At 43.5% G+C, this 512,793-nt stretch overlaps 1 protein-coding gene across 1 annotated transcript; it reads left to right on the top strand.

The window, feature by feature from the left end:
* The first annotated feature begins 38,726 nt into the window (after positions 1–38,726).
* Positions 38,727–353,772, top strand: LOC115100796 (potassium/sodium hyperpolarization-activated cyclic nucleotide-gated channel 1-like). The gene is made up of 5 exons (XM_029619687.1): positions 38,727–38,783; positions 39,142–39,288; positions 151,457–151,697; positions 257,786–257,950; positions 352,713–353,772. The coding sequence occupies exons 1-5, from the start codon at positions 38,727–38,729 to the stop codon at positions 353,627–353,629; spliced, it is 1,527 nt and encodes a 508-aa protein (XP_029475547.1). The 3' UTR covers positions 353,630–353,772.
* The last annotated feature ends 159,021 nt before the right edge of the window (positions 353,773–512,793 follow it).

The raw sequence follows: 512,793 nt of genomic DNA, 5'->3' as shown, positions 1-512,793 counted from the left end.
TGTAAGCGGATTTTAAATCATGCTCACACGAGGCATATTCCCAGTTTTCCAATTAGTCCACCAGTTTCTCCAGTTAATATCTAGGTCTTTTAGACCCCTCTGGTTTTTCATTCTTCATGCCACTCAGTTAATCCGGACCCCTCACCCTGTCCTATAAGCCCTAAAACTCGAGATCTACAGACTTGCTCCTCATCAGAAACAGCAGTAAAGTATTCAGATATCTAGCCTACGCACGCTGCAGTTTTTGGTTTTAAAATATGGCGTTAAAACACGTAAGTCTTGGCCCTATCCCAGAATGCCCATGCCCTGACACTTTTCTGCCTCCTTATTTCTCATGTGTGCATGGGTACATACACGCATAATTTGCGGATTTTTAAACTCTGAGTTGTTCGCGCATGGCCCTCTAAGTTTCCAACTGTAAATTCACATACATTTAGGATCTTAAAGTGTAGGCCACAAAATTTAGGCCTGCTATTCATTTGCCTATACTTAGGCTCCTAAGGGGGGTCATTTTCAAAGCGATTGCAAGCTTTTAGTACGATCACTAAAAAGGGGCGGCGTCAAGACCGGAACAGGAGTCGGGGTGGTACCGGGGCGGACGCTGCGAAGACAGCGTGAATAGCGAAAAGGTAAGGAGCCTTTTTGCTTCCAATTTCGTGCCCAATAGCACCACCTTTTATGATGGTGCTATTGGGTGCGAAAGCCCGCAGCGATCACAGGCCCGCCCCCCCCCCCCCCCCCCCCCCACCCCAGCTTCACCCCCTCCCCCCCCCCTGTACCGCGTGATTCACTACACCGCGGTGTCTTAGAAAATCTAGGCCTAAGTTAGCTGCCCAGCTCTCAAATCAGTTCTAAGCTCCTAATTTATTTCCTTGTCCTAACTCCACTCTTGTAGCTACCAGCTTTTTAGAAAAATTAATTTAGGTGCCTAGTGAAACTAGGTATCTAAATTTAGGTAATTTTTCAGAAGGACCAATTTAGGAGTCTAACTCCAAAAGTTAGGAGCCTTAAAACCCTTTGAAAATTGACTCCAGTATGTTGCTGGCAAAGGATGATTGCATCCATGTTTTAAGCAACCTTATATTCACCGTTTATGTAATGATACACAGGTTATAATTAAAGAATATTTCGCTAAGTTATGCTAAATGTAGATATGCTTGGAAATTTTGAATAAAACCTAAGTTGTAAAAAACTCAGATGTATTAAGTTAGTCCAATAAAAACGGTAATACCTACAACTTATTTGTTGACCCTTATTTCTACATCTATAAAAGTTGGGATATTTTGTAAAGGAGTAAGAGCGTACAAATGGAAGCGTGACATCATTGTTATGACATACTTTTAGTTAAACAACATTGATTCATTAAGTCAAGCTGAGATTATTTGAGAAGATGAACCATTTTCAAAAAAGCTCTTATCATCTATACAGAAGCAATACTGTCTTCATGGACCTGTGCAACTGTGATGGAGTTATCTATGCTAGAGAAAGATCAATGATTTCTCTGTTCTTAAGACTGCATTTATTTTTAGTAAAGAATTGGAAACATTTCATCACCTTATATTACAGAGTTCTTAATTCCAACCCATTATCTTCTCAAGTGCTGAAAAAATGCCCAGTAAGCATATTTTATTGTATTTTCAGTTATGGTACAAACATTTTCATACAGCAAGCAAGCACTTCTTCAAAAGTTTCATGAAAACCCATCTGACCCCCTTGTTTTTAAATGTAGTTTATATGTTGTGTTCACTCATTGTTTAGAAATCTTAAATAATTGTATTTCTGATCCTAAAAAAGATCAGGGTCTTGTTTCTTAAATTTATGGTGATGTCTCAATAGTCTTTGCTTTTCCTGTCAAAAAATATATATATTTTATCTAGAAACATTATTAAATAGTACTTGACACATTTGTTTTGCTACAGTTTTATGAGTGCATTTTTCAGTTAATATATACATCTATTTTCAAAGGGTTAAGAGATATAACATAACCTAAACCAGTCTCTTTGAAAATTGACTGGGGCTGAGCACCAAGCCTTTTCCTAGGCCCAAATTTAAGGCTTAACCAAAGGCTCAGGCCTAGGACCAATGCTGGGGCTTAGTCTGGCCCAAGTCCAGGTCCTGTTACCAAGCCTAATACTGGAGCCTGCCTTGAGGCCAGATGCTGTCACTGAGGCTGGATGCAGTCATTGAGGCCAAAGCCTAGTTCCAGGTCCCATCACCAAGATCTGGGCCTAGGTCTAAGACAGGCCAGACCCTAGGGCCCAGTCCAAGGCACAGTGCCATCTCTGAGGCCAGAGACTAGGCTTTGGCCTGTTACTGAGGCCCATCCTGATGCAGGGACCCATTGCCAATGGATTTGACTCAACACCAAGGCCTAGGCCCAGCCCAGACACGATATTAGGATCCAGCCTAAAATCAGGCCCCATCATCGAGGCCCAGGCTTAGGCTTAGGCCTAGGACTAGGCCTGGAAGACCAAGACCAAGCTTTCCCACATCTTTTTCTTCTTCAATTTCCAAAAAATAACACCATCTGGTGGAAAGAGATGCCACAGTGAAACCAATGTATCACCTTCTTCCAGGGCAGATGGCTTTTTATTGATATGATGCCATTCACTTGGGAGGAAGGCATCCAATGGATGACATCATTTTGACAATCCAAGGAGATAGAAGATGTCAGAAGGCCTACTTTTGGGTCTTTGGGCATGGGTCTGGACCTTGGCAATGGGACTTCTCCTTAGGCTGGGCTTCAGTGATGGGAATCTGCCTTGGGTGTGGCCCTGGTGTCAATTGGCAACAAGACCTGGCCTCGATCTGGGCCTTGGCAACGGGATATGGCCTCATGCTGGGTATGATATTGGTCCTGGGTCTAGGCCTGGGCCTCAACGACCATACCCAGCCTTGGTTCAGACCCCAGCAATGTGCCTAGGCCTTGGTGATGGAATCCAGCCTTGATCTGGGCCATGGCTTTGGTCCTGATCCTAGGACTGGACTTCAGTGACAGGTCTCGGCATTGTGCCAAGCCCCAGTATCAGGCCAGGGCCTTAGTAAAGGGATCTGGCCCTATGCCAGGCACTGGCATCAGGCCTAGACCTTAGTGATGAGGCCCAACCATGGGCCAGGCCCCGGAGTTATGCCTTGTCCCACCAGAGGCCCTTTATATTGTTTTTTAATATATGATACCCCAAATATAAAATATATTATGTATATATTATGTATATAAATAAATACATCTATATTGTAAGGGCCCTTCACCCATGCTCCGTCTCTCTGCTGCTCGTCTCGGAGAGACCAATTGGCAGCTGGGACAAGACCTACAAAATTCCTTGACCATACTTTATATCCCGGGCCAGAAAAACCTCCTCTTGACCCGGGCTAAAGTTCTATGTATCCTTAAATGCCCCGCCAGGGGATGATCATGCGCTAGGGATAGAACTTTTTTCTGAAAACGTAGAGGCACCAACAACTGTTTGTGTGGTCCCTGGTCTGCTAGCCCTTCCTCCACCCTGTATAGCAAACCCTTATAGACCATAAAATAGGGGTACGGTTCAGTTTCTTTATTGGCAACCGGTTGTTTTGACAATTTAGCTTTTTCCCAGGCTATCTTCAGGGCCGGATCATTACGTTGCTCCTCCCTGAACTCAGAAAACCTTGCAAGCAGCGTCCCCATTATTTCCCTGGTGTTACCCTCATCTTTTCCTTCCCACAGGTCCACTTGCCCGCGTTTCTCCCTCTTTCTCTGGGCACGGGATTTGCGACTCATCCCAGGGCTCTCCACTATTTCCCCTTCTTCAAAAGGAAATACCTCCCCGATTGTCTGCTCAGGGTCTTGGGCAGCTTAAGTTTGTGCTTGGGCCCTAGTGGTTACAAAGGTCTTTTATCTTTTAGCACTTCCACCAGATGCTTCCACTCTCTTCCTAATATGAGAGATATGGGCAACCATTCTACCAGGGCTGTTCTCCTAGAGATAAGGGATTGATTCATATCCCTATCTATAAGGGCTTGTACAGGTTGCTGGTTGTGACATGCACCCATTCGAAATAAGGATTCTTTCCCCTCTGATGTTTCCCTCCCCCTTGCCTTGGGGGTAGGGTATATGCCACTGCCTGGCGTGGGACACTCCCTCCTGAAATGTCCTGCCTCCCGCAATTAAAACACTTCAGCAGCCCAGGCTTCCCTATAGCGTTCTGGGCTTCCAGCCTTTTCTTCTCTGGGTCGACCATCTTCTCCCCTTCTAGGTTTCTCCCCCAGGTTCTGAGTAATCCCTCGATTCTCATCCTTCATTAGGCCTATAACCCAGGGCCCTTTCCCCCTTTCCCCAATTAAACAGATCATTTCATTAACCTTAGAACTTTTTGAGTATTCAGGAAGCCTCCTTTTCTTCACCAGATGTTTACTTGCTGCCTCGTGTTGTTCATCCTAGATCTACTTTCAATAGTTGAAAGGGATTATTCTTTCTTTCTTGGAGCATCAGGTATATCATTAACCTGTCAGAATGTGGGTGGATCTCTTGTCAGTTGCTCTTGCATGGCAAAGTCTCTCTCAAAGAAGCGATTCCATCTTTCTTAACCACTATATTGAATAGGGTCTCCAACCATCTCAAATAGATTGTTTCTTGCATTCCTTCTGACTTGTATTTCTAAAATAAAGTACTAGTCAGGACCATACTCTAGTGTGTCAAAAGTTCTTCCAGACAATCTTCAGGATGTGGGGGTTATCAGCTCCTAAAGATCCAAAAATTCCTCAAAAACTCATGCTTTAATAAATTGGTTAGTCTATTAAGGCACCACTCAACTTCTGTCATTTTTATCAAAAAAGAAGTCTCGAGTTACTGGCACAAAAATCTACATCCGTCTCTTTACTCAATCTGTTAAGTGGTTGAATGGGATAACAGATCTCTGTCCCAGTCCTTTGGGATACTGAGGTATGCCCTTCCCTTTGGCATTGGTGTTTATGATAGTGTGTATGTGGACTCTTAGCCTGAGGTGCGAGTTGATACAGCCAGTGGGGAGGAGCCCCACAGGTCCGCACCTTCAGAAGACGAGGTAGTGGAGTGTAGGGAAGCTCTGTGCACAGTCAAGGGGAGAGCCCCAGAGACCAGGAGATGACCCCCGTAGGTTCGCAGTCTGTAGATGGCACTTGGAGAGACTGAAGAGAGAGGGCGTCAGGCAGATCACGGGATAATGGGTGCCCAAGCAGCCAAGCAGAATATTCTCCGATGGTGCAGCCTGAGGGGCGGAGCCACAGCGCAGTGGGCGTAGAGGGAGAGTGTAGGTGAACCCCCCCCAGGATGGAGAGCCCGAGCCCAAGTCCAGTAGCTCACATAGATAGGTACATGGAGATCGGAGGGAAGGCTGGCTGAGCAATGGAGAAAACAGGCCCGTGGAGCGGGACAGCTGTCAATTGTAGAATCACAAGGAGCAAGCCCCAAGGAGAGGGGATGCTCAGGGTGGTCTTGGGAGTAAGTGAGCACGGCCTGAGGAGCAGGAAGGCATGAACAGTCTTTGAAGGGGATACGGCGCAACCCTGAGGAGTGGGGAAGGCCGGCTGCAGAACTCACAAGTCACTGCAGTAGTTCCCAAGGAGAGCCGAGCTAGAGCAGGAAGCCAGATGGAACGCAGGAGGTGTGGGGCCAGCCCAAGGAGCAGGGTAGGCCAGGGAACAGGTCCCCGTAGAGTGCACACTGACCCCTGAGGAGCGGGTGCCAGACAGGGTCCACGATACAAGCAGGAGCGGCGTCTCAGGAACAAGGTAGGTATAGGACTCATACGGAACTTGTTGCCAAGTCGGCTTGCTGGGGGCGAAGCAGGAGCTTAAATACTGGAGTCCGATGACATCAACAGGGGATGCCCCCGTGGTTCTCGCCAAAGTGGCTACAAAGGTGGGACTTGTGCCGCGCGCGCGTGCTCCTAGGAGGACCCAACATCGGATTCGGAAGTAATGGCGTCCATGCCTCTGCAAGGATGCCCATGGAACGCGGCGATGCAGAGAGGCTTGTGTAGCAAGGAGACCCGGGGAGGGGAGGAAAGCAGAGCAAGCTGTGAGTACTTGCGGTCACAGCCAACTGCGACCGACAGGCATAACAGTACCCCCCTCTTAAGACCCCTCCCTGGGTTTGTGAGGGTGATTGGCATGGAACTGCTGAAGAAGATCCTTGTTAAGGATGTTAGCCATGGGTTTCCAGCTGTTCTCCTCAGGATCAAACCCCTCCCATGACACGAGGTATTCCCATCTCCGTACTTGCTTTTGGATATCCAAGACTTCATAAACTTGGTATGTGACATCAGCCTCTGAAGACACTGGGACAGGATCTGGGGGCCCCTTGGAAAATTCAGAGAGAATCAGAGGCTTGAGTGAAAAGCATTGTGTATTTTAAGTGATGATAGCTGTTGCAACCAATAGATAACAGGCCCCAGACAACATACCACTGGAAATGGTCCAATGAATTTAGGAGCAAAATGAGCAGAGGGTAGCTTAAGGTGAATGAACTTGAGTTGTGAGCCATACTTTATCTCCAGGTTGAAACTCGTGTGCAGGCAAGGTGATGGGCATCAAAAGCCTTTTTAGATCTTTGAGCGGCTTTCTCCAGCAGCTGTTGTGTATTTGTGCCACAGTTGATGTAACTCTTGAGCATTTGCCTGTGCGACAGACAGTGGAAGGGGTAAGCGGAGGCAAGGTTTGACGTCCGTAGACCAGCTTGAAGGGTGATGAACCTGTGGAGGTGGAGACATGAGAATTCAGGGCGAACTCTGCTCAGGGCAGAAGGCTGGCCTGGTCGTCTTGCCACAAGCTTATGTCTGCTCGGAGGAATTGCTTAAGGGTCCTATTCAACCTCTTGGTTTGGCCATTGGCCTGAGGGTGGTAGGCCGAGGTAAAATCTAAGCAATATCAAATTTTTTGCAAAGAGCCTTCCAAAAGCGCGCAGTAAACTGGAACCCACGGTCAGAGAGAATGTGTCTGGGGAGACCATGGAGCCAAAACACGTGCTTATAAAACAGCTTTGCCAGCTGAGGTGCCATAGGGAGACCTGGTAGAGCCACAAATGTGCCATCTTAGAGAAACGATTGATGATAACCCATATGGTGTTATTTCCATTGGAGATCGGCAAATCCACAATAAAATCTGTGGCGATATGGGTCCAGGGTTCGCTGGGCATGGGAAGCGGTTGTAAAAGTCCCCAAGGTTTCCCTGCCAGAGGCTTATGCCACGCACACATGGGGCAGGACTCTACATACACATGTGTATCCTTGCGCATGGAAGGCCACCAATAGTAGCGTTGCAGAGTGGAGAGAGTTCTGGATTGACCGGGGTGTCCAGAGGTCAGTGAATCGTGGGCCCAATGTAAAACCTTGGGTTGCAGCGGACGAGGAATCACGGTCTTACCCGGAGGCACTGGAAAGTTGGCTGAAAGGAAAACTTTTGCGGGGTCAATGATATGACGAGGAACATCTGGCTGATTCTCAGTGATGAATGATTGAGAGAGAGTATCGGCATAGCCATTCTTATCCCCAGGATGGTAGTGTAAGATAAAGTTGAACCTTGTAAAGAAGATGGAGCAACAAGCCTGGCGGCTGTTGAGGCGCTGAGCCTAGTGTAGATACTGGAGATTCTTATGGTCCGTATATACTGTAACCTGATGTTGTGCCCCTTCAAGCCAGGGGCACCATTCTTCAATGGCCAACAGTTCTTTATCCCCGATGCCGTAGTTTCGCTCCGCAGGTGTGAAGCGTCGGGAAAAAAAAGAACAGGGATGGAGTGTGAGAGTGGGGGAGAACTGGCTTAACACATCGCCAACTCGACGTTGGAGGCGTCGACTTCGACCACAAATGGGCGTGTGGGGTCCAGGTGTCGGAGACAAGGTTCTTTCAGGAAAGCTGACTTGAGATCCTGAAAAGCAGTCATGGCCTCCGGTGTCCACTGAGAAGGATTGGCGCCCTAACGGGTCATGGTGGTGAGTGGTGCTGTCAAGGTAGAGTAATGGTGAATAAAAGAGCAATAGTAATGGCAAAGCCAAGAAATCTCTAGAGGGCCTTGAGACCCGTAGGCTGAGGCCAATCTCTGATGCTTTTGAACTTCTGGGAGTCCATCCTAAACCCCTGACTGGATACCATGTACCCCAGGAAAGGAATGGGCTCCTGTTCGGATGAGCACTTCTCAATCTTGGCGAACAGTTGGTTATCTCGCAAGCAATGAAGAACTCGAGAAATGTCTCGGGAATGCCTCTGGAGATCTTGAGAGAAGACTTAAAATTTCATCAAGGTATATGACCACACATTGGTACAGCATATCTCTGAAAACTTCATTCATTAAATTTTGAAACATGGCAGGTGCACTACACAGGCCAAACGGCATCACCAAATACTCGAAGTGGCCGTCGTGGGTGTTAAAAGCGGTTTTCCGCTCATCGCGCTCTCGTATTCGGATCAGGTTATAGGCCCAACGGAGATACAACTTTGAAAAAATATTGGCCTCATGAAGTCTGTCAAAGAGCTCTGATATAAGAAGCAAAGGGTAACGATCCTTGACAGTTATTTCATTTAGGCCTCGGTAGTCAATGCAGGGGCGCAGGGAGCCATCTTTCTTTCCCATGAAAAAAAATCCTTCCCCTCCTGGTGACTTGGGGGGCCAGATAAATCCTTTAGCCAAATTTTCCCAAATATACTCTGACATGGCTTGGGTCTCTGTCAGCGAAAGAGGAGAAGTCCTGCCATGTGGCGGCTCCGTATTGGGCTTCAAGATAATCGCACAATCATACGAGCGATGAGGTGGTAAGGTGTCAGCGGCCTTTTTGGAGAAAATGTCAGAGAAGGACGCATATGGCGGTGGAAGTCCAGGCAGAGAAGGTACTGTTATCATGCAAGGCAATGGTGAAATGGATTCCAGGCAGTTCTGGTGGCAGTCAGGACCCCAATGGGAGAGCTGTTGTGTAGTCATTTTCAACAACACCCCAGAATACCTCTCCAACTTCACACATCCTCCCGACCAATAAGATTAACACAAAGAGGAACGCTACTCACGCCTCCCATGAAAAAATCATTAAGTAAAAGAGCTCTATCTTCAGCAGGCCCTAAACAGTGGAATCTTCTTCCTCCGGAACTAAGATTGATACACTGCCACAGCACATTCAAAAAAAGACTCAAGACATGGCTATTCAATATAGCATTCCCATAACTTGCTAAGTACTCTTAAACTCCCACTGACTGTAGACACCAATAGCTAATCTCCCTTTCCATGGCTTGTTTTCGCATTAATAGCTTGTAATGTTCTTGCTCTCAGTTATGTTATCCAAGTTGTTCTTTCCCTGTTCTCTGTAAGACACTGTTGTCATTGTTTAATATTTATATTTGTTACAATGTAAACCGGAGTGATAAGTAACTCTGTTACCTGAACTTCGGTATAGAAAAAGTTTTAAATAAATAAATAGTCCAGTCAAACTGTGGAGTGTGCTTATGAAGCCAGGGCAGCCCCAAAACAACCGGGTAGATGGCCTTGTCTAAGATATGGAACGAAATAGATTTCTTTTGCCAGGTTCCGGTGCATAGTTGGATGGGAGCAGTGGTGTGAGTGACCTCACCAGGCAGAGGTTCCCCGTGAATAGATGAGAGTAGCAGAGGAACCGGAGAGCGAATGGTGGGAATCCACAGATGCTCGGTGAGTTGCTTCAAGATAAAGTTACATCCAGCCCCAGAGTTCACCAGGGCTAAAGTGTGGAATACCTGGTTGTTCATGTAGATGGAAACAGGAACTGTCAGTGGAGGTGATGGCAAGGTCAGGCCTAGGAGAAGTTCTCACACAGGTCCTAGGCCCGGCAGTTTCCTGGACAGACTGGGCAAGAGGCGATGGCATGCCCAGGTTGACCACAGTACAAGCAAAGGCCGGACTGCTGTCGGTGACGACGTTCCTTAGGAAAGAGTCTACTCCTACCTATTTGCATGGGTTCTTCCTCTGAGGGGTTAGGCGAAGCAATGGGTTTAGGAGAGGGTGAACATCAAACTCGAGATGGCCCAGGAGTCAGTTTCTGGGAAGCTCTGGATTCAAGAGAGCGTTCTTGTAGCTGATGGTCAATGCGCCCTGTGAGGTCAATGAGAGAGTCCAAGGAAGTAGGCAATTTGTGAGCAGCCAATTCATCCTTAATGCATGGACTCAAGCCCTCCAGAAAGATAGCGTGCAGACAGTCAGAGTCCCACTGAAACTCTGACGCAAGTATTCGAAATTCAATGACATAGTCCGTTAAAGGGCGAGAGCCCTGCTGAAGGTGAAGGAGAGTTGACCCAGAGACGGCACACCAGCTGGGGTCTTCGAAGACAAACCGAAACAGGGCCAAGAACCCTGGGAGGTCCCAAAGGACGGGGTCTGCTCGCTCCCAGAGAGGTGATGCCCAGGCCAGGGCTTTGCCTTCTAAAAGAGCCAAAATGTACGTGGTCTTGGTGACCACATCAGGGAAGAATGCAGGTTGCAAGCAGAAATGCATATTGTATTGGTTCAGGAAGCCACGACACATGACTGGGTTTCCTGAGTAGTGTGGTGGTGCCGGCAACGACACAGTCAGCCGAGGAGCCGGTGAAGAAATAGAGGCCCTGAGCTTGATAGATGTAGCTGAGGTAGTCACTGAAGCATCTAAACGAGAGCTCAGGTTGTCTATGGCAGCAGCCAGTGACTCCAAGAACTTCTGCTGTTCACTGATCTGTTGTGCCAGGCCAGGAATGGCCTGCAGAGCTGAAACCTCTGCCAGGTCCACGACTTGGCAATCTGTTATAATTAGTGTGTATGTGGACCCTTGGCCCGAGGTGCGAGTTGATACAGGCTGTGGAGAAGAGCCCCACAGGTCCGCACCATCAGGAGGGGAGGTTTTGGAGTGTAGGGAAGCTCTGTGCACAGTCAAGGGGAAAGCCCCAGAGACCAGGAGATGACCCCCGTAGGGTAGAAATCTCCATGTGATTCTACAATTGACAGTTGTCCCTCTCCACGGGCCTGTTTCTCCATTACTCAGCCAACTACCCTCAGAACTCCAGGTACCTGTCTACTGGACTTGGGCTCGGGCTCTCCGCCCCAGGGGGTTCACCTACACTCTCCCTCTATGCCCACTGTGATGTATCATCGAAGAATATCCTGCTTGGCTGTTCGGGCGCCCATCATCCCATGATCTGCCTGGCGGCCTCTCTCTTCAGTCTCTCCAAGTGCCACCTACAGACTGCTACCCTGCGGAAATCCCTTTCCTGTTGCCTCGAATCTCTAGCTTCCATCCTTCTCCTTAGCTCCTGACCCACTATCTCTCTGAGGCACTGGGCATGCTCCAACATTCTATGTGTCCCCAAAAAGGTGGGGATATAGCACTGGAAGGAATAAAACATCTCAAAAACTTTCCTTCTGTCCCTAGATAGAGAACTCACATAGCCATAATGTTAGTGACTAGCATAGCCTTGCTGCAGAAATAAAAAATAGTAAATTCATAATAAACTAAAGCTATATGATAGTGGGTTCTAGTCATAGCCAGACTCCTTTTGGCCTAAAGTTTTCATGGGAGTGATCTCTGATTCTGGCACCATCTCAGTGGGCAGCGATTTCAAGTTTTCCCAGATAGATGCAAAACCATGGGTTCTTCCTGAGCAAAGTCTTCCAATTAATTTCACACTTTTCAGACCTGTAGTTTCTTCTTCCAATACTAGAATTTCATGGGTACTTATTCCCTTAGGAATGCCCTATCAGAATCCTCCTCCTCACCTCTGCACCAGTTCTTGAAATTCTGCATTGCTATATTTGTTGAGTTGGAATAGGATAGGGTGAATGGGGTAAATTACAATTTTTTTGACTTGGAATAAAGTCCACATGCTAGGGAGGAGCATTTCTTTGAAATGAATACAAATTTCATAACAAATAGAATAGTCCATTTTTTGGTTCATTATTAAAGGAATGAACCAAAAATGGATTCAGCCAAAAATATCAGCACTATTTTGGCTCATTTTCAAATTAAAAAAGAGAAATAGGACCTCCCTGGATCTCTCTGATGATGAAATGGGGCCTCACTGGTCCCCACTTACCTTCCATAGGGGTCTTTAATTTACAAAGGGAGAGGAGGGATCCACAGTTACTTCTGCCTCTGCCCTTCCTCTGCCTCAACTCCCGGTTCTGCAGTGGGATCAGATGGCCCTGAGGCTGGTGCCAGTTTTTTGTACAGTCATACAAATACATGGCCAGAAAACAAAATTGTGGTGACTTGCCCTGAAACCAGCACTATTTTATTTTGTGCCTGTGTGCTTTACTGCTGTGAAACATTGACGCTGGTCACAGAGCCAGTCTGCACCATTGTCAAGTGGGAGCCGGTGGTGTAAGAGTGACTTGGGAATCACTGCCCTTTCCTACATGAAAGACGACAAGGAAGGAGTAAGTGTGGGCCTCCCAGTTCAGTTGTGAGGGGATAGAGGGTCCCAGGAAGACTCAACTCAGCTGAAGGAAGGCCCTGTTTTAAGTCCTTTTTAAATTTTATTTTATCTTGAAATCTGTTTATTATGTCAACAGAGAAAAACATTACATGTATCGATTGCCAGGTTGTTTATCAATGACACAGTTCAGAAATGATACCAGAAATTTTCTGCACAATGTTTTTGTTTGAAACAACAAAACAATTCCTGAGTCCTTTTAGTATGCCTTTACAATAAAAGAGATAACATTGACCAGAAGTAACCGGATGGGGGGGGGGGGGGGGAGGGTTTCTGCAACCCATCAGGTAAAAACATGAAATAGGAAATACAAAATCACCCAACCATGAGCCTGCCCACCCCCTGCCCTCCCTCCACCCTAGACCCTGAACTATCAACATGTAAAAGAAGAGGCCACTCAGGACTCTTTTAAGCACAACAAGTTACTTGGAAATAGAAATAATTAAGTAGATAAATCATTGAGAATCAAACTCCTTGCAAAAGGAGACAATGAGTTTAAGTAAACACCCCAATGTTTCACAAAATTACGTTTCTTCTGGAACCACTCTAATTTATCGATATATTTATCCAAAATACAATTGTGATGCATAAGATTTCGCAATTGTGTCTCAGTAGGTGAATCAGATGATAGCCATTTCTGCAAAATACATTTTTTTGCAAACATTATGGTCAATCGGCACCACCACTTAGCATACTTATCTGGGAACATTATGCCTCTCCTATCATCCCATAAAAAACTATTAGCCACTAAAGAAAGGGAAACACCACTCATCTTGTGCAAATACTCCTGGACAGCCTTCAATATTTATTGTGATTTGCTAATGACCCAAACCACAATAGATATTAAATGCAATGAAACCCAAGTACCTCCCCTCCCCCCTGAAAATGAAAAAATGAACCGAAAATATTTTGCCATGCACATCCCTGCTTGGTACAAAGTGCTACAGATTTATAATATAACTCCCTCTTTGGATATATTTTATTGGCCAAGGCAAAGGGGTCACAAATAAAAAAATAATAACATGAAATATCTTTGATCTTATGATAAAATACAGATTTGGGATACGAGTTATTTTTGTTTACAAGGAGAGTAGGGACACACTGCAAAGCTTGTTTTGTTCCCATATGGCACATATAGAGGGTCTCACAGTCCCTCCCACCTGATGCTTGTAACCCACACAGAATGCACAGTTCTAGGTAACTAAGGCGATCTTTGACTTAACCCTGTTACCATCCAAAAAGAAAAATGCAACATAAGTACACAGGCCAAAATGGAGGTAGTGATATATGCATGGGATTCATGTGCAAAAAGATGACAACTTATATTTAAAGTACCGTAAATTGTATGCAAAATTAAATCATGGAAAACACAAATGAAAACATTTGAAATTTAACAGGAATTTCTTAATAAAAGAAAAAAAACCTTCAGTAAAGGTTCAAATCGCTTAAAATTCTGATGACCTCATATCATTTAAATGTAACCCTTTTTCCTCCAGGGTCACTTTCCCTGCCCTGAGGAGTCATTGCCCAGCTATTCCAAGATGGGGAAACACATAAGGGTGGATTTTAAGAGCCCTGCGCGCCGGTGCGCCTATTTTACATAGGCCTACCGGCGCGCGCAGAGCCCCGGGACTCGCGTAAGTCCCAGGGTTTTCAGAGGGGGCGTGTCGGGGGCGGGCCCGATCCGCGCGGCGTTTTCGGGGCGTGTCGGGAGCGGGCCTGGGGGCGTGGTTATGGCCCGGGGCAGTCCGGGGGCGTGGCCGCGCCCTCCGGACCCGCTCCCAGGTTGCGTCCCAGCGTCGGGGGATTTACGTCTCCCTCCGGGAGGGAGGCGTAAATCCCCCGACAAAGGTAAGGGGGGGTTTAGACAGGGCCGGGCGGGTGGGTTAGGCGCGAACAAAAGTACGCGGGATTTTATAAGATATGCGCGTAGTCGCGCGTATCTTATAAAATCCGGGGTCGGCGCGAGTAAGGGGGGTGCACATTTGTGCACCTTGCGCGTAAGGGGGTGCACATTTGTGCACCTTGCACGCGCCGAGACCTGCGCGCACTGCCCGTTCCCTCCGAGGCCACTCTGAAATCCTTCCACCCCCCCCGCACCTTGCCCTCCCTTCCCCTACCTAACCCACCCCCCTCCCGGTCCTATCTAACGCCCCCTACACCTGTGTTTTAAAAGTTATGCCTGCCAGAAGCAGATGTAACTCGCGCGCGCCAGCGGGCTGCTGGCATGCGATTCCCCGGCCCGGGACCCATTTCGGAAGCCTCGGCCACTCCCCTGGGCCAGCACATGCCCCCGACACGCCCCAGGAATGCCCTATATTCTTATTCTGAAAAGATAGCCTTAGGTTCCTGGATTAGGGGTGGGCCAACTGGGTAATTGCCTAGGGTGCATACCAATAGGGCTCTGTGAAATGGCATGTGGTCAGGGTCTCAACTTTGTTTTTTTGTATTTTTTTTACAGCCAAAGATAGTCGATGCTCTGTTCTGATATGCTGGCAGGGTTCCTTTCACCTCTCAGTGATCAGAGACCCCGCACAGCGGCACAGGCTTTTGATGTGCTGGTAGGGCTCCCACCCCTACCAGCAATCAGCAGCCCTGCACGTTAGTGCCAGGTTGTAATGCACAGACAGGGTCCTCTCCCACACCAGCAATCAGAGGCCCTGCACGGTGGTGCAGGGTTTTTGCATACTAGTGGGTTTCTCACCCCTAGCTAGCAATCAGAGGCCCACAGTGGACAGTACTCAATGCCCAGTGGTGGGTCAGATGGTGATCTGCTGGTGGGCTTACCACACCCCACAGGCAAGAAGAAAACGAGGACCCCCTGGGGGAAGAAATGAGGCATATGGAATTGTGACTGAGTGGGAAGGGAAGGAAATGGTATGAGTGAAGGATGGGACAAGAGGGTGGGAAGTGGCAGAGGGGAGGGAAAGGTGAGTGACTGAAAGGGGAAGGAAGGGAAGGAAGTGGATGAGAGGGAGGGAGGGAGGCAGTGGGAGAGAGGGGAGGGAGGGGGAGTGACTGAAAGGGAAAAGAAGAGGGAGAGTGGAAGTGAGAGTGAGTGACTACAAGGGAGGGAAGGTGAGAGTGAGTGACTAGGAGGGAGGGAAGGTAGTCGAGTGACTGAGAGGGAAAGAGGTGGGATGAGTAACTGAGAAGTGAGTGAGAGGGAAGGGAAGGGGGAGTGAGGAAGTGGAAGAGGGGAGTGAGAAGAAGAGAGGGAGAAGGGTACATGGATGAATGTATGTGTGTGTGTGTGTGTGTGAGAGTGAATGAACATATTTGTATAAAAGAGAGAGGAGAAAGTTTGTGTGTACCTTCCTTCCCTGCACTCTCACTTCTTCACTAATCCATGACAATCTCAAGGTAACTGCAAACCAAATGTTCCGAGGTATGGAGAGGAAGAAATTTTGTATTTTTCTTAGATTTAATTATTTATATTATTTGATATGTCTGCTGTTTTGAAATATTTAATTGTTTTTTGGGAAATGTTTAAAGTTTTTTTAATCCTTATTCTTCTTATTTATTAGATGTTCTATTTGTCATTTGTTTTGAAATATTGTTTTTATTAGAATGGTTTAGAATGATTTATTTATATTTCTTGATTTTGTTTTAGGAGGAATAGAGATGCTTCTGTTTCTTGCATATTTACACTGCATATGAGTCTGACTAGGAGGACTGAGAGTGAAGAAGAGGCTGGGAAGCAAGAATACTAGAGATTGAGAAGGGAGAAGGAGCTAGGGAGCAAGACTTCTGGGGACTGGGAGAGGGGAGGGGGCTGGGGAGCAAGACTTCTGGGGACTGAGAGAGGAGGGGGCTGGGGAGCAAGACATCTGGGGACTGGGAGAGGGGAGGGGGCTGGGGAGCAAGAGTTCTGGGGACTGGGAGAAGAGAGGGGGCTGGGGAGCAAGACGTCTGGGGATTGGGAGAGAGGAGGGGGCTGGGGAGCAAGACTTCTGGGAGAGGAGAGGAGCTGGGGAGCAAGACGTCTGGGGACTGGGAGAGGGGAGGGGGTTGGGGAGCAAGACTCCTGGGGACTAGGAGAGGAGAGGGGGCTGGGGAGCAAGACTTCTGGGGACTGGGAAAGGAGAGAGGGCTGGGGTGCAAGACTTCTGGGGACTGAGAGAGGAGGGGGCTGGGGAGCAAGACATCTGGGGACTGGGAGAGGAGAGGGGGCTGGGGAGCAAGACATCTGGGGACTGGAAGAGGAGAGGGGGCTGGGGAGCAAGAGTTCTGGGGACTGGGAGAAGAGAGGGGGCTGGGGAGCAAGACGTCTGGGGATTGGGAGAGAGGAGGGGGCTGGGGAGCAAGACTTCTGGGAGAGGAGAGGAGCTGGGGAGCAAGACGTCTGGGGACTGGGAGAGGGCACTGGGGAGCAAGACATAAGAACATAAGAAAATGCCATACTGGGTCAGACCAAGGGTCCATCAAGCCCAGCATCCTGTTTCCAACAGTGGCCAATCCAGGCCATAAGAACCTGGCAAGTACCCAAAAACTAAGTCTATTCCATGTTACCATTGCTAATGGCAGTGGCTATTCTCTAAGTGAACTTAATAACAGGTAATGGACTTCTCCTCCAAGAACTTATCCAATCCTTTTTTAAACACCGCTATACTAACTGCACTAACCACATCCTCTGGCAACAAATTCCAGAGTTTAATTGTGCATTGAGTAAAAAAGAACTTTCTCCGATTAGTTTTACATGTGCCCCATGCTAACTTCATGGAGTGCCCCCTAGTCTTTCTACTATCCGAAAGAGAAAATAACTGATTCACATCTACCCGTTCTAGACCTCTCATAATTTTAAACATCTCTATCATATCCCCCCTCAGCCATCTCTTCTTCAAGCTGAAAAGTCCTAACCTCTTTAGTCTTTCCTCATAGGGGAGCTATTCCATTCCCCTTATCATTTTGGTAGCCTTTCTCTGTACCTTCTCCATCGCAATTATATCTTTTTTGAGATGCAGCGACCAGAATTGTACACAGTATTCAAGGTGCGGTCTCACCATGGAGCGATAGAGGCATTATGACATTTTCCGTTTTCTTCACCATTCCCTTTCTAATAATTACCAACATTCTGTTTGCTTTTTTGACTGCCACAGCACACTGAACCGACAATTTCAATATGCTATCCACTATGACGCCTAGATCTCTTTCTTGGGTTGTAGCACCTAATATGGAACCCAACATTGTTTAATTATAGCATGGGTTATTTTTCCCTATATGCATCACCTTGCACTTATCCACATTAAATTTCATCTGCCATTTGGATGCCCAATTTTCCAGTCTCACAAGGTCTTCCTGCAATTTATCACAATCTGCTTGTGATTTAACTACTCTGAACAATTTTGTGTCATCTGCAAATTTGATTATCTCACTCGTCGTATTTCTTTCCAGATCATTTATAAATATGTTGAAAAGTAAGGGTCCCAATACAGATCCCTGAGGCACTCCACTGTCCACTCTCTTCCACTGAGAAAATTGTCCATTTAATCCTACTCTCTGTTTCCTGTCTTTTAGCCAGTTTGCAATCCACAAAAGGACATCGCCATCTATCCCATGACTTTTTACTTTTCCTAAAAGCCTCTCATGAGGAACTTTGTCAAACGCCTTCTGAAAATCCAAGTATACTACATCTACCGGTTCACCTTTATCCACATGTTTATTAACTCCTTCAAAAAAGTAAAGCAGATTTGTGAGGCAAGACTTGCCCTGGGTAAAGCCATGCTGACTTTGTTCCATTAAACCATGTCTTTCTATATGTTCTGTGATTTTGATGTTTAGAACACTTTCCACTATTTTTACTGGCACTGATGTCAGGCTAACCGGTCTGTAGTTTCCCGGATCGCCCCTGGAGCCCTTTTTAAATATTGGGGTTACATTTGCTATCCTCCAGTCTTCAGGTACAATGGATGATTTTAATGATAGTTTACAAATTTTTACTAATAGGTCTGAAATTTCATTTTTTAGTTCCTTCACTCTGGGGTGTATACCATCCGGTCCAGGTGATTTCTTCAGTTTGTCAATCAGGCCTACCAAATCTTCTAGGTTCACCGTGATTTGATTCAGTCCATCTGAATCATTACCCATGAAAACCTTCTCCATTACGGGTACCTCCCCAACATCCTCTTCAGTAAACAACGAAGCAAAGAATTCATTTAATCTTTCCGCGATGGCCTTATCTTCTCTAAGTGCCCCTTTAACCCCTCGATCATCTAACGGTCCAACTGACTCCATCTGGGGACTGGGAGAGGGGAGGGGGCTGGGGAGCAAGGCTTCTGGGAACTGGGAGAGGAGAGGGGGCTGGGGAGCAAGATGTCTGGGGACTGGGAGAGGAGAGGGGCTGGGGAGCAAGACGTCTGGGGACTGGGAGAGTAGAGGGGGCTGGGGATCAAGACTTCTGGGAACTGGGAGAGGAGAGGGGGCTGGGGAGCAAGATGTCTGGGGACTGGGAGAGGAGAAGGGCTGAGGAACAAGACATCTGGGGACTGAGAGAGGGAGACTGCTATTGCTTCCATTTCTCTGGGATGGAAAATGGGGATAATTTGATTTTCTCTGTGTCATTTTTTAGAAAAGTACATCTCAATATTTCTATTTTTTATAGTACAGGTGAAATGCTATTGTTTTTATTTCTCTAGTGTTATACTACAGGTAGAATCTGGCTTTTTGGGGTTTCCAGTTCAGCTTTTGTTTCTGTATTTGTGGTTAATTATTCTGTATTTAGTGAGTCTCTTTGGGGTCAATGCAATATAAAGCGCCCACTTTCCTAATGTGCGCATTGCGCCCGCAAGGGAGGCGCTATGCAATACTCAAATTAGGGGGTCGTGCTAGCAAGCAGGTGCTAGGGTCGTTACTGGCAGATGGCCGGTTATGAAAACCGATGCCGAGTTTACCGCGTCTAATCCCCCTATTGCATTAGGTGGTGGATTAGCGGCTATTTAACACACATCGGAGTGCAGGTTATACGGTGCGCTCGGCTGAGCGCATTGTATTGCCTTGGCCCCTTTGTGTTTTGCATGTGGAATGAAGATGTTCTGCTAGCATGTAGTTTCTGTGTCAGGATCTGTAGCAGTCCAACTTATTCATTTTTTAAAATCTGAACCTTCCAGTACAAGTTTATGTTGTAGAGCAGAGAGTATGTATGAACATAAGAGAGAGCTTATGTGTGTGCAAATGAGAATGTATATGTTCCTGAGAGAAATTATGTGAGTATGTATGAGAGTCTGAGAGAGTTCCCAGTTATGGAGAGCAGGGAAATGTATAAATCCTTATTAGTTTTAATTAGTGGGTGTTATTTGATGTGTGCTGTTTTGAAATATTATATTGGGGTATGGGACATTTTTAAAACTGTGTATATGACTTTTAAATTATTGCATTTTATATTTGTTAGCTGTTTAGCAATATTTATTCTTTCTGTTAATATTTAGAATTTAAAGAAAGAAGTAATGCTAACCTGTTTAGAGTAGAGATGTGCATAGTTTTTTGTGTTCGTGTCGTTCTTCGTTTTTCGGCCGCCATGGAAAATGTCGTTTTTTTTCGGTTCGGGTCTTTTTTTTTCGCGAAAATCGATTTTTAGTTAGTGCGCGCTAACTCCCAGTTAGTGCGTGCTAACTCCCCGTTAGTGCGCGCTAAATCCTGTTAGTGCGCACTAACAAAAACCGTTAGATTTTGTTAGTTTTTGTTACTTTTTGTTAGTTTTTGTTAGTGCGCACTAACAGGACTTAGCGCGCACTAACGGGGAGTTAGCGCGCACTGACTCCCGTTAGTGCGCACTAATCGGAAAAACGAATTTTTGCGAAAAAACAGGAAAATCCTGATTTTTTTCGGGCTCCCTGAAACATGCCGAATTGGACAATTTCGTTGCAATTTTCCAATTCAGCAAAAACGAATGCACATCTCTAGTTTAGAGTGGGGGGGGAGGGGCAAATTTCTAGCCTGCTCTGGGTGCCAGCATGTTTCAGTTCGGCCTTGATTGGGAGGTCATGCTTTCTTTCCGAGGTGCTTTGTTGCAGGGATTTACTCACTTTCCTCAATGCTGTGCTAAGTCACAAGCAAGGAAGGATCTTTTCTTTCTGGTTTCTTGTAGCACATCAGTCTTCCCTTGTCTGCCTCTCTTTCTCCCTTCTAGACTCTTAGTAACCCAAAGAACCCTTCTGCATCTTCTGCCACTATCTCCTGACACAGATGGAACAGGATCCATGTTCTCTCCTTTCCTCACAGAATTCCCAGGAGGACCCTGTTGTTTTTGCCTGTACCAGCTTTCTCCCAGAAGCAGAAAAAAACCCAACAAGGACAGAGCTTTTGGGAGGGCACACAGTCAAGTCTATGAAATGGTAATTAAGCTCCAATAGAAAACCTGTTGTCTACCTCTTGATTGGAGGGTGGTGCAGTCCTGCAGAATAAGGCAGGGTGTACTTAACAAGCTGGGCTGCAACAAATTTAACCCTATGAGTGCAGGATTTCAGTATCCCCAAAGTAACCGTACCTGTAAAGGTAGATAGGAGGGCAATACAGGAGAATTAGAAGAAAGACTAGCCCAGGCTAAGATATCCCAGAGTATCTTTGGCTTGTTAGTGAAGATGCTGAAAAGTAAGCAGAGATTTGCCTGGGGTATGTTTCATCTGGAATGCACCATTGTAGGCTTCGAGACAGTAAAGTTCATGCAAGTTTCAGTTCTGTCTTAAAAATAATGCACATTTTGGGATAAAATAATATGGAAAATAACTACAGCTTTTGAGCTGTAGCTATTTGATTTTTGGGCAAAATAATGCACGAAAACAGGCAATTTTGTGCACTAATTTTTGCAGTCTTCAGCAGACATACATACAGAGGCCTTCAGCAATAAAAAAAAAAACCCCCTTAACTACCAAGTCAGGCTTCTGGGATCATATAATATTCTGCAGCTTTATAGTGGTATTGGCACACTGAATGGTTCGGGCAGCTAAACAACAGCACAAAGAGAGAAGGGAAGCAGAGATGCCACCTAGAGAAGTCCTAGCCTTTGGATCAAAGCAGCAACAAGTACAGATTGGGCAGCAGGGCAGTAAATCTTTCATCAGGTGATCAAGAGGTACTGCTTGAGCTCTCAGGCGATAATGGATTTATGTGAAGACCTAAAAGTAGACCTTAATCCAGTCACTAAGAGGACCTATGCCATACCAGATCTTGTGAAACTGTTGAGCTCCCTTTATTTTATGGCTTCTGGATCCTTCCAAACAATTCTTGATGTTGTGAGGTTATGTTGCAATCATCTTTTTCCAGGTGCTTACACCTGGTATTGTGAGCCATATGCAGCCACGTGCATACTTACATTAGATTCCCTACTGAAAGGCAGGAATTGCTGGCCAAGAAGAGGGGTTTCTATGCTAAGGCGCAGTTCCCCCCATGTTCTGGGAGCTACGGACTGCACCCATGTAGCCCTCATCCTACCATGTCAGAGGGAGGAGCTCTACTGCAACTGGAAGCTCTTCTACTCCTTCAATGTGCAAGTGGGGTATGATGCACAAATATTCATCCTTACTGTCGTGCCCGGGTACCCAGGAGTTACACATAATGTCTATATTCTTTGGCAGTCGTAATTTATGAGCAGTTTGAGGGTGGGAAGTATGGCCATGGCAGGCTACTAGGTAAGAGCAGGACTTAATTTCCTAATCTCTTGCTATGTGTTTAGTGCCTTTGCCAGGGAGGTACATGTTGGCTTGCTCTGCGTTTCACAGTAGAGCTATCTGATATGGCATCTGAGGTGACATGATCCGGGATCTAGAGAAGGATCAGGGGGATCCCCCTGATCCCCATGTCCTGGGGAAACCAGACCACATGGTGTGGCAATCAAATTCATCTCAGAATCATTCAGCGCTACTTTGCCTGTAAGTAGTATTTATTGCCTTTTTATATTGTTGAATAGAACAATGCTAAACTGCTGTTGCATTAAAGCTCTCCATCTCTGTCTTTGACTAGTTTTGTGTTTTGCAGGCGTCCCTGGCCTTATGTGCATATATGGAAACTCTGCCTCTACCAACATGGTGGACATCAGGGATAGAGAGCAAGGAGAAGAGTTAGAATAGCATGGAATAGCAGTGCTACAGTTTGGGCCTTATGATAGATATTACATGTCATCTGTAAAGTCCATTTATGAAGGATTGCCAGGTTTTAGCTTTAAACAATGAAGCAGCCACTTATGCTCTTCATGGCAATACCTCACAACAGGCACGCTTCTACACATGTGTGCCTTGATGTTCATAGGCCGTGCAAGGCATGCTGCTACACTTTATAAGAGATTGGGTGCATCCTGTTCAGAACCAATGATTGACCCCGCCATAGCTGTTCCTTGAACTATGGCATGTGTCAGCAACTGCTCTAAGATGTTTGGACTCCAAAATCTCTAGGACATAATGGCTAACATTTCTGATCCTTTCTTAAGTGGGCCCACCCATATCCTTGCCCTTAACTACAAAATGCATAGCTGGAAAGAGCATAAGCTAAGTTTATAGTGATACATTATTTAATAATGTTCCTGAAAGGGCTCAGTCTTTCTATGTTAAAAAAAAAAAAAATTACCTTCACTGGTCAATTTTGGATGCTTGGCTGTGTGTCACCATCTGGACTATGGGCTATGATTATAATCATGATTGCCCTTCACATGACATGAGTATAGTTATATAAGTATGATTGTCCCTTGATCCTTACAAGGTGCACACACATGCACATACCAGTGCAATTACAGCTGTTTGTCCATTACTGCCCTAAGTGACTGTGATTTTCTCTTTGGGCCTAACCTGCCTTGCTCCTGTTCTGCCTGCATCTATCCCATCCTGCCTGTCTCTAATGTTACAGACGGGTTTTTTCGTGTGCCCTTGGGCCTCGGCCCGACCCCAGACAGATCCAGGACCGAACCGAGGGTTGGCGGCGTGTCCCAGCATGGCAGAGACACGGTCTTACCCTCCGCCAGGCGTGCATGCTTCCGAGCCAACAAGATGATGTTGGAAGGTGAACAGTCTTCCGACCGTTCCAAGCCCTTTCAGACCTGCCACTTAGGATTGGCATGGAGCAGCAGGCCGGCCTGAGGATGAGGGCAGACGGAGGCCTTGACACAAAGACATGAGACTATGACTAGGGCGAAGACATCACAGACGAGGGCTGATGCGATGGCATCACAGACGAAGGACTGATGCGATGGCATCACAGAAGAGGGCTGATGCGACGGCATCACAGACGAGACGAGGAACTTGACGAAGTCCAGACGAGACGAGAAGCTGAGAAGGTTAGACATTGGCACTGTCTCTCAGGGCACCCTACACAGCCCACCTACACGGGCGGACCCAATGGGCTGGTCGCGGATCACCCTGTCCCACTGCGTGCCCTACACAGCCTTAGGAGGCTGGTCACGGACCACACGGAGAGCAGGACAAGCGCAGGAAGGAATCCAGCCGAGGCGGGACTTCGATGACGGAGCCGGTGTCATCCGGAGCACCACAAAGGCTGGCAGGACAGGATGGCTCAGGAGCCAGGACACAAGTCCACTGCAGGCAACTCCAATGACGAAGACGCGTCACCCTGGAGAACCAAAGCGCCTGCAAAACAGAAGGCTCAAGAGCACAGGAGAAGGACATCAAGGAACCTGAAACATCAGGAATCGAGACATCGGACAACAAGACACCAGTAGTCCTGGATGAGGACCTCAGGAGATGAAGACATGGCACAAGAAGCAGACGAGATGAGGAGCTCCACAAAGAACACAAAGGACCTGACAGAGCGCTAGAAGGCAGAATCCTCCAGGAGCAAAGTAACTCTGATGCAAGGCGAAGACGAAATGCAGGAGCAGCCCTTTTATAGGGCTGGTACAGGAAACAGTATGAAGGTGGGACCCAGGGCATATCCGGCCGTGGGCCCTTTAAACCTTGCAGAGAGGCGCGGCCACGCACATAGAGGCAGGAAGCAGGAAGCTGTGCAGGACCGTGGACAGCGGTTCTGCACCGACGTCAGCGTAAGAAGCAGGGCTGTGCCTAGAAGCAGGCCCCGACAACGGCAGCGGCTCCTGCCGCTGCAGGAGGCCCCGAGGTCGGCTCTAGCCGCCAAGCCAGCTCGGGGCTTGCGGCCTCCAGCCACGAAGATGACCAGATGTCGGCAGCTGCTCCAGCCGCGAAGAGGCAAAGAAGTCCACGGCTCTGGCTGCGGTGAAGCAGGACATAAAGGGCGGCCTCCAGGCCACAAAGGGCAGCAGAGTCAGTGGCTCCGGCCGCGAAGAAGGCCCGACTTTGGCGGCGTCCAGCCGCGTCGGGCATGGCAACAGCATAGCAGCAGAGATAAGGTGCCTGCTCGCAGGGACCGCAGGCAGGGTTCATAACATCTACTCCTCCACCTCACCTCTCTCCCACTACTCTCCCCTCTACTGCCTTCCTCCTTCCTTTGCCACTCCCAGTTCTCCCTCCTATCCTTCTCTCCTTCCTACTAACACTTGCTCCATGCACATGCCTGTCACACCCAAGTCCAATTCTTTTACGCTCCATCATCACAACTCTCACGCACACACACACACATACCTCTCTTCCACTCTCTAAACACAAACCGTGTGTGAAAGAAACTCTCATATTTCTTTCACACACAGAAAAAGACTGCAGACAAAAGGGAAAGTAAACACCGAAGAAGTAAGCAAAAGTCAAAAACACAGCACTCAGGTAAATTGTATTCCAACTCCGCTAATCACAACCAAATTTATCCTTCTAAACCTCTCACCAAATTATTCTCTTCACCAATAAATGACATATCCTCAAAGGAGCAGTTGCAGGAAGCTGCCTTATATAAACAAAAAATAATAATAATGCGTCAAGTGATAAAATGAAGCGAGAAGCATCAAAATAATGTGCAAAGCGATAAAATAATAGAAGAAGCTATCAAGTCTCATGCGATATGATAATTTATCATGCCATCATATCATCCAAAAAGGAAATATCAACGCAACTACTATTCAACCAAGGGTGCCACTCACCAAGAATATTTGTGAATTATAAATGTAAATAGTGAATTTTTTTTGTTTGATTTTTTGCCGTATCATGCAAGCCTGACACTGACAGCGTGCCCACTGACATTCAAAAGGACGCCGCCCGGTCTTCTGATCATCTGCGGTCATCTAATCATCGTGCAACATGCTTTTTTAAATCACATGAGCGTTAACTTCCATAAAACGCAATGTTTCTTATTTTTTTAGTGCAACTAAGTAAATCTACCCCCTAGTTTGCACCTTTATTACAGGCTGTCTGACACACCCATAGGAGATTGACTTGTATTTGTTTCATTTTAAGAAAACTGCAGCTACTTTTCCCCAGCATGTATGGTGTGTTTGTTGTATTTGAATATGCTCTGCTCTGAAGTCAGGATCTGTCACAGCTGCTATGTTATGATAAAATGTATCAAACAACTGCTAGACTCATTTCTTGCCAAGGCAAGTATCAATTGCACTTACTATCTTGTGCTGAAGCCCTTTATCATCCCAGAAATATAACTCAGTTGGGCGTGAGAGTTCCTAGAATTTTTACATTCTCTTTTTCTCTCATCTAGTGTTGTCCTGTATTTTTTGTTTTGTTTTAATCTATTCAATTGGTTTCTGATTACTTAGTTAACTTGAACCTAATACACCGCTGTCATCAGATAACATGTGCTTTGTAGGCGACTGCTCACCTCCATTTTTCTATAATAGCTGTGCCAAACTGTAATACAGTCTCAAAAGCTTTTACAGCGACAGATGGGCTATTCTGAAATCTATTGCTGTGTTCTGGAGAATTTGGCTATAAAATGTTTCTGCTGACTTACATTACAGATCAAATATCTAGCTCTCTCTTTTTTTTTCTACAGGAAAACAAAATGTAGGCAGCTGTTTACCTGTATGGTCATATTTGGTATGGTATTGAATTAGTTGTAAAGCAATCTATTTGTAAAGGGCACATATGTTAATAACTGTTCTTTTTAGTTCAATATTAGCTTACAAAGTGCCAGTATGATGAATTTTATATATTAATTTGTAAAAACTATGATGTGAATAAGATTTATTCCAGTTACAGAATAGTAGCTTCCCTTAAATAATAAACTGCTTATCCATAATGATAGCTTGAGGTCCCCTGAGGAAGCAGGATGAAAATGTATGTCCAGGCAGAGTTGTGATGGATGGATTCTGAGAACTCCATGTTTTATTCCACTCAATTTAATGGGTTTTAAGTTTTTGCTAACAAAACTAATAGGAATGTGAAAAGTGCAATTTTTTTTTAAATTTTATGATGTTTCATGGGTTTCATTTAGTTTTAGTATGTGCTCTTTTGTAATAGCATGCATTAGAAACAAAATAGTGCGCACAAAATCAGGATGCATGCAGAAAAATGGTTCTGTTTGGTATATTCATTTGGTTTGCTTGGCTTTGGTTCCCGCTGGACTTTTGGCAAGTCTTGTGGGGGTCAGGAGGGTCCCCCAAGACTTGCCAAAAGCCCCTGGCGGTCCAGCGAGGGTCCGGGAGCGATCTCCTGCACTCGGGCCATCGGCTGCCAGTAATCAAAATGGCGCCGATAGCCTTTGCCCTTACTATGTCACAGGGGCTACTGGTGCCATTGGTCAGCCCCTGTCACATGGTAGGAGCACAAGATGGCGCCGGCCATCCAGTGCTCCTACCATGTGACAGGATCTGGTCAATGGCACGGATACCCTGTCACATGGTAAGGGCAAAGGGCCATCGGCGCCATTTTGATTAGTGGCAGCCAACGGCCCGGGAGTGGGAGGATGGCCCGGAGCGGGAGATCGCTGGAAATTGCTCCCGGGACCCCCACTGGACCACCAGGTACCTGTAAAAAGGTTTTGGGGGGTCGGAGGGTGGGGGAAGCTAAGGGGTTACTTTTAAAGGATCGGGGTGGGTTTAGGGGTTATTTTTGTGTGCCGTTTTTCCCGCCCTCCCCCAAAACGATAAGGGAACCCCCACGATCAATATCATGGGGTTTTCCTATCGTTTTGGGGGAGCCCCCGATTTCTGACTATTTTGAAAGTATCGACAATATTTTCAATCGTCCAAAGCCTGATTCACATCCCTAGTTCTGAGGACTGGACTGAGAATCACTGAATTAGACAGTTACACTGGAGGGTGATGCTCCCTTTTAACCATGGATCACATAGCATGAATAGCTTGCCACCCTCATTGCCAAATTCTGTCATCACCAAGAATGATAAGCAGAGACAAAGATTTATTTATTTATTCAAATATTTTTATTCCACCAATTATAAAATAGTTATGCTAAGTGGATCATAATATTCACATTTAAACAATCTTAAAATACAAACATGATAAGCAATCCCAGTAAAATTAATTACAATCAATCCAACAAAATCTTCTTAAATAACAACTGAAAATGCTTGCAAAAAAAGCGAGCATTTTAATTTCTTTCTGAATACCTTAAAATCTGTCAGCAATCGAATCTCTTCGGGTAATGCGTTTTATAAGACTGGACCTGTAGTCTTGTAAGTAAACAGCCTTTACCCCTGGAATTTCTAACAACTGTGAATCCACAGAATACAAAATTTTTGCTGGAAGGTCCTGGAAAACAGTCCAGATAAATAAATTGGGGCATCCATCCACTGGGCCATATACACCAAAGTCAAAGTCTTAAATGTAATTCTTTGTTAACTGGCAACAAATGAAGTTGTTTAAGGAGTTACAGGCTCACTCTTCAAAAAGGTCTAATAACGAAAGCTCATTGTGATGCCAAGGCCTCCACGTTTTGCATACATGGTCAGAGATTCAGTGCCTTAAATACATGACTTGGTTCTCAGCCACTCTCCTAAGACAAGATTTTTCTCAAGCACTCCTTCCTGTGGAGAGAAAGACACCACACCAGCACCTTTCTGAGGGAAGGGCATCTCATGAATGATCCACGAAGGGAAACACCCTACAACTGCTTCTCCTGTGCTCACAGGAGCATAGACGTTTTATCATGCCTATGCCTGAAAAAATTTATTCTTGCCTGACATCACTCATGGGCCCAGAGTCTGTTGAGACCACTGTCTACACTACAAAGGAACAGATTGTGGATCCCCTTTACACAATGAATGTGCTTTAATCATGCTACTGTCACTTCAGAATCAAAACAGAATGTACCTTCTCCTTTTTTTTCACTTGCAGGACTCTGCCAGTCAGCTTTTATAATACAAGCAATCAAATCAAATTTAATACAAACCTACCACTACCATTTATTTGGTCTGCTAGAGCAAAAGTTCCAATCCTGTCCTGAGGTACACATAACTTGTCTAATTTTCAGGATACCTGTAATGAATGTGTTTGAATCCGAGGCCACTCCGATTTTGGAGCGGCCTCGGAGGGAACTTTCCTTTGCCCTCCCTTCCCCTACCTAATCCACACCCCCGGCCCTATCTAAACCCCCCCCCCTTACCTTTGTTGGCAGATTTACGCCTGCTTTCAGCAGGCGTAAATCTGCGCGCACCAGCGGGCTGCTGGCGCGCCATCACCCGACCCGGGGGCTGGTCCGGAGGCCTCGACCACGCCCCCGGGCCCGCCCCCGAAACGCAGCGTCATTTATGGAACGCCCCCGACACGCCCCTTTTACGAAGCCCCGGGACTTACGCGCGTCCCGGGGCTCTGCTTGCGCCGGCGGCCTATGCAAAATAGGCGCGCCGGCGCACGAGGGCCCTGCGTGCGTAAATCCAGCCGGATTTACGCGCACAGGGCATTTAAAATCCGGCCAACTGTGTTAGTATATGTTTCTAGGTGACAATAATTGTATAAAGTATTCCAAGTGAGTTATTATGGGTATGTAATTAATTTCTCAGTATCAATGATTACTGATCAATATTTGTGGAAGGAAACATGATTTTTAATTCATAGTGCAGTGAACGGGTGTTAATTTTCACTAGGTGAAGCAAATTGTTAGGTTAGGTTTTGTAATCATTTGTTTTATCCATTTGGCCTCAGTCTTTATTGCTTTACTGTGCATTCAGAGGAAAGATGTTACTTGTAGCTTGAACATATGCATTCATATTTTAAATAAAAAATTATGAGCAGCAAAATTAACTGTAGAGTGTGTGCGCAACATTGAATACCTTTTATATCTATTGCAGGAGAGTCTGCTGTGAAATGTCTTTCAATGTATTTCAAATCCGTCTTCAGTTACAAAGCAGTGAATATTTAGAAAAGTTATCAAACTAACATTATCTAAATAACTTGTGACATATGTTCAGTGGGTCAAGTCTCCTGCTGAATATATTCACCTAAAGCTATTTGACTAACATCACCCAGAACACATTAAATCTAATCAGATATATTCTGAGTATAGCTGGGTAGATTGAAAAGGTATCCTGGCAATTTTACTCCGGGTATATTCTGAATATAATCAGGTAACAAAACAAATACTTTCCTGGCCTTCAGGCTCAATTTCCTCCCCTCCCCCCCCCACACACACACTCTCATAAATACAAGAATTGCGGGATAGTGTCCGATTCCCCCCCCCCCCCAATCTACAAAAGAAACAAAAAGACATAGGTCATAGTGGCCCAAGGCTGCCCCTACTCTCTCCACAACATTTAAATGAAAGATATTGAGCCCCTTCTTGGCCCCCACCCACCCGCAACCTCTGCCCACCCACCTGAAGCTCCCCAAACCCCCTAAGCCGAGCTGGGAGTGGCTAGGGTTGAAGGTGTATGCTTTCAGCGTTGCTGTGAGAGCATGTCGGAAGCTGCTAGCTCCCCGCTTGGTTCTGGGGGTTTGAAGGGGGTCTGGGTAGGTGGAGAGGGTGAGGCAGAAGTTACAGGGAGGTGGGGTAAGGGGCAGAACAGGGCTCAGTTGATTTCATTTAAATATTGTGTAGGGGGGGGGGGAGGCAGGGTAAAGTTGCTATGGCCCCAGTCTTTTTTTATTATTGTTATCTTGGGAGCCGGGAAGGAGAAAGCGAATAGGGCGCTAGCATACTTTAAAGTATTTGGGCTGTTGGTGGGTTGGGCTTGAATACCCAGAAGTTTTTGTTTTTTAATATACTTAACCAGCTATAGTCTTAATATCGCTGGTTAAGTATCAAGTTATCTGGGGACACATACTTCAGTCACTTTAGGACTGATCTGAGGCAGCACTAGAGCTATCCAGATAGCACTGAATAAATAAAATATCATCAATAGCATTGCTCTGCTCTGGAATACCTCTGGCCCATCCTCTTCTTTGACTAAGTTTCAGCAAGATAACTGCTTAGTCCATTAAGTCAGGGGCAATAACAGGATTTTTAAAACCCACTGTTTTCTGGCTTAGTCCCAAACTTAGCCAAACGCTTTGAATATGGATCTCCAAGTGAAGCAATTTAAATTATGCTTGAATTTTTCTCTTCTCTACCTGTAGTCCTGAGCTCAATGATGCAACTGAATCATGGTTTGCAGTCGTTTTTGAGAACTTCCATTACAAGATATTTGAGTTTGGCTAAACATTTGGTCAAAGTGTGACTCAGCTAAGGTGCTTTGTTAGGGATGTGTCAGTCTATATTTACTTCCAGAATCAATTTAAAATGCATTCTATTTCAGTTTTAGTCCATATTTAGCTTTTCCTTATACCAAATAAGTTGAATTGTCTGAGCTTTAAAGGTATTAGAGGTGGACTATACAATGAGGAAAAACATTACTCTCTCATTGTATATTTCTCTTAAAGTGACTGAAAATCAATTGACAATGTACTGAAACAAAATCAATTGACAATGTACTGAAACAAAATCAATTGCAAGTGCCCTAAAACAAAAGTACAGGAAGGATACATTTCAAACAACTATACCAGTGGTATTTATGCACATATATGGCTGCGTGTAGTTTTACAATAATATTTTTTAACCTGCACTTATCACATATGTACATATTATAAAATATGCATATTTTTACTCCCAACATATGAGCCTATCTGTGCTTATGCATGAATACATGCAATGCATTGAAAGCACATATATCAATGCACTGAATGTACCTAATTTTCCTGATATTTTAAAAATATATGTGTGTAGATTTTACCATGAATGTAAAGTAGGATTTATTCAAATCCCGATATATGTGTGTAAGTTGGTCAATTTTAAAACATTTGCATGGAAATAAAATTAACCAGTTTACCAATGTATTTATTTATTTAAAATATTTTATATACCATCATTCATAATTACTTCATAACGGTGTACATAAACCTTAAGGCATTAAAATACATCAGCATAAGAACAACAATCAGACATAATAGTAAGATATAAAACAATTAAACACCAGTTCACCCAGTCCATCTCCAGGTCAATGAGACCTGGTTCTTCAGTCTGAACTCCCAACAGTTCACTCAGACCTTTCACCCTGTCAGTAGTACACAATAATCATGTTTAATATTACTTATGGCAAATAGCAGGTTTAAAAATACCTGAGTAGGTTTGCAAATGTACACGTGTCTTTTAAAGTATCAACATTACCTAGATTTATCAAATCACAGTAAATATAGCAAAAATAAGGCTCATTAGCATACTGCAATAAAAAGATGGGTGTGGTTAGAAAAATTAATGAAATACCACATCACATCTGTAATTATAGCAAAGCACAACACTCTTTCATGTCGCATGACGTATTTAAGCATTGCACGTCATTTTACATATGGCACGTTTTGTTTCTATTTGGTTTATATATATACTGGCTTCCTCCAGCTGACTCTTTGGGAGTGTGTCAGGAGTTGGAGAAAGAGGTTGGAGCGAGTTGGTGGTTAGTTGGAGTTTAGGAGATTTTTCTAGTGATTACCTGAGTGAGTTGTCCTGTTTAGTGTTCTCATCTGTTTTTCTTTACCTTTGTTTCTTATCTTTTTCTGTATGTGGAAGTTTTTGTATGTTTGTCTTGTTTGTCTCTTTGTCCCTGTGTGTGGAGGAGAGGAGTGGTGGAGGATTAGTGAGAAGAGGAGTGGTATGGAGAGGAGTAGTTAGCAGGAGAGGAGGCAATGTGGAGAGAGAGGAGAGGCATGAGGAAAGGAGGGAGGAGGAAGGCAGGAGGGAGAAAAGGAGGAGGTACGAGGAGGGCAGGAGGGAGAAGAGGAGGGAGGAGTCAGGCAAGAGTGATACGATGAGGGGAACTAGAAGGAGGAGTAGGGACAGAAGGAGTAGTGGATAGGGAGGAAGGAAGGGATAGGAGATGGTGGGAATGAGAAGGGTCTAAGGAGCTGAGTATAGCAGAAAGAGGATGGCAGGTTAGGGATAGACACAGAGGGTAGAGGGTGGAGAAATTGCCAGTGTAGGTGCAAGAGGGAAGGAGGAAGGGAGGGGAGCAGAGAGTGAGAGTGAGGATATTGTCACCTCTCTGGAGGTGGAAGTGGCAACCCCATCCTGCAGCAGCCAAGCAGAATCTCATCCGTGTCTACAAATTCAGTGTGGAGAACAACGAGCAGCTCATCGCTGGCATCATTCTGAATTACCACCTGCTGCTCAGCAACTTGGCTGCAATAACTTTCAGGGCTTCCAAGGGCTAGATATGGTGGACCATTGCATAGGTCATATCCCGTCAAGGTGGCATCAAGAGAACTGGAGGACAGATGGTCCACTGCTACGGTTAAATAATAAGGTGGCAAGCAGGAACAAATACTTGCACCAGAGGGGAACATAAGAACATAAGAACATGCCATACTGGGTCAGACCAAGGGTCCATCAAGCCCAGCATCCTGTTTCCAACAGTGGCCAATCCAGGCCACAAGAACCTGGCAAATACCCAAAAACTAAGTCTATTCCATGTTACAGTTGCTAATAATAGCAGTGGTTATTATCTAAGTCAACTTAATTAATAGCGGAGCCCCTTGCCCAATCGTCCTGACACCGATGGAGGAGTTCAGATTGTGTGATTGATTCTTTCTGAGAGCAGTCCCAGTCATACTTAAACATTTGGCACATAACCATTTTTAACTTAACAATTCATGATTTACTTAACTGCCTCAAGTATATTCTGTGAGTAAATGGCCAATGTCCAGGATAGGGGATCTTCCTTGCCCTATGATAACCCCCTCTCCCAACCACCACTCTATACTCTTCAATGGATAAAATGGAGACTCCCGTCTTGGGGTAGCTGCAGCAATAAAACTGCTGTACCTAGTAACAGATTTATAAAATGACTGGATGGATATTATTATACTGATGGACGAAAGAATTAAAGCTGTGCCCATGTAATTCTCCAAATGGCAAAATTATCCTTATCATTCTGGATATGATCCAAATTATTTGAAGAAGAGGGTAAATGGATGGGGTAAGATGGGGGCCAGGGTGGGATTGGGGGTGAGAGTGAAAGAAGGGGAGAGGTGGAAGTCCTAAAGTGTGCACCTGGGCAGGGTTGTGTTTTCCAGGATGTCAGCATTTTATTATCTTGATCTTGCCATCCTGTTTTCAACTTGAATCTTTTAGCCTATTATGAAGTTTCTGTTTTCATGGATACTGACTGATTGCTTGCCTCACAACGAAGTTTAGTATAAAACAGTTACTCTGTACAGGATTTGCAGCTGCACTCTTAACTCTGAAGAACCAAATGTTTGTTTATTAACATTATCGACATTATTAAAATTGGATAACAAGCAGCAGGAATAAGAATAAAGTTATGATTTGTTAACTTAGGAGCTCTATGAAACAGCATGAACCAGTAAAACCTCTTGAATTTTTACAATAAATCAAGTCGCACAGTGATCAGCAGGATACAGTTTAATCAAAGCATAGCTTGAATTTGATGTTACATTTTCTCTAAGCCATTACACAGCATTTTAGGAGTGAAGAGATCAACACTATAAAAACAACTAAATCATGATCAAGGCATTGCTGGCGAATAAAAGCAAACTTCTTTGTGAGTTCCTCCTCTAGAAGGAATTTGCAGCAACAACATTTTTATAATAAGTCTTATTAAAAATAATTAAGACAAGAACTAAGACCTTCATAGCCCAGATACTGTAAATAGGTCTTGTGCCTAATGGAGGTGATGGCACATAGGTATCTATGATAACATAAACACACTGCTTCTCTTGAAGCATCATGTCCTAAGCTGGAATACTGTGCCATGAATTGTTTGTGGATTTAATGATTGTGTATGTTTTCTCTGTGATCCACCAATATTTGTGGATTGGTGGACTATAAAAGTATAAATAAATAAATAATACATAGATAAATAAATAAACAAACAATGGTCATAGGAAATAGGATTTCTATTTATGTCTCACTTTTGCACTCTGAACACCACCTCACCCTGACAGAGATGATTGAGATTGCACGGGTGTTGTATAACCTTTGCCTCCCCCCTTCCCCAGTGCCCCACTGGATTATCCCACTAATAGAATTTATGTACCATTTTCTAGGCCATTCAATTTGGAATTTAACAGTATCTTACACATTACTTAAATTTGTTATGTATGGCCGGATCGTACAATAGTGAAAAACAGCATTAGATTGACGATATTAAGAATATTGCATTTCATGAGGCACGTGATGCTGGAGCAACCTTTATTACAAAAAAACGGATTGTCAAAAAATTAAGTTGAAGTGAAAGCTGAGTTCAGAGGACATGGGGCAAGAATGATGAGTGTTTTACTGAATTTGGTGATGGTCAACCACTAAAATTGTTCCAAAAAAGCCAAACAATTATAGAAAATTCCATCAACAAGCATTAAAAAGGCTCTTAACCACTAACATGAATAATTTTGGATGAGAGGAGGAAAAAAGTTGATAGAGGAACAGTGTATTTTTATCAAATCAGGACTGGGATCCTGTTGCTTCATGTTTTTCGAAACCATTGAAAACCAAAATCCATATCCAAGACAGACTGTGGCTGACACATTGCTTACGAAATTGGGATGAAGAGTATTTCTTTCATTTACTGCCTACTGGCAAAGTTTTCATTTGGTCAGTTTGAAAACCAAATTTTCATGATTGAGTTTAGTCTAAAACTTGAAATTAGCGATGTGGAACATTATCACTAAATTGTCAGAAACTCTTCTTGCATTGGTCTTTTTGTCATGTTCACAGCGAAGAAAATGTGGGTAATCAAAGAACATGAGGAATCTTGGTATGGTGCCTATTTTCAGAATATGATTTTAGCCAAAACTTTTATCCCATTTTTGAGTGAGCCAGAAATCGTTTTGTTAGTAGGCGAAACTGCGTTTGCACATGAAAAGGTGCAATGCATGTGAGCCATTGCCACATGATTTTAATATGATGCTGAAACCTCACCTGGATAACTTTAGAGGAGGTGCTTCCTCCGCAGGGGCAGCCAGACGCACACTTCTCCATCTTCTAGACACGTGGAACGTTGTGGATGTGTGGAGACAGCGTTTTCCAAGATTCAGGCAATACACTTTCTGCTCCCAAGTTCACTCCACATATATACGCACTGATTATCTTCTCATAGATAAAAGCCTTCAGAATAATATACAGAGAGCAGAGATAGAAACGATCACGTGGAGTGATCATGCGCCAGTCTGGATAGATCTATCAAGGATATATCCCGGGGCACACAATATTGGCATCTAAACGAGAGCCTTCTAGAGGATATCCAGTACGTTAAACGGGTAGAAAGCCTACTACTTGACTTTTTTCCAAAACCAGAACACTACAGAATCCTCCCCTACGATGATTTGGGAATGCTCTAAGGCATACATCAGGGGAGAGCTAATATCCTGGGCCTCTTATTGTAAGCGTATCAGGGATGAAAAAAGGTCGATGCTACTTCAAGAAATCAAATCTTTATCCCGACAACATATGTCACGACCAACAGGTCCTATATACAAGCAGTTATCTACGGTGCAACATGCATGTTTAGGGCTCATGCCCTAAACATCACCAAACAAACATATTTCGAGGGGGGTAACAAGGCAGGTCGACTATTAGCGCGCCGTCTCAAGGGGGCATTGCTTCATAACAGTATTGCTAAGATTAAGAACACACAGGGGATTATGATGACTAATACCATAGACATCCAACAATGTTTTACAAATTTCTATGCTGATCTATACAAGTCGCAATCTGACATCTTGCTGCAGGATATAGACAGATATCTGGTTGCTGCATCTCTTCCATCCCTGACAGAATCACAACGGGAAATCCTGGATAGTCCTATCACCATATTAGAGGTCCATAAGGTGATTAAAATCTTGAAAGCTGGCAAAGCCCCTGGCCTCGATGGCCTGACTAGCAATTATTGTAAAACCTTCTCTACCACCCTTGCACCCTTCTTGACAGAAGCTGTCAATACACTACGGAGCGGGGGAATATTGGCCCCCATTCCAACACAGCTGGTATATCAGTCATTGCTAAGCCGGGCAAAGACCCCACCTTATGCAGGTCATACCGACCAATATCACTTATAAATCTTGACCTTAAACTATTAGCGCAAATTCTTGCAGAGCGTCTCAATGTAATGCTGTCCGAACTAGTACACCATGACCAGGCGGGATTTATCCCAGGTCGATCTGCCTCTGATAATGTTCGTCGAGCGATAGATCTTATATGGTGGGTACGTAGAGAAAACATCCCAAGCGTGCTACTGGCTGTCGATGCAGAAAAAGCATTCGATATGGTGCACTGGCCATTTCTGTTCTGTACGCTTAATACGGCCTAATCTCCCTTGCTTCCTCCAACCTTACATCTGCAGCAGGCTCAATGGGCCTTGATCTGCTGACTCTTTCTTCAGGCGTGGGTGATGAGGTACATGTGCAGCTGCTTCAACATCTTTCCAAGCTTCTTTTTTTATCCCCAAAACGGACTTTCTGCCATATGGTGTCAGCCAAAAAAAATTCTGGGTCAGTGACCCAGCATGACTTGGCACAAAAGCACAACTATTCCCTATGTTACAGGCTGTTCTTTTGTCTCCTTTTCTAGTATATTATCGTGATCTCTGTTATCTAAAACTGTGGCACCAAATGTATTCATTTAATTTAAAACTTCAAAAGGTACCCAGTTAAGAAACCATAGAAATAAAGGTTCAAATTACATAAGGATTATATTTTCTAAATGATTATTAATTAATTTTGTTCTGTGTGCTGTATTTATTGCTTCATGGGTACTGCCATTCTTTCAAGTTCCATACATGCTAATCCTCATTGGCTTATATGAAAATGATTTTGTTGGATGAGTTTTGGTAATAGAAAGTACAACGTTGAACTTAACAGACTATCTTTGTTTTATATAATGTTTTAGATAATTTTGCACAAAGTCCCAAGAGTCAAATATCAGAATGCATGTCATGTGACAAAACACTTCTCAAATAACATTCAACAACACATCTCAAGAAATTGTACTGTGACGACAAAGCTTAAACAGGCCGATACAGAACGGTGTTCTCAGCCGAGCACACCATTTAGGCCCTGTTTGACCGCACATTTTACATGCGCATTATTACCCCTAATAATGTAAGGGGTAATAGCGTGTGGAAAACATGCAGTTAACCCCCCCGAAACTAATAGTGCTCATCACATGCAAATGCATGTTGATGAGCCTATTAGTTATCCACGCGGGATACTGAAAGTAAAATGTGCGGCCAAGCCGCACATTTTCCTCTCAGAAATGAACGCCTGCGTTAATCATGGACAACACCAGGAAAGTGTACAGAAAAGCAGAAAAAACTTTCTGCAACTATAACTTAATAATTGTTAATGGTCTTTACGTTTCATCACTCCAAATCACATTAAATTTTCACTGATGGTAACTGTGTTGTTTGTACCTATGACTGTGTATGTAAAACTGCACCCTAAAACCCCCCCCCACCCCCCCCCCCCCCCCCCAAGTTACTAGTGCCTCTCTTACAGTGATATAAAAAGTTCAATTATAAGTGAGCTCCCTCCCCTCCCCCTCCCTCTCCCTCTTCCCCTCTCCCCCCCCCCACCCCAAACCGGTATTTGTGATAAATTCCATTTTGGCCAATAACGCACAGGAAAAAGGTATAGTTATTTCTGGCGTTAAAATCTGTGTTGCTCTGCGTTACTTTATTGCATGACATTAACCAGCCCTCATTTCTATTTACTCTGCCCAAATTCCTCCCACTCTAATACAAATTTTTTATTTGAATATGCGTTTTGTGATGCAGTATTTAACACGCTCATTACAGCATTATCGCGAGTGTTAGGCACCAAACGCACGCGAAAATGCCCTAACGCATTTTGATAAATGACCCTGATAGCTGGATAACTGTAGGATTAGCTAGATAAACTTTCCAGCTAAATATAGAAGGAAAAAAATGTAATAGAACAAATTGTGCAAGAGAACATTTATGCAGAAAGCACTGTGACCCTTTGAATTGGTCAAAGGTTGCACAGAGATGAAGAAAAATAAAGTTTTGGGCAACAGGATCAATATTTCAGAACTATGCAAACAAGTTAATTTGTACACTTGCTGTACTTTTTTTTCTCTACTTTTTTCAAAGCTTCAAACTGGCCTTTACAGTGTTATCTTGCAGGGATGGCCAACTCTGGTCTTCAAGGGCCACAAATAGGCCTGGTTTTCCGGATATCAGTAATATATATGCAGTAGATATATTTACAGAGAGTGAAGGCCGTGCATTTAAATCTATGTCATGTATATTCATTATGGATATCCTGAAAATCAGGCCTGTTTTTTTTCTCTCTTGAGGAACAGAGTTGGCCATCCCTGTTCTTGAGATATTGTTGTTAGATAGATGCATTCATTGCTCAGCCTGAAGTGGGTTAATTGTTTTCTTCTTTCTTGCTTTTCAGTACAAGCAAGTGGAACAGTACATGTCATTCCACAAGTTGCCCTCTGATATGCGCCAGAAGATCCATGATTATTATGAGCACAGATACCAAGGCAAGATCTTTGATGAGGATAATATTCTTAATGAGCTCAATGATCCTCTGAGGGAGGTAAGATGAAAATATAGATTCAATCTGTAGCATATACTATAATGCCAAGTTATTGACTGGAAATGGTTTAGGAAAAGATGTGTGTTTGTTGGGGGAAACAAAGATAATAAGGAATGACAAGGTATAGTTGCAAAGTTAGCTGTTTGATATAATTCTAGATAAACTACTTTATTATATTGTAAGTAGAACATTGCTTTCTGTGTCCTGACATGATCTGATCGACTCCTAAAAACTTTCTCCTATTTACTCCAGGACATTTCATGCTTGGTTACCCCTCACCAGAACTCATGTCTAATGGCTCCTCCCTGATGTCCTTGTGTTTTCTTTTTTCCAGTCTTAGCCTTCATTTGCTTTTAAAGATTGGAATTTACTCCTTAGGCTTCTGCCTCAACCGTGAATTCCAAGATTATTCTGATTCCTCAATTCTATTACACATGAACTCAGTGAATTGTGATTTGGGGTTCAATAGACAACAGATTTGTGATTTATTTGCATGATTTTTTAATAAGATAGTCAGGAATGATGACTTTTATAAAAATGTTTTTCCAGATCAGAACTAAGGTCCCTATGTATGAAGCATTTTTCCCAGAGACACAATATATCTCCAAAATCACCCTTCTCTAAGGATTCTGAAAAATAATTGATCAAAACATTGCTATGCTTGATCACAATCACAGAAGTGTTAAATGGAGAAAAATAAATTTAGATCCAAGTCCAATAGATAGTAGATTCCAGATTTTAAAAGTGAGAGGAAAAAGCAAAGAGGAAAGATGCAGCTCTTGTTAACATTACTGTATTAAAGTTGCCAAAATATGTATCCATTTACTCATCCTTATAAGAGTAGCTTAGTGGTTAAAGCAACAGGATTGAACCAGGGTAGCCAGGGATCATATCTTGTTGCTGATCCTTGTGACATTGGGCAAGCTACTTCACCTTTCATCAACTCAGGTACAAACTTAGGGGGTCATTTACTGAGCAGGGGACAAATACCATAAGGGCAGGACTGGTGCAATGGTCTGTAGTACCTTGGCAGACCAATATAACACCACCCGTTCCAAACCCACCCTGACTTGAATGTGTCCCTCTGATAGTGGCATATATAGAGAGTTATGGTTACCCTCTCACAACTTTCTCTCCCTCTCTCTTTTTCTCTCTTCCTTTCTCTGCTGTTGCCCCCTTCTTTCTCATTTTGAAAATGGTGCACACGAGTACCCCAATGGCACCCCATCCACTGATACTGCCCTAGGTGGCTGCTTAGTCCCGCCTAATGGTTGTGCCGGCCCTGCTGGGGAGGGGGGCATTGTTCCCTCAGTGTATTTCCCTTCCCACAAAAAAATATCATCAGCTCCCCATGATATTTTTTCTCATGGAAAATCTTTGCAAGCAATAATATTATGAAGAAAATGGTGGCCCCCCTTTGCATAGTGCTGCCATCATCTTAAAAGGCCATGATGGCCAAATCACCCCCCCCCCCCCCAACTGCATAAAATACTCCCCACCCCCTTTCACCTGTAGAGGCAGCTCAAATGTAAAAAAAGAAAAAAAAATTTGAATCAGGCAGCATTGCCCTGCTCCCTTCCAAAACCCTGCCCTTTCTAAAATCCTCCCCTGACTAGGTTTGAACCTCCCCCACTCCCTTGTCCTCCCAACCCATAAATCCTATACCTTTGATTAGGTCTCTGGGAGTCTACTGGGATCTGGAGCTCCCTCTAGAATCCAGGCTAATTGCTAGAATATTCCAAAATACCCTCAACCGGCCCTTGCCCCATGGCTGGATGGCACCATTGTGAAAGATGGCAGCAATTAGCCCAGAGCCTAGGGGGTACCTTCAGCTCCACTAGACCTCAGGGATGTCCTTTAGACTATCAGGGATGTTATCTAAGGTATGAAGAGGTCTGAGGGAGGCCACTAGACTATCAGGGACTTAATCCAAGGTATGGGGGGGGGGGAAGAGGGGAGGATTGGAAACCAGGGGGAGTATTTTGAAAGAGGAGGGATTTGTTAAGGGGGACTGGGCATTTCTGTGTGATTTAAAAACATTTTTTATTTTTTTACTTTTAAGCTACTCAGAACCTCTAGAGGTGTTTCACTTTGGAGGAAGGTGCTTTTTCAGGTCATAGTGGCTCTTTATATTTTGTGGAAGAGCATCGGGACGTGCATTAACAATCTGGATGCTCCCGCTGAAAAATCTGCTACAGGTACAACTTCTGAGTTATATATTTAATTTTTTTGGCAGATAACATAGCCTATGTTATTTTTGCAAGCCACATTATTGGACTTGAATGGAATTTCCTAAGTCTGAGCTGTTTGCATACATTTGGAAACTTTTTGCATCTAAATTGCATCTCATTCTAATAGGGTTTTTTTCAAATTTAAATATCACACAATATTGCCACAATATGGGTAGGTAAATAGGGTACCAGCAAACAGAAAAAAAAATACAATTACCTGGTATCAGTGGTGGTAGTGGACCAGAGGCTAGGTAAGCCTGTGAAGCTGGGATTAGCAGCGATAGGCCACGAATCAGGGGGAGGCTTCGGGCTATTTGTAGGCGGCAGCATCAGCTGGGTTGAATGCAGGAGAGAGGCTTCTTGAAGCTGCTATAGCTGTGTCAGGAAAACCAGTTGCAGCATTGGGCTGCCTGGGACTGGTCTGGGGGCTGCATTAGAGAGGCCAGCATGAGAGAAGTGGCATCAGGCCTTTGTGGCTGCCAGTGCTTTCCCTGTTGACTTGGCTGTGGTGAGGAAGACAGGAATGGTGGCTAGGGCCTACGCAGGAACAGAGACTGAAGGCCATAGTTCAGGAGATGCAGTGTAGTGGGGCTGCATTTGTGTGGATCAAGAATGAAGACCAAGAATCAGGAAAGGACTGGAAGTTTTTCCGAGGGAGGAGAGAGGCAAGGGTGAGTGAGACCGGGACAAGATGATGCAGCTGCCGGCCTTCCCAATCTCAGCCAGATTATGTTAGCAGCTGAGGAAAGACCCAGAAAGACAGAGAAGAGCAATGGGCTGCGAAGGAGGCAAGACCTAAAACAGCTAATAGAGGGACCCGAGTGATCATTATGGTGTTGGACCGCCATTGTGGCCGGGCCCTCCTGCTGTTCATTGTGCCTTGAAGGGCTGCTGGAGCATGAAACTGCTGTCACTATTAAGTACTGATGGAGTGAGTACCCGAGTTTTGCATCTCTATGGTTAAATTGAAAAAATAAAAAAGTTATAATAGGCGTTATGCCCTTGGGGATGCCCCAGTGCAGTGAACACTACTGTGCTGCGATCTGCAGACATCATCAGTGATATCTGCAGGGACCTGCGGGTTCCAGAGGGGGCTGTGAATTTCATTAAAAATAATCCAAATTAAGTAAAATTAAAACAAAATAAAGATGATGGTCATATGAGAGGACCCTGCAGACCTGATCTACATGTCCTCCTGGCCTGCAAAGTAAGATTTCAAAATGAAGTTTGTCCTGATTGAGCCTCTAATGTTTATGATGTCAAACCCGCCCCACCCCAGTGATCCAAAATCTTGGCAATGAGGTGGTGTCCACCGGAGGGAACCCTGGCAACCGCTACCCAGGCATTGCTTTGGGAATGGGAAATGTGGGTTTTGAGAGACAACTGAGATTTGGCTTTGGGACTTGGTGGGGACTTGAATGCATGTGCTTGGATAGCAGGAAAAGTTTTGCTGCCCAACAAAAAAAACCTTGGTGACTAATTTTAAACTCAAAAGGTCATTGAAAAATGGATAATGGTAGTGTCTGACCACCCTCAAACCTAATGGTCCTTCTCAAAGTATCCTTAGAAAACGAGGAGCACCATGGCAACCAGGTAGCATTCTGAAGCCATAACCTGGGCTACTTAGTGACAGCTTCCCTGGTTACCAGAAGGAGGACTAGTGTAGTAAGCAAAAATACAGTCAAAATGCCAAAAAATTACAGAAAAACAGAGATGTGAAGAAAATTTAAAGATATCAATAATCAACCAACATCAGTGACAGAAACCCCAGCTAGGTAGCAGACGTATTATACATTGTTTAATGGGTACACTACCTAGCCTCTGGGACTATTTCCTGTGATGACAACAGTGAAAGCAGTAATTTCAGATGTCCAGAAATCAGGTGGCAGTTTAGAACTTGTAGCAGTAGCATGAAGAGTTTTGGTCCAAGCAGGAATTCTTTGCTATTGCTCTTCACTAAGGCCAACAAAGTGTATGTGTGAAATAGAACAATTAAAAATAGATATCCAGGCAAGGTAAAGAAAAGAATAGGGACAAGGTAATGATTCAATTTCAGCTGACTCACAGGCACTAGCGTCAGCTTTTGACAGGCTTCTGGGTGGATGGAATCCATGGTTACATTAATGGTGTAACTGAGTTGCATTAGTGAGAGTGAAAAAAAGGGAGCAAAGGGAATAAAAACTATTATTGACACAGTTGTATCAACCCTATAAGGGAGACTGCCTTAGAGAGATGGTTGCTTAAGAACAATCCCTGCTGTGAAACTTCTGCAGCCAAGCAGCAAAAGCATCCGGTGAGTCTTAGCCAAATTCTATGAATAGGAACTCATCAGGCTCCAGTGAAGGAAGCAACTCACGTAATAAAGTTGAAATATAGCGCACCATCACAGGCAGTTACTCCTTCAGATGCAACAGGAAGAGGTTGTCACTCCCATCCCTGAGCCTGGAAGTGTGACCAGATGAGTTAATATAGGTACCTCTCCTTGTTTTCAGATAAGAAAACTAAAATTATCCATTATTTTCTCATGTATCTAATTGTATAGTTCTCAATAAGACGTTGGTGACACTTCACATTAAGGAACACACATATTATAACTGGTTGAAGACTGGACGGTAGGAAATTAGTCTCCCTTTTTGGATTTATTAAAGACTAGCGGTACCCGGCCACGCGTTGCAGTGGCAGAGTCAGGTTCTTTACCCTCCCTCCCCCTTCCCCTTGCTCATTTACCTCAGTCACTCATCCTCCTCCCCCTTGGTCACTCACCCCCCCTTCCCTCCCCTGTCCCCACTCCAACTCTCTCCCCTCACACTCACCTCTCCCCTCATTCTCCCTCCCCTGACACTCACCTCCCCCCTCCTTGTCCCTCCCCTCACTGTCATCTCCCCCGCCTACTGCCTACCCTTCAGATCAGAAAACCTTTGTCTTTCTATTTCTATGGGAATCCCCCACCCCAAACCCCCACCCCAATCCCAACCCTTTAAATCAAATAATAACCCCCCACCCTCCTGCCCTCGCCCAAGACCTGGGAAATTAAAATTGTTGGTGCTACATGTGGTCTGTCCCTGGGCGACTGTGCGCGTTATGTAGCCAAATAGGGGAGTGCCTAACCAAATTTGCACTTCCAAATTTGTTTTGTGGTCTGGGGAGGGCTATTTTGGTTGCGTTCCCGAGATCGTGCAAGTTTAGTGTATGTATTTGTGTGTGAACCTCCCCCTTCCCCAAAAAACAACCCTATGAGAAAAGTTCTCTTAAACTAACCACCCCACACTCTCCTGCCCCCCTCCCCCAGCCCCGCGAAAAACAGTAGCCCCCCCCTGCCCCCCCCCAGAGTCGCTGAATGAATGAAACCTGCCCCCCCTCGTGACCCCTCCCCAAGATTGTTTGCAATAAATTCATTACCACCACCCACCCTCCAGACCCCCCGAGACCTGATAAAAATGTCAGTCGATGGAGCGGGCGTTCAGGAGCGGTCCGGGAGCGATGTATTGGCGTTGGTTCCATCGGCTGCGAGGCACTGAAATGAGTTTCTGACACCCTTTGCCCTTATTATGTCAGTGGGGTAGAGCAATGGCAGTGGTAGGTCCTCTGACATAGTAAGGGCAAAGGTCCGCCGGCTGCCAGTCCTGTAAATGGCACCGAGGGGCCCTCGCCCTTACTATGTCACATGGGCTACTGCCGCCATTGGTGTCCCCGAGTGGCATAGTAAGGGAAAGGGCTGTCGGCGCCATGTTGATTGCTGGCAGCTGACGGCCATAGTGCAGGAGATGTGTCCCGGACCGGTCCTGGCCCCCGCTGGAGACTCCCCGACTTCTGTCAGGTTTTGTGTGTGTTGTGAGGGCCTGGGAAGTAAATAAATTTGGCATGTGTGTGGGGGGTGTGAGGAGGGTGGTTTTGTGTGTGTTGGGAGGCTGTGGGAAGTAAATCAATTTGGAATGTGTGTGGGGGTGTGAGGAGGGTGGTCGGCGTATTTCATCTGAAAAGGAAATAGTTATCTTCCGGCGAAAAAAGTGTGCGAATGTGTTAAAATGGAAGTGAAATGTGGACCTGGACTGGCGAAATGATTAGTGTAGCGTGTGTTAGTGTAAGGTGTAACAGATAGCGCTTATGTCCAGCAGATGTCTCTGTTTTCTGGAAAAAATTTTTAAACCTATTTTACCTGTCACAGGTGTGATATATCTGTAATGTAAGTACAGAAGAACCTTCCTGTATGCGAAATGAAGGTTGTGTCCAAATTTGAAAGCAATCGGTTCAGTGGTTTCTGAGATTAGCGATTTTGTCCAAACTATTTAACATTTTTATTTATATAGATTGGGCCAGTAGGTAGAGAACACCACCAAAGGATTAAGAGCTCCAGCCAGCGCTTTCCAGTTTCGAACCCCAGCAGCACCAGCCAGCCCAAAAACACTTTCAAGATAAACGTGTGCCCACACCACCATTACAACACAACACTGAGCCCAGAAGAGTGTAACAAAACTAAGACTGCATATTGAAGAACAAAAGTAGGAGATAGGAAAATAGAGACAAAGAGAAAGAGTAGAAAAAAAGAAAAGAATGTAAAGATAACATAAACCATGATAGACACAAGAGAAAAGACCAGAAAATAGGGGAAAAAAAGAAAGATAAAAACAATTCATACCTATCTGAAAAGTATTAATAGAAAAATTCTTGCTTACCTGAAAAATATAAGTGTATGCTCAATTCTTAAAACAACAATTCAAATTTAGAATTACCAGAGAAAGCATTTTAATGGTTAGTAGGAAAATCGAAAGAAAATTATACTAATCTGATAGAGTTTTTGTTAGCAGCAGAACCGGTTCTGGGGAACAATTATCTGTATAAGCATACAAGAAAATTGGTTTACTTGTTTAGTTTACTTGTTGAGTTGACAGATTGGTTTAATAATCATTCACTGATAAAACTAAAACTGAAATGTTATTTGAAACTTTTTTTTTTTTGTCGAAATCATTTTTATTGGTAGAAACATGCATCACCTTGATACAAAATGCTAAAGAGTAACACAGTTCAGCGTCCAATTGCTACAAACATTCAAATGTATAGCATTAAGATCACTTGACATGGTTATTCACTGAGACAGTAGCAATGTAGTGCATTTTCCTTTTATAACGCAATTGTTCAACATCATTCATCCTCAAATATCTACCATCAACCCTCATTCGCTATTTGACTCTCCTTCCGACACCTCATTCATACACCCACCTTATCCTACCCACCCCGCCCGAGGAAGCAATGAAAGACCGACCAAGAAGAGACCAGTAGCATTTTGATAAGGTTAGGCTTACTCCCTCCATTCAGCGATTACCCACCCTACCAGGATGCAACCAGAATATGATACTGTCACTATTTTAGATGGCATAGGGGTGCTGTGTTGCAAGAGTTGATAATTATATCCATTTGGCTTGGTACCCAGTCGCTAGGAGATTGTTTTGAACATCTTGTGGCAGCAAGGTGAAGCAGATGGCCCAGCATTCACAGTATCATTTGTCAAGGTTGCTGGTGTTTGTAAGAAAATCTAGCCTTTCCATCTGCATGGCGTTTGCTAGCCTGTAATACCATGCCAGTAGCATAGGCGGCATTCCAAGAGCTGTCCAGTTAGCTAAAATCGTAGGCTAACATTATGGCGGTATGGCCAAACTTATCTGATGAGATACGGTACGCTTTCATTTGCCCTCTCAGACCCGACAAGAGGAGCTTGCCTGATATATGAATCTGAGTGTTAGTACATTGAGAAATGACGGTAAGTACGCCATCCCAGAATGTTTTCAGACTTGAGCAGGTGAGGAGCCGTTGAATTAGCGAACCTGGTTCTAAATTACATTTAATACATGTAGCTGATGGGAGACTGCCCATATGAAAGCTTCACACATCATCACATATGATATGATGTAGTATTTTAAACTGAAGTTCTTTCAGGGATAAATCCCGCAAAGTGGTGTGCATACTTTTGAAACAGGAGAGTAAATAGGCATTGGAAATTTCTTCTCCCCCTGCAGCTCTCCAGTATTGAGCAAATGAGGCTATGTGGTTCTATATTCCTTACCCAGACTGCTCCAGGCTTTGATAGAGTTGCAGACTCGCTGAGCAAAGGTTGATTCCAGGCGTTAAATTTCGTCTGTCCATTTGAAAGATTGCAAGTAGTGGTGTGCTTGCAAATAGGCAAAGAAATGCTTTGGTGATATTTGATGGGTTTGCGTCAAAGTCCCAAAGTCTATTATATTGGGGGACTCTCTATCATAAAAGTGGAAAATGTAAGGTAATCCTTTTTGAAGCCAATCATTAAATATTATCCTGCAATCGCGCCTTGGTAAAAAATCCATGTTGCCCAGGAGTGGTAAGAGTAAGAGACTGCACCGGACATGCCTCCCTGGGCTCGCAACCATCGCCAGGCCAGGCAACAAGGTTGTAATAGCCAAAACAATTTTTGTAGGCCCCCTTACTCCAAGGGTATGTAATCCACCACAGGCTCTAGTATGGTATAGGGTCACCTTAATTTAATTTAAACAACTTTTATATTTTTTTTTAATTTTTATAAATTTAATAAAACTGATGTCCCAAGCGTGCTGATGAACTCCAAATTCCTAATGCCAACTTTGGCTCTCAGTTTGCTATATTTCAAAGATGTAAGATACAAGAAAAACATGAATACTCATCCATTGAGTGTCCTAATCCCGACACGATCGTGTTTCGGACAAAGTCCTGCCTCAGGGGATTCACTTCTGTATCAGCATAGCAACCGACAAAGTCCATCCTTTTTCACTCAGCAAATAACATCCATGGCTTTTGCTTTCTTTTTGTATTATCCGCAGTCTATCTCTAGACGCGCTCGCTAGTAACATGGCAGCACACTGGGGGTTCCCTTTAAGCTCCCTTTACCGGAAATGACAACATCACCATCAGTCTCCAACCACGTCGTCTTCGGACATGTCTGCTCACTGGAGCAGTCTTCAAACAAGTCCGGCTCGGTGAGAAATGACCCACAGTTTTGGGCACACTTCCCAAGTCTTCGGTCAGGTCCTCACTATATCCATATCTGCTCTCTGAAGAAGTCTTCAAAAAAGTCCAGCCCGATGAAATCCATACCACAAATTTAAGCACGCTACCGCAGTCCTCCATCAGGTCCTCTCTACATTGGATGATTATCACAACCCACCATCTAGATATTCCCACAATACTGATAGAACGTTTTAGATTAAAGAATACCAATTGATCTTTTCATTTAATCCAAACGGATTAAATCACTTTGCATTTAATGGTAAATAAGTGGGATGGACATCACTATTCTGCCTTTTGTAATAAAAATGATGTTATGCCTGAGATTTTAGTTATAGAACTGTAGAGATGTTTACAACATTATATGTACTAATAATATCTAGTACTGTTGTTTTGGTTTCTGTGAAACTAACATTTGTCTGCAATGTATGGTTTTATGTTGTAATATGTATGTACTTTTGTATATCGCCTAGGCCTTTTTAAGTGTTAGGCGATTAATAAATTTTAATAAATGAAATGAAATGAAATGAAAATTGTGTTCAGGATAAAAATCCAATATGTTCGCGCTTATTCAAACGTGACTGCATATCTCCCCCTCTCGGACAAGCTCGTACTTGTTCCAGAATTGACCAGCATAAGTCCGTGAAAGTATGCTGTGATTGAATACAATGTTGTACTAACGGAGCTGTAAGTTTTAAAGCCTTTATACAGCTTCTGTGTTCTATCAATCTTGTGCGGACCTTCCTCTTGGTCCGTCCCACATAAACTAAATTGCTTGGGCACTGTATAATGTAAATGACACATACCAAGTCACAAGTGGTTAACGTGTTCAATTTGACAACAACATCAGAATTCAACACCTGCCACTGTTCCCCCGTAAGAGCAAGGGCGCACATATCACAATTGCCACATCTCTGGTGGCCCCCCACCTCAGGGGTCTTCCATGTGGAAACAAAAGTGGATTTAACCACCAGATCTCGAATGTTTTGGCCCCTAAAGAATGCAAATCTGGGACCTGATTGGAATACAGAATGAAGGGCCAAAACCTGCTAATGTGACCGGATGATGTTCACTACCGCGTTTATTTGTCTAGAGTATTTTAATGTGCATGTCAGATGCTGAGAGAAAGGGCTTTGTTGATATTGCAACAATAAAGATGTTGCATATAAACCTCTCTTGAACGCTTTCTTGATGATGGATCTAGGATAACCCCTCTGGGCAAATCTCACAGATAGGATGCTTGCACATGAAATTCCTCTACAGTAGAACAGATCCGCCGCAGTCTCAAGAACTGGGAAATTGGTATTCCATTTTTTAATCTAGTAGGATGATGGCTAGAATATTGTAAATAATGATTTTGATCTGTATCTTTCCTATTCAGCGTGGTTTTGATGTCCCCACCATCGCGCTGAATTAAAATATCCAAAAAGGCTATGGACCGCTGATCATATTGTGCTGTAAATTGTAAATGTATATTCAAGGTATTCAACCATTGTAAAAATTGCTTCAAACTTTCCAAAGATGCTGACCAAATGAAAAATATGTCATCTATATATCGTTTGTAAAGCAGTATGTTTTGAAACCAATGTGATACATACAGAAATTGATCCTCAAAATGGGCGACATATAGATTAGCAATATCCGGGGCAACCGTAGCCCCCATCGCTACTCCCTTTGTTTGAAGATAAAATGTGTCATCAAACTTAAAGAAATTTTTGAACAACACCAACTCCAACAAAGTGAGTAAGAAGCCCGTAGGAACTGTATGTGGGCGTGGACGAGCCTGAAAAATCTTTTTCATAAAATCAAACGCTTCCCATTGGGGGATGTTGGTATATAGAGAAGAAACATCTAGAGTGACTAACCAGCAATCCCCAGGTAAATCTGATATGTCTTGAAGGAGCCACAACATATGGGATGTGTCTTGTAAAAATGATGGGGCTTCCCTAACAAATGATTTGAGAAAAAAATCTAAAAAATCCGATAGCGGTTCCAAAACCGAGCCTGTGCCCGACACAATTGGACGTCCCGGTGGAGTTGCCACACATTTGTGGATTTTAGGAAGGGTATATAATACAGGATGCACCGGCTGTTTCACTTTCAAGGCACGGGCTTCCCTAGATGTAATAAATCCTTCCTGCATACCTCTTTCTACCTGTACCTCAATCGTATCTTGTAGATCTCATGTAGGATCTGCGGGCAGTACCTGATAATAATCTCGTTGATCTAACTGACGATGAATTTCTGATAGATAATCTTTGGTGTCTTGGATGACAATCACACCACCCTTATCGGCGGGTTTCACTATAACATTTGGATTTGTAGATAACTGTTTTATAGCACAATATTGAGTGTATGACCAGTCTGGGGCCGAGTTGTTTCTGTCCATAGTGACATGTTCTTCAAGCGAGGAGAGATCTTTAAGAATTAATTGTATGAACATAGCAATCGCTGGATCTACAGGGCCCGGAGGGATCCACGTTGAACGTGGAGTAATGATGGAATTGTCACATCGTTCAGAATCTGAATTTGTAAAAAATAATTTTAGTTGTAACTGTCTGAAAAATCGGTGTAAATCAATGCGTGTTTGGAATGGATCGTATTTACAGAAGGGCACATATGATAAACCCTTTTCTAACACCATAAGAGTCACCTCTGACAATTCCTCCTTTGATATATTTACTACCGCAGACGGGGCAGACCCTCGATCTCTCTTTAGAAACTCTGTAGGTTCCGTTGTTGTGCTCGCGTTATTGGACCTTGCCAATTTGGGGGTCGCGTGCCTCTTCATTCCCTTTATGGCCTGGACCAATATGCATCTTTGTTGGGACCTAAAAAAGATGGTGTCTATTTCTTTTTCTCTTCTTCACTCCCACTGTTATTAGAATTGTCTGAAGAATCCTGGAACGTGACGTGTGGACGTTTACTAATCTCCTTCTTATTCTTCCAAAAGTAGATGTTATCATTCTTATAGTCATTTTCATCCCTTCAAAATTTTTTTATTTTAAATTGTTTAAGTTGATTCTTAAACTGCCTCAATGTTAGTTGTTGTGATCAAATGTGTCCATATATCTTCTACTTCTTTATTATATTCATTTACAGAAACCGCTATGCGTTCCACTATCAAGACCATCAGGTCGAGGGAACATTTGTTTAAAATAGCTATTCATAGAGAAACAAATTCTTCATCTTTCTGCATCCTCAAGCCCCTTGGGATCATATGCTGTTTTACATATTCGACTATAGTGGCTTGATGTAATTCTGCCCCAACTAACTTTTTGGAGGCTGTAGTCAAATCCGCCCACGTATTCTTACTCTCATTGGTTTCCTCTTGATCAAACAACTATATCTGTTGAACTATTGCAGCTATTTGTGAATCAGAGAAACTCAAGGTGTTTTTCCACTCACTCTCCGGGGTCGCCATGGGGGTTAATCAGTACAATATCAATCACAAATAATACCCCAAACACAACAAGTGTATTCCAGTCACCTAGATTTGTATACAACAACTCTACAATTATGGTTCAACTGGTTAATATTAACTTGACACAATAGTATAGCCAAAACAATTTTTGTAGGCCCCTTACTCCAAGGGTCTGTAATCCACCACAGACTCTAGTATGGTATAGGGTCACCTTAATTTAATTTAAACAATTTTTATATATTTTTTTGAATTTTTATAAATATGCAATCACGTTTGAATAAGCGCGAACATCATTGGATTTTTACCCTGAACACAATAGATCCATTTGGATTAAATGAAAAGATCAATTGGTATTCTTTAATCTAAAACGTTCTATCAGTATTGTGGGAATATCTAGATGGTGGGTTGTGATAATCATCCAATGTAGAGAGGACCTGATGGAGGACTGCGGTAGCGTGCTTAAATTTGTGGGATGGATTTCATCGGGCTGGACTTTTTTGAAGACTTCTTCAGTGAGCAGATATGAATATAGAGAGGACCTGACCGAAGACTGGGGAAGTGTGCCCAAAACTGTGGGTCGTTTCTCACCGAGCCGGACTTGTTTGAAGACTGCTCCAGTGAGCAGACATGTCCGAAGACGACGTGGTTGGAGACTGATGGTGATGTTTTCATTTCCGGTAAAGGGATCTTAAAGGGAACCCCCAGTGTGCTGCCATGTTACTAGAGAGCGCGTCTAGAGATAGACCACGGATAATACAAAAAGAAAGCAAAAGCCATGGATGTTATTTGCTGAGTGAAAAAGGATGGACTTTGTCGGTTGCTATGCTGATACAGAAGTGAATCCCCTGAGGCAGGACTTTGTCCGATACACGATCGTGTCGGGATTAGGACACTCAATGGATGAGTATTCATGTTTTTCCTGTATCTTACATCTTTGAAATATAGCAAACTGAGAGCCAAAGTTGGCGTTAGGAATTTGGAGTTCATCAGCACGCTTGGGACATCAATTTTATTAAATTTATAAAAATTCAAAAAAATATATAAAAGTTATTTAAATTAAATGAAGGTGACCCTATACCATACTAGAGTCTGTGGTGGATTACAGACCCTTGGAGTAAGGGGCCTACAAAAAATTGTTTTGGCTATACTATTGTGGCAAGTTAATATTAACCAGTTGAACCATAATTGTAGAGTTGTTGTATACAAATCTAGGTGACTGGAATATACTTGTTGTGTTTGGGGTATTATTTATGCTCAGTATTAAACCATCTTCACAATAGGAATATTTATTGAGAAGCCACTCCCCCACAAATCTAAGCTGACCTGCCACATTATACAAGTGAAAATTGGGTAAGTCCAGCCCTCTGGCATCTCTGGAGTGTTGGAGCGTTTGATACCTTAATCAAGCTTTCTTCCCTGCCCAGATGAATTTTTGGAAAGTGGATTGTAGCTAATGTACATCTTTACTGATCATCCAACATGGAAGCATGTGTAACTTATAATAATACTTTCGGTACTATTACCATCTTTAACAGGGCGCATCATCCAAATAGAGTTATGAGTAGCAATTGCCAAGCCATCAGTTGGGCCCCCATATCAACCAACGCTCGCCGAATGTTGAGCTCATGTAGGTCAGATAAATCCCGAGGGATCCATACTCCCAAATATTTAAGTTTGTTTGGGCCCAATGCAAACGGGAATTCCTCCGGCCACGTGTGTTGTATCTGGGGGTCCAACGCCAGGGCTTCTGATTTTGAAAAATTTATAGTCAGGCCGGCTATATCCCTAAATTGGGAAAAACTGTGTATTATGGCCGGGACACTATGTCTTGGACGGCCCACAAACAATAAAATGTCGTCAGCAAACATCTGATGTTTCCCAATACGCCAGCCCCAAAACTTTTTATCTAATCAAAGCTTTATGGCTAGAGGTTCTAGTGTCACGACAAATAGAAGTGGAGATAACAGGCATCCCTGACGTACTCCACAGTGAAGATTAAATGATTCTGTCAGTGTACCATTAATAAGGATCCGTTCACTAGGGTTACTTATTATACAACACTTCCAACCATGCAATGAAGTTCCCAGAGAAGCCGTAATTGTATAATCTCCAAAACAAATATTCCCAAGATAAGGAGTTGAATACCTTTTCAGCATCCAGACTCAGAATAAGTACTTCAGCTTTCAGGTAATAATTAAGAGCAGCAATCAGCTTCTGTACATTTTTCAACCCCTGTCTCCCATTTATAAAACCGGCCTGAACTGAATGAATTATGGATGGTAGTACGGAGTTCAGTCGGGCCACTAATAATGCTGCTAATATTTTAAGATCACTATTGATAAGTGAGATGGGACGGTATAACCCTACTTCATGTTGGTCTTTCCCCGGCATGGGGAGAAGTACGATCATGGATTGATTTTCATTAAAGCTAATAGACTTGCTGGAAAGTAGGCTATTGTAATATGCCAATATTACTGGTAATATGGGAAACTTCAGAATTTTGTAAAATTCTGGTCCCACTCCATCAGGTCCTGTGGCCTTACCAAGCTTCAGACCTTGGATAATTGTGTATATTTCACTATCTTTAATTGGGACATTCAACATCCCCTTTTGATCCTCTGTTAATTTAGGCCAAGAAAAGTTACGAAAAAACTTCTCAGAGGCTTCTATGCTTCTGGGTGTCACCTCATATAGTGCACTGTAATACTCTAAAAACCTGGCTTTAATATCCGTGGTGGTAGTTTGATGTACCCCAGTTTTGTCTTTTACGCTAGTGATTATTGACTTTGGTCCGTGAGCTCTAACTAAGTTTGCCATTAACTTGCTTGGCCTATTCCCGTGTTTATAGAGTTGATATTTATAATATCATAAGGATTTAGAAGCTCTTTGATGTAAAAGCATGTTTAAGGCCTCACAGATACTCTCAACCTCCTGCTTGCTGGATTTAGACAACGCTTGCATGTGTCATAATTGAACCCCTTTCAGCTCTACAGTTAGGATAAGAATTTCACTATTACGTTGTTTATTTTGTGTTACTACATATGCTATGATGTTGCCATGCATCACCGCTTTCCCAGCCTCCAACAAATTGGCTGGGATCACATCTGGGCTGGAATTGAGGTGCACATATTATTCCCAACATTCTTTTAGGTAAGGTTGAAAAGCCTTATCTAGAATTAAACCCGGGGGCTTGCACCACGAAAAGGGGGGTTTGGGACTTCGCCCAATTGCCATAGTTATTGAGACCGGGGCATGGTCTGAAATAGAAATTGTACCTATGGTGGCCGCTCGTACCCTTGAAAATAGGGTATCCGTGTTCAAAAAGTAATCTAAATGTGAGTAGGATCCATGGGGTGAGAAAAGAAGGTATAGTCTTGTTCTCCCGGGTGGAGTGCCCTCCAGATATCTAATAGATTGAGCTCATGGCAAACAAAATTGACTCCCAAACAATGATCAGAGGGCACTATATTTTTGGATTGTTTGCAGTCCTCCCGCTTATTCACAACAGTATTAAAATCTCCTCCCATCACCAGGGCACAATCAGAAAGCTCGGCTAATATCCCCACAATATGAGTGAAAAGTCATGTGAGTACTCATTTGGGGCGTACACATTGCAGAAAACCATTTTTTGTTTATTGCATGTCCCCTGGACAATAATATACCGGCTTTCCGTGTCTTGCCACATTCTTTCTAATTGAAAAGGCAGTTGCTTATGAATTAGAATCGCCACTCCTCTTTTCTGTAATGTATAAGAGGAAGAAAAGCATTGGCCCACCCATTCCCTTTTTAATTTAGCTTGCTCTACTGCCATTAAGTGGGTCGCCTGAAGAAACACCACCTGGAATCTTAATCTTTTGAATAATGTCAGCATCTTTTTACGCTTAATAGGGGAATGTATGCCATTCACATTTAATGAGGTGAATTTTACTGCAGCCATTTTATGTAACTAAGCGGGTGCCCACCTCTTTAAGATCAAGCAAGAGACTTTTTAATCTCTGTGAAACCATCTGATTTATTATTCTTTAACCTCTACTTTCCTCCTCAACCTCTGAGGGGCTGCTTGGATGGGTTCCAAATCCCTTTGGGGGCCCCAACAGGAAGGAGGGTATTCTTCCTAACTTACCCCTTTTGTGAACACCATTTAGTGGTACCTGTCATCTAGAAACTTTAAAGTGCAACACTTAGATAAACAGTTTTTCATGCGATAAATGCTGTTTTTTGCACGTTATACCCTTATCTCAATTCAGTAAATTAATCCCTTATTTTGTGAACCTCATGGGGACAGGGAAATACCTTCAGTACCAGAATATAGTCTGCTTTGAATTGCCTGAAAAGCAGAATATAAGAAAAAATTCACATCAGATTTCCTGGAAGGTTCATCAACATCTTTTGTAGTGAGCATTATTCTATTTCTTTATTGTGCTAGCTCAAAATTCCAGTTAACATGTGGCATTAAAGTGAAGATGCTCTGTTTGTTAACCTACTTACAGATTTTGAAAGTAGAAGCTTGAAAAGTACCTAATTACATAGCAGATGGCCAGCAGGACTTTGGGATAAATGCAATGTGATAAATATATTATGGATTTAAAATTGTAATCTAACTCCCTCAGATTTATATGTCAGCTGTTCATGCAGTGTACAACCTAATTTTGTATTCAATGTGTTTGGTTTGAGGTGACCATCACTAGGACAATCTGAGGAAGAGGCTGTTAGATTCAGGGGAAGCTACTGTTTAATCAAGTCTGGCATGGAGAGCTCAGAGTAATGCAGTGCAGCATATTAAGCTTGCTCAGACTGGTTATATCTAGTTTTCCAGAACTCTGTCAGCTTTTTTTTACTTACCTCAATATAATACTTTTGACAAATGACACAGAAAAAAAGTACATTGCTTTCAATAAATGGAAGTGTATTGACAAGAACCCAGTGACATTGAAAATTTAAAAAAATAAAAAAATGTCCATGTATTTAGTTTAATTTTTTTAAATTTGATTACCTGTGTACTAAAGGGGAGAGACAGTCAGATAGAGTAGGTATTTTCCAACCGCAGAGGTTCTTATGGCCTGAATTGGCCACTGTTGGAAACAGGATGCTGGGCTTGATGGACCCTTGGTCAGACCCAGTATGGCATGTTCTTATGTTCTTATGTTCTTAACCTAAGGTAGTGGAGGGTGAAGGGACTTCCCCAAGATCACTAGAAGCATCAATGGTAAAAGCAAGATTTGATCCCTGGTTTCCTGGGTTTTCTGCCTGTTATGTGCACACATTTCAAGTAAATACATTTTTTTGTAACAAAAAAAATCAATTTTCAGTTCCTTTCCAATGGAAAGATCTGAAAATATCCAAACATATTTGTTTATTTTTGGTTTGTTACAAAAAACATAAAGAAGGGGGCCTCCCCTCATTTGAACTAAAATGTGCATGCCTCATAGGTCCTTAACCCCTGCATATATATTGGGGCCAAGATGGGATTTTTCTCTTGCCCCACCCTTCTTGCAAATAAGAACCTCCCCCGGATATCTTGCCCCTACCCCCCAATCCCTCTCAAATAAGCCAGGCCAGCACCTACTCAACCCCCACTTATGTTTTCTGTGGAGCTGTCGACTGCAAAAAGGAGCAGGAGTGATCCCCAGTCATTTCTGCCCTGCCAGCTTCCTTTCAAAAATGTTGTCTGCCTCAGGGCTGGCCGGCGCCATATTGTTTTGCAGACATAAAGTAATAAACAGGTAATTAGGTAAAGCTTGTTTTATGGCCTCATTACTGTATGGCTGTAAAACAATATGGTGCTGGCCAGTGCCATTCTTAAAAGGGAGCTGGTGGTGCAGGATCAATTTGGGATGGCTTCTGTCCTTTTCTGCAGCCAGTGACCCCCATGGAAAGTGTAAATGGGAGACAGGTAGGCTCTAGCCCCAGCTATTTCTGGGAAGATGGGGGTGGGAGTGGAGGAGCTCAGAAAGGCCCCAATTTATTTGTGAAAAGGATGGAGAAGTGGAGAATCTAAGTATGGATCTAGCTTATTTTTAGGGGGCCTGGGGCCTGATGTGACCCCCAAAGGGGTCCAATTATATTAGGAATAAGTAGGGAGGGGGGTGTCGCAGTAAAGCCCTGTCTGTTTCACTTTTTCTTTGGATTTTTAAAAAATGTTATATTTATTTTGGTTTGGCAAACAAACCAAAAACAATATCCCCCCTCCCCCAAAAAAATGTGTCAAAACAATCTGTTTTTTTGCCTTTATATCCCTAGTAACCACTAGATTACTCCTCTACTCCATTTTAGTTTTCCTATGCTCCAACATGGAAACATTTGCTACATATAAAACATAACATAACCAATGTGTACCGTTTCCTACTATAGGATACAGGAAGCCTGCCCTACCAATATTCCATTTTGTTTATAAAACTCGTCCACCTCCATCCACATACCTCCTTCCTCCACCCACTAGAACATGTGTAACATTGATATCTAATTAGGGAGCATTTAATGAACCATAAGAAGAAATAAATATGACAAATTAAGAAAAGATCTCAAAAGACTATCCTCACTGGGATTATAGGTAAGACGGGGCCGACTCGCCTCGTGCGGGGAGGGCCCCCCCCCTTAACATGGCGTCTGCCGAGGGGGGGACCCCCCCGGCACCCTACCTGGCGTCCTGGGGCGATCTCCGCGGCGGCGCGGGATGCCCCACAGGCGGGGAGCAGCGGACGTCATCGCGTTGGTGACGCGCTGGCGCGGCCGCGCGCGTCATCGACGCGATGACGTCAGCACGGGGTCGCCCCTGAGTCCCGGGGGGGCCTCTTAAGGAGCGGCGAGCGCGGGCCTCGGTCTTTTTCATTGCCCGCGCTCGCCGGTTCGGAGCTGCTCAGGAGATTCGGAGCATAGAGGCCGAACGCGATCGGCGGACGTCCGGGAGAGCGGACCGAGGGGGCAGGCAGCGAAGCGGACGCCTCAAGAGGCCACGAGGACCCGCAAGAACACAAAAAAAAAAAAAAATTTCGTTTCAAAGGAACTGCCCCCTTTTCAGCGGCACCCCGGCGCCGGGACTGAGGGCAACCGCGGCGATTCGGCTGGCCACTTGAAGAGGCAGGCGGGCGGCAGCAGCAGCTTCGGGGCACCACGTGGAGACCATCGGGGCCCCCCGGAGCGCGATCCTGCAAGCGCTGTGGAGCCGAACGGCGGCGAAGCGAAGCCACATTGAGAGGGAGGTGAAACTATAGAACGGAGAGGAAGACACAGAGGTATCCCGTCCTCGTGGAAGCCCATCCCGGTGCCAGGATAAACACGGAGGCAGCAGGGACTCAGCGGCAGGAGGAGAAGCAGCACTGCGGTTGTTCCGGGGAAACTAGCACTGATCTGTGCGGCTGGGAGCGGCAGGCTTGACCCGGAGGAGGGCTGCAGCAGCGCTGTGAAGAATTTAAAGACACAGCCGACAGAAATACAAGAGGAAGGTAGGACTCCCAGCACAGCTGAGCACGGGGAAAAACGTGGACAACTGGAACTCAAGGAAACGGAAGCTGACCGTAGGAGCGGACGAGGAAGCCCCAGCGCTCCCCCCCCCATCGCTCGGAAGAGGCAAACCGTGAGTAGACAATTGTAATCTGTTGAATAAAGATTGTGAGCATGCCGGGGAAAGGAACAGCGAGAACACGGGGGGGAGCAAGGAAGAGGAGGGGTGAAGAGCCACGGGATGGACCGGAGGATCACGCCCCAGGAAAGGGAGTGGGAGGACGAGAGGCCGGCAGGAGGCAAGGACCGCTGACTAGGAGCCACAAGGGGGCACGGCCGACGGACAAGGCCAAGAAGGTGCAGGCAAAGAAGAGTGGAGGGGGACGGCAGCCGGCGAAGCCAGCCCTGGTCGAACAAGACAGCCGGCACGGACCTACGGGCTCGCGGCTCGAGTTGGGGCAAGGAGGCCCACCGCAGTGGGGATGGCCCGTGTGGCCTGCAGCAGGAGTGGGAGCTGTGCCACCCTCGGGAGCACCCGGCCCAGGACCAGAGACTCCGTCACAAGGTGGGCCGGGAGGAACCCAGCAAAGTGCACAGGCATGGCTGGCCACAATGATTAACCCTTATCAACAGCACATGTACCCACCATGGTGGCAGGTCCCTCCGCCATGGTACAATCAGGCGGCCGGGGGCACGATAGCCACACAGGACAGGGTCGGGGAGCCCAAAAGGCCGTGGAGTATACACAAGTCCGAGAGCGACAGAGGGAATCGGGACCGCAGAGCAAGACACGAAGTGCGGAGAGCGAGGCACGCAGAGACAGAGTCACCCCAGGGACCGAGAGGCGAGTAAGCGAGACAAGCTCCGGGGAGGACAACGAGACACAAGTGCCGGGAGGTGCAGCGGACATGGTGGTCGGAGCGGAGGCACCCAGCGGGCGACACAGTGGAGAACGAGTCAAGGAGGGAGCGGCAAATAAGAAGGGTAATAAGAGACGGAGGAAGGTCAGCGAATCCTCCAATGACTCGTCGGAGGACGACTCCGAAGGGAGCGAAGGGGAAACAGTGCACTCAGTGGTGGGCAGGGGCACAGGAGCAGGCGCAACAGCTACTATGGCACTGCCGCCCTTAGCGGAATTGTGGGAAAGTGTTCCTAGGGCGCTGCGCAGCAAAATAAGAAAAAGAGAGTACATAGATATATTCTCAGTGTTGGAAGGTAGGAAGGGTGCGGTAGAGAGAAGGAAGAAGGGAAAGAAGGACGAGAAAAAGGTGGGCGAGACAAAAGTGGCAAAAAACATAGTGAATTGGGCCAGAGCATTTTTGAGGATGATGAGTGTAATGGGAAAGGCGGACCCGTCACAGTATGCGCCCATGATTAGCTACGCAGACGCAATACTCGAAGGTTATAAGGAGTATCAAGGATGGTGCTGGTTGAATTACGACGAGCATTTTAGAGACAAAATGGAGGACAATAAGGGCATGTCTTGGGGATCGCAGGACGTCGGCCTATGGTTACGTCAAATGACCAGCAAGGTCCTAGACACAAGTGGGGCACATGGGAGTGGAAAGGCGGCTAACGGGACACCAACGGCGGGGAGTAATTCCTGGGGGGAAAGCGGGAATAGCAAGGACAAAGTGTGTTGGAGATACAACAAGGCAGGATGCACCTTCCACGAATGCAAATTTAGGCATATATGCTCCATGTGCTCCGCACCGCACCCAGCCAGCAAGTGCAGTAAGAAAGGCCAGGGGCCGATTAGTACTTTCGGAGGGGGAGGAAAGCAATAGCGTCCGCGACAAGGCACCGTCGCCGATACACCTGGCGAACATGTTGGAATGGCTGGCAGACTACCCTAAAAGGGAAGAGGCTGCCAGGCTCGGGGAGGGTTTCAGATACGGTTTTAGGATACCTTTTCAAGGAAAAATGAGGAGCGCGCGACTAGCTAATGCCGTCTCTGTAGTGAGACACGCGGACATAGTACAACAGAAGGTCCTTAAGGAAATTGAATTGGGAAGGATGGCGGGTCCATTTGCGGACCCACCTTTCCGGGACATGATGGTTTCACCGTTGGCAGTAGTGCCTAAGAAAGAGCAGGGGGAATACAGGCTTATTCAGAACCTGTCATATCCCCCGGGCGAGTCCGTCAACGATTATTTACCAGAGGAGGCTTGCAGGGTCCAATACGCATCTTTTGATGCAGCGATCGCATTGGTCAGGCAATGCGGCCGAGGGGCTCTAATGGCCAAAGCGGACATAAAATCCGCTTTCAGATTGCTCCCCGTGCATCCCGACAGTTTCCCGCTCCTAGGTTTTAAATTTAAAGGTAGTTACTACTTCGACAAGTGTATGCCCATGGGGTGTTCTATATCTTGCGCTTGTTTCGAGATGTTTAGCACATTCCTACATTGGGCACTACAAAAAAGGACAGGGAACAGCAACATGGTCCACTATTTGGATGATTTCTTGTTTGTGGGACCGGCCAATAGGGCCACCTGTGCCCAGACGTTAGCCGGATTTCAGGAAATGGCCCGGGAATTTGGTGTCCCTTTGGCACAGGAAAAGACGGAAGGTCCGGCTACCACCTTATCTTTCTTAGGTATAGAAATAGATAAGTTAACAATGACATCGAGACTGCCGTTAGAGAAAGTATGTAAGCTACGGGACCTGCTTAGAAAGACAATGACAGCTAGGAAGGTCACCTTAACAGCGATGCAATCCTTGATAGGAAGCCTCAATTTTGCGACTCGAGTAATACCCATGGGGAGGGCATTCTTGAGACGATTGGCAGTAGCGACGAAAGGGGTGAAGCGACCGCACCATCACATTAGGATATCGAGACCAGTAAGGGCTGAAATTGTAATGTGGTTACAATTTTTAGATAAGTTCAATGGCGTAGCAATGTGGCAGGAGGAGACAATGTCCAACAGAGACTTAGACATTTTCACGGACGCCTCGGGAGGATGGGGATTCGGGGCATATTGCCAGGGTTCATGGTGTGCGGCGCCATGGCCGCAGGCATGGAGGGACGACGGCTTGGTGAGGAACATTACCTTCCTCGAGCTTTTTCCAATTTTGGTAACAATCACTGTTTGGGCCCATAGGTTGCATAACAAGCGGATAGTTTTTTGGTGTGACAATATGGCCGTGGTAACAGTGCTGAACAAACAGGCGGCCCACTGTCCGCAGGTGGCGGGGCTGTTGAGGGAAGTGGTTCTGCAGAGTCTCAGGTTGAACATGACCATAAGGGCCAAACATGTGCCGGGCATACGGAATCAGGTGGCGGATGCATTATCACGCGCTAAGTGGGCTCTCTTTCGCCAGCAGGTGCCGGAGGCAGAGGCGGAGGGAGTCCCAATGCCGGAACACCTATGGCAAATTGGAACACGGTCGAGCAGGGATTGCTGAGGGCGTCTGTTGCCCCTGCAACGTGGAAAGCCTACTGCCGTGGTTACGCTAAGGTGCAGGAGTTTCTGGGGGGACAGGGTAGTGCCACAGGGGTGGTGGAGGCCGAAAAGATAGTCCGGTTCATATCATGGTCAAAAGAGGCAGGAATGTCCAGAGGAGCAACGATCAACCGCTTGGCCGGCTTCGCCTTCTTTACAAAGGCGCAAGGTTTGGGTGACCCTTTCAGCTTCTTCATAGTTAAGAAGATGCTAGCGGGATGGGCGAAGGAGGTAGCTTGGGAAGGCGATAAAAGACGGCCCATCATGCACGAGTTACTGGTCAGATTGTGGTACGCGGTACAGCATGTCTGCACTGACCCATTTGAGGTGGGGTTGTTCAGAGCAGCCTTCTGCATAGCGTTTTTTGCGGCATTAAGGGTTAGCGAGTTGGTGGCTCCATCCAAATATGATAAGGGCCGCAACGGGTTATTGTACTGCAACGTACAGGTGCAGGACCGGCTCATGAGAATTCGAGTTCACAAATCAAAGACAGACCAAAAAGCAAAAGGGGTGGAAATCATATTGGCGGCAGGGGGGTCGCTGGTAACATGCCTGGTCCAGAACTTAGAGAGCTATCTGCGATTAAGACCGGTAGGCGGGGATCACTTGTTGGTGCATAGAGATGGTGTTCCGCTGACTCGGTACCAGTTTGCAGCGGTGTTGCGCTCGGCGTTAGGAAATATAGGATTGGACCCAAAAGAGTACGGAACACATTCCTTCCGGATAGGGGTAGCGACTAGCGCGGCGCAAGCGGGGATGCCAACGGACGTCATACGTAAGATCGGTCGTTGGCGATCAGCAGTGGCTAAGCGCTATGTGAGGCCGGGGTTCGCGCAAATGGGTAACTAATGCATTTAATTTCACCCGCAGATCCACGGAGCCTGAGGAGGGTAGCATGGTTAATAGGACATTCATTCGTGAGATGGGCGGCCAAAAGGGCGCAGGACAGACCGTACGGTGTACACTTGGGGATGGCTCCGGAAGGAGTCACCCTGAAATGGATGGGAAGGTCAGGAATGAAATGGGAACAACTGCTGCCGGATCTGCGGCACAAAATATCCACGTCTCAACAACCAGAGGCCATAGTCATTCATCTCGGGGGCAATGACCTGGGGGCGCATTCGGCTAAACAAATGATAGAGATGATTAAAAGGGATTTAGATGCAATTAGGGGGTTAGCACCAGGAACAGCCATTATCTGGTCAGACATTATACCCAGGATCAAATGGCAGAGTAGCAAGCTGTGGGGCAGGGGCAGGAAGAAGATTAATAGGCAGGTCGGGGTATGGGCCCAACAGCGGGGCATTCTCCAAATCAGGCATGAATGGGCAGACGAGCCTTGCGCCGGCCTCTATAGGCCGGACCAGGTTCATTTGTCCGACATTGGTTACGATCTATTTAATAACGCCATACAGGAAACTCTTGAGCAGGTGCTCTGCAAGGTTGGGCCGCAGCATTAAAGGGGGGAGACTGGGACAAGTGGGGCACTGTCCCAGTCTGGTGGCGGGGGGTACCCGAGTCGGTAGGTAAAGGGGGACCTCGAGGACACGGTCAGGAGGGACCGGAAGTCCTCGGGAAAAGAAAGTGCGTGTATTCAGGCGTGGGCGGCCTGGAGGAATGGCCCCCTGGCTTGGTCACGGCGGGGGGCCGGGAAGATAATGGCGGACTGGCTTAAACGGCAGACGCTGGTTTTGACGCCCGGAACGCACTAGGCTGAGAGCACCGACGGCTCGGGTACCGGTAATGTAATTATGTTGATTCATGTTAATTAATGTTAATAAATGCTGCGGCCTTGTTTCACCAAAGATGGAGTGCGGTGTGATATGTGGGGCGTTTGGGGGAGGAGACTATGGGGGGGGGGGAGTGCGGGGGGGCGGCCACGAAGTGCAGACTGCCAATGTTAAGGCTCTTGTGCAGGCCATCTATTTATGTACATTCTAATATGTTTTCACAATTTTTAGAATTCAAAACAAGACACAATTTTAAAAGGTAAAAAAACAATGTTTGAAAAATGTCTATGTTCACATTGATGGGTCTAGTTTTTAAAGCCATTTACATGCATAAAGTCTGGTTTTATGCACGCAAAAAAACTTTTTAAAGTTAGGAAGGGTAATTTTTTAAAATTGTGCACAAAGTGGCCAAGTTTGCATGTATCTTACTTGCAGACTTTACCCCAAATTTCAAAGAGAACTTATGAGGTAGATTTTAAAAGATGCGCTGATTTTATAACATGCGAGCATCACCATGCACTTGTTATAAAATACGATACCTGCACGCACATGCAAGCCTGATTCTATATCAGCATGCGCATATGCGGGCGGGTCACAACTCGCACGTGCAAAGGGGGGTGATTTTCAAAACCACACACACCTTCGCGATCGGGCCATATACAGTTCCCTCCTAGTTCACTCTAATTAAGGAGTAGACTGGGAGGGAACTTCCCTATCCTACCTACTTTTCCTTCCTTTTCTCCTCTTCTCCCCAACCCTTAAACCTCCCTAACTAATGAATTTGTTTTGTTCGAAAACTTACTTCATCTTCGCTGATGAAATAAGTTCCATGCTCCAGCCGGCTGCTGGCATGGGCTTTCCCCGGGACAGGGCCTAATGGCTGATGTCCTGGCCAGCCCCATCCCCCCCCACCCTGTCTAGACCCCATTCCCAGCTTGTCCCTTTCACAGAGCCTGGCACTTCCGCATGTACCGGGAGATTTGCTCATGGATGGGCAGTTTAAAAAATGTGCTTGGTGCGAACATGGTCCGGCAACGCGTGTATCTTCCAGTATTTGTGCTCACCAGGTTCTAAACATTTACCCATATTTGCATAATTTGCTTTGAAGGTTAATGCATAAATGCCTGAATATGTGTATAGTTGTGCCTCCTCTACACTGATGCATTTAAGTGGGTAAACTTATGCACTTAACAGGTGAATTTTCAAAGGAGTTAAGCATATAAATGTAAAATACTATCTTAGCAATTTTCAAAGGCCATTTACCTATAAGTGCACTTTATGTGGATAAAAACCTATGGACAAGTCAATGGCTTATATTGTAGCAATTTTCAAAAGCAAGTCATAAAAACTTAAAATTGGGAGAGCATTTAGCACTGTTGCCTGTTATCTTCCTCTTTCTTTCAAGCAAGGGCAAAAGGTAGCAGGGCCTTCGGATATTGCCTTTAAGAAGGCTTGGGCAAGGAGAAGGGCAGCAAAAGTGCAACACCCAAATCCAGAAGCACACTCTTCCATACTGCTTCTGAGGTAATAGAGGCAATATTTTCAGAAATTGATTCCAAGGAAGAATCATGTATCAGATTCCCTGAATCAGCATATAACAAAGAGCTAGTATCCAAACAGAATTTGGGACTTCTAGTTAGTAGCATCTTAGCCTCCAGTGTGGAAGTGAGAGAGGTAGATGGTACTGATGGGGTTGAACAAAATGCCAGTGAGCGATACCTATGGCCTTTTATTTCACAGTATACCTTCAACTTTAACTCCATTGCAAGCAGCAGCCCCAAAAGATCCAGGAAGATGATCACGGAACATATGTAAGTGAGGAAGGACATGCATTATGCTCAGTACATTTTCTGTATTAAGGCCATCAGTCAAAGGAGGTACTGCGGCATCTGACAAATGCTGTTATGCAGCATGGTGTACAAAAACACTACTTGCTAGCATTGGTATCAGGGAAGGAGGAAGCCAGTACTAATCTGGGGGTCTCCTCTGCCGCTCAAAGAAGAAGCAGTAGCAAAAGGCTTGAAAAGGGGAAGAACTTCCGAAGTTGATGCATGATTCTTCCACTATTCAGGTGTTAGATCAGCAACTGCCTGTCATGCGTGAACATGAGGAAGTCACCAAAGAGCAGATGGTTTAGTGCTAAGAACAAAAGAACATGCCATATTGGGTCAGACCAAGGGTCCACCAAGCCCAGCATCCTTCCAGACCATAAGAACCTGGCAAGTACCCAAAAACTAAGTCTATCTCATGTTACTGATGGCATTAATAGCAGTGGCTATTTTCTAATTCAACTTGAAGAACACATCAGCATATGATGAGTATTGTGGAGGAAGGCCAGGAGGAGAAAGCAAAGTATTCAGGCAAGGCAGAGGCAAGAGGGACTCCAGACAGTTGGCATGGCAGGAGGAGCCCCAGCAGGAAAGTCGTAACGTGGCCCAGTCAAACTTCTGGGTGTGCTCTTGTAGCCACGGCAGCCCCAGAATTACAGGATGTATAGCTTTGTCCAGAATGTGGAAGGAAATGGACTCCACATGCAGAGATCCCATGCAGAGCAGGATAAGAGCTGTGGTGTGGGTGACCTCACCAGATAGTGGCTCTCTGTGGATGGATGAGAGAAGTAAAGGCACTGGGGAGCGGATGGTGAGAATCCGAAGGTGCTCAGTCAAATGTTTTAAAATAAAATTCCCACCAGCCCCAGAATCCACTAAGACCAGGGTGTGGAAGTCCTGATTGTCCAGCTTGATGGAGACGGGCAATGTCAATGGAGGAGAAAGCTATGTCAGGCCTAGGAGCAGTCCTCCTGCTGAACTAAGGCCTGGGAGTTTCCCGGACAGACAGGGCATGTGGCTATGGCATGTCCGGATTTGCCGCAGTATAAGCAGAGACCTGATTGCTGGTGGTGGCGTCTTTCTTTGGGAGAAAGTCTGTTCTGGCCTATTTGCATAGGCTCTTCCTCAGTTTTACTCTGAGCCATGTTCAGCCTGGGTGAAAATGAACGTTGAATTTGGAAAGAGCTTGGCGTAGATTTTTTGGATGCTCTAGACTCCTGCAAGTGCTCTTGTAAATGGCGGTCGATGCAACTGGCAAGGTCTATCAGTGACTCCAGAGAAGCAGGCAATTCACGAGCCGCCAACTCATCTTTGATCCGAGAACTCAGTCCTTTGAGAAAAATGGATCGTAAGCAGTCTGAGTCCCAATGAAGTTCTGACAACAGGGTCCTGACTTGTATGACAGAGGCAGTTAATAACCAGGTGCCCTGTTTGAGGTGGAGAAATGAGGATCCGGAAGCAGATCTTCGGCCAGGGTCGTTGAATACAGAGCGAAATAAGGCAAGGAACCCGGGCAGATCTCGAAGAACTGGGTCAGCACGCTCCCAGAGGGGTGATGCCCAGCCAAGGCCTTGCCATCCAGGATGGAAAGGATGTAGGTAGTCTTGGTAATCACATCTGGGAAGTAAGCATGTTACATTGATTCAGGAAACCTCTGTATATAAGAGGGTTCCCAGAAAAGCGTGGAGGTGCCGGAAAGGGCACCATAGGCCGAGGAGCCGGCATGGTTGTGCTTGTGGGAGGTCATCTTGTGGTCACTGCAGCGTCTAAACGAGAGCTCAAATTATCAATGGCTGCTGCTAGTGTTTCCAGGAACTTTTGTTGCTCACTGATTCGTTGTACCAGGCCAGGGATGGCCTATATAGCTGAGACCTCCTCCATGTCCATGGACTTGACAATCTGTTAGGATTCGTGGGTTTCATGGACCCTTGGCCCGAGTTGGAGGTTGATACTACCTGAGGGGTGGAGCCCCACAGGTCCTCATCGTCGGGAGGTGAGGTCAGCTGCAGCAGGGGACACGACTTTAGTTCCATAGAGCGAGAATGTCCTGCGTCACTGCCATAGGACCATAGGTACCTGCGCTGAGATTTATTGTGAGGCGTCCCGAGCAGCGGGGTGAAGAGGTACAGTGCAGGGGAGTCAAGGTACTGAGGTAGGACAGGAGCTACAAGTGCCGAAATGGAACTTCAAGACTGAGGAGCCCTAGGCAGGCCCCGAGGAGCGGGGAGTGTGGAAACAGGCTCTTCTGAAGGAGTGATGCTGTTGCGTTCATGCCTCTGCTCGCCCTCGCTCCACCCTCTTTAACTTGGGAGCAACTCCCTTCGGCTCTGATGGACAGATGCAGCCACGGCTTCTACCTGGGTCTTGGTCCCGGTGTCCCCGGGCTGGCTTGATGCTACGGATCCGCCATGTTCCTGATGACGTAAGGGTGCGTGCACGCGCTCCGGACTTTGTACCAGCAAGGGCGCGGACCTCGGGGGCATCCCCCCATAGTGACGTCATCCATTTTTACTTTAAAAGGTCTTTGTTTGCTAACCTCTAACAAGTTAGCATGGAACTCCAACAGGACTTGCTTCGGCAGTCCATGATACTTGCAACAACGATCCGAGTCAGCGAGGGGAATCCTTCTCCACTGCTCGGTCTTTTCAAACTTACCAGGACCACGGGGGCTCCGTTCTCTTTTCTTGATTTCAGATTGCCAAGACGGGATCCGGTACTCGCTCCTCGAGGGCCTACGTCCCTGAATACTCAGAAGACTCCTCATTGCCTGGAAGCGATCGCAGACGTGAAGACAGTGAGTTCCATTGTAGAAAGGAATCGGTACTTGCTCCACGAGGGCCTACATTTCTATAGCTCTGAAGACTCCCTTCCGTCCAAGACGTTATCGCAGGTACAGGAGATCGTGAGTTACATTGGCAAGATTGCAGATAGGAACCAGTACTCGCTCCACGAGGACTCATGTTCCTAGAATCCTTTACAGACTCTCTTCTACTCTAGAAGCCATTTCTTATACAGCTATTGTGAGTGTACAATCTTGTATCCAGTATATCCTGTCTACTCACTACTTCTAGTCTCTCTCTACAGCTCAGCAACCCAGAGATTATATTCCAGTATCAGAAGGACTTCAGCCCTGCTGGACACATCAACTCACTACTGCCACCACTGGTAGTTCAGCTTCCAGCTTAATAAAGAACTATTTGTGTTTATTTCATATTCTAGCCTAGCTGGTGGTTCCTCTCAGGATCTCCTCCTGGGGGCGCTGTCATCTGCCATCGGCCCAGGGATTCACCATTTCCTCCAAGTGGTCATTCCTTACACTACTGTCACTCTGTGGGAGCCAACCACTACCAACCACTAACACCGCTTGTGGAAGTATTATATAGATAGCTACCTTCTCTTTCTATGGGACTTGCCAGCAGCCTATATATAACAGATTGCTACTCCATAGCGGAGGCATGATAGATTGCTATCTCAATAGCAAAGTACAATATACCTATTGTTAGCTCCTCTCCTCAAAGAGTATCATTGAACAGATTGCCAACTCCTCTTCCCTGGGGAGTTGAGCCATAACAGATTGCTACCTCCTTCCATTACAGGAGCATCTAACAGCAGTTTGCTACCAGATTACTAACTCCGCCCTCCTGGCAGGGTAAGCACTACAGATAGCTAACTCCTCCCCCTTTCAGGAGGAAAGCAGAACAGATTTCTAACTCCACCCTCCTGGCGGGGTGAGTGATAACAGATTACTAACTCCTCCCCTCTGGAGGAGGAGAGCGTAACAGATGCAGAGACAGCGTGGCAACAGAGTCTCTGGTGTGATGACGTAGGGGCTGCCCCGAGGAACAGGGAAGCGAAGAGTCAAGTCTCTGATGTTGTGACGTAGGCTGCTCTGAGGAGCGGGGAAGCATAGAGTAAAGTCTCTGATGTAGTGATGTAGGCTGCCCCGAGAAGCAGGGAAGTGTAGAGTAAAGCCACTGGTGAAAAGGCGTTGAGACTGCCCCAAGGAGTGGGGAAGTGTAGAATCAAGTCACCAATAAGGTGACATAGAGGCTGCCCCAGAAAGCAGGGAAGCATAGAGTCCAAGTTTCCGGTGTGGTAAGGTGGAGACTTCCCCGAGGAGCGAGGAAGCGTAGAGATGGGATCTCTGATAGACAGTGGTTGAGGCAACCCTGAGGAGCAGAGAAGCGAGCAGGCAGGAACTCTGGAGAGGAGGCAACAATACAGAATTAGAAGCCAAATGTCTGATCTGGATTCTTTCTTGGACAGAGACAGATAACTTTGAACAAGCCCGACTCAGGCCGAGTTTCGCCCTCTTACAATGGGGCTGCATCAGGGGCTATAACATACAAATAAATAAAACATACTAATAAATAGAAATCATAAAAACATAATTTTAAAATAGACATATATAATGGTAACATTTATATATGTGGTGTAACATATAAACTTGAAACATGATATGTATCTGGGAAAGTGTTGATTGTTATCAATGAGAATGGTTGTGCTGTGATTTGTCAGGTCCAATATAGTGGTATTCATCTGCACTTTCCATTATAGTAATACTCTTTTAACAGGATTGGTCTAAGGTAGTTTTTTTGAGTAATCATGCACAAGCTTAATAATAGATACCACTAAACACCCAAATAGTTTTTTTACGGTATGTTATTTTATTATTGTTATTTTTTAGTAATTTTTTATTTCTCAACATTTTTTACAGTATTGGAGAGCGTTGGTTTTTGAATCACACTGCTGCACAAGATATTAACAATCTACCAGAGGTACATATATTTTGTAAGACATTTAATAGTCACACACAAACCAATTTTTATATAGATTTTATTACTTTTTAAATCTTGTTTCTATTAACGTATTACAAACCAATTGATGTACAATCATATTTTCCAACCCGGACACTCAGAAATCTCAAAATGAAAAAGCTGAGGTAAAGGCAATACATTCTCAGCCTGAGTTGGGCTTGTTCAAAGTTATTTGTCTCTGTCCAATAAAGAATCCAGATCGGACATTTGGCTTCTAATTCTGTATTGTTGCTTCCACGGCTTGGTTTGATAGCCTCCCTTGCTGTTTCATCAGTCCATCATTCTGGAGAGGAGCACAGGAGCTACCCCGAGGAGTGGGGAAGCCTGGAGACCAGGTCTCCCAAAGGAAGCATAAGCAGGCCCCCGAGGAATGGGTACCCGAGTCAGAGTCCAGATCAGCAGGTGGAGATGCAAGGCAGGAACCACGGGTCCAGAGAAGTAGGAACAAGCACCAGTGAGGCGAAATAACTCATTGCCAAGTCGGTTAGTGTAGGCCAAGGGAAGTGCATGTGATGTCATCAGTTGGGGATGCCCATGAGGTTCCCACCATTGTACCTTTCGAGTGAGGCCCGGTGGCGCGCACTCGTGCCTAGGAAGGCCCAGAGTCAATGTGTAGGTCGGCAGCATTCCAGCCGCCACGAGGAGTCTCAAGAGCCAGGAGGTACACGTCAATAGTGGCTAGCCACAGCCATGGGTTCACCTGGAAAGGAGAGCAGTGCAATACATCATGTCAGTTGGGTCGGCCGTGGCCGCCCTTGGCCGATGGTCAATACAGGACTCTTCAGCTTGGAGAAGAGATAGCTGAGGGGAGAAATGATAGAAGTGTATAAAATAATGAGAAGAGTGGAATGAGAAAATGTGAATCGGTTGTTTTTCAAAAAATACAAAAATTAAGGGACACACAATGCAGTTACTAATTTGTACATTTAAAGCTAAGAAGAGAAAATATTTTTTTAGTCAACAGATTATGCTCTGGAATTCATTTCCATGGGATGTGGTGAAAGCTGTTTATGTAACTTTGTTTAAAAATAAGTTTGGACAAGTTCCTGGATGAAAAGTTCATAAACCATTATTAAGGTGGAATTGCAGAAATCTACTGATTATCCCTGGGATAAGCAGGATGGAATCTATATACCCTTTGGGATCTTGCCAGGTACTTGTGACCTGGATTGGCCACTATTGGAAGGAGGATACTGGGTCTGATGTACCTTTGGTCTGACCCAGTATGGCAAATCTTATGTTCTTATGTTCCTAGAGGTAGATTTTAAAAGGTTGCGCGTGCGGCTCCATCTGTGCCCGCTACCCGGCCTTTCCCCGTTCCCTTCCAGGCCACTTCGATTTAGGAGCGGCATGAGAGGGAACTTCCCAACCCTCTAACCTACCCTCCCTTCCCCTTCCCCTAACCCTCCCGCCCCCTAGCCCTCACCTAGACACCCCCCCCCCAAATCTTTATCATACCTGTTGCGCGTACCGGCAGCCGGGGCTTTATGCGCATTACTGGGCCTTTTTTAAATAGGCCTGGCAGGTGCATAGGTGTTTTAAAATTTACCCCTTAATGAACAGCAACTACAATTTATCTACTTCACAAATAAACAGAAGCAGAATCCAAAACCTTAGATGTGTTAATAACAACCCATTCTGCCCCATTCTTGATTATATTTATTTTTTATTCAATTTATTGTCAGCTCTTATTCAATGCAGATAACAATAAAACATTCATAATGTTAAAGAAAGACAAAATTAAAACATTTAGTTAAAATCATAATCATGTATTCAATATAATTAGAAACTGTCCATTAATTCAAAACGTAAAGCTTTTTAGAAATAATAAATAATTCCTTTTTTCTCTTAAATCCATAAAAGAGAACCTGTGAATGAAAACAATCTATTCCTACATTTGAAACTTATAGTTCTTAAAATTTAGATCAGTCAGTTACAAAGTATGAGTTAATAAATCATTCAAATCATTTGGAACTTCACCATATTTGTAAGTTTATGAGGAACCAATGAAGGTGTTTCATATATGGACTATGTTCTCCATATCTTGCTCTTGTAATTAGCCTCACAGCAGCAATTTTACCAGTTCTTAGGCCCTCAACCTTCTTTTTGGTAATCCAAGATAAACTGAGTCGCAGTAGTCAATTTTATCTAAAGGTAATACTTTTACAACAGTTTCGTACATCATAATTCATTAACAATTTCAACATTTTTAATTGATAAAAAGAAGCCTTAACTACTGATCTTATCTGCTTCTGCAGTGTTACTGTCTAGTCTAAATATACAGATATTTAAAAATAACCACTAAAGAAACACATCAATATGATTTAAATGGAAACCATCATACCCAAAGGTAAATTACCAAAATGCACTTAGTTCTTCTTTATAATCATTTATCTCCACAATTGTAAGTTTTTGTGATGTATGTTTTTCTTTCATTTCAAAATTGCATATAAAATAACTTAACTTGAAACATGTACAGTATATTCACCACACTGATCGTACACCTAACACTAGCCAATGTTTTAGTATCTGCTTCAGGGTTGTCAGTGCAACAGTGTTTGCCACGTCTACATTGACATTGAAGGATCGCAGAATTTCTCCACCAATAAAGCAAATTTATGTAATGCATACATCATAATGAATCAAACAAATGATTGAATCAATGTGGCTCATTATATTTCCTCATTTAGGCCACACACATATGATCCAATAAGCAAATAATAATTTTGGCCTGTTCTATTTCTTCATTTAGCCATACGAAACAACAGTGTACCATCTATAAATTGAATATTGTTCCTTAAAATTCAGCAATGCAGATACATCAGCTCTACTGTCTACTTTTTCCAGAATGGACCAGCATAATTTAGCCAAATCTGTTTTTTGAAGAGCCTGAGTTTTTGAGGAAATTGATGTCTATATTAAATAAATGCTTTTCAGATTCAATGTTACTAATCATGGAATATGCCAAAAAAGTTACTGATCAATTAAATGAAATAATTTCTGAGAGTGTCAACTAATTGAAAGAATATTTTTCTGTGAAACGTTTTTACTTAGCATTGCAAGATCAACAATCATATTTGGAAAAATGTCATACCTAATGTCAAGCAAATTAAAATTCAGAAGTTTTGCCATGAAGAAGATGGAAAAAATTAATAATAATCATGTATATAGATGTTTCAAGTCTGCTAAACATTCTCCTGCTGTGCGGCATGTGACTTTTGCAGACTCATCAGATGATCAGTCTAGTGGTTCTGATGATCCAGACACCAGTGCATCTTCTTGTTCTTTTTTAGAACATGGCAGGTGTCAACGTTGGTCATGCCGCAACTTCAGAGGCCGCAGGGTTGCTGCACCACTGGAATCTAGAGACTGGGAGAAACCCATGACCAGATCACAGACTTGTCTGTCTTGTCACTGATTAATTTATCTGGTCTGCCATTACCTTCAGTGCAAGAAAAGGTACTTGGTTTTGGTTTATCTTTTGTGCCTACTGTACCTTGTGATACATTAATCGATTTTTGAATTTTTGATTCATTCGTAAGCTGCTGTTACAATTTATTTTTCAGAATCCACTATAACTACTGTTGATCACTTTATTGTATGGCCTAAGTCAAACTGATGTCCACCTGGCCCTATGGACCCCTATATAATGACATACAGGGATATTGTTATGAAAGGTCTTGAAAAAATGGAAAGGCATTTAATTTATCTTCTGACATGCCAAAGGCATTGTTCCAAATGGCTAATGATACTCTGTTGATTATCAAGCCTATAGATAAAAGGAGTGGTACAGTAGTCCAACATTGTTCACAATATCTTGCAGAAATGGAACACCAATTGTCTGATTGAAGATATTTTCTTCCTTTAGTTGAAGATCCTACTTTTGAATTACAAGAGAAGATTAGGCAAGTATTGTCATCTATTCATTGCTTAACTTCCAAGGAAGTTCAATTTTTGCAGTTTGACCATCCACATATACCGGTTATTTATGGTATATCATCCTCAAATGGCTCACTTTTGGAAGTTTTAGCATACTTTTTGTATGTTTTTTCAAAACATTAAGTTAAGAAAATAGTTTTTTTTGTACAAGATTCTACCTACGTGTTAAATAAATTACAGCAGTTTGGATGTCAATCTGATCAAGCTCTACTAGTGACCATGGACACTGAGTCATAGTACACCAATGTATCCTTGAATGAGGCTCTACAGGTGGTAACTAATGTTTTGGGACATCGTAAACATTACATCATATGATTTTATATTAGAGATAGAGCAATTGGTTTTGCTTCTTAATTATTTTTCTTTTGACAATAGTTTTTTATTCAGAAGCAAAGCATTACTATGAGGTCACCAGTTTCTCCTACTATTTCAAATTTGTTTTTAGTTCAGTCTGAGAATGATTATGTATATTCATCACCATGGTTTTCTCCTGTCAAATTTTGGTCTAGATAAGTTTATTGATGACATTTTTTTTATATGGATTGCCACTGAATCACAACTACATGATTTTCATCACTGGCTAAATTGTAGAGATTCACATCTTAAGTTTACTATGCATTTTCATTCCTTGATCATGTCTTTTTTGGATTTACAGATTGCCAATCAATCTGGAGTGCTTTTTACATCTGTTTATCACTAGCCAACAGACAGAACTAATTTACTTAGGTTTAATAGTTTTCACCCTCATTTTCTTAAGATGGGACTCCCAGTGAGGCAGTTTTTTTGAATAAGAAGACTATTTTCTACCACCCATGAATTTAAAAATCAGAAACAGATTTTGAAATCTCATTTTGAGCTATGTGGTTATCCGAGAAGAGCGATCAGTGAGGCATATTATTTAACCTTATATTCTGACTTGGATGCATTGTTACACTCTAATCAAAAGCACAGCAGACCCGTAAGCTATGTGCTTTAAAGTAATCCATGAAGGCATTGGCTGTAGCTTCTTTTTTTTGAGAAAACACTGGCATGGGTTGTCCATGCATTCGATTTTTGATGAGCTTTCTTTAATGGCATATTCAAGAGGATCAAGCATTGCAGACTGAATGGTAAGATCTGCTTTACCTCAGGAATCATTTTCATCTAATACCATGGTGTGTAATCATCAAGAATGTGGCTCCTGTGATGTCTTTATTGAAACCATCATATGGAGACAATTTGCCACAACCTTTATTAAATAAAAAAATTATTCACAAACATGATATAGATTGTAATTCAGGTAATGTTGTTTATATGATACAATGTCCATACCTTTTATTATATACAGGTCAAACAAAATGTCCAGTCAGAGTGCGATTGAGAGGATATCATATATCTACAACTATTGTACAACTTTGCTTAACTCAATATCATTGTTTTGCTTAACTACCCTGGCCTATTTTAGAAAAGGTAGCTGTATCCAGACATATAGGGGTGATGTATCTGCCTTACTGCATTTTAAGGAACAATATTGGATTTATACTTGGAACACTGTTGTTTCGTAGGGCCTAAATGAACAAATAGAATGGACCAGTATTTTTTGCTTATTTGCTTATTGGATCATATGTGTATGGACTAATTGAGGAAATATAATAAGCCACATCTATTCAATCATTTTTTGGATTCATTATGATGTATGCATTAAATGGATTTGTTTATTGGTGCAGTGAAGTGATGTCATTATGTTTATTATGGAGAAGAAATGTTGTGATCCTTCCAAGCCAATATGGATATGGCAAATGCCATTGCTCTGAAACTCCTGAAGCAGATACCGAAACACTGGCCAGAGCCAGGTGTAAGATAAAGTGTTTCAAGTTAAGTTATTTTATATGCAATTTTGAAAAAAAAATACATGTAACAAAAACTTACAGCTGTGGAGACTGATGGTTTTAAAGAAGAGCTAAGTGTATTTTGGTAATTTACCTTCAGGTATGATGGTCTCTATTTAAATCATATTGATGTGTTTCTTTAGTGGTTATATTTGATATAATTGTAATATTTTATTTTATATTCTGCCTTCCAGGTAATATAGGTATTTCACTGTGCTCAAAGGGTTCATAATCTAACAGGGTCATTTATCAAAATGCATTAGGGTGTTATTGCGCACATTAGGGCCATAACGCCTGTGATAATGCCGTAACAAATACTGCATTGTGAAATTCATATGCAAATTTAAAATTAGTGTGGGAGAGAGAGCCTGCCTCTGGGGAGTCTCACTTATATTTTAACTTTTTTCACCATGATAAGAGGGAGTATTATGACCTCAGGGTGAGTTTGTGGGGTGGGGTCTGTTTTGGAGGGCAGTTTCATATGCATGGTCATATGAACGAACAGCACAGTTACCTTCAGTGAAGATTTAATGTGATTTGGAGTGATGAAAGGTGAAAGAAGAGTAGATTTGTACCATGTTCTCTCTACCTAGCTTGATGCACTCTCTACCTAACTACAATCAAGCTAGGTAGAAAGAACATGATACAAATCTACTCTTCTTTCACCTTTCATCAAATCACATTAAATCTTCACTGGTGCTAACTGTGCTGTTGGTAAGTATGACTGTGCATGTAAAACTGCCCCCCAAAACCCACCCCACCTCACAAACCTCAACCCAAGTTACTAGTTCCCCCTCTTACAGTGGTATAAATAGTTAACTTTTTTGTGAGCCTCTACTTACTCTCTCTCTCCCTCCAACAGCCCAAACTGCCATTCGCAATAAAAACCTTTTCCGCTGGCAACGTGGCAGTGGTAGATTACTCAGTGTGTGATGTGAAAATAACATGCAGTGTGATAATGGTATTGTGCCTTCTGGTAAATACCTATGTGATGAGGTATCAGGAAAATTAGCCTAACCAAACCCCTTTTTTATTGCAGGCACTACATTTATAGCAAAATGATGAACCTAGGTCTAAATTTGTACTTGAGGCAATGGAAGGTAAAGTGACTTGCCCAGAGTCACAAGGAGTGGCAGTGGGATTAGAACACTGGTTTTGTAGCCCATTCCTCTAACCACTAAGCTATTGATTTTTTCCTTTTGAGTCTAAATATACTCCAAGATCACAGCTCTTATCCTTTAGCGGCAGAGTTACATTTTCTAACTGTAATGTGGTGCTAATAGGAACACAACCTTTATTTCCCATCTAAAGAATATTTGTTTTATTGCACATTCAAAACTAGCATATTTGCTTTCATCCACATATTAATGATCTTGCAAATTTCTGTTTGCACCACAGGGGATCACCAGCTGAATATCATCAGCATATATATGAAATTTTACACCAAGGTTCATTAAAACTATGGTCAATGGCTGCATATATATATATTAAATAAAAAACTGCCAACAAGGCAGACCCCTGTGGTACACCAGATGTAATTTTTTTTCCAAGAGGGCACACAATTAGCAAGCTTTACTTGTTGATGGCATCTATCTTTTAAAAAAGACTCAAATCACCTTAGAACAACTGATATTATCCCTAATGATCTTAACTGAATTTTCATAATATTATGACTTACAGTGTAAAACGACAAACTTACATCAAATCGAACTAATATTACTGAGGTGTGGACATCAATTTCCATACACAGTATAAATTATCAAGCAGAGATAGTTTCTGTACCATAAGGTTTCTGAATCCCATGGTGATATGAATCCAGAAACGTCACATAACTGAATGACTACTACCCACTTCACAATAAGTTTAGCTATGGTTGGTATATTTGAAATTGGCCAATAATTAGAACAATCTAAATTTTTCTTGGCAGGGTTAATTTTAGCTTTTTTTTTTAATACCACAGTACTATCCCTTCCTGCAAAGAAGTATTAATTATCATCAATATCATATTATACATTTCCTGTTTCAGTTTTTTAATTATCCAAAATGGCATGGATCAATATAACTAGAAATTGTGCAAGCTGAGATTTAAGATCACCCAATCTAAACAGTGAAAACATTGTGAATTTTGTCCATTCCATCACTACCCCCTCAGTTACTGTATCTGTTATTATCTGTAGACCATCATGTAATGATAAATGCAAATTCAACATCTTTTGTATGAAATAATTAGCAAAACATTCACAATCTGGTAATATTTCTTTGACCCATTTTGGTCCATTCAGTTGACAAATGCCTTCTGAAAATCCAGAAAGTCGTCCATGAGAGACTCTTCAGGAAATTCAAAAAACATGGGATAGGTTGTAATGTCCTGTTGTGGATTGGTAACTGATTAAAAGAAAGGAAATAAAGAGTAGGACTAAATTGTCAATTTTCCAAACGGAGAAAGATCACTAGTGGAGTATCATAGGAATCTGCACTGGGTCCTGGGCTGGTTAAGAAATTCATAAATCATCTGGAAAAGGGAACAAGGGGGTCATTTACCAGACGGATCGCACACGATAAGGGACGTTTCGCACGCGAAAAGATACCAAGATGGGGGTGGAGTCGGCCCCGGAAGAGGAGGAGTCGGGGCATCACAGGGGCCGACTCCGCAAAGACGCCACGGACGACGAAAAGGTAAGGGCCTTATCGCGTCCTATTTCGCTCCCAATAGCTACACCTTCTGTGGTGGCGCTATTGGGTGCGAAATCGGCAGTGATCACACCACAGCGGTGTGATCGCTGCCGGCTAGCGTAGGACCGCCCCCCATTTCGGCCCCCCGCCCCTCATTACCTAAAGCAGCGCTTCTCAACTGGTGTGTCGCGACACACCAGTGTGTCGCCAAGCACCGGCAGGTGTGTCGCGTGCTCCCGGTTTCTCCCGCTGCTCTTACTTCCCTGCTGCTGTTGCCACTGGGCTATCAGTACGTTCAAGCCCAGTGGGAACAGCAGTGGTGGTAGAAGAAGCACCTGCGGCTGACCTTTTTTTTTTCTTACCGCCCCCCCCCCCCCCCCCCCCCGTAACCCGGAACAGGAAGTGAGACGCGGTGCGCGGGAAGGAGAAAGAGCCATGCCGCGTGTAAAAGTAGCATCGGTGGCAGCAGCATCGGCCCCCAAGCAATCGAAGCAGCCGGTAATCGGGAAAGGAGACAGCATGAGCCTCCCGCGGCAGATGGGATTCTTCTTTCTTGGCCTGCGGGGGCTGGAGGAGGAGGCTGCTGCAGCTACCATTTGTGCTCGGGGGGGGGGGAGGAGGAAGTGAGTGAGAGAAAGGAGAGAAGCAGCCAGCCAGCTTGTGTGTGATTGAGAGAAACTGGTCAGAGAGCTGATGTGTGTGTATATGTGAGAGACAATGAAAGTGACTGCTCAGGGAGATGACTGATGTGTATGTGAGAATATGAAACATTAGTCAGGGAGGTGACTGATATATGTGTGTGTGTGAGAGAGAGAAAAGCATGGAAGTGATAAATCTGGGTATGTGAGAAAGCATGGGCGTAAGAAGCCTGGTGTTGTGGGGGGGGGGGGGGGAGGGTGTGAAAGAAAGCATGGGAGTGAGAAGCCTGATTATGTGAGAGAGAGCATGGGAGTGGGAAGCCTATGTGTGTGTGTGCATGCATGAGAGAGAGAGACTGGTTGGTAAGGTGACAGTGTGTGTGAGAGAAAGAGACTGGTGTGTGTGAATGTGAGAGAAAGAATGTGATTCAGGGAATGAGAAGCCTGTGCATGTGGAGAGCAAGCATGGAAATGAGAGAGAGACTGGTGTGTGTGTAACAGAGAGAAAGTGATAATGGAAATGAGAAGCCTGTATATGTGAAGAGAGTGAGCATCGGAGTGAGAAACCTGGGTGTGTGTGACACACCATGGGAGTGAGAAGCCTGTATATCTGAAAGAGAACATGGGAGTGGGAAGCCTCTGTGTGTGTGTGTGTGTATGCATGAAAGAGCTCAGGTGACTGGTGTGTGTTTGTGTGTGTATGTATGAGAGAAAGAAAGTGATTATTGGAATGAGAAGCCTGTGCATGTGGAGAGAACAAGCATGGGAGTTTGAGACTGGTGAGTGTGTGTGTGTGTGTGAGACAGAGAAAGTGATTATGAGAGTGAGAAGCCCATATATGTAAGTAGAACACGGTAGTGGGAAGCCTGTATGTGTGTATGGCACGAGAGAAACTGTTCAGGAAGGTGACTGGTGTGTGTGTGTCAAAGACTGTTTGGGAGATGATTGGTGTGTGAGAGACAGAAACTGGTCATGGGGGCATGACTGGTATGGTGTGTGTGTGAGAGACATGGGCACTAGGAAAGAGGACCATGAGTATAGAGCTTAGCTTCTACTGCTGCTTCTGGTGTGTGCCACGGCCTGCATGGAAGGGGAGAAGGAGAGCTGCTGGACGGGGTAAGTAAAGGTGGCCTTTTAAGTTTATTTTTCTTGATTGACTGCCATTTTAATTATTTAATATTATGTGATGAAATATTTTATTGGTGTTTGGAGAATGTTTAATAGTTTTTATCAGTTTTTAATGTTGGATGTTATTCTGTTCATAGCTGTTTTGAAACATTTATTCTGCTTATTAGTATAGTTTTACAATTATTTCTGTGTGGGGATCTATAGCTGCTTGTTAGTTCTGTTTTCCTAATAAGAGGTGTATTGGTTTTTAGGGCCTGATTTAATATTTGTAGTGTGGCTTTTCATAGATAGGGTTGCTCCTGTTTATTCCATAATACAGGTGTAACTGTGTGCGGATTAGTTTATGTGCATTACTACAGATCCTGGGTGTATGTTAGATTGGTTCTGTGTGTGTTACTGAGGTGAGATATTTTACTAGCATGTAAGCATTTGTATCAGTCTTATTTGTTGTGTTTTCTCAAGAGGACATGCATTGGTGGTAAACTGCTGTCTTTTCATAAGAAGGGCTATTGAGCCTGGAAGTAGAAGGAGTTTGAGTTGCTGTTACTGAGATGACACAAGAACCAGAATATCTTTTTTGTAGGGTGAGTTGTATGGGGAATGTCATAATTCTGCTTTACATCCATTATTGTGAGTCAGGGGGTTCCCGTGGATGCAAACTGTTCTTTTACATCTAGCCCCGTGACGATCATGGGTCAGTGTGTCACGCATGTGAGAACCATCTGTCAGGTGTGTCCCGACAGAAAAAAGGTTGAGAACCACTGACCTAAAGTATCGCAGGCCTGCGATACTTTAGAAAATGAGGCTCTTGTCAAGTGAGGTGACTAAATTTGCAGAAGACATTAAATTATTCAACATTATTAAAATAGTAGCAGATTGAACTGCAGAAGGAGCTTGTGAGACTAGAAGACTGAGGATCTGAATGGAAAATTAAGTTTAATGTGGAAAATGCAAAGTGACGCACACAGGGAAAAATAATTGCAACTACAGGTACACAATGCTGGGCTCTGTATTAGAAATCACCACCCAGGAAAAGAACCTTGGAGCCCTGGTGGTGAGTACATTAAAATCTTCAGTATGTGGCATGATAATTTATAAAATTATGTGTAGAGGTTCACTGGGAAAAACAAAAATGAAGGAAATTGAATGAAAAAGGAATAATGGTAAATATAAATGTATGGTAAGCAAGGAAAATTGAGATTACTTTTTACAGTCAATAAATGCATCCTTAAATAATTGTAAACAGTTATTTGGCAAAATCTAGTGAAATGGATCAAAATGGGTCAAAGAAATATTACCATATTGTGAATGTTTTGCTGATTATTTCATATAAAAAATGTTTGGTCCGTGTTCCCTCTCAGCCATCTCTTTTCAAAACGAGAGCCCAAACCTGTGAAACCTTTTGTAATTTTTGTTGCCCTTCCTGTACCTTTTTTAGTTTCGCTATATCCTTTTTGAGATGAGGCAATCAGAACTGCAGACATTATTCACAGTACAGTTGCACCATGGATTGACAAGGAGGCAGTATGATATTTTCCATTCCTAATATTCTCTTTGCTTTTTTTGACTACTGCTACTGTTTTAATAAAGTTGAATAATTGAAGATCTTCTGCAAATTTAATCACCTTACTTGTTCCCTTTTCCAGATCATTTATGAATTTCCTAACCAGCACAGTACCCAGTACAGATTCCTATGATATTCCACCAGTGATCTTTCTCCATCTGGACCCCAAAGAGCCCTTTATGATGCCATGCACCCACTGGCCTAGTTGCATGCCTATAATGTGCAAGGCTCAGAATACAGTGTGAAGAAGGGATAAGAAAGAAAGGGGAGATTATAGTAGAATAAAAGGAATGTAAGTGAATGATCCTCCCCCTGAAGTAACAGGTGCCAAGGGAGGGGGTAAAACACCTGAAAAAAACAAACACCTAGATCCCCAGTGACTTTGATGGACAAGAAGGTATGGGAGTGTGGGTTCACTTACCTGGTGGGAAGAGAGACAAGATCACCAGCACAAGCCCAATGCCACACCTTGGAGGCTCCTCAGACTTCTGTGAGGCTGCTCCGTATACTCCCAGATCAGAAACCCTACCACAAGGTTCAATTTAACACCTTTTCTTATAATACTAAAATGAACAGACAAACAGTGTTAACACATTGGGGAGGTGCCAGAATAAATTAACTGGTGCATCAGTGGAAGGCGCCATTTTGCTGTATGGCAATGTATGATATTGTCGTACAGCAAAGTAGTGCTGTCCACAGAGGAGGAGGTGCCAGAGTTAACAACATGAAAAATCTCTAATGATTGATTCAATGCACTTTCAATTTTAGGCCTTATTAACTACGCCACGGTAAAAAAATGTGAGCTATTGTGCATTATAGCAGTTAACACATGCGTGATAAAAAAATAGGCATGGTTAAGAAATAGCATGTTCTGTGGCAAAATAACACAACATGTGATATGAAATTATGTTGCTCAGAATATTATTGCATTGCATGATATTTTAATGTGCCACATGTAATTTTATCGCATTCCATATTAGTTTGCGCATTGTGCAATCATTTTTTTTTGTTTATACAAATCAGCTTCCTGCAGCTGTTTCTATGAAGGTGTGTCAAGCATTGGTGGTGAAAAGAGTAAGGTGTGTGGTTAGGTGTGTGGTTAGAAGTGAGAATTTTCACTACGATTACCTAAGGGATTTGTCTGTCATTTGTTTCTTCAGTGTTTTCATTACCCATTGTCTATTGTCTTTTTCTGTGTGTAAATGAGTGTGAGAGTTTGTGTTTTATTTGCCTTGTTTGTCTGTCTGGTGTTTTTTGTTTAAAGAGTGGAACAGAGGAGTTTGTGGCCAGGTGCCAAGGCCAGGAGCAAATTCTACCATCTAGTAAGAAACATCACTTGGATACTACATCTAAAGGCTTTCACTACAGCAAGTGCTGCAAATATTAATTCAGCCAGGCCTGTCCTTGCTGAAGAGTCCCTGTGCCGGCTAGATGGGAGAGTGGCCGCCTGCCCTATCTTGGCTGAAGAGACCCTGTGCCGGCTAGATGGGAGAGTGGCCGCCTGTCCTGTCCTGGTTGAAGAGTTCCTGTGCTGGCTAGATGGGAGAGTGGCCGCCTGCCCTATCCTGGCTGAAGAGTCCCTGTGCCGGCTAGATGGGAGAGTGGCCGCCTGTCCTGTCCTGGTTGAAGAGTTCCTGTGCCGGCTAGATGGGAGAGTGGCCGCCTGTCCTGTCCTGGTTGAAGAGTTCCTGTGCTGGCTAGATGGGAGAGTGGCCGCCTGCCCTATCTTGGCTGAAGAGACCCTGTGCCGGCTAGATGGGAGAGTGGCCGCCTGCCCTGTCCTGGCTGAAGTGTCCCTGTGCCGGCTAGATGGGAGAGTGGCCGCCTGTTCTGGCTGAAGGGTCTCTGTGCTGGGCTGTTGATCTGGATGGCCTTGGGTCCACAGTCATCATCCTCCTGCCTCCATTCTGTGGTCTCCACTCACTCTTCCATATTCTTGCTTCTATTCAGCTGTATCCAGTCATCGTCCTTCTGCCTTCATTCAGCTGTCTCCAGTTACTGTCCTCTTTCTTTCATGCTTCTTTCTCCACTATGCTCTCCCCGTCTTCCTGCTTCCATTCACCTTTGCTTCCTAGCCATCTTAGTGCATTTTCTCAACGTGGACTGTCTGGGCCTTTGAAAGACTTAGCTGCCTGGCCCACTTTCAGTGCACTTTCTCAACATGGACTGTCCGGACCCTTTCTTTGAATTAAAAGATTTTTGTTACTTCTGCTGTTCCATTTCTGCTTAATTGTTGACATTGGGTTGCCTCTTCCCCTTTCTGTGTTCTTTGCCATAATCTGTGCTCTTTGCAGTAATCTGCACTTTGTATAAGGATAAGATGACTTCTCTGCAAATGAACTTTAGCCATTTCTGACAGTGATTGTTGCTGTATCATACAAATATTATACATGTTCTGTTAATATATATTATGTCCTGTAATATATCTTGTGATTAGGAAAGATGCATTAATAACATAATTTGTGTGACTACGTCCTCTTGCAATAAAGCAGTCACTTTGTTCAAACTTTAAAACTGTTGTTGTTATGGGATAGATGGTGATGTCCTTTCGTGGATTACAAACTGGCTAAAAGACAGGAAACAGAGACTAGGATTAAATTGGCAATTTTCTCAGTGAAGGGGGGTGGGCAGTAGAGTGTCTCAGGGATCTGTACTAGGACCCGTGCATTTCAATATATTTATAAATGATCTGGAAAGGAATTCGACGAGTGAGGTAATCAAATTTGAAGATGATAAAAAATTATTCAGAGTAGTTAAATCACAAGCGGATTGTGATAAATTGCAGGAGGAACTTGTGAGATTGGAAAATTGGGCATCCAAATGGCAGATGAAATTTAATGTGGATAAGTGCAAGGTGATGCATATAGGGAAAAATAACCCATGCTATAATTACACAATGTTGGTTTCCATATTAGGTGCTACAACCCAAGAAAGAGATCTAGGTGTCATAGTGGATAACACATTGAAATCGTCGGTTCAGTGTGCTGTGGCAGACAAAAAGCAAACATAATGTTGGGAATTATTAGAAAGGGAATGGTGAATAAAACAGAAAATGTCATAATGTCTCTATATCGCTCCATGGTGAGACCACATCTTGAATACTGTGTACAATTCTGGTCACCACATCTCAAAAAAGAGATGGTACAGAAAAGGGTGACCAAAATGATAAAGGGGATGGTGGAACAGCTATCCGATGAGGAAAGACTAATAAAGTTAGGACTGAGGGGGGATATGATAGAGGTGTTTAAAATCATGAGAGGTCTAGAACGAGTAAATGTGAATCGGTTATTTCTTTTTTTCAGATAATAGAAGGACTAGGGGACACTCCATGTAGTTAGCATGTAGCACATTTAAAACTAATTGGAGAAAGTTCTGTTTCACTCAATGCACAATTAAACTCTGGAATTTGTTGCCAGGGGATGTGGTTAGTGCAGTTAGTGTAGTTGGGTTTAAAAAAGGTTTGGATAAGTTCTTGGAAGAGAAGTCCATTACCTGCTATTAATCAAGTTGACTTAGAAAATAGCCACTGCTATTACTAACATCAGTAGCATAGGATAGATTTAGTTTTTGGGTACTTACCAGGTACTTATAGCCTGGATTGGCCACTGTTGGAAACAGGATGCTGGGTTTGATGGACCCTTGGTCTGACCCAGTATGGCATGTTCTTATGTTCTTATATTATGTTAATTTCCTGAAAAGTATTAAGGCTAGAAATGTTGGAAGGATTCTGACCAAATTGACCTTGCATACAAGACTGGCATTCAGCATCTTGAAAGGGCAACTCTTAAATGCATGATCATTTGAGCAAGGCATGCAAAGTGAAATCAAAGAGTAAGTTATGTAGGGAAGGCACCTACAGCTGAACAGTACACATTTTGCTTCTGTGCATCTCAAATGTTTGTAGTTGCCTGCTCCAGAGAGCATACCTTTTGATTTCACTTAGTCATATGGTCTTGTATGCAAGATGAGTATTATCTTGCAAGTGTTGACCTCCGTATTCCCGGTTAGTGTGCTGCAGCACAAATGCAAATAGATGTGCATTCGTTTATCACGAATTAGGCAATTTCAACGAAATTGCCTAATTCGTGATAAACGAATGCACATCTCTAATAATGTCACCTGTGCATGTCACATGCAGTCCAACCAGCAGAGGGGCACAGGAACTGCAGGAAATTCAACCATGTTCTTGGGATGCAGCATGATGTCGGAGGCTATGCTGGAGGTGCTTCAGACTAGAGGTGAAGGTTGTTACAAGTCTATAGTTCCCAGAATATGTGAGAACTGTGCCATTGGATAGAAACCCCTCTTCAATGTCAGCTAATCCTGCCTTTCAGTAGTGAAAGTTATGCTAGTAATTAGTATGAGTGCATCTGCATACAGCTCATATCATTTGATGCACACAAAAGGAAAATGAGGCTTGTGATATTCCCCTGGCAACCCCAACAGTTTTTGGAATGAACCCGAAACCATAGAATGCAGCCCTGGTATGAAATGAGATCTTTCAGAAACAGAATCCAGGCCAACTTTGAGGTCTTCATTTAATTCCATTATGGCTTATGAGCTCAAATGGCAACTCCTGACCATGTGGTACTCTGATATACCCAACAATGTCGTGCAGGGTTGAAAGCTGCACTCCCTGCTGAGCTTGTGTGGCCTCCTGCATGGCAGGCCTTGACATGGGCCCTTCCAGTCTAAATGTTGTAGATGCTGCTATGCCCTCAGTGCTAGTACTTCTCTAGGTGACATTTCAGCTTCCCTTCCCTCTTGGTGCTACTGATGAGCTGCCTGAAGCATCCAGTGTGCCAATGCCAGTAAATTATACCCTAGCATTTTGGTTCATGGAGGGCAGGAATGCTAATAAAGACTTTTTTATAGATGCAGCAGGCTTTGGTAGGTGTGTCAGAGTGGAGGCCTAAAACTATTGCACGATAATACCCGCTATCACGCGATTTTTAAAAAAAAACTTCCATAATGCGTGTTATTTTATCCTGTGACATAAAGGGTACCTTAATTTACATACATTTATTTTATTTGCATACTCATTTGCAAAAATTACTGTTTCCACTCATTACATTATTTAACATGCAATATTCATGTTTATCATGCAACATTCCTCTTTTAACACATGATAAAGCCCTAATGCAGCTTGGTAAATCTCCTTATTAGTTTATTTCATGGACCTCTTTGTCTCCCTACATTGCTGCCTATACAATTGCATGGAAGACATATATTGCTGTTTACTGTATCATCCCTATGTTTCCTCCATTTCTTTTCTAGTTTTCTTAACACTTACTTCTGTTCCATGAAGGTGGCAGTATACCAATCTGCCTTTCTACATTTGCATTGAGAAAAAAAATTCATTTTGGGTCAACTTTATTGTATGCAACACCTAAAGAATTATACAAGGTTCGACATAGATCTCTAGCTTCATCTCCTGAGAATTTATGAGCATGGAAGAATCCCATTCCTCTGCAAATTTCCTTAGATCTACAGTTAGATGAAGTTTTATTTTGTACATCAGTTAAACACTGTGGGGTAGATTTTCAAAGGGTTGGGCGTGTAAGATACGCGTGCAACCCCCGAAAACCTACCCCTTCCTCCTCCTGTGTGCGCAGAGCCTATCTTGCATAGGCTTGGTGGCGCATGCAAGTCCTGGGACGCACGTAAGTCCCAGGGCTTGAAAAAATGGGTGTTCCGGGGGCGGGGCCATGGGCGGGGGGCCGGCCCAGGGGCAGGACCGAGGCCTCCGGAACAGCCACCGGGCCGGGGGATGGAGAGCCGGTGCGCATAAGTTATGCCTGCCCGGAGGCAGGCATAACTTCTTCAATAAAGGTCGAGGGGGGGTTTAGTTAGGACTGGGGGTCGGGTTAGATAGGGGAAGGGAGGGGGAAGGTGTGGGGGCAGTGGAGGGAACGGAGGCAGGCTGCTCGGCTCGGCACGTGCAGGTTGCACAATTCTGCACCCCTCTGCGTGTGCCGACCCTGGATTTTATAACATGCGCGTGGCAGCATGCGCATGTTATAAAATTGGGCGTAGATTTGTTCCCGCCGGGTTGCGTGAACAAATCTACGCATGCGCGTATGTTATAAAATCTGGCCCAGACTGATCAAATACTTGTAATTCAATAAAAAAAATAATCAGACCATAGGAATTCCGAACCTGAGGGCTAGTATAATACTCTTTCCATCACACTTTGTAAAACAAAAGATCTAGTATATGCCCAGCCCTATATGTCAGTACTTGAATATCTTGTACAAAATCCAATGACAACATATGCTGAAACAACTCATTAGTATAACTTGAATTTACATTCTCAACATGTATGTTGAAATCCCTAACAATCATCAATTTATTATATTGTAAATGTAAAGTGGCTATTTGTTCAACGAGCCATGTAAGATAGAAAATGGTCGCTCCAAGTGAAGAATATATTAAACAAATAGTTGAGGACTCAGACTCTTAATTCACTCTATTAACATTCATAGTAACAAAGTAACATAGTATTGACAGCAAAAAAAGACCAAATGATCCATCTGGTCTGCTCAGCAAGTTTCCTAAGTTAGCAACTGCTGCTTCATGCAGGTTACCCCCATGTTTCTCTTAAGGATAGTAACTGCTGCTTTGTACATATTACTTCCATTTTTCTGTTAAGGATAGTAACTGCCACTCTGTATAGGTTACCTCTTATATATTAACCAAGCAACATTTTTACTAGGTGAGGAGCCTTCTTGAAAATTGAGACAATGCTGCTTGTCGTGCTTTCCTTTTAAACTAGTCCATAGAAGTAATCCGTTCTTTTCCCCTTATATTTGTGTATTAGTACCCCAGACTGTAAAAGTCAGAGCTTGTGTTGGTTGATTTCTGAATCCAGTTCTCCTTTTTCCCCCACAATGTCAAAGTGGAGAACAATGTCAAAGCGGAGAATATTTGCGACAAAAGCATCAAGGCTTATTGGTTAAGAGTGGTAATGCCTAGGGATGTGCAGCAGGGACAGATTTGTCTGATTCGGTTTTCGTATTCGTCGGGACCCAGATCTGTTACATCCGTTTTCGGGGGACCCCGATTCGTCCATTAGTGACATATGGTATTCGTTTCCCATCAATCTTGCAAGCAATAATCTTTTCCAAACTAGATTATTGCAACTCATTACTATTAGGCCTCCCAGCTTCTTACACCAAACCTTTACAAATGGTTCAGAACTCTGCAGCCAGAGTCCTTACAAATTCCAGGAAAATTGACCACATTTCACCTATTCTCAAAAACCTCCATTGGCTTCCGATCCACTATAGAATCATGTACAAAACCATTAACATCATTTACAAAACTATCAACCAACACACGCAACTCGACCTACAAATACCACTTAAAAAATTCACCTCCGCCAGGCCTATCAGGGAACACTACAAAGAGTCACTCCAAATTCCAAAGGCCAAAACCTACCAACATAAATCCTTGAGTCTCAGAGCCTTCTCATCAGCAGGTCCAGCTCTCTGGAACTCGATCCCACCTGATTTGAGACAAGAGCCATGCTCTTTAACATTTAGGAAAAGACTAAAAACTTGGCTTTTCAAAAAAGCATTTCCAAGCCTTGAATAAAACCTCCTCTCACTAGCACTAACTCGTATGCAATAATGGAATGTAAACACGAATCAACCAACCTCAAACCCTCTCTCACTAATTCCTGCTGAATATTTATCATACTATTACCATTCACAACTGTGTCATATTTATTCATTTGATTACCTATGTACCGTTTCATAGTCTTATTTTTTCACTTGCTATTCTAATGTATCAATAGGCTGAAATGTAAATATTGTGCTGTTCAATTTCTCCCCTTCCATCCCAAGTTTATTTTCCTTGTTTTTTGTAACTTTCCCTCTCCCTTTTTCTGATTCACTGTATTTAAAGTTTAAGGTTCTTATTGAAAATATTGTTTTTTACGTTACGTTATGCTTTACACTCCTTGTTATTTGTAAACCGGGTTGATGTGATGCCTATCATGAAACTCGGTATAACAAAAACAATAAATAAATAAATAAATTAAAGTTGAAAAAACCCCCATCCCAACCCTTTAAATTTAATTAACTACAACCCCCCACCCTCCTGACCCCCCCAAGACTTGCCAAAAGTCTCTGGTGGTCCAGCGGGGGTCCTGGAGCAATCTCCTGCACTCGGGCCGTCGGCTGCCGGTATTCAAAATGGCGCCGATAGCCTTTGCCCTTACTATGTCACAGGGGCTACCGGTGCCATTGGTCGGCCCCTGTCACATGGTAGGAGCACAAGATGGTGCCGGCCGTCCATTGCTCCTACCATGTGACAGGGGCCGATCAATGGCACCGGTAGCCCCTGTGACATAGTAAGGGCAAAGGCTATCGGTGCCATTTTGAATACCGGCAGCCAATGGCCCGAGTGCAGCAGATCGCTCCAGGACCCCCGCTGGACCACCAGGGACTTTTGGCAAGTCTTGGGGGGTCAGAAGGGTGGGGGTTTTATTCATTAATGATACATTGCATTCGTGGGGGTTCGCCATACGTTTCGGAACCCCTACGAATGCAACGAATAGGGACCTATACATTGCGGATTGCGCATTCGTTCAAAACGAATGCATATCCCTAGTAATGCCCATGCATATTGTTAAGGGTAGTAACCACCACCAAGCACGTTACCCTCATGCACCCTTTTCTTCATTTCCATCCTTAAGCTTTTAGAGATCCACAATGTTTATCCCATGTCCCTTTGAATTTGTTGACTGTTTTTGTGTTCACCACCTCCTCCGGAAGGGTATTCCAAGCATTCACCACCCTTTCCATGAATAAATATTTCCTAACATTGGCTCTGAGTCATCCCCCCTCTGGAGTTTCATTCCGTGACCCCTAGTTCTACTGTTTCCTTTTCAAAAGAAAAGTTTCAAAATGCATGCATCATTAAAACCTTTCAAGTATCTGAAGGTCTGTATCATATCTCTCCTGCATCTCCTCTCTTCCAGGGTGTACATCTACAGTTCATTCAGCATTTCTGCCACTACCTTGGCATCCAATCCCAAGCTTCTCATTTTTTTCACGAGTCTCCTGTACGGTACCATATCAAAAACTTTTCTAAATCCAAGTAAATCACATCAAGCACTCTTCCCTGATCCAATTCTTTAGTCACCCAATCAGATTTGTCTGACAGGACCTCACCAACATTTTATACAGTACTAGTACTCCACCTGCCTGCCTATATCCTCTAGCCTTCTGCATATAAGAATAACCCGGAGGACATAATTGTTTCAACAATACTATACCATGATCATAAAATCATGATTCATTTATCAGAAACAAGTTTAAATTGCATTGAATAATAATATCTACAATACAATATTCCTTGGCTCTTACTGATCTAACATTCTTGTATGCCACTTGGGAATCATGAACCAAACCCCTAATATTTTTAGCCTACTTGTTAGTTCTTATAGGTACCAATATTTTGTGCCCTGATCTTGATTCCCTTTTAATATTTAACCTACCATATTTCTCTTGTCCCATAATAACTGGAATACCCCTAGGCATTATTTCCCCAAATAACAAAAACATTCAAAACATATAAATGAATCCTCCCATTTTATATATTCTGAGCCATATAGGTTATGTACTCATTTCAATAAAAACACACCATTATTTCTGGACCACAGTCCATGGCTCAGATAAGGTTCCAGTAAGGGGCACACAAAGGGGCAGGTCCTTAAGATGGCCCGGCAGGCAGATGCCTGCCTAAGGGGCATTTTTTTAAAAAGTAGCCAGCATCACATGATGATGTCACATGACTCCTGCAGTCGGGTTCCAGCAACAAATCAAGGATCTTTTTCACAGTGCAAATTAGCTGTTAAAGGCAACAGTGCTGTAGTAAAAAAAAAAGCTATTTTACCCACAAAGCCTGGCTCAGTTCATATTGGGCCTAATGCTCTCCTTTTTTCAAAGCAGCTGGCATCAAAAAGTGATGATTTCAAATGACCCCGTAATCCCTGGGCTCCAGTGGCAAATCACGGATCTTTTTCCCAGTGCGACTTAGCAGGTAAAGTGCAATAGAGCTTTAGTGAAAAATATCTCTCTGAGAAAATCCAGAACCAGGAAGTACTGCTAGAACAGTGAGGGACCGAACCAGGAAGTACATATCCTAATGTTGCTAAAACAGGGAGGGAGGTTCTATTGTTGAGGAAGGGGAGGCAGGAGTAAGAAGGCTGAGGTGTTTGTTTCAGGATCATCGAGTAGTGCTGCAGAAGTGTTAATTAATAGTAGTATTATTAGTAGTGGTAATAAATGTGGAGAAAAAGGAGAGATAGGAAGGAAGGGAAGTTCCAAGATATGGGGGAAAAAAATCTGACATTAAGGGGGAGAGGACCAGAATTGTATTGATGGAGTTGGAGAAAGAGGCATGTGTCTCTCCTGTGCTTTGGCCCTGCTCCCCTTTTATCCCCTCTTTAACCTCCCACCAAATATGGCACATCCACACACACTTGGTATCAGTTTCTTCCCTCTCTCACACTCAAGCACTGCCATGACCCCCATTCTCTTCTCTCTCTCCACACAAACACTGCCCTGTTCCCTGAGACACATTCCCCCCCCCCCTCATCCCCCAGTCTCTATCCTCACTATTCAGTGATCCCCATTCAGCCATTCCTAACCTCCTCAAACTGATCCCCTTTTGCTCTGTCTGCTTCAGTCTCACCGGCTCAGATCCTGTTCCCGCACACTTTCTGGGATGGGAGAGGAGAGGATGGATCAGAGGAAATAGCTGTTCTCTACTGACTGAGGTTCCAAACTGCAAGAAGGCAGCAAATCTTCAGCCATCCTGCTGCTTCCAGATTTTGTCACCCTGGGCACAGTCCTAGTGTACTTACCGAGAAATCCAGGCCTGTCTGCACCTTTTCTAGTTCTTCATATCTTTTTAGAGCTGGGGTAACCAGGACTGCATATGGTACACAAGCTGCAGTCATACTATGGATTGATACAGAGGCAATACAACATTTTCCAGTGTATTCTCTGTTCCTTTTCAGATCATTCTTAACATTCTCTTTGCTGTCTTGAATGCTACCATACCCTGACCTATTATCCACAAAGGATTCCAAGATTTTTTTTCCTGGATTGTGATCCTAATATGAAACTCAGCAGTTGGGATTATTTTTCCGTATGCATTTTTCCATATTAGGAGGGTATCTTTCAAACAGGAGCACATTTCCACACTAATATTGGTCAACTCCCAGATACCTGGTCATTTTATAGCATCCGCGCACATATGCATGCATGTTATAATAGCCTGGCCGCATGCACATGTGCACTGAATTTTAAGTGGGGATGAGCATGTGTAAATCAGAGGATTTTAAAAGGGGCACACACCGACACCATTCCCAGTTTTATTAGTTTGTCCCCAGTTTGCCCAGTTAAGAGATAGGTCCTCCAACCCCCTCTGGTTTGATAGCCTTGACCCCACCCCCCCAGTTAGCCCCGACCCTTAAAATCCTGCAGATCTGCCTAGTTTTCTTTAAATTTTAACTTACACAACATCCATAGCAGAAGTAAAGTTACGTAGTAGGAGACCTTGGCATGTGCCTGGTTGCGTATTCATGTACACATCTCAGGTTCGTGCCCTGAAATACCCATGCCCTCCCTACCCAGATCATACCTGTGCCCAGCCCTTTTTTGAAAACGTTCAAGATGTGTGTACTGCAGGAGACACGCGTGTATCTCAGCTGCTTTTAAGATCCACTTGGCGCAGGTGAGCACAACTTCTTCGTTCATCCCCTAATTAAAGCACATGTTGGGCTTTTAAAACTCACCTCTAAATTTCTTCTTCCTTTCAGAGGTCTGGTTTCCTAGCCTTCAGACTTTTTTCTGCAGTTTCTCGTAGTCCACTGCTATTTTAACAACTTTGTATAATTTAATGTCATCTGTAAATGTGATCACATCACTTCCATTTTCCATAAAACAATCAACGTATAACCAAATCTCTACAAATACAATAACATAGATACTATCCCCTCTGTCCCTAGGCTGTGAAAAATTTCTAGCTGGGATGTCCAGTTTAGGGTGAAAACAAATGGTCAAAGGTCCTACACATAAATATGGGCATACGCACAATCTTGTATTTGTCATTCTCTCAATATACCAATCTAACTCTCTATCCTTACTAACAATAATAGTTCCATGGTCAGATCACATGCTAATTACCTTCTGTTATCCTATCATGGTTGGTTGCAGCATGATTGGTCATGCTCTGGGTGTAATACTATTTCTTTAACTTGCTGAGTTAGCTCCAGTTGATGTTAAAGATGGTATTTGAGGTTAGATGAGTGTTAGATGAGGTTGTTCCATTAAAAATGCATCATCCTCACTCTATGAGGAATGAAAAATAGTTTAGTCCTCAGGTGCTTGATCTCAGGAGAACACTTTCATGAAAAGAGCACCTTTGAAATAGGGGTCGTTCTTCTGAAGTGCTTCAAGAGTATCACGCTCAGTTACATGTATCTAAAATAAAAGGACTGTCGATGAAGCAAAGAAAGCCTTTTTCAGCATGAAAATACATTCAGCAGGTTATAATCCAAAGGTGTATTTTAAAATTGTTCATAGTTTAACAGGTTCTCCAGAAGAAATATTGTGAATCTTCAGAATATTGAAACTTCAGAGAGTCTTAATTGTGAGGTTTTCCTGAATTTGTTCAGTATTAAAACGCAAAATTATTGCCTCCTTTGCTTCAATCATAGGCCTGGATTTTCCTATGTCGCACAGCTTAGTGAATCCCATGGTAACGGGAGGCGGGCCTGCGAAAGCCGGCAGCGATCACACCACTGCGGTGATATCGCTGCCGGCTTTCGCACCCAATAGTGCCACCGTGAGAAGTGGTGCTATTGGGCGCTTTACTGGCGGCAATAACGGGTCTTACCTTATCGCCACCAGCGAAGTTACCTACGTGTCCACCTCCTCGCCGCCCCGACTCCTCCCCTTCTGGCCCCAACTCCACCCCTAGCAAGCTATTGCACGTGAAAAGGGACTCCCATAGTTTGCTATATCTTCCTGAAAACATTAAAATCAAATGGGATAAGTTTGAAATGGTATCAAAGTTGGAATTAAAAGAAGTATTTGCATCGCTTAAGTCCTCCTTCTGTGTTTTGAATCAGTGCAGTGTTCTCATTTTGAAATCATTGAAGGATACTATTGCTCCATTTCTAGTATATTTGGTAAACGTATTCTTGATGCAGGGAGTTGTCCCGGAAGTATTGAAGCAAGCATCTGTGAGACCTATAGATCTGTCTAATTTTCAGCTGATTTCATTGCTGTCATTTTTGCCCAAGAGGTTGAGGGGTTTCTAAGGAGCTGACCCCACCTCCCCCAGGAGAAGAAGAATGTGAACACTGAATGGTTTAGATCCTTCATGTGCTGCAGGACTGGCAATGCATTAAGAGAGAGAAAAAAAAGAGGATGGCAGAGAGTTTGCAGCTTCTGCTCTTGAAATTGTTATGTCTCTGATTATTTCCAAGCCTGAAGCTACCACTCAGGATTATTTATCTGTCCAGTTATATCTACAGAAACATGGGGTTAACCTGCATGGAGCACCAGTCGCTACCTTAAGAAATTTGTTGGGCAGACTAAATGGACCATTTGGTCTTTTTTATGCTGTCAATACTATGTCACTTTGTTACTTACCCACCTTATTTATTCTTGTTTTGAATTAAATTCCTTCTGTCTAAAATCTGTAGTAAATTCATAGTAAGCAAAATTGAGGTCTGTGTGCCATTAGGCATGTGCTTCCAGTCCTCTGCTGCTGCAAGGGGGGTGAAGCCTCTAGAACCTGGGTCTATAGAGCCTGAAAGCCTGGATCACTCACGGTGACTTCTGGTGTCCCGAGGCTGCTCAGAATGGTATGCAAATGAGCCTTTCAGCTCATCTGTATACATAGAAGATCCAAGTAGGGATCTTAGGGGGTCATTCTCTAACGCTATTGCGTGCGATAGGTAGCTCGGAGCAGAGTCGGCCCCGGAAGAGGAGGAGTCGGGGTGGTACCGGGGCCGACACTGCGGACATATCATTGGTGGCAAAAGGTAAGATTCCTTATCACCGCCAGTTTCGCGCCGAATAACTACACCTTTTATGGTGTAGTTATTCGGTGCAAAAGCCGGCAGCAACCTTAGAGAGTTTTGTATGGTATTGTTAATCAGTGTAGATTTTGTAGAATGGGTGTGATATGATCATAACTCCTTGCATCCTTCTGTTAATTGTGCAGCTGAGTTTTGTATTTTTCTGGAATTTGTGGAGAGCCTTATCTGTTAGATCCGTGTACAGTGCCTTGCAGCAATCCAGCCGTGTGGTTTCTATGGCATGAACAACTGAGTAGATTTGTCTTCTTGATGAATAGGCAAAGTCTTTTCAACTTTCACAGTTGAAAATGACAACTTTTTACTGTTTCACTAAAAAAATCACTTTGTTATATAAAGTCTGAATGATATTTATCATTCAAATGATACCTTATATAACAAAGTGATTTTTCTAGTGGTGCACTGCTTATATCATTGGCTTTGTATGCTGAGCTATTTTTTTATAGCATAACTCTTTACTGTTGCCATGGAGAGTTGCAAATCCATTAAGACTCCAAGACTTTTGACTTGTATTATCTTTTTTTCTTTTAATGGGAGCTCATAGTTTCCATATGGGATTTTCAGGTCTGGAATGTATCTCTGTTTGTTTTTCACCCAGAGAATTTCTGTTTTGTTGGGATTCGAATGGAGTTTATTGTTTTTTTGTCCATTTGCTTAGCTTATTTATAGATTTTGGTGGGTCCAGGTCTATTGGTACCATAAGCTGGACATGATCTGCACAGATGTAGGCTTTTATGACAAAACTATAGATCAGCTGCGCTTGTGGTTTGAGGTATATGTTGAATAGTACTAGAATGGAGCCTTAGCGGTTTGCATAGTCTACTATGTAGGGTGCTGACATATTGTCAGTAAAGTATGCACTCTCCTCAATCCCACCAGTTACTTTCAAAGCCCAAAGGCTCATGGATACCGTAGTAATAGGCACCATTTGAAAAGTGCTGTCTTCTAGCTGTGCCAGTTAAAGAATATCTTCTGCACTGTCCTATTAGCTCATTCTTTGTTAACAATATACTATGGTAGTATAATGCAAATATCCAAAAGAGGGGCATATAGCTTCTAGTTCTTATGGACACTAATCCACTCAAGTTTTCAAGATATCCCAAATGACTAGGCAAGAGATATATTTGCATGCTGTGAAGAGGTATAAAGGAGAAAACCACAAAACACATTAAAGAACCAGTTCCAGCTATCTAGCCCAGTCTAGCTTAATGGATGAGGGAAAGTCCAGACATCAGAGAATTTAACTGGAGAGAGCAATAAAAGCTCAGGCCTAGGGAGGACCAGAGAAAGAAGCAGAGAAGGCAGCTCCTATACTAGGACTGTCTATTTGTGATTGCTGTTACTTTTGATTTAAAGCTGCTGAGATAAGCAAGCATCTTTACTTAGGAAATAGTCACTGCTATTAATTGCATCAGAAGCAAGGGATCTTCTTGGTGTTTGGGTAATTGCCAGGTTGCTGTGGCCTGGTTTGGCCTCTGTTGGAAACAGGATGATGGGCTTGATGGACCCTTGGTCTGACCCAGCATGGCAATTTCTTATGTTTTTATGTTCTTAAGCAGAGCTTTTTCTTCCCATTTTCTGTTGTGCTGTAAATAATTAAATTATCCTGTTAAGAAAAGGTTCAAAATCCAGACTGCTTTGTCTTCCAGCCCCCTCTGTAAGCCAAGGACCATCACACCTATAACACATGCCTATTCATTTGGGATATTTATCCTGAAAACCTGAGTGAATTGGTGTCCATGAGCACTGAAGGATGCAAAAATATAACAGGCTTTATCAATAAAGCACCACTTTGATATCTTTAAAAATCTTACTCAGAAAAAAGATTTGGTGTGATTATATGAAAAATCTGGGTCAATATTTAAAGTGTTAGTCCAGCTAACATTTGGAGTTAGCCAAACAAAACACATCCACAAGTTGACTGGACAAAATGCAGTATTTAAAAATGCCCTCATTTACCCAGTTAAAAATTAGCTGAAGAAAACAAGGCACTGCAGTTGGGGGAAGGGGAGGAAAACCATTAAGGGGGAATAGCTAAAATTTATATAGCTACCACTGATATTCAATGTTAACCAGATAATGTTACCCTGCAAACTCTGGTCAGAAAGATTTCTGTCCTAATCTCAACAAGAAAACTAAAAAAACAACCTAGCAGCCAGTACAGCTGACAGGTACTGGAAGTTTGTATTAATTTATTCACTTCACTGCCATGTTTAGTGCCAATTCCTATTAAGAACTTAGTACTGAACATGGATTGACTGATTCCCTGTCAGTGACAACTGAAAAGGGGATTGATCTATTCACAGACAGACAGTTTTGCTTTGATTGTTGTTCCCATAAAAATGATCAGCAGATGAAGGGGGGAGGAGCCAAGATGGTGACCTAGTCGGACGCTCTGTGTTTGCTCACTCTTGAGTTTCTTGAAAATGTTCTTCAATTTGTGTAGTAATGCCATACCCTTCAAGCCCTACCTTACCAGCAGGGCAAAAGACGATCCAACAGTGCGCCGGTATGACTGTGAAAGTTGAGGCAAGAGCACCGGCTGCTAGGGTGGATGAAGGAGAGCCCACCCTGACTTCGGAGGAAGTTTCTCTTAGCCCCCTCGATGACCGCTTACCTCGGGCTGCACGAGAGATATTGACGCCGTGCACTGGCTGGGCTCCCGAAGTTGGACTCCGAGTTTCAGAGGAGGAGGAGGGAGCGGTGTCGATTGCTAACCCCAAGCTGAGCTCCTCAAGGAATGAGGGGAGTGTCTCTGGTGTTTTGGAGTGGAAGGAATGGAAAATCAGGAAACTGGAGGAGGTGAGAGGCCTGAATGTAAATCTCCTTCCACTCCCGGAGTAAATTTGATATCACAGAAGCCGGCAGTAGTTACTCTGGATTCCCTTTGGTATTTTACGTCAACAATGATGAGAACATTTTCAGACTGCTCTTTGAAAATTAACTCACTATCTCTTCAAATTGAGTCAATGAATAAGAACAGTGAATTAAATCGACAGGAAACCTTGGAAAAATTTAAAAATATTGAAAGTGCATTACATCAGGGTAAAACTGTGCAGTCCACTATTATGCAAGATTGTGGTTTGATAAACAGAAAAGTGGAATTTATTGAAAATGTTTATTTTATTTTTTATTTAGTCATTTTTATATACCGAAAATTTCATGATAACTTCAAGTTGGTTTACAATTTTCTAAAATAATGATCATAAAATAATTCCTAAAATAGTTCTTCAAAACAATGAAATCAGATAAAACAAAATTAAACCTAATAAACATTGCCCAAAAAATAAATTATAAAATAACAAAATAAACAACCTTTCAAATTACGAGTTACAATGATATTAAAAAGACTATAAACAATTCAAAATAAAATAAGCATTACCATGGACTGATTCCATGGTTACAAAATAAAAGTAAAAAGGGAGAGTGTCTATAATCTGGGATTTAGCTTGTTTGAATATGTGCCTGTTCAAATAGTCACGTCTTCAGGAGTTTTAAATGTGTGTATGTTTGCCTCGAGTCGAATGTCAAGAGGGAGCGAATTCCAGAGTGCTGGTCCTACCAATGATAACGCTCTTTCCCTGACTGAATTCAAATGGGCTAATTTTGGTGATGGTATGAATAACAAAGCTTTTCCTAAAGATCTAAGGTTACGTTGAGGAGTATGAATGTGAAGGGACGCGTTTAGCCATTCTGCATTATTGCCATAAAGCGATTTGTGAATTAAAGACAGACATTTATATTGGATCCGGAATTGTATTGGTAACTAATGTAGATCTCTTAATATCATGGTGACATGATCATATTTCCTAGTATTGGTTAAAAAGCGTGCTGCTGCATTTTGCAGTAGCTGCAATGGGTGGATCATTGAAAATGGAAGTCCCAACAGGCAGGGGCAAATTGCCCTATTGGGGGATCGGGCATCCCCCGGTGGGCCGGTCGCTCTAGTCACATGGTCTGCCGAGTGCGGCCATGACAGAGCAGTGCTCGGCAGACCACGTGGTATCTCCTGGGCCAGCCTGGGCGACAAAACCCCGGGCCAGTCGTCATCGGAAATCCGCCCTGCCAACAGGAGGGCATTACAATAATCAAGTTTAGATAAAAGAAGAGCCTGCAGGACAGTACAGAAGTCATTTCTGTGGAGGATTGGGTTAAGCTTTTTTAAAATTTGTAATTTATAAAAACCTTCCTTAGTTATGGCTTTTATTGAAACTTTTATATTCAGCTCTGTATTCAAAATACAGCCAAGGTCTCTAACTTGTAATCAAAATGTCTAACTCTAAATAAAAATAAATAAATAACTTCATATCTTATATTGTAAGAAGGAGGGCTAAGACTAATATCTGTTACAATCTTTTCTGTCACTTTGTTACAAATAAAAAGAATTTCAGTTTTAGAATTGTTTAAGGAAAGAGACACCTAAATCTACGAGTCTTAAACTTTCCTAGGGTTGCAGGAGAATTTCCATGTGTTACAATTAAAAGATATTTCCTTAAGGTGTTAGATTATACTTCTGAATTGGCTCTCCCCCTGGATAAAGTTTATTTTCTGCCTACTTGAGTTAATGCACAGAATCAGGCTGCTACGATGGATTTGAGAATCTAACTGATATTTTGGAAGCATGGACTTATGAAATAGCAGAAAGAGACACTCTGTTGATATCCTTTTTCAACGAGAAAGAACTGAGTGGTTATGTGGTCTTATTTTAAGAAATTCATTATTCCTTTTATGGGTCAAAAAAATCAGGATATTTCCTGACCACCAAATCCACACAGTTGAGAAGGAAAGGTTTCTTGGCTTTGCACCAGGAAGCCTTAGCTTTAGGAGTGACCTATTTTCTAAGATTTCCATGTAAATGCATAATAAAATATAATAGAGATAGTTATGTTTTCTTTCAACCTGAACAGTTGAAAGGTTTTATTGAATCCAAGAAGGTTTTGCTACAAGATAGCAATATCTAGAGTAGGTCATTATATTATAAAGCACAATTGTATTGGGTTATGCCCTTCTATTAAAAGTTACTTGTATTTCCTCCTCAATTACTTAATGCTACCTCTCCCCCTCTTCAGATTGAGGTCTAATGGGTAGTTAAAGTGGGAAAATATTGCTTATTTATTTATTTATTTATTTATTTATTTTTAATTTTTATATACCGGAATTCCTGTATGCAATACAAATCAATCCGGTTTACATGTAACAAAAAGGTTGCCCTGGTCTGGGAGGTTAGACCGGGGTTTTTTACATAGAACATTGAACAATAACAATCAACCAATGAACATTAACATTAACATTATTACAAGGAACAATGAGAGTATCAATAATATTTAACAAATAATAAATAACCTTGTTCGTGTTTTGAATGGTATGTGTGTGTTCCCCTTTTTACAATGGACTTTAGTAGCGTATATCGACTGCAGTAAACGGTTATATAATATGTCCTCTATTAAATGACTGTTAAATAGGCATTGCGACTAAGCAAGTACATGTAAGAAATTAAGTGTAAGAAATTAAGTGTCAAGCAAGTGTCAAGCAAGTACGTGTAAGAAATTACGTGTAAGAAATTAAGTGTCAAGCAATTCGTGACACCCTACAATGGTTGGATCTGAAAGTCAGGAGGAGGTGCTTATTTACACTCTGGGAATTGGAATGCTTGCCTGAAGAGCCAGGTTTTTAACCTTTTTTTGAATTCTGGTAGATTGGGTTCGAGTCGTAGGTCTGGTGGGAGCGCATTCCATTGGTGTGGTCCTGCAGTGGAGAGAGCTCTTTTTCTTAGTGTTGATTTGGCAGGAGCTGCGACTAATGTGCCTTTGTAGGCGTTTCTGATGGGTCTAGAAGATAAGTGTGGCCGAAGTTGAATTTGTAGAGATATAGGTGCGGCGTTATGGATTGCTTTGTGAATGATGGTTAAGGTTTTATATAGGATTCTCTGTTTAATGGGTAGCCAGTGGAGGTTGCTCAAGATGGGGGTAATATGGTTTCTTCTGTTAGTGTTAGTTAGGATTCTGGCTGCGGCGTTTTGTACCATCTGTAGGGGTTTGATGCTGTTATAGGGGAGGCCAAGTAAGATTGAGTTGCAGTAATCAAGTTTCAAAAAAATAATGGATTGAAGAACGAGGCGAAAGTCATTGAAGTGAAGGAGTGGCTTTAGTTTCTTTAGGACCTGTAGTTTAAAGAAGCAATCCCTGGTGGTTGTGTTAATGAATTTTTTTAGGTTAAGTTGGTTGTCAAGTCATGCTCCTAGATTCCTGACGTCTGCAGAGAGCTCCATGTTTTGTGCCAGGCTGGGTACGTGGGTGTTTGGTTTGTGAGAAATCAGTAGCAACTCTGTTTTGCTGGAGTTTAGAATCAGGTTCAGGCTGGAGAGTAGATGTTTAATTGGTTGAAGACAATTCTCCCAGTAGTCGAAGGTTTTTTGAATTGATTCTGTGATGGGGATGATGATCTGGATGTCATCTGCATAGAGGTAATGAGTAAGCTTGAGTTGTGATAGGAGATGGCAGAGGGGGAGGAGGTAAATGTTGAACAGGGTGGGAGAGAGGGATGAACCTTGTGGTACACCTTGGTCTGATAGGATGGGGTCAGATTCCTTGTTGTTAATTCTGACCTTGTAAAACCTGTTTGATAGGAACGATTTGAACCAACTGAGAGCTGTGCCTTTGATTCCTATGTTTGATAATTGTTCTAGTAGTTGTGAGTGATTTACCGTGTCGAACGCTGATGATAGGTCTAACAGGACCAGTAAGAATGACTGTTTTTTCTCCAGGTTCAAAAGTAAATTATCAGTGAGAGAAAGCAAAAGGGACTCTGTGCTTAGTGATTTACGAAAACCGTATTGTGCAGGGGAAAGAATGTTGTGCTCCTCGAGATATTCGGAAAGTTGTTTATTTACGGCTTTTTCCATGAGTTTGGAGATCAGGGGCAGGTTTGCAATGGGTCTGAAGTTGGCTGGGTCCGTGGGTGATGCAGTTGGTTTTTTCAGTAGGGGTTTGAGGATTGCAAGTTTTAGTTGATTAGGAACTGTGCCCATGGCTAGAGAGGTATTGATGATTTCCGCAATAGGTTTTGCGACGGTGCTAGGGATGGCGGTGAGCAGATTAGTAGGGAGTGGGTCCGAGGGATGTGAAGATGGTTTAATTTTTTTAAGTAGATTTTCGATCTCCATGGCTGATGTGGGCTCGAATGTCTCTAGACTAGAATTCAGCGTGGGTAGGTATGTGCTGTGAGGTGTTGGAAGGGTTTGATGGGTTGTAAGTGAGCTAGTAAGGTTTGAGATTTTTGTCTTGAAGTAAGTGGCTAATTCGTTGGCTTTGCTGAGTGCTAGTTGGTCTGGAATGGAAGGTGGCGTTGGTTTGGTGAGGGATGAAACGTAAGAGAATAAAGCTTTAGAGTCGAAGATGAAGTTATGAATTCTTTTTGCATAGAAGTCCTTTTTTGTTTTGTGTATGGCGTTTCTGTAGGTGTTGAGGGTGGCTTTGTAGTCCAGTCTGGATGTGGGTGAGGGGTTGTTTCTCCAGCTTTGTTCTTTGTTTCGTAGTTTTTGTTTTAGGGCTTTGAGTTCCGGGGTGAACCACGGTTTTCTGTTGTCTCTTGCCGGTTGGATTGTTTTTGAGGAGGTTGGGCAGAGTTGGTCCGCTATTTTGTTCGTGAGTTTGATCCATGAAGAGGTGGCTGTGTTGGCGTCTGAGAGGTCTATTTGTTTGAGATCTTTAGAGCATTGTTCGGTGAGTAACTCCAGTGAGCATGGTTTCCTGAAATGAATGATGGTTTTGGAGATGTTTGTAGGTGGTGTGTTTTTCATTTTGAGGGTTGTGTCTATGATCTGATGGTCTGACCAGGGGATTGGCGTGCAGGTGGGATTGGTATGGATGGACCAGCTCTCGTTGATAAATATGAGGTCTAATGTATGACCTGCTTTGTGAGTGGGCCCGTTGATTATTTGTGAGAATCCAAGGTGACTGAGGGAGGTGAGGAAGGTTTCGCAGTTAGTGGATTGAGGGATGGAGTCCACGTGAATGTTGAAGTCTCCCAATATGATGGTTGGTTTGTCTGAATTTAAGTGTTTGGCTATCATCTCTATTAGAGGGGAGGGGTTAGCCTCTAGAGTTCCTGGTGTGGCGTAGATGAGGAATATTTGTAGATGTTGAGATTTGAATATGGAGCATTCTAGTTTTGAAGTGGAGTATGATAGTTGTAGGGTTATGCCCAATTGTTTTTTTGCAGCAAGTAGAATTCCTCCTCCTTTCTTTTTCGGTCTAGGTATTGAGAAAAGGTCCAAGGATTGTGTTGGAAGTTGGTTTATTAATGATATGTCAGTGGGTTTTAACCAGGTTTCTGTTATTGCACATATGCTTAGTTTGTTGTCATTTCTGCTATGTAATTTCTAAGTGTAATACCATTTTACTGTGCAAACTTGATACTTTGTTTAAAATTTGAAAACATTAATAAAGATTAAATTAAAAAAAAAATCAGCAGATAGTTGCTCCTGCTTTCTCTGGGTATTTTTCCACCAGTAAAAAAGGTATGAAGTTTTGATTACACAAAACTAGGTATGTTTCCTCTCTTCGTTAAATGGCACCCTTTTTTTAAATGTAGAATTGACATAGGGAGAAAAACTGACATTGCAGAAACTGGATGCTAAAGATCGATTTATCTTCTTCTCTAACATGACTTAAAATACAAAACACTCACCATTCTCCACAATCTATTGTACAATCAAAATCACACTTGGCTGGAGAAAGTACCACTTTTCCGATCATCAACCCGCCCCTCCAGATCCAACCTTGCTGGAGCTCTATACACCCCCTCCCTAAAAACTGCTCACCACACCTCAACCAGAGAAAGGGCTTTCTCCATTGCCGGCCCTTCTCTATGGAACACCCTGCCCACGGCCCTCCGTCTAGAACCTAACCTGTCTACATTTAAAAAAGGGCTCAAAACCTGGCTCTTTACATTAGCGTATCCAGATGTTGACCAAATTTAGCTTACACTCTAACCCCTCAGCCCTCTCACCATCCCCCCCCCAATCTGCCTCTCCTCTTTCTCCCCTTTTCTCCCCCCCCCAAGCAAAGTCTCCAAAATACAGTGTTTTTCCCCCTAGCAAAGACTCCTAAATACTGTGTTATTAGTTCCCCTCCTCCACCCTTAGCTTATCCTTCCCTGTCCCTCCCTCCCCCCCCCCCCCCTTCTATCCCTTTCACTGACATCAATGGTCTGGTACTTACCGGCCCACCTGTACATATATTGTCCATTATTAATTTATATTTTTTCAAATATCCACCTCTACATATATTATTTATTGTTAATTTATATTTCAAATGTTCCTATAAAATCTATCTTTCTCTATCCTTCCTACTGCTGTCCTCTCTCCTCCTTCATTGCTGCTCCCCCTTCCCCCCCCCCTATTTATTGTATTTCACTCTCTTGTTAATTTCTTACAATGTAAACCGGCATGATGTTCTGACGAATGTCGGTATATAAAAACCAACAAATAAATAAATAAATAAATGACATCACAGTTTGAATACAATGATCTTTTAAAAGCCTTCTTTAAGGACACCTGCCAAGTATCTTAGCTCTGCAGATCTTCAGATCTTATTTTTTTTCACCTTGTTGATGTATTCCTCTTATGCAGAACACACCCTTCTTAAGTGAAAACAATAAATGACTTGTAAATTGCTCTTCAAAAATGGAAGATGGAAACTATTATACTGTTACTATACAAAAGTGAAAAAGAACTGCCATGGAAATACCATAAATTCACTCACAATTGTGTGAAACAAAAATAAAACACTAAAGCAAACATGACCATCTTACATATATGGACACTTTCAGTATCATGAACAATAGATGCTCTCTGTTCTGAGTCTGTTATACACGACTGATGATATAATCATCAGTCGTGTATAACGCTTCTTTTTTAGTGAATGCAATTACAAAATATTTTTGTTGAAAAACTTCTTTGTAGATTCTCTGGCTTGCAGCCTTCAAAACACTGTTACAGTGTCAGGACTATACCAGGATTACATTACATTATTTGGAAGGCACTTCAGTACAAACACACAGAGAATCTACAGAGATAACTGTTTCAACCAAAAAATATTTTTAATTGCATTCACAAAAAAAGAAGACTTATACATGAACTATTATACTAAAACAATATGGGGCGGATTCTCGGGGTAACGCACGTAATCCCAAGAATCCGCTCCTGCGCGCGCCGACCCTATTTTGCATAGGCCCAGAGACGCGCGTAGGCCCCGGGACGCGCGTTTGTCCCGAGGCTTGAAAAAGCGGGCGGGGTGGGGCGGTCCAGGGGGGTGGGCCGGGTGGCGCGCACAAATCTACGCCCGCGCGTAAATCTTAAAATCTGGCCCTATATTCTGATCTATGCCTTTTCTAAACAGAGAGCTATAAGTCACACTATTTTTGATTGAAACTTTCATATCTTAAAAAGGCTTCCTTCAATTCCAAAACTGAAAATGAATGTAATTCTCTTCCTTCAAGTACTCAACCATCAATGAAATTGCTATAGGGAATTTTCATCATTCTAGCACATGGAAAAACAACTCTGGTCCTCAAGTGCCTCAAAATGTCCACACTGAATATTTATAAGATACATTTGCATGTAGTGTCTCCTGAAAACCTGTCTTGTTTGTGAAACTCGAGGACTGGAGTTGCCTATCCCTGCTCCAGCAGATCAAGAAGATATCATTGGAAAATTAGAGCTGTCTTCTAATAATAGGCCTTTAAGAGGGCAGTTTCCAAAAGTTATCTGCACAGATAAAAGTGTTTTCTGAAAATTGTCCATCCTGCATTTGGGAAAAAGTGTGCACACTGTGGAACTGCACACATAATTTTACCTGCATTGTCAGGGCAGGGTTGGGCCAGGGGAGGCAAAAATGCACATAGTTTTGCATTTTCAAAACTTCATGATTTGGCAGGAAAAAGTATACAGAAAAAAACCCCCTCCTAACCTTTATTGTAGAGGTTCACCTGCCTCTGGGCAGGCGTAACTTGCGCGCACTGGCTCTCCAGCCCCCGGCACAGGCCGCTGTGCAGGAGGACTCGGGAACGCCCCCGGACCGCCCCCAAACCTCCACCATGCTCCTGGACCACCCCCGGACCGCCGCCATGCCCTCGGACCCGCCTCCTCCCCGCCCCTTTTTCGAAGCCCCGGGACATTCGCACGTCCCGGGGCTTGCTCGCGCCAACGAGTCTATGCAAGATAGGCTCAGCGCGTGCAGGAGCAGGCAGGGGCAGCTTTTCGGGGGTTACGCACGTATGCTACACGCGTAACCCTTTGAAAATCTGCCCCTATGCCTGATATATATCTAACACTCATTGGAAATTTTTTTAATGACCTCATTTATTTGTGAGGCGTGACATTTGGGCTCTTACTAATTTACCACCCATCTTCAACTAGCTTAAGTTCTTGCCCATGTAAAATCTAAAGTATTTACTGTGGATCTCAGCCTCTATGTCAGATGGATTCAGAAAGTCACGTCTATATAGTCCTACATACCTCCAGCTATAACCCCACTACATAATAAACCAGGCATTTCTTCCTTTCACCAGATTTGAACCATGTGTTGAAGTTCCTGTTACAGCCGTATCCTTCAGTCTCTGCATTTGCATAGACAAGCAGCACTTCAGAAAATGTAACTGATATTGTCAGCTCGCTAAGATCCTTTCCTAACTCTCTGAACTTGTCCTAAACGTATCTTATATTTGTGTTTAATGTCATTTGTCCCCGATCAGAAAATGTCATCACATGTTCCCTTTTACCCAAGTGATCTTAAGGATGTGTTATATATTCCTCTTGGTCATGGATCCTAGCAGGCACCTCACAAAACCATCCTTCCCGCTTCCACAGCTATTCTTAGCACTGCGTCCTCTGAAAGAAGTTTCCTCCTCTCCTGGGGTGTCTGCCATCCTTTTGGGGCAAATTTCAAACTGTTCACATGGGGGCAAAGTCTGTGGGAAGATGTAACCTGTGGATTTTGCACAAATTTTCATAGAGAAAAAATATATATGTACTTAATCTTTGAAACTTGTCATAGATTCTAAGTACCTGCGTATATTTACACTGCTTTGAGTACTTTTTTAATGTAGAATTGAAAATACAATCTACTCATGATAATAATTCCCTCCCCTGACCTAAACTAATCCCTGGGAATGCATCCCCCTCATGGTGGCTTAAAGTATGCACATTATGGAACAGTGCACATACTGTTAGTCACAATGAGGGCAGACCATGTTCAGAGAGTCAATTAACACATGAAAAATACTTTTTACATGAAGAAATTGCTTTGAAAATTATTCTCTTTCAGTCAAGATAAGCATAGATTGATTACACACACACACACACACACAAAATCCCTAGTTGGACTTCCCTCATCATCAGTCCACTCAACACATCGCTTGGGCAGACAAGTAGGAACTTGTCAATGAGAAAACAACCTTTAAATTTTGTAGAACTACATGAAATTGATTTATTTGTTTTACATTTTGAGAATCAATGCATCCATTGATTTGTACTCACCTAGGCAATAGTAATGTATAATATATGTGCTGGTATATTCTGCGAACTAAAATTACATGTGATTTATTTTTGTTTCATGCCATTTTCACACAATGGTTGTAATTATCATTAATTAAACATTTGTTGCCATGACTATTTTCTGCAGTTCCTAAAAATACAAATTGATAAATGATTATGTTCTGATCTCTAGATTAATTTGCATTAGATTTAAACTGTGTATTTACCATCTTGGAATTTGGTATGAAATGACCTTTTCTCATAGTATAATTTGGTATATGTCTTGACAGCAAGATACTTGTATTATAACTCACCTTAAAGTTAATCAATTGAAACAAGGGCAATATGAAGATTAATAATTTTATGTTGCAGCCAGTTTGCAGTTCCAGTTTTATCTCTTCCATGCTAACATTTATTATGATCAGTGTATCTGGTATTATATAAGAGCATGGAAAAAAAACAGGATAGCAATAGGATCCTTATAGATGTTCTGCACGGCAGAAATAATGTTACAGCTGCAAGATTTTCAACAAAGAACTTCTGAAATATACAACAATGCAATGGTATTTGAGTGCTATATATGCCAAAATGGACAGTACAAAGCTAAGAAGAAAAATGATTCTTTCATTGTGCCCGCTATTCTGTAAAATTCAAAGGTGTGCAGACATTTATGTATGGGACTAAGTCTCTATGGGATAGATCACAATACCTCCTGAGCCAGTCCAGATATCATTTTTGCTATATGAGAAAAATTACTGTGGGCTGAATATCCCCAAATGTTAATAGTATCTCAGAGCTAAAGCCTATTTCAGGGAACATAGCAAATCAAAAAACTATCTGAGCACTGACAATTCAGTAGTATGGTTGTCATGTTAGTTCATTTGAAAGCGCAGGAATAAAGGACAACAAAATATATATAAGGTAATTCCTTTTTACAGGCCTAACTTCCAAAATATATCTACACACTTTTCTTGTATATAATTGAAGCCTTATCCAGAAGTCGTCCATTTGTCCTCATAAGAGTCTTATCCAGAAGTTGTCCATTTGTCCTCATGAGAGGCTTCTAGGAAAAGTAAAAAGTCATGGGATAGATGATGTCCTTTCGTGGATTACAAACTGGCTAAAAGAGAGGAAACAGAGAGTAGGATTAAATGGACAATTTTCTCAGTGGAAGGGAATGGGCAGTGGAGTGCCTCAGGGATCTGTATTGGGACCCTTACTTTTCAATATATTTATAAATGATCTGGAAAGAAAAACGACAAGTGAGTTAATCAAATTTGCAGAAGATACAAAATTGTTCAGAGTAGTTAAATCACAAGCAGGAAGCAGTTCAATCACAAGCAGGAAGACCTTCTGAGACAGGAAAATTGGGCATCCAAATGGCAGATGAAATGTAATGTGGATAAGTGCAAAGTGATGCATATAGGGAAAAATAACCATTGCTGTAGTTACACAATGTTAGGTTCCATATTAGGAGCTACCACCCAAGAAAATGTCATAATGTCTCTGTATCGCTCCATGGTGAGACCGCACCTTGAATACTGTGTACAATTCTGGTCGCCACATTTCAAAAAAGATATAGTTGCGATGGAGAAGGTACAGAGAAGGGCAACCAAAATGATAAAGGAGATGGAACAGCTCCCCTATGAGGAAAGGCTGAAGAGGTTAGGGCTGTTCAGTTTGGAGAAGAGACGACTGAGGGGGGATATGATAGAGGTCTTTAAGATCATGAGAGGTCTTGAATGAGTAGATGTGACTCGATTATTTACACTTTCGAAAGTAGAAGGACTAGGGGGCATTCCAAAACTGTGAAGGACTTCAAAGGGGCGTGGGATAAACATTGTGGATCCATCAGGTATAGAGGATGTGTATAAAGAGGAGGCAGCAAAACACTGCACGGAGCGGCAGTAGCCACAGAGGCATTCACGGAGCGGGATGCCAGTGGCCAATGGTTGGTGTTCCACCTTCACGGAGCGGAAGGATGGAGGGCTGCCATCTCCAAATTAAAAAAAAAAAAATGGGTGGGTAAGAGTATGTAAAATTAACGGAGAGTTCATAGACTATAGGTATTACCAATTATTAGGCTTATTCAATATTGTTGATAGTTAATGTGGCTTTCAATGCATACTTCACTTTCAATGCATATCCAGCATAGCTCTCTGCTTCAACGGCAGGGGAGAAGTAAAACTAATAGTTCACGCATATCCAGTATAGCTCTCTGCTTCAACGGCAGGGGAGAAGAAAAACAACCAATAAGGGCTGAATAACATAGTCTGGGTAAACAAATAAGTATGGGTGTAGCTTGCTTGTTGCGGTGGTTACTACCCCTAACTAATCAAGCTTGATATTTCACTTAGATGCAGCTCCATCACTGCTCTCTGCATTAATGGTGGGGGTGAAAGGGAAATAGAACCAAGGGTTGCTAAGAGCCAAGAGAAACAGATAAGTATGAAAGGAAAGAAGTGTGAAGCTTGCTGGGCAGACTGGATGGGCCGATTGGTCTTCTTCTGCCGTCATTTCTATGTTTCTATGAAGTTAGCAAGTAACACATTTAAGACTAATCGGAGAAAATTATTTTTCACTCAACGCACAATAAAGCTCTGGAATTTGTTGCCAGAGGATTTGGTTAGTGCAGTTAGTGTAGCTGGGTTCAAAAAAGGTTTGGATAAGTTGTTGGAGGAGAAGTCCATTAATGGCTATTAATCAAGTTTACATAGGGAATAGCCACTGCTATTAATTGCATCAGTAGCAAGGGATCGTTTTAGTGTTTGGGTAATTGCCAGGTCCTTGTGGCCTGGTTTTGGCCTCTGTTGGAAACAGGCTGCTGGGCTTGATGGACCCTTGGTCTGACCCAGCATGGCAATTACTTATGTACTTATGTTCTTAGGTGTTGCTAGAGGTCATACTTGACATAGTCATAGTGGATAACACATTGAAATCGTCAATTCAGTATGCTGCGGCTGTCAAAAAAGCAAACAGAATGTTGGGAATTATTAGAAAGGGAATGGTGAACAAGTAGGAATGGTGAATAAAACGGAAAATGTCATAATGCCTCTGTATCGCTCCATAGTGAGACCGCACCTTGAATACTGTGTACAATTCTGGTCACCGCATCTCAAAAAAGATATATTTGCAATGGAGAAGGTACAGAGAAGGGCGACCGAAATGATAAAGGGAATGGAACAGCTCCCCTATGAGGAAAGACTAAAGAGGTTAGGACTTTTCAGCTTGGAGAAGAGACAGCTGAGGGGACATACGATAGAGGTGTTTAAAATCATGAGAGGTCTAGAATGGGTTAATGTGAACCAGTTATTTACTCTTTCGGATAATAGAAAGACTAGGGGGCATTCCTTGAAGTTAGCATGTGGCACATTTAAAACAAATCGAAGAAAGTTCTTTTTCACTCAGTGCACAATTAAACTCTGGAATTTGTTGCCAGAGGATGTGGTTAGTGCAGTTAGTGTAGCTGTGTTTAAAAAAGGATTGGATAAGCTCTTGGAGGAGAAGGTCATTACCTGCTATTAATTAAGTTGACTTAGGGCCAGATTTTAAAAGGGATACGCGCATAAGTTATGCACGTAACCCTTAAAAAAGCCCCTTGTGCGCGCCAAGCCTATTTTGCATAGGCTCGGCAGCGCGCACAAGCCCCGGGACGCGAGTACGTCTCGGGGCTTCACAAAGGGGGCGTATCGGGGGCATGGGTGGGCAGCGCAAATTTTGGGGCGGGGCGGGAGGCGTGTCGGCGGCGTGATGCTGGCCCGGGGGCGTGGTCGAAGCCTCCGGACCAGTCCCCGGGTCGGGTGATGGCGTGCCAGCAGCCTGCTGGCACGTGCAGAATTACACCTGCTTCAGGCAGGCGTAACTCTGCCGACAACAGTAGGGGGGTGGGTTTAGATAGGGCCGGGGGGGGGGGGGGGGGTTAGGGAGGGGAAGGGAGGGGAGGGGAAGGTGCGAAGAAAATTCTTTTTCACTCAACGCACAATAAAGCTCTGGAATTTGTTGCCAGAGGATGTGGTTAGTGCAGTTAATGTAGCTGGGTTCAAAAAAGGTTTGGATAAGTTCTTGGAGGAGAAGTCCATTAATGGCTATTAATCAATTTTACTTAGGGAATAGCCACTGCTATTAATTGCATCAGTAGCATGGGATCTTCTTAGTGTTTGGGTAATTGCCAGGTTCTTGTGGCCTGGTTTTGGCCTCTGTTGGAAACAGGATGCTGGGCTTGATGGACCCTTGGTCTGACCCAGCATGGCAATTTCTTATGTTCTTATGTTCTTATGGTGGAAAGAAAGTTCTCTCCGAGGCCGCTCAAATGCATGTGCATATAACATAGATCAAATGCAATGCATAGAACTTTTGTATCCGATTTCAGAGCAATCTCGGAGGGAACGGGCAGCATGCGTAGGGCTTGGCGCGCGCAAGGTGCACAAATGTATCTTATAAAATCCGGCGAACTTTTGTAAAATCTACCCCTATGAGAATAGCTACTGCTATGATTAGCAACAGTAGCATGGGATAGACTTAGTTTTTGGGTACTTGCCAGGTTCTTATGGCCTGGATTGGCCACTGTTGGAGACAGGATGCTGGGCTTGATGGACCCTTGGTCTGACCCAGTATGGCATGTTCTTATCTTCTTATGTTCTTATGTTTGGAGAGTAAACCATGGCACCAGGATCATCAAAATCATGTTACCAACTTTCCATCCTCTTTCAAGCTATGAAAACATTCAGTTCCTAATCATTCTAAATCATACTTGAAAGCTACTTTATTTCTGAATTACTTGCACAGAAATAAAGGACAACAAATGTAAAATACCTTTTCAATTCACTAGACAGAGCTGGCTTTTGGGTAGTACAAGCAAGGAAACAGCCCAGGGCATCATGCCACAAGACCAGGGTCACAGCCAACACTGTTCCCTGTGGTATCTGCATGTTCAACTGAGCAAGGTTCTTTAAGCATCTTCGCATATCGCACTTCAGACCCAGAGGTGAACCAGGCCCCAGTGGGAGACAGGAAGGAGCAGCTGAAGCCCATGTTGCTGCTGCTGCTACCATTCCTTCCCAATTGTGTGACCCTATGAGCATGTTCAACATTCAGAGTGGCACTTCCTGTATGGGGGAAATACTGGGGAAGGGTTAAGAGGCAGGATGAGGATGCTAAGGGAAGGTATAAGAGGAAGGAAATGGATGCTGGGGCACAGTTAAGATGGGAGGTAGGAAGGAATCCACCCCTGCTACTGACTTGTAGATAAAGCGTGCATACACACGCACCCCTGCTAATTGATGCCAAGGATCCATTGATATTTCATTGATATTTCAGCGGGTGACGGCGTGTGACATCACTTCCGATGATACAGAAATGTTTTCTTGAGCATGCAAGTTGGCGCTTTCACACTGAAGTGTAGCGTCTTGAAAGTACAGGTTTATGATAATCATTCAGCAGAATGCCGCATAATTTGGATTTTGGACTTCAATTTCAAAGCATTTAATGGAAATTTGATATCATTGTGATTGATGTGTGGAAGAATATGAATATATATTTGAAAGAAATGAGTCACGAAGTATGAGTCACGAAGATATCTTTTGTCGGTCACATTGGATATACCGTGATGATTAAGGAATATGATTCAGTGATAATAAGCAAGAATATATCGAATGCGGATAATCTGTGAGATCAAAGAAGAAGATATAATGATTATTAGTGAAAAATTATATTTGAAATAACTGTGTGTTTAAACAATGTATTGTTAAATACTCATTCCTAGTTAAATAAGTATTGGAAAGGTTGATATATGTTATTCAAATTTAACATCTCGAATGAACATTTGTTATTTTAATTGGGTTGTATGAATGTATGTGTGTGCTAGCTTACGGGTAGATTTTATAAATTTGCGCGAGCGCATACTTTTGTTCGCGCACCAGGCGCGAACAAAAGTACGCTGGATTTTATAAGGTACGCGCGGCTACGCGCGTATCTTATAAAATCCGGGGTCGGCGCACGCAAGGGGGTGCACATTTGTGCAACTTGCGCGCGCCAAGCGCGCCGAGCTCCGAAATCAGAGCAGCCTCAGAGAGAACTTTCTTTCCACCCCCCCGGCCCTATCTAAACCCCCCCCCCCACCTTTGTTGTCAGATTTACGCCTGCCAGCGGGCTGCTGGCGCACCATCACCTGACCCGGGGGCTGGTCCTGAGGCCTCGACTACGCCCCCGGGCCAGTGCCATGCCCCCGGTCCTGCCCCAAACCGCCCCCTGACCCCGGACACACCCCCTCCCCGCCCCTTTTACGAAGCCCCGGGACTTACGCACGTCCCGGGGCTGTGCGCGCGCCCGCGGCCTATGCAAAATAGGCGCGCCGGCGTGTGAGTGCCCTGCACGCGTAAATCCGGCCGGATTTACGCTCGCAGGGCTTTTAAAATCCGGCCCATAGTTTTAAAATGTCTATGTAGGTGTATATGTGAATGTTTGCAATAAATATTACACAGGTTATAAATGTGTTGTCTCTCTAATTTTGTAGTAAGGTTTATGAAGGATCCATTGAGGGGCATGCTATAGACAATTTTTGCCAAGGACACTCTGCCTTAGAGACCATTGTTTTTTGAGTAGTTTTCAAAAGTTGCACTCCCTTCATCAATGGCCTCCCATACTGCTTATCACATCCAGTGATCCTCAAATGAAACTAGGGGCAAGAGCGCCCTATGAGCTATGACAGCAAAACTAGCGGTGGCTGCCTTGATACATTCCATTGCCTCACAAGTGTTTCAAGTTGCCCAATGCCATTTTGGCAGCTATATTTATATGTGGAGAAAAGGACATTCTGGAAGATGGGATTTAGACTTTGGAAGTGAAAATATGTGCATACGTTTTATTTAGTTTTCAAATGCATGTGTGAATTTACCAGTGCACAATCGAGTCCCAAAAAGATCAAATGCAATGCATAGAACGTTTGTATCCATGTACATTTTCACCCACTTATCCTGTAGCTCACTTTTCAAAAAGAAAGTGAGCTACAGGATTTCTCTTTCAAAATATTTGCTACAAGTTAGGGGAGTATAAAAGAACTCAAGCATTGCACCAAGGAGGATTAGTGACTATTACTCCCTCTGTATTTTGCAGCTAGTGTTTCATTGTAAAGAACTGTTTGTTTATTCTTTTCTATAATTTGGTATATTGTAGTTAAAAGAAAACAGGCTACAAATAAAAGAGCATTAAACTAGTTTTTATCCTGCTGCTTAATGTTTGTTAGGGTGTATTTCTTCAATGCTCTTTGTTACAGTTTTATGATTCTTATTACAGAAATGTGGCTAATGTATTTAGTACAAAATGGGGTTAATAGCTTTCCCAAGCTATGCCTGAAACATTATAACTGTCTTATTTTTAGACCACAGTGTGGAGAGATGCTGACTAAAAATAGAATCTGGTAGTGTCCCTGCAGAATATTGTACTGTGCAATGGAGCAATTTTATATTTATTTATTTTTGCATAGCATGTTTAGGTCAGAAAGTTCTTCCTTTTCTACCTATTTTTTTTTCTGTGTACAAATATAGGGGCCTGTGTGATAAAGAGAGTTGTTTTACTGCATATAATACATGCCATGCTATTTACTAGGATTCTGTTTCAGCCCTGAAATGGAGGGATTTAACACAACCTCATCTGTAGTAAATATTACCACAGCTGTGTATACAAAATAGATAAATAGAAGAGTAATGAGCTGATTAGCTATTATCCCCCTAGTTTTCAAGCTGCTTTAGCTGGAGCTAAAATTACCAAGGCTTAGTTACCGTGGAAATTTTAGCTGTATGGTGGCAGCTTAAGATAAGGGCTTAAGAGTACATTTTTAAAGGGTTTCCATGTGTAAAAATAGCATTCCAAGCACTTGCGCATACTTTATAAAATACCTTTCTCCAGGTTTAATTCTGTGTGCCTTTTCATGCAGTGGCATAATTATTATTACCTATCCATTCTTATAAAATGGGTAGAGAAAATATACATTTTCATGCATTAGAAATATACCTGCATACGTTTGGAGCAGAAATACATGGTGTTTTATAAACAGTACAGCTCTGATCACATAGTTTATAAAATACTAGCATTAAGCTCATATCCACTTACATGCACAAATGCTGAACTGTGGATAGGTTTCAAAGTTAGGCTCTTACAGGCCGATCCAATACAGTGTGCTCAGCCAAGTGCACTGTTTATCACGTGGTTGGACGCGTATTTTGGAAGCACATCCACAACCACTTAATTTTGTGGCGATATTATGTTTAAGGATAAAAAGAACAGAAAGTAAAAAAAAAAAAGAAATAAATAAAAAAAAAAGTGTGCTGGCGGTCAGGTTACGAAAAGGGATGCTCAATTAATGAGCGTCCATTTCCTAACCCGTGGCTATGCACAGGTTAAGAAAATAGATGCTCGTAAAGTTGAGCGTACATTTTCCTAACCCACTGACAGCCGACCTCACTTGGACTCCTGCTGCCGAGGAGGCGCTAAGGCTGCAAATTTGTCCGGCAATGGGTAATTTGTGCATCCCTAGCACTCTGCATCAGCCACCCGGGAGACCAGGCTGTGCACCCACAACAGCCTGGCCAAAGCTCCCTCCCCACCCCCAGCAGGACTGTTCCTGATTGGTCCTTTTCATTGACACTTGTCAGTGATATGACCAATCCCCTTTCAGGATAGCCTTCTGAAAGGGGCTTGGTCTTTCACTGATATGTGAACGTTAATGGACCAATCACTAGTAATCAAGGAGTGAATAAATTAATATTAAGTGCCCAACATGTAATATTAATGTATTCACTCTTTCACTTACTGTCAGCAGGGGTTCCAGATGGGCCAGACCTTGGGGATGCTGCTTTCTGCAGTTCCCCCTATGAAGGATCACAGAAAGTAGGATTTCCTTTTTTTTAGCCCTTGAAAGTGACATAATTATGCTTTTTATGGTTCCTCTTACTTAATATCGCAACACTACTATTAGAAGGAATCACAGAAAATAGGATTTTTTGGGTTTTTTGTGAGCACTTGAACGCGGCATGCTTTAATGCCATTTCTTGGGTAGAAGTTAAAGTTGCCATGTTAAAGTGGGTACCTTGGCCATTTGGCAGTTTCTGGCATGGTGGGGTAATAGCTGTTAGCCTCATCTACATGGAATTTATTAGAGATGTGATGGCCGGCGCCATCTTTAAAAATGGTGTGGGCCATCCAGTGCTTCTACCATGTGACAGGGGCCGGCCAGTGGCACGGATACCTTGTCACATGGTAAGGGCAAAAGGCCATAGGCGCCATTTTTATTAGTGGCAGCCGACGGCCCGAGAGTGGATCGCTCCCGGGACCACCAGTGGACCACCAGGTAATTTAAAACGTTTTTTGGGGGGAGGGAGGGTGGGGGAAGCTAAGGGAGTTGTTTGGAAGTGTCGGGGTGGGTTTAGGGATTGTTTTTGCATGCTGTTTTTCCCGCCCTCCCCCAAAATGATAAGAGAACCCCACGAACCATTTTGTGGGGTTTTCCTAATGGTTTCGGGGAGCCCCCAATTTCTGACGACTTTGAAAATATCTTACGATATTTTCAATCGTCAGAAATACGATTCACATCCCTAGAATTTACATGTATTTTATTTATTTATTTAAAATATTTCTATACCGGACTTCATAAATGGTATTCATATCAGGCTGGTTTACATGGAACAAGGGATAAACCAAAGTAACCAAAAATAAAAGGTCGAAATAGCAAAGTTACAATATAACAGGGGGATTAACTTGGGAGCTAGAGTAGCTAGGAAAAAGAGATAAGAAAAGATAAAAGATAAAAAAGATAATAAAAGATAAAAAAGATAATAAAAGATAAAAAAGGATTCAATAAGTTCTTGGAGGAGAAGTCCATTACCTGCTATTAATTAAGTTGACTTAGAAAATAGCCACTGCTATTACTAAGAACATAAGAACATAAGAAAATGCCATACTGGGTCAGACCAAGGGTCCATCAAGCCCAGCATCCTGTTTCCAACAGTGGCCAATCCAGGCCATAAGAACCTGGCAAGTACCCAAAAACTAAGTCTATTCCATGTTACTATTGCTAATGGCAGTGGCTATTCTCTAAGTGAATTTAATAGCAGGTAATGGACTTCTCCTCCAAGAACTTATCCAATCCTTTTTTAAACACAGCTACACTAACTGCACTGACCACATCCTCTGGTAACAAATTCCAGAGTTTAATTGTGCGTTGAGTAAAAAAGAACTTTCTCCGATTAGTTTTAAATGTGCCCCATGCTAACTTCATGGAGTGCCCCATAGTCTTTCTACTATCCGAAAGAGTAAATAACCGATTCACATCTACCCTTTCTAGACTAGCAACGGTAACATGGAATAGACTTAGTTTTTGGGTACTTGCCAGGTTCTTATGGCCTGGATTGGCCACTGTTGGAAACAGAATGCCGGGCTTGATGGGCCCTTGGTCTGACCCAGTATGGCATATTCTTATGTTCTTAGGCCTATGCCTAGTCCCGAACCCAAGACCTTGCCTAGACCATAGGCTGATGCCAAAAGCAGGGTCCACAGCCTAAGCCTGAGCGCAACACTGGAGCTCAGCCGAGACCCACTTGAAAATATCACTTACCTGATCCAAAAAAGCCATCAGGCCGGATCCCAATACTGGGGCCTTGACCTGACCCAGGCCTGATGCTGGGGCCTGGCCCTATTTCCAACACCAGGGATTCAGCCCAGACCTTGGACCTATGCTGTGGCCCGGTCCAGAGGCCAGGTCCCAATGCCTAACAATACAACCCAGCCCAGAGGCTGGGTCCCAATGCCAGGGCCTCAACCCGGACCCAGACCTGATGCCGGAGCCTGGCGCAGAAGTCAGGTCCTGATACATGGGCTTTGGCCTAGGCCAGGGCCCAGGCTAAGGCTTGATGCTGTGGTCTGTACATCAAAATTGCACCAGCTGCTGGGGTGAATGCACCAGAGTTAATTAATTTTGGCATGACACCAGCGGATGTAGTCAGTTTATAAAGAAAGAAGAGGACTCTATCATTGCTGCTCTGAGGCCTGAGCTCCAGGCCTGGGCCTGACCTTAGGCTGAAGCCCAGGCTTCAAGATCTGACCTCCTGGCCGGGCTCCGGTGTCAGGTCTAGGCCTGGTCCAAGCCCCCAGCATTGAAACCCAGCTTCAGGGTCGGACCATGGTGTCGGACCTGGGCCCTGGCAGAGGCCCAGGACCAGGTGTCAGAAGCCGACCTTCGAGGTTAGGCCCTTATGACAGGGCTGGATCTGATCAAGTCTCTGCGTCAATACCCGGCCTTTGGGCCAGGCCATGATATCGGACCTGGCCCTGGGCCCTGGTCTAACCCAAGGCCCAGGCATTGGGACCTGGGGTCAGGACCCAACCTCTGGTTGGGTCTGAGCCTGGGCCTTGGCCGTGAGCAAGGCCTAGGCTTTGGGTCCTGACTTCCAGGCTGGGCTCTGGCATTGGGACTGGGCCTGGGCTCTAGTTGTGGCCCAGGCATCGGTACCCATCCTCTGGACTGGGCTCGGGTATTGGGCTGGCTTAGGCCCTAGCCAAAATGTCGGCCTTGTGTAAGTCAAGGTCAAAGTTGCTGTAACCTACCGTATCTACTGCCTATGCAAGGCCCAGTCTTCGGCCTCAGCCTAGGCCTTGAAGATGGTTCCCCTCTAGATTGGGTAAGTAGTGGCCGGGGGGGATCCAGGCTCCAGGATTTTTCCAGCTGGGAGTGATGGATGGTTGGATGGGAGTCCTTGGGAGGCCCCATTTTATTTTATTTTATTTTATTTTTATGTTTGATTTGTTTTTTCACACAATTGAAATGAATCAAACATTCCACAAACTGAAATTCAGGGGAAAATAATCTCTGAAAAATGATCCAAAAAATGAAAACAATTTTTTTTATCCCTTCACACCACTATTACTAGGCAGGGTTTGGCTCAGGGAGAATTTAAGTAATGTGACTAGGTTGGCATGTTTTCATTCTCTCATGTAAGAAGTCTGAATATGCTGTATGCCATAGATTTAAAGGGATGGTATTTTACATTATCTAAGCCTCAGGGTTAGTTTTGTATTGTACCGTTGACTGTAGCACCTAGATATTTTAAGGCAAAGTTACTTTAAGGGCAAAATGCTAACCCTTTCTCTATAAGCTGTGCTGCACATATGGTCAGAATCCAACATCTCACAGGCACTTTATCTGTTCCTCAGGTAATGCAGTATGTGACTGTTAACTGTGTCTTCTCACTCCTGTTACTGAACCTGGGACACCAGCATAGAGGTGATGCAATGAGGCACACTTGTCAACTCGCTCTATGATAGAGCATACCTGTGGCATGTTGAAAAGTAAATTCCACTGTTTGGACAAAACTTGGGATGGGGCCTTGCAGTATGTAGATAGGTAAGATAGTGCTGTGCAATATTGCAATCAGGTATGGCATCCCATTGGAGAAAGACTGATCTGGAAATTGATTTAGTGTGCCCTCCAGTGTGTCATCAGGAAAACACACTGAATCGAAGTCAGATTTGCAGAAATATCATTATGAGCTTCTTTGCCTGAAAGTCTCGATCTCGTCCAGTTAGGAGAGTTTAATGGTGACCACTATGTGAGTATGTCAAAGTGTGTTGTCCCATAGTTATTATTGTAAATATTTTTCCCATGGACTTTGTTATTATGCTTCCTCATAAATGGATAGTCTCTGTGTAACTGGTACATTTGAGGAAAAGGAAAATGGAGGTGAGAGGAGTCAAATAAGGCACTATAGGAGAGAACAGGAAGATGCAGCTCTGTATGTTACTTTAGCATCGTTATAGATAGAGACCGCCTCTTTATTTAAAGGCCTCCTATAGTTTTAATACCTAATGCATATTGTGAAGGCAGCTGCTTGTTTGCATATTTAGCAAAGATAGCTGTCTCATTAGGGAACAAATTGCCATCCACCAATATGTTTCAAGCAAACATCTAGCATTTGTCTTTTCCTAGCAAGGCTATCAGGTCATAGATGCCAGATTGCAGGTGTTCTGCCTCTGTTGTACTCTTAATAGGGATGTGAATCGTTTTTTAACGATTTAAATTATCGTCCGATATTTTTAATATCATCATTAATCGTTAAAGAGTGTGAAACAATAGAAATTCCCCCGATTTATCGTAAAAAAATTGTTAATCGTCTTAGTGCGCACTAACGGGAGTTAGTGCGTGCTAACAGGAAGTTAGTGCGCACTACCCATTGTTAGTGCGCACTAACAGAAAATGATACAATTTGACACTTTTCAGGTCAGTTAAGGTCAGTTAGGAATGAATATGTATTCCTATTGGCTGCCCTCTTATTTATTGATGTTACCAAGGTTCCCACTGAGGTGATGGTTTAATATATGGGGGATGGGAAATGGAAACGGTTGGTAGCTTGACAAAGGGAAGGGAAAGGGGGAGGTGAAGGGCAAAGAAGTCCCACTCCCTGGTCTCTGAAGGACAGATCTCTTCAGAAAATCAGAGCTGCTGAAAGCAGGGGCTGTCTCCCCCTTCACATCCCTCTTCCACCCTCCCCCCCATTCACTGTGCTCAAGTTTGCAGTTCCTGTGTTAAACTAAACTTCTTTTTTTTTCACTAGAGTAGAATAAAATAAAATGAAGTACTTTGTGTATTAAACTAAAGAAACTTTACATAAAATGAAATTAAGTACTTCTCTATATTCTACTTTAGTGAAACAAAACATTTAATAAAGAAACTTGCAACCTAAGCTTCAAAACAGCATACTATAGAAAAACTAAACAAAAAATTTTATTATTAATTTATTATATTTACAGTGGTTAAATTTAAAGAGCAGGCTGAGGCTAGACTGGCTACTGGCTAGTGGCCACTGCTGGCACTGTCACTGCTGCAGCCTGCTGGCACTTTTTTTCTCTTTCTGGCTAGTGCGTGCTATATCTGGTAGCAAAATGGCCACGGGGGACAGCACCAAGCATGCGCGGCTTAGTGTGCACCTCTAGCTAACGAACATTTCCTCAAATGTTACTTTTAAACCATTAAGTAACAATTTTTTATAGTGCGCACTATCTCGCGTTAGTGCGCACTAATCAGAAAAACTATTTTTTTACCAAAAAAATCATGCCGATCTGATTTTTTTCTCCCCCCAGCCGATCCTGATCGTTAAAACGATCGGGCACACGATTCACATCCCTAATTCTTAATGCATATGATGGCAGCAGTGTAATGTCTGTGGGCCTTGCAGCAAAGAGGTTTACAGTAAAGGATAATTAGAACTGGGCAACGACAGTAGACATCTCTGTTTTGGGTTTGAAGTTGAGTATAAATATATTTATAACAGTGATCTTCTTTCAGCTAGTGTTGTGTTCCGCGGTCGTGGACGTCCATGACCGCGGCCCCCTACCTTGCCCACGGCAGCGACCCACCGCAACAGCTTCTAAAGATACCCCTGAGCCTGTGCCCGTTGCTCCGGCGCGGGTCCCCCTGGATGACCGCTGGGTGGGGAGCCATCCCTGCTCCTCCCTCGCGGCGTCAGCAGTCTTTCCTCCACGGAGGAGAGCCAAGATGGCCGCCACCATCTTTAGGCACGAGGCCGCGCCTCCTCTCTAGATTTAAAGGGGCCAGGCCCCTTTAACTACTTACAACTGTTTTCAATGAGCCAGAGTAGTGGAAGTATAAAGGGAGGCTTCCTCTGCTTATTCCTCGACTTGGCAATGTCTCTTGTAGCTTCTTGAGTGTTGCTTCGGTGAGTCTTCTTGTGCTTTGGATCCTTGTTCTTGGTAGATGCCTGGAATGCCCTTCCGGAGGAAGTAGTGAAGACTAAAACTGTAAAGGATTTCAAAGGGGCATGGGATAAACACTGTGGATCCCTAAAAGTCTAAAGGATGGGAATAAATTAAAAAGCTTAACCGGCATGGAGCAGCAGTTACTACCCTTAAGAGAAACATGGGGGGTAACCTGCATGGAGCGGCAGTTACTACCTTGGGAAGCTTGCTGGGAAGACTGGATGGACCATTTTGGTCTTTTTCTGCCGTCATTACTATGTTACTATGTAAAACAAAGTTGTTAGCATTTATTCTTTGCACGAACACCAGACAAATAAAGGATAAGTGGCAAAAGCAAAGATTAGATTTATGCTTTAGTGATCTGAAAACATAAATACAGTCTACCACCTTTGTCCTACTGAGCAAAGGTTAGATTGCAAGCATGCCATTTTATCTATAAGCATACAGGTGAACAGAAAGAACAGAGCACATTAAGTGGAAGTGGCAGCCCAGTTGAAGAGAGCACTGGATTATATAATGGAATGTGTCCATACATCTGTAAAGCAAAGCACTATTAAGTCCTTCTGTTATCAGTCCTGAGGTGAGGAGCAGGCAGGAAAGAATGAAATGCCCCAATACAGTCCATAGGTACGGGGCAAGCAATCTACTGCTTTTGGTTAAGTAGGAAAATGTCCATGGGCAGATATAAAAGGTGAGAGCCAATAGAGGATGATGCAGGAAACTGTAGATTGGGGATCAAATGTAGGAGCCAGAAGACTATAGACCACATGCAGAAACCAGAAGACTGTAGACTGAAGACCAGATGTAGGAGCAGACCACATGCAGGAGCCATCAGACTGGAGACCAAATTAGATGCATTCTTTATACAGAACAGTTCCATTACTTTATCAAGAGGTCCACTTACTGTTAAGGAAGACTTCTAGTGACAACTATTGTGCACTGCACACACACAGCTATACTCTTCTTCAACAGCAACCCTGTCCACTTTTCAGGCAGTAGAATCATATTCAGCATTATGGTCAGCTTCATCCCCATCCTGATGGCCTTTCTTTATTATGCTGTATGGATCACTTCTGGAGAAATATTCCATCCCCCAGGCACAGGAACCTTTCAGCCAGGCCAGGCCCAGCTGACAGCACTCCATCATCCTAGCACAAGGACTCTTCAGCCAGGGCAGCCCCAGCTGTAAGGATGTCATAGCACAGGAAAGCCTAGGCTACTCTCTTGTGTTGCTGTTCACCTCTCTCCTCCTCTAGGCCTCTTGCCAAGAGGCACTTCAGTCTCTCTGCCCAGGCCCTGAACTGCCCCTGGTTGTGGTTTATGTTGATGTTAGACAGAGCCACCTGCTGGAAGACTTTTATAACTTGCAGATTGGTGGTGATGAAACTGTTGATGGCAGTGGTCAGGCTTGTATTTAATTGTTCACAGAGGCTGTTAGTGTTGAGCCCTTGTGAAAGTGTTAGTGTTTGTTACTGCTGGGCCTGCTGCATCAATTGCATTTTCCAAAAAGACTTCTTAGGACCTATGACTTGCAGATGTAGATGGTCTTGTATGCTGGCCTAGGTGACGTCTAGCATTGTGCGGATATCTATGGTTCCAGCTTAGCTGGTGGTATTGTGAGCTGTGACCCTGCTGCCAACAGTGTGAACACTAGTGCTCTTATCCCATCTACTCCTTCTGCAGCCAGTCTATCCTCCTACATCACACATGGTGCTGTGGTGGTGTTGGCTGGCAATATAGGCATGTCCCCCTCCCATGTAATATCTGGTTTCAGCTTTACAAATGATAGATCTGCCAGGTCCAGATCTTGACTATCTTCCTTCTTCCCATTTGACTTTGGCTGGTCGCCTCATTCTAGCTGATGGTGCGCCTCCTGCTCCACTGTCTCCAATATGTTTTGCTGGATGCTACATCTTGTGAAAGGAAGCTTTAGATTTGATCTATTACGTAAGATATTCACTTTTGTAATCTGAAAGTTGAACTTCCTATTACTTGCCATCAACCTGCTTGAACCCTCCCCTCATACCTCTCCAAGACTTACCTGCCATATCTTCATCTGCTGTGTCCAGATCTGGCACCACTTGCTCAAAGACATCTGGCCCCAGTTTGTCTCTCTAGTGCTGCGCTATAACTATCAGGATAATTGGGCAAGGTGCATGTCCTCCCATCTCCGATGATAGTACGCATCTATCTTTCTGATTTTATTTTTAAGGCTGGCCTTGAGATCATATATCATAGCAATGTTTCAAAAATCCATTTGCATGCATAAATCCTTTTGCAAATTATCTCCTATTTGATTTGGGTCCCACTTAATGGACTGTATGAAGGCAGTTTTTTTTTTTTTTAAATAGCTTATAGAGACATAGAAATGACGGCAGAAGAAGACCAAACGGCCCATCCAGTCTGCCCAGCAAGTTTTGCACTTTTTTTTTCTCATATTTATCTGTTACTCTTGACTCTTAGTAACCTTTTGGTTCTATTTCCCTTCCACCCCCACCATTAATGTAGAGAGCAGTGTTGGACCTGCATCTAATTGAAATATCTAGCTTAATTAGTTAGGGGTATTAACTGCTGCAATAAGCAAGCTACACCCATGCATATTTGTTTACCCAGACTATGTAATTCAGTCCTTCTTGTTGTTGTCTGTATATAGATTAGATTGTATATATGTGCATAAGTTAAATCAATCTTCTACATTCATCATCTACTTTTCCTTTTAAAAAATAACCTACCTAAACTACCCACTCAGTCATATTTGCAGAACTGTGTGCAAAAACTTTTCAGGACATTTTATATTCATATTTTTGAAAATGCTAAACATAAGTGCAAACTCCTTCCTGATGCCTCCCCTGTGAACACTTTTACTTAGTCTAGATAAACATATGTGTGAACATGATATATGTGCATAAGTTTACCTGTGTATTGGGTGGACAGTTTGTAAAATGCAATTTCTGAGCCTAAAACACTGTTTAATCCAAAGAAGTCCCTTAGAAAATTATCCTCCGATTGGCATTGGAGGGGGGATGGGAAAGATAGATTGAATTGGAAAGGGCACTGCTGGCGAGTATTTCTCCAGACAGGTTGGCGTGGTTACCTGAGAAGGTATGAATGTCGCCTCATGACATTCCCCTGACTGTAGCTCTTACCTTAAAGATTTGGGATAAGTGGAGGGAGCAGTTTGGTGGCAGATAGGAATTATTTCTATAGCTCTCCTATTTTCTTTAATAATGCCTTTGTACCTGGATGTTCCAAAATCTTGGCTAGAAGCTGGGAGCAGAAGAGTTGTTGTAGTTTTGAACATCTGTGGGATGGTAACAGTTGAAAGACTTTAATGAGGTTATGCTTACATTTAACTTGGAGTCTGTAGATGCTTATTTCTACTTATAACTACATAGCTTCTTTTCCCAAAAGAATATAAGGGCGGCACTGGAATAGGGAAAATCCTTATTTGAAGGCTATTGTGCTCAGGCTTCTAAGGTCTCGCGAGGGGTATCCAGAATATACAACCTTTTAAATAAAGATTTGGTGTTGGTAGCCTCACACATTAAAGATACTGGCAGCCAGAGGGGAAATAGCATGTTATTGGAAGAAAGTGAGTATGCCTCCACTGATAAAAGGTTTGCAAGGTTTGGATAGAGTGCACTAATGGCTGGGTTTGAAAAAGGTTACGCGCGACGGGCCTATTTTCAAAAGGTCCAGCGATGCACATAAAGCCCCGGGATGTGTGTAAGTCCCGGGGCTTTACTAAAGGGGAGGGGTGGGGGTGGGACCAGAGGCCTCCGACAAAGCAGCCATTTGCCGCTGTGCCGGAGGATCGCGTGCCGGCAGGCTGGCGTGCACAATTTGTGCCTGCCTGGAGGCAGGCGCAAAAGGTAAGACAAAGGTCAAGGGGGGGTTAGAGTAGGGCTGGGGGGGAAAGGTTAAGGGAAGGGGTGGGAAGGTCAGGCTAGGGGGGAGGGGAAGGGGGAAGGCAGCGTGGCTTGGCTCGCACAAGGTGCACAATTGTGCACCCCCTTGCACGCGCTGACCTCCGATTTTATAACATGCGTGTGCCTGCGTGCGCATGTTATAAAATCAGGCGTACATGTGCATGCGCGGGTAGTGTGCGCATATGTACGTCTACGTGCACCCTTTTAAAATCTACCCCTATATGAATAAATTAACTGCAGTTAAAAAGAAACGTATGGGGAAATTTGAAAAAAATATGGCTCCACTATGTGACTTGGAAGGAGATGAAATAGTCTTAAGTGGATGATTGGAAGTAAAGGGGGCTCGTGTATGGTGTTTTAAGAGATGGGTGGGGAGGTTTGGGGAGTGGGGGAAGGGGGAAAGCGGGGACAAAAAACCCTCACTGTGGAAACTGAATAGTAACTTTATACTACTTTGATTATTTCAGTTGTAAGTGAAATAAGACAAGTTACTCTGTACATAAGTTTGCGAAACTGTGGACTTGCTTTATTCGTATGTTCTTTCATAAAGCTGTAAGATGTTGTTTTACCACAATAAAACTTTGAATTATAAAAAAAAAAGAAAATTATCCTCACTAGGCACAGGTTTAATTTTTCATTTTCTTTATATTGAATCGTGATGTAGACTATTAGGGATGTGCTGTCATTTTGAACAACATCGACAATGTCAATAATATTGTCTATATTGTTTCATATCATTTACAAAATGAAAAAAAAACATGAAATTTTGTTTTATATTATTTTCATTTTATTGCATACAGTTTCCATTTAGTGAGCACCTTTTGCATTACTGCACACTATTTTAAATAAGTTTCCAAGAGGACATGTTATCACCAATGTTTACTTGCTGCATTCTATTTGTTGGAAAAGATACAAATCACATGAATACAGTGGAACCAAGCCCCAAAACCTGTAACCGACTTAAAATGATATGCCTAATAGTATCAAAGACAGAACTTACATGAAGTTGAACTAAAAGTACAAATCTTACATAGATAATCAAACAAAATTGCAAACAAGTTTACATACCTCTTGCTTTCTGAAAGACAAATTGGTAAGGATTGAATACGTCCTTTTCTTCTAATAAAAATTGCACAAATGTATTAATACCCATGTCTCTGTTATTTCTGAAACTGGCCTATAATTTGACATTTCTGAGGATGTTAAAGAGAATTTTTTTAACTGGGTGGATCATTGCCTTCTGTAACACATCAGGCAGCTGATCTGCTTATAGTGATACATTCTCTAATACCTGCAACATTTTATATATACCCCCTTTTATGGATAAACCAAAAAAGGGCATAGATCCAATTAGTCTTTAATTTTGAAATCACGTCACTTAGACCTGCAATAGTAAGCACAGAGAATTCTGACCATTCCTCCATTGCATTTATATTAGCTGGCTCTTTTTCTGGTGTCTCCTTTCTCTCTAATAAGACATGGAAATCATAAACCGTTTGCAGAAAAATTCAGCTAAGCTTCCACTACCTGGCAACTCATACTCCTCCATTTTAAGGACCCTCAATAAATTATATACAGTACTAAACATAAGTTTAGAATTATTTAATGAACTTTTAATACCTTGGGTATAATAATCACTCTCCTAACTTCAAACACCCTTTTTTATATTTTGCCATGTGGATTGAATACATTCCTTTTGTCTCATTCTTTACTTTCCTACATTTCCTTTCAGCTCAACAAACTTCAGATCACAATTCTATAAATTCCTCCCTAAACTAAGGTGCTCTGTTCATCTCATTTTTAACAGGCACTACCTTCTGAGAGGCCACACTATTATATGCCTTACTCAAGGAGGCATTACAACAGTCAACTACGGTAGTTCTGTGGTAGTCATTTGATCTATATTAACTGCTCCCATTTCCATTAGCCAGTTTTCATTCATTTTTTCAGGATCGGCTTTATCTCTTACCAATTTCACTACTTTCATCTCAGCTTCAACCACACCAAGTTGGGCAGTGGACAAAAAGGCATAAGCACTAGGCAGTAGGGCTTTGTAGGCAGGCAGGAAATCACTGCTGTTTCTACTTAATATAGCTAAGTGTCACTGTCTGCCTTGCATTTAGTGTGAGTAATTGCTTTATTTTTCTCTGTGGCCAATGATTCTTGCAGAAGCACACAAAAGGGGTAATTTTCAAAAGGATGTATATATATACATCTAGGTTTTATGCACATAAATGAGCTTTTGAAAATTACTACTTTTATGTGCTTAACTCTTTTTCAAATTCACTCTGCAGGGGGAACATGCATAAATGGACTTTATGTATATAATTGGTCTTTTGAAAATTGTTCTGATATATGCTACTTTTCCATATGTATCTCCTTTGAAAATTCACTCCATAGCTAGCTAAGGTGTCAGTGAGTGTGTGGATTGGTGCTCTGCCCTGTGGCCAGTGCCCACTAGCCTCAGTATCTGCCCTAGTTAATTATCTCAGTACTGGTGGTGGGCTTATTATTTCACTCACTTCAGGCTACTTATTTCACAGTGCTCCTAGTATGTACATAATGTTTCTGCAGTGCAAATTAAATTCCTTCACACTTTTACTGTATGCTGTGCCATACCTATTGTGTGATGCACTCTTCGGCTTTTTTTAAAAAATCATTGATTTCTCATCAAAAACGTAGATGGTATTTTTCAAACAGGCATGCGGGTACACATTCCTACATCTGCATTGGCGCGCACCCAAGGCCCCGGTGTCAGGACCCAGTTTCTGGGCCTGGTCTAGTTGGGACCTGGCCTCCAGGTCAAGTGCTAATATCGGGCCTGAGTCCAGGCCAAGACTCTGGCATTGGGAGCTGGTCTCCAGGCCCTGGCCTAAGCCAAGGCCCAGGAGTTGGGTCTGGGTTATTGCCAAGGCCCCCACATTGTGACCAGATCACCAGACCCTGGCCTAGACGAAGGCCCAGGCGTCAGGTCCAGGTCTTGAAGCCTGGGCCTTGCATAGAGCCTAGGCCAAGGTCACGGTGACCTATCACGGCTTAGGCCTATGCAAGACCGAGGCTTAAGCCTAGGTCTAGGCATCAGACTATCCTGGAGGCCCTCTTGCTTTTTATTTCTTTTTTTTTTAATGTTTTCTTCTCTGAGCCAATTGACATCATTGTCACAGATCCCTAAATGCCTAGTGTGTAACTCTCTCTCACTCACACATCTCTTCTGTTCCTTCCTAAGTGCCTGAGGTGAAACTCTCTCTTTCGCAATTCCGTTGCCCCTTTCTAAGAGCCAGGATAGAATGCTTTCCCCTACATCTGTCATGCTCTTTCAAAAGTTCCTATCCTGCCCCGTTCTAAGTGCCTGGGGTAGAACTGGCTCTCTCACACATCTCTCCTGTACCTTCCTAAATGCTTGGGTTGGAACCCCTCTCTCTCATAACTCCCATTCTCCTTCCTATGTGACTGTGGTGCACTCTCCTATTTACTTATTTATTTATTTAAATATCTTATATTCTAAAAATCAATTTCATTCAGCGTGGAGAACAACTTTAAGTATACAAAACATAAAAGTATAAATGCAGAACATTAAACTAATGCCAATCACAAATTACTTAAAACATAAAAATCACAAAACGTACAGTAAAATACAGCCCATAGCATCCTCAAAATTTCCCTTGAACTGTGTTCTTCACGCTTTCATACACCTGATTAAATAAAACAGCTTTTACTTGTTTCTGGAATGTCAAATAATCCTGGTTTTGCCTCATCTGTAAAGATAATGTAATCCATAAGGAAGGTGTGGCAATTGTAAAAGCTCTTGACCTAGTAGTCTGAAGATGCAAATCATGTGTGGAAGAACATAGATGTTTTCAGACTATCTGTTGTTGAGATCCACCTAGCAAGTTAATGTAAAGTTAATGTAAAGTTATGTAATAAATATATTACATAATTTTATTAATTACAATGTTAATCTATAATATTTATTATCATTATGTTATATTGTCATCCAGTTATATTGTTACATATGTGCCACTGTTCTATGTAAAGCCCCTTATCTCTGTTGAGCAGTTTATTGTTATATGTAAACCGGAGTGATTTGTAGTCTCTATAAGAACCTCGGTATATAAAAATTAAAAATAAATAAATAAATAAAATAAATAAATAAATAAGTTTGAGCGATATAGGTGGAATAAACTTAAATAAATAAATATATACATACATACATAAACTTATGGAAAGATGATTGTAAAGAAAACAAAGGTGTATACCATTCAAACTTCCCTGCTAAATCCTGGTAAACACTTTTAAAATATATCCTCTGTAAAATGGGGAGCCATTGTAGTTCTCTCATATGAGGCACCTAGCGCCACCCCCTCCCCCAGCATAATCCAAAACAATTCTCTACAGAAGCATTTTGCACCAGTTGTAAAACTTTTAACAAATAGACCAGCAACCCTAGGTAAATAGCATTGCAATAATCTAGGTGGCTGAGCACGACAGCTTGCACAACTAATTTAAAGTCCTTATTTGATAGTAACTTTTTAAGAAGCCTTACAGCCCACAATTTATAGAAAGCTGTTCTAGCCACTCTAGAAAACTGAGCCTTGTAAGACAACTTAGAGCAACACCTTTGAGTTTTGAGATTCTTCTTTTTTCTTGACAGTGGATTTGTATATGTCCTGCCCCAAGATTCATAGGTCACAGACACTCAGCCCCGAGTAGCCTCAAGACTCTGCTCCAAGGGTCACAAAATCTACCAGAGTAGCCTCATGATGTGTTCCAAGGGTTACAGGTTCTCAGCAGTAACCTTGGGTCACAGACTCTCTGCCCCAAGATCCAAGGGTCACAGACTCTGGGCCCAAGTAGCTTTGGAATTGAAACTTTCTGCCCTGAGATACGATTGTCACACTCTTAACCTCAAGTAGCCTTGGGAAAGAGACTGTTTGCCCTGACATCCAAGAGTCACAGACTCTTGGATATCACAGACTCTTGGATATCAAAGAGCCAAGGATCACAGACTTCCAGCCCCAAGTAGTCTCAGGATTGAGAGTTTCTGCCCTGAGATCCACGTGTCAGAGACTCTAACACACACACATACAACCACACAGAACATAACTCATACACACATGCTCTGTTTCTCTCATGCTTTCACACACACATACATGCTCAGTCTCCATGTTCACACATACACATACTCTGTCTCCTCACAAACACACACATATGCTGTCTCTCTCACATGCTCTCTCTCTCTCTCTCTCTCTCTCAAACAACTGGAAAAATAAAGGACAAAAAAATTACTGGTTACAAAAAATAATTTAACTGTATTGTGGCTCTGTGGCTTTTAGAAGCATAATCTTACATTTATTTTATTGCACTTATGTGCTGTTTACAAATGTACTCGCATAACAATGGTCTTACTGTGCATGACGTCATAAGTGAACTGCAGATTTCATTTCTATGCATAACACAAAATCAGAATTGGATTGTGCTTCTAGAAATGAACATAGGTGAAAGGAGAATGGAAACTGTATAAAATGGAAAGCATGATTTAAATATAGATTGGTCAGAGTTGTTGCTAGGTAGACTTACACCCTATTATTAACTGGACTTATTTAGACCTTCTATTCAGAAGGACTTTTTCATCCAGTTGGTTTGTAATTTACAGTGTAGTATCAGAGCATTCATGATCAGTCTGGGTTTCTTAACCAATACTAACTGGAAAACTTTGAAATAAAGCTTTTAAATATACTAATGAATTTTTTATTTTGGTTATCTTTTAATTATGGGCCGGATTTTTAAAAGGTTACGCGCGTAAATGCTGTCCTACGTGCGCTGGGCCTATTTTCAAAAGGCCCGGCGATGCGCGTAAAGCCCTGGGACACGTGTAAGTCCCGGGGCTTTACAAAAGGGGCGGGACGGGGCGGGACCAGCGTCCTCCGACACAGCGGCCATTGCCGCTGTGTCGGAGGATCGCTTGCCGGCGTGCGCAACTTGGGCAGGTGCAAAAGGTAAGACAAAGGACGGGGGGGGGGGGGGGGTTAGAGTAGGGCTGGGAGGGGAAAGGTTAGGGGAAGTAGTGGGAAGGTCATGTTAGGGGGAACAGGGGAAGGCAGCGTGGCTCAGCACGCGCAAGGTGCACAATTGTGCACCCCCTTCCGCTCGCCGACCCTGGATTTTTTTTTTTCCTATTTATCCTTTTACATAAATTTCAAGTTATTACTTGAAAAGAAACATGCTTTTTCTTTACTTTAACACAATCAAATATACCTATATAGGTAAAAAAGAATTAACAACCAGTAAATATAAACAATATTAATAGGTTACAATTATAATCCACATATCAAGCCCACAATTAAGATCCAAGATTATCACTCCCTCAAAGAAATACATTTAACTAATATCATGGGTTTCATTTTATATGAAAGATCTATACTAGCATTTTAAGGAGTTACTAAGCTAATCAGCAGTTGAGGAACTAACAACCACATTTTTTTTATTTGATAAAAACACAATCAATTGAGATGGTTGATAGAACAAATATAAAACACCATGGTGTTTAATCAAACATTTACATGGATGTTTTAGAAAAAATAAACATCCAATTTCTACCACTTGTGGCTTTAAGATAAGAAATTGTTGTCTTCTTCTTATTGTTTGCTTACGGGCCAATGCAGTAAAGTGAGCTCAGGCCGAATGCACCGTTATCCCCTATTTGGACGCGGGTTTTCAACGCGCTATTTTTACCCCTTATACAGGAAGGCGTAATAGCGCGTGGAAAACACGCGTCCAACCCCTCCGAAACTAATAGCGCTCGCAACATGCAAATGCATGTTGATGGGCCTGTAAGTTATTCACGTGCGATTCAGAAAGTAAAATGTGCAGCAAAGCCGCACATATTTCTTTCAGAAATTAATGCCTGCCCAAAGGCAGGAGTTAATTTTGGCCGGCACCAGGAAAGTGCCGGCCTCCAACTTAATATCATAGCGATATTAAATCGGAGACTCCAAAGATAAAAAAAAAATGTAAAAAAAAAAAAAATCTGCCCACGGGTTGGAAAATGGATGCTCAATTTTGCCGGCGTCCGTTTTCCGAACCCGTGGCTGTCAGCGGGATCGACAACCGACGCCGGTAAAATTAAGCATCAGCTGTCAAACCCGCTGACAGCCACCGCTTCTGTCAAAAAGGAGGCTCTAGGGACGCGGGCCCTAATTTGCATACCTGGGCTTCCTGAATCGCGCGCCCAGGAGAATGGCCTGGGCGCGCGTCGGGAGAGCGGGCGCTCGCCGGCTCTCCCGCGAAGTTTTCTGTATTGGCCCGTTAGAGAGATCAGTGAATATTTGAACTCTATGTTTCAGAAATATTTCAGACCGATATGTAAAATACCTTTTAAAAACCCATTCCCTGTCTGTTTCCAACAAAAAAGTCACAATTAGAGTTGATGTTATTGCTAAATTTTCATCCGACTGCTCTAAAATATCTGAAATATCCAACTTCAAAGGTTCCCTAGAAGTTAAAACTTGAGAGTCCTTAATGTCCATTTGATCTTTCTTCTTAGGTGGAATAAAATAAGCTTTGGAGGTAATGGGTAGTGTTTCTTCAGTAATTTTCAAAATTTCTACCATATATCTTCTCCATATTTCCTTGGGTTCTATGTAAGGTAACTTAGGGAATTTATGCATCTTATATTCTTTGCCCGGATTTGATTATCTAGCCTTTCAATTTTTAAATGCAAAAATTGACTTTCTTTTACTAAGTCATGTTGGACATTTATAGTACTTTCAGTTTTCACTTCCAATGATTGTAATTTTTGCTTATTTTCCACAAGGGCTTTTTCAGTTACTTTCAGTCGGTTATCCAGTTGTTCAATTTCTTTAACAGTATTTAGCATTTGCTTTGAGATATTTATATTAATTACTTGAATGGCATCCCATAAAGTTTCCAGAGAAAAAGTTTGAGGTCTTACCAACTTCTGATATTGTCCCGAAACCCCAGAGTTTTCCACGGATAACTCCAGCATGTTTCTCTCCTGCATTGGCTGTTCCTCTCCATCTGCTTGTTCTCCTATGTCCGGGTCAGAATGAAATTGCAGTGAGACTTCATCTCCCAGCAACCTGGGCTCCGGAAGAGATTTACTCGGGGCACTCGAATCTATTTATTTTATTTATTTATTTTTGGGTTTTATATACCGATCTTCTTGCATTGGATGCAAATCAAACCATTTTACAGTGAAACAATTTAACTTGCCTAGGAGCATTACATGGAACAAAGAACATCGAACAAATAAGAGTGCTTATGAGCATTACTTAGAAAAACGAGGAACATTTAAACATTTAAACTTTTAAAAAACCTTTGGTAATTATTCTTATACAAAATGTGAGAAAAGAGCCATCAATGTTAAAACGAAATCAGGCGGTTGATTGTCTCGATTGAGAAGGAATATTGGGAAAGGAGATTGAGGGCGGACACGGGGAAGGGAATGGAATGTGGGGTGGAGGGGCAGGTAGAAAGAAGGTGTAGGATAGGGGATGATAAGAGGGTGAATTAATAACATATAGAACCTAGTGCCTCGGTATCCCCTAGTGGCACTACCTAGTGGTATCTAGTGGTATCTAGTGCCTCGGTATCCCCTCGCAGCTGACTGGCACGTCTCATAGCCAGGTTTGTAGGAGCAGATCTTTCCTCCGGGGAAAAAGATGTGGCTAGTTCTGGGCTTAACTCGGGCTCCTCTTCCCCCCGAGTTTCAGCCAGCAAACTTTCACCTGGAATAACTTCTCCACGATGAATGTGAGCATCCATGGGGCCCACAATTATTCGGGTCGAGGGAAGCTCTGAAGCTATGCGTTCCCTCGCCCTTCTCTTGCAGGCTGAATGCGGCATAAGGAATCAAACAAGAACAGAGAGATGCTCACACTCGTCTCACCATGACACCATCTTTATTTTTATTTATTTATTTAGGTTTTTTATATACCGGCATTCATGATAAATTCACATCACGTCGGTTTACATTTGAACAAGGAGTGCAGGATAACAATAAAACTGAAACTAGTGCATAGGAAATGAAGTTACAATGAACAAGGGTAATGGAACTAGGAGAAGAGAGAGAAAGACATAAGTAAGTTAACATCATAATTAATTATTTACAGAGCCGGCGTGGATACATTCTTTGTGTAGATGAGGTGAGATTTAGGAGTGTTCTGGGAAGGCTTGTTTAAATAGCCAGGTTTTAAGTCTTTTTCGGAATGTAGGGAGGCAAGCTTCATGGCGAAGATTCGTGGGGATGAGGTTCCAGAGAGATGGTCCGGCTTGGATCTTGGATCTTGTAGCTCCCGGCCCCAGATTTTATAACATGAGCGTGCCTGTGAGCGCATGTTATAAAATTGTGCGTACATGTGCACGCGCTGGGTAGCACGCACACATGTAGGCTGCGCACGCTTCTTTTAAAATCTACCCTATATGTATAAGGAAATAATGATATGATAAGCAGTTTTTAAATACTATTTGCTTGCTACCAGATATAGGGGGTCATTTTCCAAGGAGTTACCGCGGGAGATAAATTTGCAAATCGCGCTAACAGCCGTTAACGCGATTTGCGAATGCAAATTTGTAATTTGGTATTCAGGGGGCGGAGCATATGTAAAGCGGGAAACAGTTATCGTGTGCCGCGAAACAGCCGCAGTGTTAGCGCGGCTCCTATCGCGGCTAATAGCTACAACCCTTTCATTCGCGTTACATTGTGCGCTAGAGGCCAGTAAAGGTTTATCGCGGTCCACGACAATTCCGAACGGCTTATTTCAGTACACGGGGGGGCGGAGAGAGAGAGAGAGAGAGTTAGTCCATCAAGCTACTATGGAGTAAATGCCACTGACTGGCCTTAATACAGATCAGATGTTGCATCTAGTGCCAAACATTTGACCTTTATGTTATGTGATATTTTAATTTTAATTTTATGATTATTTTTTATCTACCTTAATTCTTGAGAAAATGCAAGATATAAATTTTAAATAAAATAAAGAAATGCAATAAAAAATTTAAAGTCAATGAAAGCCCATTTTGCAGACCTGCCCATCCCCCCGAGCTCACCCATTCTTGAACTTCCACAGTCCTTACCAAAACATCCCTGATGGCCATGTGGAGGCCTGGAGTGCCTCCTTTGGCCCCAGATCTGGCACTACTATTTTTCAAATAGTGCTGGCCAAGGTCCTACCATTGTCCCTATCATGTGAGGGGTTGTTATAAATTGGGAGGGGTTTAGGGAGGGGGCAGGGCTTGAACCATGAGCCATAAGTGACTTTAAAACTTTTATTATATATGTCAGCCACCGCATGGGCTGGTGGGATAAGTAAGGCAGGGAGCTCCCAAGAAATGCTTGGAAATGTTGGCCTCATTGGGGGGAGATTATTCGGACAGTGGGGACCTTCAGGAATGTGGTGGCCCCAGGCTGCAGGCCAGCATCATGTGACATTTTAGGGGGCTACTATCCCATGGTATGTTTAGTGTGGTATTAAACTGCAGGGGGAAAAGTCTACAGGATTTACTAATTTGCAGAACTCGATATTGCAGCTTAGTAAATCCTCTGGTATTTTTCTTTCTTTCTGGGGAAAATATCACAACTTAGTAAATAACCCTCTTAAATTGTAAACCCTGTTGGGTTAGGAAAATGCATACAGTATCGGAATGCAGTCTACTTTGAAGTATAACAAAAGGCAGAATATAAATTAAAAAAATAATTATATTATTAAGTATCAATATTTGAGCTTTTATAACTATGGGCCTCATTAACCAATATCGCATTGGTAACGCATTAAGGGGCGTGTCCCATGCAAATGATGCTTTTTTCGTGCAGTGGGGAAACATAGCGTGCGGCGATGTTTTCGCGATTTGCACACAAAAGTGTCCAGACAGCCTATTTCTGCTCTTAGGTGCTGCAAGCAACATGTTGTATGAAACTGAGCAATTGTCTCACACCAGAGAGAGAGAGAGAGAGAGCTCTTTGCATAGGTAATTAGTGCAAATTGCGATAAACTGAATTTTTGCATAAACCACACCCCTTTTGCAATTGCATGCAGTGATTACTGCATTTTGATAAATCCAGGCCTAAGTTTGTACCTAAGACAATGGAGAGTGACGTGACTTACCCAAGGTCACAAGAAGTGTTAGTAGGATTTGAACCCTCATTTATCTGGTTCACAGCCTCTTGCTTTAATCATTAGGCCTCTCTTCCATTTCTCTTGTGCCTTTAGAAAGCTGTGCAGAATAAAATACATTTATGATAAACCTAATTCTGCTAGGATTAGGAGATGAGGAATAATATGCAGTTTGACTTCATTTATACTCAGTTTACTCATGTATCTATAGAAATTGCACCATTTGTGTGTTTGGTCATTCTGTCATGTTCCAAAAATCATATTTGTGTTGATTTTTCAGAACATTTACATACTGGTTGTGTTTCCTTACAATTTGCTCTTTGTATTGAACTATATTGTCCCTTTACAAAATAAAATTAAAATTGTTTTCTTCTTATTTGTCACCTTCTGTAAATAAAGTATGCACATTGAGGGAGGGCAAATTTCCGAGAGCTGGAGTATTGCATACATTGCCATTTACGCATGTAGATGGTTTAGAAAATTGTCTTCAAATGTAGCAATAGAGAACCAAAATGAAGCAGAGAATTGATAACTATTAAATGCAGAAAGCATAGCACGACTAAGAAAATATGAAACCTATCAGCAGGCAGGATGTCAAAGAAAAGAGATGAAATAGAAAAATGAATTGGTTTGTAAAGATAACTGATTCGATGAAGATGACATTGAGGAACATAGTTATGGATTGTTGAACACGGTGTGCCAGTTTTATAAAACATTCAGATTCATCCATTTACACATGTTGTTTAAATGGCCCTGTTTTCCCTGTCATTTGTGATGGGTACTTATGCTAACACAATAGTAGCATATGCAAATACCAATTTACCATATTATGTTTCAGTGTTTTACTTCAAATCATATGAAGTTATGCCAACTGGAAGTCATTGTTGTCATTGTTACATTAACTTGTTATACTGCAGAAACCCTGTCATGAAAGTATGATTGTAATTAATCAGTACAGCTACAGTATAAAATGGTAACATTTATAATCAGTCTTCTGTAGTTATCTGGTTGTATTTAATTTATTCTAGACTAGTTGCACTTTTGAAGTTTTAATACCTGCATAAACAGTATCCAAGATTCGCAAGTTATGAAATTAGAATTTTAACATGGTAGAAAACAAGTCTTCAAATAAGAGTGCATTTGCTCAGTAGTTCAAAATTGCAATGTGCGAGAATAAGCTGCACGAAATTGCTTAGCTGGGTAAGATTTAGCTGGTAAAGTTAAGCTCATTGTTAGCTGTAAGTGGGAAAAAGTACCATGCCCAGTCCTAAACCAGGGTTTACCCTATTGGAGGGATGGAGCTCTGCCCTTGACCCACAGGATGGGTCTCTTCACTTGCCATTCTAAATGTATGCTCTAGCTGCTCTTGTTCAGTTATAGGTCCCTCCCAACGCAGTGATTCAAAACACAGTTCCATATCGGGGGACTGTGTAAGATGCATTATCTATGCTCGCCTGGAGTCTTCCATAAAGTTCTACTTACTTAATATTTCGAAAACTAATAGACTTTGAAAATTCTTGACCATCCTTCTTGTTTGTCAATCTCTTCACTTGCAGCCAGGTAGGCTGCAAAGACTTGCATACCTGCTTTGAGCCAGACTTGCAACCCCACCAATGAGGACTGAGATTGATCCTCAGAGAGATCACTGGGATTATCCTAGTGTTCCTGGCAACTTGAGGGCTGTGGGTCATGCCATGGATCCTTGATGAGGAAGATCCATAACTCTGAATTTCTGTGAAGCAATCCTGCTGAACCTGTTGGTAATATTTGTAATATATGTGAATGCTAACTGGAATATTCTGACCTACACTGTACTGACAATGAGTACTGTAAACCTGCTTTATATATTCAGTTTAAGTTAATGAAGGTAAAGAGAATCCGTTACCAGTTATGCTTTGATTAAACCCTGCACTGAATGAGAGAATACCTGAGTTTTCTATCCATTGTCTTGCAATCTGACACTTGATTGCAGCTGAAAATGATCTTAAATCTATCTGCCTGAGGTTTACCTGGCTAGATTTAGAACAGCCATTTGTGCACTTGAGGTTTGATGCTTAAATTTAGCCATCTAGTGCTCAAAATCAGCACTAGTCAGCTAAGTCATCACCTTGGAATACAGAGGGGCCACGGCCTTTTTGTGTAGTTAATTACTGGATATCTAGAATTATCCACTCAGCAGGGGTAAAATATTCATCCTGTGGAATCCAGTTGGCTACCTCCTTAGAGGTTCTAACCATCAACATTTCTCAAAGTTTGCATTGCATACTAAAATGGCAAATAGTCTGCATTGTTTTGATAGCACAGTGTATTTTTCCATTTACAACATGAAGCAGACTTCACAAAACATTTTGGCCTCACAAATAGTAAATTTTCATGTATAGTTTTACTCTTAGGAAAATGTATTTACATTAATGCCTAATGAGTTGCTGTGATGCAAAATAATGCAAAGCAGCTCATTATTAAATATAATAAAACTATGCAAAAATAACTACAACTCAATAAGAAAGAGTTAAAATGTTTACAAAATTTCCTGTAGAAAATTGTTGCATGCTATTCTTTTTCTGGGCATACATATGAATCCCAGGAGTAAAATATGCACACTTTCCCAAATAATGTGTGAAATTTTACTTGGGTTAGTACAGCAACCTCTTATGGTCTGATTTACAAAGGCTTTTCTCCTATTCTGAGTATATACAAAAAATGTTTAGTAAATGAGGCTCTTAGCCTACTAGATCCTGATCGCCTGATGCATTAAGGACCTGATTTTCAAAAGCATTTACATGCTTAAAACCTGTACATTAACTTTACATGTATAAGTGGGCTTTTGAATATTGCTACAATATATGCCATTGAATTGTCAATAGATTTTACCCCTATTAAGTGCATTCATTACTACTACTACTGCTACTTCACATAGGTAAACAGCTTTTGAAAGTTGATACAACAGTAAGGTTACACTTACTTTCATAACTCCTTTGAAAATTCACCTGTCTGGCTTTTCTCCCATTCTGTGTCCAAGGGAGAAACATTTACTGAATCAGGTGGTAAGTAGAAAGAACCTTAGGGGTCGATTTTAAAAGGAGTGCGCAGTTCCCGGCGTGTGCACATGGATGCTCAATTTCATAACACGTGCGGGGTTTACGGGGTTTACGCATGTGGCGGGGCCCTTCCGAAAATGTGCGCGGTGCCCGCAAGGCTTGGTCACAGACATAACCCCCCCCCCTTTTAAAATCAGGCTTTAGTTTAATATCTCATCTATAAGTAGGACACTGCTATATTAATAAATAAAAACAAGGATTACTTGAGTTGATGCTTCAGGGAATGCAAGCTGGCTAGGGCCTAAATAATAACCCAGCGAAGGAGGCAGAAGTGGGTCCAGCAGGGAAAGCCCCATGTAAGGCCCACAGGGGTGGAAAGGGCCCAAATCAGCAGCGGCAGCTGTAGACCACGGTGGACAGGGAGCAGTAACTGAGCCATGCCGTGTTTCCGGGGGCTGCATTAGAGAGGCCCAATATGGGCTTTCTCTACTGCCATTAATGACAGACTTGCCACTGCCTGCAATGAGAGGAGGGCCCCCAAATGGTGATTGGTTACCGTGATTATATGCAGGATAGGCAATGGGCAGGTGCTGTGAGAGAGAATGAAATTGATGGTAGTTGGCCATGAAGAGAGCAGGAGGCCTCGGAGTGCAAATAGCAGTTAGCATCAGCTGAGCACACAACCACTGCCACTATCAGCTTCCCTGCTTAGTCCCTGAAGTCCGATGCTGAAGGGAAAAAAAAGGCGGGAGCTCAAACAGCTGGTGGAGGGGCTAAAGTGAGCAGTATAGCTTTGGACTGCTGTCATGGCAGGGCCCTTATGCTGTTTACTGTGCTGCTGCTGTTCCTATCTCCTCCTCACACAATGCACTGAAAGCTGATGGGGTTAGTGCCTGAGTTGTGCATCTCACGTTTTCGATTTTAAAAAAGTCTGGAATTAGCATTGGGGGGGGGGCTATCTAGTTCATTAATAATAAGACAAATTAAGCAAAATAAAAAAAAAAAATTGATGTGGTCAGATGATAGAACCCTGGGGATCTGACCAACATCAACTCCTGGATTTCTGACAAGGAGGTTTCCAATTCCAACGTGGGCACTTTGAGAGTCACCTTGCCCCAGAGGACCCCGAGGACTTGAAAAGCAGGGGTGCTGCAGTGAGAGCAGGGGAACCCATGAGTACCTGTGCCAGGATGAGGAGGTTTCCGATTCCAACGTGGGCACTTTGAGAGACACCTTGCCCCAGAGGACCCCGAGGACCTGAAAAGCAGGCGTGCTGCAGCGAGAGAGGGGGAACTTGTGAGTGCTTGTGACAGGACAAGGATGTTTCCGATTCCAGTGTGGGCACTTTGAGAGACACCTTGCCCCAGAGGACCCCGAGGACCTGAAAAGCAGGCATGCTGCGGTGAGAGCAGGGGAACCCATGAGTACCTGTGCCAGGACGAGGAGGTTTCCGATTCCAACGTGGGCACTTTGAGAGATACCTTGCCCCAGAGGACCCCAAGGACCTGAAAAGCAGGCGTGCTGTGGCGAGAGAGGGGGAACCCGTGAGTACCTATGTTGGGACGAGGAGGTTTCCGCTTCCAACATGGGCAATTTGAGAGATACCTTGCCCCAGAGGACCCTGAGGACCTGAAAAGCAGGCGTGCTACGGCGAGAGAGGGGGAACTTGTGAGTGCTTGTGCCGGGAAGAGGAGGTTTCCGATTCCAACGTGGGCACTTTGAGAGACACCTTGCCCCAGAGGATCCAGAGGACCTGAAAAGCAGGCGTGCTGCGGCGCGCTGCCACCAGCGCACCAATGCCGTGCACCAAAGGGGCACGCTCCTTCTGAATTTTTTCTTCCCAATTTTAATATGGGAAAGAAAAGGAAGGGAAAGTTAATGTCAGTTCTGGCAACTTCAACTCCAACTTCAGGTCCGATGGACATACATGTGGTAAGAGCTAATTCAACACTGCAGGAGCCGAGTATCGAATTAGCAGGGATTTCATTATCCCTGGAAGCGCATTCTCCACCACCCATGCCACAGGCAACAACCGGTGTTTCTATATCTGGACTGAGTGATGTTCATAACATTTCAAGTGGGACGGGTAATAATGATACTTCAGGTTTTCAACGTATATTGCCTTATGCCAATTATGAAGCTCTTCCAGCTGGGGAGCAACGGAACCCAAATACTGAGCCTTCATCAGAAGATAACCCCACACTTATTACGCAGCCTGTGATTTTTGATTGTACAAAAGAGGATCCCTTGGTGGAAGTACAAGGAGAACCGTTAGAAGTGTCACTTAAGGACATATGGAGAGTAATTACTAGGATAGATAGTGTCTTAACAAATTCTGTAAAGCAGTTATCTACCTTATAAATGGCCTGTGACCGACGGCCCGCAAATGCGCAGTAGAGACCAGCTCTACCGCGCATGTGCGGGCGAGCACGTCGCTCTGAGGCAGCTTCAGAAAGAAAAAAAAATGGCGGCGTCCAGTGGCAGCAGCGGCGGTACCGGCAGCGGGCGGCGACGGCGGTAGCGAGCGACGGCGGCGGTGGCGACGGCGGTAGCGGGCGGCGACGGCGGTAGCGGGCGGTAGCGAGGGAGGGAGAAGAGAGAGAGAGGGACGGACTGAGTGGGAGGGAGGGACGGAGAGAGAGAGTGGGAGGGAGTGACTGAGTGAGAGGGAGGGACTGAGTGAGAGGGAGGGAGTGGGACTGAGTGAGAGGGAGAGGGGGGACTGAGGGAGGGAGTGGGACTGGGAGAGAGAGGGAGGGAGTGGGACTGAGGGAGAGTGAGTGGGACTGAGTGAGGGAGGGGGGAGGGAGTGACTGAGTGGGAGGGAGGGATTGAGTGAGGGGGAGGGACTGAGGGAGGGAGTGGGACTGAGGGAGAGGACGGAGGGAGTGGGGACTGAGTGAGAGTGAGTGGGACTGAGTGAGTGAGAGGGAGGGAGAGAGGGGGGAGGGAGTGAGTGAGACTGAGTGGGAGGGAGGGACTGAGTGATAGGAGAGGGAGGGTGGGGAGGAGTGGGTGAGGGAGGGGGTGGTGAAGAGTGAGGGGAGAGAGAAAGAGGGGGAGGTGAGAGACAGAGGGATGTAGCCCGTTTTAACGGGCTTAACGGCTTGTCTTTATATACAGGAAAAGCATCACTTAAATTTTTAGATCTAGAGAGGAGATCTTTAAGATTGAAAAGCGAAGTTAAACTGCAATCTGGGGCAGTAGCCATCTTATAGCAATCATCTATTGCCTCAATTAAAGATAAGTTAATTACCCATCAAAAATATGAAGCTTTGGAAAATCGTTTAAGATCTAATAATTTATGACTTTTGAATTTCCCAGTAACTCGATTCCTTTCAGGAATCGAGTTATTTAAGAAATGTATAACTGAGAATTTGCAATTCCCAAATGAGAAATTGTTTTTTATTTCAAATTCTTATTATATGCCTAAAGGATGGTAAATACAGAGGAGGGAGTCTTTTGATGTTTTCTCACCTATTTATAGCCCTTATATTTCCTCCTTTTTGCAATCTGAAGAAATACAAACCAGGGCCACCTTTGTGGTCACGTTTGTATTAGAATCAGATACAAATGTATTCTTTCGCCAATACTTTAAATATAAGGAGTTAAATTTTTGTGACCAGAAGGTACAGATATTTCCGGATATTTCGAGAGAAACTCAACTGAGTAGAAAACAGTTTCTATCCCTGAAACCTGGAGTATTAGAGTTAGGAGCACTTTTTTTATTTGAAATTTCCTTGCAAATGTGTTATTTCATTTCAGAATAACAAGTTTATTTTTCTTAACCCAGTAGATCTTGAAAGGTTTATTAATGATAAAAGAAACCCTGTGTAATGATTATTGCATGGTTGTTTGTCCTGGCATTGTAAAACTTTTTTGTATACTATTGGTAGACATTTCCTAAAGTATCCCCCCTGGATGAGGGCTTGTATATGATTATCTTCTGCAATTTTGTATTATTATTATTTTCTTATGTTGTTTCTCTGTTAATAATACTTTAGCAGTCATCACTGCTGTAAGGATGATGTGAAAAGCTTAATAAAAGGTAAATTAAAAAAAAAAAAAAAAAGATCATAAGAACTTTCCATACTGGGTCAGACCGAGGGTCCATTAATTCCAGCATCCTGTTTCCAACAGTGGCCAATCCAGGTTACAAGTACTTGGCAAGTACCCAAACATTAAGTAGATCCCATGTTACTAATGCCGGTAATAAGCAGTGGCTATTCCCTAAATCAACTTGATTAATAGCAGTTTATGGACTTCTCTTACAGGAAATTGTCTAAACCTTTTTTAAAGCCAGGTAGCAGGCTGGCTTATTCCAGCCATAATCCCTAGATATCTGGAAGGTGCTGATGGCAAATGCATGTCAGGGCGGTAGTGAACTTGATATGTACTTGTCAGGCATGGCCCCTGCAGATGGAAGGGCACAGGCATTTAACTGCTGACAAAGATGTTATACAGTTTACATATTTAACCTGAACCTACACCAGACTTGCTTCTCTGACAGATCCAAAGACTGTGCCCTATTCCTGTATACTTTCTATAAGGAGTTCGTTGAAATTGTCTAATTCATTTCATATGAATGCACATGCCTAGTATTAGCACATTTTGTAGGATCTTGCTTATGTCAGGATATTCAAAAACAGTACACAGGCATTTTCCATTTATATTCTGAAACCTGAAATTAATAAACTATTGATTCTATCTACAATAGTTTGTAAATATATCATGTGAGTACTGCTAGAGTAGTTAACTCAGAAAACATGTGTAAGAGAGTGGTACTTCTTGAATAATATCACTGAATAATGTACAGGTTTGTGGTTGGTTAAAGATGTAAAAAAAGGATCAAGTTCATATAGTTTATTAGAATGAAATTAAGAAACAGAATTACATTTCCTGTCCCCTTCCTGTCCCCTTCCCTTCTCCGCAACCCTTCATGTGTAAAATCTATGGCGCTAATACTGTCATAGTATATTTGATAAAAAATATAAATATATTGTATTTTTAACTTCCATCTATTATTCTTTTCCTAGTTAATCTCTGAACCCTAGCAGGCCCTGTCAGAAAACAAATTATATGTATTAGCTGCACTCTTATAGAAGCCAACAGAGGTACAACAGGGTATGAGCAGAGAAACTAGAATGCTGAAAAATGTTATTGAAGCACAAGTCTTAATAACATCTATTTTTTTCTGTTTCCTTCAAATGTGACAAGCATAGTGCTAATGTTACATAAATCCATGAATGAACAGTTCAAAAAACAAATAATTAGGGATGTGCATCGTTTTTCAACGATTAAAATTATCGTCCGATAATGTTTATATCGTCTTAAATCGTTATAGAACACGATACAATAGAAATTCTAATGATTTATCGTTAAAAATCGTTAAATCGTGTTAGTGCGCACTAACTCGAGTTAGTGCGCACTAACTCCCCGTTAGTGCGCACTAACTCGATTTAGTGCGCACTAACTGAAAATGATACAAATAAACACTTTCCAGGTCACTGAAGGTCAGTTAGGAATGAATATGTGTTCCTATTGGCTGGCTGCCCTCTTATCTATTGATGTTACCAAGTTACCACTGAGGTGATGGTTGGGGGGATGGGAAATGGAACTGGAAACTAACGAACACCAACAGAAAATGAAACAAAGTGTTCACACTTCCCAGGTCAGTAAAGGTCACTTAGGAATGAATATGTATGTATGTATTCCTATTGGCTGGCTGTGCTCTTATCTATTGATGTTACCAATATGGTTGGGGGGATGTGAAATGGAAACAGTTGGAAGCTTGACAAAAAAAGTAATGTAATGATCAGCACTCACGTGACTAGAACTTGTTTGTTTATTATTTTTGTTAGCAGGCACCTGAAATGCTAGTGCATGTTGAATTTGCCAATCACTGTGCATTTTAGAAAGGTGGTCCTGGCTGGAACTGTACACAGTTCAAATATATGTAATTGATTGTTGGTAAGTGTATTTTTTAAGTAGCCACACTGGCACCAGTATGTTTACTTTTCCTCCTACTTAACTCACTAGCTCAGCTTTGTAAGAAGGGCTTCTCTGCTTGTGTGTTGTTTTTGTTTGGTGTGAGGAGAGCAGAAACATCAGATCTTTATTCAATCTACTACAGTCATCTCTTACAGTGCCCTATCCCTATTAATACCAGGAGTGTTGTGATCTTCCTGCACACAGTGCCCTAACCCTGATACCAGTCTGAGACAGCTCCCTCCCTGCATTACTAGTGAGAGGCTGGCTTCACAGACAGGGGGGAGCTGCCTGACCCTCACTCCTGACTTCCCCCATGTCCCAGCTAGTGAATGGTGTGTGGGTGAGGGGGGGGGGAGGATGGTGAAGTCTGAGACAGCTCCCTCCCTGCATTACTAGTGAGAGGCTGGCTTCACAGACAGGGGGAGCTGCCTGTCCCTCACTCCTGACTTCCCCCATGTCCCAGCTAGTGAATGGTGTGTGGGTGAGGGGGGGGGGGGGGGAGGATGGTGAAGTCTGAGACAGCTCCCTCCCTGCATTACTAGTGAGAGGCTGGCTTCACAGACAGGGGGGAGCTGCCTGACCCTCACTCCTGACTTCCCCCATGTCCCAGCTAGTGAATGGTGTGTGGGTGAGGGGGGGGGGGGGGAGGATGGTGAAGTCTGAGACAGCTCCCTCCCTGCATTACTAGTGAGAGGCTGGCTTCACAGACAGGGGGGAGCTGCCTGACCCTCACTCCTGACTTCCCCCATGTCCCAGCTAGTGAATGGTGTGTGGGTGAGGGGGGGGGAGGATGGTGAAGTCTGAGACAGCTCCCTCCCTGCATTACTAGTGAGAGGCTGGCTTCACAGACAGGGGGGAGCTGCCTGACCCTCACTCCTGACTTCCCCCATGTCCCAGCTAGTGAATGGTGTGTGGGTGAGGGGGGGGGGTGGATGGTGAAGTCTGAGACAGCTCCCTCCCTGCATTACTAGTGAGAGGCTGGCTTCACAGACAGGGGGGAGCTGCCTGACCCTCACTCCTGACTTCCCCCATGTCCCAGCTAGTGAATGGTGTGTGGGTGAGGGGGGGGGGAGGATGGTGAAGTCTGAGACAGCTCCCTCCCTGCATTACTAGTGAGAGGCTGGCTTCACAGACAGGGGGGAGCTGCCTGACCCTCACTCCTGACTTCCCCCATGTCCCAGCTAGTGAATGGTGTGTGGGTGAGGGGGGGGGGAGGATGGTGAAGTCTGAAGTCTGAGACAGCTCCCTCCCTGCATTACTAGTGAGAGGCTGGCTTCACAGACAGGGGGGAGCTGCCTGACCCTCACTCCTGACTTCCCCCATGTCCCAGCTAGTGAATGGTGTGTGGGTGAGGGGGGGGGGGAGGATGGTGAAGTCTGAGACAGCTCCCTCCCTGCATTACTAGTGAGAGGCTGGCTTCACAGACAGGGGGGAGCTGCCTGACCCTCACTCCTGACTTCCCCCATGTCCCAGCTAGTGAATGGTGTGTGGGTGAGGGGGGGGGGGGAGGATGGTGAAGTCTGAGACAGCTCCCTCCCTGCATTACTAGTGAGAGGCTGGCTTCACAGACAGGGGGGAGCTGCCTGACCCTCACTCCTGACTTCCCCCATGTCCCAGCTAGTGAATGGTGTGTGGGTGAGGGGGGGGGTGGATGGTGAAGTCTGAGACAGCTCCCTCCCTGCATTACTAGTGAGAGGCTGGCTTCACAGACAGGGGGGAGCTGCCTGACCCTCACTCCTGACTTCCCCCATGTCCCAGCTAGTGAATGGTGTGTGGGTGAGGGGGGGGGGAGGATGGTGAAGTCTGAGACAGCTCCCTCCCTGCATTACTAGTGAGAGGCTGGCTTCACAGACAGGGGGGAGCTGCCTGTCCCTCACTCCTGACTTCCCCCATGTCCCAGCTAGTGAATGGTGTGTGGGTGAGGGGGGGGGGGGGTGGATGGTGAAGTCTGAGACAGCTCCCTCCCTGCATTACTAGTGAGAGGCTGGCTTCACAGACAGGGGGGAGCTGCCTGACCCTCACTCCTCCGGGGTATTGTGATCTTCCTGCACACAGTGCCCTATCCCTGATACCAGGGGTGTTGTGATCTTCCTGCATGCAGTGCCCTATCCCTATTAATACCAGGAGTGTTGTGATCTTCCTGCATGCAGTGCCCTATCCCTATTAATACCAGGAGTGTTGTGATCTTCCTGCATGCAGTGCCCTATCCCTGATATCGGGATGTGTGCAAGAAGATCACAACACCCCCGGTATCAGGAATAGGGCACTGCGTGCAGGAAGATCACAACACCCCCAGTATCAGGAATAGGGCACTGTGTGCAGGAAGATCACAACACCCCTGGTATTAGGGATAGGGCACTGTGTGCAGGAAGATCACAACACTCCTGGTATTAATAGGGATAGGGCACTGTGTGCAGGAAGATCACAATACCCCTGGTATCAGGATTAGGGCACAAGTTCTAGTCACATTGACTGATCACATTACTTGTTTTGTCAAGCTACCAACTGTTTCCATTTCCCATCCCCCATATACTGTCAGTAGGAAACTTGGTAACATGAATAAATAAGAGGGCAGCCAATAGGAATACATATTCATTCCTAAACTGACCTTAACTGACTGAAAAGTGTCAAATTGTATCATTTTCAGTTAGTGCGCACTAACTCCCAGTTAGTGCGCACTAACTCCCGTTAGTGCGCACTAACTCGAGTTAGTGCGCACTAATCGGAAAAAACGATTTTTAACGATTTTTTAACTAAAAAATCGTGCCTAAGACGATTTTCTTGCCCTGCCACACGATTTCTATCGTTAAGACGATATGGAAAACGATTCACATCCCTACAAATAATCCATAGAAAAGTGCTTTGCTTTGCTTTGCTTTAGAGGTTGCTTATTACTGACCTGTTTGTGTGGTTCTTTTTCTTTCAGGAAATAGTCAACTTCAACTGCCGAAAACTTGTTGCTACCATGCCTCTCTTTGCTAATGCAGATCCAAACTTTGTAACTGCTATGCTCAGCAAGTTGCGCTTTGAGGTTTTCCAGCCTGGTGATTATATAATTCGGGAAGGAGCTGTGGGGAAAAAGATGTATTTCATTCAGCATGGAGTTGCTGGTGTTATCGCGAAATCCAGCAAGGAGATGAAGCTGACAGATGGCTCTTACTTTGGAGGTTAGTAATTGTTATGGCAAAATATAAAAAATTTAGAAATAAGTTGTAACAAGCCTAGATATGAGAGGTTTCATTATATGTAGTAATATAACTATGGACGATAAACTAGAACAGACTGATATTTACTGCTACGTGTACAAATATGTTGATTGGGATAATGCAGTGATTGACTGAAGTGATATGAACAGGCCAAAAAATGTCATTTTGTGTCATGTTGGTGTCATTTGGGGGTCAATTTTCAGTGTCTTTAATGTTTTCTTTTTTTACGTTTTGGAAAGGTAATATACTAAAAATGAAGGAAGAAAAAAACACATTTTGTGTTTTTTCTATTATTTCATTTTGAAAACATCAGGAAATGACATAGACTGGATATTCAGTTTGAGATTTGTTTCTTTTTTTGATTTTTATTTTTCTTCATTGTGTGTTATCTTATTATTTCCATAACAAAATTGTTAATTCGCTTTGTTTATATAAAATGCATAAATAAAAAGTAAAAAGAAAAGAAAAGAAATGACATAGACAATGTCAACGACACTGTTTGTGTCAGTTCCAACATATGCACATCCCTAATAGGACTGAAATTTCCCTACTGCTCAACAGTTACATTTTAAGTATATAACTCGTGCACTTAAAATGTGTTCTCATTAAAAGAGGCTGAGACGGAGATGTTCCAGAGGCATGCTTAAACTTTATCAGGTGCATACTCAGAAAACCAGCCAGAATTAAAGTTATCCATGTAAAGTTACCCAGATAATATTAGCCAAATATTCCAGATAAAGATATCCAGGTAACTTTGCCCTTGGCCAGCTTACCTAATAATGATTTAAAAACAAAAAAGTAGTATCAAGCAGCTGCCATGCACTTCCCCTCCCCCCCATCCACAGAAGAAACAATTACTATTGTTGAAGGTCCCCTCCCTCTCAATCCACTAATATAGAAGTGTCCAGTCTTACACATGTCAAGAGCCACAAACCAGAATTCACAGAGGCAGAAAACTGCCTTGCTTTTCACGGGTGGGCAAGAGACTCCTCTCTACCACCACCACCACCACCTACACACACACATGCGCACACACATGTACAGCTGAGCGCACTGTATAATCCGCACTCTGACATGGGTTCAATAGGCGCTAATCCGCATGTGACTGAGCCTATTACTCATTCACTCCGCATGTAAAAAATTAAATGTGAAGCTCAGACGTACATTTATCGCTCAGCTATTAACGCCTGCCTGGAGCAGGCGTTAATAGCTGAGCGCAGGTAAAAGAAGTACAGAAAAGCAGAAAAAACTGCTTTTCTGTACTTCTTTTTTAAGTAAAAAAAAAACTTCGGCAGACTGCTGAGTTATGAAGACCGACGCCAGTAAACTCGGTGTCGGTTTTCATAACCGGCCGTCTGCCAGTAATGAAAACGGATGCCGAGTTTATCTTTCATGCTCACATTAGGAAAGCGGGCGCTGACTTTTCAGCGCCCGCTTTCCACGATTTATATTGCATCGGCCCCACACCCTCTCAGACACAAACACATTTATACACTCTCTCTCATATGCACTGACATGCACATACAAACACTCATTCTCTCTGACACAAAACCACATACACGCTGTATATTTTCTGCTTTTGTGCTGTTGCTCATGTGCTCAATCAATGAGTGCCACCTGCCCCACTACTGACGCATTATGTAAAGTTTTTGCTTGCTGTCAGCCATTCCATAGGGGCGGATTTTAAAAGCCCTGCTCGCGTAAATCTGCCCGGATTTGTCCACGGCGTAAATCCGTGGACAAAGGTAGGGGGGGGGTTTAGATAGGGCCGGGGGGCTGGGTAAGGTAGAGGAAGGGAGGGGAAGGTGAGGGGAGGGCGAAAGAGAGTTCCCTCCGAGGCCGCTCCGATTTCGGAGCGGCCTCGGAGGGAACGGAGGCAGGCTGCGCGGCTCGGCGCGTGCCAGCTGCCCAAAATCGGCAGCCTTGCGCGCGCCGATCCAGGATTTTATAAGATACGCACGGCTACGCGCATATCTTATAAAATCCAGCGTACTTTTGTTGGCGCCTGGTGCGCCAACAAAAGTACGCGAACGCGCATTTTTTAAAAATCTACCCCATAGTGTGCAACAGCCCTCTCCCTTTCCTATTCTCACCTCTTCTTGGCACTTATACTCTCCAGGAGACTCACTGGTGCCACAGCTCAAGAGACACCAGTAGGCTACCACTGTGCTAGGAGAATACCACACAAATGCAGAATATAGAAAGACTCTCACCAAAAACAGAAAAAAAAAATAGACCATAAATTAGAAATAGAAATGTGTAATCAAAAACTAAACTGGAAACTACAACAAGCTCAATTGTATTATGCAGTGCAATAATGGAAATAGTAATCAACACAATTCCTCATAAATCATCACATAAAATGAAGAAATATAAAATATCATTTATAATAGTAAAACTATACTAAGAAAGGGGGTCATTTTCTATCCCTTTTCGCATGCAATAGCTAGATAGGGGCGGAATCGGGGGGCGTTGGGACCAGAAGAGGAGGACTTGGGGCAGCATCAGGGCGGACGCCGCGGAAACTTCTCTGGCAGCGATAAGGTAAGACCCATTATCGCCACCAGTAGCGTGCCCAATAGCACCACCTTTCACGGTGGCACTATTGGGTGCAAAAGCTGGCAGCAATAACACCACGGAGGTGGGATCGCTGCCGGCTTTCACAGGCCCGTCCCCTGCTTCACCCCCCGCCCCCCCGTTACCTCGCGATTCAGAAACCTTTGCGAAGATAGAAAATCCAGGCCAAAAAGAATACATTTTTCAAAACAGCCAATGAATAGAACTTTCAATAATTAAAAACTAGCATAAATTTGTTTTAATATTTCCCCAAACCCCAATAAAATATTTTAAAAAAGCAGGCATCAAATTTCCCAAAATTAAAACTAACAGGGATCAAAAACTTTCCCTGAGATTTTTCCATTTCCAGAGATTGCTTGATATTGTTTTTTTGGTGGGTTTTTTGGATGCTTTGTGCAGCATTTCATTACATTTTTATACAGTGAAAAGTACATTAACTATGCAGTCCTGAATGTTAATGGAAGTAGGAGCATTAACAGATGAGCCACTGTTTTTGAAGACTTTGTACAGAAGAAAATAAATGTTTCCTTGTTACAGGAAACATACTAATGAAGAAAATCAGACAGATTGATAAAAGACTGGAAAGGAGAAGTGTTTCTCAGACATGGCTCATCTATAAGTGCAGGGGTTGTTGTTTTATTCTCTGAGAAGTTATTAAAGGAAGATAATTAAAGGTTCAAGCAAAATTCAGTTTTCATTAGAAATGTATAATAAATGTCTATGCACCTGTTGTTGAAAAAGAAAGGGTTCTGTTTTTGAAAGGTTCAGCACTCATAAAAAACTGCATGTCTTATTCTTGAGAGAGATTTTAACTGTACTATTGATGAAAGTAAAGATAGGAATCATTTGGAACCTCACCCTATGTCTGCTAAAAAGCTACTGTCTATTAAAAAGCTTAATGATCTTATAGACATATGGAGGATTTTTAATCCAAAGACTAAACAATACACATGGTTGAGGAACAGCAGTAGCCACCTATCCTTATCAAGGCTTGACAGATTTTACATTTTGAGAAATCAATTACATTTATTGTCTGGCTGTAAAATTGTTCCTACTGAGTTTTCTGACCATAGCATGGTTGTCTTTCATGTTAATTTATCCTTCGTACACCATCAAAATTGCTGCTAGCAGTTTACTTCTCATCCGCTACAAGATATTTTATAGAATGCTTTACATGCTTTAGGAATTAGTGGTCAAAGACAAAAGAAACATTCATATCTTTAAGGCAATGATGGGATATTGGCAAAGCTCAAATTAGATTGCTTTGTCAACATATACAGAGTAGGTGACAATGAGCTAAATCAGAGCATGAAGGAGTTGGAGGAAGAAATAGATGAAATTCAAAAATCTCTTGAAAATAAGTATAATGTTAGGCTGTATGAGAATTAGAAATGTAAGAAGAAATTATTAATGAATATGTTAGATATCAAGGTGCAGGGTGCACTAGTTTGAGCTGATTTTCAAGGACTGAATGAAATGGATGCTCCTACTCAATTTTTTTGGGGCTGGAAAAGAAAGCGGCAGAACAAAAGATTATTACAAATTTAAAAACACCAACAGGACAAGAATTGTTGCAACCTACTGAAATCCGGAGATATGCTGTGGTTTTCTAATCAAAGCTGTATGCAGTGGACATCTGAGACTGACAGCTCTTTCAGGATCTCCCAAAGATTTCATCAGAAGACGCAGAGGGACTTGAACACTTTCTCTTCCTCTCTGAGCTGTCAGTTGCACCAGGCATTGATGGACTGCCAGCAGAGTTTTATAAATCCTGGCAAACAGACTAAAGGAAGTTATTGGTTCAGTGGTGCACCCTAATCAAACCTATTGCATACCTAACAGATCCATTTTTGATTATTTATTCCTAATCATGCAAGATATTGTAGCCGTATCCAAACTTTTTAATTTGAATTTTGGTCTTATTTCCTTAGATCAAGAGAAGGATTTTGATCGTGTTGATCCTACTTATCTTCTGAAAACTCTGAATGCTTTTGGTTTTGGGCCCAGCTTTGTCTCTTTTATCAGATTGCTATGTTCAAGCATATACAGACTGATTAAAGTATTTATTTTATTTATTTAAAAACTTTTCTGTACCGTCGTTTAGTAGTATACCATCACAACGGTTTACAGATAGGCACATAAATAAGTCTGGTTAGGATTATAAATTAGCTAGTAGGTGCCAATAAAGTTTCGGTTACATGATTCAAATAATATACGCTATTTGGATTGTGGATTGGAAGTTCCATTTATATGAATAATAGGATATCCATATGAGAATACTGTACTCTTAAATTAATCTTAGGTATGAGAAAAAATAATAAAGGAGGGATAACTGCTATTTGTTGACTTTTAACAGTTCGCCGGAGTTCTCTTTCTTGTCCGCTAGTATTCCTCACTCTCCACTCTCATTGTGTAGATGAAGGTTTAAGTCCCCCTTTCCCAGTACAGAAGGGGGATTCAGCAAGGCTGTTCTTTAGCAGGGATGTTATATTCCATATCCACTGAACCTTTACTTTGTAAGTTGAGGAAATATTTTTCTGGAATGTCTTGGCCTTTTCCAGGGTGTGAGTCTTTGAAGGTGTCAGCAAATACTGATGATGTTACAATGTTTGTAAAAAAATGAGAGGGAGGTGTAAATTCTAACAGAGTGTCAAAACCCTTTTGAAAAAGGGTCCTTAGCTTGTATCAACTGGGAGAAAAGTGAAGCACTCTCATTGGGGGATTAGAAAGATGCACAGTCTCCTGGGCTACCAGATGGGTTAGAATGGAATAGAGCAGGTATGAAAATGCTCAGAGTCTATCTAGGGAGTGAGGCAATTATAAAACAGAACTGGGAGGAAATCCTAGAGAAAGTTAAAGGAAGGTTGCAGAGAGTGCAGTGGCTTTTATCTAATCTCTCTTTTAGGGGGCGAGTCCTAATAATAAATAATGTAGTAACATCAATGTTGTGGTATAGAATTATTGTTTTAGATCTACCTCCCTTTACTTCTAGAGAGAATTCAGAAAGTTTTACTGGATTTTTTTTTCTGGGATAGTAACCACCGGTTGAAACAGACTTAACAGAGTATCCCGTATTTGCCTGTAGAGGAAAGTTGGTCAGGGTCTAATTCTCTGAGTAGCCTCTCTCTTGGAGACGGACGGCTTTCACAATCTTGCAGAGATTAAGGTGACTAGCATACGAGAGAGAGCTGTTCTTGATTGATACCGAAAAGGTTGATGAGGCTGGACTACCTTTGTCTTACCAATCTGTTTTAAATGCATGGAAACTCTTGAAGGTTAGAAAAGATGATATCAATTTAAGTTTAGCATAATTCTTAGAGGAACCTCTCTTCCATAACCTCTTTTCCATAATCCTTATAGACAGTTTCAGTTCTAAAAGCCTGGTATCTAGGGTTGCCAACTTTCAACCATCAAATTTCTGAACATTTGGAGATGCTTTTTAATATCTTTGCTATTGGAGTTTATGCACAAGTGACTTATTGACAACCTTTACCATTAGAAAAACATATATATAGAATGTAAGGACCAATCTAATCTGCCCAGTTTACTTCCTGCTACAGGGCCATAGCCCCATTTGATCTCTGTTTTTCCCTTCACTTCTTTGCAATTAATGATCCTCTGTACTTGTTTTCTGCTTTCTTGAATTGTTAATGTTTTTGCCTCTATCACCTCCATTGAGAGATCATTCCATTCATCCACTATCCTTTCTATAAAGAAATAATGTATTTTCTTTATATTTATTGAATTTAGAACATATTACAAAATAAATACATTTTTTTAACAGAAACATAATGAGTATACTTGGGAAATAAAAGAAAAATAGAAACAATATTTGAAGAAACATAGAACCTAAGTTTCTCATTCATTGTCCACTGCTAAAGGGAAGGGTGAAAAAATAAATAGGAGAATCAAAGAAAATAATACACAGGAATTGGCAAGAACATGATTATTTCTGATGCTATCTATATAGACCCTCTGCCCTAATAGCACCTGGTGTGGAAGTAACAAACTTTTTAGAATCAGTAAAGAATCTTAATTGCTCTAGAACAAAAAAAAAAACAAAACAGCTATGTGCATTATATTTTTATGATACTTTTACAAGGGCATTGTAACTCAAAACATGCTTCCCAATCTCATGTCTCCTGATGTAAGGCCAAAAACCCTTCCTCCTCTCCGGGGTAATTTTAACCAAGTCCTCACAGTTTGACCTAGAAAATTAATATTCACATGCCTAGAGTACAAACACATAACAGTACTAGCATCTTCTTCAAAACAAAGGATACTAAAAAAGTAGTACTTTCAGAAATCTCAGGGACAGACCTTTCCAGAAACAATGTTAATTACCCAATGTGTATAGGAAATTGAACAGACTCTTCAAGCTGGGCTCTAACACATGTTCCTTTTGGCAAAAAATAAACCCTGTTAAAGGATAGTAGAGAATCAACTGGCATTTGCAGATTCTCTATCAAAAAGTCTCATGTGGTAGGTCCCCTATTATTTTGGGAAAATGCAACAAATGTAAATTCAAATGTCTTGCTCGATTCTCCACAAATTCCATTCTCTTGGAAAAGAAACCCCTCTCTTGAATAATTGCTACATTAACAGACTCAATGTCCTTGAACCTCTTTCTCCAACTATTGTATTTTCCCTAAATGATCTTGGAACTGACCCTCAAGGCCCATAGTCTAGGAATCCACTTTGGTTACTACAAATTAATTTTGTAGAATATTTTGTGAAAACAGTGCCAAATATAACCATCAAATCCCAAATAGAATTAAGTGTTAACTTAGTGAAATTTACCCAGGAGCCAATGACCACACCAGGAGCTGGACTCAATGAGATGCAACCATGTAATGGAGAGTAAATCCACAGCATCAAATGAACAGATGCCATACCAGCTTGCCCAAGCACTAATTGTTGCTAATTCACAGGCATTCCTCTAGCGATTGAAATTACTGATGCAAAAGCCATCTGCTCAAGAATGGTTGGTTCTATCACAATGAGGTAATAAAGGATCTCAAGGACTGAAAGATAATTCCTCCACTGGTGAAGATGGTATGTCTCCACCCAAATCTGCAATAGAGATATCTAAGGCCCCCGCAAGTAGGAATACGGTTCACAAATGCATCTATCGACTGCTGGCATGTTGAAACAGTTGAGGTCTCAGAGGGAAAAAACTCAGAGCTTTCCTTTCATTTTGGAAAGCATTGCTATTGAAGAAACCAGGTAAAAGGAAACAAAATAGCCAGGAAAAATAATGTGACCACCTCACGTCGCCATCTTAGCTCCTGAAGAAGAAACTTTAAAATCCTTGGTTCAGCATGCAGGTTTGCTCAAAAAAGCAAACAGGATATTAGGCCTTAGTAGGAAAGGAATGGAGAATAAAATGGAGAATGTCATAAACCATGTATTGCTTCATGATGAGGCCACATCTAGAGTACTGTGTGCAGTTCTGGTCGCCACATATCACGATATAGTTGCATTGGAAAAAAAGAACAGAGAAGGGTGACTAAAATGATAAAGGAGATGGAACGGCTCCCCTACAAGGAAAGGCTAAAGATGTTGGGGCTGTTCAGCAAATACAGAGACTAGGCATCAAGCCATGAAATTAGTAATTACCGTATTTTTCATTCCATAAGACGCATCTGACCATAAGACACACCTAGGATTCAGAGGGGGAAAATTAAAAAAAGAAGAAAATGGTGTGCTAAACCGGTTCTGTTCCCGGGCGTCTGTGCGTCTTATGGAGCAAATTAGGGGAGTGCATTCAATTTTATTTTTGTCCCCATTTCGTTTTTGGGTCTGGGGAGGGCCATTTCGGTCCACTCCCCAGATCAGAAAACTTTAATCATTCTCTTTCTGTGGGAACCCCCCCCCCCAAAAAAAAAAAACCAAACCCATTCCATCCCTTTAAATTTAATTAACTACAACCCCCCACTCTTCTGACTCCCCCCCCCCAAGACCTGCCAAAAATTCCTGGTGGTCCAGCAGGGTCCAGGAGCGATCTCCTGCACTCGGGCCGTCGGCTGCCAGTAATCAAAATGGCACCGATGGCCCTTTGCCCTTACTATATCACAGGGGCTACTGGTACGATTGGTCGGCCCCTGTCACATGGTAGGAGCACGCCTACCATGCCCAATTTAGCACAATTAAGTTCTAAAATTCATTACTGGAGGATGTGGTTAAGGCAGTTAGGGGCGGATTTTCAGAGCCCTGCTCACCTAAATCCGCCTAAATCCGGGCGGATTTAGGCGAGCAGGGCCCTGCGCGCCGGTGCGCCTATGTTCAATAGGCCTACCGGCGCGCGCAGGGGGCGTGTCGGGGGCGTGTCGGGGGCGTGTCGGGGGCGTGTCGGGGGCGGGCCCGGCCAGCGCGGTGTTTTGGGGGCGTGTCGGCAGCGTTTTGGGGGTGGGCCTGGGGGCGTGGTTACGGCCCGGGGCGGTCCGGGGGCGTGGCCGCGCCCTCCGTACCCATCCCCCAGGTCGCGTCCCGGCGCGCTAGCGGCCCGCTGGCGCGCGGGGATTTACGCCTCCCTCCGGGCGGGTGGGTTAGGTAGGGGAAGGGAGGGGAAGGTGAGGGGAGGGCAAAAGAAAGTTCCCTCCGAGGCCGCTCCGATTTCGGAGCGGCCTCGGAGAGAATGGGGGTAGGCTGCGCGGCTCGGCGCGCACCGGCTATACAGAATCGATAGCCTTGCGCGCGCCGATCCAGGATTTTAGCGGATACGCGCGGATACGCGCGTATCTACTAAAATCCCGCGTACTTTTGCTGGCGCCTGATGCGCCAGCAAAAGTACGCCAATTCGCGCGGTTTGAAAATCTACCCCTTAGTGTAGCAGGGATTAAAAATGGTTTGGACAAGTTCTTGAAAGAGAAGTCCATAATCTGTTATTAACCAAGCAGATTTATGAAATAGCTCCTGCTTATGACTGTGTGATAGCAGTATGGAATCTATTTATTGTTTGCGATCTTGCCAGGTACTTGTGACCTGGATTGACCACTATTGGAAACAGGATACTGGACTTGATGGACTCTCAGTCTAATCCAGTATGGCAAATTCTGATGCAGTATGGCAAATTCTTAAGTTTGTTCTTACTCCTGAGTCTGCTCCCTGTAGAGTTCCATATTCAAAAGCATTTAGCTGGATAAATGAGAATTTATATGACTAAATGAAAATTTGAGCACTTATCTGGCTAAAAACTAGTTGGATAATAAGACATATGGCTAGAATGTAGCCAGATAAGTTCAGGGCATTCTGGTGCATAACTGGGAGAAATTGAGTTAGCCAGATAAGTTATCCTTCTAACCCCAATATTCAGAGTTAGCCAGGTATATTCAGAGGCATAGCTAACTAGCCAAGCCACACAGAGGCTGAGGATGTACCTCTTGGTGTCTAATATTTTGACTACTTGAATTCTTAACTGTGAAAAGGTTTGCTTTTACCAGTCCAGGGACCAAACTATTGTTCTGTAAATTTTTTAGGCCTCTCATTAAATCATAAAGTCTATGCAAGAGACACAAATAAATGTATCCAACACATACTGAATATAAAGAGCTACCAAAGTGCACACTGTTTCATATAATCACAGATATTCAGAGGGATGTTTACGGTCTGGGAAACTGATAACATGGGAATAATCTGCACAGAATAGCAGTAACTACCCTTAACATAAGGCATGGGTTTACTTGATTCCTTTGACATAAGTGCTGTTGTGTGCCATATAGTGTTCGTGGTAGTTGTGGGTGGATCCTTGGGCCGGTGGCAGATGACCACTCCCCCGGGGGAAGATCCCGAGAGGGACCACCGGTCAGGCTCAGAGTATGGAGACAGACACACACTAGTTCTTTTATTAAACAGTATATGGAACCACCACGGGTGGCAGTAGTGAGCTGGAAGTACCCGGCTGGGCTGTAGTCCCTCAGATACTGGAACAGCGATCCTGGATAACTGAGCTGTAGAGAAACTGAATATAGTGAGTTGGCAGAGTATGCAGAGTTCAGGAACAGAACCTTGATGGTAACATTCACACAACAGCCTCTTAGAAGCAGCCCAAGAGATGGAATGAAGTAGGTCCTCGAGGAGCGAGTACCTGGTTCCAGGGAACGCTCTGAGAGAGCAATGATAACTCACTGGTGTTGTAGGCAGCGAAGACTTCCTGGCAGAAGTAGTATTCAGTAGCAAGTCCGGGAACGTGGGCCCTCGAGGAGCGAGTACCGATTCCAGACTGCGATCTGAAAAGCAAAGAGAAAGCGAGGCCCCCGAGGAGCGGGTACCCCTGGTAAGTCCGAGGAGGCAGAGTAGCAAGGTATGCGGAGAGCGATACCCATCCGCCGATACCTGGAGGAAAGCCCTTGCTAACTCGATTCGTTAGTGATTTCCAAGATCTTAAATATCCGGTGAGGATGACGTCACCTCAGGAGGATGCCCCTGAGATTCATGCCACTGCTGGTACTTGAATCGGGGCCGCGCCACGCGCGCACGCCCTTAGGCTGCTGGGAAACATGGCAGTGTGCAGCGTCCAGCCGGTCTGGGGACACCGTAGGGGAACGGCAAGATGACGCCGCGGCAGCCAAATGTCCAACAGGCAAAGAGGGAGTCGCCAAAGAGGTAAGGTGGGCATAGTGGAGACATCGGGCAGCAACGGTCGCAACAGTCTGGGAGACCTACCTGGGGATCAGCACAGGACTTCAAGGCAGGTCTCGGAGCAAGACAAGGACTGGTCTTCTCCCTAGCCAGCTCCTTCTCCCACTGGTTAAGCCCTTGGGTTCCGGGGGCCAGTAGGTCTCTGTGACAGCAGTACCTTATAGTGGTGAGTCCATACAGGCAAGCCTTGGACAAGACTGGATGGAGCAAGGCTTGGGCAAGGCTAGCTGTAAACAAGGTGTGGGTAGGGCTGGCTGGAGACAAGGTGTGGGTAAGGCTGGCTAGAGACAAGGCGTGAACAGGGCTGGCCAGAGGTAAGGCATGGACAAAGGCTTGGCAGGCAGGCTTGGCGGGCAGATTTGGCTGGCAGGACAAAAGCAAGGTTGGATTCTAAGCAGGACCTGGAACTAGACAAGACAAAGGTGAGGTGAGATAAGGCAAGGATAGAACTCTGGTTCAAGCAAGACTGGAGACTGGAACAGACAGGATGAAACAAACAAGGCAAAATGGAGCTGACTCTGGAACAGGCAGGGTAAATGCAACAAGGCAGACGAGGGCTGGACTTAGACAAGGCAAACAAAGAACACAGAAGCCTGAAGGTAGCAAGGTTTGGAACAGACAGAATAGGCCCGAAGGACTCAAAGCAGGATACAAGAGAGAATAGGCCAAAGGCCTCAAGACAGAGAATAAGGCATGATAAGCCCAATGGCTTTAAGGAAAGGCAAGACAGAAGGCTTGAAGGCCACAGACAAGAACAAGAACAAGGGTCAGGTCACGGAGGCAGAAGAGATTCAATGAGAAGACAAGGAACTTCTGGCAAGGCAGGTTTACACAGGGCTGGGGTCTGGGCTTGGCATGGGCAGTGAGGAGGAACTTGACAAGACTAGTGATGAGGCATAGTGAGGTCCTTTGCTGGTGGGGAGCCACCATGAAGGTAGGATAAGACTGTATAACAGGCAAAATCCTAACAACTGTAACATCATTCTCCGCTTTGATGGCGGGGGAGGGGGGGTGAGTGGTGGAAAGAGATATTGGATTCAGACAACAACCAACATGTGCTCTGTCTTTTACGGTCAGAGGTACTGACACACAGACATAAGGGAAAAAGCACAGGGCTTCATCAATGGCCAAGTCCATAAGCAAAGCACGTCAAGCAGCATTGTCTGAAGTTTCCAGAAGGCTTATCACCCAATAAAAGAGAAACATGCAGGTAATCTACACAGCATGGCAGATGTTACCACAAGAAGCTTGCTGAGAAGACTGGATGGACCATTTTGGTCCTTTTCTGCCGTAATTACTATGTTACTATGTATAGGATATCCGTATTAGTTTGATATAGCAAAAATGACACAAGATGGTAAAACCTTATAGACTAACCAATTTATTGAGGCATGAGCTTTCAAGGACAGAGTTCACTTTGTTAGATGTAAAATCACAGGAAAATCTCAGATGCCAACTTGCAGCTACAGCTCTAAAATCAGGACCTTTCCAAACATTTTAGCCCAGTAAAGTCGCTCAAAAATCTGTACAGTCCAAAAAAATATCAGGGCAGTTGGCAACCTTACAAAAATTCATCATCTGGTAGATTATGATAATTGTAGGTGGATGTCAGAGGATTCATTATTTGTTATGTTAAAATTCTCTTGTTTGAAATAAAGTCTGCTCTTCCTAAAGGTTGTTTAGAAGAGTTAGATACTAGAGATGTGATTCTGGCGCCGTTTAACATCCGTCACAGTCCTCAGTGACATCAGAGGGGGCGGGTCTCCCAATCAAGGATCACACACCGCCCCTCCCCTTTCAGTTCCAGATGAATTCTTTCATATTTTTTTTCTTTCTTTCTGTCTTTCTGATCACTGTTAGTTATTTCAGGGAGCCCGGTGGTGATGGTGTGTGGCATCCCTGTGCACAGGCACCCGGTGTTAGCGGCGTCGGCCGCAGCAGGCCGCAACCGGGACCGGGTATCATGGCCGCTGGCCGCAGCCGACCTCGACTGAGGCAAGGCTGACAGGCGCAGCAAAACTAATTTACCCGGATCGCCAGGTATGGTTGAGGGTGCCTGCAGGGGCAGGCAGCCCTTCTTCTCTCTCTCGCTCGGCCGCTGCCATCGCTGAGTCGGCAGCGTGGCTCCACGGCGATCCGGCTCCTCCTCCTCTGCTCTTTAGAGCCGCGCGCGCGGCTGAAGGAAATTCTTAAAGGAGCCATGACAGGAAGTGTCATGGCTCCCCCTGAAGCTCCTCCCCTGGCTTCCTGTACTTAAGGCAAGGGCTGAGCATTCAGTCCTTGCCTTGGTATTGAGGTTCCTGCCTGAGCGTGTTCCTGGCTCCTGGTTCTTCGTCCTTCGTCCTGCTCTTCTCCCCTGCTCCGTGAATTGATTCTTGACTTATGACCTCTGGACTGGTGGACGTGTCTTCTCCTGGCTTGATCCTGGTACGGCATTGAACCCTTCTCCTGGCTTGACCCCAGTACAGATCTGGACCCTTCTCCTGCTTTGACCCTGTACTGGACTCGGACCTCACTGGGATATTGATTCTCGTACCGGCTTTGGACTCTTCTTCGACTCCGTCCTCAGACTGTTTCGACCTGCTGGATGCGCCAGCCATCTGGAACCCACGACCTGCAGGAGGCGCCTGCATCCAGACCTTCTACAGTCTTCAGAGGAGTCACCTAAGTCCCAGTGGCCAGACCCCTACGGGCTCCTCCTGGGGGGGTTGCGTGCTTCTTCTAGCAAGTCTCTTCAGTCCAAGAGGCCTCGCCCTTCGACGGTAGCCATCTACCTCGAATCAAGGGTCCACTTTCATAACAGAATACCAAGGCCATGGACCCGGCAGAGGCCTTGGCTCGGCAAGCCATTCCAGGACTGGCTCAGAAGGTTATGGAACAACAACGTATTCTGGAATCCATGGCTTCATCTCTAGAACGACTTAATGCACGTCTGGACTCCATGGCAGCTGCTCAGGCTGCCTCTGCTGCTGTGCCAGCGTTGGCGTCAAGCACCAGCCGAACTACAATTCCGCTACCCATACCTCCACGCTATGCAGGGGATCCTCAGTTGTGTCAAGGATTAATCGATAAGTGCAGCATGCATTTTTAACTCCAAGCCTCTTCATTTCCAGATGATCTCACTAAGACTACTTACATTCTGTCGCTCTTGGAGGGGAAGGCCCTGGCATGGGCATCTCCCTATTGGCAACGATCAGATCCAATCCTGCAAGATCTTCAAAAGTTCCTGGAACTTTTCCTTGCGGTTTTCGATGATCCTGGGAAGCATGTAGTAGCCGGTTCTAAACTTTTGCAAGTGCGACAAGGAAACCGAGCCCTCGCAGACTACACCATTGAGTTCAGAACACTGGCTTCAGAACTTCACTGGGAGGAGAACTGCTTGCGTTCTATATACCTGGAGGGTCTGTCGTCGAAGATCAAGGACGAGATGACAGCTCGTGAACTACCAAGGTCCTTAGACGCTATCATAGACTCAGTAACCCGGATAGACCATCGCCTGCAAGAAAGAGCTCGTGAGGGAGCTAACTCCAGAAGAACCAGCTTTTGGAACTCTCCTCGTCCAGTACCGACTGTCTCACAACCTACATCTGCTTCCGGAGGAAATATAGAAGAACCTATGCAACTGGGGCGTGGTCCTCTTTCTCCTGAGGAATGACAAAGACGCTGTCGTGCAGGCCTCTGCATGTACTGTGGAGGAACGGGTCACCTCATAGCCCATTGCCCGATCCGTCCGGGAAACTTCAAAGCCTAGGCTCCGGTGGGGGAGTAACCCTAGGCAGTACCTCTCCAGCTCCCCCACTCACTCTTCAGATCTCTTTGGCACTGAAGGACCTCCAATTCTCCACCATGGCCTTAGTAGACTCCGGTGCAGGCGGGAGTTTCATCCTTCAAGATATCGTGGAGAAACTCCATATTCCTCTTCAACTTTGCCCCACGCCATTGATCATATCCTCGATTCATGTAGATCCTCTACCAGGGAGGATAACCCATCAGACGGTTTCTCTGGAGTGTTACATCGGCCCCAAACATTGCGAACAAATTTCGTTTTATGTCATCCAGAGAGCCATACACCCCGTGGTATTGGGTATTCCCTGGTTACAACGTCATAACCCTCAGTTTGATTGGACAACCCTGAAACTTTTGCAATGGGGATCTGCTTGTCAGGAGACTTGTCTACGGGGATCCGTACCAACCGACAGCTACGTCTGCATCGCACGGCTTGAAGGTCTGCCCTCACCGTATAGTCAATTTGCAGATGTCTTTTCTAAAAAGGCTGCTGATATCTTGCCTCCGCATCGAGAGTTCGACTGTGCCATTAACTTAGTTCCAGGAGCCTCGCCTCCCCGAGGGAAAGTCTACGCATTATCCGCTTCAGAGACTCAGGCGATGACCAGCTATATTCAGGAAAATCTACAAAAGGGGTTCATTCGACGCTCTACTTCGCCAGCCGGAACTGGTTTCTTCTTTGTAGGAAAAAAGGATGGAACTCTGAGGCCATGTATTGATTTCCGCGGACTCAATGCTATCACCAGCAAAGATCGCTACCCATTGCCTTTGATCGCTGAACTTTTTGATCGTTTACAGGGTGCCCAGATATTTTCCAAATCAGACCTCCGAGGGGCCTACAATCTAATCAGAATTCGTGAAGGTGATGAATGGAAAACTGCTTTTAATACTAGAGATGGACATTATGAATACCTGGTTATGCCGTTTGGATTAACTAATGCCCCTGCAGTATTCCAACACTTTGCTAATGAAATATTCTGAGACCTGCTTTACATCTGCTTTGTGGTCTATTTGGATGACATTCTTATTTTCTCGGCCAATTTGCAAGCACATAGACAACACGTCATTCAGGTATTACAGCGGCTAAGGGAGAACAGACTGTATGCTAAGCTTGAAAAATGTATTTTTGAAAAAGAGTCTTTACCTTTCCTGGATTACATTATATCTAAACAAGGATTTCAAATGGATCCCGCCAAGCTGAAATGCATTAAAGAATGGCCTCAGCCTAATGGACTGCGTGTGCTTCTGCGTTTTCTGGGTTTCGCGAATTATTATCGCAATTTTATCCAGAATTTTTCTAAATTAGCCGCTCCTCTGACTGCTCTGACTCGAAAAGGAGCTAACATCAAGGCATGGCCTGTGGAGACCGAGGAAGCATTTCAAGCCCTTAAAGACTCCTTTCTTCGACAACCCTGTCTTCGGCATCCAGACCCCAAGCGCCCATTTATCATTGAAGTTGATGCATCGGCTGAGGGAGTTGGAGCTGTTCTGAGTCAGACGACCACATCAGGAGCAGCGCATCCTTGCTCATATTTCTCCAAGAAATTCTCAGCAGCAGAACGTAACTACTCCATTGGAGATAAGGAGCTTCTTGCTATCAAGATGGCACTAGAAGAATGGCGACAGTGGTTGGAGGGAGCCCAATATCGCATAACCATCTTTACTGACCACAAAAATTTAACATATTTACAACAAGCTCAATGGTTAAACCCACGTCAAGCCCGTTGGGCCCTCTTTTTCACTCGTTTCGACTTTGAATTACGGTTTCGCCCTGCCGACAAGAACATTAAGGCTGACGCCTTATCTCGTTCATTCTCCACAGAGGATATTGAGGATCCGGAACAACACATCATTGATCCGGCCCGTATCATCCTGTCCGCTACCTTCACGGTACCACCTGGGAAGACGGTGGTGCCTAAGCGGCTTCGCAATAAAGTTTTGGCTTGGGGCCATGATTCCAGATTGGCAGGACACCCTGGACGACTGCGAACACAGGCGCTCTTACAGCAGTATTATTGGTGGCCAGAGATGCATAAAGATATTTATTTTATTTATTTAGCATTTTTATATACCGACTTTCCAATAACAGAATTACTGATCAATTCGGTTTACATTTTAACAGAACAATAACATTGACAAGTAAATGTCTTACAAAGAACAGGTCGATATAACTTGGATAAGTAAATATGGGGTTAACCAGTAAAGATACATTGCCTAATATAGGTATAAGTAAAAGATACAGTGCCTAATGTAGGTTAAATAAACAGTTGCTAATTATAAGATATACGAGCCTATGTAGATTCCTGTTCAGTCTACGCACAACATAAAGTCCTCACCGGGAAATCTTGGGGCCTGTTACAACCCTTACCCATTCCCACTAGACAATGGACACACATCTCCACAGATTTTATAGTGAAACTTCCTCCATCTGATGGCAATACAGTGATATGGGTAGTGGTAGATCGCTTTTCAAAAATGGCTCATTTTACTCCACTCCCCTCCCTCCCGTCTGCTCCACGACTGGCTCAATTATTCATGCTGCACATCTTCGGTCTACATGGACTGCCTCAACACATCACCTCGGACCGGGGCCCGCAGTTCACGTCTCGATATTGACTCAACCTCTGCAAGAAATTCCAGATTTCATTGGATTTCATTACGGCTTTCCATCCACAGGCTAATGGTCAGGCAGAGCACACTAATCGAACGCTAAAACAGTTCCTATGTTTTTACGTCAACTCTCGACAAAATGACTGTGCATCACTTCTTTTCTGGGTGGAGTTTTCTCATAATTCGCATGCTGGGACCTCTACGGGAGCATCCCCCTTTCAGATTGTCTTCGGTCTTCAACCCCGTCTGCCCTTGCCTGTACCCCTACCTGTGCCATCGCCAGCAGCTCAGTTAACAGCTACACAACTGAAACAACTTTGGGCTCATACGCGTTACTGCAGAGAGCAGCCCGCTCCGCTAAGAAATTCGCTGATCCACATCGACGCCAGGCTACTCAGTTTCATCCCGGGGAGAAGGTGTGGCTCAGCACCCGGCATATCCGTCTGAGGGTCCCTTCCATGAGACTGGCTCCTCAGTATATTGGTCCGTTTCTGGTATTGAGACAATTAGGTCCAGTAACCTACCAACTTCGGTTACCTGCTTCATTGCGCATTCACAATTCTTTCCATGTGTCTCTTCTAAAACCATTGATCCTCAGGTGGCCTAGTCGGAAACCGCCTGAACCTGCGCACCATCAGGCTGTGGATGAGACTATTTAACAAGTGCGTGAGGTGTTGGATGTCCGGAAACGGGGCACCATTTGGGAATACCTCCTGGCTTGGGAGAGATTTGGCCCTGAGGAGAACTCTTGGAAACCGGCAAAGAATATATTGGATAAATCGTTGCTCAAAGACTTTCATTCAAAACACCCTGGTAAACCCAAACCTTCTAGGGGGAGGCCTAAAGGAGGGGGTACTGTTAGCGGCGTCGGCTGCGGCAGGCCGCGACCGGGACCGGGTGTCATGGCCGCCGGCCGCGGCCGACTGTGACTGAGGCAAGGCCGACGGGCGCAGCAAAACTAACTTACCCGGATTGCCGGGTATGGTTGAGGGTGCCTGCGGGGACAGGCAGCCCTTCTTCTCTCTCTCTCTTGGCCGCTGCCATCACTGAGTCGGCAGCGTGGCTCCGCGGCGATCCGGCTCTTCCTCCTCTGCTCTTTAGAGCCGCGCGTGCGGCTGAAGGAAATTCTTAAAGGAGCCATGACAGGAAGTGTCATGGCTCCCCCTGAAGCTCCTCCCCTGGCTTCCTGTACTTAAGGCAAGGGCTGAGCATTCAGTCCTTGCCTTGGTATTGAGGGTCCTGCCTGAGCGTGTTCCTGGCTCCTGGTTCTTCGTTCTTTGTCCTGCTCTTCTCCCCTGCTCCGTGGATTGATTCTTGACTTCTGACCTCTGGACTGGTGGACGTGTCTTCTCCTGGCTTTATCCTGGTATAGCATTGGACCCTTCTCCTGGCTTGACCCCGGTACGGCTCTGGACCCATCTCCTGCTTTGACCCTGGACTGGACTCGGACCTCGCTGGTATATTGATTCTTGGACCGGCTTTGGACTCTTCTTCGACTCCGTCCTCAGACTTTTTCGACCTGCTGGAGGCGCCAGCCATCTGGAACCCACGACCTACAGGAGGCGCCTGCATCCAGACCTTCTACAGTCTTCAGAGGAGTCACCTAAGTCCCAGCGGCCGGGCCCCTACGGGCTCCTCCTGGGGGGGTTGCGTGCTTCCAGGGTGAAGTCTTCTAGCAAGTCTCTTCAGTCCAAGAGGCCTCGCCCTTCGACAGTAGCCATCTACCTCGAATCAAGGGTCCACTTTCATAACACCCGGTGTTCTGGCACCGTTTAATGTCCGTCATAGTCCTCAGTGACATCAGAGGGGGCGGGTCTCCCAATCAAGGATCACACACCGCCCCTCCCCTCTCAGTTCCAGATGGATTCTTTCACCTTTTTTTCTTTCTTTCTGTCTTTCTCATCACTGTTAGTTATTTCAGGGAGCCCTTTGGTGATGGTGTGTGGCATCCCTGTGCACAGGCACCCGGTATTAAAAAATTAGACAGATACAGTGGTACTAAAAACATTTTAAAATATTCAATTCAAATATGTTCATCACAACAATTAACAATTCTCAAATGCTTCTATAAACTAGTAAGTTTTCAACTGCTTATGAAACATCTTTATCTAATCAGTTAATATTGCGGAAGGGCATTCCAAAGTTGTGGTCCAATATATGAAAATGCACAGTTTCATGTTTCTGCTAAATGATAGTCCCTCAAAACTGGCATTAATAAATAATCTGCTTTTGAACATAAGGGCTGGGTAGGAACATATTTCTGAATTAAGAATGATAAATAGCTGGGAAGCAATATGCACTACTGGAAGCTGTTTTTGGAGCATTGCCCTTTTATAGGGCCTGGTTACTGATGTCATATACAGGAGCCGCTGGGTTTTCCAGCCATGTCTTTTTAAACAGCAGTGAGGGGCACACGTGAAGACCTAGGGAGCTGTGCAGTGCTCAAAGACTGGCAGCATCTGTTCGCATGTGCTGACGGCGTCCATGAGGAGGCATGGCTGGTCAGGCCAGTGGCATTCCACCGTGATGGAGAGCAATGTCTTGCCGCAGAGAGGGCTGCTGGCATCAGCCACATCAGAAGTCAGCAGGGGCCTAACCAGGAAGTGAAGTGCTGCACTCCATGGGAGCAGCCCATGGACCCTCAAATGTAACACCGACTAGTAGGGCATTGCAGTAACTTTCTGTAGTTAATAGAAAAGCCTGAATAATATTTCTAAAGTTGGCTACTTCTATGTCTTATCATACGTAATTTGTAGAAACCAGATCTTAAAACTTTCTTTATATGGTCAATACATGTCAAAGAAAATCCATGACAAACCTAGATTCCAAACATTTTTTTTAAAATGAATCAAACTTTAAATACAAGACCAGGGCAGGAAAAGTTTAAAAGCATTTTAGAAATTATCTTTGCCTCTGTTGGTTTGTTTTTTTAATTTAAAAAGCTGATTAATATTCATCCAAAAATATAGAGACTTAAGACAATCAGTGGCCTTCAATGTCTGAGATCAGTTTCAATTCAGCTGGATGTTTTCTGCATAAATTTAAAAACATGGAACCATTATTTCCAAGATCTGACACAAAGATGATAGATAAATATTAAATAAATTAGCTGATAATGTACTTCTTTGAGGTACTTTAACCTTAAATTTTCACCATTCAGAACATCCAGTGCTATTTTCCTCCTGAAACATTCTCCCATGCAAATATGAATTATACCATGATAGAACTAGTCCCCCAATGCCTTATTCAGCAACAGTGTATGGCTGACCGTGTTGAACACTGAATATATATCCACAAATAGGATTAAAACCCCATTTATGGCATCCAGCTAATGAAGTAAAAAATCAAAAGCTGACACCAAAATTGTTTCAGTATTATGGCCAACTCTGAACCAAATTGATGGGAACTTAACACGCTCAAAGCATTCAGAAAAGCCACCAGTTATTTAAGTATAGTGTCTTCAGTCATCTTGGTCAGTGAAGAAAGATTTGAAATCAGGCTATAACAAGAACATTGGTCTACAGGAAGAGTTTCTTGTTTCAGTATTGATCTAAACCTAGCTTTTTTCAAAGAATCTGGAAAGACACCTGCTTTTAAGGATTGATTATCTAGAACTTGAAAAAGTGGTAAAATACATCCTTACAACAATACAAAGTACCTAATGAGCCAGGATCTAATGAATGATATGATGTTTTTAATCTAACTAAAAATTGATCTACTTCTGGCAAGGAAACATAGTCAAATGAATCCCACTTAACATTGAGTTTATTAAAAGAAGAGCTACTTTGCAAATTAGGATCTATGACTACATTGGCTAATAAACTATCAATCTTTGATTCAAAATAATTAGCTAAGGATTGACTAGATGGTACAATAGTTAAATTATTATCCACTGGAAATTTAATTAACATCTGTACCAGATAGAAAAGTTCATGAGGTCGGTTTAATGATGCATTTACCACTTTTTTTATAATATTCTTTTTTTCTTGCATTAAAAAGTATTTAATCCTTACATTAAAATATTGAGTGAAATATGAATATATACTATATCAAAATGATCACTTACCAAATTCAAGCACCATAGGTCTTCACTGATAAATAATTATAAATTGAATAGAGACCATCAGATTTTCAGCACAGACTGCATGCATAATTTCTTATGCTATTATATCTAATTCATGGCATATTATAATCATTTGGTTTCAATGGTGTAAGATGCCCAATTTTTGTGGGGAGATTTTTTTTAATTTACAAATATAATATCTAAATAATAAGAGTAATAGAAAATTGTTTCCAAAATACTTGGATTATGTAAGGTGTATAAAATCACTTATTTTAAATGGAACCTTATCCTAGATACGACGGCACTGGATGCTAGTGATGATGAACTTCCCCGACCCTGGCCTAGCATTTCGAAATTACCATTTCTTCATCAGGAGTACTGGTGATGGTTTTAAATGTCCAATGTTCACCATCAATTCTTGTGAAAATGTCCAAAATTACTTTGGGTCTTGTGATAGTTCATTAATGTTGTTGAGAGAGCATTCTCACTCCAGCATCTTCTGTCAAATGAACTCTTTATTAACACTATGAGTCTTGCAATGGCATACTGATGCTGTATAGAGGGGATGTGCTCATGCTGGCTTCTCTTTGATGTTAATGTGGCTTCTTCTCTTTGATATTACTGCTGTGTTTTTGACGGCATGCCAGTTTTACAGAGGTGTACAGACGCCAACAGAAGAATAAGACATTATAAGAAATTATGCATGTAGTCTGTGGCAAAACTCCAATGGTCTCTATTTAATTTATAATTATTTCTCAGTGAAGACCTATGGTGCTTGAATTTTATGAGTGATCATTCTGATATAGTCAATATTCAAAATTAAATGTTCTCAGCTGTACTGGTGTTTAATATTAATTTATTCACTTCATTGGCCTCTGATTAGTCCCTTCATTGACATCTGTCAATGAAAGGACCAGCCCCTATTCATATTTGAATTTTTGAATGGTCCTTTCACTGACAACTGTCATTGAAGAGAATAATCAGAGGCCAATAAAAGTTAATAAATGAATATTAAATGCCAGTGCAGCTCTCAGCTTTAATGACATTTAAGAACATAAGACTTGCCATACTGGATCAGACCAAAAGTCCATCAAGCTCAGTATCCTGTTTCCAGCAGTGACCAAGCCAGGTCACAAGTACCTGGCAGGATCCCATGGGGTAGATTCCAAGATGCTTATCCCAAGAATAACCAGTGAATTTCTGCAACTCTGCTTTAAAAATGGTTAATGGGCTTTTTCTTCAGGATCGTGTCCAAACTTTTTTTAAACTCATCTACACTAATAGCTTTCACCACATCCTCTGGCACCAAATTCCAGAACTTAATTATACATTGAGTAAATAAATATTTTCTCAATAGTTTTAAATGTATTACCCAGTAACTTCATAGGCCCTTAGAGATGATATCAGCGATGATGTCAGCAAAGGGAGGAGCATCACCATGGTCATCTTAGGTGAATGGAAAGCTTGCAGCAGCTACAGATCTTCCTCCAAGGTGCCTCCTTACAATGTCCAGCCACGCGTAGGGTTTTAAAATTCACGTATAGAAAATGAAACAATAGAAAAAAATCACAAAATTTTGTGTTTTTCCTCCAGTCATTTTTAGAGTCCTCTCTTTGCAAAAATTGTGTGATAGTTTCTTATTGTGTGCACTAGGGAAAACCCTAAACGACATGGAAATTTGCCCCAAATGACACAAAAAATTACTATTGGCCTTAACACCCCTATTACACACCAAAAAAGTTGTACACACCAATATTGTTGTTCTAAACTAGAAAAAAGAATTTATTGCGGAGTCCAAATTCCAAAGTCAAGAAAAACAGAAAAGGAAAATGGAACAGGCTGGAAAGCCCTAGATTTATCAAAATGCTATAAATATAGCAGAAATATCACCTGCAATAAAAAAAGTGGCATGGTTAGGGAATTTTCCCAGCTCCCGCATCGCATAGCTATTTTTCACATTCGAGCAACGTTAACATGCCGCATGCTATGTCAACGTGTTCTGTGATGCATCAGCACGTTCCACGATGCGTCAGCACGTTGCACATCATTAGCCAAGGTGCACACTATTAGTCACGTCTCATGTTGTTTTATGCAAATTGCACAATATCTTTGCTAGATATATATAACCTACTCCCTGCAGCTGCCTCTTTGAGGGTGTGTCGAGGCATGGGTTAGAGGAGAGGAGATGAGTTGTGGTTTAGTGGAGTAGGAATTCTGATAGTGATTTCTGAGTGTGTTATCCTGTTCTTGACTGTTTTTCCTTGTGTTTACCTTGATCTTTGTCTTTTGTCTATCTCTATGTGAAAATTTTTTGTATGTCACATTTGTTTGTTTGTCTTTTTCTGTGGAGGAGTGGTGGTGTAAAGGATGTGAGTGTAGGAGTGAGGAGGTGTGTGGAGGAGGTGAGTGTAGGAGTGAGGAGTTGAGTGTAGGTTGTGGAGAGGATGGAGCATAAGAGGCATGGGAGAGAAAAAAAGAGAGGCATGGGGGAGGAGGGAGAAGAGGAGATGGGAGGATAAGGGCAGGAGTGCTGGGGGAAGGAGGAGTAGGAGTAGGAACAGGGCCAGGAATAGAGAAAGGCAGGAGGGAAGGGACAGGAAGAGGCAGGAGGGGAAAGGGGATTGGCAGGCGAGGACGGAGGTAGGAGGACAGCAGGCTAGGTATATAGAGAGAAGGCAGAGGAGAAGGAAGTTTGCAGGCCAGGGACAGGAGGGAGCAATGAAGGGAGGGGAGATGGGAGTAAGAGTGAGAGCGAGGAAACGGAGGACACCGCTCCATAATGGGAAGTGGTACCCCAGTCTGGCAGCCAGGCAATAGGCTGAGGGCTCTCAAATTCAGCAACGAGGACAATGAGAATATTATTGCTGGTATCCTCGAGCATTATTCCTTCCTGTTTGGAAACCGTGCATCCAGGACCTTCAAGGCATCGAAGGGCCAGATCTGGCGCAACATTGCACAGGCAACATCCAGACAGAGTTGTGTCCAGCACAGTGCTGAGCAGGTGGCCCACAGGTACCGGGACATAAAGGCACAGAGAAAGATAAAGGTCAGCAGTTGCAACAAGTACTTCCAGCAGACGGGCAGAGGAGCCCCATGCCCACTTGTGCTCATGCCCATGGAGTCCTCATCCAGCGGCTGGGACCAGACGTTTTCGAGGGCATGGCTGAGCAACTGGACATGAAGTGCACCAGAACCAGTAAGTTCACCTTAATTGTTAAGGGCAAGGTTACTACATTTGTGCACATCATTTGACATAATGTGCATTGCTCACATTGTTTGAGATGCAAAGTGCAGATGTCATGCCAAATGTTTCATGTGCGTACCTCTTACCTTTGGTATTTATGTTTTCTTCTTTGTTTCCACAGCTCTTGCCCAGGCCTCTGCCAGTGCCAACCATCAAGCCCCAGGGACCAGTGGCACAGTTGCAATATTAACTGTACCCTTGCTTTAGGTTGTAGAGACCCAGTTCAGTGAGGAGAAGGAGGAGCAGCAGCAGCAGTAACAGCAGGATCACAGCCAGCTCCTGGATGTCCTGGGTTCAGCAAGCCTGCTAAATGTCAGTCTCAATCTTTCTGGCTTAATGGATGAACCCAGCATGCAATGGGACACAGTAAAGGCAGCACAACCTCGGTCAAGCACACGACATTGTCAACTCGAGCCAGCAGGCACTGTGGCGGACCATACCACCAGTCCCCTCATGCCCCTTCTAGATGCCGAACCATCATCTGCCAACATGAGCACAGCACCAGTTCCATCCCTAACACCAGCTGTGTCCACAGCACAAGCTCTGCTGCTAACACCAGCTCTGCCACCATCACTCCATCACACTGGCCTCCATACAGGAGCAGATGATTTTACTGGAAAGGAGCCATCATGTGCAGCTACACCAAATATGGATAGCGCTAGTATGCCTGAGGGCTGTCAATGGGCAAGCCCAGGCCATGCATGCCCAGGTGGCAATGCAGGCACAGGGTTTCACTACAGTGGCAACATCAATAAACAATCTCATTGCTGTCATGACCCAGATTGTGCAAAGAATGCTAGAGCCAGCACATGTGCATTCCCCAGCCTCACACGACTCAACCCCACACAGCAGACCCCGTTCAGAGAGATGACTGAGGGGGAGGCCCCCAAACGACATGCCTCCCCTAAGTGGAAAGCCACAGCATGGCAAGGGCCCATGAACCCACCCAAACATCTGGCCTCTAAGGCTGAAAGCAAGACTTGTAGGACAAGCCTGGCCAGGCCTCAGTACAGAGTTCCTGTGCCGGCTAGTTGGAAGATGCCTGCTGAGCCCATCCTGACTTCAGAATTCCTGAGGAAACAACAAAGAAGTGGATGCCACAGAGAAGTCTTTTTCAATTCTTTAATAAAGGAGACGTGTAATATTGTATAAAACTTACACTTTGTTGTTTCCTCACGGCTTTACTGGATCGCCTACCTTGTTGCTTTTCAGAATTCCTGAGCCAGGTAGATGATGGCGATGGTTTAATGCATACCACTATAGTCATAGAGTCTACTTCTAATGTCCTTCTCTACGCTCTTCCCGTACTCCAGCCTCCTAGAGGCCATCTCCAGTCATGGTTCAGCTGCTGCCATTGCCTCATCATTTCTCATGTGCTGCTCTGATGCTAGTGTCTCATTTCATCTCAGCCTGCTTCTAACTCCATGTGCTATGTCTTCTCCTGGAGTTCCAGCCTCCATGCTGCTGTGTTTTCTCCTGGGTCTTATGCGTCTGGGTTGTTGGATCTTCTCCTGGGGCTCCTTCCTCCTTGCTGCTGTGTCTTCTCCTGGGGTTCCTACCTCTATGCTGCTGTGTTCTTTGGTCCTGGTCTTCTGCCTCCATGCTGTGCTCTGCTGCCTTGGCCCTTAGTCTGTCCCTTTGCGTGCAGTCTTTCAATATGGATTGCCTGGGGCCTTTGGGTTAACGGCACATAATTGTGCTGTTATTAGCTTTACCATTAGAGCTTTACTGTAGCTATTAGGGTGCCACTTCTACTTTCTATGTTCTTTGCTGTAATCATGATTGTGAAAAAATAATAAGATGCAAAGCCTGTATATGTAATGATGCCATATCTAACAATGTATATACAAGTCTACATGCAGTGTGCTGTTCAATTAATTTACATTTTCATGTGCTATTTACTATCTTATCCTTGCAGAATGTAATTGCCAAAGACTTTGACTTGGTTTGAATCTGTTAACTAGATTTGTTCAGTAACAAATTGGTCACAGGTTAGAAATATTCATCTTCTGGTTGCGTCTTGTCATTGTGCGCTTTTTCCATAAGAGTTGAGGCAGTCAAAGGTGTGGCCTCCACATAACCTTGCATGCTAGTATCCCCTTGCACATTACAACTAGGCACTTATCTGGTAGATACTACCATATGGCCTATACCATACAACTCAAAGCTCAGTGTATGCTCCAAAAGAAGACAGCAAGAGCTAAACCTGAAGCGCCTTACTGTGGAATTTCACTCTTGGCTCCTGTTGCCTTCTTCACTCAGCATACTGTTAGCTAAGTATTGAGTACACAGGCCTGTATGAGTGACGGCTACTAGGTAGCCAGTTTTCAGCTCTATATGCTATCAGGTACAATTGATGTCAAAATGTTTGGCTACAGGTACAGTAACTATCTCTTCACTCTGTGGGGACCCAATCAGTGGTAGAGCTCTGTGCCCATCATACTGCAGCTACAACAAATAAGTGTCCTCTTCCGTTGTCAAGATATATCACCTATGGCCTAATAATGGTCTTTCTCTCTGGCTCTGGGTCTGAATGCTCTCTTGACATCACTCTTTTTTCAGAGGCCCTCTTGAACAGTTAGTAAAGTCCGAGGTTTGGTTCTTCACTAGTGAGCTGAAAGGTACAGCTGCAGGGGCCAGGACTAGAGAGTATTTTCTGAACATGTCAAGCTTGTCTGGTGTAACTTTACCTTGGGCCCCCTTACTTATGTCCTCAGTACAGTGAAAATGCTATGTGTTCCAAACCTTTTTTATGGTTCACACTACACCAAATAGGTCAGTGACTTGCAGGCTGCAAGAACATGGTGCCATCTGCCATGTGACAACTGAGGAGGAGTGAGAGAGTTGTATCATGTACAGAATGGGCACAAGTGAAGAGCAGAAGGTCTAGAGGGCTGCAGCTGCTGCTGTTTGGGACTAGGCAAACTGGCACAGACTGGCTGCCACCCCTGTACTGGCCTTGCCTGTAGATCTAATATCTGTTAGCTGAGATAATAGGGATTAGAATAAACCACAAGACAGGCCAGTACAGGGTTGCCAGCCAGTCTGTGCCAGTTCCCAAACAGCAGCATCTACAGCACTCTAGACCATCTGCTCTTGGCTGTGAGGAGGCTAAAGAGGCCACAGTCCTAAAAAAGGTACCCTAAAATCTTAGTCGTGGGAGCCCTCATGCATCTGCAAACCCCCCCCCCCCCCCGCCCACACACACACACACCCACAGTTCTCAGCAACATGCTGCCACTGTTCCCCTCCAGTAACCAATTTCTCTGGATAAGCCTAACATTGCTGGCATAAGGGGGCCATTGAAACTCTGCGTTCCAGCCATCCCTGCATCCCAGGGACACCTTTCAACAACCACACCCTTGCCAAACATGATAGGCCTCCCTAACAGCAGAACATTTGAGAACCCTGCACACCCCCATGTTACTGGACTATTGCCACCACTCCCAGTACTGGGCGGAAGATCCAATGGCGGGGGGGGGGGGGGCAGGAAGGGTGGTTTGCAGTACAGGCAGATATGAAGTCATATCAAACTGTCACAATGCATATCCGAGTTTTAATGCAGCCAATTGTCACTCCCCTCCCTAACCCGTCCTTCTCTGAACACAAGGTCTTACTAGTGATAGGCCTAGGGGGAAGGTCAGAGTACAACACATGAGGCCATTCTGACAACAGCCCATACTGTCAGATCAGTGAGGAAATCCTTGTCATGAGTGCAAGCACTGGATCACTGCTGGACAATGACAGTGTGTCCAAAATGAATGCCCACACACACTGCCTGCTGTGGGGTATACATTGCAGAGGTAAGGGAGGGAAGTACTAGGCCTACTTCACCCCACAGACATAGATATTTACAGAGGCTAACACAACACAGCGCTTACCCCCCTCCCCTCCACACACACATACACATATCTGTGGTGAAAGGACTAACAGCACAACTTCATGTACCTACACATGGGCAATGTGTAGGTTCCTGGTCACTTTGTAAATCAAGCATCTGTGATATCAGGGATGGCCTGGTCCCTAACAGCTAATGATGTAGTCAGAGTCATTACTCGGCATACACCGGCAGGGCAGACACAAATCTGTCCGAGGCATATATGGTACATACTTTGTCTCAGGTACTGACATGGGCCCCTCAAGGCCTCAGGTGGCACTAAATTTGTGTCTTGAAAGTGCATAAGCCATCAGGGCAACCATTTGTATAGGACAGCTACTCCTCTGAGAGGGCCACAAGTCAGGGCTGTCATGTGGACCAGCAAGGACCTCTAACCCTAAACCACCTGCTTGTGCCTTAATTACCCTGGACTCTGTCCTTTCTGCAGGCAACTCACTTTCTGCAGGCAACTCACCACAGAAAGCATATGGAGTATAACAGATAGTAGCTATCACTACTAACAGCAGAATTTATTTATTTAGATTTATATTATGCTTTTCGCACTTTTTTCAGCAAAGCGGATTACATTCAGGCACTGTAGGTATTTCCCTAGCCCCAGAGGGCTTACAATCTAAGGCCTGGATTTATCAAAATGTGGTAAATATTGCATGCGATGGGAAAAGGGGTATGCTTTAGGGTAATAGGGAGTTTATTGCAATTTGCACTAATACCTATGCGAAGAGCTAAGTTACTGCAAATTGCGATAACTTTTTCACACTTTGAGATAAGTGCCAGAATGTGGTATTTCCTACATACAACCACTGTGGGGACCATGTTTAGTAGGTCTAAGCTCCTGGAGAGCCAGCCTAGTTGGCAGGGCCCTTCTACAACCTGGGGGGGGAGAAAGAGAAAGAGAGAGACTAGCCAGCCATAATGCCCTGACCCTAGATAGGTATTTATATCTCTATGGGAGGCCCACCTAGTAACTCGAGGTGAGGTTTAGGTATTAGTGTATGGGTTAGGGGCCAATTTGACATTCAATGTGAGACGTACAAACAGAACAATGCTCTCTTGTGAACATTTGATGACCCTCGGAGTGAGGAAACTCACCCAAAGATAGAGATTTGTGCAAGGTTCTCTCAATCTAGCTTGATGGACACTCTACCTGGGTAACATCAAGCTAGATTGAGAGAACCTTGCACAAATCTCATCTTTGGGTGAGTTTCCTCACTCAGATATGGTGGTATCGCATGCATTTATGATAAATGAGGGGGTAAGTTTGTACCTGAGGCAATGGAGGATAAATACTATTCCTCAGCTATATGGGCCAAGGGCCAACCAGCACCATCACATCTCCTTATTGGGAAAAACCTACCAGAGACCTCTCATCCTAGACAAATCACTTCACCCACACTTTTGTGATGGGGTTCAGTTAGGGAAAACTTTGATTAGGAGACATTTGGATGATATTATAATCTTTCCAAATCATACTGTGACCTTAACAATGGGGACGTGACTTTATAATACAAGTAAAAACATGCCACCATCTCATTCCATTTCCTGCCTTCACACAGGCCTAATAACATCCTTGTGTAGGCTCCCTGAGAAGTCAACATTACCAACCTGACATTCCAACTGACAAAGCCCTCACTGTCTGGACATGATAGTTTAAATTTATTTTAAGTAGCTAGAGGCTGCTGCATGTGTGTATTTTGGCACCCAAACCCTCATAGGTATTCTGGCTTGCAAACACCTGTGAACATTGTGGGAATGAAACTATCCTTGACATACACTCTAGGAAAGCCTGTTACTGCACACCTGCTAGATGCAGTGCTGGCATCAGTGACTTTACAGGCCCTTGTGATACTAGGCATCCCATGTACAGGTTCATGTCATCAGAAGGACACGGGTGTTCATTATGGAAGTAATCCATTAAATGTGTACTCTGAGAATGATATATTTTACAATCAACCTGTAGATTGACATTGTGTCTTAAAGTTTCTCAGCTAGCTGGACTTCACATGATATCTATAGCTGGTGGTCTCCATGTTCCAGGGGTAGCTGGAGAACTAGCACAGCTATCAGGCAAACTAGGCGACCACCTAGGATGCTGGAATCAGGAAGGGCGCCGCGAGTGCCAAGGTGGATGTGACAGCATCACGAGGCACCCACACGATCTCTGTCTCTCTTCACGAGATTACTAGAGAGAGAGAAAGACCATGTGGTAGGTTGATGTCACCGCCTAGGTTGCCTGTATATCCTTGGACAGGCACTGATAGCAGTGCCTCTATGCCCACAGCATGTGAGGTGTAGGACTGTGTGCAAAGCCTAGGCCCAGCCAGTGTAACGCAGCAAGCTAAGGTAAGCTATGTACACTGTGTTGGCATGCCTTCATGAACACTATGTAGAAATCTGGCTCTTTGAAAGGCACAATCATTCTGAAAACCTTTGCCAAGACATATGTATTAGTAGTCCCCTTTACTTGCCGTACACTTTTTCATAGTCCAGTGAACTGCAACATTGTCAAGATGAACCGAAACTAGGTCAACTTGGTTTCTTCACACACGGCGCCAGACAGAGGTAGCTTGAGTAAAAGAAAGATTGTCAAAGAAGAGCTGATACAAACACTCTGCTCAGCTTTCTTTCATGAAAGGGAAAGGGGACGGGGTAGTTGATTGCTAACAGGCAAAGTGGTGTTGTATCAGGCTTTGACGAATCTGGCTGCCACTCAGAGTGCTGACCTGCACCTCTGTGGGTGGACATGATAGATCCTGGGGTAGGTCCTGAAGTATATATATTGGTAGACCATGATAGGGTGAGATTATGGAATACACTGAATAGCAGCACTATATTGGCTACTCTAGGAGGCACATATATTAAAGCTCCAACCATTTTGTCCAAACAGTGAAATCTACTTTTGAGAACTCCAAAAGTGCGTTCATGACACATCGAGTTGAACATAAGGCCTCATTGTACCTCATCTCAGCACCATGTTAGGAATAGGAACAGGGGTGAGAACCCAGGTCTGGCAACCATATTCAGAATCTTCTGCAGCAAACACAGAAGGGCTATATCACTCAATACACCATTAGTTGGACATACGAATGGCAAGCTACAGCATGTTATAAGACAGTGTACCGTTACCTCTTTGTTAGCTAGGCTCTTCTAATACTGCTTCCCCACCCTAAGGACATGCCACTATATTTGTTGACAGTATCTGAACAGTATAGGACTTGCACATTCTGTGTCAGCTGTTCCCGATGGCTAACTGCATGTGGTGTTCCGATCAACTGTTTGCTTTCACACATAAAGAAGAAAATGGTAGAATTTAAGAACATAAGAACATGCCATACTGGGTCAGACCAAGGATCCATCAAGCCCAGCATTAGGAATGTACATTTGTTTGCAATGAAATAGGAAATAAAGACGATATTTCCTATTTCGTTGCATTTCGGGGGGCTGACAAAATGAAAGAAAAACCCACGAAATTTCATGTGGTTTTACTATTGGTTTTTTTTGGGGGGGAAGAAAGGGCACATAAAAAAAAAAAACCCAAACCTACCCCAACCGTTCAAATTTAATTCATTACAATCCCCCACTGTCCCGACCCCCCAAGACTTGCCAAAAGTCCCTGATGGTCTAGCGGGGGTCCCGGGAGCGATCTCCCCCTCTTGGGCCATCGGCTGCCAGTAATCAAAATAGCACCGGTGGCCCTTTGCCCTTACCATGTGTCAGGGGCTTAAAAAATGGCGCAGGCCATCCATTGCTCCTACCATATGACAGGGGCTGACTAATGGCACCGGTAGCCACTGTCACATGGTAAGGGCAAAGAGCACCAGCGCAATTTTGATTACTGGCAGCCGACAGCGCGAGATGGGGAGATCGCTCTTGGGACCCCCACTGGACCACCAGGAACTTTCGGTAAATCGTATGGGGGGTCGGGAGGGTGGGGGGATTATTGTTAAATAATTTGAAGAGTTGGGGTGGGGTTTCTTGTTTGTTTCGGGTTTTTCCCGAAATAGAAATGGAAAAAATTTTCAGGTTCGGGGAGTGGACCGACAAGGCCCACCCCGGACCCGAAAACGAAACACTAATGAAAAACAATGTGTGCACATCCCTACCCAATATCCTGTGTCCAACAGTGGCCAATCCAGGCCATAAGAACTTGGCAAGTACCTAAAAACTAAGTCTATCCCATGTTACTGTTGCTAGTAATAGCAGTGGCTATTTTCTAAGTCAACTTAATTAATGGCAGGTAATGGACTTCTCCTCCAAGAACTTATCCAATCCTTTTTTAAACCCAGCTACACTAACTGCACTAACCACGTCCTCTGGCAACAAATTCCAGAGTTTAATTGTATGTTGAGTAAAAAAGAACTTTCTCCAATTAGTTTTAAATGTGCCACATGTTAACTTCATAGTGCTCCCTAGTCATAAGAACATAAGAAAATGCCATACTGGGTCAGACCAAGGGTCCATCAAGCCCAGCATCCTGTTTCCAACAGTGGCCAATCCAGGCCATAAGAACCTGGCAAGTACCCAAAAACTAAGTCTATTCCATGTAATCATTGCTAATGGCAGTGGCTATTCTCTAAGTGAACTTAATAGCAGGTAATGGACTTCTCCTCCAAGAACTTATCCAATCCTTTTTTAAACACAGCTATACTAACTGCACTAACCACATTCTCTGGCAACAAATTCCAGAGTTTAATTGTGCGTTGAGTAAAAAAGAACTTTCTCCGATTAGTTTTAAATGTGCCCCATGCTAACTTCATGGAGTGCCCCCTAGTCTTTCTACTATCCGAAAGAGTAAATAACTGATTCACATCTACCCGTTCTAGACCTCTCATGATTTTAAACACCTCTATCATATCCCCCCTCAGTCGTCTCTTCTCCAAGCTGAAAAGTCCTAACCTCTTTAGTCTTTCCTCATAGGGGAGTTGTTCCATTCCCCTTATCATTTTGGTAGCCCTTCTCTGTACCTTCTCCATCGCAATTATATGTTTTTTGAGATGCGGCGACCAGAATTGTACACAGTATTCAAGGTGCGGTCTCACCATGGAGCGATACAGAGGCATTATGACATTTTCCGTTTTATTCACCATTCCTTTTCTAATAATTCCCAACATTCTGTTTGCTTTTTGGACTGCCGCAGCACACTGCACCGACGATTTCAGTGTGTTATCCACTATGACACCTAGATCTCTTTCTTGGGTTGTAGCACCTAATATGGAACCCAACATTGTATAATTATAGCATGGGTTATTTTTCCCTATATGCATCACCTTGCACTTATCCGAAAGAGTAAGTAACCAGTTCACATTTACCCATTACCTCTATCATATCTTCCCTCAGCCGTCTTTTCTCTAAGCTGAACAGTCCTAACCTCTTTAGTCTTTCCTCTTAGGGGAGCTGTTCCATCCCCTTTACCATTTTGGTTGTCCTTCTCTGTACCTTCTCCATCGCAATTATATATTTTTTGAGATGTGGTGACCAGAATTGTACACAATATTCAAGGTACAATCTCACCATGGAGCGAAACAGAGGCATTATGACATTTTCCGTTTTATTCACCATTCCCTTTCTAATAATTCCCAAAATTCTGTTTGCTTTTTTGTCTGCCGTAGCACACTGAACCGACGATTTCAGTGTGTTATCCACTATGACACTTAGATCTCTTTCTTGGGTGGTAGCTCCTGATATAGAACCTAACATTTTGCTTGTAGCAGTCATCAAACCATGGAGCTGTACCTCACAGCTGCCAGACAGGTCTTGGCAGAAAAGCTTCAGGCCCCTGGGATGATAGTGTAAGTCCAAGACTGCTCACTGTATATCCTCCCCAGATACGCATTATTCTCACCTGACACAGTGAATATGCTAGTCCAAATAATGCGCATGCCGGAGCTTTGGTTTTACCTGTGTCATGGCGAAGACAAATTGTGGTTGAGATCTTTGCTGACCAATGACTAACTGGCCGCACAGGATCTGGGAGTACCAGCAGTGAGGATACTAAAAGAATATGAGTAAGGAAACACATTTCTACTGCTGGAAATTTGAGGCTTGGAAAGGACAAATATTTTAAGAGAAACCTGTTGAACTGTGTAGTGGATGTCCACTCACAAAGCTTGGGGTAAGTACATTGTGTGATCGCACAACATTAGCAGGCCTCTCCAGCATGTGAAGAGAAAGGCACACCCTGGCACTCTGGCGTCTACACTTAACAGTACAAGCCATTTGGAAGGTAATCAAGGATGTTACCTCCACCACAGCCCCCTCCCCCTTGTCCTAGGTTGATGCACAGTGCCAGAGAGTCAGCAAAAGAAACGTGTGTCTTACCTACAAGCCAACCGACACTGTAGAGACCGTCCTCAAAATCTTCGAAGAGGCCTGATTGCTTAAGAATAAAGGAATCATGCGCAGATCCCAGGTATCTGGCCATAATGTTGAGGATGCACAGTTGTGTATCACAGACCACTTGCATGTTCATGTAGTAGAAGAGCTTTCTGTTGCAGTAGACCTCCTCCATGTTATGTGGTGAGAAGATGGCTATGTGAGGGCAGTCGATAGCTCCCACAACATTTGGAAAATGTGCATTGGCATAAAAGGTTCTTTTAATTTCCATCAAGTGTTGCCTGTCCTGAGGGAATACTATATAGCGATCAAGGTGGTCAGATACAGCTGTTATGACCTGGCTCAGACAGCAGGGAAAACATGCTTTGGAACATCCCCCCAACTATCCCTACTGTCATTTGGAAGGAGCCAGATGCCAAGAAATGCAGGGCGGGCAATTGTTTGGTGAGCCCATGTATAGTGTGGACCATTCCGAGACTGGATCCAAATCCCCTCTGATTTCATCATATAATTCCATTATAGCCCAAGAGGTGAGGCGATACTTGCTTACCACATAATCTTCTGGCATGCCCAGCAGAGAGGTTCATAGAGGGAAAATGTGCTCCCTGTTTCTGCTGTGCCCTGGTTGCATGCATGGCAAATTCTGTCATGGGCCCTGACACTCTCCCTGCAGGACCACTGGCTCACATTTGGGTGCTGTGATTTCCCAAGGAGGGGTTTGATATTCCTTCATGTTCAACATGTGGTTACATAGAAACATAGAAACATAGAAATGACGGCAGAAGAAGACCAATCGGCCCATCCAGTCTGCCCAGAAAGCTTCACACTTCTTTTTTCTCATACTTATCTGTTTCTCTTGGCTCTTAGTAACCTTTGGTTCTATTTCCCTTCCACCCCCACCATTAATGCAGAGAGCAGTGATGGAGCTGCATCCGAGTGAAATATCAAGCTTGATTAGTTAGGGGCAGTAACCGCCGCAATAAGCAAGCCACACCCATGTTTATTTGTTTACGAAGACTAAATAATTCAGACTATGTTATTCAGCCCTTATTGGTTGTTTTTCTTCTCCCCTGCCGTTGAAGCAGAGAGCTATACTGGATATGCGTGAAGTATCAGTTTTTCTTCTCCCTTGCTGTTGAAGCAGAGAGCTATGCTGGATAAGCGTGAACTATTAGTTTTACTGCTCCCTTGCCGTTGAAGCAGAGAGCTATGCTGGATATGCGTGAAGTATGTTTTTCTTCTCCCCTGCCGTTGAAGCAGAGAGCTATCCTGGATATGCGTGAAATATGTTTTTCTTCTCCCCTGCTGTTGAAGCAGAGAGCTATGCTGTATATGCATTGAAAGTGAAATATGCATTGAAAGCCACATTAACTATCAACAAATATTGAATAAGCCTAATAATTGGTAATACCTATAGTCTTTGAACTCTCCGTTAATTTTACATACTCTTACCCACCCCTGGGGGTTTTTTTGGTTTTTTTTAAATTTGGAGATGGCAGCCCTCCATCCTTCCGCTCCGTGAAGGTGGAACACCAACCACTGGCCACTGGCATCCCTCTCTGTGAATGCCTCTGTGGCTACTGCCGCTCCATGCAGTGTTTTGCTGCCTCCTCTTTATACACGTCCTCTAGACCTGATGGACCTTATCTGTTACTCTTGGCTCTTAGTAACCTTTTGATTCTATTTCCCTTCTACCCCCACCATTAATATAGAGAGCAGTGTTGGAACTGCCTCTAAGTGAAATATCTAGCTTAATTAGTTAGGGGTAGTAACCGCCGCAATAAGCAAGCTATACCCATGTTTATTTGTTTACCAAGACTAAATAATTCAGACCTTGTTGTTTTTTTCCTGGATATAGATCTACTTTTCTTCATTCCCCCTGCTGTTGAAGCAGAGAGTTATGCTGGATATACATTGAAAGTGAAGTATCTGACTTTCTCCCCTGCCATTGAAGCAGAGAGTTATGCTGAATATGCATGATGTATCAGTCTTTCTCCCATGCCGTTGAAGCAGAGAGCTATGCTGGACATGCATTGAGCGTGAAGTACCAGGCTTATTTGGTTTGGGGTAGTAACCGCCGTAACAAGCAAGCTACTCCCCGCTTTTTTTGTGAATGCAAATCTTTTTCCACGTTTCCTCTTGCCGTTGAAGCTTAGAGCAATGTTGGAGTCGCATTAACCATGTGTATGTTTATTGAATAAGGGTATTATCTCTAGGCAGTAGCCATCATTCCCACGAGCCGCCCACTCTTCATTCACGTCCTCTAGACTTTATGGATCCACAGTGTTTATCCCATGCCCCTTTGAAGTCCTTCACAGATCTGGTCTTCACCACTTCTTCCGGAAGGGCATTCCAGGCATCCACCACCCTCTCCGTAAAGAAATACTTCCTTACATTGGTTCTGAGTCTTCCTCCCTGGAGCTTCAAATCATGACCCCTAGTTCTGCTGATTTTTTTCCGACGGAAAAGGTTTATTGCTGTCTTTGGATCATTAAAACCTTTCAAGTATCTGAAAGTCTGTATCATGTCACCTCTGCTCCTCCTTTCCTCCAGGGTGTACATATTTAGATTCTTCAATCTCTCCTCATAAGTCATTCGATGAAGACCATTCACCCTTTTGGTCGCCCGTCTCTGGACCGCCTCCATCTTGTCTCTGTCTCTTCGGAGATACGGTCTCCAGAACTGAACACAGTGCTCCAGGTGAGGCCTCACCAAGGACCTGTACAAGGGGATAATCACTTCCCTTTTCTTACTCGATATTCCTCTCTCTATGCATCCCAGCATTCTTCTGGCTTTGGCTATCGCCTTGTCACATTGTTTCGCCGACTTCAGATCATTAGACACTATCACCCCAAGGTCTCTCTCCTGCTCCGTGCACATCAGCCTTTCTCCCCCCATCGAAAACAGTTCATTTGGATTTCCACTCCCCATATGCATGACTCTGCACTTTTTGGCATTGAATCTCAGCTGCCATATCTTCGACCACTCTTCCAGCTTCCTTAAATCCCGTCTCATTCTCTCCACTCCTTCCGGCGTGTCCACTCTGTTGCAGATCTTAGTGTCATCCGCAAAAAGACAAACCTTACCTTCTATCACGTCCGTAATATCGCTCACAAAGATATTGAACAGGACCGGTCCCAACATGCATCATTGCGGTACACCGCTTAAAACCGCTCTCTCTTCAGAGAGAGTTCCATTTACCATCACACATTGTCTTCTGTCCGTCAACCAGTTTGCAATCCAGGCCACCACCTCGGCACTCATTCCTAAGCTTCTCATTTTATTCACCAGTCTCCTGTGCGGGACCGTATCAAAAGCTTTGCTGTTGGTCTTCTTCCTCTTCTTGTTGTTGTATGTGGCAAACCCCCTCAAGCATCCAGTATCCCCTCACCAGTACACGTGCCACAAAAATAATGTATGTAGGAAGGCAGGTGGGAGCAGCTGTTTTTATTGGCCCAGGAGGGCCTGGTTGGTGTGTTTGCAATAAGGCCCAAAATTATTGTGTGAGGTAATAGCCGCAAACTGTTATGGGAGTCTCTGTTAATGGACCCTTGGGCCGACCTGCTGGAGACTGGGAAAAATGGTCAAAATCTCTAGTGAATAGCAGGCCGGGAGGCAGATGTTCAGGCAGGATGTAGATGCTCTTCACCCTGGAAGCTGGTACTCCCCCGGGAGGAGCCTGTAGGAGCGCAACTGCTGGGACTTAGGTGGCTTCACCCTTGGAAGCCGAAGCCCTCCCGGGAGGAGCCCGTAGGGGCCCGGCCGCTGGGAATTAGGCGGGTTGTGGATCCGGACAGGTAACTGGAACCAGACTAAGACAGTAGCAGTACTGTAACTGGGTTCGGGTTCTGGAACCAGACAGGAACGGTGGCAGGCACCGGGTACTGGGACCAGGCAGGAGCTGTAGCAGGATTCAGGTACTGGAACCAGGCAGAAACTGTAGCAGGATTCAGGTACTGTAGCAAGCAGACACGAACCAGCAGGTACTGTAACAAGCAAGCAGGAACCAGCAGGTACTGTAGCAAGCAAGCAGACACAAACCGGCAGGTACTGTAGCAACCAGGCAGACACGAACCAGCAGGTACCATAGCAAGCAGGCAGGAGCCAGGCAGGCACTGAAGCAGGAACGGAGTGATGAAGCGAAGCGGGTCACTCTGGGGCACAGCGCAACAGGAAACTGGAAAGCTAACCCGTTGCAAGGCAAAGACTGGATGGCCACGGCCGGCTTATCAAGGCCGTGGCGTCTGACGTCAGAAGTTGGGCGGAGTCACCACTGGCGGGAAACGGCCTAGAAAAGCACCCAAGTGGCGCGTGCGCATGCCTAGGAGCCGGGCGTCCATGGGAGGGCTTGCAGCAGCACAGCCCCAGTGGGGACGCCGCCAACCAGGCCGCAAACCAGGCCCCTGGATGCGGGGGCAGGTCCAGGAACCCAGAGGTAAGGGCCTGGCTGAGATGCTCGCAGCCAGAACCGCAACACAAACCGCGGTAATAGGCGAACATGTGCGATAAAAACATTTTCCTATATACCACCCAAAAAAATAGGTGTAGTTATTTCTGACGTTAATTCCTGTAATACTGTGCGTTAATCGGACACGGGAAGCAGTAGAGCACCCTCTTTTGCATTTATTCCTCCCACTCTCCTCCTACTTGAATACTCAAGTGTATATTTGCATATGCAATTGCATTGTGGTATTTATCGCGTGTGTTAGGCCATTTTCACTTGCTTTAGGCTGTTACCATATGCGTTAAGACCCTATCGTGAAATGATAAATGACCTGGTTAGTGAGATATATGAGTAAAGATGTATTGGCAAAGTATAATGATGTAATAAACAGTACAAACTAGAAAAATAGATTATACAAGCACAATGAGCAGAGGAAATATTTTGCCCAGCTGAAAGGAATAAGTATATATAAATGGCCTAGAAGAAGTGTCACTTTCCAGTAAGAGTGTCCTCAGGGTTCTACAGATGGTGATCCGCAAGCAAGATCTTGTTTGGAGGACTGGGCAGTACCAGGAACTCTGGATCATTGTGGAGATGGCCATGCTGACCCAGACGAGCTCAGAGCTCGGCAGGAGTTCATCCCTCCTCTCTGGTGTTAGGGTCTTATTTCTTTGGTTGGTGCATGCACTGTACAGTTTTCTTGGGGCGGAGCATATGTAAAGCAGGAACCAGTTTATCGTGTGCGGCGAAACAGCCGCAGTGTTAGCCCAGCTGCTATCGCGGCTAATAACTACAACCCTCAAATTTGCGTTACAGACTGCGCTACGGGCCAGTAAAGGATTATCGCAGGCCACGAGAGAGAGAGAGAGAGAGAGAGAGACTTACTATAGGGCCTGTGCCCTAGACAGGTATTTTAATCCCTATGGGAGGGCCACCTACTAACTCGGGGTGGGGATTAGGTATGAGCGTCGGGGGCCACTTTCGCATTTCCACATGAGACCTACGGAAAGAACAGTGGTCTCTAGTGAAGATTTGCTGGCCGTCAGAGTGAGGAAACTCACTCCAAGAGGAGATTTGGGCAACGTTCTCTCCACCTAGCTTGCTGGACACTCTACCTGGGCAACAACAAGCTAGGTGGAGAGAATGTAGCCCAAATCTCCTCTTGGAGTGAGTTTCCTCACTCCGACGGCCAGCAAATCTTCACTAGAGACCACTGTTCTTTCCGTAGGTCTCATGTGGAATGCGAAAGTGGCCCCCAACCCCCGACGCTCATACCTAATCCCCACCCCGAGTTAGTAGGGCATAGGCACTATAGTAAGGCTCTCTCAACAGGCTGTCTGGAACTATCGTGGCCCGTGATGAAAACATCGTGAATTGCGCTAATGTTTTCGCGAATGGCGAAAACATCGCCGCACACGATGTTTCCCCACTGCACAAAAGAAGCCTCATTTGCATTGGTAACGCCCCCTAATGCGTTACCAATGCGATATTGGAAAATGAGGCCCTAAATCTGGGCAGATGCCAGGTTCTTTCCAGCCCTCAGCTCCCCCTTTTCAAACAGAACTGCTAGTGCTATGCTCCAGTGAGCACAGGGGACAAGATTTTAACTTCCTAATTACCAGCTTGTTGTCTTTCACATTTAAGTGGTGTTCTTGTTCTTTGACTAGGTAATATCTTCATCTTACATTTTGTATTTCTCTGTCTGTCTGTGTCCTTGAATTTTTCCAGGCTGCTTTCTTATTAGACTAGGAGAAGGGAGGTCTGTAAAGGGAAGGCTGCCTAACACAAGTAATTTTTAAAATAAAACCTCACAAGTGCATAGCTTCATTAATATAACTCAATTTCTCTCTCATAAGGTACTAAATTAACCCTTTCCTGTCACACCAAATTTCTTTCACAAAACCTGTCCCTTACCACTAACACACCTGCTCAGTCCTCAACTATCCAAGTACATTCACTCTCCTGGGTTTCATGTTTCCACACAGAAATCTGGCTGTGAAAAGATAGAAGTGCTATCAATTATCAGGACCAGCTGTGTCAGCCTTCCTCTCAGTTTCAAAATAGTGCTATTGTACAAACAGCTTAACATCTCTTTGAGAGGCAAATTCAGCTTCTTTTGAGCAATAAATATGAAACAAGTTAACTCTAACACTGTGACTGGAAACTTAATACCTCTTATTCTGTAAAAAAAAAAAATCAAAGTTTGACCTTTTAGTCTTTACCCAAGACTCCACAGCACTCATGTCTACTACATCTCTCTATGCTCATTTTATGTAATCTGCCTATTGCCTATCTTTAGGAAAAGGTGGGGTACCAGATGTTTGTAAATAATCAATTTAATGTTTGGAAATACAAAAACAAACATTGAAGATCACCTACTTTAACATGTTAGTACCTGGGAAGTTAAGTTTTCATATGTATTTGCAACTTCATTTGCATGGACTTTATTATATTAGCATATTGGCTAAGTGACAGTCTGACCCTTGACCCCTCTTTCCCCTTCTTACCCCATGTATGGATCAAAATGGGGCAGGATATCACCAGTTGCTCTTTCTCTGTCAGGCTAGTTTCATTTTGGAGTATGTCCATACTCCAGACTGGCACTATCTAGAGTCACAAAGAATGTGGAGTGAAAATAACACACTGCAGAATTAAACACAAGCAAGGAATATGTGACACATGGTTAGAACTGTTCTTATTATAGAAAGCAATAAACAAAGTCTTCTTAATTTCTAGCAAGCAGTTTGTGAAGGCTTTGGAATAAACCTGCTTGCTAGATATAAAGAAACTTTGTTTATTGCTTTCCATAATTGAACAGTCTAACTGTTTGTCACATACTCCCTGCTTATGTTAATATCTAGAGTCATCTTCCTTCAAATACAAAATAATCCTCTAATTTCTTAAACAATCGAGACGCTTGCAACAATTGTGATCTCTTATTAAATGACCATCATACTCGGCTTCATTGTTTAGCAATTCAACTTTAAGACTCAGCCGTCTATATAATCATTGGTCGATTCTTTATATCCACATTCATGTGCAATAGTGTCTTTTTTATCTCCAATGTGCTACCAAATTTTCCTTAATTTTTTATGCACTTATCTGTATCAGTGAATATCCCAAATTTTTTCACATCACATAGAAGCCATCATGTCCATGCTAGCCCGACACTGGACTGTGTTTCGAACTGGATGTCCTTTCTCAAGGGCTCCAAACAGCGTCTAATAATAAAACGTTTGATAATGTTTAACTATTTTAAATGCGAGCAACATTTCAGACGGTCGGCCCCTGTGACATTGTGAGGGCAAAGCGCCGGCGCTGGACTTTTGGCAGGTCTTGGGGTCAGGAGGCCCCCCCAAGCTGGGCTAAAGTCCCTGGGGGTCCAGCGGGGGTCCGGGAACGATCTCCTGCACTCGGGCCGTATTGCCAATATTCAAAATGGCGCCGGCGCTACCTTTGCCCTTTCACATGGTAAAGGCAAAGGGCCATTGGCGCCATTTTTTTTAGCGCAGCTGAAGGCCTGAGAATGGGAGATCGCTGCCTGGACCACCAGGACCACCAGGTATGTGTAAAAAGTTTTTTTTGGGGGGGTCGGGAGAGTGGGGGAGGCTAAGGGGGTAATTTTAAAGGGTCGGGTGGGGTTTTTTCATAGCTATTTCAGTCCTGTACAAAGTTAGTCTTCTAGGAACTTGATCATTTGTTTCCATTCCTTTTCCATTACTACATATTTGCCTCTACATCTGGCCAACATCATCTCCATTTCTGTCATCTTGCGCAATTCCCCATACCAGTTTTGAAAAGTGGATGAATTTACTCTCTTCCAATTTCTTAATATCACCCTTCTCCCAATCGACAATAGCTATTTTATCATCTTAAATTCCTTCTACCTTCTAACTGTGTAGCTAAAAGAACCCACATTGCTCCAAGTCAGCTAAATACAGCAATATATTATCTGCATACATTGCAATTTTTGTTCAGGCTCCTGCACCACATTTCTGTCATCTAGTAAGATCTCCTAATATGCTCTGCCAAGGTCTCAATCACCAAAACGAATGGTAAAGGTGAGAGAGAGCAGTCTTGTGTGGTCCCTTTATAAAGCTTGAACCGATCTGAAGCTGTCCCATTCCTGCATAGATCTGGAAGTTCTTTTTCCCTTTGAGCATGCCAGCTTCCTCAGCTGCTCTTTAATATAGCTGACTTGGGCCAGCTGTTCCTGGTCATTGCAATTAGCCCCAGCGGTAGGACGTGAGTGAAAACAATTAACAGTAAATTTCTTACTGCCCAGCTTGTCTACCTCTATTACATTCTTTGCAGTACCAGGGTTTTATGTTTTTTAATTCCTTAAATGATGATACTCTTCCTAGTTTTCTAGGGTGAATAGATATTCACCCTTTTATAATACAGTTCAATTATCTCAGGTGCACAATGTGGCTCCTGCCTTTATAAAAATACATTTTAACAATTTACCATTATTCATTTACAGAAACTGCAAAGAGTGGCATGATTTCTGTATGCAAGTGAGTTATAGCCAAGGAAACAATAAACACCTCCTTCAATGTAACATTTCTCTTGAAAAAGTTGAAATGTTTTGTATTCTCTCGTCATTTCCATAAGCTAACTGAGGTCTTTCCTGACGTACTCTTGCCAGGGAAACATCATATTGGCACTTCCCCCTTTCTATGTCATTGCATGCAATCAAGAGACAGTGTATGCATCCTCATGATAGTTTGCATGATCATCTGAAAATGATAATTACTCATTTCATATACAAAGTATTCATTGAAAGGCTACTCACACAGTTGTCAAGAGTCTGGGAGGTAAACTTTCAAACATATGCACGTGGCAGCATATACATGTGTGCATGGCCATGAGCAGATCTACGCAAGCATTTTATAAAACGCTCATATGAAATACGTAAGTTTTCTAAAATATCCCTATCTGTACCCCACAACATACGCCCATATATAGGTTTACGCACGAATACATGCAAGATATTGAAAGCTACCTGTTTTAAAAATATATGCACGTATATTTTCTGTGTGAAAGTAAATCAGGACTTACATAAGTCAGCCAGTGCATGAAGGAAATAAACCAGTTTACCAATTAGTCCACCAGATTTCCCAGTCATCCAGGTTTCGAGGCCTTCCTAGTTTTTCATCCTAAACCCCCCCCCCCCCATCATACTACACAATAAACATAAACATTTTAAGTATCACTTATGTAAGATAAGTAGCAGGTGTAAAGATACGTAAGTTGGCATGGAATGGCTGCCCTATGAGGTAAGGCTGAGGAAGTTAGGGCTGTTTAGTTTGGCGAAGAAACAACTGGAGGAAGTTAGGGCTGTTTAGTTTGGAGAAGAAACGACTGAGGGAGAATATGATAAAGGGCTAAAAAATCATGAAAGTACTTGAAAAAGTAAATGTAAATCTGTTATTTACTCTTTCAGATAATAGAAGGACTATGGGGCACTCCATGAAGTTAAAACAAATAAAAAATTATTTTTCACTGAGCGCATATTTAAGCTCTGGAATTCATTGCCAGAGGATGTGATTACAGCAGTTAGTGTAACTGGGTTTAAAAAAGGTCTGGATAAGTTCCTAGAGGAAAAATCCATAAACTGCTATTGCAGTAATTAATTAGAAATAGTAGCTTGTGATCTATCTAATGTTTGGGTACTTGCCAGGTACTTGTGACTTGGATTGGCCACTGTTAGAAACAGAATACTGGGCTTGATGGACCCTTGTTCTGACCCAGTATGGCATTTCATACTTACTTATGTTCTTATGAGTGGATTGGGAGGAAGTGAAGAAGGACCTTGCAAGACTTGCAGACCGATCATCTAAATAGCAGATAAAAATGTATGTGGATAAGTGCAAAGTGATACACATAATAGGTAATTTTCAAAGGAGTTATGCCTGTAAAGGTTATGTTATCGTAGCAATTTTCAAAAGTCATTTACTCAAGTAAAGTGCATTTACGCAAGTAAATCCTATAGACAATTCAATGGCATATATTGTAGCAATTTTCAAAAGCTCACTAACTTGAGTAAAATGTATTTACTCAAAACCCAGTTTTACTCGAGTAAATGTATTTTAAAATTAGGCCCTTAGAAGGTAATTTTATAAGTGTGCAATTAGGGCTAAAATAAGTAAGTAAAACAACTCACTTTCTTTAACCCAAATTAAGGATGTGAAAATTAGGGCAGGCTTACTCATGAAATTTATACACATAATGTTGATATTGTTATGGTTATGAGATGTTGGAATCGATTCTTGGTTACTGTAGTGATGGTCACTCCCACGGGGAGGAGCCCCGTGAGGAACCGCAGTACTAGGCTAGACTCTATACACGCAGACACAGAGAAGTTGCATTTATTGTACAGCTTGATGGTACTGTCCGTGGAGTGGACAGCAGTGAAGGTAACCCAGTGAAGTAGTCCGGGGTCCTCGGCAGAGGAGACCAGTCTCACAGCGTGGCATAGCAGGGTCAGGTCCAGGATGTAGATCCAGAGCACTGAGACAGACTGAAAGGGTTAGTACTCACTGAGGTAGAAAGCTGTATAGTTGATGATCGTGGCAGGCAGAAGTTATTCAATGGCAGGCACCAGATTAGGGAGAGCAGTCCCTCGAGGAGCGAGTACCTGGTATCCCAAGATAGGTACCTGAAATAGAGCAGAAGGGCCCCCGAGGTGCGGGTACCCAGGTTAGAGAAGAATACCCCGAAGGGCAGAGAGAGCTTCCTGCAGCAGCTGGGAAGTGGCAGAGCAGCTTAGACGGGAGGCAGTCCAATCCTTGCTAACTCATTTTTTTAGCAAACCAAGGGCAGGCTAAATATCAGGTTGTAAGGATGTCACTCGGAGGGGACGCCCCCGAGGTTCCCGCCATGAAGTGGACATGGGGACGCCAGAGAGAGCGGCATGAAGACGCGGCAGCAGTCATCTTCCCAAGGATTGAGGAAAGAGAAGGAAGAAAGGTGAGGCACAGAGGTCGAAGCTGTCTGAGACCAATGGAAGCAACAGATATTTAGAAATATGCATATAAATGATTTCACAGGCCCAATTCCTCCTCTGGAATGGCTCTTTTTTGTATGCATAAAAATATGCTCATAAGGCCTAGATTCATCAAACAGCTATACATATAGCAGAAATAGCACCTCCGATAAAAAAAAGGGGGGCGTGGGCAGGCTTATTTCCCTGCTCTCGCATTGCATAAGTAATTTCTGCAAGCTGCGATAATTTTCACATTGCATGCTGATTAATCCTTTTTATTACAAATGCCTTTTGGACGGGGGAGGCAGAGAGAAAGAGACTCTGTAGAGACCAATATGTAACTTTACTATTTATACTACTGTAAGAGGAGGCACTTTTAACTCAGGGCACGGTTTGGGGGGTGGGGTAGGTTGGGGGGGTAGTTTTACATTCATAGTCAGAGGTGCGAACAGCAAAATTGACATCACTGAAGATTTTCTGTCATTTGGAGCGATGAAAGGTAAAAGAGGAGTTGATTTGTTCAATGTACTCTCTACCTAGCTTCAACACAAAATGATAAATGACCCTGTAAGTGAGTTATGCATGTACTTTTATACAAATGCAGGATAACTTGAAACCTGTGCAAACATGGCCATATATGCCGATATATGGGCATGAGCAAAACTGAGGAAGGGTTATGGGATGAAGGTGAAAGAGGGTAGACCCAGGAGTGAGCTGAGGAAGTATTTCTTTACAGAAAAGGTATGGATGCATGAAACAGCTTCCCAATGGAGCTGGTGGAGACAAGGACAGTATCTGAATTCTAAACAAACAAAGGGAATCTTTGACGGAGTGGTAGAGGTTGAAGAGCTGAGCAGTTGTGTGGGTGGACAAAATAGATAGGCCATTTGATCTTTTTCTGCTGTCACATTTCTCTATGTCTATCTATAAAGTCTTTGCATTGGGCCATGGGGTAACTGCTCCTTGATTATTATGTGAGGTTCTCATCTCCCCATCTATAAAAAGATATAGCAGAACTAGAAAAAGTAAAGTAAAGGACAGCAAAAATGATAAAATGAAAGGAACAGATCCCTTATAAAGATTGGCTAAATATATTCAAGGATCAGTATTGGGACCAATCCTGTTCAATATCTTTGTGAGCGACATTGCGGATGGATAGAAGGTAAGGTTTGTCTTTTGCGGATGACACTAAGATCTGCAACAGAGTGGACATGCCGGAAGGAGTGGAGAAAATGAGACAGGATTTAATGAAGCTGGAAGAGTGGTCAAAGATATGGCAGCTGAGATTCAATGCCAAGAAGTGCAGAGTCATGCATATGGGGAGTGGAAATCCAAATGAACTGTATTCGATGGGGGGAGAAAGGCTGATGTGCACGGAGCAGGAGGGAGACCTTGGGGTGATAGTGCCTAATGATCTGAAGTCGGCGAAACAATGTGACAAGGCAATAGCTAAAGCCAGAAGAAAGCTGGGCTGCATAGAGAGAGTAATATCGAGTAAGAAAAGGGAAGTGATTATCCTCTTGTACAGGTCCTTGGTGAGGCCTCACCTGGAGTACTGTGTTCAGTTCTGGAGACCGTATTTCCGAAGAGACAGAGACAAGATGGAGGCGGTCCAGAGAAGGGCGACCAAAAAGGTGGAAGGTCTTCATCGAATGACTTATGAGGAGAGATTGAAGAATCTAAATATGTACACCCTGGAGGAAAGGAGGAGCAGAGGTGATATGATACAGACTTTCAGATACTTGAAAGGTTTAATGATCCAAAGACAACGACAAACCTTTTCCATCGGAAAAAAATCAGCAAAACCAGGGGTCACGATTTGAAGCTCCAGGGAGGAAGACTCAGAAACAATGTCAGGAAGTATTTCTTCACGGAGAGGGTGGTGGATGCCTGGAATGCCCTTCCGGAGAAAGTGGTGAAGACCAGAACTGTGAAGGACTTCAAAGGGGCGTGGGATAAACACTGTGGATCCATATAGTCAAGAGAATGTGAATGAAGAGTGAGTGGCTCGCGGGAATGATGGCTACTACCTGGATATAATACCCTTATTCAATAAACATACACACGGTTAATGCGACTCCAACATTGCTCTAAAACTCCAACATTGCTCTAAGCTTCAACGGCAAGAGGAAATGTGGAAAAAAGGATTTGCATTCACAAAAAAGAGGGAGTAGCTTGCTTGTTACGGTGGTTACTAGCCCAAACCAAATAAGCCTGATACTTCACTTTCAATGCATATCCAGCATAGCTCTCTGCTTCAACGGCAGGGGAGAAAGACTGATACTTCATGCATATCCAGCATAGCTCTCTGCTTCAACGGCAGGGGAGAAAGTCTGATACTTCACTTTCAAAGCATATCCAGCATAACTCTCTGCTTCAACGGCAGGGGGAATGAAGAACAACCAACAAGGACTGAATTACATAGTCTGGGTAAACATATAAGCATGGTTGTAGCTTGCTTATTGCGGCAGTTACTACCCCTAACTAATTAAGCTAGATATTTCACTTAGATGCAGCTCCATCACTGTTCTCTACATTAATGGTGGGGGTGGAAGGGAAATAGAACCAAAAGGTTACTATGAGCCAAGAGTAACAGATAAGTATGATAAGTATGAGGAAAAAAAAAGTGTGAGACTTGCTGGGCAGACTGGATGAGCCGTTTGGTCATCTTCTGCCGTCATTTCTATGTTTCTATGTTTAGTTTGGAGGAGATGATAGAGTGGATCTGATAGACGTTAATAAAATGATGAGTGGAGTAGAACAGTTAAATAGGGAAAGGTTACTTGCCCTTTCAAATACAAATTTAACTAGTGGACACTCCATGAAATAGGGCAGCAAATTTAAAATAAAGTTGAGAAAGTATTTGTTCACTCAGTACACAAACTGTGGAATTTGTGACAGAGGATGTGATCTATTAGTTAAAATTTGTAACCTATCATTAAAATCATCCAGTGTACCTGAAGACTGGAGGGTGGCCAATGTAACCCCAATATTTAAAACAGGCTCCAAGGGCAATCCGGGTAACTATAGACCAGTGAGCCTGACTTCAGTGCCAGGAAAATTAGTGGAAACTATTCTCAAGATCAAAATCTTAGAGCATATAGAAAGACATGGTTTAATGGAACACAGTCAACATGGATTTACCCAAGGGAAGTCTTGCCTAACAAATCTGCTTCATTTTTTTTGAAGGGGTTAATAAACATGTGGATAAAGGTGAACCAGTTGATGTAGTGTATTTGGATTTTCAGAAGGCGTTTGACAGAGTCCCTCATGAGAGGCTTCTAAGAAAACTAAAAAGTCATGGGATAGGAGGCGATGTTCTTTCGTGGATTACAAACAGGTTAAAAGACTGGAAACAGAGAGTAGGATTAAATGGTCAATTTTCTCAGTGGAAACAGGTAAACAGTGGAGTGCCTCAGGGATCTGTACTAGGACCGGTGCTTTTCAATATATATATAAATGAACTGGAAAGGAATACGATGAGTGAGGTTATCAAATTTGCAGATGATACAAAATTATTCAGAATAGTTAAATCACAAGCAGACTGTGATACATTACAGGAAGACCTTGCAAGACTGGAAGATTGGGCATCTAAATGGCAGATGAAATTTAATGTGGACAAGTGCAAGGTGTTGCATATAGGGACAAATAACCCTTGCTGTAGTTACACGACATTAGGTTCCATATTAGGAGCTACCACCCAGGAAAAAGATCTAGGCATCATAGTGGATAATACTTTAAAATCGTCAGCTCAGTGTGCTGCAGCAGTCAAAAAAGAAAACAAAATGTTAGGAATTATTAGGAAGGGAATGGTTAATAAAACGGAAAATGTCATAATGCCTCTATATCGCTCCATGGTGAGACCGCACCTTGAATACTGTGTACAATTCTGGTCGCCGCATCTCAAAAAAGATATAGTTGCGATGGAGAAGGTACAGAGAAGGGCAACCAAAATGATAAAGGGGATGGAACAGCTCCCCTATGAGGAAAGGCTGAAGAGGTTAGGGCTGTTCAGCCTGGAGAAGAGAAGGCTGAGGGGGGATATGATAGAGGTCTTTAAGATCATGAAAGGTCTTGAATGAATAGATGTGAATCAGTTATTTACACTTTCGAATAATAGAAGGACTAGGGGGCATTCCATGAAGTTAGCAAGTAGCACATTTAAGACTAATCGGAGAAAATTCTTTTTCACGCAACGCACAATAAAGCTCTGGAATTTGTTGCCAGAGGATGTGGTTGGTGCAGTTAGTGTAGCTGGGTTCAAAAAAGGTTTGGATACGTTCTTGGATGAGAAGTCCATTAACGGCTATTAATCAAATTTACTTAGCGAATAGCCACTGCTATTAATTGCATCAGTGGCATGGGATCTTTTTAGTGTTTTGGTAATTGCCAGGTTCTTGTGGCCTGGTTTGGCCTCTGTTGGAAACAGGATGCTGGGCTTGATGGACCCTTGGTCTGACCCAGCATGGCAATTTCTTATGTTCTTATGTTCTTAATGTTTTTTTAGTAACTGAGTTTAAAAGGGGTTTATATAAATTGCTGGAAGTGAAGTCCACAAACAATGATTAGCTAGGTAGACATGGGAAAGCCGCCACTTATCTCTGGAAGTGAGCAACATGGAATGGATCTACTCTTTGGGATCTGCTGGGTAATTGTGACCTGGATTGACTAATGTCAGAGACTGGATGCTGGATTCAATAGACTTTTTTTTTTATTCATCATGACATATCTTATAGGGATGTGCACTCAAATTGGGTTTTTTTTTTCATTGTTTTTGGGAGAATTTTTGTTTATTTTTCATGTTTGTTTTTTGTTTTCAGGAAATAGTGTGCACCATTTTCCTAATAATGTGCACGATTAGCAAATAATATGCCCTATTTGATAAGTGTGCACTATTTTTCAAAAATGAAAAATTGATGGAATTTTTCATTTTTTGTTTTTATTTATTTAATTTGAAATGAAATAAAACCAAGTTTGTTCATCATGTTTTACACTTTGGTTCCAAATGAATGCCCATTCCTAATATCTTATGTTTTTCTTATGTCATGGTCTGAGTATACTACATATACGTCTCCTGTATTTTCCTAGAGGAGATCATCCTCATCATCAAGAAACTTCTTATGTCTAAAAATGTACAATGAGTTTCATACATATTTTAATGAGGCTGATTATACATTCCATTGTTCAGAACTAGGTCAGCTCCAAATGCCTTATTATATGCTCATAATAAACATATTTCTTTTCAAAATGTAATTTCAAATATTCAGCTGACCCTCCTGAATATTTATTCACTACAGCCTCCTTTTGTACCTCTAAATGGATTAATTGATTTAATATAGGTCAATTTGGAGTGACTGTGTCTAAAGATAACTGAGCAACTTTACCTGGCTATCTTAATCCAGATATTCAATTGTACTTTTCCAGTTAAAATTGCCATTGAATATCTGGATAGACTTTAAACTTAGCAGATTATCAATAAAAATCATCACTAACTGGTTAAGTGAAAAAAAAAAAATCCCCATAACAACCAAGTCCCCCACCCTATTCCTTTCCCTTATTTGTTAATTAAAGTTGTGATGCCCCCAAACCCCACTCCCTTTCACAATTTCCCACACTTATAGAAACATAGAAATGACTGCAGAAGAAGACAAAACTGCCCATCCAGTCTGCCCAGCAAGCTTTCACACATTTTTTTCTCATACTTATCTGTTACTCTTGACCCTTATTAGTAATGTTTTGGTTCTAGTTACCTTCCACCCCCGCCATTGATGTAGAGAGCAGTGCTGGAGCTGCATCTAAGTGAAGGATCTAGCTTAATTGGTTAGGGGTAGTAACTGCCACAATAAGCAAGCTACTCCCATGCTTATTTGTTTATCCAGCCTGTGCAATTCAGTCCTTGTTGGTTGTTGTCTGAATATAAATCCTCTTTTCTTCACCCCCCTGCTGTTGAAGCGGTGAGTTTCGCTGGATATGTATTCCAAGTGAAGTATCAGGCTTAATTGATTCAGGGTAGTAACCGCCGTAACAAGCAAGCTACACCCACGCTTATTTGTTTACCCAGACTATGCAATTCAGTCCCTGTTGGTTGTTGTCTGAATGTTAATCCTCTTATTTTTATTCCCCCCTGCCGTTGAAGCAGAGAGCTATGGTGGATATGCCTTGAAAGTGAAGTATCAGGCTTATTTGGTTTGGGGTAGTAACCGCCGCAACAAGCAAGCTACTCCCCCGCTTTTTTGTGAATGCAAATCCTTTTTTTCCACATTTCCTCTTGCCGTTGAAGCATAGAGCAATGTTGGATTTGCATTAACCGTGTGTATGTTTATCATCAGGTAGTAGCTGTCATTCCTGCAAGCCACCCCCATGCCTCTTCTCTTCATTCACATCCTCTAGACTTTTTGGATCCACAGGGTTTACCCCATGCCCCTTTGAAATCCTTTACAGTTTTGGTCTTCACCACTTCCTCCAGAAGGGAGTTCCAGGCATCCACCACCCTCTCCATTAAGAAATACTTCCTGACATTGGTTCTGAGTCTTCCTCCCTGGAGCTTCAAATCGTGACCCCTGGTTCTGCTGACTTTTTTCCAGTGGAAAAGGTTTGTCGTTGACTTTGGATCATTAAAACCTTTCAAGTATCTAATAAGATACTTTATTAATAATAAACTAATAATAATAAATAAATAATAATAATAAATAAATAATAAATAATTAATAAATAATAAATAATAAATAATAAATAAATAATAATAATAAACTAATAATAAGATATTTATTATTAGTTCTTTGTAATTGTTCACATTTGAAGCTCTGTTAATGTTCTATGTAATTGCTTTCATTTACCGAAGCACTGTTTTCTGTTCAATGTAAACCGAACTGATTTGTAAACCCTTACAAGAATTTCGGTATATAAAACTGTTAAATAAATAAATAAAGTATCTGAAAGTCTATATCATATCACCCCTGCACCTCCTTTCCTCCAGGGTGTACATATTTAGATTCTTCAATCTCTCCTCATAAGTCATTCAATGAAGACCATCCACCTTTTTGGTCGCCCTTCTCTGGACCGCCTCCATCCTGTCTCTGTCCCTTCGGAGATACGGTCTCCAGAACTGAACACAGTTCTCCAGGTGAGGCCTCACCAAGGACCTGTATAAGGGGATAATCAGTTTCCTTTTCTTACTCGATATTCGTCTCTCTATGCAGTCCAGCATTCTTCTGGCTTTAGCTATCACCTTGTCACATTGTTTCGCCGACTTCAGATCATTAGGCACTATCACCCCAAGGTCTGTCTCCTGCTCCGTGCACATCAGCCCTTCAACCCCATCAAATACAGTTCTTTTGGATTTCCACACCCCATATGCATGACTCTGCACTTCTTGGCATTGAATCTCAGCTGCCATATATTCAACCACTCTTCCTGCCCAGCTTCCTTAAATCACATCTCATTCTCTCCACTCCTTCCAGCGTGTCCACTCTGTTGCAGATCTTAGTGTCATCCGCATAAAGACAAACCTTACCTTCTATCCCATCCGCAATGTCGCTCACAAAGATATTGAACAGGACCACTCCCAACACCGATCCTTGCAGCAGTCCGCTTAACACCGCTGTCTCTTATTAAATAAAGCTGTGGTGCTCCAAACCCCCCTCCTGATCTCCCTCCCAGCATTTAAAAACAGACCTCTATATCACTTCCCCTGCTTTTCCAAACAAAACATAAATTTATCCCCACAGTTCACAATCCAGCCTTCATCCCTAACTCACCAAAAGGATTCCCCAAGATGAAAAGGAGGAGGACATTGTCTTAAATCCTCCCATCCAGGAATCCATTATTACTGTGACAATGGTTTCAGAGCAATGCCTGATGCCAAACAAGAGGAAGAAATGCAAGAGTGGCAAAATGGAATCAAGAGTGGCAAAATGGAATCGAGTGGAATGAATATCCTAAGCACCATGAAGGAAGAACAATGCTGAAAAGGTGGCAAACACCCATAGACACTAATAGAAGGACAAAGCAACTCGAATATTAGCATGAAGACTGCAAAATACAATGAGAGATGCAAAGCAGCTACCCACAGTATCAAGAATACCCCATTGTGTATAATCTAGGGTAAGACAATGAGACAGAGTGTCAGCAAGATCCCCAAAGTGTAAAGTCTGGGGTATGGCAGCCAGGCTGAGTGGCTATGCCCCCAATTGCAGCGATTGTAAATTAGTCAAAAAATGTACAGTGTCCTTAATATAGGACACTATCTGTGTCACTGCTGGTTGTAAAAAGAGATCTATAAATATCCGTGGAAGTTGTCTTCACTGACACTGGAATTGCTTCAGTATCTACTCCACACCTACCCTGCCCCCATTGAACACAGAAAGCAGTTGCACTGCCTCTCTGTTTCTGTCCAATAAGTGTGAGACCACTGACTGCAGCATAGAAGATCATAGAAAGATCTTTGCCAATGACTTCTATCTGAAGCTTTTCTTCCATTCTAAGAGAGCTTCTGAATGCACAACTTGACTCTGTAAAATGCAAGAAAGAAAATGGAGAAGACAATGTTCAGTAAGCTGGTTAATGGACAAATTATACCGCTAAAATTAGCCGGATAACTTGTCCTGGATATTCAGTAGGAAAAATATATCAATGATTATCCTTTATTAAAGTTATCTGGCTAAGTGTGGGTAGATAACTGTAAACCTAACAGGCTAAATTTTAAATATGTCTGCTTAGTTCTAAAGTTATCCAAACTTGTGTGGCTGGATAACCAGCCACTTAACTGGATATCTCCAAAACATATCCGGTTAATTGGAGATCTTGTAAAGAAAAATAAAAATAAAAAAATGTCATTGTGATTCTCCCAGCCCAATTCTCACCCCACCACCACAAATATTGCAATGGCTCAGTAGCTGTGAGGTGAAGGGAGGCTTATGTGGAGGGTGGCAATGTGGGGGTGGAAAGGAGGCAGTATTTTTTTTTTAAATACTCACCAGGGAAGGAGGGAAGAAGGGCTGGAAGACAGACACAAATAAAGGCTGTTTTTAAAACATTTTGAGGAGTTTGGGGGGGGGGGGGGGGGTTCCTTGTCAGCCGTGGGTTGTGATATGGATAATTTGTGGGTTAACCATTTAAATGACTGAATATTGACCCATGAGTTTCCTTCCACATAGAAAGATGCTTCACTATGATTTGTCCTCTGTTTGGTCTTCTTGCCAACTTCTCCCCCTTGGCTCCCAAGAGGCTGTCATGTCACCTAGGCAAGAGTTGGTTGCTTTAGTTACCAGTAAATCCCTCCCTGCACCTGCTGTGTGCTCAGTGCAGCCAGAGCCCCTAGTTTCCCGTGGCAGACTTTTCAAGATTTTACAGCAAGAGTTGACAAATTCTGTGGCACAAAATGTAAGCACTGTAGCAATTAAGTGGTAAATTTGCATTATTTTGCAAATACTGTATTTGCAATTATAACAATTAAATGTGTAAGTTTATGAAAATAGCCTTTTGCTGACATTTCTGTGTTGAGTTAATTTATTTGGTTCTTAGAAGAAATTGGATTTTATTTGGGGCTGGGGAAGAAGGAGGTGAAGCGATATGGGAGTAGCAAAAGAGATTTCAGAGGAAGGAATTGAAGAAGGAAACTTAGGCAGGAGAGGTAGAGAGATAAGGGATGAAGGAGAATGGAGGCACAGAGGAAGAGAGATTGGGAGATTCATGGAGGAAAAGGAGGGATTAGGAGCAGAAGGATCAGGGATGGGGATGTGAGAAGAAAGGAAGTTTTGTGAATGGGGTGAAAAGGAGGGAAGATTGGGATGAAAAAGGAGGAATGAGTGAGGACTAGGGATAAGGGTGGAGGAGAAGGTGAAGTAGGGAATATTGGGATGAGAGTGGAGAAGGAGGGTGGAGAAGGAGGAAAGCCATAGCCTCCACCCAATCACACCCTCATATCCTCTTTCCCTTATACCCTCTTCCATAGCCATTTTGATCCCCTTGCTCAACCTGATTCCCCTCATAAAGCCCTCTCTCACACTGCTTCATTCATTCAGCCCACCATGAATCCATCACAAATACTGGTTCCCTCCCTCCCTTCCCCATGATCCTCACAAACTCTGGTTCCCTCCCTCCCCCCACCAACCCATCTCTGACACTGCTTCATTCCTTCCTCCCCACATGCCTCTCACTCACATTACTTCACTCTTTCCCTCAACCACAAAACCCTCATTCACACTGCTTATATCCCTCGGCTCCCCGCAGACCCCTCACTCATACTGCTTTACTCCCTCTCCTCCCTTGAAACTTTCACTCACTTTGCTTTTCCCCATCCCTTATTGGTTCACTCCCCCTCAACATAAATCCCTCGCTTACCTTGGTTCCCACCATCCTTGATTGGTTCACTCTCCCTGCTCCCCACAATCCCCAGTTTGTTCAATCCCTTTTCTCAAGGAATATCTTCACTAGGGTTAGTCACTGAAGGGATCACATGGGGAAAGAAGGGAGTAGATTGTGCTGTCCCACTACCATCAACGTTCCTCTTCTTAGGTGGGTGGGTGCATACAAGGGAGGGAGATAGGAAATGCACCATGTATTTCCACCAATGTTTTAGTTTGGAAAGGGTCCCAAGTCTACCATGGCAGTTTGGCCAGGGTTGGTCAATTCCATACAAAGGTGGTCCTTACCTTGGGCATGGAGTTACTTGAGACGGGGGTCCCTAAGTAGAGCCATAGATTTAAATGGGTCATAAACTTGAATGTGGAAACAAAACAAATGAGATAAAAATTATTGTTAAATTCATGTGCATCCTTCATTCATTTCAGGGGTCCAAAAATGAAAAAAAAATAAAAATGGACGCATTTTACCCATTTATTTCAAATTAATGCACGTCCCAACTCTCTTTAGCTACAATGTTCTTGATGATATTGTCATAATTTTTAAACATATTAGTATATTTTCTTCAGAGTACAAAAGACAGAAATTTCATAGCATTCATTATCTCAAAATGCCTATATGCTCCTCTATGTGTATTATTTTTATACATTTTGGTCTTTAGTATGAATATAAAAGAAATATCACTGTCTATTTAGTGTTAGTGGACAATCATGATTCCTTTCTCCAACTGATAGCATTTATTTTACTTTTTAAACGGTTTAATTCAACATTCTTTGAGATCCAGCAAGCCCATTCTTTTTTCCCTGAATTTTGTCAGAGTTAATATTAGATGGTATTTAATCAACACCATGCTTTTTCTCATGTTAAACTTCCCCAACCTCTTTGAATAGGGAACTGAAGATGCTTGTGGTCTAATTAGGTACTAGTTCCATGCAATTTTCATAATGCTGCACTAATATCCCACTTTTCACTGAAGCTATGAATAACACATAGACAAAACTTTAAGCTCTACTTAACTTACAGTTTATGAAACAGAACCTGGCATCCTCTTAGTTACAGTATATATGCACTGATTTCACCAATATGTAATTATTTTTCTGTCCGTTAAGGATGAAGGCATATTGAATATTAGTAAGTCTATCTATAGTCTATGTACTCTGATTCTGAATTCATAATAATGGCTGTAATCAGTATATTTCTCTTGGGTGCTTTTAGCTTTTCCCATTACCTTTCAGAATGAGATATGTTCCAGGGTAATAGCCCCTGACAAATGAGGATTCAGTGAGATAAAGAACACTTACTGATAGGAAAAATACATGATGAATTTCAATGACCAGATTGAGCTGGTAATATCATAATAGTATAGCTGTATTTATTGTATGTGATTTGGTCAGTTATTCAGTATAAACATCTTAAGAAATGAATTAACAGACATGGCAAATTTTAACATAAATGCATCAAGTAAAACAAAATTCTTATAAAAGTTTGTTTCTGTTTTCTAAATAAATACAATGTAAATTGCTCATGAAATTAAATCTTTGCTAAATATAGATAAAATACTGTTCTCATTTTACTTTCTCTGCTATTTTTAAGTAAATGCATGTGTTCAAATTTGCTTGAAACTGAAATGAAATGCGTTTTAACTTATTAGATATGATCCTTGAATTGATGACATGAATTAAAATTGGCAGCAAAGTTAAAAGATGAGGGGTGGCACTGAATCGTGAGGTTCAACTAAAAACCATCACTTTTGTCTTCTCTATGCACATCCAAATTACTGTTAGAAGTGGTTTGTCTTTCTCTATAGCATTGCTAAACTCCATCCTTTCCTTTCTTAGCATGCTACCAACACACTCATCCACTCTCCTGTCACTTCTCATTTAGACTACCACAACTTGCTCTTCGCAGGCCTCCCATTGAACCATCTGTCTTCACTACATGACTTATCTTCCTTCAATATCACCATAATTATGTAACTCTCTTCTCAAATAACTACATTGGCTTTCTCTGTGCTTTTTCATATAGTTCAAGCTTTTCTTACTTGTCTATAAATGCATTCACTCTGCAGCTGCTCATTACCTGTCTTCTCTCCCTATACCCTTCCTCATGAACTCTGTTCATTTGGCAGGTTGCTCTTGTCTGTGGCCTTTTACTTCTCTGCAGTGGTAAATCATGACTCCAAGCTTTCCTCCTTTCTGTGCAGTATGCATAGAATAGGCTTCCTGATTTTAGGCATTATACTTTCTCTCTGGCCATATTTAAGTCCAGACTAAAAACTCATCTTTTTCAGGCTGCTTTTAAATCCTAAATACTTCTCAATAAGAAATACACCTCCCATAGATTCTGGTCATTTTTATTGTCTTGACTAAATTGTAAGCTCTGTGGTGAAAGGTCTATCATTTTTTTTATTATTCAATCTTTTTATTGAAACAGTTAAAAAGCAATACAACTGAGAAACAAAAACAGCAAACATTATTGTCTTTTATTTCTATTGTATCTGTATAGTGCTGCATATGTCTAGTAGAACTTTAAAAACAATAAGTTGTAGTAGTAGTAGATGAAGTCTAGATATGACATATTCCTGAAATCACATTTGCGCAAACCTCATGATCTGGGAATCACCTTTATCAGCCCGTGAATCTGATATAGCTGAGAAGGAAGGAATGCTTAGTGCATGGCATGCTTATACATCTGGTGAAAATGCACTGCATTTACAGTGTAGAAGTAAGAACATAAGAAAATGCCATACTGGGTCAGACCAAGGGTCCATCAAGCCCAGCATCCTGTTTCCAAGAGTGGCCAATCCAGGCCATAAGAACCTGGCAAATACCCAAAAACTAAGTCTATTCCATGTTACCATTGCTAATGGCAGTGGCTATTCTCTAAGGGGCGGATTTTAAAACCCCTGCGTGCGTAAATCCGGCAGGATTTACGCGCGCAGGGCCCTCACGTGCCGGCGCGCCTATTTTGCATAGGCCGCCGGCGCGCGTAAAGCCCCAGGATGCGCGTAAGTCCCGGGGCTTTCGAAACGGGGAGGGAGGGGGCGTGTCCGGGGGCATTCCCGAAATGACGCGGTGTTTCGGGGGCGGGCCCGGGGGCGTGGTGCCGGCCCGGGGGTGTGGTCGAGGCCTCCGGACCACGCCCCCGGGACCGGAGGACGGAGCGGGGCTGCCGGCGACGCGCGCAAAGTTACGCCTGCTGAAAGCAGGCGTAACTTTGCCGACAAAGGTAAGGGGGGGGTTTAGATAGGGCCGGGAGGGTGGGTTAGGTAGGGGAAGGGAGGGCAAAGAAAAGTTCCCTCCGAGGCCATTCTGAAATCGGAGCGGCCTCGGAGAGAACAGGCAGGCCGCGCTGGGCTCGGCGCGCGCAGGTTGCACACATGTGCACCCCCTTGCGCGCGCCGACCCCGGATTTTATAAGATACGCGCGGCTACGCGTGTATCTTATAAAATCTGGTGTACTTTTGTTCGCGCCCGTGGTGCGAACAAAAGTACCAGCGCACGTATTGTTTTAAAATCCGCCCCTAAGTGAACTTAATAGCAGGTAATGGACTTCTCCTCCAAGAACTTATCCAATACTTTTTTAAACACCGCTATACTAACTGCACTAACCACATCGTCTGGCAACAAATTCCAGAGTTTAATTGTGTGTTGAGTAAAAAAGAACTTTCTCTGATTAGTTTTAAATGTGCCCCATGCTAACTTCATGGAGTGCCCCCTAGTCTTTCTACTATCCGAAAGAGTAAATAACCGATTCACATCTACCCGTTCTAGACCTCTCATAAATTTAAACATCTCTATCATATCCCCCCTCAGCCATCTCTTCTCCAAGCTGAAAAGTCCTATCCTCTTTAGTCTTTCCTCATAGGGGAGCTGTAATTTCTGTAGAACATTTGTTCACCCTCCTGACTATGAACAAACTGGACCCACTGAATAAAGCAGGAGTCTTGAAGCTGCAAGGATCTAAGGCACCATGGTTCCTCAGGTATTATTGTCCATGACTCATCTTGTCATGGTACAAGTTTTCTGCAACGCTACTACTTGAGAGAGTGAGTCAATATTATTAATTATACTTCATGTTTACTTTGCTCATGCCTTTATATTTAGCTGCTTAATTCTTCAGCCTTAGTTGATTTTGCTGATATATGGTTGACAACTTTGAAAGGATTCAGGTTATCACCTCAGTGTGTATGTTAAGGAGCGTGGATCCTTGGGCCAAGGGAAAGTTGGGTACCACCTGTGGGGAGGAGACCCACAAGTCTCCACCGTTGGCTGGCGAGGCTAATGGGAAGCCTGAGACCCCATTGATGCTTCACCACTACCAGCCCATGTTCCCCTCAGGTTGAGCCCTTGGGTACCGGGGCCGGCTGGACTTACATGGGGCCACAGGAGAGAGTCCGGGTGCAGGTGTAGCTCTTAGCAGGCAAGGATGAGTAGAAGGCAGGAGCTGGCAAGGCAAGGCAGATGTCATGGCTGGAGGTCGAGTGTAAGCTGAGGTCTTGGCTGGCAGCATGTCTCGGAGGTCAGGTACAAGCAGAGGTCTTGGCAGGCAGCGAATCTCGGAAGTCAGGTACAAGCAGAGGTCTTGGCTGGCAGCGAATCTCAAAGGTCAGGTACAAGCAGAGGTCTAGTCGGTCAGAAGCAAGAATACAGGAACGGGACTATCAGGAACACAAGCAGGAGCCAAATAGCCAAGGCAAGGGCTTGCAGGAAGGCTTTGCCTTAAATAGTCCTGGGTCAAGAGGGAGGGGCCCTAGCACCTCCCATAGCGATTCCCTTAAATGATGTCAGAGGCCGCGTGCACGTGCCCAGGAGCACAGGGCACCCCTGCGGGACCGGGCACCACCGTGTCCAAGCCAATATGGAGCAGCAGCATCGGAGGCCTGGCGTAGGCCCCGCAAGGGGGGAGTGCGCATCTGGAAAGGAGTAGAAGCGTCGGAGGCCTGGCGGGATTCCTGCACAGAAGGAGCATGCAGTCAGGAAGGAACAACAGCGTCGGAGGCCTGGTGGAAGCCCTGTGCGGAAGGAGCGCATGACCAGGAAGGAGCAGCTGCGCCAGAGGCCCAGCAGGAGCCCAGAGTGGAGAGAGCATGGTGACCACGGCGCCCCGCGGCCGCGAGACTTCCGGGGATAGCAAGTGGTGGGCAGCCATTGCGGTAGGTGGAGGGAGCAGGCTGCGGCCTACAGCGGCCGGTTCCCATAACAGTACCCCCTCCTCTAGGCCTCCTCCCAGGGGGTCTAGGTTTCTTAGGATGCTCCTTGTGGAATTGTTGAATCAAATTTTTATCCAGAATATGAGTGGAGGGCTCCCAGGAGTTTTCCTCGGGTCTGAAGCCCTCCCATGAAATCAGATACTCTCACCTCTGGCCTCATCTTCTGACATCAAGAACTTCTTGGACTTGGTAAATGTTCTTATCCTCTGAATAACGTTGGGGAGGTTCAGGGATTTTCCTCGTTGGCCACAATAGCACCAACAGCTTTAATAGGGAAGCATGACAAACATAATGAATTTTCAGTGAGTGTGGCAACTGAAGACGGTAGGTAACAGGTCCTAGTTGCTGAAGTACAGGAACAGGACCAATATAGCAGGGTGCCAACCGCATGGATGGAGCTCTCAGACGAATGAAGCGAGTACTAAGCAAAACTCTTTCTCCTGGGTGATATTGCGGCGCCGTTCTCCAGTGGGGTCAGCAAATTTATTGGCTGAGTGACCTGCTTCTTTGATCATATGCTGCACATGAGACCAGAGTCCCTTTAGTTTCTCAGCTGTCATCTGGGCTGCAGATGAAGGGACCGATAGCGGAAGAGGCAAAGAAGGAAGTGGCTGTTTCCCGTAGACCATTTGGAATGGGGAGGCTCCCGTCGCAGTACAAGGGTGAGAATTGTGTGAGAACGCTGCCCAAGGAAGGAACTCATCCCAGTTGTCTTGGTGAGCGTTCATGTATATTCGCAAGAATTGTTTCAAGGTGCGGTTGGTCCGCTCTGCTTGGCCGTTAGCTTGCGGGGTGGTAAGCTGTGGTGAAATCCAAGGTGACATGGAAGTTTTTGCAAAGACTTTGCCAATATTTGGCCGTAAATTGAGGGCCTCAGTCCGAAGAAATATGAAGAGGAAGGTCCGTGAAGTCAAAAGATGTGTTGCACAAACAAATGTGCTAGCTAAGGAGCTGACGGAAAACTGGGTAGTGCCCTGAAGTGGGCCATTTTGGAAAAATGGTCTACCACTACCCAGTTAACAGTGTTACCTCTGGACACTGGTAGATCCACTAGGAAATCTGTAGCAAGATGTGTCCAGGGTTCACTGGAGGCTGGAAGTGGCTGAAGCAGGCCCCAAGGTTTGCCCGTCAGAGTCTTTTGCTGGGCACAGGTCGGGCAGGTCACCACATAGGCGCGGACATCCTGCCGCATATTAGACCACCAATAATATTGGTGGAGAAGAGCCAGGGTTCTGAGCAGGCCGGGGTGTCCGGATGTACGGGAGTCATGGGCCCACTTGAGGACTCGGTCACGAAGTCTAAGCGGTACCAAGGTCATACCTGGTGGGACTGTCTGAGTTGCAGCAAGGATAATCTGTGCAGGATCTATAATGTGCTGAGCAGGTTCTTCATGGTCCTCCGTTGAGAAGGAGTGAGAGAGGGCGTCAGCGCACTGGTTCTTGGATGCTGGGCGATAGCATAAATCAAAATTGAATTGTATGAAGAATAAGGCCCAGCGGGCCTGGCAAGGGTTGAGGCACTGGGCCTGCTGCAGTTGTTCTAGATTCTTATGGACTCTTCAGCCTGTAAAAGAGATGGCTGAGGGGAGATATCATAGAGGTCTATAAAATAATGAGTGGAGTGGAAAGAGTAAATGTTAATCAGTTGCTTACTCTTTGAAATAGTACAAAGACTAGGGGATACACAATGGGGCTGATGCAATACCTTGTGCAGTGGCAAGTGCACAGCTTAACACGCAATTGGACATGAGTTTTGGACGAGTGTCCATAACCCCCAATATAATGCAGGGATTAGCACGTCCAAATCACCGCGTAGCTAATAGCGTTCAACACATACATTTTCCACTCAGCCAATGCATCCATTGCAATGTGGCAAATTTTATGCCAGCCCTGGGCTGGTGTAAAGGTATGCCACACTCAAGGGCGCATTGAAAAAAAAGAAAAATCCTGCTTTCTGTGATTCCTCCTAATAGTATCATCATGAAACTAAGTAGGAGAAACCAAATAAAGCAGATTTAGTTAAAAAAGAGTTTGGAAAAAAAGATTCTGGATGCCCAATATACACACACACAAGCTATGTGGTTCAGGCCATGTATCTTGAGCATCCATCCATATCTTGAGCAAAATAGGCTTGGCGTGCACAGGGGTAGGTTTTCGGGGGTTACACGGATATGAAAGCAGGATTATTCATTTGAAAGGTTCCACGATCAAGCAACTTTAAATATAAGAATTTGTCAATCCAATGTCGTAATTGTCAAAGCACATTTACAAGGAGAACATAGGTCAGAAATCATAATAAAACATTGTTAAGCAGGTCAAAATTAACAGGCAAGATATTCCACCTACCAAATTAGCTGCAAGTGGAAGTATACAAGAACTAATTGAACACAACTTTCTTTCTTATATTTTATCATACTAATGTTTTTCCTTTCTAGTTTTAGTTCCTCATGCTTTAGCTTGCTCTTTTATTTTCTCTTTGCAAACACAATATTTTCATATTTTTCTTTCATTAACCTATGTATACTCACGATCTGACTGTGCTAGCAGTAAATAACAATATAGCTATATTTTCGAAAATACTCTTCATATGCACAGGCACTATGCATGATAACTCATTGTAATATCATTGTCCCAAAGAATTCGAGTTAGAGATGACTGCAAATTTTTAGAATGCATTCTAAGGGGGTCATTTATCAAAGTGCTATATGGCGTTTTCGCATGCGTTAAGGCATTTTTTGCATGGGAAAGCACCATAATGTTTGGTGTGATGCAAATGAGAAAAAGGGGAGGGAATTTTAACCAAGCTCACAGTTTAACTACACCTTTTTCATTTGTGTAAAGCTATGCAATAGGGCTTTATTGTAGTTGCAATATTTTTAAGCCTTTGGAGAGCCAGCTAAGCTATGTGTGAGAGAGAGAGAGAGAGTTGACTCTGGGACTCGGGACTTCCTTTCGTCCCCGGGCGCTCGCCCCCCCCCCCTCCCGCTGTGCTTAAATGACCACTCAAAACGTATCTTGGGTAAAACTGGCCGCAGCTTTTATTTAACCATATATATATATATATTTATATAAAACAGCACACAATGCAAGTCATAACAACCCACCACCCCGGGCCAATACATCGGTATATATCTATATATTGCCATGCGTTCTTCCGGGACCACGCCCACCCCGCGCCACCTGCCAAGCTCCAAGCAAGGCGACTTCCATTCACCGGCCCCCCGCCGCTTAGTAAGCAGGGGGGCCCTGCCTCCGGGCGTGGTCCCCCTTTCCTTCCGGCAATCTGCTTGTCAGCCCGCAGCTGATCCCTTTACCCTAAGTCCTATTGGCCTGGGTACCCGCCCCCAGCTGCGACATTGCGTTGTTCAACTACTATCCCCATCTCCATTCTTCATAACACAAAACAACTTGTACAGGGTGGGAGGGTGGGGAAATGGCTCCGCTGCGAAAAAGGGCCGGATGCCACGAGGCTCCGGCCCTTTAAACCCCGGCCGGCATCGTCGGGCTGCATCGGCCTTCCCGATGACGCCGACCGCAGGAACGCCCCGAAAGGGGCGCTGCTCCGGGCTCCGGCGTCATCGGGGCCGATGACGCTGGCCTCCGGAATGCCCAGGAGGGGACTGAAAAAACAATTTGGATCTTGTTTGATTGTTTGAGTTAAGAATATTTTGCCCAGCAAACCTATCTGGGCTCATGCTTATCATGGAGGTGATGTACTTGTACTCTCACCCCAGGTGGGAAGAAAGGGGACAGTTGTAATCTCCTACTAGGGGTACTTAGAAACTGAAACTGAGGACACTCTCCTCACAACACATGATCAACAAAAGAGTCTGTAGTCACCTGGGAGAGGTGTCTGAGGAAGTAGAGCTGAAAAAGAAAACCAGAAATAGAGAATTAAAAAAAAAACTATTTGATACTAAATTGATTATGCATTTAGGGTTAGGTAATTTCTAGTACAGGAGTATGAAGCAATAAGCATCATTTTGTTGTGTGGAGACCCATATTTGGGTATCTCATCATGATTGAGAAAACAGCCTAATTTCAGAGGCACAAATACAGATTGAGCACACACAGTATATCCTGGAATAGAAACAAACATTCATTTATTTTTAGCTTCCAAAAATGCAAGTGATATAGTTCATGATTTAAAAAATGCTTTTACCCAAATTGCAAATCTGACCAATATCAGTGACCCAATCTGGTGCCAAGAATGGTAGATCAAAGTTAATTTAGCTGCTTTAATAATAAATAGGGACATACTATGTAACATTTTTCTTCCTTTACAGTAAAAGAAACCACTCTTTTTGTAAATGGTGAAGATGCATTAAAACAATTATGCTTCAGACTGTGAATAATTACAGTATGCCCCATATTAAATTGCAGATGACACTGCAAAGTACAGCATCCAGTTCCTGTACTAGTCAGCAAACTTGATGAACCAAAAATTCTCATCTCCAGATATGAATGATTAATGAACACTTTTCTGTAGGGCTTCTGTGGTCAACTGCTTTGTTAGCTTTTGTAATATTATAAAAATATTTCTGCAGGTGAGTATAGTTATATATAGAATATAATTAAATGTGACAGTATCTTCTATACTCTGTAGAAAAAATTCTTAGCACAGTGAAACGCATATTTGTGACATAAGGGATTTAATTTATAAAGGATTTTCTCCCTTTTTTGTCATGTGGAAAAAAAAATCATCCTTAATCTCTTAGGAGACACACTTATATCATCTTTCTGTTCCAACCTGAATTATTTTGCTCTCAACAAAAGAGGGCGTACAGCCCCAGAACTTCTCCCCACCCATTTTTTAAATTCATTTCTTCAAGATCTGTCATGGCTCCATACCCTTTTTAGCAGTGGGTAGACAAACTTTCAGAAGACTGGTGGTACATAAATTGGTTGGCCCTGTGTAGTTCTAGGAAAATATTTCCCATGAGCACCTACCTAACAAGTCATTTCAGAATATCATGCAGACAAATGTTTGCCTCAAAAAATAAAAAATAAAGAGGCCCATATTCAATCAATAAATAATGAAATACCAAGCTAAACATACCTAGGTTAAGTCTGGTCAGAAAAAGAGTTTCCTTACAATTATGTACGTAAAGTTGCCTGTGTAAATTTAGCTCTGGAAATCTTTGCTGGAGGATGTGGTAAAGGCAACTTCTGTAGGTGGGTTATAGAAAAGATTTGAACAAGTTCCTGGAGTCCATAAATTGTTATTGATCAGATAAATTTAGGGAAAAGCCACTGCTTATCCCTGGGTGTTAGCAGCATGGGATTTATCTACTGTTTTGGATCCTGCCAGGTACTTGTGACCTGGATTAGCCATTATTGGAAACAGGACTACATCTGACCCAGTATGGCAACGTTATATTCTTAAATTTAGCAAATATTTTGGATAAAGTTACCTGGATAACTTTACCCAGATATGTTGCCATTGCCCACCCTATTGAATGTGGACCTCTAAATGTTTAAAAATAAAAGTAAAATTTCCAGGTTTCTGTATCCTGTGTTTTTAAAGCAAAAGGGAGACAGATTGGAACAAAAGAAGAATGTAATTCTTTCATACTTAGTCACCAGAATTGGTCTTAAGACCCTTCAAATTATTTTTGACAGTTCAATATGCAGTATGCTATAGTACTACAAGATACATTGTGATAACTAACCAATGGCACATTAGTTCATTTAGCTTTCACTGTAGCATAATTTGAAGGGGGACGAGAGATCCTGATTCAGAGCTATGACTAAAGAGGTATGGCGATATGGCATAGACTCAGCAGTCACAGATGGTATGCTATAGCAAAAGAAGAAAGGGGGTCACTTTATGCAGTTTAAGCACAGGGCACTCAATTATCTCTCTATGACACTACCATTTTTTATTAAACATTTTAGGCTATGCATCAAATGAAATACAATCCTTGAAAAATTGGGTTTACTATGTGTCCTCCAACTACTCTTTTTAAAGAAAGAATATTTATCAGCATTGTAGGCTAGTACTACTGTTAATCTGATATAATCTTGATTGTAAATGACCTTCCAGCAATGTACTGTAAACTGTTAGTTAAAACTTGTTTTGTAATCTATCTTGAGGCCACTCATGGAGAAAGGTGGAATATCAAATGTCTATAAATAAATAAACATTGTCAGTGCCTATCCAAGGGAGTGGTATACAATTGGAGTAAGTTTTCGATGCCCACAGAAGAGGAAACTGAGTGATTATATCCAGAGATTTCCAGGTAGCAAAATAATGTAATCAGATGGTGGTCAGAGCCAAGGGAACCCCTGGGTGCATAGGGAGAGGCACTACAGGTAGAAAAGAGGAAATGGTCATGCTATTGTACAGCTCACTGGTGAGATTTCAGCTGGAATACTGAATCCATTTCTTGAAGTCATTCCACTGGAAGGAGACAATGGATGCCATTCAAAGAAGGGCTGCCGAAATAATCATCATCATTAGGCTGTCAATATGCAAAGGGTGTGTCTGGTTAAATTCAAGATATAGCCAGACAAACCCCCAAGGCTTACATTTCCTGCCCTGTCCAATTGGTCTTGCTGGACAGAAAGTATAAAGTTAGCTAGTTAAAGTTAACTGGCTAAATTTAACATATATATTTAGTGGGACTTAACCCGTTATGTTTCCCACTGAATATCCAGGAAAAAATTAGCTAGTATTGTGCTCACCTGCATACTGAATATGGTCCCCGGCAATTTTTTTTTTTTTTAGGGGGGGAGCATGTGGCGGGCTACAAGATTCAGGGAGGCAGCAGCTGGAGTTGGCTTAGCACATCTGAGTAGGCCCTGGCCCTGCATCTTTCTTCGGGTGCAGGAGGGAGGGTTGGAGGGCCTCGGGAAGACCAATTTTGGGGTTTTTTTTGTTTTGTTTATTTAATGTTTCTTGTGTTTGAGGTAACAAACCAAATTGAAATAAAAATTAAACAAACTGAAAAGAAAGTTCCCTGAAACGAAAAAAGAACCAAAACAAAATTATTTTGTCTGCTCATCCCCAAAGGGCACCAATAATGGTGGCATGAATATCCCCAGGCACAGTGAGAGAGGAAAAGAAGTACCAGCAATGGCAGGAGTTCTCAAAGGCACCATGAGAGGGACCGGAGGAAGCAAAGCAGTAGCAGAACAACACATCAGGGAACTGGACCAGAAGAGAGTTAGGGGTGAGAGGAGTTTTATCTTTTTTAAATTTTGGAGTGTTTTTTTGTTTTTTGTTTTGGGGGCCAAAACACCTCAGTATAGCCAAGAGAGAGAGACAGGGTGGGAGAAGCAGATCAACCTGCAAGAATGGTACAACAGGACAGCAGGGTGCTGAACCAAGAGATAGGCAGGGAATGGGGACTGGTCAGAGCAGCAGGAGCAGCCCTGGCATCAGCAGAAGCTAGGCTCCTGGATCCTGTGATTGAGCCATTGGACTGACCAGCATAAAAGGCAGAGATGAGGATGTAGCAAGCAAGACTTTTTTGATTTGAATGACAAACACTGGGGAAGTTTACCAACATGTGGTATTTTCCCTGGTGGGAAAATTACCATGAGATTCAGTAATGTGTGGTACTGAATACTAAGGGGTAAATTTTAAAAGGGTGTGCGCGTGCTCCCCGGCCGCACACATGTACACCCGATTTTATAACTTGCGCGCACCAAGCCGCACTGCCTTACCCCATTCCCTTCCCCTTGCCTGACCTTCCCACCCCTTCCCCTAACCTTTCTCCCCCTTAGCCCTACTCTAACCCCCCGACCCTTGCCTTTTGCGCCTACTGGCAGCCTGCCAGCACACAGTCCTCTGACCCTACCCCTGGGCAGCCCCACCCTGCCCATGCCCCGACCCAGACCGCCTCTTTTTGCAAGCCGCAGGACTTACATGCGTCTCGGGGCTTTACGTGCATCGCCGGGCCTTTTTTAAATAACTGAACGCTTCAAAAAAGAACACCGACAAGAGATGCCAACCAGCCCCACAGTTTTCCCCCAGTTACAAGGTCTGGCTGAGTATCAAGCATTTTAAACTCAAGGGACTGTCCAACAACTTTGCACCCAAATTCATTGGGCCTTCTCAAGTCTTGCAGAAACTTGGTCCGGTGATGTATCAGCTCAAGCTGCCTCCATCACTCTGCATCCATGACTTTTTCCATGTATTCCTGCTAAAACCAATAATCCTTGGCAAAAGTGTGATGGATCCTGACTCCACTGTTGCTTTTGTTCCAGACACCAAATTTGATGTTAAAAAACATTGTGGACTCCAAGATGGTGAGATGCATAATATATTACTTAATTGACTGGAAGGGCTATGGACTTGAGGAGAAATTATGGGAACAAGCAACTAATCTTAACACTCCAAAGTTGGCCAAGAGATTCCATTGGCTCTTCCCGCACAAGCCTTCGAAAGGGAGTTCTGGGGAAGGGGCTAAAAGGCAGGGGTACTGTAACACTCCATACCTCCCCAGCAGCATCCTCTGGCATAAATTCCTCTGACATAACTCCCTGCAATGTGCGTCATCCAGGATATCTGCAATCCCTGAGCCTTATAGGCTCTGAAACTGGGATTTCTAAGGCACTGGCTGATAACATCATCACTATCTAGAGATATAAGGAAGCATTAAAGCCTTTAGCCAGATAACTCATAAGAACATAAGACTTGTCATACTGGGTCTGACCAAAGGTCCGACAAGCTTAGTATCCTGTTTACAACAGTGGCCAAGCCAAGTCACAAGAACCTAGCAGGATCCCAAGTGGTAAGAACATAAGAACATGCCATACTGAGTCAGACCAAGGATCCATCAAGCCCAGCATCCTGTTTCCAACAAGTGGCCAATCCAGGCCATAAGAACCTGGCAAGTACCCAAAAACTAAGTCTATTCCATGTTACCGTTGCTAGTAATAGCAGTGGCTATTTTCTAAGTCAACTTAATTAATAGCAGGTAATGGACTTATCCTCCAAGAACTTATCCAATCCTTTTTTAAACACAGCTACAGTAACTGCACTAACCACATCCTCTGGCAACAAATTCCAGAGTTTAATTGTGCGTTGAGTAAAAAAGAACTTTCTCCGATTAGTTTTAAATGTGCCGCATGCTAACGTCATGGAGTGCCCCCTAGTCTTTCTATTATCTGAAAGAGTTCTAGACCTCTCATGATTTTAAACACCTCTATCATATCCCCCCTTAGCCGCCTCTTCTCCAAGCTGAAAAGTCCTAACCTCTTTAGTCTTTCCTCATATGGGAGCTGTTCCATTCCCTTTATCATTTTGGTCGCCTTTCTCTGTACCTTCTCCATCGCAATCATATCTTTTTTGAGATGCGGTGAGAAGAATTGTACACAGTATTCAAGGTGCGGTCTCACCATGGAGCAATACAGATAAATACAGATAGATTATACAGATAGATACAGATAGATTATAAGATGTTTATCCAACTCTACCTTAATAATGCTTAATGGGCTTTTCCTTTAGGAACCTGTCCAACCTTTTTTAAATGCAGCTACACTAATAGCTTTCACACATCCTCTGGCAAAGAATTCCAGAGCTTAATTATGTGTTGAGTAAAATGATATTTTCTCTTATTAGTTTTAAATGTATTACCTGGTAATTTCATTGTGTGTCCCCTGGTCTTTGTATTTTTCAAAAGAATAAACTGATTCATGTTTACTTGTTCCATTCCACTCATTATGTTATAGACCTCTATCATATTTATTTATTTATTTATTTATTATTTTTATTATACCGAGTTTCATGATAGGAATCACATCCCTTCAGCCATCTCTTCTGCAAGCTGAAGAGTCCTAACCTCTTTAGCCTTTCCTCAGAGGGAAATTGTTCCATCACCTTTATCATTTTGGTTGCCCTTCCTGCTAAATGAGTATTTGAGCACTTATTCAGATAAATTCTAGCTGGATAACTTTTTAACCAGATAAAATCTGGCCAGATAAGTCAGAGGCATTCCAGGGCTATAAACTTATCTGGCTAACTTTAATATTGCTGAATGTGAAGCATAAGTTTATCTGGCTAACTTATCCTTCTGTTCATCAGTGATCCCTGTAAGATAAGCATCTTCTCCCTCTGAAGGAGACAGGCCTCTGATTTTGGCCAGGTTATGAAGCATGCAGCAGGCTAGAAATGTGTCACAAATCTTTGTTGTGTTGTTTTGATCTGTCCAGGCAGTGTGAATGTGTTTTGATTAGGTCAAATTAAGGATCTATGACTACCCTGGTCTGCTTGTGGAGCCTGTTGTAGTAGACATCTGCTGCAATCCGAGTACACCAGCAGGATCATGAGACATATTTTGAGTGTATATCCTCTTTCACCTGTAAAGGAGAAGGCAAAAAAGACCAGATTGAGATACTCCAAGCTGATATGCAATGAGGCTGTCCCATGGAAAAAGCTGTAGCAGCCCTCTTCTCCTGGACCAAACTGATAAGTTTACATACATGCCGGTGCAGTAAAGTGCGCTCAGGCTGAGCGCACTGTTAGCCCCCGCTTGGTCGCACGTTTTCGACGCTATATTTTTACCCCTTATACAGTAAGGGGTAATAGCGTGTGGAAAATGCACGGCCAACCCCCCCGAAACTAATAGCGCCCGCAATATGCAAATGCATATTGATGAGCCTATTAGTTATTATTCTCTCTCGATTCAGAAAGTAAAATGTGCAACCAAGCAGGCGTGAATTTTGGCCAGCACCAGGGAAGTGTACAGTAAAGCAGAAAAAACTGCTTTTCTGTACACCCGCCGACTTAATATCATAGCAATATTAAGTCGGAGGCCCCCAAAATTAAAAAAAATTAAAATTAAAAATCTGCCCGCGGCCTGCGGGTTGGAAGACAGATACTCAGTTATGCCGGCGTCCGTTTTCCGAACCCGTGGCTGTCAGCAGGTTTGAGAACCGACGCCGGTAAAATTGAGCTTCGGCTGTCAAACCCGCTGACAGCCGCCGCTTCTGTCAAAAAGGAGGCACTAAGGACGCGCTAGGGTCCCTAGCGCCTCCTTTTACTGCGAGCCCTCATCTGCATTTTCTATTTTTCTGAATCACACACCCAGGAGAGCAGGTGCTCACCCGCTCTCCAGCGGGTTTTTCTGTATCGGCCCATAGAGAAAGGAATAGAAATGGATAGAAATTAGTTGCTGTGTCTTTGTAGTGAGGACAGATACCTGCCTAGAAGCCATCCCCCAGTGATAAGACCATTCTGGAAGCAGTCATAAATTCCTGACTGAGAGGATGTAGGCATCATGACAGGATCCTAGAAATCTGGACATATGTCCCTGATGATCCCCTTGGAATTGCAGACCTGCTTTATGTTGAGGGAGTCTAAGCTCTTGTGGTTCTGGGAGGTGGCTTTGTTGTGTGCAGGCACCATTATAGGAATGTGGGTGCATTTGATAGCCCCAAAACATAGGCAAAACTTTCAATTTAGTAGAATCAGTCATAATTTGTTGTGTGCTGTCTGCTTTGACACAAAGATATATAGTGATATGCTTCCATGGGAAATGTAAACAGAAACTGATTAATGTATATAGAGTTCGCAGACTGACTTATTCTAGCTATGACCCCTAGAGGTGTCTGGAAGGTTCCATGTCCAAAAAGGCCAGGGCCATAGTGACCTTGAAGTATACTGGCAAGGCATGGCCTTTCTGATTGGAAGGGCACAGGTCCTGTTCTAACTGTGACTTAGGTGTAGTATGGTTTCCTTATTTAACCTGAAGTTGCCCAAGATTGGCTTCTCAGACAGATCCAGAAACTATAGTCTCTCTGAGTACCTCCTCCTCTTCCTCCTTTGTTCTCTTTTCCTCCTCAAATGTAGCACCCTGAGTACCAATAAGTTTATAATACTTATGTCGAATGTCAATTCACCATCATCACCACCACTCACACATCACCCTAATCCACTCCTGTGACACTCACACATACCCTCATATTGCCCCAATCAACCACAGAGATGCTCACAGCCCCCCCAGTTAGCTTCATTCAGTGCCACTGACAGAAGGTCAGACAGACAGGCAGACACACACACACCAGTAAGCCCTACTCAGCCCTAGTAAACTTGAGTTTCATACATAAAGACACCCAGTAAGTCCTAGTCAGCCACCATGGCACACACATACATCGCCAGAAATGCAGGGCCATCCAGTGAAAGGTTCCCTCAAAGAGTGGAATCAAACAGTTACCAACAAGGGTCCTGAACCTGATGGTCGGTGAAACAGATAAGTATGGGAAAACAAGTGTGGGAGCTTGCTGGGCAGACTGAATGGGCCGATTGGTCTTTTTCTGCCGTCATTTCTGGTTCTATGTTTCTACGTTAAACCTTTGAGGGGATAAAATCATAGACCCACAAAAATAAATTTACAAGAGACACCGAACACATTTCTGGGTAAGGATATTGATTTCCCTGTTAGCCCCCCCCCCCCGCACCATCTGCTTCAACTCATAGCAAGCTCCCTTTTCACTCACCACAAGAAGCTAGCACGCTAAATATATGGTCACAAGAGTAAAGAAAAATTAAATTTGGAATGTTAAATAGCATTCTTGATGATGTTCACTCATATGCTCATTACAAAATAGCGTAATAAGCGCAGTCATCTAAACCATGCCCTGCCACAGCCCAAACATGCCCACTTTGTTCGTGCATACTTTCCTGCACAAAAACACAAGTACATGCAAACTCGTCCCATTTTAAAAATCACCTGTGCACGTATGTGGAATGTGTGCCATTTAAGGCATTTTTACATGCAGAACCCCTCTGAAAAAGTATTCCAAGGTGAGCAGAAGCTGTCAGAAACTTTACATGGTACAAAGAAAAACAAAAAATTTGGTGCATGGAAATATTCAAATGTATACAAAACAGAACCACTACTCAAACTTAAAAACTTCAAAGCACTGAATCTGCTTTAAACATTAGTTTTTGAATACAAATTTTAAACTTGGGAGGTTAGGTAATATATGGGATCTGCAACAAATTGCAGCTTTATTCTTGCTGCTTGTCATTTCTCAGCATCTTGCCAATCTAATCATATACTGTATTTGCACTTCTAAACTTGTGAAGCTAAGGTGCCCAGTTGTGATATGCTCAACTTGTCAAAACATACTATTTTAATTAAATTTCAGATGCTCGTTTTATAATCCATATCCAGATTAATGTCCAGCATCCGGCTGATACTGCTGACTGGCTTGAGTCATCATTATATTGTCTGACACGGCTCCATGTTTCAAGGCTGGTGCATACTCTCCTATGCTTCAGGGGCAATGATGATTCTGTGATCCAATGTGCCTACAAAATGGAAGCAGATTTGAATGTGCATTATAAACCCTTACAAAAGAGTCACTTCAGTCAATCTCGATTGAATAAACAAACACCACTATATCGCTGTTCGATCTTATTGGTGTCAACCAATGTTTGAAAAATGCTCCTGCCACAATTTCAACCCACGTGCAAAATATTCAGTCTAAAGCTTAACATTACAACATATAAGTTTAACACATGGGTTGAAATGGTGGCAGATTCAAAATAAGAAAACAGTGAATATGGCATGTGCAAAAAGTCTGTGCACCTTTCAATCAGTACTTTGCAGCACCTCCTTTGGAAGAAATCACAGCTTCCAAACATTACCTAGCCAGCTAAGAGTCTTTCTATCCTTGCTTTTGGAAACATTCCCACTCTTCCTTGCAGAACTCTTCTAGGACAGAAATATTCTTAGGTCTTCTTGCATGCCCTGCATGTTGGAGATGAACCCACACATTTTCAATAAGATTCATGTCTGGGGACTGTGAAGACCATTCAAAAACCTTCATCTTTCTTTCCTGTAAATATTTTGTTACAGGATATTATTTGGGAGAGGTGTTATCAAATAGTTGGTTCCCTTAGCAAGCACCTGATTGCCAGACTTCCATGTGCACAGGACAAAGAAAATGCATGAACAACTGAAGATGCTGCAGCTCATACAAATATACATACAGTTATACCTTGCGTAATATGTGATTTATTGATAGTTTCACCAAAATGATAGTGTAGCCCATACTTGGCAACACATATTTCTTATAACTATCTATCTCTTTGCCTTCTCAATCTCATGCCTTCTTGATTTGAGGTCCTTGCACCTTGGCCAGAGATCAAGTTCTTTAGGGATGCCCCTCAGGTCTGGGGTCATCTTTGCTGCCTCAATATCTTCAGGTATATCTGCAGCTGTCAGCTGGAAATGTGGTTGAAGAGAAGGCTTGCTTCCTAAAAAAAAACAAAAAACCTTGTTTTATACAGGTTTGCTCTTAGTTAATTGCCAAATATTTTGCTAACATATAAGTGGTACCTTGTTGATATCTTCATGATTGGTGGGGTTTGGGTGGGGTTGTTGGTTGACTTCATAATGATTGGAGTGTCTGTTATCTTTGGTCCCACATCTGCATCTATTGGAGTTTGTAGCACCCACCTCATCCATATATGTGCAATTTTGAAGGGGTTTGACTGTGTGCCAGTAGCTGCTGGACCTCATCGCATGTTCCATCTGGCTTGTTAGACTCATGTTTGCTCCTAATAGAAAGCTAAAAGTTATTTTAATATTCTTCATGAGGCCTAACTTTTAAGTTTCAGGTGCAAGGGAAGATAAACTAAGTATCCTAGTCTACTTTATTCTTATATACTAATCCTAATATCCTTAATCTCAACCCCAAGCTCTACCATAACACTTCATTGTTGATTTTGAGGTATGTTTTGCATCATTGTCTTGCTGAAATATCCAAGCTATTGTCAGCTTCAATTTCTCTACTGACAATGGGACCTTTTCTTCTAGGTTAGCACTTCTCAACCGGTGTGTCACGACACACCAGTGGTCACCAAACACTGACAGGTGTGTCGTGTCTTCCGGTGTCCCACTGCCCCGTTGTACTTTCCTTCTCCATTTTTCCAGTCCCTGCAGGCCAATTGGAAGCCTCCTTTCTTCCTACCCCCACTGCCCAATGGGAAACCACCTTCATTCTGCCTGCCCCCGCGCAGGCCAATCGGAAGCCTCCTCCCTTCTACCTGCCAATGGGAGTAGGGAGGAAGCCTTTGATTGGCCGGTGAGGCAGGCATCGCATAGCCCGGGGGTGGGGTGGGAGAAATAGCAGTGTTGAACTCCGACGAAGCAAGGCCACCATGAGAGCCCATTCCCATGGCGGCGAAGAGGAAAACCCGATCCCGACAAAGCAAGGCAGCCACAAGAGCCCATTCCCGTGGTGGCGAAGAGGAAAACACGATCCCAACAAAGCAAGGCCGCCACGAGAGCCTACCCCGTGGTGGCGAAGAGGAAACATGACCCCGACTGAGGCCACCATGGGAGCCCATTCCCGTGGCAGCAAAAAAAGAAGAACCACTGGAGTAAAGCCACGGCGGAACTGGAGCCCATCCCTGCAGTGAAGGAAGAAGAAGTTTTTGGTGAGAGCTGGTGTGTCTGTGTGTGAATGAGTGCCTGGGTGAGAGCTTGTGTCTGAGGATGTGAATGGGTGCCTGGGTGAGAGTTTGTGTCTGAGGGTGTGAATGGGTGCCTGGGTGAGAGCTTGTGTCTGAGGGTGTGAATGGGTGCCTGGGTGAGAACATGTGTCTGTGGGTGTGAATGGGTGCCTAAGTGAGAACTTGTGTCTGTGGGCGTGAGTGGATGCATGGGTGAGAGCTTGTGTCTGTGGGTGTGAATGGGCAAGAGCTTGTGTGTGTGGGTGCCTGGGTGAGAGCTTGTGTCTCTGTGTGTGAATGAGTGCCTGGGTGAGAGCTTGTGTCTGAGGGTGTGAATGGGTGCCTGGGTGAGAGCTTGTGTCTGTGGGTGTGAATGGATGCATGGATGAGAGCTTGTGTCTGTGGGTGTGAATGGGTAAGAGCTTGTATGTGTGGGTGCCTGGGTGAGAACTTGTGTGTGTGGGTGTGAATGGGTGCCAGGGTGAGAGCTGGTGTGAATGGGTGCTTGGGTGAGAGCTTGTGTGTGTGGGTGTGAATGGAAGCCTGGGTGAGAGCTTGTGGGTGTGAATCAGTGCCTGGGTGAGAGCTGGTGTGAATGGGTGCGAGAGCATTTGGGTGAGATTGAGAGCTTGTATATAAAAGACCATGAGTGTGATTGAGAGACTGGTCAGGGAGGTGATGTGTTTCTGTGTGAGAGAGAGAGACTGGTCAGGAAGATGACTAGTGTGCGTATGTGAGAGAGAGACTGGTCAGGAAAATGACTGGTGTGAGAGAGACCGAGACTGGTCGTGAGGTCTAATTGTGTGTGTGTGTGTGTGTGTGTGACTGGTTGTGGGCGCTAAGGAAGAGGACTGTGAGGACAGAGCTTCAGCAGCCCTTGCTGCTTCTGGTGAGTGCTATTGGCCTGGAAGGAAAAGGAGTAGGAGAGTTACTGGAGAGGGTAAGTAAAGGTGGCTTTTTAAATTTATTTTTCTTGATTGACTGCCATTTTAATTATTGGGTATTATGCGATGTCTGCTGTTTTGAAATATTTTATTGATACTTGGACATGTTTTAATAATTTTTAGGAGTTTTTAATTGTTGGATATTATTCTGTTAAGCAGTTGTTTTGTAACATTTTTAGTATAGCTTTACAATTATTTCTGTGTGGGGCTCTTTAGCAGCTTGGCTTATTCTGTTTTCCCAATAGGAAATGTATGTGTTTAGGGCCTGGCTTAATAGCTGTATTTCTTAGATAAGGTTGGTACCGTTTGAGTATATTCCATAATACAGGTGTAACTTTGTGTGGGTTAGTCTGTTAGGTGCTATATTTCTCTTTCCATTTCTCCAGGTTCGCACTGCATGCAGAGTGGCTTTTTTGGTTTTCCATTCCAGTTTCTGTCTCCATATTTTTAATTTGTGGTTTTTCTGTACTTGGTGAAGGGTGTGTGACCGAGGTGAGGTATTTTACTAGCATGTAGGCATTTGTATCAATCTTATTTGTTGTGTTTTCTCAATAGGATATACATTAGTGGTAAATTACTGTCTTTTCATAAGGAAGGCTATTGTGCATGGTAGTAAAAGGAGTTTTGCTTTTACTGAGATGTCATCAGAACCAGAATATCTTTTTTGTATGGCGAGTTGTACAGGGTAATGCCCTAGATCTGCTCTGCACTCATTGCTGGGCGTTGAGGGGATTCCTGTGGATGCAGAGTGCATGTTTACATTTAGCCCCGTGATGGTCACATGTTCAGTGTTTCACGCATGTGAAACCCATCTGTCAGGTGTGTCCTGGCCAAAAAAAGGTTTAGAATTACTGTTCTAGGTTATGCTGGTATTTTATTGAATCTATATGCTTCCTTCTGCCCTCACAATACTTCCTGTGCCACTAGCTGCTACAAAATACCAAAAAATAATAGATCCACTCCCCATGTGGTTGACAAGGTGTTCTTTTCTTCAAATACTTTTTATTTTCTCCAAATGTATCTTGTTTGGTTGTAACTAAATAGTTTCGTTTTAGATGCATCAATCCAAACACTTTGTACCAAACAGATTCAGGCTTATTGAGGTTTTGTTTTGCATAATTTATATGAAGACTTTTATGATGAGCTCATAGAAAAGGTTTCTTTTTGACAACTCTCCCATGCAGATCATTGTTGTTTAAGCAAATATGGACAGCTACTCCAGTGTACCTGTGGACAGCTACTCCAGAGGCAGCTAAACTGTTCAGCAGGTTGTATGTAGTGATCTGTGGGTTCTGTTTTGCAGATCTAGCCAGTTCTTGGATAGTTCTTTCAGAAATTTTTCTTGGTCTTCCAGATCTTGCTCTAACCTCAATATTTCCATGCAATTTCCATTTTTTAAAAAATATTTCTGACAATTCAAATTGCTAGCTGGAAGCAATTGGAGAGCTATTTATAGCCTTCCCCTGCTTTGAAAGAATGACACTGCATAAAGGAGCTAAAACAACAATCATCTGATTAATCACCTAACTAATTGAATCATCTAATAATCACCTGACTAACTGAAGTCCTAATGAGTCAGTCAATGTTTTGGGCCTTAATAACAACTTAAAAAAAAAAAAGTAGTAATGAATCAACTAGAAGGGTGTCCAAACACTTACAAATGCCATATTCAATTTTTATTATTTTCAATGTTAATATCAGCAAATAAATAGTAATTTTACATTCAACATTGCAGAAAAATGTTGTACCTAACTTTTGCATCAAGCATCACTTGTGTAAGTCTCTGTTCACTTAGAGATCCATTAAAATACACCATTTGATGGAGGTACTTACCCTTATGTACATAATTGTCATCCTCCCAGTGTAAAAAAGGCCATTTTTTTCCTTTGCAGCAGGGACTACGTGCACCGACCAGTATCCTTTTGTTAGGTCAAGGGTAGTCATAAATGTGGCACTCTACCCATTTTATCAGCTTTACAATCCATGACATTGGATAGGCATCGGTTTTAGAAATGTTGTTTACTTTTCAAAAATCTGTGCAGAACCATATAGAACCATCTTTCTTTAATACTAAGAAAACAAGGGAGGACCAAACATTTTACTCTTCGGTTATCACCAGCTATAACATCTTCTATACCTCTTGTTAAGCTTCGGGAATGCTGTAGGGTTTTTGCCTAACCAAATCCTGAGGTCAGATAGAATGTTGTGCTGGGCAATCTGATCACATCCTGGGAGCTCTGAGAAAACATCTTGATTTTCCTTTATGAGGGCCGCCATCTCTTCTTTTTGCTTTTTTAGACAAGGTTTCCTCAATCTGTACTGCAGTGAGTTCTTCCCACTTTGGGGAGCTTTAGAATCAAATTCTTCTTCTGATATTTGTAAATTCTATCACCGAGCACTTCTTTAAGAAGTTAATATAGTAAATTTTTGCCTTTGTTTATATCTGGTGCAGATACTTTAGAGCCTTCTGGCCCCTCTATTCCTACTACCTCACACAATCCTTGCCATTTGGCAAGGAGTTTATTCTTCATAGAAAGCAGCATAACTAGGACCTTGCCTCCTGCTCCTAGGTCCTATATTTTGGCAGCTTGATTATATTAGGTTTGTTAAGTCTCCTGAGCTTCCTGGCGCTATTATATATGGCCTTCCCTTTGCGATGGAAATGTTTCTTGCATTTGTATAACAAACTTCGCTAGGTTTATCCCTGGGGACTTCTCTTTCCAGAGCTCACTCATGACATCTACAATTCCTCAAGGTCTCCTTCCATAAAGGAGTTCAAAGGCGGAAAATCCCGTGGAGTCCTGGGACACTTCCTGGGTAGCAAACAATAAATAACGTTAGAGGGTATCCCAGTTTTTCCCATTAAAACTTGCCATACTGGGTCAGAACGAAGGTCCATCAAGCCCACTATCCTGTTATCAACAGTTGCCAATCCAGGTCACAAGTTCTTGGGAGGATCCCAAACAACAAATAGATCCCATGTTGCCATTGCATTATTTCTTAAGTCTGCTTGGTTAATAACAGTTTATTGATGTCTCCTCCAGGAACTTGTTCAAATATTTTTAAAACCCAGTTATGCTAGCTGCTTTAGTCATATCCTCCAATAATTAATTCCAGAACTTAATTGTGCATTAAGTGAAAAAGAATTTTCTCCACTTTGTTTTCAATGTGCTACTTACTGACTTCATGGAATGTCCCCTTAGTCTCTGAATTTTTTGAAAGAATAAATAAACAGTTTATATTTACCCATTCTATTCATGATTTTATAGACCCTTATCCTCTTTATCATTTTCTCCTCCTGCTCCCCTTTTTACCCTTCCCTGTTTATTGTATTTCCTTTAAGTTCATTGTAAACCGATATGATGTTATCACGAATATCAGTATATAAAAGCTGTTAATAAAATAAAATATCTCTTCTCCAAACTGAACATACCTAAGCTCTTTAGCCTTTTCTCGTAGGGGAGCTATTCCATCCCCTTTATCATTTTGGTTGCTCTTCTCAGTACCGTTTCCAGTACAGCTATATCTTTTTTGAGATGTGGTGACTATAACTGCACATGGCACTCTAAAAGGTGAGTTTTAAAAGCCCAGCGCATGCCAAAATTGGGAGATACGTGCACAAATCGGGCTCTTGCATGCCCACCAATTTTAAAACCCGCCAAATGCACATGTATCTCCCGCCATATGTACATCTCACTCAGTTTCAAAAAGGGGCATGGTTTGAGCATAGTCTGGGTGGGGCATGGGCATTTTGGGGTGTGACCAAGAGATACATGTATAAATACTTACATGCCCAGTCACACATCTAGGTCCACTGTCATGTAAGTTTATTGCTGTTATGGAGGATGTGTAAGTTGTACAAGAAAATAAAAACCAGCCTTTTTGGAAGGGTTTTAAGGGTCTGAAGTAAATATAGGGAGTGTAGACAATTAAACCAGGGTGGTTTGGAGGACCTAGCTGTTAACTGGGCAAACTGGTGGATGAACTAGTGAAACTGGTCATGGCATGGACACGCACCCATTATAAAATACCCTGACTTTTGAGGTAGAATTGTGATTTGCATGCCTAGGTATGTTGCCACTTAAAATGGGCACACATGTATTCAGAGGCAGGCTATTTTATAACATGTGTGCATGTTAGAAAATGGCTGTATATCACTGGGTGTTCACTGACACACATGTATCAATGTGTGCCCACGTGCCAGTTTGAAAGTTTGAACACACCAGTCCTATACTAAATTCTCCTCCATTGGTTACCCATCCAATGTAGGGTGAAGTGCAAAGTGTTGTCCATAATTCACAAAGTCATCAATATTGATGGGCTTTCCTCCTTAAGTACCATCCTTAGACTATATCATCCATCCAGGGCATTATGATCTGTTAAATGTGTCTTGCTCGAGGTTCCGTCACTTCGGAATGCATGCCTCGGTGAGACTCATGCCTTTTCGATCGCCAGTCTGTCTTTCAATTGACTCTGCTCGAACCTCTACGGATAATCTCATGTCCAAAGTTATTCAAGAAGCAGCTAAAAACTCACTTATTTCATCTGTTAGTTACACAGTTGCATAGTTAGTTTCAGTCCTCTGTAATATATACTGGTAGCTGCAGTATTATTCCTCCTTGTTTATTTCTTTGTTTTTACTTTGATGTCATAATATATCTGTATTTTTTTAGTCCATTCTATGATCGTATATGTATGGTCTGTTATTCACTGCGAACTATGGAGCATGCAGACCATAAATCTTTTTAAATAAATAAATATATACTGACAGATACATGTTTTTCACAATCAGCTATTTGAAAGTCACAGTTTCAGATCAACCATATCTTTTATTATATTGCCCATAAACTTGTTTATTTACATTTTGATTCCAAAGAAACAAACAGAAATCTTAGTGCTTTTCACCAAAACTATTTCACCCTGCACACAGGGTCCATTCCTCCTCTCCTTTTTCTATCTCCCAGAGTCTTTTCTACCCAACCCCTCTCTTTTTTCCTCTGTTCATGCCATTTTCCAGACTCCTTTCCTCCTCGTGCTCTTTTTATCCCCTCAGGAGGGTCCTTCTCATCCTCCTCCCCCTCTCCCTTAGTATCAAAAGTCCTTCTCATTGCTCATATCTTTCATTATTCCCTCTCTTTCTTCCTCCAGAGAGCAGGAACAGCTTTACCACCTGCATCATCTTCCATTTCTCAACCCTTTGTTTCCCCTGCCCCCCTACCGATGTGATATTTGAACCCTAGAGTAGATCTGATGTTTTGCCCATAACACCTCTCTTTGCCCTCCATCCTTTCTCTCCCCCCCCCCCCCCCACAGTATGATCTGTAGCCCCCCGTAACCCAGGACCCAGCAAACTGCTGTAATCTGTTCTTTCCAGTGACAGCAGAAAAATCCTTCATTTTTCAAGCCGCTAACTTTCTCCACCCAAACTAACCCTAACCCCAGGTCTGTCTAGAATTGGAGTGGCTAAATTTGGTGCTTGGGATTAATTTTCAGTGGGATTTATCTGGATAAATAAGGACTTAATCTGATCAAAGATGCTGAAAATTGACTGATTCAGTATAAATGTAATCTCCTAAATTTCATTAGGAAACTAAATTTAGATGGCCAAATATAGGGGTGAATGAGTTTGAGTGCTTGTGTGCTGTGTGTTGTTAATGAAATGTGGTGGGTTTAAAGAAATTGTTTTATCTTTTTGAAAACTAGAGCGATTGTTGGTAGAATAAATGGTATCTTTTGATGTGAAATTTTCTAAACATTTTTTGGAATTTGATAAGAGTTATAAGAATAAAAATATCTTTGAAGTATTTCTTATTACCATACATTTCCCTGATTGGGGTATTATATTTTTTACTTGTCTGCATGGGTATCTATATAGATTATACCAAATATTGGGTGGGCCAGCAGGAGGAGGGATGAAGAGGCTTTCGTCCACACATTCAATAAGTATTCCAGGAGGCAGGCAGGAGGGAAGAAAGAGTGACTGTCGGGTTCAGGTTCAGTTTGTATTTAGGTAGGTGAGAGAGGACTTAGCTGATATGTGCTGATTTCCAGTGCTAGCCAGTTAAGTTTTCTTAATGTAGCCAATCAAATTTTGACTGCCAGATTTAGAATATTCAGCTGAAAATCTAAACAGTTACATTCATCTCGATATTCACCTAGAGATAACTGGCTAAAATTAGCCAGATATCATTGCTGCTCAAGGGTTGTTTGAAGACTGACATCTTAGTGAAAATTAGGAGGTTAAATTTAACCATGCAGTTCTGAAAGGCTTTGGTCTAGCTGGCTACGTCCCTTTAAAAATCGACCTCATAGCTGAACAAATGTTTAATTTAGAAGCTATTTTGTTTAGTAGTAACCAAAGTTGAATTCTTCTTTCCTCAGAATCACTTCTACACAATTGCTTCTATAACATCTTATTTTGCAATAAATACAATGTTCTGTATTTCTTGTTTATACTGTATCCCATAGCCTAAAATTTGTAAAACGTTTACTTTAATTGACACAGTACCTCCATTCATTATTACGGTAGTTTAATAGGAAAAAGCTTTTGAGATTTAATCTTTATTCCAGGGAGTTGAAGATAAAACATTAGTACACTAAACAATAGAGATGTGCGTCGTTTTAGGTTTTCGGGTCGGGCTGCGGTTCGGGCGCCTCATCGAAAATGTTGGTTTCCTGCAGCTCGTTTTTTGGGGGGGGTTTACTTAATTACAACACCCCACCATCCTGATCCCCCCCCCCCCCAAAAAAAAAAAAAAAAACGTACTAAAAGCCCTGGTGGTCCAGCAGGGTCCCGGGAGCGATCTCTCCCTCTCGGCCCTTCGGCTGCCACTAATCAAAATGGTGCCGGTGGCCCTTTGCCTTACCATGGTATAGGGGCTGTCAGTGCCATTGGTCAGCCCCTGTCACATGGAAGGAGCAATGGATGGCCCGTACTATTTTCTAAGATGGCGCCGGCCATCCATTGCTCCTACCATGTGACAGGTGCATCCCTACTAAACAATATCTCTGATTAAATAATCCAAATGTTTTTCCGAAGAGCATAATTGAGTGTAACAGCCTGATGGAAAAGAATTGATTTAAGCAATCTTCTGAAAGAATCTCATTTTATATAACATGATTACAAATTAGAGATGCCTTCCAAAGAAACTGGTGAAAAATGATTTTTTTTCCTTTCTTTTTTCCTCCTCAGAGCAGGAAATCACTGACCAAGCACATGGTCTGAACCAAATGCAAATTATGTCCACTTAAAACAGACCTTTAAGCTACACCCAGACCCTCTGAAATCCCTCACAAATAAACAGGCAAAAAAGCAGATTTTTTTTCTTTTTTACCTTACCACTGGGCTGGAAATCGGCATGCACATGATCTGAACCAGAATTATGCCTTCACTAGATGAAAAATAAAGGCTAACAAAAAAATTAAGGTGATATCTTTTTACTGGAATAGCCTAATACGTTTCTTGATCAGCTTTTGAAAACAATGGCTCCCTTTCAGAGGTCATAAGAGAATCAGCAGTAGTTCAGGCAAAGGGAGATAGCGTTATAGGAAGCAAATTTCATACTGTTGCATGGGTGCAAATTCTAGGCCTATTTTTTACCCACGTGATCATGTTCCCTTTAAAAATAGCCATGGGTATTGGGTACAAAGTATTAAGTAGATTTTAAAAGCCCTGAGCAAGCCAAAACTGGAAGATACACACAAAAGTTGGGCCGGCACAATCCGAGCAGATTTTATAAGCTGCCAGTGAACGCGCGTACCTCCCACTGACGCGCAAGCGAAGAGTTGCTAAAAAGAGGTGGATTGTAAGCATGGTCTGGGTGGGGCATGGGCGTGTTGGGGCAGGCCAAAAAATGTGTGCGTACATTTTCTTCTGCAATGGAGGATGTGTAAGTAGTAAAATAAAAAAAAATTTAGGCCAGGCAGAGGAGTATTAAGGGTCCGGGCTAACAGGGGGGTAGAATGGCTATCAAATTAGAGGGGTTTCTAGCTGCTATCCCTAAACTGGGCTAACGGGGAATGAACTGGGAAAACACGGTATGGCGTTGGCATGTGTCCCTTATAAAATTCCCCCCACTTATGTGGTAGAGGTGGCATTTGTGCACACATGCACATGTCCATATAAAATTGTGTGCATATATATATATATATATATATATATATATATATATATATATATATATATATGCATGGTCAGCCTATTTTATAATATGCATGCATATACGCACGTCTGTTATAAAATGGCCGCGTCTCTGGATGCAAGCTGGTATACGCGCATGCAAGAACACCCATGTGGCTGTTTAAAAGTTACCAACTATTTGAGGTCACTTGCATCTGCTTCTTCTGTGGGTAAAATTTTGATTGACAAGTATATTCATAGATTTGAAAATGGAGTCTATGTGCGTTAGAGATGTGCAGCTCCTAATACTTCTTTTTTTTGGCAGGGAGGGGATTTAACTCAGGTATCTGTTTGTTTTAATGTTTATTTCTGTTCAGTTCATTTGTTGGAACTGCCCCCTAGACTCCCTGCTGCTTCCTTATGGGGTCTCCTGGGACCTTCCCAGGCCCCTCTGATGCCCCCTTCCATCTCCCACAATTCAGCTGCGGTTGGACATCATCCAACCTCCACTTTTCTTCCATGGGGGTTCTTCCAGCAAGAGAGGGATAGGAGCAATTCCCATTCACTCCTGCCCCACCTGTATCTCTAAAAATGGAGCCGGCACACTGGTACCAAGTGTGACATTAAAACCATTCTTGTCTCAGAGCCAGCCAGCGCCATCTTCTTGTAGATCATGAAAACATTTGGTAATACAAGAAAATGGCGCTGGATGGCCCTGAAAGAGGTGCCAATTTAATATCTTACTTAATGCCATCAAATCCTGTTTTTAAAGACATGATAACATATGCATTTATTAAGTTAATGTGCTATATTATGTAAATTTATATTTTTCTTCCTATTTACCTTATACTATTATACATTCATGTTTTCATTGTTTCAAGAGGAGGTCAATATTTTCCATTGCTATGACATATCGATTCCTCTATAACATCATTTACCATTATTGTTAATATTATTTATTTGCTATTTTTAATTAGGTTTGTCTCTTTCATATGGACACATTTCTATTATCGATGATTTTAAATTAGATATATATCTTATTATATATGTTCTTTGTATGTACTGTGCAATATTCATACAGCATCTAATTTATACTTACAACTACTTTTTGGTTTTGCATATTTAAAATTGTATCTCCTTGCTATACTATCAATGTAACATTTTAGGCTTTATGTCTATTACATTATTGGCAGCTTTTTTTTTTTTTTTGTGATGGCTTCTCAAGTTATCTTCCTGCAAGTTCTATATCTCACTTACCAGCTTGCTATATACAAACATCTGTAATGTACATGTATTTGCTACAGAATCACAGATCATTTTTGTTTTAACTTGAATAATCCAATATTGTATTTCCCACTCATAATCTTCCTGGCATTCACTGTTCAAAAGAAATTCTTATTATGAACTGCTTTCAGAATTTCATTTTCTTGTTAGAGATGACTAGGACATTTTGCACCATAATAAGAAATTTATTAACATTTTATGAACTTTGTTACATTACCACTCTACATCAAACTGAAATTCAAGTAAAACATACTATTTCCATCCATATTAGACATATTTCTTAAGACATGGATGATTACCATAAGAACACTATTGATTTCTGTTGGTTACTTTATTTCAACCGTCCTTGTTGCACATCCCGGCCGCGCTGGTGCCGGGACCGGGTCTGCTCACCTTGGGCTCCCCTCCATGGGCTCCACTCCATCCTCCCTATCTGCTGCAGCCAGCTCTCGGCGTCCCCAGTGCCTGCCCCGAACACCTCTATCATCACAGGCCTCTCTACGGAGCTCCCACAGGGTCTCCGCGTCCTCAGCATCCTCGACCCTGCCCCTAGGTGCGCGTGCGGCCGGCGCTCCCTCTTTTAAAGGGCCCAGGGCGGGAACCTCGGGCCGGATGCCTCCCAATGACATCACGTAAGCACCCTTCCCTCAGTTTCTCGCCTGGGCAAACAGGTTGTCACACTTGTGTGAAGCTAGTTGCCGTCCTGTGTTCCTGCGTTCCTTGTTCCTGTGCTTGTTCCAGTGTTCCTGCGTTCCTGTGTTCCTATGTCTTCCAGTGCTCCTGCGTTCATGTGTTCCCGTGGTCCTTCCTGTGTTCCAGCGTCTGTTCCTGATTCCTGTTCCACGTTCCGCTACCCAGGTTGTACCTTCTCGAACTGATACACGGTACTGACCTCGGCTTGCCTCTGATCACGTTTGGACTGCTGCCTGGATCTGACCTCTGCTTGCTACTGACCACGCTCGGACTGTTACCTGGAACTGACCTCTGCTTGCTACTGACCACACTTGTTCCAGTGTTCCTGCATTCCTTGTTCCTGTGCTTGTTCCAGTGTTCCTGCGTTCCTGTGTTCCCGTGGTTCTAGCATCTGTTCCTGATTCCTGTTCCATGTTCCGCTACTCAGATTGTACCTTCTCAGACTGATACACAGTACTGACCTCAGCTTGCCTCTGACCATGTTTGGACTGTTGCCTGGATCTGACCTCTGCTTGCTACTGACCATGCTTGGACTTATACCTGGTACTGACCTCTGCTCGCTACTGACCACGCTCGGACTGATACCTGGAACTAACCGTTGCTTTGGCTGACCACCCTCGGACGGATACCCTGGCTTTGACCCTAGCGCTCCATTCAGACACTCTCCTTGCTTCTCCTGTGACTACCAGGCCTGCTTGTTCTGACGCTACCCATGGCCTTCTTCAAGCTAGACCACTAGGTGCTGCCTATCCTGACCAGAGGACCTTAAGTTCCTGTTCTGTTCCAGTGGTCTCCGGTACACTCTGTTCCGGTCTAGCTTATCTGTTTTCCACTAGCCATGCACCTTTGCTCTTGGTGGGCAAACCTCTCCACTACCTCTCCTGTAGCCCCTCAGAGGCCCACCTAAGCCCAGGTGGTCTGGGTATCCAAGGGCTCAACCCACGGAGCTCCCGGACTGTTATTGGTGAAGCTCAAGCTAGCCTCTGTGTCTTCGTGGATTCCACCTCCTGGCGGCAGGCGCTCTCTGGGAACTCTCAGAGGGCCATACCAATCCTGCCCCAGGCCAAGGGTCCACCTCCAGCGCAACATTCCTCAACTGCCAAAAATGTTTTGATTTCTTCAATTGTCTTATTATCATCATGCATATTATACAAATACTCTTTCTTTTTAGTTAATTAATCATATGAATGTTTGAAACATCTCTATTATGCTGCACTTATAATGTCCTTGCATTCGCCATTACTTTTAAAAGTTTTATCAACAAGAATATTATCTTTCATTGTTTCTATTCAATGCAACCACATATATTATTATTCAGTTATTCTTCACCATTCATTTTCATAATTTGCACATTTTGCTTGTTTCAAAATCTTATATAACAAAAATCTTCTATACCATTAACCATTTATTTATTTATTTTTAATTATTGCATTATCTATTATCTATTGCATTACCATTATCTATTACCATTTTCTATTTATTAATTTTATTAATCCTGTTTAACTAGATTGTTTATTTCAATTTCTTTATCTATTGTGACACTTCACTTATGTCACTTGCCTTCGCTCAGTGTCAAGAGAGTGTATAATACAGTTTGGATGATTCTGCGATAATTGTTATTTTGCAAGTAATACAAGGGATAAAGCTTTAGATCCAAATCTGTTTGCTGACTTCTATGACAAAAAGAAAAACATTTGTTTTGTTTTTTTATTTCATTTTCAAACATTTGGTTTTTCACAAATTTTGTTTTGGCCAAAGTTTATTCAATTTACTTCATTAAAAACACAAAATAAACATTTAAAAAAGAAAAAGAAAAAAAGAAACAGGGCCTTTTGAGGCCACCCAAGCTTACCACCCATCCTTCCCACCCAGAAAAATGCTGGGGAAAGGATTATCCCTGGCCCGTACTTACCCCGCCCTGGGGAAGAGGGATTCCCATGCAGAGGCCTAGGCCTTTGCAAGGGAACAAACATGTTTGTCTTTACAAGTGGAGATCCGTTTTTGCGAACGCTTCAAGACGGAGCAGTATAAGAGATCATACAGCTCTCTATATGATCACCCTACATTCTTAGTTCATACATAACTAATGAATTTAAGAAGACTGTTGTAAGCCCCTGAGGCAGCCGTTTGAAACGGCGAAACTCGGCCAGAGTCGGGCTACCCTTGTGTCTCCACTTCAATAAAGGATTGATTTTAGACTACAGGCATCTACTTTTTATTTCACCCTAGGTTGAGGCCAAGGCATTGCGACCTGACCTCTTGTTTATGTCCCAGTGTCAGGCCTGGGACTGAGCCGAGCCTCAATGTTGAGACCTGGTAACTGGTCCAGCCCTCAGGGTTGGGTCTGGGCCTAAACCACGACACTAGATCCCCAGTACAGGTAAGTTCTTTATATTTTTAGAGTCTTGGTCAAAGTCCTGGCATTAGGCCTGGGCATCGGTCAAGCCCCCAGCATTAAGCTCGGTCCTAGGCTGCGGTTCCTGCAACAGGCTGCTGCTGATGCCTAGGCAAGACCCTGGCCTCAGGTCTAGGTCCAAGTCCCAATGTTGCATTCTGGCCTAGATTGTGGTTCCTGCATCAGGCTATGGACTATGCCTAGGCAAAGCCCCAGTTTCAAGCCTAGGCCAAAGCCCTTGCTTTGGGCCTCGTACTGTTCCCTAGTCAATCCCCCCTTCATGCCTGGGCCTAGGCCCAATGAATTAGTTTTATTTTCAAAACAAATTTTGAAAACCAACAAAATTTTGTCTAATTTTCAAACATTTTGCTTTGATAATGAAATGCAACAAAATAGGAAATTTCATCTTATTCCCTATTTCATCTTATCACTATTTCATTTCTCCCAAATGCCCATTTCTAGTCTACTTTTGTTAACTACTGAACCAACAAAGATGGAAGCTGAAAGAAGTTGGGAAATTTCTAAATATGCTAACACCAGTAATCATCAACAATATCTGAATTTCAGGCTGTGTAAGATATGAAGACCTTCAAGGACTCACAATCTTGGTTATTATTTGCTTGTGGGTTAAAGACTCGGACCATTGCTGAAGACACGACAGTGGCACAACATCTCCTACCCACAAGGTCAAGTGGAAGAGTTTCTGAGAAAAAGCCCAGCGTATGCCACCCCAGCTATATTTAACTGTAACTAAGGAGAAATTTCAGAAAAGTCCAACATTCACCCCACATCTACAAGTCATCTGTGACTGATGAGTATGATTTGCAAATAATATAATAATGACCCTGACCATAAGACTACAGAACACCATCATAACTATTGGGGTAGATTTTCAGAGCCCTGCTCGCCTAAATCCGCCCAAAACCGGGCGGATTTAGGCGAGCAGGGCCCTGCGCGCCGGGAAGCCTATTTTACATAGGCCTCCCGGTGCGCGCAGAGCCCCGGGACTCGCGTAAGTCCCGGGGTTCTCGGAGGGGGGCGTGTCGGGGGCGTGTCGGGGGGCGGGCCCGGTCGGCGCGGCGTTCCGGGGGCGTGTCGGCAGCGTTTTGGGGGGCGGGTACGGGGCGTGGCTACGGCCCGGGGGCGTGGCCGCGCCCTCCGTACCCGCCCCCAGGTCGCGGCCCGGCGCGCAGCAGGCCCGCTGGCGCGCGGGGATTTACGTCTCCCTCCGGGAGGCGTAAATCCCCCGACAAAGGTAAGGGGGGGGTGTAGACAGGGCCGGGCGGGTGGGTTAGGTAGGGGAAGGGAGGGGAAGGTGAGGGGAGGGCAAAGGAAAGTTCCCTCCAAGGCCGCTCCGATTTCGGAGCGGCCTTGGAGGGAACGGGGGGAGGCAGCGCGGCTCGGCGCGCGCAGGCTATACAAAATCGATAGCCTTGCGCGCGCCGATCCAGGATTTTAGTGGATACGCGCGGCTCCGCGCGTATCTACTAAAATCCAGCGTACTTTTGCTTGAGTCTGATGCGCAAGCAAAAGTAGGCTGATCGCGCTTCTTTTAAAATCTACCCCATTATGAAGAAAGCATAGATGCATATTTATCACCTGACCTCCCTACCCATCTGATGTACAAGAAGCAATTTGGCTAATTGCCAGTAAGTCCTAATGCATTGCTTGCAAAATTAAGAAGTAGCAGAGCCTTGCTTTCTGATTAAAGAGACCAAACAGGTAAATAATAGGGATGTTCAGAGGAAAAAAAATATTTTCATTTTCAGTTTGGTTTCAGTATAGTTTTTAGTTGGTTTTTTTCACAAAAATTTCAGTTTGTGGATTGTTTGATTTGTTTCATTCGTGAGAAAAAAACAAATCAATCAATATAAAAACTATAAATCCAGGTATGGCCAAAAAATGAAAACAAGGCTGCCCAGGGCAACCCACCTGCCTACCCAGAAAAATATCAGAGCCAGGAATCCCTCCAGCCCTAACTTACCCAGTCCAGTGGGAATCCTCCAGCAAGTCTTAGACCCAGGCCGAAGCCGAAGCCTTACGAAGGCAGTGGGAGCCATATGTCACTGCAACCCCAGCATACTCAAGGCTGACATCTCAGCTGGATCTAGGCCTGAAGCCTGGGCCTCAGTCTAGGCTGGAGCCTAGACTCAGGTCCAATGCCGCAACCTAACCTGGAGGCTGAGTCCTGATGCCAGGGCCTCGACCTGGACCCAAGCCTGACACTGTGACCTGGCCAGAGGCCAGATCCTGATGCCTGGGCTTCAGCCTAGGCCAGAGTCTGTACCCAGGCCTAACGCCACAACCCGAAGTCACAACCCATCCTGGAGATGCTTTTTCCTCGGACTTAGCCAAGGCCCAGGCTCAGAGACCAGGCCTCGCAGCTGCTCCCACATCATCCTCTTCTTCTCTTCTGATGCCGTCCGCTAGGGTTGCATGGAGATAATTAACTGTGGCACATTCACCTCCTGGGATGGTGCCATTTTGATTACAGCAGTCTCCCAGTGAAGCTGTTGGAAATAAAAAAAACATCTAAAATCAAGAAAGTACAAATAGAGGAGATCTCTAAAGGAGTCATGAGAATTATAAAGCTAAATTAATTGGGTGGATTGGCAGACTAGATGGTCCAAATGGTCTTTTCTTGTTGTCATGTTTCTTTGTTTTCATATTTTCTTTCTAAAGATCCCTAGTGAATGCAAAATATTTACATTTCTGTATCATCATATGCTATAACCTGTTTAGTGCTGTAATTTTTAGTTTTTGTAGTTCTTAATATAAAGTATTAATTTATTTAAGTGACTTTCTGGTTTATTAGAATTATTTGGTTTCATTTTCGAGTCTGATTGCATATTTTGGCATTGATGCCACCCTTAGAGCTAATTCTCCACGCAATACAGCAAGGCTGGCTGCCACCATTTTTAACAGGGCAAGATTGACTGAGGATTGCTTCTGCCCATTTCTTCTTGAAAAATGGAAGGAATAAGTGGGGGCCAGGGATATTCACATCTCAGTAAATGTATGGGGTTGGGAGAAGGATCAGAGAGGCTTAGCCCAGCCAGTTAGGTCTGGGCCTTGTGGTTTTCTTTGAGAGGTGGGAGAGGGGTTGGAGAGGTCTAGCAAGGTGCTGGCTTGGCTCAATGAAGTCAGCTGGGTAGGTCTAGGCCCACACAGCTTTTGTTTTGGTTTTTTTTTTGGGGGGGGGGCAGAAGCAGGGTTGGAAGGTCTCAGGTGAAGCCCTTTTTAACATTTATTTAATTTTATTTCTCTTGGTTTGTTTCTCAAATATTAAATAAAAATAAAGATACAAAAAAACCTTGAAATGAAAAAAAAAATGGAAAGAACATTTTTTGGCCTGCATATCCCTATTGAGCACACAACATTTAACTATATAAAAAGAGGCGGCATTTAAGGTGGGGCCGGAGCTAAACTTTAGCCTTTGAGCGCACACATTGAGTGATATCCACCTAAAGTGACTTGCATAAGTCTAATAAAAGAAAAAAAGCTGTCCTAAATTCATCTGGGTGAAGTTATGCATGTAACGTTATCTGGGTATATTTAGCACAGACCTATGCATGTAAGTCCCACTGTATAGCTAGGTAAAGTTATTTGCATAACATGCCCAATTGCTGGCTCACTGAATATCAACATCTTAACTTTTTGATAATATTAGGTCTATTTTGAATTAACACTAAATTTAGTTTTAAAAAATTACTATGCACTAAATGCAATTATCCTCTGTTCTTGAGGAATCTCCATGGCCACCATATTAAGGGTACAGTAATGAATTTTGGCACTATATGGCAGGCTGGGAGGAGGATTATTTCATGTGCTCCACAAATACAGACACTAAATACACTAGAGCAGGATTCAGGCAGTCTCAAGTGAGATTTTGTTAGGGAAAGAGCTGACTAATTCTATAGCAGTTTCCGATAACAAGCACAGAAACTACAACAGGAAGGGAATATATATGGAGGGACAAATTCATCTTCCTGCTCTCTTAATATCTAGCAACTGCTTCCAATTTATGTCCAATTATAAGTGTAGAGCTTGGTTTCTTTCTTTGGTTCCAGCAATAGCCCCTGTTCTCTTGGCTAGGTAGTAATATCTTCTTCTTTGCTGGGGGCATGATTATAATATTGGAGAAGATCCGAAAAGCCAAATTTACAGTTATATCTCATGAATTAACATGTACTGTGAAATGTACATTAAAATATAAGCCCAAAGATTATGCCAAGTCATGGGATCAGGCAGTGTTTTAAAGGATTATTACTTCGTAGATAATTCAAGGCATAAAGCTATAGAGGTTATAGCTCTAGCAATTTCATTAGATGTTGAAAAGACTTTTGATTGAGTGCAGTGGGAGTATTTGTTTCATGTTTAGATTGGTTTTGTATTGGAAAATGCTTTGTACACATTACACACACTTTATAGGGACCCTAGAGTAAAGTTATTTGTGAATAATATTCTTTCAGATGTCCTTTGTTTTATGTAGAGGAAATTAACAGGCATGAGTTTTATTTCTACTTTCATTTGTTTATTTATTTATTTTTTTAAGTGTATTTTTATACCGGTATTTGTGAGTACATCATATCGGTTACTCACAAGTTACTTAACGAGTTACAGTAAAACAAGTTAAAAACAATTTAAAACAATTTACAGCAAACTTAACGAGTTACAATAGGACAAGGGGGAGAGCAAAAGAGGAGGGGGGAAAGGTGCTGGGGGGAGGGGAAGGGTGGACATGTATCATAATATAGGGGGAGGGGGAACATGATGGAGGCAGGTAAGCTATGTATAGGAGGAGGGGGAGGGGAGGGCGAGCGCTATACAATGTTACAATAAAACAAATTATGAGAAAATTTAAAACAATTTACAGCGAGCTTGACGTGTTATTATAAAAACACGGGGGGAGGGCAAGGGAGGTGAATGGGGGGGAGGATAGGCAGGAATTACCATTAAATTAATGTGTTACAATAAAAGGGAGAGCAGGAAAGGGGAGGGGGAGAGGAAAAGGGGGGAGGAAAGGTAGGGTGGTCATGTGTCGTAAAAGGGGGGGGAAGTAACAGGGTGGGGGGCGGAAGCAGGTACAGGAGTAAGCTAAATACAGGGAGGAGGGGGGAGGGTGAGCACTATTCAGTTTGCCTGTTTAAAGAGCCATATCTTAAGGTTGTTTTTTTAAAATTTCTGAGTGCATGGCTGTAGGCGGAGGTCAGGGGGCATGGAATTCCAGAGGGTGGGCCCTGCGCTAGATAGGGCACGTTGTTTAGTAGAATTGAAGTGTATGGTCTTGGAAGAGGGTGTGTAAAGGTATCCTTTGTAGGCTGATCTAGTGGGCCGGTTGGAGGTGAGGAAGCAGAGGGAGTTTTTGAGCCATTGGATGTTGTCGTTGTGTAGGGTTTTGTGGATAATGGTGAGTGTTTTGTAGATTATTTAATTTAGTGTTAGAATCTTTAGCAATTGCTATTAGAAAAACTAAAGTTTAGTGTTAATGATACAGAATGTATGGAGGATAACTTGCAAACAACTCGGTACAGCTCAATATATATGCACACATATGCTAATTTTATGCGCGCAGGTGCTCAAAGTATCCATCTATGCAGATGGTATATTAATATCTAAGGGACTTATATTCTAAACAAATGGGAAAAACTCTTAGTACATCAAGCCCTGAAATAGATGTTTCCATTCCTAAACTGCTAGACTCACATTGTTTTTTATTCTATTAGGTTACAAAATCAATTGGCCCAAATCAGAAGCTCTGCTCCTTAATGTTCATTGTAGAAAGGCTATTTTAGATCCTTATTGATTTCTGTGGAAACAGCAGAGGATAAAGTACATGGGAGTGATAAGCCATAATGATTTATAAAAGACAATTTGAATTAATTTGAGAAAAATTGAAGGTTTACTTCAAAAAGTAAGTTTAAAGTGGTCTGTATTATATTTATCTTCTTGGGAAAGACTTGAAGCTATTAAAATGTTTATTATGCAGCAGGTTAAGGAACCCATACACTAAAACTCAAAATAAAATGCTTTAGCATGCACATAATACAAATTTAAACATGTTTGCTAAAATACTGTTTAATGTGCAATGAACTAAGAGGCCAATATTCAAAGGTATTTAGCTAGATAACGTGCATCATCCAGCTGAATGCAGACGATTGTATATGTAAAGCACTTATCTTGCTAAATTATAGATGGATTAAATAGAGGAATCCAAGGGGTGTTCTGGGTTAGAGCAAAATTATCTGGCTAACTTAAAACAATATTAAGGTGCATCCAGTAAGATAGCATATAACTTTAGGCTTAACCAGTTATATTCAAAAAGATTACAACTGGTTAAGTGGCAATACATAAAAAAAGCCAATTCTGACCCAGTGACCATGGCCTCCCATTCCCTAAGTGGATTTCAAATTTAGACCAGTGGGACCCCCTCCTCAAGTTTCCCAAAATGTTTTAAAAAGTGAAATGATTCAAATGTTCTTAAACGGGAAGGAGATGGCCCTTTCCCTACCCTCCCTCCTCCTAAGCCAACTGTACTCAATCATCTTCTCCAGCACCCCCAAATATCAAAGGCTGCTGGTATTGCCTATAACAAAGCCAGATTCTATGTCATTGACTCATAATCAATTAATACAAAACACAATTTAATGGAAACTGTTTAAAAGGTATTAAATTCTGAGTTTTATAAACCCTTGGGCCGAGGTGGGGTTGACGCAACCCATAGGTAAGGACCTACGGGTCCCCACCATCAGCAGGTGGAGTGGACTGAAGCTAGAGGCTGCTGGAGCTTCACCTATACCAGCCCTCATTCCCCTCGGGTTGAGCCTTTGGGTGCCGGGACCGGCAGGATTTAGGTGCACATCGAGGTTAGTAAGTAACGAGAAGTGGTTCAGCCCAGAGACAGCTGGTAGATGGCATAGTCCTACCCTGGACTGGATTCGGTACAGGAACTCAGGCGCCAAAGGAACAACAAGTAACTGGAGGTGCTCAAACCTTGTAAGTCCACATCCAGAGGATAAGCAAGAGGCGGCGTCACTGACAGGCTAGGATCAGAGCTGGCAGCAACTAGAAGTCGTGGCAAGCAGCTTAGAACTCTGGACACAGAAAGGTCTGTAGCATAGTCGATCAAGGCAATGGTCAGTGCATGAAAAAGGCAGGTGTAGTCAATCAAGGCAATGGTCAGGGCGCGGAGAAGAAAAGCATGGTCAAGCATAGCTGAGGTTCAGGATTGGAGATAAGCTGAATAGTAGTCAGGCGTAGTGGCGGTCCGAGGTTGGAGATAGGCTGAAGAGTAGTCAGGCGAAGCAGAGGTCTGGGGTTGGAGATAGGCTGAAGAGTAGGCAGGCGTAGCAGAGGTCCGAGGCTGGAGACAAGCTGAAGAGTAGTCAAACAAAGCAGTCGAAATCCAAAGAGTCAGTCCAAACCATAGATGACACAGGAATGAAGAAGACAGGAACCAGGAACCACAGGAATAAGGAACACGAAGTAGAGAGGATTTTATATCAGCAATGATAGAGTACAAGGAGTATGAGGAGACCTGTTGCAAAGGCAACATTATGGAGCGAGGCCTGAGCTTTTATACGCTGAAGAGTCTGACATCAGCATCCGGGACCACGGCCAGGTTCCCGCCACGGGCCCTTTAAGAGAACTAGTGATGTGCGCGTGCCTAGGGAGGGGCGTGGCGCCAATGGCGGTGTCTCTGTGGGCCATGTGGAGAGGCCCAACAAGCAAGGACATCCTGGCTGGCAACACTGGGGACCATGGCAGAGCCGGAGGCACCGGAGGCGACCTGAGGTCGGAGCTGGCAGCCCACCACCGCCAGCAAAGAGGAACCAGGAGCTGGAATCCGTATGAGAAGGTGAGAGGGCCACACTGCGGGTCTGCCGCGGGCGGCATCCGTAACAGTACCCCCCTTTACACCCCTCTCTTGGAGGTCGGGGTTTGCCCGGATGGGCACGATGATAATTTGAGAGGAGGGTCTTATCCAGGATGTTTCGAGCTGGTTCCCATGAATTCTCTTCAAGTCCATAACACTCCCAGGAGAGTAGGTACTCCCACCAGCAGCCCCTACAGTGGACGTCTAGGACTTCCTTGACCTTGTATGTCGTATCAGTTTCTGCCGCCAAAGGAGGTGACTCAGGGGCTTTCTGGGTAGGCCAGGACAAGATTTTGGGCTTCAAAAGTGATACATGGAATGTATTCCCAACATAGAAGGCAGCCGAAGCTGGTATGTAACAGGTCTGATGCGTCGGGTAACAGTGAAAGGACCAATGTATCTAGAAGCAAATCTCTGAGACGGAATTTGAAGTCGGATGTATCGAGTACTTAACCAGACTTTCTGGCCAGGGAGAAATTCAGGAGCTGAGCGACGTCGACTGACAGCAGTTCTCTTAGCCCAGGAGGTGGCCTGACACAGGCGGAGATTTGACTGTTCCCATAGCGTTTTAAGGGCATCCACAGTAGCCTGTGCCGTAGGGGATGGCACTGATAGAGGTATGGGTACTGGTCATGGTTGTTTTCCGTAGACGACTGAAAATGGAGACTTTCCAGTAGCAGTGACGATGTGAGAGTTGTGTGAAAACTCTGTCCAGGACAAGAGGTCTGACCAATTATCTTGTCGATAGTTGATATAAGCACGTAGGAAGACCTTCAAGAGCGATTTATCTGCTCAGCTTGCCCGTTGGCTGTGGGTGATAGGTGGTCGTGAGGCTGATGCTTATGCTGAACTTCCAACAGAGGAAGGCCAGTACCTGGCAACAAACTGAGGCCCTCAATCTGAAACAATGTTCATGGGTAAGCAGTGTAGTCTGAAGATATGATGGAAAAATAATCGTGCTAGTTCTGGAGCAGATGGTAGATCCGGTAGAGGTACAAAATGGGCCATTTTTGAGAAATGGTCCATATTACGGTGTCACCCTTAGAAGGTGGCAGATCCACGATGAAATCTGTAGACAAGTGAGTCCACGGTTCTTCGGGTGCTGGAAGTGGTTGTAAAAGACCCCAAGGTCATCCGACAGGGGTTTTTTGCTGTACGCATATGTTACAGGATTCGACATATGCTTTCGCATCGGAGACCAAAGTAGGCCACCAGAAGAACCGCTGGACCAGTGCCACGGTTCATGCTCTCCTGGGTGACCAGCAAATTTAGAATTGTGCGCCCAGTGGAGAATTCTCTCTCGGAGCCACCAGGGGCGCGACCATCTTTCCAGCAGGAACTGGATGAGTGGCAGACAAACAAATACAAGCCGGATTGATTATATGAGTTGGCTCTTCCGGAGTATCTTTGGGCTCAAAGGATCGTGATAGGGCATCTGCCCAGAGGTTCTTGTCGGCTGGGCAATAGCGAAGTTTGAAGTCGAATCTGGAGAAGAACAAGGCCCATTGAGCTTGACAGGCATTGAGACATTGTGCTTGACTCAAATGTTGCAGATTCTTATGATCGGTGAACACAGTAAATTTGTGTTGTGCACCCTCTAGCCACGGGTGCCACTCTTCGAGAGCCAATTTTATGGTGAGAAACTCACGATCCCCGATGCTGAATTTTTGCAGTACGTTGACTCAGGATAGCCCCAGCCCCAGCCCCAATATTGGAGGCGTCAGCTTCGACTAAGAATGGGCAAGTCGGGTCAGGATGCTGCAGACAGGATCCTTTCTGGAAGGCTTCCTTCAGATGATGAAAAGCGGCAATGGCCTCGGGTGGCCAGTTTCTTGTGTCTTGGCCTTTCCGGGTCAAGGCGGTTAATGGAGCAGCCAGGGTAGAATAGTGTGGAATGAAGTGATGATATTAGTTGAGGAATCTTAAGAAGCGCTGGAACATTTTGAGGCCCACTGGCTGTGGCCAATCCCAGATTCCCTTTAATTTGGCTGGATCCAAAGAGAAGCCGAGAGATTATATAACCCAGGAAAGGTAAACTGGATCTCTTAAACAGGCATTTGTCCAATTTTGCAAACAGATGGTTTTCACAAAGGCGTTGGAGAACAGTTCAGACTTCGGCACGATGAGTATCAAGGTCTTTGGAAAAGACGAGGATATTGTCCATATAGACCACAACTTTGGTGTACAGTAGGTCTCTCAAGATTTTGTTCATCATTCTTGGAATACTGTGGGCGTGTTACAGAGGCCAAAGGGCATCACCAAATATTCGTAGTTCCCATCTCAGGTGTTAAAGGCAGTTTTCCAAACATCGTCAGGACGGATTCTCACCAAGTTATACGCTCTGCATAAATCCAACTTCGTGAATATAGAGGCACCCTGGAGACGGTCAAATAATTCGGAAATCAATTGCAAGGGGTATTTATCCTTACGGGTGTTGGCGTTTAGGCCACGGTAGTCAATACACAGCCTAAGTAACCTGTCTTTCTTGGTCAAAAAAAGGAATCCCGCTCCCAAGGGAGACGTAGACGGGCATATGAATCCCTTTGCAAGATTCTCCTGAATATATTTCGTCATTGCCTTTGTCTCGGGCAACAACAGAGGATAGGTGCATCCACAAGGAGGTGTGGTTCCTGGAAGGAGGTCAATTGGACAGTCTAACCTTCTGAGAGGCGAAAGGAGGCCAGCCTTTTGTTTAGAGAATACGTCCTCAAAGGCCACATACAGAGCATGTATGCCAGAAGATGTAGTAGCCAGAGGGACCACAGGAGATGGTGTCACTTTCTAGAGGCAAGACTGGTAGCAGGCGGGACCCCACTCCACCAGGTGTAACGAAGCCCAGTTGAATTGAGGAGAGTGCTTCTGTAGACAAGGATGTCCAAGCACTACAGGATGGATGGATTTATCCAACACTAGTAGTTCAAGTTCCTCAAGGTGTAAAGCCCCAGTGCATAACTGGACAGGTTCCGTAGTCAAGGAAATTTGGCTGGGTAACAGCTTCCCATAGATAGAAGCTATGCATAGTGATGTATCAAGTGAGCGGGTCTTTATGCCCAAAAGCTGAACAAGGTCCTTAAGAATAAAATTAACTTCTGCTCCGGAATCTACCAGAGCAAGTACCGGGAAGAAGCGGGAGACCCAGATCAGAGTAACAGGAACAGATAACTGAGGGGTCAGAGAAGTTGCACCGAAGTTCAGAACCTCTACTCAGACACAGACCGGTTTGTCTCCACCGGAGACACTCTTCTAGTGTCAGCCGTCTGCGACCCAAATGCATGGGTTCCTCCGCCTTGACCACTCTGACATCTCTACAGGAAGCAGGGTTGGTAGTAGGTGGTGAATGGGAATGAACCCGCAAAGGATTCTTGGGCATCCAACTCTCCCGGTGACGCTCTTAAAGATGATGGTCGATTCGGCCTGCCAAGAGGAAGCCAGCTCATCTTTCATCTGCGGGAGAGTCCATCCAGGTAGATATCTCGGAGGCAGTCTTCCTGCCAAGCAGGCTGAGTAGCCAAAGTCCGAAACTCAATGGTATAATCAAAAAGACTTCTTTGTCCTTGATGAAGGTGTAGTAAGCTGGTGCTTGCCACGGCATGTCGCCCTGGATCATCAAAGGTTCGTCTGAATACAGCCACAAACTGAGCCAATTCCTTCAACAAGGAATCCAAGCATTCACACAAGGTAGAAGCTCAGGCCAGCGAATTTCCTTCAAGGCGGGATAGGATGAACATGACTTTAGTCAACTCATCCTGGAAGACGGAAAGCTGCAGAGTGAATTGCATGTATCATTGATTAATGAACCCTCTGCAGAGTCTGGAGTTGCCGTTGAAGCGTAGGGGCACTGAAAGTGTCAACAAGGCTCGAGGCATCGATGGAGGTGGTTGTGGATGAGAAGGAGCCAGAAGAGGAACCGGATTATTTGTAAGGGCATCAAACCGAGCATGTAGATGATCCTTGGAGGAGGCCAGTGGCTCAAGGAACCGGTGCTGTTCTTCTACCTTGGAGGCAACATAAACAATAGATGCCAGGTAATGTCCGTTAAGATGCTTTATTAGGAGACACGTATATCCAATATAAAAATGGCTGACTCAGGCCGAGTTTTGCCCCCCCCCCTCTCTTGGGGGCTGCCTCAGGGGCTGTGTGAGAATGTCTTATGTATATATAGAGATGATCTTTTGCCAATAAAATTTCTTGGAAAATTCAAGTAATGAAACAGCGAAGTGAAAGGTCTCCTGCAAGACGGGATTAGAAGTATTTTTTGGAGATAAATTTTGTCAATTCACTGTTGTGAGTGCCGGGGCTGACTGGCACTCAGGCTGTGGGCATATATATCATAAAACTGTATAGTGGCACGCCAGTCTCCTTCTCAATGGAATGACAGTTTACTGTCTTTAAATCTAATATTGGTCTGAATGTTCCATCTTTCTTAGGAATAACAAAGTTTAATGAATAAGTACCCTGTTTTTCTTCTGCTTTTGGAACTGTACGAACAGCCTCTAGCATTCTCAGCTTGCTTAAGATAGACTGAATTGCAACAACTTTCCTTGAAGATAGAGGCAGGGAGATTACAAAACATCTTTTTACGGGTTTGGCTATCTCCGATTTGTAACCATTCTTTATGATGTCCAAACCCAATGATCTGACATCATTTGGGCCCACTCTTTGAAACAGCCTTGCAGTCTGCTTTCTATGCAAATTTATTACATCAGCCCCTAAGTAATTACAACTTTCCTGTTTAGTAAGGGCTTTTTTTTTTTTTTTACTAAGGAGTTTACCAGCCTTCTTACCTCCTTGTAGCTATGCTTAAAGTCAATCCCCTTTTGCCTGCTGATTAAACGGTACGCTTCACTGTAGGTAAGAGACTGCAGGAACTTGGCCAAATTTGCTTCCTGATTAAATGGCACACTTCAATGCATATAATAGTGACTGCTGGAGTTTGGCCAAATTCAACCAAAATTACTCTCAATACTTGTTTCCTTAGCCTTCTCAACTGTAAAACAAAAAAGGATGTGTGCTAAAGTTCAACAGTCACTCCAGGAACTGGAGACAGAAAACATTGACAATACTAGTTTTGGGCTAAGTATATATGCTTTTTTTCATTCTGTTGAGAAGGAGATCGGCGTGCCACTATACAGCTTTATAGTGCTTTATATGTTCTACTGTCATATCATTCACTGTCTTCAAGTACTTTTTTAAATAGCCATGCTTTTAGATGTTTTTTTTTAAATTATAAAATCTACCTGCATTCTCAAATCTACTTTCGGTCCTGCAATTGATATAGCTCTATCTCTAACTTCACTAAGATGGGCCGATTGCACGGAGGGCACCACCAAAAGATCTTTATTAGTGGATCTGAGATTTCTTTGCGGGGTATAAAAATCAAGTGAAGCATTGAGCCACTAAGTAGTTTTACCATAAATAAATTTATGTAAAAGACAAAGAACTTTAAACTCAATTCTGAATTTCACTGGCAACCAATGCAGGGATCTCAAAATTGGTGTAATGTGATCAAACTTTTTCCCACCAGTTAAGACCTTCGCTATAGCATTCTGTAACAGTTTTAATAGTCTTATAGTGCATCCCGGCAGGCCAAGTAAAAGAGAGTTACAATAATCTAAATTTGAGAAGAGTAATGATTAGAGATGTGAATCGGAACCGGAATCGGTTTGGATTCCGGTTCCGATTCACATGTGGTTTTTTTTTCATCGGGCGTGATCGCGGTTTTGTTTATCGGCTGCGCCCGAGCCGATAAACAAAAAAACCCACCCCGACACTTTAAAACTAATACCTTAGCTTCCCCCACCCTCCCGACCCCCCCCAAAAAAACTTTTTACAGGTACCTGGTGGTCCAGTGGGGGTCCCTGGAGCGATCTCCCGCTCCCGGCCGTCGTCTGCCAGTAATCAAAATGGCGCCAATGGCCCTTTGCCCTTCCCATGTGACAGGGTATCCGTGCCATTGGCCGGACCCTGTCACATGGTAGGAGCACTGGATGGCCCGCGCCATCTTATGCTCCTACCATGTGACAGGGGCTGACCAATGGCACCGGTAGCCCCTGTGACATAGTAATGGCAAAGGCTATCGGCGCCATTTTGATTACTGGCAGCCGATGGCCCGAGTGCAGGAGATCGCTCCCGGACCCCCGCTGGACCACCAGGGGCTTTTGGCAAGTCTTGGGGGACCCTCCTGACCCCCACAATAGAGAGAAGAGGTTTTAATCACCTTAAAGTAAGAAGTTTATTATATCCATCTTTTATTTTTCTACTAATATTCTTTCTCATATTCAAATCATTATCTGTAATTATTCACAAGTTTTGTGCGGGGTGACTAATTCAATTTCGGTGGAGTCCATTTTTAAAAGTAAGAACTGTTTGAATTTACTTTTCTGTTTAATAGTATGATCTCAGTTTTGATTAGGTTCAGAACCAGTTTCATCTAGGCATTTGATATAAATGTTTTGGATTATTGAAAATGTGTTATATTTTTGGCATCCCAAATGTTTAATTCACTTAATTCAACTACATCAGAATGCCTCTCCTTGGCTCATCACATCAATTACAATAAGGGATCACATCTCTCCAAGATTACAAGAGCTTCATTGACTACCTATAGCTCAGAAGGTTAATTTTAAGGTTGCTATTCTGATTTTAAAGCATTATAAGAGGAAGGCCCCAATTAACTTTGTGAGTCATTAGTTGCTTCTGATCTAGCCCATACTTTGCACTCCACCCAAAAACATCTTTTAGTGATTCCTTCAGTCAAAGTAGCATCCTTACATGAAACTCATAAGCAGATTTCTCATTCCATTGTTGTGGAACACATTCCCTTTAGAACTTTGTGAAATTTATGACATTAAATCATGCTGAAAATAATTAAAAGCTTTTTATTTTCAGCAGGCTTATTAATAGACCAGGAATCTTTCTGAGTTTTGTCTGTTACTTTTAGAATTTGTATATATATTAAAGTTGGTGATTTTCTTAGATTATTTATTGTGTCGTTTTATTTGTTTTTGCTTTATTATTTTATATTTATCTGATTAAGTTGTGATCTGCTTAGAACAATTTCTATTGTATATGCAAAATAATTTAAAAAATTGAATAAATAATGTAGTGTTTTTATAAATGCCAAACTGTATTACACTAACTTTTCTTTCTGTTCCTGTTTGCCTCTTTTAGAGATTTGCCTCTTGACTAAGGGTCGTCGCACAGCGAGTGTGAGAGCTGACACATACTGCCGATTGTATTCCCTTTCTGTGGACCACTTTAATGAAGTGCTGGAAGAGTATCCCATGATGAGGAGAGCCTTTGAAACTGTGGCCATAGACAGACTAGACAGGATAGGTACTATCTTCATAATCATCTTCACTTTCAGATTCATTTTTAATTCTTTTACTTTACTATATTGCTAACTTTTTGCAGACAAGTATCAAGATAAACTTTAAACTTCTGTTAGTGTTCAAACAAACATTTTTATAATCACCCTGCTCTAAGGGGTCAATTTTCAAAGGATTTAGGCGCCTAATTTTTGCAGTTAGGCTCCTAATTTGGCCCTTTTAAAACATTGGTAGTACTAAATCCTAAATTTAGGTGCCTAGTGAAACAAGGCATCTAAATTTAGTTGTTTACTAAGTGGGAGGCTATAGGAGCGGAATCAGGGTGGGGAAACAGACTTTCATAACTGGGCATCTAATTTAGGGCCCTACATCTAAGCAAAGGAATAGCAGGTCTAAATTTAGCTACCTAAGTTTTAGAGCCCTAAAGTTATGTGAATGTTTGGCTGAAAATAGGTTCCTAACTTAGGGGCCTAAATTTAGGAGCTCAAATCTCTTTGAATATCAGCCTCTGAATGTACCATTTTTCACTTTTTTCATATTGGAAGCATACATTGTATTATAATATTCCTTATCATAATGCCACTGCAGTTTGCAGTAGGAGTAGAGAGTGAAATTAAATGCTAGCATGAGGAAATTGCTCAGACTGTATAAAATCAATTGCATCCAGTCTGGGCAGTTACTCATATCTTTCACATTTCTCTTAGTAGTTTCCAGTCATATTCATATACATTACAGCGCAGTCCTCATTTAACTGTCTTATATTAAATTTGATGACTGATTTCAAATGATTCTAAATGCATTCTTACATTTTGATTTGTTGATTATTATTTTATACTGTTTTATAAGTTTAAAACTGCTTTGAAACTGGTTTGAAAATTCACTGACCAAGAATATGAAATGAGGGAATTATGGCATATATATATATAGATATAGATATATATATATATATGGGCCAAAATACTGAAGTGCATTAAGCTAACACAGCATAAACATACATTAATGCTTCATTAGCCTTAATACACTCACATTAGCCCACATTAACCTTAGAGGTTTTTAGCTATAAAACATTAATGAGCTGCATCCCATGCAAATATATACAAACTGTTAATATTTAAATTGATTAATGCAAATTGTGTTAAGCAAACCAAATTGGGTTCAGCAAATCTGCAGGTAATGCAAAAATTTAAGTACACCTCCCCAGTAAGTAGGTAAGTTTATGTATTATCCTCAGTGGCTAGCATAAATGCCACTGTTAGCTGCTAAGTCTCTCTGCCCTCTCCCCTCCCATAACATACAGGCCAATACAGTAAAGTCCACGGGAGAGCGGGCGAACGCCCACTCGCCGGTGCGCGCGATGCAGTATTTAAATTAGGTCCAGCGGTAGATCCGGGCAAAAGGAGGCGCTAGGGACACTAGCGCGTCCCTAGCGCCTCCTTTTTGACAGGAGCGGCAGCTGTCAGCGAGTTTGACAGCCGACGCTCAATTTTGCCGGCGTCGATTCTCGAGCCCGCTGACAGCCACGGGCTCGGAAACCAGACGCCGGCAAAATTGAGCGTCCGGTTTTCAATTCAAATTGTTATTTATTTATTTATTTTTACCTTTTTTTACTCTTCGGGACCTCCGACTTCATATCGCCATGATATTAAGTTGGAGGGTGCACAGAAAAGCAGTTTTTACTGCTTTTCTGTGCACTTTCCCGGTGCCGGAAGAAATTAGCGCCGACCTTTGGGTCGGCGCTAATTTCTGAAAGTAAAATGTGCGGCTCGGCTGCACATTTTACTTTCTGTATCCTGCGCGCATACCTAATAGGGCCATCAACATGCATTTGCATGTTGAGGGCGCTATTAGGTGCCGCGGGTTGGACGCGTGTTTACCTCCCCTTACTGAATAAGGGGTAAGGGAAAACGCGCGTCCAAGACTAGGCTAACAGTGCGCTCCGTCGGAGCGCACTGTTCTGTATAGGCCTGCATGTAAGGATTCCCCAGGCTTCCTAGCCTCTCCCCTTGGTCCTACTATCAGCAGTTAAATAAAGCTGCAACAAACTAGCTTAACCCCTCTCCCTCCCCTGATCTCGTTGCCCCAGAAGACCACATGAAGTGGGGAAGTGCCATTTTGAATAGCGGAGTCAGTAGAAGCAAGAGGTAGGAAAGCTATCCTAGCCCTTTCAACTTGTACACACAGTTAGAAATGGGGTAGGCAAGGCATCCTGGTCTGAGATGAAGGAGGGAGGAAGGGAGGGATAGGGACAAGAGAGGGAAGTCTGCCTGGGATGGGGAGGTAGGGTTTGTTTGGTAGAAAGAGGACCAGGGGGAAGGAGAGTTTGCCTGGGTTCCTTGTGACAGCCGGCGACAGTAACAAATCATCATTATCTCCCACAAAACACTGGGCTTGATGGATCTTGATGGCATGTTCTTATGTTCTTAGTATATTGAGCATTCCTATCTGCTTTAGCATACTCTGTAGATGTCTAAATTGCCAGCAATATTTTTTTGTATTATTACGGAAAGTCTAACTTATATGGAAAAGAATGTTTGCATTCTGGCAGAGGGTACGTTCCTTTACTTAGAAGAGTATTTCATGTTGCTATAATTTTATTAGTACCCCTATAAATGAAAGTTCCATAGCTGAGTGGAGGGGGGTGGGGCTATCTTTTCCCCTTCTTTTTACACTATACAGGATAGTTTAATCTGTCTATAATATAAGGCTCCATGCTCTGTGTCACTGCTGAAATTTAAGGGGGTCATTTTTCAAAATGCGGTAAGGCGTTTTCGCATGCGTTAAGGGCTGATCACATGCGAAAAGCCCCGTTAACGCATGCGATAGCACCATATCGTATGGTGCGATGCAAATCTGCATTAGCAGGGGAAGAAAAGAAACAGACTGGTCTGGATGAGGAGGAAAGGAGAGAGAGAGGGTTTGAGATGGAAATAGGCACTATGTTAAAGGAATGGAAAAGGATAAAACGAAATAGTGAAGAAATAACATGAAAAATGTGTTTGAAAAGAAAACAAAGAATGAGAAGCGAGAGAGAGAAAGGAACAAATAGTGACAGAGAATAAATCAAACCACAGACCCAAAAAGCTTAGGAACTGCTTTGCTTTAACAATAAGTGGATTTCCAGGTTTTTTTTCTGCACTAATTTATGTTTATTTAGCTTATGTTTAATTCTCTCAACCATGCCAAACTCTTGGCTTGGTTCACTTATCAAATGTTTTTGGTTTACCCCCCCTCTGTCATCGCCATATATCTCCAGGCCTTTCTCCTTTTTCTTTTTTAATACTGCCAGCATTTTAGGTCCTGTCACTATAGATCCTATTTACAAAGACTGTATTTCTGGCCTCCTGAACAGTTTCTGTTTTGCTCTGGGCTTAATTTGTAGACAGAAAGGAAGTGGAACTGTGGCTTGGTGACATGGGTGGGGCCAGGGACAGGGTGGACTTGTGCAAAGACGCGGACCAGGGCAAGGTGTGAACTCTCTCTCTCTCACACACATACATGCACACACATAAACATACCTAAATCAAAGCCACATGGCTGCCCTTGTCTCAGAGGAAGCAGCTCTGCTTTTTCCAAGAGCTGGGGGACCATAAGTGATCCATGTGACTACTGGAGCCGTTCTGTTTCCTCAGATGAGCCATAAGTAATATATACAGCCGGCTCTGCTCCGCTTTTCGGGTCCCAGCAAAAAGATGGCAGAATGCCGTTCTACGTGGTTCTGCTAGAAATTAACCCCTCACTATTGGATACGAAAAGGGGTTGAATTAGCATAAGTTTGAAAGTTGTGAACAGTTTGTGCCATTCATCAAGACCTTGGGTCTAAGCCTTAACAACTGGCATTCCTGCTCCCAACTTTCAGTCTTGCGCTAATTCAAACCTTTTCCTGTGTCTGTTCTTTTTTCTGCAGGTTCTGCTTCAGTATCATCCCTTCCCTGCCATACAGGAGGAGAAGTGGGGGGATGGGGAAACAAGGGAGGTCGGGCCGGATTAGAGAGCAGAGAGTGACTGCTCTCTTCTCTGTGTGCTTCAGGCTCAGCTCATCCTCTTCTCTTCCCTGCAGGCTGCATAGAGAGGAAGGGGCTGGAGCAGAACACCCCTTCTGCTCTGCCCCTTAAGCCTGAAAAGAGGTACTGGATCTGCATTCCACCCTGTTTCCTCACAAATTAAGCCCTGGTTTTCCTTCTGCCTCCAAGAAGCTTCTTTTGTTTTCTTATCCATAATCTTATCCATTTCTGCAAACAATATTGTAAACGATTTTCAAGCAGTAATAAGAAAGTCCAGACCTTTGGAGGCAACTTTAAAACTGTGCATAAAAGTGTAAAACCTTCTGGCACTTTTCACCAGCAGAGTTTACAACAAATTTAAAAGGAAAAATGTTTCCCTTGAAAATTTACTCTGAATAAAGTATGTGCATAGACCTGCACCTGCTTTGTGTTAACTTTCTTGGAGAAAATATACATTTGTAGACTTGAAACCTGAAAAGACTGATGGTAGCTTGCAAACAACTCTATGCGGCCCCCATATATGTGCGTATATGGCTGAGCGGAGATCTACAAGAGTACGGTATTTTATAATCTGTGCAAATGAGGTACGTGCAGATTATAATATACGCTATCCCCAAACATAAGCATGTATGTATGGTTACGCGTGGATACCTGCAATGCAATGAAAGTGGGCATGTTAATGCATTGAAAATGTGTATATTTTACGTGAAAAGAAAATTGTGATTTGCTCTTGTGAAATCCTGTTTACGTGCGGAAGTCGGTATTTTATAAAGCATACACAAGTTATTAAATTTAACAGTATGCTGAAACCTCTACCAGTTCACCTAGTCCTTCTATACTTCATCGAGGCTCTCCTAGTTCTTTACTCTGAACTCCTGCCAATTCACCCAAACCTACCACCCAACTAATAGTAAACAATAGACATGTCTATAATTGTGCTAGATAATTAGCAGGTGTAAAATTTCACAAACAAATTGACAAATATATGTGCACAAGTTTCTTATAAAAGAGCAACTTGTATGTGTAGCTCTTGGCCCCATCCTGGAATGCCCCTAGACTGCCCCATTTTTTGTACATAAATGTGTGCTTGATATTGAAAACATGCATGTACGTTTGCGGGCGGATTTTAAATGCCCTGCTCACGTAAATCCGGCCGGATTTACGCGAGCAGGGCCCTCGCGCACCGGCGCACCTATTTTGCATAGGCCGCCGGCGTGCGCAGAGCCCCGGGACGCGCGTAAGTCCCGGGGCTCTGCGCACGCGCAAGTTATAAAATCAGGGGTTGGCGCGCACAAGGGGGTGCACAATTGTGCACCTTGCGCGCGCCAAGCCTGCTCCGAGCCGCGTTCCCGTCTCCCGTTCCCTCCCAGGCCGTTTCTCCCGGCCTCGGAGGAACTTCCTCCCCCCCCCACCCCACTTTCCCTTCCCTTCCCCTATCTCCCCCGCCCTTTCTCCCCTACCGTTGTTGATTTCTTTTTTTTTGTTTTAAAACTTACTTCAGCCCTACTCCCGGACTGCCCCCGCCACACCCCTCCCTGCCCATTTTGTAAAGCCCCGGGACTTACGCACATCGCCGGGCCTTTCGAAAATAGGCACGGCGTGCATGAGCCTGGTTATGTGCGTAAATCCTCTGGATTTACGCACATAACCTTTTGAAAATCCGGCCCTAAACATTTTTAGTTTAGGTCTTTTATTGTGTTCCTCTATTAGCTTCTACCTGAGAAGTTGTGATTCCTACTCATGAACCATAAATTAATGAAACAATAAAAGGCTGGTGTTGCATTTGTGTGCTCTTGGCCATGGCAACTTGCAAATCTGGCCTTGGAAGCAGCAGAGGATTTAAAGGGAGTCTCACAACCCGTGCAAGCTGCCCCTCATCTCCAAGTGTCATTAAAAGTCCCTGGGTGGCTGCTGCACCCCGACCCCCATGCCTCTCATGAATCAAAAATATTCACATTAAAATCCCTATTTAAGTCTTGCATCCCTTTGCCCCCCAAATCATTGAAAACCCTAATTAGGGTTCAAACCCACCCTGCCACCCCACTGTGCTCCCAAAAGCCTACCTGATAGCTGTGGTGGTGCTCTGGGGCAGGAATGATCCCCACTGATTCCTGTCTTGTCTGCATCCGGTTCCAAAATGGTGCCGGCTGACTGCAGATGCTCCTTTGTCATGTGCAAAGGGCTCCTGAGGTCATCATTTGCCATTCAAAGTTTTTATTCAGCAATTAAACTATGGAATTTGATGCCAGAGGATGTGGTGAAAGCAGTTAGTGTAACTGGATTTAAAAGGTATTGGATAAGTTCCTGGAGGTAAAGTCCATAAATCACTATTAGTCATGTAGACGTGGGAAAGCCACTGCTCATCCTAGTTAAGAGCAAAAAGGATTGGATCTATTCTTTGGCTTATTTGTGATCTGGTTTGGCCATCACTTTTAAAAAGCCATAAAACTAAACCTGTTTGTTTTTTTTAACTTTTAGAAGTAATATCCCGCAAAAATGTTTTAGTGTATCTGGTGGGATAATAAGGGAATATTGCAGTAAATAGACATATAAGTAAGACAAAATACTTGAAAAAAAAAAAATCTTGCATCTTGCTTTGTAAAACTGTAGCATATAATCTTTTAATGTTCTTTCAGCACACCACAAGGAAGATTTACTAATGCTGGGTAACGCAGAATGCTGAAGTCCTGAGTTATGAATTGTGCCTATGGAATACATAGCACATATTTTCTAAGTCCAATATCTCATTCAGGTTGCATACTAATATAATAAAGGATTATAATGTCACAGGTGCTTGAAATTCTTTTGCCTTATGCTCACAATACACAGGATTACACCAGTCATATGGGGCCCTTTACAATAAAACCTACACTAAACCTTTTAGCATGCATGCACTAAAATCTTTAGGAGGTAATTTTAAAAGGAATTATACATGTAAATGTAACTTATTATCGTAGCAATTTTAAAAAGCCATTTACACGCGTAAATTGCACTTACATGTAAATATCCTATGGACAATTCAATGGCATATATTGTAGCAATTTTCAAAAGTCTATTTACATGGGTGAAGTGCATTTACACATGCAAAACCCAATTTTTTAAATCAGGTCCTTTGTGTGCACACTTAAAAGGCTCTTAGAGGTATATTTACTAAGCCATGTTAGGTGGTTACTATGTGGGAAACAGAATTTACCGCACAGTAGTGATAATACGCAGTATTTTGAATACCATAGGTTATTTTACCCCAAATATTGCCAAAATGATAATGAGCTGATTCGCATGCATTGCTTTGCAAATGCATGCAAAGCAGCTCATTACTAGGCAATTTCATAGAAAAAAAATAATGTGGCATGCCTGAAAAATCGCAAGCCATGTTATTTTCCTGAATGTTAGCTACAACTCAGTCGGATATCTTGGGGACAGACAATGGGTGGATCAAGGTGGGGCAATTTATCCAGTTATCAAAACCAGATACGTATCTATATTCAGCCTTATCCAGTTAAGTTAATCGAATAGGTTAAAGCAGTTCAATAGCAGATCTAATGTTATCTGGATACAACTTATCCGGTTAACTAGCACTTATAAGTTATCCAGAAAATGAATATCCAGATGACATAGATAATTTGATATCTTTGAATATTGGGCCCAAAATAGTTTTGTGCACCCACTATATTACTTCTATTATAGTGAGCACAGAAATTCCCCAAAAAGTATAGGGGCAGATTTTAAAAAAGTACGCTGGATTTTATAAGATACGTGCGTAGCCGCGCGTATCTTATAAAATCTGGGGTCGGCGCGCGCAAGGGGGTGCACATTTGTGCAACCTGTGCGCACCGAGCCCTTCGCGAGCTGCATGTTCCCTCCGAGGCCGCTCCGATTTCGGAGCGGCCTCGGAGGGAACTCTTCTTCGCCCTCCCTCCACCTTCCCCTCTCTTCCCCTACCTAACCCACCCCCCTGACCCTATCTAAACCCCCCCTTAACTTTGCGCGCGTCGCCGGCAGCCCCGCTCCGTCTTCCGGTCCCGGGGGCTGGTCTGGAGGCCTCGTCCACGCCCCCGGGCTGGCGCCACGCCCCCGGGCCCGCCCCCGAAAAACCGGGGCCCGCCCCCGAAACGCCGCATCGTTTTGGGAATGCCCCCGGACACGCCCCCTCCCTCCCCTTTTCAAAAGCCCCGGGACTTACGCGCATCCCGGGGCTTTACGCGCGCTGGCGGCCTATGCAAAATAGGCACGCCGGCGCGCGCGGGCCTTTTAAAATCCGCCCCATAATGTGTATGCTTATTGCAACTTGAAGTACTGTGCACTAACCATTCAAAATGACTGGATGGTTAGCACAGGAAATTTCATACCCGCACCCCTCCCCCAACACAAAGGAAAAGTCCCTCCACCAGGAAAGGGCCAAGGTTCCCCAATAAACCCTCAAATATCCCTTTCCCAAGATCTAATTGTCTCAGTACTCTGATATCCCACCTGGTGTTGCGCCTGTCGGTCGCAGACGGCTGCAACCTTTGTTGCTTACCTCCTTTTCTCCTACAGCACCGAGTCTACGGAGGATGGCCGCCTCCGCTTCCACACACTGACCTCCATGGCATGCCCGGGACGGCATGAGCGCTCCCAGCAGCCAGCTTGCATCCGGGGTAACCATGGGCACGCACGTGCACGCCTGCCCCCTTCTTGTATGCGTCATGGTGGGAACCTTGGGGGCGTCCCCACCGCATGACATCATCTGCTTACAATACTTAAGCTCAGCTGACCATCCAAGCTATGAGTTAACAAGGATTCCTGTCCTGCTGAATTCCGCCATTCTGGTACTTCGCTTCGCTGTTCCTGTCTAGGTGATCTCGGTACCCGCTCCTCGGGGGCCTTGTCGCACCTAGGGCTATCCGCTCCTCGGAGAGCCATCTCTTCCTGTCTCAGTTACCTTTCAGTGAACTTCATCATCGTTCCATGGACGACCCTCCTTTGCTCCTGTTCCGGGTCTCCTCGGTGCCTACTTTTCAACTGGCTTCCTCTGACTCTGAGTGAGTACTGGACCTACTCTTCCTTCATCGTTTGGATTCTCGGGTTGCCCTGCTCTGCGGACCACTACCAGATCCATACTGTCTTGTGCAACCATTACCACCGGTGTCCGGCCTACCTTGTATTGCAGACCACTACGCGGTCGGCGCGTCATCCGGGGGCGTGTCGGGGGGCGTGACGCGGCCGGCGCGTCATCCAGGGGCAGTGCCACAGGCGTGGTTTCGGCCCGGGGGCGTTCCGGGGGCGTGGCCACGGCCTCTGGACCAGCCCCCGGACCGGAACATGGCGCGCGGCAGCCGGCCCGGCAAGCACAAAGTTATGCCTGCCTCTAGCAGGTGTAACTTGTGCAATAGAGGTTGGGGGGTTAGATAGGGCCGGGGGGGTGGGTTAGGTAGGGGAAGGGAGGGGAAGGTGGGGGGAGGCGGAAGGAAAGTTCCCTCCGAGGCCGCTCTGATTTCGGAGCGGCCTCGGAGGGAACGGGCAGCGCTCGCTGGGCTCGGCGCGCGCGCGTTGCACAAATGTGCACCCCCTTGCACGCGCCGACCCCGATTTATAAAATCCAGCGTACTTTTGTTCGCGCCTGGTGCGCAAACAAAATTACGTGTGCGCGCTGTGTTTTAAAATGTACCCCAGCATGTTAGCATGCTGTCCATCTGGGCATACTAACATTTAGCAGCAACTCTGAGGTGGGTGTTAAATTTTAGGTTTAGTGAGTGCATGGAAAATATTGCATCAAGGAGAGCATACCACATTATCTCCCATACTCTGCTAAAGCCCAATTTGCATCTGATATTCCCTCATTTACATATGGGTATACACAACTTTTAGAGGTATCCACTAATGCTATCTTAGTACCGATTTAGCATGCATATTAGTGCCCTAGTGCATTGCACTCAATTTAGCATACATGGAAAATGTCCTTAGTATGTATGCTAAGCTTTAGTGTGGAGGCCCTTAATTTATGTTGTGTTATTATTTCACACTAATGCATCTGTCTATTTCAAGTTGGTTCCCTTTGCCATTAAAAAAAACTGAAGCATTAAAAGAATGGAATTTTAAAATTTTTTAAAAAAGATTTTGTATTTGTTTCAAGGCTATTCTATGGGTCGATGTAATAAAACCCATGCTAAAATCGGAGTAAACTAATGGGGATGCAAATTAAACAGGAGTAAAAAAAAAAAGAAAAAAGCGCACTTAATGAAAAAATGCACTAAATTGAATGTTAATCTGAAAAATCCACACTAATGCAGAAAAATGCTTTAAAAAGTATTTTAATACAGGAGTAAGGAAGTAAGTTCTTGAAGTTGGAAAGTCTGTGACCAAAATGACTTTACATACTTTACTGAGAATCCTGACTTGGGCAGAATCTTGCTGGCAAGGCCATTTGGGCAAGGCAACCATGTGAGATCAACGGGTAAGCTGCACAGAGCGGGCACCTACAGCCCAACAGTATACACTTTATCCTTGTATATGTGATTGGCTCTGGGCATCCCAACTTGGGCACAATATTGCATGCAAGGCTATTTTGATCACACTCCTTCCAACGTCAAGCACTTACCGCCTTACTCTTGTTTTTAAGCTCAACATAAGGGCGGATTTTCAGGTTAATTCCTTGGCCTGAGGTGGAAAAAAAGTTATTCACATTTCGAGTGGCCCTGGTATTCTATTGCTGTGCCCTTGTGTTATTCCCTAGCTGTTTCTACCACACTGGGCAGCAACAGAATAACTTTGGTCACCAGAAATGTGAGTTTACTCTACTTCAAACCAAAGAGGGAGTTACATTTTCAGCATAAGCTCGCTGGGATTTATACCTACAGCTGAAGAAAACATAAGCTCTCTGAGGCAGATACATTTAGCTGAATAGTCCGCTCTTTGGTGTTGTGCTTTCTGAATTTGGCTGTATTATTATTCAGCTCTAGGTGCCCACCCCACAGAGCTTAGATATTGTTCAGCTGTAGGTTCAATCCCTAAAGAATTTAGAGGGTCATTTATCTTTCACGTTAGGGCCTTAACGCATACGATAATGCCGTAATGTGCGAGATAATGCCTTAACGCGCGCAGTAATTGCCACATCGCCAAATGTGTATGCAAAATCAAAATTAGTATTCAAGCGGGAGGAGTTTGGGCAGAATATATGGAAATGAGGGTGTGCTAGCACTGTGTGTGAGAGAGTATCGCACACTATAGCAGGATTTAATGCAGTACAGTGAAAAGTTTGCAGTACAGTGAAAAAACATTTTATCGCTGGCGATATCGCGTATTATTACAGCAATTATTGCGTGCAAAAAAATATAGGAATTCTAACGGACACACCTACCAGGCCTTTCTGGCCCAATAAAAACACCTGTATTAACCTGGTCTACCTTCCTAAATCCATAATGTTTGTGGCCAGTGTAATTGTTGTGGCCTACTGGATGCACTTACAAGCTCGCCGCAGACAAGTAAAATCGGAACAACAACCTCAAGAACAGGCAAGGCCAGTTGCACACCCTCCTAGGGAAGTACCTGCCCCACACGCAGAGCCACGGGCTCAGCAGGGTGATGGCCCAGGGCAGCGACCGGCACGCAAGCGCCCACGGTGCAGGATATACAGGGAGCATACTTTCCTCCACAAACATCCTTACTGGGCATGCCAGAGGATTATGTGGTTTGTAGGTATCGCCTCAGCTCTCAGGCTAATGAAGAAATCTGAGGAAATTTGGATCTGATCACACAAAGGTCCCACACCGTGCCAGGCTTCATCAAACTGTTGACCCTCCTGCATTTCATGGCAAGTGGCTCCTTCCAGATGACAGTAGGGGTTGTGAGGGGAATGTCCCAAACGTCTTTTTCCCGCTGGCTGGTCCAGGTTATCACAGCAGTCTCTGACCGCATTAATCACTGCATAGCATTTCCTCGTGACATGCAGGACTTGATGAACTTGAAGAGAGGCTTTTATGCTTTTGCAAACTTTCCAAATATTTTGGGAGCAATTGACTGTACTCACATAGCCATCATTCTACCTTGTCAGAGGGAGAAGTACAGCAACAGAAAGCTGTTCCACGCCATCAACATGCAAGTGGTCTGTGATGCTCGAATGCACATCCTGGTTGTGGTGGCCAGGTTCCCAGGAGCCTTACATGATTCTTTTATACTTAGGCGATCAGGCCTCTTTGCAAATTTTGAGGGTGGCCTGTATGGTGACGGTTGGCTCGTAGGTAAGAGAGACGCTTCTTTCTATAATTCCATCTCTGGCTATGTGTTGGTGGCAAATGGCATGGAAAGGGGGGGGGGTGGCTGAGGGGGAGGAAAAGCATCCCTGCCATTACAAGTGGCTTGCACAGTTACATCTGCTGCACATTGGCCCAGGGCCTGGCTTTTTCGGCCCATGCTGCAGACGCCTGCAAATCTTGTCACGGCATCAATGCACTGGGAATAAAGCTTGGGGTGTGGGCAGGCACTATACACTTTCAATGTGTTCATTTTCAAAATGGCCCCCTTCCTATCCTACCATTGGGAGCTATTTAAAGCTCACAGGTTTATGACAAGCTTGAAGTGTCCACACTGCTGGCACAGCACGATCACGTGTGACTGTTTAGAGAGAAGTCCTCCACATTGTTGCCCACAGTTTGTCTTGAGCCTCATACACCTCAACCAAAAACAGTGTCCTGTGTATGTTGGTAGCGTGCCATATTCCCTGTGTCGCGGCTCACAAATGGGTTTCTCTGCAGGACATACTGCCAAGCCAGCATGGACATTTCCAATCACACCATGAGGAACCATTTATGTAGCTAACACAGGTGTGGAAGCTGTTATGTATCGCATCAAGGTTAGCAACCAGCTACACACCAGTAGTCCTGGCTTGATTGCGAGGGCCTTGCATGCAATTGGTGCAATACCCAGTTGCGATTCAGTTGTCCCGAACAGCTGAGCTACTTTTGAGTACTTCTTTCCTGCACATATACTGGCCCACAACAATCTGATTTACTGTTGGGCTGCACAAATCGGCCTTTAAAGGCTTAGAGAAAGGTACAGGCTACCTTACAGTCTTATAGGATGCAGTGTTTTGGCAGCCAGATATGCAAGTGACAGTGCTATGATTGATGGCTTAAATGGGTCCTTGGCACAGAAAATTCTGAGTATGGTTGCAGGATTTGGCTTCTCACCCCATTGCCATTCCCAACATGCTGGCAGAAATGAGGTACAATGAGGCCTTATGTGCTACCCGCTGTGCCATTGAATGCATCTTCAGAGTTCTCAAAAGTCACTTTTGCTGTTTGGACAAGATGGTTGGAGCTTTAATGTGTGCCACATCCAAACTGGCAGATATAGTGCTGCTCTGCTGTGTCTTCCATAATCTCCCTCTACGCCATGGGCTATGAATGGAGATACATCCGGATATCCCCCTGGATCCCCCATGTGTCCCTGCACAAGCCCACAACACCACGCTGAGTGGCAGCCAACTTCACCAAAATGTTATACAATGCTACTTTGCTGATTGGCCTCACCTACCACATCCCCTTCCAGAGAAGGGAGACTAGTAGACTGTTAGCTGCTGCTCTCTTCGCTATCATCTTTCTTTCTCTTGCTGCTTCCCTGTATAGGTCACTGTGTAACTGAAAGCACGTATGCCTACTCAGATTACACTTGACAATGCAGCAGTACACTGTACTTGGAAAACTTTTGTGAACGTAAAGATGACCTCAAATACATGTGGCTGCCATATTGTGTTCTGCCTGATAGTGACAGTAAAAGAGGCATGTGTGGGCTGACCAGTACTTTGTGGCTTGCTGCCCTTCCCTACCGGACACCATCCTACTGCTCACATGTGAATGAGATAGTGCCACAAGGGTGATGACACCTCAGCTACTCCTCAAGCATGGAGAGCTACAGTTCTAGAAAAGCTGTAAATCTCAGCTTGGAAGCTTCACGGCGCAGCTTAAAGGTAGCCAGTTAAGGTTTCTTACACAGATTTCCCATTTTATTGCCTCATTGCATAGCTGAGAAAAATGTGCATGTGAAGTGATCACCTGTACTGGGTAGGCTTCGAGTCAGATGGGTGTGGCAAGACACAGCTAACACTACTGCCTCACCTGTTTCATAGTGACTGCTGAGTACGTTTTCCAACTGGATCCACATTCACAAGACATGTTGATCCAGTCCTGGTCTTGCTCCCATGCATGTAGGTATTGATAGTCAAGGTTTTGCTTGGCAAACCAATAGGGAAAACATATGAAATCCCAACATATAATGGGGTCCAAACCAGGACAGCATTTAACAGTCCTGTCAATTGGAGGCAGTTGGTAACACTACTGCAGACATCAGAGTTGTATTGTACCATGCCTTCCCTTACAGCCTGGACAATAGCACCTGTGATATCTAGTGCCATTCCCACATTAGCCACAGCTTCTTCCAAGCTAGCATTCCTCTCGGTGGGTGCATGCACCCCGACACAGATGCAGCTATTTAGAAATTAAAATGTGCAGAATGTGAGGGCCTTGGCAGTTGTTATGTCATGTATGTTGTGGAAGTCTCAGTTTAGTGGACCCTTGGGCCGATCTGCTGGAGACTAGGAAGAGATGGACAATGTCTCTGATGAACAGCAGGCCGGGAGGCAGATGTTCAGGGGGGACGTAGATGCTCTTCACCCTGGAAGCTGGTGCTCCCCCGGGAGGAGCCCGTAGGAGCCCAACCGCTGGGACTTAGGTGGCTTTCACCCTTGGAAGCCGAAGCCCCCCCCCCCCCCCCCCCCCCCGGGAGGAGCCCGTAGGAGCCCAACTGCTGGGACTTAGGCGGGTTGTGGATCAGGACAGGTAACTGGAACCAGACTAGGACAGTAGTGATACTGTAACTGGGTTTGGGTTCTGGAACTAGGCAGGAACTGTAGCAGGACTCGGGTACTGGAACCAGGCAGGAACTGTAGCAAGACTCGGGTACTGGAACCAGACAGGAACTAGGCAGGTACTGTAGCAGGCAGGCAGGAACCAAGCAGGTACTGTAGCAAGCAGGCAGGAACCAAGCAGGTACTGTAGCAGAAACGGAACGATGTAGCGAAGCGGATCACTCTGGGGTGCAAGGCAACAGGAAACCAGAATGCTAACCCGTTGCAAGGCAAAGGCTGGATGGCCGCGGCCGGCTTATCAAGGCCGCGGCGTCTGACATCAGGAATTGGGCAGAGTCGGCACTGGCGGGAAATGGGCTACAAAGGCGCCCAAGTGGCCCGCGCGCGCGCCTAGGAGCAGGGCGTCCACCAGCACCTTCATGGTGGCGCTGCCCCAGCAGGGACGCCGCCAAACAGGCCGCAAGCCAGGACTCCGGAGGCGGGAGCAGGTCCAGGAATCAAGAGGTAAGGGTCTGGCCGCGGTACTCGCGGCCAGGACCACAACAGTATCTCCCCTCTTACGCCCCCTCTTAGCCGGTCCGGGTTTACTGGGGTGGTCCAAATGAAACTGCCATAATAAGTCCTTGTCGAGGATATTACGGGCCGGTTCCCAAGAATTGTCCTCGGGTCCGCAACCCTCCCAGGCAAGCAAGTAGTCCCATCGGCGTTGATGGAACCGGACATCCAAAACTTCACGTACTTGATACGTAACCTCGTCCGGTATTGAAGGGTCCGAGGGTTCAGGAGCCCTGGAGTGGTATCTGGACAACAAAAGGGGCTTCAACAATGACACGTGGAACACATCATGTATGCGCATGGAGGAGGGTAGGCGTAAACGGTATGAGACCGCTCCCACTCGTTCAGCGACTCGGAAAGGCCCACAGAATTTTGGGGCTAGTCTTCGAGAGGGAATACGTATCTGTAGATTTCTGGTGCTAAGCCAGACACGGTCTCCTGGGAGGAAGATAAGTGCTGGTTGACGATGCCTATCCGCCCTCTTCTTGGCGAACAGGGTGGCTTTACGGATCTTTTCCTGGGTAGAGCTCCACAAGGCACGGAGCTGGCAAGCTGAGAGTTGCACTACCGGACTATGGCGAGAAGAGCGCTGCTCCTTGGCCCGTTGCTGTAGGCGGCGATCTATGCGAGCAGCCATCTCGATCAAGGCGTTGAGGTCTTCCAGCAAATCTCGAGCCGCAATCTCATCCTTAATGTGTCTGGAGAGGCCTTCCAGGAAGATGACCTTAAGACTACCATCCTGCCAGCCTACTTCCTGGGCTAAAGTCTGAAACTCCATTGCATAGTCTGCCAAGGAGCGAGCCCCTGACGAAGTTGCAGCAGATCAGATGTAGCTGTGGCTACTCAGGCGGGCTCATCAAAGGCCTGGTGAAAGTTCGTGATGAACAATTGTAAATCCATTAGTGAAGAATCATTGTTTTCCCAAAGGAGAGAAGCCCATATCAAAGCTTTCCCATCGAACAAGGACAGGATGTATGCCACTTTCACCGCATCCGAGGGAAACTGCCGAGGCAACAAGGAGAACTGTACAAAACATTGGTTCAGGAAGCCACGGCAGGTCCTTAAATCACCAGCGTAGCGGGAGGGTGTTGGCAGCAGAGTCACTGACGAATCTTGGCCCTCGGGTTCTGGTTCTGGGGCAGAAGAGGCCCAGGCATCCAGTCGGGCTGACAAGTCCCCTACCGAACCAGTGAGGACCTTGAGGTATTATTGTTGATACTGCAGCTGCTGGGCCAACCCTGGCAGGTCCAAGGGAACAGGCGCATCCGCCGAGTCCATAGCCTTGCAATCTGTTGTGGGAGTCTCAGTTTAGTGGACCCTTGGGCCGACCTGCTGGAGACTAGGAAGTGATGGACAATGTCTCTGATGAACAGCAGGCCGGGAGGCAGATGTTCAGGGGGGACGTAGATGCTCTTCACCCTGGAAGCTGGTGCACCCCCGGGAGGAGCCCGTAGGAGCCCAACCGCTGGGACTTAGGTGGCTTCACCCTTGGAAGCCGAAGCTCCCCCGGGAGGAGCCTGTAGGGGCCTGGCCGCTGGGACTTAGGCGGGTTGTGGATCAGGACAGGTAACTGGAACCAGACTAGGACAGTAGTGATACTGTAACTGGGTTCGGGTTCTGGAACCAGGCAGGAACTGTAGCAGGACTCGGGTACTGGAACCAGGCAGGAACTGTAGCAAGACTCAGGTACTGGAACCAGGCAGGAACTACGCAGGTACTGTAGCAGGCAGGCAGGAACCAAGCAGGTACTGCAGCAAGCATGCAGGAACCAAGCAGGTACTGTAGCAGGAACGGAGCAACGTAGCGAAGCGGGTCACTCCGGGGTGCAAGGCAACAGGAAACCAGAATGCTAACCCGTTCCAATGCAAAGGCTGGATGGCCGCGGACGGCTTATCAAGGCCGCGGCGTCTGACGTCAGGAATTGGGCGGAGTCGGCACTGGTGGGAAATGGGCTACAAAGGTGCCCAAGTGGCGCGCGCGCGCGCGCCTAGGAGCAGGGCATCCACCGGCACCTTCACGGCGGCACTGCCCCAGTGGGGGCGCCGCCAAACAGATCGCAAGCCAGGACTCCGGAGGCGGGAGCAGGTCCGGGAATCAAGAGGTAAGGGCCTGGCCGCGGTGCTCGCAGCCAGGACCGCAACAGTGTAGGAGCTGTTATCTTTTCGAAGAACCTACACCCTCTCTGTAATGGCATGATTGGGAATCAGATGGTGTCCTGCATTCACTTGTAAATTCCAATGACCTCTGACATGTCACTGTCACACTATCATTTCTAAGCACTCTTACAGAGCCCACATCTCTCCTGAGCAAAGGTTAATGTAATGGAAGGCAATGGCAAGGTGGCTTCAACTCGCCCATCACAGGTAAGCTTACTCAGGTATGGAAATGTCAGGGTGCAGCAAGGAGCTTGGCCATTATGCGTCACTGATAGCCATGTGCTGCACCTGTAAAGACGTAATTATGTTCCCAGAACATAGGCAGACTAATTGCTTTTTTAGCTACAGCTAGTATCTCTTACAGTCCAGCAGCAATCTGTGATCACCCTTAAGCACATATGCTGAGCACTCCAGTGCCAAACAGCTTGCAGATAGTTCCCTTTCCAACATCACTTCTCATGTTTCCATACTTTCAGGCTTGCAGGCCCTTTTTGATCCACATGCCTATCACGACTTGTGGCGAATCAGGAAGAACTGCAATCTTGTAGGCTGTTCCTCATATGGTGTCTGTCACTTTTACAGTTTGTGGTAAGCATGGTAGGTGTGCTCCTGCACTATCAAAGATCTGCTCTGTGTATAGCATTATTTCTAGATAAACTGTTGTCAGCTGAACAGTTAATGAACCTCCAAGCTGCCGCCATAGTAAATGGAACACAGTGCTGAATGCATAGGCCTACTGCTCACAGAGGGCTCATGTGGTTGCCATGATGGCTGATGGCCTTTCACTGTTGGTTTCTTGCCAGACACGTATTTAGTGGCACCTAAGTCCTTCGTGGGCCCATGTCACTACCTCTGACAAAGTAGTTGTCATTTATGCCTCTGACAGATGTGTTTTTAGTGGCCAGGTATAGATAATGTGTGGTGATGAAGGACTCTGACTACATCATTACTAGTTAGGGACAAGGAGGCACAAACATCAATGCTGTTTGATGACAAACATTGTAGGAAGATATGCATTGCCCAGGTGTAGATGCGGGAAGTGCTGTAGGTAGTCCGTACTGCACACATAGGTATGTGAGTGTGCGACTCAGTGACTGATTTGTTGTGTTAGTCTCTGTGAATCTCTGTGTGTGTGAGTGCTGTTGCACTGGAAGGTCCCTCCCTTGCCATACCAATCCTTACCCCACAGCAGGTAGTGTGTGTGCCCTAATTTTGTACACATTGGTTTGCACTTGTGAGAACAGCCGCCTCTGACAGTTGAGCCTATGGGCTGCGGTAGGAATGGCCTCACACCTTGTACTGTAAAATTTGCCCAAGTAAACTCACAGTTTATACCTACCACTGAGAGAGGGTCAGAGGTGTGCAAGCTGGCAGCGTCACTCATCAAAAATGCAGTCTTACGTGTAGGTATTAGTTGACAATTACCTGGCATGAACACCATCCTCCCCACACACACACACACGGATGCTTTTTCACTTGCAGTGACCTAATACTTAAGTTATTAGGGGATGTGCAGGCTACCCAGACCATAGGCAGACACAGAGGTTTGTAATGTTAGGGAGGGAGTAGTGGGTGTTAAGAAGCTGTCTACTGAATGCGAGCATGCTGTGATGGGTGATATGTGGAGTGGCAAGGACCACCTAATGCCATCAATGTAGGCCCCATTCAGATGAATGGCTTGCGTCATGATGTTTTTCTGACAACATGTACTAAGATAGCCGGTGCAGGGGAATGTGTGTGTGTGTGGGTGTGTGTGTGTGTGTGTGTGTGTGTGTGTGTGGATGGGGGTGGGGAATGGTTTGCTTGGCAGGTGGCTGAGACCTGGCAGAAGTCCCATTTGATGGTCTTTGTTGTCTCTGGCCTGCTTTGCCACCTTTCAGTTGATCATATCGTGCACACTTCACATAGAGGCTGCCACCCCAGGACCCATCATTTCACACTCACTATGTCCTCTATATACGCTGGCAGGGTAGGGCTACCTTCTTTCTGCCATATGGAGGTCAACAGCTTTCCTGTCCATACATAGAGGTGGGGCGCCCATATCTGCTGTTGAATGTAGGGGAACAGGGATTGCTTAGCACTTTAGGCGCTGCACTTGTACACAACTTACCTTTCCCTTCCGCACCACTGCGTGCTTGGTAACTGTTGGAACAGAGTATGAGCTGCTGTGTGACAACTAGGGAGGAGGAGTGAGGGAGTAGTGTCTTCTCCACAAAGTGCAGAGGCAAAGAGCTCGGGGTCTAGAGGGCTGCTGCTGCTGCTTGGGACCAGGCTGACTTTCACAGACAGGCTGCCATCTCTGTAGTCTGCTGCCTCTGGGGACTGGATGCCACCTGTAAGTTCATCCTTACCGTACTCGTATTATACAGATTCCCAAGCCATGCCAGTACAGGGGTGGCTGGCAGTGTGTGGCAGTGTGCCTGGTCCCAAGCAGCAACAGCCCTCTAGGCCCTGCGCAGTTTGCCTGTACACATTGTGGACAAGGCAGTACTCCCTCACTCCTCCTCCCCCCTAGTGGACCACCTCTCCCCCCACCCAATAGCTGTAGGGATATAGTGTCTCCCCCCCCCCACCCCCAGGCAAACCTTCCTCCAAAGGTATCAAAATAATCATTTGGGTTCAGTGGAGAAACCCTCCTCCCTCTCCCTCCCCTTCCCCCACAAATGCATCAAAAAGGTCTTTGGGGGTTCAAGGAGCTCTCCCACCTCCACCCACGTGGCCTAGGTCCAATCCCTGGAGCTTGCCCCAGTCACATGTCAAGGGCAAGGTCAGGTCGGTGCCATTTTGAAAAATGGCATTGACCGGGTCGAGTGCTAGGGGGCGCCCTGGTCCCCATTATGAGACAACTTCCAATTAGTAAGGTTTGGAGGAATGTGAGGGAGGCTCAGGGGCTGAGGGTTGAGGGGGTGCCTGGGGTGCGGGGGGGCTCCCTAAACCCCAATGACCTTTTTTGATGCATTTGAGAGGGAGAGAGAGGAAGAGGGAGGAGGCTACCCCCATTAAACCCCAATGATTATTTTGATACCTTTGGGGTGGGGGTGGGGGGTCACCCTGAACTATTAAGATTTTTATTTTAATCTTTGGGGGATGGGGGCCATTGCCACGTGTGTAAGGGACATTTTTTTTTTTGGGCCACCTCGAGTGATGGCCCTGGGTTGAGCTGGGGGTCAGCCCTGACCCCCACTCAACTTTTCATTTTGCTGCAGCAATGTTTTAAGTGGCTGGCCCTTTAAAGTGATGGTGGTCCCTTGAGGTTGGGGCTGCCATTACACCTAAAGGGCTGCTAGCCATTTTCTTTTGACCTACGGTGTTTGGCTGCAAGATAAATGAATGCTCCGTAGAGCCGCAATGGTTTTTGGGGGAGGGACCCCACTATTGCGACAATACCTGCTTTCCCATGATGGTAGGACACCCCTCCTGCGAAAATACATTGCTGCTTAATGTATTCAGGTGTAAGTTTGTACCTGAGGCAGTGGGATCCACAACATTTATTCAATACCTTTGAAAACTGCTACAATATATGCTGTTGAATTGTCAATAGGTTTTAACCGTGTTAAGTGCACATAACACAGGTAAATGAGCATTCGAAAATTGCTACGTTAGTATGTTAACATTTGCTTTTACATTTTCGTTTGAAAATTAGCCTGGTTTTTTGCATGCATTGTAGCATTATAACATGCATACCAATGTCCTCTGAAAAAATACTAATGGCCTCAAAGCTTAATGTAGGTCATTTAATACAGAAAGATTAACTACTCTAGTTAACTTTTTTGCCAGTCTCATATTAACATGCACCATTGGACTCCTGCCATAAAACTCAACTTAAGCCTTTTGGTACCTCACACATCTGTAGGATCCCTATCCATTTTAGAATCAAATTGGGCATCCAGGCCCATGAAACACCCACCCTCTTGATTTCCAAATGGGCCTCTGGGCCTATTAACTACTCATATTCTCCCACCACACTCAGTATTCCAATGGGCCTCCAAGTCCACAAGCAATCCTCCATCCTCCCATCTTTAAAATAACCTCTGGATCTAAAATTTCCAATCGCCCAATCTCCAAATGAGTCTCTGAGCCATGAAACCACCACCTCTCTATACTCTGGAATACTCAAGTCTTCCACTGCCCCCTGGAACACAGTTGTGTCTTCCAGGCCACACCACCCACCTTCATATATATATGCAGTATGCAGGGTCTTTCAGCACTATTTGACACCCCCTCTCCCTCCAATCCCCAGATCTCAACTTACTTGCTGATAGATATCTCCGAAATCTTTGCCAGCAGGAAGAAACCAGTTTCTAATTTGATGGCCGTATAAGCCATATCAAAATGATGTCACTGATACTCTGATCCACACGTACTTTGTCATGTGAGTCACAGTATCAGCAGCACCATTTTGGATTTGGTGCTATGGCTTGCATGAGAGAAATTGATTTCCTTCTGGAAGCAAAGTTAGTGGGGTAGTGACGGTAGATAGGAGTAAAACTGCCCCAAAAGGCTCTTCTTACTTTGGAGGGTACTAAAATCTGACTGCCTGTCATGTAGTGAGAGTGACAGGGACAGTGTTACGATGCTGCTTGCGGGCCTCAGCCACAAGCAGCCTCTCACCTCTTGCTGGTCCTGCAGCCTGACGTTGCTGCTTCCCATGGCCCGAGTGCCACTAGCCGCCACCACCGCTGTCATCCTTCCTTGCGGCCTGGAGGCCGCTGATGCCACTGCTTGCTGTGGCCCGGCTGCTGCCACCCAGGCCATCCTGCTCCTTGCCACGGCAGGGAGCCGCTTGGGTCCTTCACTTCGGTGTGGCCCAGAGGTCGCCGTCATCGCCGCCTCTCTCATGGAGGGAGCCGCCACTGGTATGGTCCTTCCTCACAGCCTGGAGGCTGCTGACACCACTGCCTCCCGTGGCTCGAGTGCTGCCTCCATGCAGCAGGAGCGCGCTGCTGTCTTCCCTTTCACGGCGTGTGCCACCATCGTTCTTGCCAGTCCTGCGGCAGGAGTGCCGCCGTCAACAAGATTTTTGTTCATGTTTTCCTCATGAATCCCTTGACCTGCTGGAGGCACCAGCTATTGTTGGGATTTTGTTTTTCCCTCAATCTGCAGGAGGTGCCTGCATCTGCTTGACTGCCAACAACTTTTCCTCAGGAAGCATCCATATTGTCTGGGTGTATTTTTTCAACAACCTGGAGGAGGTGCCTTCACCCAGGTTCAATTGCTTTCCACAGCTGCTTAAGCTTCTGGTTCCTTCATTAGTTTTTTCAGCTCGCTAAGATGTCTATTTTTTCTCCTGGGTTTATTTTTCAATGACCTGCAGGAGGCGCCTGCACCCAGGATGTTTACACTAGGCAGCTGTAAACTCCATGTCCCTTGTCTACAAGCATCATCCCCCAACAGGGGGCATCTGTATCCCGTGGTTCCCAATGTCTACAGGCTTTCTAGGCTCCTTATTCTAGTTGAAGTGCAGGAGGCACCTGCACTTCATTTTCATTCAGTCTTCAGATTGGAACCTGGGCAGTCTTATTTCCAGTCATGTTGAATCACTAACCTAGTCTCCAGTTCTCTATACATGGCATTCCAAGCTTCTGCCGGCTTTCATGCTTCAGTTATGCCTCACTATCTTCTAGCCTTGTGCAAACACTTGATTCTTCAGTTGTGTCATGCTTCCTCATTCTCTAAGCAAATGGTCTTGCTGGCATTCCTCCTGGATGTTCCCTGGTTTCTAATATCCTGCTGAAGAGAACTCCTGTCCTTTGTGAAGGCGTAACTGAAAGCCCACCATACACAAAATTCTGCAAGGCAGCATTCTATTGCTCGCTCCGAAAACCAGCCCCATCTCTCAACAGTTCCTGCATTCCAACGCTTCTTCTTGTAATGCTTGAAACATCAAACTGTCGGTTACGGTTAGGAGACCCCATCATTGGTTGCTTTCTCAGAAGAGTCTTGAGCTTGCTTCATCAGCCTAGTATGGACATCTGTCTACGTGTGTCTCTCCGAGCATAACTATCCCTGGCATTGTTTTCAAGTATCCCAGGAGACTTCACGCTACCTATTATTCCATCAACCTTAATCAGATAGTCCTCCTTCTGCCAAGGCCAGGCCTGCTAAATGGCACCTGGCAAATTCTACCATCAGTCAGAACTACTCAAGATTCAGTATTGACTTTAAAACCAAGAAAACCTTGAGTCCTAGCCTAACCTAAGGGTTCAGCCCTCAAGGCAAACTATAAGGATGCCTGTGCCCACGATAATTCCAGTTCTAATTCTAAGCAATCCTTCATCCTCATGGAATTATACCTCTAGTAAGAGTGAGTTTACCAGTGTCTTTGCCAGAATACAGATCAAATACCAGCAAGAAGATGTTCATATTAAGTCTATTGCCAGGAACTAAAATCTACTCTGTGACCACCTGGAAGTATCTACCTTATTTTGGCTACTGCCTTCGGAAAACCGCAAGCAAAGGAGTTCATGCCTGTCCTAACATCTTATCATCTAAGAGACTTGTTTTAGCTTCTTCCACATTAGAATCTTTGGAGTGCTAGTCTTCCTAGGATTCTTCAACTCAGCTGTAATTCTGCGAATCATTTCCACATTTTTTAACAGCAGCTTCAACTTTCGAAAATACAAGAAATGATTCTCTGATAACTAATAATTAGAGGTGTGAATCGTGTAATCGATCGTCTTAATGATCGATTTTGACTGGGGGGGAGGGAAATCTGATCGTCGAGTTTTTTTTTTCCTAAAAATCGTTAAAAATCATAAATCGGGGAGGGCGGGAAAACCGGCACACCAAAAAAACCCTAAAACTCACCCGAACCTTTAAAACAAATCCCCCACTCTCCCGACCCCCCCCCAAAATGTTTTAAATTACCTGGGGTCCAGTGGGGGGGGGTCCCGAAGTGATCTCCTCCTGCTCTCTGGCCACCGCTGCGTTGAGAAATGGCGCTGGTGGCCCTTTGCCCTTGTCATGTGACAGGGCAAAGGTAGCGCCGGCGCCATTTTGTTTCCTGGCTCCCGACGTCACGCGTGCGGGAGATCGCCCCCGGACCCCCGCTGGACCCCCAGGGACTTTTGGCCAGCTTGGGGGGGGGGCTCCTGACCCCCCACAAGACTTGCCAAAAGTCCAGCGGGGGTCCGGGAGCAACCTCCTGCACGCGGGCCGTATTGCCAATTTTCAAAATGGCGCCAACGCTACCTTTGCCCTCACTATGTCATACGGGCGACCTTTCTCAACGCAGCGGTGGCCAGAGAGTGGGAGGAGATCGCGTCGGGACCCCCCACTGGACCCCAGGTAATTTAAAACATTTTGGGGGGGTTCGGGAGGGTGGGTGATTTGTTTTAAAGGTTCGGGTGGGTTTTAGGTTTTTTTTGGTGTTCCGGTTTTCCCGCGCCCTATTTAACAATACAATACAAATGCCCCTGACGATAAATCGGGGGCATTTGTATTGTATCGCGTATCTAACGATTTTGGACGATTTTAAAATTATCTGACGATAATTGTAATCGTTCAAAAACGATTCACATCCCTACTAATAATTCTGCCATTTCCAAGATGGTTTATGGACAATATTCTTCCTACAACCTTGATTATCAATATCCTAGTAAGAATCCCAAGATGCAGTCCAGCTTCCCTGCAATCCATTGAAATGTGTGATCTGCACCATCAATGATATTTTGTGTATACCTTCGTCTGTACCTTTGATTACCTCCATTCCATGTCTTCAGCCTTGAATATTCCATTGCTTCAGTCCCTCACCAAGGAATTCCAGCTCCAATTCTTGGACCCTCGAACTCTCCATGATGGTATGGACGCTATACCTTTGACCCCTCCAAGCTGAAGAAAAGAGACTTGAGGAGTGGTCTTTGAGGAGGGGGTGGCTGTTATGATGCAGCTTGCGGGCCCCAGCCTTGAGCAGCCACTCACCTCTTGCTGCTCCTGCAGCCTGATGCCACTGCTTCCTGCAGCCCCAGTGCCACCATCCACTGCTGACACTGTCGACCTTCCTTGCAAACTGTAGACCACTGCCATTGCTCCCTGCAGTTCGGGTACTGCCACCCAGGTCGTCCTGTTCTTTGCCGCAGCAGGGAGCTGCTTGGGTCCTCCACTCTGGAGCGGCACAGAGGTCGCTGTCATCACGACCTCTGTGTGAGAGAGGTGGCTCCCACCTCTCTCACGGTGGGAGCCACCACTAGCATGGTCTTTCCTTGTGGCCTGGAGGCCGCCAATGCCACTGCCTTCCATGGCCCGAGTGCTACCGCTGTTGCTGTCATCCTCCATGTGGCAAGAGCGCCGCTGCTGTCTTCTCTTCTGCGGCATGTGCCAGCATTGTTCTTGACGGTCCTGCGGCAGTAGTATCGCCGTCAACTCCTCTTCTTTACAGCAAGAATGCCGCTGATCCTGCTTCCTGGCCCCGGCTCTCCATAGGCAAGCAGCCACGCCTCTTTACAATATTTAAAGGGCCCGTGGTGGGAAAGCCCCGCAGCCCTGTTTGATGACGTCACCTGGCGTTTCCTCTTTAGCTCTATAAAAGGATTCTTCAGCAGATCCTCATTGCTTTCACAAGGAGCCTGTCTGGTCCATTCCTGTTCTTCCATCCAGGAGTCTCTGAGGGCCATCTTCACTCCTTCAAGGTCCTCTGTTCTTCGTAGGAGCTCCCTTGTCTTCATCAGTTGTTCCTGTTCTCTCGTCGGATCCTGCGTCCTTGTCTGCCCTGTGTCCTGATGTTCCAGTTTTCAGGTTCCTGTCTTCGGATGTTCCTTTCTTCGGATGTTCCAGCTCTTAAGTTCCTGTCTCCAATTGTCCCAGTATCTTCGGTTCCTGTGTCCAGTTGTCCCTGATTCTCTAGTTCCTGGTTCTGGGTATCCCAGCTTTGTCTCGCCCGCTGGATTCCACCTGCAAATGACCATTCTGTGAGAAAATCCGTATCTGATCCAGTGTCCTGTTCCCGGTCATTGGAGCCTTATTCCGGTCGGATCCTTCTTCATATGCTGCCAGGATTCCTCTCTCATCCTGAGCTTCAGTCCTGTGCTTATTCCACTCTCTGTCTGGTTCGCAACAAGCCTCTTCAGGTTGTGTAGGGCACGCAGTAGTACAGCATGGTCTGCAACCAGCCCAAGGGGGGCTGTGTAGGGTGCGCTGAGGAGAAGTGCCTGCCTGAGCCTCCAAGTGCCTAGTCTCGTCCAAGTGCCTATGTCTCGTCCTTGTTCCAGAGTCATTGCCTGTCCTTGAATTCTGTCCGTCCTGTCACACCTGCCATTCCTAGGTGGTGCATCCGAAAGGGCTATCGAGTCCCCAGAGACCAGCATTGCATTGCTGGGTCTCTTCTGGTGCATTCGGGTTTGGCAGAAGTCAGAGTGCTCCAAGTCTTCAGCCTGTCCACCCATGCTTGGATACGCTTCTCCTGCCATGGCACATGCCCTAGGTTCCCCTCTAGGCTCGTGTTGTGGTCCAAAGCACACACTCTTCTGAAAAAGTGACCGCTCTCCTGTGTTTGCAACAAACAGCTTGTATTCCAAAGTGAATGATTTTGGTGAGGGATACCAGAAAGACACAACTTCCTACTGGGGAAGAAGTACCTAGAAAGGCCCAACTGTTCTTGTTGGGAGATGTTTTAATGCTAAAACTGGACTTTTCACTTTGGGCTGGTTAGCATGGGAGAAATCTAATATGGAGAGCACTTTCTGTATTTGACTTTCTGCATAACATAGTCATGCTAATGTTGCATTCTGCATATCATTACTTTTTTATATCATACATTAAAGGCTGATGTAACATTGGTGTTAAAACCAAGGGGCATTACATTTCTAGTTTTAGTCCTGGTTAGTACCTACATCCAGGGAAGGCAGAATGCCTTTTTGGTTGGGCAAAAGCCAAACCAACCAGCCTTAGTCCCATCCCAATCCTCTCTTTCCCTCCATCTCTCTATCTCTTTCTCTTCCTCTACTCCACCTCATTCTCTCTCTGTTTCCCACCCCACTTCTCCCTGCCTTTACTCCAAATCTTTTTTTCTCTGAATTTACTATCTTCCCTCCCTCCCTCCTTCCCTCCCTCTCTCTCTCTTACTTTCTCTCCCCATGCCAACCCTCTCTCTCTTATCTGCCTCCAACCTAGGTCCCTAGTATGGCCAGCTTCCCATTCTCACAAGCCTCCTTAGCATCTTAGAAGTTTTCATAGGGCTGTGGTAGGAAGCAGGCAGTAGGAGATTGCAGCAGGATCACACAGAGAAATCTTCTGCAGCTGCTGCTACAGAACTCAGTAGACCTCAACTGAGTTGGTGGTGACATAAAATAACTGAAGGGCCTGGAGAAGTTGGAGGTGGAAGCTGCAGCAGCGACAGAACGTAATATCTTCATTAAGACAGCAGATACAACTGCTTTTGCAACTGTCTAACTTCTGTTCCTGTGATGTTTTTCTGTGCCTGTGCCAGAAACAAAGCAGACCCATGAATAAGGATGTGGGAGCCACACAGGCTTCCTTTTGACTGATTGCTGTCTGCTTCACTGTTGGATGTGTGATTGCAGTGTCCATTTACAGGACACTATAGAAAATGTTTTCTACCCTTCACAAAGTATTCAAGGGAGTAGATAGAAAGTCCATCAAAGGCCCGGGGCTAATTACTGCCGGGCCTAATTTAAATACTGAATCGCGCACACCGGCAAGTGGCCGGTGAGCGCGCCGGGAGAGTGGGCGAAAGCTCGCTCTCCTGTGGACTTTACTGTATCGGCCTGTAAGTGGATGCCTAAAGTGCAATGGTCCCAGGGGCAGCAGAAAGAATGGGCTGGCTCTAATTGAGCTGGCTACAATCTCACTGGCCCCTGTGGCAGGCCAGAGAGGACGAAAACTTAAAGCAGGACACAGGTAGCAATAGGGCTGCTGAATCAGTCATACTTAAGAGGCAGGAGGCCCTCCAGTGCACAGATGCAGCAGAAAAGCATGTGCTATCTGCTTCATTCACACTCAGGTATGACAGGATCAAGAGCAAAGCAACATATGAAGGAGATGGAGAGGACACCCTTCTTGCGGGTAGTGCAACAGCTTCTCTTGTACTGTCTAGGGTTATCAGTGTGAGGCTGGACTGCAGCTGCCAGTCTAAGAACCTGTGTAAGTAAAAGAGAGCATTGTGCATATGAGAGAGAGCATGTGCGAGAGAGAGTGAGAGAGCACTTTGGTATGTGCTCGGGAAAGAAGGAAATTTGTGTATGTGTTTGTGAGCAAGAGGTAAAGAGAGCATATGTGTGTGAAGAGAGAGAGAGTGTATGTGTGTCTATGTGTGTATGTATAGGAGAGAGAGTATGTGGGGGAAAGAGCATGTGTATTTGTGTGAAAAACAGAGACCTTGTGTTTTGAGTATGGTGGGGAGAAAAGAGAAAGTTTGTGTGCATACACATCCACCACAATATCAGGGTGACTGGAAATCAAAGGTTTACAGATATGGAAAGCTGGTGATTTTTTTAAAATACATAATAGTTTTAATTATTGGCAGTTGTTTGATGTCTCTGCTGACTTGAAATATTTTTTGGGAAATTTTAAAAAATGTGCATAAAAGTTTTTAATTATTGGATTGATTTTATTGGTCAACTGTTTTGAAATATTTTTATATCTCATATAACAAGGATTAAGGGTCAGTTCTTGCAGAGGTGAAGGATCACATCCTTCCAGACCTGAGTGTCACATTTTGGAATCAAGGTCACACTTGTGTCTACTTAGAGATTATAATAACAATAGTGAGGGTGCCTTTTTTCACTTGGCCACAGGTGCCAAATTGTCTGGCTACAACTATGCACCATAGCTACCTATGGACTCAAGAGGGCAGCACAAGAAAAAGTGGAGCATGATACAGATGTCAGACAATTTGCAGAAAGAGACTTCTATGAGGATGATGGATTGAAGTCTGTATCTAAAGAAGGAGCAGCTATCAATTTGTTAAAGGGGACACAGTCAATGTTAGTTGTTAGCCAATCTGAGGATCCATAAAATATCCTCCAAGAGTGCCAAGGTAATGAAAACATTCCCTTCAGAAGACCAAGTGAAAGACCTCAAGAACCTGGATTTGGGAGTTGACACGCTACCACTCCAGTGTAGTCTTGGACTAAATTGGGACCTGAAAGGTGACTTACTACCCACAGTAAACATTTTGTATTATACAATTTGTTTTTTGTCTCTAGTCATACCTGGTAAGACAAAGGACATACCTGGTAAGACATACCTGGTAAGACATACCTGGTAAGACAAAGGAGAAGGATTCTCTACTGCTTCTGGAGAAGAAGCAAGAATGGTAAATGTGGAAAGATTCCCTGTGATATCTTGAGCAGCTCTGGATTTCATATATATATACTTCTATATCTCTCACTGAAGCTCATTACAAAGAACTTTGTACCTTTTCAGATGCTTCCACAAAGACTACAGCTGCCATAGTCTATGTGAAGAGGAAAGATGCAGAAGGCAGATCTCATATAGGATTTATCCTTGGCAAGGCTAAATTAGCACTTTATCCTAGCCACACCATACCATGGCTTGAATTATGTGGAGCAGTATTGGCAGTAGAGATAGCAGAGCAGATAGTAAGTAAAATAGACAATCAGCCAGACATGGTCATGTCCTCAATGACTGCAAAGTAGTACGGATGTGCAATCGTTTTTCCCGATTGCACATTGAGGGCTGGAATGGCATTCAATACGGCAACTTTTCACTGAATTTCTGTCCTGATGATACAGAGCTAGTCGCTCTTGTGAAGTGTCTGCGCTGGCAATTAAATTGTGGTGGCAACTGTTTAAGCATTCTCAAAGAGGCTGAACTGCTGTATGGAGACAAACCACCGACATTAGATGTAATAGCCCCTGAATCAGCTCAAAGAGCGAAACTCGGCCTGAGTCGGGCTTTTTATGATGTTTTGTGCAGAATAAAGAACTCCAGGTGTTCACTGATCCTCTTTTCTTGGTAGCTGTTCGCCTGATGCAGACAACATTGACTAACTGAACCTGAGTTCTTTACAAAAAACAATGATGGATTCCCAAGTGAAAGAGACTCCTTCTAGCTCATGAAACCTGGATTACACATACAAATTAATTCACAGGTAACTGTGATTACCACTAACATCATCCCTGAAGGCAAATTGGGTACACACTAGTTCAACTATTTTTCAAAGTAGTCAGTGCTGAGATAAGCTATAGCACAACTCATCCACTTTGCATTCTCCTTTAATCAGACCCCAGACAGCACATCAGATGCTTGTTACCATTAGCATCTCTGCACGAAGTCACACATTCAGAGAATGACATCCTGAATGACATTCATTAAGAGGCTTACACTAAAGAATCAAGTGCATCACAAAGAGAGAAAACATTTCCAAAGATAGCCCTCTTATCATCTATATAAATGGCTTAGACAGAGCCAATGGTCAGTTGAATTATGCTAAACTGGACCTCAGTGAAAGAAACCCTATGATTATCCCTGGCTGGCATCTCGCTGCCATCTTGCTTGTATGTCACTACCATGAGCGGGTCAAATATCAAGATCAACACTTTACAGAAGGAGCAGTCAGAGCCACTGGCATCTGGATCATTGGTGCTAAATGATGCATCACTGTCATCATTCATGAGTATATTAAATGCCACAAATTTTGAGGTCCACAGCTAGAACAGAAGATGGTAGACCTGCCATCTAATTGGCTTAGGTTGAAATCACCCTTTATGTATGTAGCATTAAATGTCTTTGAACCATGGACTGTCAGCTCCCGACAAACAAGAGGACAACTCACAAAAAAGCAAATGATGGGTTGTGATGTTTACATACATCAGCATTAGTGCTATTCACATTTAAGTCATTGAGTCCATGCATACCTCCAGCTTCTTAAATGCCCTCCCAAGGATTTTTTCCATCAGAGGACCTGCCAAAAATTCCGTTCTGACTATGAAACCAACTTCATTGGAGCCTGCAGAGAGTTGGGAGTCAACTCAGATTTTAGCAGTTCTGCAGTTAACATATACTTATCAGAACAAAGGTGTACATGAATATTCAATTCTCCTCATTCTTCACACATAGGCAGAGTCCGGGAATATATCTTCAGGGTCACTCAGTGTATCCTGGCCTCTATGCTTTCCAAGACTGGATCCATTTGCCTGGCCCATCAAGCCCTAACAAAGCTTCTGGCTGAGGTCTCTGTCATCAATGCAAGATCTTTAGTCCCAGTTTCCAGTGATCGTGAGGCACCAGTTATTCTGACTCCTGCCATGTTTCTAACCCAAAAAACTGATATGAATTCAGGACCATTTGGGGACTTCAACACCAAGGATATGTACAAGAGACAATGGAGACAGGTACAAAGTCTTGCCGACACCTTCTGGAATTGCTGGAAGTGTGAGTACCTCACAACTCTGAAGAGTTGCTACAAATGGCAATCTAGCAAACTGGATATCCAGGAAGTTGGCCTTGTACTGTTCAAAGAAGGATGAGCTCAATGGAATGAATGGATGATGGGACTCATTGTGAAAATGTTTCCCAGTAGCGATGGAAAGGTCCACAAGATTGAAATCAAAACAGTAAAACAAGGAGAAGTAAAGACATTCATCAGACCTGTCACTGAGACAGTGCTCCTTATGTCTCATGAAAATACTTGAACATTATGGGCCATTGTATGTCTTTGATATTTCTTTGATGCTATATAATGTTTCATAATAGTGGTATCTGTGATAACAAGTGGGGAGTGTTCCACAGTGTATTATATTTTTTTTTATATTGCCATCCTGTATCATCTTCTGAGATTACTTAGCCTAGATCTTTCCAGGGTATAAAGATCCTTTTCCTGATTGGTTATTGTTAGCTGCAGTTTAAATGTTTCTGGATTTTCTATTGGATCTGTTCCTATTTGCTCTTCTTTGCGTTCTTGCTCTTCTCCCTATTGGTCCCTCAACCAAAAGCAACATGAAAGTAAAATGTGCGGCTTGGCTGCACATTTTACTTTCTGAATCGCGCGCGCATACCTAATAGGGCCATCAACATGCATTTGCATGTTGAGGGCGCTATTAGGTTCGGCGGGTTGGACGCACGTTTTCTGCCCCTTACTGAATAAGGGGTAAGGGAAAACGCGCGTCCAACGACAGGCTAACAGTGCGCTCCATTGGAGCGCACTGTTAGCCTGTGGCAGCTGCAGCCCATGGTGGATTCTCCTCTTCCCCGTGCTCTCTTTCTCTCTCTTGCTCCCTTTATCAGCAGTACTGCAGCAGCACACCCATGCAGATGAGATCAGCTGGGACCCTTCTGCAGGCAGCAGGCCATCCTCACTGCATGCCTTGCCTCTTTGGCCTGCACATGCTCAGCTGTTCATGATCATGCTTACAGCAGGCACTGTATCTGCATGTATCGGCCTGTTAGTGATTCTACCAGCCCTGCCCAGGCCAGCACCAATGTCTTCCTCTCTGTTGCCCTTTCGTTTCCTTCAGGCCTCCACCAACATCCCCCTCTCTTCCATCAATGTCCCTTCTCAGCTCCTGCCTCCCCCTTCCCTTCCAGGCCAACACCAGTATTTCTTTCTTGCTTCCCACCCCCAATCCTCCTTTCTGTTCCTGTCTCCAGTCAATACCAGTATTTCACTCTCCCTCTCCTTCTCACCAGCAACATCCCCCTCTCATGTTAAATACAATCTCTGAAGCATTTTCCTACTAGGTGATGGCCCTGCTGTACTGCTGTCTGTCCCCATTCCAAAGCTTCCTTCTGTGGCAGCTGCAGCCCATGGTGGATTGTCCTCTTCCCTGTGCTCTCTTTCTCTCTCTTGCTCCCTTTATCAGCAGTACTGCAGCAGCACACCCATGCAGATGAGATCAGCTGGGACCCTTCTGCAGGCAGCAGGCCATCCTCACTGCATGCCTTGCCTCTTTGGCCTGCACATGCTCAGCTGTTCATGATCATGCTTACAGCAGGCACTGTATCTGCATGGTTATGCCTGCTGTAAGTGTTTCAGCATGCCTTAAGCACCAGTCCTGGGAGGGAGGGAAGGAAGGATGGAGGAAAAAAGGAGCAGAGAGAGAGGGAAGCAGAGGTAACTATGGCACCATATTAAAGGCTTTTTCTGTAGTGGAAATCCCCACAGCATGACTGGCAGCAGTGGTACCTTTTGGACAATGCCACCGATGGCCATGGCCATATTGACCATAGGCTAGCTATGGCACTGCCATTGCGGGTGATGAATTGTCACTGAAGACATGCACACGCATCCTGTATTCAGTAATCTTGTTGCTGATGTTGTTGTCTCAGTACCACAGAAATCTTAGATAATTTATATAGTCTTGACTGGGTAAGTGAAACATCAGGGCATGGTAGAGAGATAAAGTTCCTGGATGGAATAAAAGACAGTTTTATGAAGCAATTGGTTCAGAAGCTGACGGGAGAGGGAGCAATTTTAGATCTAATTCTCAGTGGAGCGCAGGATTTGGTGAGAGAATTAGCGGTGGTGGGGCCGCTTGGCAATAGTGGTTAAGGGTAGTAATCCCAATACCTTCTCTTAGGGGTAGTAGGTGTCAATATATGCAGCTTTTCCTCATGTACCCTTCAATCAATCAGATTTGTCTGACAGGACCTACTCCAGTGAATCCATGCTGCCTCTAGTCCAGCAACCTACCAATTTGTAGATAGTTCACTATCCTTTCCTTCAGCAGCATCTCCATTAATTTTCCCAATACCATTGTGAGACTAACTGGTCTTTAGTTTCCAGCCTCCTCTCTGCTTCCACTCTTGTTAAGCAGGACCACCACCACTGTTCTTCTCCAGTCATGTGACAGCTCTCCCATTTACAGGGATCTATTGAACAAGTCATTCAGTGGACCTGCCAGCAAATCTCTGAGCTCCCTTAGTATCCTCGGATGTACCTCATCCAGCCCGATGGCCTTGTCCATTTTCAGTTTTCCTAGTTCTTCCCATATATTCTCTTCTGTAAACGGGGTTGCATCTACTCCAACGCATATATGGTCTTCTTAACAAGCAATGGTCCTTCTCCAAAGTCTTCTTTGTGCACTGTTGTTCCACCTCATCTATTTTCTCCATGTCTTCTAGTTCTTCCTCCAGGATCATACCCATAAGGGATACAAATAGTTTAGAAACTGGTTGACTGACAGACAATAGCCTCTAATGATAATACAGTCTTCTCAACAAGCAACGGTCCTTCTCCAAAGTCTTCTTTAGTGAACACTGAACTGAAGTATTTGTTTAATATTTCTGCCATTTCTTCATCTCTCTCCACATTTTACTCCTCATCACCTTTCAATTTCACTATACCACTTCAGACCTTCTTTCTTTATCTGATATATCTGAAAAATGTATTGTCATCTCGTTTTACCTCTTTGCCAATCCTTTCTTCCACCTGACAATTTGTTTTCCTGATTTTTTTTTTGTCTCCCTCACTTTCACCAGATATTCTTCTCTGTGTTTCTCTTTTTGGAATCCTTTATATTTTTTTTAACTCTGTTCTTTTTGCCTTTAATTTTTCAGTCACCTCCTTCTTTTTCCTCTTACTTTTGTTTAATTTTCTAATCCATCTTCTAGTTCTTCCTCCAGGATCATCCCATATAGGATACAAATAGTTTAGAAATTGGTTGACTGACAGACAGCAGTGTATAGTGATAAATGGGAATCACTCTGAGGAGAGAAAGGTGATAAGAGGAATACCAAAGGGATCAGTTCTGTGGCCGATTCTGTTCAATAGCTTTGTAAATGATATTGTGGAAGGGTTAGAAGGAAAGACTTGTATTTTTGTGGCTGACACTAAGATCTGCGAGAGTGGACAATTCTGAAGCAGTAGAAAGAATGAGCAGTAATCTAAAAAAGCTTGAGGAGTGATCCAAGGTTGTCAGTTAGCTAAGGTGAAACTACATCTGAAAAGCTAAACTTGAACCATGTCTGAGGGAAGTAATTTTTGTTGCTTAAGTAATTTTTAAAATGCATTAAAAAGTCTAAAAACTGAACTCTAAATAACAAACTCTACTACACTGTTGAACTAATGATTATATATGACCCGATGCCACTTGCATGGAAGTTAAATGTAAAGCTTCCCACATACAGGTGTTATGAAAGACCTCCTTATTGCACCATTGCATTTATGTTTTTGCTGAAAGTTATAAGCAGTATTCAAGTACCTGGGGTGCTGTTTTGGTTTTTCTGATATTGAGTGCATTCAAGTGTTGACTCATTATTTTTAGGATTCAATGCCAAGAAGTGCAGAGTTATGCATTTGGGCAGTAATAATCCAAATGAGCTATACGTGATAGGGGGTTGGGGGTGAAAGACTGATGTCATGGATTAGGATACAGATATTGGAGTGATAATGGCTAATGATCTGAAAGTAGCGAAGCAAAGTGATAGTGACTCAGGCTAGAGGGATGCTGGGATGCCAGAGAGAGGCTTAACTAGCAGGAACAAGGAGATTATAATGCTCTATACAGGTCATTGGTGAGGCCTCACCTGGCATACTGTATTCAGTTCTGGAGATCATATTTCAAAAAAAGATAGAGAAAGGATAAAAGTGGTCCAGAAAAAGGCAATACAAAAGGAAAATCTTACCTCATCAATCTCCTACATTTTTTGAAGGAGTTAATAAACATGTGAGCCAGTGGAATTAGTGCATTTGGATTTTCAGAAGACATTTGACAAATTTCCTCATGAGAGACTTATGAGAAAATTAAAAAGTCATGGCGATAGGAGGCAATGACCTGTTGTGAAATGCAAACCGATTAAATATACAAAACAGAGAGTAGGACTAAATGATCAGTTTTCTTAGTGTAGAAGGGTAAACAGTGGATTGCCTCAGTGATCTGTACTGGGATTAGTATTTTTTTAATCTATATAAATAAAAATGTTAAATAGTTTGTACCAAATCGCTAATCTCAGTAACCACTTAACCAATTGCATTCAAATTTGGATACAAGTTTCACCTCACATACGGCAAGGATCTTCTACACTTACATTACATATATGTCACACCGGGGGCTGGTAAAAAAGTTTTAAAATTTGGTTTCTCAAAACAGCGACATCTGGTGGACGTAAGCGGAAGCTCTTACACCTTGCACAAACGCTCACACCCCACACACACGTGACCAATGTTTGCGATTCACACACCCTCCGAGCAGACACAAATCCACCCTCCTCCCCCCCCCCGCACACATGCCAATTGTACTTATTTCACACACCCTCAAAAAACACACAAAAACCCACTAAATACCAGCATGCTACACCGGGAGGCCACTCACATGCCACATGTTTGCAATTCCCACACCCTACGAACTCACACACAAACACCATCCTCACACCCCTCATGCACATGACTTTTCTACTTTCTGTCCTCAACCTCCGAACGCACGGAAAACTGCAGAATAGTTCGGGCTGCTCCAGCGGGGGGGGGGGGGGGGCAACACCGCTCCGGGACACATCACATACACTATGGCTGTTGGCTGCCAGCAATCAGAATGGCGCCGAAGGCTCTTTCCCTTACTAGGACACTCGGGAACGCCAATAGCAGCAGTAGCCCATGCGACATAGTAAGGGCAAGGGCCTATCGACGCCATTTTCTGAACTGGCAACCGGCGCACCTTCGTCCTTACTATCTCAGCGAGATGACCACTCCCATTGCTCCACCTCGAGGGCCCGGCGCCAATACTTCCATGCCAGAACGAACGCCCGCTCCACCGACTACCATTTTTGAACGGTATCGTCGGGCCTGCAGGGGGGGGGCGTAGGGATGTTCTTGCGTCCATGTTTGGGGGGGGGCCAGGGGGCAGTTCCGAGATTCTGCAACTCTTGTGGGTTAGTCTATTTCACCGGCCTGGGGGAGGCTTATATAAACACAACGTTTCTGTGGGGATTACTTTGGGGTGCAAAGGGGGAGGGCACACACAAACACATACACAAAATGTGCACCATCTCCGAAAGGTTACAAAACAGCCCTCACCAGGTGGGGAGTCACTGAGGTGACAGTGAGGGGAGGGAGAATGAGGAGGGAGGTAACTGTCAGGGGAGGAAGAATGAGGGGAGAGGTGAGTGTGAGGGGACAGAGTTGGAGTGGGGACAGGGGAGGGAAGGGGGGGGGGGAGTGACCAAGGGGGAAGAAGATGAGTGACTCAGCTAAATGAGCAAGGGGAAGGGGCAGGGAGGGCAAAGAATCTGACTCAGCCACTGCAACGCGTGGCAGGGATCCGCTAGTATATTTATAAATGATCTGGAAAGGAGAACAATGAGTGAGGTGATCAAATTTGCAGATGACACAAAATTATTCCAAATTGTTAAATCACAAGTGAATTGTGAAAACTTACAGGAGGACCTTGAGACTGGAAGATGGGGCATCCAAATGGCAGATGAAATTTAATGTCGAGAAGTGCATAGAGAAGTACTTATGGAAAATTAACCTCATAATAAAGTTACAATTTTAGGTTCCATATTAGGAGTTACCATTCAGAAAAAGGATGTGGGCATCATATTGGACAATAGGGCCGGTGCTAGCAATTTTGCTACCTATGTGAGCAATTTCTATGCTGCCCCCATCTCTCCTGGTTCTATATTATTAACACTTAAATTGAATTAGTTTTCCCAATAACCAACACACAGTAGAAACTATCAGCTTCACACTCTGGGCTGGGCTCCACATCCCCATCAATTAAAGCCTTTCAGTGAGCCAAACTTTCAAAATTGATATACTCCCCGAACCTATCTTACCCCATCCTTGAGTCCAAAACACCCAAAAAGGACAAGAACAATCTCCAGTTGCTCCTGCCCTACCTGCCAGAATGTAAAAATGGCACCGGCTGACCCTGTAGCCAGCATCATTTTATACAGAAGTACATGCACTGCTATGCTACAAACCAGAAACCCCTCAAAAAACACAGTCAAAGCCCATATGATATTAGGCCTATTATAAGATATGTTGGGTGTGGGTTTGGCCCTCTCAAAATGAATATTTTTTTATTATTTTTTATTTTTGTAAACTGCTTAGACCCACTTCCATTATATAAGCAGTATATAAAAGATTTTAAACAAATAAATAATGAACTGAAATACAGCGATAAAGCAAACCTCCCATAACAAAACAGCACTAACAGCCAGTACTCAAACAGTAACAACCCTACATATGAAAAAGCAACACTGCCATGACTACACCAGGCCCTAAAACACCAATACACCTCTTGTTAGGAAAACAGACAAGCCAGGCTGCTCTAAATTCCTTCATAAAAGCATCAAGCTAGCAGAATATCTCAGTCACACATGCAGAACACAGACATACCCTCACCAAATGCAGAATAAAGAGACCATAATGTGTAAATAGAAACGTGCAGAAAAAAACTGAACTGGAAACCACAACAAACCAGACTCTGTAAGCTGTGAAACAATGGAAAAATGGAACATCACTATTCATTATAAAACATCAAACAATAAAATCAAGACATATAAAACATCATAATAGTAAAACCATATTAATAAAAATAATTTTTCCAAATAGGTAATGAATATAATATTCAATAATTAAGAACTCATAAAACTTTTAAACTTTTCTAAACAGCGATAAAATATTTAAAAATAACAGACACATAAGACACCCAATAATTTAAACTATTAAAAATGGAAAAATGCCCCGCTCTCCATACTTGTGAATTTTTGATTTCCAGTCACTGTAAGCTTGTTGTGGATCAGTTGAAGAGGGAGGTTGCACAAACTTTCTCCACTCCTCCTCACATACATACTCCAGCAGGCAGGCTCAGGCTCTCTTTCAAACACACAGAAGGTGACTCCTTCTCACATTCACACAGTCACACATGCAAGCAGGCAGGTACTCTCTCTCACACACATACGAGCAAGCATATACCCTCTGTCTCACACACACACACACAGGCAGGCAGCATCCCTTTCTCACACGTATACGAAGGCAGGCTCTCTCTCTCTCTCTCACACACACATACACGCAGGCAAGCAGGCTTGCTCTCTCTCTCATATGCACACACACAAGTAGGCATCTCTCATATGCACACATGCAAGCAGGCAACCTTCCTTTCTCACTTGCGCGCGCGCACACACACACACACACAAAGGTAGGCTTCCTCTCTCATGCACACACGCATACATACACACCCTCACACATACATACTTATAAAGGAAGGTTTCCGCTCTCACACACAGGCAACAGAGCAGAAGCAGGAGGGCTGGCCCTAGAAGAAGCACAGGCCTGCATCTGATTCTGGGATTCTGGAGCCCTGCCATTGGACTCCAGCTGATCAGTAGTTACTGCAGCACCCAAGTCCGTGGAGGATGGGTTGGGCCACCATAACTGGAAATAGAGCCCAAGTTTGTGTGCTCTACTCACACTGACTGAGAGAAGCCAGTGTGAGTAGAGCAGGAGTATAGGGAGAGGCTCCTGCAACTGCTGAAAAGTTGAAGGGAGGGCTATGCAAAGCTTGAAGTGCTGGGCCAGCCACACGGAAAGTTGTATTAAAATTGGTCCTGCTGAGGAACTGTGAGTGATACCGCACATAGAGGGGTGCTTTAACAACAGATAAAATGTCAAAGAGAGCTTGAGCACCAGCGCAAGTGCTGCGGTTCAAGGACAGAGGTAGCAGAACCCAAGTTCTGGCCCAGAGATCCAGTAATTCACTTAGAATTCTAGAGACTCTGGGCCAAATCAGAAAGTTCCCAGGGCTGACATTTCTTTAAAAGCCAGCTGTCAGGTCCCGTGCCTCCGTTCTGCTCTGCCTTCTTGCTGCAGCCGGCCAAGCAGATAAGTGAATCTGGAAAAAAAAAAAAAGATACTGGTTGTATGGTTGTGCTGCATGTTCCCTCCCTCACTCCCCATCCTGAATCAGATTTTTACTGCAGCAATACTGTGACTGTCTCTGCTTTGGTTCTCTGTGGGTTTGCACCAAATCACTAGTCTACAAGTCACATTTCACCCCCAGATGTGCCTCCCCATGCAAATGCAAGATATGCACATCCTATCATGCCGGGCCTGTTGCACAATACTTTAAAATCCTTGTCCCAGTGTGTGGTAGCCATCAAAAAAGCAAATAGAATGTTAGGAATTCTTAGGAAAGGAATGGAGAATAAAACAGAGAATATGATAATGCCTTAGCACTGTGCTGTGCAGCCCTGGATTTGCAAATAGGCACCCATTATTAAGGATGTGCATCGGGTGCCCGATCGTTTGCGCTTTCGGGTTTGTGTGGCCGCAGGAAAATCTCGTTTTCCCGCGGATTGGCATTTTTTTTTTTTTTTAGTAAAAAATTGTTTTTCGGCTTAGTGCACGCTAACTAAAATAAATGTTTTTTTGTTAGTGCGCACTAACGGGAGTTAGCACGCATTAAGCCGAAAAACGATTTTTCATGAAAATTCAGGGGAAAAGTGTTTGTTTCACAATTTAACCAATTTATAACGAATTTAAGAAATATCGTACGATATTTCAGTTCATTATAAAAATGATTCACATCCCTACCCATTATGCTTGTGCCTAGGGCAGCAAACGTTTACAGGCAGCAAGAAGCGAATTGCTCTCTTCTACCCTGTAACAGACTCTTATAGGAGGTGGGGGTATGAAAGCACTAATGGTGCCTAACAGCAGCAAAATCCTAAATCTGTCCCTGGCTCCATGGTGAGGCCCCAACTGAAGTACTGTGCACAGGTCTGGTCACCAATTCACAAAAAAGATATAGTTACAATGGAAAAGGTTCATAGAAGGAGAACCAAAATGATGGAACAGCTCCTCAGTGAATAAAGGCTAAAGTGGTTAGGGATGTTCAGCTTGGAAAAGAGACTGCTGAGAAGGGATATGTTAGAGGTCTATAAAATCATGTCAAATAGAATGGATAAATGCAAATCAGTTATTTGCTCTTTTAAAAAATACAAAGACTAGGGGATATTCCATGAAGCTAGTAAGTAGCACATTCAAAACAAATTGGAGAAAAATATTTTTCTGTCAACACACAATTAAGCTCTGGAATTCATTGCTGAATGATTTGGTTAAGGCACCGTAGCTGGGTTTAGAAAAGGTTGAACAAGTTCCTGGAGGAGAAGTCCCCAAACTCCTATTAACCAAGTAGACTTACGGGTAGATTTTTAAACCCATATGCATGATTCCATGTGCACGCAGTTCCCAGCGCACACACGTGGACGAGCCAATTTTGTATCGGCATGCGCCAATCCGCACGGGTGCCCCATTTGCGCACGCAGGGAGGGATTTTTTTAAATATGCACGGTGACGTGATCCCACTTTTTCCCAGTTCCCTCCCAGTCCACTCCAATTAAGGTGCGGACTGGGAGGGAACTTTCTTATCCCCTAACTATCCTTCCTATCTTTGCCCCTCTCCTTCCTGACCCCTAACCTCTACCTTCCTAGCTTTTTCTTTTGTTGTTTTTAAACTTATCTACTCTGATGAGCAGAAGTAAGTTACGTTTGCCAGCCAGCTGCTGGTGCGCGCTTCCCCAGGACAGGGCCTAATTAGTGGGAATAGCCACTAATTCTCACTGTGTGATTGCAGCAAGGGATCTATTTTAATGTTTGGGATTTTGCCAGGTACTTATGACCTGTATTGGAAACCGGATACTGGGCTTGATGGATTCTCAGTGTGAGCCAATATGGCAATTCTTATGACCTAGATTGGCCACTGTTGGAAAAACAGGAATATTTCAGTTATTTTAATTATATTGTGGCAGCAACATAGTCAGGGTCATGATAGCAGGAGATACATGAGGATGTGATGCTTTGTGTACTTACTGCACCTGGAGTGTTTTGGCCCCAAAAAGAAAAACATAGAAAAAAAGAAATGAAAACATTTTTCCCATAACCCTCTCTGATTGCCTTGGGATCTTGTCACTTCTGCTATGGCAAGATCACAAGATGCTTCCTTCCCTTTGAGAAAAGACAAAATTGGTTAAGGCTCTTCAGCCTGGAGTAGAATTGGCTGAGAGGAGATATGATGAAAATCTACAAAATCGTGAGTGGGGTGGAATGTGGCAAAGAATACTAGGACTAGGGGACATTCCATGAAGTTAATAGGTAGCACATTTAAAACTACCAGAGAAAGTGATTTTTTTACTCCATGCAAAATTTAACTGTAGAATTTGTTGCCAGTGGATGTTGCAAAATTAGTTAATGTAGTTGGGTTTAAAAAGGGTTTGAACAAGTTCCTGGAAGAAAAGTTCATAAACCATGATTAGCCGTGTAGATTTGAGAAAGCTACTGCTTATCCTGTTGGATGCTTATGACCTGGATTGGCGACTGTCAGAGATAGGATGCTGGATTTGATGAACCTTTGTATGACCACTATGACATTTCTTATGTTCTTTTGTAGCTGCTGCTACCCAGCCTTTTCATCCTACTTTGCCTCCGTCTTGGTTCAGCACTTTACTGTCTTGGTGTCATTCTTTTTACTATCTCAATCTGCACGCTATGCCATGGGTTGTTGATGCCACTGTACTTTCTACCTTACCCCTCACTCAGTGTCTGGAGGTGTCATTACCACTCTTCTTACCACCTTACTACTCTACATTCTGTGCCTGGGATGTTCATGCCACTGTTTGTGCTGCTTTTCCTGTCTCACTGTGCCTTGGGGGTGTTCATGCCACTATTGTTGGTGCCCTTTGTCCCACTTTTAGTGCCATAGGTCATTCATGCCATGGTTTATTCTGCTATACATCTCTTACAGTGCCTTGGGGTGTTCATCACGCTACTTTAGACCAGCCCTATGGTGCGGCTAGAGTTAGCCCATTAGGTTAACTGGATAACTCAGAATATCGGAAAGCCCTAAAAGACCAGAATGCTTGCCGGAAAAATTACTAGCGCATTTTATAGAAAACCATGATTTTTGCCATAACCTGTCATTCAGAAATGAGCTAACATCTTTACCAGAGTTAAAAATACTCCTCCGAGCACACAAAAGGTCAGCCCCTTTAACACAGGCCTGCCTCAGAGGAGGCCCACTTATGAGCCTGCCCCTTTGTAAAAGCAGTGAAATGGACCTGCTGACCCCACCTGCTAAAGGACAAACTGGCCTCCATGCAAATGGCAAGATACTGAAGCAAAGCAAAAAGATGAGCTTGCTGGAGGCGAACAGTCCTAGTTCCCCCAGAGTTAAACTATAGGTGTGTAAGTAGACTGATTCTAGCCTGATGAAAATGCAGAGTACATATTTGTTCCTGGACTTGCCCCTTTGAGTAGTGATAAAATGGCCTCTGCTGACGTCACCTGCAGGGAGGCTTGGAATTTAGCCTCCACGGCAACTGGCAAGTTTCTGAAGCAAGGCAAAAAGGTGAGCTTGCCAGGGTCTAACAGTCTGCCAGAGTAAAAGTGCAGAAGTGTAGGTACTAGGTAGACTGATTTGCAGCCTGATGAAACTGCAGAGTGCAACTATCTTCCTGGGCCTCTATCATGATGCCTTGGTGTGTCTATGCCATGGTTCATGCTGCTTTGCCGCTCTTACAATGCCTTCAAGTGTTTATATCACTTTTCATGATACTTTGCACCTCACATGGTATCTTGGGGTGTTCCTGCCATGGTTTGAGCACCTTTGCTTTATCACTCATTGTCATGGAGTGTTCATATCACTGTCCATTCTGCTTTGCCCCTCTTTCTGTATAACTTGGGGGTTAATGTCACTATTCGTGCAGTTTGTACCTCTCGTGGTGTATTGGGGTATTGCCTGCCTGCAAGTTTCATAAACCTTGCATGGAAAATCCCAATGCCAGAGTCAAAAATAGGATGATTGCTTCCCCCTATGACTAAAGAGGGTGATTTAAAAAGCATTTATCCAGGCAAAGAAGTGCTTTATCCACGTAAATGACATCTTCTAAAATTGCTTATTGCATATTGTAGAGGCATTCTGGAGGGTGGAATCTGAGAATGGATTGGACTTACATGTATAATTTTTTATTCTAAAAAATTATGCACTTAAATTCAACTGAGGAAACCATCTACACATATTAGCAAGTGTACATGTATGTGGGTAAAGTGAAAGGACTTGTTTACTTTCTTTTTGAAAATTAGTGTAAAGTCTGTAGGGAAAATGCATCCACAGATTTTACAACAGCTGAAATTTACCCCCTTAATGGAAACGAAATGGACAACATAATGAAATAAACAACATAACTTGTGAAATGAAATGAACAAAGCAACTCAAAATGCAAACAAAATGAAATATCATGAAATTGAGGTTTGTTCCATGTACATTCCTAGAATATAATAATTATTTTGATTATGCCCTCATGTGTATGCTCCTTAGTTTTATTGAAAGGGAATCCAGCAGTAAGGGTAACGCCCATACAAATAACCTGCAATAAGGGCCTTTCTATACGGACATCAGCTAATACAGAAGTTAACACACATTAAACATGGATGTTAAATCTAATGTCCATAGAACATAAATTCCACAGTCTTCTAATATTCTCCCACTGATAGACAAGTGATAGACATTCAAAATAATATTACAATGTATTTCAAATTAATGTCTTTCTTTCAGAAATATTTATAGGTCTCAATTTGGGTGAATCGAGTAGAAGGCACCTAGACCAATTTACCTGTCCAAACTAAGCCAGCAACCAACCATAATGTTACTTTGTGTTCCATATTTAAGTTCTCATTCTACTGGCCTATAAAACGGTTTCTCTGACTGAATGAAAGTTAACTTCAGATGTACTTTATTTAAAGAATCAAACATATCTGCTACCAACCCCTTAATGTTAGTAGCAGATTGCCTTTTAGATGGAAAGTTTACAATTGGTTAAAAAAAAAATGTATATGACACGGGATGAAATGGATTGCATTGTTCACTGTTTCACAATTTATATGAGGGGCTATCCTCATGGAGAATATCATTCATGCCTAAAAATGATCCTAAGGCCTCCATCTGAATTTTTATTCTGAGTACATTGCAGTGATAACAGTAACAAAAGTGTTCTCTATGGTGCATAAAAACATAAACTCTTTTCATTTGTAATGTTTTATTTTTATTGCAATTTATATTCAGGCTTCAGAGGGGAACTGGAAAAGAAATTCAGGTTTGTTATTGTCTTCCTCAGAGCTTCGCAATTGCCAAGAGTATTAATTTCTTTTGTTATTGCTCTGTTACACAAGTACAATTCAGAACATATTTTATGCTTTACTGCCAGAAGAGGCATTCGGTGTTGGAAAAAGTGTTTTATGTCCGGTAACAAAAAATATAAATGTAAAAATATAGCCCGAAAGGCTTCCGACTTGAATCTATAAGCCTAAATATGTGGCTTCATTGCAGAATGGCGCCTGCCAATAAATCCTGTGCCGAAGACCTGTGCTGTTGGGGGGGAAGAGAGGCAAATGGGCTGTGCATCAAAAAATAAAAACAATGGGCCATGCTGCTTGTTAATGTTTCACTGTTCTCTGAAACGTCTCCGAGCTCTCACTCGCCGGCTTTTCACCCTGCACCTTGCACTCTTCCTGTGCTGCTTGTATTTTCATCATTTTGCTCCTGCTGATGTTAATCACTTTTAATGCATGTTTTCTTTATGGTTTAAATGTCCTTGGTGTTATAGGATTACTTGAAAGCACGTCCAAGATATCCCCTTCTTCCTCAGAAACATTAATTAATTAAGACAAAAGAGTAACAGCAACATAAAAAGAGAGGTAAAAGTAACCTGGGAACAGATGTACTAATGGTGCATCCAGAAGTTATTACAAACTGCTTTTTTTTTTTTTTTTTCCAAATGCTCTACATTCATTAACAGACGGCTGGTGTTAATTTCATTCTTTAAAGGAAAACTCTCATATGTTAAAGAACAAGCTGTCACGTGGGTTTTCAGTGATGTCATGGGTATTATAACAATGTTTATTTTCAGGAACTCGGATTAGTAAAGTTTCAGTGTTCTTATTTTCAATATTTAAACATAATTGCATGGTTGCATGGGGAGAGGTATATAGTCACAAGATTCTCTCCAGCTAAAAAAAAGAAGTGGACCAATTTATATGCAGCTTTCTTGAAGTTCACATCACAAAATCCATAGAAGGTTTCAGTGAAATAGTGGTGTTAGCAGCACAAGCAGTCTAGGATCAGTAAATTTTGTGTGGGCTTTGATGCTGAGATGGAAGTTTCACAGACATGCAGTTGATTTTGTTGCAAACTGTGCCGTTTGAAAGGAAACATGCTCCTTGTTTGGCTTGCAGAAAACCATTTGATCTGCAGAATCTGTAGAATATTTTCATGGTAGAATTCTTGGACAATGTCTACAGTAGAACTCAACTCAGGAAAACAAAAATCACCCCAGAATGTCCCAGGGAAAATTGTTCTATGTATCATAGTCCTTGCAGTAGTTTGCAAACAGGTCATTGAAAGGAACTGAGTAATTATATTTTTTAAAGAACAAATCCATAATTTTTATGAATGCCCTTTGCCTTTCCTGAGTTGGCTTTTCTTCCTTCTCTCTTACAGGCAAAAATGTGGCTTCTCTAGGAAGGAAAGAACCGCTTTGATTTTTGTTCACAATGTGTTGCCTTATTTTAAAACAAAGAAACACCTGTACCTTAAGGGCGTCAGGAGAAGTTTGCCCCTTTGCTATAAGGGGTAGGACAGGGTTCTCTGCAAATGTTCTTCAATTCCTAGAAGCCATTTGAGCTCACATCTGTCCACTTATCAGATGGTTATAAATTAATTGGTTCTTATTTATTCTATCTAAATAAACAAATGCTCATACCTGCTTGTGGATTCAAAGCCATGTCTCTTTATAGTTACAATTCAGAGCTGTTTATTTGTTTTAAGGGGACAATGCACTAAGCCGTGTTAAAATACCGGTGCCTTTATGAGTGTTAATGCGCCGATTTCAATGTAGGTGTGAATGTCTATTTTAACAGCTGATATATTTCGGCAGTTCTCAGAGATGGGGGGGAAAGGGCATGGGGGACTTAGAGATCCTTCAGCAGCAATATTTCCTCTAAGGGCTATGGGAATCTGCCGACACTAGCTGTTAGGGATGTGAATTGTTTTTCTGACGATTGAAAATATCGGAGGATATTTTCAAACTCGTCAGAATTCGGGGGGGCCCCTGAACCCGATAGGAAAACCTCACAAAATTTTTCATGGGGTTCTCTTATCGTTTTTGGGGGGGAGGGAAGAAAGGGCACTTAAAAATAAACCCCAAACCCACCCCGACCCTTTAAATTTAATTCTTTTGCATCCCCCACCCTCCCGACCCCCCCCCCCCCAAATTTTTAAAGTACCTGGTGGTCCAGCGGGAGTCCCGGAAACGAGTCCGGTACCGATTCACATCCCTACTAGCTGTCCTCTAGTTTAAACTGAAGTACACATGTAAATGCACTTTTCCTGTGTAACTGAGCTTTTGAAAATTGCTACAATAGTATGTTACATTCACATGTGTAATTCCTTTGAAAATTCACCTGTCCTTTTTTTTTTTAGTTCATGTAAGCAAAAAGTAAAGATATGTAGGGCCTTGTTGGAATCCCCTATGAAGATGCAGCCTTGTAGAGGAGGAGAGAGGAACTATCATCTATGCCACAGCACTTCCATGTGGGCTTCCGAAATTGTTTTCTGTGTCTATATAAGACAGAGACCCCCTAGAGGAGTTGTGCATTTTACATTGAAATTTTAAGGGAGAGGAGAGTTTTTTTCAGTTCCCTTTTTCCTAAAGAAATCACAGGTACAATTCAGTAGGTCATAGATTTATGAAAATGTAAAGGATTTTCTGATTGATTGCACATTTTGAGGTTGGAGAAGATTATTTTGGATCTTCAGTTAAAAGGAAGTTTTTTTCTACCCATCCTTTCACCTTTTTGTTGGGAATTTGTTTACTTCCCATCTGATTCACTCAGTCTGAGAGAATCAGTGCCCTCACAGCAAAAATCTTGGTGAAGTTGTGAATACACGCCCAGTATCCAGTGGAAGCAGAGGAAGCAGGAGAGAAGAGAAATAGTGACACCCACAAGGTGCTTACTCAATCATAGACTGTACCCATCTGGTAGACACCAGAGAGAGAAGGAGGTGACTAATCAGCAAAAAACTAAAACGGAAGAGTAGAAGGAAAGGAAAGCATCCACCTAGAGCTACAGCATTATTCAGGTACCATTTTCAAGGAACTCTAAATTGGGTGTGTCCATTGTGCAGAGCCCTGACAGTTCCTAAATTCCAGATGGAATAGCTGGTGCAGGCCCTACATTTCAAAAAGGAATATGGGGACCCTAGTAACAGATGCTGATTCAATTATTTATTTCTGGATTGTAAATTTACCAGAGCATCTTTGCACAGGTACCTTTCATTTACATGTGAAAAGCCCAGTGCTAAGCATGTAAATGCTTTTGAAAATCAGGCCCATGGGGGTCATTTTCAAAAGGATGTATGTGCTTAAAACTGGATTTTACGCGATAAATGGACTTTATGCACGAGTTTTGAAAATTGCTGTGATATATGCTCTTGAATTGCCAATAGATTTTACACTCATAAGGGCATTTAGAGGCCATTACTTTCAAACGGGTACAGGTGCTCGTATACATGTGTATATGGACGCACAGCCAGATAGAGATTTTAAATCCTGTGCGCACATATGTGCACACGTTATAAAATAGCCCTGGCACGCATATCTGTGCTCCCGATTTTACAGCTGTGCGCGTAGCATCCACACCATGACCAGTTTAACCAGTTCTTCCCCCTACAGCTAGGTCCTCCAACCCCCCCCCCCCCCCCCGGTTCTATAGCCCGCACTCCCCCCAGTTAATCCAGACCCCATAAACACCTCAGAGATGCCTGGAAATAATTTTATTGAGACCTACACTTCCTCCATACCAGAAGTAACATTACGCTCAAATATACCTGGACACGTGCCTAGGCGCTTGGGTACTTGCATGCGCATTGCTCGGCCCCACCCCGGAATGCCCACATCCCACCCTTTTTTCCATGATGTGATATATTCACACATCGGGACTTGTGCACGCATGTGGGTGGCTTATAAAATTGGGTGGACACACATATGTGCCACATGCGCACACATCTTCCAATTTTGGCACATGCCCGGCTTTTAAAATTCATCTTTAAGTGCATAAATGGGCTTTCGGAAATTGCTAAAATATATGCTACTTTTAAGTGTGTAAACCTTTTTGAAAATTAGCCCTTAGTATGCACACTAAAGTGTCACTTAATGGCCTGTGCACTGAATTTTATTTCACACGAGCAAAACAATTCTCCTTACAGAGAACACATGCAATTAAATTTAGCATACATATGATGGATTGCAAGATCTCCATGTCAAACATCCAGCATGAAAGGGCCTGCTAATATGAGGGTTATCATTCGTTCCTAAACACCCAAACATGCAGTGGGGAGAACCTGAAGTGATGCTGTTAGGAAAGCTTTCATGTTCTTCCTGCTAGTTAAGATCAGAATCTTCCGGAATAGTTAGATGACATTCTAGAGAGGAGGAAGGAGGGTCAGAGTGTGGGAGAATTGTCTTCATTGTAGAGGGATACCTTCAATAAGGGGATGGATTTTGGAAGTGCCTTCATAGAGGGAATCTAGCCTATGATATAGTTGCCTTGAGGAGGGCCTTAAAGAGGAATCTGTTTTTTTTATAGGAAGGAAGGCCTTGATATTCATGGTTAGGGGCTGGTTCAGGGATATTATGTTGGAGCTACCAAGTGTGTTTGTATGTGTTTTGGGGCAGTTGGATCCCTGACTACTTGTGTTAGTGGAGGGTGTGATGGGGTAGAGGTGATTTCAGGACCACTGAGTCTCTTATTACTTGTGGGGGATAGTGATGACATCCTCCCATGCTAAATAGCCTTTTTACTTTGGGCTAGTTGGCAGAGGATTTTAATTTCACAATGTGTATGCTAAAAAGTTAACAGCTAGTCTGAGACCAGTGTTAAATCTTAAGTAATTACATGCAAAATAGCCCATGGAGGAGAACATACTATGCTGTTTTACTCATTCCTACTAAAGTTATTTATATGATGTTCCCTAATTTAAATGCAGGTACATACTAATTTTATTGAATATCTGATAACAATGGTGGAGACTCGTTTAGCATACAGGCTAAGCCATTAGGATATAGGATGCCACTTTTTTATGCACACTAAATGGCCTTAGTGTGCACAGTAACTTTTACAGCATAGACCCTATAGTCTCCCTTACAATTAGCAGGTGATGCCACATGCACCTCACCAGCAAAGCAGAATGAACCACTTCTCTTTGGGGGAGGAGGAGGTTTATTAGATTGTGAAATCTTACAAGAACATGCAAAATCATCATTGATCCTGAGTGAAAGATTATTCTGGTTGCCACTTCATAAGCAATTTAAATAAATAACAAAAATATATAACAAACATTGCTGTCAGGAATTAATTTTGAAATATGTAACCCTGAGCAGGTAGTCCCGGATAAAGTTCCTCAAAGGTCCATATCTCAAACACATATTTGATATTAAACATTCCCATATGAGTACTTTCAAGTTGCTGTTCAGGATTCTCTGAATGGAGGGATGACAGATATTCTAAGCCCTGGGCATTGTTTATATCGCCACAACTCTTCTTACACCTTCTGTAAACAGCATTGATGATCACCCATTTACCAATAGCACTGGTATTGGTATTAATATCAAAAATATGCAGGATGCCTTGATAGTCTCCAACAATACCTTTACTGAAACATATGTAGTAAATATGTTTTTTACAGCCTGATTGGTCCTTGATTGTGATGTTACATACATATATCTTAATAAATGTGGGACGTCTTGAAGTCTTTTAAATCACAAGGTATGTTAAAGCCAATTTCTCAGTCCTTATCTTTCTTATTCTTCCCTTTTCCCATGGTTTAGGGCATATACTTGGAATTTTGTGGGATAGCAGGTGCACTGTAGATGTTTCCAAACAATACACAGTCACATCTCACACCTGTCCAGTGGTTTTCCAACAACTCCTCTTTCTCCTCACAGTGCCTGAATGGTACATACTGAACAGTGAACACCTCTTCTTCCCACATCTTCTGTAGATGGATACGAACCCGGGTGGGGTACAAAATGACTCTTTTCTTCTCCTCTCTCCTTATCTCCCTGTTGTGGACAACTGTAAGCCATTTACCCTTCAGTATGCAGATGATCCCAAGTTCCATCCAAGGGAAGGAAACCTCTCCTTCAAAATTTAGAGCAATCAGAAAGGAAAAACTGAGTTCCAATTAACAGAATATTCAGCCGAGTCACAAACTTAAAGCTGGAAAGGATAGAGAGGATGGAAGAAAATCTCATATCCAAAGGAAAAACAAAAGTCTCCATGGAGGCATAATTTCTTAAAATCAGAGGACCGCTAAGGCATGCTTCCCCTAGGAAGGGTAACTAAATTTCCACGAGGTAAAATGGCAGTCAAAGTTTCTATATATCAGAGGAACTCAGAATTTACCATCTCCCACATGAGGGAGTTAACCACCCATACTCTTCTGTGTCCTCCCAAACAAATGGACCAGTAGAGAACCAGGAGGTCTCTACAATTATTTCTGGTTTCCTACATGCCCCATGCTTTCCATGTTTTGTATAACATTGCAAGAAAGTTTTCATATTGTTTGTTCTTCATTTTAAATATTTGGCATTTAAAATGAGCATGAGTAATGCATCTGTGATGAAAATTAAACTTGCACTTGTCACTCTGTTCACTTTCAGTAAGTTCATATTTGCATGTTTAAACACTTTTAAATCTTCACTCTGCCTCTTGTTATCTGTCTGGTGTCATTCTTTCTGCTGCTAAAAAAAATTCAGAATATTTTCACAATATCTTTACTCTTTATTACACTGGGATTTTCCATTTGTTTAAAGTAATATGCTTGCCATGTTAGTCCTCTTAAATACATCGCAATAAAAGTCAGCAAATACGTTTCAGGAGATATCTCTTTATTGGCTTAACTGAATACATATATAAGTAGATTTTGAGTATTACTCCAGGTCTATGCATAAAGAACTAGGGCTGATATTATGGGTTACATTTTGAAAAGTTTAGTCAAGACTTAAGTGCCTAATTTTAAAATGTAAGACATGATTTATTGATACTTTTCCCCATAAAGATAGAATGGAAGAAAAGTCTAAGGTGTCAGTTTTCAAACACTGCAAAGTGAGTAGGATAACTGAATATCCACTCACAGATAACCGGGATATCTATAGAATGGATAATCAGTGATACGCAGCTAAACATGTGGCTGAATATCCAGCTAAATCTATATGCTCAATATTTGATTGGATGGTTTTAGGTCTGCCATTTGTGAGGTTTAGGTTAACCAGCTATATTATTTATCTGGTAGGTACTTAATATTAATGTTATCTAGCTTAAATGGAAAGCTGGTCCCAATAATGCCCCCCCTTTTTACCCACCTAAATTTATATGGCTTGCAATTTTAACTGGGTAGATTTATCCGGCTAAAACCTGGTTTTAACCTGGTAAATTGTTTTGAATATTGTCCCCTTAGTGAATCAGGCTCTTGTTTGTTAATTTTTCTTTTATAAGCATTTGATATTCCATTTTTTCTTAAAGATAGGCTGAATGCATACATAAAATAACAATGGTTTTGGGTAAAACTAGCCCATCCCTTGTAAAATGCAATTTATTTGTGACCCAGTATATGCTGTTTTATGGAAACTGGAGTCAGAATGCAGATAAGATGTATTTCCCAACTCTGACAAAGATTCTTTAAATACCTCTATGTGTGACAGTTCAGCAGCTAAGGAATTTTCAAATCTCAGGTTTTGTTTACCAAAGTACATTAGACACCTAAGTTTAAGTACCTGGCAAAATAGGTATATCAGAGGCACAGTTCTTTTTCATAGACCTAGATGTAATATTCAAAATGTTATACATTTAAATTAAATATTTATGTGTCTATTTCTGTTCCATGTTTTCAAATGGGTGAGTAAAAAAATGTTTGTTTTGCCTGTAGAGTTTGTTTTTTTAAATACATTTCTATCATTAACTGAGACTCAGTTAAAAATTATTTCTGTTGTTTGACTGTATTGGATTTAATGTTGTATTTTGAATTCTACAGCTGTCTTGTTTATTCCTACACAATCTCTGCTGTATCCATTTGGATATTACAAATATTTAACATTTTGTACAAATATATTTCTTAATTCAGATCATCATTTTTTTATTTGCCATTTCTCCCTCAAACTCTTGGTCTGCCTGGCATATTTGTGATCAGTAAGGCAACTAAATATCATGTTCTCATGATTCCTTCTCCAGCAGAGGGGAAAGGAAGAGTCTTTCAAGACCTTATGTTTTTAGAATGACTTCTAGTATTTCCCAACAGAAATAAACATATGAACACAGTCTGGTGGTATTCCAAAATAAATCCATTTACTGTGGTATTTGATTCAAATGAGTAATTTGGCAAACAATACACTTGTATCTAGTGCTATCCATTAAAAAATTAAAGAAATGCAGAATCACAGTCAATAGTTACAGTCACTCTGTGCACTAGGGAATTCTTTTCTCCAGAACAGTCTACTCTTTATAGATTCACCCCCTCTGGGACTTTCCATGTATTGATTCCTCCTTTATGATGTGCAGATCCCTGTAGTCCAGCAGAAGGAATTGGAAAATTCCCCTAAACAGCCAAAGATTCACTCCTGCTGACTCGGAAGTTAGTTTCCCATATACTTTCCAAAGCAGTCCCTCCTCTGACTCCAGCCTGAAAAATCACTACATAGACATTAAAGGCATTTCATAAGTGAAACCAAGGAATATGGGACTAACCTCCCTTTCACCACACTTTATCTCTGGTCCTCTCACTCTCAGGATTCTCTTGGACAGTGCAAAAACTCCCAAATCCTGGAGGTCCAGGAACTTCACCCTTGAGTCCCAGGGTAGGAGATGAAAGAAGAAGACTGACCTAAAGCTATCTCATTAGTTTCAAAGTCACCTCCCACTGACTAGTAACTGAAAACCACTACACATCTACTCCTGATAGTCTAGGGTCTGCGGAGACCCTGATGCAAATAGTAAGGGAAACGTTTTGTGACACCGTTACATAACTAATCCAAACAGTGTTTAGATTTCCCACTAATTTAAGATTAGTGCAAAATAAACCATTATTTTTGCTTGCCATGTTTTATTACACTGTAAATATTATAATGGTAGACATACAATACTCTCTCTTTTTTTTTTTTTTTTACTACTGTTTCTGATAAAGTGACTAGTAATGCTTCTGTACAGTTCCCCATCCCCCCTAACAAAAAATATCATCTTTATAAACACATAAATATTCTAATTTGAGTGCATGGATTCATCATTTCATTCCACTGGATTTCAAGCACATAAGCATTCAATACACAGTGACATTTCAGTTCTCTTTTATGCACCTAACATTTATATACTTAAAACTCAAAGGTTAGGCACTTAGGGTCTTTGAAAATTATTTTCAAATGTTAGGAGCCTAACATAGGGTTAGTTGTGATGTGTGGTAATGGATGTTAATGTACATTGTTAGCGAATAGGCTCCATTAAAAATAATGCACTTTGTGGTAAATAAGGCATGATAACGCATGCCACATCTTTGAAAAAGATGCTTTTATGCACCTAACACTGGATCTAGGTAAGCAACTAAAATTCATTCATATGTTGGCCCTATATGAATATACAAGTAAATTGTTGGTTAGATTACAAGAACAGTATTTGTTTTAAAAGTTGTAAACAAAGTCAATGAACGGATGGAGAGGGAGGAAAGAGAATTGTTGGAAATGGAAGAGCAGGTAGCAGTAGTAATGGCTGTAGATATTTTATGATACTGAAAAATGCTACATAAGATCTGAAGTTATTGCTACTAGAGCATGAGAATAAACAGTCACTGATTCTCAGTGCTAGTTTTCTAGTGATAACCTAAAAACAACTGATAATAAGCCAGCTAACATAAAAAATGCAATAAGCTACTAACCCTCCAGGATGCTCTGTTGCAAACTAGCCCATAGATTCATCAAAATGTTACATTTTTTTCCACAGGAAGGGCGCCACTTTCACGAGGGGTGTCACTGTGATAGTGTGGCCCCTCCCCCAAAAACACATTGTGGATTGATGGCACGTTCTTTTGTGTCAAGGCCAAATACCGCAACATAAAAGACAGTGGCGAGTGGCTCTCTAATATGATGGTGGCCCCCAACCTCACGGGAATGCCATCCTCTTAATAGTCCTCTGGCCACCGAAAAAAAAATAAAATGCAGCCAAACGGGAAGGTTGAGCGGCTGGAGCAAGGTCAGATCTGTGCCATTTTAGAAAAAGGTGCCGACCAATGCGGATCCAATTTAAGGTATTGGGAGGGGGTCCTGCACTTTTTTGAGGGGTGGGGGTTTGAATGTACGGCATTCGAGGGGGCTGGGGTGGAGGGTATTGCTATTGACATTGGGGGGGGGTATTGCTATTGACATCAGGGGGCAGGGTGTGGGGGTATTGTTAATGACATTGGGTACTGGGGCCACATTTTGTTGTTTGCTGTGGGAAGGGGTTTTTTTTTAACTTTTACACATTTTGAGTATGTCAGGGTTGCCTCGACTGGCAGCCCCTGGTTGAGACAGGGGTCAACACTGACCTCTGCTTAACCTCCTCATTTGGCCATGACCTTTTGGGAGGGGCCAGCGGCCCTTTAAGGCAATGGTGGTCCCATGATGTTGGGACTGCTATCACTTTAAAGGGCCACTTGTCGCGTTCCTTTGTGCTGCTGTGTTTGGTCATGACACAAAAGAATGAATCAAACAGCTGCAATACTTTTTCAGGAGAGGGGCTCCACTATCGCAGCAATATCCCCCCTTGATAGTTGGGCCCCTCCTGTGAGAAAACAGCTTGGCTCAGTGCATCTTGGGGCTAGTCAGCTAGGTTCAACTGAAAATGTGCTTAACTTAGGTGTCCAATGCAGGAAATATGAAAAATGCTAGGATGGCAAAATAGACAACTAAAGACAAATGCAAACCTCTAAAGTCACAAAATAAGATACCCATAGAGAATATTAAAGGGAATAGATATGTGTGTGGGGAGAACCAGTTATTCAGGCCAACTATTCCATTAATATAAAATGTTGTCATTCAATAAATTTATATCACCTGTGGCTCATTTACTTTTGGCTTTATTTGCTTTGTATTTGTTGTACCAGTGTTTTGTATTTTTGAGTAAAATAAAAACTGTTTGAAGTAAAAATGAAAGTTTGGTCTTCAGAAGACATGAAGGTGTTATGGTAGTGGATCCTTGGACCGGGACGAGGGATGATACCCACCAATAGCATCGAGGTGTGCTCGTCTCCAGAGGGTGGAATCTACAGCAGCACAATCCGGCAAGAGGTTCCCAGGTACGGCAGTCAACACAGTCCGAGTTCCAGGCAAGGGTCCGAGGCAGGAGGCAAACAACACAGTCCGAGTTCCAGGCAAGGGTCCAAGGCAGGAGGCAAACAACACAGTCCGAGTTCCAGGCAAGGGTCCGAGGCAGGAGGAAAACAACACAGTCCGAGTTCCAGGCAAGGGTCTGAGGCAGGAGGCAAACAACACAGTCCGAGTTCCAGGCAAGGGTCCAAGGCAGGCGGCAAACAACACAGTCCGAGTTCCAGGCAAGGGTCCGGGGCAGGCGGCAAACAACACAGTCCGAGTTCCAATCCGAGTCGGGGCCAGAAGGCAGATAATCCAAGTCACAGGTCGGGGCAGGCAGCGAAACAACGAAATCCAAATCAAGCAAAGGTCCAAAGCAGGCGGCGAGCAACAAGTCCAAATCCAATCTGAATCAAGCCAGAAGAACAGCAGACAACCACTGGAACCTGCTGCAAAGGCGTCTTCCATTCCTCAGAGGGAGTTTAAATCTCCCTGGCTGATGATGTCATCTTCCGGAGCCGGCCTGGCCTTGGCGTCGCGGCCCCTTTAAGAGGCGGGGCTTGACGCGCCTCTCCCGACGCTGCTCCCCGATGTCCAGAAGCAGTCGCGCTGCGGCCCGTGCGCTGTTGCCTGCTGAGATGGGGACCCTGTGCCGGCACTGTGGAGGAGGTAGGGGGGTCTGGCCGCGAGTAAGCGCGGCCGGGACCCACAACAGAAGGAGTAATTTCAGTGTATTTACTTGTAATACAGATCTTAAACTGAAACATATGAAGAGCACCAAAAGGGTTTTAAAAAAGGCAGTCAATGCTATAGAATGACTAATTCATTTCTTTTAAGATTAGCTGTTTCTTATTAATTAATTAGCAAGGCTTCTCTGTACAATTGTTAAAAAATAATTGCTATTAATAGTTCTACAGTCCATTAAGTGCCCATCTAATGGGTCTAACCACTCTCCCTAGTCCCTCTATGCTGTATTGAGCACAGGCCTAACCAGGTGCCCCCATTATCATGGGCAGACTATGACCTGGCTCCGACTGCCCTCTTCATTAATATCCCACCATAAGAACATTACTGTATGATTACACAATCAGATAAGCACAAATGTATTGCCTAGCTCATATAATTTCTCATCTTGCTTAGTTGAATTAATATAGTAATATATATCTCTTCTAGTCTTCCCAGTTGTACCTGCCTATACTATTCCAGCCGTAGTTATTACCCTTTCTTGCTTTTATTACCACTTCTGTGCTAAGGAGATCTACAAACTATCAGCTGTACAAGTTGTTCAGCTACAGTTAGGGATGTATAGGCAAAATGTTCATTTTGGTTAGTTTATTCATTTTGTAGGTCACCTTCATTTATTTGGTTTGTTTCAAATGAAAAAAAAAATATTTGTTCCATATATTTTTAATTTTCCATTAAATTCAATAGGCGGAAGCAATGCAGCTGATCAATTCTAATGAAAATTGTGGGTAGTATTATCAGAAAGGGGGAAAAATGCAAAGGCACAAAGACTGGCAAAGTGGAACCAAAAGTATCTTGAATAGCCTAAGACACTGTTAAGGAGCAAAAGTAGGAGTTCTCAAAAGCACCATGAGAGAAACAAAGCAGCAGCAAAACTGGCAAGAACACACCAAGGGTTCAAAATAGGATACCAATAACAGTGGCATTAACTCTCAAAGACAGCAATGAGAGGGGAAAAGTGGCACCAAGAGTGCCATGAACATCCTAAGGCATCATGAAGGGGGAACAAAGTAGAGAAGTTGGCAGAAAAACACTCAGGCACTGTTAGAGGGACAAAACAGAACAATGAGTGACATGAAGACCTCAAGACACCCTGGGGCTAATGCAATACTGTGCGCTAGGCACAGCACACAGCTCAACACATGATTGGATGCACATTTTGGACCACTTGGCCCATCAGGCCAGACCTTGGGGGGAGGGAGCCCAGATCAGGTCAGCCACTGGGCGCACAGCCATATGTCTCCTGCAGGCCCGATGACAAGGATGCGCAAGGGATGCACAATTTTCCTTAGTGTGTCCTTTTTAGTGCGGCAGATCACTGAAATATTAGATCGGGCGCCCAGGAGAGGTGGTTGGGTGCGCATTAGGAAAGCGGGTGCTCAGCACTGAGCACCCGATTTCTAAGCTACAATATTCATTTATTTATTTTATTTATTTAGGAATTTTATATACCATTGTTCCAAATGAAGATCATAACGGTTTACAAGATCAGCATTCATATTCTTGGCCAACAATCATTTAATGTCTAAGTTAACACCACAATAGATATATGTTCTAGTTCATATTCGTATATATTCTCGGACATCCCAATAGTAAGGATCTAATCTAGATCATATTCATACATTTTTAGGATGACCCAATAATAAATACAAATTCTAATTCTATAGCAATACACTTTACATCATTAGCTACTTCTTGCTTGCTCTACTAATGTTATCTCTGGTACTGACGTTGAAATTATCAGCATGTTTGTTGCGATCCCCCCTGCTGCTGCGCTGCAGGAGGTCTCTTACCTTCCTCCAGAGGCCGCTCTGAAGCCAGGGCCTTGCCTGCGCATCATCCAGGACTTGCTCCAGGGCCTGAGAGGCCCAGCTGCTCCTGAGGCATGCCGGTGGCTTGCAGCCTCAGTGTTTGGACTTCCTGTTGGGCGACGCCCTTCTCTAGGGGCTGGCCCGCAGCTCTCTACCCTAGTTATAGGACCAGCGGTGGGCGGTCCTGGCAAGCTCCTCCCAGGGAGTTGCCTTCTACCTCCAGTATTTAAGGACTTTCTGTTCACTGTGTCTTTGCCTTCGGATCGGGCTCTACAGTAGTCTGTAACCCTGCCGATCCAGATCCTCCGTGGCTCCGACTCCTGCTTGTTGTCAGCCTGCCTTGACTCCGGTCCGTGACTCCGACTCCTGCTTGTTGTCAGCCTGCCTTGACTCCGGTCCGTGACTCCGACTCCTGTTTGTCTTCAGCCTGCCTTGACTCCGGTCCGTGACTCCGACTCCTGCTTGTCTTCAGCCTGCCTTGACTCCGGTCCGTGACTCTGACTCCTGCTTGTCTTCAGCCTGCCTTGACTCCGGTCCGTGACTCCGACTCCTGCTTGTCTTCGGCCTTCGATCAGGCCTTGGATCTGAGCATTACAGTCGCCTGTAACCTAGCCGATCCAGGTCCTCCATGTTTGATGGCGCCTTGTCCTGTCTCTGCTTGATGTTCCTGATGTCCAGTGTCTCTGCCTTGATGCCTGTCTCTGACCCTGCCTAGATGTTTGTTCCTGTGCCTGCCAGCCGTAAGGGCTTCGGATGTGAGTTTCCCAGCATCGGAGTCCTGTTCGCCTGGGTCTTCCCCGCGCCCTCCTTCTCAGCGTGGTCCGCGACCAGCCTCCCAGGGCTGTGTAGGGCGCGTCTGGGACAGGGTGGTCCGCGACTCAGTCCCACGGGCGGGCTGAGTAGGGCGCCCTGATGGACAGTGCAATGTTCCCGTCCAGCCTTGTCTTCAGTGTCTGCTTCAGCCCTTGTCCGGATGTCTACCTGTCTCTGCCTTGACCTGGTTCCTGAGCCTTCTGTCCTGTTGGGCCCTGGAGTGGCCAACAGGAGGGATTCGTCCCACGGGCTCTTGAGCTTCTGCCAGCCGAGGGGGCTTCGGATGTGAGTATCCCAGCATCGGAGTTCCTGCTCGCCTGGGCCTTTCCTGTGTCTCGCTTCAGCCCTTGCCCTGATGTCTTCGTCTTGCTTCAGCCTGCTTCTGCCCCGTCTGATGTCTTCAGTTTAAGGACTCTGTCTGCCCTCGCCTCTGTCCAGCCTGCTGCCCATTGCCGTTCCCTGCGGCAGGTCCGAAAGGGCCGGGAACAGTCGGAGGACCGTTCATTAGTCAACTTCCCCGTGTTGGCTACCATGGGCATGCAGGTCCGGCTGAGGGCCGGACTCCCTGCTTCTGTTCCTGCCTGCCTGGCTCACCATGCCTGCTCAGCTCACCTCCCACGGTGTGGCCTTGGGCTCCTCCTGGGGTCCTGCCGTGGCCCAAGGGCTCACCACCCGCCCGAGACGACCGCGCCCGCGCGCGCTCGTAACAATGTTGTTGTTTTACATCAAGTCATATGCTTTTCTAAAGAGCCACATTTTCAGTTCTTGCTTGAAACTCTTTCTTTCTGTTATCTGGCATAATGACTCTGGAAGAGAGTTCCACAACTTGGACCTATTATGAAAAACATTCAATCTCTTATTTGTGTTAGATGTGTGTTCTGAGTAGAATGAATCATTAGAAGTCCTTTGTTTTGTGATCTTAGGATTCTCTGTGGTGTGTAAAGTTGAAGTGTAACTCCTAATAAACATGGGTTAATAATGCTGATGGTATTGAAAATTAGAGTTAATACTTTATAATGAATTCTGGATTGTATTGGAAGCCAGTGCAGTGCTATTGGCAAGGGGGATGATGTGCTTGAATTTTCTTGTCTCTAATAAGAATCTAGCAGAGGCATTCTGAAATAACTGTAGTGGTTTTAGTATGCATGATGGTAGGCCTAGTAGTAGGGAGTTGCAATAGTCCAAGTTTGAGAATATTAGTATTTGTAAGACAATTCGGAAGTCCTGTATTGTTAGCAGTGGTTTCAACCAATGTAAAATTCTCAACTTGGCATATCCATTTTGATTAATTTGCTTATATGTTTTGATTAATTTGCTTATATGAAGTTGTCATCAGTCTGAATTCCTAGGCCTTGTACTTGATCTGAGGGCATAATATTAATAATTCCTAGGTCTAGGGTTGGCAGTTTGATTATAATATTATCTCTCCATAATCACGCAATTTCTGTTTTTTTAGGGTTTCGAGTTAGATTCATTTGAGAACGATTTTGTTGTATGTCCTTCATGTATGTTGTCAAGGATGACACAGTTTTTTCAAGTGTTTTGTCGAAAAGGATGTAGAATTGTATGTTGTCTGCATATAGGAAAAATTTGATTCCAAGATTTGCTAGTAATGCGCATACAGACAGTGAATTGATGTTAAATAGAGTGGCCGAGAGTTATGAGCCTTGGGGGACACCTGTATCGATTGCGAAGGAGTCAGAAATTTGGTTACCCAGTTTGACTTGAAATGTCCTGTCTTTTAGGAAGGAAGAAAACCATTTGTTGATATTTCCCTTGTTGCACAAGAGGTGGACCCTTGGGCCGAAGTGGGGTTGATGCTATCCGCAGGGCAAGCCCTACGGGTCCCCACCATTGACAGGCAGAGCTGGCTGACTGACGGAGGCTGGCTAGAGCTTCGCCAGTACCAGTCCTCGTTCCCTGCAGGTTGAGCCCTTGAGTACCGGGGCCAGCTGGACTTAGGTGGGCCTCCATCCAAGGTCTTCTGAGGGACGACGAGGAGGTCAGCCAGGGGTCAGTCCCTCTGTGCCAGTGGACATGAGCCAGTTGGCTGCTCTCTCCACAGTTGGCTTCTCTCTCCCCAGTCAGCATCGCTGCTGCTCCAAGGATGCTGTTGGTGGGCAGGCCTCTAGCAGTGGATTAGCAGGGGGAGGGCTTGACTTTGTGGTGCTGGCTAGTTCTCTCTTACTGCGTGGGTGTGGGGTGCCTTCCACACTCCCCCTCTGGCTCCCTCGGTACTGGTGACTCGGGCCAGTTGGCCGCTGTCTTCTCAGTCGGCATCGCTGCCACTTCAAGGACGCCAGGCAATAATGCATCGGCCTGTAGGAAAAGTGCAAGGCAGTCACCCACAGTGACAAGAACACCCTAAAGTATTGAGTCTGGGGTATGGCAGTAAATTCAAGTGGTAGCAAGACCCCCAAGGTGGTGCATCAGGGCTAAGGTGGCAAGGCAGAGTGGCAGCAGAATGCCCAAATTATAGCATAAGCATAACTGAAAGGCAGAGTTGCATCAAGACTCCTAAGATGTAGTATCAGGAACAGAGCATCTTCACCTTGATTTTTCCTCCATCCTGTCTATTTGCCTACTTCTCCTGTCTCAACTCTATCCTGGTTACTATTTCATTTAGGAATATCTTGGTTACCAGTCTCACTGCAGCACTTGTCAATGGGAAACATGAATGAAACAAAAAACTGTGTTTACATTTGTGGGCAGCCTCTAAAAATGGGCTCATTTGTAGCATTTTATTAATTTGTTTCAAATGAATACACATTTCAACTTAATGTATCAGGTTGCTTCTCTTGTCAAACCCTTTTTGCCTTTACTAGTACTCTGTGCAACAAGATCTGCCAGTTGTTAGCTGTTAGCCAGGCAAGTTTGATCACATGCTGGAAGTCTTTGTCCATTTTTCCATTATCTGGGAAGTTTCATCAATAGCAGCATGCATGGAAAAACTTTCATTTTATTGTCTTATTTGTTTCCTGTACTATTCTTTCTTTTCTTTTTTAATTTTAAACCATTCTAAATCACTGTAACACGCATTAAACCATTTAGTACATGGTAAAATATAGAAAATGAAATTTTGTTGATTTTGGGGTTACTTTGAATGGGAAAGAATAAAAAATAAAACAACAAATGCCATTGTCATTTCCATGGACCCAAAAAACAAAGCGGAAGCTGATCCAAGATTGCTGTGTAGCGGTAAAACAAAGAAGGAGATCGGTGTGTAAAAAGGACTTTTATTGGAACTTGCCCGACTCTGGCCAAGCTTCGCTCACAATCGGAGCTGCCTCAGGGGCTACTAAAAATAAAATTTAAATTTAAAATGAATCAAAACACACATATATAAGACATAGTGAACATAAATGTATGTACATACATAAAGGTGAATTGGATTGTCATATTATTCAATAAAACAAACATAAATGTGTGCAAATAAATCAAACAACAGATGAAAACTATAAATACCTTAAATTAAAACACACAGATGTATGTGAATGTATAAATAAATGAATGAATAAAATAGCATACATGAATAATATATGTACATACATAAACGGTTCAATGAAAATAAGATAAAAAAATATCCAAGTGTGTATATATGTGTGTAAGGATAGCATAATGGCAAATAGAAATAGGTGCAGAACCCAGGTGATATAGAACTAGTGGTGGATTGAGGGGACATACTCGTAGTGAAGAAAGATACCTGTTTTAATGGGCTCTTGAAGAAAAAGGCTTCAGTGAATAATCAACAAAATGTACATATACAACTCTAAAAAAGACAACTTGGTTTTAGAACATATTCATATGTGGGATACTAAAAGAAAAAATAGGAATAATAAATAATAAAAACATTTTTTAAAAGATAAAAATAAAACATTTCTTCAAAAACAGTTACTATTAAAAAAAAAACTATAAGACAGCAGGGATGATTCTAAAGGTCACTGCATAAATTTAATCCCTCTCATCGTGAATGAGTGGATTGCTTGCTGGAATGCTCCCAAAAACAATAGTTGGCTGTGATTTTATACTTAATTCGACCATTCTTTAAGGATGGTCGTGACATTATTCGTGCTGAAATGTGACAGTAGGATCGGGTATGTTAAACAAATGAGCAAAACACATTTGAATTGTGCTTAGTTTGGAATCATTACCTTAACAACGTTTTTGCTGTCAATCCCGTGGACATGCCTTTCTTAGGATTTAAAAAAAAAAAAAAAAAGCCAGTTTTACTAAGCGATTACATTCGAATCTGAAAAGATTTTCAGAGAAATGTGAATATAAATCAATGGCAAAGTTAAAACGAGTGTGAAGCGGTATGGGGCGGATTTTCAGAGCCCTGCTCGCGTAAATCCGCCCAAAACCGGGCGGATTTACGCGAGCAGGGCCCTGCGCGCCGGGAAGCCTATTTTACATAGGCCTCCCGGCGCGCGCAGAGCCCCGGGACTCGCGTAAGTCCCGGGGTTCTCGGAGGGGGCGTGTCGGGGGCGGGCCCGGTCGTCGCGGCGTTCCGGGGGCGTGTCGGCAGCGTTTTGGGGGCGGGTACGGGGGCGTGGCTACGGCCCGGGGCGTGGCCGCACCCTCCGTACCCGCCCCCAGGTCGCGGCCCGGCGCGCAGCAGGCCCGCTGGCGCGCGGGGATTTACGTCTCCCTCCGGGAGGCGTAAATCCCCCGACAAAGGTAAGGGGGGGGTGTAGACAGGGCCGGGTGGGTGGGTTAGGTAGGGGAAGGGAGGGGAAGGTGAGGGGAGGGCAAAGGAAAGTTCCCTCCGAGGCCGCTCCGATTTCGGAGCGGCCTTGGAGGGAACGGGGGGAGGCAGCGCGGCTCGGCGCGCGCAGGCTATACAAAATCGATAGCCTTGCGCGCGCCGATCCAGGATTTTAGTGGATACGCGCGGCTCCGCGCGTATCTACTAAAATCCAGCGTACTTTTGCTTGAGTCTGATGCGCAAGCAAAAGTAGGCTGATCGCGCTTCTTTTAAAATCTACCCCTATATGAATAAAGTGCACGTATCAGCGGTACTATTTTTCTTTTTTTTTTTTAATTTTAGTACATTCTAAATCACTGTAACACGCATTAAACTATTTAGTACATGGTAAAATATAGAAAATGAAATTTTGTTGATTTTGGGGTTGCTTTGAATGGGGAAGAATAAAAAATAAAACAAATGCCATTGTCATGTCCATGTCATTTAAAAATGACTGTACATTCCAAGTAGTTAAGACATTGTTTCATTTAAGATTATAGGTAGCCTGCCATCTCCCACCTCCCACCTGTCATAGTTAAGGGAGTACTAAATCTCCAGTTTTGTTCCATCCCCTGGAACTTAACACAGCCATATACCACTAACCAAGTTAGTTTTGTCATCTCCCCCTTTTTATCTCTCCTCTGATCTGGAAAGATAGACATATGTAATGCCATACCTAATATAAGATCCAGGTGGCCCCCTCCCAGGACGTTACTTTACACTGTCTTTCCATTTCTTTTGCACTTACCACTATCTTCTATCTCAATTTAGGTTACTATCACATGTAAAGGAGCACAGTTGCAGGCATTCACCATCATCTTAGTAAAGTAACATTTTCTTTAAATCTCTTTCCCGCCAACTTCATATCATGACCCTTTCTCTTTGAATATTTTTCAATGGAAAGTGTTACTTTCTTGTATTTTGTTGAAGTCTGCCAGACTTTTGAATATATCATATCCAATGTTGCCTTTCTTCTTCCCTATAGTACACTTTGGGGTGGATTTTCAAAGAGTTAAGCATGGGAAAGGGGCTGGGCCAGAGCCTACTGTTGCGACTGTCGCTGCCCGACGTCTCCACTCCGCCCTCCTTACCTCTTTTGCGACTCCTCCCGCGGTTGATGGACATCTGGCTGCCGCGACGTCTGCCTGCCATCCTCTCCGGCGTCCCCGGTCCTGCTTGGGTGCTGCATCCCGCCATGTTGTTCAGCTACCATAGAGTGCACATACCGCGGGGCCCTGCTTCTTATGCTTTCTTTGGCGCGAACCTCAAGGGCGTCCCCCTGTGATGATGTCACGCATCCCAGATACAAAAGCCTACTCTGTTTGCTAGCTAATCGAGTTAGCAAGGTAAACGGATTCCTGGTGACGGGATTCCTGGATAAGGGACTCCTTACGGATGGGATTCACTCTCCGTACCTAGCTACTCTGCCTCTCCTTCATTGGACTTACTCTATCGGGGTACCCGCTCCTCAGGGGCCTCTCTCTTTTCTTTCAGGTTGCTGTCTGGTACTGGTACCTGCTCCTTGAGAGCCCATGTTTCCGGACTCGCTGCCTGAGCTTCACTTCTGCTTGGAAGATACCGCTGCCTACACCATCAGTGAGTTACCATCTATTTCTCTCAGAGCTGTTCCCTGGAACCAGGTACTCGCTCCTCGAGGGCCTGCCTCTATTCCAGCTTCTGTGTTACCTTCCGGGAGAGTCTGCTTTGTGAGTAATCAACCAATGAGGCTCTATTCTAGAACCCTGTGTATGCTCCACTGTACTCACTAACTCAGTTTCTCTCCACTACACCACAGCATTGAGGGATCGCTGTTCCAGTGTCCTGAGGGACTACAAGCCCAGCCGGGCTTCATCTCTACTCACTACTGCCACCTCTGGTGGCTTCTCAGCTCTGTTCAATAAAAGATAATTCTGTGTTGTGTGTCCTAAAGCTGAGCCTGACCTGTGGCCCCTCACGGGACTTTCCCCTGTGGGCATGGTCAGCAGCCACAGTGTCCAAGGGTCCACCCAAAACCTTACAAACAATAATAGATTGCTAACTCCATGGATCCAGTACAGCTCAATGCCCTGCAGGCCATTCCGGGCCTGGCCCTGCACATTTCTGAACAACAAGACGCTTTGGAGAAACTCACTTCAGCGTTTCATCAGCTGCATGCACAGAAGACCCAAGGTGCTACTTCCAGTAATGAAGGTCAGTTACTTGAGGTAACTTTAAAGACTGCTGTACCGCTGGCTGCTCCAGTTCATTTATCGGGAAAGATTCAGAAGACCAGGGGCTTTTTAAACCAGTGCTGCATGCATTTTGCATTACAGCCTTCTCGATTCCCCACAATTTTTGCCAAGACTACTTACATTCTATCTTATCTTGATGGAAGGGCCTTGTCTTGGGCCTCTACACTGTGGGAACGCAAGGAACCTATTTTGCAGGATATAGATGGATTTTTGGACTTATTCAAATCCGTTTTCGATGATCCTGCCCGAGTGACCATTGCCGGTTCTGCTCTGGTGGACCTGAAGCAAGGCAACTGACCACTGGCTGATTTTGCAATAGAGTTTAAGACTTTTGCTACAGAACTCTGCTGGGACCCCAAATGCCTGAAAACTCTCTTTTTCAGAGGCCTGGATACTCGCTTGAAAGACGAGCTGGCCGCTCATGAAGGACCTGACTCACTGGATGAACTAGTGGCTTTGGCTACTAGGATCGACCACCGACTTCGTGATAAGGTGAAAGAACTCTGGCCTAATAGAGGACCAGATCAGAAGGAGGCTAGTGCTAAGCCTGCACCTCGGATGATTCCAGTAATTCCTGCTGCCAGTAGAGATGAACCGATGCAACTAAGTTGCAGTCATTTGACTTCCAAAGAGAGAAGACTTCGGAAGAGGCATGGTCTGTGTATGTACTGTGGACAGGCTGGTCACGATGTCCCAACATGCCCAATTTGTCCGGGAAACGGACGGGCCTAAGTCCTGCAGGAGGACTGTTCTTAGGCCTTACTACACCCTCTCCTCCACTCTCTCTCCCAGTCTCCTTGATCTGCGGACCATCTGAGTTTTAAACTCTTGCCCTGGTGGATTCAGGGGCAGGAGGCAACTTTATTCTTCGACGCCTAGTGGAACATCTGAGGATTCCCCTCATCACTTTGAAGGTTCCACTACTATCCTTCATCCATGGGGAGCCCTTACCGGGTCATGTGACTTGCCAAACTGTACCTGTAACTCTTCACATCGGAGCTCTCCATACCTGGTCAATTCCCTTCTTTGTGTTAGAGAAGGCCATGCTCCCTATCGTCCTGGGGTTACCCTGGTTGCAGTTGCACCAACCCTAATTTGACTCGGCATCCTTGGAACTCTCCCGCTGGGGCCCAGGTTGTCATGGAAAGTGCCTTAAGGAGATTGCTCCTGTCATCTGCATGCCTACAACTCCAGTGACGCCGGGACTGCCACCCCAATATGCATCTTTTAGTGATGTGTTTTCCAAAGAAGCTTCTGACATTCTTCCTCCGCATAGGTCCTATGACTGTGCCATAAGACTGAAACCCAATACGGAACCTCCTAAAGAACGTGTCTATCCACTCTCAGCGATTGAGAACAAAGCGATGTCCGAATACATCAAGGAGAATTTACAGAAGGGGTTTATTAGACCATCAAATTCTCCAGCCGGCGCAGGCTTCTTCTTTGTGGGGAAGAAGGACCATACCTTACGTCCTTGTATCGATTACTGAGGTCTGAAAGAGATCACGATTCAAGACCGCTACCCCCTGCCTTTAATCTCAGAGCTGTTTGACTGGCTTCAGGGGGCCAAAATATTCTCAAAACTCGACCTGAAGGGGGCCTGCAACTTAGTTCACATTCGTAGTGGCGACAAATGGAAAACAGCCTTCAACACTTGAGACGGCTATTTTGAGTACTTAGTAATGCCCTTCAGCCTGTGCAACGCACCCGCTATATTTCAGAACATGATGAACGACATCTTGCGGGACCTGTTGTACAAGAGTGTCGTGGTATACCTGGATGATATCCTGATGTTTTCTCAGGATTTTCCCACTCATATAGAGATGTCAAGCAAGTACTAGGCCGAATCCGTGAACACCGGCTCTACGCCAAACTATCCAAGTGCGAATTTCATAACACTCTGTGCCTTTTCTTGGCTATATCATATCTAAAGATGGCTTCCAGATGGACCCTCTAAAGCTAGAGAGTTTCAAAAATTTGTCCCAACCTACCAGCCTGAAGGCCCTGAGACAATTTTTGGGGTTTACCAACTATTATCGAAGCTTTATAAAGAACTACTCTTCTTTAACAGTACCCTTGACCGCAATGACCCGCAAGGGTGCCAACGCTTCAAAATGGTCTGCGGAGGCCATTTCTGCTTTTGAGAAATTAAAGACTGCCTTTTCCATGGAACCATGCTTGCGGCATCCTGACCCCAACAAGCCATTTATCATAGAAGCTGATGCTTCGGATGTCGGCGTGGGGGCTGTATTGAGCCAAACTGGAGACTCTAAATCCTTACGTCCCTGCTCTTTCTTCTCACGATGATTCTCCCCGGCAGAGAAGAACTATGGGATAGGAGATAAAGAGCTCTTGGCTATTAAGCTAGCATTTGAGGAATGGTGGCCTTGGCGTGAAGGCGCTCAACATCAAATAACCGTATTCACGAACCATAAAAATCTAGAGTATCTCCGCCATGTGCAACATCTTAACCACAGACAAGCTAGATGGTCCTTATTCTTCAATCATTTTGACTTTGTGCTTAAATATTGCGCCAAAGACAGAAATACTAGAGCTGAGGCCTTGTCACGCTCCTTTCTCTCGGAGGATGTGCCTGAAGAACCTCAGCACATAATTGACCCGAAGAAAGTCATCTTGGCTACTACACATTCTGTGCCCGCTGGTAAGACCATCATGCCTAAACACCTTAGGAAGAAAGTGCTCTTTTGGGTGTATGATTCCAAGCTGGCTGGCCATCCTGGTCAACGCCACACCCTGCTCAAGATCCAGACGTTTTTTGGTGGCCTACTATCAAGAAAGATACCTTATCCTACTTGGCATCTTGTACCAACTGTGCCAAACATAAACCTGCTTCTGGCCAACCATGGGGATTGCTACAGCCACTGCCAGTTCCGGAACAGCCCTGGTCACACATCGCTACTGATTTTGTAGTCGATTTACCCCCTTCTGGAGGAATGAATACCATCTGGTTAACAGTCGATCGCTTCAGCAAGATGGCCCATTTCGTGGCGCTACCTGGCTTACCTTCAGCCTTGGAGCTTGCGAAGCTCTTCATATCGCACATTTTTCGTCTTCACGGCCTACCAAGACACATTGTTTCAGACCAAGGATCTCAATTCACAGCAAGATTCTCGAGGGCCTTGTGCAAGTTATTCGACATCTCTCTAGACTACACTTCAGCCTATCATCCGCAATCAAATGGCCAAACAGAACAGATGAATAGAACCTTAAAACAGTTCATTCGAGCCTATGTGAGTTGCCATCAGAATAACTGGGCTGAACTGTTACCTTGGGCTGAATTCGCCATCAATTCTCATCCAGCAACATCAACTGGATCAACACTTTTTGAAGTGGTATATGGATGCTCTACAACACCGCCACTTCCACTGAAGCTCTCAGTGACATCCCCAGCAGCTCAATCTACTGCTGATGAAATCCATAACCTGTGGACTCAGATAAAAGACATGCTAGTTAAAGCGCGTGACCGTGCTAAGAAGTTTTATGTCGCTCACCATTCTCAAGTGCCTGTCTTCAAACCCGGTGACAAAGTCTGGTTATCTACCAAACATCTCAGACTGAAGTTGCCCTCCACTTGTTTTGCTCCTCAGTATGTTGGAACATTTCCAATCCTCCGACTTCTTGGCAACATCAGTTACAGTCTGAAGTTACCACCCGGACTAAACATCCACAATGCTTTTCACGTTTCACTCTTGAAACCTCTCATACTCAGTGAATTCTCTTCCAAGACTCAGGAACCACCTGTCATCAACGCAGAAGATGACCTAGAATTTAAGGTCGAAGAGATCCTTGATGTCCGAAGATGAGGCAAAACACTTGAATTCCTTCTTTCTTGGGAAAGTTTCGGCCTCGAAGAAAACTCTTGGGAGCCTCAGGCTAACATCCTTGATAAAGAGATGCGCCGAAAATTTCACCTCGCACATCCTTTGAAGCCTAAACCTGGTACCCGCAGAGGAGACAGCCCTTTAAAGGGGGGTACTGTTACGACTGTCGCTGCCCGATGTCTCCACTCAACCCCCCTTACCTCTTTTGCGACTCCTCCCGCGGTTGATGGACATCTGGCTGCCGCGGCGCCTGCCTGCCGTCCTCTCCAGCGTCCCCGGTCCGGCTTGGGCGCTGCATCCCGCCATGTTGTTCAGCTACCATAGGGCATTCGCGCCGCACGGCCCTGCTTCTTATGCTTTCTTTGGCGCGAACCTCAGGGGCGTCCCCCTGTGATGATGTCATGCATCCTGGATACAAAAGCCTACTCTGTTTGCTAGCTAATCGAGTTAGCAAGGTGAAGGGATTCCTGGTGACGGGATTCCTGGTTAAGGGAGACCTTACGGATGGGATTTGCTCTCCGTACCTAGCTACTCTGCCTCTCCTTAATTGGACTTATTCTATCGGGGTACCCACTCCTCAGGGGCCTCTCTCTTTTCTTTCAGGTCGCTGTCTGGAACTGGTACTCGCTCCTTGAGGGCCCATGTTCCCAGACTCGCTGCCTGAGCTTCACTTCTGCTTGGAAGATACCGCTGCCTACACCATCAGTGCGTTAAGATCTATTTCTCTCAGAGCTGTTCCCTGGAATCAGTTTCTCGCTGTTCGAGGGCCTGCCTCTATTCCAGCTTCTGTGTTACCTTCCGGGAGAGTCCGCTGTGTGAGCAAACAACCAACAAGGCTCTATTCCAGAACCCTATGTATGCTCCACTGTACTCACTATCTCAGTTTCTCTCCACTACACCACAGCATTGAGGGATCACTGTTCCAGTGTCCTGAGGGACTACAAGCCCAGCCGGGCTTCATCTCTACTCACTTCTGCCACCTTTGGTGGCTCCTCAACTCTGTTTAATAAAAGATAATTCTGTATTGTGTGCCTTAAGCTGAGCCTGACCTGTGGCCCCTCACAGGACTTCCCCCCGTGGGCATGGTCAGCAGCCACAGTGTCCAAGGATCCACCCAAAACCTTACAAACATTAACACCTCCAGGCACAGCGGCCATTTGCTGCTGTGCTCGGGATCGCAGTCTGGCCGTCGGCCGGCGCGCGCAATCTACGCCTGCCCAGAGGCAGGCGCAACTGATAGGAGAAAGGTAAGGGGGGTTTAGGTAGGGCTGGGGGGCAGGATAGTTAGGAGAAGGGAGGGGAAGGTGGGGAGGGGTGCAGAATGAAAGTTCCCTCCGGGGCCGCTCTGATTTCGGAGCGGCCTCGGAGGGAACGGAGGAAGGCTGCGTGGCTCGGCGCGCGCAAGTTGCACAATTGTGAACCCCTTTGCGCGTGCCAACCCTGGATTTTATAACATGCGTGCAGCTGCGCGTGCATGTTATAAAATCGGGCGTACATTTTAAAATTTGGCCCTTTGAGTTCTTTTAGTCTTTCATTTTAGAGGTTGCCTTGGAGAAGGTAAAGAGAAGGGCAACCAGAATGATACATGGCTAGAACGGATCCCCTGTGAGGAAAGTTTAAAAAGATTAGGGCTGTTCACCTTGGAGAAGAGATGGCTGAGAGGAATATAATAGTGGTCTATAAAATCATGAGACCAAGAGGGTGAAAAAAACTTCCAGCTCAGTAAAAAGAAAATGTCCACAAAAATGGTTTTTAAAATAAAGGAAGTCTCTCTGACTTCACAACTATCCAAGGTCTCACTTCTGAGAATCCCAGAGACCTTACCCATTCAACATAAAATGGGATACCCAGTGCATACTGCCCTTAGAAAGTATAACAAAAAGTCTACAAAATAAAATGGTTGTCAGGTTTTATATATTGAGGGAACTCACCATTCACTATGTCCTACAGGTGAGAGCCAACCAATCACATTATGTCTTCTCACATTTCAAAGATTGCAATCCTTTCTTCAAGCACAGTCCTCAGCCCTGTCCAAACCTGTCAGGTCAGATCCTCAGGCGGTGGCCTCTCCCTCTTCCGGTACTATATTTAAGCACTGAAACATGCCTCACATAGCTGCAGGTATTCCCGACAGGAATCTGGATGGCACTGATGATGAGGCAGATCCTGACTCTCTGGAAGATTGGGAAATTCCTCTGGGACTGGAAATGTATAGGACTATGTTGCAGTTCTTTCGTAGAGATAAACTGCTAGCCCTGATTTCCCAGACTTTGAAGATGCTGGGAGTGCCTGGGGCAGATTCCATGCCTGAGCCAACGAAAAATCTCATTTTGATTTCCTTGCATAAAGCTTCTTGTTTTTTCTCTATTATGGAAGCCATTCAAGAATTGATTAATTGATCATGAATGGGACGCTCTGGAGGTAAATTTCAAAGGGGTCATACCTTGGAAAGCATGTACCCCCTGGATCCAGTGGTGAGAGAGCATCTGCATTTTCTGAAAGTGGATGCGCTTGTTGTGCCATCTCTAAGTGGACAACTATGATCCATGGAGGGAGGAGCAGCTTTGAAGAATGTGCATGATAGGAGGATTGAGGCAATCCTTAAGAAAGCATTTAAAACAGTAGCAATGAAATTGCAGATAGCTTCCTGTTGTTCCTTGGTGGCTTGCACTTGTCTGCTTGTCTTTCAGGAGGCTGATGATTCTGGAGTGAATTCCAGATCAGTTATTGAACCTACCATCACCTTTTTAGCAGATGCGGGCTATGATTTGGTCCATACCTTGACTAGAGGAGTGGCTTTGGTAATAGCAAACAGGCATCAGTTATGGCTGAGAAATTGGTCGGCCAATGTTACCTCCAAAGTTAATCTTACAAAATTGATTTTTAAAGGCTCGATCTTGTTTGGGAGCGAGTTGGAGAAACTTGACAGTAAATAGAGTGAATCAGTGGTTTTTCAGTTGCCAGAGGATAAGAAGCAGTTACAGCGCCCCTTTGGTATGAGGGATCATCTCAGGAGTTCCAAGCGGTTTCGTCCCTACAGAGGGATGACCTTTCAAAAAACTCGCCCTTTTGGCAGGTCTCAGTCCTTTCGTCCCAGACAGCTCAGGCTCAGGAAGCGGATCATCCCAAGCCTCACAATGAAGGTTTGTTCATCCGCCTTCAGGAAGAAGAGCATGTACTCACCCCTCTCTCTTTTATCAGAGGTGGGTTGAGATCACATCAGATCAGTAGGCCCTGGAGGTGATACGAGAAGGATATGCACTGGAATTTCTCTGTGTTCCTTGGGACGTGTTCATGGTGTTTCCTTTCCACTTTCCTCAGAAGAAGCAGGCAGTGGAATCTATGCTGTCAAGGCTCCTCAGTCTGAGGGCTGTGGTTCCAGTACCTATGTCTCAAGAAAGCATGTGTTGTACCGGAGGTGGACCCTTGGGCCGAGGTAAAGTTGACACTACCTGTAGGACAGATCCTACATGTCCCCACCATCGGCAGGCAGAGAGGACTGACGGTCGGAGGCTGGCTGGGGCTTCACCAATACCAGCCCTCGTTCCCCGCGGGTTTAGCCTTTGGGTGCCAGGGCCGGCTGGACTTAGGTGGTCTCTGTCAGTGGTCGTCAATGGGTGGATCGAGGCCAGTCCAGAGGCAGCAACTAGTGTAGGTATCAGTCAGTACTGGTCAAGGTGGAGTCCCAGAGACCTGGGCGCCAGTAGCAACACAGTCTGACAGAGTGCACCCAAGCAAGAGCAGGCCGAAGCCTGAATGAACCACGTCCAGGACAAAGGCTGAAGAGGCATCTTAAGCAAGATGGGTTCAGGGCTGGCAGCAGTCTGGAAGCAGTGGCAAGCAAGGCTGAGGTCTAGACGAGGAGAGAATCAAAGGATGGTCAGGCGAAGCAGATGTCCAGGGCTGGAGAGAAGCAACAGCGAGGTTAGCAATGCAGAGGTCAAGGCCTGGTGAGAGCCAACGGAGTAGTCAGGCAATGCAAAGGTCCAGGGCTGGAGAGAGGCAACGGAGTAGTCAGGCAATGCAGAGGTCCGGGGCTGGAGAGAGGCAACGGAGTAGTCAAGCAATGCAGAGGTCCGAGGCTGGAGAGAGGCAATGGAGTAGTCAGGCAATCCAGAGGTCCAGGGCTGGAGAGATGCAATGGAGTAGTCAGGCAATGCAGAGGTCCAGGGCTGGAGAGAGGCAACGTAGTAGTCAGGCAATGCAGAGGTCCGGGGCTGGATAGAGGCAATGGAGTAGTCAGGCAATGCAGAGGTCTGGGGCTGGAGAGAGGCAACGGAGTACTCAAGCAATGCAGAGGTCAAACCAAGTTAGCAATCCAAAGGTAGAAGGATTCAGGAACTCGAAGAATCGCCAGGAGGTAATAGGGAATGAGAGAACCTATTGCAAAGGCAAGCTCTGACTGCCAGAGCTTGCCTTAAGTAGATCCTGGTGGATGATGTCATAAGGTTGGGCCGGCAGCCTCAGCACACCGCGGCCCCTTTAAATCTAGCCAGGGAGCGGGTGAGCGAGCCTAGAGGCCTCGGAAGGAGGAAGCAGCCGGCGGAGGCGTGTCTGCCGCGAGGCAGGGCCGTGAAGAAAACAGCAACGGCGTCTCCATTGCGCCACGATATCCAGGACTGCTGAAAAGGAGGCAGCGCAGGAGGCGCTCCCTCCGCATCGTGGAGAGGCCTGTGCTTTCTCCTGAGACGGTGGCAGGAGGTGAGGAAGGCTGGCCACGGGTTCTGTGGCTGGGCTGACATAACTAGCCCCTCCTCCAGGCCCCCCTTCTGGTAGTTTCGTGGGCTGGGGTACTGAGCGTTCTCCAAATCTTGAGAATTTGGTGACTGAGGTTGCATGGAACGTAAAGGGAAAGACATTCCGAAGTTACTTAAGGCACCAGCTGGAGCCGGAGTGAAACGATGTTTCCCTTTTCCTTGCTGCAGAAGAGCATATAGATTCCAGATCTCATTTTCCTTAAAGGTCAAGAGAGTCATGAATCCTTCCATGGCTCAGTTATGCTTCTTAATGAGGGCTTCATTTTCAGCCATCTTCTGTGTCAGTTGGCCTTCCAGCTGGGCAAAGACTGCCCTCAGAACATCCCTTCAAAGGGAACTGGAGCTGGTCTGAGATTCCTGGGATTTCTGCAAGGAAGGTTAGGAAGAGCGGTGGCCACAGGTAAGGACCGGGGAGACTCTGTTGACTCCAGACAGGATTCTGAACACTGTGACCCCACCAGATCAGATCGGTTGTGGCCCAGTCAAATTGAGGCTGATGCTTTCACAGCCATGGTAGGCCCAGAATGACCGGGTTCACGGCTGTGGGAAGAACATAAAATGAAATTAATTCTGTGTGGTCCAAACCGACCTTCAGAATGAGAGGTTGTGTGGCCGGGGAGAAAGTCCCCATGGACCAAAGAGAGAGCCAGTGGCGGAGCTAAAGAATATGTGGAATTTGATATTGGTCCATGAGATCCTGCTGGATAAAGTTGGCCCCTGCGCCAGAATCCACTAGGACCTGGGGGGGGGGGGAACAAGATGGCCAGTTAGAGGATGCTACTACACGCTGCTCTGAGTCCACGCTGCAAAAAAATCTTTGTTTTGTTCTCTTCTGATACAATAATGCCGCATAAAAGGAAAAGCAAAATCAGGGTATTCCCTCCCGACCCTGAAAGCCTTTCGGGACAGCGATTAATATCGCAGTATGCAGTCCCTACCTCTGGTGTTGCGGTCTCCAGTCCCACAGGTGAGTTAGAGAAGGGAGCTCTGTTCTCGCCGGGAGAAACATCTTTAAGCCCAACAGAACCCAGATTACCTCTGAGAACGTCTCCCCTATTCCAGTTCAGCGGAGCTGTGTTTTCAAAGAAGGAAACTCCGGAACGAAGCCAGCGGGAAGGATTCGCTGAGGCTGAGACGGCTGGGACCTCTACACCGGTGCAGACAGTGCAGCTGGGAGCTCTAGAGGAAGGAGGTCAGAGTGGAGCTCCCAGGACCCCAGGAACTTCAGGGGAAGGAACGCTGCCGGTAGAAGGGAGACGAGAATACTTCGAAGCCCAGGAGATTAAAAAACCAGAGGTAATAACTTTTGAGTCTTTACGGGACTTGATGACAAGCATGGCTCAGAACCTTGGAGTACAGACCCAGACGTCTGGGAGAGGTTGAAAATAAGATGTTTAAAGCTGAAGTGGAGTTGCAGGATCATTCAAAATCTTTGCAAGGAATCTCTGTGAATATAAAAGAACTGAAGGACTCCAATAGAAATATTGTGAGTGAAAGAATGTCTTCATTAAGAAGACTTGAATCCATAAAGAATTACCTAAGACACCTGAATTTGAGACTTTTAAGCTTCCCTAAAGTGTTAGGAGAGTTACCACTAATAAAAAATATATGAAAGAGGTACTTAAAATTCCAGAGGCAGCTATTCTTGCTGTTAAAAAAATATTGTTTCTTCCAAATAAAAGGACTGCGGTAGCAACTGCTAATAATGTTAATAATGCAGGCATAGATATGGCTAATCTCACAGATTACCTTGAGAATTCTACTATAGATGTAACAGAAAGAGCAGTGCTTTTTGTGTCATTATATTCTGAATATGATGTGAGTTTACTGATGAAAAATTACTTTAAAAATGTAAATGCCTCTTTTTTGGGTGCTCAAATTCTCATGTATCCTGATTTATCTAGATATACACAGCTTAGACATAAACAATTCCTTGTATTAAGACCGAGGTTATGGCATTGGGTGCCAATTTCCGTTTACGTTATCCGTGTAAGTGCGTAGTAAATTATGATAGTAATGTATACATCTTTTTTCTTCCCGATTAGCTACGGTCTTTTCTAACTGGGAGAGCATAGATAGCTTGATATGGATCTAAATAGTTAACTGGAGCTAATGGTGTAGTTTGAAATTAGTATTTCCTTTGATAGTCCCTTATATTCGATTGTTTTCCCCCCATATTGCCTATGTATAGAAGGAAAATAGAAAAATAATGCTAAAGAATTATATGTGGAATTATTGGAACTGAATGTAATTTCTCACTTTGTAAAAGATATTTCTTTTCTGGTTTCATGGCAAAGAAGTTCTTTGTTAATTTCATGTAAAATTGATAAATACAAAATTAAAAAAAAAAAAGAAGAATCCACTAGGACCTGAGTAGAGAAACTTGCGAAGGACATTTCTACAGAGGCGGGCAGCAGAAACAAGAGTGAGGCTGTGGTGAGGCCTAGGGCTATTGACTCAGTGGTCTCATGACGTGGGACCGCGCCCTTCCTTGGGCATTGGGGTAACAGATGGCCTGAATTCCCATAATAGAGACAAAGTCTGAGTTGACAGCGATGAGATCTCTCCTCATCCGGAAGGAGAACATGGCCCAGCGGCATGGGTTCCTCTGAAGAATTTCCGGAAGGCAGGGGATGATCACAAGAAAGGGGTGATTCCCTGGGGTGATTCTTCTGGGTAGAGCGGTTCTCCCTAGACCATTCATGAAGACACCTGTCAATCTTCCCTGTTAGGTCAATAAGCCTTTCAAGGGACATAGGATGCTCCCGTGCCACCAATTCATCTTTTATTGTGGGGGCCAACCCCTCCAGGAAGATAGTGTGCAGATTGTCCCAGCAATTTATTTCTGTAGCCAAGGTAAATAATTCTATTGCATAGTCTGATAAAGAGCGGGTTCCTTGGCATAGCTGCAGATGATCGGAGTCCATGGCTGGGAGCCTACCAGGTTCACCAATACCAGCCCTCGTTCCCTGCAGTTTGAGCCTTTAGGTGCCGGGGCCGGCTGGACTAAGGTGGCCTCCATCAGTGGTCGTCAATGGGTGGATCGAGGTCAGCCCAGGGACAGCAACTAGTGTAGGAATCAGTCTGTACTGGACGAGGCGGAGACCCGGGCACCAATAGGAACACAGAGGGCGCCCGAGCAAGAGCAGGCCGAAGCCTGAATGAACCACGGCCAGGACAAAGGCTGAAGAAGCGTTTTAAGCAAGCTGAGTTCAGGGCTAGTGACAGTTTGGAAGCAGTGGCAAGCAAGGCTGAGGTCTAGACAAGGAGAGAATCAAAGGATGGTCAGGCAAAGCAGAAGTCCAGGGCTGGAGAGAAGCAATGGCATAGTTAGGCAATGCAGAAGTCTGGGGCTAGAGAGAGGCAATGGAGTAATCAGGCAATGCAGAGGTCCGGGGCTGGAGAGAGGCAATGGAGTAGTCACACAATGCAGAGGTCCGGGCCTGAAGAGAGGTAACGGAGCACTCAGGCAATGCAGAGGTCCAGGGCTGGAGAGAGGCAACAGAGTAGTCAGGTAATGCAGAGGTTAAACCAGGTTAGCAATCCAAAGGTAGAAGGATTCAGGAACTCGAAGAATCGCCAGGAGGCAATAGGGAACGAGAGAACCTATTGCAAAGGCAAGCTCTGACTGCCAGAGCTTGTCTTAAGAAGGTCCTGGTGGATGACGTCACAAGGATGGGCCGGCAGCCTCAGCATGCTGCGGCCCCTGTAAATCTAGCTGGGGAGCAGGCACGAGTGCCTAGAGGCCCCGGAAGGAGGAAACAGCCGTCGGCAGCGTGTCTGCTACAAGGCAGGTCTGTGAAGAGAACGGCAACACTGCACCTCAATATCCAGGACTGCCGAGAGGGGGGCAGTGGAGGAGGCACTGCCTCCACATCACAGAGAGGCTCGCGCTTGCTCCTGAGATGGTGGCAGGAGGTGAGGAAGGCCAGCCAAGGGTTTGTGGCCAGCTGACGTAACAGCATAGGGCAATATTCCATTTATTTAATTGTGCCCAAGAAACATAGAAACATAGAAATGACTGCAGAAGAAGACAAAACTGCCCATCCAGTCTGCCCAGCAAGCTTTCCCAGTTTGTTTCTCATACTCATCTGTTACTCTTGGCCCTTAGTAACCTTTTGGTTCCAATTCCCTTCCATCCCCGCCATTAATGTAGAGAGCAGTGCTGGAACTACATCTAAGTGAAGTATCTAGCTTAATTGGTTAGGGGTAGTAACTGCCTCAATAAGCAAGCGACTCCCATGCTTATTTGTTTACCCAGCCTGTGCAATTCAGTCCTTGTTGGTTGTTGTCTGAATATAAATCCACTTATCTTCATCCCCCCTGTCATTGAAGCAGAGAGCTATGCTGGATATGCATTGAAAGTGAAGTATCAAGCTTAATTGATTTGGGATAGCAACCACCATACAAGCAAGCTACACCCATGCTTATTTGTTTACCCAGACTATGTAATTCAGTCCTTGTTGGTTGTTGTCTGAATATAAATCCACTTTTCTTCATTCCCCCTGCCATTGAAGCAGAGAGCTATGCTGGATATGCATTGAAAGTGAAGTTTCAGGCTTATTTGGTTTGGGGTAGTAACCGCTGTAACAAGCAAGCTACTCCCCACGTTTTTTGTGAATGCAAATCCTTTTTTCCACATTTCCTCTTGCCGTTGAAGCATAGAGCAATGTTGGAGTCGCATTACCATGTGTATGTTTATTGAATAAGGGCATTTTCTCCATGTAGTAGCCGTCATTCCCGCAAGCCACTCTCTCTTCATTCACATCCTCTAGACTTTATGGATCCACAGGATTCCTTTCGTCCCATCTTGGATCTCAAAGGAGTCAATCATCATTTGCGGGTGACTCATTTTCACATGAAAACCTTATGCTCAGTGATAATGACTGTGCAGGTGGGGGAATTTCTGACCTCCTTGGATCTGTCCGAGGCCTACCTCCATATCCCATCTAATTTGAGCACTAACGTTTTCTGCGTTTCGCGATGTTGAGGCACCATTATCAGTTTTGGGCACCGTCTTTTGGTCTGGCCACTACTCCCAGAACTTTTTCGAAGGTTATGGTGGTAGTCTCAGAAGAGTCGTGAAAGGATGGAATCCTAGTACACCCATATTTGGACAACTGGCTGATTCAAGCCAAGTCTCTGGAAGAGAGCTGCCTGGTGACCGCAAGGTGATATCCCTGTTGCGGGAGCTCAGTTGGGTAGTGAACCTAAGTAAGAGCAGTCTTCAGCCATCTCATTTGTTAGAGTAGTTGAGTGTTCGGCTCAATATGGCTCAATATGGCTCAATATGGCTCAATATGGCTCAAAGATGGCTCATTCACTTCCATCTTTGGAAACTTTACCATTCTACAGGTTAATACAACATGTTAAAGTTCCTATCTTTTCTTCTTCTTACTCCTAGTTGTACGTATCCTTGTTTATTGTAACTGTATTTATAATATGTATATTACATATTTGGTTCTATGTTCCAGTTATTACCCCATTGTTTACTGTAAACCGGCTTGATGTGATGTTATCACGAATGCCGGTATAGAAATCAAATAAATACATGGCAGAACAAAATTTTCTTGCCAGTAGTTCTTATTCAGAAGTTGATGTCACAGGTGTGTCTCTTGGTGAACACTACATGCCCGACAATATGGTCCTATCTACAGGTACTTGGCTTGATGATAGAAGTAGTGCCATGGGTGAGAGCGCATATGCATCTTCTTCAGCACTCCCTGCTGTCTCGTTGGAACCTGCAGTCTCAGGACTATTCGATTCAGCTCCACTTGCCAATAGAAATATTCTCTCACTTCTAGTGGTGGTTGCAAGTGGATCCTTGAGGCACTCCACTGCCCATTCCCGTCCCCGTCCACTGAGAAAATTGTCCATTTAATCCTACTCTCTGTTTCCTGTCCTTTAGCCAGTTTGTAATCCACGAAAGGAAATCGCTACCTATCCCATGACTTTTTATTTTTCCTAGAAGCCTCTCATGAGGAACTTTGTCAAATTCCTTCTGAAAATCCAAGTACACTACATCTACTGGTTCACCTTTATCCACATGTTTATTAACTCCTTCAAAAAAGTGAAGCAGATTTGTGAGGCAAGACTTGCCTTGGGTAAAGCCATGCTGACTTTGTTCCATTAAACCATGTCTTTCTATATGTTCTGTGATTTTGATGTTTCGAACACTTTCCACTATTTTTCCTGGCACTGAAGTCAGGCTAACCGGTCTGTAGTTTCCCAGATTGCCCCTGGAGCCCTTTTTAAATATGAGGAATACATTAGCTATCCTCCATTCTTCAGGTACAATGGAGGATTTTAATGATAAGTTACAAAGTTTTACTAATAGGTCTGAAATTTCATTTTTTAGTTCCTTCAGAACTCTGGGGTGTATACCATCCGGTCCAGGTGATTTACTACTCTTCAGTTTGTCAATCAGGTCTACCACATCTTCTAGGTTCACCGTGATTTGATTCAGTCCATTTGAATCATTACCCATGATAACCTTCTCCAGTACGGGTACCTCACCAAAATCCTCTTCAGTAAACACCAAAGCAAAGAAATCATTTAATCTTTCCGCGATGGCCTTTTCTTCTCTAAGTGCCCCTTTAACCCCTCGATCATCTAACAGTCCAACTGACTCCCTCACAGGCTTTCTGCTTCGGATATATTTTTTAAAGTTTTTACTGTGAGTTTCAAATTCCTTTCAAATTCCTTTCAAATTCTCTCTTAGCCTGTCTTATCAATGTCTTACTTTTAACTTGCCAACATTTATGTATTATCCTATTTTCTTCTGTTGGATCCTTCTTCCAATTTTTGAATGAAGATCTTTTGGTTAAAATAGCTTCTTTCACCTCCCCTTTTAACCATGCCGGTAATCGTTTTGCCTTCTTTCCACCTTTCTTAATGTGTGTAATACATCTGGATTGTGCTTCTAGGATGGTAGTTTGTAACAATGACCACGCCTCTTGCACACTTTTTACTTTTCTAGCTGCTCCTTTCAGTTTTTTTCTAACTATTTTTCTCATTTTATCAAAGTTTCCCTTTTGAAAGTTTAGCACAAGAGCCATGGATTTGCTTACTGTCCCCCTTCCAGTCATTAATTCAAATTTGATCATATTATGATCACTATTGCCAAGCGGCCCCATCACCATTACCTCTCTCACCAAATCCTGTTCTCCACTGAGAATTAGATCTAAAATTGCTCCCTCTCTCATCAGTTCCTGAACCAATTGCTCCATAAAGCTATCATTTATTCCATCCAGGAACTTTATCTCTCTAGCGTTTCCCGATGATACATTTACCCAGTCAATATTGGGGTAATTGAAGTCTCCCATTATTACCGCACTACCAATGGCTTCCCTAATTTCTCTTAGCATTTCACTGTCAGTCTCACCATCTTGACCAGGTGGACAGTAGTATACTCCTATCTCTATAGTCTTCCCCGACACACAAGGGATTTCTACCCATAAAGATTTAATTGTGCATTTAGTCTCATGCAGGATGTTTATCCTGTTGGACTCTATGCCATCCCGTACATAAAGCACCACACCACCTCCTGGGTGCTCCTTTCTGTCATTGCGATATAGTTTGTACCCCGGTATAGCACTGTCCCATTGGTTGTCCTCCTTCCACCATGTCTCTGAGATGCCAATTAAGTCTATGTCATCATTCACTGCTATACATTTTAATTCTCCGATCTTACTTCTTAGACTTCTGGCATTAAGATACAAACATTTCAAAGTTTGTTTTTTGTTTGTATTTTCATTCTGCTTTTTAATTGATAGGGATAAGTTAGAATTTTTTAGCTCAGGTGAGTTTTTAGTTACAGGCACTTATTCCAATACTAAGACTATGTTTCTTATTATTGGAACCTCACTGTCAGGATGCCCTAATTGTAATGCATCATTAGTAACCTTTGAAGATACCTCTCTCCGAACCATGCACTGCTGAGTGACTGTCGGCTTTCCCCTTTGTTCTAGTTTAAAAGCTGCTCTATCTCCTTTTTAAAGGTTAGCGCCAGCAGTCTGGTTCCACCCTGGTTAAGGTGGAGGCCATCCCTTCGGAAGAGACTCCCCCTTCCCCAAAAGGTTCCCCAGTTCCTAACAAAACTGAATCCCTTTTCCTTGCACCATCGTCTCATCCATGCATTGAGACTCCGGAGCTCTGCCTGTCTCTGGTGACCTGCGCGTGGAACAGGGAGCATTTCAGAGAATGCTACCCTGGAGGTTCTGGATTTAAGATTTCTACCTAGGAGCCTAAATTTGGCTTCCAGAACCTCCCTACCACATTTTCCTATGTCATTGGTGCCTACATGTACCACGACAGCCGGCTGCTCCCCAGCACTGTCTAAAATCCTGTCTAGGTGACGCGTGAGGTCCACCACCTTCGCACCAGGTAGGCATGTTATCAGGCAATCCTCACACCCACCAGCCACCCAGCTGTCTACATTCCTAATAATCTAATTACCAACTATGATGGCCGACCTAACCCTTCCCTCCTAGGAAGTAGGCCTTGGGTAGATGTCCTTGGTACGAAAGGACAGTGCATCACCTGGAGAGCAGGTCCTTGCTACAGGATCCTTTCCTGCTACATCAAGTTGATGCTCTCCAATCATGAGACCTTCTTCCTTTAAGGCAGCACCAGGGCTGCCAGTCTGAAGTTGGGACTTGGCTACTATGTCCCTGAAGGTCTCATCTATATACCTCTCTGTCTGCCTCAGCTCCTCCAGGTCTGCCACTCTAGCCACCAGAGATCGGACTCGTTCTCTGAGAGCCAGGAGCTCTTTGCATCACAATGACGGTGGCTTACATCAATCGGCAGGAATGAACCAAGAGCCAGCAAGCATTGCACGAAATAGACTAACTTATGGAATGAGCGGAAGGGCATCTCCAGGAGATCTCGGCCTCTCACATTGCAGGAAAAGACAATGTAAGACCAGACTTTTTCAGCAGGGAGAGTCTGGACCCAGGAGAAAGGTGTTGTGAGATGAGGCATCTCAGCTGATAGTGGATCATTGGGGCCTTTCATTTCTAGGCCTGCTGGTGACTTCTTGCAGTACAAAGGTCTCTTGATTCTTCAGACACAGAGAGATCCAAGGTTCTTGGGTATCAATGCCCTTATGCAGGTCTGGCCAGAGGAGAAGCTGCTGTATGCCTTTCCTTCAAGGCTCATGATAAGCAGAATAGTTCGGAGGATCGAAGTCCATGGGAGGATGGTTCTTTGGATTTCTTTGGATTTTTTTTTGGATTAGCCCAGGAGACCATGATATGCAGATATGTGAAGACTCCTGTAGACCCCCCCCCTCCCCCTTCATCTTCCAGCACACAGGAATCTGTTGCAGCAGGGTCCCATCCTTCATGAAGATCTGACTCATTTTTGTCTTACAGTATGTCCCTTGAGAGCACTCGCTTGTTGAAGCGTAGTTATTCTAAGGCAATGAAAGGCATCTTGCCATGCACATGAAAATTCTCCACTTACTTAGCCTAGTATGGGATTGGCAAGTGTTTGAGGCTTTCTGTGAGGATCTCGCTCAAGTTGGAAGTTTCGCAGGATAGGTTGAATAAAGGGTTGGCCCTTAATTCCTTGAAGGTACAAGTAGCGGTTCTTGCCTGTTTCAGGGGTCAAGTGAATGGTGAATCCTTTTTGTCTCATCCTGATGTGGCCCATTTCTTAATGGGAGTGAAACATCTTTGTCCTCCCTTGAAGTTACCAGTCCCCTTGTGGAGTCTTACTCTAGTTTTGAACTTTTTAAGTTTCGATCAGTGTGCTCCCTTTCCTTGCGCTTACTGACCCTGAAAACGTTTTTTCTGGTGGTGATATATTCTGTGCATTGAATTTCTGAGCTGCAGGCCTTATCTTGTCAGGAACTGTTCCTTCGGGAGACTCCAGAAGCAATTCAACTGCTTACTTTTCCTTCCTTCTTGCCTAAAGTGGTCTCATATTTTCACTTCAATCAGTCCATTTCCTTGCCTTCTCTGGATAAGAAAAGAGATGTGGAGGAATATCACCTGTTGCATCCCTTGGATGACAAGAGAAATGTCTGGAAGTATCTGGAGGTTTCTAAGCCTTTCTGAAAGGTGGATCGCCTGTTTGGCCTTCATGTGGAGATAAACAAAGGTGAACCGGCCTCACAGACTACAATAGCTCACTGGATTAAGGAGGTAATCATGGCCACATATGTGGCTGCTTTCTCAGGTTAGGGCCACATATGTGGCCGCTTTCTCAGGTTAGGGCTCATTCTACTAGGGCTCACGCAGTGTCATGGATGAAGGTTAGATTGTTGTCCCACATCGACATTTGCTGAGTTGCGACGTGGTCCTCCTGCACACCTTTTCCAAGTATTATTGTGTGGATGTGCAGGCCCGGGAGGACGCGGCCCTTGCAAGGATGGTTTTGACTGAACCGCAGGCAGCCTCCCACTCTATCTGGGAGTACCTTTGGTACATCCCACTGGTCCTGAACCTATCTGTCCATGTGCTAGGAAATGAGAAATGACAACTTACTTGATAATGTCCTTTTCCTTAATATAGACAAATGGGTTCAGCCTTCCACCCTTGGCTGCTGAAGGTTTCTGTTATAATCCTCCTGGGTGACTACATGCTCCAGGGGTTACTGGTAAGTGTTCCTCTAGTCCCTAGACTAGTGTAAATGTACTTCTTATATGAGCTCAGTGTTTCATGTTGGCTGAGTAGTGAAATGGTTGGCAGGCTGATGTCACTGCAGGAGTATATGTATTGTGACATCAGTTTGCTCCATCTCCATCTGCTGGTAGAGGTGCATAACCCACCGGTACTGATCCCATCTGTCTATATTAAGGAAAAGGAAATGATCAGGTAAGTAGTAATTTCTCATTTCGTGCAATTTTGGAAAGTAGCATCAACTGGACCTGGAACTAGGGGATGCTCCGGGCCTCCACTACCACACCAATGCTTCTTTGAGGTACCGGGGGTGTTTCTATAGGTGGACGTGGGAGTCCTTACACCCCTTATACCATCAGGGTATATTTATTATATATGTGGGAGCCAGTACCTCAAGGATTATGATTTATGTTGGAGGGATCGGAGGGTTGGATGCCTGAGTGTTGGCCATACAAGGAGGGGAGTCTTTGGTTGGAGAAGAGGCATGTTCTCTAGTACAAAGGGGAGGGGTTAGGAAGGGGGGGGGCATTGCTGCACGAAGTAAAATCTTTTATACTTTTTGACTTTGTCCTGCCTCAGTAAGTGGATGAGGGGTGGGAGGGGTCTCACAAGACCCCCAGGGAAAGTTTTGATACTTTTGAGGAGATTCTGTTTGGGGCCACCTGTTCCTTTAAGATACATTGTGGGGCCATTGGAATATACGTTAGCATTCCAATACCCCCACAATGTTTTAACTACACTTCCTCAAAGTTCATAAAAATAATGATGCTGACTTTTTTCTAAGTCAGCATGTTATTTTATTTGCACAGTTTTGACTATGCAAGAGCTGCTTTGCATGGATTTGCAAAACTCATGCATGCAAATTTCATGCAAAGCAGCTCATTGTATTAGGGGCAGCTTTCAGACTAAAATATTGCGCAATATCGAATATCACATGATTTGCCACAATATAGCTATATCATCAGATAAACAGCATTTATCTTGTCTTAAATGCTAGGGATGTGAATCGTTTATCTGACAATTGAAAATATTGTCCGATATTTTCAATATCGTCCGATATTTTCAATATCGTCAGATATCGGGGGATCCCTGATAGTGATAGGAAACCCCACGATTAATTTAGTGGGTTTTCTTCTTGTTATGGGGGGGTGGGAAGAAAGGACACAACCTAAAAACACAACCTGACTCTTTAAAATGAGTTTGTTAGTATTCCCCCACCCTCCGGACCCCCCAAACAAATTTTTAAATACCTGGTGGTCCAGCGGGGGTCCTGGGAGCATTCTCCCGCGCTCGGGCTGTTGGTTGCCACTAATCAAAATGGCGTTAATGTCCCTTTGCTCTTACCATGTGATATGGGCTATCAGTGCCATTGGTCGGCCCCTGTCACATGGTAGGTGCACTGGATGGCCCGTGCCATTTTTAAAGATGGCGCCGGCCGTCCATTGCTCCTACTATGTGACAGGGACCGGCCAATGGCACGGATACCCTGTCTGAAAGGGCCATCAGCGCCATTTTGTTTACTGGCAGCCGACGGCTCGAGCACGGGAGAATGCTCCCGGGACCCCCGCTGGACCACCAGGTATTTAAAAAGTTTTGGGGAGTGGTCCGGAGGGTGGGGAGATACTAACAAACTCATTTTAAAGAGTCTACTGTAGTTTTTGGTTATCGGCTTGGGTGCAGCCGATAAAAAAAAACCCGATTGGACTGCAAGATAAAAATTTCACGATGTGAATCGGAACCGGAATCCGAACCGATACCGGTTCCGATTCACATCTCTATTAAATGCTGTTATAGCAGTCATGCAGCTTAGTAAATCTAGTCCTTTGTTTGTTATTTTTTTCTGTATAAAGTATCCACACAAAAAAAACAGTTGCAAATCTCTGCAGATACATTTTCCTTGTGTACTTTCCCTTTGAGAATTGGTGCAAAATTCAGTTTTGAAAATTTACCTTTTTAAAGTGCATATTAAATTTGGATCCTGATACTGGTGCTTTATGAGTAAATTTTAAAAGGAATGCGCAGGCGCCCATAAACACAACCCATTTTTTAAAGTACGTGCGTAGCATTTAAAATACTGTTGCCATACTTCGGGGTGGGTTTTCAGAAGATGGTTGGGGTTAGGTGGGATGTTACTACAGACACATTCAGAAGTATTCATAGCAAACTTGACAACAGTAAAGAATTATAGCCCTTCTAAGTGTTGAAAAGTATAGCAAGAGGAGATGATTTGTACACTGCAGTGCTAGCTGCAAAATTTGAGGTTATGCTCGCAAGTCTTACCCCCAGAACACCCATGACCTGCTCCTTATTCTGTGCTCTTCCCAGCTTCTTAAACTTTGCATTGCACGTGCATATGTGGCTGTTTTTGCACGAGCAATGCTTTTAAAATCTACCTCTTAGTAAATAACATGGGGGTCTTAGTAAATAGCAAGGTAATTACCATTCTATCTTAATGTTTGTGTTTGTAACTGCATTAAAATCAAATATGTCCTCATATGTGCAGAATATGAAGTTTTGTCCCATGTCAAATGATTCATAAACAGTTCATTAATTAATACACACAATAATAGTGGTTAGCACATTTAAGCTTAACATATTTTTAGTACATAGGTCTTATGGAAAATGGATTAAAAAATGAGAGAAGGGCTGGTACAGCAAGCACCTCAGGATATTTACATACCTATCAGTATACTGTACAATCTCCAGTTATTTATTTATTTATTTAACATTTTTATATACCGCAATTCATGTAGCAAAGTTACATATCATTTCGGTTTACATTAAAACAATAACAAGCATATAAGAATGCAATTACATTACAACAGGGGAGTGAACTAGGATAAGAGAGAACATAAGGCATAGTAATAGTTATGGATATATATTAAAAATAGTTATATTGTGAGTCTTTTGAAAGATTGATTGTAGATCTGAGAGAGAAATAGATTAATAAATTATATGGATTATGGATCATTTGTTTATGATGAAGGAGAGAAATGAAGTATTATTTTAGATTGTATTTTGATTGATGTACTAGTGCGTAGTCTGATGGATGTTAAAGTGAGGAACGAGTAGTTGCTTGGCTTTAATCAAATGCTTGCTCGAATAGCCAGGTTTTTAGTCTCTTTTTGAAAGTGTTCGGGCATTGTTCTTGCCTTAGTTCTGGTGGTATGGAGTTCCATTCTGCGGGGCCTGCTGTGGATAAAGCTCTTTTGTTTAGAGAGGATTTGATGGGTGGAGTGAAGAGAGAGTCTCTATATGCTGCTCTTACCGGTCTGGATGGTATGTGCAGTCGAAAAGGTATATTGAGGTCCAGAGGGATGAGGTTGTGTATGGATTTGTGTATGATAGTTAACACTTTGTAGGTGATTCTGTACTTAATTGGGAGCCAGTGTAGATTCTTCAATACAGGTGTAATATGTTCTCTTTTTTTGGTCTTAGACAGAATTCTTGCTGATGCGTTTTGGAGCATTTGTAAGGGTTTAATGGTATTAGTCGGGAGGCCGAGTAGAAGAGAATTACAGTAGTCGATTTTTGAGAAGATAATTGCCTGGAGAACTGTACGATAGTCTTGGAAATGGAGGAGCGGTCTAATCCATTTTAGGATTTGTAGTTTAAAGAAGCCTTCTTTTGTGGTATTATTAATGAATTTTTTTAGGTTTAATTGTTTGTCTAGGATGACTCCGAGGTTTCGGACTTGAGCTGAAAAGGATGGTTGATTGTTGTGCGAGTTGGACATCGTAGGTTTACCGTCTTGTGTTATCAACAGTATTTCCGTCTTGTTGGTATTGAGAATTAGGTTAAGGCTCATTAGAAGGTTGTTGATGGATTGGAGGCATTTGTTCCAGAATTCTAGGGTATTTTGTAGAGAAACTGTGATTGGTAGGAAAATTTGCACATCATCTGCATAGATGTAGTATGTTAGTTTTAGCTTAGTGAGGAGCTGGCAGATCAGTAGAAGATAAATGTTGAAAAGCGTGGGGGATAGGGAAGAGCCTTAGGGAACTCCTAGAGAGGCGCAGACTGGGTGTGATTCATAATTGTTGATTTTGACCTTTCTTGCACAATTGTGCAAGAAAGACATGAACCAGTTAAGGGCTGTGCCTTTGATTCCGATGTCAGCTAGTCTGTCCATGAGAATTGCGTGGTTTACTGTTTCGAATGCGGCTGATAGATCAAGGAGGATGAGTAAGCCTGGTTGTTTTTTATTGAGGTTCCAGAGGATGGTGTCTGTTAAAGAGATTAATAGTGCTTCGGTGTTTCGTGTTTTTTGAAAGCCGAACTGTGAATGTGCTAGAATATTGTTATCTTCCAAGTATTCTGAGAGTTGTTTATTAACTATTTTTTCTAGAATTTTAGAGATGAAGGGGAGTTTAGCAATTGGGCGATAGTTGGCTGGGTCGTCTGGGGACAGGTTTGGTTTTTTCAGCAGTGGTTTTAGAATAGCGAGTTTTAGAGAGTCTGGAACTACTCCTTGTATTAGTGAGCAATTAATCAAATCAGAGATTGGTTTGGCGATGGTTTCCGATATGGAGATGAGTAAGTTAGGGGGGATCGAATCTGTAGGATGGGAGGCCGGTTTGATCTTCTTTAGCACTGTTTCAATCTCTAATGTTGATGTCAGATCAAAGGATTCCAGGCTTGAGTTCTGTAGAGTATAAGTGGTGCGGTCTGGTGGAGGAAAAGGAATATTCTTAGGGGTAGATTTACAAACAGCGCGAATTGGCGTACTTTTGCTGGCGCATCAGGCGCAAGCAAAAGTACGAGGGATTTTAGTAGATACGCGCGTAGCCGCTAAAATCCTGGATCGGCGCGCGCAAGGCTATCGATTCTGTATAGCCGGTGCGCGCCGAGCCGCGCAGCCTACCCCCGTTCCCTCCGAGGCCGCTCCGAAATCGGAGCGGCCTTGGAGGGAACTTTCTTTTGCCCTCCCCTCACCTTCCCCTCCCTTCCCCTACCTAACCCACCCACCCGGCCCTGTCTAAACCCCCCCCTTACCTTTGTCAGGGGATTTACGCCTCCCGGAGGGAGACGTAAATCCCCGCGCGCCAGCGGGACGCTAGCGCGCCGGGACGCGACCCGGGGGCGGGTATGGAGGGCGCGGCCATGCCCCTGGACCGCCCCGGGCCATAACCACGCCCCCGGGCCCTCCCCCAAAACGCTGCCAACATGCCCCCAAAACACCGCGCCGACCAGGCCCGCCCCCGACACGCCCCCCTCGCCAAACCCCAGGACTTACGTGAGTCCCGGGGTCTGCGCATGCCGATAGGCCTATTGAACATAGGCGCGCAGGGCCCTGCTCGCCTAAATCCGCCCGGATTTGGGCGGATTTAGGCGAGCAGGGCTCTTAAAATCCGCCCCTTAGCTTTTAGTGGATTGATCAGATCGGAGATTTTTTTCTTGAAGTAGTTTGCTAGTTCTGATGCTTTGGTAGCTGCTTGATCGTCTGAGATGATAGTAGGGGGGGGGTTGGTGAGAGATGAGACGATGGAGAATAATGCTCTAGGGTCGAATATGAAATGGTGAATTTTCTGTGAGAAAAAATTTCTTTTTGTTTGTAGGATGGAAATCCGGTAGCGGTGCATGAAAGCTTTGTGGGTTTCCAGGTTAGATGGGGGTGGATTTTTACGCCATGCATGTTCTTTTTTCTAAGTTCTTGTTTCAGTGTTCTTAGCTGAGGGGTGTACCATGGTTTTCTGTTTTTCGCGTTAGATTGGAGTGCTTTTGTGGTTAGTGGGCAGGTCAGGTCTGCAACATTCTTAGTTATTTCGGTCCAGGAGGAGGTAGTAGAATTAGCATCTGAGAGGTTTAATTTGTATAGTGCTGTGGAGAGGTGCTGGCTGAGAGTTTCTGCATTGCATAATTTCCTGTATAGTATTGAAGATTTTTTGTGTTTGTTGGTGGATGGGTTGGATGAATTTTAGTGTTGTAGAGATCAACCGGTGGTCCGACCAGGGGATTGGAGAGCAGTTCGTAGATGAAGCTGAGATAAGGTTTTCATTAATGAAAATTAAATCTAGACCTGCTTTATGTGTCGGATCATTAATGATTTGTTTGAAACCCATAAATTTGAGTGTGGTAAGAAAGGTTTTACAGCTGGAGGATTGAGGAGTTTTGTCCACGTGGAGGTTGAAATCTCCCATTATTATAGAGGGGGTGTCTGAATTGATGTGTTTGGCTAGTAGACAAATTAAAGGGGATGGGTCTGATTCTAGGTTTCCTGGTGGTGCATATGTTAGGCATATTTGAAGGAGTTTGGATTTGAATATTGCTAATTCTAGGGAGGTTGAAGAGTTTGTTAGTTGTATGGTTAGGCCTAGTTCTTTTTTTGCTGCTAGTAGTAGACTGCCACCTCTTTTTTTTTTATGTCTGGGAATAGAGAAGATGTCGTAAGTGTTTGTGGGGAGTTGGTTAATTAGTGCCGTGTCTTCAGGTTTTAGCCATGATTCTGTAATTGCGCAGCAGTCCGGATTTGTTTCTATTAGATAATCGTTAAGAAGATGAGATTTTTTTGAGAGAGATTGTGCGTTAAGCAGGGTTAAGGATAGAAGTGAAAGTCCTAGTAGTTGGTTCATTGGTGATGTTATGATTGGGATAATTCTTTTTTGTTGGAGTTTGGGAGTATTAAGGTTTTTAATGAGGTTTCTTCGTTGGGTGTGGATGATTGGGATAGTAAAAATGTGCATGATGGAAAGAATTTGGATGAGTGCTGGAGAGGAAAAGATGATTTGGGGAGTTCAGTGTTTATTTAGGTGAGTGTTGAAGTGGTCTTGAGTGGTGCTGGATATATATGGAATAATGTTGGTGGCGTCTGTATGATTATAAGGGGAAGATAGGTTCTGGGTGTATGCTTGTGTGTGTGGAGGCTTGTTTGAGATTTTTATATGAGTGCTGTGATTGATTTGATGGTTGTTAGTAGCGTTTGGTTGTATGCTGGAGAAGTCTGAGTGGAGACGCATGAATATTAGGAAAAGGTTAGTAGAGGAATTGGAGGTGGTACTAAATTTAAGAGAAGTGCTTACTGATGTTGGCGCATTCTTCTTGGAGTTGTTCGGGATCCTGTTGTTGTTGTTGTTGTGGTGGTTGTATTGAAAGGAGCGAGGTTTGAGAGATGGATTGTAGTGGAAAGTTTGTGCTGTCCTTCTTCGCTGTCCTTCACTGTCCGGAGGGGCTGCCCGAAGGGGCGCACAAAGGGGCGAGCCCCTGGGAGCACGCTTGTTTTTTAAATCTTTGAGCGGTCACGTCGCGTGAGGTAAGCTACGTGTCCTGATGGTGATAGGCTCGTTGTGGATATGTCAGCTCATGGTGGGAGGGCCTGTTTGCGTGGTGAAGGAAATTAAGACGGCCCCTCTCCTAGTTTCACCTGGAGTTCCTGAAGATCTCCTCGCCTTCCGATGTCCGATGCACTATTATCTGCAATATGGACATGCAGGAAAGAATATTCCAGTATCAGATATTCAGACTACCAGATACTGTTAAATATCTCCTAAAATATGAGAAAAGTAGAAAAATCTTGAGATTCAAGGCACAATAACTTATTCTTGAGCATATTAAGGTAAATTTTCAATAGGGATACATAACTGCAAATGTACATGCATACTTTTCAGCCCACACAATCCTAGCCAACTTCATGCACAAGATATGTGAGTACATTGTGTTTGGATATTGACTTGTTATGTGGCTAAAAGTACCCACATACATTTACATGATGGCAAACGAATAAGTAAGATACGCATATTAGCAGCATGCTTACTACATATGTACATTTTCAAAACTGAAATCTAAGCCTGTAGTTTCCTACTATGCCCCTGAATTTCCTCTGGAATGTCTTTTTAATGTTGCTAAGAAAGGAAGGCCCTGAGGGCTGAAAAATAGTGTATCCAAGAAGGGATGTTCAAGAATTACCCTTTTAAACATAGTAGGGAAGGCAACTTTCTGGTACTCCTTGTTCTTGGTACCTCTGGTGGATGAAAACCACATATAAGCTAGTGTATATGATCCAGTAGTCCTGCTGCATGATAGACTTCTTATGTGAAAAAATATACATAATAAACACAGGTTGACTACAAACTGAACAATTATTATTCTTATTTATAGGCCTATAAGCACGTCCTATGTTTGGAGGCATACTCCATAATTTTTTTCTATTCAAGTTGCCCCTTCCTTTTGCAACTAGCATTCGTTTGGCTTGCTGCATATATATATATATATAATCATTTGTTTAAATATACAAATGTTGCTTTATTACTATAATTCTTACAAATGTTACTATATTTCAGTAAGCTAAGCTAAAAACTTAGCTTGCACATTTGTCATTCAGCTCCTCACTAAAGTATAATTTTGTCTCTAACAGGTAAGAAGAATTCCATTCTTCTTCAAAGGTTTCAAAAGGAGCTCAATACTGGAGTTTTCAACAACCAGGACGGCGAGATCATGAAACAAATTGTGAATAAAGATAGGGAAATGGTTGAAACTATTGCCACAGCTGGTGTCCAACAGATGCCAGCTTTAAATTCTACTTCCTCTTTAAGGATGAGAACACCTATTTATACAGCAAGCAGTCTGTCTCATGGAAACTTGAATTCTCCAGCACCAAGCCCACAAACACCACAACAGTCTATGGTTCTCTCACCCTGCTCCTACACTACTGCAGTCTGTAGTCCACCAGTACAGAGCCCATTGGCAAGCCGAACTTTTCAGTATGGCTCTCCAACTGCTTCCCAGTTGTCACTGATACAGCAACAACAGCAAGCACCTGCTTCATCAAAGAAAAATGAAGCTCACAAGAGCACACAAGCTCTCCACAACACTAATTTGACAAGAGAAGTGAGGCCTCTCTCCGCCTCTCAGCCTTCTTTGCCCCATGAGATTTCTACTCCAATTACCAGGCTTCATCCAACTGTAGGGGAGTCCTTAGCCTCAATTCCACAACCCATCTCAAGTATTCAAGGAACAGGTATTCAGGCTGGTAACCGGAGCACTGTCCCACAGAGAGTTTCCCTCTTCCGACAGATGTCTTCAGGAGCACTTCCTCCTATTCGAGGAGCAGCACCCCAACTGCCACCTGCCTCAGTTTCTTCTCCTTCTCCTTCTGCTTCTCCGGTTCCAGCTCCAGCTCCAACTTCAGTTTCAGCTCCAGCGCCTGCATCAGTTCCTATTCCTACTCCTGTTTCTACTTCTGCTCCAGCTCTGTCTCCAAACAGAGATTCTTCTGCAGTCTTAAGTACAGACCCAGAAGCAGATAAACCAAGATATGCTTCAAATTTATGATCTTTGATATCTCTATATAATAGAGCAACTTTATAAAAAAAAAAAAAAATGACTATGACTATTCCCCCAAACTATTTTTAATCTGCTGATAGATCTCTACAGCTTACTATGAAGAAATATCTTACATGGATCTATAATTCATAAAGAATGTAAAAATATATATATATGTATCTAAAAAAGAAGTTGAAAAATATTTAGAATTAAGTGTTATGTATGTCTTCCTTTCTTTTAATCATTAAAAATTCTAAATGTCTGTGTAACGTTTTTAGACCTACTTTGACTATAAAATATTTTAGATTCCCAGTTAATAAAATGAAGAAGAAAGCTTCTTGATTATGTCAGGAAACAATAAACATTTTAATAGTTAAAATTTTTGAAAGACAGTTCAAGTTAGCCAGTGATTAGATTAGATTAACAGTCATGTTTAATTGAATTAACTTCCACTACTACATAAAATGGTTAATTCTTTCTTTTTAGAAATTGAATCACATTTCCATTTTGTATGTCCATAATAAAGATAATTATTAATTTGGTGCTTTATTCTAACCAGAACACAGTTTGAAGACAGGCTAGAGTACAATGTATGCAAATCATGTAAAAAGACTACCATGACCATGAGCTCTTGATGTTTCATTTGTCAAATCATGTCCATCATTCTCACATTTCAGGAAGCTGAATGAACTTGCTTTAGATTGCCGTCGTGCAAAAGACTGTGAACAAGAATTAACAAATATCACTTGTAAATGACTTTCTAGGCCCAACCACAGTTGCTTCTGTGTGATGTACCATTGCAATATCTTTGTTAAGCTTGAGACATTCATTTGAGAACTTCAATTGAATTTAATTGCAACACAGCTGTTAAACTGTAAACCAAAAAGCTTTAAACCTGCAAAGTCATTTTTCATGTAATGTTATAAATGTTAAATCATATGCTCAACTCTGCAAACTGCATGACTGTGACAATACTGCCATCTTTCTTTTCCTTTGTCATATGTTTCCTGCATGCTCTATTTAAAATACAGTCATTTAGCAATCTGGGAGAAAGCGGGGCTTCCCTTGACTTTAAGAAGCTTAAAACATTCATTAATTATGTCTACCTTAACAAAATTCTGCAGTGGTGACTGAATTTAAGTCTAGAGGTAAGAATTTTCATTTAAAGGGTTATTTCAAAACAAAAGCTTAATGTTCATTATGCTTACAACTGCTTCATGTGGCTTCACTGTACTTTTGTATCAAAACGTGGCATCAATTTAAAGGTATCAATATAGCATCATCTTGGAATGCTCTGTGTATAATGTAACTTAATGGGTAATATTTGATAAGGCATGTACTGTAAAACATAGCCCATAGTTATTTAAATTAAATGTCTTTCAATAAGGAGAAATAATGAAAAAGCAGGTAAAAAGCATAGGGATGAATTTTCAAAATGTTATGCGCATACAAATGAGCAAATATGCAAGTAAGTAGTATGTACTCGTGTGATCGCTATTTTATAATAGTAAATACATGCATACTTTACGATTCAAGCGCACATATGTGTTTGTAAAAAAGGGGTGGTCTAGGGGCGTTTCCAGGTGGGAGCAAACATTTATGCACATAAATTGCTATTTTAAAAGGCACTTATGTCCATAAAATTGGCAATATTCTTGCGTAATTATACATCTACTAATTAACTTGTTTAAGTGATATCAAACATGTTTATTGTGTACTATTGATTGGGTGCAAGGTCTGAGTGAATTGGGGGGGAATTCAGAATGAAGAATCAGGAGGGTCTTGATGACCTGCAGAAGGACTGAGTAATTAGTAAAACTGGGAATTTCATTTACGTGCACGTGTTAAAATATACTGACTTAGCATGTAAATCAGGATTTACGTTGTCCAGCTTAATTTTTGCACATAAAATATGCACACGTATATTTTTAGACTAAGTAGGAAAAGTCTACTAATTCAATGATTTGAAATATTCACTTTCAGTACATTTCATACATTTGCGCATAAGCATACATATGCACATATGTGGAAGGGTAGAGATATGCGTCTTTTATAATATGATATATGTGATATGCACAAGTTACAGAATACTATCATAAATCTAAGTGCAGCCATATATATGCATATATGCTGCAATTGTATGAAAGTTTTCCTCATAGGGGTAGGTATTCAAAACCTAGCCAGTTATCTACTTGTATACAGTTAACTTGGGATACACAGCAGCAGCACAGCTTTACAACTGAATATCCCCATAGAAATCACTACCTGGAAGGATGAGCCTTGTCTAACTTTAGACTTGCTATTGAGCAGGCCTAACTTAGGGGATCATTTTCAAAAGTGATCGCATGCAATCACTAAATGGGGGCGGAGTTGGGGCAAAGTCGGCCCCGGAAGAGGAGGATTCGGGGCGGCACCGGGGCCGACTTTGCAAAGACATCACTGACGGCGAAAAGGTAAGGGCCCTTTTTGCCGCCAGTTTCGCACCCAATAACACCACCTTTTATGATGGTGCTATTGGGTGCGATCGCTGCTGGCTTTTGCAGGCCGCCCCCCGCTTCACCACCCCACCCCCAGTTATTGCCGGATTTTCTAAGGTCTGCGACCTTAGAAAATCCAGGCCTTAGCTGGATAAGTAATCCGTCTAATGCTGAATATTGCTACTTAGCCGGATAAGTTACTGACTAAGTAGCACTACTCCAACCTGCCCATTACCCACCCACAACTTATCCGGCTAACCAGATAGCCAGGTAAGGCATGGATTTATCAAAATGCACTAAATACTGCATGCAATAGAAAAAGGGGCATGTTTTATGGTAATAGGTAGTTTATTGCAATTTGTGTTAATGCTTATGCGAAGAGCTAAGTTACCATAAATTGCCATAACTATTTTGCACTTTGAGATAAGTGCCAGAAGTGTGGTATTTCCTACATACAACCACTGAGGGGACCATGTTTACTATCAGAGCCATTGGGGGGAGGGAGGGAGAGAGAGAGAGGGAAAGAGAGAGAGCTTAGCCATCAATGACTCCTATGCTAAGTAGCTGTATATAGTGGACTCCATATTTATTTTGTTCTCTTGTATATATAGAGGACTCCTTATTTACATTGTATACTTGTATATAATTATCTTCCTCTATTTCTTTTATTTCTTATAATCCCAGTTCATGAAACCTTGTTAATTGTAACTGCTTCTCTTCTCCACGTTTATTTATGTTTTTGGTTATATTTTTGCACCCCTGTTTTCTGTAAACCGACATGATGAGACCGAGTTCTTGAATGCCGGTATAAAAAAAACCTTAAATAAATAAATAAAATAGTGCCCTCACCCTAGATAGGTATTTATATCTCTATGGGAGGCCCACCTAGTAACGCAAGGTGAGGTTTAGGTATTAGTGTAGGGGGTTAGGGGCCACTTTGACATTCAAAGTGAGACATGCGAACAGAACAGTGCTCTCTTGTGAAGATTTGATGACCTTCGGAGTTAGAAACTCACTCAAAGAAGAGTTTGTGCAATGTTCTCTCAACATAGCTTGATGTTACCAGGTAGAGAGAGTCCATCAAGCTAAGTTGAGAGAACATTGCACAAATCTCATCTTTGAGTGAGTTTCCACACTCCAAAGGTCATCAAATCTTCACAAGAGAGCACTGTTCTGTTCGTACGTCTCACTTTGAATGTGAAAGTGGCCCCTAACCCCTACACTACTACCTAAACCTCACCTCGAATTACTAGGTGGGCCTCCCATAGAGATATAAATACCTATCTAGTGTGAGGGCATCAGGGCTAGTCTCTCTCTCTCACTAGGCTGATGCTCCAGGAGCTTGAAAACTACTAAAACCAGCATTTGAGAACACATCACAACATGCAATAAAGCCTTAACACTACTGAAAAAAGTGTAGTTAAAGCTGTGCAATAGGGCTTTGCAAAACAGTGAACCCTAACTTCTCCTCTTTTTCTGATTTGCATCTCACCATACGTTATGGTGCTATCACATGCGTTAAAGGTGCTTAACGCATGCGAAAATGCCTTAATGCATGCAAAAACACCATAACGCTATTTGATAAATGACCCTAAAGTGGGAAAATATAGGAGTCCTTCATAAACATACCTGAAAATACATCGTATCTTATGCGTGAAAATTCACTGTTGGGGCTCGTCTGCTATGAAGATTTAATCATGGGTCTTCAAATAGCCATACCTCAAATATTTGAAATCATTTTTATGCTTAGATTTATTATGCACAAGTTAAAGCAAAACATCCAAAATGCTGAATGCAAAATAACTTAGCTTAATCTTAGTGATTCACTTGAAAAATGCTGGACATTCCAAATAAATGAACAGTTCAGCCCAATACAACTCGCGTTTTGTATGCCTTCATCAGGGGCAAGGAATTCTGTTCAAAACCTAGTAGCGTTTCTACAAAAAATAAAATGTGAAAATTGAAGCATAGTATATTGAGTGAAAGTTTTAAAACCTTACATTCTCATGTATCAAGGCAACAGCATCATCCCACTCCTATTAGAAAAGCAGAATGCATGCTCACGTCAGTTTTAAATAATTCAGCTGAGTCACATGATCAAAAAACATCATAGATTAATTTCATTCACAAAAAAGCTAGAAAAATGGGAGAACAGCATTCATAGTCGAAGATCATATAAAATAATACCAATAGAGTTTTTTGTTTAAACCATTGGGAGAAATAGTATTTAAAAGAAAATTCCAGCATTGTCCTTTTTTAGTGAGTGAAATGTCACCACCATATTTGGGGGGATGGATCACATAAATAATCACCTACTATAGATCTTCAAGCACATGATTGTTGGCGATACAATGAGACATAATGGGTACCTGTGACTTTTTGGTTTTAAGGCAGTTCCTATGTTCACGAATACAAGTTCGAATCAAGCGCTTAGTTCTACCGACATAAACAAAGGGACTAGGACATAGAATGACATAAACCACATTGCTGGATTTACAAGTAATGTGAAAAGTCAAATGAATGACAAAATGTGAAGTAGGATGTCTCTAGGTGTCACTGGAAAATGATAAACATAAACCACGGTGACCACAAGGATCATGTCCCAAATTCAAATTCATTGCTGATACATGGTCAGTCTCAGAAAGAGCAGCACGAACCACATGGTCTCTGATGTTAGCCCCACTATTATGAAATCAAAGGAGGGTGTTGAAAAACATGGTACAAGGATAGAACATGCCAGTGACACTTTATGCAATCCACAAAAAAGGACGCTTTATAGGAAAAAGGCACGACACATACAATGAAATTATCTCTGCATTTATCAAAATATTGTAAAAGAGAACTGCGATCAGAACACAGAGTTCTGTAGTACACATTTCTTACAACAGAGTAAGAATATCCTCTTTCAAAATATCACTAATTCATATGCATGTTTTTGAAATTAACAAGGGTGGAACAAATGAGATGGATCCTAAAAAAACTGGCTTACAGGAGAGCCAGCCTTAAAACCCCGGGTGAAAGCTTTGATATCGTAGAAGATTATTCCTTGTAATAGGTTTCCTGTAAACACTAGTGTGAATAGAATCATCCTCTTTAAACACCTCAGTATCCAAGAAGGTAATTTATGAAAATCATAGGAAATGGTGAACTGAAGTCAAGGATCCAGAGAATTAATCCATTGATGAAAAGCAAGAAGCTCAGAAACAGTCATTCCAAATAAAAAATGTCATCATTGTGTCTCATATAAATGATGATCTTATTTTTAAAGGTGTCAGAAGGATAAATGTATCTGGATTCCTCCATAACCAAATTGGCAATGGAAGGAATCAGTTTTTGAACAGAATTCCTGGCCCCTGATGAAGGTGCACGAAACATAAGTCGCGTCAGGCTGAACTGTTTGTTTATTTGGAATGTCCAGCAATTTTCAAGTGAATCCCTACGATTAAGCTAAGTTATTTTGTATTCAGCACTTTGGGTGTTTTGTTTATACTTGCATATAATACCTCTAAGCATAAAAATCATTTTAAAAAATTGAGGTGTGGCTAATTGGAGACCCAAATTAAATCTTCATAGCGGACAAGCCCTGACAGTGACTTTTCAAGCATAAGATATGTTGTCTTTTTGTGGTGCTCAGCTATGTTTATGAAGGTTTTTATTGAGTTTCTAATGTTAACCCAACTATTTGAATTAGTCAACCTTGTAAAAGAAGTTATTTGGTAAACATTTGTGCCTAAATTTCACAGAAATATTTATTGAAAAAAAATCTCATGATGAAAAATATTACTGATAAAAGAAAAACTATATATCAAACATATATTTATTTTTTAGAAACAAAGCTTATTTATAAAAAATAACTTACCATATAATAATGTTTTTCTTTTATGCTGTTGTGCAAAAAGTATACACATTATCAATCATAGAAATGTAATTCGCTACTCTAGCACAAACATGCCATCAATGTGGCCTGCTACATAACTTTATTTGCCTAAACATATTGGGGTAGATATTAAAAGAAGCGCGCGCGGCCTATGTGTGCGCGTGCTACCCGGCGCACACATATGCACGCCCGATTTTATAACATGCCCGTGCAGGCACGCGCATGTTATAAAATCCTGGGTCGGCACACGCAACGGGGTGTACAATTATGCACCTTGCGCGTGCTGAGCCGCGCTGCCTTCCCCCATTCCCTCCCCCTTAGCCTGACCTTCCCACCCCTTCCCCTAACCTTTCCCCCCCTAGGCCTACTCTAACCCCCCTGACCTTTATTTTACCTTTTGAGCTGCTGCGCCTGGAGTCTCTCACCCCTTCCCACCCCTTTAGTAAATCCCCGGGACTTACACGTGTCCTGAGCATTGCCAAGCCTTTTGAAAATAGGCCCGGCGCATGTAACCTTTTTAAAATCCGGTCCATTATTTGGGCCGAAAATACATTCCCCCATTGTAAATGATATGATGTACAGAATTAATTGACATTACAACAACTGGGTAAATTTTAAAAGGGGTTACGTGCAAAAATATAACATATTTACGCTTAAGTAGCATGTAATCTTTTACATGCTATTTTATAAACCTGAAAAAGTATGTGAGTATTTTCACGTGCACATTTACCAGCACCAAAAAGGGCAGTCTGGGGATGTTACAGGGCAGGGTCAAGAGGAATGCTTGGAAGTTGCTATTTTATAAGAGATTTATGCATTTAAATTATCAAACTTATTTGTTCAATTTTACTCCTGTTAATTGACTCGTACAAGTGAAATCAGACTTTCTGAGTGGGTGGTCTGGGTGAACTGGGGTGAGTTCAGGGTGAAGTACTAGAGGGTCTAGGTGAACTGGAAGTAAGCTGGGCAAACTAGTGGAGGATTTGGCAAACTGGTGATTTCAAGTTTGCATGCAAATATTTCCAGCATAGTATATGGTAAATTTTAAAAAGTCATGTACATAAAAATTAGCACTTGCATGCATAAAATAGTATATGCAAAACCTCAACATCACGTACAATTCAGTCTACAAGTAAATCTGTGCATATAAAAAAGGGACAAGCCCGAGGCTTTCTGGGGAGAGGACAACATTTACTCAAGAAAACTGATATTTTACAACCTGCAAATTGACATATGTAAGACTTTTACTTGCATATTTTTTCACCTGGTCAATATGTGATGTAAGTAAACATCTTGAAAAGGAAAAAAAGGAGTGGGTGGGAGGGGTCTGATTAAAATGGGGGACTTAAGGCTGAAGAGACAGGAGGGTCTTTATGAGCTGCAGATGTACTGGGCAAACTGGTAGATTAATTAGTAACACTGGTTATTTCATTGCCGTGCACATGGGTAGAAAACCCCCTGACTTATGTGTGCAAAAGCTAATTTGAGGAGGTAAGTGCATCTAAATAATGTGAGTAAGATCTACTCATGTGACCCTTTAATATTGATAGTACAAACATGATTATATCATATGCACACACTTATATGGTTAAATTCCGACTTATCTGGCTAAGGGCCTCATTTTCCAAGCAGTTACCACGCGCGATAAATTCGCAAATCGCGCTAACAGCCGTTAACGTGATTTGCGAATGCAAATTTGTAATTCAGGGGGCGGAGTATATGTAAAGCAGGAAACAGGTATCGTGTGTGGTGAAACAGCCGCAGTGTTAGCGTGGCTCCTAGCTATAACCCTTTAATTTGCGTTACAGGGCAGTAAAGGTTTATTGTGGTGCACGACATTTCCAGACAGCCTATTTCATGCCGAGAGAGAGACTTACTATAGTGCCTATGCCCTAGACAGGTATTTGTATCCCTATGGGAGGGCCACCTACTAACTCGGGGTGGGGATTAGGTATGAGCGTCGGGGGTTGGGGGCCACTTTCGCATTCCACATGAGACGTACGGAAAGAACAGTGGTCCCTAGTGAAGATTTGCTGGCCGTCGGAGTGAGGACGCTCACTCCAAGAAGAGGTTTGGGCAATGAGTGAAACATTGCCCAAACCTCTTCTTGGAGTGAGCGTCCTCACTCCGAAGGCCAGCAAATCTTCACTAGGGACCACTGTTCTTTCCGTACGTCTCACGTGTGCTGCAATGATTCTTCGGATAAAGGAGCCTCATTTGCATTGGAAACGCCCCCTAATGCGTTACCAATGCGATATTGGAAAATGAGGCCCTAAGTTTCATCTTTTCTGCTGCTTAGACAGACAAATTTGAATTTATCTAGCTAAGAAGCTCTGTTTTTAAACTTATCTGGCTATTTTTATATACCCGGATAAATCTTAAAATTGCTACTTAGTGATTTTTCAAACTTATTTGGAAACGTGCAGCTAACCGGATAAATAGGAACTTATTGGATAATTGCCACTACTTTTCCAGATAAGTCTGAACTTATATGGCTCATGGATTTTACATATGTGCACACATATGTACTCATATTTTATAATCTACGCATATCTAGCCATGCAGGTTATAAATACAGTAGCAACTTTGCATGCACCCATATACACGCGTAAATGGGAGCTCACAAGCAGTTTTGAAAAGTATCCTCCCAATGCACAGACTTCAAAATATGCATGCCTCCATGTATAAATCAGGGTTTGTACATGTACATGTATATTTTTTCACATGTAAAATATTCAGATGTATGTTTGGAAAATAGAGAAAGAAAGCACTTTCATTGCATTGCAAATATTTGCGCATTATGAAACATACACTCGTATTTTAGGAGGATAACTGCATTGTATTATATAAACTGTGCAGCAACCCGCTACACAGTTTATAAAATACTAGGATAAATCTTCATGTGTCCACTTATGCACGCAAATCCAGTACTGCTAAATAGTTTGAAAGTTAGGCTCTATAAGGTGAATTTTAAGACCTGCGCGCAGGAGCACATGTACGCATGTTTGCCGGCTAGTGCACATGGAAGCGGTGATTTTATAACATATGCATGGACATGTGTGCATAGTATAAAATTGGCTCTATGTGCTTACATGTGTGCACAGTTTTACATTGAGACATTTCTGGGTGAAAATGCCGCCTTGATCGTGTAAGTCAGGGGGATTTTAGTATCTACGCATGCAGACACAATTATCTGTTTCCCCAGTTTGTTCCTAGTTCACCCCAGTAAAGGAGAGGACTTCCTAAACCCCCTAGCTATCTTGCCTCCCTTTTACCCTATTAGCCCTAACCCTTAAAGACCCACTGACTAGCCTAGTTTTCTTTGTTTCATGACTTACATTCTGTCCATAGCAGAAATAAAGTTACACAGAGAGGGACCCTGGCATGCGCTCATGTGCATTTCATGCATTTCATTCATGTTTCCTGGAATACCCATGCCCCATCCATTCCCCTCCCAGACCATGCCCATGCTCTCCCTCTTGTACCAGGAAATACGCACGTACCGGGTACCTCTAAAAATCCACATGGCATGTGCTGGGCTGATATACCCGCGTATCTCATGGGTTTGGCGCGTGTAGGACTTTCAAAATTCACCCAAATGTTTGCAATACATTCAAATTTAATTGAGAATAAAGTAAGCATCCCACTGAGAGTGCTATAACCCTTCTTAGGGATGTGCATCGTTTTTATGATGAAAAGAAATATCGTATGATATTTCCTTTTTCGTCATGTATTGGGGGTCCCCAAAAATGATAGGAAAACCCTACGAACATTTCGTGTGGTTTTCTTATCCTTTAGGGGGGGTGGGAGAAAGGGCACACAGAAAAAAAAACCCCAAACCCACCCCAACCCTTCAGATCTAATTATTTACAATCCCCCACCCTCCCGACCCCCCCCAAAACTTGACTAAAGTCCCTGGTGGTCCAGCGGGGGTCCCAAGAGCGATCTCCCATTCTCGGGCCATTGGCTGCCAGTAAACAAAATGGCACCAATGGCCCTTTGCCCTTGCCATGTGACAGGGGCTATTGGTGCCATTGGCCAGCCCCGTCACATGGTAGGAGCAATGGATGGCCCGTGCCATTTTTTAAGATTGTAAATAATTAGATCTGAAGGGTTGGAGTGGGTTTGGGTTTTGTTTTTTTAAATAAATAATTAAATGTGAAAGATCGGCGTGCGTGCTAACGGGTTTGTGTTAGCGTGCGCTAACGGGAGCTAGCACGCACTATTTCCGTTAGTGCGTGCTAAACCGGAAATGATTTTATACGGGATAAAAAATGCCGATCCATGGGAATACGAACTTTTCCCACGGCTACACGAAACCGAAAGTGGTAACAATCGGGCACCCGATGCACATCTCTACTTCTTGTTATTACTTTTACTGAAAAAGATATAACACATATTCAAAAATGGGTAAGTTATAGTTGGTGAACAATTTCACTTAGTGTGAAGTAAGCAGTAACCACCAATACAAAGTCTATGTACATATATCATTAGTATGCCATTAACTGTAAATGGCGGAAATAGAGCATGACAAAATAATTGTTTAAAGAAATCTGTAAACAGTTATGGGTAAGCTGCAAGACCATCTATTTTTCAATGGAAAGTCCTTATTTTATTTTAATATAGTTAACCAATATGAGATCATATTTTATCCTTTCAAATTTTACAGATTTACATTTATTAGAAGTAATGCATTTAGTGACAAAATATTTTTATATACTATTTTTTTTTATTTTATGCACTATAGAAAAACATAAGCAAAACTGAACTGTGAGTTCCATGGTCTTCAGTGAAACCATAGCATAATTTGTAATGACTTTTTAACAGAGTGGAAAAATACTAGGGTTTGTATCATTATGTTAAAAACCATTAAATTGGTACAGGGTATACAAACTATAGGGATATATATATGGATGTGAGTATGAATGTATATATACTTCAATTAAGAAAATGATTCACATTCCTGTAATATAAAGGCCCACTGTTAAAGAACTGACATATTTTCTCTGTACATACATACATAAGTATATAAGTATGAAATCTGATATCTGTACAGGATAAATATATTAATGGAAGGTTTGATCTTATTGCTGCTGAGAAAATTATCTGATTCTTACAATGACTGTATGATCAGGGATGAATTAGAGTTATTTTTTTCTTTTGTCTTTGCTCAAAGCCATAAATATATATGAAAGATTACTAATAAATTCAACAAAAAATATTATCTTGAACGTTTTATTTCCTCAATGATATATAACCCCAAATTAGAAGGCTTTAAAAGTTCACCAAAATGACTTAAACACTAACAAAAGAACCCAGAATGTTATGGTGTCTCAATTTAGTGGACCCTTGGGCCGACCTGCAGGAGACTGGGAACGGTGGTCAATGTCTCTAGTATGTGGCAGGCTGGGAGGCAGATGTCAGGCAGGACGTAGATGCTCTTCACCCTGGAAGCTGGTACTCCCCCGGGAAGAGCCCGTAGGAGCCCAGCCATTGGGACTTAGGCGGGTTGTTGATCAGGACTGAGAACTGGAACCAGACTAGAACAGTAGACAGGTACTGTAATAGGACTCGGGTACTGGAACCAGACAGGCAGGAACTGTAGCAGGGCTCGGGTACTGGAACCAGGCAGGAACTGTAGCAAGACTCGGGTACTGGAACCAGGCAAGAACCGTAGAGGACTCGGGTACTGGAACCAGGCAGGAACTGGAGCAGGACTCGGGTACTGGAACCAGGCAGGAACTGTAGCAAGACTCGGGTACTGGAACCAGGCAGGAACTGTAGCAGGCAAGCAGGAACCAAGCAGGTACTGTAGCAGGCAAGCAGGAACAGAGCGAGTATCAAGGCAGCTCACTCCGGGGCACGACACAACAGGGAACCAGGAGGTAAATCCGTTGCAAGGCAAAGACTGAGTGTCCGCAGCCGGTTTATCAAGGCCGCGGCGTCTGATGTCAGGAACTGGGCGGAATCACCACTGGCGGGAAACGGCCTAGAAAAGTGCCTAAGTGGCACACACGCTTAGAAGCAGGGCGTCCAAGGGAAGCTTCCCAGCAGCGCAGCCCCCGTGGGGACGTCGCTGAACAGGGCGCAAACCAGGCCTCCAGAAGCAGGAATAGGTCCAGGAGCATGGAGGTAAGGGTCTGGTCGCGGCGTTCGCGGCCAGAACCGCAACACCAGAAAACACAAATACAAATGCAGCAAAAGCAAATGAAAACCCTACTCTGAAAGGGGGAGGGGGGGAGTCATCAAATTTTCAAGCTTATATGCCCCCTCCATTCCCAGAAAATCTTGACCACATTATTTATATCTGGTTCATGAAAAATCAAATAAAAAATGTATATAAGATAAAGTAGAATCAAATGTCCTTTGACCACCTAATGACTGAAACATCTGTCAAGGGGACTTCCAAATTTAAATGTTCAAGAAAATGTCATGATGTTCATAAGTATTATCTGAAATCTCCATCAATGTGAAAACAACAAAGAGGCTAGTGGTACCTTATCGACTAACTGAATTACTGAGGCATGAGCTTTCAAGGGCAAGAGTCTACATTATCAGATGCATTAACTTTAATGGTGGAAAATGGTATATCTATTTGAAGATAGAGTTTTGAAAATTGTTCTTCATGTGTCACAAGCAAGCATATGGAGACCGCATCACTTCCATAACTATTTGATGAAGAGCTCTAATGCCATAAAATAGATGTGCTTAATTTTATTAATTCAAAGAAGTTTAAGACAACTCAGCTACTCAGGAATTGGCTACTCTTAAACCCGGGCAAAGTAATATTGAAAAATTAGGAGCAAGGTGAAAAGGTGTTCCATGGCATTCCATGGGGCATCTGCAACAGTGAAACTCCTTAAAAAAGTGGACAGCAAGGCACTTTCACATCTGGTTAAATCTCAACAGGTGTGTTATAGCAATGCTTTCACTCACACACCTTCTAGAGAACTCATAGCTGAAGCAATAGAACACTGCACAAGCTCTCTGGATGATACACCCTTCCCATCTCTATGGCATTCCCATCCTTAGATTCTTCTGAGAGTCTCCACTTGGCCAGGAGAAACACTGAGAGTAGGATGCACATTCACTGGAAATGAGATAGGAAATTTTAATGACAATGCTTATTTCATTTATTTTCATTTCTCTTAAAACAAAATGAAAGAAAAGCAAATGAAACTTAGTTTTCATTCGTTTCATTTAAAAAAATACACCATTACAGCCAGAACTGTTCTTTAAATCACTCCCAACCAGTCTCCAATCCACCCAGGCTAGTGCCATTTAGTGTATCAGAAATGAACAATGCTGTTAGCATTTATAATTGATTCAATGGTGGAGCAAGAGCAACCAGAGATCACTCCTGTCTAAGAAGATAATTTTAAGTAATGAAGAGGTTAAAAAGGGATTGAAAGGGATAGGTGGAAGACTGTTTTTGATTTTTTTTTTTTTATTTTTTTTTTACTTTGGCAATGGTGGGCAACCAACATTCTTTCTGTTTTGTTTTTTTAAATTTTGTTTGTTGCTTTGCTTTCAATAAATGAAAAATAACAAAGAGACAACAAAAAAACCAAAAAGAAAAGCAAGTGATTTGCTACTCTATTTTGTCAATATGACCTACTACATCTTCCAGGTTCACAGTGATTTGCTTCAGTTCATCTGACTCATCACTTTTGAAAATCATCTCTGGAACTAGTATCTCCCCAACAACCTCATTAGTAAACATAGAAGCAAAGAATTAAGAACATAAGAAATTGCCATGCTGGGTCAGACCAAGGGGCCCTCAAGCCCAGCTTCCTTTTCCAACAGAGGCCAAACTAGGCTAAGAACCTGGCAATTACCCAAACACCAAGAAGATCCCATGCTACTGATGCAATTTAGTCTTTCTGCAATAGCCTTATCTTCTCTAAGAGCCCCTTTAACTCCTTGGTCTAACCAACTCCCTCTTACTTCGGATATATTTAAAAAGATTTTATTATGGGTTTTCACCTCTAGAAAAAGTTATTTAGAAAGCAGTATTATCCCAACTTGTAAACCACCTAGAAGACAAAAATATTCTATACCCAAATCAATTTGGATTTAGGAAACATCACTCAACTGAGACAGTACTCTCTCATTAACGGTCTCAATTTTACGAGGGTTAGATATAGACAAATCTTACTGTCTTGTACTAATTGACCTAACAGCTGCATTTGACACAGTGGACCTTAATCAGTTATGCCATCAGATGAGAAACATTGGGATCAACAGTATAGTACTCAAATAGTTCTCTATTTCTGACAGATCATTCCAAGTCAAACTGGGCAACCATATATTTGATACTTTCCAGTGCAATGCAGGTGTTTCTCAAGGCTCAGCTCTCTCAGCAACTCTATTCAATATTTACATGCTCCCATTGTCTAAATTACTGATGAATCTAGGAATAAATTTCTTCTTGTATGCAGATGGCAGATAGTTTTTATTTATTTATTTATTTATTTAATACAACAAATAAAAGAATCCACTGGTCAGGATACAAATGATTTCAACAACAAATAAGAAATCCCGTATAAGTTGAGTGGCGGGGACGCTCAAAGAGACCTCATAATAGATGTCACCTATTTAAGCTGACATGAAAGCTTATAATGGCTCAAGCTTTTCTTTGCTTGTAATCATCGGTCTCTATGAGCATGTGATGCTCCTGCAATAGGTAGCTATCTCGCGGCACGGTCAGTCTCTATTAGTACTCTAATATAGAGTCTCTTAATATACTTAACTTGCGATTTTCGTGTCCGTAGACAAACCAGTGTAGTTAGTATAAGTGTAATCCGACGCTGTTCCGACATGGCGTGTTTCGGAGGAAACCCTCCTTCCTCAGGGGCTCGGATATCACTAAGGCCGGTTTTTCACATTGCTGCAAGGCTCCCATGGTGCAACACTGTGTTACCCATCAACATACGTTTGAACAGCTTAAATGGTTAATTATAGAGCAGGTTGTACAATCATGGCGAGGTGGGGACAGAATTTCAATCTTAAATTTGAAAGAACAACAGTGGATATACCGTCTCAAATCTGTGGAACCACATGGTCTAAATGAAAGGATCGAGTGGTACACTTTGATTTAACTGTATCTTTTTGGGACTTTATGTTATTTCCGATTCCTCTTCAGCCAAGATGGCGTTTTGAGTGACGCACAAGTCCTTATATGGATAAATATGGGGGTACCCTGAAGTTGAGAAATTTACAAGATGGCATCCGATGACGTCACTTCCCTTTTTTGGATAGTTCAGATCTAAAATGGCGCCCGTCAGTGACGTATATGCCCATTTCAGGACTTAGATACTGTTTTGGCGCCCTTTTCCCCTTTAAAAGCCAGCGTTCGCATCGCGCCAGCCGCTGACAGACGTCTTGCACGGCTCCATGAATGCTAGTTTAGCATCACTGGAAGTCAGTATTCTATGGGGACAAGGTATTTCTTTGTTCATTTCAACATAAAGTGGATACTTTATCAACTTCCACACTTTGCTTTACAGAACCATTTGAGACGCTATAATACAGCCGCATAACTTGCCTTCCACAAAGTAAGTGCTTTCTTCCATCCTTCACGCTAGCCTAAAATTTGCGGGTATCTTGGCACTGTCTTGTCTATATTTACTTTATTGCAGCAATGTGAAAAACCGGCCTTAGTGATATCCGAGCCCCTGAGGAAGGAGGGTTTCCTCCGAAACACGCCGTGTCGGAACAGCGTCGGATTACACTTATACTAATTACACTGGTTTGTCTACGGACACGAAAATCGCAAGTTAAGTATATTAAGAGACTCTATATTAGAGTACTAATAGAGACTGACCGTGCCGCGAGATAGCTACCTATTGCAGGAGCATCACATGCTCATAGAGACCGATGATTACAAGCAAAGAAAAGCTTGAGCCATTATAAGCTTTCATGTCAGCTTAAATAGGTGACATCTATTATGAGGTCTCTTTGAGCGTCCCCGCCACTCAACTTATACGGGATTTCTTATTTATTTATTTAATGGCATTTATATACCGACGTACGTTGGGAAGATCTCGTCGGTTTACAGGGAAGAAAACTAGCAACGGGCTTTACATGGAACAAGTAACAATGAGAACAGGTAATGTAAGGGTAAAAGGGAAGTATGTGAACGCAAGAACAATAGGAAGGTGGGGGGTAGGGAACTGGTTATCATAAAAAATCTATATAATATAGTTAGTAGTACATATTTACAAGGAGGCAGAAGACTTTACATCACAATTTACAAGGAGGCAGCAAAGCATGTTATATACAGGCTATATAATGGGTAAGTGAAGATAACATTGCAAAAGGTTCCTGGGGTTGAGCTGTACTAGGTAGGGTGGAGCAGGGAGGCAGGCAGTTAAGTGTAGGAGTGGGTGAAGAGCCAAGTCTTCAGGTTCTGTTTAAATATTTTGGGGCAGGTTTCTTGGCGGAGTGGAGGGTAGCTTGTTCCAAACGGAGGGACCTGCGAGGGAGAAGGCTCTTTCATTGGTAGTGCGCAGTTTAGTGAGTTTGGGAGAAGGGGTGTGAAGAGTGGCGAGATACTGATTTCTGGTGGGTCTGCTGCTGTTATGAAAGGAGAAGTCTTCTTTGAACCAGTGCATGTTTTGGTTGTGAAGGGATTTGTGTATTAGGGTGAGAGATTTGTATGTGATTCGAGCTGAGACAGGCAGCCAAGGCAGGTGTTTGAGTACAGGGGTTATATGGTCATTTCTGTGTGTGTTGGTGAAGATGCGGGCAGCAGCGTTTTGCAGGAGTTGTAGTGGTTGCAAGGTGCTTTTAGGTAGGCCAAGGATCAAGGAATTACAGTAATCAATCTTAGAGAGTATGAGGGCTTGGAGTATGGTGCGAAAGTCGTTGAGATGTAAGAGGGATTTAAGTTTTTTAAGTGTGTGTAATTTGAAATAGCAGTCTTTGATTGTGGTGTTGATGAATTTTTTGTGGTTGAACTGATTGTCGAGTGTAACGCCAAGGCTGCGAATGTGAGGGGGGAAAGAGATATTAGTAGGGGGTGTGGAGTTCATTGTTAGGTGATGGTTGATGTTGGGGGGAGAGAGGAGGATGAGTTCTGTTTTAGCCGTGTTGAGTGCGAGAAAATTGTTGGATAGCAAGGTGCTGATGGAGGAGAGGGCAGAATTCCAGGTTTGCATGGCCTTGTGTATTGTGTCAGTTACAGGTATCAGTATCTGAACATCATCAGCATAGATAAAGTGCGGAAAGCCTAGTTTGGATAGTAGATAGCAAAGGGGGAGGAGGTAAATATTAAAGAGTGTAGAGGAAAGGGATGAGCCTTGGGGTACTCCTTGTCCAAGGGCTAGGGGTTTGGAAATGGCGTTCCCAATTTGCACGCTAAATTGTCTGTCAGTGAGGTAGGATTGGAACCATTGAAAGGCAGAGTCTGAGATGCCAATGTCAGTGAGTCGCTGCAAGACTATGTGATGGTTGACAGTGTCGAACGCAGCGGATATATCAAGAAGGATTAGGATGTGCGAGAGGCCTTTATCCAGGCTTTTAAGGATGTAGTCAGAGAGAGATAAAAGCAAGGTCTCAATACTGTGGTGTTTGCAAAAGCCGTATTGTGAAGAAGTGAGTATATTGTGTTCGTCCATGTAATCTGAAAGTTGTCTGTTGATTGTTTTCTCAAGGATCTTTGTTATAAGTCGCAGGTTTGAAATAGGGCGGAAATTGGCAAGCTCAGAGGGGTCCAGGGAGGGTTTCTTTAAGATGGGTTTTATAATGGCATGTTTGAGGCTTTTGGGTATGCTGCCAAGAACAATGGACCTGTTGATGATGTTCGAGATCGGTTTAGCAATGCACCCAGGGATAGAAAGGAGGTTCTTAGTGGGGATGGTGTCCGAGGGGTATGTAGAGGGTCTGATTTTTTTTAAGATGGAAGTAATCTCTATTGATGAGGTGGTTTCAAATGTGGAGAGTTTAGCGGTGGATTGGCATTGTAGGGTGTCAGTGGGTGCATGTGAGGATGGGAATCGTGCCATGATGTCTATTTTTTTGTGGAAGAAAGAGGCTAGGTGTTCACATTTGGACTGCTCATCAAAGTCAAAAGTGGGTGTGGAGGGGGGTTTTGTGAGGTTGCTTACTAATTGGAATAGGGCCCGTGAATTGAATTGTAGGTGATGGATTCGTTGGGAGTAATAATCTCTTTTGTTTTTATCAATTGCTGTTCGGTAAGTGTGATAAATTTTAAACTTGTTCAATTGGGCAGGAGAGGAGTCTTTGCGCCAGTTTCTTTCTAACTTTCTCAGTGTGTGTTTCATATTTCTTAATTCAGGCGTATACCAGGGTTGTTTGTGTTTATTGGAGGTATTGATGTTGCGCATTTGTAAAGGGCAAATCTTATTGGCAATATCGCTTGTGATGTGATTCCAGGATGCAAGGGCCGTGTCTGCATCTGTTAGGTCGAGGATGTTGATGTCTGAGGTAATGGCAGCTATAAGATCATCTTGTTTGCAATTGTGTCGAAAGTGTATGTTTTTTTTTGTTTGAGTGGGAGTGGTGGTGTTGATCACTGTACAGGTTGCGTCAATGCGATAGTGGTCAGACCATGGGATAGGTGTGCATGAAGGGGGGTTAGTGTGAATGTGGGAGTTGGTGAATATGAGGTCGAGCGTGTGGCCTGCTTTGTGGGTAGGGTGGGAGATAACTTGGGTGAAGCCGAGAGCAGAGAGAAGTGCATCACAGGAAGATGAGGGTGGGGTGGCGTCAACGTGGAGGTTGAAATCACCAAGGATGATTGCCGGGACATGTATGTTTATGTTTTTGGAAATGTATTCAATCAGGAGGGAGGGGTTATTTTCAAGGAGGCTGGGTGGGGCGTAAACTAGACAGATCTGGAGGTTGGTAGCATGAAAGCAGCTAACTTCATGTCTAGGAGGGGAAGGAATAGGTTTCCTGATAAGTTTAAAGGCCCTTTTGGATGCCAGGAGTAGGCCACCACCTCTTTTTTTAGGTCTGGGAATGGAGAAGATGTCATAATTTTCTATTGGGAGTTGGTTAAGAAGAATGGTATCTGTTTCCTTTAGCAAAGTTTCGGTGATGGCTAGAATGTCAGGGCTGTCGTCTAGGAGTATGTCATTGATGAGTGCAGTCTTTTTGATGATGGATTGTGCGTTTATAAGGAGAATTGTGAAGGTTGTGAGGCCAAGGATTTGGGTGAATGGGGTAGTCATAATAGGGAGGAGGTTTCTATGGCATTCAGCGGGTTTAGCGGGGGGAAGAGGTTGCAGTGAGAGGGGGTAGTGTTTGATGGTGGGAATGGGGTGAGAGCGCATGGCTGGTCAAGAGAGCGAAGTGTGGGGGGAAATTGAGGAGGAGAATGTAAGGGTACAGATAAAGGATACTTGGATTATATGGGGAAGGGGAAAGGGGCTGGAGGTAGAGAAAGGTGAAGAGGTGTGAGGAGGGTGGGAGCGGGAGGATCAAGGGGGAGCACAAAGGGGCGCACTAAGGGGCAGGCTCCTTAGTCACGCTCCTTCTGCGCGAGACGCCCAGCGCGAGACGCCGAAGGTCTGGGGAGAAGTAAGTAGGTCCTGGAGCTTGGGTGGTGCCGTCGTCTGTCGGCGGTCCGGCGGTCGTCGAAGGCGGCGCTGGGCCAATCAGGAGCCGGGTAGGCACAGGCCGCAGCCTCGGCCTTGAGTTGCAGTTCTGCCCGGACCCCCATGGTCCGGGCAGAACTGCCGGTTGCGTCGGGCTTAGGCGGCCGGGCAGAGAGGGACCCATGCGGGCGAGGCAGCGGCGGCGGAAAGGGCTCTACATACCACTCTCCAGATCATTTGAAAATACAGCCTCGATACTATCTACGTATATGAAAGCAATACAACAAGAACTATCTGTTATTGATCTGTTATTAATCTGATGTCTGATGGGAGGAGCAATCAGATAGTAGTTAGCAATATGTTCGAGATCTGTAGTTATATATGACCCCAGTGGCAGATGATCACTCCCCCGGGGGATGATCCCGAGAGGGACCACCGGTCAGGCTCAAGTAAGGCAACAAACACACACTAGTTCTTTTATTAGTATACTGAACCACCAGAGGTGGCAGTAGTGAGCGGGAATGCCCGGCTGGGCTGTAGTCCCTCAGATACTGGAACAGCGATCCCTGGTGGCTGAGCTGTAAAAGACTGAGATATAGTGAGTAGGCAGGGTACGCAGATGGTAGCACTCACACAATGTCCCAATGAAGCCCAGGAGCTGGAAAGTATAGGCCCTCGAGGAGCGAGTACCTGGTTCCAGGGAAAGCTCAGAGAGAACGATGGTAACTCACTGAGATAGCTGATATAGTTGGTAGTGAAGACTTCCAGGCAGAAAAGCATACGAAGCAAGTCTGGGATCAGGGCCCTCAAGGAGCGAGTACTGGTTCCAGACTGTCACGTGAAAAAAAAAAAGAGCGAGACCCCCGAGGAGCGGGTACCTCTGGTAAGTCCGAGGAGGCAGAGTAGCTTAGGTAGCGAAACCCCTTGCTAACTCAATGTGTTAGCAAATACTGAGACCTTAAATATCCATCGTGGGTGACGTCATCTTCGGGGGACGCCCCTGAGTTTCGCGCCAATGCCGGTACTTCAATAAGGGCTGCGCCGCACGCGCGCCCTTAGGCCTTCAGGAAACATGGCGGTTGCAGCATCAAGCCAGTCCGGGAACGCCCAAGGACAAGTGGCAGGAGAACGCCGCGGCAGCCATTCTTCCCACGGACGGAGAGGGAGGCACCAGAGAGGTAAGGAGGGCAGAGAGATGGCATTGGCCACTGATGGACACAACACTATCACAGCTCAAACTGACATTAAACTCTAAAAAGACCAAAATAATTTGGCCTAGTAGAACTTCATCGATAATTAAACCACCAGCCCTATACCTGGGTAATTCTCAAATTAAGTATGGGATTTCGGTGTACAGCTAGATGAGAACCTCTCAATGAAAATACATATCAGGAAATTGATTAAGACAGGTTACGCAAAACTGTGTATACTACAGTGGCTGAAACCATTATTAAATTTTCAGGACTTCCATACAGTACTGCAGACTCTAATCTTCTCAAACCTTGAATACTATAACTCCTTCCTTCTAGGTCTTCCAACAGGTCACCTAAAATCCTTGCAAATATTACAGAATGCTGCAGCAAGACTGCTATTTAAGTTTAGGAAATTGATCACATTACACCCTCATTGATGGTTCTGCTTTGGTTACCAGTATAATCCAGAATCTACTATAAAATCCTAATGACAATATTCAGCACCATTTATTCCAACAACACTAGCTTGTTAGGAGTGACACTACAACCTTACAATCCTCTGAGAACACTAAGATCCCAAAATAAGGGCCTATTGGCTATTCCCACAATATGAAGCACACATCTGATGCAAATAATTGATTGAGTATTCTTCATAGTGTGTCCAAAGCTCTGAAATTCTCTGCCCGAGGTGTTGCATATTTTACCAGATGGAAAAAAATTCAAAAGTGAATTAAAAACATAGCTTTTCAAAAATGCATATAATTTAACTTAAAAACATCAGATTAGACAGAACCACAAACCAGAACAAAAATAATAATTGTATCATGAAGAATAAATCAAACAAGAGTATGCAAGATACTCAAAACAACCCACAGACTAAGATGAGAAAACTACCATTTTGTTTGTAAATATAAATATTCATTGCCTTATGTACTAGTTTAATTCTATATGGACTAGAAATTCTTACTAGATAGATTTTAATACCTACCCATGAATACCAACTCTATAACCAATCTTTAAGAGGCAAAAACTCATAATAAAATATTTTTTAAATATATCCGAAGCAAGAAACCTGTGAGGGAGTCAGTTGGACCATTAGATGACTGAGGGGTTAAAGGGGCTCTTAGGGAAGATAAGGCCATTGCAGAAAGACTAAATTAATTATTTGCTTCTGTGTTTACTAATGAGGATATTGGGAAGATACCAGTTCTGGAGATGGTTTTCAAGGGTGATGAGTCAGACGAACTGAACGAAATCACTGTGAACCTGGAAGATATAGTAGGCCAGATTGACAAACTAAAGAGTAGCAAATCACTGGGACCAGATGGTATGCATCCTAGGGTACTGAAGAAACTAAAAAATGAAATTTCTGATCTATTAGTTAAAATTAGTAACCTATCATTAAAATCATCCATTGCACCTGAAGACTGGAGAGTGGTCACTGTAACCCCAATATTTAAAAAAGGCTCCAGGGGTGCACCGGGTAACTATAGACCAGTGAGCCTAACTTCAGTGCCAGGAAAAATAGTGGAAACTATTCTAAAGATCAAAATCGTAGAGCATATAGAAAGACATGGTTTAATGGAACACAGTCAACATGGATTTACCTAAGAAAAGTCTTGCCTAACAAATCTGCTTCATTTTTTGAAGGGGTTAATAAACATCTGGATAAAGGTGAACCAGTAGATGTAGTGTATTTGGATTTTCAGAAGGTGTTTAACAAAGTCCCTCATGAGAGGCTTCTAAGAAAACTAAAAAGTCAAGGGATAGGAGGCGATGTCCTTTCGTGGATTACAAACTGATTAAAAGACAGGAAACAAAGTAGGATTAAATGGTCAATTTTCTCAGTGGAAACGGGTAAACAGTGGAGTGCCTCAGGGATCTGTACTTGGACCATTGCTTTTCAATATATTTATAAACGATCTGGAAAGGAATATGATGAGCAAGGTTATCAAATTTGGTTATCAAATTATTCAGAGTAGTTAAATCACAAGCGGAGTTTGATACATTACATACTCCTGGGGGAATTCTGCATAAAAAAATTTAAAATTCTGCACACAAAAACTGAAAATTCTGCAAACTTTATATTGGGCAAAATAACACAATATACATGACAATCTTTAAGTAATTACATTTTAAATTATTACAGAAAAAAGTTATTACTTAAAGCTACAGAATTGTAAATATTTTGAGCAGAAGTTCCCTAGAGATTCACTGTAAGAGTGTCCTTTCCGCATACACACACCCTCATACAGGCTCCCTCACTCTCTCACACACACACATCCCCACATACAGGGTCCTCTCTCTTGCATACACACCCACATAATCTCCCTTTTCTCTCTCACACATACATCCTCATACAGGCTACCTATGTCTCTCTCACATGCTCCATTCGCGGCGAAGATGAAGGCCCGGCGCGCTGTTCGCGGTGAAAAGGGAAGGCCCCTATGTTCCGCGAATGGCGCGCCAAGCCTTCATCTTCGCCGCGAACGGAGCGTGTGCCGCGGGACACGTTCCGTTCGCGGCACGCCAGGGTCTCCTCTGCTATTTTCTGTGCAGAATTTGGCAATTCTGTGCAGATTGGGAATTCTGCGCAAATTCTGCATTCTGCAGTAGTACAGAATTCCCCCAGGAGTACATTACAGGAGGACTTTGCAAGTCTGGAAGGTTGGGCATTCAAATGGCAGATGAAATTTAATGTGGGCAACTGCAAGGTGTTGCATATAGGGAAAAATAACCCTTGCTGTAGTTACATGATGTTAGGTTCCATATTAGGAGCTACCACCCAGGAAAAAGATCTAAGCATCATAGTGGATAATACTTTGAAATTGTCGGCTCAGTGTGCTGCAGCAGTCAAAAAAGCAAACAGAATGTTAGGAATTATTAGGAAGGGAATGGTTAATAAAACCAAAAATGTCATAATGCCTCTGTATCGCTCCATGCTGAGACTGCACCTTGAATACTGTGTACAATTCTGGTCACCACATCTCAAAAAAGATATAATTGCGATGGAGAAGGTACAGAGAAGGGCAACCAAAATGATAAAGGGAATGGAACAGCTCCCCTATGAGGAAAGGCTGAAGAGGTTAGGGCTGTTCAGCTTGGAGAAGAGATGGCTGAGAGGGGATATGATAGAGGTCTTTAAGATCATGAGAGGTCTTGAATGAATAGATGTGAATCGGTTATTTACACTTTTGGATAATAGAAGGACCAGGGGGCATTCCATGAAGTTAGCAAGTAGCACATTTAAGACTAATCAGAGAAAAAAAATTTTCACTCAACGCACATTTAAGCTCTGGAATTTGTTGCCAGAGGATGTGGTTAGTGCAGTTAGGGACAGATTTTCAAAAGGTTACATGTGCTGGGCCTATTTTCAAAAGGCCCGGCAACACGCGTAAATCCCTGGGATGCGTGTAAATCCCGGGGTTTGCAAAAAGGGGCAGGGAGGTGGTGGGGTGGAGTGGTACGGGGCAGGGCGGGGTCAGAGGCTCCCGGCACAGCAGCAATTTGACGCTGTGCCGGGGATCGCGCATCGGCAGTTGGCCTGCGCGCACAACTTACTTCAGTCCCAGGGCTGAAGTAAGTTTTACAACACAAGTAAAAACAAGAAAAGGGCAGGGGGGAAAGGGTGGGGGAGGTAGGGGAAGGGAACGGGGGAAGGCAGCGAGGCTTGGTGCGGACTCAGCATGCGCAAGGTGCACAATTGTGCACCCCCTTCCGCGCGCCGACTCCCGATTTTATAACATGCGCGCGCCTGCGCGCTCATGTTATAAAATTGGGCGTACATATGTGCGCGATGGGTAGCGCGCACATATACGCCCGCGCGCAGGTCTTAAAATCTACCCCTTATTGTAGCTGGGTTCAAAAAAGGTTTGGATAATTTCTTGGAGGAGAAGTCCGTTAACTGCTCAAGTTTACTTAGGGAATAGCCACTGCTATTAATTGCATCAGTAGCATGGGATCTTCTTGGTGTTTGGGTAATTGCCAGGTTCTTGTGGCCTGGTTTGGCCTGTGTTAGAAACAGGATGCTGGACTTGATGGACCCTTGGTCTGCCCCAGCATGGCAATTTCTTGTGTTCTTATGTTCTTATGAATGTCACTTTGTAAACCATTGTGATCTATACATGGAATAACATTATATTATTATTATTTTTTTTTTAATTTTTATATACCGGTGTTCCTGTATGATATACAAATCACATCGGTTTACATTGAAACATTGCAACAGAGAAAGAATTCACCCAGAGGTGGTACATGGAACAAGGGGTACATGACATTGCATAGGGTTAACTGTTCAAGCTAAGATATGGCTAAGACCATAAAAACAAACAAACAGATAACTGTCTAAAGAATAAAGTAATCTGTACAACAATAATGGAGAATAGATAAAAATACAGCTTGTGAGAGTAACAATCGGTAATCTACAGCAAAGAAATGCTGGTAGGGAATATTGTGTCTAGAATGACCTGGCCTAGAAAATGATCTTGTTAGTTCAGAAAATGAGAATAAGCAGAGGAATTAGCAGGCTGGATGCTGGATATAGCAGGCTGGATGCGAACAAAGGGCTTATGTTCCTGGGAAAGCTTGGCAGAAGAGCCAAGTTTTGAGTTTCTTTCTGAAGATCGAGTGGCAAGGTTCTTGTCGGATATCTGGAGGGAGCGTGTTCCAATGTGTGAGGCCCGCTGTAGATAAGGCGCGTTTCCTAAGTGAGTATTTTACTGGGGGGGGGGCATAGAGTGTGCCTTTGTAAGCTCCTCTGATAGATCTGGTTGATGTATGAGGACGGAGTTGGGAGCTTAGGTGGAGTGGGGAGATGTTGTGCATGGCTTTATGGATAGTTGTGAGAACTTTGAAGAGGATCCTGTATTTAATGGGCAGCCAGTGGAAGTTCTTAAGGATGGGGGTGATGTGTTCTCTTTTGTTGGTGTTGGTAAGAATTCTGGCAGCGGAGTTCTGAACCATCTGGAGGGTTTTGATGGTGCTGGCCAGGAGCCCAAGCAGGAGAGAATTGCAATAGTCTATTTTGGATAGGATGATGGATTGTAACACCATACGGAAATCGTTGAAATGAAGTAGAGGTTTTAGCTTTCTAAGGACTTGCAGTTTGTAGAAACAGTCCTTAGTGGTGGTGGTTACAAATTTTTTTAAGTTTAGCTGGTTATCAAGTATGACTCCTAGATCTCTCACATAAGGAGATTGATTTAATTTTGGTATGGTTGATAAGAGGATGCCTGTTGGGTTGAGAATCCTGTTGTTGTTATCTTGTGAGATGATTAGGATCTCTGTCTTGTTGTTGTTAAGAACTAGGTTGGAGAGCAGGTGATTGATCAATTGCAGGCAGTTGTTCCAGTGTGTCATAGTTTTGTAAAAGGATTCTGTGATCGGGATGAGAATTTGTATGTCGTTCGTGTAGAGGTAATGGGTTAGTTTTAAATTGGTGAGTAGATGGCAGAGCGGAAGAAGGTAAATGTTGAAGAGGGTCGGTGAGAGGGAGGAACCTTGGGGGACTCCCTTATCGGAAAGGACCGGATGTGATTCTTTGTTGTTTATCTTTACCTTGAAATGTCTGTTAGATAAGAAGGACTAGAACCAGCTAAAGACTGTTTCCTTGATGCCAATGTCTGCCAGTTGCTCTAATAGAGTTGAATGGTTTACTGTATCAAAGGCCACGGAGAGATCTAAAAGAATCAGGAGGTAGGGTTGTTTTTTACCCAGGTTTGTTAGTATGGTGTCTGTAAGCAATATGAGGAGGGATTCTGTGCTTAAAGATTTACGGAAGCCGAACTGAGAAGGTGCAAGAATGGTATTTTCTTCCAGGTAATCAGATAGTTGCTTATTGACTATCTTTTCCATAAGTTTAGCAATCAGAGGTAGGTTCGCTATAGGGTGGAAGTTAGCTGGGTCCGCTGGCGACAGATTAGGTTTTTTTTAGTAAGGATTTTAGAATTGCTAGCTTGAGTTGGTCAGGGACTAGACCTTGAGTTAGAGAGCAGTTTATGATATCTGCAATTGGTTTTGAGATGGTCTTCCTTATGGAAATGAGGAGGTTGGTCGGGATTGTATCCAGTGGATGAGAGGAGGGTTTCAGTTTCTTGAGAATATTTTCTATCTCAAGAGCGGATGTGGTCTCGAAAGATTCAAATCTTGTGTTATGTTGAGGTAGAGTAGAGAGAGGGAGAGGGGGCAGGGGACTGGATGTCAAGAGGGGGTTGATCAAGTTGTCGATTTTATTCTTGAAGATGTTTGCTAATTTGGTGGCTTTTTTAAGAGCTTGGTCATCTGGAATGGTGGGAGGGGATGATTTAGTGAGTGCTGAGACGTAAGAGAATAGTGCTTTTGAATCAAAGATGAAATGGTGTATTTTTTTTGAGAAATAATCTTTCTTTATTCTAAGTATAGCATTCCTGTAGGCATTGAGGAGGGATTTGTATGTGGCTAGATTTGTGGTGGATGGGTTTTTTATCGAACTATGTTCTTTATTTCTGAGCTCTTGTTTGAGCGTCTTCATTTCTGGGGTGGACGGCATGTTAGGTCCGCAATTTTTTTGGGATATTGATCCAGGAGGAGGTGGCTGCACTTGCATCAGAGAGATCGAGTTGTGTTAATTCTTTAGAGAGCTGGTTGCTGAGGAGGTCTGTGGAGCAAGGTTTCCTAAAATGGATTGTGGTTTTCGGGAAAGATTGGGGAGGGTGCTCTTTGATCTCGAGAGACGTGTTAATGATCTGGTGATCCGTCCAGGGGACCGGCGAGCATGTAGGTGTGGAGGAGAGAGAGATGCATTCATTGATGAAAATGAGGTCCAGAGTGTGGCCTGCTTTATGGGTTGGACTTTTAATAATTTGTGTGAATCCCATGTAACTGAGTGATGAAAGTAATGTGACGCAGTTCGGGGATTGTGGTGAGGCGTCCACATGCATGTTGAAGTCTCCCATTATTATGGCAGGTTTGTCAGGGTTGATATATTTGGCAGTGAACTCAATGATGGGTGAGGGGTCCGATTCTAAGGTTCCTGGTGGGGCGTATATTAGGCAAATTTGTAGGTGATTAGATTTAAAGAAGGAGAGTTCGAGGTTGGTTGTTGTGTTTGATTGTTGCAAGGTTAGGCCTAGACCTTTTTTTGTGGCTAAAAGAAGCCCACCACCCCTTTTTTTGAGTCTGGGGATTGAGAAAATGTCAAAAAGCTGTGTGGGAAGTTGATTCGTTAGTACTGCATCCGTGGGTTTCAACCAAGTTTCTGTGATTGCACAGATATCTGGATTGAATTCAATAAGATGGTCGTTTAGAATATGTGTTTTTTTCGTGAGCGATTGTGCATTAAAGAGAGTTATAGAGAATAGTGAGAGACCCAGAAATTGTGTAATAGGAGAGATCATTATTGGAATTAGCCTTTGTTGATGATTGCTAGTAGGTGAGGAAGATTTAGCTTGAGTTCTGCGTTGTTTGCTATTAATAGGGATGGTGAAAGAACCATGGGAACTGTGGTGAAGAATAGGGACTGGGAATCCCGGTGGCATTATGATCAAGTTGAGTGGAAAAGAATGGGTTGAGTGCTGGAAAAGAGCTGGATGAGTGCTGGATGTGTGCTGGACGAGTGCTGGATGAGTGCTGGACGAGGCTGGATGAAAGCTGGATGAAGGCTGGATGAAAGCTGGATGAAGGCTGGATGAGAGCTGGCGAGTGCTGCAGATACTGGATGAGAGCTGGATGAGTGCTGGAATAGGTTGGATGAGAGCTGACTGAGTCCTGGAAGATACTGGATGAGTGCTGGGCGAGGCTGGATGAGAGCTGGATGAGTGCTGGAATAGGCTGGATGAGAGCTGACTGAGTCCTGGAAGATACTGGATGAGTGCTGGGCGAGGCTGGATGAAGGCTGGATGAGAGCTGGATGAGTGCTGCAGACATATATAAAATGTCTAAATAAATAAATACCTTTGTCAACAGGGATAGTATTTCTGATGTTGTACTGGATGATCATCTGGGAACCAGTGACCACGGGATGGTGTGGTACAATATTAGGATGCAAGAGATGAAGGTTCAATCTTAGGTGAGGGTCCTAGACTTCAGGAACATTAACTTTCTCAAAATGGGGAAGTATCTCAAGGAGTCAGTTGAATGGGAAAATCTAGGAAAAGTAGAAGGGCAGTGGTCAAAACTAAACGGAGATATTATAAGGGCAACTAATCTTTTTGTTGGGAATGTAAATAAAGGGAAGAGAAAAAAAGAGACCATTATCATTTTCTAAACAAGTAGTTGAAAATGTAAGGGAGAAAAGGTTAGCATTCATAATCTATAAGAGAATGAAGAAAGAGGAAGACAGGTGACAGAATCTGGAAAAATTAAAAGAAGTTGGAAAAGTAGTCAGGAATGTGAAAATTCAAATAGAAGAAAAAATAGCAAATACGGTAAAATGGGAGGACAAGACCTTTTTTTAGATATGTTAATGAGAGAAGAAAGTGCACAAGTGGCTTTGTGAGACTCAAAGGTGAAGGGGAGGAATATGTAGAGGCTGATGAGGAAAAAGGAAAACTCCTTAACAAATATTTCTGTTTGGTGTTTTTACTGTGGAAGGGCCTGGAGCAGTACCACATAAAACAAACACAAATGAGATTGGAAGTGAGGAAAACCTCAATCGATTTTCAAAACAGTGTGTTCACGAGGAGCTAACTAAACTTAAAAGGGTAGATATTCAAAAGTCATTTAGCAGATAATGTAATAGTTATCCATCTAAATGGCTTACCTGACTATATTTAGCCCTTATCCAGCTAAATTCTAGCTGGGTACCTGGCTAGAATTTACTTGGATAAAAAAGGGGCATTTCAGGGGCTTTCTGGGGAAGGGTTGCATTATCCAGCTAACCTAGCCGAATATTGGGTATATCCGGCTTCATGTGCCCGGATAATGTGCTACTTAATTATTGCATGTCTTTAATGATATCCAGCTAAGTAGTGCTATCAAATGTTGAAAACAGTCAGTACTGGAAGTGTAAACTTATATTAAGCTTGCGCTTCCAGTGTTAGATTGTTGATTTTATCTTTTAATTGAAAGGGATTTCCAGCTATAGTCAGAGATGGAATAATTGTCCTTAGATTACCTTGTGAACCAGATAGCTTCAGACATCTGCTTTTCCTGATGCTAATCCTTCCCAGTCTGATTCCCTGTTCCTAATCACTACTAACATCATGTGTACTGTCCCCATTCTCCACATTCTTTATCTCACCTGCCATTCTGTCTTCTGCCTTTTCCATTGCTCTTGAGCTTCAAAGTTTTCTTACTGTCATCCAGCCATTTCCACTCTCCCCGGCAGCATCTCATTCTCATCGCTGTTGTCACCCCTCCATCTCTCATCTCTTAATTCTTCTTTTCTTCCTCCTGCTCTCAGCTAGGGTGTTAATCTCAATCCTGGCCCTCCAAGACTACTTTCAGCCCATCAGTACACATCAAACTACTACCCTCCAACCTTATCCCTATTCCACTCCTCTATCCCTCTTCTCTTCCTTTCTCATGCTCCCTATGGAATACTTGCTTTATTGATAACAAGCTTGCATACATTAATGACCTCTTCTCAATCTTTAATACTCTTCGTCTTCTTGCCTTGACTGAGACTTAGCTCTCTTCTACATCATTCCCACACTTTTTCTTTCTTTGAAGCCCATTCTATCCACCTATTCACCCCACTACCCCTTTGGTTAGCTGCTGTTTATTCACCCCTTAATAAATCATTTTCCTTCTTTCTCACTGACTTTGATTCATGGCTTTCCTTTTCCCTTGAACCATCCTCCCCTTCACTTATTCTTGGGGACTTGTCTTAACCTCTTCCTTTAATCTCTAGTTCTGCTGTACCAGCCCTACTCACAAGCATGGCCATTGCCTTGGCCTAGTCCTTTCTTCCAATTGCTGTCACTCAGATTTCTCCCTTCTGTTACTAACATTCTAAAAAAAAAAGTCTTGTTCCTCTGTTTTACTGTATTTGCTATTTTTTCTTTAATTTACGCCTTTGCATTCTGACTCTTTTCCCAGCTTCTTTTACGTTTTCTAGATATTGCGGCCCATCTTTCTCTTTCTGCAGTCTTTTGTAGTTTATGAATTCTAACTTTCTTCTCCTTATCTTTTCAGCTACTTCTTTAGAAAACAATAACCTTTTTTTCCTCCTTTCTTTATGTGTTTTCCTAACAAAAAGGTTAGTTGTCTTTATAATAGTTCCTTTTATTTTTGCCCACTGATCTTCTACTTCCCCTAGATTTTCCCATCCAGCTAATGACTCTTAGAACTACTCCCACGTTTTAACACAGGTTTCTTGACGTTTACGCCCCTCCCTTGGAATGAACCTTTGTCTGCTGTGGTCTATTACTGAAGCACTCCATCCGGTGATCACTGGATCCCAAGCCTTTTTCAGAAATGTTATCCCCATTGGTAAGCACCAGGGTCAGTATCACCCCTTCCTGTGTGGAGTGCATTACCAGTTGACAGAACAATTCTCCCTCAGAGAATTCAGGATCTCTTTGCTTCGAGAAGACACTGAAGCTGGGATGTCCCAATCAACTTGTGGCAGATTTAAATTCCCTAGCAATAGCATTTCCCCTTTCCTAGCAATTTTGTGAATATCCTCCATTAAACCTATATCTATTTCTTCTATCTGTGATGGAGGTCTGTTATTACATCAATATAAATCGATGTTCCATTCCCTCTTTCCGGATTAACCTGCAGTGCTTCCTCCTTACCTCATAAGCCCAGAAATACATTGCTTTAATATTATTTTTTATATATAGCGCCATGCCTCCTTCCTTCTTTCCTACCCGGTCCTTCCCAAATAACCCATGGCTGTAAACCAGTAGAACTATATCCCAGTCATTGTTTTCCATGTTCCATATCTCTGTGACAGCCACTACTTCCAAGTCAACTTCTTCCATGACTGCCTCTAGATCTTGGACTTTATTTCCCAGGGTTCGAGCATTAATGTACATAGATTGCCCATTCCCCCCCTTTTCTATGTAAGTATTTCATGTTTTACTTACCTTCGGATTTTGTTCACACATCCTCCATGATCCTTGTTTAAAGCCCTGCTTATCAGGTTTGCCAGTCTGTGTTGGATGATGCTGTATCCCTTCTTTGACAAGTAGACCCCCATTTCTGCTCAGCAGTCCTCTGAGTCAATTGTTGAGGCAGTTTCTGCTTATAATACTATAATTCTCCTCGGTTTGGGAAACACATGACCCTCCCCATACCCATCCTGTAATGCACACCAAACTCCAGCCTTGGCTCACCCCCAGAATTCACTTCCACACTTGTGTGCCTGCTCTATGGAACATTTCTGGCTAAAATACTGTGCCCATGCTGACTTCATACATTTCAAATTCACGCTGGCCTCCTTCCAATCTGCTATTGCCCTTGCCAAGCAAGATCACTATGGTTACCTGACAAAGTCTCTTGCATCCAAGTGTCGCCATTTCTTTGCCGCACTCGTTTCTCTTCTCAGGGTGTCTTCATCTCCCACCACCCCTTCACTCTGTTCAGACTGTGGCTGGCTACTTCCATGACACAATTCTCCTCCTTTTCTGAAATCACAGAGGAGGAAATTGCCCATCACTTCCCCTCCTGCAAACTCACTACTTGCTCCTTTTACCCCATTCCCACCAAGCTTCTCAGCTCTACTTTCCCGGCAGTCGGCTCCCTACTTACATAGACAATACCTTTATACACACACACACACACACAAAACCACCCCACCCCCACCCCCATGTTCTCCACTCACTCGGACACAAACATCCAAATCAGCTACTCATTCAGACATATACACTCACTCACTGAGCCCCATGATGCACTAAGCACCAGGGGATTGGGAGTCCTCTATTGGGCCATTATTGGAAGGGGGCTTCAGTGTGTAGGGAAGAAAAGGGATTGGGAGTTTACTGGATGGTGGTGCAGAGCTGCGGCATGTATTGGGAATGAAGGCCTTCAGAAAGTGGGAAAGATTAATGGGGGTTTGAGGCCCTAGTGACTGGGTTGAGAGTGCATATAGGCAAGTGAGGAGGACATTGCAGGACAGAGAGTATATGATTTAAGTTAATTTTACCCCATCAGTTTTTAATGGGGCTTTGTACTAGTTAATATATATTAACATATTTGTCTTTGCCAAAAAAACCCAACAAGCCAGGCAACACACTTTTTTCAGGGAATTTTATACATATACACACACACACACACACACACCGATTCATAGCTTATATAGGTCTCGCAAACAACAGCAGAATGCTACATGGATGGCCTTCATGCGTTTTTCAACCCCTCACAATCTGAAGACACAGAGGCTTTATAATCTTCCTTAAAGAGACTTCCAAGATATTAGCATGATTGGCATTGCTGTGGTTGGTCTGTCCAAAGGACACTGTAGATGTTCTGAGATTTGATCATGAATGTCTTTAAGAGGAAGTCATCCCTACCCCCAGGTAGTCACATAAGCAAGGGGGCTCCCCTATGGGTGGGTGACTTTAGCCAGTGGTCCCTCCAAGTCCTCCAAGTATGACCCATTTAATATAGAGGTATTGATGTTTCACTTGGGCCACAGCCCTAAAACTCTAAAGTTGCTAAGTTCCAAAGCTATTTGCTTCCATATATGATCTTTGGCTGCAAGGGATTTCCTTGGAAATTCTCTGCTAAAGAGCATGCTGTAGCTCTCAAGGGCAGCTCCAGAATGTAGTCATTTTCTTCTACATTGTAATGCCACATCCATTGGAATAGTTGTGCCCCAGCTGGCCCACTCTCTGGTCTTGCTGCTGACTCTGTATCCCACTGTACCTACTCCTTCGTTGCCTATGATTCTGCCTCCACCTCAGACTCCTGATATGCTTCCTCCTCAGTATGCTAACCTTCCTGGAAAGAAATAGAATGCTTGTGCTTCTGGGAGTCCCTGCTTCCTTTCTATCTCTTCCCTTTCCCTTCTCTCAACTCTTCCTCCCCCCACTATGTGGTGCTCTTTTATGCTGCCTGCTTTCTAACGGACCTGACCTGGCCTTTGGGCTATTCCTCCTCCTGCCTCCTGGCCTTACTGCTTATATTGTACTTCTGGCCCTATACCACCTTCTCCCTCTGCTCCTTTTACTGCATAAAAATAAAGTGGATCTCCCACACTGCTCCTGTACCCTTCTCATTCTGTTTCTTTTCAGACCTATCCCCATTTTTTCCAGTCACATACCTTTCACCCCATGCTCCATCCTCTCCCCAATCATGTTCTATCACTGACCTCTTTTGAAAGCCAGTCTTACACAGAAAACTGAAGGGATCAAATAAGCACTAAGTCACTCACTCTCTCCTCCACAAATATGAAAGAAAGCCAAATGTGTTGGAAGCACTCAACTTAAAAAAATTACAGGACCTAAGACAAGTCATGTAGAAGTAATGGTCTCTATTCCTGTTCTCTGATCTTCTTCATCCAGTGTCTTGTTACATTCACAAATCTCCCTTTAGCATTGAGAATTTGGGAGCTGGTCTTTATTTTATATAATTAATGGAATAGGAGAAAGAGCCATGAAGAAAACAAGACTGATGCCTGCTAAGAGGGCAAAGGAAAGGGGGAGGGAGTGGCGCTACGTGAAGACTACTTAGAAGTGTGGTAAATTCTCAAAGCCTAACATATAAATGAAAGGGATAATGAACAGTAATCTGGATGAGGAAGGTATGAATCAGAATCTAGTTCATGATGGAACAGAAGAAGTAGGTATAAAAGTTCTGGCAGAAAGAACCAGGAAAAGATAGTGTGCTGAAACCATCCAGCCAGTGGCATCTTTTTTTTGGTGGGGGGCAGAAGGCAAGTCAAAGTGAATATCCACGCATCATGCCCGCTCTCACAGTTTGGTTCTATGTCTTTAAATTGGCTACAACGCTGCAAGCAAAAGTTCTAAGAGTTTTCTATGCAATACTTCCTGGTCAAATTCAGCCACCTAATAAACTACAATAAAAAAATGTTTTATAGCATCATTCAACCAATTCTTCCATATGAGACTGAAGTCTGACATGTATACAGGATAGAATAGAATCTCAATATAAACACTGCCCTTTCAGTTCTGTGGCACACTCAGTATCCACAGAAATTCACCCAACATTAGATGCAGAGCAGGGCTAGGATGTTTCCCCATATAACTCACTGTATAAAATAATGTATTCAAACTCGTGTCCCCTTAGAAACAGCAATACAAACTCCCTTCACTGTCAGATATTTTGTGAAGCAACACAAAAACCACAATGCTAAGGGCACTTTCGTTTATTAGAACAAATCTATTTCCATTTATTGGACTGAATCTGCTATCCCAGCAGAATTATGTGCAGAGAAGGATTTAAAGGTTTTACAAAACATTTATTTTACTGAAGCTTTTAGTTGATTTTATATATAATTCTAATGTGTAATGTCTCTTTGAGTATATCCTTATAAGGTCTGTGTTACTTGTTTTTGTAATTTTAATTATGAAGATATGAACTGTGAAAGCAGCAGAATATACTTTTCTAAAACAAATAACACAATATCCTACATAAAAGATACTCAGAACCTACAGAGGAAATCTGCTATTCCATAACAGGACTAACTCCCAGCACTAAAACAGTAAAACCTTACTCATGAAAAGGCAGCATTGTAAATATTACTATAGACCCAATAATATGGATATATCTATCGGGAAAATAAAACAAGCTAGACTCCTATAGATCTCTACAGAAAACCTATACGTTAAAAGAACTATAAGGAAAGGTTAAAGAGCCTAGGACTCTTCAGCTTGGAGAAGAGACAGGTGAGGGGAGGTATGATAGAGGTCTATAAAATAATTAGTAGAGTAGAACAAGTCATTGTTAATGGATTGTTTACTCTTTCAAAAAATTACACACAATGAAGTTACTAGATGATATATTTAAAACAAATTAGAGAAAATATTTTTTACTCAATGCATAATTAAGCTCTGGAATTCATTGCCAAAGGAAGTTGTGAAAGCTATTAATGTAACTGCATTTAAAAAAAGGTTTAGACCAGTTCCTGGAGGAAAAGTCCAGAAACAATTATTAAGATGGAATTGCATAAATCCACTGCTTATCCCTGGGATAAGCAGCTTGGAATGTATCTATCTATCCCTTGGCATCCTGCCAAGTACTTGTGACCTGGATTTAGCACTTTTGAAAACAAGATACTGGTCTTGATGGACCTTTGGCCTGACCCAGTATGACAAGTCTTATGTTCTTATGTTCTTATTCCTTTTCTCTGTCTTTAAACCCCCCTTGTCTTTTACTACTGACTTTCAATCCCTCACTAATCCCTTCAGGTCCTTAAGAACATCTCTGTATCCCTCTACATTTCTTCATGCTGTTTTGCTCCCACAGCTTCATACTCATTCCCCCAAACCAATAAACAAGTCCCCGCTGTCCCTGTAATCCCTATATCACTACTTAATCTGTATTCACAATCTCCCCCTTTCCCTGAATATCCAATCCCCTCATTCTCTGAGTTTGTTCTCTCCCACTCTTCCTCTCACCTAATCACTATTCGCCCACCTAATCCCTGAAGCTCAACCTAATCACCAAGTCCTTAATCTTCTCATCTCCAAGTCCTACCCTCTTCCTAAATACCTACTTCCCCCATCTCCTCATTCTTCCCATCCCTAAGTACCCACATTCTCACCTAATCCCTGAATCCCTGCTCACTTCCCATCCCCAAGTACCCACATTCTCACCTAATCCCTAAATCCCTGCTCACTTCCCATCCCCAAATCCCCACCCAATCCCTGAATCGTGTTCTAATATCCAAGTTTTTGGTTTTCCCCATACCCAAGTCTCCACCCTATCCCTTCCACCTAATTCATGCAGCTCTACTCTCCCCTATACACATGTCCCCACTTAGGGGTAAATATTTTAAAGTAAGCATGGGCATCCATGTGCGTGCGGTTCCCGGTGCGAAAACATGGACCCGACGATATTATAACCTGCACGCATCATCCCATGCAAGTTATAAAATCCGACACCTGCGCACCCAATTTTATATCAGTGCGTGGGTCCCACTCATGCGCACAAGGGGGGATTCTCTTTTTTCCCTTCTTCACCCCGACCCCTAATCCCCACCTATCTAATCTAATTTTTTTTTGTTTTTAAACTTACTTGCTCTCAGGAGCTGAAGTAAGTTCTGCGAGCTGGCAGCCCCTAATGGCACAGTCCCAGCCAGCCGCCACCCCCGGCCCACCACTTTTCAAAAACCCGGCATGTCTGCATGTACTGGGAGATACATGCATGGCTGGGCTGCTCTGAAAATGCACTTGGTGCACGCGTGGCCTGTCCAAGCGCATATCTTCCGGCATTTGCATGCGCTGGGCATTTAAAATTGCCATGTTAATCTCCAAACCCCTGTCTATTTTTTCCAACCTCCAAGACCCCAACCTCTAGGAGATTTTAGCTTGCTTCTTCTTCATCCTGGGGCATCTTTCTCTTTCTTTCCCTTCCCTCCTCTGTTTTTCAGTACAGAACAGATAGCAGGAGAGAACTTCCAATTTGATCCCATAAACAATAGGGAAGAAACCCTGGTGAATTCTTAAATTCATCCCCCAGATCTCTTCATGTCAGCTAATTTTGTGTAAGGCGACCTAAAAATGTCTCCTGTTTATCTCAAGGCCCCACCCTACACCAAATACAACAAAAGTAACCACACTGTTAGGCCCAAAAAAATAAGAATTCATCCAGATTTATTAAAAAAGCTTCCTAACAATAAACAAAATATATTTCATAATAGCAGTCATCACACATCACACATCTTTATAAATATTTTCAGTGACCCCCTGTCTAATTTAAAACTTGTCACTGGCCACAACAATTCACTGTACAATATTCTCAGCATCTCCCAGACTAAAATCTAACATATCTCAAAAAAACATATGGTAAATTTTAGTATTCAGTTACAGTACACTTGTGATTGCCTTTATAATGTGTGACCAGCTCTGTTTTAAAATAGTAAAACAACATTTACAAATCTCATACTTCATGGAAATTTCTTATCCACAAACTAGAAATTGAGATTATCAGCGGTCATCTTGTTTTTCTTAAATGTTGTTAGGAAGGCAGCCCTTGCTGGTGTCAGAGGACTAGCCCTCCAGCCACTCCATAAGCCCTTCTGACTATTGGCAGTGATGTGGACCCCTGTGTGGTGAGGCAGCAAGAAGCACCACCAATGAGCCTCACCACAGGCGGAAGTGCCAAAGATGGACCTGGGGAGGCTTCACCTACACTAACCATCATTCCCTCAGGTTAATCCCTTGGTGCAGATAGGTAGACCCCAAGACACAATCAGGCACAGGCAGAAGCCAGGAGACAGTCTGGAGTCAAGGCAGACAATGGGCAAGCAGAATCCAGTAACCGGTTCAGAGTTGAGGCCAGCAGCGGGAACCAGAATCCAGTAACCAGTCTGGGGTCAAGGCAGCAGGAGGCAAGCAGAATCTAGTAACTGGATCAGGATCGAGGCAGGCAGTGGGCAAGCAGAATCTAGAATGGTCCAAAGTCAAGATAGGCAGCAAGTAGGTAGGAGCAGCATCTGGAACCAGGCACACAGCAAGCGAGCAGTAACCAGGAACAGACCAAAGAATCTGTTACCAAGGCAAGGTCCAGGCAGGATAAGTAGTCTTGAATGTGTGACATCATCATCGGGCAACTACACAACTCTCTCACCAGAGTGTGCAGAATCATGTGCATAGATGTGCGTGCGCACTCTATGCATCTTTTTACTGGGTCCTAATAATACGCATGACAGAATGTGCAATGGCAGCTCCCTGCCATGCAGTGAGAGTCCAAAGCTGATGAGTCTGGGAAAGCGGCTGAATTCAAACACTACCCTCTCTCCAGAGTCTCCTCCCCAATTACCCTAGGCCTGGGTTTCTTTGGGAATTGGCAGAGAAATTTGCAGAGCAATTGGGGAGCCTGTAAATTAGAAGCCGGCTCCTACAAATTTTCCTCAGGGCCGTAACCCTTCAAACAAGATACTGTAGTCTACTGTGGACTCTTATTGAGCCCAAGATCTCTGCAAGTTCATACTGTGTCTCTCTTCTACTGGGATCTCCTGTGGCCGGGGTGGCAATCTGGAGGGCCACAATAGTACTACAGATTTCCGGAGAGATATATGAAACACATTGGGAATATGTAATGAAGGTGATAATTTATGCTTATGGACTTCCTGGCCTATAGGAAGGATCACCAGGAAGGTTCCGATGATGTGAGGAGCAAATTAGAGGTATGGCTTGTGAAGCCTCAGGTTGCAAATGCTAAGCCTGACTTAGTTCCAGATTGAAACTGAGGGGCCAGCCGATGTCTATATCCTCCTGTATTTTGGAATGGATTGCAGCCTGTTTCAGGAGCAGGTGGGTTGAGCGCCAGAGGTCTAATAATTCTTTCCCCTTGATCTTGGCAGCTGGGCATTCCACGGTGGTGGTCAGCAGGATCAGAATCTGGGGGTGTTGTCCATATACTAGGAAGGGAGATGAGCCAGTATTGATGTGGTTATTGGGCAAGACTCCATCCAGGAAAGGAGGGAGGACCATTATCCTGTCTATGGTTGATGTAGGACCATAAAAAGGCTTTGAGAGATTGATTAGTCTGTTCAGTTTGTCCATTTGTATATGGGTGATATGCAGAAGAAAAGGTCAAGATGATCTCAAATTTCCTGCACTGGTCCCACAAATATTGAGTGGTGAACTGCACCCCATGATCAGACAGTATATGGGTAGGTAGGCTATGTAGACAAAAGTCATGCTGAATAAACAGACAAGCTAGTTCAGGAACAAATGGCAGTTCTGGAAGGGGAATGAAGTGAGCCATTTTTTAAAACTGGTCCACAATCATCCAGATGGTAGTGTTCCCATTTAAAGGCAGAAGATTGGTGATGAAATCCGTGGTAATATGAGTCCACGGTCCCTTGGGAGTAGGCAACGGTTGTACTAGACCCCAGGTTCGGGCTCTGGGCATCTTATTCTTGGCACAGGTTGGACAGGATTCAACATAACATTAAATATCTTGCCATGATTGAGGCCACCAATAATAGCAGGAGAGTAATTCAAAAGTCCTGATGAGGCTGGGATGTCCTGATATCCGAGAATCATGGGCCCATTAGAGTGCACATTCCCTGAGGCATCGAGATATCACTGTTTTCCCTGGGGGTACTATGAAGGCAGTGGCCAAGCAGATCTTTGTGGGATCAATAATAGATCTCGAGGGTTCTGGAAGTCTGTCTTCTTGGAAAGAACAGGATAGGATACCAGTGCATAGATTCTTTCTTGCTAGGCAATACCATAACTCAAAATCAAATTGGTTAAAATTTAGAGACCAGCGGGCTTGGTGAGCATTGAGCCACTGGGCATGAGCCAAATATTCAAGATTTTTGTGGTCAAGGTAGATCATTACTGGGAATTGGGCACCTTCCAACAAATGGTGCCATTCTTCGAGAGCCAATTTAACTGCTAAGAATTCCCAGTCACCAATAGTATTATTCCTCTCCACCTGGGAGAACTTTCTTGAGACAGAAATATTATGAGGGTCATGTTGAAGAAGAATGGCTCCTAACCAAAGGGTGGAGGTGTCGACCTCTTTGATAAATGGTTGGGTGGGGCCAGGATGGCGAAGGCTGAATTGTGGGTAAATTTCTGTTTCAGATAGTCGAAGGCTTGAATGGCTTCCTAACTCCACTCGGGGATCAGCTTCCTTCCTGGTAAAGGCACTGAGCAGTGCCACTAGGGAAAAATAGTAGTCAGACAAACTGTTGGTAGTAGTTTGAAAACCCTAAGAAGCGCTGGAGAGCCTTAAGTTAGTTGCCATTCTTCACTGGCCCATCGGATGGGCCAGTGAAGAATGGCAACTAACTTTTCTAGATCCATATGGAAGCCTGTAGAGGAGATAATGTACCCCAGAAAGGGAAGTTCATTTTGCTTAAACAAGCATTTTTCCAGTTTATCATAGAGCTGATGCTGTCTAAGGCATTGTAGCTCTTGCTTAACGTGAGCACGGTGCTGTTCCAAAGTCTTCAAGTAGAAGAAGATATCATCTAAATAAGCAATGACATGAGAATGGAGGAGATCTCGAAAAATGTCATTTACCATCATCAGAAAGACTGCAGGTGCATTACATAGGCTGAATGGCATAACCAAATATTTGTAATGATGGTCTCAGGTGTTGAAGGCGGTCTACTATTCATCACCTTCTCTGATGCGAATCAAATTGTAATCACCTCACAGACCTAATTTAGTAAAGACTTGGGCCCCTCTTAGCCTATCAAACAATTCAGAGAGGAGTGATATAGGGTACCAGTTCTTCTTAGTAATCTTGTTTAGGCCCTGATAGTCAATACATGGTCAAAGAGACCCATCCTTTTTTCCCATGAAGAAGAATCTCACACCAGTTGGGTATGATGATGGCCAGATATACTGTGACATGGCTGTGGTCTCTTGTTTTCCCGAGGGAGCATTTTCTTTGGTTGAAGTTCAGTCGGACAATCATAAATTCTATGAGTGGGTGGCACATCCACATTTTTATAGCAGAAAAGATCGGAGAATTCCATATATTGAGGTAGCAACCAAGGCATTGAGAGACATGCATAATCCAGGCACAAGGCAGGAGGCCGGACAGAGGTTAAACATTACTGGTGGCAGGTAGGACCCCAATTTGCCAACTGCAGAGAGGCCCAATCAAAGTGAGATTGATGAATAACTAACTAGGGAAGACGAAGTATTATCTAATTTATTGACCTGAGAATCACATGGAACTGAATGGTCTTTTGGTGGAGGAGGCCCGTTCCCATATGGAGTGGAATCATGATGCAAACAATTTTGTCAGTCAAAGTCTTCCAAGAAACTGATAACACCGAGAGGGTGGTAACCAGGGGTTTGGTGGGAATCTGGAAATGCCAGACAACCAATTAATAGATAAAGCTCTCAGATGCTCCAATGTCCAAGAATTCCTGAAGTGGGTTCTCAGATTTTCCCAGGATGATGCTCACCAGAAATAGGAGTTGGGGAAAGGTATCTTGTCTAGGGATGTGAATCGTTTTTCTGACGATTGAAAATATTGTATGATATTTTCAAAGTCATCAGAAATCAGGGGCTCCCCGAAACCGATGGGAAAACCCCATGAAATTGTTTGTGGGGTTTTATTTTTTTGGGGGAGGGCGGGAAAAACGGCACACAAAAACAACCCCTAAACCCACCCGACCCTTTAAAACAGCTCCCTTAGCTTCCCCCACCCTCCTGACCCCTCCCAAAACGTTTGAAAATTACCTGGCGGTCCAGTGGGGGTCCCGGGAGCGATCCTCTCTCGGGCCGTCAGCTGCCACTAATAAAAATGGCGTCAATGGCCCTTTGCCCTTACCATGTGACAGGGTATCCGTGCCATTGGCCGGCCCCTGTCACATGGTAGGAGCACTGGATGGCCCGTGCCATTTTTAAAGATGGCGCTGGCCGTCCATTACTGGGTCATTGAGCTGAACTCCATTCTCTAGATTTTTCCCACAGGCAAAGGTCAAGGCGAATAGCCTGACTAATGAACTCTTCTAGATCCTCAGGCAGATCCCATCTGGCCAGCTCATCTTTCAAGGGTTCAAACAGGCCCTAACAAAAGATGGCTAACAAACTATTATCCTATCACTATAGTTCTGAGGTACATGCTGATATAAAATCATGCATACATGTGGACACGGGTAGCCAGTTTTATAACATAAACATGTCAATGTGCACATGTTATAAATTCTGCACAACCATGTGTGCATGCCTGGAATTCTAGATTTGAAAAATACTGATTTTTGTTAAATGGGAAAATATCTTGAGGAGGAACTGACAGACTGAGAAGAGTTAGATGAATTGGAAGAACAGTGGGCTAAATTAAAAGGTGGTATAGTAAAGACAATAAATATTTTGGTAAGAAAAGTAAAGAAGAGTAAGAAGGAAAGGAAACCAATATGTATTACCAAAGAGGTGGCTGAAAAAAAAAAAGGCAAAAAGATCTGCATTCAAAAAATACAAAAGTTCTCAAAAAGTGAAACACAGGAAATAATATCTGCTACAGCTGAAAGAAACTAGGAAAGAAAAGAGGATGGTAAAATCACGAGTGGAAGAAAAGATTGCCTACAAAGTAAAGCAAGCTGATAAAACATTTGTTTTTATGCACATCACTAGTAAATACCATGCCATTTATGGAAGAGTGTGCTTGCTTAGAACTGTCAAAACTGAAAGTAGATAAAGCTACAGGTCTGGATGAGCTACATACCAGGATTCTTTGGAACAGAGATTCTGGTAGGTCTGTTGAACCTGTTCACTAGGTCTTTGGACATGGGAGTGGTGCCACAGGATTGGAGAAGGACAGCTGTGGTCCCACTTCATAAAAGTGGTAATAGAGAAAAGGTTGATAACTACAGGCTGGTTAGCCTTACTTTAGTGGTGGGAAAATGAATGGAGTCTCTGCTGAAGAAAAGAAGAGTGAAATATCTACAAAATAGTAGATTGCAGGATCTGAGGCAACATGATTTTATCAGAGGAAGATTGTGTCAAACAAATTTGATCATTTTTTTTGTTCGGAAAATTAGACAAATAGATCAAGGTCATGCACTAGATGCAGTTTATTTGTGTTTAAGAAAGACTTATGACACTGTTCCACTTAGGAGACTCAAGAATAAATTGAACAGCCTGGAAGTGAGTCCAAAGGAAGTAGATTGGATTAAAAATTGATTGGTTGATAGATAAAAGAAGATAGTGGTAAATGAAAATCACTCAGAGGTCAGAGAGGTGATTAGGTGAGTCTCTTTGAGATTGGTTCTGGGTCCAGTATTATTCAACATATTTCTGAGTCATATTCCAATTAGAAAGAAAAAGTTCTATTTTTGCAGATAAAAGTAAGATCTGCATTAAAGTAGACACCCTTAAAGGAGTAGAGAGAGAATCAGAAGTGATTTAGGAAAGCTTGAAGAGTGGTCAATTGATTGACAGTTAAGATTTAATGTGGAAAATGTGCAGAATCATGTATTTGGGGTGCAGAAATCCAAAGGAGAAATGTACCAGGAGAAATCTGGAGGTAGTGAAGCAGTGTAACAAGGCAGTGTAACAAGGCAGTGACCAAAGCAAATGAGATGCTAAACCGCATAGAGAAAGGTATAACTAGCAGGTAAAAGGAGGTGATAATGCCCCCTGAACATGTCTCTGGTGAAGCCTCATCTAGAGTACTGTGTTCAGGGATCTGAAATATACTTTTATATATCTGAAATGTATTAAAGATAAAGAATGGTTGATCCTAGAATGCCTTCCCAAAGAAAGTGGTGAAAACAAAAAAGGTGATGGATTTAAAAGGGTGTGAGATAAACATAGAGGATCCCTAGTGGCAAAAGCATAGAAAAGCATCACAGGGCTAATGTGGTAACTTATCTGAATATGGGTCATCTGCATGGAACATCTTGCGGGGCAGACTGTACGTATGTACCATTTGGTCTTTATCTGCAGTCATTTACTATATTACTATATTAATAGGAAAGGTTAGAGTGGAGCAGTAAATTGTGACTGAAAATTTGAAAGGAGTAGCGAATATTAAATGGGGAAGTGATAAGAGCATGAATGCCTGCTATATGCAGATGATCTAGTCATTTTATCCCCTATTCCTAGTAGGTCTACAAAAGAACCTAAACCTGAAAGAGACCTGCTGCAAATCATGGGCACTACAAGTAATTCCAGAAAATACAAAATTGTTTTTCCAGAAAAAATTGTTTCCAATATAAATTCAAATTATTCCTATATAAACAAGAAGTTGAGCATGTTGGAGGGCAGAAGAGAAACTCATCCCCTAGCCCAGATAACAGGGGTTAATATTTCCTAGCTATGCTATCTGACCCTGTATGGGAAGGCAGGGAATTGCAAGAGCATCTAGATAGGGTGTAACCTAAACTGGTGAGTTGAATGTCCAGCATTCTACCTGCCTGTTGTTCTAGTCAAACCAGCACAAACACCATTTTAACATCATGTTTCAGTATATATAATGTTTATTGTTTTTCTATCCAAGTTTCCCAAATAAAGAATCATTACATGCTGCCACAGAAAAGTTCTGAGTCATTTCTGCTTCACAGAAAGTGTTTCTTCTGTAGGTGTGGGGGTGCCTGCTGCAAACATACCTGATTCTGACCCTGAACAAGTAGATTAGGCCAGAATTGGTACCAGAGAAGGTGAACGTAAGAACATAAGAACATAAGAAATTGCCATGCTGGGTCAGACCAAGGATCCATCAAGTCCAGCATCCTGTTTCCAACAGAGACCAAACCAGGTCACAAGAACCTGGCAAGTACCCAAACACCAAGAAGATCCCATTCTACTGATGCAATTAATAGCAGTGGCTATTAGCTAAGAAAATTTGATTAATAGCAGTTCATTGACTTCTCCTGCAAGAACTTATCCAAACCTTTTTTGAACCCAGCTACACTAACTGCACTAACCACATCTTCTGGCAACAAACAAATGTGAAAAAATCTATCAGATTATGGTACCAGAGAAAGCTGCCAAATCATAGAAAAAGGTTCTGAATCCTGACTGTGCTCATCCAGGGAAACAAAGAGTTAATATAAGCCTGAAGCAAGATAGAAAAGAAAGCAAGCACCTTACTGTGACCACAAACAGTGAGTACCACAAAATTAAGTAATTATCTCTGACATCATGGCTTCCAGCACATATTGCAGAGCAGCAATAACCAAGTTAAATACAAGTAATTATCAGATTTGAAAGTTTAAGATGGAAATACTGCTGAATACAGATAAATTGTAGGATGCAATCATAATCAAGGTTAGACATACTAAAAATATACAAGCATGGGACTAGAGAGATTTGTAGGCAAAAAAATATTTTTTTCTCTCCTTGTTGAGAATAATCAATTAATACACATCTGCTGGTATACCACCATACATAAACATGGGAAAGTCTGAAAAGATTGCAGAAGAGGTATAATTTAAACAACAAACTGTTTCTGCTCCATGAATTATACAGTTTAAGCCTGAAAGAATCCCAATAAATGTGGAGCATATTACTGCCATGATAGAAATCACAGAGACTAAAAAGCATGGGAGAAGATTTGAAGGATGGCCATTTGTCTACAATATTACTATGAAACTTGTTTTATACATATGATGCCATGATAAATGCACTAGTTTCTAGATCAGAATGTGAATTAACTTTGGACTATGTGAAAGGGAGATTCATAGATGGATTTGACTGCAGAAATTAGGTATTAAAATAGATAAACAACTTTCAAATTTCCCTTGCTGCTTGGGGAGTTATTGATATATGAAAACAGCCCAGAAGAGCAAAAATTCCTCATCTAACAGTGGGGGTCCTGGGAGTGATCTCCCGCTCTCGGGCCATCGGCTGCCACTAATCAAAATGGCACCGATGGCCCTTTGCCCTTACCATGTGACAGGGTATCCGTGCCATTGGCTGGCCCCTGTCACATGGAGGGAGCACTGGATGGCAGGCGCCATCTTTAAAAATGGCGTGGGCCATCCAGTGCTGCTACCATGTGACAGGGGCCGGCCAATGGCACGGATACCCTGTCACATGGTAAGGGCAAAGGGCCATCGGCGCCATTTTTATTAGTGGCAGCCGACGGCCCTAGAGTGGGAGATCGCTCCCAGGACCCCCACTGGACCACCAGATACCTGTAAAAGGTTTTTTTTTGGGGGGGGGGTGGGGGAAGCTAAGGGATTCGTTTTAAAAGGTCGGGGTGGGTTTTTTGTTTATTGGCTTGGGCACAGCCGATAAAAAAAAACCCGATCGAGCCGGACGAAAAAAAAATCACGATGTGAATCGGAACCAGAATCAGAACCGAATCCGGTTCCGATTCACATCTCTGTTGCCTATGTTGTTTCATATCGTTTTAAATTTGAAATGATAGTTTTTCATGAAATTTAGTATTTTTTATTTTTTGTTTTAGAGTGCACTATTTTCATTTAGTACTTATTATGTCCATTTAGTGTCCACTATTACAACTCAATTAGTGCACACTAAATAGAAAAAGTGCACGCTAACGGCCTTTTTAATCTCAAACGCATGTAAAATCAGGGGTTATGCGCATGGTTGGGCTTTGCACACACCACAGGCATCTTCAAAGGGGCCCAGCAATGTGTGTAACCCCCGTTACAAGCCAAAATGCCAGGTCCAGATAAAAGGGCAGACTGGGGGGCAGTGAGGAGGTCCAATGGAGGAATAAGCAATGAAATAAAATTTAAAAAAGGTAGGGTAAAGGGTTTAGGGCAGAGCTTTCCAAAGTGTGTGTCGCGACACTTTGGTGTGTCGCCTGAGGTGTGCCGGTGTGTCGCGCAAGCCCGGTGCACGTGACACACCGGCAAGCGGGAGCCAATGCGGCCGTCGGTGGAGCTCATCCCACTGGCGGCTGAGCTGCGAAGAATCGTACACAGCCGGAAGATCGGTAAGGCCGTGGTGAGTTCACGTCACCATGGCCCGAAGAAAAAGGGCACGTCTAAACGTGCAGGTGCTCCGCCTCCTTCCTGCCCACGCGGCCCCGGAAGAAAAATGTTGCCGGAGCCGCACGGGCAGGAAGGAGATGAAGCAGCCGCGTGCTGAAGAGGAGCCGCGTTGTTGCAGCGGGCGAGAAGAGGCCCGGTAGCAGGGCCGCCACCGCGGATCGGATCGGCCCGAGAAGATCAGGGCCGCTGCAGAGCCGATCCTGCAGCGACCCGTGAAGAGGAGGCCCAGAGGTAAGAGAGAGGCTGAGGGCCCGTAGAGTGCGTGTATTAGCTGAGTTGAGAGATTGGGTGCCTGTATGAGCTGAATTGAGAGATTGTGTGCGTGTATGAGATGAGATGAGTTGAGAGATTGGGTGCCTGTGTGAGTTGAGAGATTGGGATTGGGAGTGAGGATCTCAATGTTTGCAGAGACAGCATGTGAGAGCCTGTGTGTGTGTGAGAGAGAGACAGCATGTGACAGTGAGAGCCTGTGCATGAGCAAGACAGCATGTGGGAGTGAGAGAGAGCCTGGGTGTGTGAGAGTCAGACAGCATGTGCAAGAGAGAGACTGTGTATGAATGATTGTATGAGAGAGAGAGCATGTGAGAGTGAGAGCCTGTGTGTGTGTGTGAGAGAGAGAGAAAGCATGTGAGAATGAGAACCTGACTGTATGTTTGAGGGAAGAAGATAGATGGAGAGAAAAGAAATAGAAAAAAAGACAATATGAAATGAATTGGCAAAAAAATAAGAAAGGGGAGGTGGAACAAAAAAGCCTGGGACCAACCAATTAGAAAACTAAGATCAGACAGCAAAGGTAAAAAAAAAAAAAAAGAAATAAATTACTTTTTACTGATTGGCACATGTAATCTTTGTTAATGTGCAAGAGTAGCACTTTCTCTATGCGGATCTCACAATGTACGAGATCAACATGGAGGAACTGGAAACCCACGGGGCCTGCACAGAGGAGGCAGCAGAATGGGCTTCAGTGCCAATAGCAGCAATCAGTGCCTCCCCAATAGCCATGCGGCATCAGTGGCAGCAGAGGAATGAGAGAGGCTCCGAGGTTGCTGGCAAAAGAAAGAGAGGGGGGGTCTGCCTTTAGTGTGTGCATATGTATGAATGGGTGCCTGCCTGGGGGTGTATGTGTGTGAATGGATGGGTGCCTGCCTGGGGGATGGTGAGGGAGTGGTGTGAAAATGAATGGGAGCCTGCCTGGGGGTCAGTTTTAGTGTGTGAGAATTACTGGGAGCTTGCCTGGGTGTGTGTGTTTGTGTGAGAATGATTGGGAACTTGCCTGGGTGTGTGTGTTTGTGTGTATGTGAGGGAGCCAGAGAGAGTGTGTATGAGAAAATCCAGGGGAGTAAGAGTTTGTGTGTGGGGTGTGTGTGGAGGGGGAGAGAGTGTCTTAGAGCCTGAGAGTGTGTCAGTGTCTGTGAGAGCGAGAGGTTATGGTGGGTATAAGAGCATGAATGTGTATGTATGTGACAGTGTATGTGTGAGAGAGAATGGACATGTGAGTCTGTGTGAGAGAGGATAACCTCTGGGAAATTGTAAAAAATGCATATGATTTTAATTAATAGAAATTCTATTTATCAGTAGTTTTAAAATATTCTTTGATTAGTATAGTTTTACTATTATAACTGATGCTTTATGTTTCTTGATTTTGTTTGTTTTATGAGGAATGGTGGTTCTGTTTTTCCATTGTTAATACACAGAGTCTGGCTTCTTGGAGTTTCCATTTCAGTTTTTGTCTAATTTGTGCTCCTTTATTTTGTATTCTGTATTTGGTGAGGGTCTGTCTCTGCTCTGTGTGTGTGACCATGATGAGAGATTCTGCTAGCATAGGGATCTATAGCAATCGGGTTTGTTTTGTTTCCTCAATAGGTGGTGTATTGGTATTCTAGGACCCAGTGTAATATTTACCCATGCTTTTTCACAGGTAGGGTTATTGTTGTTTGAGTCCTTGGTGTTATTACTGTTATGTTACAATGGGATTGCAGTATAGATTTTGAGTGTCTTTTTTGCGGGGTTTTGTGTTAGTTCACAATGTGCCTGGCAGTGGAAGGTGTTTGTGCTGCTGTTACTGTGAGGTGACACCAGCATTTGAAAATATCTTTTAGTATGATGAGCTGTAAGGGAAACATCCAAGCTCCATTGTTTGGGGAAATTTCAGTGGATGCACAGAGTTACAGAACTGGAGGTGCAGGATTTATATTGACATTCTGTCCCTTCCTATATATTCCAGATTTCACTCTCATAGCCATATAGAATTAGTTGAATGAGGCTATCAAATAATTATATAGTGTGAAACTGGCCAGCTTTTTAAAATTATGCAGAAGACCCTTTGGACTTTTTTATTAACACCAAATATTCAAAAGCTGTGTTCATCCCATCAAGCTCATATAACAATAATAAAACTTTGTTTTATTATTGTTACTCATAAATTATAACAATAACATTAATCTTGGAATATTATATATTTTTAATATAAATGAAAGGTTTTCACAAGATATGTTGTGTTGTGAAACATTTTATTATGTATATATTTAAGGAAACATACATAAATTGTCAAAATACATTTCGTTCATTTAACCTTTAACCTCCGGTTTGCTTGTAGACTAATTACTGTGTCCCGAAATTATGTTTGTCTAAAAAGTGTGTCACCAACATGAAAAGTTTGGAAAGCTCTGGTTTAGGGGGTAGGAAGGACAGGGAAAAAGGGAGGAAGTATGGGCAGGGGTTAGGGAAGTTCCCTCCCAGTTCGCTCCTTAATTTGAGTGGATTGGAAGGGAACTGGGAGAGGCCCGTTCTCGTCACCGCATGAAATTTGCTCAAATTCACCCCCCCCCCCCGACCCTTGCATGCGCTGCCCGCACATACAAGCATGGATTACAAAATCCAGCGTGCATGTGTGTGCGGCCCGCCGATTTTATAACATGAGTGCGCCGGCACGCACATGTTATAAAATCGGTGCATCCATGTGCGTGCGTACCCTTCTTTAAAAATCTATCCCTAAATGAACATAGTGCACACTAAATGGATACAGTGTGCACTAAAACAAAAAATAAAAAAAAACCAACAAAAAAACCCTCATGAAATAAAAGACAAAAATGGGAACCTAACAAAACAATTCAATCCCAAAATGAATGTTTTATTGATGTGCACCCCTAACAGATACACCTGTCTGCCCCCCCATTTAAATCATTTCATATCATCATTGAACCAATGGCAGTAAGGTCTATGGTCTATCATTAATCCCAAACAGAACAGACTAGTACAGAACACCAATAGAAATCCTGAGCCTCCAGTTCTTCAAATAGTGTCCACAGAAACAACCCTAATAACAAGTGCAGAGCAGAATGAAGAAGCTTCCTCTTACTACCCATCCTACAAAAAGGAATATTCCAATTCTGTTACCATCTCAGTAACAATGACACAAACCCCCTTCAGAGTTTATCACCAATTTACAAGGCATATATATATTTCCTCATAGAAATGACTGAACACCTGATGCTCAGGAAGGGAATACAGAGCCATTGGTTTTAACTGATAGCCTAGATGTATCAGCTCTGAAGTATTTCTGGCCAAGGAAACTGTTATAGTAACTTTTGCTTTGGATAGAAATTTAGCTCTGAAACCTTTTTAAGAATAGTTTTTCCCCTTTTTAGGGGGTAAAGTGAATATTTTTCTGATCTTTCTAAATAGATTCAGAGGAAATCATTTTGGGAATTAAGAAGGCAGGTATTAGGGTTAGGAGCTTCCTTTTTCCTTACATTCCCCTATAAATGTGTTGTGGTTTATCAGGGGAATACGTTTTTTAGGTGTTTTGTTTTCAAGGTAGTACAGTTGAGGAGAATTCTTAGTGAAAATATTATTTCCAAGTAATATATTTAGAATACAGAGGGATTCTGTCCTTCCAATTTTTGGACTGTCTGATTTGTTGAGGTGTGCATATTTCTTTTAAGGCTTCTAGGTGCAAGGTGACATTTCCTGTGCTGCAATTATTGTTTACTGTAGTTTCAAAAATTATATACATAAAGTTTAAAAATAAAGATAGACCAGTAGCTATGTCAGACTCAGCAAAGCTTAAGAGGAAAAGAGATACATGAATTTTTAAATGAGAATAGGAGCTGACTTGTTGCTGCCTGCTTTATTTCTACTAAATTTTTTCTTGAATAATTATGTATGGGATCCTCTAGGCCCTTCACTAACTTTTGGTAGAAGGTAGAAGTTTGCAGACCATCCCTGTGACCCCCTTCCTTTGAGGCTGCCTGAACTGGCTGTTATTTTTTATAGATTTTAATTTTTGTGCGGAGCCTGTTTCTGACTTGTGACCCGTTACGACGGCTTGTCTTAGTGACGGTATATAAAACTTAATACATAAATAAATATCTCCCCCCTGCCTGAAGGAGCTCAGGAAAAAAAGAGCTGTGGTTCTCTGTCTGCCAAACAGAGGACAGACACCGTTGTCTTTCCGGTGAAGGAGTTGCGGTTTCTGAGAGAGAGTTTTGTTCCTGTTTTATTTGGGAGGAATTTTGACCCCCAGTTCCTGCCCGTGAGAAGGAGAGAAGATTTGTATGTTTGTGTATTGAGGCTTTCTAACCTAGAGATCCAGAGAAGCATCGGAGACAGAGACAGGAGATCCCATTCCCCACTAGGAGCCTACTCTGAGAGATAGACTCAGGTGTGTTGGGTCTTTTCCCTGGTGCCTGTCATCTAAAGGGGCACTGACTCAGTCGTGCAGGTCTGAGAAAGGTGTACCAGCAGTACTTTGGGAAGTTTGCTGTGCGAAGATCAACCGGAGAATTTCTGTGGTTAACTGGACTTGAAGTGTTTTTGGTTGCGGTAAATTCATTTTGGAGCACCCCGACAAAGTGTCCAGCATCTTCTCTAAGAGTGCAAAGTGCCCTAAAGCAACAGCATCCCAAGTGTGAGCTCGTCTGGGAGAAAAAAAAAGATGGAAAGACTGTGTTTTGGTCTCCACCCCTGAGAACCTAGGGCCCCAAAGGTTGAATCCTCCTGCCCGCCAGAAAGAACCCCGGCAGCCTGGGGCAAGTAAAACTGTTTTGGTGTAAGAAAAGAGAGGTTTGGGAGAAAATGGCCCTGAGACAACAGTTTGCCCCTGAATTCCAGGAGGTCCCTGAAGAGGGGGTCACAGTTATATAAATTGCACCAATTTAACATTAAGGTAGCTTTGGCCCTGAGAGGAGTTTGGCTCTGTGGCCATTCCGCTTTTTTCTTCTTTCTGAGCCCAACATTCAGTGGGGTGGTTAGTGGACAAGTTACCCGGCTAAAGTTAGCTGGATAACTTCTCCCTTATATTCAGCGGGATAAACATCCCCTAAATGTACTTGCTTAAAGTATCCGGCTACATATAGCTGGATAACTTTAAAACCTAACCAGCTATGTTTTAAGTTTCTGTACCTGGCCTTGTGTGGCCGGAAAACTTTCTATTTACTCGGATATCAGAGAAAGCAGCATTGTAAAATAGAAAAAAAAAAATCTCTGTGGGCCAGCAGCTCAGATTCAACCCTGTCCCCAATAAATTCACATTAGTCCCACCCAGCCAGGCTACTCCAAACCCTCCCCCCTCCCCAAAGCCCCCATGAACAAAGATGGGGCTGGAAATATCACTCCAATCCTCTCCTTTCCCATTTTGGAATCTATTAAATAAAGCTTTTCTACTAATCCCCCTCCCCCTCTTCAGCTGCATTCACAATAATGTGTACTCCCACCCTGGACCCCCAGAAACCCTGCTGGGGCCAAGGTAACCTCCTGCCTGCTCCTGGCACTTTCAGCACTGAACTGATGAGACAAGTGCTGGATGCTTAGCTTACGCTTCCAGCTCTTGTCTTATCAGATCAGCACTGGAAGCAAGTAGGAGGTTACGTCCAACATTATTACCAAGAGGGTCTCGAGAGATATCAAATCCTTGGATAGGAGCAGAAAAAATATATTTAAGAAGACAAGTGACTTTACTCCATTGTTGGGGCTGTCGGCTCATAAAGCTAAGAAATAAATCTATACTGGGAAATAGGGTTCAGATTGTGGACATTGGTGATGATATATTTAATGCAATGATATAGAATGCAATCAACTTGCTTATTTGGAGCAAATTTGGATGCATACCATAGTTGAGGTAGTGGAAGGCCCAAGGGCATGTAGCGTGCTAGTCAAAAAGCTAGGGTTATTCCCGTAGCTTTTGCATCTGCATGGTTAAGGCTGAATGTGGAATTCTGTGCAGCATTTATAGTATGTGCTCATGGATTTACTGATTGTCAAGAAAGGAGTACTGCCAGCAAGCTAAGGCCTTGGAAGGCAGAATATGTTTGTAGTTCCTTGGAGGAAAAAATGGAGGCATTGCAGGCAAACCCAGACCCTGGGAGATGGAGGATATTCAAATTTCCTTCAAGTATTCACAGGGATGGGAGGAGTTGGTGAGAGTCACCTCTCGGGAGAGAAGGAAAAGCCGTGGGAGTGCGACAGGGCTCTTTGCCGAGCCCAGGAGGTCGTGGGAACAGCTCTGCAGGCTACGTGACCCCAGTGGTGTCATCTATTGGGGCTTGGACTGCCCGATAAATTCAGAGGGACTGCTGCAGGAAAACTGGAGGAGTTGGTGAGAGTCATCTCTCGGGAGAGAGGGAAAAGCCGTGGGAGTGCGACGGGGCTCTTTGCCGAGCCCAGGAGGTCGTGAGAACAGCTCTGCAGGCTACGTGACCCCAGTGATGTCATCTATTGGGGCTCCGACTGCCCGATAAATTTGGAGGGACTGCGGCAGGAAAACCGGAGTAGTTGGTGAGAGTCACCTCTCGGGAGAGAGGGAAAAGCCGCGGGACTGTGATGGGGCTCTTTGCTGAGCCCAGGAGGTTGTGGGAACAGCTCTGCAGGCTACGTAACCCCAGTGACGTCATATATTGGGGCCCGGACTGCCCGATAAATTTGGAGGGACTGCGGCGCGCAGCCGCTGGCGTGTGGCCGAAGCCATGCGCCAAAGATGCGCGCCCCTTCTAAAAGTTTTCTTGTTTTCTTTAGATACCTATTTATGGGTAGGAAAAGAAAATCTAAGCCATTTAATACTCTCTATTAATTTGTGATTACAAATAATATTTGGTTTTTCTTTTTTCTTATATTAATCCTCCCAAATATGGGGACTTCATTTTTAGGTGTACTTATAAATGTGGATAATTTGTGTTGATGGAATATGCTTTGTACACAGAAAAATTTCTTTTATTTTTGCAAATGTATAATTTGTGTAAAATGAATAAAATATAAATTAAAAAAAAAAAGTATTCACAGGGACCTGGCCCTGAAAAGCTTGTCCACAATGTGTATTGAAAATCACTCTGCAAAATGTTAAGCACAATAAGGTAGATTTTAAAAGGAGCGTGCACATCCATGTGCACAGTTTCCAGCACGCACACATTGACATGGCTATTTTATAACATGCATGCATTGGCACGAACGCACATGCGTGCCAGATTTTCATGTCTATACGTGCATGTGCGGGCGGGTGCTCTGCTCCACGCATGGGGAAAAGTTTAGAAAAATAAGCACACAATGGGAGTAGGGCTTCCTCAGTTCCCTCCCAGTCTGCTCCAATTAAGTAGCGGACTGGGAGGGAACTTTCCTATACCCTTACTTAACCTTCCTACCTTTTCCCTTCTCCGCTCCTCTCCTAGCCGACCCCTAACCCTTTCCTAGCTATAATAATTTTTTTTGTTGTTTACTTTGCTGCTCCTCTCCACCCAGACCATGCCCCCAGGCCGCCCCTTTTAGCAGGCCCAGCACTTGTCCGCATATCAGGGTTTACGCACGTGGTCGGGCCTGTTGTAAAATGTGAACAGTGCGTGCAAGGCCCAGGCATGTGCATAACCCCAGAAATTTACGCGCACATAGCTTTTAAAATCTGGCCTTAAGGTATTATTGAGTGGCTCAGATCTCCAGGAATGTTGATGCAAACAACTGTAAATTTAATTCTGTCTAATTAAGTTGCAGCCCTGTTTCTCTAAAAGCTTGATTCCAGTGTAATAATGTATTCAACCTGGGCAGAGAGCTTTGGAGTCAGGGATACCTGGAGTTAGAAATGTTAGAAAATATTATTTTTATCTGTGCCATGTTTTTAAATTGTTCTTTGTTTATCGCTTGTTAAGTTTATGATTTGGCATGAACTTTCTCAATGTTTTCATGTTAGTGATATATTTATTGAAATTGTGTAGCTGTGTGAGCCACCTGACTAGCTTCAGGAAAATGACATAAACATATCATTATCAAATAAATAAATAAAATTTGGGCAAACTGGAACATTTTGTTACCAGATGGCAACTAGATCATTAGGCTTTACTTTTATTCTATGTGTCCTAATGGCTGGGCTTTCCTTTTGCAGTTCAGATTTCATTATGTTGTATGACAGTAAATGCGTTCAAATTATTTTCTATTCCTTTAGTGGAAAATTATGGGACACATGCTGTGCCACCTTCTTTCTTTTTGTGTTCAAATATATATATATATATATATAAAAAATTAAAACCCAGCAAACAACAAAATAAAGAAAACAGAGCACAAACCAAAACAGTATATAGAAGAAACAAAAAACAGTACATACATTAATATGGTACAATGGTACAAAAATAAGAAAGAAACGAGTATTCATAAGCTGGCAGAAACTCAGGTACAATAAAAGGAAATCAAAAACATCAGTAATGAGCTATATAGAGAACAAAATGATAGGGTCCCACGTCTTCTTTTCTAAGAGACCATGTGATTATTTCTTAAAGCCACAAGCTCAAACTTTAAAGAAAGGCACAGAAAGTTCCACTAAACATTCATGTCTGTGCCACCTTCTTTATTCAACTTTTTCTTATTTCATTCGTATGGGTTGTGAAAGTATCAGTACAGAGATCTCAAAGGTAACATTTCAGTAGCTTCTTTCACTGTTTTTAAAGAGATATTATGCCTTCTTTGTTAAAGATCTTGACACCAGGCAGACTCTATATATAACACAACTAGTCTAATGCTCTCACAAGTTCCTTCTTTTCATTTATACCTTATCAGCACTTCTTCTCTCATCTGCACTATGTATACCCACACTGTCTGTACGCAATCTTATTCCTGCACTCTACCTATCAATTATGTTCAAATGTTACAAACCTGTTCGAAAAAGCACAAGACATATTATTTAAACAAAAAAAAGGAGGCTGGTGGCATCTTACAGACTAACTGATTGATTGAGGCTTGAGCTTTCAAGGACAAGAATCCACTTTGTGAGATATAATAAAAAAAATACATATTTCTCTGAAAATATTAGATTTTTTTTGTACATATTTTGTGGACCCTTCTTCATATTTATTTATTTATTTGTTGAGTTTTATATACCGTCATTTGGTAGAGCCATCATAACGGTTTACAAAAATATACATTTTTCTTAGCAGTTGTGTAACAGAAAAAACAATGTGAACATTATACATTTTCTTAGCAGTAGTGCAACAATAAAAAACAATTTGAACAATATCAGAAATAAGCATATCAAGTCCAGAGAGCATTATTAGGTTGGAAGAGGAGGGTATGCAGTTCAGGGTGAAGAGAATGTATTAAGAGGTTTATAACTGAGAGTTCAGTTGAGAGTTGGAATGATCAGACTTCTGAGGGTCAGTGTAGAATTTGCGGAACATTAGTGTTTTTAGGTCCTTTTTGAATATGTTTAGGTCGTGTTGTGTTCTCAGGAATTTAGGTAGGGTGTTCCAAAGTTTAGGTGAAGCAATTCATATGAGGAATGGATGTTAATTTCTTTTTACAGACAATGCTTGACTAAATTTATCCCTATCCTATGCTAAAACTTTGGGAGATGAGCAACATTTCCCCTGGGATAGGAGTTGAATATTTGAAGGCATGGCTCTTTGTAAAGTCCTACAAGGTCTGTATGGCAGAAATGTAACCCTTCTGAGGGGTAGATAAGGCCTCTATCCTTGCTGTCATGTGTTAATGATTTCAATGCTGTTGTGAGCTGTGAGTTCAAATCCTGCTTCTGCCATTGCCACCCCCTAATCCCTTGTGTAAGTTATTTCATCTTCCGTTGCCTCAGGCATCCACTTAGATTGCATGAATTTTGATGTGAGGACTCATACCTATATATATATATATATATATATATATATATATATATATATATATATATATATATATATTGTAGTACATGCCTCAGTTAAGGGTTCTATATAAAAATGCCAAAGAAAAACAAGTCAAGCAGCCTAGAGGTCCAATATTGAATGGCCTGTGTAAAGGAAAGGTGTGCTTTCTGCTTTGCTAGCTGAAGGATCCCTGCTGTACTCTAATGAGTAGGACAGCTGTTATTCAACAATCCAGAAAAGCACTACATATATAGAAAAAGGTATTTCGTCATGTTTTCACACATGTTGACCTCCTATGCTAACAATTTTTTAATGTTTTATACCTGGTTAAGCAATTGCAGGTGTCTTTTGGGTCTTTAACAAGGTATGCTGTATATGTGCTTTGCTGCTGGATTTCCCCTCATTACCTCCATATCATTATGGAGGTAGGCCACATGCATTTGGAAGGTTATTTAAATAAGGAGAGATGAGAATGAAAAATGAGTCAGAAATTCTTATGTCTTGCCTTTAGATTGTGCTGACATCACTCCTCGAGCATATTCCATTTGCTTTCTCTGCCCTGTTCCAGATGCTTCTCATATGATCTGAGCAACTTTGCAGTCTGAAAAGCAATAATAAGCCTAATGTATATTTTAATGAGACATAAAATGATTTCTGCTTCACAAAGAGGAAAATCCCTCACATTTGCCATTATTCAGGCTTCCCTGGGAGCTGCTCTTCATACTCATGATAGTTGTTAATAAGATATTCATCTGACCCTTTCAAAGCTATTTGCCTCAGTCTCCTTACGGGTGAATAAACCCGGACCCATTTAGGAAGAAGACCTTTTTATTTTTTCTCTGTAATTAAACATTTTCTCATTGATTTACTGTATCTGACCACCCCTTGGTCTGACACTCAAGGCTGCCCTGCTCCATATGATTTAGGAAGCCTGGTATTGATTTATGCATTGTCCAGAAAGCACACTTTGATTAATTATGTCCTGCTTAGCTCTACTCTCTGCTTCAGTGACAAAAGACCAATTCAGTTCCAGAAGTGCAAGCAAATGCTTAACGGATCAGCTAACCAGCTTGGTAAACTAATGAACATGTGCTGAATTCAAGTGCCTATTAAGCAGAAATGGAACATTCTCTTGCTGTGCAACTATTTTAAGAATATTTGTGCTCTCAAGAGATTGAAGGCTATTTCTATTTCTAGTTTTGGAAGCCTTTCTGTTTGTGACTTCCAAAGAGTATGATAGGTTAGTCTACATTGTACCAGATGTGTCTCTTTGTACTAAAATATATTTTGCAGTGCAGCAGTTTGGAACTTACACAGTGCTGACTACAATCATTAGGACACCAGGCAGGTGCAAAGTAATGGCCTTATTCAATAAAGATTCTTTTTCCACAGGCTCAGAATGGAATACATCCTTTTTGAATAGAGTCCTAAATGTGCTTCAGCCTTTAAAGAAACATGCTTCTCTTCCCTATAAAGGAATGTATTAAAAATGAAATAACCAGTCTGGTAGGCAAGAGTCTGTATAAATAACATACTTAGTGCTGAAGGCTAGTGTGTCCTTTTGTCCATTGGTGCTTTCCTGCTACTGGGCAAGAAGTAAGAAGTATGCATGCACGTAGCCGAAACAGCACATGCTCTGTACACAGGCAAGACAGAAAAGGGCCATGAGGGTCAAAGCCTCAACAGGGCCATCAGGTGCTGGCAGGCATGAAGTAGACAGCACCAAAAGAAGCAGAGAGGGTGGTAAAGGGAAGCTGTGTCTGATGGGAAACACAACCATGGGAACGGAACTACTGGACAAGACTGAAGAGGAAGTGACAGCAGGCCAACAAGCGGGCCAATGCAATATTGGCGCGTGTTAAAAGGGCGCTCATGATTGAGCACCCACTTCCTTAACGCTCACCGATCCACCTCTCCGGGGCACCCAATGCTAAATGCAAATGGGCTGCCATGGTAAAAAGGAGGCGCTAGAGGAAATTGCGCCCCCAGCACCTCCTCAGCAGCGGGTGCCCGGGATAGGTGGCTGTCAGTCACTTAGGAAAACGGACGCTCAATTTTAGAGCATCCGTTTTCCTAACCTGACCACAGCACAACTGTTTTTTTTGGGGGGGTGGGAGGACATTTCTCATTTTTTAGTTCCTCTGAATTAATATTACCATGATATTAAGTTGGAGGAAGTACAGAAAAGCAGTATTTTATGCTTTTCTGTACACTTTTTGGGCTCCACAAGACTTAATGCCAGCCCCAGAGCTGGCATTAATTTTTGAGAGTAAAAATGTGCACCTCTGGCACACATTTTTATTTTTTTTCATGGAGGGGGACAGCGGCGGATTCCCGATGAACACCGGCCCGGGGATTCGCGGCCCAGGAGACACCACGTGGTCTGCCGAGGGCGGCTCCGTCACGGCCACGCTCGGCAGACCACGTGACTAGTGTGACCGGCCCATCGGGGGATGCCCGATTCCCCGATAGGCCAATCTGCCCCTGGAGGGGGAATTGATAATAGCCTCATTGACATGAATTTGCATGTGAAGAGCGCTATTACCTACACGTGTGACCGGATGTGCGTTTTGGATGTGCTAACCCCCGTTTTGCATCAGGGGATATGGACAGGCGTCCAATCACAGGTTAAACCGTGCGCTGCAGCCAGCACATGGTATAGCATCGGCCTGAAGCAGAAGCGTCAGGCATCAGCCTGGAAAGGTGGGGGCCACAACTCCTACACTGAATGTTTACTGGGTGGCAGCTGGTAGCATTATAATCTTTAAACATTCAGCACTACTGTATACTTTACATGTTCAGCCTATCTAAAAAAAAAAAAGGAAGAAGCCAAAGAAGATTCCTGCACTGTAAATCCCAAACATCAGGGGGACATCAAAATCTTTGAACTGAGAAAATGCACTCAAGTCTGCTATGGGTGCAGCTCTGCTGATAAGATAAAAAAAAAAGCTTTTCAATGCACTGAAAAGACATTAGATGTTTATATATGGTTATGCTGAGTTCTTGCAAGCTGCTAATTAACAATAGCTGAAGTATGAGACACTGAATTGCAAAATCGACGTACAAAGAAATCAGCAAAATACAGGATCGACTTCTCTTCACTAAATACAGTCGAGGGAACCATTGCAGGAATAATTGTGAACCATTTATTTCCCCTGAAGAAGCCTGCATGGCGAAACAGAGGTCTTTGTAGGGATTGAATGAATACAGGATTATAGAGAAATTGGGACAGAGGTTACACAGGATATTGGAAAAACACTGGGACAGAGACAATATAGGCCACATCTGTGGTATCTACATGAAGTAATAGAGAAATGCATGGGACTCTATACTTCACTTCTGTGTAATATTTATAAAGTATCCTTTTCTTGTGGACTGGGAGGGCAGGCGTAGCTGCGTCTCTGGATGCCCATAATAATGTGGGCGCCAGGCTTGGCTCCTCCTGCATGAGGTGGCAGTTAGACAAGGGTGGAGAGGTTGAATTTTGAACCTTGCTGCTCTGGGGTTTGACTCTGGTGTGTCCTGGTTGGTTAGGCCCCAGTGCCTGAAGGGAATTGGGGCTGGGCTCCATGGGCCGGTATAAGGGTCAGTACCTGCCCCTTTTGCCTTCCAGTGCGGCTCTTTGCTCCCTTCTCTCCCTCCCCTTGTGCATTGTTTTGTGGTTGCTGCGGAGTTACCAGAGCTATGGTTAACTTGGTGGTGATATCAAGGAATCCGTTAGGTGGCCAGTTATCTTGATGCTGTGTCCTTTGAGTTTGCATGTGATTGGGCTCCGTCACATGGAGGGGACTCCTTGCTGGGGGGTCCTGGTGAGTGGCGGGCTGCTGCAAGTACTTACAGACTTGATGGCCTGTGGGGGGAACATCTGGCAGGGACGAGGCAGATGTACCAGTGTATTGTGTTTGGCTTTTGGTAACTCTGGTGATTTTATGTTAATAAAGCTGTGGCCTTTTTGACATTCCAATCATTTGTTTCTTGTATTATTTCTTGGGATTGAGTATTTTGAAAAGGAAGCCAAGGGAGAGGTGCCATGAGTCCTGGTTGCCCATGTTACGTGGTTCAATTGTATCCTTTTATGTGGTTGTTTTGCTTTATATAAAGTAACTTTTTGCAGTCTAGCCTTATTGAAATTGTTTCATTGAAAGCAATTTGTATACACTTTGGCAATACACATACTGGGGCAGATTTTCAAAGGGTCACGCGCATAAGATATGTGCGTAACCCCCGAAAAGCTGCCCTTGCCTGACCCTGCGCGCACCGAGCCTTTCTTGCAAGGACTCGGCGGCACACGCAAGCCCCGGGACATACACGCGTAAGCCCCAGGATATGTGTATGTCCCAGGGCTTGCAAAAAGGGGCGGGGCATGGGTGATCTGGGACGGGGCAGGACGTAGCCTGAGCCTCCAGGCACAGTGGCCATTTGCCGGCACAAGTAACTTCTTCAACAAAGGTAAGGGGGGTTCTAGGTAGGGCTGGGGGGCAGGTTAAGTAGGGGAAGGGAGGGTAAGGTGCCGGGGGGGGGGGGGGGGCGGAAGGAAAGGTCCCTCTGAGGTTGGAGCGGCCTCGGAAGGAACGGAGGCAGGCTGTGTGGCTCGGCGCGTGCAAGTTGCACAAATGTGCACCCCCTTGTGCGCGCCAACCCTAGATTTTATAACATGCGCGCGCATGTTATAAAATCAGGCGTAGATTTGTTCGCACCGGGTTGCATGAACAAATCTGCACCCGCGCACAGGTTTTAAAATCTGCCCCACTGTGAATGTATAACACTGGGGATATTTTACACGTGGTGTGAGTGATTAGGTTATGCAATCAATATATGATTGTGTTCTCATGTCATTTTATCTTTTGATGTTTTGATAGTTAGTAATAAAGCTTGCAATAACAAGTATTTTTCATATCAACTAAGATAGTGATGGTGTTACTTAAGGTACCCACATATTATTTTTGTCCAAAGCCTATTCTAATATAATATAATATAATATAATATAATATAATATATATTTAACTGGTAGTGCCAGATTTAGGGTTTTGCCACCCTCCCAGGTGTTGTTGCCTCCTCACACCCACAATAAGGTCAGACAACAGGTGCAGAAGGTCCTAGGCACAGCCTCACAGTCTTTTTGCAGCAACTCAGGGTTTGATTCTGTGGCAAAAATGTGAAAATTCTGAAGCACATTGGCAAACATTTTCATCTTTTATATTGCATTATAAAAATAATTTTCCAATCTTGCTTGTATCTATATGTTGTTTTTTTTATTTTGTTTTTTTTTTTTTTTTTTTTTTGGGGGGGGGGAGAGATCATAAATATTAGTAGAGGAGGGAGCTCAAAAGGAACAGGTAGAAGAGAAGAAGAGGGTGAGGGGACCAGAGATAGGGAAGAAGAGATGAGGATCAGGTATGGGGTGAGGAGAAGGTAACAGGACTGGAGATGGGGTGAGGACCTTGAGAAAGAAAAAGGACTGGACATGAGGGGAGGAGATGGAGAGTGCACCAGGGATGTGGAAGATGGGCGATGAGGAATATTAGGGAAAGTGGGGAAAATCAGGAATCTTGGATGGGAAGAGGGAGAGAGAGGGAGATTCTGGTATTTAGGATGTGGAGGGCAGAGTACAAAGGCTTGGGTTGGTTTTCAGGATCTGGAGAGAAGGGAAAGATAGGAAAGGAGGGAGGTTCCAGGATCTAGGAGGTGGGGGTGGGAAAGGAGGCAGGTGTCTCTACCATGTATTGGTCCTGCTCCTCCCTTGTATTCACTTTCTAACCTCCCACCCAATCTTGGCATACACACTTACACCCACACAAATGCTTCCCTGTTCCCCCATGTCCTTCTCTTTCATACACAGACACGTCACCCAGCAGATCCCCTCTCATCCCCAAAGCTCTATCCTCACTACATAATGATCCCCACTCAGCCTCCCCTAACCTCCCCAAAATATCCCCCCCCCCCTTTGCTCTGTCTGCTCCAGGCTCACCTGCGTCCATCCCATTGCCAAAGGGAAGGGATGGATCAAAAGCAGAAGGCAGTTTTCTGCTGATTGTGATTCCTCACAGCTAAAAGGCAGAAAATCTTTAGGCAGCCTTCTGCCCCAAGCTTTTTACCATCCTAGGCACAGGTCTAGTATGGCTATTGAGAAAACCAGGCTTGTTAACTGCTCTCAAAAATAAGGTTGTGTAAAATGTGTGCTTAACCTCTACTACTTACTTTTATTACAGACACTTCCAAGAGTCTCTGCTCCAAGGAGCTCACAGTCTAGTCAAGAGAAACAAGAACTAGTTAACCTCTTCCATTGATTTGTATGGGCAGTTGGCTCTGAAATACAGGGTTGTAGTAATGTCAATCTCTGCCTTTAAGTGAGTGTGGAGTAACAGAATAGCTATGGAGGGATATGAGACCGTGAGGGAGGGTGTTTCTGAAAAAGTGAGGGAGTCTGCCTTTGGAACTCAAGGGGAAAAGGATTTACTCTTGGGTTCTGCTAAACCCTTCAAAGGACTTTCTGGTTCTTCCAGGAAAGGAGGAGCCTTCATTTTATTACCATAGAGGATGGAGTGTCCAGATATTACTCCTAGGTGTTAATGCCTAGTTTCTCCTCAGGGGCCCTAGGAGAAGAAATAGGACACAGATCTCTGCAACTACAGTTTTACCTGTCGGGAAATGGAATCCATGAGTCTATATTCTTCCAAATTGCCACTATCTCTAAATCCCTGTTCTCCCACCAAGAGTTCCAAGACTGTTTTTGCTCCTACCTACCTCTCTCTCTCTCTCTCGTCCCCTCACCTTCCCTTTCTGTGGCCTGCTGCTTCTATCCAAGGTGTTTCTCCTGCCACAGAGCTTTACAGTTTACATATCAACTGTTTGAACCATGCAGAACTCTGTATCTACAGAGTAACTTGTGGTTCAAACTGCTGATCTGTGAACTGAACAAGAAGCAGAGGGAAGGTACTTTAACGGGAGAGTGGCTGGGTTAGATGTGCCAGGACACGGAGGTGGGGACTGAGGGAGAGAGAGGCAGGAGCAGGAACAGCTTTAAGTCTAAAGGTTGAGAGGAGTGAGTGAAAACCCATGACACTGACAAATAGCTAGCAATGCCCTTGGACAGCTATATCAAATTTTCGGATTACAGAAATAGCATGGAAGCATCCAATCACTAAACAACTTAGCAAGTACATGAAAGGGGTGGGGGTTTTATGGGGGGGGGGGGAGGGTGAAAAGAGCATACGTATGTTGCTTTCCAACAAAGATAAAAAGCAAGAGAGAATTTATCCTTTTATATTTATTTCAAAAGCAATCTGGACTTTGTTACAAGAACTAACAGTAAAAATTGGACATTTAAAACCATTATCAATACCCCTGATGAATAAATGGTAATTTTGAAATGTTAGGTCAGGGTGAGAAAAGTTCATCAATACTAGCATCTAGTCCCATGGCATTTAGGATAAGATCCCTTTTAAGATAAGTGATTTCATATATCTTACAAAGTCCAAGTACTTCAGAAATGATTTTCTATTCCTCCTACTATTTAGATAGTATTTTATTAGAAATGTTTTTAAAAAAATGACTTTAAAATAATATTTCTAAAGCACATCATATATCAATGAATCCAAATGATTATAAACTTCATGAATTAGACATAATAGCATAAGAAATTATGCATGCAGTCTGTGGCAAAACTCTGGTGGTCTCTACAATTGTTCATCAATGAAAACCCATGGTGCCTGAATTTGGCGAGTGGTTATTCTGATATAGTGATATTTATGTTTCACTCAACACTTGCCTCTTTCTGAATATTAGCATTTACAAGATGTACTGTATGTACACTCTACATAGACAGTGCAGACTTTTGAGATAGTTTTTATGCTGGGTAAGTGAACGTTACCTTTGTCTTCTTGGATTTTGTCATGTGTGCGTGTGTGTGTGTGTGTTTGTTGCTTTGGGTAGATGCACAATTAGTTTCAATTATTTCTGGGTGTTGAGTAATCTATATCTGAGGCTCAAAGGCAACAGAAACAGCACATGCAGAAGACGACATACTCTCCTGAAAGGGTATACAGGCTCAGGATAAGGTTTTTTGGATGATGTGAGGTACATATTTTTATCAGATACAGAATTGTCAAACAATTTTCCATCTCTGCCACTAGTTAAAGAAGGATTTAGAGACTCCCATTACAGAGAAGCCACATCTTGCCTGTGGATTTAAAAGTCACTACAATTTTGGTCTTCCTAGCCTTTAGGGAGCTTCCAGATCACCCTGTGGGACATCAAAGGTATTTGCCAGGCAGCCACCTCTTACTGTATATAACCATTCATGAATGCTCTTAAGAGAAGAGAGTAGCAGTAGCAAATTATGAGAGTATTGCATGACATAGTCAATTTCCTTCAAGTCTTGGGACTATTGATTACATCATGCACTTGCACAGCCATTAGTCCCCCATCTATAATAGAAAGGAGATAAAGTAATATAAAAGTTTTTAGCTCTTTCAAAATGAAGGTGGTGTGCAGCATCTAAGTATTTGGACTCAAGCAAAGATTTATGCTTTCACAGTCTAGGATACTAGCGGCATTTGATAATAAATTGTCAAAATTACAATCCTCACTCAGAAGACGATGTAGTACAGTGTGCCAAATCTCACCCAATTTAAGTGCATACACATTGCCTTTTTTTATACACAAAGCTGACTTTGCAAACTTTGGAACACTTTAAATACATTGGCCTCTACATGACATACAAGAGAAGCTTGAGTTTAATACAGAGTATCTGACATAAGTGGAAAACAGAGTTTCTGCACCAGAGGACAAAACTAAGGAGATGAAATTACAGAATTTGGCACTGGAAAAGAAAAATGAACATTCACAGAAGAAATGGAAGACCTGGAAAATAGATCACAGAGCAACAACATTTAAATCATCAGCTTACCAGAGTGAGGAGAAAGGCAGAGCTAATGGCAGCTGGGGCTGAAGAAAAATGAGTCAAAAATCCTATCTGAAAGAGCCAATTGACTCTGCTCAGCAGGTCAAGACTCTCAAAAAGCAAGACAACTGCAAAAGTCTTAAATTATGTAGACAAGGTACTGTTAATGTCCTAGAACGTGTGATGAACTTGCCTATAAGAGAAAGAAGACTATTTTCCAAATTCTTGGCATAAGTGCTAGTTGGCAGAAGAAAAAACAACAGAAATAATGCCCTATTGTTCACAAAAGTATCAATTTCTTTTTGAAATTCTCTACAAAACTCAAAGCAAGACACCAAAGTACTGGAAATTAGGGATGTGCAGAGCAAAATTTTATGTTCATATTTTTTATGTCCGAAAGGGGGTCCCACTTGCGGCCAATATGGACATAAAAAAAATCCAATGAGTTGGGTATATGTACATATGTGCAAAAAAAAAATTTAAACCCCCTCACCCTCCTTAATCCCCCCCCCAGACTTACCACAACTCCCTGGTGATCGAGCGAGGAGTGAGGACGTCATTTCTGCAATCCTTGGCGAGAAGCATGTGACGTCGGTGGCACGTCGAGTGACGCGGCGTCACGTGATTCCCGGCTCGTTCGCGCCGGACGGCTCGTTCGGCCCAAAAAGAACTTTTGGCCAGCTTGGGGGGGCCTCCTGACCCCCCCAAGCTGGCCAAAAGTTATTTTGGGCCGAACGAGCCGTCCGGCGCGAACTCGCCGGGAATCACGTGGCGCCGCGTCACTCAGACGCGACGTCACGTGATTCCCGGCAAGTTCGCGCCGGACGGCTCGTTCGGCCCAAAAAGAACTTTTGGCCAGCTTGGGGGGGCCTCCTGACCCCCCCAAGCTGGCCAAAAGTTCTTTTTGGGCCGAACGAGCCGTCCGGCGCGAACTCGCCGGGAATCACGTGGCGCCGCGTCACTCAGACGCGACGTCACGTGATTCCCGGCAAGTTCGCGCCGGACGGCTCGTTCGGCCCAAAAAGAACTTTTGGCCAGCTTGGGGGGGCCTCCTGACCCCCTCAAGCTGGCCAAAAGTTCTTTTTGGGCCGAACGAGCCGTCCGGCGCGAACGAGCCGGGAATCACGTGACGCCGGCGTCACTCGACGTGCCGCCGACGTCACATGCTTCTCGCCAAGGATTGCAGAAATGGCGTCCTCACTCCTCGCTCCATCACCAGGGAGTTGTGGTAAGTCGGGGGGGGGATTAAGGAGGGTGAGGGGGTTTATATTTTTATTTTGGCTCAACAATCGCGATTTCCCACATATCGAACATATCTATGTTCGATATGTGGGAAATCCGATCGTTTATGTCGAATCAATTTTTTAAGTAAAAAAAAAATATGAGTTGCGTTTTACTAATGCGGTCAATCCGAATGCACACCCCTACTGGAAATTAGTGAACAAGTTTCAGACATCAAGGGGTGAAGTTTCAAAGGTTTACACAAGGGTTTGTGGGCATAAAATTGGCTTTTATAAAACAATAATATCTTTTGCATTTATATTCCACCTTTCATAACATTTCAAAGTAGATTACATTCAGGTACTGTAGGGGTTTCCCTGTCCACAGAGGGCTTACACTCTGAGGGGCACCTTCACTGAGCTGCAATAGGGCTGTACCACAGGATAAACAAACTTATCATGCATTAAATGTCAGATTTTGCACAAAAAAAATTCATATTGCATGATAAAATACTGTACTGAGCAGTAATAACTTTTTCCTCTAATTTTTTATGTAAATAGGGAAAACAGATGCAAATTATGCAGATGAGGGTATTCTTCAGCTTTTCACAGTACAATATTGTGTGAAAACACAGAAAATACCACAGATTCTAGGGGAAAATAAACACTCAGAAGATATTGTTATTTGAGTGAAGATATAAAATATTGCACAAAAATCAATTTTTTCGCAATATTGTTTTGTCCACACTCTTCTGACTGATCTATCAAACTCTAGGCCAATAAAAATGCCTTCCTAGCTGGCCTTGCTACTTCCTGGCAACATATTTGGCCACTAAAACCTGTTTTTAGTAGAGATGTGAATCGGAACCGGAATCGGTTCGGTTCCGATTCAAATCGTGCATTTTTTTTCGTCCGGCCCGATCGTTTTTTTTTTTATCGGCTGCGCCCGATCCGATAAACAAAAAACCCACCCCGACCCTTTAAAACAGCTCCCTTAGCCTCCACCACCCTCCCGACCCCCCCCCCCCCCCAAAAAAAAATGTTTTAAAATTACCTGGTGGTCCAGCGGGGGTCTGGATCCACTTCTGGGGGAGGGTGTTCCCTCCCTGCCTGACTCTTCAACTCTTTCATATCCCTTCCCTTCATTACCCCTCTCCTGCTCCTCTCCTGAGTGGTCTCCCTCCCACCATGCTCTCTCAACTGTCGTGTCCTCGCCTGCCTTCCTTCACCCTCCCCAATCTCCTGCCTTCCCCTCGCCACCTCCCTTCTCCCATTATCTCTCTCACACTGCCTCATGCTACCTCTGTCCTGCAGCTCCCTGCTACCTTTAGCACTACTAGCACTCCAGTCTTTCTCCTCCCTAGCCCACTCTTGACCCACCCTCCTCTCCTGTCCTTCCTGTTGTTTCTTCTCTTCCCTATCCTGTCTTACCCCAGGCACAAGCCTCTTATGCCCATTCACTCCTCTGTCACTCACCATCCTCACCTCTAGCCTGCACACACAAGCTGCCCTTTCATACGCTAAACAGACAAACTAGTCAAATACAACAAACACACACACTCTTCTTTCACTCACAGATAAAGACTACAGTCAATGGAAAAGATAATGATACAAGGAAAACAAGAAAACACAGAATTTGGGTAATCACATTTTAGGCTCTTCTCTCTCTCTCTAAAAAACCCAACTCTCTCAACTCTCTCTCTCCTCTTGTTGCACCCGTCGGTCGCAGATGGCTGAGACCTCTCATGCTCACCTCTTTATTCACTGCACCATCAATTCTGGGACGAGTGGCGGCCTCCGCCAGTCACTGCCGACTTCCCTGGCATCCCCAGGATGGCGTGGGCGCTACTGACCGCCATCTTGCTTCTGGAGTTACATAGGCGCGCACGTGGGCCAGCTCTGTACACGTCATGGTGGGAACCTCGGGGCGTCCCCTCTGGATGACATATCTCGCTACCTGTACTTAAGCAGACCGGCCCTATGCCCTGACGAGTTAGCAAGGAGTTTCCTCATTGCTGAATCAACCACACTTGGACTTCCGGTTCCAGTTTTTGTCTTGCTGTGTGAACGCTCTGAGTACCCGCTCCTTGGGGGCTCTTCCATGTTCCTAGGTAATCCGCTCCTTGGAGGGTCTTCCTGCCTTTGAACTCCTGTTTGTCCTACTTCTCAGGACTGCCTTGGAACCACATCTCATGAGTACTTCTACTCTACCTAACTTTGCTGGAATTCCTTGTGGTGTATCTTGTGCCTCGGGCCACTCCGCGTCCTTATCAGCAGGATTCGCTTCACCATTCCCTGCACTGCAGATTGCTGCCTCAACTTCGCCAGGAACCTTCTGAGCTTCCATATCTCTGACTACCTCAGCATTACCACCATTGTACAATCATCCTCGGCATACCCCGTGCTGTGGGCCACAACTGGATCTGCACACCTGAGGTAATTGCTTCATTAAGGAGAAGATTGTCTGGTGTACCCCACGGTGTGGGCCACTACTGGATTTGCTCATCTGAGGTAATTGCTCCACCATTGAAAGGGCTCCCTGGCTTACTTTGCTCCGCAGACCACTACAGGATATTTACATCTGAGATATCACCCTGGGCATACCCTTTCTCAAGAACTGTATCTCCTCTGCAGTTCCCCGCTCCTTGGTTCTGCTCCAGAACTATTCTATAACTGCAGTTCTGCTCTTTCTCTTCTATAATAAAGTCTCTCTTACAGCAGTGTCCTAAGCCTCTGAGACCACGCCTACTGACGGTGAGGCCCAGGGCTCCTCCCTGTGGGCGGAGTCATCTTTCACCTCAGCCCAGGGTTCACTTCCACACCAAAACATAACACCTCTCTCCTCCAGCACCTAACCAACCCTCAAAAGAGCTGGTACAGGAAGTTAGTTTTTATAAAGCAAGAAAACATTGTGAAAAATGATAAAATACTGCTTTGTGAAATATTTTCAGAGCCACACCTCCTAGCCTTTCTGAATACCGAAGGACACATTAGCTATTACTGCACAATATTAATGGTGAATATCACGTGGTAATCACATTTATTTACCACGGCTTAATGAATGAGCCCCTAAGTGTCTACCTGAACCACTGTGTGGCCCAAGAATATTTTCAGAAGGCTGCATATATACCTGTACTTCCACTGCAGCGTGGAAAAGTATGCACAGAGAAAGAGAGCATGCAAGGGCATTTGAGAGTGGGGTTGGAAAATGTGAACAGACTCAAATAATTTATAAACGGAGTACAGCATATGTCATCAAACATGTACTCATGCTTTTACACTTGCTAATCAAGATGTAAAAATTAAATCTGACTTCTCTTTTGCCTGCAGCGGTAGAGATGGGTGAACTGATGGAAGACCTGATACAAGAGGTTGAGGTCTCATCAAACACATGCACGAGATATATACTTTCATCAGACAACTTTAGAAAATACCTGCCTCTCTAAATAAGTAAGGGCTATTATGTGCACACATGTTGCAATTATTTTGTATGTAAAATAATTGTGCATACTTTCATAAAATAGATGTAATTTAATATATAAAGATGAATCGCTCTTCCAGATAAAAAATCGCTCACAGCAATATACATTCAACATCATGCCATATACAACACTATAATTAAAATAAATTAAAACATAATAACTTAAAATAATAACCATAATAACAATCCTAAACCCATTTCTAACTATGTATGTATGTATGTACCTGTTACATTATTTCCTGACCAACCTGCTTTAACCCTATCTTTGTTCCTTAACTCCTGTTGCTCATCAACCATGCGCATCTTTGCATAAAAAAAATGTGCGCAAACTGAAATATATATCTTTGCCTCCAAAGTGGAGATTTGTAGTATTTTATAAACTGGGTGCCTTCCACTAAACAGTTTATAAATATAGGCAGAACTTTAGATACACCTACTTATGCATGTAAGAACATAGGAACATAAGAAGTTGCCACACTGGGTCAGATACTGCGGTCCATCAAGCCCAGCATTCTGTTTCCTACAGTGGCCAATCCAGGATACAAGAACCTAGCAAATTCCCAAACATTAATTGGATACCATGCTACTAAAGCCAATACTAAGCACTGACTCTTCCCTAATTCAACTTGACTAATAGCAATTTATGGACTTCTCCAAGAAATTGTCCAAACCTTTTTAAATCCCAGCTAAGCTTACTGCCTTAACTATATCCTCTGGCAACAAATTCCAGAGCTTAATTGTCTGTTGAATGAAAAAAGAATGTTCTCTGATTTGTTATAAATGTGCTACTTGCTAACTTCATTAAGTTTCCCCTAGTCCTTCCATTATCTGAAAAAGTAAACAACTGATTCATATTTACCCATTCTAGTTCTCTCATGATTTTATAGATGTCCATCTTAGTCTCCGTCAGCTGTCTCTTTTCCAAGCCCTAACCTCTTTAGCTTTTCCTCATAGGGGAGCTGTTCCATCCCCTTTATCATTTTTGTCACCTTTCTCTGTATCTTCTCTAGTGCACCTATATATTTTATGAGAAGAGGCGACCAGAATTGAGCAAAGTACTCAAGGTGCAGTCTCACCATGTAGCTATACAGTGGCCTTATGATATGTAATGAGTTATACATGTAACACACCCATAACTGCTTACCTCATGGGGCATTCCTGGGTCCGGGATTGACCTGGCAGGAGACCCCCAGGTCAGACTCCAGCGGTCCTCATGTTCTTGGTGTCTGGTGCCTCCACCTGGGGAAGAAGGTATTAGTGGATGGGATTTCCCTCCCTTCACCCCAGGAAACAAATGGCACTGAACAAGGCTGGAAGTATGTACAAATATATACAGGTTTATTAGACTATATAGCTATATGCATTTTTACATGCTATAATGGATGTCAAACTGCAACTTATCTACTCATGGTTAATAGTCTCAGGTCACACAACTATATACAGTTCTACAAGGTAGCAAGAATATTTAATATTTGGCAGTTTGGGGTTGTTGGCCCCCACAGTATACCACCAAATAGAATAGAAGGGACCTCTTGAGTTCCTGCTTAATCAAGTTTTATTATTATCCTCCCCCCCCCCCCTTTTTTTTCTCCAAGTCTCAACCATGTAAGAAAGATTTATTTATTTATTTATTTAAATTCTTTTAATATACCGATGCTCAAGACAAGGTCTTATCGTACTGGTTTACAGTAAACTGGGGGAAAAACAGTTAACAATGAAAGCAAAAAAGTTACATTATAACAGGGAAAGTGGAACTAGGCTGTTGGAAAAGGAAGGATAGGTTAAACAATTTCTAACTGGAGAGAGGGGCAAATAAGCAGGAGAGAGTGCTTACAAGGTAGGAATTATATACAAATTTACATTGTGTATACGATTAAGCAATTTTTTTATTATTATTATTATTTTATTTTTATCAGAGTGCAATAAGGCGAAAAGCAGTTCCTTTGAGTTGTGGAAAGGGACACAACCGTGAGGTGTGTGACTGTGTGGGAGACCCTGAGGCTTCTTCAAGGGAATGCTTGGGCGAACATCCAAGTTTTTAATTTTTTTCTGAAAGTGATATGGCAATGTTCCTGGCGGAGATCTGGCGGGAGAGAGTTCCAGTGATGCGGCCCAGCAGTTGATAGTGCTCGTTTTTCAATAGTGTTGTGCAGAACGGATTTTTTTGGGGGAACCTGGAGGGAATCTCTCTATGCCGATCTGGTGGGTCTTGCGGAGGAGTGTGATTTGAGGGGAATGGTAAGTTGGAGCGAGGATTCCTGAAATAAGGTTTTGTGGATAATAGTAAGTGTCTTGAAGAGAATTCTGTAGCGAATAGGTAGCCAGTGAAGTATTTTTAGAATCGGGGTGATGTGGTCCATGCGGCGGGAGTTTGAGAGGATCCTGGCCGCAGCGTTTTGCAGGATTTGAAGAGGTTTGGTAGAAGAGGCCGGGAGACCGAGCAACAGTGCATTACAATAATCAATCTTTGAGAACAGTATGGCTTGAAGGACCGAACGGTAGTCGTGGAAGTGTAGGAGAGGTCTTAACTGTTTTAATACCTGTAGTTTGTAAAAGCCTTCCTTGGTGGTGTTGTTGATTAATTTTTTAAAGTTCATTCTAGAGTCTAGGAAGGCCCCAAGGTCTCTCACTTGACTTACTAGAGGTGTGTTAGTATTGATAGCTAGCGGGTTATTATCATTAGGGGAAATGACTAGCAGTTCGGTCTTGGCTGTATTGAGAACGAGGCAGAGACTTGTGAGAAGGAGGTTGATGGCGTGGAGGCAACTATTCCAGTAGTTTAGAGTGTCAGAGATGGGTTCTTTGATGGGGATAAGGATCTGCACGTCGTCCGCATAGATGAAGTATGTGAGGTTGAGATTGTTGAGGAGTTGGCATAGGGGGAGAAGATATATGTTGAATAGGGTCGGCAAAAGCGAGGAACCCTGAGGGACTCCTTGTTTGGCAGCTACAGGGTGAGACTCTTTGTTGATTATTTTTACTTTATAGTATCTGTCGCTTAGAAAGGATTTTAACCAGAGGAGTGCAGCACCTGAGATGCCTATTTCCATCAGACGGTTGATGAGGATTGTATGGTTAACTTTGTCGAACGCTGCCGATATGTCTAGTAGAGCTAGTAGGTATGATTGACCTTTGACAAGACCCAACAGGATGTTGTCAGTTAATGAGAGTAGGAGAGCTTCTGTATTTCTGTGTTTCCTGAAACCGAATTGCGATGGATATAGAATGTCGTGGGATTCAAGGTAGTCTGTGAGTCTAGTATTGACCAGTTTTTCCATTAGCTTGGCTATGAAAGGTAGGTTAGCGATAGGGCAAAAATTTGTGTGGTTGGATGGGTCCAAGTTGGGTTTTTTTAGTAAAGGTTTCAGTGAGGCTGTTTTTAAAGCTTCCGGAACTGTTCCGTTTGTGAGTGAACAGTTTATGATGTCGGCCAAAGGTTTGGCGATGATGCTAGGAATTGTGAGAAGGAGTTTGGTCGGGATTTGGTCTATTGGGTGCGATGAGGGCTTCATTTTCTTGATGATAGATTCTATTTCCAGGGATGATGTAGTATCGAAAGATTCTAGAGACCGTTTGTGTGTCGATGGGGCGTGGTTTTGGTTGCAACTGGGCTGGTGGCAGTGTTGGCCTGGGAGTTCCATTGCATCTAAACCACTGCCATTTCCTCGGTGCTGCTTCCGCTCCACTGAAAAGTCCATGCTAACACTGGGGTCCATGCCCTCCCGGGGACCTGACTCTGCCTCATGGCCTGTTGACGTGATCCACACCCTCCTGGGGAACCCAAATCTGCCTCCTGAAATGCCACTGGGGTCCACATCTTCCTGGGGAACCCAACTGCACCTCTGGACATGCTGTTGGGTTCCATGCCCTCGTGGAGGACCACTCAGTCCGCTGCTGGAGTCCATGCTGTCTGGGGGACAGCTTGATCAGCCACTGGGATCCCCTTGATCAAGGAAGACCCAGGGTCACCTCCTGATCTGCCACTGGGGTCCCCTTCCACCTGGGGGACTGCTCAATCAGCCACTGGGCTCTCCTTGCTCAAGGGGGACCCAGGGTCCCCTTTTTCCTGGGGAACTGTTCCACCTCCAGATCTGCCACTGTCCTTTTGGTTCCTCTCCCTTGGAATGAGGGCTTTATTTGGCTTGGGTTTACAACTCCACTAGGCATATGGTTTGTTTAGTGTTCAGTGATTCCACAGACTCAGTGATTTTAACTCCACTAAGCTCATGGCCAACCATTCACTCTTCCCCAGCCTAGATGGGTTACCTTCTCTTAGTCAAAAGTCCAAGACCCAAGCAAGATCATGAAAAGAGAATGTGTGCACATCCTTCCATCCTGCCTGACCTTCCTTTCTGTTGTCTGAGAACTGGTATCCCAGGGTCTAACTCCCCTTGTTAGTCAGTGTGAGAATCTGTTTGTTTCCTAGAACCTTTTTTTCAGTATATGTCTCTCATAAATCCCTCTCTCATTCAGAATTCTCCAACGTAGGACTTTTCCAGTCATAGTTCTGTATGATTTAAAGTGATATTTCACTGCAAGTTACCAACAGTAGTCCAGGGGGCTGTGACATGCAAATTACCCTACCTGAGACTCTGACTCATCTATTCAATGGTCATTTAAACACCTTCACAGTAAGGGGTCTGGCAACCTTTTCAATCTCATTCTGGGTTTCCTGGGCTCATGTTACATAGCTGCATTGTCCTCTTTGTTTTCTCTGCTGCAGTTCACTTAAATGGAAGCATGCTCTTTATCCTCTCTCCTTTAGGAGAGGAGGTTTCATGCACATTTCTGAAAATTAACCACTGCCTTCATTGCGTGCAAATCTATCACATGCATATTCATTACGGATATCCTGAAAACCACACCTGTTTGTGGCTCTTGTGGACCAGAGTTGGCTATCCCTGATCTAGAAGCTTAATTAACATGCCAGGCATGGAACTCTACATTTTTTGTTTCCTTTTGAACCCCTAAGAAATGAAAAGATAAAATGGGCTTCTTTTTATTTTATAAAATCATGTTGTATCTAAACTTCAATACAATACTATGCATCTTGGGCACGCGCATGTTATAAAATCCGGGGTCGGCCAGTACAAGGGGGTGCACAATTGTGCACCTTGTGCGCGCAGAGCCACGCTGCCTTCCTCCATTCCCTCCCAGGCAGCTCCAAAATCGGCTTTTCCCCCCCAGCCCTACTCTAAACCCCCACAAAAGTTTTATCCTATCTTTTGCGCCTGCCTTCGGGCATGCGCAAGTTGCGCGCGCCGGCAGGCTGCCGGCACGTGATCCCTCGATACAGCGGCAAGGGCCATAGTGTTGTAGACCTCTGTCCCTACCCTGCCCCGCCCTCACCCCTTTTGTAAAGCCCCGGGACTTACAGGCATCCTGGGCTTTACACACGCCGCCGGGCCTTTTTAAAATAGGCCTGGCGCGCGTAATCTTTAGAAAATCCAGCCCAAAATGTTTAAAATGCTTCTATCTTTATTTATGACCTCATGGATTTGATATATGTATAACTGCTGAGCATTTGGGCACAGAACAAAAGTGGAAACAAGGTAGCAAAAACTGGTGAGGGATACTCACTGATGCTAGCAGTTTGAATTACATAAATCATGCACTGAGATATGATTCAATTGCTGAGGCTGATTTCTGCCTAACCTTCAGGGTTTTTTTTTTTGTTTTTTTTTTTATTTTGAGATGGAATAGGCAGTTGCTCTAAAGTTTAACTAAGGCCACCTCGCAGCAATCAGGGAGATTTTTTTGTGTTGTAAGATTTTTAAGAATTTAATGTTATGTTATTTGCAATTCCATGGCAGTGAGAGGAATTATTGCACTGTGCTATGTTCAAAAATAGCCTTTTTATTTTCCTGTAGAAATTTTGTTTCATTGCTAGCGGAACCCCCACCTCTCCTCCTGCCCCCTCCCAGGAAGGGGGAGGATGAGCATGCTGCCACTGAAATGAACTGCTGCTGGAAAAGGCAATGCAAAGTGAGCCACCAGCCTGGGAAAGCCAGAAGAGGAAGGAAAAGGTTATCAGTCCCCTACTGAAGGGGTGGATTTAGGAAAATATTGGCCCAGGGGATTTTTTTTTAAATCAGGCCACAGATAATATGTCTGATACCCTTGTGAGTTTTCTGTGCCGCACATGTTTCAGCAACTCCCAAAAGCATGCCATGCCAACCCTTGAGGGGGTCCATCATGTGACCTGGAACCAAAATATCTCTATCATAAATTTCACGTTTTTTCCTAAATAACAAAGAATTAGAGCATATCGTAGACCAGGGATGAGCAAACTGATCTTCAGTGCTCCTTCCATCCATTCAATTGGTGGCCCCATACCCGTTTGGTTAAATCTTTCATGTATATATATATATCCTGGATTTGTCACCTGGTGTTGCCAACCAACCTGATCTTAAATCAGTTACCAAGCAATAAGTCAATTACACTGCCAACCAGCATCTCAGATACACACACACACACACACACACACACACACACACTCTCTCTCTCTCTCTCTCTCTCAGACATATATTTAAATATTCTGCTGTTATGCTGCTGCTTATGTGCTCACTTAGGGCCAGATTTTAAGATTTACGCGCGGGCGTAGATTTTACAACATACGCGCGCAGCCACGTGCATGTTATAAAATCCAGGGTCGGCGCACGCAAGGAGGTGCACACTTGTGCACCTTGCGCGCGCCGAGACACACAGCCTTTCTCCACTCCCTCCGAGGCCGCTCCGAAATCAGAGCGGTCTCGGAGGGAACTTTCCTTCCTCCCCCCCACCTTCCCCTCCCTTCCCTTACCTAACACGCCCCCCAGCCCTACCTAACCCCCCCTTACCTTTATCTGATAAGTTGCGCCTGCCTCCAGGCAGGCATAGGTTATAGGGATGTGAATCGTTTTAGGACGATTAAAATTATCATCCGATAATTTTAATATCGTCTTAAACCGTTATGGAACACAATACAATAGAGATTCTAACGATTTATCGTTATAAATCGTTAGAATCGTGAGCCGGCACACTAAAACCCCCTAAAACCCACCCCCGACCCTTTAAATTAAATCCCCCACCCTCCCGAACCCCCCCCAAATGAGTTAAATAACCTGCGGGTCCAGCGGCGGTCCGGAACAGCAGCGGTCCGGAACGGGCTCCTGCTCCTCAATCTTGTTATCTTCAGCCGGCGCCATTTTCCAAAATGGCGGCGAAAAATGGCGGCGGCCATAGACGAACACGATTGGACGGCAGGAGGTCCTTCCGGACCCCCGCCGGACTTTTGGCAAGTCTCGTGGGGGTCAGGAGGCCCCCCACAAGCTGGCCAAAAGTTCCTGGAGGTCCAGCGGGGGTCAGGGAGCGATTTCCCGCCGCAAATCGTTTTCGTACGGAAAATGGCGCCGGCAGGAGATCGACTGCAGGAGGTCGTTCAGCGAGGGTTCCGGCGCCTCGCTGAACGACCTCCTGCAGTCGATCTCCTGCCGGTGCCATTTTCCGTACGAAAACGATTCGCGGCGGGAAATCGCTCCCTGACCCCCGCTGGACCTCCAGGAACTTTTGGCCAGCTTGTGGGGGGCCTCCTGACCCCCACGAGACTTGCCAAAAGTCCAGCGGGGGTCCGGAAGGACCTCCTGCCGTCCAATCGTGTTCATCTATGGCCGCCGCCATTTTTCGCCGCCATTTTGGAAAATGGCGCCGGCTGAAGACAACAAGATTGAGGAGCAGGAGCCCGTTCCGGACCGCTGCCGTTCCGGACCGCCGCTGGACCCGCAGGTTATTTAAGTCATTTGGGGGGGGTTCGGGAGGGTGGGGGATTTAATTTAAAGGGTCGGGGGTGGGTTTTAGGGGGTTTTAATGTGCCGGTTTTGCGATTTTTAGATTTTTAGATTTTTCACGATTTTTCACGATATTTTACCCCCCCAAACGGCAACAATACGATTCCCTCCCCCTCCCAGCCGAAATCGATCGTTAAGACGATCGAGGACACGATTCACATCCCTAATAGGTTACACACGCTGGCCAATGGCCGGCCCACCATCCCGGGCAAAGTGACAAATGGCTGTTGTGCCTGGACGCTCCAGCTCCGCCCCTGCCCCCGGACCACCCCACCCCACCCGCTCCCCGCCCCCTTTTTCAAGCCCTGGGACATACATGCATCCCGGGGCTTGTGCGCATCTCCAGGCTTATGAAAAATAGGCTCGGCGCGCAGGAGCGGATTCTCGGGGTTACGCACGTAACTTACGCGTGTAACCCTTTGAAAATCCGCCCCTTAATGAATGTATGCTGCATCATTATGTGGGAGACAATTTTCTTACTGCCAGCCTTTCCCCAGCCTGCAGCACCTATTCCTTTTCCCTTTCCCACACCTTCTCTGCACCCTGTCTCTCCAGGAGACTCACTGGTTCCATGGCTGCCACAGAGGTCAACCCAGCCATCTGAAACAGAATTCTCACTAACAATGCAAGGCATTTCCTCCTGGCTCACTCCTTCTTTTTTCTGTGACTGTAGCTTGCCTACACTTCTCTGGTCCCCTCAGCAGTGCATTCTCATTGACCGTGTGCTACAGAGTCTGCTGCTTTTACAGTTATGGTTCTCCAGGCTATGCTCTGCCTACCTACTTTAGGGGAGGTAGGACCAGAATTAACCCATGTTGCTTGCATTAAAAAAAGAAAATTTGGCCATGGCTGAGACTGCTGCAGCTAAGACTGGGGATATCCACTGACGCAAAGCAGCATAGTTTGAGATGGAATCCTACTTTCCCACACTAAGCCAGTGCAGCCAGGGCTGGTGAATGAGTATAAGTCACCCTAGGTGAATCTTACAGTCTTGACCCTTCCCACACACAGTTATAGTTTATGTTTAGCAGATTCTAAATGAAGAAGATATTCAAAGTAGAGTCTTCTGAGGTAAAAATATAATTTACAGCAACATGTATATTATATGTGCATGCACTGTAGTGATGACAACCAGCAAACCCTGCAAACAAACAAAATAAAAACAAACACTTGGAGCCTATTATGCATGTTGGGTATGGGCTTGGCCCTGAGAAAGCCTTGAGTAAACTGAATTACAATTAAAATATAGCAAACCTCCCATAGAAAAATAGTACTAACTGCTAACACTCAAACAATAACAACCCTACATATGAAAAGGCAACACTGAAACTATTACACCAGGCCCTAAAATACCAATACATCTCCTATTAAGAAAACAATCTACACAAAAACTACATACTAGAAGAATAGCTCTTATTGGTCACATGTGCAGAACACAGAAAGACCCTCACCAAACACAGAATAAAGAGACCATAAAGTATAAATAGAAATGTACAGACCAAAACTGAACCAGAAACCTCAACAAGCATACTCTGTATACAGAGCAACAGTGGAAAATCAGAATAGCCACATCAAACAATAAAATCAAGAAATATAAATCAATCATAATAGTAAAATCAAATTAATAAATAGAATATATATTTCAATACAACTGAAGGAAATATCCAATAATTAAAAAAAAACATTTTTAAAAATTTTTCCAAACCAGAATAAAATATTTCAAAACAGTAGACACATCAAACACCCAATAATTAAAACCAATAAGGATAAAAAAAATCCCCTGCTCTCCCCTAGGAACTTTTGATTCCAAACACCTTGAGACTGTTGGGGGTGTGCATAGACTCCTTTTTGCTTTCATATGCATGCACTCTTTACCCCACATACTCACATGCTCCCTGATACACACAGCCATACATACACTCACATGCTGACATGCATAGTATTAATATACACACACATTCACACATACACACTGGGGAGGAATCTTCCTGCATGCCTCTTATTGGGGTTTAACACATAGGAGGGTGGGTGATTCTCCTTGCCTTCCCTGAGGATTTTTAAGGTGGACATAGTCCAAGACTAAAGAGGTTAGGACTTTTCAGCTTGGAGAAGAGACAGCTGAGGCGGGATATGATAGAGGTGTTTAAAATCATGAGAGGTCTAGAATGGGTTAATGTGAATCAGTTATTTACTCTTTCAGATAATAGAAAGACTAGGGGGCACTCCATGAAGTTAGCATATGACACATTTAAAACTAATCGGAGAAAGTTCTTTTTCACTCAACGCACAATTAAACTCTGGAATTTGTTGCCAGAGGATGTGGTTAGTGCAGTTAGTGTAGCTGTGTTTAAAAAAGGATTGGATACATTCTTGGAGGAGAAGTCCATTACCTGCTATTAATTAAGTTGACTTAGAAAATAGCTGTTGTGATAGTAGACCCTTGGGCCGGCTGCGACAGGTGTAGCTCACCGTGGAAGGCCCACAGTGGAGGTCAGAGCCAGGAGGCAGTACAGCACAGGAGACTGGGGGAATCTTCATCACTGGAAGCCCGTGGTCCCTCCAGGAGGAGCCTGTGAGGACCCAAGCCGCTTGGACTTGCGCCCGATATCCTATTAGGTTGAAGGATGTCGCAGTATACTGGAGAGTAGACGAGTGAGTCGAGAGGAATCAGGAGGCCAACTGGAACTTCACCACTGGAAGCCTGCAGTCCCCCCAGGAGGAGCCTGTGAGGACCCGAGCCGCTTGGACTTAGGCGAAACCTCCTGGTAGTGTGGAACAAAGCCAAGGACCGTAGCGAGGGTCGAAGACAGGAACAGAAGTCGGAATTCAAAGCCAAGGGTCAGAAGCTGGAGCAGTAGTTGGAATCCAAAGCCAAGGGTCAGAAACAGAGGAAACCTTGTTGCAAGGCAAGGATGAAGCCTGACGGGCAGGCTTAAATAGCCGGGGCGTCTGACGTCACGGTGGAGGCGGAGCCGTCCCTTCCCACGCTGGGCCCTTTAAGTCCCATGCCCTTGTGCGCACGTGTGCATCTAAGGGGCGGGCCTGAGTGCTCAGAGTCGGTGGCATCTCCCTCGCACAGGGAGCACTGCGAGAAGGCCCCGACCAGGCCCGAGGCACACCAGAGATGCTGGAAGCAACGCGTGGGGAAGAGAGGCCTGCTGCGGGGCCCCACGAGTCGGGTTGTAACAATAGCTACTGCTATTACTAGCAACAGTAGCATGGAAGACTTAGTTTTTGGGTACTTGCCAGGTTCTTATGGCCTGGATTGGCCACTGTTGGAAACAGGATGCTAGGCTTGATAGACCCTTGGTCTGACCCAGTATGACAAGTTCTTATGTTATTAAGTGTCAGACAGGACTACCATGATAAGCCAGGACCTTACAAGCAATAATGGCAGAAGCAGAGGCAGATCCTGGACTCCTACATGAAGCATTTAGACTCTCCTGATATATAGTTGCCTGGAGGGCCTTGGCCACCACCAACTTATGATGCAGTGGAATATTCTCAGGCAGAATGATAAGGCTCATTGGTTGTTTGTGGGATAATGATCCAGGAAAAAACCTTTGTGGACAGGGTTATCCTCCACCTAATTTATAACATAATCACAATGTATTCCTGGCTTTCTGGATCGATGATGCTCTGTTGCAATCCCACTGGGCAAAGTACAGCAAAAAGATTTGGCTGTGCACTACAGTTGGCACATCTAAGTTTTATCCTGAGAGAGGGTTTGGGATTTATTTTATTTATTTATCACTGTGGGGCTCCTAAAAGGAAGGGTACACCCTTCCTCCCCTGCTCTCCCAGTGCACCAGATCTCCACTACCAGCAGGCCCAGCTGAGCCTGATGGATTAGAGCTGCAGCTTCAAGAGGCAAAGCAGATTTCTGCCCTTCTCAGAAATATCATCACAGGAAAGAGGAGATCTAAGAAGGTCATGTACACAGATGCTGATTGTCTCCCCTGAGCAAAGGGATATTGGGCTCAAGGAAGACTAATGATACCCACATGTAAAAGGACTAGTACCTCACATTATTCTTGTCAGCTCCTGGGGAATGGCTGTCCATCCAATTCTCAAGCATATCCTCTAGGCTGGTAGGAACCAATATGGGCATACGTCCACTGAACGTGGACACAGAACATACAGCCCAGGGTATGGAGCACCATTCATGTTTCTTAGCTGTTTGAGTCTCAGTAACATCAGGGAGAAATGTCCTTCATCTGGTGCTATTGCAAGACTTCTTACACAAATTAACATTTGGTAAAGACCTGTGCACTTCTCAACACAGGATAAATCCAGTATTTAGTTGTTGTAAATCTATGAGTACATACTTAGCTCAAGTTCTATATTTTTATGTTTTCTTTCTTCCATACAAGATCCATGCAAGAATTTTCAGGCATGTAATACTAAGGCCAGTATTCCATACCATGTTTCTATCATTTTGCCTCTTCTGAGGATATTAAGGGAATTTAGAGAAGTCCTGGCACCTCCTCAGCTTCCTGACCTTTTCACTGCTTCTGTAGAGCTGGGAGTAGTTCCGGAGGACTGGAGACGGATATTCATAAATGTGGAAGTAAGAAGGAGGCTGGTTAGTCTGTCCTCTTTGGTGAGTAAATTAATGTAATTGCTGCTAAACCAGAGGATAGTGCAGTTTATGAAATTCAAAGGATTGCAAGATCTGAGGCAGTATGTTTTTATCAGAGGTCGATCTTGTCAAAATCATCTTATCAATTTCTTTGATTGGGTGACCAGAGACTTGGATCAAGGGAGATCACTAGATGTAGTGCCTCTGAACTTCAGTAAGGCCTTTGCCATGGTTCCGCGTAGGCGACAAATAAATTGAGTGCCTTTGGCATGAGACCTAGAGTGACTGAATGGATTAGAAAATGGGTGAGTGGGGGGTGACAAAGGGCGTAAATGGATTTTACTGCGAGGAGGTGTGCGTTATTAATGGTATTCCACAAGGACTGGTCCTTGGACCAGTTCTTTTCAACATATTTTTGAGTGATCTTTTTTCACAGGGGGAAGGCAGAAGAGAGGATGGTGGATTTGTGAAGTGCCCTCCTGGAGGAGGTGGTGAAGAGGAGGGCAATGGTGGAGTTTGGAGGGGGATCTGGGATGGGCACACAGAGAATCCCTGGTTGATGTAGGATAAAGATGAAGAAAGGGGGTAACCTGGGGTGGCCTGCGTGAAGCAATAGTTAATAATCTTAAAAGAAGGTGCAGGGGTAACCTCCATGGAGTGGCACTTACCATCCTTAACAGAAGGTATAGAGGTAACCTGCATGGAGCATTAGTTTCTACCCTTAACAGAAAGCAAAGGAAGTAACCTACATGGAATGGCTGTTATTTCCCTAACCAAAAGAAACCCCAGAAAGCTTGCTGTGCAGACTGGATGAGATATTTGGGTTTCTTTCTTTCAACATTTACTATTACTGTCCCCAAACAGCCTCTCCTAACTTCTCCAACATTATTCCCTTTGCTCTAACAGCTCCAAGCTCACCTGCTCCCATCCCCGTTCCCTGCACACTGCCTGAGAAGGGAGGGGATGCATCAGCTGTTCTCTGCTGATTGAAATTCCGCACGGCTAGAAGGCAGCAAAGCTTCAGCCAGCCTGCTGCCCCAAGATTTGTTCTGCCTTAGGCAGATGACTAGTGTGCCTATTGAGAAATTCAGGCCTGGTAGGCTCTCAGACAAATTAATGTTGTGGTCTCTCTAAAGAAATTGTATCTAAATTTTTTGGAATTCAATAAATATGCATGAACAGAAAAATATGGCTTTCAACTTGATTATGCAGTATATTTTTACCCTATTTTTTTGTGTGTTTATCTTTCAAGTGTTTGTTTTTTTCCTGTGAGTAACAGAAATTTTACTTTTTATATTATCCTGGCAGCTGCTAATTCAATTAGTTGTTCCTCTATTACAGCCTTAGAGACGTCTCACAAAGTATGCATATCAATCTCAGTGTGATAATTAAATTCAACATTTTCATGCCACTGCTGTGTGTTCAACAATAATTCTAGGACTCTGCAGCAGGAACACATTGGTTTTCCAGATGCTTGATGTACCATGAAACACCTCCAGATCTAGTAATATATATATACAGAAGCAAGGTCGGAGACAATAATTTGTCTGATATCAGAATTTTGAGAACATGTGCTTAGTTACTGTCTCAACAAAAAAAAAAAATATATATATATACTACAATGATAATATATGGTGTCTATGCGAGAAATAAATATTATCCTCAGTATCTGATTGCAAAGATCTGTCAAGGTCATCTACATTATGCAATTGTTCACTCAGAGGCATATTCACTAACATGTGATAGCCCATATTAACATTAATGAATATATTAATTTACTTGACCCCCTATTTGCAGTAGGGCCAAGTCACTAAATAATTTGTGTATTTCCCGTGTTAATGTTAGTGTAGGGTATCGCACTTTAGTGAAGATGCCTGTTAGGGAGTGGTACACTAAGCTGCTCTATTTAAGCATCTATATAGGAAAGGTATTTTCAAACCTATTTCCATGGGTAAACCAGTGCTTTACTCACAGAAGTGGGCTTTTTAAAAATTGCCTAGAGATCATGAATGCCCAGACTTGTAAAGGTGTTTTTGTGCAGGGAGCTGGGGTAGAGTTTGGAATTACGCACACACTTTTGCATTTTCAAAAGTATGCATGCAATTTTTCCCCCAAAAACTATGGGGAAGATTTTCTAAGGGGTACACACGTAAGATACGCACGTACCCCCCGAAAACCTGCCCCAAGTTTCCCCTGCGGGCGCCGAGCCTATGTTGAATAGGCTCGGCGGCGCGCGCAAGCCCCGGGATGCGCATAAGTCCTGGGGCTTTCCTGGGGAGCGTGTCAGGGCGTGTTGGAGGTGTGTCGCAGTGGCGCGTCATCCAGGGGCGGGGCCGTGGGCGTGGTTCCGGCCCGGGGCGATTGGGGGCATGGCCAAGGCCTCCGAAACTGCTCCCGGGCCGGGGAATCATGCGGCCGGCGCACATTTGTTATGCCTGCCTCGGGCAGGCGTAACGTGTCAAACAAAGGTAGGGGGGTTTAGATAGGGCTGGGGGAGTGTGTTAGGTAGGGGAAGGGAGGGGAAGGTGTGGGGGGTGGAAGGAAAGTTCCCTCCAAGGCCGTTCCGATTTCGGAGTGGCCTCAGAGGGAACGGAGGCAGACTGCGCGGCTCGGTGTACGCAGGCGGCCGATTTTGCACAGCCTTGCGCGCGCTGACCACAGATTTTAAAGGATATGCGCGGCTATGCGCATATCTATTAAAATCCGGTGTACTATTGTTTGAGCCTGGTGTGTGAACAAAAGTACGTGCGGGCGTACTTTTTAAAAATCTTCCCCTATGCGTGCACATTAGCAGGTGTAAATGTGTACAGGTAGCTTTAGTAGGATAATTTTCAAATGGAAAGGATGTTTGAAAATTGGTGTGAAACCTGCAGGTAAAAAGAATCTGCAGGACTTTACACTGATGCAGACAGTCACAAAATTACCCTCTAAACATGTTTAATGCACATGCTAAAAATAGTGCCATGGCCTAAAGGGCCTACCATGCGTGGTGACCCACACTATTGAGACTGATTTAAAAATAGTTCCAGTCTGTTACATTTTACACCCCTTAGACACAAGGTGCCTAACTTTTAAATCTATCCACGGTACAGCATTTATGCACATATGCGGGCATGCAGAGATTTATGCTAGTGTTTTATAAACCATGTGGCTGAAGCTGCATCATTTATACAATATCATATTGCTGTGCTCCAAAAGTATGTGAGTATGTTTCAGTAGCACAGATATTTCCAATGCAAGAAAATGCATACTTTCTTTACCTATTTTATAAGGTATGCATGTATACCGTTTTGAAAATACTTGCTTATCTACTTTAAATCACCAGTCTGCCAATATCTCTGCCAGTTAACTCATTCCATCTCCAGTTCACTTAGACCATCCAGAATTTCACCCTGAACCCCCCACCAGTTCATCCAAAAACTGTGGACAACAGATAAATCCAATTTCACTTGTACGTGTCAATTAGCAGGTGTAAAAGTCTACAGATAAGTTTGGTAATGTATACACATGTATCTCATACAAAACAGCAACTACTACGCATTTTTCTAAATTCTGCTCTGGAATGCCCCTAGTCCACCCCTTTTTTCTACCGGTAAAATGTATGTGCAAAATGGACAATACGCTTGTACTTTTGACTTTTATAAATTAGCATATATGCAAGTATTTGCTATGTACCGTGTTTCCCCGAATATAAGACAGCGTCTTACTTTCTTTTTACCCCCAAAAGTCCCACTATGTCTTACTTTCAGGGTATGTCTTATATTGGAAAAAAAACCTGAGTGTTCAAAAAAAAATTCTTTTTAAATACCTGTCGGAGGGCCGCGTGGGTCCAGGCGGCTGGCGGCGGGAGCCGGGTGGTCGTGTGTTAAATCTAGGCCGCGGGCGGGTGGGCGCTTGTTCCAGGCGGCGGCAGCGGGTGGACGCGCGTTAGTTCGAGACGGCCGGCGGGCGGCGGGTGGTCGCGTGTTAAATCTAGGCCGGGTCGCACAGGCGCGCATTCATTCACTGCCGGTGGGGGCTGCCTCGGCAGCCCCCACCGGCAGTGAATGAATGTGCGCACAGGCCCACAGCGCCTGTGCGACCCCTGCGATTCGGCGCTGGGGGCTGCCGGTGGGGGCTGCGGCAGTGAATGAATTCATTCATCCAGGCGGAGGAGCCGGCTGCTTTCGCCGCTGCCGGCTGCTTTCGGCTGCCGCTGCCGGCTGCTTTCGGCGCTCAAGGCAGTCACATGTGTGACTGAGTCACATGTGTGACTGCCTTGAGCTGCCGGCTGCTTTCGGCAGCCGCTGCCGGCTGCTTTCGGCGCTCAAGGCAGTCACATGTGTGACTGCCTTGAGTCACACATGTGACTTCGGCGCTCAAGGCAGTCACACATGTGACTGAGTCACATGTGTGACTGCCTTGAGCTGCCGGCTGCTTTCGGCAGCCGCTGCCGGCTGCTTTCGGCGCTCAAGGCAGTCACATGTGTGACTGCCTTGAGTCACACATGTGACTTCGGCGCTCAAGGCAGTCACACATGTGACTGAGTCACATGTGTGACTGCCTTGAGCACCGAAAGCAGCCGGCAGCGGCAGCCGAAAGCAGCCTGCAGCGGCGAAAGCAGCCGGCTCCTCCGCCTGGATGAATGAATTCATTCACTGCCGCAGCCCCCACCGGCAGCCCCCAGCGCCGAATCGCAGGGGTCGCACAGGCGCTGTGGGCCTGTGCGCGCATTCATTCACTGCCGGTGGGGGCTGCCGAGGCAGCCCCCACCGGCAGTGAATGAATGCGTGCCTGTGCGACCCGGCCTAGATTTAACACGCGACCACCCGCCGCCCGCCGGCCGTCTCGAACTAATGCGCGTCCACCCGCCGCCGCCGCCTGGAACAAGCGCCCACCCGCCCGCGGCCTAGATTTAACACGCGACCACCCGGCTCCCGCCGCCAGCCTGGACCCACGCGGCCCTCCGACAGGTATTTAAAAAGAATTTTTTTTTGAAATGACAGGTACGTCTTACTTTCGGGGGATGTGTTACATTAGCCGACCCCCCTAAAATTCCCACTATGTCTTACTATCAGGGGTGTCTTACTATCGGGGAAACACGGTATGTGAGTATATGCTAATTTTATATGCAAAACCCCTTTGAAAATGTACTCCTAAATAGGTAAATGCCATGGTAATGAGTTCATTATTGTAGTGTTTACTAATCAGGGATACATTTACAGTGGGGCATAGCCCAGGTAAATATACCACCTCCTACAGAGATGTTGTTAACTGATAGTGTGCTGCACTGGGAATATATTTTTGGGGCCGTCAAAAGACCAGAGGATCTTGTTTTTAGGAGGCAGTGAAATTAAAAAGGGGATAAGTCATTAGGCTGGGCTGTTATTAAGGCAATGGGAGGAAAATTATAAGAGGGAAGCTCTTCCGGGTGTGGGAGGATTAGATGAAAGCTGGTTGGGACCCTAAACAATATCTATCTGGGGAGGAGGTGTTTCCCCACACTGTTCTTCCCTTTAACTTTGAACACGTTAGCATGAGGAGGTCAAACCGTCCTATTTCAAGCATGCAGACAAGACAGAGGCAAACAATTTCACTGCTGCAATCTCCACACTCCTATCTTGGCTCTCCCCTAGTGAAGAAAAGCAGTTGTGCCACTTCTTCTGTCTTTCTGGCACATTGAGCAAGACCAATGCAACAGAGAAGATTAGAAACAGCCTTTTACCACTACCAAATCCAACTTTTTCTAGCATTTTATAAACTCTGAGAGAGCTTCTCAGCACATGTTTTTCCATAGCAACTGCTAGAGGAAATACAGAGCTTCTTGCACATGCTCAAAAGTGAATTGTAATAGCCCTACATTCATGCTGTGCAGAATTTAAGGCACGTATCTCCCGGTAGGCACACAAATCAAAATGTTTAAAAAGGGGCCGGACATGGGTGTGATCTGGGCAGAGCATGGGCGGGAAATAGACATTCCAGGAAGGTCATTTGAAGCATGTACGCAAGTATTTATGCGCACAAGCAGGTGCCGGGGTCTTCTATGGCGTAACTTTGTTTCTACTAAGGATGGCATGTAAGTTTTAAAATTAAAAAATCAGGGCTACTCAGCAGGGTTTGAAGGGTCGGGGCATATATGCACATATGTTATAAAATGGCTGTGTCCATTCACGTGAGCTGCCATATGTGCTTACATGTATGCCCGTACGGCTGTTTAAAAGCTACTGGATCAGAGTTTACAGAGAGTGTGGGTTAGCATCACTTGATGCAAATTATAGCTATCAACTATTTTTAAAAATGCTGCACCATGAACTGTCCTCTGTCTGGATTCCTTGACGAATTGTCCTGTCTCAGCTCTGACAAGGCTGTGATGTCACACAAGCAAGAGTTGGTTGCTATAGTTACCAGTTGTTTTTTTTTTTTACTCAGCAATACACAGCCATAGACTTGAATGAGAAAGATAAATGAATGGAGCAATTTTTTTTTTTATTCATAGGACTCCTCCATTCATTTTGGAAGTCCACAAATGAAACAAAAATAGGGTCATATGTCATGTTTTACCCATTTGTTTCAAACAAATGAACATCTCTAGCATCTGACAAAGTGACTTTAAAAGATCATGCCCCAGTATCATGGTTAGTCAATAAAATGCCAGCAACCTCAGTCATTTTTGTTCTACTCAGGGCCGGTGCATTCATTAGGCGGGCCTAGGCACTTGCATAGGGCGGCATTGCTGCGGGTACTTGAGGGTATCATTTTTAAAATGTGAAAGAAAGGGTGCCAGCACAGAACACTCGCTAGGTCTGTGTGACCTAGTTGACAGAGAGAGTGAGTGAGTGCCCAGTGTAAGAGGGAGACCATAACTCTATGTGCCTGTCATTGGCAGAGGTGGGTTTGGGGGGGGGGGGGGGGGGGCAGTGTTACATTGGTTTGCCTAGGGCGCTACAGACCCTTGCACTGGCCTTCTAGAGGCACACCAAATATGTTTGTTTTCAGGATTTCTGTAATGAATATGCATGAGATAGATTGCATATGCTGAGTCTCCAAGGTTAGGTGTGCCTCCAGGAAAGGGTTGGGAAAACTGATATAGATAGTATTAAGGTAGTCCAGAGATAGACTACCAGAAAAGCACATGAACTACGAAGAATAGCAGAGTTGCTTTTGTTTGTTTCCTTGTCATTAATAAAGAAGTTTATGCAAGATTTCTGCCAGAGTACAGCCTAAATCTGTTCTCTTGTTACTCTAAGACTGCTGATATTGCCATAGGGGGATTATGTGTCTCTGACAGGGAATTGAGAGGCAAAGAATAAGAAGTGAGTTTGGGAATCACTGTGCATCTATTCATTCTTCTGATCTAATAGGGCCCTTCATCCACTATCAATGCTGGTGTTCCAAAGAAATACATCTAGGAATTTTCCCAGGACAGGAGGCATCTAAGAGAATGCATGGAGCCTAACCACAATAAATGAAATCCAGTGACCTATAGAGTTCCCTCTGAGATGAATTCAGAGGTGGATTGTGAGTACTGATCAGATTAGGAAAGAAGAATGACTACTGCACTAGGATTGATTGGAGCAGGAGATTAAGATCTAAATGCTTGACGAGGAAGTATAAAATATGTATGCATTTTGTTGCTTCTATTTGTCTCTGTTGTGGATCCTCTAATTTATTCTTTTTGTGATTTTGATTGTGAATTGACTGTTGGTATGCCAGAAGAATAAAGTTTTTAAAATTCTTCTGAACTATACTCAAATTTGTGAGCCTTTAAATGATTAATCCCAGGGCTGTGGAGTCAAGGAAGGGTCAGTTAAAATAGGGTAAGAAAGAAGACAGAAGATTGAAACGATGGTTCCTGGGGGCAGTCAGATGGTCACAGAAGGGAAAAAGAAGATTTCGGTATATTTTCCCCATCCAGAATGAGAAAATATAGCCCATAGCCTCTGAGTCAGGGCTGGTCCAATATCTGCCTGACCATTTGTATTTTTTGAACCCATAGAGCCGGTACCTAGATCATAACATCTCAGCATTGGACTTCTTATTTTATGTGCCCCAGCATGGGGTTACATAAAATTGGTACGTACTGTGCCTCAGTCTACAAAGTTGAAATTGAATAATAATGTCAATTTTTTTAAAACCCTATATGGCACCAATATTAAGGATCTCACATTGCAAGACAAAAGTCTGAAGATTCTGAATGGAGATATCATAGCTACTCTTTTTAAATAACAGGGATTTGATTTTGGGTACTACCATGGAACAGGAAGAGATGGTAATATTTTAATTTTGTACATTAATTAAAACTGAGTTTGAGTTTTATCATTTTTTTAGGTCTTTAATTAAGATTTGTGTCCAACAGCAAAACACTTCTCCAAGTTTCCTCATTTTCACTAATGAAAGGCAAGCATGACACTGGAAAATAATAGCAAATTGATGCAGACTATAGCTGGAGTAATGAAGGATACATGAAAAATGATGAGAATTATTCCTTCAAGCAGCGAGCAGGAAAATAAACTACTTAGCACAGGAGGAATGTCATTACAACACTCCAAGCATTTTTTAAATAAAAATAAACATTTTAAAAATCCAAAGTAAAATAGTTCAGATTTTTCTTATTCTTCAGTCCCCTCCAAGATGCATAAAGATATAGAATATGGTAGCAAATACCATAGAAACATAGAAACATAGAAATGACGGCAGAAGAAGACCAAACGGCCCATCCAGTCTGCCCAGCAAGCCACGCACTTTATCCATTTTTTTCCCCTTTTTTTTTTCTCTCCCACCTGTTACTGTTGGCTTCCAGTACCCTCCAGCCCTAATTCCCCTCCACCCCACCACCAATTTAGAGAGCAGCGCCATAACTGCATCCAAGTGAACATCCAGCTCAATTAGGGGTAGCAACCGCTGTAACAAGCAGGCCACACCTTTACCCCATACTCTTACCCACCCCTGTTTTTATTTTTTTTATGTTTTTGAGATAGCAGCCCTCCATCCTTCCGCTCTGTGAAGGTGGAACACCAACTACTGGCCACTGGCATCCCACTCCGTGAATGCCTCTGTGGCTACTGCCGCTCCGTGCAGTGTTTGAATGCCTCCTCTTTATTCATGCCCTCTAGACTTGATGGATCCACAGTTTTTATCCCACGCCCCTTTGAAGGGATAAAAACTGTGGATCCATCAAGTCTAGCGGGCGTGAATAAAGAGGAGGCATTCAAATACTGCACGGAGCGGCAGTAGCCACAGAGGCATTCAAACACTGCACGGAGCGGCAGTAGCCACAGAGGCATTCACGGAGCGGGATGCCAGTGGCCAGTAGTTGGTGTTCCAACAAGTGGTGAAGTCTAAAACTGTGAAGTGGTGAAGTGGTGAAGTCTAAAACTGTGAACGACTTCCACAAGATCCATATTTTATGCTAATTTTCACTTTCTGTTTTATAGTGCAAACTACTTGAACTCGGGATTTATATTCACTTCCCCACAAAGATCCACTGTGCCTACCCTATGAGTTTTGTTTTGTTTGCAGGCCGAGAGACATTTTATTGGATTAACATAAGAATAGATGATGTTGGTTTATGAGCTTGAGAGAAAACATAGGTCCCTACTTGGGATCTCATGGATCTTTTTTTTTTTCAAATAGATTAAAAAAAAAAAAGACCCTATGAGTTCTTAAATTCTGCTACTGCTTTTGCCTCCACTACTTTCATTGGGAAACTCTTCCATGCATCCCCACATTTTCTGTGAAAAAAACCCCCCAGATATTTTTTTGTTACCCTTGAGTTTACTCCTTTCAACTTCATAGTTTGACTTCTTTAGTTTCCTTTCCAAAGACAAATATTTGATTCTTTTGCCAAATTTATAGATTTCGGTATTTGAATGTCTTTATCATATCCTCTCTCCCTCCTCTTCTCTAGTGTATGTGTATTTGGAACTTAAAGTTTCACCTCACAAGACACTTTTTGCATTGCATGATGCACTTTTGAGATTTGAATCACTCCTGTTTCTATAAGAAAAAAATGTGCTGCTTGCCTACTTGAAAGTACCCTGTCTCGAGCCCTGATCTACTGCTAGCCCCGGTGAGTCCTGTCCACCTGGAATTGGTGACTGCAAGCGTTGTCGGGACTTCAGGATAAGTACTTAGGTGGGAATCCATTGATGGACCTCTCCAAAGGGCCCGCCCCTTTGTGTACCCCTTAGTTGAGCCCTTGGATTTTCAGTGATGGGTCTAAAATAGTCAACAAATTTGTAAGTAGGCCAGTCATTTATCCTTATCTTATGACACTGTGGGTGAATATCTTGGCATTAATTTTGGCTACAATAGCTTTCCCAATACCAGTAATTATGCAACAGGGCATAAAATGCAGGCTTATCAGTTAATAGAAGACTGCACTCTAAATGTTGAGCACTGAAACTATCTATAAAAAACTCATTCTTACATGTAAAAGGGGGTGAGAACATAATCTACTCTGAAAGTTGGATATGTAAATGTTAGATCCATTATGATATGATCTTGACATCCTGTTGACAGCAGAATCTTGGCTTAAAAAATATGATCTTATCCAGCTAAATTAACTTTTTTTTCCCTGGCTTTAGCTATGTTCAGTGTGTTTTCCCCATTCAGAGAGGAGGGGGAGGGCTGATCATTTGCAAGTGCCATTTGGGTGTATTTATTTAAAATACTCAAAGGTTTTGTTTGGGGGGGATTTTAATATAGATGCTGAAGATGTCACCTAGCAGAAAAAAGAATTACTATCTTTTATAAAAGCAGCCAAATAATGCAGCTTGTAAAATCCCCTATGCATGTAGGTGATCAAACAATTGATCTGATTTTTGCCCAGAGGAGTGGAGTGCCTCACTAACTGATATTGATGTACCAAATATTTTCTGGTCAGATCATTTTCCCTTTCGTTTTAACTTAGCTGTGGGGGTCCTCAAAGGAAAATAGGGTTAATCGATCTAAAATATTTGTACACTCATATGTATCTTTGAAAGAATTTCATAGCAAATGGAGAAATGAGATAATTACTTTTAATTGGGATACAGCTTTGGTAGAAAGCTCTGTGAGCAAATAGAATAGTAGTCTAACCCTGGTATATAATAGGGTGTTATGTGTTACCTGAACATTTTTCCTGAGAAACTGAAGGTGTTATTTATGCCATCATTTTCCCTTGTAACTTTATTTACATTGTACAAACTAAATGCAGGATTAAAATGAGAATTATTAAACACAAAAGCTGTACCCAATTAGAGAAAGGCAATGCCCCGTTGGTGGATCATTGGGCATGTATGTCGCACTCTGTGGAAGATCTTTAATTTTTTGTAGTGGATAGTTAAAGATAAGAATGGGGGAGATTTATCTCAGGCATTGCTACTCCTGGAACAGCGATTCATTTTTTCCTGGAAAACAATCACACCAAGGGGTTTGAACAATGATTGATTGGTCGGCTTTTTTGTGAGATTTTTCCTGGTTAAGTATACTAATGAGTGTCTGACTCTGGTTTAAATCAGGGGTTTAAATTGAGCTCTTTTACTCACTCATGTTATTTTGCATTGAGCTGTTGACATTAGAATATTTACCTCCGGTTTTGAAGGTAAGCAGTTTGATCGTTTTGGTATTTCTATATGCATGCTGTAAGGTAATGCGGTTGTAGCAGCATTGTGCTAATGAATTTATGTTTGAATTAAATTATTTGTATTTGTTTCAGTTTGATTATAGTTTGTGGTCACATCACTGGATTTGGCAATTATTTCTTAATCAAGGTGTAAGCAAGTATTTCCGCAGAGATGTATCTGAGAGAGGATTGTTTGGTATCTTGATATATAATATCAGATTCTTCGATATTATTTTCATGAGTAAGTAGATATAGTTTTAGTTACACAAGACGCTATTGGATTCTTTAGTTCTAATGTTAGCTTACATTTATATATATATCTTTATTGATTATAGGTATGATTACATCTTTAAAAACTCCCCCCCTGAGGAAGCTCTCGGTTTGTAGGTTGAAACAAATTCATTGTTGAGATTAATATAAAGAAGCAGCTTTGAGAAAAGATTAGTAAAATGAAACAGCTTTCAGAAAGAAGAGATTATATGAACTGATTAGTTTACACTGAAGATTTAGGATTTATACAAAGGAGATACTGCAACATGCTAGTCAAACATTGTTTAAGAGGACATTTCTATCTTTCTTCATGTTTAATAAAAATATAAATTGCATATTATTGTAAACTTATTGTTTGTATTGTATGAGTATGATATGGGATGGTACGGTGGATGTGGATGTGGCAAGTTTGAATGAGTCAGTGTGAGTGCTTCAATGCTATTTTTATGTGTTGAGTGATGTACCTGCCTAGTGATGTTTAAAAAGCATTCTTTTGATATTTTGTAAAGGATACATCTTTGTAATTTTGTATACTGTGTTTTCATGGATCTTTATTCAAAATTGATTATAATGGATTAAAAAGTTTGATGTGTTTGATTATATACATTCTCTCTCTTTTACTCTCGATTTGGTTGTGAGAGAAGATATTTTGCATCCTTCATTGTGTTTTTTCATATAGTAGGATGGCTCTACAATGAGAGGTTCTAGTCCGGGACCCCAAGAAAACAGCCCTATGGCGTTCTTTTCCTACTGGCCAATCTGCCATATTAATATTCCCTTGACAAAGGACTAGCATGTCCGAAACAAAGCTCCGTGTCGGGAGACTTGGGAGACATCTGAGTATAGCAGGGCTAATAGCTGGTACCAATAAAATTTTTCAAAAATTGGCTCTACAAAAAGTTGAAGAGATGACTGACCATCCAGAAATACAATAGTTACATGGGAACGATTGGCTTATCAAGTTAAGTAATCCATATATGGACTTTTAAATATTGCATATATAAAAAAAAGCTAAAAAAAATTGTTTTGGTATATAATCACTTACCACCAGTGACTTATGATTATATATAAGGCAGAGTCCTGAAGCATCATGCTATATTGATGAAGCCTAGTATGATGGTCACTTATCATTAAGTATCACATTGTTGTATTATTAGTGTCAGAGAATTTTTGGAATTAAGGATGGCTGTTGGAATATGTGAAGTATATTGAATGGTCCACCTGTCCATCACAGAGTTTGTTGTCACTCTCTAGTTTAAATTTAGTACACTATAAGCCGTACATAAAAAGACTGAAGGACCTACAGATTTACTTTCTAGAAGAAAGAAGCTGAAAGGGAGATAAGATGCAAACATTCAAATATCCAGCAGACTTCAATAAAGTAGCACAAGGTAGCATTTTCCTGAATGTAAAGCTATATGAAAAGAAGTCCTTGCATGAAGTTGAAGAAAGGGAAGCTCAAAAGAATTTTGAGGAAATACTTTATCACTGAGGAGATTGTGGACATCTGGAACAGACTTCTAGCAGAGGTTATAGAAGGCAAAACACTGTTAGAATTCAAATATTCATTGAATAGGGATCTTGATGATTGGGTGGATAGGTGGGAAATTACAGATCAAGTAAGATCTGTGATAGCACAATAGATAGGCAGAAATGGGTAGCTTGGTTTGACTTTTTCTATCAACATTTTCTGTGTTAAGACCTATGCTATGTTTTCTTGAACAGATAGGGCCAGATTTTAAAAGCCCTGCGCGTGTAAATCCGGCCGGATTTACGAGCGCAGGGCACTCGCGCGCCAGCGTGCCTATTTTGCATAGGCCGCTGGTGCGCACACAGCCCCGGGATGCGCGTAAGTCCCGGGGCTTCTTAAAAGGGGTGGGGAGGGGCGTGTCCGGGGGCATGTCCGGGGTCAGGGGGCGGTTCGGGGCAGGACCGGGGGCATGGTTGAGGCCTCCGGACCAGCCCCCAGGTCGGGTGATGGCACGCCAGCAGCCTGCTGGCACGCGCAGATTTGGCGTAAATCTGCCAACAAAGGTGGTGGTGGGGGGGGGGGGGGTTAGATAGGGCCGGGGGGGTGGGTTAGGTAGGGGAAGGGAGGGGAAGTTACGGGGGGGGTGGAAAGAAAGTTCCCTCCGAGGCCACTGATTTCAGAGCGGCCTCAGAGGGAACAGGCAGTGTGCACTGGGCTCGGCGCGCGCAAGTTGCACAAATGTGCACCCCCTTGCGCACGCCGACCCCGGATTTTATAAGATACGCGCGACTACGCGCGTATCTTATAAAATCCAGCGTACTTTTGTTCGCGCTCACATAAATTTATAAAATCTACCCGATAGGATTTTAGGAAAAAAAATAAAAAATTACATGGATGTGATATTTTGGATTTTAGGAGGGACTTAGTTCTATTAATATAAAGAGAAAACATGATAATGAGGGAAGGTTGACAAGAAAAGAATGGAAAGGTTTGCAATTAATAAGCAGGTATAAGGAGATGAAGACCATGAAATAATTTAATGTTAGAAGTAGCTTTAACAAAATTTGATATTTGACTAAGAACGACTGTTTGCAAGGAAAAGGAGTAGACTGGGCATAATTAAGGAGATGATAAGGAAATTAGGCAGTAAAAATCTGAAGAATCTGGAGTGGATTAATAATGAATGTGGGATAAGCAGCCAATATTTATTTTATTTATTTATTTAATTTCTTTTACAATGTAACTGAGGGGAAACCAATTAACATCTAGTTAGAAAGTAAAGTTACATTAAACAGGGAGCGTAAAACATGGGAGATGGAAGACAGGGCAGAATTTAAACTAAAACAACTGGAGAGTGATAAATATAATGCTGTTGATATCAATATGCTGTTGATATTGTCTAAGAAACTGTAATATGCCTTTCAATAGTTTTGCTACTGTGAATTACTCCAAGGTTATCATTTTATTACCATAAATTAAACTTAATTTTGCAACTAATTCTAATGCTTTTCCAGAATCATTATTTTGTAGTGTTTATTTTCTGAAGCTGTTATCAATTTTCCACTATTCCATTAGCACTTTTTACTTTTCCAGGAAAACTGCTTCCAGGATTCCCAGCCAATTCCATACTATTTCAGCACTGCCTTCTTCAACATTTCTAGAATATGGTGTTGCGCTGGAGGTGGACCCTTGGCCTGGTGCATGATTGGTATGGCCCTCTGGTCAGACCCAGAGAGCGCCTGCCACCAGAAGGTGGAGTGCACAAGGAGACAGAGGCTAACTGGAGTTTCACCAATAACAGTCTGGGGTTTCCACACGTTGAGCCCTTGGGTACCCAGACTGCCTGGACTTAGGTGGACCTCAAGGGTGCGCGGCTGATGCAGAGTGGATGGACTAGACCCAAATTGGAAGCTCCAAAGACCTCAGGAAGGCAAAAGTTCAGGAAAGTTCTCCGGGCAGGACAGGCAGCGCCTGCAGGTCTAATCAAGTGGAAGCCGCGGTTAGGTTCCAAGCAGGTTGGTCGGATGGTCACAGTAGGCCAGAAGAAAGTGTCCGAGTGAAGCACAAGGGTCAAAGCCAGAGTATCAGTCCAGGAGAAGTCAGCCAAAGCAGGGGTCAATACCAGAGTCAGTCCGAGCATAGTCAAGACAAACGAGGGTCAGTTCCAGGCGGCAGACAAGAGAATGGTCAGGCTGGCAGAGGTCGGTACCAGAGGTCAGTCCGAAGAGGTACTACCTGAGAAGAATACAGGAACACTAGGCGCCACTGCGAACGGAGAGACACTGGAACATGGAGACACTGGAACACAAAGATACTGGAACAAGGAGACGCTGGAACAGGAGACACTGTAACAGGAGAACATTGGAACAGGATGAGGCAAACTAGCACACCAAAGTTGTAGACCCAATTGCCAAGGCAGGGATCAGGAGATTGAGCCCTGCCTTATATTCAGGGCTCTGATGATGTCATCTGAATGTACCTCCCTCGGGTTTCCCGCGCTTGTCCCTTTAAGTGAATGGATGTCGGCCGTGCACGCACCTAGGGGCGGGGCCGAGACGGCCGAAGACGCAGAGCCCCATCGGGAGCTCCGCTGCGAGGCTTGCAGGGATGAGGACGCTGAGGAAGGCCGTGGTGAGCGACAGGGATGCCAGGGGTTAGCGGCAAAAACCAGGTCAGCGCTTGTGGAGGGCAGCGCGAGGTGAGCAGGCCCAAGCAGCAGGGACGCACAGCATATGGATTGCATTTTTTTCTATTTCTACTGCAAGAGCTTTATTTAAATGCAGAAATGTTTTATCTTGCTAAATGTTACATACTTCCATACATTATGACTTCCATAACTTTTTACTTATATTTTCACTTCACATTCTTATACTTGCCAGTATTCAGTGACACCTGGGATCATCATGCAAAAGCTTTTGTAACGTTGAATTACCATACTGCCCAAGCGGCATCTTAAGTGCTAATTAGTGTTCTAAGTCAAGGTTTTCATATATTCTTTATATGCAAACATATGGTGTTCCATTAGATGCCATTTAATCATAAACTACCCTTTTACAATTGAGGAATATAAAAATATGATTTTATAATAAATTAATCTTTTGGAATCTCCACTTTCTATATTTTTCTCTTTTTCTCCAGTAGTTTCCTCTCTAGAATTGAACTCAGTGTATAGAGGTGGCAGTCTATATAATGAATGTCCATTTTATTTCACTATTCTTATTAGGGATGTGCAGAGGCAAAATTTTCATTTTGGTTCATTCATTCATTCATTTCCTAGGGCACCTCTATTTGTTTTATTAGTTTCAATTGCAAGAAAATGTGTTTATTTGTTTTATTTGTTCATTTTCTTACCATTATAGTCAAAGGGCAAAACAATGCAGCCTATTTTGGCTCTCAAATTGGAAACAGGATGCTGGGCTTGATGGACCCTTGGTCTGACCCAGAATGGCAATTTCTTATGTTCTTATGAATGGTATCAAAAACTCAAGGAGTGCAGCAGGCAAGCAAAGAATGGAAGGTCAGGGTAAGAGCAAGATTTAGCAAGTAATGTAAGGGAAGAGGATTTGGAAAAAACATTTGTAGAGAATTAGAACAGCAGAGGAAGCATCCTAAGTTATCAAAACTAGGTTAAAGTGGCAGTTGTAGCAGTGGCTCTGGTGATGATTATTACAAACTGAAATTTTAGGAGCAGAGCAACACAGCAAGAAGAGTAGCCATAAAACCCACAAGATGAGAATTAGGCATTGGCAGAAAGTGCCTAAGGTGCAAAATTCTGAAGGCCCCCCCAAAACCTGGTACTGTCCCACTGTTCTCTTATTTCCAGAGGTAAAATCCCCTCCCACCAATATTCTACCTATGAGCACCATAATTTTAAAACCAGACTTAGATGTACCTCAAGGGTTGAGGTGGTGAAAAAATAGTATCAAAATCTTGAGGAGCGATACAGCAGATGAGCAAAGCAACTGATGGTCAGGGCAAAAACAAGAGTCAGTAAGTACCATAGGAGAAAGGGATGTGTAAGAAACTTCGTAGATGGCTGGAGCAGCAGACAAAAAAACACAGTAACTTAGCAAGTCTGGCTTGGAGGGGCGGTAGCAATAGTAGCCCACTGTTCTGCCTCACAAAGACCTTCCCACCCTGTCAAAACTTCCTTAAAGTCTCCCCATTGTAATAAAGTTGTTTCTTCCAACTTTGACTTTGGAATGATTCCTTTTTACCTTGGCTCTGACTTCTCCTTGAACTCTCAATCCATTTTTTTAAAGTGACACAGACTCTTAATCTCTCTGAAACTAGTGCAGTGGCTTTGAGTCATCTGAGAGCCCTTCAACCATTTTGGGCTCCAGGACATCGTTCAACCTTACCTCATTGCACACAAATGAGTGATGCATGGACACACTTCCTACGTTTGTCACTGGTATACCTTGTTCTGTGCCATCTTCTCCCACAGTAGCCTCCTACAGTCTTGGTAATGATTCTTGTAATGCTTAACTGTCCTCCATGAGATCTCCAAGCTATTAACATCTGTTGTGATGATATTTCAGAGCATGTCCTTGGCAGCCATGAGATTTCTATGCCTATTTTTCCCCCAAAGAGTATAGCATAGCTTTCCAGGATCTTCTCCAACAGCAGGTTGTTCTCCCCCTTGTTAATGCAGATGCTGTGGATGAGTTCTCAGGGTAGAAGTATTCCCATGTTGGTTCCTGCATGCAAAGCCACTTTCATCCATTTGATATGATTAGGGACAGCATCCCTTCCTTTCTGCTCTAACTTATCACCACTCATCCACCTTCTCACCTGTCTGGTCTTGCTTTTCTCTCACCTTCTCGCCTCTCCTCCTCTTTGTAGTTTCAAACGTAACCTTCTAATTATAGAAAACATTTTGTTCCCCACTGCAAGCACATATTTTGGATCAATGGGATATAAATGCTCTTAAATAAATAAACAATTTCTTCCCTCTTACCACATTTATAAAGAGGGACAATCTATCTGCTCTCTTCCTCTACGTCCTTCTCATCCTCTCTCTCACTTATACACCAAGCGCTCCCACTCTCTCACATTTTTTCAGAATCCTACATGCTGCATCATCTCAGCTCTCATACAGAGACACTAAGCTTTTGACCCCTAAGGCAATAAATATAGACAGGAGAATAACTCACAAGGACAAACCACAGAAGGGCTAATCAGTTTTAAGTGTCATTTAATTAATTTAGGGCCCATAACACTTATCTAGAAAGAAGCTTTTCAATTCAGCTGTTATAAGGAATGATGCAGCTCAGTTTTAACACTTATTTGCTATTGCATGGATTTTTCATTTTCTCAAGTTTCTTTTTTGTTTGTTTAAAAGGTTGCTTGTGATTTGAAAGGCTGATTTTTATTTTCTGTTCCCACCCCACTCCTTGCTTTCATATACAGATTTTTCAAAGGTAGAGGCCTGATTCCTGCAGCTTTAGTCAAAACAGTCCCTTTCCTCAATTAATACTACCTAGTAACCCACCTGGCTCTGGTTCTTCCCTATTGGAACGTTGCTGATTTTTAACACAAAAGATCTTATTGTTTTGTCTCTGTGTCTGTGCAAGCTGCACAGAGCAAGGCCCTGTCTCTTATCAAGTAAACCCCGGGGATCAGAAATCTTTCTCACATATCTGGAGAACCCCAGGAATCTGTTCTGGCCTCTTATTTCATTTATATCTGTCTCCTCTTTCAACCTTGATCCAAGAGCTCAGTTTTAGCTGTGTCTTATGTGCAGATGACGTGCAGGTTATTACTTGCCTGGATCCAGATTTCCCAGCACAATTGATACAATTTAATGAAGGTTTTGATAAGATTGCTACTTGGTTTGCCTCTCATAAACTAAAAGTAAGCCTTGACAAATATGAAGGATGGGTGAGCTGGAAGAAAGAGCTGCGTGTACTTCCCCCTCAAACGGCAGAGTTAACTTTCCGGTAAAAGAGATGGTAACCCACATTGGATGGATATAAAAATTGATACCAAACTGTCTGATTCATCAAGTTTCCATCTTGGTCCATTATTCATTTTATTGCCTACTTTACGTTTGCCACTTAAAACCTTTTTTAGACTGGAAAGACCTTCAGATGCTAATGCATACCATTATGCTAAGCTGGCTAGATTATAGCAAAGCCCTGTATCAGGGGTAATCATTAACGTCCATTAAATGTCTCCAGATTTTACAGTATACTGCAGCTAAAAGAATCTTTGTCTCTAAGAAATATAACCATGCTACCTCTTTACTTGAAGAGATGCATTGGTTGTTTATTTATGCAAAATGAAATTTAAGATTTTATTCCTCATTTTTAAATATTTACACAGAGGGCATGCATACTACTGGGCTGACTTGCTGTTTCTCAATATTTGTACTAGATCACTTTATTAATCTCAGTTAGATCTTCCTAGGATATCCCCTTCTACTAAAATCAATCAAGGTAGAAATCAAAGACTACTTTTGCTTATCAGGTACCCACTCTCTGAAATGCCTTGTCTTAAGAGATACACTAAGAATTAAGTTACCTAAATTTTTGAAATAGTGTGAAAACCTTAGAAATAGCTTAGATTTTTGAAATATGACTCAGTCTGTATTTCTTTTCTGATTATTTAGCTGAAATGATGTCTTGTATCCTATTTTAGTCTATATTTAGAATTAATTTAATTATTGGGGTGAATTTTTAAAGAGTTATGCACGTAAAAATTAGCTAATACACGTGTAAGTAACTTGTACTCATGTAACGCTATTTCTTTAACTTTCTGCTAGATTAGTCCTTACTGGACCACAGAGCACACTCTGTTTTCTCCCCTGTGATGTCACGTCCAGCTATAAGGGAGGTGTGGCTACAGCCATTTGCCAGTCGTCTCTCTCTCCAGCAAACTGCAGACTAGTAATGACAGGTTTCTAGTCAGCTCCCAGACACTTGGTGCATCTCTGGCCTGGCTGAGACTACCAGCTCCTGGGCTAACAGTTCTTAAGAGCTGATTTTTCCCAGTGAAGTCTGCTCCCAGAGAGAATCCCCAACTTCTCTTATTGAGCTCCCCTTGGGTCTGTTCCAAATACCCTTAGGGATTTAGTAAAGCCACATTTGTAGGAGGTTACCACCTGTTGAGGTGGAAGCCAAACAGTAAGTACAGGGTAGGGGTCTGGCTCCCTTTCCCCAATTTATCTTCTTCCTTCCCTCCTGCTGCTGTCCCTTTATTGTTCTATATCTGGCCTTAATAAAACAAAACAAAAAAAGAAGAGAGATATTGGCCTAGAGGGAACAAGCAGCAATCAGGCCAATGCAATACCGAAGTGATGAAAACATGTATCCAAACTGGACGTACTTTTTTTTAATGCATGCGCAATAATTTCTCCTGGACGCTTGACGCAATAGACAAATCATCCGCCTTGCTAAAGAGGATGCATTAGGATAAATTGTGCATTCCTACTGTGCCCATGGCATCAAGTGCTCAGGAGATGTGGCTGTGTGCAGATTATGAAAACAGAAGCTCGATTTTATGAGCCTCATAAGAACATAAGAAATTGCCATACTGGGTCAGACCAAGGGTCCATCAATCCCAGCGTCCTGTTTCCAACAGTGCCCAATCCAGGCTATAAGTACCTGGCAAGTACCCAAACACTAAGTAGATCCCATGCTACTGATGCCAGTAATAGCAGTGGTTATTCCCTAAGTCAACTTGATTAACAGCAGTTAATGGACTTCTCATCCAAGAACTTATTCAAACCTTTTTTAAACCCAGCTACACTAACTGCACTAACCACATCCTCTGGCAACAAATTCCAGAAAATCGTGTGTTGAATGAAAGAATTTTCTCTGATTGGTTTTAAATGTGCTACTTGCTAACTTAATGGAGTGCCCCCTAGTCCTTCTATTATCTGAAAGAATAAATAACCAATTCACATCTACTCATTCAAGATCTCTCATGATTTTTTTTTTTATTTAAACTTTATTGATTTTTTTTAATTCATGACAATACATTGCCATAATACATCACGGATGTCTAACTTTACAATACTTCTAAAACCAAAGGGGTAGATCTTTAAAAAATACGTGATCGCGCGCACTGCCTGTTCCCTCCGAGGCCGCTCCAATTTCGGAGCGGGCTCGGAGGGAACTTTCCTTTACCCTCCCCCCACCTTCCCCTCCCTTCCTCTACCTAACCCAGCCCCCCGGCCGTATCTAAACCCCCCCTACCTTTGTCGGCAAAGTTACACCTGCTGAAAGCAGGACACGCCTCCTCCCGCCCCTTTTCGAAAGCCCCAGGACCTACGCGCGTTCCGGGGCTTTACGCATGCCGGCGGCCTATGCAAAATAGGTGCGCCAGCGTGCAGGCCTTTTAAATTCCGCCCCATAATTTCAAAGGAGAGGGGTAGATTTTAAATACTTGAGCGATCGCGTACTTTTGTCCGCGCACCAGGCGCGAACAAAAGTATGCTGGATTTTATAAGATACGCGCGTAGCCGCATGTATCTTATAAAATCCGGGGTCGGCGCGCGCAAGGGGGTGCACATTTGTGCAACCTGCGCACGCCGAGCCGTGCAGCCTGCCTCTGTTCCTTCCGAGGCCGCTCCGAAATCGGAGTGGCCTCGGAGGGAACTTTCTTTTGCCCTCCCCTCACCTTCCCCTCCCTTCCCCTACCTAACCCACCCCCCCCAGCCCTATCTAAACTCCCCCCTTACCTTTGTTCCTCGATTTACGCCTGCTAGAAGCAGATGTAAATCTACGCGCGCCAGCATACTGCTGGCGCGCCGTCATCCGACCCGGGGGCTGGTCCGGAGGCCTCGACCACGCCCCCGGGCTGGCACCACGCCCCCATTCCCGCCCCCGAATCCCTGCGTCCTGCCCCCGAAACGCTGTGTCATTCGGCCCCGCCCCGACACGCCCCCTTTAAAAAGCCCTGGGACTTACGCGCGTCCTGGGGCTCTGCGCGCACCAGCGGCCTATGCAAAATAGGCGCGCCGGCGCAAGAGGGCCCTGCGCGCGTAAATCCGCCCAGATTTACGCGCGCAGGGCATTTAAAATCTGCCCCTGTATCATTAAATTCTAAGGAAATCATATTCAACTTTTAGTTTGTCCCATTATTAGACATCCTATTACAATGAAAATAGGCAAGAATCAAAATATTAGATTGAGCATACTTCAAAGAAAATTAATATTTAAATTAGACTGGAATAATATTTACCCTGCTATTTACTATTATGCGAATACCCTTATTCAGCTACCATGTCCCCAATCAGATTCTTAGCCTCTAGGAACTTTTTTAAATCTGAAGGTTCAAAATAGATGTAATTTATGTTATTCAATTTTAACATACATTTACTTGGGTAGCAGATAGTCATTTGAGCTCCCACTTGATCTACCAGATATTTCAAGGCAAAAATTCCTTTCTTCTATTTTGAGTCGCTTTTGTTACATCAGGGAAGATCCAGATTTGTTGATTGTAATACGTAACAGTCCAGTTCCTCAGATACAATTTCAATACCATATCCCTATCAGAGGGAAAAATAAATGTTACCAGAACTGTTCCTCTCTTTTCAACTATTTCCTCATGTGATGACTCAAGCAGCTCAGTTACATTAAGAGGCTCCTGTTGGTCTTTCTCTTTCGATCTTCTTCCAGCTAGGAAATATATTTTCGCCAGTGGTGGTGTAGATTCTACTGGTATCTTTAGCACCGTATTCATGTATTGTTTAAATTGTTCTTGAGTCAAAATACATTTAATTTGAGGGAAATTAATCACCCTCAAATTCAGGTACCTCATTTCATTTTCAATTCTTTCCAGCTTTTTTTGCTGAACTATTTCCCCTTGTATTAGTCCACTTTGTATTTTTTCTATTTGTTCTACCTTCTGATCCAGTTCTTTCATTTGTATACTCTGTAGCATGGGATCTGTAGCATGGGATCTGTAGCATGGGATCTTCTAGGTGTTTGGGTAATTGCCAGGTTCTTGTGGCCTGGTTTGGCCTCTGTTGGAAACAGGATGCTGGGCTTGATGGACCCTTGGTCTGACCCAGCATGGCAATTTCTTATGTTCTTATGTTCTTATGTGTCTCATTCTGTTGTTCCATTGTCAACATCCTTTTATTCACATCTGTTACTACGTTAGTCAAAGTGGATATAGATTTTTCTAGGGTCATGATTGCAGTCCAGACATTATCAAGCGTAATTACTGAAGGCTTTTCCACTTTATTGGGTAAAATGGCAGCTAAATCTGGGACTCCAACACCAGTCAGATCTTTACGTGTGTCAGAGATTTCTCCTTCACCTCGTTTACTCCACCTCCTTCTTGTAGAACCTTTTCCCCAGATATTTCAAGGTTGGACTCAATTACTGTAAGTGAAGATCTAACACACCACTCGTCGTCCCTTTCACCCCTCCATAATGATTGCACCTCTAAACCCACGCAGAGGCAATCCTATCCTCTCCTTATTTTGAGGACACCCTATGTTCCTTGCTGTCAAGGACCCCTTGTTCACTTGTTGTTAAGTTACTTGTCTATTCTAGGGATGTGAATCGTTTTTCAACGATTAAAATTATCGTCCGATAATGTTTATATCGTCTTAAATCGTTATAGAACATGATACAATAGAAATTCTAACGATTTATCGTTAAAAATCGTTAAATCGTGTTAGTGCGCACTAACTCGAGTTAGTGCGCACTAACTCCCCGTTAGTGCGCACTAACTCGATTTAGTGCGCACTAACTGAAAATGATACAAATAAACACTTTCCAGGTCACTGAAGGTCAGTTAGGAATGAATATGTGTTCCTATTGGCTGGCTGCCCTCTTATCTATTGATATTACCAAGGTTACCACTGAGGTGATGGTTGGGGGGATGGGAAATGGAACTGGAAACTAACGAACACCAACAGAAAATGAAACAAAGTGTTCACACTTCCCAGGTCAGTAAAGGTCACTTAGGAATGAATATGTATGTATGTATTCCTATTGGCTGGCTGTGCTCTTATCTATTGATGTTACCAATATGGTTGGGGGGGATGTGAAATGGAAACAGTTGGAAGCTTGACAAAAAAAGTAATGTAATGATCAGCACTCACGTGACTAGAACTTGTTTGTTTATTATTTTTGTTAGCAGGCACCTGAAATGCTAGTGCATGTTGAATTTGCCAATCACTGTGCATTTTAGAAAGGTGGTCCTGGCTGGAACTGTACACAGTTCAAATATATGTAATTGATTGTTGGTAAGTGTATTTTTTAAGTAGCCACACTGGCACCAGTATGTTTACTTTTCCTCCTACTTAACTCACTAGCTCAGCTTTGTAAGAAGGGCTTCTCTGCTTGTGTGTTGTTTTTGTTTGGTGTGAGGAGAGCAGAAACATCAGATCTTTATTCAATCTACTACAGTCATCTCTTACAGTGCCCTATCCCTATTAATACCAGGAGTGTTGTGATCTTCCTGCACACAGTGCCCTAACCCTGATACCAGTCTGAGACAGCTCCCTCCCTGCATTACTAGTGAGAGGCTGGCTTCACAGACAGGGGGGAGCTGCCTGACCCTCACTCCTGACTTCCCCCATGTCCCAGCTAGTGAATGGTGTGTGGGTGAGGGGGGGGGGGGGAGGATGGTGAAGTCTGAGACAGCTCCCTCCCTGCATTACTAGTGAGAGGCTGGCTTCACAGACAGGGGGGAGCTGCCTGACCCTCACTCCTGACTTCCCCCATGTCCCAGCTAGTGAATGGTGTGTGGGTGAGGGGGGGGGAGGATGGTGAAGTCTGAGACAGCTCCCTCCCTGCATTACTAGTGAGAGGCTGGCTTCGCAGACAGGGGGGAGCTGCCTGACCCTCACTCCTGACTTCCCCCATGTCCCAGCTAGTGAATGGTGTGTGGGTAAGGGGGGGGGGGGGAGGATGGTGAGGTCTGAGACAGCTCCCTCCCTGCATTACTGGTGGGAGGCTGGCTTCACAGACAGGGGGGAGCTGCCTGACCCTCACTCCTCCGGGGTATTGTGATCTTCCTGCACACAGTGCCCTATCCCTGATACCAGGGGTGTTGTGATCTTCCTGCATGCAGTGCCCTATCCCTATTAATACCAGGAGTGTTGTGATCTTCCTGCATGCAGTGCCCTATCCCTATTAATACCAGGAGTGTTGTGATCTTCCTGCATGCAGTGCCCTATCCCTGATATCGGGATGTGTGCAAGAAGATCACAACACCCCCGGTATCAGGAATAGGGCACTGTGTGCAGGAAGATCACAACACCCCCAGTATCAGGAATAGGGCACTGTGTGCAGGAAGATCACAACACCCCTGGTATTAGGGATAGGGCACTGTGTGCAGGAAGATCACAACACTCCTGGTATTAATAGGGATAGGGCACTGTGTGCAGGAAGATCACAATACCCCTGGTATCAGGGTTAGGGCACAAGTTCTAGTCACATTGACTGATCACATTACTTGTTTTGTCAAGCTACCAACTGTTTCCATTTCCCATCCCCCATATACTGTCAGTAGGAAACTTGGTAACATGAATAAATAAGAGGGCAGCCAATAGGAATACATATTCATTCCTAAACTGACCTTAACTGACCTGAAAAGTGTCAAATTGTATCATTTTCAGTTAGTGCGCACTAACTCCCAGTTAGTGCGCACTAACTCCCGTTAGTGCGCACTAACTCAAGTTAGTGCGCACTAATCGGAAAAAACGATTTTTAACGATTTTTTAACTAAAAAATCGTGCCTAAGACGATTTTCTTGCCCTGCCACACGATTTCTATCGTTAAGACGATATGGAAAACGATTCACATCCCTAGTCTATTCTGCTCTTGTGTGACTCCCCTTCCCAGTTGTAACTCCCTGTTAACATGTAATTTCTATCTGCTGTTCAAATGTAAACCGGTATGATGTCCCCACTAATACCGGATTATAAAAGTCTTTAAATAAATAAATAAATAAATAAGATGGTCTATCTCCACATGGAGGGGAAGGAGTATTCAGCGCTCCCGGACTCAATGAGGTGACTGAGGCTGGTGAATCCACATCAAGCTCAGTAGTGGATAGCACAGTTCCTCCTGCAACAGGAGTATTTCAAGGGACTGTGTTGAAAAAACTTTCTATTTTTGACTGGGAGGGGTTCACTGGGGAGGATGTAGTATTCACCTCTCTCAGTTTCCCCTTCCTTTTTGTGTGTGGCATTCTTTTTTTTATTCTTTATTTATCCATTTTCCATATTTATACAAGCATCCACTTGCAATATTGTAATTACAGAAACAAACATTATTATACAATAACTAGTACAAAGTTTATCAAGTTAATTTTTCACTTTCTGTATCTTATTAAAGTAAAAAGAGAAGGTTTATCTACTATAGAGCAATCTTATACAAAATTTTTATTTAATAAACAAGTAGAAGTAAGTTGAATAATTCTCCGACTTCTATCTACTTAAGCCTGTTTATCTATCCCCAAAAGTACTCTGAGTTGTTCAGGGTCGGTGAATTGATATTTATGTTCTTTCAAATGTATCACACATTTACAGGGATATCTTAATAAAAACTGACCACCCTTATCTATTACCACTTGTCTTAAGGTAAGAAATTTCTTTCTCCTAAGTTGGGTAGTTTTTACCAAGTCTGGATATATCCAGATTTTATAGCCATAAAATGTCTTCATTCTATTTCGAAAGAAAAATCTAAGAATGTTATCTTTATCAGAGATAAAAGCCAAAGTCACTAACAGATTACCTCTTTTTTCTACAGTTAATTCACTTTGAGATTTTTCAAGCAAATCAGATAACTCGAGCGAGGTTTCATCCTTTTTTTGATCTACTAATCCTGTAGTTTGTTTTCCATTTTGTTCCTGTTCTTTTTTATTCAGAGTATTTATATAAAAAGCTCTTACTATTATTGGCATACATTGATCTGGTATTTGTAATACCTGTGATATATAAGACCTGAATAGGTCCATAGGATTCATTTTACTAATAATTGGAAAATTAATTATACGTAAATTTAAGTTTCTTGAGTAGTTTTCAATATTCTCTAATTTTCTTTGAATCTCATTTTCGCTCTTTATCTGATTTACTTGAATTTTCTCAACCACTGATAGTCTATTATCCATTTCTTTAGTTAACTTCTGTTGGTTATGCGTCATCTCTGCATTACTCTTTACTGCCACTCTGATCTCATTTGTGACTTTAGTTAGATTTTTAATCGAATTGTCCAATTTAGACATAAATGTCCACAGAGTATCTAAAGTTATATTGGAAGGTCTTTTTTCTTCTCCATTATGAGGGTCAATCTTTAGAGTCAATATCCCTTGTTCTCCTTCAATATTTTCACTGTTCTCTTCCACACTCTCAGAGTCTCTTGACGGGTTATCCGATAGACCAGGGAATTTTATCCCTTCTTTACCGGGTTGTGTAGGTGTTTCAGGCGCCCCTGGACTTAGTGAGATGTCATTGGCCAGTGGGGATAAATTTTGCCCTAAATCCAACCCCACAGCGGCCCCTACACCAGGGGTATTTTGTGGAGAATTTAGCCAATCCACAACTAACTTTTGTCCTTGTTCCATATTTGGAGTACTAGAGATTGGCCGCAACTTGGCCTTTCTCTTTGTATGAGGCATAGAAATACTTGGTTTTTGGAACTTAGACAATAGGAATTCACTAAGTAATAATAAACTTACTTATTAAGATAAACTAACTCTTAGTTGGAAGACCGAGAGGAGATTTCACATAATTTCCTTCAATATATTGAATATACTAACTAAGTACTCACTTTTAAGGCGTTTACCATTATCCTGAATCAGAAGTAATAATTACTTATCCATATGAATCCGCGCAGATCCGTGCGTATCCGGTCGGAGCCAGTCAGAGCCGCGCGCGCCTTTGGCGCGCGGCTTCGGCAGCGCGCCATCGGCTGTGCGCCGATAGAACAGTTGTTTTATAATTTCTTACTGGCCCCTCCTCCAGGAAACGCCCCCCTCAGACAGGCAACCAATGCGGTGGGTGTTGGAGAGAACCGTCGGGGCAAGGCACCGCTTACCCCCGGAAACCGCAATTCAGGTAAAGGGAACACGCTGCTTTTCTCCTCCCGGCTCAGGATTGAAAGCAGCAAGCTGAAATTTAAATGTCCAAGACCGGGTCCCGCCTCCTCCAGGAAACGCCCCCCTCAGACAGGCAACCAATGCGGTGGGTGTTGGAGAGAACCGTCGGGGCAAGGCACCGCTTACCCCCGGAAACCGCAATTCAGGTAAAGGGAACACGCTGCTTTTCTCCTCCCGGCTCAGGATTGAAAGCAGCAAGCTGAAATTTAAATGTCCAAGACCGGGTCCCGCCTCCTCCAGGAAACGCCCCCCCTCAGACAGGCAACCAATGCGGTGGGTGTTGGAGAGAACCGTCGGGGCAAGGCACCGCTTACCCCCGGAAACCGCAATTCAGGTAAAGGGAACACACTGCTTTTCTCCTCCCGGCTCAGGATTGAAAGCAGCAAGCTGAAATTTAAATGTCCAAGACCGGGTCCCGCCTCCTCCAGGAAACGCCCCCCTCAGACAGGCAACCAATGCGGTGGGTGTTGGAGAGAACCGACGGGGCAAGGCACCGCTTACCCCCGGAAACCGCAATTCAGGTAAAGGGAACACGCTGCTTTTCTCCTCCCGGCTCAGGATTGAAAGCAGCAAGCTGAAATTTAAATGTCCAAGACCGGGTCCCGCCTCCTCCAGGAAACGCCCCCCTCAGACAGGCAACCAATGCGGTGGGTGTTGGAGAGAACCGTCGGGGCAAGGGACCACTTACCCCCGGAAACCACAATTCAGGTAAAGGGAACACGCTGCTTTTCTCCTCCCGGCTCCTTGTGTGTGGCATTCTTAAATACCAAAGGAAATTAACAACAAGGAAATTTGAAAGTTTTCAACTACCATTATTTAAATATTTTGATTCCTGCTTGGAGGCTTCAGAGAAAGATATACTAATATAAAAAAGAGAGATTAAAATTATTACTTACTGCAGGTGGAGGAGATCTAAATATATCACCACTGGCCAGAATTCCCGGGCAAAGAGGGTCGGGTTTTGAGAAGCTCTCCACCGACTCCTCCCTGATGACGTCAGGCCCTGGAAGTTCCCTGTAGCTCCGTCGGGGCAGGCTTGCTTTCACTACCCCCGGTATCAGCTGTGCAGGAAACAATGGCGACAATGATGCCAGGTAATCTCCTTCCTCCTCCACCTCACCTCTCATGATTTTAAAGACCTCTATCATATCCCCCCTCAGCCGTCTCTTCTCCAAGCTGAACATCCCTAACCTCTTCAGCCTTTCCTCATAGGGGAGCTGTTCCATCCCCTTTATCATTTCGGTCGCCCTTCTCTGTACTTTCTCACCATGGAGCGATATAGAGGCATTATGACATTTTCCATTTTTTTCACCATTCTTTCCTAATAATTCCTCTGTTTTTCTAACCTGTAAACAGCAACGGGTTAGGAAAATGGACACTCCTAAACTGAATGTCTCTTTTCCTAAGCTGACCACTTTAAAGACCTTTTTTTTTCTTTGCTGCTTCTGTGGTTCCTCCTGCTTAGTATCACAACAATATTAAGTTGGAGGAACCACAGAAAAGCACAGAAAGGTAGTATTTTCTGCTTTTCTATGCATGTCTTGGGGCATCTCAAAATGTAACACCAGCTCTGGGCTGGTGTTAATCTTTGGGCATAGAAACATGTGCGTCCAGCGTGCTGTAACGTTTTACATCGGGCGTACTAGCTAATAGCTTCATGAACATGCATTTACATGTGATGAATGCTATTATCTATACGCTGGTTTGGATGCGTGTTTTGGACATTCTAATCCAGAATTGCATTGGGCATAAGTCTTGCACATTCAAAGCATGCATCCAACCATGTGTTCAGCAGCGTGTTGACCTTAGTGCCCAATTTCGCATCGGCCTGAAAGTGTGCAGCATTTCAAGCGTTTCTTGGCTGTCTGAGATCCTGGCAGTGGTGAGTACACTGCAGGGCCCTCCAGAGGTAGGGGTTGTGGATTTGAAGGAAGGATCCACCTTAACACCAGCTTGAGGAGGGGGAGGGTTAGCCGCAGCATGGTTTAAACCTGCATAGTCGTGGCAGAGTATGGAAATGCCCTAGACAGGCCCCGTGGTAGCAGCATGTGCTGCAGCTTTTTCAGTGCTGGAAAGCAGCACTACTTAAGAAAGCAGGGAAACCCATGGGAAGCAAAAAAAAAAGAAAATTACATGTAGGAAGGGGGAAAATGATTAAGGGACTCCCTCCCCTTCCTTTTTTTTTAATGATTCTCAGGAAAAAAAAAAAAAGGTGAAATCAGCTCTTGTTGTAAGTGCACATTATGTGGCACCAAGCTTCCCATAGTGGCTGACTCCCTTTGCCCCATCTGTGCCAGAGACAGGGAACAGAAATATTAAGAGGGGGTAACAGTCGCTTCTCCCTCCAGGAACAGACCAACAGATTTAGGTGGCATGGAGGAGGGATCAGCAGCAGCAGTAGGGGCCTCAGAACCCTCAGATGGTATAGGTTCCGCATACTACCTATACCATCTGAGTACTCCCATACTCATGCCTCTCCCCTTGGAGGCTTCTCTGCCGAAGCAGGGGGTACAGGCATGGCCTAAGGTAGACTTACCTTCTCAAGAGCAGCAGGGGAAAGACATGATGGAACCACCCGAGGTCTTCTCTGCACTGTTTATCCTCTTGATGCACCAAGCATTTCAGGCAATGCAGCACCACAGGAAAGAGCCCCGACCAGCTCTCCCAGGACCCTCTCATTTCCCTGATATTAGAGAACAACCACTAAAGTGGTTGAGAGTGGGACAGTTATTCTGACTTTTACCCTAAAACCCTTGGGCAAGAATCCAGGGAGGACTTCCTATAGGATTCAGACTTCCCTCTGCAAGTCAACTCACCAGATGAAGGGCAATTTTCTTCCGATGATGAGGAATCAAAGGTAGTCCACTTCTTCCATAGAGATGAGCTAACTGCACTTATTTCAGAAGTTATGGCTGCCCTTAGGATCTTGAACCCTAAGGGAAATGATCAGATAAAGGGGATCCGGAAGCCCCTGAAGCCTTTCCCTCTGCACTCAGCATTGAAGTCCATGATATTGATAGAATGGGAATTTAAAGGGGAACATAAGAACAAAAGGATTTTCCATACTGGGTCAGACCAAGGGTCCTTCAAATCCAGTATCCTGTTTCCATCAGTGGAAAATCCAGGTCATGAATATCTGGCAAGATCCCAAACAGTAAACAGATCCCATGCAGCTATTGAGCAGTGGTAAGTAGTGGCTAATTCTTAAGTCTACTTGGTTAATAACAATTTATTGACTTCTCCTCCAGGAACTTGTTGAAACATTTTTTTAGTTCACTTTTCCTAATTGAAGTTACATTAAAAAATACAATAACCAATGGCAGAAAGAACAATTTAGGAGAATACATAATCTTAAAAGGATCCAATAGAAAAATTATATGCCAGTGGTGAATTTGAATCAGTAATACTGAAGAAAATGGAAAATAATACAGTATATAAAGGAACATCATAATAAAATGAAACATTTTACACTGAATTAAAGTAGCCATCAACCGAGCCCCATAACTGAACCCAATTAGAGATATGGTTATATTTCACAGCAGCATATTTTTCATAATTACAGAAAAGACAAACTAAATTCCACCAAAATGGCACATTAAGTAAAATTTTGTTTTTCAAATGACAAACTATCATATTAGTAGCAGTAGAGATCATAAAGTCAATAAGCTTCTTTTGTGAAAAGGTTAAAAAAATCTGAAATGCTAAGGATTTAAAAAAGATAACATTGTAAGAAATTGAATAAAGGATATTTAAGATGTTTGAAATTTTCTCCCAGACTTCTATCCAAAACTTGTGTTAATTAGCAAACAAATAGCATATGAGAAAATGAGGCATTAGAAGCACCACAGGACCAGCACCTTGCGGAGCTTCAGAAGCATCCACAAAGTATGGTGGGCAACAAAATACAAGGTTTACATGATACCAGAAGATAAGGAAGCCTGAATCATAGATCTCCAGCAGTAATGATCCCAGAGAATATTATTTGTTAATTACAATAGACAATTTTTCTAGACTAATATAGCAATGAAACATAATGCTTTTTAAGAATTTATTAAGACTAGAAACAATATGACCTTGCGATATCACCTGGAGAAAGAGGTATAACTGAGGGGATATATTAAACACCGTTAAATCTGGGGCCGCATGTATAACACAATGGGACTGATGTAATAAAGTGTGCCCAGCCTAGCACACAGCTTAATGAACTGTGTGTTTTGGATGTGCGTCCATAACTCCCAATGCAAGTTAGCATGAAGTTAGCATGGGGCACATTTAAAACTAATCGGAGAAAGTTCTTTTTTACTCAACGCACAATTAAACTCTGGAATTTGTTGCCAGAGGATGTGGTTAGTGCAGTTAGTATAGCTGTGTTTAAAAAAGGATTGGATAAGTTCTTGGAGGAGAAGTCCATTACCTGCTATTAAGTTCACTTAGAGAATAGCCACTGCCATTAGCAATGGTTACATGGAATAGACTTAGTTTTTGGGTACTTGCCAGGTTCTTATGGCCTGGATTGGCCACTGTTGGAAACAGGATGCTGGGCTTGATGGACCCTTGGTCTGACCGAGTATGGCATTTTCTTATGTTCTTATGTTCTTAATAAGCGATTCAGCGCCTCCAAAACATGCGTCCAAACAAAGGCATAACTAATAGCACTCATCACATGTAAATGCCATGTAGATGAGGCTATTAGCTATTACCCACACTTTTTAATCTGTCAAATGTTATGCCTTCCCCGGAATAGGCATAATGTCTGGCCGTGCATCAAGGGGTCTACTTGAAAACAAAAATACTTCTTTTCTGTGATTCCTCCCACCTAGTATTGTCATGATACAAGTAGAAGAACCACTGAAAGCAACATCCTGAAAAAATAAAAAGGCTTGATGGAAAAAATATAAATTCTGGCCATACAATAGACATGCTCATAAGGGTAGATTTTAAAAAAATATGCGCGCACGTGCACATAGACGGGCGATTTTATAACATGCATACGCCGGCGCGCATGCCCTTCCCTTATGGTTTTATTTTACAGTCCTGTTATTAATTGTATTTTGTTTTTAAATTGAAAACATTTTTGTTAATTTTCTTCTGAGATATACCATTGTTGCTTTCTTTATGATGTTTTATATGTAAACCGTTGTGATGTTTTTCGAAGGACGGTATACAAAACATTTCAAATAAATAAATAAATAAAATACATTATAAAATCTGGGCCAGTGCATGCAGGGGGGGGGGGAGGGGAGATTTGCCCTGTTTACCTACGGTAACAAGATTGGGCCTCCCTCAGTTCCCTCCCAATCCGCTCCAATTAATTGGTTCTTTTCTTTATTTCAGAACTTATGCCAGCTCCTGAGCGGGCAGGCTTAAGAGGTGGCTGAATGGGCCCAGGACTTAAAGATATTCCAGAGAGTGGATTTTCACCCACACAGTCTCTACTGGATGTTATGGGTTCAGACCATGCACACTGGTATCCTGCCCAGGGGCTCTGACCTGGGGGGGGAGGGGGGCTAATCTCATATAAACACACAATTACTGGGATTATACCTGGGGGCTTGAACCCAGGGGCTTACCCCCTACATAGAGAGCCACACACAAACTTGGATTCAGTACATCACGGTTCTAGGTAAGGAAATAAGTTTATGTGAGCAATAGAAGGATAGAACAAATAAAATCAGATCATATAGAAAAAGTAATGGTAGATAATAACAATTGCTACATAGATATAAAAAGCTTACATTTCCAAAGGATCAGCCGTACCATCACGTCCAGGGCTCTCTCTCTCCTCTCTTTCTCACTGTCTCCCCTTATACACTACAAACGCTTGTGAAAACAGCAGCTTCCCTCCTTCTGAATTCTTATCAGTTTTCAGAAACAGCTGTGCTGCCTTCATTCTTTCTCTCAGGCTTTAGTATAAGTTAATTGCTAGTTTTCTCATCCTAGACTCAGTGGAATAACTAAATAAACACTCTTTTCTGTTAAGAACATAAGAAGAACATAAGAATATGCCATACTGGGTCAGACCAAGGGTCCATCAAGCTCAGCATCCTGTTTCCAACAGTGGCCAATCCAGGCCATAAGAACCTGGCAAGTACCCAAAAATTAAGTCTATTCCATGCTACTGATGCTGGTAATAGCAGTGGCTATTTTCATAATATAAGACAGTAAACAGGAGTTCACTCAGAGGTTGGCCTGTGGCCTTCAAACTAGTCTGTGTCTGGGTGAAAACTCTGAATCCATATGGCCTAACCTCTATACACATCCTCAGCAAAAAGTAACAAAAATGACTCCAACATATTCCACCCCTGGATTCAGAGAATTCACACTGACACCTGCTGGATGAAAAGTTTCCTGATCTATAGTTATGTTGGTGTCAGCATTAATCACATAAATGTGTATTACTTGTTGAAAAAATACATGCATTAAACACTGGTCCCCTTAGGACTAGCAAATATAAAAGACCAGGGCTACTACTATATTTGCAAGAAAAGCTAAATCCATTAACTCATTGCTCCCCCTGTGCAATTAGTCAGAATACCCTTATCAAGAATTCCTAGGCCCTAACTGAGCTGCATGGTTCTCGAGTTTAACTGACACAGAGATCTGCCCAATTTAAAACATTAGCAAGGCTTGCCTCTGGCTTGCTAGGAGTGTCCACAGCGATCGGTCTCAGTATCTTCTATCATCTGTTGCGATCTCCATGTTGGTTGTTGTGTGTGGTTGACCTCTCTGACTTCTGGGAGACTCATCAGAATATATAGGCCACCTTTCATTGATTATCCAGTATCAGGCTCCTACTGCACTCAGTGCAGTTATTTGGGTGCCTCTCCACCCCTCGATGAAGTATTGTCTCAGATCTTTGCTCAATGGCCTCTCCCACTGGCAGCATACAGCCTGCTAATCTCATTTTTTAGGTATCTGGAACAGTTAAACTCAGGTGTACCACATACTCCCCCCCCCCCTCCGGTGGTGCAGAAAACAAAAACAACAACAACAAAATTTCCTGTTTCAAAAATCTATTCTAGTTCTTTCTACAAACAAAAAAAAAATTACTATCTGGCAGTTAAATTTGTTATTCAGATAGCACATTCTACTGAACCATTAACTTAGGGCCGGATTTTAAAAGGGTTATGCGTATAAATCCGGAAGATTTACGCGCATAACCGGGTCTACGTGCGATGGGCCTATTTTAAAAAGGCCTGGTGATGTGCGTAAAGCCCCAGAATGCGTGTAAGTCCCGGGGCTTTACAAAAGGGGCAGTCCAGGGGCGGGGTGGGAGTGGGGTGGGGCAGTCCGTAGGAGGAGCCAGAGGCCTCTGACAGAGCAGCCATTGCCGCTATGTTGGAGGATTGTGTGCTGGCGGGCTGCCAGCAGGCACAAAAGGTATAATAAACGTACATTTATTTATTTATTTATTTATTTATTTATTTATTTAACATTTTTATATACTGACATTCGGTCGGAACATCACATCAGTTTCCAAAGAACTAGTAATGCAGCTAACAGAGCTTTACAATGAACTGTTTTAAAACAGTATTAGAACAGTAATGGTTAACAGGGGCTGAGGGAAGACATAAATACAAAGATCATTAATGTTGCATATAGGAATTAAAAATTACTGATTAACTGGGGCTGAGGGAATTAAAGTATATTGACGTAATAGTAGGGGCTGAGGGAAATTATAGAATAATGAATCACTGATTACAGGGCAGGGGGGTATTTACAGGATAGTGAAATGAGGTAGGTTGAGATTGGGGCAGGAGAGAGAGAAAAAATAGCTAATATAGGTTGAAAGGCAATAATAGTAGAGAGAAACTAATTAAGATAGAGCCCATAATTAGCTCACGTAGGTTGGAAGTTCACTTATAGCAGGGAGAGTCGACTTAAGATTGTGCCCGGGGAGGGGGGGTTAGAGTAGGGCTAGGGGGAGGAAAGGTTAGGGGAAGGGGTGGGAAGGCCAGGTTAGGGGGAATGGGGGAAGGCAGCGTGGCTCAGCGGGCACAAGGTGTACAATTTGCACCCCCTTGCGTGCGCTGACCCCTGATTTTATAACTTGCGTGCGCCTGTGCACACAAGTTACAAAATTGGGTGTACATGTACGCCCGCGCGCACCTTTTTTAAATCTACCCCTTAGAGAACAGCAACTATGGAGCAATAAAACTGCATTAATTCTGACTGTAATTTTTAATGAGAATCAAAATATAATAGCATTAGCATCTGCAAGTAACAGTGTGACTAGGTTTTAGCTAAACGTATCATCATCATATTTCAACATGATAATCAGTTATTACATTTCAAAGAGATAAAAATATACATATTGCTTAAAAACAGTGTCTAAGTAATGCTACCCCATGGAATACGGAAATTCTGAGCAGTTTAGTCCTTAAAATAAAGGATTCAAGATGTCTTCTGTGGCAAAGGGTGGGATGATTTCAAGTTATGAGGTCAATGATAAATGATGTGTACAAGCCTCGCATCACAGCACTCTGAAAGGTGTCTCGAAGTACAGCCTCTGCACTCTCATCACTAATTCAGATGTTTGTGTTGATGGATTAATACCTGATATGAAATGAATAAAAACTGAAATAAAGTAAATAAGTAACTCTAGAATAAATATCAATAACTTCTTGTATGTAATAATCCCTATATTCAGTATTCATATGGATATCCAATACTATTTTGTCATAGTTCAAAGAAGCAGCTACATAATGTCCAATCCCTTCTTTCCCAGCTTTCCTATAAAGAAATACATAATATTCAGACAAAAGCAACCAGATGCCTATTCATTCATTCAGACTGTACATATAAAATCATAACACATAATGTAAACCCCAAAAAGTGGAAGGAGGAAAAGGAGAAGGAGAAAAAATTTGAAAACAAATGAAAACAAAAACAATCCCACCCAATATGGGAAAAAAACCCCACCCCACAGTACCTCCTTCCCTGCAAGTTCACTGAACTTGACTGAACTTAAGCAAAAGTTAACAGGGGAAAATGAGGGGAAAAATGTAATTGGGAGATGTGAATCATTTTTTGTGTTCATGTCGTTCTTCGTTTTTCAGCCGCCACGGGAATGTCATTTTTTTTTGCGGTTCGGGTCTTTTTTTTCATGAAAAATCATTTTTTGAGTTAGTGCTTGCTAACTCCCCGTTAGCGTGCACTAACAAAAACCATTAGATTTTGTTACTTTTTGTAAGTGCGCGCTAATGGAAGTTAGCGCGCACTAACGGGGAGTTAGCACATAAACTCCCATTCGTGCGCACTAATACAAAAAATGAATTTTTGCGAAAAAACGGGAAAATCCTGATTGTTTTTTGGGCTTCCCGAAACATACCGAATTGGACAATTTCGTTGAAATTTTCCAATTCGGCAAAAATGAATGCACATCTCTAATTATTATACCTTAGCATATTATACTCTAGAGCATTATTCAAAACATTTTGCCCATAAAACTTCAGCAGTGTCTGCTTCACTCAAATAATGTCAGAAACTATTGTTTATTCATTGCACTTTCCTATAGTCAATAAACTCTGTCTTCATCTATACACAATGTAACATGTATGTAACAGGGAGGAGGAATAGCCTAGTGGTTAGAGTAGTGGACTATGAACAAGGAGACCAAGGTTCAAGCCCTGCTGTTGCTCCTTATGACCTTGGGCAAGTCACTTTACCCTACAAGGACTCCTTGTTCATTGTAAGACATTATTCTATATATTGTCAAGTTATTTGTTGCAATGTAAACCGAAGTGATTAGTAACTATGTTACCAGAACGTTGGTATATAAAACTGTCAAATAAATACATTGCCTCAGGTACAAAAAACTTAGATTGTAAGCCCGCTGGGGATAAAGAAATACCTACAGTACCTGAATGTAAACCGGTGTGATATCTCAATTGAGATCAAATGTCGGTATAAAAAAAAAACCAACAACAATGTACAACATATAATGATACACGAACAGAACACATAATGATAGAGAATCACAAACAGTAAACAATTGTCAAAAAGTAGTGCCTTTTAAAAGCAAAAAAAAAAATAAATCTGTGGATCCCAAATTAAGCAAAAAAAATCAAAATTTGTAAAACAGTTCTGTTCAAAAAAACAAAACAAAAGTAGAAGAGAGAAAAAAATCTCAGGTTTTGCACTTTGTCCTATACAGCAGCTTTTATTCTTGTAAATGTGTAAAAAAAAATCTCACATACATAGAGAGATTAATTTTAATCTTTAAATAGGGTCGGGGGGGGGGGGGGGGGGGGTGTTGCCAACATCTTAAGGCATTGTGACCAAGCACTTGTAATATCTAACAGTAGCCATATTGTTGTGACATAATGCTAAAGTTAAATAAACACACAGAATATTCTATTTTCTATCCTATTTTCTATCCTATTTTCTGCAGATTACAAGAAAAATTCTTAACACAAAACTAGATGGTCCCAAAATAAACAAATCATCCCTTCACACTAAAAGATCAAGTAATACACAGGCACAAATTAAAAACTCATATAAACCTTTCACCTGGAATCCAGCATCCTCATCGCCAATTTTGTTATGGGTTCAGATTGTGCACACTGGTATCCTGCCCAGGGGCTCTGACCTGGGAGGCTAATCTCATACAAACACACAATTACTGGGATTATACCTGGGTCTTGAACCCAGGGCCTTATCCCCTACATAGAGAGCCACACACAAACTTGGATTCAGTACATCACGGTTCCAGGTAAGGAAGTGAGTTTATTTGAGCAATAGAAGGATAGAACAAATAAAATCAGATCGCATAGAAAAAGTAATGGTAGATAATAACAGTTGCTACCTAGATATAAAAAGCTTACGTTTCCAAAGGATCAGCTGTACCATCACATCCAGGGCTCTCGCTCTCTCTCTCTCCTCTCTTTCTCGATGTCTCCCCTTATACACTACAAACGTTTGTGAAAACAACAGCTTCCCTGTCTCTGAGTTCTTATCAGTTTTCAGAAACAGCTGTGCGGCCTTCATGTTCTCTCTCAGGCTTTAGTTAATTGCTAACTTTCTCATCATACACTTAGTGGAATAACTAAATAACTTGCCTGTTTGTAAACATTTCAAAGTGCAAGACAGTAAACAGGAGTTCACTCAGAGGTTGGCCTGTTGCCTTCAAACTAGTCTGTGTCTAGATGAAAACTCTGCATCTATATGGCCTAACGTCTATACACATCCTCAGCAAGAGGTAACAGAATAATCACTCCAACACTAGCCCATCCTCGTGACCCTCCCAGGACTCACCAATAGCCCTGGTGGTATAGCAGGGGGGGGGGGGGCAGGAGCTGCAAGGGTGCACCCAGCCCCATTGCAGGTTCTGTTTTTAGGTATATGGGAGTGCGGGAAAGGGATCAGGGGTGGGAGAGGGTGGAAAAGGGTGGTAAAGGGGATGGGGATTTCGGAGCGACCTCGGAGGGAACAGGCAGCGCGCGCTGGGCTCGGCGCGCGCAGGTTGCACAAATGTGCACCCCCTTGCGCATGCCGACCCCGGATTTTATAAGATACACGCTGCTATGCGCGTATCTTATAAAATCCAGCGTACTTTTGTAAAATCTACCCCTAATTTGTACCTGAGGCAATGAAGAGTAAAGTGATTTCCCAAAGTCACAAAGAGCAGCAGTGGGATTAGAATGGTTTTTTCTGGTTCATAGCCCCCTGTTCATTCCACTTGGCCACTTTCTTCTTTCTCAGAATGTTACTGGCAACTGCCTGTAGCCACATCTCCTTTATATCTGGACATGATGTCGCAGGGGAAGAATAAAGGGGTGCCCTCTGTCTCTGGAAGCTATGGAGGAGGGAAATATCTAAAGTAAGACTAGTCTAGCAGGCCTCAAAGACAGGAAATGATCAGATAAGATAAAATGTGCAGAGTTTAGACTTCATAAAAGTCAAAATTATGCACATACTTTGTTTGGCGTGCCAATACATGTGCAGAAAAAAAGGGGTGATCTAGAGGCTTTCCAGGGCAGGGCCAACAATTACACATGTAAGTTACTATTTAAAAAGAAATATGCGTATATTTCACATTATTTTACAACAGCTAATTAACTTGTGTAATTGATATCAGGCTTGATTGTTGTGTATTATTGGATGGGTAGGAGGTTTGGGTGAATTGGAGGGAGTTCAGGCTGAAGTACCAGGAGGGACTCTATGACCTGGAGAAGCACTGGGTGAGCTGGAGGATGAATTAGTAAACTGCAATTTCAATTCCACGTGCATGTTTTAAAATATTCTGACTTACATATATATAAATCAAGTATGTGAGTAAGTCCTACTATATTTTGTGCATAAAATAGTTGCACTTATAGTTTTAAAATAGGTAAGAAAACTATGCACGTTCAATGAATTGCATGTATTTGCCTGTAAGCATACATATGCACATATATTATAATATGCACATATGTGTTACAGGCGGGTTATAAAATACTGTTGTAGATTTACATGTGACTATATACGCACATATATGCTGCTGCAGGGATTTGTTTAAAAGTTATCCTCTACATGTTTAGAGTTATATGTTTGATGTTTTTATTATTATTGCTTTGTATAAATGTTTCTTTTGTGTAATTGTTTCAAAAATGAATGTTTTTTTTATGTAAACCACTGATTTTTACAAGATGGTAGTTTAAGCCAATAAACTAAACTATGTATCTGTGCGATGCTGTATGCATCTGCTAATGCTATATAAATGTTTAATAATAATACTTGTAGTAGAAATTAGGTTCATATACTCAAGAACTCATATGAGCCACTAGGATGGGAAACAATGAAGGAAAACAAGAAAGACATACAACAATGCACTTGGTAATTTTAATAATCTCTCCTAAACTCCCAAACACAAGAAAGTAGCCTATCATCCTTGCCCAGGTCCAGATGCTCTCCTCACATTCCTCACAGCATTGACAATGAGTGGCTGTGTATGATAGTTTTTGAAGAATATTTTTCAGGAGGGGCAGAATATGCCACAATATGTTGCTGATCTAACAATGTTTGTTTTTTTTTAATTACATTGCTGTAAGTACATAAGAACATAAAAAGTCTCATGCTGGCTCAGACCAATGGACCATCAAGTCCTCATCCTGTCTCTGATAAAGGCCAATCTGAGTCACTTAGAAGTACCCTGCAGTTCCCAGATCCATTTTCTTGCTCAATCCTAGAATGACGAGGTGGGGATCCCCAAATCTACCTAATTGTTAATGGACCTTGTCCTCCAGAACCTGGTTTAAACTGCTTTTTTTTTAAAACCAGATATACTGTAATATTAGAATGTTATTAATAAGATAATGCATCCATCTAATGAAAAGTTTAATGTGAATACTATACAACTGCTGTATACATATATGCACTCAAGTTATAAAACAGCCTCATCCCTGGATGTGGGCCGATGTACTCGCGCACGTGTGCCCACGCCAGTTTGAAAGTTACCATCCCTGCCAGTTAGTGCTACTTTTCAGGGTAAACTGGTTAAATTTGGCTGGCTAACCCTGATCATGTTAAAAGCTCCCCTAAATGTAACCAGCTAAGGCCTGGATTTATCAAAATGCAATAAATATTGCATGCGATAGAAAAAGGGGTGTGTTTTATGGTAATAACCTGTTTATTGCAAAGTGTGCTATCTTACTGCTTTGCACAGGTATTACTGCAGAGTTCTATTACTTTTTCACACTTTGCAATAAGTACCACAATTGTTGCAATTTGAGAGAGAAAGAGAGCGAGGGAGCACATATAGCTATAAGGCCCTTATAGTAGTTAGGTATTTATACCTCTATATGAGGCCACCTACTTACTCGAGGTGAGGTTTAGGTGGTAGTATAGGGGATAGGGTCCACTTTGACATTCAGAGTGAGACGTACGAACAGAACAGTACACTCTTGTGAAGATTTGATGTCTTTCGGAGTGAGGAAACTCACCCAAAGATGAGATTTGTACAATGTTCTCTCAATGTTCTCTCACAATGTTCTCTCAACCTTGATATAGTCCATCAAGCTAGGTTGAGAGAACATTGTACAAATCTCATCTTTGGGTGAGTTTCCTCACTCCAAAGGACATCAAATCTTCACAAGAGTGTACTGTTCTGTTCTTACGTCTCACTCTGAATGTCAGTGGCCCCTATCCCCTACACTACTACCTAAACCGCACCTCAAGTGGCTAGGTGGGCTTCATCTAGAGGTTTAAATACCTAACTACTCTAAGGGCCTTAAAGTTAGGTTATCTCTCTCTCTCTCTTCTCCTTCTCTCTCTTAAATGCACTTTGATAAATGATCCTCTAAGATCTGTACTTAGTTGACCATCTTTAAGTAACTGGCTATCTTTTGTTTTTAATTCTATTTATAATTACATTTTCAAATAAAAACAACACAACTAATTGGAAAAAGATAGCCTTCTAAGTACAGTTAACTAGCTAAATATAGAGGACCTTTATCTAGCATGGCAAATTTTGACCAAATTATATTTAAGAACATATTCAGCTGAAAAACCTAGACAGTAAATTTTGACTGAAAATTTGTTTAAGGCTATCCAGCTAAAATTGATTAGTTATTTTACCTTCTCAGTTGGCCTTTGAACATTGACCCCCTTAGTACATTGACTTAGTAGAAAGGGTAATATTTACCAATGTTTTGCCTTGGGCTATTGGGACAATCTTGCCCATGGTAAGCACTGAAGCAGATGATGTTACCACCATTTAGTATTTATTTATTTAAAAACTTTTCTATACCGTCACTAAGTTAGGTACCATCGTAACGGTTTACAGTAAGGCACAAATATTAATATTGGAAAAGATTATGAATTCTATCATTATACATGTGCCAAGACTTTACGGTAACAAAGTAGTAATAAAAAAAACAAAAAACTCATAATTGGATGTGTTATGCTATGTCCGTTTATTTTGAGCGGGAATAAAAGAGAAACTATGTCATCTTATTCTAGATATTTGAGATTAATGATTAAAATAGAATATGTACCCGTGTTGATTTGGGTAGTGTTTAGGGTGTGCTGTCAATCGCTTTTCTTTTTCCCCAGTGTTCTACTCTCCTTTCAACCTCTTAATGTGTGAAGTGTGCAGAAATCCTAGAGATTCCCTACCAGGAGAGCTTGGTTTATCCTAAAACAGTGGCAAGGGGGGGGGGGGGGGGGGGTGCAGGGGGACAGAATTATTGTCTATGAGAGAGATAGCTCACCATGTAGGAGCCTCATAGCTGGGTTCCTGGCAAATTCAAAAAAACCCTACCACCATTGTGAGGTGTGGAAGTCTGTTTACCCTTCTGAGGCAGCATGTTCATTGCTTTTCCCTATTTTTCTTTATTTTTGCTAGAAAATGACTCTGGAGTCCCTATGGTGGAGACCCAGGGACAGAAATGGAGCCAGAGTGCCTTTACTCATTTGCGTCCTATATTTTTAGAGACTTTTTCTTTTCTTGAGGAGAAAGCTTTCCACCCTTTCCTTCTCAGTACCTTGGTTTCCTTAATTGAATATGGAGTGTCCCTTTTGATTTTTGCTAAAGGCCCCGGAATCCATGGGCTTAGATATTTTCCCCCTTTTTTTGTTCCTTATTAAGAGGAAGGGTGCCTTTCCCTGAGAGAGGACCAGTATCCTCATGGAGAGATGACATGGGAGTCATTCATGGGAGCAAGTAGTAAAACAGGAGAGAAGGAGACTCAGTGGAACCTACTCTGAGGTTCACAACTATCTTGAAGAGTCACTGGGAGAAGAGGAGTAAGACCAGTCACTCTCAGGTGCCAACATAAGTATGGATGAGAGGAGAGAAGAACTACTGGAGAGGTAGGAAAATTGGAAATTTTTCATGGAATTGACCAAATTGACTAAAGAGATCTTTCCATCCATTGGGAGGGAGTTGCCCTATCCAACTGATTGGACAGGAGAATAACTAAATATGACATCTGGCAGTCAATGAACCTCTGAAGAAACTGAAGTAGAGAGAAGGGCCACAAAATTATCAAAACAAAACACTGGAACTTGAACTCTTGTTCTGAAAATTACCAAAGCTGTAAAGAACTTTTCCATCAACTGCATAATTCATCAGTATGTTGGAAACCATAACAGTCTCCATTGTGATGATTATTGCTATTGCTCACATCTGAGCAATCATCAGTGCTGCATACGATGAACTGTAAAGTGGGATCCAACATAAAGCAATGCAGGAATAATCTTCCCACCACCCTGGAAATTTTGGACACTCAAACAGCATTAACATCATGGTAAGACTGGGACATGTAATACTGTGTTTGAGGTATGGCTCCTGAACCCTATCAGGGACTATCAGCTTATACACGCATTGTTGCAAATTAAAGTGAGTTTTGTGGTTTATTTAGACATGCTGCATGAGTTGCTACATATAATTGTTGTTTGTCTAGCAAAACAATGGCCTTTAGTTAAAGTTATTTTCCTTAATGTGTATCATGCACAAATGCATATGTTAGTATAACATTTATACAGAATGTGTAAATTACTATAATATGTATGGTCTAGTCAATTTTAAAGTGGACTGAAAAGAAGTTATGCATGTATATAGAGAAGGGTAAAAGAGGAATTTAATTAGGTTTAATGTGGTCGTAAGGTCAACTTGTTATGAAACAAAGATTAAGTTATTCTAACAAAAAAGAGTCAAGTACATTCAAAGAAAGTAAAATGTTTGTAATCATACTTCTTATTGGGGGTTTTATTTTGTAATTTCATTTCTAAAGATTTTCATATTTACGCTCTGAAAATGTTATCAGAGCAGGATTGGGGTTTTTTGCTTTTTTTGGGGGGGGGGGAGGGGGAACAGGCTTTAAGCTTTTAAAAAAAATTAAAAAAATAAAGACCTACTTTTTATGCATAATCTTCTGTTCACATGCTTCCTTTCTTTCCATAATTAGCTGCTCTTGTAACTGATGTTCAGCATAAAATAAGCTTTCTCAACTCGTACGGTTACCGACAGCTGGCCCGATGGTGCATTGGCAGAGCTTCCGATTACCATTTTCTTGAGAACCAATTTTGGCAGTAAATTCAGAATTCACTCTTCCCAGAAATGAAAGTTACTCAGCGCTGCACTGCAGTAGAAATAAACTGATTACTCTCTAAAACACTTCCAGCTAATTTTCTCTTTTGTAAGCATTTTGACCCAATAAATGCTCTAAAGAGATTATATACTAGATTAAGTAAAATATCATCAGTTTCATATATATTATTGTTTTTTATGATTTTATGATTCTATGATGTGAACCATTATGATGCTTCTTGCGAATGCCGGTATACAAAATTTCTAAATAAATAAATAAATAAATAAATAAATATAGGACCTCATTTGCTAAGCCATAATAAAGTGAGTATCTCATGAAAAACAGCATATATCATGCGTAAAACACTGTTTATCATATGATAATTGCATATTGCAGCGATGTTGCGTGACATTTAGATCAAGATCCCGCCCCCTTTTCAAATTAGCTGCTTTGCATGCAGAAAATTTTCATATGCATACAAATCAGCTAATTCTTAGGTAATCCTATATAAATAAAATAGCACAGATGATATGTTTGTTATTTCCTGGAAAGATAGCTACAACTCGGGGGTTGTAGCTAACTTTCCATGCGAGAACTAGGACATTAACGCACGTCCTGATGCACCTGGCCTGTTTCTTAAAGGACCATGCAACCTGGAAAAGTAAAACCCCTCCCAAAGTACAAAAATCTCCCCTGGGGATCTGGGTGGACCCTCACCCACCCCCATCCTACCACCTGTAGATGTGGCCCAATAATGAAAAAAGTTTAAAAAGTAGAAATATTCATTAGGTGCTGCCCTACCCCGCCCCCCTACCGAAATCCTTCTCCTTTTCATCAAATTCTACCCCAAACAAATACCCAACAATCTAACCACCCCCTCCATACACCAGTAGCAGGCTCCCCCATCCCTCTAGACCCCCCTTACAATCAACCAATTCCCTGGTAGACTAGTTGCCCCCCCCCTTACATAAAATAACCACCCTGATAGTCTAGGGGCTGCCACCCCCACCCCCTGCCCCCGGGTCCCACCACCACCCAGACCTCCCCTTACCTAGAGAAAGTCTCCCTGGTAGTCTGGTGTTACCTGGAGCGCCTCTAGCTCTGGACTGGTCGATGCCATTTTTCAAAATGGTGTTAGCCAGCCAATGCTCCATCCCTCACATTATTCCTAACTTTCCCTGTCCATATTCTTGAGCCTTACAGAAAACTGAGCATGGTAAATGGTGCTTACTGTAAGGACAGTGAGGTAATTTGTGGCATGTCTCAGGGTTCAGTCCTCGGTCTGGTTCTGTTCAATATTTTCATAACTGAGATTGCAGAGGTATCCTAAGAAAGCTTTGTATTTTTGCAGATGATACAAAGATCTACAATAGAGTGGACACATCTGATGGAGTAGAAAACATGAGGAGTAATCTAAGAAGGTTTGGGGACTCTTCAATTGTAAGTCAGATAGGATTCCATTAAAAAAGTTTGGAGTAATTAATTTTTGGTGCAGTGATCCAAGTGAGAAGTATGTAATGAGAAGTGAGATGTGAGATACTGATGTGCACTAAACAGGAGACATAGCAGGATATTCATATTTGATGACCTCAAAGGTAGAAAACAGTGTGAGAAGACCAATGCTAGAGGAATTCTAAGGTACCTAGGGAGAAGTAGTTGAAAAAATCAGGTAACAATTCCTCTATACAAGCCATTGTTAAGACCTCAACTGGCACATTGTGTCCAATTCTGGCATCACATTCTAGGTTTCATGCACCTTCAATAAAATATAAAAACATAGAATATGTTCAGTGAAGCAGGATCGTCATGGACAGGAGGGTCACCAGACCTACAATTTCAAGATATAATACAGGGTAGGAACTCTACAAAAATGCAGATTTCTTTTGTATTTAAAGAGAGGGGTAAAACCTTTACTGAGAATGTAGCCACACATAAAAATTGGTGAATGTAAGTGATGAGGTTTACATGCCACACATATAGAAATGGAGTCAGAATAGAGCAAGACAAGCAAGCAGCAGTATGGAGAGTGCCTTTATCCAGTGATGGGGAAAAGTTAGGGAAATAACCTCACTGATGAGGCAAAAAGGGTAAGGGAGAGCCAGAGCTCTGGGACCCCAATCCTTCCTGCTTCCTCAAATAAGGTGGGTCATACAGAGTAAGGAGGCCAGCCAATGAGATCCTTCCTTACTGAATAAGAAACAAGGACCATGGCCTAGTGCAGAAGAAGAACAGGAACTGAAATTCTGCAAGGCCTGCCCAAGAAAGAGAGAGTGGCCCAATGGACCATGAGCAATATGTGAGCTGTTTGGTGCCAGGGTAAGCAGATACCCAGAAAGAACTGCTCCTTTGCAATGATATCCTCCAGAAAAGGAAATAAGATGAACGGAAAGAAGTAGTGAGAGACTTGAGGGAGTGAATGAACAGACAAAAGGCACAAGGCTTCCTTGATCTGAGATGCTTTACAACTGGAGAGAAGTACAAATTTGATAAAGATGTTTTTCACTTTATCGGAGGAAGACTTGATTGAAGTTTTACAACTGTGAGGGAAGCATAGATTTAAAAACGTTATTTCACATTTTTGTCTGGGAGTATATAAAAGACACGCAAACATTTTTGGAACATATAATGATATATTACACAAATGTTTTATGGTGCCTATTCATTATAAAGGATGGGAATATATAATTATTCCCTGCTCCCAAGCACCGTTTTCTCTCTGTAATGGTGGGTTTGAGTATGAAGGCACCATTTTCACTTGTTTAAATATTCAAACGTTGCTGTTCAATTAGAGGTTACGTTTATAATGTTGACTGAGATAATTATTAATAATGTGCATTTCATGCTGTTTTCAAAATAGAACAAAAGAAAAACTGAGATTTTATTGGCTTTACTCCGCACTTTGGAGGTAGGTGGAATAGAGTTTAGGTGGGCCTTGGAAGATTCCATTTTGTTTTCTTTTCTGTATTTTAGGATGTGCATAAATACAGGTTACTTTTGCATGTATGTGATATTTTTACACATGAAGCCTCTTTGAAAATTTACTCAGTACTGTTTTATTTTTTAAAGTATGCATATAATTTAGCTTGCACAGTTGTGTCCTCTGAAGACCAGGTTTAACTTTATACAAGTTATTCTCTGTGCATATTAATCAATCCAGCATATTTTGAAAGCAAACTTATGCACACAGTTTCTGTTTCAAAATGCAGGATAAAGTTTGCACGTAAAAGGTACATACAGAGTTTATCTCAATGAGCACAGTTATGAAATCACCCTTTTAATGTACTAGTATAGATGTTTCCCATTGGTCTCTGTCCTGGGGCAGCTCTTCCAAAGCAATTTGCCTCCATATTTCCATGTTTTGGCTGCACCTACATCAGGGGAAAATTAAGTCTTTTAAGATGTACTTATCTTAAGTCATTATTTTTGACCTTCCGAGTCTCCACATGTTAATGAACATTTGTCAAAATGCCTTAGTGAACATGAATAAATGATTTGTGGCTTGAAAACTTTATTGCAAAAAAGAAAAACATTTCTTTGCCGATATGGGTGAGAAATACTTTTGATGGTAAAGGAGTTAAATATGTATATATAATATATAATTTAAAACTTAAAAAAAAATCCCATAATCTTGTTTTCTACTTTTCTTATAAATATATATTTTACTGTTCTCAATCTCTTCTCTGATGTTTGTCTTCTTCAGACTTATTTCCTGGTTCTTCTTTCATTACATTTTCCAATGTTTCTCTTCTGCTTTTTTTTCTCTTTCTTTTTTCCCTTCATTTATCTCACCATCATCTGTCACTTCTCTTTATATTATTCCATCAATCATTCTCTCTTCAGTTCATCATCAGCATTTCTTTCCATGGGGGTCAATTCATCAAATATCAATAATGGACATTGCATGGGTAACCCCACCCTGGTGTGCCGGTCTAGGAAAGGTGAGGCCATGAAGCTATTTATACTCTTCAGGGCAGGAACCCTGACTAGCTCTTGTACCTCCTCTACTTCCCAAGGTGTGGATTCTCTGGCCTGCGAGAAGAAAGAAGCCCTCTCAGGTCGCGATATGACAGGAGTGATTTCTTTGCACATTCCCCAAGGGAGGATGTTGGTCCCTTGTGTGGATACAGTGAGTGCAGAAATAAATACTCTGGAACCAGTCGTTCTCTCCCTCTAATTATAATTATCTCTCTGTTCAGTCACTGTCACCCCATCCCGGGAGACCAGTGGCTCTCTCTCTCTCTTCAGTCACTTTCACCCTCTCCTCCCCAAACCACTGCCCTTTTCTCTTTCTCTCCAGGAGCAGGGAGGAGCCGGTGTGCTGCATTTAGCGACATTCAGAAAGAGGATCAAGTGGGTGTCACTGCTCTTGCAATGCTGCTACTGAAGACAGGCTTAGTGTGTTCCACCAGGTCTCCCGATGTTCTGCTTTCCAGTTGCCGCCCTGCCCCGGCCTCCGGTCTCTGTGTGCTGCCTACAATGCTGTGGCTGCCTTGGACCTCCCTCCCTGAGACCCCCCTTGGCTCTTCCTTCTTCCGACCCTCACCTGGCCATCTCACCTCCCGTGGGCTGCTGAGCAACAGAGGGGGGGACAAGGGAACCAAGGCTAAGCAATGAAATCTGGCCTCCGGCAGTTTTAAACTTTAACAATGCTCTACTTACTTTCACTTTGATATCCCATGGGGGCAGGTGTTTGAGCCGCGGAGCAGGCAGCACAGCACGGGCGGCAAGCACCGCTGTAACTTGAGCAGTGCGGGACCAGTCTGTCACTTTGCTTCTGCCCTGCCCCTTACTCAGCAAAGTTCTACAGCAGGAGGCAGAACAACCTGGTGGGCTTGCGTTGAAGTCGGGATGCTGAACCTCCATTGTTTTTTGATGCTTGCGCTCTGGTTCATGTGAGGCAGGCACTGCAGGGGTGTTTTAGATGGACATAATTTGCTGCCTCAAAAGTTTGCCATCTGAGGTGGCCTCCTCACCCTGCCTCATTATAGAACCACCCCTGGTTGCTTATACAGATTACATTTTACGAACTCCAGAAGGAGGCACTCTATGGTGCAATGCATGTACTAAGAAGGGCAATAGCAGTGAATACGAGAGGCTGAAATCACTCATAAACATACCCTGTGAAAAGGTAACCCATTTGGAGATACTGCCTCTTAGGAGATTACTATTCCCTGTTATATGAGAACAGAAAACTGAGGTTGTGCTTCTGTTTCTCATGACCAGACTGCATTGCCCAAGTCAGCAAAACTTGCTAAGTTACATTTTTGGCCAGCCATTGATCAAAGTCAGTATTTGTGCCGAAAACACCCAGCTGCATGCATAAGTCAACCACGGTGCTTTCAGATATTTTTAACTTTAGAGCTGCATCTAGCAGGGATGCTACTGCAATACCACTAATAAAATCTGTTTGTGTGCCATGGTATCACATCCAAATTGCCTCATCTCTCTCTATAGAAAGGACGCTTTTCAAAAGATATGTACTAATTATTCCAGAACATTCTCCATCCTTAACCTGGCTAAAACTGTGTGTGGGGGCTCCACAACACATAGACTTTTTATCTGCATTATGGGGAGGCATTCTAGTAGGCATGTTTTGATTGGGAAAGGAAAATAATCCATCTAGATTGCATTTCAATTATATGCATGTTATTTTCCATAGAAAACGTACCCGCACAAAAAATAAGTGCAAATGTCTATCTTTATTTTGTACCCACCCACAGACCCTTTTTAATGTGAAAATACACGAGTACTTTCACTTTGAAAGTTGGAGCAATGACTGCAGGTAAAAAGTACCCGTTTTCTTTTCGGAAATTTGGGCAGTTAGAAAATTCCCCCTCAAATCGGATACATTTCTGACAACTAAGGCAACACATATAACTGACCAACATTTAGAAGTACAAATTGGAGGGATTTGCATGCCACAACGTTATATTTCAGGATGGGGGGAGGAAATCTTTCTTTTTCTGTCTCATTTTATATTTTGTTTTGTTTCATTTTAGTATGTGCTATTTTCCATAGTGACCAAGACAAACCTCCCACCAGCCTTAACCTCCTGCTGAGATAATGTGCCATGAAACTTGCACATAAAAGTCCTGCCCAGACTTAGCGCCATCCTTCGGTCCCCTCACTCCATATCTTACCCCATCAATAGGTCTTCAGGGTCTCTTAGGGTTTTATTTCCCTCACCTGTGTTACTGATAATTGTAGCAGGGCCCAAGTCCTATATACAGGTCAGCCAAGATAGGAAAGAGCTACCATTCTTAGAGAAGCTCAGTTACAAACAGAGGCCATTTTTTCTGTCTTGATTCAAGTGCTGTGACTTTATTTTGAAAATGATATTTTTTTCCATTGCTTTTGTTTTTTATTTTTGAAAAATAAATTATTATTACTGAATTATTACTACTTAGATTTTTAGGGAGGAACCTTCCATTCTCTGTAGAGACTAACCCATTAATTAGGGGGGCCGAGCACCCCCACCCACAAACTCCTCCAAAAGCACATAAAAGTGTGGTGGGATCCACAGATCATCCTTGCCCTTCCTGATTCCACAGATAATGTCCTTAAGTGCCTCTCTTCTGCCTCCCTCCCCCTTGTCTCACCCCTATACTAACTCTCCTAACCAGCTGATACATTTAGAAATTCAGCCATTGTTCCAGGATCATAATGCTCCCAAATGCTTTCAACATTGCTATGAGACTGTGTGTTACCTGTTGTGTGGTCTGTCTGTCTGTGTGACTATCCATTCTTTATACTGTTTTGTTTATGAGTATTAAGTATTAGAGATGTGAATCGTGTCCTCGATCGTCTTAACGATCGATTTCGGCTGGGAGGGGGAGGGAATCGTATTGTTGCCGTTTGGGGGGGTAAAATATCGTGAAAAATCGTGAAAATCGAAAAAAACGTAAAATCGCAAAACCGGCACATTAAAACCCCCTAAAACCCCCCCCCGACCCTTTAAATTAAATCCCCCCCCCCCCCGACCCCCCCCCCCCCAAATGACTTAAATAACCTGCGGGTCCAGCGGCGGTCCGGAACGGCAGCGGTCCGGAACAGGCTCCTGCTACTGAATCTTGTTGTCTTCAGCCGGTGCCATTTTCCAAAATGGCGCCGAAAAATGGCGGCGGCCATAGACGAACACGATTGGACGGCAGGAGGTCCTTCTGGGTTCCGGCGCCTCGCTGAATGACCTCCTGCAGTCGATCTCCTGCCGGCGCCATTTTCCGTACGAAAACGATTCGCGGCGGGAAATCGCTCCCTGACCCCCGCTGGACCTCCAGGAACTTTTGGCCAGCTTGGGGGGGGCCTCCTGACCCCCACAAGACTTGCCAAAAGTCCAGCGGGGGTCCGGAAGGACCTCCTTCCATCCAATCGTGTTCGTCTATGGCCGCCGCCATTTTTCGGCGCCATTTTGGAAAATGGCGCCGGCTGAAGACAACAAGATTCAGTAGCAGGAGCCCGTTCTGGACCGCTGCCGTTCTGGACCGCCGCTGGACCCGCAGGTTATTTAAGTCATTTGGGGGGGGGTTCGGGAGGGTGGGGGATTTAATTTAAAGGGTCGGGGGTGGGTTTTAGGGGGTTTTAGTGTGCCGGCTCACGATTCTAACGATTTATAACGATAAATCGTTAGAATCTCTATTGTATTGTGTTCCATAACGGTTTAAGACGATATTAAAATTATCAGACGATAATTTTAATCGTCCTAAAACGATTCACATCCCTATTAAGTATAAAGATTAAACTACATTTCAGATATGTCAAGTCTCATACATTAAATGTAAGACTCATGCAGTAGGAGGTGGTCTCATGTTCTCATATTGTGAGCAACCACTCTCATACATTTGCCCGCTGGGTGCAGGGTTGGTAAAATCCTTGATGTGATCCTCTGCCTGCTGGCAGTCCAAAAAAAAAAAAGAGAGGCCAGGCAGGATCAAGGTGTATCCCATCCTTCCATGGTCCAAAGGGAGGACTGGTGGACATTAGTGGACCTCATCCCACCACGGCTGAAATAGAGGCCGGCTGGAAAACTGTGGATCCTAACCAGCTATGGCAGAAAGAGAAGCCCATAGGGGCCACAGGAGATTCCATCCCAATGCAGCCCGAAGAGAGGCTGGCAGGTCCATGGTAGACTTCATCCTACCATGGCCTGAAGAGAGAGAGGCACTGAGAGTGTGAGTGTTTGTAACAGGTGAGAGCCTGTGTCATGTGTGTGTGTGTGTGTGTGTGTGTGTGCATGTGTGGGAAAGAGTGAGAGCTTGCATGCTTATATATGTGTGTGTTGCATGTGACGGCCACAACAGGCCCGCGGCCAGGCCCTCTTACCCTCTTCTGCCTGCTCCACCGTCTGGCTCCACTTCCCTCTCAGCCAGGGGCTGCCTCCTATATCATCGGGCCAACCCCGGTGCTCCTATCTCTGTGACAGACATCCATGCTCTGTGGTGGGCCTCCCCGCGCAATCCTTGGGGATACTCCATCGTCCCGTGCTGCACCTGTCCCTAGGTGCGCACATGCGCATCTTCTCTTCTTTTAAAGGGGCCGCGTCAGGAAACTAACACGCGGCCCTGGATGATGACGTTACTGGGTCCCAGTATATAAGGCCGAGCCCAGCCACAGTTAGTTGCCTTTGAAACAGGTCTCCATGCTGGTCATGTACTTCATTGCTTCTCCTGGTGGTTCCTTCGTGTTCCTGGTTCCTGTCTTGTTCGTGCTCCAGATCCTAGTTCCGGTATTCTCCTTGTTCCTGTGTTCTGCGTTACTCTACTTGTTCTACGGATTGATTCCTGGACCTGACCTCTGCTTTGCCTGACCATGCTACTGATCATCTCCTGGACCTGGACCTAGAGGCCAAATCCCAACGCCTGGGCCTTGGCCTACATTTCTGTTTTGTTTGAGAAAATGATTTGTGAACTTTGCACTACACTCAAACGGGCTTCTGTTTTTCTTAATAAAATGCGTGATCGTATTTTATGTATGTATGGTATGATTGGAATGGAGTGAATGATGGCTGGGTATGTATCATAATGACTTGAATGTGTATATTTTATGTAGTCTCTATATATATACATTTTTAATCCTTGGTGTTAGAATGTTGTAATTGCAAACTGTATTTGTAAAACATATTGGATAATGTGATATATGCAGTGTTCTTATCTATGTATTTTTGGAGTTGTTGTATTAAAAAAAAATATAAAAAAGTTTTCTATGAATGTTGTGCTTTAAGTATTAATATGCTCTCATTAGATTTTGTAGCATCAAGACTGGAGAGAGAGCCATAGTACCTAAAGTAGTGTAGCTCCAGCATTCTGCTTTCCCACATGGAGCCAGTACAGTCAGGGCTGGTGCAAGGTATTAGGCGCCATAGGTGAACTTTACAGTTTTGTGCCGGCAGCCCTTCCCTCCTCACACGCAATTAAAAATTATGCATTTATACAGATTTTACATTAAAGAGGACCTTCAAAGTACAGTCTTATGAGGTACAAATAAGTATCTCTTACATCATGTATATTATTTTTCTAGTGCCAACCAGAAAACCCTGCAAACTAAAAAATATTGCATTAGGACTGTTGTAACACATGCTGGATGTTGGCTCCACTCACAGAAATCCTTGGGAAACTGAATGACAACAAAAATATAGTAAACCACTAATACCAAAACAGCACTAACAGCCAGCATTCATACAGTAACAACCCCTTCTATGATAAGACAATGCTAGAAATAATACACCAGGTCCTAAAACACCAATACACCTCCCATTTCAAAACCCAAACAAGTTAAGCTGCTATAGATCCCTACATAAAAACTACATGCTAGCTGAATATCTTACCTTAGTCACACATGCAGAACTCAGATAAACCCTTACCAAAAACAGAATAAAGAGACCATAAAGTATAAATAGAAATGTGCAGACAAAAACTGAACTGGAAACCTCAATAAGCCAGACACTGTTTACAGTGCAATAATGTAAAAAGAGAAACATTACCATTCTTCATAAAACATCAAACAATGAAATCAAGAAATATAAATCAGCAATAGTAAAGCCATTCTAATAAAAAGAATAAATATTTCAAAATAATTGAACATCTAAAAATTAAACTCATATAACATTTTTTAAAATTTCCCAAACACCAATAAAATATTTTAAAACAGCAGACACATTAGATAACACCCAATAATTAAAACCAATAAGAATTTTAAAAATCTCCCACTTTGAATTCTTTCCAATCACCCCGAAATTGTTCTGCATTAGTGGGAGTGAGGGAGTGTACAAATTTTCTCTTCCCTCAGACACATAAGCTGACACACATACATGCATGGTCTCTCGCATACATTGATACATCCACACACACAAACACACCCCCTAGGACCCACTGACACATCCACACACTCCCTCGCACCCACTGACACATACATACACAGGTTCCCACGCACCTGCTAACACACACAGAGCCACACACACACTCGTACACATATTCCCTTGCACCTACAGACACATAAACACACACACGCACACACACTGTCTGCAACTCATTGACACATACACACATATGCATGCTTCCTCGCTCACTCCTACATTCTCTCTTCTCCCTTGATGCCTCTGAGTATGTAACATTTTTTTTTATATATATTAGTGGTCAGAAGGGATCCAGGCAGGGCTACCAGCTGATAGTCCTGATGTGTGAAGAGGTAGGCGGAAAGGCCTCATTGCAGGGGGGTGGGGTTATTTTTTGCAGTGGCCCCAACATAAGGGGGGGTCATCAGCAGAAATCTCTGACAGGCCTTCAGAGGTGGTGAGGCTGCAGCAAGAGGTTTGCTGTTTGCCTTGCCTCACACAGCAGAGAGAAGGCCATGGGAGAGCAGTCCTACAGAGTATCAGCAACACCACAGGGAAAGGTAAAAAAACAAAACAAAAATGCAGGCCCATAGAGCCATGGCTTCAGCCACGGGGGGAGGAAAAAATAAAAGAGAGGCTTAGGCCCAATGGAGCTATGGCTGCAGCCATGGAAAAACATTTTAAAAAACCCCCAAAACCCAGAAATGAACGGAGAACCTTGGGGGAGGCTCTCGCTCTGCCGGAACAGCTGCTGCAGGGCCTGGTGTTAATTGGAGCAGCTCCTCAGTCATTTTTGCTGAAAAATTTGCTGAAACATTTTTATGGTGCTTTATAAAGACTCTTTTTGGTACACAGACTTTATTAAGAACAATTACATGACAATGTGTTAGCAAATGTATTAAATATTATAGTAGGAGGGAATGTTGATGCTCCATGTTGTTTTAGATACATAATTAGGCTTGAATCAAAAAGAAATCTGTAAAAATTATTTTTGTATACACCTGTATATTAAATATTATTTTGTATTATAGCTTGCATTAATGTTCTGTATGGTGTATTTACCCAATATATATATAAAGATAGATAGATATAGATATATATATTATGTTAGAAATAGTGCTAAAAGAAATGCTAAAAGAAATGCACCTTTTTCATTTGAAATGTGATTGCTCCATATGACCTAAAAGGAAACATTGTTCCCTAAGCCTGTTACATATTGTTCTCACAGAAATCCACGGTTTAATGCAATATTATAAACTACTGTGTCCCTTGTGAATTTGATAACTTTGCTTACTTGCAAAATATATTAATATAAAAGAGGTTGCCTACAGAATATGTCAGAAATATTACAAGAAATTTATAGATGATAATCCAGGTGAAAGTCTGATTCATTATACTCTTTACAATGATAAAGTTCAGTAATTAGTATCACCAAATGTTACCTGACAGTAATGAACAGAAGGAAGTAGTAAATGCATTGAGGACGCGTTCTTCCTAACAGTTTGTAAATGTGTTTTTCTCACTTTCCGTTTTCAATGTTATCTATCTGTTTCTATTCTTGGGTTTGCAGGAATATTTGCTTTTGAGTGTCAGAAAAAAATATTAATAGTGTCAATAAAATGTAGCTGCAGATAAAGATTAATATTTTTAGTTTTTAAGTTCAAATTATTTTAAATGCTGAAAAAGAGGTCTAGAACACAAGATATATCTATCTATATACTAAAACTATTTTCTGTCTAACCATATAGAAATCAATTTAAAAAAAACATAAAAGGGATAACTTATCTGGCTAAAGTTAGCAGTGCTGGATGTGTAGCCGGATAATTGTTCTGAGCTTTTAGCCATGTTGAGGGGTTTGGGGGGTTCTGTGTGAGATGGAAGGGTTTGAGTTGGGCTGACAGGGTAGGAGAGTGGTATTTTGGAAGGGACCCTCCTCATTTTTTTTTTGCAAATTTTGTTTGGCAAGGATGGAAGCTTTTTGGGTCTTAAGTTTGCAGTGTATTTTGGGGGAGCTCAAGAGTGGATATGGGGATCAGTCTCAAAGGGACATTTGTTTCAGTGATTGGGCCAGGAGGCCTGCTCATTTATTTGTTAATTTCCATTGCTACTTAACAAACTGAGACCTAGATTTATCATTTTGCTATAAATATAGCAAAAATAGCACCTGTGATAAAAAAGGGGTGTGGCTAGGGTAATTTATGAGACTCTTTATAAGGCTCCCATATAAGTAAAATATTTATACCACTGTAGGAGGGGAAACTAGTAACTCTGTGTGAAGTTTTGGTGGTGGCCTAGGTTTTCTGGAGCAGTTTTACATGCATAGTCAGAGGTACAAACAGCACAGTACACATCAGTGAAGATTTGATGTGATTTGGAGTGATGAAAGCTACACAAAAATGAGATTTGTACAATGTACTCTCGACCTAGCTTCAAGTACAAAGCTCCAAATCACATCAAATCTTTACTGATGTGTACTGTGCTGTTTGTACCTCTGACTATCAGTTCTGATCTTTCCTGGGTGTGGTGGTAAATTTTTGAGTCCTGGGAGTTAATGTTGTTTTGATATGGCAGATTTGTTTTTTGGGGGTAAACTGTAGTCTAGGCAGGCTGTGATAACGTTTATCGGACTATGTAAGTATTATCCAAAAATACTGTATGTGAGCTATTGAGACAATGTAGGATCTGTCTTGTTAATGTCTCTGATCTGACATTTGGAAGAAGTGATCTATGTAATTTTAAAAGCTTTCGTACAATATTTTAAATACATGTATTTGTATTTTACAGATATTTTTAGGAAGCCTGACATATTCTGTTTTCCTAATAGAAGATGTATTGGTGTTTAGGGTTTGGTGTAATATTGCATTGTTGCTTTTTCATAGATAGGGTTGTTGTTGTTGCTTGAGTACTGTTTTGGCATGGGAGGTTTACTATATTGTAATTCCTTATTCATGCCCGAGGGCTAAGCCCACAGCCAATATATGTTAAAATGGACCTAATGCTATATGGGTTCCAAATGTCTTCTCTTTCTTGGGAGAAGAGGTTGAGGGAGTGAGACTGCAGGAGACCTGGGGAAGGGGGGAGGGGAGGGGAAAGGGAAAGGGAACTGAGCCAACAAGTCTTCTGGTGACTTGGGTTGGGGAGGAGGTGAGACTGAATCCCTTGCTATAAAGATCACCGCATGACACTACATAAACTCCAGGGATGTGCAGAGCAAAATTTTATGTTCATATTTCTTATGTCCGAAAGGGGGTCCCACTTGCGGCCAATATGGACATAAAAAAAATCCAATGAGTTGGGTATATGTACATATGTGCAAAAAAAAAATTTAAACCCCCTCACCCTCCTTAATCCCCCCCCCAGACTTACCACAACTCCCTGGTGATCGAGTGAGGAGTGAGGACGTCATTTCTGCAATCCTTGGCGAGAAGCATGTGACGTCGGCGGCACGTCGAGTGACGCCGGCGTCACGTGATTCCCGGCGAGTTCGCGCCGGACGGCTCGTTCGGCCCAAAAAGAACTTTTGGCCAGCTTGGGGGGGTCAGGAGGCCCCCCCAAGCTGGCCAAAAGTTCTTTTTGGGCCGAACGAGCCATCCGGCGCGAACTCGCCGGGAATCACGTGACGCCGGCGTCACTCGATGTGCCGCCGACGTCACATGCTTCTCGCCAAGGATTGCAGAAATGGCGTCCTCACTCCTCGCTCCATCACCAGGGAGTTGTGGTAAGTCGGGGGGGGGGGGGGGATTAAGGAGGGTGAGGGGGTTTATATTTTTATTTTGGCTCAACAATCGCGATTTCCCACATATCCAACATATCTATGTTGGATATGTGGGAAATCCGATCGTTTATGTCGAATCAATTTTTTAAGTTAAAAAAAAATATGAGTAGCGTTTTACTAATGCGGTCAATCCGAATGCACACCCCTAATAAACTCCTCTTTCCCTCTGACCTAAGGGGTACTGGCTAGAGAGAAACCTCTTCCACTGGGTCAGGCTGTGGGGCCTAAAAGGGGGAACCACTTCATACTCTCCTATTTCTCAATGCTAACTAAAACAATGACCACCTTGTGCAATACCTGCTTTATGCAGTCTTGCTGACCAATCCAAGACATCCTCACAGGAGGTGCCTGCAAGGGATGGTCTGCCAACTCCTTCCTACCTAAATCTTAACTTCGGCCTTAAGCTAGGGACAACACCGAATAGGGACCAAAGGGATCCCTACACATATATTTTAATTGGATCCTTTGCATGCATGTTACATTACCCAATGATGATACTAATGCTCTTGGAAATAATCTGTGATGTACATGGATGTGAGGTAATGCCCACATTAACATGCTTTAAATGCAAACATTAACCCCCAGCAAGGTTTATTACACAGAATCCTATGTCAATGTTTCCCAACCCTTTCCTAAAGGCATACACATAGTCAGTCAGGTTTTCAAGATTTCCACAATGAATATGCATGAGATAGATTTGCATACACTGGATCTCTAATGTATGCAAATCTATCTTGTGCATATTCATTATGGATAACCTGAATGGTTAGGTAGGCCTCCAGGAAAGGGTTAGGAAAGATTAGGTGTTCTTTTTTTAATTTTTTTTTAATCTTGTAGCTGTTTTATTTCATGTCTTAATTTTACTACTCTGCGGCATAAGGCAGTCTTGAATTTCACACTCAGATACAGAAGATATTTCTATTCATAGTGAGAACATATGGCTTGTGTCATAAATGTGTTAGCCTAGTCAATGTGTGAAGCACTGATTTCATCCGTTTTCTTTAATAAGATTATTTAGGCACTTCTTTATCTTGCTAGTTTATGAATGTTTATACAGGAAAAAGGTTGCTGATGTGTATTCTCACTTACATGATTATGCTATTCAAATTACAAAAATAATGATGATGTAGCCTGACGTTCAAATTGTATTTACTTAGATATTACTAATGATATTACCTTGGAGCATCTGGGCAGCTCCATTAAGAGTCAGCCCAGCCTTCAGCAGTGGGGCAGAGTCAGGCTGCATTGGCAGTATAGAGAGATGAGCTGCCTCAGTGGCAGTAAAGAGTAAGGCTACTGCGTCAGGCCCCAGAGTGAGCCACAAGGGTTTGGGATGGCGGCAGAAAAGTTCTGCTTAGGGCAGCAGCATTGGGAATAGAGCCTGAGTGGCAGCAGATGTTTTCAGATGCATTAGCAGATTAGCAATGAGTCATGAGCATCTGTTGGAACCACAAAAGCATGGAAAGTGCAATGGAATTAAGTGCTCTAGATGGACCTTTAGCCTTGCATCTTTTCCCTTACAAATAACATCTGAAGATTAATATTGAGCATTAATATGAATAAACATTCTGCATTTGAATTTGATTTATTTTAAATGAAATAGAATATATGGCTTGTAACATAGGAGATGATAGCAGAAAAGACCAACCAACCCATCCAGTTTGCCCAGTTATTCCAGTCCACCTTGCTAAAAATATAACTCAGCTATCAGTCATAGAAGCAGAAGTATTGCTAGAGTCTTAAAAGTCTCAGGTGCATAGGGGCCCTCTCCTGAGATTTTGAAAATTACACTCAGCAATCATGATAAGGCCCTATTTCCCCAGATGAATCCATGTAAAAAAAATACAGAGCAGGAGTGTAATTGAGATCTTGCTATCCTTCTAAAAATGAATTTTCAAAGTCATTTCCAAGCATAAAACCATGCTTATAGGGGGTTCCCGGTAAAGATGGAGGAACGAGGAGGCCTGAAAGACCTAACGGCACAGTGTTACCTCCTTATCTGATCCTGCCACTGTCTGAGCCTAGTGTCAACATCAGGTGACTGACCTGCCCATAAGTCAATGGGGCTGCAGTGCTTGTATTGGGGGTTCCCAGTAGAGGATTGGGCTCACTGTCAACATCGGGCAACTGACCTAACCATAAGTCTAGCAGGGCTACAGTGTGCAGCTACTGGCAAACTGCTGAAGCCATGTGCAAAGGGGCAGGCCCCTATGGAAGATTTTCTCCAGGACAGTCTGAATGGGTCATAAACAGAAGGGTAAGTCGCTTATGGCATTTTCTGCCCCTGTTATAGGCCCTATGGATTTACACATTCAACAGCAGCTTGAGACACAATGATGGACATAGACAGAGAAACTTCCATTTCTGGAACCTCTTGAAGTCCCTGTGAGCATTGCGTCCGGCATAGCCTTCCTCAAACTTGGAAAGCTTGAGAGTTCATGGCTTTCCAAAGGTTGGTAATATCTTTCGGGAAACTGTTAATTTTCCTTCTCTTGGTGGAAATGAGGTCTCTACAATTTCATCTATTTCTTCACTGCCTCCTTCAAGGGATCCAACTGTGGCACAGAATTTGTTGGTGATTTCTTTGGCAAATATTGAGGAATCAGTTATGCCTTTAATACTTCCATTGCCATCTCTTTTGTCTAATGTTAATGGGACTGATACCCAGGAAGATCCATCTAGTATATCCTTAGTGGATATAAAGTGGATACTTAAAGATGCAGTGCTGCGGCATGTGCGGACGCCGCTGATAACCCAGTGCCATGCACGGACTGATGCTGGTGAAGGGGCAGGAGACACCTCCTCTTCCGCAGTGTGGCATCGGCGAGGGCTGATGACACAGCCCGCGCATGATGTTGGAGCTACTGAGGATGGGGCACATGTGTGATATCAGCACAGCTGTCGATGGGGCCAGCACATGCTGATGTCTGCTTTCCCCCCTGCCGAAGGGAGCATGCCCGGTCCCAGCTGTGGGACCCTTGTGCTATGGGTGGGGGGAATACGCTAAGAGGGGCTCAGAGGTGGGCCCAGTTGGGGGCTTAGAATAATCTGGGATGGATCATTGGCCATCTCTGGCCCTGTGCTGTCCCATGGGGTGAGTGCAGCTGCATGGCGGGAGGTATCAGATCTGGGCTCAGTGCCCCGGTCCCTTTCACTTCATGTCCTCCACACAGCTGCCTCACTTGGGACTACTGCTGCTACTATAATTAGAACTTTAATTGGCTAAATTAAAAAAAAACAAAAACAGCAGCAAGAGGTAGCAGCGAGTAGCCCAGTGGCAAGGGGCAGGCTACGAACTAGGGAAGCCAGGGTTCTTATCATGCTTCTTCTCTCATGTGCCATCCTCTTCACAGCTCCTCGCTGGAGATCCAGTCATCCAGCAGCCTGACCTCAACAAGGTAAGTTCCTTGGGGATTGTGGTGGGTAGAACCATTTTGGCTCTTCCCAGGGTGTTTAAAGGTCACAGCACCTTTAGCTCAACCATGGCATGAGTCGCAGGGCTAGAGATTTGACATGCCGTCAGGCCAGACGGGGAGATCAGAGGTGCCCAGTATCACCATGAGAGGAATCCCATGTGCCCCGCCAGCCAATAACCCATGGGGGGAGGCATGAGATTTGGGAAACGCCAGGCGTCCCGGGAAAAAGCCAGATGGATACCTCAGTGCACCCCTGGTGACCCGGCGTCAAACCTCAGTGACCTAATGAGCAGCAGTGCAGCACAGGGGATGGGAATCAGGAAAGCTGGGTGTAGTCTCCCTGCTGGGGATGGTTGCATTCCCTGCCCCTCTCACTGGCTCACTGGTGGGTTGGGGAGTGGGGCAATAGGCCAATTACCCAGGCAGTTTTAGCTCCATGGAGACAGCGTGGCTCACAGCTGGGGGAGCCCGGCCACATGGCTTCTCTGCATAGGTGCCAGGATGGAGGGCTGTGAGGGGGATTCCTCTACCATGGCCAGCCTGGCCATATCCATGGCCTCTGAGTTTTTCTCAGGGGGCCAAACAGCATTGGTAACCAGGCTTCTCTCCTGGTGCTGGCTAATGAAACTCTGGTTACATGCCTGCAGCCCATGGGCACCAGTGCGCCAGTGCAGCAAGAGCATGTGATGTCAGTCCCTCCGCTCTCTGACCCACTTTACCCTGTGCTCTAGAGCTCCAGTACCCTGAACCGGCTGGACCTACAGAGGGCCACAAATGAGAGAATGGACCATGCCCCCAGTGTGCAGCCTGTGGTGCAGCAGACTGCTGCAGGTGAGTCCAGCAGAGTCACATTGGTGCTTAGGGCTGGGGAATCCGCTGAGCAACCTCCAGGAGCGGAGTGGGTGTTCCCCACGACTAAGGCTGGGAAGACCCTGCCCCTGGCAGAGCATGGCGAAAGCAAAAGGAGGCATAAGAGGAAGAGTTGGAGGCACTCCTGTTGCTCTAAATCCTCGGGCAGCAGGAGTCCCTTATCAGCATCTTCCCTGAGCTCTCAGGGGTCATCAGTAGCAGAGGGTACGCGGAGAGCCATTGCCACTAATTCCAGCCTGCTGGCGCAATACACGTCAAAGCAGTTGTGGCAAGGCGTTCCATGTTCATTCTGGTGCCACATACACCATCAACCGTATGTCGATATGTTTAGTTTACTGGAGTGGTGTAGGAAAGTGGAAGGGTCCCGCAAGGATTGCAAAAGCATGAAGTTCCTTCAGGTCCCAAATGGGTCTCCAGGAACATAAACAACTGGGTGTGATCCTTTGCACACCTAGTGTCAAAAGTCAGTCGAGCCGATGCATCACAGCATTTAGCCTTGTGGTCTTATTTAGACACCATTGTCAGTGCCCATTCCACTTACGAGGGATTCGCTTGGTTGAACTACAACGAGCGGTTCAGAGAAAGGATGGCCGATATACCATCAATGTCATGGGGTGCACAAGATGTCAAGCTGTGGCTGACGCACATGATGGCATGCAATTTAGAAACCCAAGCACACATCATTCTTATCATGCTCATGGAGGGTCCCAGGGGCAGGGGCAGGGGCAGGCAGTCGACCCAACAGCAGAAGCATGTTGGAAGTTCAACAAAGAAGGTTGCATAACGCAGGAGTGCACGTACAAACACATCTGCTCCATATGCAGTTAGTCACCCCACCACCAAGTGTACCAAGAAAGCCCCAAGTGGCAGGAGAAAGTAACCCCTTCATGTGAGCTCTGACCCCAGTCAGCTGGGAGTGATTGGCATTGGGTCTTAGACTCTATCCCAAGAGACATGCTGCCATTACTCTACACCAAGATTTCAAGGATGGCTTCAGAATCCCGTATGAGGGACCTCTGAACCCCACCCAACACACAAATGCACACTCTGCAACCAGGTTTACTGATGTAGTGAGAGAGAAGCTGTGGGTGGAGATTAGTCTTGGGAGGCATGTCCCTTCAGCCACGCACCCTTTGACAGGATGATCCTGTCACCCTTAGTGGTGGTGCCTAAGAAGAAGCAGGGTAAATTCAGACTGATACACAATTTCTCCTACCCAGCGGGCTGGGCTGTGAATGATTTCATCCCACGGGAGGCATGTACGGTCCAATATGCTTCCTTTGACAATGCACTTGACCTCCTTACAGATTGCAGGGAAGGGGCTCTGATAGCGAAGTCGACATAGAGTCCACTTTCAGGCTCTTGCTGGTGCATCCGGATAACTTCCCTTTGCTTCGAAGGTGCATACTACTTTGATAAATGCATGCCCATGGGGTGCTTGGTTTCATGTGTGCACTTTGAGACTTTCAGCACATTCCTATATTGGAAGTTGTCCCGGCACATGGGCTTGATGAGAATCATCCACTACCTGGATGATTTTCTGTTCGTCGGACCTCATGGCTCAGAGGTGTGTTGTGATCTATTTGATAGCTTCCAAAACATGGCCAAAGATGCTGGCATTCCGCTGGCAGCAGACAAGCTGAAACCACCTGCTGAGGTGCTTACTTTGCTCGGCATCAAGCTCAACACCATTCAAATGATATCTAGGCTCCCAGCCAGCAGAATACAGAAGCTGTTTGAATTGATTCGAAGCACTCGTCTGGCCCACAAGGTGACCTTGGCTAGCCTGCAATCCCTAATAGAGAGCCTGGCCTTCACCTGCAGGGTCATCCCAATGAGATGAGCATTCCTACCCCGATTGATTAATGCTTCCTTGGCAGTAGCAAAAAAGTACCACCACTTGCAAGTTACCCGTACCTTGCATGAGGACTTAGCAGTATGGGAGAAATTCTTGATCCAGGTCAAGGACACTGTAATGTGGTTACCTCTACCCGTATGCAGTTTTGACTTGCAGTTATTTTCAGACACATCTGGCGATATTGGCTTTGGCCTTTATTTTCAAAGGAGCTGGTGCGCTGAGACATGGCCTTCCAACTTGATGAACTTAGGGATCATGGCTAATATCACCTTCCTGGAACTCTTCCCAGTAGTGGTAGTGCTCCACCTCTGACTAGGGCAGTTAGCGAACAGGAAGGTGATATTTTTATGTGACAACCAAGCAGTCGTACATGTAATCAATCGGCAGTCCACTAAGTGTACTCCCATTAAGGAACTCCTGAGGCTGATAGTTTTAAAGTGCTTGCAGTTAAACATCATATCGGTTTACATAATAACAAAAGGTGGAAAGTACAAATAACAGGGGAAGGGGACGGGGGAACTAAGAAACTGGGGGTCGGAAGGGGGACCCCATCAATTAGAGGGAAGGAGCGAAACGAGAGGAATGGTAACATATGGTTAAATAAGGTGCAAGTGGACAAAATATATATGGTTAAATAAGGTGCAAGTGATAGTTCCTGGCCTTTGCCTGAAAGGTCCCTAGACATTGGTCACAGCTTGGGGGGAAGGGTCCTGAATAAGCCTTCTGGCTATTCGGGCACCTGAGCCTGAGGGATGGGGGGGGGGGGGGTGTTTCAGCTAGTGACAGTGCACAGCACATGATAAATAACATCAATGTGATGGGGGCTGTATGTCGCCAGGGCCCACTGTTCCCAGTGCGGCAGCAGACCAGATGCCCACACCCTTCCTTGGGGCAATCACCTTGCTTGGACGTGGAGGGTGACCGGAGTGCTCTGTGATTTCCTCTCGGGTGGCGAAGGGCCTTGCTTTGTTGCAGCGTGCCCAACAGTGGAGGTGATGTGCTGCTTGCACAGTGATGAGCCTCGGATAGTTACCTATGTCAAGGCTCGGATATGAAGCTTGTAACACCATTTATTGTAATAAAGCTGTGGCCAATTTTACCCCACATCTGGTTTACCAAGTGTATTTTATATTATATATATCAAGATAGATAGAGATAGAGCAGCTTTTAAACTAGACCAAAGGGGAAAGCCGACAGTCGCTCAGCAGCGCATGATTCGGAGAGAGGTATCGTCAAAGGATACTAATGATGCATTAGAATTAGGGCATCCCGACAGTGAGGTTCCAATTATAAGAAAAGTAGGCCAAGTGCCTGTAACTAAAAACTCAGCTGAGCTAAAAAAATTCTAACTTATCCCTATCAATTAAAAAGCAGAATGAAAATACAAACAAAAATCAAACTTTGAAATGTTTGTATGCTAATGCCAGAAGTCTAAGAAGTAAAATGGGAGAATTAGAATGTATAGCAGTGAATGATGACCTAGACTTAATTGGCATCTCAGAGATATGGTGGAAGGAGGACAACCAATGGTACAGTGCTATACCGGGGTACAAATTATATCGCAATGACAGAGTGGAGCACCCGGGAGATGGTGTGGTGTTTTATGTCCGGGATGGCATAGAGTCCAATAGAATAAACATTCTGCATGAGACTAAATGCACAATTGAATCTTTATGGGTAGAAATCCCTTCTGTGTCGGGGAAGACTAAAGTGATAGGGGTATACTACCGTCCACCTGGTTAAGATGGTGAGATGGACATTGAAATGCTAAGAGAAATTAGGGAAGCTAACCAAATTGGTAGTGCGGTAATAATGGGAGACTTCAATTACCAAGTAGAGAAGAAGCAAACCCTTGCACATCCACAAGTAACAATAAGCACTGGTGCAAGCTAAAACTTATCACCACCAAGAGTTTCAATTAATGTCCTTTTATTAGTCCAAACACGTTAAAGGTAACAGGAGACTTAAAATGGCAACTCCGTATGTCACAACAACAATTCTCAGTAGTCCCCCGACACGGTCCCGTGTTTCGCTAGGCTGCATCGGGAGGGACCAAAGATAGAGTTTTTATCTGAAATTACAAAGCATGTATACATAAATAAATAAATAAATAGATGGAGAAATAAGGCTACATACCCTCTAAGCATATTTTAACATGTCATTCACATACCTGTATATTTAAAGGGGGAAAAAGGCGCGAACATGGGTAGTCTCGCGAGATCTGTCAAAGATCCAATCAGCTGGCAATCAACGAATACAGTCAAACAAGAACCATTCAATGTCCTTATTCAAACCTTTAGGGGAAACAGTATTCAAGGTAAAAATCCATCTCTGTTCCCTCCTCCCGAGTATCTCGGGGAAATCACCACTCCGAGATGGGCGATGGACCACCTCTATTACCGTGAAGGAGAGATCAGAGATGGCAAGGCCGTGGTGGGACCAGTGAGCCACCAAAAGGGCTCGTCCATCCTCGAGGAACGAATATTAGAGCAGTGTTCTATTATTCTAGTTTTAAGCATCCTGGCAGTCTTGCCTACATAAAGTAGCGGACAGGGGCACCAGACAATGTAAACTACTCCTTTTGTCATGCAGTTTGAATCTGAACGGAGCTTGAAGGACCGGCCCGAGATGGGATGTATAAACACAGAGGAGACAGCGGTGTGGCTGCACATGGTGCAGTGTCCACACGGGCGGTGGGTGGCGCTCAAACTAAAAGTGTTATCAGTGGATGGCAATGCTGTGTGTACTAGACGGTCACGTAATTGAAACTCTTGGTGGTGATAAGTTTTAGCTTGCACCAGACTTCAATTACCCCAGTATTGACTGGGTAAATGTATCATCGGGACACGCTAGAGAGATAACGTTCCTGGATGGAATAAATGATAGCTTTATGGAGCAATTGGTTCAGGAACCGAAGAGAGAGGGAGCAATTTTACATCTAATTCTCATTGGAGCACAGGACTTGGTGAGAGAGGTAATGGTGGTGGGGCCGCTTGGCAATAGTGATCATAATATGATCAAATTTGATTTAATGACTGGAAGAGGAACAGTGTGCAAATCCAAGGCTCTCGTGCTAAATTTTCAAAAGGGAAACTTTGATAAAATGAGAAAAACTGTTTGAAAAAAATTGAAAGGAGCAGCTACAAAAGTAAAAAATGTCCAAGAGGCGTGGTCATTGTTAAAAAATACCATTCTAGAAGCACATTGCAGATGTATTCCACACATTAAGAAAGGTGGAAAGAAGGCAAAACTTGCTGGCCGGCGCCATCTTTAAAGATGGCTGCTGCCATCCAGTGCTCCTACCATGTGACAGGGGCCAGCCAATGGCACGGATACCCTGTCACATGGTAAGGGCAAAGGCCATCTTTATGAGTGGCAGCCGATGGCCCAAGAACGAGAGATCACTCCTGAGACCACCACTGGACCACCAGGTAATTTTAAAATGTTTTGGGGGATCGGGAGGGTGGGGGAAGCTAAGGGGTCATTTTTAAAGGGTCGGGTGGGGTTTTTTTTTTATCGGGCCATCGGCGTTATTTTTGAGTGGCAGCCAAAATGGCACCGATGGCCCAAGAGTGGGAGATCGGTCCCCGCGCCCCCATTGGACCACCAGGTACTCATAAAAAGTTTTGGGGGGGTTTGGGAGGGTGGGGGAAGGTAAGGGATTAGTTTTATAGGGTCGGGGTGGGTTTAGGGGTTGTTTTGGTATGCCGGTTTTCCCGCCCTCCCCCCAAATAACTCCCGTTAGTGGACACTAACGGGAGTAATGATTTTTCACGATAAATCGGGAAAATTTTATTGTATCGCGCACTCTAACGATTTTTGACGATTTAAAAAATATCGGACAATTTTTTTAAATCGTCAAAAAACGATTCACATCCCTACTATCTATTCTATTCTATTTGGCTTAACATTGCTGATCTTTCATTCCCCATTTTCTCCTCACTTCTATCACTCAAGAAATTTTCCAAATATGAAGGTTCTGAAAAAATACATTTTTTCCCCTGAAAATTAATAAAACACTTACTTGGATATTAAAAAAAAAGTTGCCCCTAATTCCAATGTTTTATTTTTCAGGGCTAAAAACTGTCTTCTTCTAGCCTGAGTTGGCTTGGAGACATCAGGGAAAATGAAAACCTTCTGTCCACAAAACAATATATTTTTATTCTTAAAGAACTTATCAAGAATGAATTATTTATCTCTTTCTAAAACAAAAGACACAAACATTGTTGCTCTCTTATATATCAAATCTATTTACTCCTCCAAAAAAGTAGATATACCTGGAGTGTTCTTTTCCTCCCTTCCAGGTAAATTACTCATTTGGGCAGGGAAATAAATTTTTGAAATAGCTGGTATCTCATCACATGCTAGAATTTCCCTAACATATTTCACAATCATCTCTTATGGCAAAAGCAATCTGGTAATTGGGAAATTTACGAAACGTAAATTTTTTACTCTCATAAAATTTTCCAAATTTTCCAAATCAGTGTGTAATACCATATTATCAGATGTATGTAAACTTTCCGGTTTTTCACATTATCAACTTCTAAAGACAAATTCTTAACAGATGTTTCTATATCATTTAACCTTTCCCCCTGCTCTTGTATAATTATTTTATTTTGATTAACAGTAGCACCAAGAGATAGATTCATTTGAGATACATTACAGTCCAGCTTAATCAGCATCCTCCAAAGATCCCCCAGCGTTACATTGGTTGCATCCATGGCACTTCCAATGTTAATCATTAAAGTTCCCTCACCTGCTCCTTGCTGTTCTAGCTCCAAGCAGGGGGATTCAGCAATATTCAGTGACTGAGAAAGAATTCCTAAGTCACTTACATTTGCATTCTTTTCAATGTTGTTTTTTCCTCCTGATGTTCCAGCTGGGGGCTATAGAGGCACTGGGCCTATAGCGGGACTCAGAGAGACCTCTGAGGTATCCCTACCGCAGTCCCTCTGTGGTGATGTCCCGCAAACAGGGGCATCCATGGGACCAGATCTTTGTGGGGCCGGAGAAGAGGTGACAAACTTTGCCTTTCTTTTGTGCCCCCATACAGTCTCAAATAAACTAAAAAATGATCCAAGTCTATCTAAGTCAGATGCACACCCCTTCAGCATGCACGGCTTAGGTGACGTGCCAGCGGCTGCGGTGCGCTGCAGTCCCGGGGCTTTTCAGCTCGCGGTCACTGGCTGATGATGTCAGCTTCGGAGTCCCACAGCTGTTGCTGGTTCTCTCACAGAATCTCACCACTCCGCTGTGCTAGGCAGGCTGTGTCCACCCCTTTCTCTCCTCATAAGTCGGGTCCCACACTCGCCGCAGTCCTGCGGGCTTTTCAGCTCCCAGTCACTGGGTGATGATGTCAGCTTCAGGAGTCCCACAGCTGTTGCTGGTTGTCTCACAGAATCTCACCGTTCCGCTGTGCCAGGCAGGCTGTGTCCGCCCCTTTCCTTCCTCACAAGTTGGGCCCCACACTCGCCGGTGTCCCGCGGGCTTTTCAGCTCGTGATCACTGGCTGATGACATCAGCTTCGGGAGTCCCACAGCTGTTGCTGGTTCTCTCACAGAGTCTCACAGGTGTCCACTCCTTTCCCTCCTCACAAGTCGGGCCCCCGGTATTGAATTCAATTTGCTATGTTTTCAACCAGTGCTGAGGTCTTTTCCTCTCTAAAAAAAAAAAAAAAAAAAAAAAAGTTAAAAACTTAAAAATTTAGAAATTAAAAATTAAAAATAATAAACAAGAAAAATAAAAAATAAAAATTTGCTGATTGTTGATAAAACACTTAGATACACACTAACTCTTGTTTGTATTGGCTATTTAGAAACTGTTGTTTCCCTGATTCCATAATTTTGTTATGTTATGTTATTTCATTTCATTTCCTTTTATATGTATATACTGCACAAACCAAACTTTCAATGTACATCAAGGTGGTTTATAGAAAATAAAAACATGCAAAGAATTTCAACATTAAAAACTATTCCAGCCAAGGACCAATGACTCTTTACTGCATAAAAAGCCATATTTTCAACTTTCCTAAATAACAAATAGTCCTCCTCTAACTTAATCTCTTTCAGTGCAGAATCCAAAAGTTCTTCCCCATCACTGAAAACATTCTCTAACAACTTTTCACATTATGGGGCAGATTTTCAAAGCCTACGTGTGTAAATCCACACTAGTGCACCTTGTGCGTGCCGAGCCCTTGGGGAGACCAGCTGGCTTTCCTCGTTCCCTCCAAGGCCTCTCCGAAATCAGAGGGAACTTTCCTCCCCCCTCACCTTCCCCTCCCTGCCCCACCCCCCAGCCCCAAACCCCCCATACCTTAGTTTTAGAAGTTACACCTGCCAGAGGCAGGTGTAACTTGTGCGCACCGGCCGAGTGCTGTGCTGGCACGCGATCCCCTGGCCGCTGTGCCGGAGTCCTCAGCAGCGCTTCCCGGACCACCCCAGATTGCCCAGCCACGGCCCCAGACCTCCCAACCATGCCCCTGGACCATCTGCCCCGCCCTCATCACACCCCTTGCCCACCCATTCAGAAAAGCCCCATGATATATGCATGTCCCAGGGCTTTATGTGCGCTGCCAGGCCTTTTGAAAATAGGCCTGGCGCATGTAACCCGCCTATGTGCGTAAATCTTTCTGGATTCATGCGCGTAGAGGTTTGAAAATCTGCCTCTTTGGGTTTAGTGTCCAAAAAAGATACTTTACTGATGAGTAATCAGATGACATATGGCACAGCAAAATACAATCCCTTGCACCACAGATGATCTTTATATTTCTCACAGTCTTTTTCATCTATCTTTGTAAGGGTCTCCATTACCAGGGCAAGGAAAACATCTACCCTCCAGGGCTTGGAAAAATGAAGATCCCAGGTGGCTGGGTATCCTTTGTGGGACAATAAAAACCCTTCCATTTCTGGTATATAAACCCAGTATTTGCACAGAGAGTTCAATCCTTTCTCTCTCTCCAGGGGTTGAAGACTCCAAGTAGGTGTTCTTAAAGGTCTAAAAAGGTTCTCTACTCACAGTTAGTCATCTGATCTTCTTTTCTTTCTCTCTGTATCAAATCCATGATGGGAAGAATCTCCTTAGGTAGAAAGAGGGGCAGCCAAACGTCCTCCCTGATCTTCTCAACAAAAAGTTTTCTTTCCCAAACTGAGGTAAAACACCAGAAGATCCTGACACTGGATCAATCCCCATCTTCTGTCCTCACGGAGGGTGCAGATCTTCCCTAGTCTTGGACTCCAAAAGAGAGAGTTCCCCTGCTCTCCCTCCAAGCAGTGTTGAAAGGTCTTCTAGGCTTCTTTCAAATTAAAGTCTCTGACCCCCCCCCCCCCCCCCCCACCAAACAATCCAGGATTACAGTTCCTATCCACTAGTGAATGAATAAGTAGGGCAGATCTCAGACCTGTCTAGCAGACTCCAAGCAGGGCTTGCTTGAGTCCTAAGAGAAGATTAAAAAGTCTAACTCAGGAAAAGACTCCACATACCTTCTATAACTCCAAAAATCAACTACACTGCCCCCAGAGCTCTTGGGAGAGAGCCGTTTATAAAACCCACAGATGGGGAAAGCCATCCCAGTATTCTCAAAAGGAGGTACTGTACCAAATGACACCTCTATTTCTCATTCTAACCTCTACTTTCCCTAGCTAAATGAGTTAACATGGGGCATTACTGATAATGAGCCCAGAGGGGCCATTACATTCAGAATTGATTCTTTGTGTTCTGTTCTTTTTGCAGGGATTTGGACACTTAGGATTATTCTTCTTAGATAAGTATTTCCCTGATTAGGGTTTTGTGTATGTTCTCTTTTCCTCTCCCTTTTCTCTTTCTCCTTCTTTTTCACTTGTATATAAATGTGACCGAGAACTTCTAGCTATCAAGTTGGCACTCCAAGAGTGGTGACCCTGGTTAGAAGGGGTGCAACATAAATTTACCATTTTCACCCACCATAAGAATCTTGAGCACCTTAAAAAAGCTCTACTCTTGAATCCTAGACAAGGCCGATGGGCACTCTTCTTTGAATGGTTCAATTTTGTGTTACGTTATCATCCAGCTTCCAAGAACCTCTGTGCTGATGCACAACCAGAGGATGTTCCTGATGTCCCCAGACACATCATAGATCCTGCCTGTGTATTCCTTGCCGTGACCACTACAGTTCCAGTTGGGAAAACCGTTGTTCCACATAGATTACGTGAATGAGTTCTGAAATGGACCCTAGAAATGTTGCGAAGATATTACTGGTGGCCCAACATGGTGTAAGACTCTCGTAACTATGTAGATTCATGTCCCACCTGCGCCCAACAGAAGCCACCTACCAGACGGCCTTGGGGCCTACGCCAACCACTTCCAACTACTGAGCCATGGTCCAGCATCTCAACTGACTTCATCACAGACCTGCCTCCGTCCCAGAACAATACCGTAATCTGGGTCATCATCGACTGTTTTTCGAAAATGGGTCACTTCATTCCCCTGCCGGGCCTCCCATCGGTCCCAGAACTAGCCAAGCTGTTCCTGAAACACATTTTCCGTCTTCATGGAATCCCAAAGGAAATTATATCCGACTGAGGACCACAGTTTGCTGCCAGGTACTGACATTCTCTATGCAAAAATTTCAACATTGCTTGAATTTCACGTCGGCCTATCACCCACAGGCCAATGTTCAAGCTGAAAGGACCATCTGGACCTTGAAAACATTCTTTTGTTCCTATGTAAATGACCAGCAGGACAACTGGTCTGATTTGTTACCCTGGGCAGAGCTGTCGCATAATACCCACATTGCTGCTGCCACCGATGTATCTCCATTCTCCATGGTATTCAGACGAAAACCTTGGCTGCCACTTCCAGTTCCTCTGACTGTTCCTTCTCCAGCTGCGCAATTCATGGCCCACACCATTCACCGGGTATGGAATCAAGTCAAAGAATGCCTTACCCAGGCCGCTGAATGCTCCAAGCACACTACTGATACCCACAGACGTTCTGCTTCACTCTTCCATCCTGGTCAGAATGTGTGGTTAAGCACCCGACACATAAAGTTGAGACTCCCTTCTATTGCCTGGCTCCCAAGTACATCGGCCCGTTTCCAGTGCTTCGAAGAATGGGAGCAGTGTCTTATCAACTTCAGCTACCTCGTGCCATGGGCATACACAACACATTCAATGTCTCTCTGTTGAAGCCTTTGGACCTCTCCTGGCCCTCTCGTAGAGATCCTTCACCTCCGCGGATCTCTCCCGAACCAGATTCATCACTCCAGGTAAAAAAAGGTCCTCGACGTCCGTTGGTGTCAAGGCAGATGGGAATACCTCTTAGCCTGGGAGGGTTATGGGGCCTAGAACTCTTGGGAACCTTCCCACAACATTCTTGATAAAGAGCTCCGCAGGACCTTCCATAGGACCTATCCTAAAAAGCCACAGCTGCGTAGAGGGAGGCCTAGAAGGGATATACGGGCCTGCTCACCTCGTTAGCTCCTCTGCAGGTCACGGGTCGGCCTCCCTAGTGGCAGCCGCAAGCTCCTCCAGGCCTCGGCATCCCGTGGTGGCGGTTGCTGGGCCTTCCACCGCGCACCAGGCCTCACGTCGAAGTTCAGTGTCCCCAGTGGCGGTGGCCACACCCCTATGCGCATGCGGACTGCGGGCCTCTTGTAGGGCCAGAGGCAGGTCCTAGCTCCACGGCGCATCCTGATTGAACGTACGATATAAGGAAGTCCCTGCCTGCACTTCCTTGCCTTGGCAATCGGGTCGGCACTGTAAGTGTACTAGTTTGCCTCCATGTTCACAGTCTTGTTCCAGCCTTGTTCCAATCTTGTTCCAG

This window comes from Rhinatrema bivittatum, chromosome 1 (assembly GCF_901001135.1).
Source record: "Rhinatrema bivittatum chromosome 1, aRhiBiv1.1, whole genome shotgun sequence".
NCBI lineage: Eukaryota > Metazoa > Chordata > Amphibia > Gymnophiona > Rhinatrematidae > Rhinatrema > Rhinatrema bivittatum.
The sequence above is the reverse complement of the archived record's forward strand: the minus strand, read 5'-3'. Positions and strand labels throughout refer to the sequence as shown.

What these genes read in the sequence shown, in the direction of transcription:
- LOC115100796 (XM_029619687.1), top strand. Translation starts at nt 38,727, where the DNA reads ATGAAGAAAAATAAAGTTTTGGGCAACAGGATCAATATTTCAGAACTA. An exon ending in TCAATGATCCTCTGAGGGAG is followed by an intron (nt 39,289 to 151,456) that starts GTAAGATGAAAA and finishes TTTTTCTTTCAG; the next exon opens with GAAATAGTCAACTTCAACTG. An exon ending in AGACAGACTAGACAGGATAG is followed by an intron (nt 257,951 to 352,712) that starts GTACTATCTTCA and finishes TGTCTCTAACAG; the next exon opens with GTAAGAAGAATTCCATTCTT.